This window comes from Phoca vitulina, unplaced genomic scaffold, assembly GCF_004348235.1.
Source record: "Phoca vitulina isolate PV1807 unplaced genomic scaffold, GSC_HSeal_1.0 scaffold5, whole genome shotgun sequence".
NCBI classification, from domain to species: Eukaryota; Metazoa; Chordata; class Mammalia; order Carnivora; family Phocidae; genus Phoca; species Phoca vitulina.
In genome coordinates, this window is record NW_022589708.1 from 51709476 (window position 1) to 52250785 (window position 541310).

At 40.3% G+C, this 541310-nt stretch overlaps 5 protein-coding genes and 1 long non-coding RNA gene across 18 annotated transcripts in view; 5 read left to right on the top strand and 1 right to left on the bottom strand.

Moving 5' to 3' along the window:
- Nucleotides 1-15877, top strand: part of NAA16 (N-alpha-acetyltransferase 16, NatA auxiliary subunit) — a 65431-nt gene extending 49554 nt beyond the window's left edge. Inside the window, exons 14-21 of one of the 3 annotated variants that reach the window (XM_032402920.1) lie at nt 1076-1204; nt 6765-6978; nt 8175-8368; nt 9589-9697; nt 10138-10236; nt 10963-11106; nt 13191-13288; nt 14491-15877. In XM_032402920.1, coding sequence (XP_032258811.1) covers nt 1076-1204; nt 6765-6978; nt 8175-8368; nt 9589-9697; nt 10138-10236; nt 10963-11106; nt 13191-13288; nt 14491-14688 — 1185 coding nt within the window. In that variant the 3' untranslated portion in view covers nt 14689-15877. Of the gene's footprint in view, nt 1-1075; nt 1205-1779; nt 1875-6764; nt 6979-8174; nt 8369-9588; nt 9698-10137; nt 10237-10962; nt 11107-13190; nt 13289-14490 lie in introns of those variants that run through there. The other 2 variants (XM_032402921.1, XR_004299218.1) reach the window with 2 other exon arrangements.
- Nucleotides 15878-44428: 28551 nt separating this feature from the next.
- RGCC (regulator of cell cycle) lies at nt 44429-59008 on the top strand. Of its 2 annotated transcripts, XM_032402930.1 has the most exons (5): nt 44429-44669; nt 45165-45350; nt 53951-54058; nt 56504-56566; nt 57841-59008. In XM_032402930.1, exons 1-5 carry the CDS (start codon nt 44621-44623, stop codon nt 57846-57848), a joined length of 414 nt encoding a protein of 137 aa, XP_032258821.1. In that variant the 5' UTR covers nt 44429-44620; the 3' UTR covers nt 57849-59008. The 2 variants fall into 2 exon arrangements, with proteins under 2 accessions (XP_032258821.1, XP_032258820.1); XM_032402929.1 differs by lacking the exon at nt 44429-44669 and having other exon boundaries at nt 44728-45350.
- Nucleotides 59009-106649: 47641 nt separating this feature from the next.
- VWA8 (von Willebrand factor A domain containing 8) lies at nt 106650-454812 on the bottom strand. 6 transcript variants are annotated; one of them, XM_032402933.1, is made up of 45 exons: nt 454574-454812; nt 441785-441862; nt 409273-409403; nt 406170-406280; nt 393176-393343; nt 388982-389146; nt 388831-388880; nt 387557-387680; nt 385421-385525; nt 373453-373584; nt 371215-371349; nt 371048-371125; nt 342277-342437; nt 339867-339980; nt 330588-330756; nt 328502-328579; nt 321194-321309; nt 313881-313987; nt 310356-310462; nt 295995-296066; nt 278877-278953; nt 252950-253025; nt 250791-250926; nt 248103-248222; nt 246480-246685; nt 244903-245054; nt 228232-228340; nt 226532-226670; nt 225069-225268; nt 218788-218898; nt 217827-217891; nt 217224-217349; nt 215998-216107; nt 215206-215357; nt 210554-210749; nt 203296-203377; nt 199298-199502; nt 154232-154340; nt 150748-150904; nt 144002-144110; nt 127947-128072; nt 126084-126242; nt 112838-112936; nt 111385-111623; nt 106650-109049 (listed from the first exon to the last, which is right to left on the bottom strand). In XM_032402933.1, exons 1-45 carry the CDS (start codon nt 454734-454736, stop codon nt 108941-108943), a joined length of 5733 nt encoding a protein of 1910 aa, XP_032258824.1. In that variant the 5' UTR covers nt 454737-454812; the 3' UTR covers nt 106650-108940. The 6 variants fall into 6 exon arrangements, with proteins under 6 accessions (XP_032258824.1, XP_032258823.1, XP_032258825.1 ...); XM_032402932.1 differs by having other exon boundaries at nt 215206-215360; XM_032402934.1 differs by having other exon boundaries at nt 106651-109049; nt 215206-215360; nt 387557-387665.
- Nucleotides 356666-357174, top strand: LOC116631615 (guanine nucleotide-binding protein G(I)/G(S)/G(O) subunit gamma-12-like). The gene has a single exon (XM_032402938.1). The coding sequence runs from the start codon at nt 356829-356831 to the stop codon at nt 357057-357059; it is 231 nt and encodes a 76-aa protein (XP_032258829.1). The 5' UTR covers nt 356666-356828; the 3' UTR covers nt 357060-357174.
- A 117-nt stretch (nt 454813-454929) lies between the features above and the next one.
- On the top strand, nt 454930-476855 carry LOC116631616. Of its 2 annotated transcripts, XR_004299220.1 has the most exons (5): nt 454930-455269; nt 456132-456256; nt 457410-457501; nt 458015-458157; nt 476684-476855. It is a non-coding gene; the product is annotated as an uncharacterized LOC116631616 (long non-coding RNA). The 2 variants fall into 2 exon arrangements; XR_004299219.1 differs by lacking the exon at nt 476684-476855 and having other exon boundaries at nt 458015-459361.
- A 55727-nt stretch (nt 476856-532582) lies between these two features.
- Nucleotides 532583-541310, top strand: part of DGKH (diacylglycerol kinase eta) — a 169146-nt gene continuing 160418 nt past the window's right edge. For 2 of the 4 annotated variants that reach the window (XM_032402940.1, XM_032402943.1), the window contains exon 1: nt 532584-539437. In XM_032402940.1, the coding sequence (XP_032258831.1) occupies nt 539246-539437 (192 nt within the window). In that variant the 5' untranslated portion in view covers nt 532584-539245. Of the gene's footprint in view, nt 539438-541310 lie in introns of all 4 variants that reach the window. The other 2 variants (XM_032402941.1, XM_032402942.1) reach the window with 2 other exon arrangements.

A 541310-nucleotide genomic window follows, 5' to 3' on the forward strand; every position in this document is an offset into this window, starting at 1 on the left:
CTGGACAGTTCTAGTTAGGAAAGATTTTCAAATGAAAAATAATGTAGATTTCTTACAAAAATATGTAGTTATCAAAAAATGGAAAATATATACAACCATAAGGAAGAAATAGCATACACCTATAATTCCATTTACTGAGAGATAACCAGTTTTTATACTTTTAATGAGAATGCTGAAAATTGAACTGGTCACCCAAAAATGAGTGTGAAAAAGAACTGAAGACTGAAATTATTTATGTACATGTACCTTTATCATCTTCCCTGGTGGGGCACATAAAATATATTTGAAATAACTCTCGTAAATTGTGACAAAGCTTCAGTGGCCCTCCATTGAAACTAGGTACTTTAGGTCTTACACTCTGCTCAGAATTCTCATTGAACCCGAGTTAACAAGTATTCTTCACAAATACCCTTATTTGGCTTCGTCGGTCACTGCAAATGAGAGGAGCTGGCATGGAACAGGAAGCAGACACATGGACATGAAGAAAGTATCAGCCGATAGCCTAGGATGAAGGGAGGAGACTGGGACCCTGGAAAGCAGGCTTGGAACTATTCCTAACAGATTCAGCAATAATGGGTGTACATCACAGTGACCTGAGCCATCAAGGAAAAGCTAAACAGCGTCTGCTTAAAAAGAAGATAGGCAATGCTTCATAGGATAATGGTTCATTCATTCATTAAGTAGGCTTCACGCCCGGCATGGAGCCCAACACAGGGCTTGAACTCAACCCTGAGATCAAGACGTGAGCTGAGATCAAGAGTCAGACACTTCACCAACTGAGCCACCAGGCGCCCCTGTCTTAAATAGTCTAAATAAAAGTTTTGGTGTTCAAAAACTTAGCTTCAGCCATCTGATGTCTTTTCTGGGTAGAGTGTTGAATACCCTGACAGAGCTGGGTAAATTAAGATGTTATGTAATTTCGAATCAGCAGGAGCCTTTGGAAGCACCCTGAGATATTTGTTTATTGCTATTTATTGTCATAATAATACTTGTAGCCATAGTCGTAAAAGAGAAAATGAGGTTTTTAGGATCGTTTATTGTTTGCTTCCCATATTTATGAATGCTTCCTTTTCAGGAAGGAACATCTGCCATGGAAAATCTAAATGAAATGCAGTGTATGTGGTTTCAAACCGAATGCATTTTGGCTTACCAGCGTTTGGGGAGATACGGGGATGCCTTGAAAAAATGCCACGAAGTAGAAAGGGTAAGTTGTAGAATTTTGACTTTATTTTTCTCCTGTAAGGTGACGAAAAAAGCAGGTTGATTTCTACATGGGATCATCTACCTGTTCTAACTACTTTGGAAACTTCATTGTGAAAAAAAAATCTGGATCTTTAGCCTTTCAGACATTCAGAAGTTGTGAACAAACAGATGACTGCTTTTTTGATCCTCAGATGGTTATGATTGTGACATGTCTACATAATTTGGTCTGCGGGAAGAAGGAAAAGATTGATTTATCAAGCCATTATTGCTGTTATTAACATATATTCAGAATTTGTATTTCGTAATCGGGCCATTGTTTGATTTCATCACTAGCCCAGCAGGACACACAAGCTGATGGCCACCTCTTTCCCCTTTACGTCAGGATCTGCTCTGTAGTCAGCCTCTCTCCAGTTTGTCTTCCCAGGATATTTGTTCTCTTCGAACAGCAGTCTGTGGCTGCTTTGCAGGCTTATTGTATTACTTGCTGTTAGGATTATGTGTGATGTGCCTTAGTTGAGGGGACTTTTCTTTTCCTTTGTGTGAATTTTGTTTTCCTGTTCTTTGTCATCTCTGAAGCACTCTCCTTCCAAATGGACAACAGGAGGAAAAGAGCCACAAAAGCGCGCCTGAGGCAGTCCTCAGCAGCCCTCAGTTGGGGGCTCAGTCGGCACCACTGCTCCCATGCTGACGCAGTCAGGTGAGCCTGATGTCTGCACTCGGCAGTCACTTTGGCCTTTTTCCCGTGTGAAACTTCTGACGTGACCCAGGAGAAAGGCTCAGTCTTAGGGGGTGGCTTTTGCTGGGAACTGGAACGAGGATTCTGCCTGAGCCCTTTCAGAAATAACCTAGTCTGTTTGTTTGTTTGGGGGTTTCTTTGTTTTCTTTTTAAGCCTGGGCTTGATGGCTCTATCTCTGGGGAAAATCCTCATCTTCTCCTTGAAAGATAGAAAGCCCTCAGATGATACGTGAAATATTGAGGCAATATCCGAGCCTTCTCGTTTAAATCTGGCTCTTATTTCTGTGATAAAACCCTAGATCACGAGCTTGTTTCAGCACTCCTAGATGACTAGCACTTCAAACACATTCTTCTTGTTATTGAGGAAAGATAACATTCGCATGAACCAGGACGTTCTCGGTGAACAATAGATTATTTCCTGAATGAAGAAGATACTTATGGATCAGTAATTCCACTATGACCATAGCTAGAAATTTATCACATTTTCTGTGAAATTGAAATTTGCACATCCTTAGGATCATTATATCTCCAGCTTCAGCCCCACTCCTCCTAACATTAATGACTACATATTCCTTTGTAATATTTACTGAGGATTGTTAGAATATGATGAATAGCTGTTCCGTTACTACGTTTCATTTAGATTATACTCTCCCTTAAATTTATAGTGATGTTGGCTGAGTAACATGAAATAAAATTCTGTAATGTCAGATCAACTATGTCTTAGTTCAAGAAATATGATTTGACTGGTAGAAAGCATTTTTGAAGAAAAAAAATAGAGAAAATCATGACTATCAGAGATTAAAATACGGCAGAAATTGTCACCTTCTGTTCATGTTACATAATTATTGCTAGAAACTTTACTGTTTTTATTTCGGATTTGTTAGTGCTTGAGGAGAGAAAGAACTAGACACAGATAAAAAAAAAAAAAAAAAAGGAGCTGGGGCGCCTGGGTGGCTCAGTCGTTAAGCGTCTGCTCTCGGCTCAGGTCGTGATCCCAGGGTCCTGTGATGGAGCCCTGTGTCGGGCTCCCTGCTCCGGGCTCCCTGCTCTGGGCTCCCTGCTCGGTGAGAAGCCTGCTTCTCCCTCTCCCACTCTTCCTGCTTGTGTTCCCTCTCTTGCTGTCTCTCTCTGTCAAATAAGTAAATAAAATCTTAAAAAAAAAAGGGGAGCCTATTCTTATGCCACTTGTAAGCTAGTCTTTTATAGTGAGTAATTCATAGTAAAAGTAAGGCTTAACTCTACTAGTGGTTTTATGTAGAAATGTGAATGCTTAGTACAAATAGGGTGATTAAATATTTTTTGGCTGATTAATGCTAAAATTCATTTCTAATAAAATTAACATCTAAAAGAATTCTTAATGTAATTTGTAAGGATTTAAGAGTAATTACAGAATTCACAGATTTTTTATAGTAAGTATTGTGCATGAATTGCTTTTGTGCCTGGATTTTAAGTATTTTAGTAAAGAAATGAGCACCTTTCAGAAATAAAACTTTGCAATTTACCTTCACCTTCAATGAATACAGATAAAAGTTCAAATAAGGGCTAGGCCTTTCTTCTGCCTTCAAAAATCCATTCAAGAATTCTCTCTTCAAGGGCGGTTTCAGCTATGGCACATATTGCTGTGAGCTTTTAGTAATTGGATTTAGAATGTTAGAATTCTGGAATGGTCCAGTGTAGTACTTGTTCTGCTTTCATCTTGCCCCCCCTCAGAGGATTGTAGGATTATATGTAAAGGTTATGAAGTCCAGCCCAGTCTGTTTAGAACTTGAGTTTTATTAAAAACAAAACAACCATCTTCAGAATATTGGATATAAACTTGTGTTCAGAATAATTTTAAACTATTTTATCTTTTAAGAATTTCTTTCTTTTCCTTTTTTTCCAGGTGATTAGCTTCTCATCATTTTAGTGTGCTGGTTTATATCTGAAACAGAGCAGCGATATATATTTCTAAAACTTTATGATAAGATCTAGGATTTCCGATAGATCAGAACCATAGGCAGTTCATAATGTGATCTTCTAGTGCATCTTAATCTTGATCCAATTGACATGTGCTTTATAATGACAGACTTTCTATAAAGGGCATGGAGTTGCGTACTACCCTAGTTGGTCTGGTTATTATTTTTGAGTCAGAGGTTTTTGTTGCCTTTCTGTATAAGAGCTCTTGTTGGTCTCCTCCAGCAACTCTGAGAAGTAATGGAGTGGGAGAATCTGGGTGAGAAGAGAGGGACTCATAGGGAATTCTTAAAGGAGTCCACACTTTTAAACTGTGAATAGCATTTCTTAATTCTCCGCTGACTTGTCTTACTTTGATTCAAGCCTAATTTTGACAAGTTAAGCAATTCCTGCTGGCATTGCCCTCCCCTCCCCCACCCCAGAAGAACTAGTAGTTTATGTTGAGGGGAAAATTGAGTTAAAAGCCTGAGCTATATGTTAAAATTTGGGTACCTAGTTTCTGCAGGAAGCTGATAGGTGACCATATTGTGTTACTGTTTGGCTAAAGTATGGAGAAACTAACTTCACCTGTTTGTGTCAGCTAGTAGATTTTTATGTTTTATAAATCTGGAGACTTAAAAAAAATCACCCCAAGGTTGTGTAAGGGAGATTTTGTGGTGATGGAATAGTTGTGTGTCTTGATTGTGGTGGTAGTTACATGAATCTACATATGTGATAAAATCACCTAGAACTATATACCCACATTGTACTAATGTCAGTTTTTTGGTTTTGTTCTCAAACTGTTGTTATATAGGATATAACTTTTACGGGGAAACTGAGAGAAGAGTATACAGGGTATCTCTATGCTACCTTTGTAACTTCCTCTGAATCTGTAATTATTCCAAAATAAAAAGTTTTTAAAAAAGAAAATCAAGCTAAGATTATTTAGTTGTTTCTAAGTAGGATTCTGCAATATAGCATTTCTTCCCAAAGCAAAATTATTTTGTTAGTATCCTCCTTTTTCTAATGTACTCCAGCCGTATCCTGTCCACCACTGTTAGCTTACTATAGAGTGACCAACATCCAGGTTTGCCTGGGGCAGAGCACGTCCCTAAGACACAGGGCTTTCATTGGAAAACCCGGGAAAGCCGCAGACAAACTGGGATAAGTTGGTTACCCTATGTATGGAAGACTAACTGGAGAGAGGCAGCCTGTGGGCTGTTGCTGATAAAGAGGCGGCTTAAATGTTTGTGGTTCCCTCCGGCTCCCTCTAAGACTGGACTTAGCATCTGTATCTGCTAAAGCTGCTAGAGTATCTCTTGAAACTTGTGTCTGCCTTTTTACACATAAATGTTTCTCAATTTTAAAAAAGTCCTGTAATCTCTTAGATGTTGTCATCGCATTATGTATTCCTTGACTTTTGGCACTGCCATTTTTCCTCAGTTGTATTGAATTTTAAGATCTTATGGTGCTAGACGTAACTTGATTTACATTAACCACGAACAGCTCTATGAAATATGTAATCCTTTGATTAAAAAAAAAGGTTCATGTTAATTCTTATGAGTTGATTTCTTATTGATGAGAGGAATGCAGTTTTCAAATATAACCTATTAAAGCATGATTCTTAAAGTTATCAGCTAATGTTAAAGGTTCATTCCCCCCCCCCCCACACTGTGTATTCTTATTCTTTTTATCTTAGAATTATTCCCTTAAAGTCTCAGGTACTTAATGTAATTCTGTGTAGAGAGTATTTCTAATTACCAACACAACTAAAATTATGAAATGATGTGGACAATTACTAATGTGTCTTCTGCACAGTGAGTTACTTTGGCCCCCAGGACAGAGGACAGATGAAGTAGGAGAAGAGCTTAATCTGGTCTTGTGTATTGAATCATTCATTTTTCTATGTATTTTTGGAGAAGCTAAAATAGAGGAAAAGTAAGAAGATGGAGGTAGAGATGCATATAGGAAAGAAAATAAAAGTATACATTGTTTTGAAGTAGGGATGTTAATTGTCTTCTTGCCATGTAAGGAATTAGTTCTTTAACTTCTGGGGCTATCGACCCTTTGAGAATTGAATGAAAGCCTTGAACTCTGTCCTTAGGAAAATGTTATTATGCTTGTTTATACATAGACTACAGATTAAGAACCATTGCTAAAATGGAGCGTTGGTAGATTAATGGGAGTTTATTGAATGAGAAAAAATCATAATGCTCTGTGTCCAGTGAAATTTAAAATATCTTCTTATTTGATTCCTTAACAACTTTATGAAATTGGCCATATAGATTTCTTTCTCACTTAGATTAAATATTTGAGGCTGTAGGAAATTAAGAGGTTACACATGCCTGATAAGTAGCTTCTCTCTTGAGTTGGCAAAAATTGTGCTTACTGAATGTTAGGCCCTATGCCAGGCAGTAGGGATAGAGATGACAGGGCTTACCTCAGAGAACTTACAGTTGAGTAGAACAGTCTGATTTGTGAACACTTACTGTGAACCTATATGTATTTGACCTTCATTCAGAGCTCTGTTTAACTCTGCCATGCTGATTTTTGGGGAATACTGAGGAGAAATATTTCATTAGAGCGAAAAATGAATATGTACTGATTACAGGGTTTTAAAAAATCTGATCGTCTAACTTACTACACAGAAATTGAGTATCATCACAAAACATGATTTATAGGAAATGGCTGAGGATTGTTGTAACAGAAGCTTACATTGAATACAAAGAACAGTTGATGTCTTTTGTAGTGTTAAGGACTGCCCACTTCGAGAGGGCAACTAAGTGAAATTGTGACTGTTTACATTGTATTAGGGGCTTTTATGATTTTCTTTTTAGAAATAGACATTATTGACATATATGTAAGGGATAATTTTATGGTTTTTTTTTTAAAGCATTTTTTTGAGATAACCGATGATCAATTTGACTTCCATACATACTGCATGAGAAAGATGACCCTTCGTGCCTATGTTGACCTTTTGAGATTAGAAGATATACTCAGAAGACATGCCTTCTATTTCAAGGCTGCTAGATCAGCGATTGAAATATACTTGAAATTGTATGATAACCCCTTAACCAATGAGAGCAAACAACAAGAAATAAATTCAGGTAACTGAAAAAGGAACTTACTTTAAAAGGATTGAAAAGAACACTACATTTCAGAATGTCATTAGCATAAACAACATATAGAAAAGCATATTGTCAAAACATCAGGTAGCTTGTATGCTAAAAAAAAAACGGGCGGGGGAGGGGGTTGCTTAGAAAAAGCCGGATTGTGTTCTGTAGCTGACACTTCTAAATAGCCCTAATGGATGACTTGCAATCTTATTTATTTAAAGATTTTTTTTTTAAAGTAATCTCTACACCCAGCATGGGGCTCGAACTCACAACCCCGAGATCAAGAGTCCCACGTTCCACCGACTGAGCCAGCCAGGCTCCCCGCAATCATTTTTATTTTTATCTTCAGTAAAGCCAATTAGGGAAAAATAGAAATGTCTGGATTCTTTTTCTTTCTTTCTTTGTTTTTTTTAAATAGCTGAGCCCCTTTGGGAAAAATACATATTTACAACTTCTAGTGCCTAGTTGATTGAAAAAAATAATGCCATTGAGAACATCTGTACAGATTTTTATTCACTAAAATGTTAGTATCTATAAATATTTGAGAGAGAGTAGCATGGAGGCAAATTTCTGAACAGATGACAAGTCTGTGTAAATGCATTGTCTCACTTACCCTTGATATATTCCAAGAGGATTGTTGGTGTCATCACCCCACTGCATGCAGACTGGGACTTGAGACCCAGCAAGATGAAGTGACTTGCCCCAAGTCATGTTGTGTAGGAGGTGGAACTGGGCCAAAATTGATTGATTTTATTTTATTATTAATTTTTATTATTTTTTAGAATTAATTGTAGTTGCTGCAGTGTCCGCTGGTTGCCTCTGTGTGCCAGGGTATGTGCTAGGCAGTGGGACGACACGTTCTACAAGCCTCTCTTTCTGGGGCGCCTGGTGGCTCGGTCGTTACGTGTCTGCCTTCAGCTCAGGTCATGGTCCCAGGGTCCTGGGATCGAGCCCCGCATTGGGGTCCCCCTGCTTGTGTTCTCTCTCTGTCTCTCTCTCGCTGTGTCTCTCTCTCTCAAATAAATAAAATCTTAAAAAAAAAAAGCAAACAAACCTTTGTATCCTTGCCCCTTCCCCCTTTCCCCTCTTTAAGCTGTATTGCTTTAATACAGTACTGTGTATTGCAGAAGAATGTGAGGAAGATGGAAACCTTGATTTAGAATTTGTATTCATTTGGATATTTATAGAAAACCTGTCAGCCAAAGAGTTGAAGAAAATGCTCAGTAAGCAAAGAAGAGCTCAGAAAAAGGCTAAACTGGAAGAAGAGAGAAAGCATGCAGAAAGGGAACGCCAACAAAAAAATCAAAAGAAAAAAAGAGATGAAGAAGAAGAAGAAGCCAGTGGTCTCAAAGAAGAACTTATACCTGAAAAATTAGAAAGGGTGAGGTGAATTTGCTGTCTTTATTTATAGGATTTATATTACTTGGTTCTGTTCTGGTCATGAACGTGTTTTAATTAAATCTAGAGATTGGAAGCCATTTTGTAATATTTCAAGGTCATTATGATAGTAGTTAATTGTTTTTGAGAAATAATATGCAAATTTTGGTTAATGCAAATTATACATAGAATTGTAGTTGTGGTGGGCAGCATAGTGGCCCTTTAAATCTGGCCTCATTCCAAATCCTGAAATTTGAGAATGTGTTACATTACATGGCAAAGGGGAATTAATGTGGCAGATGGCCTTTATTAAAATAAGGAAGTTCGCTTGGATTATGTGGGTGAACCCAGTGTAATCACAGTGGGTCTTCAAGTAGAGGGAGACAGGAGAGGGGGTTGGAGTGGCATGAGGAGGACTCAGCCCTCTGTTAAGTGGTTCTGAAGAGGGAATGAGGGAGCCACAAACGGAGATTGTGGGCAGCCTTGAGAAGCTGAAAAGGGCACTGAAACACACTCTTCCTTAGAGCCTCCTAAGGGGACGTGGTCCTGCTGGCGCCTTGATTTTTAAGCCCCGCCAGACCCATGTTGGACTTTAGACCTACAGAACTGCCAAGATAATAACTATGTGTTGCTTTTTATTGACACTCAAGTTTTGGTAATTTGTTACAGCAGCCAGACAATTATCTATTACATCTGGAAACATAGATCTTGATAGGTTTTAGCTACAAAGAGAAAGCACTTCATCTCTGGGATTTTCTCAAAGTGTCCATAGTTATTTAGGGATCAGATTTAGGGAAATATTTAACTTTCAGGTTTATTTACTGTGGAATCTAGTATAAGGATTTTAAATTGGTCATTTTTTCCAGTTACATGATGCAATTGTATTTGCCCCCTTACTTTAAATGTTTCAAGAATAAGGGCTCTCAGTATTTGGTGTCCCATCTCCTTAGTCTATGGAATAATTTCTTGGACTTTTTGGAGTTTTATGAGATTATATTAATTTTATGATCATAAAAACAATAGAGCTATTTCCATTTTGAAATTATTGACTATTTATTTTGAATTTGTTTACAGATGATAGTTTTAAAATGTTTTCTTGCTTATTTGGTCATATAAAGAGAACTGTAAATTACTTTAGATATGTGTTAATACGAGATTTGGGGGGAAATTTAACTTGTGTAGCTGTTTTTAAATGTAATAGTTTTCCTTTCTGTTTCTAAATAGATTGAAAATCCATTAGAAGAAGCTATCAAGTTCCTTATACCTCTTAAGAACCTTGTTGCTGATAACATTGACACTCATCTATTAGCATTTGAAATATATTTTAGAAAAGGTAATCGTTTGAATTCAGTTGTTAATCCTTATTATATTGGTGACCAGGTTCAGTGTAATCTTTATCAGTTAGATTGGTTTTCTTTTCATTTGTTAGATTCCATTTCAGCCTTCCACAAAGGCTCCCAATCCCTTTTTCCTTTGCTACTCAAAACTTTACAGGGCGATCAGTTAGAATATTATGATCAAATCCATTCTGAGAATAGTTCGAACAGTCATACAAATTGTTTACCTGAAGCATTCAATTCTACATGATTTCAAGCTTTCCTTTAGAAAATAGAAGTTGTCTTTGATAACAAAGTCAGCTTTGAATTTTGCTTATGAATGTTACAGGAAAGGTAACATTTTGTTACTGGAATTTAAGTGAGGCTAAAATAAAGTGACTAAAATAACATACATAAATATTGATGCTGTTAACCTTTATATTTTTTTCTGAAATAGGGAAGTTTCTGTTAATGCTGCAGTCTGTCAAACGAGCTTTTGCTATCAACAGTAATCACCCATGGTTACATGAATGTTTAATTAAATTTTCTAAATCTGGTAAGTATAAAAAAGGTAATATTAATGTAAAAGCAAATATGACAGTTCAGCAGTCTTCCATTAAGCTGGACATTAAAGAGATTGGCAATAATACAAAGCAGAAAAAGGATAATATTTATAGTGCATCGGGCGCCTGGGTGGCTCAGTTGTTGGGCGTTTGCCTTCTGCTCGGGTCCTGGTCTCAGGGTCCTGGGATCAAGTCTCACATTGGGCTCCCTGCTCGGCGGGGAGCCTGCTTCTCCCTCACCCACTCCCCCTGCTTGTGTTCCTGCTCTCACTATCTTTCTCTGTCAAAAAAAAAAAATCTGGGCGCCTGGGTGGCTCAGTCGTGAAGCGTCTGCCTTCGGCTCAGGTCATGGTCCCAGGGTCCTGGGATCAAGCCCCACATCGGGCTCCCTGCTCTGTGGGAAGCCTGTTTCTCCCTCTCCCACTCCCCCTGCTTGTGTTCCCTCTCTCACTGTGTCTCTCTCTGTCAAATAAATAAAATCTTTAAAAAAAAAAAAAAAAAAATCTATTTATAGTGCATCTATAAATTAAACATGCTAGCAAAGATATGCTAGAAATTAGTGCATTTTTAAGCTAGAATGTATTTATATTCCAAAGGAGCAATATTTTTACTATGTAAAATATATCAAGCTTAATAATAAATCTAAATGTATTTCAGTTGATTTTGTTTCAAAGGACAGATTAAAAAAATTTTTAATTTCAACTGTTTTGTTTTTATAGTGTCTAATCATAGTAACCTTCCAGACATTGTGAGCAAAGTTCTATCTCAAGAAATGCAGAAAATATTTGTCAACAAGGATTTGGAAAGTTTTAATGAGGATTTTCTCAAACACAACGCTACCTCTCTTCAGCATCTGCTTTCAGGTCAGCGTCTGACTCCCCGGGTTAAAACATTTATGGAAGAGGTTAGAATGTGATGAAAATAAAAGTTTGGAAAGATGTTCAGCCTTACAAGTTATCATAGAAAAAGAAATGAGCACAATACCATTTTTGATCTTTCAAATTAAGAAAGGTTTTTTTTGTTTGGGAAAAGGAGGTGAAAGTATGGTGAGGACATGGTGAATAAGCACTCTTGTTTTTGCTGCTGGAAGTGTAAAGTGGCCCAGCCATTTAGGAAAGCAGCCTGTCGTTCTTAATAAGAGTTCCACATCAGGGTGCCTGAGGGGCTCAGTCGGTTGAGTGTCTGACTCTTGTTGGTTTCGGCTCAGGTTATGATCTCAGGGTCCTGGATTGAGTCCGGTGCAGGCTCTGCACTGAGGGGAATCTCCTTGAGATTCTCTCCCCCATCCCCTCATGCATGTGCGCACGCGCTCTCTCTCTCTCTCAAGTAAATAAAATAAATCTTTTTTTTTTTTTAAGATTTTATTTATTTATTTGAGAGAGAGAGAATGAGAGAGAGAGAGAGCACATGAGAGGGGGGAGGGTCAGAGGACGAAGCAGACTCCCCGCCAAGCAGGGAGCCCCATGCGGGACTCGATCCAGCGACTCCAGGATCATGACCTGAGCCGAAGGCAGTTGCTCAACCAACTGAGCCACCCAGGCGCCCTAAATAAAATAAATCTTAAAAAAGATTTTTTAACTGCTCATTTTTTCTTTAATCTATGTGTACATTAATGCTTTTATTATGTAAAAATATAGCTGGATTTTGTTGTAGCTATTGTTTTATTCCTATTTAATTTTCTCAGTCTTTTTTTTTTTTTTTTAGATTTCATTTCTTTATTTGCTAGAGAGAGCATAGGCGAGAGAGAGTGAGCGAGAGCACAAGCAGAGGGAGCTACAGGCAGAGGGAGAAGCAGGCTCCCTGCTGAGCAAGGAGCCCGATGTGGGACTCGATCCCAGGACTCTGGGATCAGGACCTGAGCTGAAGGCAGCCACTTAACCAACTGAGCCACCCAGGCGTCCCAATTTTCTCAGTCTTAAAATAGCCAAAAAAAAAGAGCTTCACATTATCTGTGATTTTTGGCTGTAGTTATACTTTTGTAAATAATTTTGAAGAATTAATCCAAAGCAGAGATAGAGCTTTAAGTGTAAAGATGTTAACTGAAATGCTGTGTGTGAGTGTGGGAAATAGAATGGAAACAAATTTAATGTATGTCTAAGAAGAGAGGAAATAGTAGTAGGTTTGTAATGAAATGGAAAACCAGGCAGTCCTGTAAAATGATGTTTATTCAGAAAATTTGTAATAGCAGGGGTAAATAATTTTATAATACATACACAGAACTAACATACAACATAATCTCAACTATGTAAAAAAAAAATAAATTTGGGATAAAGGCTGAAAAGAAATACATATGGAAGCTTAAGAGGTTGCCTTCGTGGTTTGTCGTTATGAACAATTTATTTTTTCTTGTATTTTTTCTACTTTATGTATTTTGTATTTCAAGGATTTATTTATATCCTCTCTGTTACAGGAAGGATTTTAGGCAGTTTATACAAATTCATAAAATGACAAAATGGCATGGATGGACAAGATGATAAACTGGACAAAAGATTGTGGAAAAGGAATTGGGGACAAAATGAAGTATATAATATAATTAACTATGCTCCTACAATAAGCCATATACTTAAATATTTCAACCTAAGTTTTCTTGTTCTAAGGGGAAACTTCTTGATTCTGATGTCTGTGGAAAAAAACCCTATGAAAAATGACGATTTCTTGGTAGTAAGGGCAGATAAGAATGTCTCTTCAAGAATACAGGATAATGAAGGAAAGCATTTCTTTATTGTTATTATGGGAAATGCCTTCCCAAATATGTGAAATTCTCAGGAAAAGTAATTTTGCCACATAAAAATAAAAACCGTAAAGAAAGTCAGATTGGTTTCTATAGCCAGCTCCAACCCACTGCTGCTTAAACACTCAGAACCCTATTTTAAGTCACTGTTCGATGTCAATCAAATAATTTTAAGATCTAGGAGTTCACTCATTTTGTAGCGTCTTGTTATTTCAGGGGCTAAAATGATGTATTTTCTGGACAAGTCAAGGCAAGAGAAAGCAATTGCTATTGCCACTAGATTGGATGAAACGATAAAAGATAAAAATGTAAAGGTAAGATTTTTCAGATTGGTTTCTACAAATTTATGGATACTGAGTGCTCTGACAAAACATGTGTCTTTACAACAAAATGCTTGAGTGGACCTTCGGAGTTAGGTCTGGATTTGGATCTCAGCTCTACCAGTTACGATGTTTGTCACACGCATTAGGCAAATTTCCATTTCTTGGCTTGCTCTTCCTCATTTATAAGATAAGGATGAAAATACAGGCATACCTGGGAGATACTGTGGGTTCAACTCCAGACCACTGCTGATAAAGTGAATAGCACAACAAAGTGAGTCCAGTGAAGTTTTTGGTTTCCCAGTGCATATAAAAGTTGTGTTTATACTATACTGTAGTCCGTTAAGTGTGCAATAGTGTTATGTCTAAAAAAACAATCTATATGCCTTAATTAAAAAAAACAGTTTATTGCTAAAAAATGCTAACCATCATCTAAGGTTTCAGCGAGTTGTAATCACTGATAACAGATCATCATAACAAATATAATAATAGTGAATAAGTTTGAGATATTTGCAAGAATTGCCAAAATATGACACAGGGACACAAAGTGAGCAAATACTGTTTGGAAAATGGTGCCAACAGACTTGCTCGACACAGGGTCGCCATAAGCCTTCAATTTGTAAGACACACAGTATTTGCAAAGCACCACAGAGCGAGGCATAGTAAGCCCTCAGTAAATGGGAACTAGTGTGGTTAATAAAGGACTTTTTTTTTTTTTTAAAGAGACATTTTCATTTTAGTGATCAGTTTCGGAGAGTCACTTTTTCAAGTATTAGAATTTTACCATTTTTTTAAGGCTTTGCAGAATTGATTTCTAAAATGTTCCAGTTCTAAACTGAGGGTTGTTGGAGGGGAGGTGGGTGGGGGGATGGGGGATGGGGTTACTGGGTGATGGGCCTTGGGGAGGGCACATGATAGGATGAGCACTGGGTGGATTGTGTGCAGCTGATGAATCCCTGAGCTCTACCTATGAAACTAATGTTAATTAATGGAATTTAAATTTTAAAAAATAAAAAATAATAAAATGTTCCTGTTTTGAGGTGATTACTTACTGTGAGTAGCAAGAAGTTATTTTACACTGAGGCCTTGCCAGTGTTCTTTTGTTTAATTAACACATTGCATCTTTTGATTATTAAAGTGATTAGTAACCAACCTTTTTTCTTAAAAATTATTTTTATTCTCGCCTTTTTTGATAGACTTTATTAAAGGTTTCCGAGGCACTGCTTGATGGCAGCTTTGGGAACTGTAATTCCCAGTATGAAGAATACAGGGTGGCCTGTCATAACCTGCTTCCTTTTACTTCCGCTTTCCTGCCCGGTGTGAACGAAATGGACGGCCACAGTGTGGCACTCAGCCATACAGCTAACTATGATGTCTTGGCAAACGAAATTTGAAATCCCATAGAAAGTTGACTCCTGTAAGACTCAGAGCTGAATTCAGATCAGGGTTTCCTTTTCAGGGTGTATTTTAATATAGGTATGAAATGGAATAATGGGATAAAATTTGTAAATGGGAGTATTCTGTAAACTTACTTTATCCTTTATCTGACTCTGCCAATTTACATAAACATCTGTTGAAAATTACCTGTTTATACTTGTACAGTTTTCTTAAATTTTCCGATTATCAGCATTGTGATGGATGCTGTCACTTCTGTATCATAAATATAATTTCTTATTAAGCTAAGTTGTATACAGCCCCACTGTATTATTTTCTTGAAACCCTGGTTTCAGAATCTGTGTTTTGATGTTATGGGTTTGTTGTATTATTATTTGCTTGCTTTTTAATTAAAGCACATCAGTTTTAAAGTGTAAACTGTATGTTAAAAACAATATGAAACTTTTTTTTGGCAGACATAGAGGTTTATTTTAAAATTTATTTCAGTTTGCCCTTTTTCCCACCTTAATTTTTTCATGATTTACCATTTCCTTCTTAATATCCATGAAAATGATACTTTCTATTGAATAAGAGTACTCCAGTTTTATGTAGATGATTCAGAATGTGGGGATTGGTTTGCCTCCTAATCATGGAAATTCACTGGTAAATTTGTTGCATATCCCTAGATCATTCTTTTAAAGACCCATGGGTAAGAATTATGCTATCTTGATTAAATTGCTTCATGTGTTAACAAATAGTTTATATCTAAGTTTGTGCTTCAAGGGAGCAGAATAGGGAAGAATACAAATTACAAGGAAACATTCTTACTCTTATAGCCATGCATTGACTATTAAATACGTTTTTGTATCAGCAAAATGAGAATTTAAACTATTTTTAGTTTATTAAAGCATTGTTGAGCAATATTTTAGGGGGGGAGTATAGGTTTTCGTTTTATCTTGTACAGAAAACAATAATGGAATCATTCATTATATTTCTTTCAGAACTGTGTAAATATGTCTAATATTAATACGTCCCTTTAAGGCAAATATGAATTCAAAAAGGGAGATTTTATTTAGAGAAGCCATTCTAATTAAAATGGTTTTCCTTTGCCCTAAGCTATTTAGATTCATAATTGTTAAGAGAAAAAAAACTCACTGTAAAATAATGCCAACCTATATAATACTGTAATAAATTATTTTGTACACAGTTGCTTATTTGTATTTGTGTTATTATTTCACATAAAATATTTTTGCAGAATGTTTTTTCTTCAAAGGAATAAAAACTTAATCATCTTCATTTTTACAAGTTTATAAAAAAGAAAATTGGTTATTAAAAAATAAACACCTACCAATAAATTCTGGTGCCACAGCAGCTTGGCTTCTTTTGAGTGTTTTAATAATTTTCGAGCTTGGCAGTCTTTGTCACTAAGTGATCCTGGCAAACATGTAATTCATTATGTTACTTTCAGCAAGATGCCACTTGCGTAAATGATTCCCATTAATCGTAATGTGGAAATCATGCTGGCAGCGGCAGTCTTTTATTTATTTCTATTTTTTTCAGTGACAGTCTTGTTACAGGGTGATACACTTGAAATGGGAGGAATTGGGTTCACGATCTGGAAGGCAGGATGAAGGGTGAAATCCAGTAGTGTCTGAGTCAGTGTATGGAGGTTGTATCTGTTCTCCTCCCTACTCCCATCCCACTTTGAGTATAAACAACCTATAAATCTGGGATAAGGGCAGGGATCTTTTTAGTTAAGGGAGGCAGGGGTGTGTCATGTTCCCCCACCTCCTACCTCCACCCTGCCTCCAGCCTTGGCAGAGGCCCTTTACCTTTCAGAAAGCTAAAGGAGAGGCATCTGAGAACCAAGTACTTAGAGAAGTCTCTAGTCTCAAGAGAAAAGTGTGAAGTCCTTTGTCCTGGGTGATCCTGCCAAGATTATCATAACAGCTAGGAAAAGACACAAAGATTAAAAAAAAATTTTTTTTTTGCTCTTTTTCTAGTTTTCTCAGAAGCTTAGATTATTGCTTTAGATCTTTCTTCTCTAATATATGCATTTAGTGCTATAAATTTCACTCTAAGCACTGCTTTGCTCCATCCCACAAACTTCAATAAGTTGTATTTTCATTTATCTCAAAATACTTTTAAATTTCTCTTGAGACTTCCTTTTTGATGCATGTGTTATTTAGAAGTGTTTTGTTAATCTCCAAATATTTGGAGATTGCTCAACTATCTTTCTGTTATTGATTTCTAATTTAATTCCATTGTAGTCTGAGAGCATGTTTTGTGTGAATTCCATTCTTTTATATTTATTAAAGTGTGTTTTATGACCCAGAATGTTATCTGTCTCGGTGAATATTCCATGTCAACTTGAGAAGAACATGTATTCTGCTGTTGCTGGATGAAGTTATCTATAAATGTCACATCCAGTGGACTGATGATGCTGTTGGATTCAACTATATCCTGATTTTCTGGCTGCTGTATCTGGCCATTACTGATGGAGGGGTGTTGAAGTCTCCCACTGTTACTGTGGATTTGTCTATTTCTCCTTGTAGTTCTAGCAGTTCTTGCTTTATGTATATTGATGCTCTGTTGTTAGGTACACACACAATTAAAGATTGTTATGTCTTCTTGGAGAATCACCCCTTTAACATTATGTGATGTTTCCTTTATCCCTGATAATTTTTCTTGTTGTGAAGTCTGTTTTGTCTGAAATTAATGTAGTTACTCCAGCTTTTTTGAAAACTTGATGTTAGCGTGGTATGTCTTTCTCCATCCCTTAACTTTTAATCTGTGTCTTTACATAAAGTAGATTACTTATACACAGCATATAATAAGGTCTTGTTTTTTAAAATCCATTCTGATAGTTTGTTTTTAATTGGTATGTTTAGACCATTCACATTTCAAGTGATTATTGATATAGTTGCATTAATATCTACCATATCTGTAACTTTCCATTGCCCTTGTTCTTTGTTTTAAGATTTTTCCAAAATTAATTACAGACAACAAGCCAACATATCCAGGAAGCTCAGAGAATACCAATTCGGATAAATACCAAAAAACTATACCTAACGAAATTATATTCAAACTGCAGAAAATAAAAGACAAAGAGAAAATCTTACAAAAAGTCAGAGAAAAACAAACCCCACTTTATCTTTAAAACAGCATGGATAAAAATTACATCAGACATCCCTTTAGAAACCATGCAAGCAGAAGAGAATAGAGTGAAATATTAAAAGTGTCGAAAGAAAAAACCCACCAGGCAAGAATTGTGTATGCAATAAAATTATCCTTCAAAAGTGGCAGAGAAATAAAGACTTTCTCAGGCGAACAAAAATTGAGGGAATTTGTCACCAGTAGACCTGTCTCATATGCAATGTTAAAAATTCTTCAGAGAAGGAAAATGATATAAGAGAGTTAGATTACGTAAAGAGAAGAGTGTTAGAGATGGAATAAATGAAGGTAAAATACAGTGTCTTATTTTGAATAACTTATTATTTCTTAATCTTTAATTGATCTAACATAATGGTTTCTCAGAATAATAAGAGCAACAGCGTATTGGATGATTACATCTTACAGATAAGCGGTATGAATGACCACAGTGTCATATGAGACAGGAGGGAGGAACTGGGAATACTTTCTTACAAGGTACCTGCACTACCCATGAAGTGGTATAGTGTTACTTGAAAGTTAGATTAGTTGTCCCAAAGAATCCAAAAACACTAATTCAAAGGGATACATGCATCCCTGTGTTTATAGCAGCGTTATTTACAATAGCCAAGATATAGAAGCCGCCCAGGTGTCCAATGATTGATGAAGGGATGAAGAAGATGTGGTACACACACAAAATGGAATATGACTCAGCCATCAAAAAGAATGAAATCTTGCCATTTGCAACAACGTAGATGGAGCTAGAGAGTATAATGCTAAGCAAAATAAGTCAGAGAAAGATAAATACCATATGATTTCGCTTATATGTGGAATTAAAGAAACAAAAGGAAAAAAAGATCAAGAAACAGACTCTGAACTATAGAGAACAAACTGATGGTTACCAGAGGGGAGGTCGGTGGGGGGATGGGTGAAATAAGTGATGGGGATTAAGGAGGGCACTTGTGATGAGCACTGGGTGATGTATGGAAGTGTAGAATCACTATGTTGTATGCCTGAAACTAACGTAACTGTATGTTAACTAACTGGAATTAAAAACTAAAAAAGAGAACGCTAAATTAGTTGTAAATGTATATTGCAAACACTAGGGCAACCACTTAAAAAATTGTAAAAGAAGTATAATTAATATGCTAAGAAAGGAGAGAAAATGAAACCATATAAACTGCTCAGTTGAAACGAGAGAAGGCAGAAAAAGAGCAGATCAAAAACAAAACGACTCCCCCAAAAAAACCCAAACAAAAAACAAAACGGGCAATGAATTGAAAACAGTTTCTATCTATTCTCTGTCTCTCTGTCTGTCTGTCTCATCTAGTTTCTGTCTATCTGATCTGCAATGTCCAGTTTGGTAGGCCTAGCCACACGTGGCTACCAAGTGCTTGGCTGTGGCTAATGTGTCCGAGGAACTGGATTTTAAATTCTATTTAAATGTAAATAGCCACAGATGGCTAGTGGCTACCACACCAGGGACATCTGTCTAATAGTTCTTCCCACAGGGGCATCTTTTTGCAAGTCAGCCCCCCAGAGGAATGCCTTTTTCAAATCCCTTTGAAGGCAGCTCTTCGTGCTAGCAGCCGGGGGGGCTTCTTTGGGTTCTCCATTCACTGAGCTTGACTGTAAGCTCCTTAAGGTCCCCGAGCCGGTCGGTCTAGAGGGGGAAGCCCAGAGCTCAGCACAAAGTAAGTATCCATAATGCTGTCGATGGATGCTTCCAGACACAAAGTGCTGTCACTAATCTTATTTGACTGTGGCAGGTGCCCTGCGAGAGAAGCATCAGCACCCTCATTTTCCAGGACACTAAAGCCAGTAGAAAAACAAGCTTTTCCCAGGGTCACACAGCTTTTCAGCAACAGAGCAGGATTCAAACCTGCTCCTTCCAACTTGGCATCATGTTCCTTCCTCTCTGTCACGATGCTCAGTAATCGTGTGTCTTCCTGACCCATGTGGCTCTGTTTGTGTTTAAAGTCTCATTGTGTCAACAAGACAGCCAGTTCCCTGAGGGCCGGGCCCACACTGAGCCCACCGTGGGGGCTCCTGTTTGTCTCCTGACATACTTCTTTCCCAGTGAGCGCACTCACGTGTGGTTTCAGGGCTAACATTGTGTTGCTGGAACCCTTTGAAGTACGCTGTTAGTTCATTGTTTCCCCACTGGAGGGCAAACTTTTCCAGTTTTATTTACTTTTCTGATTTCTTCAGAATTACAAGAACCAGCGTAGAAGGGCCTGGGTTGTTTTCTATGTTTTCATTGTTTCAGGGAAATTAGATGGTTTCCATGCGTGAGAAGTTGTGTAATATATACATTTCTAGTTCCATATATCCTGATAGCTGCCCTCTGTAGAGACTACAAATTCCAGATGCAGTCTTTGTTACGTGGAAAGCGCCCCCTGCCCCGTGGTTTGCAGGTGTGGTGGAGTTTTGTGCGGCAAGAGCGTCCTGGTCTGAGTGGAGGAACCCGCTCTCAGGCAGGCCCCACCCGCCCTTCTTCTTTGCAGTGAGGAGAGTTATCAAGGCGATGGGAACCGCATGGTTCAGTGTTCTCAAGCTGGACTCCCTCAGAGTCATGGATTGTGCCAGACCCATGTTGGTGACCTCACAGTTACCTCCCCTGGCCCAGAGGGAGTCCCCTGGAGCCCAGGGGAAGTTATGCTCGGCAGCCTTGTAATTAGAGGGTAGAAGTAGCCACGGTTCTGTGCACCATTTAGTGAACTTGGCCCTCTTCCTGGGCTCAAAAGTCTAGACAATGAGAGTTTTGAATGTGGGACAAAAGTGAACCAAGCCCTTTTTTAAAAAAAATATTTATTTACTTATTTATTTTAGAAAGAGCTGTGAGGGGGGGTGGGGAGCAGAGGGAGAGGGAGAATCCGCAAGCAGACTCGTCCCGGGACCCTGAGATCATGACCTGAGCTGAAACCAAGAGTCAGCCGCTTAACCGATGGAGCCACCCAGGCGCCCAAAAGTGAACCAAGCCTTTTCGTGCACCCGTCCAACTTGTTCCACATACAAGATTAACATGTCAGCTTATATAGGCAAATGTAGCTGCCTGCTGTCATGCACAGGAAGATTCTAGGTTACCTCCGTGCACCCACAGGTCTGCCTTTAAGCTTCACTGCAAAGCCTCTGTCTGCAGACTCGGAGGAATGTGTCACAGCATAGCTCCACGTGTTCTCCCGTGGTCCCCAGGGCATCGGAGAGTCGTGCGCACCGAACGCAGCCTCTTGCAAGCGACATGCCCATCAGCCGCTTTCACCAGGGGCATGGAGTCACTTGTATTCCCTGGGTTCTGAGACGCCCTCCTCTCGTCTTTGTCTGTCTTTGTGGTGGGAAAGAAGGTAAGTCAGCAGCACGGGGCACTAATCAGTGGAGGTTCTCAGCTCAGTTCGGGAGGGGCACCCGGGGTCAGAATACTCGAGAGCCTTGTAATAATCTCATCTATTTAATCCCACACTAAACAGAAGGAATCTCCGTCTTAGCAGAAATGATAACGGTCTTACCCATATAACGTGAAATGGCAACCACTGATAACCAACAGAGAAAACAAGTGGGAGAACGGAGGATTGACTGTGACTTTCATGAATATTCATTTGTTACATATTCTTTATTTCTTCTCACTTATGAGGACTTACACGTTCTCGGGCATCAAAGCTTTAGGAAAATTTGTGACGGAGAAACTTGAAATGGAAAAAAACACCATTAGCTGCTTAATTTTCTCACCAATGGTCTGAGGCTGCCATTATTCCAACTTCGTGGCAAAACACTCGTATGGAGCCGAAGATGTGTCCAGACCACCGAGGAGCAGAGTTTGAGGACCACTAAGCTTTGAAGGCTCTGCTGCGGTGCCCCCACCTCGCTGAATGCTTCCCCGATTTACTCTGATGAGGTTCATCTACCCCAAATACACGTCGAGCCCCCTTACAGCACCTATCATGCCACATTTATCATGCTTTATATCTTGGTGGGGCCTTATTTGGACGCATGGCTCTTCACCACTACTGGACTGTAACTGAGCTGATCCCAGGGATGAGCGTCACTGTCTGGGTTCGAGTCCTGACTCTGCCACTTAGCAGCGGTATGATTTTTGGCAAGTTCGTTAACCTTTCTATGACTTCATTTTCTCATCTATAAAATGGGTCAATAGCACCTTCTTCATAGGGCTGCAGTGAGGATGAAGCCCTGTCAGTGTGTGCTATTTAGACCACTATCTCTGTATCTCCCGCGGCACCTTGCCAGGGCTTCCCACCAGGACCTGGGCTCCTGATGGATTTTGCAAAGTAAGATGGCTTTCCACTGTGCCTTGAGGAATTTATTTTTAGACAATAGGAACTTCTGACCAGTGCCTCACTCCTCCTGGGACCTCTGAGGCCTCCTGTGTTCTCTTACCCTGAAGGAAACGGAATGCTGCATTCAGGAGCTCCCCACCAGGCAGCCCATGGCCATCCTCTGGGGAACTTTAGAAATCCATCCAGGGCTCCTCACAGGGACTCTTTTTTCTTAATTATCAGTGTATAATAATGGTCTAATATATCCCACAAGTCAACTCATGCAAACAGATTTACAAAGTATGGCAATTCTAACAATACCCTACATTAAACTGTAGAGTGACCTTGTCTAAAAAACCACACTCAGAGATTCGGATTGACAGGCCTGGGCTGGAAGCTGGGAAATACTTCTTTTAAGAACCTGTGCATTCTGGGCAGAGAACTACCATGTTTGGCTCTGGGACAACCCTCGGCTGCTCATCACCAAGAGCTTATAAAACACACTTGGGACCCTCCCTCCAGATATTTCAATTCCATTGATTTGGGTAGGGCCTGAGCACTGGCACTTTTTAAAAGCTCCCTTTAGAAAAAAGCAACCTAATTTTGATGTTGAGTTCCTCTGCTCTGGACAGTGGTGGGATAGGAGATGATCAGCCTGCTGGAGGGAAGTAGCAAGAGGATGGAGACCATTCACTGCCTTATATGAGAGCAACATCTTCCTGGTTCTTCACAAACCCCTTCCTAGCACGTGATCTGAGACTGGTGCATTGAGGAAAGGACCCAGCTTTTGGAGTAAGACAGGCATGGTGATACACCCAAAGATGGGTGACTTGGGGTAAGTCATTTGTCCACTGTATCTCATCAGTGCTGCGGTGGGGGCCTGATGTGATTGGAACCTGCCAGGCAACACTCTACAAATGAGAGCTGTTATCTTTAGTCTAGTGAATGTTTGAGTCTCCTCTTTTTGTTTGTCTGCAAGGTGGCTTCTGAGTCCAAAGAGGCAATTGCTTCTTCAAAGCCCTTTGCATATGAGGGAGGGTCGCAATCCTCCCATACCCACAAGTGCCAGGGATCAAGACTGTCCCTGATACAGTGACCATGTGTCCTGAACCAAAGAGCCACACTAAACCTTATAAATTGTATTAGAAGTCGTGAAAGTTTATATGAAGAAGACTCTAAGAGGATAAAAATTCAACATCTTTAGGTAATATTTCATATTTTTTAAATGCAAGTATGTACAGATTTCTGGTTTTTATACACTATGTGATTCTTTAAAATTGGAGCCACTCTGGAAAATTCAAGTCATGGGTTCTAACTTTGCATCCTTATTTTTCTCACAGCATCTGGGTGCTCAGAAAATGAAAACAAGAAAGAAATCAAATTCAGAGATGTATGGAGACAGGTAAAGATCTCAAGGCTCTCAGTTTCTGGTTTGTTGCTCTCTTATCCATGGTTACTGTTGTTTGCAATATAAATGTCTATTGCTAACAATTATTTTTTCACTTCCAATTTCCTCCTGGTCTTTAGAGTTGCCACTGACATGGCCCAAAGCATATTATGAAATACTCAAGACTAGCTTGTGAGGATCCTAATTAACAACGGGACCCATGACAAGTGCTGTTCTGAAGGTTATAGGCTGGCCTGAGGGCACGGTGCTTTTCTTCTCATCAACATCGCATGTGTGTGTGTATGAGAGAGAGAGAGAGGAACAGATGTTGGGTTGTGTTTCTGGCTTGTCATTTCCAAGACGGACAGAACTTGGCTTACTCTCTTTCAGTAGAGGGATGCCCTCCCACCAGCTATTTTTACTCTTGTGTAAAATGATCTGGTGACATAAAGGCCCATGAATCCCACTCCCAGGAATGTATCATGAATAACTAATCAGAAACAAAGAGCTGTTTAAACTAATTTTTGTAAAACTGAAAAAAGAGAAGCAGTCTAAATATTGGTCAATAAGGAATTGGTAGGGTAACTGTGGTTAGAGCAGTGGAATATTACGCAGCCATTAAAAATGACAGGGACAATTATACCAATGAGAAAGGGGTTCCACCGCATATTGTTGAAGGAAATAAGCCACTTATGTAACAGCATAGATAACAATCCTCTTATATCATATTGTGTATATTTGGACACCTCTAAGTGTGTGCATGCACACATGTCTATGTATGTTAGCACGGGGTCAGGTTGACTTTCTTTGTATTTTTCCAGATTGTTTTATTTACAGTGAACATGGATTATTATCATTATAAAATAGTTATTTTATAAAAACTGCATTCATAAAGATATTTACTATAACATTCTCAATAATAAAAAATATTTATAGAGCACTGTATTAGTCAGGGTTCCCCAGAGAAATAGAAATAATAGGATAGATAGATAGATAGATAGATAGACAGACAGAGGATAGAAGAGGAGATTTATTCTAGGAACTGGCTCGCCCGGCTATGGAAGCTGAGCAATCCCCCAGCTTGCTGTCTGCACGCTGAATGAGGGAAGTCGGTGGTGTAATTCAGGGTGAGGCTGAAGGCCTGGGACCCCGAGGGCCGCTGGTATCAGTCCTGGAGTTCAAAAGCCCAGGTGCCAGGAGCTCAGATGTCTGGGAGCAGGAGAAGACATATACCCTAGTTCAAGAAGAAAAGGAGAGAATTCCTCCCTCCTTTGCCTTTTTGTTCTAGTTGGGCCTTCAGTGGATTGGGAGATGCCCATCCACATTGGTGAGGGCAGATCTCTTCGCTCAGACTACTGAATCAAATGTTAATCTCTTACCCAGAAATAACGCTTCGCCAGCCATCTGGGTATCCCTTAGCCCAGTCAAGCTGACACCTAAAATTAACTCTCACAAGGATTATATGCCAGGCACGATGCTAAATGTTTTTCATACATTATCTCTAGAATTAGCCAAAGCAACAACAAAACCAAACACCGAACCTGAAGACAATCTAAAATATTTGACAGTAGAAAAATTGTTTAAAAAGTAGAATTGTAGGCCCTCATTAAAATTCCAATTATGAAGGCTGTATTGAATCATTGGAACACACTTAGCATGATGTTCAAAAGGCAAAGATGCTGATTGCTGCCAGGTAAATTATGTCTACCTCAGGTCGAAGTCTGGAAGGTATCAGCAGAAAGTGGTGGGATTATGATGGGTGTCTTTTTTTTTCCTTTAAAAAACCTGCCATGTTGTTATATCATCTTACCATTTAGAACATCAATTTATTCTTGCAAACTTATAAAACCCAAACAATTCAGCCTGACTTCCACATTCTCCCTGAACCTTCCACATTCTACCCCACCCCTCCCTGCTCCACTTTCTGGTTCTCTGCTCTAAGATGTTACAGATAAAATGATCTCTTAACTCATTGCTTCGAACAGAGAATGTACCAGAGTAATCAGTTTATTAATTTTCTTTGGCTAAGAAGAGAGGATAAAGTTTTAAGGGTCTTCTGTTGAACAAAATAATTTAGACTTGAAATACTTTAGGAGTAACAAATGACTCTTAAATACATTTTTAATACAATTTGGTATATCCAGCTTCATCATAGTCAGGTAATTTAAAAATTATTATGGAAATTTTCAGGGGTGCTTGGTTCAGGGTGCCTGGTTAAACATCCGACTCTTGGTTTCGGCTCAGGTCATGATCTCAGGGTCGTGAGATTGAGCCCTGCATGGGGCTCCCAGCTCAGCAGGGGGTCTGCTTGAAGATTCTCTCTCCCTCTGCCCATCCCCCCCACTCAGGCGTGTGCACACTCTCTTTCTCTCTCTAAAATAAACAAATCTTAATAAGATTATTATGGAAATTTTCAAATACACCCACAAGTAGAGAGAACAGGATAACAACTCTCATGTACCGATTGCCCAGCTTCGACTGAGAGAAAAGAATTAAGAAATGGGGTCCACATACATCGGACGTGGCACCAGCAGCTGCTGATCTGATTTTACCTGTTCCCTTATCTCCCCCCCGACCCCCCTTTTTTCCTGGAACGTGTAAAGGAAAGTCCAGGCCTCCTGTCCTTTCACCTGGCTTTCTCCCCCTCTCTAAACACCATACCATGGCCACCCTACATGTAATGTTTTGGGATTAAACTTTACCCAGCACAAAAGAGAGCGGCAAACTTTAAAAGGCCACCCGCTGCCGAGGGGACTTGTCACAGGCAATCCTGTACGGATCCCTTCGTGGACAGGTGCGAGTATACATTTCTCAGGGAAGCCACTGCACAAGGACAAGCTGGGAGGAGTTTTTCTCCTGAATATTTTCGGCCCCCAGATTTGTGTAGTCAGTTTTAAACGGCTCTGATTAGCATTTGTCTATTCCCTGTAGCTCCATCAACTGCTTCTCTGGTCTGTCAGTAGCTTTCTTAATTCACAAAGGCCACCCCGGACACCCTGTAGGCTGAGGGCTAGTCAGGATTCCACCTGCCAACCGGAATCCGAAATGCAGGACCCGAAGGCGGACAAAGGAATTAACTGGTTTTGTTTTTAAAAGAAAACACCAAGTTTATAATGTTCTGCTTCCGTTCTGCCTTCTCCCTCCTCGTGCCCACCCTCCGTCCCTCCGTGAACCTTGGTGCTCCAGCCCCCCCCGCCACCCCCCATCCCTCATCTGCTCCCTTTCCTCCATTAGCGCACCAGCCACTCTGTCTCCCTCCTTCCCCTGAACTCAGACCCGATGTCCCATCTTGGGACGTCTCCTGTGCTGGTAGGACGGGCAGTTCGTCTCCCGACCTGGGCAGAGAGGTTCTCGCTTGGGGTTCCCGCATCCCCTCAGCATCTGGAGCCCGCAGTGCCTGGCTGTCTCAGAGGGGCTCAGCGGCTCTTCAGGGCATGAATCAGCTTGTGGCTTTTCAGAGGCTGACTATTCTTCCTTGGGACTTCCCAGCCCCGCCTCCCCTCGCCACCTTTCTGCAGCCCACGGATGGTCTTTGCCTCTCATTTCTGCTGCCAGAGGCTGGGAAGAGGCAGAGAATGCAGCACACCCCAGCGGCCGCTACTGTCACTGGGGAAGTTGAACTTGGGCAAGTGTGTTTGGATTCTCCGTGCTGTTAGCTTTTTTCCCCCTGTCATTCATTAAACCGAATTCCCCGAATCTTACGATGACCTTGGGAGGGGTCGTCAGAGGTTGTGTCTTCACGAATGGATTGGATTCAGACTCAGCTGGGAAAATTCACTCAGGCCAGTCTGCCAGAGCAGAAGTGACGCGACCCAAGGCAGGTCCGTGGGAGTGATCCCCACACTGTGGGCAATGGAGTCACCGAGTTTGGGGGTGGCTCCTCTTCCAGGGGATTCTAGCCACATTTTGGGACACACTGCTTGGGTACTGGATTCTCTGTGTTTCTGGAAGTGGCAAGAATGCCAAGAGGGCGCTCACTTTTCTGTGTGCCTAGCCTGTGTTGGACTGCCTTCCACATACCGTAGTATCGAATCCTCATACCAGCCCTTAGGAAGAGATTATCTACAGTTTAGCAACAAAGTATGACAGGCTGAGTAACTTGCTGAGATTCAGGAATAAGTGAGGAGCCTGGGCTCAAATCCCGGCTCTCTCCCCAACACATGTTCTTTCCATTCCTGTTGATGCTAGTGATACAAAGAGCTTCCCACCGGGTGGGGTCCAAGCTGGGGGGCCTCAGGAAGACCCATTCACCTATTCATTCACAGCAGGCCCTAATTCACCCCAAATCACTCAGTGAGACAAGTATTTCCTTTTTTTAAAAAAAAATACATATTTTTTTTATTATGTTAGTCACCATACAGTACATCATTAGTTTTTTTTCCAGTTTGTTTCTCTTTTTTATTTTTTAATTTATTTTTTTAATTTAATTTTATTATGTTATGTTAGTCACCATACATTATACCATTAGTTTTTGATGTAGTGATCCACGCTTCATTGTTTTTGTATAACACCCAGTGCTCTATGCAGAACGTGCCCTCCTTAATACCCATCACCAGGCTAACCCATCCCCCCACCCCCCTCCTCTCTAGAACCCTCAGTTTGTTTCTCAGAGTCCACAGTCTCTCATGGTTCATCTCCTCCTCCGATTTCTCCCCCTTCATTTTTCCCTTCCTTCTCCTAATGTCCTCCATGCTATTCCTTATGTTCCACAAATAAGTGAAGCCATATGATAATTGACTTTCTCTGCTTGACTTATTTCACTTAGCATAATTTGATGTTGATGCAAAAGTTGGGTATTCATCCTCTCTGATGACTGAGTAATATTCCGTTGTATATACGGACCATATCTTCTTTATCCATTCATCTGCTGAAGGGCATCTCGGCTCCTTCCACAGTTTGGCTATTGTGGACATTGCTGCCATCAACATTGGGGTGCATGTGGCCCTTCTTTTCACTACATCTGTGTCTTTGGGGTAAATACCCAGTAGTGCAATTGCTGGGTCATAGGGTAGCTCTATTTTTAATTTTTTGAGGCATCTCCACACTGTTTTCCAAAGTGGCTGTACCAACTTGCATTCCCACCCACAGTGTAAGAGGGTTCCCCTTTCTCCACAACCTCTCCAACATTTGTTGTTTCTTGCTTTGTCAATTTTTGCCATTCTAACTGGTGTTAAAAATTTTTTTTTTAAGATTTTATTTATCTATTTGAGAGAGAGAGCACGAGAGTGAGAGAGCACAAGCAGCGGGGAGGGGCCAGGGGAGAGAGAGAAGCAGACTCCCCACTAAACAGGGAATCCCACGAGGGGCTTGATCCCAGGACCCTGAGATCATGACCTGAGCTGAAAGCAGACACTTAATCGAATGAGCCACCAGATGCCCCAAGTGTTTCCTTTTTAATTCCTTTCATTAGTCTTTCTTACAGGGAATATCTCGGTTTGGCGTTAGTGTATCTCTACTACTTCCCTAACACTTGCTAACCACCCCCCCTTTTTCATGAGAAAGGAGAGCTTCAGTAGTCATCTGGATCTCTAAAATTTTATAGGGTTTTCAAAATTTTTTATTATTTTTTTCTTAGTATTTTTGTACGTTTGTTTTCTGAGTATTTATACTTATGTTCTCCTCTTTTTATGACAAATTATAATTGCTTTTCACTTACAGTAGTGCTATAGCATGTTCTTTTAAAAATATTTGTTTACAAAAAAAGATTAGTTGATTTAAGGCAAAATTAAGTAAATAAATGTGTAAGTTCAGCTTTGGGTTGACCAGACAGCCACATGCAAAAGAATGAAGTTGGATCCCTTCCTTACACCACATGCAAAAATCAAAATTAACTCAAAATTAGATACAGATATATGAGCTAAAACTATAAAACTCTTGGAAGAAAACATAAAAGTAGATTTTGAGACCTTGAGTTAGGCAGTCACTTCTTAGATATGAAGCCAAGAGAATAAGCAACAAAGGGAAAAATGAATAAATGGGATTTCATCAAAAATAAAAATTTCTGTGCTACAAATGATACCATCAAGAAAATGAAAAAATAACCCACAGAATGGGAAAACATATTTGCAAATTATCTATCAGATATAGGACCTGTATTCTTTTTTTTTTTTTTAAAGATTTTATTTATTTATTTGACAGAGAGAGATAGCGAGAGCAGGAACACAAGCAGGGGGAGTGGGAGAGGGAGAAGCAGGCTTTCTGCCGAGCAGGGAGCCCAATGTGGGACTCGATCCCAGGACCCTGGGATCATGACCTGAGCCGAAGGCAGACGCTTAACGACTGAGCCACCCAGGCACCCTAGGACCTGTATTCTGAATCTATAAAGAACTCTTACAACTTAATAATAAAAAGAGGAATAAGCCGATTAACAAATGGGCAAAGAATCTGAATAGTTGTTTCTCCTAAGAAGATATGCAAAAGGCCAATCAATAAATATATGAAAAGAGACTTGATATCATCAGTCATGAGGGAAATGGAAATGAGATACCACTTCACCCCTATTAGGATCGTTATAATAAAAAAGATAATAACAAGTATTAGCAAACTTATGGAGAAATTGGAACTCTCATACATTGCTGGTGGGGATGTAAAATGGTGCAACTATTTTGGGAAACAGTTTGTCAGTTCCTCAAAATGTTAAGCATGGAGTTGCCACTTAACCCGGCGATTTCATTGCTAGATAAATGAAAACATATGTCCACACAAACATTTGTACATGACAAAAAGTGGAAACAAAACAAACTTCCCATCACCTGGTATATAGATAAATAAAATGTGGTTACGATGGTTAATTTGATATATCAACATGGCTGGGACATGGTGCCCAGATATTTGGTCAAACATTATTATGGATGTTTCTGTGTAGGTTTTGGGATGCGATTAACATTTATTTATTTATTTTTTTAAATTTTAAAAGATTTTATTTATTTATTTATTTATTTATTTATTTATTTATTTTAGGGAGACAGAGAAAGCAAGGGGAGGATCAGAGGAAAGGGACAAGCAGACTCTGTGCTTAGCCTGGAGCCTGATGCAGGGCTTGATCCCAGGACCCCGAGATGACCTGAGCTGAAACCAAGAGTCAGGCACTCAACTGACTGAGCCACCCAGGTGCCCCTGGATGCAATTAACATTTAAATTGGTGGGGACACCTGGGTGGCTCAGTTGGTGGTTGCACGTCTGCCTTAGGCTTAGGTCATGATTCCAGGGTCCTAGGATCGAGTCCCGCGTTGGGCTCCTGCTTGCTCTCTCTCTCTCTGACAAATAAATAAATAAAATCTTAAAAAAAAATAAATTGGTGGATTCTGAGTAAAGCAGTTTACCCCCCAAAATGTAGGTGGGCCTCATCCAATCAGTTGAAAGCCTAAATAAGACAAATGATTGACTTGCCCTGAGTAAGAAGGAATGCTGCCAGCAGATTGCCTTTGGATTCAAACTCCAACTCTTCCCTGGATCTCTAGACTGTCAGCCTACTCCATCAGATTTTGGACTCACCAAGCCTCCACGAACATGAGCCAATCCCTTAGAAATAAATCTTGCTCTCTTTCTCTCTCTCTCTCTCTCTCTATATATATATACATATTCTGTCGGTTCTATTTCTCTGGGGAACTCTGACTAATACAGTGGTATATATATTTAATGAAATATTATTAGGCCATAAAAAGGACTGAAGTACTAACTCATGCTACAGCATGGATGAACCTTGAAAACAGCCAGTCACAAATTTTATGATTTCATTTATATGAAAAGTTAGAATAGGCAAATCCATAGAGGCATAAAGTAGATTAATGGTTCTTTAGGGCTGGGGAGTAGGTGGGTGGGGTGACTGGGGTGGGGTGACATTAGCTACTGCTAATGGATATGGGCTTTCTTCTGTGGGGGATGAAAATGTTCTAAAATTAGATTATGGTGATAGTTGCACAACTCTGTGCATATACTAAAAATACGGAATTGTACACTTTAAATAGGTGAATTATATCTCAATACAGTTTTTTTTTTTTTTTAAGTGCAGGTAGTAAGTGGATATAACAAAATTCATGAAGAGAGTACAAAAATGTCTGAAATTCTGGGAAACACTGAATTGGAGCCCGATGTGCCTCAGAGAATCTTGTGAACCTCTCCGGAGACACACTGTCTCTACATGTTTCCTTTTTATCCCCTGTTGTGTTATTCATAGTCACAGCAAATCAATCCAATTTTGTCCTAGCCTGGTAGCTGCATTACTCAACCTGATTAAAAATATAAGAGCAAAATATAGGTTGGCTTATGAAGTAAGAGGTAGAGACGCTGACAGATGCTCAAGAAGGAATCTAAAATACACATTGGACCACTGCCTGGAAGAAGGATGGAAATTTATTACATGAGGGAGGTTTATGTGATACTTCATGTTCTGAGTGTTTCCCTCTGTGAACAAAGAGCTGACCTGCTTCTCAACCTAAGTGGAGACGGAGGTGGTAGGTGCTCGCTGCACATCCAGCGTCCTTGATTGTCTCTGACAATCAGTGTGCCTCAGAGATTTTTTTCGGAGGGTTGGTGCCAATATATTTCTGAGTGGCCGCAGTCCATTCTTTCAAAAAAAAAAAAAAATTTTTTTTTTAAAGAATGGATTAAGCAGAAAAATCAGTTCACTAGGGTTCTATGTATAAAAAACCACTTTCATATTGAATAAAAACCTTCCTTAGGTAGTCAAACTTTTTTAACGTACCACCCGCTTCTCTGATTTCATTCATCAATAGATCACGTACTTCCCAACCCCTTGTGGCCCCTGCTGAGTGCACAGCAAGGGTTGTGACCCCACCTCACTGGCCACAGTGGATTCCACCAGGAGGAGATATCTGACCCACACGGGGCCATCAGACCCTCTTTCCTGGAAGTGTGGGATTTGGATATAGAGGTTAGTTCATATGCTTCCTAAAAGAATTTTAGAGTGACTTACAAAAGTTTTCATTGTACGTGTATGGAATTGCAAAAGATGTTTTTCCTGGGTTTTACAAATTCTTACATTTTAAAATAAAACAACCACATCACTCTTTTACCCTTATCCAGTGAAATCTAAATTCAACCATTAGGGACACCTGGGTGGCTCAGTCAGTTAAGCATCTGCCTTTGGTTTGGGTCATGATCCCAGGGTCCTGGGATCGAGCCTCGCATTGGGCTCCTTGCTCAGCGGGGAGCTTGCTTCTCCCTCTGCCTGCAGCTCCCCCTGCTTGTGCTTGCTTTCTCTCTCTCTGACAAATGAATAAATAAAATCTTAAAAAAAAAATAAAAATTGTCTCTTTAAAACTAAAGAAAAATAAATTCAACCATTAAGAAAAAAAAAGAACAAGTACTTTATTAACAGCAGGACATTATACATCATTCTTTTTTTTCTCTTTAAACCTATGTTTACATTGCAAATTCTCCATTTTGTGTTGATGACAATATCTTATTTTCCAGAACAAAAATACTTACATAAATTGAAGTTAGAAATTTAAAAATCTGCAGTGCCCATAAGGCTCTGTGTTAAAAACAAGTAAATATGCTACATATTTTCAAAAGTATTCAATGTAAAGTAAAATATTATTGGCCTTTTAAACTCTTGGTTCATGTATTCGGTGATAAATACTTCATACTGATGACTATCCCATATTCCTACTTATCCCCATTTAAAAAATCATATCTTTAATTATATGTATCTATAATTGATATATATAATGATTTTGTCCAAATAAATGTGCAAAGGAGACTGGAAGTAATTTGCATGCTAATGTGTCACTCAATTCTTTGACATTCTTCTCAGCTTTATGCTGCAAATCCCTTAGTGATCTTCCATCAAATATTATTTTAATGATCTATCAGTGGACAACTCTAGTAGCTCCTTCTTCAGTCGTGATACAAGCAATAAAGTGGAACCTTCCTGACTTGCCTAGTGGCAGATGCTATCAGTGCCCCACCCACTCCTGGGAGGCACTAGCATTTTGGGCAAGTTGGTGTCCTATTACAGATATATATGACTGTCTCCAAGAGCTTTCCCTTTGCCTGAGTGTGAGGGAGACAAGTGTCAGGGAGTTAATGTCCCTGGGGACAGCCTTCAGTCAATGACAGGAGATTCTGAGCATCTCTGCTTTGGAGGTGGGATAGTGCTGGGGTGTGTTCTATGCCATCACCCCAAGGTTCCCTATGGAAGTGAGTGCTACTAGTTTCTCAGGAGTAACTTGCAATTAGGGCATTCTCTATTGGCTTCCTTCTCTTCCCTGTCACTTCCCACTCTCCTGTTGGTGCTTCCTGGGGTCACTTCCCTCATATAGCATTTGCTTCTGGGGTAACCCAGCTGCAGTGGGTTGAATTGTGACCCCCAGAAAGGTATGGCCACGTCCCAACCCCCAGAACCTGTGAATATGACCTATTTGGAGAAAGAGTCTGTGCAAAAGTAATTAAGTTAAAAATCTCAAAATGAGATCATCCTGGATTACCCACAGGAGGGTCTCTAAATCCAAAGACCAATGTCCTTATCAGAGAAAGAAAAGAAGGCCCAGAGTCAGAGAAGGTCGTGGGAAGACAGAGGCAGAGATAGGAATGATAAAGCCAGGAGCCTGTGAATGCCTGGGGCCACCAAAAGCTGGATAGAGGCAAGGAAGGATGTTCCCCTACAGTCTTTGGAGGGAGCATGTCCTGCTGACACCTTGATTTTGGGCTTCTAGCCCCTAGAACTGTGAGCAAATAAATTTCTGTGGCTTGGAAGCCACCAGATTTGTGGTAATATTTGTTATGGGGGTCACGGGAAACCAAGTTCTGGGGATGGAGGGTTGCGCAGCAATATGAATATACTTAAAGCCACTGAACTGGACACTTGAAAATGGCTAAGCTGGTAAATTTCATGTTACGTGTATTTTACTGCCCCCACCACCACAACAAAAAAAGAAATAAAGACAAAATAATGGAAGCTAGAGATTAATAACAGTATTAGATTTAGTTAGTGCTCAAGGGATCCCATGGATTGGGAGGGAGCACAGGAGGCCTTCTGTCATGTGATATGGGGTGGGGGCTGGGGTGCAGAGGGGTTGGATTTTTTGTCTTATCTCACATTCCCCAGCTGTATCCCTCAGTGGGCTTGGAAGAACAAACCAGAAGGCATCCTCCCATACAAAAACCAACCAAACAAACAAACATGGCATGACTTTATCTGGAATATAGCAAGCTTTTGCATCCTCTAGATGTGGAAAGCTCTAGCAGAGCTCTTTCTCGCCTGACTCTATGTCTCCAGATGTGATGACTGCTATCAGTGAAACTAGGCTGAGATTGCTAGGCACAGCCTTTACACCAGCGAGGGTTCTTGAATATTCTTGGTTTGGGATTCCTTTGAGCATCTTTGATACTCAAAGCAATACTTTGATGACAGGTATGAACTTTTTCACCTGAAAAATCTGCATATACCCATCCTCTCATGGATCCTCCTAGGAGTTTGTGGATGTAGGGTTACATGCACCTGTTCTAGAGGCTGAGCACTTTCATCTAGGGATTGTGCATGCTACGTGAGCAGGGTCAACGTTGGTGTCAATTAGGCCTTACTCACAGTTGCTCCTAGAAGCTCCCAATCTCACAGAGGAGACACATACAGTGTTAGCTGGGACTTGCCCAGGCTTAAGTGATAAGTAAACTCATCTAACAAGCTTAAGTTAAAAGTCAATATATTTGGTTCTTTTAATTGGGAATTTCAGGGATGCAGGTTTCAGGCACTTCTGGATTCAGGCTTCAAGTGTATCATCAGGATTGAGTTTTTTCATCCCACAACTCTGCTCTCCAATGGGTTCTTGGATTCTCCTATGGAACCAAAGTTCTAGGTGTCTGTGGTATTAGTACTAGTAATTTGAGGGGGAGAGACAAATTCTTTCTCTTCCAGGGTCCAAATCAAGCCTCCAAAGAGAGCCCTGCTTGGGTCACAGACCTACCCTGGCTGCGTGGTCAGCCTCATCTGGTGCCTTGCCTGTGTGTGGGAGAGGTGGGGGTCGTGTAATTGACAGCCCTAAAAAGTGGAGAAAGGAGTTTTTGAGAAGAAAAGATCCAGGCCAGAACAAAGGTAACAGATGTCTGCTGCAAGTCAGCATGAGGGATACGCTAAAGGAAACACGACAAGGTCCGTTGGGGACATCGAAGGGGTTATCAACTCCACTGGATGTGTTCCAGGTAACGCCAAATAAAGCCTCATCGACGATACCAGGCATGATGCATTTTTAAAAAATTGAAATAGAAATATATTGATTATATTCAACACTGTTTCTCTACAGTTCCATGGCTACTGTCTTCCTTGTTCATTTTTTATTCCTGGATCCAAGCACAGTCCTTGCATATTTTAGCGACTCAACAAATATTTGTTGAATTGGATTTCTAGAACAGCAGTAAGATAACCTCCTGTTGAGAGGAAGATTTAAAGAAGTTGAAGCACAAAAAGATCATGCTGAAATTTACATCCCACTTTTTGGGACTCTTTTAGTTAACTTTTATCCAGAGACTCATCAGAAGTCAGTTTTATCTTTCATGTTATTTTTTGTCACAAACATCTGACAGCCTTGATTTTATAAGGTTTCAGGCTTCTTGCCCCATGATCAAATGAAGCATTATATGAGAACACTATGCAGACTGTAAAATCATGGGAAAACGTAAGCTGCTTTTATGATTTAAAGTTTGGAAACTCAATCTTTAACATATTCTTGTGATCTAGTGGCAGTCCATAAAGAATCTGGAGTGTTCTTAGTCAGCTTGCTTCTCTTTCTACCCAGCCCCTCCTTAGAGAAATGATTTATAGATTTTTTTTTTTTTTCACTCTGGTCCAAACAGGCCCGAAAACACATAGAATTAAGGCAGACTGCGTATTTATTAACTAGCAGCTAATCAGGATCCGGTGAAAAAGTTACTAGGGTGAGAATTTTGATTTATTCATACCTGTTACTTATCCTCAATAGCTTTTGATCTTTGTTTTTAAGCACTGTCACTTCACACCTTAGGCCAGCTGATTTCGCAAAGGGTCTGTACGAATTTTCTCCCCCAACTGTATTTTCAATGGATCTCAGGCATTGAACTCATGCCCTTGGTTTACCTCCCACTCATCTCTGGTCCATGTGTGGCTCTCTTTTATTTTATCTACTTGGATGTTTATTTGTTAATAATATAATGAACACCCATGAACTCACTATCTAATTAAAGAAGGAACACACTGACCATAATCTTCCATCTTCCAAGTGCTCCTGCCCTCACCCAATTACCACTCCCACCCCCAGGACTCCTCCCACTAGATGTAACCACAATTCAAAATTTTGTATTTTTATTCATTCTTGATTTAAATTTTTTTTATCACACATACATGCGTGCAAACCATATAATGATTAGTTTTAATTGCTTATGACTTTTTGGAGAAGATATTATGCCCTATATAATCTTCTGGGACGCCGTTCCCATTTAGTTTTCTATTACCAAGATCATTACTAATCATTCATATTGTTGTAGCTGCTCTGAGTCATTCATCTTCACTGCTCTGTAGTATTTCATTGGGTGAACACACCAGCATTTATTTATCTGGCCTCCTGGACACTGGAGTTTAGGCTTTCACATTTCTTGCTGTGATAAAGAGAGCTGCAGTGGAGATTTTCACACATGATTCTCTCTCCTGGTGAGTACCTGGAGCTGTCTTCGGTTTATACCCAGGAATGGAATGTGGGTTGGTGGTAGGGTGTGGGAATGTTCAACATTGCAAGACAATGCCAGACTGTTCTCCAAAGCAGTTGTAACAACTTATGCTCTCACCAGCGACATGTTAAGGCATGGTATTGATCTGTCCTCTTCAGAACTTGGTATCACCAGATGTCTTAATTTTTGCCCATCGAATGGACGTAAATTGGTATCTTTTGATGGTCTTCATTTGCATTTCCTAGATTATTTATGAGGGATTCAATAAATGGGACAGGAAAAAATGATTATCCATATGAAAAGTAAATCAGGTTCCTATCTCACATCAGACATGCAAATCAACTCCAGATGGATTAAGGATTCAAATGTCAAAAGCAAAACTTAAAAATTTTTAGAAGAAAACATGGGAAAATATATTTAGGTCTTGAGGGTAGGGGAGGATTTCTTAAACATCAGACACAAAAAAGCTCACTATAAAATGGAAATTGATGAATTTGACTATAATGAAATTAAAAACCTGTATTCATCAAAAGACATGTTAAAGAAGATGGAAAGATGAGCTGCAAACCAAGAGAAGATGTGTCACATACAATGAAGAATCTGTATCAAAAATATTTTAAGAATTCTTACAAATCAGGGGGGCCTGGGTGGCTCAGTCGTTAAGCGTCTGCCTTCGGCGCAGGTCATGATCCTGGGATCGAGCCCCATATCAGGCTCGCTGCTCCGAGGGAAGCCTGCTTCTCCCTCTCCCACTCCCCCTGCTTGTGTTCCCTCTCTCGCTGTCTCTCTCTCTCTCTGTCAAATAAATAAATAAAATCTTAAAAAAAAAAAAGAATTCCTACAAATTAGTAAGGAAAGGACAACTCAATAGAAAAACAGGCAAAAGAGGAAACATATGAAGCTGATATGCATAAGGCAAACTCAATTTCCTTAATTTTGAGAAGCATCTTTTGACTAAAAACAGGAGAGTTTAAAAGCTACTATGGTCTTCATCCAGGCTAAGAAAAAAATAAACACCTAGAAAAACACAATGCAAACTTAAACGTTCCTCAAATAGTCCAGGAAAAGCAATTAAAACTAAGGGAAAGTAGAATATTTACTAATGTATTCTAAGTTTACTCTGATTTTGTTATTCCTGTTGCCTTACACATTGTTGGCACTCAACAATGGTTAATTAATTGATTGATTCACTGTGCCTGATTCTGTGTAAGCCTAACTTTGATTTCTTTCAGACTTGGAACAGATGGGCACGTAGTTTTAAGACATTAATAAAATTATAAAACATGATCTTCTTTCTCTGAACTCTGTGCCTTGTTCACTATAAGAATAAAGTATCCACTTGAAGGAAGAAATCAGATTTAATCTAAAAGGCATGGTATAGCTGTGCAGAGCCCAGACCCTGTGGTTGAAAACAAAGTGCTTAGTCGGCATTGCTAGGGAGAATCAGAGCACAAAAGAAGATGAGAAGACCCCCAGGCCCCCTGCACAGCCGGACCTTGAAATCAAACAAATGTGCTTTTATAAAACAGGCACATTGTAAGGTGCCGTCAGAGAGCACTAGTTTGATAAAGGTGACATTTCTAGAAAGTAGGTACTTCTTTTGTATCAGATTGTTAACATGTGAGCTCATCATATTTTATTTACAATTTTTTATTTAGGAAAACAGCTCAGAATGTTAACACTTCTGAAGACTGGTCAGTAGGAGAGTATCTAAAGAAAATTGATTGATTTGCTAATACTGCCTGGTATTTTCTGCAGAAGCTATGCCCTAATTAGTATAATCTTTGTGTTGGTTGGTTGGTTAGAAATTACATACTAAAAGACTTAGAATTTTAAATTTTCTTTGACCCAGCAATTTACGAATTTATTCTAAGGAAACAATCATGAATAAGCCTAAATATATAGTTACTAAAATATTGATCAAAGTATCGTCTATAAACGTGAAAAAGTGAAAACAATCTAAATGTGGAAAGTGGGGAATTGATTAAATTGTAATCTATGCACATAGCCATTAAAGTGATGAAAAACAATATTCAAAGACATGGAAATTGACCTTATGGTCACAGGTTATTGAGCAGTATATAAGGTATGATCCTATTTAAAGCATATACACCAATGTGCGCCTAAAGAAAACAGACTAGAGAAATACACACCAAGCAGGAGAAGAGAAAAGGCAGTACAAATGAATGGAGGGCCACAGGACAGCCACAGAGCACAGACAGATTAGCAGAGATAGACAGATTGGGAGTGAAAACACAAACACAGAAACAAACAAAAAAAACTTAGGAAAATATTGGTTTGAAGGAATTAAAAAAAAACATATGCTTGAATCAACTCTCAAGATAAGAAAACCAGTGAAGCTTGTGCGTCGTTGATGCTATAACAGATTACGACAAACTTAACTGCTTAAGACCACAGAAATTTATTCTCTGACAGGTTTGTGTGTTAGAAGTCCAATAAGTGTTCTCAGCGGGTCAAAGTCAAGGTGTTGGCAGAGCTGTGTTCCTTCGTGGAGTCTCTAGGGAAGAGTCTCTTTCCTTGCCTTTTTCAGCCTCTGACGACCACCCATATTCCTTGGCTTGTTGTCCCTTCCTCCATCTTCAAAGTCAGCAATGCTCTATCGTCAACCATTCATTCTTTGTCACATCTCCCTCTGACCACAGCCAGGAAAGCTTCCCTGCTATTAAGGACTTGAGTGATTCCGAGTTATCTCCCCATCTCAAGGTCTTCAACCTTCATCACATAATGGTCATTTTGCCACGTGATTATGGGCATTTGGACCTGGACATATTTGAGGGGCTGTTATTCTGCCAACTGCAGGACCCTTGTAAGCATATTTCTAAGATTCCTCCATGTTGTTGTGTGTGTCAGTCGTTTGTTCTTTCTATTGCTGAGCAGTATTCTGTTGTATGAACACATCACAGTTGTACATCGATTCTGTTGATGGATGTTTGGGTTATTACCAATGTTTGGCTACTATGAATAAAAATGCATTTTTAGATTGTTTTCTATTTCTCTTGGGTAACGATGTAAGAGAACTGCTAGAATGCAGGGTAATCCCATGTTTGACTTTTCACATGTTTATCAGTCATTCATAGATCTTTTGTCAGGTGTGTGTTCAAGAATTTTGCCCATGTTTTGCTTTTACTAGGCTGCTTGCCTTTTTATTATTAGTTTGTGGATGGTTTTTCTATGTTCTAAAAACAAATCCTTTGTCAGATACATGTATTGCAATATTGTCTTTCAGTCTGTGGCTTGTCTTTTTCTTTTTGTAATGGTGTCTCTGATGAACAAAAATTTTAAATTTTGATGAAGTCTGATTTCTCAAAAGAAGGTCGAGGAGAGACCTGGAGGTCAGAGTTTAATTTCACAGAGGAGGATTCCACAGGACTCTGAGGAGAAATGGTGAGGTGGTTAGGTGGATATTCAGGACAAGTTGTAAGGAGAGAGTGGTCAATGGTGTGAATGCAGAAGAGATGCCAATTAAGACAAAGAACTAGTGTTAAAAATGTAAGAAGTTGCCCTGTTTCAAAATCATAAGCTGCCTCAAGTCTTTTTCTGGAAGGAGACCTGTGGGACCAAATGACCTTTTGGAACCAGAAATGTGTGTAAATCCCAGCGTGAAGCTGTATGGTTAATTTAGGTTCAGGGCTGGTGAAATACAAGGCTCCCCACCCCTCCTCAGTAAGGAACAAGGTCACACTTGAACTGTGAGCTCACTTATCATCTTTGTCAGTATGGCCATATGGCCGGGACCATAGGAGCCCCTGGAATAGGAAACGGAACAAGTCAAAAGGCTCAATGGACTACAGGTTTAACCTTTGCCTTTTGTCTGGTTCTATAGCAGGAGGAACACAGCAGTGGACTCATGTAAGCAATACAAGATAGGTAGGAGCATGTTAACTGAAGCATTGTCTGCGACAGAGAAAGACTGGAAACAAGCCAAATGTCCATCAACTGGAGAGTGGATAAATAAACCCTTCTGTAGTTACTTAGTGGAATTCGATTTGGCAGATTCAGTGAATAAACTCGATCTGTGTGTATCAACATATATAAAGACAATGTTGAGTGAAAACAAAGCATGTTGCAGCACTAAAGTAGTTATGTAAATTTTAAAACCACATAAAGCATTACTATACATTTTTTTACATAAACATATAAATATAATTTCAGTACAAAAACATAGACTAGGAGGGTACTTACCAAATTCCTGGTACTGGTTGTCTCTGGGGAGGGAGGGGGCGAGGGCTGGAAAGGACAACCAAGTGGATATTGACCTTGTCTGTATTGTTCTATTTCTCTTATTAAAAGAAGCACATGAAAAGGTGGTCAATTTAATTACTTATTAGGAAAATGTAAATTAAAGCCACAGGAAGAAGAAGGAGGAGAAGGAGAGGGAGGGGGAGGGAGTGGGGAAGGAGAGGGGTAAAGAGAAGAAGAATTGCAGTCAGGTACCAGACACAGTCACCAGAATGGCTAAAATTAACAAGTCTAACAATATCATATGTTGACACAAATATGGAGCAACTGGAATGCTCATACATTGCTGGGAGTGTAGATTCATTCGACCACTGTTGGTTTGAAAACCGTTTGTCAGTATCTTTGAAAGCTAAGCATATGCCTATCCCGTGATTCTGAAATGCCACTCCTAGGTATAAACCCAAGAGAAGTATGTGCCCCAAAAGAGATACACAAGGCTGTTCATGCAGCTTTGCTTATATTAGCCAATGACTAGAGATAATCAAACCAATTTGGTTATACTACTTCTAGATACATATCCTAGAGACTCTTTATCATGTCCACCAGGGGACAGGCCCAAGCATACTCATTGCAGAGCCACTTACAGTAGCCACAGCAACAACACCAAAATAACAAAGCAGGTGTCCACCAGCAGGAGGATGGCTTAATACTGCAACAGTATAGATGAATCTCGAAGACATTATGTTAAGCAAAGAAAGCCAGATATGAAAGAACACATACAGTGTGATTTTGTTTAAGGGTTTTCAAATTAGAAAACCAATACCTGGTAACAGAATTCAGAATAGGGGTTACCATAAGGGTTACTAATGGGGTGTTATTGACTAGAAAATGGCATAGGGATCCTTCTGGGGTGCTGACAAAACACTGCATCTTGATCTGGTTGGTAATCACGCAGGTGTATACATAGGTAAAAATTTATCAAACTGTACTCTCAAGATCTGTGTACTTTACTGTATGCCAGTTTTGTCTCAAAAAATAGCCAAGGCAAAAATGACAATGTTAACATGTGTTAATTCTCAGTGTGGATACAGAGTACCATTACCTAATCCTCTATATTTTCCTGTATATTAAAATTTGTAATTAGGAAAGAGAGAGAGCAGTAGTCCTCCACAGCCAAAGTGACACCCATCCTGGAGGGGCCTTTTGCCCAGCCATGTCCCCCATGCTTGGGTGAGTTCCCTTACAAAGGAGTACAGATGACAACAACCAACCAACCTCTCCTAGTAGAGACAAGGCTATCTTCGTTGTCACTCGCTCAGCAAATTGACACGGCTGCTAAAAAGTGGGGCTGTTTTGTAGGCTCTTCCGAAGATCAGCTTGGCTGATTCTTCAGCTGACAGGGACTCGGAGCCATCCTGCATGACCTGGGCTGGGGTGTCCACCACCCTGCATCCCAGCCCTGGATAAGAAGGCAGAACTGCATTTGGAAAGCAGCTCCCTGGTCTCAGTTTCCAGATTGGTTGCTGCTCCATTAGCCCAGGGCATCACCATTGGGTGCCATGCAAGTTAAAGAGCATGAGGAAGGAAAGGAGAGAAAAAAAAAGAATTTAAAAGGGAGGTGGGAAGGGTGCCTGGGTGGCTCAGTTGGTTGCCTTCATGATCCCAGGGTTCTGGGATCGAGCCCTGCTTAGGGTGCAGCCTGCTTCTCTCTCTCCCTCGGCCTGCCGCTCCCTCTGCTTGTGCTCTCTCTCTAATAAATAAATAAAATCTTAAAAAAAAAAAAAAAGGAGGTGGGGAAAATAAGAAAAAGAGATAAAATGAAAGATGCTTTGCCTTGTCCCTTCAAGAACCTGGGTGATCTGCTTTCCTACTTGGAGCCTTACAGTTCTTCACCTTACAGGTGGAGGAAGGGAGGGTGTGGTGAAGTCCAAAGTGGCTCTGAAACCAAACAGACCTGCCTTTCCATCACTGGAACTGGCCTGGCAACCTACTTAATCCCTGGTGCCTCAGTTTCCTCACCTGTGAAACTAGCAGTAATTCCACCTCTCAGGATTGCTGTATGGGCTGGAAATGGTGCATGCCAGAACCTGACCCAGGAGGCTCTTGATAACCAGGGTAAGGTGCCTCTCTTCCCTCCCAGGCCAGTTTTGTGGGTCAGAGACCCTGGCAGCCTTGTCCAATAGAACTTTCTGCGATGGTGGTCGTTGAGGGCTTAATATGTGTCTGGTGAGCCTGAGGGACTTGAGGTTTTCATTATATGCTATTTTAGTTGCCTTACATTTGCATAGCCACCTGTGGCTAGTGGCTGCCGCCTGGGGCAGTGCAAGGAGAGTCATTCTTGACCATGACTGGGTCCCTCGCGAGACGGCTGGGCAGGGTTGCCCATTGGTGCGGACACTGAAAGGCGCTGGGTATGCACCGCATCTACGCAGTAATTTCTTTCCCTGACAAAATCCCCTCCCGGATAAAGTCACGCAAGACCCCCTGGCGTGAAAGCCCAGGACTGAGTCAAATTCCGGGCTCTCGGATGGGAACAGTTAAGGCTTGTAACCGCGTGGACTCCACGAGTTCTGTCCCTCTCATCCTCTACCCTCTCCACTCCGTTGGCCCACAATCCGTAAGTCCCCTGGGGAAACGCGGTGGGGACGCGGGAGCCTCCCTCTGCGTGTGTGACACCCGTCTGGGCCTCCCAGGGCTACTTTATGCTTCGCAGCAAACCCTAGAGGCTCAGCACGTCCACGTCACAGATGAGGAAACTAAGGCTGGAGGAGGTAAAGGGCACGCGGCAGGAAGGGCGGGGGAGCTTCAGCCCAATCGTAAACTCTTTGGGGCTCTGGCGGCGGCAGAGACACTTCAGGGAGTCGGGTTGTCAGGGCGCGCGGGCGAAGTGGCGAGTAAATATTTGGGGCTGTAACCCGGGCTCCGGCAACTCACAGTCACTGCGGTTCCGCGGCGGGCGCGTGGCGGGGGCGGTGCCTGAGGGACAGGGGCGTCCCCGGCTCCTTGGCTGGCGCACAGCCGCCGGCCCCGCCCCGGCCCGCCTCCGCCCGCGGCTATAAGACGGCGGGGCTGGAGGGTGGCGGCGGCGGGAGAAAGAGCGGGCGTGCGCACCGTGCAGGAGGCGACGCGGCGCGAGCGCAGCCAGGCGAGCAAGACCGGCAGGGCGGGAGCGCGGGCAGCAGAGCGGGCCCCGCGCAGCTCCGGCCTCGGCGCGAGCGGCTGCACTGTCCCCGGGCTCAGCACCCCGCAGGACCCTCCGCCGTGCGCGCGGGGCCGAGCCCGCCCATGAAGCCGCCCGCCGCGCAGAGCAGCCCCGCGGCCGCCGCGGCGGCAGGTGAGTGCGGGAAGCCCTGGCCCTTCAGAAGAAAGGGGGTCCCGGGGCGTCCCCTTACCCGCCGGACCCTGCCCCTGGCGGGTTCGGGCGTCCTCCCCGCGCCGGGCTGGGGACACTTAACGGGCGCGTCCCGACCCAATCTTCCCACCGCCACCCGTTCGCACGCGCCCCCGGGGGGACGAGCGTGGGGACGAGTACCCGAGAGCGCGTGGGAAAGTGTTCCGCTGCATCGATTAGCTGGGTGACCTTTGGTCGGCACCCTCACACGGCGGAGGCTCAGTTTCCGTGTCTCTGAAATGGGCCGGATAATAGAACCGCTCCAGGGGCTGGTTGAGAGTATGCAAAGACAAGTAACGGGCAGCGACAGCGTGGCCGTCACTCGGCACGCGCGCCGTGAATGTTAGCTATCCTCGGGGATGGTGGCGGCCCCCTCCTGGCCCCGGGACGCGATGGCCGCCCCGCCCCGGCACCTGAGCCCGCCATCCCTGTCCCCAGCCCCGGCCCTGGACTCGGCGGCCGCCGGGGACCTGACGGATGCGCTGTGCGAGTTTGACGCGGTGCTGGCCGACTTCGCGTCGCCCTTCCACGAGCGCCACTTCCACTACGAGGAGCACCTGGAGCGCATGAAGCGGCGGAGCAGCGCTAGCGTGAGCGACAGCAGCGGCTTCAGCGACTCGGAGAGTAAGTGTGGCCCCAACGGGGAAAGTGCCGGAGCCCGGGGAACTCCCAGTAAGGAGCACTGGGGACTCGGGTCTCAGTGTGCTGATCTGTAAACCGAGGGGTGGGGCCCAGCGAAGTGAGCCCAAGGCACCGAGCCGTCCTAGGACGCCCGCGGCGGGGACAAGACCCCCGGGGCTGTCGCTCAGAGGCTCTTGGAGGGCCAGCTGGTCTACCTGCCGCCTGCAGGTCTCCAGAAGGCAGGGGGGTTTCAGCAGCTTGCCCTGACCCAGCCAGACGGGACTCCTGGGACCTAAGCCAGGCTTTCCCACAGTTAACCTCTCCTCCCGTCCCCTGCCCTTTTCTCTCTCTCTGCAGTCATTTTTTCAGAGTGTGTGGGGCAAGTGCCACAGGAATGGGGGTGGAGGGAGACATGGGAGGGCACAATGCTGAAAAATTTGTGACACCAGGAAAGGTTTCATAAGCTGCTGTTCTTGGGATTTTTGAAATAACTTCTTGCATTTTCTTCTGGCTCTGAGCTCCCAGACTTTCTGCTGCACTGCGTGCAGTTTTCAAAGACTCTCTGGCGCTGTGGAGTTCAAGTGTTTTAGAAAGGGCCCCTGTTTCTTCAGGCAGGTCCCACCACCGGGACTGCTGGCTTCCACACCGCCCCCCACCCCCGCTCAGGCTGGAGAGGGAGCCAGAGAGCAGATGGAAATAGAGGTGCCTCCTGGCCGCTTTTCTCATAACGGAGACTGACTACCCCTGGGTCTCTTTGTCTTAAACAACCTTGCAAGGAGTGAGGCAGTTTTTTTCGAGGATCAAATGGTCTGTAAGGATTATAGACATCTGTGTAGGTGTCAAACAGCAAATTTGGTGACTTTTCAATATTATGTGATTGTTGGTTTTCAAATTCTGGATGACTTACTATTTTTCAAAGTGAACTTTTCTGAGTTATTCTTGAGACTTCATTCCCTAGATGGGTTACCAGCATGAATGTCACTCCCTTTGCTGCCCTTGACTCTGGAAGTGAAAGCAATGACACAGTGACCTCTTCTTGTGATTCTCTTCTTTTGAAATCTGAAGCTCTTCTTTGTTTCTGGGAAAAGACGCAGTCCCAGACCTCAACATGAGCTGTCCTCCTGCAAATGAATAAAGGCACTCGTCACCCTGTCCAGGGTTTGAGTCAGAAACCTGAGGTCCCTCTTGACTTTCCTTGGCAGCCCTGCCCAAGGGTTAGATTTAATTGCAGCTTTTGAGGTGAACAGGAATGGAATAGTGTGCTGTTAATTTTCTGTTTTGTATTTTTGGACTTTATGGGTAATGACTGGACCGCTTATTTTCAATTTCAAAGGGAAATCTAAAAACTTTTTAGATTTGTCTCAATATCTGTGGGCAAGCTTAAATATGTCTCCTTCTGCTGGGGCATGGAGCAAGTTATTCATCAAGTACCAGTTCTCTCCCCCACCGGAAAGAAAGCCGGGACAGTCTGTCCAGTGCCGTGCTATTGCAAAGAACAACTCCTTTCTAAACCACAGCCACAGTTGGCTAGAATATGGTCTGAGCTGGCCCATCATATGGGTGATTGCAGTTCCCTCGGGGTAGGATTTCAGATTGAGATCTGTTTTCAGAGGCCTCAACAAGAAGGCACTCAGAAACACATTCTTAATGATTTGGGGGGAGATATTTGGAATATTCTATAGTTTCTCTTGGGGGGGGTGGCGTGTGTGTGTGTGTGTGTGTGTGTTTTGCTTTCTGCTTTTGTTGTTAACTGTTACACGGACCCTTAGTTTGGTGGCTAGAGGAGTAATGGGGATGGTATAAAGAAGACTCAGATGACAGTAGTCTTCTTTATAAGTGTGTAGTTTGTCCCCCATAAGACTGGTTAGAAATAGTGTTGGCAGAAGCAGCGTGTATCCAAATAGTAATTTCTTGAGGAAGCATAGTGTGCTTAACTTAACTGCCACCAAGAACTGAGCACAAACATTCATTAGACATATTTGTCTGTTCAGTGCTTTTCTGAGGAAGAGAATGTTTGAAAGAGGTGGATCCTGCTGAGATTTAGGCCACCAAAAGGGAGACCTACCAGGATAATGATAACAAGAGCAGCTCACTTTTACCAAGCCCTTACTAGGATTATTGTTATTATTTATTAGCTCTTACTAGTAGTGATCTCTTTGCTGTGCTTTAAATGTGTTATCTCATAGGACCTCTACCACAGTCCTATAAGATAGGCACTATTATCTCCATTTTTCTGATAAGAGAGCAGAACCACGGGGGCCCTCTCTTAAGACCTTGCTCTTGTCACCATGGATGGTTAGCTGGAATGGGAACCAGGTCCTCAGGAATAGACTTGAAGTCCCATTGGACCCGAATCACAATCAATAGTGGTTGTGTCTGCGGGTGTCTCTTCAAGGCAGTGGTCATGTGGCCAGGTCAGTGGGGTCCAGACTGAGTTCTGTCGGAGTCCTGGGCAATAGGTGGGCCTCAGTTTCTCTAGCTGTGAAATTGAAAGGATGCTATTTAGTAGTGCTAGTCGAAACATCCATAAGCTCATGATTAGGAAGAAAAAATTTGCTCTGTTTCATGCTTTCAAGAAAACATTAAAATGCATACGCCAGGCTCTATTACATAGATCAGATACATTTGAGCCAGTTACATATGAGCTATGAACCAGTAGTACCTTAATTCTCACTCTGCCTTCCACCTACTGCTCTATCACTCAGAAAACATACAGCCACCTTACAAGATTACTCAAGGCAGCAATTCTGTTTTTTGAAGAACCCTTCCTTGGGGGCGCCTGGGTGGCTCAGTCTGTTAAACGTCGGACTCGATTTTAGCTCAGGTCATGATCTCAGGGTCGTGAGATTGGGCTCCGTGTGTGGGGCTCTGTGCCGAGCACGGAGCCTGCTTAAGATCCTCTCTCTCCCTCTCCCTCTGCCCCTACCCCTTCCTTCTCCAGGAAAAAAAAGAAAAAGAAAGAAAGAAAAAGAAAAAGGAAAAAAAAGAACCCTTCCTCTTCTCACTAAAATAAAAAAATTAGGGTTGCTTGCATCCAAAGAAGAAACAAACATTCCTTCCATCCAAAGAAGCAAATTACTTAGATAGAAGAGTGTGCATTTAAAAAGAAATACTCCCTGTTCCCACTTACAGGGGGTCCTCCAGAGATGTGAAGAGAACCAAAATGAAAATTGCAAGGTAACGCCACATGATGGGTGGCATTCAAATGGGGGTTGATCAAAACAGGCTTGTTCCTTCCCCTAGACTTGGGTCCAACATGTCATCTCAGACACTTTGGTGGGAGCTGTTTTAACGTCGGCAGTAAAAGGGCAGTGTAATTAGGAGCTAGGGCAGTGTTGTTCAACCTTGATCCTTAGAGGTGCTCCAGAGGTTGTAAACTTCTTTGGTTTGAACTTAATTTAAAAAAAATATATACTGTTTTTCAGTATTTTCAAAACTGTAAATGCACACCATGATTCCTCAAATATGCTTAATGAAATTTTAACTCCTGATTACAAAGTTTTAACCAATGTGTTAATTTGTTTCCACCGAATGATTTTATGCAAAGTTTATAATATTAACTTGAACTTTAAAAGGTGGTAGGAACTTCTCTCTTTGCTGTGTTGGGGTTTCGCACACCTTTTTCCTTTGAAGTGGGGGGGGGGGGGGGGTGCGAGTGTTTTGCTACTTAACAGGAAGGATCCGAAGGCTCCTGTGTATGCGAGGGATGTTGTGATATTGTAGAGCCGTTTTAGGGAATGAGGAACTGGCTTCTTTAGCATGTGCAAGACCAGAAAATTTGTCTATCTTTGCTTAGAGTCTTCCAGCTTGCGCACCTGCTGGACCTGGGTGCCAGCATGACAGGTAGCGTATGGGCTGATCTGGCATAGGAGCTCCAGAGACTGGAATCCGAACTTGTTCAAGCCAGGAGAGAATGCCAAGTTAGGAGCCCCCAGGGTGCCCTGGCACGGTGGTAGGGGTTCCAGGTGGGGGGCGGGGCTCACTCTGACGGAGACCTGGAGAGGTGTCGAGAGGGGCCGAGCAGTGCCAGAAGGGAAGCTGGGGTGATAGTCTTGAAAGGAGATTCACGCCCCGCCCCCGCACGCCCCCCCCCCATTCCCTGTGGCAAAAGGGAAACAGGTCCAAGGCTTTCTTTTTCCCAGTTAATTACTATAGTTTGCTTGTCTTCAACGTGTGGGATTGTTCTATATTTACAGGAGCTCTGGGCAAGGTTTACCGTCTGTGGCTTTCTTTCCCTCTGGAGTAGCACATGTCGGCGCTAACCCTAAATTACCTTTCTCCCCACCCCCCAGCTCAAAAAGCACAACTACCTTTCAAACAAGCTTCTGTTTTTACAGCTGAGTTTCTCAAGCTGTGTTGGTGAGCACTAAAGTTGGATGTTTGTATATTGAATATGCTGACATTTCTTGAGCTGGTGTCTTAGAAAACTTGGTCCCTGAGCTCGAGGTTCCTGGCTTCGGCTCGCCAAGTTGACTTGCCAAGGACGTTTCTGATGGGGCTTTGAGATGCCCATGAGATGGGGCTTTAGAGCTGATTGAAGTAGACGCTGTGGAGCCCTGAAATATCTAGTCTTATCACCTGCCAAGGTTCCCCAAATCATCACCGTATGTGCCCCTGGAACCCCTGTTAATAACAGCACCTGATATTGGGGCGGGGCGGTCATACATTAAAACGCTATCAGCCAGCAACACGTTGCTGTCATTTTATCAGACTGACTGGCCGTTGTTTTGCAAGGGATAGAGTTCCAGAGGAGTGAGAAGAACAGGAAGTCAAGCTTTCCTTACCTTCTCATCTACCACAATGCCTTCCATGAGATCTTCACGGAGGGTGCTTAATAAAAGTCCGTGGAGTGAAACCTTATTGGATAAAAGGAAGCGAGGTCTAGAGCTTGGGCTCCCCCTGTGTTGGTGGCTTGTTTTAGGGAGGTTTCTTCTCAGGTGCCTCCGAAGATAAGCTTCTCTTAATTAAGAGTTTTGCTACTCTCTGAGGGAGTGGAGGAAGCCCGGCCCCAGAATCTTGATGGTTACTATTCTCTGTGGCGACCTCTTCTCTCCTGGACATGTCATCCTCCATTTCACCAGGAACTTTAGAATAAAATCATGAAAACCGTAGGAATCGTACATGGAGTGCCTCGTTACTATTCCCCTTCTGCTGCAGAGGAAACTGAGGCTCAGAGGTGAAGTGATTTTCACAGGGTCACACAGCTGTCACGGCCTCCCATCCTGAACGTCTCTACCGTGGCAGCTTCTGCTGGGCTTCCTAGTAGCTTTGGGCTTCTGGAAGTTGCTTTCTTCATGAATGACGTGTGTACAGTATTACCACGGGGTGGAACTAAACTGGGGGCAGGTTTGGCTCAAGGATGCTGGGGGTTCATTTCCTGTTGATGGTTGAATATTTTGGAGCCTGGAGTCAGGTCTGGCTCAGATTGTGCGCTGAAACTCATGGAGAGAGAGAGGAATCGAGGTGTGGCAATGTGCCGGTGTGACATGCGCGCGCGTGCACGCGCGCGTGTGTGTGTGTGGTTGGGGAGGTGTAAGAGGAGAGGGGAAATGGGGAAGGGAGCACTTGCTATGTTGACATGCCTGTGTGTGTGTGTTTATATATAGATACTGTAACCTAGTATTTTTTTCTCTCCCTCCCTCATTGGGGGAGTAGCATGAGTTCATTAGCTGTAAGAGAAACTTCTGATTATTTTAAGTTTGGTTTGCAACCGAATTTATTAGGCAAGTAACAGCCGGTTTGTCTATATATTTTCTAAGTTTGAGGAAAATACTTGGATCAAAAAGGCATTTTCACACCAGGCTTTAAAGGCCAAGAGGTCCACTGTGGCAATGTCCTGGTCCTATGACTCATTCTCTACAGAGTTTCAAAACCACCTGAGTGACCCAGAGTTTTTCCTGAGTCCTCATTTTGCAATAGCCTTTTCCATGTTGACATCATTTCTTCCCTGAAAACTCAATGACATTAGTTTACTTGTCTGTGAGGAAAAACAAATTGTGTGTGCGTGTCCCCCCCACCCCCGCCCCTGCCTCCTCCAAAGGATGAGTATATGTGGCTGGAAAATTGTTGAGTTGGAACAGAAGAGAGATGAAGTCCAAAGTCAAGGCAAGGGCTGGTAGTGCAGGGCAGGGTGGAGTGAGGTGTGATGGCAAAACTGGATCTCAAGGACCGACTGCTTTTGGGAGATAGAGACCAGAGGTGTGGCCACTGAAGTCTGGGCCAGCAAGTCTCTGGGCTGGGCACTCTGGGCCAGGGATGGGGGTGATGCTCTCTAGTGTCCTTCGGAACCAAGATTATGTGCCAAATGCCTCATATTCCTTCCTTCCGGCTCAGGGGTCTGGGCACGAGGTCGGCCTCCCCGGGGGCCCTCTGTGGTTTCCCTGCCTCTAAGTCTTACCTCATCTTTTCCCTACAAGTTTCTCAGGTTCTATTTGTGGAAGTTCTCCGCCCTGTTATGGGGTGACAAACGGTAATGCTCTGCTGTAGGTCTGCAGCAGATGTGACCACTTTCTGGTATGGAAGGGAAAGGCTTTCCCTTGAGAAAATCCAGACTGCTCTAGAGGTAGGCTCAGCTGACAAAGGCAGAAAGGCTTCCCCAGCTGAGTTCCACGGAGTGCAAGTGTCCTGAGAAATACTAACTTGCTGCCATGAAAATTGTGTCCCATAGTTAAATTTGAGAAATAAGGCCAAGCTGGTTTATCATAAGACTTCTCAGGGACCTTAAAGTGGGAAGACACAGGAGGAATCTTGAGGGGTGCTCAGTGTGTCTCAAACTTAGTTGATTACATGGTTCTTCTTTCCCAGGGACCAGTGTTCTGAGGAATATATTTTTGGGGAAATACAAGAATGAGGCTTGGTATTTTGGATCTTAGTAGGTGTTCATCATCAAAGCCCTGAAAAGTGACTGTGGTCCTTTTAGGTGACCTGGGCTGGACCTCTGAAGGGAGAAAAAATCGGGAAGGTTGGGCATGTTTGGAAGAGTGGACAAGATGAGTGTGTAGGTCAGAAAGACAAGATGGCGCTGGGGCCACCTGGTCAGAGGAGGGTGGGAGGAAAGGAAGCTGGCCTGAGACACGTGCCTGAGAACTTGAAGCAGCCTTTTTAGGGATGAAGCTGAATTCTTTTGGGATGAGAAACCTCTGGTGGTGAAAACCCTTTTTATTCTGAGTATATCTATATTCTGAGTATACCTGCAACTTAATTCAGGTTCACTTTAAGTGATGGAGACCAAAGAAAGATGTTTTTGTCTCCTCCTGAGTTGGATGTCCCTGGATTGAAGTGGTGAATCCCAAAGAAGAGTAGAGTCCTGGCCAGGCCCTCTTGATTCAGCTGCCCTCTCTCACCTGAAGAGCCTTTCCAGAGCTCATCTCTGCCACAACCATGGCTGGCTTTGTGTTTTGTTTTAACCAGGAAGGCTGTTACTTTGTGACCTCACAGGCCACATCCTGCTTCGGCGGGCTGCTCTGCCTTTGAGCCCTTTGAGTGGGTGCAGCTCAGCCACCAGCTCCCTTCTTGTGTCACGGCCACATGGCTGGGCTGGCCGTGGGTTGGTTTCCTCTTTCTTGGCAGGGTCTAGAGAAGTAGACTCTCAGAACTTAAGAGCTAGAAGGGACTTGAAGGATTATGAAGCCTTCCCATTTTATTGGTGGCTAAGCTGAGGCTCACAGATACTGTCTTGCTCAAGGGCGCCTGAGTCCCTAAGTAGCTGAGCTGGTTCCCTTGACTCCCAGTGCAGCCCTGCTCCTGGGACCTTGCCTTGCTCTTGCCCTGGTCTTTGGGGGTATGACAATAGAGGGAGCCACAAAATCACTCAAAGTGTCTGTAATTGACAACCTCTAGAAGAAGTATTTATCTCTGACCCTCTAGCTTATCCTTAGGGTGTAGGTTCTCAGGAGAACCATGACAAAGACTCTCTTGAGCAGTCAGGGAGGATTATTATTATTCTTTTTTAAACATTTCTTCAAAAGATGTATTTATTTATTTTAGAGAGAGAGAAAAAGAGGGGGGGAGGGGTGGAGGGAGAGAGAGAATCTCAAGTGGACTCCCCGCTGAGCATGGAGCCCGGCACAGGGGCTCGATCTCACAACCCTGAGATCACGACCTGAGCTGAAATCAAGAGTCAGTTGCTTAACCGACTGAGCCACCCAGGCCCTCCCAGGAGGGAGGATTATTAACTAATGGGATCCAACCTTGTATTTGTATTTTAGGGAATTCAGAGGGCAGAAGGGACATTTTTTAAGAAAGAGGATTCTTTAGGTCTAAAATCCCAAACAGCCCGAGTCAGCCAAGCATGGGCTTGGTTGTCATTAGACACCTGGACAGTGGGCTCCTCTGTGTTGCAAAGGAAGCTGACCTGGTCATGAGCATCCTATCTCACTCTCCATTTGTTAGAGAAGCAAGGCCCCTGGTGTGCGTGACACACACACACACACACACACACACGCACACTCCCCTGCCTCAAATCATTTCGGGGGCATAAATATAAAATCTGGAAATCAACCTGTTTTCTTTACAACTTTGCTCCTTTTGGAGAGGAGCTGTTGGTTATCAATAGATGTGGCCTGAAAACCACCTTGAATGAGTTACTTTTTCTTTCCTGAAAGGTGCAGATTCACTCTATAGGAACAGCTTCAGCTTCAGTGATGAGAAACTGAATTCTCCAACAGATTCCGCTCCGGCTCTGCTCTCCCCAGCTGGCACTCCTCGGAAAGGTAGGCTCATTAGCTGGGGTGGGAGCTTTTTGGCTTCCTTACTGCCTTCCCCCCTCTGCCTCTCCTCTCCTCCCCCTTATCCCTGACCAATCTTCCCCAAACGTGTGAAACAAATAGAACTAACATCCTCACACGGGACAGTGTGAAGTACAATTTGTTCTTTCTCAAGATTCTGATCAGTGTGAAAATGAATCAGATAAATGGGGGGTGGGGAAAAGAACCCAAATTCACAGGGAGAGAGAAAACCTATATTCTCCAGCCTCTGTTTTCTCTCACGTGGTGTAATCAAGACTGCCAAATGACAGTGCTCTCTCCCGGACTGGTTGGTTCTAGAATTGAAAACTCAGCAGCAGTTAGGCTTTGCAGAAAGCGGGATTCTTTTCTTTTCTTTTTTTTTTTTTTAAAGATTTTATTTATTTATTTGACAGAGAAAGAGACAGCGAGAGAGGGAACACAAGCAGGGGGAGTGGGAGAGGGAGAAGCAGGCCTCCCGCTGAGCAGGGAGCCCGATGCGGGGCTCGATCCCAGGACCCGGGGATCATGACCTGAGCCGAAGGCAGACGCTTAACGACTGAGCCACCCAGGCGCCCAAGTGGGATTTTTTTCTTAACTAGTTGACCAAGGCTTTCAGATTACCAATTTAACAATTAAATGGGGTCATCCTCATGAGACAAGCAATGATCTAACATGATTTAAAATAGCAGCCCCAGCCTGGCTCTACTGTGGTATTAATAGACCTAAAAAAAGTTTTTAAAGATGCATGAGCGGTTTCTTATTTTTTGGAACTTGTCAAGTGTCTCCAGCTAGAGAGCTGAATGTTCTGTTATATTGGACAAGTGCCCTTTTGAAAACAAAAGGAGTTTTTTTCCTCAAGAAACATTATACTGCTGAAAATAGTTGCAGAATGCAATAAAAATGGAACACAGTTAAGAAAGAAATATGAAGATTCTATTACTTTTCTCACTCCTGGCATTAGGAGGAATTTCCCTCTTTTTCAAAAGAGTGATTTTTAAATTCTCCTCTCAACTGAGCAGTGTTAGCACCAGCCAGTGGGATCTCTGCCATTGTCCAGCTCCTTGTGGGTAAAACGGAGCTATTGAATTCAGAGAGACAGAGCAGTCTAGGAAGTGGCTTCAAACGTGCCCAGATTTGCTACCTGATCCTCCAGAGATAGGAATTAAAGACAGAGAAAAAGCTCTAGTGGCAAATTAACTTTAAAAGCTAAGAACAGGGGTGCCTGGGTGGCTCAGTCATTAAGCGTCTGCCTTCGGCTCAGGTCATCGTCCCAGGGTCCTGGGATCGAGCCCCGCATCGGGCTCCCTGCTCAGCGGGAAGCCTGCTTCTCCCTCTCCCACTCCCTCTGTTTGTGTTCCCTCTCTCACTGTGTCTCCCTCTGTCAAATAAATAAATAAAATCTTTAAAAAAAATAAAAAATAAAAGCTAAGAACAAGGAGCTATTTCTAGCCAGCAAGGGTTAATTAATAAAACTATCCAGGAATGCATTTCAGAGAAGGCATGAATGATGAGCTCTACAGGGAAGCGTGTATATCTCAGGATACAGAGGGAACAAAAGCAAGATAAGGACCTGTTGCCTCATGCTGCCACCTGGATGGGATGGGGCTGTCCCGGACCCGGAAGCCTCACGTCGCCTTCCCCATACCATTTTGACAAAGCACGGTGGCTTTTCATTAACATTTCATCCTGGAGGGACTCAGAGCGGCAGTGTTGCCCTGGGGTGATAGCACAAACAAGAACGGGTCAGAGGTGAGGCAGAGCAGGCCATTGACTCTGGGTGTCCGCTCTGCACAGTGCCATGCTTACTGAATATTTTTTGATAGATAACTCATATCCTACATAATCAAAAAATCAAAACTTTATTTTTTAGAAAACTTTTTTTAAAGATTAAAAAAAATTTTTTTATTTATTTTAGGGAGAGTGAGCCAGAGAGAGAGAGAGAGACAGCACAAGTGGGTGGGAGAGGCAGAGGGAGAGGGAGAAGCAGACTCCCCACTGAGCAATGAGCCCGATGCGGGACTCGATCCCAGGACCCTGGGATCATGACCTGAGCTGAAGGCAGATGCTTAACCGACTGAGCCACCCTGGCGCCCCAAAATCAAAAGTTTTATCTTCTCCCCTAGCCCCTCACTCCCCCTGCCCTTTTAAGGTAGTGAAGAGAGATTCTCCTTCCAGGTTGTTGGGGTGGGGGTGGCCGGAGGACTGATGAACTGAAAAAACAAGAAGGAGACTCTTAGGTGAATCTTCAGAATCAGTGTCTGAATTGACTGTAAGAAACACCAGAGCAGACACTGAGGGTTGGTATAGGACACTTGAAAATAATGTCTCTGTAGATGCAGGGATGCGAAATGGGGTCACATAATCCTGGGAACCAAGGGCGGCATGAGCTGTCGTTGATATGGAAACTGAAGCTCGATTCTTGTTTTTCAGCCAAACTAGGAGACACGAAAGAGCTAGAAGACTTTATTGCTGATCTTGACAGAACATTAGCAAGTGAGTACATGCCTGGTATTTAAAAAAAAAAAAAAAAATCAAACAGAAAACCAACCAACACTGCTGATAAAGTACCATAATATTTACCAGCTTGCATGGGGGCAGGAAGTTACATCATCAGGCTTCTTTAGGTTCCAAAACAGAACCCTAGTGGCTCAGAAAGAAATTCTGAGGATAATCTTGCCTTCATGTAGATCGTGTGTCTTTCCAAAGGGTGAGAACGGGCCACCAGCAAACAATGACATTTTGTTTGAGAAATGCAGAGCAGTTGTTAGAGCAAGATGGGAATTTTACCACCACGATGGCCCAGCAGGCTTTTCAGAGGAGAAATGAGCCAACTGACCACAAAAGCAACATGCTAACAAGCCAGACGGTTCCATCCCATGGGCCAGGGAAGTCCTCCCAGGTTAGATCCAGGGGCTTGGGGAGGTCTGACTTCTAGAGGGTCCCAAAAGAAAGAATTGGCCTCGGGAGACCCTGTAACCAAAGGCCCACGCCAATTAGTGAAAGACCTGGGTTAAGTACACACTACCTTGTTTACCATTTGGCAGTTGCACTAATGGTACCCCTTTTGTGTGACCGAAAATGTGGGGAACTGAAGATATCAGACCGTAACTACAGTGTCGGGAGGGGAGGGGCCTCCAGAAGATGGGGCCCTGAGATTCAGTCTACCCACTGTGTTTCAAAAGGAAAGGATTGCAAGAGCCAGAAGGATCAGCTAGAGCTTCCGGGGTAAAAGTTTCAGCAACTCTACTCTTGGCAATCACAGCGCAGAAGAATTTTGTCCTAGCCCCTTAATTTTTCAACGAAAGAGTTGATTTTCCCTAAGAAATATTTTATGCTATACTCTGCTAAACAGCCAGGTCAAACCTGAAAAATGAGATCCAAAGCTGGTTATTTAAAAATGACTCTGTTCCCAACACTGAGACCTAACTATCAGGTGGAAAGTCCTTGTGTATTTTCTATTTATTGGAGAATTTTATGGCCCATTCTCTTCCATGCGGTACCATCCCACATCAGAAGACCAAGGCCTGTTTCGACAGAGATTATGGTAATTACAGCACAATTTGTATGAGACCCATCCATGTAACAAGGCTGCCTACTTCATGGAAATTGCAGCTGGCCGCCCAGTTGTACCAGTTAATCAGACATAGATGACGTGGGAAGCCTGCCGTTACGTTTGGTGCTTTCATGCCTGTGATGGTGTCATCTGGTTAAACAGAGGCGCTGGAAACTTCTGTGAGTGGATAACCTTATTGATCTCTTCTTCACAGGCATGTGAAACAAGGAGAAGCTCTGGGTCCTTTCATCATGAGGGAGAAGCTTCGGAAAGCTCCAAGGACCTGGTAAAATGAGAGCAGACAGAGATGAGCGCTCACCTGCCACCAGGCCATTCTCAGGCTTGTCCTAACACCAGCCTTTGAGATCATCTCTGGCAATTTAGACAGTGACACTGACTTGGTTTACCAGCTTGCAGCGTATTAGAACAGATGATCCACGCTAATATTCTATTTTCTCTCAAAACCTAGCTTTCCCGTAATTTAAAGTGCTTTTGTGAACATATTTGTAATTAATTATATATAGTTGGAAATAGTAATATGCTTTTCCCAGTATAATATATTTTTGTATGCAAATAAAATTTGAACTAGAGTCTGTATTTTTGTTAACTTCTTTTTTTTTCCCTTTATTTCTTTCAGTGTATTCCCAGTCAAATAATATTCTGGTGGGAATAACACACCTCTTGACATCTAACAAGGGCCTTGGGTGCTGCCACGTTGCTCTAGACAGTAGGCTGGTGAATTTAAGGGTCACTTTGAAGCTGCTTCAATACTCCAGAGGGGAAATGTTGGCATATGATTCGTGGGAAATTTTAATTTGAGGATTGTAGAGTTTTTTAGTGAGGTATAGTTGACATACAATATTACATTAGTTCCAGGTGTACAGCATAGTGATCTGTGCATTAGCAGGTGCTCACTGCGTTAAATGTACCTGTCACCACAGAAAGTATTACAGCGTTATTGACTATATTCCCTATGTTGTACTTCTCATCCCTGTGACTGAGGGTTGAGGTTTTGATGGAAGTTGGGTTTCTCTTCCATCTCTGTTCTCCTCATATCTTACCACCTTTTCAGGTGCCATGGGCTCTTCCCTTCAATTAAGGGAAACACTCTTTGCACTCAAAATCCAGGACTGAAATATGAAGGAACATTGGGGCAGCTGAAGGCCTTGAAAATGACGGTGCTCTTACCAGATCTGTGTGCTAAGGAAGATCTGATGGTGTTGGCCTTGATGCTTGTGTTCAGGTAGCTTCCGTGGAGCTGGAGGGTTCAGATGCAAAGTCTTCCACAGAGGTGGGCTTTGCATGTGGAAGCCAAAGACCACCTCCACTCCCTGCCACCTGCCTTTTGGGGAGGATGGAGAGAGCACAAAACCAAAAAAGTCCATAATTTTCTTATCTGTGCTTTTCTTTTCTTTTCTTTTTTTTTTAAAGATTTTATTTATTTATTTTAGAGAGAGAATGAGAGAGAGCGAGTACATGAGAGGGGGGAGGGTCAGAGGGAGAAGCAGACTCCCCGCTGAGCAGGGAGCCCGATGCGGGACTCGATCCAGGGACTCCAGGATCATGACCTGAGCCGAAGGCAGTCGCCCAACCAACTGAGCCACCCAGGTGCCCGTTATCTGTGCTTTTCTTATCTTTAAAACCTCTAAAGTAGGGGCGCCTGGTTGGCTCAGTTGGTTGGGTGACTCACTCTTGGTTTCGGCTCAGGTTATGATCTCAGGGTTGTGAGATCGAGCCCCGCGTCAGGCTCTATGCTCAGCGGGGAGTCTGCTTAAGATTCTCTCTCCCCCTCTCCCTGTGTATCCTCCCTCCTTCTTAAGTGTGCATGTGCACTCGCCTCTCTCTCTCTCAAAAATAATAATAATAAAAGCTCTAAAATAACCAGACATTACTTTGATAATTGGAATCAAGCTATTTATAAACTCCAATCCTTATGTTTCTATAGGATACAATTCCAAAACATAAGTACTCAATTTTTATTTATATCTTCAGAGGCTAATTACCATATTTGACCTGTGTTTTAGGTAATCAGGAAACAACATGACCTTTTCTTTAACCTTTGCCTTTTCCTCAGTTTCTGGGAAAGCTTTTGGGTTGAGCCCAGATATTTTCTTCGCTTCTTTATTGAGATAGAATTCACATGCCTTAACATGCATCCTTTTAAGTGTACAGTTCAGCGGTTCTTAGCATATTCACAGAGCTGTGCCGCCGTTGCCGTACTTGATTCTCTGTCTCTCTGGGTTTGTCTATTCTGGATGTTTTGAATACATAGAATCATATTGTATGTGACTCTTCACATCTGGCTTCTTGCCCTTAGCATACTCTTTTCAAAGTTCATCCATATTGTGCATGAATCAGTCCTTCATTCCTTTTTATGACTGAATAATCCACTGTATGGATATGCCACATTTTTTTATCCTTTTATTAGTTGAGGGACATTTGGGTTGTTTCTACTTTTTTGGCTAATGAATAATGCCATTATGAATATTCATGTACAAGTTTTTGTGTGGACGGATTTTAAAATTTCTCTTGGGTATATAACCTAGAGTGGAATTGTGAAGTCATCTGATAATCCTATGTTGAACTTTTTGAGGAATTGCCAAATTTTTCCATAGCAGCTGTGCCATTTTACATTCCCATCAGCAATACACGTGGACGCTCCTTTCTCCACATCCTCACCAACACTTGTTATTGTCTGAATTTTTGAATAAAGGCATCCTATTGGTTATGAAGTGGTAACTTACTGTTGTTTTGATTTTCACATCCCTGATGACTAAAGATGTCGAACAGCTACTCATGTACTTATTGGCTATTTGTATATCTTCTTTAGAGAAATGTCGATTCAGATCTTTTGCCCATTTTTAAATTATGTTGTCTCCATTATTATTGAGCTGTAGGAGTTTTCTATGTATTCTGTATATAAGTCCCTTATCAGACATATGATTTGCAAATATTTTTTCCTATTTTGTAAGTTGTCTTTTCACCTTTTTGTTAGTATCCTTTGAAGCTCCAAAGTTCTAAATTTTGATGATGTCCACTTTATCTATTTTTTCTTTTGTCACTTATGCTTTTGGTGTCATAACTAAGAAATTGTTGCCTAATCCAAGGTCACAAAAAGATACTCATGGTTTTTGTTTTTTGGTTTTTTTAGGAGTTGCATAATTTTTGACAACTCTTACATTATATGAATCTTACTTTTAGGTCTTTGATGTACTTTGAACTAATTTTTGCATATGATGTGAGCTGGGGTCCAACTCCATTCTTTTACATATAAATATCCAGTTGTCATTGCACTATTTGTTGAAGAGGCTATTTTTTCCTCGTTGAATTATGTTGGCACCCTTGTTGAAAATCAGTATGGGTTTATCGATGGACTCTCAGTTCTATTCCAGTGATCTATATGTCTATCCTTATTCCAGGGCCACACAGTTTAGGTTACTATAGCTTTGCAGTAAATTTTGAAATCAGAAAGTATGTTTCCTCCAAGTTTGTTCTTCTGCAAGATTATAATGGCTGTTCTGGGTTCCTGGCATTTTTCTGTAAATTTCAGAATCAGCTTGTCAATTTCTACAAAAAAGGTAGCTGGGATTTTCATAGAGATTGCATGGAATTTCTAGATCAGTTTGGGTTGCCATTTTCACAACATTGTCTTCCTTCTAATTCATGAACGTGAAATATCTTTCAATTTATTTAGGTCTTCTTAATTTCTTCCAGCCATGCTTTGTAGTTTTCAGTGCATGAATCTTGCACCTTTTTTGTCAAATTTATTCCTAAGTATTTTATTCTTTTTAATACTATTGTAAATGGAATTGTTTTATTCCATAATTTTATTTTCAGGTTTTTTTTTTTTTGCTAGTGTAGAGAATATATTTGACTTTGCATATTGATTTTGTATCCTGCAGTCTTGCTGTACCTGTTTATTCTAATAGTTTTTGTGTGTGAATTTTGTATGAATTTTGTTTGTACAAAATCATACCTTTTCCAAATACAAGTAGTTTTACTTTTTCCTTTTCGGTCTAAATGTATCTTCCATTCTTTCTGCTGCCTCACTGCCCTGGCTAGAACTCCCAGTACAACGTTGAAAACAAGTGGTGACAAGGCACACCTATTCTTCTTCTTGATCTTGGAGGAGAAGTTTTCGGTCTTTCGCCATTAAGTATGATGGTAGTTGTGGGAATATTTTCTTTTTTAATCCAACAAGCCCTTGACTTGTTTTCTAAATACAACTTTTTCATTATGTGGAACTATTTCTTGTTCATGCTTGGGAACTTTATTTGCTTTGGATAAATCTTTTTTTCATCAGGATACCAGTGGCTGTTCATTGTCACTGTCACTTTTATTACTAGCTTTTTCCAGAATTGAGGATCTACCTGCATTTGGCAGCCCTTTCTTTCTGGTCTCCTGGAGCTGGGACTCCCAAAGTTAGAAGTGCAGGGTATGTGGCTTTGTGGGCTGTTGTGAGGATAAGGTCAGTGGTTTGGGGAAAAGAAGTGCATTCCTTTAGGACATTGTTGGGCTGAGGGTAGTTTGTATTTTATAAACTTCTGTTAGATGAATAACTGGGGACAAGCAGGCTGTGGGCCATGTCACAGCTTGGGGTTGTGGGTGTGTTAAAAAGAGTGTTTTCCATATTTCCCAAGATACATTTTAAGGAGCACATCCCTAATCTGTTTTGAAAAATAGGTATTAAGATCATATGTACTTGAAAAATGCTGCATGATATGTATTCCACTTTGAGATTTATTATGCACATTAGTACATAAAATACTTAGGGTTCAGTCTAAGTTGATAGATCAGAGAACCCAAATAGAGTGGCTTAAACAGTATGGAAGTTTCTTGCTCACTAACAAGTGAGCGGTACAGGGCTGAGTGCCTCACTGGTGCAAAGTGGCCGCTGCTGCTCCTGTCATCACATTTATATTCCATCCAGCACAGAATAGAAAAAGCAAGGCAAGCACAGGCTTATTTCTTTCAATGACATGACTAGAGGGGGCACAGATTCCTAATGCTCATATCTCCTTGTCCAGATCTTAATCACATGATCATTCCCAGTTATAAGGGTGGGGCTGGGAAAAAAAAATCTCTTGCTGGGCTAAAATCTGAGAGCTCTATATTTATTTATTATTATTTTTTTAAAGATTTTATTTTTCATTTGAGACACAGAGATACAGAGAGAGAGCATGAGCAGGGGGAGAGGCAGAGGGAGAGGGAGAAGCAGGCTCCCCGCTGAGCAGGGAGCCCGATGTGGGGCTCGATCCCAGGACCCTGGGATCATGACCTGAGCCGAAGGCAGACGCTTAACCATCTGAGCCACCCAGGCGCCCTAAGAGCTCTATATTTAAATAAAGACGAAGAGGATGGGTACTAGAGGACAACTAGTCATCTCTGTCACAGAATGTCAAAGGCTTTGAGAAATCCTACAGCCAAAAGACTTTTTTTTTTTTTTTTAAAGCTACCAATAATCCATAGCATATAAGGGAAATGCCATTGTAGATAATCTCACTCCAGTGGGGTCTACTGCACTCCACCTCCTCCAAGACCAGAAAGTCAACAGCGCAGCCCTTGCAAGCTGCTGAATTGTTAGGTGGAGAGTGTCAGCCAATGGGCTTTTGTGGAACAGAACAAGACCAGATATTGAGCATGCAGAGCTGGTAGGATGTGAATAGTCTGTTTTTGAGCTTGGGGAATTTGTGTTCTAACTTCTGGGAGGAATAGCTAAAGCAAAACAAAACAAAAAATGTGACACACACCCAAAGTAAGAGCATCGAGTGCCAGCCCAAATACTCATACACCAGCCAGCCTCTGGGATGGGACAGAGGAACCAATAGACACCTCTTCTTGGGGAATTACGATGGAGGTTGGCCACCGAGTACATCTGCCCCAAGTGTGAGAAGGCACATCTGAGCCAGGAGCGGGGGAGCCGTAGATGGTGATGGGTGGCCTCCTGGCAATCAGTCAAGATGGGGACGCTGAGGAGATGTCTCCACAGAAATACCCTTCTGGGTATGGGATGGGGAAAAAACAGAAAATATGGGCTTTCAAACTAGACCAGGTTAAAATCTCATGGAGCCACCCTGCATCTGGGCAATCTTGGGCCAGTGTATCCTCCTTTCAGAGGCTCTGTTTCCTTATTTATAAAATGGCGGTGTGAGTCGTGTTTCCCAGGGTTGTTGTGAAGAACAGATATGGAAGGTGTAAAGCCTCTAGCACTCTTCCTCCCCCTCCTCCCTATCGGGAGGATATCACCAGGACGTTGGGCTCCTGTACCGAGGGCAAAATTAAGCTCCACCTCCAGTGGTCGCAGAGGGCAATTCCAACCCCACTGTTCCTCATCTGATAGAAGAAAGCCAGCAGCTCTGGTCTCATGGGGCCAGACGGAGCGAGGCAGGGAGAGAACACAGGACCGAGGGCAGGGAATGAGGCTTCAAGCCCCTGCCTTGCTATGGACTGGATTCGGGCCCCTCTCTGTGCCCCAGTTCCCTCCAGGTGCAGCCCCTACGGTCGAGTGGGCTCTGGCCCTACCTCAGACTTGCAGCTCTTCTCTGAGAGGCAGATGGGGTATTTTTCTTGGTTTTTCAGTATGTGTTTCTTCCACACCCTTCTCCAAAATGTTTTCCTTTGCTAATTTATTTGGCTAAGAAGGTTTGTGGTGACAGACCCCGAACAGGAAATGGCTGTCATAGCTGCTGTCTGCAACTCTGTTTTTTTTAAGGCTTTCTCCTGCATAGCTCACCTTCTCTGCATTGCTTGGTATTGATTTAAGTGCAGGGCTAAGTGGAAGGGGAAAGGGAAAGGGAAACGTATTTTTAGAAAGGAACATTTTCTTTCAAGTTCAAAGTTTATTAAAGGTTAAGGATTATGCACAATGGCAGTGTTAGGTGCCTCCTTTCCACCACCGGGCCTTTGCACATACAGTTCCCTCTGCCTAGGAGGCTCACTCTTCTCTGTTTTTCTAGTTAATTTTACTTCTTTAGGATTAGCTCGAGCATCACATCCTCAGAAAGCCTTCCTGCCTGCCCTCCCCTCCCGCAGTCTAGGTTGGTTCCTTGGTGCTATTCTGATAGAGCCCTTTTTAAGTGCACTCACCCTGGTTTCAATGAAATGGTCATTAGTGTGATTTGGGGGGTTACTTGCCTCCTGCAAGTGGACCCTAAGCTCCACGAAGGCAGGGGCCATCTCTCGTCTGGTTTGCTGTCGTATCTGCGTGCTTGACACGGCTCCTGGTACACAGTCAGTGCTCAGTCTGTACGTGTTGAAGGAATGAGTGAAACTTACCTATTCCACAGCCCAGGCAGGCTGGGCGTGAGACGGTGTCTGTGGGGAGCTTGTTTGTCTCGCCTGTGCTGTCCCCCGCTCCCCTTGCAGGTTTTTTCTGCTTTCCCTTCCCCAGGGTCTTGCTCCCACCCTACCAAAGCATCTGAAGAATTGATCCAGACCAAGATTGCTTCTGGAGGGCCCATAACAGGTCTTTCCCAGCTACTTCTCAAGTGTAGGGCAAGAAGGGGTCGATGAAGACAGAGGGACCTTTGAGGCCCAAAGGAACAAATCTGTACTGGTGGAATTTCAGACACCTTAACTGGTAGTAGGGGGAAAGAGGTGGACTTCCTAGTCACTCCAGGGAGATGTCTGATGTTAGGCGGATGCTGATCCTGACACAGTATTTTTTTTTTAAAGATTTTATTTATCTATCTGAGAGAAAGAGAGAGCATGAGCAGGGGGAAGGGTAGAGGCAGAGAGAGAAGCAGACTCCGCACTGAGCAGGGAGCCCGAGGGGGGGGCTTGATCCTAGGACCCTGGAATCATGACCTGAGCTGAAGGCAGATGCTTAACTGACTGAGCCACTCAGGGGCCCCTGACACAACACCTTTTCCTAGAACTCAAAAATTAACGTGTGGACCAAGTATGATGAACATGCTGAGTATATGGGAATGTCGGCACACATGCATATATGCGTACGTGTGTGCTTGTGCGTGCTTGCTTGGGTGTGCATGTGTATGCATGTGTGTACGTGTGTGCATGTGTGTGTTATGGATTGGTTAGAAGGAAGGACACGAAGACGCGGGCTCTGGTTTGGAAGACCCACGGGAGAAAGCAGGGCCGTGAGAGAGTCTGGTGTTCAGCTGCTCCCTAGACAGTTCTGCTCCCTAGAGCGGGCCTGGCCCTCCCTCTGATGGGCTTGTCCTTGCTTATCAACATTGCAAAATAGGATTACTTTTGTAATTGAGTTTTCATGCCTCACGTGGGAAGGGCCCATTCCCTTGTGCTCCTGGGAGACGTGTGACCTGTTGTCCTAGGCCTGGGGCCAAAGCTGTTCTGGAACCAGAAGAGTAAAGGCTTGGTTGTAGATTCTAAGCCAAAGGAAGCCCCTACCCAGCCAAGAACAGGTCTGGGAGGGGCAGGACAAGAGGGTGACCACTCACTGGTCAAGGGTATCTGGAGGGCAAGGCCTCGAGCTGCAGGAAGGAGGGGGTGGGGTGGGGAGCAGCAGAGTCATTAAGGAAGGGATTCTGAGTGAGAAGCCTGCCCCTGCTTAGGAAAGAAAGAGTGTGGAGTTAAGTTCCTGGGGTAACTCGGGTAGACATGGAGTTCAGGATCATTCTGGAAGATGGGTCGGCCGCACACCTTTCAAACCGAACAAGGGCTGCCATCCGATCCCTTGCCCAGCCCTGCCCACGACCGGCTGTATCGCCTTGGGCTGATACACAAACAGCTCATCTAGTCAAGCTGTCTCATTCTAAGCACCAGAAAACGGACGCCGGGCCAAATGGTTAAGTGACCCTTAGACAAAAGTCTCAGACAAAAAAGGTTCAGGAAGGGGAAATCAGAGACGTAAATGCACCAGGGGGAAAATGAGCTCCCCAAACCTGAATTATAATTAACCATCACTATCTCAAGATCTGGGCCTGATAGAGAGATTAGCAGGGCCCAGAAGGACATTCGTTTACCAATTGCTCGAGCACAGATAAGAGAAGTTGCGTAAGGCCGGCTGGCTAGGGAGCCAGGGAGCACGCAGACCAGGAAAACACTTGGGGAGGGAGGTCACCTTGATCTGAGGAAGCCCATTGTGCTAAGATTAGAGCCTGCCCTCCAGAGAAGCTCTGACACTGGCGAGGGCCGTGGCCCGTGGGGCCCAGGGCACATGGGAAAACTAGATCTTGATCCTTCTCTAATTTTTATTTTATTTTATTTTTTAAATAAAAAAATTTTATTATTATTATTAACATATAATGTATTATTTGTTTCAGGGGTATAGGTCTGTGATTCGTCAGTCTTACAAAATACACAGCGCTCACCACAACACATACCCTCCCCAATGTCCATCACCCAGCCTCCCCAGCCCCCTACCCCTGTCCGCTCCAGCAGCCCTCAGTTTATTTCCTGAGATTAAGACTCTCTTATGGGGGCGCTGGGGTGCCTCAGTCGTTAGGCGTCTGCCTTTGGCTCGGGTCCTGGGAGTGAGCCCCGTGTCCGGCTCCCTGCTCAGCGGGAGGCCTGCTTCTCCCTCTCCCACTCCCCCTGCTTGTGTTCCCTCTCTCACTGTCTCTCTCTCTCTCTGTCAAAATAAATAAATAAAATCTTTAAAAAAAAGAGTCTCTTATGGTTTCTCTCCTTCTCTGGTTTTATCTTGTTTCATTTTTTTCCTCTCTTCCCCTATGATCCTCTGCCTTGTTTCTTAAATTCCACATATGAGTGAGATCATATGATAATTGTCTTTCTCTGATTGACTTGTTTCGCTTAGCATAATACCCTCTAGTTCATCCACGTCGTTGCAAATGGCAAGATTTCATTTTTGACGGCTGCATAATAGTCCTGTGTGTGTGTGTGTGTGTGTGTGTGTGTGTGTGTGTGTATGTGTATACATACCACATCTCTGATTTTTAAATCTTGACTGAGACAGTGAAGACTGCTTCTTCTGGGCAGGCTGCTGAATGGTGTTTTTCAGACTGCGCACACTGTTTCTAATTTGTGATCTGAGATACCAAAGTAGAAAATTTTTCCTCGTGTGAATCCTGCCTTCTCAATCCTGCCACATCCTGGGGTTCAGAATCCTGTTTATGTTGTATTCAGTCCTGTTTTTGGAGGCAAAATGGTTTCCTCGTTGGAAATAAAAAAAAAGATTCAGATGCACTATCATTATCTGAAAGGTCGGGTTAGCATTTTCTCCTGATAATTAAGACTGCGCAGAGAATCACTACTTTATTTCTCTTAAGATGACAAACACCTGACTTGTGTTTCGTGGCCCGAGCTTAGATACTTGTTTTCTGAGCATCACATTGGCCACACGGTCCAAGAGAGACACAGGGAAACGAGATGATCTGAGGGGAGGTATGAGGTGTCAGGACATAAAACCTCTCATTTCAAAGGGCTGGGCTTACATTGTCCCACTTTCCTGAATGACTGGCAATTTAATGCCACTTAAGAGAGGTTACCTGCTTTCCATATCACCAAAGATGGACAAGGGATCTCGGGCCACGTTGGACACACTAATCTGGTGGTGAGTGTGTAGGAGGGAGGGGTTTGCTTTCTCCTGAGGCTTTATCGTTTTTAAAGGATAGATTTTCACTTGTCGGAAAGGATGTAGGGAAGAACCCTTCTGAAGGGAGAGGAGTGTCCCTGACCATCAGGGTTTTCCGGCCCCGTGGTTGTTCCTTCCATGTCTCCAGTCCTCACTGCGGGCCTCTTGAGCTGTTTCTACTTTAAAGCGCGGAATTCCACTTTGACGCTTGAACCGTGCATGAACGGGCGCCTCCGTGCACACAGCCTACGGTGTCGGCTAAAAATGAGAACCTGATGTGGGCCCCACCTACTGTCACAATTTCAGCTACGTCTCATTTGGCCATGGGATGAGGGGACTGTCACGCGAAGTGCGCCCTTTCCAGGGTAGCTCGATAGCCTCAGAGGTCACGCTGGGGTTTCCAAAGGCAAGGACATCCTGTTCTGGGTTTTAAATAGATAAGTGTGGCATTTAAGGAGTGTGAAGTAATCCTCAAAAATGGCCACTTAAGGAGGGATGTTTATGAGAAGGCAATGCTGAGTGAACCCCCTCCAGGGCTTTTAAAGAGAAGCTCTGTGAGCTCTCGTGGCCGGAATTCAGTGCCAATTACAACAGTACCACGTGTGGGGCCTTTGGCAGAGATGGTCTCCTCCCATTCCCAGGGCAGCCCGGCGAGGCAGGCCTTATCATCCCCAGTCCACAGATAAGGAAACTGAGGCTTGGGTCACAGCGGTGGAGAGCTTAAGAGCAGGCCACAGCTGGGCCCATCTGGGTTAAGCGCCTGCTTTTTTTTTTTTTTATCATACCAGCCAGCCCTCAAGGAAAGTTCTGGCTTAATCGGTCTCGTGCCACTCAGGGCTCAGAGGTTGGCATCCTTGGGACTTGGTCAGGCAGAACTTTCGGAGACTTTGCCCCTTGTCGATGAAACTTAGTGTTTCACTCATCTTCCAGCCAATGGCTGACACTTTCAGAACCAAGGTCAGCGTGGCCATGGTTAACAGCTGACTTCCAGAGAAGGAGCTGATGAGTGAAGCCTCTGGGGCCTGCTTCCCAGGCTAGGCCCGGGGCAAACGTGGACAAGCAGAAACACAGAAATTACCTGAAGAGTGCAGAGAACCAGCTTCTTCAGGAGCCAAGCAATGCAGATAGCTGATGTGGCAGCCAGCCAGCTTGGTACTCAGGGTGGCCAAAGTGACTGGGATGAGATTCGTGCCAACTGCAAACCACGGCTGCCTCCTTAGCCTCAAGACCCCCTTTGTGTCCCTAGCACGGCACCTGTTTCACACTCTGCTTCAGCCACGACCAGGCTTGTACAACCTGTCTCTTCCATGACCCCATGAGCTGTTTGCAGGTGTGAGTAGTCGCCCCCCACTGGGATTCCCCGGGAGCTGGTTTGTGCCTGGCACATGGTAGATCGAGGCTTGGCTGAACTGAGAAAAAAATTCACATCAGAAGCAGCCAAGAGATGCTTCTTGGCCCTTCTTGGCACAAACAGCAGTGAGAAGATGAAATTAATAGCTCCCCATTTTTAAACTAGCTTGGACTAATGAGAATATGGCTAAACCATGAGCTAGGAGAACTGATTCGAATCTGGGCTCTGCTACTCTTTCTAGTTGGATGACTCTGGGCAAGTTATTTGATCCATTTGAGTTTGAGTTTCTGGCATAAAACACATGTCCTGGGGCGCCTGGGTGGCTCAGTTGATTAAGAGTCTGCCTTCAGGTCATGATCCCAGGATCCTGGGATCGAGTCCCGTGTCAGGCTCCCTGCTCAGCAGGAAGTCTGCTTCTCCCTCTCCCTCTGCCTGCTGCTCCCCCTGCTTGTGCTCTCTCTCTCTGTCAAATAAATAAATAAAATGTTTAAAAAAATGAAAAAATAAAAAATAAATAAAACACGTTTCCTAATCAATCTGAGGCTTAAGAGAAATGCATGAGCTCACACAGATGAAAACACTCGTAAATGGGAAGTACAAGGTGGACAATTTTTGTGCTATTGAAAAAAAAGTAATGAATAAGTCCAGTTACTGTAGCAGGGTTTTGTTGTGTTTTGTTCTCTCTCTATTACTCTTCTGCAATCACCACCCACTTTCCCACTCTTACGGAGCTCAGGGCAGAGTGGGGGCAAAAGGCAAGAGGAAACATAACGACGTATTAACATGCGTACACACCGGGAGCTGGCGATTTACCAAACACTTATGCTTCTCTCTGTGCAGTGTAGAATTGTTGTGGCCCCAACAGCAACGAGGATTACACTTTCCTGCCTTCCCTCTATCCCGGAGGGGCCATGGGATTAATTCTTGCCAGTGGAGTGTGAGTAGAAGTGAGGCATGTTGCTTCTGGGAGGCGCTTTTAAGAAGTGGGTGGGTTTAGGGGCGCCTGGGTGGCTCAGTCGTTAAGTGTCTGCCTTTGGGTCAAGTCATGAACCCAGGGTCCTGGGATCGAGCCCTGCATCGGGCTCCCTGCTCAACGGGGAGCCTGCTTCTCCCTCTGCCTCTGCCAACTTGTACTCTCTCTCTGTCAAATAAAGAAATAAATAAAATCTTAAAAAAAAAAAAAAGAAGTGGGTGGGTTTTCTCCATACTCTCTCTCTCCCTCTGCGGTTTGAGCGTCAGGGACTTTGAGGCCATAAAGGGTGGCAGGTCCACGAGATGGAAGGAGCTTGGGTGCCAGAATCGCCATGTGGAAGGAAGCCATATGCTGACCAGGAACGTCCCTCTGGGCTGATACAGGAGTGAGAAATCAACTTCTGTTGTCTTAGGCCACTAAAATGGCCTCATTTTCCTTACACGAAGCATTAGTGTTTTCCCTTTGACCCCCTTCCTCCTAGTCACACAAATAATCTTGCTCTGGATCCACCCTCTTTAAACAAAGTAGAGCAGGGGTTATAGATACCCATAAAGTTGTTTATCATAGCAAGAACTAAAAAAATGCCTGTTTTCTTCTTTCTGCCTTTTAAACCCACAATATCTGCCACAGCGTAAGCACCCCCACACCTTTATTGCGTTGAATCAGGGTGCTAGGAAGTACACTGAATTGACTAAAAGAAGGCACAATTTATTTTGAAAGTGGAGTTGTGATGACTAGTATCTTAACCAGGCGCATGAAAAGGTTTGTTGACCCACCCAGTGATGCAGAAGTAAAGGGCTGCTTCGTGCCCGCGTGGTGGCAGCTGACAGATACCAACAGGTGTTCCTGGCTTCTCGCCACCTCATGGCTCTTTCACATCTAAGTTCACCGGTCACAGACACCTGCATTTTTGCATGTTGTTGCTCAGACCACAAAAGTACCCTGAGGGGTTAAGCTATTTGCCTAAGATCACATGGTAGGTGAGAGGAGGAGACGGGTTTCCTTTCGGGTCTGTCTGACCCCAAAGCCCACTGCTCTCCACTAGCATGTTTCACAGCAGAAGGTGCAACTCCTGACTTGTGTGAACGACCCAAGTATGACGCTGGGATACAGATCATTCCCGGGGCACACCCCAGAGCCCCAGGCTGTGTGGTTGGACTGGTTCAGGGCCTTTGCTGGAGGTTCAGGTCAGCTTGGAAGTGGGCTTGGAAAGAAGGAGAAGGAGAAGAAGATGGAAAGGGCTGGTTTGTGCCACTCCTTGTGCCAAGGAGAAAGAGTGGTGAGGGAGGTGGAGAAAGACAATTTCAGGCTGCACTAAGCATATTCTGATGCTATTAATGCACGTTCTTTTTGTGTGTTTCCGTTGAATGGCGGTCCCCATATGATGACAGAATTCCCAAACCAAATCTCCCATTGAGGGAACCTGGTAGCAGGTAGCTCAGGCTCTAGCCTCCAGCCTCTACGAAATATTAGAGTGGGGCTTTGCGACGCAGGGTGGACTGGATGGCGTTGAGGCTGGCTTGGACGGCTCAGAGAGGCTTCCGCCCCTGGTATACCCAGGATCGAGAAAAGCCATGATTTTTTAAATTCTATTTTATTATGTTATGTTAGTCACCATACATTACATCATTAGTTTTTGATGTAGTGTTCCATGATTCATTGTTTGCGTATAACACCCAGTGCTCCATGCAGTACGTGCCCTCCTTAATACCCATCACCAGGCTAACCCATCCCCCACCCCCTCCCCTCTAGAACCCTCAGTTTGTTTCTCAGAGTCCATAGTCTCTCATGGTTCGTCTCCCCCTCCGATTTCCCCCCTTCATTCTTCCCCTCCTGCTATCTTCTTCTTCTTCTTCTTCTTCTTTTTTTTTTTTTTTAACATATAATGTATTATTTGTTTCAGAGGTACAGGTCTGTGATTCACCAGTCTTACACAATTCACAGCGATCACCATAGCACATACCCTCCCCAGTGTCCATCTCCCAGCCACCCCATCCCTCCCAGCCACCCCATCCCTCCCACCCCCCACCACTTCCGCAACCCTCAGTTTGTTTCCTGAGATTGAGTCTCTTATGGTTTGTCTCCCTCTCTGGTTTCATCTTGTTTCATTTTTTCCTCCCTTCCCCTATGATCCTCTGTCTTGTTTCTCAAATTCCTCATATCAGTGAGATCATATGATACTTATCTTTCTCTGATTGACTTATTTTGCTTAGCATAATACCCTCTAGTTCCATCCACGTTGTTGCAAATGGCAAGATTTAGGGTTTTTTGATGGCTGCATAATATTCCATTGTATATATACACCACATCTTCTTTATCCATTCATCTGTTGATGGACATCTTGGTTCTTTGCATAGTTTGGAGAAAAGCCATGATTTCTTTTTCTTCCCTAGGCTGATGTCCATTAACCTGCTGACCCATCTAGGCTGGTTCTCTGGCTCAAGTCTCTCCTCTGGAGGAGAGGGGTATGAGAAATGCTGCTCAAGGACTGAATGAGGGGCTGGGGGGTGGGTGGGGTGGGGCTTTGGGGGTGGAGTTTCAACAGGGGTATTGAGAAAGTACCTAGGAATAGGAGCTGTCCACAATTAGATTTTGATTAAGATATTTACTCTTCGTAAATTAATTTCTACCTTCCACATTTGCATTTTTTAAATTTTTCCCTCTCTACTGGTAATGGTAGATAGATTTATTAGCTCAGATTCTTCACTTCTCCTAGGTATTCATTCACATCCTTTCCCATGCGATTCTGCAGGTCCTTCCACTAGGGAGTTTATTTGTTCTTGTCACATGACTTGTTTTGGCCAATGGACTGTTAACAGACACACAAGCAGGGAATTGACATATATTTGCGTGGTTGGGCTTATTTTTTCATGCATTTGCCTACATCATGAGAACATGCCAAGCTAGCGCACTGGTCTAAGGAGGATAAGAGACAGGTAGAGCAGATCTGGTCCCAGTTTGCAGCACGAGTCGGACGCTCAGTGGGCTGCGCCACTCAGACGCCCCAGCAGCTGAGTTTTCTAACCAGAAGCAAGAGGCACATCATCGGAGCATTGAAATTGAAGTAAATTTTAAGTTAACAGCTCAACAAATAGTACGCAAAGGCTCGTTCCGTGCCGGGCTCTGTGCTTGGTGCTGGAGACCGCAACTAGGATAAGATTACCGTGGTCCCTCTCAGAGGTTCAGACAGGGAGTCAGGTGATGCTGCGTGAGCAGGGATCTAAGCAGGAAGCACAGGAAGGGAATTCCGGCTTCTGTCAGGAGAGCTTCCTGGAGGAAGTGGACGTACACAGAGATTTGAAGACAGAGACCAAGAGTGGACACAGCCAGGAGAAGGACAGAAGAAAGAGTGTTCCGGCTGAAGGGGATCAGAGGATCCCCCCTCACTTGCAATAGCAGCTTTAGTATATGGTTTATTTTGAGCTAAAGGCACTTGAGAAACAGCAAATGCAGGGAGAGCTTCCTGACTTCTCCTTTTCTACCTAAAAGCAGGTGATAAAATTTCCCCTGAGAGAGATGCCCTCCCTGCACCAGGAAGAGAACATTCTTAGCAGAGGAGACTGGGAGTTGGTGCTGGAAAGGCTCTGTACAAACCCACCCACTAAAATCACTCTGATCTGTCACTGGTGTCCCTCATGGATTTCCTAGTCACTCCCACACAATTTATTGCCCCAGGTCCAAGGTACCTTGTCTTGCCACATCCCCACCATTGGTCATTCTTTGTTTAAAATGGTGACTAAGCTTTGGGGCCCAATGGCTTCTTCAGGTTTTTTTTTTTTTTTTAAAGATTTTATTTATTTATTTGACAGAGAGAGACACAGCAAGAGAGGGAACACAAGCAGGGGGAGGGGGAGAGGGAGAAGCAGGCTTCCCGCTGAGCAGGGAGCCCGATGCAGGACTCGATCCCGGGACCCTGGGATCATGACCTGAGCCGAAGGCAGACGCTTAACGACTGAGCCACCCAGGCGCCCCGGCTTCTTCAGGTCTTATTTTCCTTTTGAAGACTTGAGCAGACATGTATAAATATCAGATAAAATATGTATCCTTTCCTCCTGTTGATCTGTCTTATGTCAGTTTAAATCTTTGCTCCACCCTCAGAGGGCTGAAGGAAATTGTTCCTTCTCTACACCTCTGAGGTGCATCACGAGGGCGGTACCAGGACCTGACATGCTAATCATCCCTGAGCCTTAGGAGAGTTGATAGATGTTGCAACCTGCCCTCAGCTGTCTTGAGGGGAATGGGGCGCCCTGTGCCTGCACTTGGGCCCTCCCCTTTGAGCCCATGGGTGATGACTGTGGTCATTATGGAGAGGTCCCCAAAGGGCAGGAGTTCTGGAGGACATGAGGCTAGGCCTTCCAGTCGAGTCTACTCACAATGAGCTTTTACCCCTCTGCCAACTTGGGATGATCCAGGGGCTATTTTGTCAAGGCACATAGCAGCTTTGCTTAAATACTTAGACGCAGTTTGGATGATCAGTTGTTTCAGTCCCCAGGAACGGGAGGGAGACTATTCTGTGGAGAGGTAAGGAGAAGGTGTTGGAGCCGGAAGCTCGTTCTGGAGCATGGCGCCTGGTTCCAGAGGGCACTCCTGGTGGCGGGGGCCCTCAGAGGCTGGGAAAGCCGAAGGACATCAGGGACCTCCGGCAAAGGGGGCTGACAATGAGGAGAGAGCAGACCGGCAACGTGGGAGTGAGGCTGGGGTTTAGAGACAGTTTGGCCCGGGGCTAGCCCTGATGACATAATTATAACTAACGCTTATGAAGTGTTTATGTGCTAGAATCCTCCCAGAGTGCTTCACGGAAGGGGGCGGATCCATTATTACACGCCCATGGTTACCCGGGGAAACCGAGGCACGCGAGAGTCAAGTAACTCACTTAGCACGCAGCTCATTAGCAGCAGAGCCTGGATTTGAACTCGAGCTACCTGGCTATCCCAGCCTGTCCGTGATGCTGGGAGATAATGACGATGACGTGCATGTGCACACACACACGGTCCGTATCTTGCTCTGGTATTGGTCTAGGTTCTGGAGGGTCAGTGCTGAACTGCCAGGAAAACAAAGCCCCTGCTCTATGGGGCTTACATTCTAGTCAGACAGAAAAACAACAACAACAACAACCCCACAGCCGATAGATAACAATGCCCAATGCCACGGAAAGTGACCAGTGCTACGGGAAGTCCGGGGCAGGAGGCTGTGACGGAGGGGGACGCGACAGGAGTGCAGGAAAGGCTCACCGAACGGATGACTGTGTGATGAGCAGTGGGGGCGCGGAGGGCAGCAGGTACCTCATGAACTAAGACGACCCTAAGCTAAGCCCCCGCCCCTCACGGTCTGCTGCCTGAGGTCTCCCCCGGCCTCCCCGGATGCCAGGAGGGGAGCTCGCCCAAGTGTTTCCTCCTCACACCCCTGAGCAGCCGCCCCACGCTTGTGGCAGCCCTAGCCTTTAATGTCGCATACATACAGGGATGTTTCTTCAAAAATCTTTTCCTCCTTTGTCCAGGGATGTCAGACTTTTAGTGCGGGTATTCATTATGCATGCTATTCTAACATTAAACGTTACTACTTCTGCTTGACAAGAGAGCCCTTGGGAACTAAGAATCGTAACTTCTGAATTATAATATTCCCTCTGCCAAGCATCCCAAAGCAGCTGACCTTTCTCGAGAGATGGGTCATTCTGGGTCATTCTGGGATGGGTTGTGAATGGAAAGGGAAAATATCCCAATTTTCATGCAATTCAAAGTAAATGCCAGAGGAAGGTCAGTGTCTTTGCGCAGTACCTCCCTCTGCAAAGGAAACATATGGAGCAGAGAAGCTTTTCAAGAGTTCTATGGGAACAGGGCCCTGGCTCACAGACTGTGGAGTGTCACATCAGCCCCGCACCCACCAGTCCCCTGAGCTTTAAAATCTGCAAGACAGGGTCCTGTCACATCTCCTGGTCAGCAGCTGGGTCGCTTGAAGGAGAGCAGCAAATAAGGAAGGGTCTGTGCCCGGTGCAGTGACCAGAGCGGGCAGGTCAGTGCCCCGAAGGCTGGGTTCTCAGCAGCCCTTCACTGTCCACCCCCTGCCCCCAGGCCATTACAGGCGCCTGGCTGTGAGGCTCCCTGTGTTCTGCGCCTTCCCCCTCCCTTCTGTTCCCTGCCTCGCTCTGTCATTGCCTGGTTCGGGGAAAGGCAGGGTAACTGCAGCGCCCCCCACCCCCATGGGTGGAGCCGGGACTCTCGGGTCAGCATATCTAGCCCCAGGTGTGCGAGCAGGAAGGTCAAGGCAGGGAGTAACTGGCAGTGGGCAAGACCACAAAGTCACAGCAAGTCCCCGCCGGGGTGGGGAGAGCAGGATGGCAGTGGGGAGTCAGGTGACAGGTACACGCACTCTGCAGGGGCTTCCACTGGGAGCGGGTGTCAGAGGAGAGTGACAGGTAGGTAAGGCGTAGCCTTATCAGGGGACCGTGGTCAGCTTGGCAAATTAGGTCATTTCTCTGGGCTTCAGTTTTGTCCAAAAAGGATGGCTATGGCCTTCGCCTGACTGGGCTTCCCACTGAAATGAGGGCGTTCAGATGGCGGGCAGGGGCTCCAGGCGGGCTGCTCGTGCCGCAAGGTGCAGATCCAGCTCTCGGGCGGCGGCGCCAGCCAGCGTGGCTTGGGTCCAGGAGGCAGGGCTAAGGGCCGAGCGGGGCCGCAGGGTGGGGCCAGAAGAGCGGCGAGAGCAGCGTGCTGCGAGCCCCCGAGAACCAGGCTAGCACGGGCGCCCCACGGGTGGCGGGACTGGTTCCACAAGGTGGCCAAGGGAAGGAAGGGACGTCGTTAAGTAATTTTGAGGGGGGGAATGCCTCATGATACAGCCCCTCCTTGGTGAGTTCTAAAACCTCGAACCTACTAATGGCTTCGAGAGTCCTGCAGTTCAGAAGACGTTTTAGCTTTGCTGGTTCTCATACTACTTCCCCGCTTTTCCTGAGTAATTAACATCACTAGGAGCTATAGATGCCAGAGTCTTTTCGGTTTTATTTATTTATTTTTAAAGATTTTATTTATTTATTTGTCAGAGAGAGAGAGAGAGAGCACACAAGCAGGGGGAGGCGGCAGGCAGAGAGAGAAGCAGGCTCTCCACTGAGCAGGGAGCCCGATGTGGGGATCGATCCCAGGACCCTGGGATCATGACCTGAGCCGAAGGCAGCTGCTCACCCAACTGAGCCACCCAGGTGTCCCTGCCTTTTCAGTTTTAAAATTCTCTAAATTCCTGCTTCCTCCGGAGAGCATTGGTCTTAGGCTTGGGGCTGGGACAGAGGGCTTGGAAGCAGCCTAGCTGCGAGGAAACGCTGCAGGAGCATGGCGGAGGAACGTGGCAGGCCTGACACTATTTTGTTTCTCTTTTTAAGAAAGATTATTTTGGAATAACTGTAGATTTATAGGAAAGTTGCAGAGACGGTACGGAGAGTTCCCATTTTCCCTTCACCCAGCGTCCCCTAATGTTAACATCGTCCATATACACCGCAGTACCTTTGTCAGAGCTAGGAGATGAACGCTGGGCCAGGACACTTCACCATCTACACACTTAATTCGGTTTGCATCAGTGTTTCCACCCTGTCCTCTTTCTGCTCCAGGACCCAATCCGGAGCACCACATTACACTGAGCTCAGTGTCCTTCTTCCTTCCTTCTCTCTCTCACTCTCTCACCCCCAGTTCATGTGTGTGTGTGTGTGTGTGCCTCCTATTGTCCCCCCTCATGGTAGGTGAGGGGGACAGCGAAGAGAGTGCAGGAGTCCTCTCTACTGGGGACAGGTCACTGTGATGCCTTTTGTGAGGTGAGCAGCGGCTGTGGGGAAGAGAAGCCCACAGTGTGGCCAGATGGGGGCCGTGGGGACCTGATCACCCGTCATGAGCAGGCAGAGGAAGCTGGAGCCCAGTAGGCTGAGAGAGCAACTGTCCGCATCTGGGGTGTAACAAGACGGGACGGGGAAACCCATGAAGCTTAGGGAGCCACTTTCTGAGGACAGTAGCCCCCACGACTCCCATCTCAGCTGTGGCCGCAGGTGGAGTGTGCGGAACAGAGCAGCCCCGTTTCCCGAGACCCAGATGGTTTGATCAGGCTCCACACTGTCTGTCAGTTAAGGCAACTGGCCGGGTGAGGGAGAGATGGAGCACCAAGGTGTCTTGGCAGGACTGGCGCTCAGAGAGCGTGCTCCAAGGTGACTGAAACAAGCCGACCAACCTTTCCCTGCGTAGTTGAAGGATAAATGCTAGGTGAACACAGAACAGGCTGTGTGAGCTCCGGAGCCGTGTGGGGGAACGCAGAGAGACACCTCTGGCTTTCTGTGAAGCCCACCCCATACACCAGTGGAGCAGACACTTCTGGATGCCTGCCCAACATGGACTTATTCCCTTCCTCCTTGCTGGTTTAGTTGAGGTCTCTACTCCCTGTCTAAAAGTCTAAAAGGCAAATGCTTCAGGCAGGCTGGCTTCTGGGAGTAGGTCCCAACTGATCTAAACCCATCAAAGTGCTCCCATACTGCTGGCCAGGGATTGGTTTAAGCGGGGGCACGTGGTACAATTCTGGCCAACAAGGTAGATGTGCGAGAAAGTCCTCCAAAGTAGGGGTGTGGGTGTTCAGAAAGAGCTTTCCTCACTCCAAAAGAGCCTCAAAGGTGAGATGGCTTTCTTTCCTGAGTCTTGGCCGTGGTGTACCTCGGAGGCAACATCTGGAGCTTCGGCAGCCGTCTTGTGACTGAGAGCAGCGAGCCTACGAGAACCGACTGAGGGATGGGCTCAGTCGGCATCAGCACGCAACTCTTGATCTCAGGGTTCTGACTTTGAACCCCGTGTTGGGTGTAGAGCTTACTCTCAAACAAACAAGCAAGCAAGCAAACAACAACAGGCTGATAGGAAGAACCACGTTTCTCCATAATATCACTGAGTCACCAAACCAACCCAGCTTGGTTGGGGCCACCTGCCTTTGGACTTCCCCTTGTGTGTAAGCCGGGTGAGTTGGGTTTTTATATTACTTGCTGTCACTGAATCACCCATACTAGGTGATCTGTGACCTGGTGGGTCTCTCCCTCCTGCTCCTATGAATCCTTATCCTAGATCTCTGTATTTGTTTCCTATTGCTGCCCCAAAATATAATGGCTTAAACCAAAACAAATGTATTTTCTTACCTTTCCAGAGGTCAGAAGTTTAAAATCAAGGTTTTGCCCGGGCTGTGTTCCTTCTGGAATTTCTGGAGAATCCGGATCCTTGCCCTTTTCAGCTATGAGAGGCCCCCTGCATCCCTTCACTTGTGGCCCTGTCCTCCCATCACTCTGACCTCTGTCTCCCTCTTGTAAGGTCCTTTGTCATTGAGTTGGGCCCACAGATAATCCAGGATAGTGTCCCCAGCCCAAGATCCTTAACTTAATCACATGTGCAGGGTCTCTTTTGCCATGTAAGGTGGCATGTTCTCAGGTTCTGCGGATTAAGCCATAGATATCTTTGGGAGGGTTTTTTTCAGCCTAACACCCTCGCTCACCAAAGGTGATCCATGCGTCCTCTCCTGGTTCCACAGATGATAGTGGTTCCTGTGGTGTCCCCTTCAGGGTATGACTTGCACAGACCCCAATCTGACGTGGTTTACCTGGTATTTCCCACCACCAACTAGGGAGACTCTACTTAAGTCTAGTGTCTGCTCTTGGTGGGAAAGGAGTCTGGGTCAGAGAGAGACAGGGATTGTGGAAACAGAATGAACTTTAGCTACTTCAAAGTGGAGAGAAATAGGGGCCTTGTGTGTTCTCAAGCTAAAAAAGATGTTGTTAGAGGCCTACCAGATGGCTTAAATGAGGCTCAGATTTTCCTTACAAACTCACTGCTTTTGAGGACCCTCATAGATATCAGAGCCCCAGAAACTCTGAGATCAGGGTGTTTGGGCGTCTCTCAGGGAGAATGAACATCATAGTTGGACTCTTAACACCAACAGGCCACTGATCTGTTTCTCATCCATTTTGGACACTTGGGTAGGTTTGTGGTGGGGAGAATTCAGAAGAACTGCAGGGTCAGCTTTGGGGAGCTTTCCAGCCATTTTTCTCCTTTCTGCCACATGCTGGGCTATTGGCCGGGCCAAGAAGCACCATGTATGAGTCCCGAGTGTACTGTCCACGTTGCAGCCCAGAACAGGCCTTTGTCTTCTGCCTTTGCAACACGTCTGGAGCAAAGGTCACCTTGACTGTAAAACGACGGGTTGGGAACAATCTCAAAGATGAACAGCTTTCAAATGCCATGGCTTGTGGTTGGGAAAGGGACATGGAAGAGAAATTTCTGGAGCCAGGAACAATGAGGCCAGAGCCTTTTCAGGCCTCTTATCCCTAGCTCAACCCCACAAAAGGATGTGGAGGGAGGATGGGTGAAGTTAGCCTTGGGCAACATCTCTCACAGCTTGGGGTGGGTGGTATTTTCTAGGCTCATGGGTGACTCTAATTCCCCACCTCTACCCTCTGACTAGCCTCCTTTAGAGCAGCTCCGTGGGTGGGAAGATGCACCAGCTTTGGTGTAGACCAGTCCCACCAGGAGAAGCAGACCAATGACCCAGGAGCTGACGAACCAATTTCGTTTGGAGAAAAGCCACTTCTTAGAGGGCAAAGCTACAACATCCTTTTGTTGGTGTAGATCCTAGTGATCATACCTTTGCCTTGGTGAATCTCCAGAGAACTATGCACTTCCAAAAAATGCTTTATTTACTAGCTGAAAGAGGAAGAACAGAAGGGAGGAAATGGGAGCCTTTATCCACCAAAAGGTGAGCCCAGTGAATGATATCATCAACAGCTGATGTGGACGGATCCCCAGAATTGGCAGCAGCAGCCCTCAGTTGGCCCGGTTCTGCTACGCTGGAAGTCCTTCTTGCCTTCTCCAGGTCTCACTCTTCCCAGCTGGGTTACAAAATCTCTGCCCTTTATCACTCCAGAGCATGTTGTGGTACATCAGTGGATAAAGCATGTGATAAAAGAGTTCTTTGGAAAAGAGGATGTTGACCTGGCAATCTTGTGCTCATGGGAGCAGGATAAGCACAGCGTCTCTTGCTGTCTATGCTGAGCGCTTCCAAGCCCCACAGTCAGTGTGAAATTCCCTCAGAGACCACACATGTAATCAGTGTGGGGAGGCTTCTGGGAAGGCGTCAGACTTTCAAACACAGTCATATGTGAGGGAAAAGTCCCACAATGTGGACACTCAGTGGACTGAGGAGGTGGCTCTCATGAATGGTTTTGGGATTTGTCTGTGTCATGGTTGGAAATCATGGGTTCTGTGCCAAGTGTGGTTGGGGAGACCCCTGAGGGTTCCCTAGATCTGCAGGGTCTGATTCATCTGACTCCAGACCAGGGTGATGACAGACATAGTCTGATTTCAGGCAGAGAATGGCAAACGAGTGTTAATAAAAGACAAACCTACTAGATGCTTCTGGAAGCATTTCAGCTTTGTGCTCTTCCCTTATCTCCTTTCCCACACTCAGCAGCAGAATAGCTAGAAAACCACAGGCTCCGAAGAGTCTCTGGAGAAGGGGTGGTGGTGGTGGTTAGAGCTTGTTTTCTAGAAAGCCAAGATAAAGTGAGGGAGCAGGCACACACATCCACATGGAGACATTTTGCTTCAATAATGGTTAGAAAGGTGGCCAGTGTCTTGACATCAGGGGAGATGGAGATGGAGGTATCAGATATAGGGTTGAGGGATATCCTCAAGAGTGTGACCACTGGGAGGCCATTCTGTCCACACTGTCCATTGGCTAAGGACACTGGATACTTGACATACCCTTGAGAGGCAGAATTTGGGAAGATGGCATAAGGGAATTCCCTCTTTAGCCAAGAAAAGGCAAGGTCCTTTTTCAGTCAGGGCTCATAGCTGCAAGCAAAAGCAGCTGATCCTGGCTGATTAAGCAGGGAGAGAATTTATCAACAAGACATTGAGCAACTCACAGCATCTCTGGGAGCTCTGGGCACCTGGTTTGGAAGCTGCACCCCGGGTAGAGCACCGCAACTGCTGCCATAGGACCTGGAGGGTGAAGAAACACTTGCTCTGCTGTGGGGCCCACGGCCAACACCCCAACACTGGGCACTGGGTGCCGGCTGGAAACAGAGACCCTGCTGCCTCTAGAAACTGGAGGCCCTGCCCCCCGTGACCACCACTGCCCACTGCCAGAATACATTCTGAGCTCTTCCAGCTTCTTCTTGTAGGTGACAGAGCCCAGGCCACTTCCCTGCCTACCTGTCAGGGACCCGGAGAAGCCAGTGTCTGGCCCCTTAGGTTTTTATAGTGAGATGTGGGCTCTGCCTCACAAGGTGGGGGGGCACACAAGCACAGAAGAAGGTACAGATCCTTAGTGACCAAAGAGATGACAGTTGTCCCCCATAAGGCATGAAGTGATAGTTGCTGACTGCAGGCGTTTCTGGTGCTGCTGTACTTCTTCGCCTTGTATTGACTCTGGGAACCACTATATTCTGGCTTCTTTCACTGATACTGTTCTTGTGGAGGTCTCCCATGATCTCCATCTTGCTAAAGTCCCTGGTCATATCTCCATCCACATCTTGGGCAACCTCTTAGCAACATTTGCCGGTTAGTAACTCCTTCTTGAAACACTGTCTTCTCTTGGTTTCCATCACACCTCAGCCCACTGATTCCCCTCCACCCACCTCCTCCTCTGTCATCTTGGGTGGCTCTGCTTACTCTGCCTGATCTCTGAACATCAGTGTTCCCCGGATGCGGTCCTGGCCCCTTCTCTTCATCTTTCACGTCTCCTCCGTTAGCACCTAAAACACCTGTATTCTCTTTACCCACATTCACCTCATGTGGACATTTACACCATTTGTATGTATGTACCTGTGTGGGACACACATATACACACACACACACACACACTTTTTTTCCTCAACCATTTGGGGGAAAGTTCCATACATCATGACCTTTTACTCCAAAAACATTTCAGTGTTTAGGGGTGAAGTGTATTCTCTCATTCTCTCATATAACTCAGAATATTATCAACCTCAGCAAATTTAACATTGCTACGGTACTTTGATCTCATCTACCATCCCCATTTCAATTTTGTCAGTTAACCCCAACATATTTTCTATGGCATTTTTTTTCACCTTCTGTATAGGATTTGGTCTAGGGTCAGACTTTGCATTTGACTGTCATACCCCTTTGGCCTCCTTTTACTGGAATATTTCCACAGTCTTTTCTTTCCTCATTTTGGGTTTGTCTGATGTTTTCTCATGATTAGGGCCAGGTTACTTATACTCTGCTGGAGTATTACGTGGGCTAGGCTGTGTATTTGTCAGCATGTCACATCTGGAAGCACAGTGTTCCTCACTGGTGATGTTAATTTTGGTCACCTTGTCAAGGTGCTTCTGATTTCTCCACTGTGCAATTACTCTTTTTTTTTTCTTCTTTTCCTCATAACTATCACATGGTCTGTGGGGAGACACTTTAAAACCATGCAAACATCCTGTTGCTCATCAAAATTTACCTCTAGATTTAGCATCCATTGCTGATTCTTGTCTGATCCATCTGTTACTGGGATGGTTGGAAAATGATGCTTTTCTAATTCTAGGACTACCTACACGTTGACCTGTCAACCCTTGACATGCTGCTATAAATGAGAGCCCTCTCTCTCCCCCATCCGTCCCTTCCTTCCTCCTCTCCCTCCTTTCTTTTTAAAAATTTTTAAGTTTATTTATTTATTTAAGTAATCTCTACACCCAACGTGGGGCTCGAACTCACGACCCCAAGATAAAGGGTCACATGCTCTTACGACTGAGTGCACTCAGTGTCCCTGCTTCCCTCTCTCCTTCCTTATCAATTTATTATCAGAATGGACTCATGAATTTTTCAAAGGTTTGTCATTCATTAGTGCCCTTAATTATTTAGGTGCTCAGATCATATTTTTGACATCTTCACTTGGCTGTCTCACAGAAAGTTCAAACTCAACATGTCCAAAATGGAACTCTTAATTTCCCACCACAAATGGACGAACCCCCCATGTCATCTTAGTCTTCTCTTCCTAGGAAATGTCACCATCATCTCCCCAGTTGCTCAAGCCAGAAACCTAGATGTCATCCTCAATTCTTCTCTGTTCCTCAGCCTCTACACCTAATTCATATGCAAGTCCTGTTGGGTCTAGCCCCAAGAATACATCTTGAGCCCCCCTCCTGTCTCCATTTCCACCCCATGGCTCGCATCCCCGCCACCCTCATCGCTCACCCGAAGAGGGGCAGTATCTCTCCCTGCTCTACCACTGCTCTGAAGCCCCCTCCAAGGCCTTTCCCCTCACTAGCCAGTGTGACTGTTTAAAAAAACTTTGTAATCAGATCATGTGTTTCCCCTGCTTCAAACCCTCCAACGGCTTCTCATTGCATCTAGAATAAACTACAGCCTTTGGCACAGCCTCCGGAAGTCTGCAGCCTTTTTGAGTGCATCTCCACTACTCCCCCCTCCCCGTCCCCCTCCCTGGCCCCCCCCCCCCCCCCCAGGCCCTGCCGGTGCTGTAGGCGGACATGCACACACCTCCATCCCAGGTACATGACTGACTTCCCCGGCCAGCCTCGCCACATGACCTTCCCCAGAGCGCTTGCTCAAGAGGAACCCAGATCCTGGGATGGGTTTTCCACTGCATCTTCTCCCTATTGAGCAGTCGCTGCTGTTCGAGGGGTCATCCTCCCAGGCCTTGGATTCGAAAGTGGTCTGTGGACATGACTCACCTGTGGCTTCATGTTCAAGAAAGCCATGGTTTATGGTTTGGTTTTGTTTGTCGAGATTATGAGAAATAGGAAAAAGTTCTCACCGAAGTCCGTGAAGGACAGTGGGCCCAGGCCCCTCTCTGAACCTCTTGTTAACTCAGAGGAGGGGCTCCCCCAGTGGCCGCAAGTCCACCCAGGGCCTCTCGGCTCTCCCCGGGCGCCCGGGAAGGGACTGGGGGCTAGCGACGGTACCGCACCCCCATGCCTTTTCTGGTGCCCGCAGACTTCCGCTTTTATAGCTCTGGACCTTGGTTGGTATGTTGGACTTTGGTGTTTGGTTCTGTCCCTGGACTGTTGCTTTTTTGGAGATGCTGGGTCACTCTCTCCTAATCTCACTTGTCTAACAAACAAAACCAAATGGAGACCTTCTCCTCTGGGTTCAAATGGGACTTCTGTTCAACTCTCACTCCACCCTGTGCTACCCAGTCCTGCCTATCTCCCGGCCTCCAGACTCCCTGCCTGTGTAACGCCCCCAGGAACCTTGGCCTCCCCTCCACAACGTGACTCCCTGCCCAAGTGCCTGTGCTCTTAAGCCAAGACCTGGGGTGCTGGCCATGAACACGCTGGCAGCCCCACCTAGTCACTTCTCCAAGCACCTGGTTGGGACCCGTCCTTCCCGGCAAGCAGACCCTGACTCTCTGGATCCTTGGAGCCCTGCCTTGGCAAGATGGGGTCCCCATACTACTTGGGCAGTGGGAGGGCAGAAATCTAGTCCGCGGTGTTTGCCTCTCCCTAAGCCTCGCTTAAACTCATAGGAGGACTGGCCTTAGCTCCTGCAGAACAGGCCAAGGCTGTGCGAACAGCCTGACCCCCGGAGGGGGCTCCCGGGTCTCCACCATGGGCTTCTGCATCCGGTGCATTTCTGCTTTGCGGCTTTTGAGTATCACCCACAGCTGACTGGCTCCCCTGGGCTTCTGAAAGCGAAGGGCTGTCTTTGGGAGAGGAGTCTGGGCATTTCTGAGGCTGTCACCTGAGCTGTGCCACTTAGCAACTGTGTGGCCTTGGCCAAGTTACTTCACCCTTTCTGTAGTGTAGGTAGGGATGGTATGAGTCCTCTGACACTGGAATCGGGAGGGCAAGTGAGCCCAGCACACCATGAGTTCTTGATGGTGGTTATCACTGTTGGTGCGACCACTTACTCATCTGGTTTGTAATTATTTGTTAACTTTCTGTCTTCCCCAGTAGCTCCTTGCTCCAAATCTGCCGCATCCTCCTCTCTGACCCCAGAGCCTGTCAATACATATTGTTTGATGACTGAATGAGTGAATGGATGAATGAATGAATTTGTCCTGACAATTAAATCAGGTGCTGTGAAAGCTCCAGGCACAGAGAGGCTCTTCATCCGGGGGCAAGGAAGTGGACGGGCCATCAGCAGCTCGGCTGGGGCAGGCCGGGGTGGGCAGAGGCCCAGGTCTGAGCGTCGGGCACACAGAGGGGGAGCCCAGCTGCTGCTGTAGGAAGGTCTCCAGGTGCTTCTCAAACCAGGTGGCACCAGCACCGCCTCTGCACGCGGCTCCTCACTTCCGACCTGTGTGTGAAGTTTCGGCCCCCACTCTCCCCGTGGCCTCCCGGGTCTCCTCAGAGGAGGAGGGGAAGCGGCTGCGCCATCTTGCCGGCACCTCAGATCTCAGGGGCCTGGGTCTGAGCCGTGGGGGACGGCTGTAGCCAGTCCCCAGAGAAAATGCCATCTCTTTCCCGCCAGCTGACTCTCACATTTACATTGTTGCCGAGCTGGAAAAAAACAGTAACATAAACTCCCCTCCCCTGTGAGCCCCTGAAGAGAGAGGAGAAAAAAGCCCACCCCCGTCCAGGAAACAAAGTCCCCTCTGTTGGAAGACACGGGCTTCTGTTCAAGTCCCCAGAGTCCCTGTGGCGGCAATGGCTTGAGCTGGGCCCAGCAAGTGGGGTTTACTGTGTGGTCTGGGGCGGCCCCCCACGGCCTGGCCTTGTTTCTCACCACGGGAGAGGGGCAGCTCCCCCTGGCTGGGGCCCCCGTCAGGGGGCCGATTCCTCCAGTGCCGTGGGATCCCGGGGGCCTGAACGCCTCTCCTGTCCCCGGGGGTCAGTGCCTCCCACCCCCGGCCCTGGGAGCCCTGGTCAAGGGCACGGCGTGTCCCTCGCCACACTGAAGCCCAGTGTGCAGCCAGAGTCCCTCTCCTTCAGAACAGTCCTCCTTTTCACTGCCCTGCTCAGGAAGTAGAAAAGGTTAAAGTTTCCATCTTCCGCCTTAATTCCTGCTGTGACTCAGTCTCTGACAGGAGTCTTTTTTTCTTTTTCCACCTCCTGGGGCAGAGTCTGAGCTGGAGACTCAAAGCAGAGTGGTTGACAACATGGAGCATTTTGGATGTGCCACTGGAGAAGGCCATTTTGCCACCTCTACCCCAGTGTGGCCATGGGGACAGGCAGCCCTAGGCCCAGGGCCCGAGAGAGGCTTGATCTCATGCAGATTTGAGAGGCAGGTGAACCTGAAAGCATCCCCATCCTGGCCTCCCCGCCTCCCCGCCAAGAGCCACACTCACCTTCCCTTGCTCTATTTCTGCATCAGCCCCGCCTCTTCTCAGCTCATTACCTCATGGCTCTGCTCTCTGTTTTCTCAAGTGACAGCTCATTTATAAAGAAACCCTTGCCCTGTAGAGCTGGGGGCTTGTGGAGATGCCACACCTTAACTTCGAAGGCTCTACGGCCCCCAGGGCATTGACGAGGCTGACCCCCAGGAGCCCCAGCATCCCGGGTCCTGTGCTTTCTCACTCACTCTGACTTCTTGGGAAATAAGGACTTTTTCCCCAGCAGCATCCTCTGGTCAGTTTTCCCTTACTTTAATTTTTCACACTAAGATGCTTCTCACAGGGCCTCTGTGGCATCGGGGCCTTTGTTTTGGACAGGGGCCCGGGGTTCTGGAATAGCTGCCCGCAGTTGGGTACTGACCCTGAAATGGCTGAGCAGGGCCTCATGGCCACGAGGCCCTCAAGGTTTGGGGAAACGTGTGCGCTGAGCTGACTGCGAAGTATCTGGGGCGCCATGGTGAGCGTTTCTGTGGTGACTCAAAGCCAGCCTGCCTTTGGCCTGGAGATCTGTTAACCCGGGGACCTTCTCTGGTGCATTTTAACTTTCTGATGGTAGAGTAGGGAGTGAAATCATAATCAGCTGGAGTCACCGGTGGAAGTGAGACAAACGTCTGACCAGTGGCTCCAGGAAATGCTAAATTTTCAGCCGGATGTAGATTGTTCCACGGCTATTATAGTTTTCACTGCAATGGGGACATCCTGAAGGATGTTTTGCCACATTCAAGAATGCAAAAAAAGAAAAATAAAATAAGAAGGTGTTTGGAACCTCTAGTCGAGGCTTATAAAATCGAGACCTAGGTTCTCAGAGTACACAGGAAAAATGTCAGGATATGTCGACTTATTCCTATCCCCAACCCCAGAGACAGTTTCTTGTTGTTTATTTATTTATTATATTATTTATTTATTTATTTGGGAGAGACAGAAATAAGAGAGAGAGCACAAGCAGGGGGAGTGGGAGAGGGAGAAGCAGACTCCCCGCTGAGCAGGGAGCCCGATGTGGGGCTCGATCCCAGGACCTTGAGGTCATGACCTGAGCCGGAGGCAGACACTTAACCAACTGAGCCACCCAGGTGCCCCTCTTGTTGTTTTTTTAATTGTAAAACTAAATATTGGAAAAACAAACAAAAAATTTACACAGAATCCCGTCACTTAACATACCACAATTATTTGCTTTGATGGCTTGGTTTTAATTTATTTGAGCCGCTTCTGGTTTAAATACAATTCACATATTTGAAATCTAAATAACGATTCTGATTGCCAGACAACTGGCAAATTTGATCAAAACCCTTACGACAGACAAACCAGAGGCTTCTCAAGAGAAATTTCCCCAGTCATTCACTCATCTCTAATTTATCTAACACAGTAAATTAACGTCTCTTTCAGAAGGGATTTAAGACGAATTAGAGGAATAAAGATACAAATAAACAAGTTAACTACTCACTATTGTGTAGATCAGAGGCTCTCAACTTCAGGGCAGTTTTTGTTTTTTAAGATTTTATTTATTTATTTGACAGAGAGAGAGAGAGAGAGAAAACACAAGCAGGGGGAGTGGGAGAGGGAGAGAGAAGCAGACGCCCCACTGAGCAGGGAGCCTGACATGCGGCTCGATCCCAGGACCCCAGGATCATGACCTGAGCCGAAGGCAGACGTTTCGCCGGCTGAGCCACCCAGGCGCCGCTCGAGGGCAGTTTTGTTTCCCAGGGAACATCTGGCACGTGTGCAGACAGTTTTGGTTGTCCCACCGAGGAGAACGGCTGCTACCAGCACTCGGAGGGTAGAGGCTCAGCATGCTCCAGTGCTCAGGCTACTCTCCCCGGAGCCCCCACAATAAAGAATTACCTGCTTTAAAATTCAATAGTGCTGAGGTTGAGCAACTGTGGTACAGAAACTATGAGAGATATTAAGAAGCATAAGGCACAACTACTATTTTTTAGGAATTCACAAGCTAAATCATTTTTTGTGTAAATGCTGCCTGATGGAAACCGACTTTCGTCTTCCACATGTCTTTCCTTGCTCTGGCCCGTGTTTCGGATTTGTGGGAAAGACAGGAGTCCCGCCACGCTCCTGAGCCAGGCACCGCGGGACGGGCCGAAGCGGCAGAGCCGGGGCTGAGGTGACGGGTGTACCTTGCCATGGCTGGCTAGTCCCTGGACTCTGCACTCTCCTCAGGGTGCCAGGGAACGACTAGACCCATTTGTACCTTCAGAGGGTCCACGGCTCTGAGCCCACCCAAGAACTCCGGGGCCGTGAGCTGCATTCTGATGGAGGAAGATGAGGAGAGGGCATGTGGTTACAGAGGCTGCTTCCAAGTCCAGTCAGCTTTGGGGAGTCTCCTGCCTCTTTGTCTGTGGTTCTCTCGCTGTCCTCGGGCTCCCGGGTCCCCCGGGTTCCATCTAGCACCCAGAACTGGAGCTAACACCCTGGGGCCAGCCCGGCGCTCTCATCTCTCTGCCACGTTCCGCAGGTGGGCCTTACCGGCGGGGAGGCCTTCCTGGGTGGGGCCTGGCGCAGATTAGACTGCTCAAACCTGGGTACTGCGTGTGGCATTGTGGCTGGAAAGGTAGTCCTTGCTTCTAGAGATGCATGCTGAGGTATTTAGAGATGGATGAAACGATACGATGTCTGTGATTTGTATGAGAATAATCTGCAGGGTGGGCACTGGAGAGAGCTGGTGAGGTGACAGAAAACAAGATTTGCTGTGAGCCTTGGGTGATGGTCCATGGGGGTTTACTGTGCATATCTCTCAGCTTTTGTATATGTTTGGAATTTTCCATAAAATATCTCTAAGCCACGCTTGACCCTCAAAGCCGGGCAGGGCGTCAGGTAAGTGCCAAGTCTGTGAAGGGACTGAATGAAGGGACCTTCCAGTTCTCTTTCAGAGAATGTTACTTGATTTCATCTCTGACTGCAGGCCTGGGTTTGGAGTGAGAGTTTTTAATATCATCCTGTTTATATGGAAGATTAGGACTCCTGTCAGGTGGGTGGGTTTGGGGGGCAGTGCTGGTGGAGTGGGAGAGAAGGGAGGGTGGAGGAAGTGTCTGTCAGGACGTGATGATGGGGCTGGAGTCCAACCCTTGGAGCTGCCCTGGAGGCGGGAGGGTCTGGAGGAACGGAGGAGGCCGTGTTGGCCTTCGGGGTTATGAGGACTGGATCTAGAAGTGCCCCCTGGGCAGAGAGAGTGAGCAGATGGTGACTCAGAGGGTCAGGATCACAGATGACTCCTGTGTTTTAAACCTGCCTACAATAACTAAGAAACAGGCAGCCCAGGTCTCAGTACTTGATGTCCATCCCATCCCCTGGGGTCCTTTGCATTTATGTTTGGGTGGAAAGGTTGGGGGATTTGATTGTAGGGCCTTTCTCTCTCTCTCTTTTTTTTTTTAAGATTTTATTTATGTATTTGAGAGCGAAAGAGCATGAGAGCGCATGAACAGGGGGGAGGGGCAGAGGGAGAGAGAGAAGCAGACTCCCTGCTGAGCAGGGAGCCGGACGTTGGACTTGATCCCATTGATCCCAGGACCCTGAGATCATGACCTGAGCTGAAGGCAGATGTTTAACTGACTGAGCCACCCAGGGGCCCCATGGGCCTGTCTCTTAGATGGGGGAAGCAGGAAGTTACTTAAGAACAGCCCCAGGGTGGGGGTGGCCTGGGTGGCACAGTCCGTTAAGCATCTGACTCTTGGTTTCTGCTCAGGTCATGATCTCAGGGTCCTGCGATTAAGCCCCGCATCGGCCTCTGCGCTCCGCGTGGAGTCTGCTTGAGGTTCTCTTTATCTCTCCCTCTCCCTCTGCCCCTCCTGCTCTTGCCATCTCGCTCCCTAAAATAAATAAAATCTTAAAAAAAAAAAAAAAGAACAGCACTGGGGACTTTTCCAGTTATCTATGGCTCTGTAACAAATCTCCTCCAAACTTAATGACTTAAAATAGCGAGCATCTTACCACTTCCCAGGCTCAGCGGGGCAGTTCTTGGGCTGGTCTCCCATGTGGTTGCAGTCAGGTGACGCTGGGGCTGCAGCCACCTGGAGTCTCCTTGGGTCTGAGAACAGTTGGTCTCTTCATGTCACCTCAAGGCATCTGCTTCCCATATGGCCTCTGCAGGACGTCTCCATGTGGACTTTCTGGCAGAGGAGCTGGGCTTTCTACCCGGAGGTTCAGGTCTTCCCAAAGTGCCACCGCAGAAGCCTTTTCAGGGCTTAGCAGGGGATTGGCTCAGCATCACTTCTACCGCCTTCTGATGCTTAAGCATTCGTGGGCCGACTCAGGCTCGAGCGAAGGAAAATAAATTCCAGCTCTTGATGAGAAAGTGACAAAGAATTGGGGCCATCTTTAATCCACGGCAGGGATTCTGCTTGGAAGCCTGCGTGGAGTCTGCTTGGAAGAAGAAGAGAGCTACACTCATATTAAATAGTACCACCTTGTTGATGGGGGTGATCCCAGCATTGCTGTCCCTTGCTCCTTCCCCATTTTGTCTCTGACTTGGGCAGGCACAAGGATGGTGCTTCTCCAGACCTCATGTCATCATCTGTGAAATGGTGTCACAGTGATCTGTCTCTGGGGCCAGTCCTGGGCCAACCACCTCACTGTGCACGGTTCTTGAAAGTCATTCACCCAACATGATTCTGAAGTCAGACCTGTCCTTCCACGCTGGGGGCCTCCTCCATGAGGTCAGGCTTTGGCCACATCCTGGCTTCTCTTAGTCTGTTTGGGCTGCTATACCAAAAACACCAGCGACTGGGTGGCTAGGACGAAAATCATGTATGTCCCTCAGTTCTGGAGGCGGGCAAGTCCAAGCTCAAGGTGCCAGCACAGCCAGTGTCTGGCGCGAGGTCCTGCCTCCCGGTTCACTGATGGCTGTCTTCTTGCCGTGTCCTCACATGGCAGGAGTGGAAGAGCTCCTGGGATCTCTTTCTAAGGGCACTAATCACCCAATCACCTCCCAAAAGTCCTACCTCCAAATGCCATCACACTGGGGATACGATTTCAACAGAGGAATTTTGGGGGAACAAAAACATTCAGCCTATAGCCTGGTCCTTTCATTCTCCTCCTTCTGGACCCACAGAAAGGAGGTCTTTGGGGAGGGATGTGGGAATGCGACCCTGACTCAGCTTGAAGTGAGTCTGTCAAATAATGGGTCCGGTGGGCAGCCGAGGGGAGCCGGTATAACAGAGCACCTTCACATGTTAGCATCTGCTTAATCTTCCCGCGAGCCCGAAGCTCAGAGGTTAATATTGACCTTAAGGCTCTGCAAGCCGTTGTGGAGTCAAGGGTCAAGGCCAGGTCGGCCTGATCACCGCACCCAGCCTCTCCCCACAGTGCCGAGTCACGGAGGGAGGTGGGTGTAGAGGGAGTCAGCCCTGCTCTCGTGCCCAGACTCCTTGGGGATTCCTTTTCCTTAGTTCCAAAGAGCCTTCCCTTTGGTTTGCTACCCGGGACAGATGTTCTCAATTTTCAAGGAGCAAAACGTTTCTCGTTTCATCTTACCTTAATCAAATTACTTGGGTTCTGTCCACAAAGTGTCTGGGGAGCTGGATAAATGGCAGGGGATCCCAGCCACCCGCAGACCTGGAGGGGAGAGTCTGTGCAGTGAGTGGTTCCTCTGTCTGCTGGCTGCGGACCAGCTGACCCCGGCGCGTTGCCGCAGAGGGGAGCGGAGGGGAGCAGCTCGCTCTGGCTCCAGGTCTGTAATTGCGAGTTGACCTGTTTCCAAGTCCATATGCCTCGAAGGAGTCCTTCATTCTCTCCCTCTCCTCTGCTTCCTGGCCACCACCCCCGTCGGTCCCAGGGCCCAGGTGGGATCTGAACACTCCAACACCGTGGGCTCAGCCCCAGGCTCTCTCCCTTCTCTGCCACATCCCACACACGGGTGGGCGCTGCTGGGAGACATTCCAGGGCAGAGCGTGGCTGGATAGCATTTTAAAAAGTCTTTGAAATACACTCGTATTCAAAGCAGGACTGGAGGTGGAGGAGTGGAGTGAGATCATGTAGACTGGCAATGCGCTCTTGGAGAGACTGATTTGGTTTCAGTTCTGAGCAGAAGAATGCTCTGCAGCCCTTGTGGGGGTCCCCTTACTTTACAAGGACAGGGGTGTTTCCATGCCCCCCTCCCCCACTTAGCCCCTTGCTAAGCACAGCTGGATTCAGCAAACACCGGGAGGCACCAAAAAGAGCTCTTGTTGATTCAGGGTCGTGGCTCCCAACCTTGGCTTGAATGTTAGAATCTTCTGGGAAACGGAAGAACACGGATGCCAGGCTCCCACCCGTAGATGTTCTGATGAACTGATGAGAACTCCCCACGTGATGCCAACGTGCAGACATGGTGGCAAGCTCCCACTCTGAGTCCTTTCCTTCTCCTCTGCCAGCCCTGCTCGAGCCTGTCCATGCCTCGGCTTGGGAGGGGCTCATGTGGGGGTCCATGGTGCTGCCTCTTGTCAGCCCCTGGGACCTGGTCAAACTCCGCTGGTTCGCAGTGTATTCACACAGTGTGACCCGCAGGAACAGGGTCTCAGCTGGAGATGCCCAAAGTGCCTTCAGTCCACAGCTGTGGGGAGTCAAAGCATACAAGTTCCCGGCGTCTGTAGACGGCTCGGGAAGCACTGCAGAAGGCATGTCATGCCACAGCTGCTCTTTGTGCTATCAGTGGAGGAGGCTTTGGAGGTGGAAGGTGCGGGGCAAGCTTCACCCCTTCTCCTTTGTCTGCTTGGCTTCCCTGTCTCAGTAAATGGCAGCTTTATGCTTTCGGTTTCACAGGCCAAACGCCTTGGAGTCATCTTCGATTCCCGGCCTTCTCTCACATTCCACAGCTAATCCAGCAGCAAATCCACCGGCACCACCTTCAGAAGATCTTCAGATTCTGACCACTTCTCACCGCCTCTGCTGCTCACCCAGGTCCCTGCACCACCTTATGGTGCAGCGAACTCCTTACCTGATCTGTCTGGTTTCATCCTGGGCCCTCCATGGTCTATTCTCAATATGGCAGCCCAAGTGCCCCTTTCTTTTTTTTTTTAAGATTATTTATTTATTTATTTATTTGACAGAGAGAGACACAGCGAGAGAGGGAACACAAGCAGGGGGGAGAGGAAGAGGGAGAAGCAGGCTTCCCGTCGAGCAGGGAGCCCGATGCGGGGCTCGATCCCAGAACCCTGGGATCATGACCTGAGCCGAAGGCAGACGCTTAACGACTGAGCCGCCCAGGCGCCCCCCAAGTGCTCCTTTCAAAATGCAGTTCAGAGTACGTCACTATTGTGCTCAGAACCCTCCATTGGCTTCCAGACTTACACCCTGTAAAATCCAAAGCTCTTCCCGTGATCTGTAAGGCCCAACATAGTGTGGGGTCCCATCTCTCTTTGGCCTCATTGTCTGACACTCTCCCCTTGTTCACTCCAACCCGGACATACCCATCTCCTTGCTGTTCTTTGAGCTTGTGAAATCTGCTTCTACCTCAGGGCCTTTGTACATGCTATTCTCTCTGGCTAGAATGCTCTATATCTTTGATATTTGGGCAGCCCAGGACCTTACTTCCTTCAGGTTTTTGCTCAATTGTTGTCTTATCAGACTCAGGCTTCCCTGAGTACCTTATTTAAAATAGTGCCCCCTGAGGCGCCTGGGTGACTCAGTTGATTAAGCATCTGCTTTTGGCTCAGGTCATGATCCTGGAGTCCCAGGACTGAGTCCTGTATCGGGCTCCCTGCTCAGCCGGGAGTCTGCTTCTCTCTCTGACCTCCCCCCCGCTCATGCTCTCTCTCAAATAAATAAATAAATAATCTTAAAAAAAAAATAGTGCCCCCCAACCCAACCTTAACTCTCTTTTATTTGTATTCTCAGAGCTTATTACTACCTGCATATTTTCTGTTTATTTTTGGCCTTACCACTAGATTGTAAGTTCCACAGAGCAAGTTCATTGTTGTAGCCCAGCCCAGGGTAGCGCCTGAAACAGCAGATGCTCAGCAAATATTTGTTGAATGGGTGAATAAATTGATAGGCGAAGCAGTAGCAAAGAAGATTCTTGGGAAATCCTTCTCTCAGAAGGTCCTGTGGCTGGGCTTTGAAGGACGGAGGGGTGGGCAGATGAGTGATGGAGTGGGAGGGCGTTTCCAGCAAATGGGAGGACACACACGGTCAGTCCCAAGCTGTGGCCGACTTCGGTGCAGGGCATGGGTGGAGCGTCTGGAGAGGAGGCTGGAGGAACACTGGGTCCTCCCGGGGCTTGGTGCCTTGCTACTTAACTACCCTGCAGGGCTGCCGTGAGGCTGGGATGACGGCAGTGTGCCCCGCTGGCGTGTTCAGCCAGGAAAAGGCGCTGCACAGAGTCAAGGTTTACTGCCATTACTTAGTTGCTATTGCTGGTTGATACCACAGACCTCATAACCTCCGAGTTCGGTCTTCTTAGAATCATTCACGTACTAGGAAAGTCTCCCTCGCCAGGGCTGGCCTGAAGTGAAGGTGGATGGAGCTGGGGTGGTTGGAGAGGAGCAGGGTTTTTCTGCCTCCCCCAAGGTGCTGTGGCCTGAGCCGGCTGTGGCTGCGATCAGGCTTGGGACCCGTGAGCAGAACCGGGTTAGACCCTCAGCTCCCTGGAGAGGTGGAAGGATAATAATACAGTTGAGGAAATGGGGGTATGAGAAACTTCTCGAGAGGGGGTAATGTGAGTGAAAATGGTGGGGTAAGGACCTGAAAATCCTCCCTTACATAAAAGCAATGAGAACACTGGCAAAAAAAAAAAAAAAAAAAAAATGTCAGAATCAACTGTTTCAAAATTTGGCAAACCAACCAAAGACTTGTAACAATCGAGAGCATATATTTAGGAAAAGTGGCTGAATCTTAGTAAGAACGGTGAGCTTCGTGGTGTTTTGACTTGCCCTATCACAGCTAGTAAACAAGTTTGGCGAGATGGTAAGATGCAAGCTCGATATACAAAACTCAGTTGTATTTCTTTTCTTTCTTTTTTTAAAAGAGTTTTTATTTATTTATTTGACAGAGAGAGAGCACAAGCAGGGGAAGCAGCAGGCAGAGGGAGAGGGAGAAGCGGACTCCCCACTGAGCAGGGAGCCGGATGCCGGGCTCGATCGCAGGACCCTGGGATCACTATCTGAGCCGAAGGCAGATGCTTAACCCACTGAGCCACCCAGGCGCCCTCAGTTGTGTTTCTGTACTTGAGCAATGAACAATCTGAAAATGAAATTAAGAAAATAATCTCACGTACAAAAGCATCAAAAAAATATAAAATACTTAGGAATAAATACACACACATACATACTTAAGAATAAAAACGAAAGAAGTGCTAGCACTGTACAACTGAAAACCATAAAATATTGTTGAATGAAATTAAAGAGCTCCTCGAGAAATAGAAACTCATCTTGTGTTCATGGATTGGACAATTTAGTATCGTTAGATGACAATACTCCCCAAAGTGATCAGCAGATTCAATGAAATCCCTATTAAAATCCTGGCTTTTTTTTTTTTTTTTTTTAATGACAAGCTGATTCTAAAATTCATATGGAAATGTAAAGGACCCAGAACAGCAAAAATAATCTTGAAAAAGAATAAAGTTTTAGGATTCATATTTTTCAAATTCAAAACTTACTACAAAACTCTACTAGACAAGACTTTGTGGTAGTAACATAGGGATAGTCATATAGACCATCAGAATAGAATTAATAGTCTGGAAATAAACCCATACATCTATGGTCACTTACTTTTTTTTTTTAAATATATTTTTTAAAGATTTTCTTTATTTATTTGACAGAGAGAGACAGCGAGAGAGGGAACACAAGCAGGGGGAGTGGGAGAGGGAGAAGCAGGCTTCCCGCCGAGTAGGGAGCCCGATGCAGGGCTCGATCCCAGGACCCTGGGATTATGACCTGAGCCAAAGGTAGACACTTTAATGACTGAGCCATCCAGGTGCCCCTGGTCACTTACTTTTTGACAAGGATGCCAAGACGATTCAGTTGGGAAAGAACTGTCTTTTTAACAAGTAGTGCTGGGAAAACTGGATATCCACATGTAAAAGAGAAGTTATACCCATATCTCACGCAAAAATTAGCTCAAAAAGGATCAAAGGTGAGAGCTTAAACTATTAAACTCTTAGAAGAAGATGTAAGCATAAATCTTCATGACTTTGGATTAAGCAGTGTTCTCTCTCTCTTTTTTTAAGATTTTTAAATTTTTATTTTTAACTAATCTCTATACCCAACATGGGGCTTGAATTTACAGCCTCAAGATCAAGAGTCACACGCTGTACCGACTGAGCCAGCCAGGCGCCTCAGCAATGTTGTCTTAGATGTAACACCCAAGGCATAAGCAACCAAAGAAAAAGTGGACATATTGGACTTCATTAAAATTAAAGACTCTTCTGCATTGAAGGGCATTTATTGAGAAAGGGAAGGCAACCCATAGAATGGAGGAAATAATTGCAAATCGTGTATCTGATAATGGTCTAATATCCAGAATATATGAAGAATTCCTACAATCCACAATACATAGACAAATAGCCAATTTAAAAAAAAATGAGCAAAAGATTTGAATAGACATTTCTCCAAAGAAGATATGCAAATGGCTAATAAGCACATGAAAAGATGTTCAGTATCATTAGTCATTAGGAAAATGCAAATCCAAACCACAATGAGATACCATTTCACATCTGCTAACATGGCTATAATCAAAAAGATGGAAAATAGCAAGTGTTAGAAAGGATGTAGAGAAGTTGGAAGCCTCATATAACTGGTGAGAATTTAATGGTGCAGCCATTTTGGAAAATAGTTGGCCAGCTCCTCGAAAAGGTAAACAGAGTTACCATATGATCAGCAATTCCACTCCTAGAGAACTGAAAACATATGTCCACACAAAAGCTTGTATGTGAATGCTCCTAGCAGCATTATTCATATCAGCCAAAAAGTGGAAACAGCCAAAATATCCATTAGCTTGTAAATGGGAAAACAAAATGTAGTATATTGATACAACTGAATATTATTTGGCCATAAAAAAGAGTGAAGTAGTGACCCATGGTACAACAAAGATGAATCCTGGAAACTTGGTAAATGAAAGAAGCAAAAAAAGGTCCCATGTTAAATGAATCCATTTATATGAAATATCCAGTGAAGGCAAATCCATTGAGACAGAAAGTAGGTTAAAGTTGACGGGGGTCGGGGAGGAGCAATGGGAAATGACTACTAATGAGTATGACATTTCCTTCTGGGGTGATGAGAATATTCTGGAATTAGATGGTGATGATGTTTGCACAACTTTCTGAACATACTTCAAACCACTGAACTGTGTGCTTTAAAAGGGTGAATTTTATGGTATGTGAATTATATCTCAATAAAAAAATGTTTAGAAGACTTCTCTAGGACAGAAAACTAATTAGTATGGTAGTCATGATTTGAATCCAATGCCCAATGAGCTTAAGGATATTTGTTGCCAAGTCCTCTGTGCCTTGCTAAGCAGCACATGGTCCCTTGGAGCTGACTCACTTACCCATAGAAAAATGGTTTCTGTTGGGTGTCACTGTGTGTCCTGGGCACAGCTGCCTGGATGTCCTCTTGTCGCCAGGGGCTGACCTGGACACAAATTTACGTTCAATACCACGCAGCATCCTTGCCCCTCCCACTACTGAGATTTTGTTATAGGGTCAAGCTTGGGTGTCTGACTTGCTCTTCTCTTGGGATGACATTCTCTCCTTGTGGCTCCTCATCTCTCATGTAAATGGATTAGTGGGGAGTCTATGCTGTCACTCTAGCCGATGTGACAGAATTCCTGCTTAGGCTAAAGCTGAGTCTCTACCTCTGCTACACTATTATTACTAACAGTGGTACTAATCTCCTTTCCTTGAGGTATTTTAAATAGGATAACATTTCTCCTCTTCAACCCATACACCCACCCATCCACCACCCCATCCATCCATCCATCCAATTTGACCAATCCATGTTGTGCTAGGCTCTTTGCAAAGCTACTTGCTAAAGTGCAGTTTTGCCTGGGTTTGGGAACATGGGCCAACTGATTTTTTCTAAGTCTTCTAGAGATTTAGAAGTCTAGGGAGGCAGGGGTACTTTCTGGGTTGTGTGTAGGGTTGAAAGGCTTGGCAGCCATGATGATCAGCCAGGGGTCCCAGGCAGCCTCACAAAGGTGGAAATGATTCTGAGTCTCCCTGCTAATTTTTCTTTTCTTCTTTTCTTCTTTTTTTCTTTCCTTCCTTTCTTTCTTTCTTTCTTTCTTTCTTTCTTTCTTTCTTTCTTTCTTTCTTTCTTTCTTCTTTCCTTTCTTTCTTTCTTCTTTCTTTCTCCTTTCTTTCTCTTCCACAGAGCAAGCCATTTTCAACAAAAGTGCTTGCAAATGTACAAGCTCCTCCCCGAGGACTCCTTCTGCATGGCACAGACCTTTCATCACCAACCCAACTTGTAATCTTGGGTAAAAGAAGGTTCTCCACTCATTTTCAAAGAGAAAAAAAAATGCAAAGCAAAACAAAACAGCCACATCATGAAGTCGCTCCATGTAATGAGGCTTGCTCTGTGGAGCTGTCATTACTCTGGGCTCCAGGAGGGCCTGGACTGCCCACTGGCCTCCCACCTCCCAGTCAGGGCTGGAGTTAGCAGCTGGAGAGCCCAGAAGGCCACCCTGGAGGCTCTGAGGAGAGGCTGTTTTTCCGGCCTCACTTAGAAATTCCTGGCTGGTCAGTGGCAGCCAAGTGTGGGAGAACAGCCCTGTCAGGCCTGCCACTTCAGCTACCCCTTGGAACATTCCAAATTCAGGCTTTCGCTCAAACCACTCTTACCCTTACCTTCCCCCAGGACTCCCTGACCAGTGCTCTTGGCTCACAGAATCTTGCTCATCCTCAAGAGCCAGTGTAAGTCCTGCCTCCCAGGACCAGGGAGCCTCTGCGTCCCACAACTATTCATTCAACAACAGTTTATCGAGCACCTTCTCAGGGCCAGGCTAAAGACAAGCAAGCCTGGATCCCTGCCCTTCCATAAGGAGGGTAGATATGGAAACAATTACGGGACAGCGTGCTGAGCACCCATAGCTAGTCCCACTGATTTTCAGGGTGCCATAGGCACTTCTCTCTCCCTCAGTCAGCCAGTTGGCCTCTTCTTTTCTCTTTTAGGGTAGACTGTGGTCTTTGCCTTTGAAATAAAATGGGAATAAGAAGAGTACCCATTCATGAAGTTGTTGTGAGGATTCAATGAATTTGTTTATGCAAAGTGCTTAGGAAGTGCCTGGCATGTGGGAGGTGCTAGATAACAGCTATTATTATTTTGTGTAATAGTAATAACAATTTTTATTGTTCTCCCTGCATATGACAGAACATGGCACCTCAGGCTTAGCCTTCCAAGACTCCTCAGTCACCCTCCCAGAAGGGACCCATTAAAGGGACCGATTCTTTCAAGGGCTATCTGAATACTTCGCGGAGTCAGGAATTCTCCCCTGATTTGAGGAAGGGGTTCAGGCCAGGGAGACATCCAGATGGACTCTGCTATAGTCTTGACTTTGACAACAGTTCTGGTGCTAACAGCCTCCAGCAGGGAAAGCCGTGGGTGCAGGCCACATGGCTTGGGGCCACTCCTAACTAAGGCCATTGTCCCTCACCCGAGACAGGCCATGGTGAAGCCTGAGAAGAAAGGTTCTGACCAGGGGACAAAGTCTTGACTGCAGCCATGTCTGTAAATAGAGAGCCTGGGCTCTGTCTGTCCTGGAGGGATGGAAAGCCCTGGAGGCTGAGTGGCCTCCCATCGCCTGCCCCTACACCCCTACCACTCGGCCGGTATCTTCCTTTCTTTGGTCCCCACTTCATTCACCCTGGTGGAGAGGCTGCTCTGGATTCCGCAGCCATTCTGAGGTGTTTGACCAGGCCAAAGGATGTCCTGGCCGCCAATCAAAATTGGTCCAAGTCCCTCACCTCCCAAGGGACCCCTTCTCTCTTGGGGAAACGCCTGAACTGGCTGCCCCTTTCTGCTTATGAGGCGCCTTCCTTATTTTATTTCAATCTTCATAAACCCTGCGATATCCGATTATTATCCTCATCTTAAAGGTGAGAAGACAGAGCTCAGAGAGACCAGGAGATGCGTCTGAAGTCATGGGGCTTGCTTGCAGGGGCAGCCAGGATCCCGCCCCGATGCCCTTGACTCCGCATCCGGCACCACGCAGAGGGGAGTTTGGAGGTTCTTGGGTTCCAGGGCCGGGCAGGGATGCATCTGACTACAGACACGAGGGTGAGGCTTCTGTCTGTCTTCTGTGCTCATCCCTTGGCTCATCTGACTTACGTACTATTTGCAGGGTTCCAGCCATGTGGCTTTTCAATCAGACCTTGTTGGGATAGTCTGATTTAATGATGCTCAAATGACAGGACCAATGAGATGGTCACGTGGAGGAACTGATGTGGTTTTAAGAGAGAAGCTGATGTCATGGTTTTTATAAGCCTTTGGGGAATGACAAGTAATGAGGGGAGGGGGTCATCAGCAGGCTCAGGAAATGCAAAGCTGGTTCTCTTTATATGTGCGATGACAGATGGGAACTGGCCGTACTGTGGTGACCATTTCACAATATCTACATATATTGAATCATTCATTATGTCATACACCTGAAACTCATATAATGTTGTATGTCGATTATACCTTAATCAAAAAAAAAAACACTAGTTCTCTTTGGAAGGGGAAAAAAGAGAACCGTCTCAAAGAGAAACAAAGGAGCTTTTTTTCTTTAAGAAGCCACACTCATTTTTCAAAGGTCCTTGATTTTTTTTAATGCTAATAATATGTAAGTGTTTTTAGAAACTGTTACACAAACAGCTACTTCCTAAGGTCTGAATTACAGACGCTTCTACAGACTTCTACAGAAACTTCCTAGAAGTATACTCAATACTCCCATTGTATAGGAGGAACATTCTGGGTTTAAGAGGCTCCTGCTGATCTCATTCCAGTCCTCACCAGGATGGAACTCAGGAATTCCACGGCTCCTTCCTCAGGAACCTCCCCATGGCTTGCGGTGCCTGCGTCCCACGGGTGTGGCCCAGCCCTGCTTCTGCAGGGGAGGGAAGTGTCTTCCAAGAAGGGTTGTGGCCTCTCAGGGGTGTAAATTCTCTTTGGAAAAGCGCATAGTGCAGGGTAAAAGTTCTCTTGGCAAACTGAAAAAAAAAATCTGATTGGTTGGCTTCACCAGAGACACGGCCCAGGTGTTGTGGGGCAGGTGCCCAATGTTCGAGCGCCTTGCCCTTGCTAGGGAATCAACTCCCTGATGTGCGCCCTGCGCCTGACTTTGCAAGCCAGATGCCAGAAAGGTGGAGCTTCCCTAAGCAGGACGGCAAAATGCAAGTGGAAATCTGGGTGTCTCTAAAAAAGCAGGGCTGCAGAGAAGCAAGCCACCGCCCATCCACACCTGACGAAGCCTGCGCCGTGTGTTCTCGAGAGGATGGAGAGACCACTATGCAGCCCCAGGAAGACTGTCACCCCCAGTGAGCCCTCGTCTCGTGCCCGCACGCTCTGTCCCCGGCCCGGTCCCCAGTTTGGGTGACGCTCCAAGCTGCAAGCACCCCCACCCCCTTCTACTTCCTCACTGGAACCTTCATCTCAGCTGGGGCCTGGAGGAAAGCGTGTGAATGAAGGAATTCAAACCAAGATGAGCGTGATGGATAGCCTGTCAGGGCTATTTGTATTTTAAAAGAGAAGCCCCTCTCTCCGGGAAATGCCGCTCTAAAGACAGACCTCAGATGTTAGGGGCGAGGAGCCAGGCCAGCTGCGTGGAGCTGTATTCCAGCCAAGTGACTGTCTGCTCTCAGGCCGTCTTGTGGAACTGCCACAAACTCCCACCTCTGCAGAGAGCGTTCCCATTTCTTCCAGTCTCCACTGAGATGTCAGAGAGGGAAAGAGATTCTTTGGTTTGGGCACTGCATATTGAATAGCAGATCTCTGTACTTGAGCCGGCAATGTATGGACATGCATATTCTATCAGCGTTGGAAATAGTCATTCAAAAACATCCGAGGCCCCAGAGGACACTTTTCAGGTAAAAATCCCTTCTTTGTCAACTGCAAAATAAACAGGTATATTTCCCAGACCATGTGTTGGTTAACTAAGCCCGGAACCTTCCCGGGTATCCCTTGTCATCTGCCCTCTTTATTTTTTGTGTGTATCTGAGCATCCTGACATGTTGCAGAAACCCTCGGGTTCCTCACCAGCCCTGGGCTCTGTGGGACGCTCCCTCCGCTGCCCCCCGGCCCCAGGAGCCAAGGCCAAGGCTGGTCAACAGGCTGCTTCCCCAGGGCTGCCATTTGCTTTCCACGGGGCCCGCACATACTCTGTTCTGGGCCAGTGTTTTCAGGGCTGAATTTTATATGGGTCAGAAAATATCCGGTAGAAGGAAATGGACCCATTAGCTTTGTTAAGACTCACTCTATTCCTGGAGCCCCAGTGATAAAACAAACAAACAAACAAACAAAAACCACGTCTTAATTAGTGTTGAAATGAAGAAATGCTCAGTCTCGTTAAATTAGCATCAGTATTTATTAATATAAATATATTGCACTTAAAAACCCAACCTTAATGTCCTGAGTAAACATACTTATTTTTCTTCATTTCAACTAATGAGGCTTCATGTATGGCATCATGAGACCAATTACCCAGAGTACTCTTGACAGGCTCATTATTTGCTTGCCCCAGTCTGGCCAGCATAAAGAGACAAACCTGCTGCGGGATGTTCAGACTGACAGTTCCCCCTTCCCTTTCCAGGTCAAACTCTCGCTACTGTTTCTAAGGCTACAGAGTTGCACGGAATTTTAAGAAATCCTGATACTCTGAAACTCCTCTGGGCTCACACCCACCATCTCTGGAGTCAGAGTTGATTGGCCAACACGGATTGCTTTTTCAGAGAAAGAGAAAGCACTTTCACAAAGCCTCCGAGAAGAGAGGAGCCCCAAGGTGAGTCTGGCGCCTGCCTGGGGGAGAGGACCGTGCGTGGGGCCGATGTTCCTTAGAGCTCACGTGTCCCCTGATGAGATTTCTTCGAGCTGAACAGGACGTTCTTGCCACGCTCTGGGTCCAAACCACCTTAGAAGAGTGTTATCCTTTGCTCCGAGTGGCCAAATACCACAAGCGCCACTCGATTTTGAGATTATGTGACTTCGGCATTCCAAAGCCGCGAGCACAGACACCGCCTCTGTTGGAAGGGACAAGCCCCAGACGGTGCTCGGAGTCAAAAAAGAGTGTCAGATCATTTTCAACTGGGGAGGACTGCTTGGCAAGCATTTTTTCCCCTCTGGAGGAGATTTTTGTTTACAGGATTTAACAATGAACTCCCCCCCCGACACACACACAATTGCGCATTGTTCGGCTTGCGGCACTAAGGGCAGCTCCGGGCACCCAGTAGTTTTCCAATTCCTGATCTTTTTGATCCCACTGTGCAGATCAGCAGATAGGGAGTTTTATTTTAAGGCAGCAAAATGCAAAGTAAGAGACAATGGGCAGAAATCTTGTGAATGACTGTCCAACAGAAGTATCTGTCCAGCTGATGGGGGAAAGCCCTGCTTGTCCAAATCTAATGATGTTTTTGTAGCTTTTAGAATTGCATATTCTGTCAGTAACACTATATTGTTGGGGTAATGGGTTTAGGTGCCCAAATCCTCTGTATAGTAGGGGCTGTTTGTGGGGTTCTGGAGGCAAAAACACACTGAGATGATGTGGTTCTCCTAAGATGTGTGAGGCACAGAGTCAATTGGCTCTATGAGATCTAGAAACAGGGAGTGTAGTGTTAGAGATAATTTGGTTCAACTTTTTAAATTTAAATTAATTTTAAATAGATGAAGCAACTGAGACCCAGAAGTGACGAGCCCAAGTTCACACATCACAGCAGCATCTAGAACTTCCTTTCTACTGAGTAATTCTACTTAGAGTTTATAAAATTCTTCCACCACAAGATCAAACACTGGAATTCCTTTCCATTACCTGTAGTACTTTCGTTGCAGCAAATCTAAGAAAGGTAAAGGAAAGGCAATGGTCAGAACTTTATGATAATACCCTGGCCAGAAAGTGGGAGCAAATTAGACTCTTCATCAAAGTATTTTAAAAAGCCAGATATGTTACCATTGGAATAATTTTTTTGAAAGTGGACATTTTATTTCCTGAGCTGAAAAAGTAAGGTACAATTTGCTAAATACCAACGGACATGTGACTATTCTTTGATGCGATTCCAGAAAAAAAGTTGTCCAGGCAGGAGATGTTGGCTTAGAACTTATGGAATCTCTCTCATAACCGCAATTGTTGGGCCGTAATGGAAAGAGGACACACAGGCTGCCACCCTCCTGTTGCCCCAGCCCCACACCTCTCTGCTCCGTTCGCAGAGGAATTCAGTTCTGGCTGAGCGGACAGGCACGGGAAGGAGCCAGGTGGAGGGAGGGTTGAAGCCTCTGGAGCTGGCCGTTCAGGAACACTGATGATGCTGTCCACGGAGAGCTACTTCTAAATGGCTTTCAAAGCCCTCGAGTTTGTTCAGAGAAAATCCTGCTGGCCTTGATGGATTTCTCCTCCTCTGACAGTTCACAGGAAAGAATTAAATGATTCATTCCAAACATGTGACAGGCTCAAGTAGTCCCGCTCGGATCCACACCTCGCGGCTGGGCTCGCTGGAGGGGCCCCACGTGTGATGAGGTCATCTTGCTGGGGCACACAAAAGACTCCCGGGGGGATACACAACACATAGACGGCAGCCATTCATAGGCTTCATTCCTCCCGGTGCTCATGGGTCACAATGAACCTTCTCAGCACTACACGGGCTCACTACGGGAAGAGCTGGTTTAGAGGCCTTTCAGTGGAATCCCCCCCCCCCCCCCGAGGCAAACAATACATTTATTATAATGTCTTGGCCCTGGGGGGCCTGGGAACAGTTTGGAGTGGCCTATAATTAAGTACATTTAATAATAAAGGCACAAACTTCTTAGGTATTCCAAGAAGTGAAAATAACCTCATCTCCCCTCTCTCCGCTCCTCTCCCCCATCATCTTTCCCTTTTACAAATAAGTCAGGAGTTACAGGTTTTTGTGTGTGTGTGTGTGTTTTTTTTAAATAACAATTGCAAGGACGTCTGGCCAGTGGGGAAAGGGAAATTGAATTAATGAGAACATTCTTCCCATGTTAAAAAAAATGGCTTCTGCTCACTCAGGTAGTTAGGGCACAGGCAGGATTTGTTAAAAGGCCATTCTGTTACTGACTCTTGGATTCTGGGCGAAGCATTTGGGGGCTTTGACCCTCCCGCAGAGGGGGCACCCCCAGGGGTTAAGCTGTCGCTGAGCCCAGGAAGGCCCGTGAGAGGTGTCCCTCCCGCAGTGGCTCCTGTCCTGGGTCCCCACACGCTCCTCTGAGTGCCCGGGTGTGTGCAGGGAGAGGTCCCAGGGAGAGGAAGAAGGCTCCCCGAACCGTGGTCAGGCTGCAAGAAGACAAAGGAGCCAAGACGGCAAGAGCTCGCCTTCCGTAAGAATAATCCATGAAGGCGGCCAGCGTAGCCCCGCTCGGCCCCCACCTGACTGAGTGTGGCCTGTTTTCTTGAACTTTCCTACGCCTCAATTTCCTTATTTGTCAAGGAGGATGTTAAAAGGACAATGAATAGTCAATTTTTCAGTTTTCAGAAAGTGACTTATCTGTAAAATGAGGTAAGAGATACCTGTTTTACATGCATCGTTGTGAGGGTGGAACGGAACGATGCCTGAAGTCACGTCGCATACCTGGGACGTTGTAAGTACTCAGTAAATGCTAGTGGTTGTTGCTGTTATTATTATTACTGTGGCTAATTCGGTTACAGTTTTGAAGGTTCTTATTGGATTGAAACTGCATCACGGGCTGATTCAATACGCAGAGCGCAGAGCAAGCGTCTGGCTGGAAAAACGAGACGAGCCATGTGAACTCACTGGACAGGACAGCACTGGGAATCGGATTGCTTTATTTCTTTGACAGTTGATAGGGAGTTGGGGTGGAGGAACAAATGGGTGTTTTCTTTCCTATAATGGATTAAAATGAAATGAATCAGTACAATTTCAGGCTATATGGACAAGTAAGGTAATATTATTAAGAAGACTAATTCCTCCAACTCGTGACAAGAAAGTACACATCCACTAGTGCTCCCCGCAATTTTGACTTTGCATCACTGGTGGAGAGGAGCTTCTTACGTGGTTGAACAGAGCCTGACTCTGGCTGTGGCATTTGATTTTAAACAAAGTGACATCGGACCTGTTGATAAATAAAGGTCAGCCTAAGGGTAGGTGGGAATAAGGTGCACTTTGAAAGAAAAAAGAATGAATCTTGAAAAAAGAGTTTTTTTTTTTTTAACAGCTAAAGAAATCTCCAGTTCCCATTCAATTCAAACATACTGCCTTGTTTTTACTTTGCTTTAAGTAAAACCATAAGTGTTTGTTATTTCAAGCATTACACTTTGGACACCGAAATATGTGAAACTTGTGAGAAGTACTGGAGGAACAAGACGACACAGGAAGTTCAAGGCAAGACAGCCTTTATCCTTCCACATTGGCAGCATGGAAATAGGACATTTGCTCCTCATTATTTAAAGAGTCTTTTAAAAAGTCAAATGGGAAAGGAAGCGATGCAGGGATCTTCTGATTCCTTTTGGCTTTGGCCAAGAAAATGGAATTATTGAAAAAAAATCTAACCTTTCATAAAATACTGCTGTTAGGAGGCTTTGTAGTGGGTTAAATACTATAAAAATCATTGTTTGCCGGGCGATCAAGGGTGGAGGAGAAAATAAAAATAATTATTGGGCAGGAGCAGGTTGGGTGAGTTTACACGGGCTTGTATCTCAATGACAGAACATGGCATCAGAATCACTTCTGTTACCTCAGGTGACCAGATGTTGTGTTAAGGCAAAAGCAAGGAATTCTCTTTCCCTCAGGTTTCTGGATACAAACCAAGCCCCATAGTTCTCAAACCGCCTTCCTTGACCCCTGACCTTTCATAAAACGCAGGTCAGCTCGCTTCCCTGCGAACCCATCACTGGTGGTAGATTTCCACGTGCAAGCTCCCTCTGGCTGCTTTCCTGAATTCTGATCCCTGAGTGAGCTCAGGAAGCGCCAGGAATGCCAGAATCCTTCAGTCACTGCGCAGGTTCACTTTATAGATGTCGTCTTTTCTTCGGGGGACTCTTTATTCCTATCTTATTTCACGTCCCATGGTCAGCAGGGTGAAGAAGGGCCTGTCCTATACAGTGGACAGCATGGTGGAGGTGAAGATCTGTTGTAAAATCTGGGGGATGTCCTTGGTATCCATGGCAACGAAGGACCGGCCAGCTGGTAAAGTTCTCTGAAGCCTGCCCGGATGGAAAGGGAAAGAAAATTACCATTGCAAATGGGGGCTACCTCCTGCCCCCGAAAACCACAGCATCCAAAGGAAGTGTTTACTTTCTAATACCTTGCCCCTGCCTGCAAGGGAATGGGCTGTCAGCAGGCAATGAAAGGCTTGGAAGGGCCACAGAACAGAGAGAGGCACACTGAGAGCAGTGAACCAAAAGTAAGGTCTTTTCAGTGAGAAAATCAGTTAATTTGAAAAGAAGAAATTTCCTTCCTTTTATTACTGTCATTTCCCGGTATTCCCTTGGCAGAACAGAGCCCTAGGGACGAATGTGGGATTAGCTCACCTGGATCCAGCAAATGCGTTGGCCTCACCCTGTGCTTCTAAGTGCTTTCCCTGCCTTAGAACACAGGCCCCGAAAAATGTTGCCCGGCCAAACCGCAGGTGGTTCTTTCTTTCTTTCCCTCTCTCTCTCTCATTTTTTTCCCCTCACGTCATACAACGTGAAGGGCAATCTGACTTACCCAGTTGCAGCTTTGATGACACCAAGCTTATATAGGCTTAGGATAATTTTTTAAAAATGGCCATTTATCATCTGGAACAAAGGGCCATTTTGAAAGCAATGAAAGTACAAGACACAGTTCTATCCAAAAGAACGCCTCCTTTCACTGTGCCAACAAAGTTTGGTTTTGGAATGACATTTAATAAAAGTCAACCATCCTGTGTAGTATCATACATTTGGCATGCCTGGTAGACCAGCTAATTCTGCAACATATCTTTTGCCAGTGGATGTTGGACCATTTCCCTAGGAAACCACAAGGGTATTATTGTACTTTCTTAAGTATTCAAACAGGATCTGTTCACTAGAAAGACAAAATAGCTATTTCAGCTCAACCAGTATTTGTTGAACTTGCTGTCTGCTTAATACTGGGCTGGTCCTGAAGGAAATCTGGGTAGAAAAAAGCATGGTTTGCATTCGAGGACATGGAAGTTCTAGAAGAGGCAAAAATATAAAACTGAGAAAAATGCAGTCAGTTGTAATGAAGTGACTGTAACGACATGATACTAAAGGCAGTTTTTTTTTTTAAAGATTTTATTTATTTATTTGACAGAGAGAGAGACAGCTAGAGAGGAAACCCAAGCAGAGGGAGTGGGAGAGGGAGAAGCAGGCTTCCCGCTGAGCAGGGAGCCCGATGCGGGGCTCGATCCCAGGACCCTGGGATCATGACCTGAGCCAAAGGCAGACGCTTAACTGACTGAGCCACCCAGGCGCCCCCTAAGGCAGTTCTTAACCTTACTCTGCAATCCTGCAGTAAGGCTAAGGGAATAGAAAAAGATGCCAGCTCTCTGGAGGCTAAAACATTTCCTAGTCTATACAGGACTCTGTCTCAGAGTGTGACAGACAAGTAAAAGACAGGAATGGCAAAAAGGTATGTGTTCTGGGCAGGAATGTTATTTTTCGGGGGTAGGGGAGATATACTTTCATTTGTGTTTTCTGCTTCATACAAATATTTCAAGCAGAGAAAAATCCCAAGTTCTTTCTGTTTATAACTCAAAAAGATAAATGTTAGTGTGTTTGAGAAATCAAATCCAGATCTCTCCTTTTAGTTCATCCATAATGGTATTTGTTATCTTACCATAAACTTCTCTACTGATTATTCAACATGTTCAGTGTAGCATCTTACTGTATATTCTGTCTTACATTGTCTCCCAGTGCTTCACCTGCCTGTCTCCCCAGTGAGAAGGGATATATACACATATAAGGGGGGATAGCTAAGATAGATAGATAGATATCCATATATTATCCCTGTGTGCCATGTCTCTCTCTGTCTGTATATAGATATACACTATACATACATATACACATTTTATATATTATTTATATACACATTTTATAGACACACACATACATATACACAATCTCTTATACTAGGAAAAGTTTGCTACTTTGATGTCTGCTACTTTGAATACGATTTGAACATGAAATCGTATTCAAAGTAACTGAACTGATTAGAACTGAGCTTGAGACCTTGATGTTAAGTGCAAAATATATAAAATACTGCCTAATTTATTAGTGGACAAATCAATTTGTTAATTATTCTATTGTTGGATTAAATATAAGATGAAAAATAATTAATTTAAAACTATTATTGCTCATCCAAACATAAACTAGGGGATTATATCCTCTCAACCAGACTATCATACCAGCTCCTTGAGGGTGGCAGCTCTGCTGGCTACTCTTCTTTCTTCTCCCCACTGCCCCTCAGGAGCCAATCCCATGAAATGGCATGTGTTAGGCAGGCACTCAAGCATCTCTATACTTGTCCTTTGCTGTATCCTGAGGTGACACTTACCTGGTTGCTTGATCACCTAAAGATCCAATGAAAATGGCAAAAGCATTTACTTGAGGGTTACTTGTCAGGATTTGGGCAAACTTGGCAGGATGTATTCCATATCGTGACAGGTTTGCATCACTTAAGACGATGACAAAGTACTCGTCAGCTTCTTCTTTGACAATCTCCTTGATGGCGTGTTCCGTCCCCTCTAATGTGTGGTCCCCACTCATGCAGAACTGAGCATGGGCATGCATTGTCTGGGAAGCAGAGATGTTGCACAGAAGCCGCGGGTGAGAAACATTGTAAACAAAGATCATGATATTTCTACTGACCGTGAGAATGCACAAATACCAATTCTTACACTTGAATAGGAAATCTGTACGTGAGTTCTATTTAATTTGCACCTTAGAGTGACAACAGTACACAGTGATATTTGTATGTGGTTAAGACTTTTGTTAGAAACAGGAAATGTTCCCAAACTCTCCCAGCTGCACTGACTCTTGAAACTCGAGCTGCCATTTAAAGTGAGAAAATCTAAGAAAACATAAAACTTGGCATCTCTCTCTCTCTCTCTCTCTCTCTCTCACACACACACACACACACACACACACACAGAGTGGTAGGCAGAATTCCAAGGTGGTCTCTAAGATTCCTGCCCCCTGGTATACACAGACTGCATAATCCTTTCCCCTTAAATGTGGGCAAGACCTGTGAATATACACGACACAGGAGAAAAGTGAGGAATGGGTTGAATTTCTAATAAAGTTGTAACACTAAACACTGTACTTACAACAACAGCTATGGAGGAAATCTACTTTAAGCTCATGGTGTGTGTGTGTTTCTACTGTAGCTCTAAGTATGTGAAATTGAATTTATCATTAGAAAATACTAAGGACATAAAATTGGGGTTGGAGAGTACTCTAAAAGGGGTCATTCTTTTTCTTTTACTGAAATGTGTAGGGGCTAAGAAGAACTGTATAGGATACAGGAGGGGACCCAGGCTGTAGAATCCGGATATAATCCTGAGTACTCTGAAAATACGTAGGGAACAAAGTTTAAAATTTGTAGAGTAGAGGGCACCTGGGTGGCTCAGTCGTTAAGCGTCTGCCTTCGGCTCAGGTCGTGATCCCAGGGTCCTGGGATCGAGCCCCACATCAGGCTCCCTGCTCCATGGGAAGCCTGCTTCTCCCTCTCCCACTCCCCCTGCTTGCGTTCCCTCTGTCACTGTCTCTCTCTCTGTCAAAATATAAATAAATAAAAAAAAAATCTTTAAAATTTGTAGAGTGGAGAAAAGGATTTTAGGCATGCTAAGTAAAACGTTTTCCCAGTTTAATGCTTGAATGCCTGTAAAACAGAGTCCTTTTCTTCCCTGTAACTCCGGCTGCTTCAGTGAATCTTTTCAGTGATCAGAAGATACTTCACATCATCTGGTTGAAGTTTTCACAATAGAGAGGTGATTTATTGTATTTACCTTCAGAATTTCTAGTCTTTGCTTATTGTCCTTGGGGATTTTGTTAAGTGGAACTAGACCAATGCTGTAGCCATCTCCAGAGTGTCCAACGATGTCATACTACAGACGAGAGAATCAGAGAGTTAGAAGCCTCTGTCCACTAAAGAACTGTCATCAGACCTATAAGCCTCCAACTTTTGGGGCTGCTACTATGCAGACGTACTCAGCGGAATGCCATGGAGAAGTACAGAGAGACAGATGTGTGTTTATCAACAAAGGCAGACAAACTCCAGGCTCCATCACTTCTGGTCCATCCTCTTATGTGATTTCTGCCCCAGCAGGAGGTAGAAAGGACTTCGGGGGGCTACCAAGAATTTCATTCTTAACTCTCAGGGGAGAGTTCAAATAAATCACACACACACACACACACACACACACACACACACACACACACACACAGTGGTAGTCAGAATTCCAAAGTGGCCCCCAAGATTCCTGCCCCCCGGTATACACAGCCTGCATAAGCCTCTCCCCTTAAGTGTGGGCAGGACCTGTGAATATGATAGGATGTTGCTTGTGATTATTTAAGTTATGTGGCAAAGGGGATTTTGCAGATGTAATTTAGGCTGCTAATCAATCGACTTTGAGTTCATCAAAAAGGGAGATTATCTGGGTGGGCCTAATTTAATCATATAAGCCCTAAAAAGCAGAGTTTTTCCGGCTGGTAGCAGAAGGGAAAGACAGAGAGACTTGAAGTATGGGGGGATGTGACATGTGAGAATTATCTGTGGCTGAGATGGGGGGGATGATGGGGTGAGGCTCTGAGAGTGGCATCCAGGAATGACCCTGGCTGAGAGCCAGCAAGGAAACAGGGACCTCAATCCTACAATCCCAAGGAACTGAACTCTGCCAACATCCAAATGGGCTTGACAGCCAAGCCTCTAAGTAGGAAGCCCAGTCTGACTGACATTCTGATTCCAGCTTTATGAGATCCTGAGCAGAGAACCCAGCTGAGCCTTCCCAGACTCCCAAACTCCAGATCCAGGAGTTTGGATAATGGGTATTGCTTTCAGATGCTATGTTTGCAGTAATGTGCCACACAGCAATAGAAAACACATAGACTTTTTTTCCTGAACGCAAAAGTGAAATCTATTCACCACAGAAATTACAGAAAAGCACAAAAAAGAAAGTAAAAATTATTCATGATCCCATTATTCAAAGGTAACATCTGTTAATGTTTTGTTGTATAAGTTTTGAGGCTTTTATTTCCTTTCAGTGTATGTCTAAGAGGTTGTACATTCTCACACACACACACACACACACACACACACCTACATCAACAGAACTTTCAACTGAAATGGATAACGTTCACCATGTGGGTTTTATAATCTGCTTTTATACTTTAGTGTATGACATATATTTTTCGAATTTAGGAAATACCTTTTCAATTCTCTGTCTCACAATGCAAATGAGAAAAGGCTAGAGCTGAGAGTGGGGTGCAGCATTTTTATGGAATCTGGAAAGAAGTTTGGGACCTTGAAGCAAGTATAACTGGAGCAAGGTGGTTCTTAACTGTTGGGTTTGCTCCCAAATTCCCTTCTCCCCTCCCATCTCCCTCTAAGAATTTTCATGATGCTGATGTGAAAGTTAGAACAGACTTCAGGGTATCTGGGCCACTGGGGCATCTGCAAAGAAAACTGAGTGTGGGCAAAAGATTTTCGGGAGAATTGGGAATACCACTGAGGGACAAAATGCTTAAGATTCACTGCTTTCTATTCACCAACTGACCGCCCATCAACAGCTGTCTTTTGAACACCTACCATGTGCAAAACATGACTCTAGGTGCTGTAGGGGAATGCAGTAGTTTCTTTTCATTGTCTATTCCTTTTTAAGTTCCTTGTTGAGTTCTCTGAGGCCGTATCTTATTCATCTTTGAATTTTAGTATCTGTGAGTGTGCCTGGTGTGTTTATTGCACAGATGCAATCATGCTGGGGCAGTAAGAAGCTTGCCTTTCCCATGTGGGCTACATTCTTTTACAAATAAGCTGTTTGGAAGCTGGAATGCATTTTTCCCCACCATGTGATAAATGGTGGTTAGCCCAAGCTAGCTGACAAAAAACCCCATACTGTAACTGAAACCATTGTACTTAAAATGAAAAGAAGTAGAAAAATTCCCATTGAAATAATTTTTATGCAAAAAAGAGGGAGTCAGAAGGCAAGTTGGGTTCGTTGTGGAACATGCTGAAATTGTGCATTTGGGGAGGCATCAGAGTGGAAATCTATTTCATGGAGTCAGAGATGTGGCTGTCCTCCCCAGGAGGGAAACATGTCTGCCAAGGGCAAATGCATAGAGAAGAGCAGAGGACCCCTTCGGCTGAAACCTGGGGAGTATCCTCCTCAGAGGGTGGAAGAAGGACACACAGCTGAGTGGAGAAGACAGGAGAGACAGCACTTGGCAAAGCTGGGTAAGGGGCAGCTGTGGGGAATCTGTGTGTAGGGTCTCGGGGTGGTTTGCAACTGTGCTGAATTACATTAACCACAGCCATCCCAGAGAATGGTGTCTAGTGACCTCTGGGCCTCAGAATCAACAGCGACCTCTACGGGGACAAGATTAGTGAAAAGTTTGTGGGATAAGAAAGAAAAATGGAACAGCATCTAGAGGGGGCTTTGGGGGAGAGGTGTCTCTGCATTTTGCAGGCGGCAGAGAGTATGCAGCGGGGAAGGAGATCAGGGTCACAGTCAGAGGCTCTAGTTTGGAGAAGGAGGGAGGATACTCCTTTTTCTGAGACTAAAAAAGGCAGAAAAAATGGGAATGGACAGAGATAAGTGTATAATTAGAAGGGACAAGTGTACAAATGAAGGCCCATGTAAGGTGTCTAAATATTTAAAATCTATAAATCAGTCTACAAATTGTTAAATAAGATCGATTCTATTCTCCTTCTTTGATCAATATATATAGATTATAATGACCTGGAGAGAAAGGAGTCCTTAAGTTCTGTGTCAGAACAGGGTGGTGTGGGCTGCACTGGCCCCTGGCTTGCAGCCCAGGCCCTTCCCTTTCTGTAGTTGGCTCTGTCCCGTTCCGAGGTGCCTCCTCTGCACGTGTGTGCGAACCCAGCTCTCTCGCAGCCACACGCCCTCATAGCCCTCCATACGGTCGCCCCGCAGCCATACCTCAGACCTGGGTGTTCACACCATTGGCCAGTCTGCCCTAAGAAGATGGACCTACGAAAGGGGCCCACGTAGGCCCTGGAAGCAGCCTTGGCCTCATCTGAGGTTTCTTGGGGGATTCCAGAAACCAGGAGCATGATTGAAAAATTGGCTCTAACTGGGCATACCCCCTTGGCCCCACAGACTCTTCACTTCATGGGAGGGGTACGGTCAGAGGAGGGCCAGAGTGGGGTCTTGGGCAGAGGCTGGGACATTATTCCAGACTTGGTTTTAAGATTTTTTTTTGTTTGTTTTTTTTTTTTTTTTTTTTTTTTTTTTTTTAGATTTTATTTATTTATTTGAGAGAGAGAGAATGAGAGAGAGCACATGAGAGGGGGGAGGGTCAGAGGGAGAAGCAGACTCCCCGCCGAGCAGGGAGCCCGATGCGGGACTCGATCCCGGGACTCCAGGATCATGACCTGAGCCGAAGGCAGTCGCTTAACCAACTGAGCCACCCAGGCGCCCTAAGATTTTTTTTTTATTAATACCAAAATGATACAAAAGAATTGTGAGAGAAATTGACCAATACATTAGAAATGCTTGATAACAAATGCTTTCTAAGGATGCACTAAATTCCATATGTGAAAAAAAATATCTCCTTAGGATAGTTTGCTATCAATCTAGTGAAAAGGTAACAATCTGAACCCTAAAAGCTCTACAGCTCCTGACAATGGCTAACTGCGTGCTGGCTTCAGCAGATGCCAAGGTCGCCCTTCAGCGCCGGCACTGGCCCAGACGTGGAGAAAGCCTGCTGACTCCTCCATGGAAGCATACTCGAGGCTCTGTCACGTCTGACTGGACACTGGTCACGGCAGGAACTGTTTCAAGCCAAGCTGTCCTGAGAAGGTGCCAGGCAGGCTGCTTTTGTTAGGAGCCTGGCGAGGTAATCTGTTAAACAGGATCTTACACAGGAGGGGATAAGATCAGTTCCTTGAAACAGAAGTAGGTTTCTCTTATTTGGCTGAGGCAAGAGGGCTATAAATGTATTAGACTTTTTCCTCCCTATTAACTGAAGGTGAAAATTCTTCGTAATCAGATGACCGTGGATGAGACTATATGAATATGTATTTGACCGTGTGGTCTGCTCACAGGGTTGACGTAACTGGTTACTATAAGGAAAAGAGTTGATTATTAAACAAAGAGCAGCCAAATGAGCTGCTGGATGGTCTTTATCAAAAACAGATATTGGCTAATTAAATATTTCAGAAACATTTTAGTAACTATCCATCTATCATTTGCTTGACCGATCTACCAACCTACCTACCTACCATTTAACTTTTTGCCCAGGAGAAGAAAGCATACTATCCTTTTTCACACAATTGAGATAAAGATAGGTGAACTGCCGATCTCCCTTTCTTCCTCCCTCTCTTCTTCCCTTTCTTTCTTCTCCGTACCCCCCCCCCCGACCCCCACTTCTCCTCTTCCTTTCTTTATTTGTGGTAAGGAAAGTGCTATTTGCAGAAGGATCCGCCTTTGTCTGTGCTGGGTTAGTACTGCAAAGACTGAGAAGACACACCTAAAGGACAGGATGGGGTTTATAAAATGGTTTGCAGGCTCTGGTTCTCATTTTCCAGACAGGCTTGGGGATTGTTCTGCACACAAAGTAAATAAAATGGTTGAGAGGAATCCAAAGTACGTCCAAATGTGGAGCATTCCCTGGTGTTACTGTAGATCATTTTAAGCTTCCATTAAAACCAATACTTCTATGTCATAATTATTTAGTATCTGCTATCCAAGGACCCCAACACGTTTTACAGACAGAAATTTGCTAATCCTCAAAACTGTCTGGGCTAAAGGAAAAAAGTACATAAACTCATTCATTTCCATTCTCTAACACCTGATCCTGCCATTCACCCAGTCTGGTTCCTGCTGTGATCACTGTCAAATCAGACTTGAAAGGGTCTTAGGCATGCTTCTGCATGTGGAGGATCAGAGAGTCATTAAATAACAACCTCACTGTCATTATCAACCCCCCTAACATTTAGATCGTAACTTTTTTTTGAGCAGCTCAAAATTTATATCATCATGATTTCTCCACTTCTCACGGTCTCCCCTGAGTCCTTGTAGAGTCTTGCTTTTAGCACACACATAAATAATAAACCACAGTAGTAAGGAACAGCCTCAATGAGAGAAGGCCAATTTTAATACTTCTTTGCTTTAGAAGCTTGCTTTAAATGCCCTTTTACTATATTTTCTTTTGAAAATCTCATTCATCTAGAGAAAGGCATAACAAATGAAAACAAATGCTGAGTTTCAGTCCAAGACACATTTATCAGCAAATAAGAAGGCTGATTTGTGATACTGAGACTGCAAAGAAATCTCAGCTTAGAATAAAGAACTATTAATGGTTTTTTAAAAGATTTTATTTATTTATTTGAGAGAGAGTGCACAAGAGGGGGGAGGGTCAAAGGGAAAAGCAGACTCCCTGCTGAGCAGGGAGCCTGATGCCCTGCTCCGTCCTGGTACTCCGGGGAACGGGATCGGATCGGGATCTCGACCTGAGCTGAAGGCAGACGCTTAACTGACTGAGCCACCCAGGCATCCCTAGCATTTTTTTTTTTTAACCAATAAGATTGATTTATGTTTAGATTTCTATGGGGAAGGATAATCTTCTGCTAACTTTAGGACAGGCTTTGCTTTATTACACATCCACATTATAACTAGGTATGAGACAATCATCTGAGGCTATTTCTAAAGACCAACGATGTGTGAAATTCTAATCTCCTTCTAGAAATCCAAGTACACCATTCTAAAATGGCACCATTGACAGTGGGCAGCAAAGGCTTAGAAGATGAATATGTGATTTAAAAGGTCAAGAGAGGGGTGCCTGGGTGGCTCAGTTGTTAAGCATCTGCCTTCGGCTCAGGTCATGATCCCAGCGTCCTGGGATCGAGCCCCGCGTCGGGCTCCCTGCTCCGCGGGAAGCCTGCTTCTCCCTCTCCCACTACCCCTGCTTGTGTTCCTTCTCTCGCTGTGTCTCTCTCTGTCAAGTAAATAAATAAATAAAATCTTTAAAAAAAAAAAAAAAAAAAGGTCAAGAGAAGTGCCAACAGAATCCTAAAGTGCTAGTTAGCCCATAAGCTACAGTAGCTAGCTAGCTAACCTTTCTTCAGATCACAGATGTCAGTGCCGAAAGGATGATCTGAAGGCCAAGGAAGGATTCTAGACTTAGCTCTGATATTAACAAGCTTTTTGACCTAGGGCAAGTCACTTAACTTTTCTAAATCTTGTTTCTACCTTATAAATATCCCTGGTGTAGATGATCTCTAACATAATATGCTTATACGTCACTTAACCTCTCTGACAAACAGGAATAATCTCTGTTTTATCTAACCTCACAGGGTCACTGAAAGTATAGGACAATACATTTAATGAGTAGAATGTCAATGTTTGTATAGTTCTTCATAGTTTATAAACTGCTTCTATATATCTCATCTCATCTTGATTCTCTTCACAAACTTTGGGGTGGGTATTCTTAACCTCATTTCACAAATGAAGAAATGAATGCCTGGAGAGATGAACAGCCTTTCTTAAGGTCAGAAATCGAGTGTTGGCAGAGGTGGAAGCTGAACCCAGGTGCCCCGACTCTAAATCCAATGTCTTTACCATAGAGAAATAATCATTCCCTAACTGTTCCCCTCCCTATCCTCCCCCACCCAACCTCTTTGGTCAATACTTCTACAGCAACAATCGAGTCCATTCTGAATTCTTCTTTCATTTTGAATGGACCCAGAGAACTCTGTACACCCTTCTTTGGTTTTATCTCCATGTTGCAATAAGAATTTATTCAAAGCCTAAGCCTGATAAGATGATCGGTTTCCATTTCTAAATGTGTGAAACGTTCCTGAGGCATTGGGAAAAGGTTCATTATGGACACTGAACTAAGTTGTTGATAGAAGGAATTTTCCCAGCAGGTGCTAGTTTGTGAGTCATATCTTTCCACATCCTTCTGAGAATTAACCCAGCCTTTCTGACCAAGATATCTTTGAGAAAAGTCATGCCTATTATACCTCACTTGGATGATGAAGTGCTAAGGGGAGGAAAAGATAGTCTTTTATGTAAATGGTACATTTGCTCCTGAATCCCAGCTTTGTCAAAATACTGATTGGGCAGAAATAAAATGGCTGCAAAAAAACCAGGGCTAAAACATCAACTAAGAAAGGGCCCTGAAGTAGGAGTCAGAAGTCCTGACTTTTTACCATGTAGCTGTGTGACCTTGAGCAAAGGACTTAACCTCTCTGGATCTTGATTTTCTCACTTGTAAAACAAAGAGGTTAGTGAAAATGATTGCCAAGATCCTTCCTGTTCCCAAGGTTCTATGAAGAGTCAATGGTTCAGTCTAGAAACAGAATGAAAAAAGTCTGCTTCACTTTGTCGTAGGAAAATCAGTGTCCTGCTTTCTCTTGTCAAAGGAATGAGTCACCTAAATGTACCTGAGGATTGATGAAGTATTTTCTAAAAAGAAAGCCCTCAGACTCTACAAGAAATAATCCAATATTGTCTCTAGAAGAGCAGTTTTCTAACTTTTTAAAATATTTTTAAACAGTGGAAATGTAAGTCTTTCTCCAAATGAAATATTGCACAAAAGCCCAGATTATGAAACATCATGCAAAATCAATATAAGCGGAATTGTTTTGGTTTAATTGGGGATGGAAGGGGAAGGGGAAAAGTCCCATCCGTTCACCATCGCTCCCCAACAGCCTTCGAGGGTTCCTTGTCACACCGTTAGGAAACCATGGCCTTAGAGTATGATTTATTCTCCACAAAAACAATAAATTTGAGTACAAAGTGCAACTTCTCAATAACTAAATAAATCTGTTTTCCGGTGTCACTACTTGAGCGCTCAGAGGAGAAACAGTTACCTCACTTTTGATGAGATGGAGTACTTTGAAGGAAAAAAAACAAAGGCATTAAGAGCTTTTGAAAAGGAGGTCTACTTTAAGGTTCCGGTGAAAACATTCTCAGGGGCTTGCAGAAATCACAAGGAACAAACTGGAATGAAGATAAAGGTTTGAAAAAATGCTTCTGGACTTAAATAAAAATGGTTCACACAACCGTTACCATTCCTCTGTTCACTCCAGTGTTTCAGTGCTCTGTGAGCATTAACAATTTTGCTGGTTATAAGATTAGAGGAGTTTATGATGATTATTAGCAAATAACGCTATTCCTGTCTGAAGAGACTGACTGTAAATGCTGTCCCTGAGAATAACTGAATGCAGCTGGCAGACCGATTATGAGAAACTGTAAAAGCTCCAGATGGCTTTGAAATGTGTCCTGCGACTGCATTACCTTTTCTTCTCAGTAATTCTTACTCGAGGGTCCCTGTGGTTTGGCATGGATCATGCTAAGATGGAATAGAAAGTGGAGGCGGACTCTAAATGAGCCTCCTGGACCTGGACTGTAATGACCCAGGGCTGGGGAGCAAGCCCGAGCCAAACAAGACACACAGCAGATGCCAAGAGAGAGGTTTCGGGGAAGGGTCCAGATCACCGGGCCAGGCCGGTGGCTTCTGAAGGTTTCCAGCAAAGACAGACTGGACCCCTTGACGAAGGAGGGATAAGCGCAGGAGGACCACATTCAGAGTCATCTGGATCTGGGGAGTGGGGAGTCTCAGAGCACACTGCTAATTTTTAAAGATGCCACGTGCGATGCCCTCCGGGGCTATGGAATATAAACTTTTCACTAGGAACGCCTAAAGCTGTCATTTGTGCATCATTTTGTATTTGCTGGGAAAGTTACATACTTCCATTAGTTATTCCTAGGCCGCACCCTTCTCTGGCAAAGGAGAACGTGAGCACGCAGATGAAGGGAGCTGAATGTGATCATGCGGTGCACAGATACAGACCCGAGGGAATGGGACATGCCTGATGTACACGCAACAAACAGCCCTGAGAAGACACCACAAAAAAGTCCACTAACAGTGGTCGCCACCGGAGGGGGAAGTAGGGGCGGGGGCAGAGGCTTACACAGAGGCCTCTCTCCCCCTTCCTGTACCTTCTACGCATGTCTAATTACATGTTTAATTACAAAAAAACGCTCTCACAGAATGTCAGTGGGCTTCATCCCACCTCTTTCCCACACTCGACAAAGGATGCTGGGGAGCCCCAGCAGAGACTGGGTGGCTGGTGGCCACTCAAAACCGTAGACATGTTGGCGGGGGTGGTGAGAAGATTATGTGAAGTCTCCAGGGCACCCAGTGTTGGGGGGGTGGGGCAGGGAAGCCTGTCAGAAGTTCTGGAAATTTGGGACAAGGTAAATGGCACTGTGAGGAAACAGCCAGACGAATCCAGGATAAAGGACATGCCGCAAAACAACTGATCTGAACTCTCAAGAGAGCCCCCACCCCAAAAAGCAGAGAGGGTAGTGGCAGGGGAGGTGGCCGCTCCAGATTGAAAGAGGCTAACAAGACATTGCAACCAAAAAACAAGTGTGGGCTTTCACTGGATCCTGGATTGTGTGTGTGTGTGTGGGGGGGGGCGGGTACCAACTAGAAAAAACTCTTTTGGGAGAGATTTATCGTGGGGAGCATGGCGTGATGTATGGAACTGTTGAATCATTATGCTGTACAGCTGGGACTAATATAATCCTGCATGTTTATTATACTTCCATAAAAAAGAAGATACCTCTGCAATAGCTGGGAAAAGGGAATGTGGACTGGACATTAGAAGATATTACGAAATTACTGATAATTTTCTTAGGTGTGATAATGGTACTGAGGTTGTGTTAGAGAACGTCCTCACTGTGAGGAGAAGCATAATAAAATATTTGGAGGTAAAGCATTATGGCGTTTATAATTTCCTTTCAAATGAGTCAGAAGAAGTAAAAGTATATATTTAGAGAGAAAACATAAAGCAAATGAGGGAAAATATCAACAGCTGGTGAATCTAAGTGAAGGCTCATGGGTGTTCATATTACTGTTTTTCAACTTTTCTGTAGGTTCACATTTTTTCAAAATAAAAAAGTTGGGAATTAAGGGAAATTTTAAAAACAAAACAAAAAGTACCAGAAAGGGAAAACAAACAGAAGGGGAGTCCTGGCGCCATCCTACTCTGTCTCCAACTAGCCTTCTGACTTTGGGAAAAGTCCTTCATGTTCTGGGTCTCGGTTTCCTATGCGAAGAATGAGGAAACTGAGTATATGACCTAGGAAAGCGACCCTGTTCTGAAGTCCATGGACACGGTGAGGAATTTGCAGGAAGGGGACTCCTGTGCCTTCCCCGTCCCGCCTCTCCCCCAGCCCTTGACGTCCTTGCCCAAGGACCGCTTTTCCTCAAAGAGCTTATTTTGTGAAGTCTTAATGTCTTTTCTTTTTGTTGGAAAGATTTTAATGCACTGGAGATTTTCTGTGCTCTTAAAAAAGTTCTAAAGGAACTGTAGTGAATGTAAGGAATATATTTATAAGTATGAGAAAATACACAAACCCCAAACAATTAAAGTGCTGTCTATTAAGGATCTAATAGCATAAAAAAAAACAATAAACATACTTCAAACTTTGAAGGAAGTTTTGTCTTATCTTGGTGTCTTGCTATAATTTCTTGCTCTAAATAGTGACTGGATTTGGTAATAATTTATATTACCATAGTAACATATGGTTATCTTCTCAATATATCTGTGGTTTTACTGATAAAGACCGAGGAAATGGTTTGTGCTGTTGTGGGAATCAAAGACTATCAGCAAAATACTACTTTCGGGGTTATGGCCCAGAGTGGGGGGAGATGTCTGGAGAGGAGTGCGCTCTGTTCGTGCCTCTGTTACCACACGTCTCTCGTCAAATCTTCCATTAGAATTAGTAGTCTTTATGTGTCACCCTCACTAGGCTCTCAGCTCATGGATGGCAGGAAACTCTGCACCTGGCAGGGTACTCTGCTCTTAGCAAGTACACAATTTAGATTTGTCATTTTATGGAAATCCAGTACATCATATGGCAACAACTGGGTTGTAACTGTCAATTAGAAACAAAGCAAAACAATATCCCGGGACATGTTCATTTCCTTGATATTGGTTTTTTTTTTTTTTTTTTTGGTGCGATATGTCCAGTCTCATTAATAGTTGTTCCAAACAACAGACTTTTCACAGAGAGAACTGGACAAATCTCAATCTCTCTGCACACTCTGCTGTGTGAGATGGAATGAAATATTCAGCACACTCCATGATAATCATCCATCTCCCTGCAGGCTGTGGAAATGGCTCTCTGAACCCCTATTACCTTTGCCACCTTCCACCTTCTAATTCTTTACCCTTCCCGAGGAGCTGTGTCAACCGATTTCTTGGTGAACTCCTAAAAGATCTTTCTAAAAACTTAGAAGACGTAGTTTCACCTGTTAGAGCAGTTCCGTTCTCAAAGGCACAGAAATCTTCTAACTGGAAATTTTATTCTCACTAATATGAATATGTATGCCAATTTTAATAGTGGTATGTTTGCTACGATCTATAATGGATCAACATCTCCATATAACTCAAAGGAAGCTGAGGAACACTGACCTTCAGGATTCACACAAGAGGCAGATGGGCTGATCCAAATATTAGCAGAACCCAAGGGTTTTAAAGCATTAAGTGAGATTTATGCAGATGTGGTGGATGAATGTTTAATTACCCTCTGGTTGTCTGTGGTCCAAGAAATTTAGGAATTATACTCACTCCTACTAGAAAGGATCTAAAATATTTTAAAATATTTTCTAGAAAACCATAAAACATAAAAAAGTAAAAAATCAAAATCAAGAAAAACTTACATCTGAAGGGACGGAGGGTCAAGGGAAGGAAAAGGCTGAATACCAGGGCAGAAGCCACAGGCCATAAAGCTGTCACAGCTGGCCTTTGAGTTTGGCTCTGAGTTTCTGGCAACTAAAACCACGAGAGAATCTTGAACAGTTCCATGGTTTTCATGAATCACAGGGGGACATGCAATCCCGTTCTTCAAGGGAAACAAAGCTGCTCCCTACATGGAAAGGCCACATCCTACTTGTATTTGCATCCTGCACTTGTACAGAGCCCGGTAACCCCAGCACTCCCTGACCAAAGCCACCTTTTCCTACCACTTCATTCTAAGAGGAATCTCTCACGTACAGCTTCGTATAAGGGACCCTGGGAGGCCTGGAGCTCTAAAACAGGCTTAAAGTAAATGACGTGATGGGTTCCATCGATCTGTTTCCATCATAACACACAGGCATGTCTAAGGACAGTGATCCTATAAGTGGGACGTCGAGCTAAATAATGATCTAAGACTGCCTATTTCTGCAGGACATGTGTGATGCTGAATATGATCTAGAATACCGATGGGTAGATCATGCACCCACTACACACGTCCGCACAGACACCATTTCTCTCCACTGCACTTTTGATAAGAACCACACAGCACGCACGTGACGTGGTATCGGTTCTGGTAAGGGCAGAGTGCAGGTGCTCTTGTGGCTGATTAAGAGCGGACTGCTGGACTCACCCTGGGCGGTCACCTGGCTATGGGGGAACCCTTCTCCACACTCTGACCTCTGAAGGAGGATGCAGAGAAATTGAGCAACCGCAGAATGGACGTAGTTTAAATGGGAGACTGCGCTTCTCCCAGGGTTGCCGTCTTCATTGTCGGGGGGTCATCAATTACTGTGTGATCCTCCCTCACGTGGAAAGGCAAAGCAAGGCTGAGAATAGTGCTCTTTGAGGGTGTCCTCAAACCTCGGGAGGCTGTCTGCTTGGCGATGGGGCTGGAATGGGGTGTGGCGGGAATGGGGATGAGGAGGAAGACTCTCAGAAATTTGGGGAAGAGATGTGTGGTGCTTCCAAATGCCTGTTTTTTTCCCCCTAACATTATGACTAACATCACACACTTCTAAAGGGCAGTGCTTTCTTCGGTAGTAATTGGTCCTTTAAATCATTTTCTGATGATTAAGGCAGATAAAACAAAGGCTTCTCTTTCTCTATGCTGATAAGTGAGCTGACGAGGAGATGATTTTTGTCCACTCAGGTGAAGCCTGCACCCACCTATCCATCATCATGCCCTAACTCGGGGTGACTTTTGGGCAGATGTGGTCAGTGACGCCTCTCATCATTCTTAGTTCATGCCATACCTTGAACTTCTCCTCATAGTTCTCGAAGGCTTCCATGACCATACACACGGCCTCCATCGAGCGCTCCAGCCGGCCGTCGACCCCGTTAAAGCGGTACATGCTGCCAGATACATCAACCACCAGGCGCAGGCGCTTGGGTTTCTGTTGGGGGCTGCCCAGCTGAGGGCGGGGAGCAACAGAAAAGCCTTGTGAACCAGAAAGCCATCCCTAGTTGCTGTTGTGAGGGTCCCCAGAGGCCCCAGAGTGCCAGCCGCGGGGTGGGCCGATCAGTAGCCTCGGCATTGCGCAAGGCGGTCCTGGCAGGTGGCAAGGTTTGTATTTCAGTAAATGGAATTTCAGACTTGGGCTGGTAGTTGGGGCCATATGGGAAAGATTTTCCTTTCGAATATGGTCCTTACAAAGCCCAACCTCGACTAGTAAAACCTTACTGAGGCTATTATTCTTAAAAATAATAATCTGGAAAGATAAAAACCCCAACATGTCATTTTCATGTCATGCCTTGGAGTCAGTTACACTAGCAAGACTGAGTTACTTTGGAAGGCCACATCCGTTTTATTCCTACCTGTTATGTAGTGACCTGCCAATCATTTCCCACAAAGCCTGCCAGAAATGTCAGATTCCTAAAACAAGGTTATGTGAGACGGGGTCTGGTGAAGAACTGAGGGAATATGTTTCTTCAAAGAGTGTCTCCTGTTATTAGTAAGCTTTCGGGTTTCTCTTCCTTCCAGTCCCTGCATTACTACTCCTCGGTACTTTTCTCGGCAGTTACAGCATGAAAGTAGCATCTAACTGCACTTGAGCGACAAGTGTCGATCAAAATGTGAAACTCCTCTGAGTTTCAGTTTGATTTTGGACTCATGCCTGCCAGTTTGCAGAATTAAAAACAAAAGTATGTTTGTCAGTTTTACTTACAGGAAAAAAGGAAGAAGAAAAATTCCAGAGTATTCTGTCATTATTCACTCGCTGACATGCATGAAAGCTAATGAGTGAGGTTAGTAATTTCCAAAACATAGTGTGGGTATTGGAGGGCAATGATTCCAGACAAAATTCAGTATATTTCTTAAAAACTTGCTGAGTCTGCCTAAATGAAGAACAGCGCCACATATGCTTCCATGACCACTTGCAATTCAGATACATCTGAACACATTTGTTGACCGCGATGAGTCAGTAAGGAACGCAGTTGTTGACTCATGCCAATGACACAGAAGTGAGTACTGCCCAAATTTCCAAAAGATCCTCTCTGAATAAACATCAAAATGGAGTTAAGTGACTACCCTTCCCCACCAGTCACTGCACCCCCAGCTCTCAGCGGCTGCTCAGCAATTCTGGTTATTCTGGGACACAGGAGATCACAGAACCCTCCGAGAGGAGAGACGCAGTATTTCACCTACTGCCATTTTACGTTTGCCACTCTGTTGCAGATATTTTAATATTAGGGCTGTCTAAAGCTTTACATATTATGTTGGAATTAGTCAAGGGAGAGTTTCTTATTTTCTAAAATTTTCTTCAGGTATAGGATGGGAAGAGACCTTTGAAGTCACAGGACAGTAGAAGACCACCAAGATTGCTCTAGGGCTTTAACCAGCACAGCCCTCCAGGATTCATGGATACTGACTGTCTTCCATTTCCCCTCCAGGGGCACCCTGCTCTGTGTCCTAGGAGCTGATCTGCATGGACAGCATCAGCCTCTCCCTCAGCTGCTAGCTTCTGGTGGATTCTGCGGGTGGGAGGCCCTGGCAGGAGATCGGGTTGCCATATTCAGGGTTTTTGGTGTTTTGACAGAGATGGCAACTCAAGAAAGCGTTTGTCTGTAAAGAGGGCTGCACTCCACAGACTGGAGGCTACTTGTTCACCATTACTTACTTGTGGCTCCAGATCACCCCGGCGTTTGTAGATGGCTTTTTCTCCAGTCAGCCCATCAATGATCTTGGCATCATCTAGCTCCCCTGTGGCTTGGTGTCTTAGCCACTGTCTTTCTTTACCTTTAGCCTATAATGACACACACACACATCCTTATTTTAATGACTTCTGGAGGGTACTCGACATACTTTCTGCATGAAAAACAGGAAACACACCCAGGATGTTTTCAAATAAGTGATGTTTCTGCATGAACACAGTTTCATCAATGGACTGCTTTCTGCTCTGCTGACAAAGAATGCCCTTTGGGTAGATTTTGTCAGTTTTAATCGTTTTAACACATGGGATGATAAAGTGAACTCACTTAAAGCACATACAAATGGGAAAGAGGTATGCAAATGAGCCCTTGGAGAGATGTGCGCAGTCCAGAAATGCAGTGGTGATACATTTCTTATGTATCTTCTGTCACGGTACTTCTGGCGAATTTCTTAGGTAACCAAATAATCAGCTTGAACTTGTTAACACTGACCACAGGCGCAGAGAAAACGTGATCTTCAGAATTCTTCCTTTTGGAAAAAGAATTTTTTATTCGAATTCCCTGTGACTTATGGTGCAGGTGGAAACAGCTGAAAGTAATAGTTCATGAACATGTTGCATCCCCCATGTCAGAGAAATCTTCTGAATTACTTTCCCAAAGGTATGGCCACATAATACTTTCCCACAATGACTTATAACTATGCCAGGTGGACCAAGATGGTAGTTAAGTGATGAAGAATGACAATATCCCAAATCAAGGCATGGGTTTGTTACAGCCAATGACTATATTTACATTAAGAAGTGGGAAGAATAGCTAAAATATTTGTATGCGTGCAAATGAGAGTGGTAGTTAAGATCATGTGAGTGCAAATGAGAGTGGTGTAGTTAAGATCAGAGAGCCTGGTCTCCATCCTCCCTTCATGATCAGATATCTGACCTCAAGCAAGTTACTTAACCTGTCTGCATTTCAGTGTCCTCAACTCTAAAATAAAGATAACACTAGTTCCTACTTTGAGTTTTTATGAAGAGTAAATGAGATACTACATGGGATTGGCTGAGGAAGAGCCTGGAAGTCTATGTCAGCGGATATCATCATCATCATCACCAAGTGAGACACATTTCGGACAACTAAGCCCAGATTAATTTAAGCACACTTCCATCACTGTTTCATTGGAGGCGGCTGCAGGACAGTACTGTCATTGAAAATAGAAAGCCAAGCTTTAGGCAGCCGGTGTCTCCTTTAGGGGCAGACCAACCACTGCACAAAGAAGCTCCAGACACTATAACTCTAGGCAGGACTACCTATGTTAATTTCTTATTCCTGATACCCTTGCTGCAAACTGTGCAAAATTCCCTCATTTGAATACAAATATATTAATGTGAACATGAAATAGAGACACTCCTAAACCACCAGCATACAGAAATTACATTTGGTGGGCAGTTAATTCCAGGAATTATCTTACATGCGCCCCTTTGGAACTATGTTCTTCCCTAATGTGTGTTCTTCGTAAGAACACCATGACCTTATAGGAAAATGGGATTCATTGGAGCATAGCTCAATGAGCTCATGGAACTCTATGAGATAGATACACAGCTACAGCTGGTAGGAGGAAGGGGTGAGCAGAGTCTTCTAGAATCCTTTCTCACTGGGCTATGGATCAAGACAGACAAGCTTGACCACACAGTGCTGGCCTTCTCAGGCTCCCTCCCCTGCAACGGTGATTGGGACCTGGCTCCTATTTCCCTTCCCCATCATGCCTGATGTTTGGAGTGGATCATTCCTCAGGTTTCCAGGATGCTTTATGCAGGGAGATGCAATTGGGGGTGAACACTGAGGTACCTTTCGATCCTGAGGTTCTCTGATTCTTGGAGATACCAAACTGCAGAGCACTGGATGAGGACAGACCCTCACAGACCAGTCTAGACTGGGAAAATAAGTACTGCAGAAAAGTACAAGAGAATGTGGTAGCAGTAATTAGCTGTCATCAAAGCGGCACCCAGGGCTGGGTTTAAGAGGAAGATGGGATTACAACAGAAACAAGATTACGTGACATGTCACGTAACAGCTGTGCTACTGTTACCATTAAGCCTTGATTTTCCAAATTTCATCAATGCGTTGACAAGGCAATGATGTTGAAGAAGTTCAAGTGAAGCTGTTCAGTTTCTAGTGATATGTAATTCAACTAAATAAAATATGGAACTCTCAGTTTAACCAAATAGTAAATGGAGAGCACATCACAGTTTCTGATAAGGCTACAAAGTACATGTCAATCCTAAAGGAATGGAAGAGGTCCAAGATCATGAGCATGGGTTATTAAAAAAGAAAAAAAAAAGGGGCGCCTGGGTGGCTCAGTCGTTAAGCGTCTGCCTTCGACTCAGGTCATGATCCCGGGGTCCTGGGATCGAGCCCCACATCGGGCTCCCTGCTCAGCGGGAAGCCTGCTTCTCCCTCTCCCACTCCCCCTGCTTGTGTTCCCTCTCTCGCTGTATCTCTGTCAAATAAATAAAATCTTTAAAAAAAGAAAAAAAAAGCACTGTGCCACTTTGTAGCTCATCCCTGTTTTACTTTCTTTATACTTATCACTGTTTACAAATGTATTATTTACCTCTTTGTCTCTATTATCTGTCTGCTCCAGTAGAAAGTCAGGCTTATGGGATAAGAGCCCTTACATAACTGCAGCATCTAGAACAGTACTTGATATGTAGTTGGTGTTCAATAAAAATTTACTGAAAGTTGATTGCTACTGTAAAATGTTACATGATAATCATATAAAAGCATGTCCATACAGTATTATCTCAATGTATATGTATGTACATTATATACATGCAAGGAAAAATACGTGGGAGAAAACAAAAATATTAAGTCATAGTTATTTTGGGGTTGTGAAATTATGGGTGATATTGTTTTCTTCCCTTAATTTCTTTATTTTCCAATTTCCTTCCTTCCTTCCTTCCTTCCTTCCTTCCTTCCTTCCTTCCTTCCTTCCTTCCTTCCTTCCGAGTGAGAGAGCACATGCATGTGCACAAGCTGGGGATGGGGAGGGAGCGAGAGAGAGAGAACCTCAAGCAGACTCTCATGCTGAGTGTGGATCCCAACATGGGGCTCAATCCCACGACCCTGAGATGATCATGACTTGAGCTGAAATCAAGAGTTGGACGCTTAACCGACTGAGCCACCCAGGCGCCCTCCAGTTTTCATATAATGAACTTATGACTTTTATAATCTGAAACAAAAATAAGTTCTTTTTTCTCAAAAGGATTTAAAAATATCCTTTTATATTTTTATGAAATACATCTTTGAGACTAGCTTGCAAGTTATGGAGTGTAAGACTTCTCAAACTTTAATGTGCATACAAGTAACTTAGGGATCTTGATAAAATGCAGTTTTTGATTCAGTAGGTTTGGTAACAACTGGTCCAATAGCACTGTGGAATTCTGCTAATGATTAGTAAAAATGATAAAAGGGGGTCCTTTTTAGGGGACCTATTATTGCCCACGGTTGGAAGGCTGCAGAATTATAAAATGCTTACTTTTCCCTTAAAATAGTATATTTGTTGGGGTGCCTGGGTGGTTCAGTCATTAAGCATCTGCCTTTGGCTCCGGTCGTGGTCCCAGGGTCCTGGGATCGAGTCCCACATCGGGCTCCTTGCTCCGTGGGAAGCCTGCTTCTCCCTCTCCCACTGCCCCTGCTTGTGTTCCCTCTCTCGCTGTGTCTCTCTCTGTCAAATAAATAAGTAACATCTTAACAACAACAACAAAAGAATAGTGTATTTGTCTGCTGTCTCTGGATTCACCATCATGGAAGAAGCTCGGGATTTTAGGTCTTGATTTTCTTATGCCAATGTTGTTTCTTTTCCTAGATATGATTATCATCCCTCAAGGTGCTCTCTAGGTTGAAGACTGTTTCCATTATGTGTGATAGAAGAAAAGAACTTAGTAAAATTTGGGGTGAGAGTGAGGGAAGGAATCTGCTTTTTCCAATAAATCTGCTACCCCTTTTTTCCTTTTTGGGGGGCCAACTTTTACAATTGAAGTACAGCGTACTTGTAAGTAAAGTGCATAACATCTTAAGTGCAGAGCTCAATGAACTTTGCAAGTGAACACTCCATGTAACCACCTTTACCTCCACAGCCCCCCCAGGGCTCCTTCTGGAATTTCCCCTCCCTCTGCCAAAGGTAACTTCCTATCCTGACTTCCACCAGCATGGCTTAGGTTTGCGTGGCTTTGGACCTCGTAAAAATGGAGTCCCACAGTATGTGCTCTTTTGTGTCTGGCTTCTTTGGCTGCGCATGTCTACTGTCAGGTTACCTATGCTGCTGAGTGCGGCACCTCTTTATTCTCGCTCGCTGTTGTGATAGCCAATCCTATGATTCGGTCGCAATTTATCCACTCTGCAATGGCGCTGTTTCCGCTCTGGGGCTATGATGAATAATGCCGCCAGCAGTGGTCCTGAGCATGTCTCTTGGAGCAGATGTGTGGGTACTTCTGTTGGGCAGGAACCCTGGATACGTTCAGCTTTAGGAGATACTGCTAAACAGCTTTCCAAAGTGTTTTTTCCAACTTATATTCCCATGAGCAGTATAAAGGTTTCATCTGCTCATATCCTCACCAACACTTGATATTGATGGCTTAAGAAAAAAAACGGTTAGCCATTCTGGTGGGTGTACAGCATATGCCCTTCCCTTTTATTTTTATCTGTGGAAAAATGAATTTTGGTTCTGCTGGTCATTGATATTTTTGGGAACATGAGCCAGTAGGTTTTGTTTTTGAGAAGTGGAAGTATGTACTAGCCTTTTGATCCAGAGCTACTGGGCACAAAGACATTTTTATTATAGTAGCACTATTCATTAGTTTTCAAGTCTAGAACGTGCAGATAAATATGGCCAGATAATTTATTGTCTGCCATCTAGCCAGCCCACCAATTTTTGGAAACTCAAAACAGGAAGAGGCCTGTCAGAATGGATACTCTTGGAGGCAAGGGGCTGAAGCGGGGGAGCGCTTTAAAAATTTACTGTGGGCTGGAACAGAAATATTTATTATTATGGACTGTGTATTTTATGGGACTCACTGAGATACCTCCTTAACTAGTAAGTTCCTACTGCAGTTAAAGATATGCTTTTATGTATAACAAAGGTCCAAAAATGAGCTTTATAGTATATTCCTATTGCATGAAGTAAAGTATTCTTATAAATATGTCCATCTGTTTTGGATTATTCAATAAGTTCATACTAATGAGAATTTATTATATATAAAGCTAGGTTTCACTAGTAAAAATCTACATTACAGACTTTCTAGAAAAGAAATACGGTTTTATTATGCTCATGTAAAGAACACCTAGACTAATTGAAATGCTCAGAGGATGACGTATTCTGGTTAATTTATTTTCTGGGAAATAACTGGTTAGTCAGAAAGTACATCCACACTCATCTGCGGCAGTGAGGACATTAGGAGGAAGACATTTGACAAAAACCAATTATCTTGTGGTTTGTGACACTTGATCTTGTGTTTGCTGCACTGAAAGTATTCTGATTAATCTTAAGTCTTTGCTTATCCGGGTTGTGGTTAATTAGGACTTCCTTTACCTGTAAACTCTACAAGTAAGCTGATTTTCTGTTATTCCTTCAGAATTTATTTAATGAGGAGATTAGAAAGATTTAAGTAGCAATTTTTGTAGAAAGCACATACAGTCTACAGAATAAAGCATATAGATGATCATCACTAAATACTTCTTGTGTGAATGAGTAAATGTAAGCAGATGTCTGAGGATACCTGGGAGCAGTGATTCTTTCATTAAACATTAGCTCCTGTTATTTGTAACATTTCTCCATGTTCAACCAACGTATACTTCTTATGCTATTAATCTGCACCTTTAAAAAAATTAGATGCTGGATTAAGGTAAACTTTTGCACAGTATTTAGAAAATAACAAATTATAAATCAGTGGAAACAATATAACATTTTCTTAATGGTTCTCAGTATTTTGACATAGCAAAAAATATTTTTCTAGACACCTGTTAGGTTTGCTAGGTGCTCTAAATGCTGAAACAGGGCTGCCCAGGGAAGAGAAGATACAGACCTTCCTATTTTAAGGGATTCCCTGTTTCTTGAAGTGACATCTCGCCGCAAGGTTAAATACCGATTCACGTACTTAACAAAGACCACCCTCGTTAGAAGAGTTTGTTCTCGGGGCGCCTGGGTGGCTCAGTCGTTAAGCGTCTGCCTTCGGCTCAGGTCATGATCCCGGGGTCCTGAGATCGAGTCCCGCATCGGGCTCCCTGCTCAGCGGGAAGCCTGCTTCTCCCTCTCCCACTCCCCCTGCTTGTGTTCCTGCTCTCACTATCTCTCTGTAAAATAAATAAAAAAAAAAAAAAAAAAGAAGAGTTTGTTCTCCTGCTTGCTGATGTGAAACTAAACTACGACTTTGAGTCACAACGTACTGTCATTTTATAATTCATTTTTATGAATAAAAGCAATTTGATGCCTGTTCTTCAAGAATTCAGTATTTTTTACCTCCAAGGAGCCGGAACCACACGTGGCAGTGTGGATGTATAGCAGGTGCCACAAACTGACCAGTTCGAACGGAGCCCTAGATCCACCCGGTCCTGCATTCCCCCAAGTCATCCTCATCTCAGTAAAAGCAGCCGGGCAGCCCCATTCTTTGGGCTGGTCAGGCCACAGGCCTACAGGCGTCTTCACCTCCTCTTTCTCCCACAGCTCATGTCTAGTGCCCGGCAAATCCCCTCAGCTCCCTCGTACCCACCGTCTCTTCCCATTTCCATCCCATCCCCAGCACAAGCACCTTCTCTCTCGCCTGGGCCACTGCCATGGTCTCCTGCCTGGCCTCCCTGCTTCTCCCCTTGCCCCCGTGGGCCCCTCTCCACACAGGAAGCACAAGAGTCTTTACGAAAACACATAGTAATTTGCAGCAAATGCATTAAAAAATACCGGCATGATTAAATTTTTAAAAGTCCTGACTGAACATCTCTTTCTCTAGTTATTTTCGGGAATGAAATATAGTATTTGTCTCTCTCGCATGTAATATGAATTATCACACTTTCTGCTTCCTCCTATCCCTCCTATCGACTTCTTGATTTTTGCTTAATTTGTGAAATACTATGAGAATTCAGGCCCCGCTTGCTATTATTAAGTTCACTTTTTTCATAGCCTTATTCTTGATATTTGAGTTTTCTTTGAAACATATTGATCACAATTATTTAGAGCTGAGTCTGGGTTTAACTAATTCTGATGCTCATTGCGAGTCCTTTTATACCATGAATTTCCCGTTCTTAAAGAATTCCAATTCCCTTCTTCATTGGCTGGAATATTTAAACCTATGTGCTTATTTTATATATGTATACGTGTGTGCACATGTGTGTATACATATTTCCTTCAAAATTACTTTCAAAAAGAGTACTTAAGTGACATATATTTTAAGTCTCTGAATATCTGAAAGGGTCTTCTGTCTCCTCGTACTTTGGTGAGTAGAGAATTCTCGGCTCACCACTCCCCCCTCCCCCTCAAATTCTGCAGATGTTCTGTCACCATCTTCTGGCATTCAATGTTTCAGAGACAACTAACATAAGATTAATTTTTATCTAACAATAGCTTGTTTTTTGTCTGCTGGGATGCTTTTAGGATATTTTCTTTGTTTTGGAAATGTTAGTGTTCTGTGAGGTTGTGGTGAGGCGCTCATCTCTTTTGATGACTTTCGCCTGGTCCTCCGTGAAGTGTTTTTCATCCATAGACTTACGACTGTCTTCAGCTCAGTACAGTTTTTTTTTGTTGTTGTTGTTATTACTCTGATTATTGTTTATGTGTTCTTTTAGGTTCTCTTTGGGAATATCACTGGCTCATTCAGCATGTATTTTCTAAACACTCACCATGTGCCAAGGTCCTACTTAACAGGAGGGCTCATGGCTCAGTGTGTTAACTCTCTGCTCTGTTTTTATTGATCGACTTTCTTTTGGTTTTTATCTCCTTATTTCCGCTACAGTCTGGAATAACAATTCAAGTTTCCACTTACGTTAGTACTTAGACTTAAGACTGGATTGAGTCTGTTCCTTCTACCTTTAATGTAGATTTCAGTTTTGGCACTGCATTTTTAGTTTTTTTAAATAATCTTTCCTTATTGCATTCAACTCCCTTATTATTCCTGCTTGCTTCTTGGCCAGACTTCTTTTAAATCCATGTCTTATTTCACATACTTCAAGTTTCTTTGAATTGTGAGAACACAAAGCAGATGTTTTCTAGAACTCTGGTGCTTTAGGAAGAAAATACTCTAGCCCAGCAGCATCATCTTCCTCTACATCTTGAATGCATGTTACTCTACCTCACTGTAGAATCATCTCTTAGATCCCGTGTTATTTCGTTCTTGGGTGTCCCTACTCTTGAATGATGAGACGGCTATACAAAATTGTTTAGGAACAGATTGGGAACAGACTCTCCTTGCTTGCACTGACTTGCCACTTTGTTATTATCAGAGTTCTCCTTGAAGATTTTAAACAGATGCTCTTAGCTGAATTAAATCTACACTACTTAGCTTAGGAACTCAGTAGGGAAGGAGCTGGAACTGTGGACAGTCCCAGTGTGAGAACTTCATCTCCACATCATTTCTTACTTTGTTTGGAAAAGCCATTGCAAGGGGGCCACTTAGCATTTGTTTGATCTCATCTTCAGGCCAAGTATAAGTTAAGGCTGGTCTGGCCCCTGTCCCGGTGTTATTTCTTCTCCGGCTTTCTGGTTGTTGTATCCACGGCCTAAAATCTAGGCCTCCCCACCCCCACTGCTCTCGGTGTTGCTTCCAACTGCTGTTTGGCAGTGACAACGTGGAGGTCAAGTGATCTGCTACTCACCAGCTTGAGGTTTTTGGCTTCCATTCGCCGCCTCTCCATGCAAGGGAGGCCAATCTGACTCTACTGGGTTTCGTGTACTTCCTGGCTGGTAATGCTATTTCCTAGGGAGGTTTTTGAGTTGTCACTAGTACTGTCATTCATAGGGTCTCATCACACTCCACTTAGCACAAATTCTTCAAAGCTTCTTGCATGTCACTCGCACTCTTCCCTAATTTCTCCTGTCATATGGTTTTTCACTGTTAGCAGCATTTTGTTATTTTAACATGTTCATGGTCGTCCAGTGAAGACTGAGTTAGAGGCCCGTGCTCAAGCAGCCTGGAAGTCAGGACTGTATTTCTAGGCTGCACTTGGTTGAAGTTGTCCCTCATGGCCACTAAGGCCATGTGCTGAGTGATGAGCCATTCAGGTGCTAAAAAGAGTAACTAGTCAGAATGGCTAAAATCAACAAGTCAGGAAATGACAGATGTTGGCGAGGATGCAGAGAAAGGGGAACCCTCCTACACTGTTGGTGGGAATGCAAGCTGGTACAGCCAGTCTGGAAAACAATATGGAGGTTCCTCAAAAAGTTGTAAATAGAGCTACCCTACAACCCAGCAACTGCACTACTGGGTATTTACCCCGAAGATACAAATGTAGGGATCCGAAGGGGTACATGCACCCCGATGTTTATAGCAGCAATGTCCACAATAGCCAAACTGTGGAAAGAGCCAAGATGTCCATCGACAGATGAATGGATAAAGAAGATGTGGTATATATATACAATGGAATATTATGCAGCCATCAAAAGGAATGAAATCTTGCCATTTGCAACGACGTGGATAGAACTGGAGGGTATTAGGCTGAGCGAAATAAGTCAATCAGAGAAAGACATGTATCATATGACCTCACTGATATGAGGAATTCTTAATCTCAGGAAACAAACAGGGTTGCTGGAGTGGTGGGGGGTGGGAGGGATGGGGTGTCTGGGTGATAGACACTGGGAGGGTATGTGCTATGGTGAGTGCTGTGAATTGTGTAAGACTGGTGAATCACAGACCTGTAACTCTGAAACAAATAATACATTATATGTTTAAAAAAAAAAAAAGAAGAAGATAGCAGGAAGGCAAAAATGAAGGGGGGGAAATTGGAGGGGGAGACGAACCATGAGAGACTATGGACTCTGAGAAACAAACTGAGGGTTCTAGAGGGGAGGGGTGGGGGGATGGGTTAGCCTGGTGATGGGTATTAAGGAGGGCATGTATTGAATGGAGCACTGTGTGTTATACGCAAACAATGAATCATGGAACACTACATCTAAAACTAATGATGTAATGTATGGTGATTAACATAACATAATTAAAAAAAAAAAAGAGTAACTGGCATTTTACTGTTCTCCCCAAAATGCAGACGTTCCTTGATGTGGCTGTTTCCACCTTTCCTTTCCCTTTGCTCTGTACCCTCACCTTAGTCAACACACCTTTTCTCTTGGCTTGGGCAGTTGCTCTACACAGATGACCTTAAGAACGCAGACACAGGTATGTCTACAGATATGCAACCCATCCGGTCCTAACCTTGCCCCCGAACTCCAGAGCCACATCTTAAAATCTTCAAATATCATGCTTGACATTTTTATGTAGGTGTCCCAGGAGTGACAAAACATGGTAACATCCAAACCAAACATTTGCTTTCTCCACAAGCCCCTCCTCCTCCTGGCTTCCCTATTGCTGTTCTCTAGGGCTTGAAAACCTCACCATTCCCCTCACTTCACATTCAATCAGTCACTGTCTTCCCGTCCTACCTCCAAACTGTCTCATCCTTTCCATTTTCACTTCCATTACCCTGGCTCGGGTTCTTATCACTTCTTACTTGGATACCAAAAGTAATTTTAATGATTTGATTTCCGGGTTTCCCCACCTCTCTCTTATCTGATACTTTCTCTCTCCATGGTTATGAAGCCTCCTAAAGAAAATACAACTATACGACTCCCTTTCTCAGTCACGTTCACACTCCTCACTGATTATGGAATACAGTTAGCATGGTGTTCAAGGCCCTTGGGGGTTCACCTTCCCCTCTTTTTTTCTCCTACTACCCACTGCCCCCAGCTTCATCCCCAAACTCTGAACTCTTGTCCTTCTGGACTGTTTGTTGTTCTCCAAACATCCTTGTATTCAAGGCTTCTTCCTCTGCTCATAGGTTCCTTCTGTCTAGACCAGAGCTATGCAAACTGCCTTTGGTGAGTAAACAGCTACCACTGGTCCATGATGAAATAAGTTACAGAAGTGAACAGTAAGCATTTAAAAACTAGTATGGCAATATGACAAAGTGCTTTTTGTTTTCTGAATCGAATATTAAATAATATGGGTTTGTATCTTGTATGTTCATTTTTATATCTTTTTTTCAGTAATTCATTTCTATTTTATTTTATAAAAGCATTAGCTCACGGTCACTGAAAAAAACCTGGCTTCTCTCCACAGGCTGCAGAAGCTCTGGTCAAGACGGTCCTTCCATCCCCATCCTTAGCAAGAGTTACCAATTGAAACCATGCTCATCCTTCATGGTCCAGCTCAAACGGCACTTCCTCTGAGTTTTCCCTAACTGCACAGCCTAGAAACTGCTCACACATTTGTCTACATAACACGGTACTTGATTTAAAATACCACTGTGGCATTTACCATATTGTGTCTTCTACTACCACTACACATGTATCTTCTTTCCTAAGTTAGTCTTTGAAGGAAAGAAATCTTAGGCAAAAGAGATACTCAACAAATGTCTACTGGATGAAATACAGTTATTATAAATTAAATAAAAGGAATGGGGAAATGCTTTCCGTTCTTTACATATGAATAAAGTGGGTGCTCAGAATAAAGTCTAAATTCCTTGCGGGGCACCTACCTGCCTCTTAGCCCCAAGTCCTTGTGTGCATTTTATGCTGAGTGGAATCCTGCTCACACTGGAGATCAGCCCTCAGCTCACCCCTGAGACTGCACAGTGTCATGCCTTTGTCTATGCCATGTTCTCTGCTGGGGCATTGGTTTCACTTTCCTTTAACTGGTGAATACTCATGTATCCTTCAAGAGCCAGCTCATGTATATCCTTTCCTGAAAAATCTATCCTAGAATCCCTTTCCTCTGGCTTCCACCACATTCTATGCATCTGTCTTCCTAGACACCTACCATACTCAACTGAAATGATCTGTTTGGGTGCCCATCTTTCCCACTCCTCAAATCTATAGCCTTCTTGAGGACAGGGACAGTATCCCATGAATCTCTGTGCCCTCAGTGCCCAAGCACGTCACACATCAATGTTCAAAAACACTGTTTATCTCAGCCTAAGCTCATTTCGAATTACTCAAGGAAAAAAAAAAAGAACATAATTATTGGTTCATGGAGATATCATGCTAGCCAAAGCAATCAGAGAAAGGCTAATTTAGTTTAGCCTGAGAATGAAATTACTGATTGTAGATCAGCAAAATGCTGGAGAGAAGATATGATTACAATCAGTGGCTTTTTGTGGAACGGATATTTTCTTTTGTCAGGGAATGCAGGAATCATTCAGATTCTGAACCAAGTATAATTGAAGTTATGACACTCTATTCTAATAAGAAAATTTTTGCTATTGATTCATAAAAGGTCCAATAACCAGGACCCTAGGATATCCCATATAGAATCCAGTCAAGAAGCAAAGGGAGGTCACCAGTGATGGTTATCTTAACTGGGAAGGCCAGGAGTTGCAACGGACGCATGTGTTGAAGCAGATATTAACAGGAGTGACAACAGCATTCCCTTTCTTCACATCTCAGCCCTGCCGCCTGGAATCAGTGCGTGGGTTTGAAGCTGTACTTTGAGAAGTCATCTCAAATGATGATTTGCTAGTTCCTGGCCAGACGTTCTGCTGTTCACCAAGGAAACACCCATGGTTACTGGGATTACACAGCAACCTCAACACAGCTGGGAGCTATTAGTCAATCAGAGCCACGCAGGACGGGCAGACGGTGGCGAAAGGGGGACCAAACAAAGCCTTCTTGTTTTGGTTACAATCTAAAGACTCATATTCCACCGGAGGCCCTGTCTATCCTTGGCCAGTAGCTGTTTTTAACTAGCACTATCTGTCTATGTGGAGGACTAGAAGGCCCACCTGAGAATAACACTTCTGCGGATTTGAGGGAAACACTTGAAAATGCTATGTTGGCATCTGGATAATGATGCAAAATGCTTTACGAGTTTATGTGAGAATGATTCTTCTTATAGAATTGTACAGCTGGCAGCGGATAACAGACGCCTAATAGATAACAGGGACCCGAGCTTCAGGCTCAGATACCCGCTTCACTAGCCACATGACCCAGGCCAAGTCACATCATCTTTCTACTCTTCAGTTCCCTCAGTACAAAATGGGAACAAAATAGCTACATTTCAGAAGACTGTGAGGATGGGTTACATGCCTCGGCTTCCTTATCTATCAAATGTAGAAAATAGTTCTTACTGGTTATCATAAGGGATTCACCAGCACAATGAATGAATGTAAAGTATGTGACTGGGTGTCTGGCTTGTAGTCCAGGCTGACGAATATTAGCAAAAACTAGGGAAGTAATGATGAAACAAATTCTTCCGCAGGGGTGCCTGGGTGGCTCAGTCATTAAGAGTCTGCCTTCGGCTCAGGTCATGATCCCATGGTCCTGGAATCGAGCCCCACATCGGGCTCCCTGCTTGGCAGGGGGCCTGCTTCTCCTTCTCCCACTCCCCCTGCTTGTGTTCCCTCTCTCGCTGTGTCTCTCTCTGTCAAATAAATAAAATATTAAAAAAAAAAATTCTTCCGCAGAGAATGCTACGTGCTAGACATTGTTTAAACGGTTTGCATGTATCATCTGAGTCAATCTGCATAACTGCCCTATTATCTGTCATTGCATTTTACAGAACCCGGGCTGTCTGGCTCCAGAGCTGGTGCTATTAGTCACTAAACGATGCTGATGACAATGATGATGATGGAAGAGATCATGATAATGGTGCTGATAACGTAAGGCATCTAGTAGAATGTCTGGCACATGGCAATTGCTCAGTAAATGCTTGCTATTATTAAAATGCTTGCATATTTGGAGAGATGGTAGCTCTATATCCGTTTTAGGTTCTCCTCCAAGGATTACATCATTTTTATTCCCTTTCTTGTATCTTAAAACTCTTTCTTGCTATTATTTAAGCCTAGTTTCTCTTTTTCAGATTTCCAGGGAAGAAGAGAAAACATCCTTGAAATAATTACTCTATTTGAGGATATCTAGAAAGTTATTAACCCCGATCCCTTTATGGTTTTTATATAGGTGCCAATTTCTTGTTTTCCATCGTGTTTGTTTCTTTTCTTTGAGCCCTTCACAGTTTTCTTTCACATCTCTCTTTGAGGATGGAAAGCAAAACTGGACACTGTTTCTGATACTGGTCTCATCACTGTGGGCTTTAGCAGAAGTCATTCCTTAATGGTAACCTTAACTTTAACCCAGGCTTAATGGGTGTCCTACTTGAAGAAGTCACAGTAGTGGGTCTACCTTTTCTTCCTTTGGCTGATCTGGTGAACATAGTATCATTTATTTTAAAGGGCTGATGTGAGGATTAAATGTGGTGATGTTTATAAAAGTAACTAAAGCCTGGTGCCCAATGAACACCAATCAAGGCATGAACTAATACCAGATGAGGATTCTCATTCCTTCAATTAAAAATGTGTTCTCACATTCTTCTCTGGTACTGCCAATAATCTAATGGCCTATTTGTACACAGGGTAACACTCAATGTTGTCTGCATGTAATCATGGAAACCAGGGCCAGATTGTGATCTGGTCTCTGTGATTTTTTAAAAAAAGATTTATTTATTATTTATTTGAGAGAGAGAGAGAAGAGAGAGGGAGAATCTCAAGCAGACGCCCCGTTGAGTGTGGAGCCCGGTATGGGACTGGATCTCAAGATCCTGAGGTCATGACCTGAGCCGAAATCAAGAGCTGGATGCTCAACTGACTGAGCCACCCAGGCACCCCAAGGTCTCTGTGGTTTTGATGGCCTTCTCATTTGCCACCGTCCCCTACCACACACAGGCTCTTCGCAGTCCCACTGAACAACCTGCACTTGTACATCTTGTGTCCTATGTCTGGAATGCCCTGACTCCTCAACCATCTGGAAAGTCCTCAGCATCTTTCAAGTGTGAACTCAAGCATTACATTCTCCACGAAGCCCTTCTTCGTTCATTCCATAGCATTGTGCACATACTTCTCTATAGAATCTAAGAAGTCATCTGCCTATTTGTCTTTGAGTTCCTTCTTTGAGGGCAGGGGCTGCATTTTATTTTTCTATCCCTAATGTCTGGAGTGCATCAAGAACTTAAGAAATGAATGACTGACTAAAGCACTCATTCTTCAGTCTTAGCATGAGCACTGCCTCTCATCACCCTCATCTCCTGTGAACCACTTTGGCTCTTTTTCACCTTTTGCCTTGCCCTGGAGATCACCCAGAAGTTGCCCTCAATGCCCAGGGTGATAAGCACTGGTAAAGTGAGTGTCTTTACTGGAAAAAAGTAAAGTGAGTGTTTTTACTGGAAAAAAATCCAATCATTCCATGTTACTTTGTTCACACAATTTGCCTATGGATTTTTTTTTTTTTTAAGCAAATTCTCCAAATAGCAGATCTTTGTTTGGGAAATACCGAAGCATCTTAATCCACATTTTAAGGGGCAAGAGAAGTATTAACTGCTTCTGAGACAACCACGGTCTAAAACTGAAAAATGGCAGGCAAAGCAGGGGCAGGGGGAACATAGGAGGAGACGCCAGGAGACCCAGAGAATGCACAGTCTGGATGACCCAAAATGCTCTTCTGTCTCTATAGTCCATGACAGTAAAATGATTTGTAGGAAGAGAATTCTATCTGTGAATTTCTAGTTAAGGTGGGATGCTCATAGATCTTATATGAGGGAAATCAGGAAATCTAGTGTCTTCTAGGGTTACTGGTCAAATTATTGCTTCCTGGACAGGATAGGTGGGGTCAAATATTCTTCCTTGGAGAACTCACCTGAGAAGGCCATGGAGTGATCCACAGTCTTACTCAAACATTTTGGCATTAATATTTTCTGACTGGCTTAATAGGGTTTGGATAACTTTCTCTAATAGTTCTGGGATGGGTCCAACTTTGGGCCCAGATTATTTTCTTAGTCCACTGTTGGAGGATTACCTGTAAATTATCCAGGATGACTCGGAGTGAGTGCACCTGCCGTCGAACAGCACCTGAGAACCTTTCATATGTTGCGGCATCATACTCACTCATTTGGATCTCCTTTAACCTGAAACCAGAAGGGGTAGAAAAGATAATAGCTGAAATCATGTACATGTGGTCTTTTACTTCCATTCATCTGCTGCTAGAACTCTAGCAAGGTCCTTGGTAACTGAGGTTGCCTTGGAGGAGAAAAGGCAAGAAGTAATGTCTCCAGCTAGGAGTTTCAAAGGAAGAAAATGTCCAGCGGTGGGCTGGTACATGGTGAACAAGGAGCCTTCTAGAACAAACAAAACAAACTGAACCAATCAAACAAAAAGCCCTGATGTATAGTATTTGCTGATTTCTACAGTGTAAATAGTCCCCTCGTGATCAATTCCAAGCTACTAAAAGTAAGATCACTGAGCACTGACTTGGAAAGAAAGGTGCACAGTTGGCCCTCATGAACCCGTGAGTCAGCTCTAGAGCAAACCGTTGCCATATCCCAAAGACCTGTCACGATGTTGGCAGCTGGTCAGTTCATGGGGCAGGTTCCTAGAAGAGTTCCGTGGGCTGCTTTCAGAGACCAAGGATAGGTATTTGGTTGACCAAGATTAACAGCTCAGGCCCAAAGAATGTAATTCAATGTGTTGCTTTGTAGGATACAAGAGTTTTCTGAAGTTGCTGTGTGCTTTTAACAGGATGATTGTGTTTTCATATGATTGTGGCTTCGAAGTCCTTTCCTGCTAGTGCAGTGCTCCTTTCGATCGTTCTTCCTCATTAGCTTCCACTGCAGCCCCACCAGTGTACTTAGAGACCCCTGAACACGGCACACCCCCACCTCTCGGAGCTCCTGCCTGGGCTGCTCCCCCTCCAGGAACTTCCTTTCTCTGCCTCTTTGCCTGTAACTCCCACTTTCTCTTCAAGAGTCAAATCAATGAGGACCACCTCGAGGAAGCCTACACTGATCCCAGGTCTGTCTTCTTTGCTCTCAGAGCACGTTGTGCTTCTCACTATCAGAGCATTTTGTCCCCCTGCTATGCCCATCGGCTGCCTGTCTCCCCAACTAGGCTCCTTTATGAGAAGGACTGAGTCTCATTGTTATGTGTACAGTGCCCAGCATGGTACCCAGCACTTAATAGATGCTCAAAATGGAATGAAATGAATGACTGAAATAAAAATAAGACTCAGGATTATTTAAAATGCAGCATCTTAAACCAGTCATAAGGAGAAGGTTCATTCACTGAGTGAGGCTCTCTTGGGTTTTACAGGGTTGTATCCATAATATACTAACTTGGTCAAGTGTTTCTGTAAGTTTCGATAAATGTAAAGGCACTCATCCTCAGATAGGCACTAATGAATGTACATCAGCAGAGCCTAGCAATAATAGCACAGTCTTCTAAACTGCTGTGCGTGCACACGCATGCGTGTATGGGTGTGTGCGGTGTTGGGAGGTATGGATCCCAGATCCATAGCTGAAACTCTTATCTCAAATACAGATTTATCTTCTTGGGAACAGAAACCCCAAATGCTGAATGACAGTGAATGGTCTCTATTCCTCCATGTCAGGCCAAGTGCCGGGGAGAATCCAGCCAACACAGAGCAGAATGTTGGAGGCTTGTCAGAATTCACATAACGTTAGGCCCACACTGCCATGGGCGGATCTGCAATTCCTGCCCTGCCACCTGCAGGGGTTGGCTAATACCAACTCAGCTGTCAAGATTCCGCTTGAAGTCTTGCTTGATCCCTCCAGTAAAACTGATCATTCCCATTCATGAATCTTCTGTAGATATCTACTATGAAACCTCTGCACATTATGGCTTTCGCTAGAAATGTCTATTTCCCTCTATCACAGTGCTTTTCAAACTTTATTTTCCACACAAGGAAATATGCTTTACACTGAGATCCAATACACAAAACACATATGCACGTGTGTTTGTATAATTAAACCAAAAATTTAATGAAAAATACATTTACTACATATGATTTACTACATGGATATTTTCTCTTCTATTCCTCTGGGAGAAGAAATAGTCTTATTTTTTCTTTGAATCTCCAGTACCTACCACAATGCCTGGCACATGGTAGCACTCAATAAACACTGTTAGATAACACTTTGAAAACACTGACTATCAAAAGGTAAATAATAGCTGAATGGTGTTTCCCAAGGTGACATGCCAAGGGGCCCTTCTAAATCTAATTTACTCTCTGTTCTGAAGAACAGCTAGGAATACGTGCACAGGACTTGACCTCCCAACAATACCTCGTATGTTTGGTTTTGGCAATCTCCTAAACCTCTCTATAAATTTTCATTAGATTAAGTTATGTCTCAAGTATCAAGGCTGACAGAAGCTGGGCACCATGAATATTGCAGGATATGCTACTTCCTCCCTTCATACACAGGAAGCTAATATGCTCTTTTCCAAAGAAGGGGGATTAGTACTTTTCCAAAGGGAGGTTAGAAAAAAAAATGTGGATACAGCTTGTCCTTAGCAGGGGGAAAAATACATACACGCGCGTGCACACACACGCATCAAGAAAGGAATCAGGCAGCTGGTAGGTCACCTTGGGCAGACTGGTCTTTGTAGTGAGATCAGAATCAGCTCCATTTATAAGGCTACTTCTGGCACGAACGTGTTGCACCCAAAAACACACCACATGCTGTTTTAATTATGAAGAAATCTGGAAATCATATTCCAGGTTGTGTCAGCTTTCAGAAAGATCACCTACAAGGTGTTCAAAGCTGATAAATTCTGAAAGATGAAGACTGACGCAGGGAATGGGGAAAGAAAATAGGAAATTTTAGCCTTTGGATCAGATAAGCTTGCTGGTGCTAATACTCTCAAAGCCCACAAGACTAGCTGGAAATATGTCTTTTTGCTGCTTTAACCCTGATCAAAACTGCAGGGCACAGCTGCTTCACATCCTAGTAATCTATGTGGACTAACTGCATTTTGTTGGCACAGTATACTTTTAAAGGGTGTATTTATTGTTATGTAAGAGTCTGGGAATTTTGGTTCTCATTTTACTTTTCTTATAGGTCAGACTTAAATATTATAATTTTGGATCAGTTATGTGGAAAACAAACCTAAGCTGAGATCTACTGTGTAAGACTGATTCGTTTTACAAATGCTAGTAGGTACACCTTCCATTAGCTGACGCCTGCCTCGAATGCCCTTTTATTTATTTATTTATTTATTTATTTATTTTTAAAGATTTTATTTTTAAAGATTTTATTTATTTGACACAGAGAGAGCAAGAGCGAGCGAGCGAGAGAGCAAGCACAAGCAGGGGGAACGGCAGGTAGGGGAGAAGCAGGCTCCCCACTGAGCAAGGAGCCCAATGCGGGGCTTGATCCCAGAACCCTGGGATCATGACCTGAGCTGAAGGCATTCGATTAACCGACTGAGCCACCCAGGTGCCCCTCGAACGCCCTTTTAGGCCTGGAAAATACCTCACCATCAATCTCATTCATGTGTTATTGGTTTAATGTTTCTGTCCTGCTTTCTGCATGTCTTATGCTTGTCTACCTCTGTTAGTCTTCCCGAATCAATCCTTTTTTTCAAAGTTTTAATTTAAATTCCAGTTAATTAATATATAGTGTAATATTAGTTTCAGGTGTATAGTATCAACCAATTCTTGATGTATAGAAAGAGGTATAGAACTGGAATTCAGATACAAATGAATGCTAACTAGAGGCTATTTTGATGATGACAAGAGCCTATCAGTAGTATTAGGCTCTTTACGGCAATACGGGGGACCTCCAGGCTGATGGATGGGTCTGGCTGTCACTCTGGTTTCAGCCAGTTTCTTTTTTTTTTTAAGTTTTTATTTTAATTCCAGTTAGTTAACATACAGTGTTATATTAGTTCTGGGTATACAATATATATTGATTCAACACTTCCATACATCACCTGGTGCTCATCACAGCAAGTGCCCTCCTTAATCCACATCACTCATTTCACCCATCCCCCCACCCAGTCTCGTTTAGCCAGTTTCTGAACTAAGTATCAGCCAGACTCTGAATAAAGCATTGGTATTCATGTGTGCATTATTCATTCCACACGTGTGTATGAGTGTTTGCCATGCACTGGGTTCGAGGGATAGGTGCTGGGATGTATTAGAGAACAAAATCCCCTGCCCTCAAGGGACTAAAAGTCAGTGGAGAAGCAATCAACTCTTCATACAAATAATAATACAGTGGGAAAGAGTGATAAGAAGTGTGGAGAAAAGGTAGAGGACACTATAAAGCATAAATGGAGGGACTTGACCTCATTCTACATATGCTGAGAGTTGCAAAATAGCTTTAAAACAGACTATTTGATGATAGTGAAGAATTATTACTTTTTAAAGATACGATAGTCGAATTGTATGTTTTTTAATTTTTTAAAGGGTTCTTATCTTTCAGAGATATACTCTGAAATATTTACAGTGAAAAGATAGGACATCTTGGATTAGTTTCAAAACAACGTAGGGGTGGAGACTGGGAGTGGAGCCAAATTTTTCTTCTTGAAGCTGGGAGAACAGGTCCATAGGGTTCTCTCTCTGCTTCTCCCTCTTTTTATTTATGTTTGAAAAATTTCATAATAGGGCGCCTGGGTGGCTCAATTAAGCATCTGCCTCCAGCTCATGTCATGATCTCAGGGTCCTGGGATCAAGCCCCGCATTGGGCTCCCTGCTCAGCGGGGAGTCTGCTTCTCCCTCTCCCTCTACTGCTCCCCCTGCTTGCTCTCTCTCTCTCTCTTATAAATAAATAAACTCTTTAAAAAAAAAAGTTTCATAATAAAAAGTTAGAGACTCTTCAGCAGTACTAAATTGGATACTCACCAAATAGGAGTCATTTACTATCATTTACTACATGAAAGTAGAAAGCACCCTCTTTGCTGTGTTTTGCTATGCCCTGATTTTCTCAGGATTTCCATGTGTTTTTATTTCTTCCCCTCTTTTTTCATACTCTTGCTCACTTCCTGTCTTTCAACCACCTTATGGTCTTCTCTTTTACTTGGACTAAATTCTTCTCTGCAGTAATTAGCAGAGGTGTATGGTTTTCTTACTCCCTTCCCCATTTCTTCCCTTTCCTCTCCCACAGCCACTAAATTTAGTTGCCTTATTATCACAAATGCTCCTTGACTTCTTTCCCCTGCACGGTGGTGGTGAACAGAACCAGGTCTCTTACCCCTATTATGGAAATCAGAGAAGGGGTTGCATACTCGTACACAAGCACTTCTGAAAGGTCTTTCCGCCTCCCCACGAACTATGTGTGTCAAAGCACGCTATTTGTCCACTTGTGCAAAAACTGAGACCACTCTGAGCATGGCAACCTAGGAACTCAGTAGTCGGGGAGGGGAGAATGAGGCGTATCTCATGTTTGGGTTCTTTTCCTAAGTGGATGTTTCGTTGTTTATATGGAAGGTTGAGCAGTCTTTGAATCCTAACAAGATCTTTCATATAGCATTCCTCCCACCTTTTTTGGAGAAGGTGAAACTGCTTTTATTTCTAACAGTTATCTGTCCCCTAACTTCTTTGAGAGGAGGAAGAGAGGCAAGTCACCTATCTCCACGCAAGCCAATTCGGTCACAGTGAGGATAAATACATTGTTCCAGGGCTCCTGGGAAGTCAGCAGAATGGCTAGGAGGGACACTTTTGCCTTATTTACCTGCTGGGGACATGAGGCTCCTACTGCTCACAGGCTTTCCTGAGGGTGTGGCAGGAGGGGCCTGCATTCTTGTCCCTATTGTTCTGTGCTGTTTACTTGCAGGATGTGTAAGCACAGCGTGTAATGTAATACCAGATGTTCTACGTGGGAGGAACTTCATAACTCACACACACACACACACACACACACACACACACACACACACAAGCGTGCTTTTTTCTAACGGCACCCAGCCCCTTCCATTGAGCACAACAACGTAAAGCTGCCTCCCAAACCACTACCAATTCCCTCACTCCTAAAGGAGGTACTGCCGGTCCTTTGGTATTTTTGGCTTTTAGCTAAAGAACACATGTGGATGTCTAGTGAAAGCATCCTGTGGATTCTTATTTTTTAGATGGTTCCAATCAAAGTGGCCCAGATGGGTTCCGGATCATCTAAAAGCCACAGGCTCGCTGGCCTGGATTTCAAGGCCTCCACCCACTGACAGGGACTCCACATTCAACCTCCCTCCCCACCCACCCAGCTGGTACCCTTTCTCCTGGATGGGCAAGCTGGCTCTCTCCGCCACAGACACTGTGCTCATCCTGCTCATTTAGGTTTCCCCTCCTGGAAGATCCAAACCCTGGCTGAGCTCAGGCCCTACCTCACTGACTTATCCTTGTCTATACCAGCAGGAGGCATGGCCTCCGTACCATGACTGCAGCACTTAAGGAGTGTGTGTGAGTGTGTGAGTCTGAGTGTGCGTATGTGTGTTTACAGGTCCTGTCCCCACACCCATCTACAAGATTCCTGAGGGCAGGAAGGGAACACTGCCTAGAGTTTTCTAAATTCCCTTTGGGGCCTAGGAATGGATGTGGACGGAGTGATTTGAACTTTAATTTCTCTTAAGAGCAGTCTCTTTGGTTTTAGTTTCTAATGGGCTCAGTTCCTTTTTCTACTCAGGCACGTGTGATCAATGCATTGAACTGAGTGCATCAAGCAGAGAACGAGGCCTTATGTTCCCTGGGCTGTCTCTGCTGGGCAGGTGGGTGCTATGGGTCTCAGTTTGTGCTGCGCCAGGTGAGCCACTCACCGTTGCTGAAAGGCCTTCTGGCCCATCTCTCTGGCAGCTCTCTTCACCTCCTCGGGAACCGCGTCCTTCTCAGCCTCCGACACCTGGTACACGGGATGGCCCACGTCCAGCCGGTATGGACCTCCTTTGCCGCCCAGACCTGCGGTGTCTCTTCCTCCTGGAAGGAAACCGTGAAAATCCAGGTGGTAAGTCTGATCCAGGCCACAAGACAAAAGTCAGATCGTGGCTTGAAAGCCATCCCGTGAAGCATGTTAACTGTACCTAATTAGTAATTAAATATTCAAATGACCTTCTTCTGGAAACAAAGGGTACCCCCCTGTTTAGGTGCCTTTTCTCTTCTCCATCCGCCAAAGTTTACCCATATTCCAAGGGTCAGTCCAAATCCCAGGACACCTCATCTGATAACTCTAACCTCATAGGGATCACTCCTGGCCACTATTTACTACCCTTTAATATTTATTTTTTTCTTTTCTCACCAACCATATGATGGGTGGGATTATATCTTATATATTTTTATACCTTTGTACCTATAAGAGTGGCTTGAACTCCATGGATAACTTGGTACATATTTGTTAATTAAATGAGCAACACTCCTCGTCCCTCACATGTTACCTTATTTTTCCCTAAAATAAGAGAAAGACAGAGAGGATAGAGGATACAGTCAGCTTTGGGTACTGTCAGTTTCAGAACAGTTTTTCCAATATAAACCCAAGTCTGCATGCTTATAAGTGTACATTGTACAATACTGCGTAAACTGTTTATGTTGTAAATATAAATTAAATGCCTGGAAGACCAGGTGAGGACCTTGGCTAGCTAGAGAAAGCTTGCCTTATCTTCAAATTATTTTAAAATACTGTGTTGACCCCCAAAATACATATATTGGCTAGATTTGGCCCCTGGGCTACCAGTTTATTACCTCTGCTTTATAATGATTAAAATACTAGCAATCAGTTTCTTTCATTCATGCACACATAACTTGGGCACTTAGAAGAGAACTCAACATCGGAGAGAAAGTATCGTATCATATCATATCGTATACTAGTGTTATATAGCAGAGCATCGTACAGTTAAACTGGACTGAGGCTCATGACAATGCCAAGAAGTAAATCATATTAGTATCTCCATTTTACAGCTGAGGAGACTGAGACACAGAGACGTTCAGGAACTTCCTTCAAGGACACACACATAGTGTATGGGAACAGGATGCAAACTCACGCAGTCCAGTTTAACTGTACGATGCTCTGCTATATAACACTAGTATACGATATGAACAGTATCTGGTGCAAAATAAGAACTACCATGATTATTTAGACAACTTCCGGTCACAGAATGAGAATGAGGTCATTTCTAAGTTGCATAAAGTGGAAATTTTGAAAGCTTTTAGGCTTTGGTTAAATGATGTTACATTTATCTTTTCTCTCTTGGAGCCTTAATTGGTGTAATAAACTAAAAGTAAAACTCAGTATGCACTGCTTCCCTTACCAGGGTCCAGGCAGGTCACTTCCTTTTGGGAAATACCACGAGAACAACCTATTAATGATCATATGTTTACCCTTCGATTTGAGCACATCTGATTTTACTCTTATTTAGAAATTAGGGGTGGAAAATTCCTTCTTAGACGTGTGTGATTCCTGGCTCTCACTCAGGGACAGCCTGGAGGCAGACAGGACCAGGAACTGGACAATGACAATGAGCTCCAGAGGCAGAAAAGCTGTTTCTGTGACCCGATTCCCTTCCTATAGGAAGTTCTTCTTAGGCATGGGTGGGTCACAGATTCGAGTGGAACACTTCCTGGGTGCTGAGGTAACATCAGTCTTGGTGAAGAGGAAAGTACCCACAACTGTTCAGAGGCTGGTATGAGCGAGGCTCAGCATGAGTCACAGGAACCCTCGGGAAGGTTGCACCAGGGTGAAGAGGGCATGAGCGCGGAGCTCTTCATGGCCTCTGCTTCTGAGAGCCTTTAATTTGTACTACTTAGGGCGCCTGGGTGGCTCAGATGGTTAAGCATCTGCCTTTGGCTCAGGTCATGATCCCAGAGTCCTGGGATCGAGCCCCACATCCGGCTGCTGACTCAGCTGGGAGCCTGCTTCTCCCTCTCCCTCTCCCCCTGCTCGTGCTCTCTCTCTCTCTCCCTCTCTCTCTCTCTGTCTCAATGAATAAATAAAAAAAAAAATTTAATTTGTACTACTTAAATGAAAATGCTGGTCAGAGGTTCTAGACTTCAGGGCATAATCTTGAAGCTAATCCTGGACACCCTAAATCAGCTCCGAAGATATGGGAGAACACGCAAGGGAGGTGCTCTGATGATGAAAGAGGGATCAAGTGACTTGGGTCAGACTAAGTTCCACATAGAGAATTCTGAGGGAGAATGACAGACATAAAAAGAATTTGAAGTAAAAAAGATTCGATAGAAAAATAAAGGCCGAGGGAAACAAAAACATCGTCTTCAGTCTGGACAGAGGTGAGCTAGTAGATTCAAATGGAATAAAAAGTGAGAATCTCCGCTCCAGAGCAGTCCACCGCTGGGAAAAACCTGCATCTGGCCAACTCGTTCCACAATGCATTCCATATGGATTAAATCTTGCCGGCTTGACACTAATTTCAAGATCAAAGGACATTTCTAAAAATATGCTTTCTTTAAAGCTGATGCTTGGTGAATAAACAGAATAGGCAAGAAGTCTCCAGGCCTATTTGATAGCACATTGTCTCAGCACAGAAACCCATTTCCTCCCGCGGCTGTCAAGGCCAAGAGGCACACAGCGTCCTCGGGGAAGGTGAAGTACGGAGCTCCTGCCAGAGCAGCTCACGGCCGAGATACGATCAGACAGTGCCCACGCAGTCTGGCCCTATTCCTGCAGCCCAGCACATGTGTCTGCCCCAGCGGCCGCAGGAAAGAGGAACACAGCAGTCATGGGAACAATGCTCCTGTCAGGCAGCCAAGAGGAAGGAATGGACCAGAGCCATCAGTTCAAACTGCAGCCCACTCTCTTATCTCAAAACCCTGCATCCTCAACATACTCAGATGGGGAAGGCAAAGCCCATTTCTTTTCCAAGTCGGCTGGTCAAGAAAGAATTTACGATAGATTGCTGGCGTGATCCCAATTTAAAAGAAGGGCTTAACTTTTTTAACGAACACATTCTTCAGACCAGGTCGTGTGCTCAGCACTTTATAATCACAAGTTCATGTAATCCACACCACAACCTTGTCAGGCAGCTAATATTTTCCCCTTTTCCTGATGTGGCAATGCTGGGAGTGTCAGAACTGTCTTTGGTCCCAGGGTGGCAGAGTCTGTAGGACTCCAAATGCCAGTTTTTCCATGTCTTGACGTCATGCCGGGATGCAGGGCAAAAGTACAGAACAGCTGACTAACGGGGGAGGCAGAGAAGGCAAGTGGTCACTGAGCCTTCTCAGGGGGGTGTGTGGTTTCCGCAGGCTCGGGAAGTCTCGGGACGCTCGACCCAGGAGGATGCCCGTGCTACCAACCTGTTCCGCCAGCCCACGTATTGCCGCCCACATGGGGCATGTTGTCTGGGTCCTCCTTCCCGTGTTTGGGGGAGCTCACGTCTTCACCGCTGTCTCTGTTGATTGTAATCTACAAATGAAGAATTGAGACATTATCACTCTCTCATGACCAACACCAGAAACTGCAGGACAGAAAGAAGAATTCTTTTCTCCTAAATCCTTAAGGTATCTTATAACCTCAGGTCACAGGACACAACAGATGCTGTTAGTGTCTGGCAAAGAATTTTATCAGAGTTAACATCCATTTGGTTGGGAAGGAGACATTTAATTTTTAAAAAAATTCCTTAAAAAGAAAAGAAACTAGACTGAGTTACAGTTTCAGAATTTTCCTGGTGCAGAACCTGCCTCAAGCGTTTACACAAGGAACACCACCTACCAGAAGCAGGGAGAGTGGATCTCACCAGAGACCGACACTCTCTAAACGGTTTAAAAGGATCACTGCCCGGCTGTTCCAGCTGAGTAACAGCAGATATACATCTACCTATTTAATTTTTGAAGAAATCCCAGTCTTCTGAGAAATACTTTGTATAAAATATATGGAAAAGAAAAATAGAAAATGTATCTATGTATGCTTCAGTGACAAAATTATACACACAGACATGAAAGACTGCTTATTTATTTCCAGACCCTCTCTATTTTATTATGGTATTTTGTAGCTTTCCTAATTCAGCTTTATTTTAAAACTGGAGTTACTGTTCCTGCAATGGCAAACAGAATAAGCTGCATTTTAGCCCTCCTCTGTGAAAGCCTGTGGCTCACTGGTCCCCAATTTCATTCAGCACAGATTCACCAAAATGACTGGTAATCACCCAAGAATTCCAATCCTACTAAGTTAGTTCAGTAGATATCATTCCACAATAAAAAGAACTCAAAGCAGTCCCACTTTATGAATCCTATGAGCCGGCTGTCAAATGTGATGATTTTCAGGGCAGACCAGATCAAATATTCATTTATTTGTCCAGTAAGACTTATAGACGATGTACTGGGAGGACATCATACGAAGTACTACGGGGCCTACGAAAGCCATAGAGGATTGGTCACTGCTCTCTAACTGCTGAGGGTAGAGCAGGGCGCTTGCAGATGGACCAGAAGCCAGATGCCAGATCAGTTTTTAGAGCTGACCCACTCCTTGTTAGTGCCTGGACTTCATTCTGGATGTTGGATTAATGAAGGTAGGCAAGTAATTTGCAGTCTTTGCAAATAAAATGGCTATTAAGAATGAATTCAACATACAGACCAATATCCCTGATGAACATGGATGCAAAAATTCTCACCAAAATACTAGCCAATAGGATCCAACAGTACATTAAAAGGATTATTCACCATGACCAAGTGGGATTTATCCCTGGGCTGCAAGGTTGGTTCAACATCCGCAAATCAATCAACGTGATACAATACATTAACAAAAGAAAGAACAAGAATCATATGATCCTCTCAATAGATGCAGAAAAAGCATTTGACAAAGTACAGCATCCTTTCTTGATCAAAACTCTTCAGAGTATAGGCATAGAGGATACATACCTCAATATCATAAAAGCCATCTATGAAAAACCTACAGCGAATATCATTCTCAATGGGGAAAAACTGAGAGCTTTCCCCCTAAGGTCAGGAACGCGGCAGGGATGTCCACTATCACCACTGCTATTCAACATAGTATTAGAAGTCCTAGCCACAGCAATCAGACAACAAAAAGAAATAAAAGGCACCCAAATCGGCAAAGAAGAAGTCAAACTCTCACTCTTTGCAGATGATATGAAAACCCCAAAGACTCCACCCCAAAACTGCTAGAACTCATACAGGAATTCAGTCAAGTGGCAGGATATAAAATCAATGCACAGAAGTCAGTGGCATTCCTATACACCAACAACAAGACAGAAGAAAGAGAAATTAAGGCGTCGAACCCATTTACAATTGCACCCCAAACCATAAGATACCTAGGCATAAATCTAACCAAAGAGGCAAAGGATCTATACTCAGAAAACTATAAAACACTCATGAAAGAAATTGAGGAAGACACAAAGAAATGGAAAAACGTTCCATGCTCATGGATTGGAAGAACAAATATTGTGAAGATGTCAATGCTACCTAGAGCAATCTACACATTCAATGCAATCCCCATCAAAATACCATCCACTTTTTTCAAAGAAATGGAACAAATAATCCTAAAATTTGTATGGAACCAGGAAAGACCCCGAATAGCCAGAGGAATGTTGAAAAAGAAAAGCAAAGCTGGCGGCATCACAATTCCGGACTTCCAGCTCTATTACAAAGCTGTCATCATCAAGACAGTATGGTACTGGCACAAAAACAGACACATAGATCAATGGAACAGAATAGAGAGCCCAGAAATGGACCCTCAACTCTATGGTCAACTAATCTTTGACAAAGCAGGAAAGAATGTCTAATGGCGAAAAGACAGTCTCTTCAACAAATGGTGTTGGGAAAATTGGATAGCCACATGCAGAAGAATGAAACTGGACCATTTCCTTACACCACACACAAAAATAGACTCCAAATGGTTGAAAGACCTCAATGTGAGACAGGAGTCCATCAAAATCCTAAAGGAGAACACAGGCAGCAACCTCTTCGACCTCAGCCGTAGCAACTTCTTCCTAGAAACATCGCCAAAGGCAAGGGAAGCAAGGGCAAAAATGAACTATTGGGACTTCATCAAGATAAAAAGCTTTTGCAAAGCAAAGGAAACAGTCAACAAAACCAAAAGACAACCGACAGAATGGGAGAAGATATTTGCAAACGACATAGCAGATAAAGGGCTAGTATCCAAAATCTATAAAGAACTCATCAAACTCAACACCCAAAGAACAAAGAATCCAATCAAGAAATGGGCAGAAGACATGAACAGACATTTTCCCAAAGAAGACATCCAAATGGCCAACAGACACATGAAAAAGTGCTCAGTATCGCTCAGCATCAGGGAAATCCAAATCAAAACCTCAATGAGATACCACCTCACACCAGTCAGAATGGCTAAAATTAACAAGTCAGGAAATGACAGATGTTGGCGGGGATGCAGAGAGAGGGGAACCCTCCTACACTGTTGGTGGGAATGCAAGCTGGTGCAGCCACTCTGGAAAACAGTATGGAGGTTCCTCAAAAAGTTGAAAATAGAGCTACCATATGATCCAGCAATTGCACTCCTGGGTATTTACCCCAAAGATACAAAAGTAGGGACACGAAAGGCTACGTGCACCCCGATGTTTATAGCAGCAATGTCCACAATAGCCAAACTGTGGAAAGAGCCAAGATGTCCATCAACAGATGAATGGATAAAGAAGATGTGGTATATATATACAATGGAATATTATGCAGCCATCAAAAGGAATGAGATCTTGCCATTTGCAACGACGTGGATGGAACTGGAGGGTATTATGCTGAGTGAAATAAGTCAAACAGAGAAAGACATGTATCATATGACCTCACTGATATGAGGAATTCTTAATCTCAGGAAACAAACTGAGGGTTGCTGGAGTGGGGGGTGGGGTGGGAGGGATGGGGTGACTGGGTGATGGACACTGGGGAGGGTATGTGTTCTGGTAAGCGCTGTGAATTGTGCAAGACTGTTGAATCTCAGATCTGTACCTCTGAAACAAATAATGCAATATATGTTAAGAAAGAAAAAAAGAAGAAGAAGAATGTAGCAGGAGGGGAAGAATGAAGGGGGGGAAATCGGAGGGGGAGAAGAACCATGAGAGACGATGGACTCTGAAAAACAAACTGAGGGTTCTAGAGGGGAGGGGAGTGGGAGGATGGGTTAGCCTGGTGATGGGTATTGAGGAGGGCACGTTCTGCATGGAATACTGGGTGTTATGCACAAACAATGAATCATGGAACACTACATCTAAAACTAATGATGTAATGTATGGGGATTAACATAACAATAATAAAAAAAAAAAGAATGAATTCAACATAACTTCCCTTGTCTTTGTCCAGACTAGTTAATTTCAAATGTTGCAACATCATAAAGAGATTTCTGCCAATAGCTTTGGCAACATTAACATAGTTTTGGCCACAATTTTAGCATACTTTAAGAAAATTTAGCAACCAGGACATGACAATTGATATGAATTCCACACACATATTCATGCTCTAAAAATGGGTCAAAATAAATATTTTCTTTTTAAAATTAAGCTATGCAGAATAGCTAGAAACATTTAGAGAACAAATAAACATTTAAAAAAACTTTCCCAGAACTTGTCACCACTTTCTAACTTGTCCAGAGGTAATATAAGAGATAAGCAGTAAATTAAAATATGTATATTGGCTGTAAGAGTTCTAGACCAGCACTAACCAATAAAACTTTCTGTGCTGATGGAAATGTTTACATCTGTGGTGTCTAACATGGTAGCTATTTGTCCAATGTGGCTACTGAGTACTTGAGCACCTGAATTTTAAATTTTATTTAATTAAAATTAAAATTTAAATAACCACACGTGGGTAGTGGCTATTTCACTGGACAGCCCAGCACAAGGACAAGCTTGCCTCAGCCCAGCAGATACTGTTTGGAGCTCTCTGTAGCATCTTATAGATGTTCTCCATGAGAAATGAGAAAAACAAGGAACAATTAAGAACTGGGATAGGGTTTTATTCTGTTGCTAATTTAAGAAATTTATATAAAAGTTATAACTACAGTCTAACTGGTTTTTTTTTAAACAAATATAATGGAACTTACATATGGAGATACATTTACTATAATAAGAACATGAGCTTTTGAGGGGCGCCTGGGTGGCTCAGTCGTTAAGCGGCTGCCTTCGGCTCAGGTCATGATCCCAGCGTCCTGGGATCGAGCCCCACATCAGGCTCCCTGCTCAGCGGAAAGCCTGCTTCTCCCTCTCACAGTCCCCCTGCTTGTGTTCCCTCTCTTGCTGTGTCTCTGTCAAATAAATAAATAAAAGCTTTAAAATATATATATATAAGCTTTTTAAAAGATGCATTTATTATAATACTGTCACTGCTCAAAACACTTCTGGACTGCTTCTGGAAGGATCTACAGAGTCTGTGACAGATTCTTTAATATTTTTAATGGTGGCAACTATGTGTTAAAACAAAAGTTGATTTTTAATAAATAGCCAAAGGATAGAGTTGATTTCTGGTGTAAACTGTTTGCTAACTTGTTATGTACTCTTTAGCAAGTCAATTAACTTTTCTAGCCCTCAACTTTCTCATCAGGAACTAAAGGGGGTTGAACTAAATGATTTCTACTATTCCACCTAGTGTTGGGATGCTCTGATTCCAAATCTGGTAAATACGGTGATTAAGCTGGGGTTTTAGTCAAAACCAGGTACACTTATATAATAATGAGACTAGTTTGCTTAAAAGAGCTGTGACTCTTCTTTAGGCCAATTCTAAAAGATGAAGTTCCAAAAATGGTCTGAGCAATGACAGCATTATTGGAATAACTGTTCTGAGCATCATTCCTCACCTTGGGGTGTGCGTGGGCGTGTGTGCATGTGTGTGTGTGTATTCAGGTATGTTGTTTAAAAATAAATAAAAGAACTTCAGAAGAGAAATAGAAAGCGAATTCTTATGTGTCTAGTCACTTTATTTTAATCGAAAATTAGTTATCTTCTTTAGACATTTCCTACAATCCAGATATTCTGGTGTAAGAGAAGAGCCTTTTAAGAACAAATACTAAAAATGATGGCATAAGACAAAAGAAAAAGCCCCTCAAATTGGCCCTCTCAGTGACTTCTGAAATCATGCTCTTGGAGTTGCAAAGACAGCTATAATGGGCCAAGAGGGAGGCAGAAAATTGGCTATGAAACTTCTGGGCAGAAAGGAACTGGCATGTTCTCTGCCGCCTGTGTCTTCCCGGGCCATCTGCTGGGAAACGGCACTGCTCACATTGCCAACAGCAAGGCAGGCTTACACCAATCCCAAATGGGAGTCTAGAGGTGTTTCAAAATTGACAAATTCTTGACAAAAACAATCACCAGCCCAAACCTGATTTATTCCAGAGAAATATATACCACAAAATTCCAGGACACTTAAAAAAAAAAAAAAAAAAGGCATTTTGGGAAGTTTATCTAATTTTGTGTCATTTGATGAATGCCATTGTACTCACAGGAATATATTTCTCTAGTGCATCTGCCAAAGGGTTTTCGAAGGCATTTTTAGGGCATCTCCTACATGAACTGACAATGATTCATAAAAAGTACAAGGCAGGAAGTCTAAGACAGTGCAAGCTAGGACAAAAACTGAAACAGATACTAGGGCAGGCCTATCATTTGAGGAAGCTTGTTTCCTGGGGACAGACAGACATGAGCCACTGGTCATTCTGAAAGCTGATAAACCGCTGAATACTTTGAAGTATGTGTTGAGGATTTGGAATGCATTTCCTTTGAGGGCTGGTTTCACCTAGAAAGAACTTAAGTAAATCATTCCAATTCCTGAAATGGACACTACTGTATTCATTTAAATGGATCAAAATTTTCCCTAAGCCACAAATATCATGGACCCTTACAAAAATTGTTTAAGATTTATTTATTTATTTTAGGGAGGCAGGAGTAGAGGGAAAGAGAGTCTTAAGCCAATTGTGGGCTGTGTGAAGCCTGATAAGGGGTCGATCCCACGACCCTGAGATCACCACCTGGGCTGAAACCAAGAGCTGGACACATAACCGACTGTGCCACTCCAGATCCTTACAACTTTTGGTGCAAACTGATGCATGTGCTGAGACTTTTGATGTGTTTCTGATGGCTGACACAATCTACTTCCTTTTAGGTAAGTGTGCCGTAATCCTAAAAACCGTAGTCCCAGAAATCCTCTTACATATGAATTAAAATGGAAAAAACACGGAACTTGTAAAATATAACTCATAAAAATGTTCCGGAGTAAAGCAACCCAAAGTCAGAGCAGGGAAGGGACATGACTCACTAAAACCTTGTAATTCTGGGCAAGGCTCATATATTTTAGGCTCCTCCTCAAGTTCAGGATTTTTAAAAACCATCAGTAAAATGATATAAATAGCCAGAATATAATCCTGGAAGAAAAGTTAGCTCTTGGAGGTATGACTGGACAAGAGAGCTGATTCTCATTTTCCAGCTGGAGACTAGGTGTGGTGCAGCAGATATTTCTAGTTGCCTACCCAACATCCATGCCCTCCTCCTCCTCCTTCTTTTTGAAGATTTTATTTATTTGAGAGAGAGAGGGAGAGAGAGAGCACAAGCAGGGGGAGCAGCAGAGGGAGAGGGAGAAGCAGGCTTACCACTAAGCAGGGAGCCCAATGAGGGACTCAATCCCAGGACCCTGGGATCATGACCTGAGCTGAAGGCAGACATTTCACCGACTGAGCCACCCATGCACCCCTGCCTCTTTCTTCTTTCTAAACAGAAGTCAGATGAATCATTGTTGAGCGGAATTAAGCACAGCAATCCACTGCCCTCTGCCAGTGACTGGTATAGGGAAAGGGATGTGAGCTGAGATGGAACAGAAGGTCCATGAGGAGGTTTCTGGGAAACGTCTTCCTCCCAGGTAAGAGAAGAGCTTGCTTGCTGCTCTGGATGCACGGCCCTGCTCTCCCCTGCAACACATGAGCACTTGTTGCCTTGGGAAGCACGAGGCTGTGATGCAGAGAGAGGCAACCTACATCTAATAACCACGTGGCAATGAGACGAAGGTGGCAGAGGGAAGGATGGAGGAACTTATGTCCCCGATGGCACTGTGGAGCTGCTAAACCAGCCCTGGAGTCACTTAACTCTGATCTTCCACATAAGCAAATAATAAATGTCCGTATATTTTAAACTACTGTCAGTTGGGTTTTCTGCTACTTGGAGCCAATTGCATGCAAATTAACAAATTCATGTGTTGAAGGATGAATGACAGGCAGCAGGGCAGAAGCTATTGTCTTGACTTTTTGGAGGATGTCCTATTTCTAACAAGAAGACATTCTTTAAATTTTTTGACATCAAAATTGTCATAATAATAACAGCACAGAAATCCTATTTATTATGGTTGCCTACAATTTTCTTGATTGATTAGCAGCCAAATGAATGAATTTATTCGTTCTCTTATTCAAACATTTCTGTGTATGGTTATGGTACATCTGCTACTCACTGGGACACACAGACACATGGAACAGGATCTTTGCTTCTAGAAGGATACTATATAAAGGGGAACAAAGTCACAGTGTAGGGTGATAGAGGCCATAATAAGGTACTGAGCATACCTGCCTAAAACATATTACTCTCTGAGGTTACTCTTACTCATAGATTAGAAATTTCTTTCACAGATACAATGGAAGTCACATCAATATGTCCCTAGGGATGATGGTCTTTCATATGAAGACAGCTGGTTAAAAAAAAAAAAAAAAGCTGACTCTCACCCAGTTTTCATAAATAACATGTAGCTTCTATAATGAAATGCGTGACAAAAATACCTTTGTCCTTAGGTACCTCCTATGTGTTCCAATTTCAATTTCTGGCAAACCATCAAGTATGCAACTCATCTTCAGGTCTTCCCTGGCTGATGGCAACATCTGCTTTCAAATACTCAATGGCCTCCTGCCCTCTTTAATCCCTCTTCATTTTTACAAAGCAGGGAAGGATCTGATTTTTGATCACTAATATTAAAAAGTTACACTGTAGCTGATATTCATTCATGCTAAATCATCAACCCCAAAGGGCATTCACATTGTGTCTTTAACACTAACGGAGAAATCAGGTCTTTCCTTTGTTTGCAAGTCTAGGAATAAGCAAGCAGGCAGAGGTGGCAGCAGGAGCGGATGGGGTAGGGGATGGGGGGAGGGTGCCAGGTCTGTTCCCTGGTCCTGAAGACAAATGCCTGTTGGGGCGATTATCATATTACACGTAAGAAGCAGGTGGTCTATGGTGTGTCTTGTAGCAGCTCTTGCTGTGATGGAGTGGATGGACTCTTCTGGCATCAAAGAGGGTTCCTGTCCTTTCTCATGGGCTTCTTCACATCAACCAGGAGCCCCTCTCTCCTGATTTGGGCTGGACTCCTTTGCCCACCTCCCCAGACACAACCAAACTCTGTCTTACCCTCTTCTTTTCTGCTTCAATACTCCTAGTATGTGTATGTTGCTTCCTGGCACAAGCGATGTGCTTGGTAAGTATTTTTAAACATTTGAAATGGTAATCTAAAACACCTCCCTTCCTCTATCTGATACGCTGTTCTGGAACACATATCTATATACATCCTCTGTTATTTCTCTGAGTTTACAGTTTCTGACAAAGAACTTTCTCACTGAAATGACCCTCTTCATAAGTCTACTATTACGCAACAAAAACACCCCGCTTGATTAAAATGAAGGACACTTTGAAGATTTCACCGACTTGGGCTAAAAAGGGGGGCAAAGTATCAGTTTATTATTTTACTTTGCATTTTGTTATCTGATAGCAGTAGTTGGCACAGTGGTTTATACATATACCCTTAAACATCATCGATGCTTAATAAATATATTAAATAAATGTGTGGGAGACTGCTCGCAACAGAATCTGAGTTTAATCCTCTGTGTACAAACTTATCCACAACAGGGGCGCCTGGGCGGCTCAGTCGTTAAGCGTCTGCCTTCGGCTCAGGTCATGATCCCAGAGTCCTGGGATTGAGCCCCGCATCGGGCTCCCTGCTCCGCGGGAGGCCTGCTTCTCCCTCTCTCACTGTGTCTCTCTGTCAAATAAATAAATAAAATCTTTAAAAAAAAAAACAAAAAACTTATCCACAACAAGCGGTCAGCTGGGTGTCTGCTAGGACTCTTCCTTGGCTCTTTCCTATCAGCCCCTAATGGGGAACCAGCACAGCAGGGCCCAGTCGCTGGGCAGCAGATAAGCCGGCTCCTAACAGAGGCAGGGAACACATGGCCCTCGTGGCTCTGGGTGCTCTGGGTGTTCTTCCATCCTGACCCTGCTCCTCCCTCTGCTTGACTCTGATCCCTGCAAGGCCTCAGCTCCATTTCTGGCTGCATCTTTCAACTGGGCCTGGGAGGACTCCCTCCGGTGGCCTCCGAGTCTGTGGGCAGTGGCCTCCTTGCTCTCTGACCCAGCTAGAGCTCTTTGAATGGCTGTCCAAAATCAAATTACAAGGCTGCAGAATCCGTCCAGAACAACCTCTTACTTTCCTTAGAGTATTTATTCTTCTCTTTCTTCTACTTCGATTCAAACAGAAACAAAAGGCGAAGGAGACTTTTGGAAAACATGAGACTATGGAAGAGAGAGGACGGGCTCAAGAGGATGTTTCATGGGATAAGAGGCTAAAATTACAAACAAATCTTTAAGGGAAACCAAATGTTATCATCGTGTGTAGGTGAGTGTCAAAAACACATGTTAAGAAACCACAAATAATTGGCATGGTGACAGTTGACTGGCATGGAAACACTCCCCTCCTGCTGCCACTTGCGAGCACATTCTACGGCGTTCCCCCAGAAACAGCTGCTAATTAAATTCAGACTGCGGAGGTGGGGCAAACCAGCAGGTCTTGATATATTCTACCCTTTCTATTTTTGCCTCTTTAATTTTCAGGAGCCCTCAAAAGGTTCACATTCAACAACACTAGTGTCAATCGAAGCCTGGCCATCCGGCTTCCATAGTCAAGGAAAAGATCAGCAATGCATGATTACCTCAACTATAGCAAAGCGTGTGCAGATGCTTCGGTTTTGGTCTGTATGAGGTGGCCCTGGTGAGAGATAGCTACTGCCATGTACTTTGATCATTATTGCCGCTAAACGATCTCTTGTGACGTTTCCTGGCCAGGTGATTTCAGTCGTAGACTCAACTTTTGTGTTCTAAGACATAAAACCTATTTGGCAATTTTTAAAGCTGTCGTGCTTTCCGTGTCAACAGAATTCTCTGAGGTGTTGTGTAGCTAAGGAAAAGGAAGGATGGGTAGAAAAGCCATCCATACCATGAGAGTGGGCAGAAGCAACAGAGGCTTTTAATATGACCCAGGTTCTAAAAGTTCTTGGAAGCACTGATCGCAACCCCACGCAAATGCACTTAACATAGGAATTCTCTGAAAATAGGAACGCTAAGTGCATCGGTGCTGGACAGGTCCTTACGGCATACTTCCTAGGGAGTATCACACACTGGCAACTGGTTCCCCATTTTCTGTGTTTTCGCTGACGTCACATTCCGCCGCTGGCTATCCTTTCTTCCAGTTATCCTTCATACAATGATTGGTTCATCATCTCAGGCCATAATCATGTTTATAACGTATTGCCTACTGATGTTTAACCTGTGCTTCCTTAACCATTTCCCCAGGCACATGGAGTTCTTGTAGAACCTGTGTTGTAACATCCAGCAGCATGGTCTTCCTAAACAGGACCAGTGTTCTCACACACTTCTGACAGCCACTATGGGTCAAAAGTAGTAATCAGAGAATGCATAGTAATGGCATAAAGAGAAGCCAGAGAGAAATAAGCTAGATGCACTGCATACACACACACCTTAGGATAGAGCGGTGCGTTGCTCATTAGCTGAGCACTTCTGGTTTGGTGCTCCCAGGCTCACGGTATGAGGGAGTGCTCCCGGCTGCTGCACTGGCTCAGATGGGCTGAGAGTGTACGTGGGCACAATATGCATGTTTAGTGACTGTGATGTACACTTTTATTATAGTACTTTTACATATGTGTATACACATACACACACATGTTTAAAAGAAAACATTTCTTTAAGTGATAAATAGCATTGCAGTGAATCCGTGAACCCCTAATGAAACCGTGAAACCAAGGGGACATGCTGGAATATGTGGCCAGATAGGCACACTGGTATGGGTTCTATGCTGCGAACATCCAGAGGGCAGGGCTAGGTCATAGCATCTTTGTGTCACCTTCAGCACCTGGCACAGCCTCTACGGTCATTTCAAAGCTGCAGGATGGCTCCACAAGATATTCTTGTGGTATACATGCCACACGAGTATCTAAAAACCTGATAATCGCTCTCCTGGGACTTAAAGAGGCAGGTTGCAAAGCAGGAACTTTGGGGTAGGAGAAAAGAATACTACTGGATCTTGCTTTTTGTGAAACATTCTTCTAACTTTACTTGTGCCTACTATGTGAGCAACGGATTAAGACCACTAAACACCAATGGGTAAAACTTTCTAATGAAATTTGGGCATAGTTATATGATGCAAATTATGTTATGTATCATGGATACTGAGCTACATAGTAATTAGATACAAACAAATGATTCCTAATAATGACTATAATTAATTAGGGGCTTATATAATCAAACACAAGTGAGTTTGTCATCTTCTCCTTTGTGTTAGTTTTCCATTTTTTTTCAACGGTTTCCATTTACACCCCGAAACTCATACTCCCCCAAAGACAAAAGGATGCCATCCCAGCAAGTTCCCTCTGTGCTTGCCTCCCGAGGTTCCCTCTCTCCCTGCACCTTGCTCTGTGGCCTGGATCTGAGGATTCTCCCAGCAGCTCCAATTCTTGTGAAGCCTGGAGGTCAAGGGCAGGAGGCAGCATGGACTCGGGGCATGAAGTTGTGTATGTTTCTAGGAGTGCCGCGACAGGGTCATGGGCAATAAAGGGGATCGTCCAGGAGGGAGAGGAGAGAGCACACTCCAAAGAGACTCTAACCCAGGGCCTCGGGGCTGACCTGGGGTGAGTGGGGGGGCAGCCAATCCTTCCTCTGTGCCCTCCCGGGGCTGGTACTGTCTTCTATTCATGACAGTAATTCTTCATGATACTTAGGAATGTTTTCTTGTCGGTCTCCTTCATCATTGTATTCCCGGTCCCCATGCAGCGTGCCGTTCTATGTGCGGTTATGCGAGGTCGCTTAACAGAACCCTGGCTTTAAGAAGTGTATTTATACCCTGCTTTTGACTTACTTTAACAGGGTTTAATGTCATTTTTCGGGGATGAGTCAGTTTAATGTAGAGAGTAAGTTTAATGTTGAGGCATGTGTAAGAGAGATGTGATATGAAGGAAGGTGCCTGCAAGGAGGTGAGCGGTGTCTGAGGGGATGGGGGTACACCGCCGGGGGAGCGTGGGCTCAGAGCTGAACTGAGATTTCAGCCCCGTGGGGCTCCAAACTCACTCTGTGATACTCGGCAAGTCATTTTAACCTTTTGGGCCTTAGTCTTCTCGTCTTCAAAATGAAAAACCAGATGAAATTCTTTCTAGCTCTATGTTCTTTACTTGGGCCCTTATCTACATTTATCTCGGTTCTAGTTTATGAGAAATACAAGCTGTCACCAGGGATCAATTTGACTAAAACCAGAGTTAAGTGTAAAGAATATTTTGATAGAGTCACATAAACACTTGGCTTTTCTTCAGATGGGTTCACTAAGATTTTTAAATTAAAAAAAAAAATGTTTTTTGAGAGGCAGCTTGATGTCATGGAAAAACCATTTTACTGGGAATTAGAAGGCTGGCTTTTGACCCTGGTTCTGGCACTAAATGGCAAAATGGTTCTGGCTAAAGTTACTTATTTTCTCTTAGCTTTCTTCACCCAGAAAATGAGGAGGTGACTGGCAGAAATGTAATTCAAGTGCATTACGTGGTTATTCTGGTTGATAACATTTTACAGAGTATAATATGGAACCTGAATGCTGGTCTAACCAAAATTCCAGCACAAATTTGTGGCGGGGGTGGGGGGTGGGGGAAGGAGTGTGCATCACACACCAGGGATAGGGAGGTACGGACTGTGCCTCATGGAGTAGGGATGGGAAAGTGTAAGGGTGCCACACTTGAACTCCCATGGTTGAAGGGAAGAGATAATACTTAAAATGGAAAATCAAGAAGAAACAGAAACATGTAATTGAGAGATAATGGGGGCAAAAAAATAAATCAGCAAAAGGAGTTGAAAGTGTTTGTCTCTGAATTATTTTTCATAACAAGTCTTTTGAAATTTTTTTAAAAAGATTTATTTATTTGAGAGAGAGTGAGCGAGTGAGCAAGGGATGGGGGGGGCGGGCAGAGGGAGAGGGAGAGACAGTCCCAGGCAGACTCCATGTTGAGTGTGGAGCCGGACACAGGGCTTGATCTCACGACCCTAAGATCACCACCTAAGCCAAACCAAGAGTCGGACACTTAACTGACTGCACCACCGTGGTGCCCCACGAGTCTTTTGAATTTAATTTTAAAACCATATATAACTTAGATGTACCTTCAATTGCCTCCCTTTCATCCTTTCCTGTCAGACTGCCTCCCTGCCTGTAGTAGTTTTCAGCAAGCACAGACCATCAGTGGGCCCTCCTCTAGATGCTAAGGATACAAAGACTCCTGACTCAGTCCTGTGCCCTGGGGAGTTTTCACCGGCATGTAGGAGGAGGTGGGTCTGTTCTTATTAATCAGTGCAGAGAGTGGGTGGAGTGCCATGCCAGGGGTAAGCACAGTGTGTCAGTGGAATATACTGAAAGGGCTCCTGAGGCTGGGGGTCAGGACAACTATTGGGGAAAGTTTCCTGGAAGAGGTAATGCCCACGAAGAATCTTGAGGGAAGCGTAAGAGTTGTTCAGTACAGGAGGCTGGAGGCTGGAGATTTCAGGCAGAAAGAACAGCAGTTGGGGTGCTGAATTGAAAAGAAGGGGGTTAAGTGATAGTTGGCATGGGGAGCCCTTTGTCTGTGCTCACACAGCTCTTGCTACAGCACCCAGGAAAATCTACCCACATAATACATATTCACTGAGGCTTGTGATGATGAAACACCTCATCCTAGAGCCCAGCCATGCTGCCAAATCTAAGTAGAATAAACTAATCACTGGCCCATCTGGAAGAGCTACATTCTGGTAGCTTCCATTTTATTTTGGAAGCACAGGACTAGAATATTGTCTGAGAATACGGGAGAGAGTAGCTTGAAGTTTGAGGAAAGTAGAGGCTGTATGAAAGTCACTCTGGAGATAGGCTGAAAAGACTTTTTTTTTTTTAATCTCAAAAGAATTTTAAAATTTCCAAACATGTTCCTTTAAATGGAAGTTTTGTGGAGTATAACCATCTGTTTGGAGATTAAGTATTAGATATGTTGGTTGTGGAAAAAAAGATAAGGAGGCTGGATTAGTGAAATCTACAGCTTTAATTTGGACAAACTGCAAGCATCTGGCCAGGAAGACAGCCATCCTGCAAACGCTACCTTCTAGAAGTTGTTCCTGAATTTCCCCAACAAAGGATGCTTTTATTCCTCCGGGCTCCCGCAGTACTCCTTCTCCACACTGTCCTCTGTGCCCTAACAGTCTGACAACCCATGTATGCCTGTCCACCTGCTGACCTCTTTGGGCACCGTATGGGCAAAAGGCCACAGCCCATAGCTTAACTGTACAGTGTGTCTTTCAATACATGTTTGCAACCTCTGAAATGGTTATGTAATCAAGAGGAAATGTTATCTGAGTTCTACAAATTGGCCTGATGTTGAGGCAGACTCTCATGGCATAACGTGAGGTATCTCTGTAAGAACAAAGGATTTCCAGAAACAGCAACATAACAAATGGGCGGGCCACGGCTTGGAAGCGATGTGCTCTTTACGTGGGTCATGTCGCCGCTCTATTTTACAATTTCAAGAGTCCGAGGTAGTCTAGCAAAGAAAATTCAAGGAAATGAAACAACTCCCTCCCCCTACTCCTATTCTTCTAAGATACAAAAGACAGATAATTATCTAAATTGTTTCTCAATATGAACAAAATGGAGACGTGACCTTTGAGTCTGTGACAAAGTCTATTCACGTCAGTGTTTTTAGCAGAAGCAAAGCCATGTCCAGGCTTAGAGAATGCGCACAGGAGCCAACTTTTGCTCTCCCTCATGTTACACAGACCATAAATAAATAGGCACAGTTTAACAGGCGGCCAGACCCACATGGCTTATACTCACCTTTGGGGAGTGATACAATTCTCCTGCCGGTAGATTTACATAAACTAAGATGCAGTGAATTTTTTAAGGATACTCCCTTTGCTCAATAAACCTGAATGTTTTAAACTTGAAAGATGGCTTGACTACGAGGGAAAAATAAATCAATCTGGCAAGAAAAAGCAATCATTCAAAGTGTTGGTAGATTAACTGAAACACAGAAGAGATCAAATTCAGTGATTTAAAAATCATATGCTTGCTAGCTAAAATCTCCATTTCTAGTTTTCTGCCTATTTTAAAGCACACTAGAGGAACTTTAGCTAGTTATCTGGCTACTTCATGCTAAAACTGGACCTTCTGTCTTGTTTATATTCAAAACAGAAGGTAGACTGTATTTCAGGGTCTGACGCTTCTTACAGATTTATCTATTGGTTGGTGGCAGTTATTATCAGATCATAAGTTAGTTAATATAGTTGATCATTCTGATGATGATGACAATCTTGGATTTTTGGGGAAAGTGACATTTCTAATTTATTGAAGCAAAGTATCCAAAGAGTTAATTGCTTTATTCTGTTTAAAAAGAAAAAGACATAAGTTGACTATACTGGAATTAAAATAAAAAACTTGATTACAAAACAAGATAAAAACACGAGAAAACCACAAAAACAAAAAGGACAAGATAAACAAGAACAGGTTGGAGGAAGCAGTAGGGGAATGGGTCTGAGAAGTCCTCCTATCCAGTCCCGATCTCTGATAACCACTGGGTTTATCAGCAACTTGCGAATACTGAATAGCACGTACACGCTGTTCTCAAGAACCCTCATTCTTTCCTCCGAGTTACATGTGCATATTTTAAAAGACTTTCAAACACCAGCTTGAATGAAGACAAAGGATAAGAAGGAATAGCAGGGGAGTTATGTTGTTTGTGGACAAGATAAGGATAAAAGGTGAGGGGCACTTTCTGGGGGAAAGTACACACCAGAGTGTACAAGTAGAGTAAGAATTATAGTCCTTTCAGAAAAAACGTAATCTTAAATATTTGTAAAACAAAACCAATTCAAACTAAAATATTAATTCTATGATGAACAATTAGGTTTCAAAGCATTTAGAAATTACAGGTTTTTGAGAGAATTACAATGCCAAAGTCAGGTAGATTATTTCACTTTGAAATCTCTTTAGAAATTTAATGTTTGGGGGACCTGGTTAGGGTCATGCATAGAAGGTCAAGTTTGTCTGGAATTCCGAATCCCTTTATGTGCACTGGCTCAGCTTTTGTGAAAAGAGTTATTATAACATCTATTTACTGGCGAGGGGCCAGTAATGCTGTGGTGCTGATTCTTAGTTTTAAGATGGCTGTTATGCTCTCTTAGTACTAAAAGAAAGCAATTTCCATCAATCTTGGGAGATTCTGACCATGGGAATGATGTCTCCCCTGGCAACTCCAGGATCTTAGGTCGTATTCATACTGTGTGGTGTTCTAGAATGCATTATAGGTTTATAATGCCAAGAAGACTTTTATTTAAAAACTCCATAAGTGGGAGGAGTGGGCAAAATCTTTTCTTGGTATGCAAATATGTTTTATATGATCATATGTTCTGGGTTTATATTTCCAAAATACCAGAGGAATCCTACAAAACTGCATTCTAAATAAAATAAAACAAATGGAAATAGAATGCCTAATAACCAGTTTATCATATGTCCTGCTGTGCTAGGACAGTCCCCAATTAACGCCTGTTGTCCCAGGGTAATTATTAATGGCACCATTTCAGTCTCGTAAGTGGAATTATACAATCATCCTATAATAACTGAGCATTGTACCTGTAACCGAGCCCCTTGGAGGAGTTTATTACTCCACCTGGGTATTGAATTAAACTCTGTTTCTGGGCAGCAATTGCCAAGGGCAATACTGGGTTACACCCACCTTGCCATCTGATAGAAGAACGCGTACACGTTTGTCTATATTTGTCTATAAAAATCTGTTTATTCCATGTCCATATTAATAGCAATTTTGTTGAATGCAGAAGTTCTTGAATTTTGAAATAAAAAATTTGAAGTTTTGAAATTGTCTTCAAAATTCAGGTAAGTTTTCGTGTATGTTTCTTCCAGTGCCTCTTTACGAAAAGTTAACAGACGAATTTCAGCCTTTTGAGGTAATTCTATAGGCTCTGGACTAAGGTGGTCTGACAGCTCTGGCCACTTAGCCCCAGATGCCACTCAGCCTCAGGTCAGTCCTGCTGTGGGTCCCCTCTCTTTTTGCACTTTACATCTTAACTGACCTTCTGACTTTTCCCTTGGGAACAAGCCCCTACCCTGAATCCCTTTTCTTGTAACCAGGTCCCAATTCGGTTTCCTACTGCATGATTCTATGCTTTAGTTCCCCGCTGTGTCCTTTCTCTGGAGTTTTAGGGATCTCTCCGCTTGATCCTGAACTTTCCTCCCTGGGCTCCCTGCCGTTGCCAGGCATCACACTCCTGATTCTCTCCTTCGCTTGTGTTCCTGACAGTAAGGCTAGACATTCAGGACTTCTCATCTTTGAATAGCTGGCACCTGGTACAGGGCCTGGAGCATAGGAGATTCTCCACAAACAGCTGTTAAGTGAATGAGGGATGAGTGAACCCTGCAGCTTTCTTCTCATTGACTGGAGCTGGGTTTCCTTCCAAGTACCACTTCCACCCTGGCTCTTCTCACTGTTGACAGGGCTCAGGGAGCGAATGTTGTGTGCATGTATTACTGTTGGGTGAGACAAGACAGGCATGGAGTTTAAAGAATGCTGGGGCTTCCGTAGTTGGCGTGTCCCTCACTGGGCAGCCGCTGTCTCAGCTGAGGGAGTGTGAGTGGGGCTGGAGTTCACACGACGCTCGTGTCACTAGCACCAGGCACGGGAGGGCAGGCTAGAGAAAGAGGCTTTTTTTCCCCCCCTAACTGGTTTGTCCAGAGAGGGCCCCTTGGCAATCCACTGTCCCCGGGGGAGGGCCTTTTCTCCACTTGTGTCCGGTGGCCCGGTGTGCTCGAAGAGGCATGGTAGGACCATCACTCCCAGGGAGAAAGGTTTTACGTGAGTTTCAGCAAGTGCAGCTCTTAAGGAACAAGCACCTGTGAAGGAGTCACTCTATTATCTCCTTTTGCTTCTTATTGTAGGTAAAATCCAATCACTTTGCTAGAAAGTTCATATAGGTAGATTTCATCAGAATTTAAAGACAAGAATTTCAGTATGGTAGCTGACTAACTCAGATGTTTTTATTGTGCCATTATATTAAAGTGTATTTTCCCCAGGAAAGTGACCCTTAGCCTTGGGAGAACCCTTGGAGGGCTCTTCGGTAGGATCGCCTCATAGCAGCCTCTAATCCACACATGAAACCTAGGCACGTTGCACGTGAAGAAAAGCAGAGTGTAGAGAGAGGTGGCTTGCCTTGCCAATAGGTACTTTTCTAGGATGGTCAAATAGAAACGAATCTTAATAGAGATATGTATTACTGCTACTAAAAATGGCTTCTAATGTAGTGGTTAAGAGCGAAGACATGAACCAGATCGCTTGGATTCAAACCCTGGCTCCTGACACTTACTAGCTGGGTAAGGTAGCTCATCTGTACGAGGGTAACCGCAATATCTACCTCATAGGGTCACTGTGGGGGTTAAAAAAAACCTAATCACTTAGAACAGAGCCTGGCCACAGTGTTCTATAGGTTAGTTATAATAACCATTGCTTTGTTTTCTGAGAGTGAAAAAGGTATTGCTTAGTATAAAATATTCATTTTTCAGTAGAGATGTGCCAGATACATATCAAGTTAATATCAGCATTGGGAAAAAGTAACTCAGGATTTTAATCAAGGATATTTTCTAAATTTGAGTTGAATGAGAATTCAATACTCTGTCCAATTCTTATACTAACACCCATGATCTGCTGTTCATTCATGACCTCATACAGGAAGTTCATTGTTGCTGCAAGTATTACAAATACCAAACTGATGTTTCCTAGTGCAGTGCTTTGCCCAGAATGCAGCAGGCCTCTTTTACGGCTCTGGCAGCTGGAATGAAAACTTGATTACTTCTGAGCTCCTGAAAACATGTTTGCTCTCAGCTGCAAAAGATGTGACATGAAGGGGACTCAAAACATTTTCAGCCATGTAGCTGCTCCAAGCAAGACTTGAGAGAAATGGATACCTTAAAAAATGAGAATAAAATGGGCGCGGGGTGCCAAGGATAAGGCCATTCTTTGCCTACAAATTCCAAGTTAGGATTTGCACTTTATTATTATTATTATTTTTTTAAGTAGGCTCCATGCCCAGTGTAGAGCCCAATGTGGGACTTGAACTCACAACCCTGAACAAGATCTGAGCTGAGATCAAGAGTCAGATGCTCAACCAACTGAGCCATCCAGGCGCCCCAGGATTTGTACTTTAATGCACTTTACTTGTTTACTTGTTAGATTAAAAAAATTTTTTTTAAATCAGGTAATATTAAATGTGAGTTTCGCATTTACCTCATATTTTTCTGGTTGCATTTGTAAGAACAAAAGGCATTTCCAACAATGCAAAGATGAAAATGTGTACCATTTTTCTTCCTGCTAAAACTTCTTATAGAATTTTTCTGATTTATATGTGCGAAATTGAACAAGGGTACCTACCTAATCTGGTTGCTGAAGAGAATTCATGCATTCACTCACTCATTCACTCAGTGGATACCGGTGATGAGTGCCTCATGTGCCTGTCCATGCACTAGGAAGCTAATGTGGACGACATGTCCATGATCCTTGCCCTCATGCTGTTCACAGTCTAGGTACTTTACACATATTAGGTCTAATATTCACAATTCTCCATGTGAGGCACTGTTACTTCTACTTTGCAGGCCAGCAAGCTACGGCCAGGAGATGTTAAACAACTTATTGTCACACAGCTTGCAGGTGGTGGAGCGAGGATTCAAGTCCCAGTCCATCTCATTCCAAAAGCTTAGGTTTGTTAGATTCTTTTTACTATATCACACTGGCTTTAAATCATAAATGTGTTCTTGAAAGTCACAGAATTCAATGTTTTATAAAGCATATCATAGTTTAAGAAAGCAAGGAATATTTCTGAAAAGCAATTGCTTTTTCCTTTTTACTATACATCAGATTTATAGAAAACAATGAATATCAGTAAATGGAACACTGGATCAAAGGGCCAGTATAGTTTTCAGAAGGTGGGTAAAATATAGTACTTATATATGATATATGGTCTGGACCAGCTTTATCCCAGACAATCTTGAACATACCTGGCAAACTCAATGCCTGCTTTGGTGGCACAAATCTGACAGTGTCCCTTACTGGCCACAGGACACTGGGTGTATTACATAATGAGCTGCTGTTTCTTCATCTGTAAAAATCACCACCTATCTCATGGAGAGCTACAAAGAGTGAGTGGAGGAAAGTATAGAAAGTGCTTAACAGCGGGGAGCAAGCCCCAGCCTCTCCCCCTCCCCCCACATACAACGCCCCAGCTTCTCTAACAATGGTAGTAAAGCATACCTCTGTTTAGCATTGACAAAAACCCCTCCTGTGGAAATGTACCAGAGCATGAAAATCACTGACTCTGATGCTCTGCTTATGGTAAAACGTATAAGACAAAAATGAGGAGTAGAAGCTTTTGGGATAAATTTCTAGATGACTCAGGTTTAGGGTGACTGAAGAAGGGTTTGAATAGCTAATCCCTAACCCACAAGTAATCTCCCACTTATGCAAATGAGCTAAGGATAGAGAAACACACAGAGTATACCCACACACCAGTTAAGATTTAAAAACAAACAAACAAACACATGTTCATGTAAAAGACTTAATTTGAAATTGTTATCCTGGAAGGGTATGTACTTATTTCATTCATTCACCTAACAAATGTTGACGGGGTGTCCAGTAAGCTCAGGTCACTGTATTAGCACTGGGTATATGGGGATGAATAAAACAGCAATGTTTTGTCCCTTCAAAATCAGTTCACAGGGGCGCCTGGGTGGCTCAGTTGGTTAGGCGACTGCCTTTGGCTGGGGTCATGATCCTGGGGTCCTGGGATCGAGTCGCACATCGGGCTCCCTGCTCTGCGGGGAGCCTGCTTTTCCCTCTCCCTCTGCCTGCTGCTCCCCCTGCTTGTGCTCTCTCTCTCTCTCTCTCTGTCAAATAAATAAAATCTTGAAAAAAAATCAGTTCACATAGGGAGTCAGTCACAGTATTTATTGTTAAATAAATAACGCTAGAGAATTCAGATCAGAGTGGTCTAAGCCTGAATTTATCATAAAACTAGTTCTGGATCCCGCCAACTAGGAGAAAACATTAAACCACCAATATCTTAGAGCATGCATGCACTTAGCAGAGCAGCTCTTTCCCAACGCAATAGAAAAGTGCTTTTGGACTAAGTCTGTAGCCCCGAGAGAGTGGTCTCCTATTTCCTAAGCCTGATCACTGTTAATTATGATGATAAAAAAAGATTCCCTTTTTTTAGCCTTGGAAAAAATCCTATCCAAATAACTTTTTTGAAGCTTGAGATGACATTATTTATCTCTTTCAGGTTTTAAAAATGTTTCTGATTTTTTCTGCCAATAACCAAGCCCTCTTTCCTCACAGAGAACAACCTTGATTCCTGAAGCAGCTCTTCCCTTGACATTACTTGGGAGGTGGGCATTATTTCCCCTGAAAAGCAAACAAGGGAATAAAAACAAGGTGACTCAAAGGATGAGGAAGTATGTTTTTCTAGAGAACAAAAGATCCTTTCACAGTATGTCAAAGACTTAACTGTGAACTTTCCTGAATGTAAACACTGTTCAAATGGCAAAAGGAATTTCATCTATGTCTATAAAAGGTCCTGCACAATAGTTCTTGCTGGAAGCTACATTTGGCAGGCAAGGAAAATAATCTTTTCTTCAGATACTTTGCATACAGACCTACAAAAACTTTTTTTATCGTCTCAGGAACGATACAACTATAATTACCTCCACAGTAGCAGTAATAACACATAGATCAGAGTACTGCTAAAGGCAAGTAATGCTGTAAGTTACAAGTAGTACCATTTATGCTTAGACTTTTCAGGAATAAAGAAATGCTTTAGGAGAAAGTTTAAAATAATAGGCTGATGCTTTCCATTTAGCATAAGAGTTTAAAACTTACAGGGCACTAGATCTTTAAAACAGATGTTGTTATGATCATAGAAGAGGACTATTAATATTTTAAACTGACAGGAATTACAAGATATCAGTTAGCTAAAATAAATATTCAACTTTTCCCACATTAAAGTTTTATTCTTCACAAACCTCCTTGTTCTAATAAATTTAAAATTGATCCTGGTAATTATGTTTATAACATTTAACAGAGCTATATGCTATGCCCAAATTATGTAATTATACGGAAAGGTCAGAGATCTGTCCTTACCCATCTGTAGATTTTAACTTTTAAAATTATTTAAACTAAATGGTTATTATTATTATCAATCCAAACCCTACTGTAGCCTACTGCTGGGGTTCTATCTCCCACCATTAGAGAAGGATTGCTTAAGTTCTAGTCAATGATCTATAAGGGGTAAATGAGGATGTTGAGATTTTATTTCTGGTTCTCTATTTTCAAACAAGGAGTATAAAATTACAGTAAGATGTTCTCCAGGACCCTCTGGTGGGGGGTGAGAGAGTGAGGGCAGTGGCAGGGTTACTGTGCCTCAGAGATCAGCCTCTGGGTGACATTCCCCCTATACCTCCACTTCCATGGGTCTCTGCAGGGTCAGTTCTTAGCAGGATCGTGGAAGGAATGTGTCGTTTGGTCAAATCCTTGAGAAAGGAGCTTGGTGCTTCCTCAGAGTCCCTGGGAGAGAAGGGGGGCACTGAAGAGCTCCTGAATGATTTATTCCATGTGGAAGAAAGAGGATATAATGTCTAGAGAGGGTGATGACATCTCCTGGAAGTCACCCCTGGCCGGAGTGGGTCCGGCACTTCTCCTGGAGGGCGGGAGGAGCATGTGATTTCAGCTTCCTGGAATGGACTCAGGTGGGCAGAGGAATCATGAAGTTCATGTTCTAAAAACAGTAAGAAAGAACGATCCCTCCAATTCCCTCTTCCTCAATTCCCTTTTCTTAAGGAAAGGAAGAGTCCTAAAGATACAGAACTGTCTTTTCAACTTCTGCCATGAAATAAATGTATCATTTCAGGTAAGTCACTTAATCTTTCTGGGACTCAGTTTACTCATCAGGAGTGCCTGTGATCTCTGAGATTCCTAAAGTTAATAACAATAGCAAACATTTACTAAGCACTAATATTTGCCTTATGATGAAATATACTCTATGCACGGATTATCTCATGTCTTCATAGCTCCTCTTTCAAGTACCGTCATTCCCATTTAATATGGAGAAACCGAGGCTTAGAGAAGTATCGTTAAGTTGCTCATAGTCACACAGCTAGTATGGAGTGGAGCCCAAAGGCTAGTCTGTCTGATTCCAGAGCTGGTCCTTTTTGGAGTTATGCCAGATTGCCCCATTCCATGATTTTCACAATAATGAACGGCTGTGAGTCATTTGTTACAAAAAAGGAACCATTAGTTTTCTACAGGAAGAATAAACTAGACATCATCTACAGCTTTGCTCCTTTTAAGAGCAAAGCTTCCCTCAGCTTTTGTCTGCCATATCTCCCTTCTTATCATCTGGCAGGGAAGAACTGCCAATCTGACTTGTCAAAGACCAGGACATCTATTGGGTTAGAATTTTTTTTTTTTTGAGGGTGCAGAGCCATTGGGCATTCAACCTGTAATAGGCTCCCTGGTAGTTCCTACTTTGATGAAGTGAGCTGACCGGCATATGACTTCTCTCCATTATGGGGCTCCAGCCAATCTTTTTCTTTCTGTTCTGCCTCTTCCATGCTTGCACCTGAGAGGGGAGGTCAGGCTGGGGCTTCAGAAGATCTAGTTTAGAGTTTAGGGGAAGAAGCAATAAGACCCTCCTCAGCTTCCAGACTCAAGTTTTGCTTTCTTTGTTTTTAACTACTCCTGCATTGAGGATAGTTGGGTATTGGTCCATTTACTAATAAATGAGTACATATGCATTGGTGCTTTGTGTCCCATTTGGCTTATTTTCTTGAATTTCTAGCTCCCTTAGTTTAGAACCCTGAATCGAAAAAGTGTAAGCAATAGGTAAGGCATTCCTAAGTCCTAGCCCAATATCTAATACCTTCAAGATCTCAGGTTGCCTATAAGAAGTACAGAGATTGAATTAGTGACTTAAAAAGTTCCCACAAAGGAGAGTCCAGGCCCAGACTGTTCACTATTAAATTTTAACAAGCATTTAAAGAATTATAATAACAATTCTTCACAAATTCCTTGAAGAGGAAGGAACATTTTTCATCTGATTCTATGAGGCCAGTATTACTCTGATACCAAAACCAGAAAAAAGACATTATGAGAACACCATAGATCAATACCTTTTATGAATATAGATGTAAAAATCCTCCACAAAGTAATAGCAAACCTGAATCTAGCAATATATTATAAAAGGATTATACACTATGGCCAAGTAGGCTTTATCCCAGGAATGCAAGGTTAGTATCACATGAAAAATGATTCATTAGGGGCGCCTGGGTGGCTCAGTCATTAAGCGTCTGCCTTCCGCTCAGGTCATGATCCCAGGGTCCTGGGATCGAGTCCCACATCGGGCTCCCTGCTCAGCGGGAAGCCTGCTTCTCCCTCTCCCACTCCCCCTGCTTGTGTTCCTGCTCTCGCTGTCTCTCTCTGTCAAATAAATAAATAAAATCTTAAAAAAAAAAAAAAAAGAAATTAAAAAAAATGATTCATTAATAGAATGAAGGAAAAAAAAAAACACATGATCATCTCAGTAGATGCATAAAAAGCATTTGACAAAATTCAGCACTCCTTCATGATAAGAACACTCACAAACTAGGAACGGAAGGAACTTACTCAACCTGATAAAGGGCATCTACAAAAACGCCACAGCTAATATCATACTTAATGGTGAAAGACTGAGTGTTTTCCTTCTTGATGAGATACAAGACAAGGATGTCTGTGCCACACGTATTTAACGCTGTACTGGAGAATCTTGTCGGGGCAATTAGGTAAGAAACTGAAATAAACATCCAGATTGGAAAGGAAGAAATAAAACATCTCTATTTGCACAATGAGGTCTGTCCATTTCAGATCTACTAGGATGACTAAAACAAAGACAGACAACAAGGGTTGGCAAAGATATGGATAAACTGGCATCCTCATACGTTGCTGATGGGAATACAAAATGGTGTCACTCCTTTGGAAAATAATAGTCTGGCAGTTCCCCAAAAGGTTAAACATAAAGTTGCCATAGGACCTGGCCATTCCACTCCTAGATATGTACTCAAGACAACTGACATCTGTCTACACAAAAATTTGTATACAAATGTTTGTAACAGAAATATAATAGCTAAAAAGTGGAAACAACCTATATGTCCATGAATGGATAAATAAAAAAAATATGGTATATATACAAAATGTAAACTATTCAACAATAAAGGAAATTAAGTACAGATACATGTTACAACATTGATGAACCCTGAAAATCGGCTAAGTGAAAGAAGCCAGTCAAAAAGGACCACATATTGTATGATTCCATGTCTATGAAATGTCCAGAATAGGCAAACCCAAGAGACAGAAAGCAGATTAATGGTTGCCTAGGCCTGGGGAAGAAGAGGAAATGGGCAGCAACTACCTAATGGTTATGGAGTTTCATTCTGGAATCAGTTAAAACCACTAATATCAATCATCACTGGACATTAAGTGGTTTAATTTTGAAAATTATTGATGATTTGTGAAGTATAATACATACCAGGATCTAGAAAAACACAATCCCTGGCTTCAGATACTTTAAAACCGTACAAAGGAGAATAATGCAATTTCATAAGCAATTCAAGGCAGGTTGTGATAAGTACCATACGAAAGGTATAAACCTAGTAGGTGGGGTGGGTGAGGGGAGGTAGCATTTGGGATGGATCTGTGAGACTGGATGGCTGTGACCCACAGAACAGGAAAGAAAGAGTGGTAGAAGGGAACGTGCCACTGATGGAAAGTAGCACGAGACCGAGTGCAGAAGGGGCAAGGATGGGCTGTGTTGGAAAATAGCCACTAGTTTAGCTTATGGTGTAAACTGGGTGCTTCCAGGCTGGAGCATACTGTGAATGCCGGCAAGCGTGGCTTGTATTTTGGGTTGACAGTGGCTCAATTTCTGAAGGTTTCTGATCTAGAGTGACATGTTCAGAGCTATTATTTATGAAGATTTAATTCAGCAGTTTATGTAGAATGGATTCGAGTAGGAAGACTCTGGACCTCAAGCAAACTTCCATTTTTAGGTAAGGATTAGATATTGCAATGTCATTCTTCAGTTACTCAAGAATACTAAAATAGAATGCTAGGGAATACAGAGGCATACTTGTATTAGATGAACAATCTATGAGTTCTAGTCTGGCAGAAAATCATATTATCTGTATTTCTGGTGCGATACTTTTACTTTGTGCTTTTTGATGAATAATTTTAAGTAGAGCAGTTTTTTGTTGTTGTTAATATTTTGAGTATTGTTAAATTTTTTTAGTATTGTTAGTATTTAATTACAAGGTTATTGTTTTTTTCCATATTTTGTCAAAACGGACTTCCAACTTTATAATGTTTCTTAGTGTCAAAACAGAACTCACTTCCAGTAAAAAGACATATCAAAGCACAGAATTTTAGAGCTCAAGAAGCTATATCAGAATGTTCTATGTATATACTCAGCCTCATATCTCAGAAGGAAGACATTCTACCACCAGTGGTTCTTTTATTATCATACAATAATACAATTAATTATATATTCATTTACTGATTCACTGATTCATCAAGAATTTATTGAGCTCTGGCCCTGTGTTAGGCTCCCAAGCAGATGGCTCAATGGGACATGAATTCTGCTTTTGAAGAACTTGCCGTTCTGACACCAGCAGTTAGAGATCACATGTGGCCAGGGCACATGGACACCAAGGAAGGAGGGATGAATTCAGCCGGGGGTGCTCAGCCTTGAAGAGTGAGACACAGAAGTAGGTGATGGGCATTCCAGCAGAGAGGACGATGTGAGGGAAGGCACAGGACATGAAGATGCACGTGGAAGAGCTGTGTGGGGAGTGTTCTAGCCTCACCCTTCTCATTCTTGTTATTAGCAGAGAATTTTGCTTTGTCATTCATAAAATGCATTAAACAAAACCACTCTGGAACCAATTAGATTCCTCTCCTTACAATTAAGAGCTACATTGTTTCTCATTATAACTTAAACAGCATACAAACTAAAAAATATATATATATGTATTTGATATACTATGGCTTTTCTTAGAGGATATACATATAACTTTGGAAGAAGAAACTTATTTTTTATCTCTTTATGCCTGGATAATATTTTGAGATATTTATGTTTATTTTTCTCCCTTTATTTTCCCCCTTTCCTTTCCTCTGATTTAGGTAGATTCCATTTTTTAATCTCAGGGTAGGAATATAACAGGGCAGAAAGCAGAAGTAGATTGTCCATCTTTTTCGCTTTTGTATTCTAAACCAGGGGTTGGCAAATGTTTTCTGTAAAGAGCCAGGTAATAAATATTTTAGGCTTTGCAGGCTATGATCTATGTTGCAACTACTCAATTCTGCTCTTGTAGTACAAAGCAGCCATAGACAATGAATGAATGTAGTCATGTTCTAATAAAACTTTATTTAAGGACACTGAAATTTCAATTTCATATTATTTTTACATGTCATTAGATATTGTTCTTTGATTTTTTTCAGCCATTAAAAATCTAAAAACCATTCTTAGCTTGTGGCCATACAAAAACAGGTGGTGTAATTTGCCAATTTTGCTTAACTCCATTAGGAGAACGTAAAAATTTTGTAGAGCAAGTAAGGGAATTTACCAACATAGGTAAGTTACTTGAAAAAGCTTGTAAGGGAATGGGGCTTCATTTCTTGACACAGCTCCTCCCTGGTAAGAAGAAAGACAGATCTGTGGGTCCCAGAGTATTCTGTCATCCCTCCACCCACAAAAAATTCTGAATTTGTTGCCAAATTTTCAAATTAATGAGATTTCATTTAAAAATCTGGATTTTGGTCTTCTCTTGAAAATGTCCAAATTGAGCCTACATTCTCACAACAGCTAAGAAGAGGCTTCTTTCTTAGTTGGGGGCATGACTTCCTCTTTGCCTCAGATGTTCCTGGCCTGTGTCCTCCATCCAGCACCTGTTAAGCACTTGATCTCCAGAGCAGAGAAGGAATGATTTTCTCCTCTAAGAGTACACTCTCCATTGAAACTAGTCTTTTGGCCCTAGGGAAGCCACGTGATGAAGAGGAATAAAAACATGGCCTACTGAGTTGGAGAGATCTAGGCTGAAATCTCAGTTTCGTTCATTGTTTAGGAGAGTGACCTTGGGCAAATTACTTCACCCAACCTCAGAATAAAACAATAAAATGGCGGTTGTAATGATTATCTGAGAGAATGTACTGATAGTGACTAGCATATCCTAAGCAGTCAATAAAAAAGAATCACTAGTATGGAGAAGTTCTTTGATGTTTATCTTACTTTTAGGTCTTATCTTCATTATTGCCTTTTGTAGAAGGGCCCAAAGGATCAGCTTACAATCTATCTCATTTTATGGATCAAGAAATTAAGGCCCAGAGGGATGGTGTGACTGCCTAAAGCCACACATGAGGTGGAACGAGGAAGACGATCTAGATCTCTTAATTTTTGACCTGAGAAAATTCTTCTGTGCACACAACTTCACTGAAAGTTCTGAATTCTTCTCATAAAAGCCTTTCATTTAATAGTCAAAAGATCTTCAAATGGAGAGAACATTGACTCAAGTGTTCTGGTTACCCTGACTACGATTTTAAATTACAACTTCCAAATATAGAGAAATGACAACAGTTATTAGTTATTGAAGTTCTATTAGTTGTTGAAATTATCTGAAATATTCCTGTTCTAAGCTCACAGACACCCTCATGTGGTCAGTAGAAATACTAATTCCAGCCAAATGAACAAGAAAAATCTGAAGCTACTTAACGATCAAGTATAGCAAGATGGATAGATAAGGGTCAAATAACAATAATCAAGAGTCACTATAATAATATTATTTTAGGTCCTGGCCAACGGCCAGAGGAAAATTTATCTCTCTCTGACCAAATCTTTAACGAGACTGAAAGATTATAATGGATGATTTCTTAGGCCTTGTTCACAACACAACTCTGTTATAATGAAAAAAATATTCAATCTAAATGCTGGCTATACTAACACATCTTTATAGATTTTCCTCCATTATATATGACTATGAATGACAGAGCACTCTGGGACTCTCTGAGTGTAACTAGGTAGTTCAACCTGAAGGTTCTGCTAAACTGTCTCCCGTCAAACTTAAGTACAACTCAACTAGTAGGAGTAGAAGGGCTAGGGCATATTAGAGAGAAGCTGATGAGCTGCAAACGTTCAAGCTGTTCTGGACATCCATTCAAGAGGGTAGGTTAATTTGGTGAGTTGATTAAATGGAAGAAGTTTAGAATGCTTCTTTTCTATAAACAGGTTGATCTAAGTCAACAGGCAGGATCCAAAGAAACTGCCCAAAGAAATAGTATTTCTACCAGGACAGAAAATCAGAGACAAAAGTAATTGGATCTACTTTTTTGTGCCAAAAATTAAAGAAGTACTAAAAAAATGACTGAGGCATGTCAAAAGGACAAAGGAGCTGGCTTGAAGGGGTTCCCACTGGCTAAATCTGGAACAATTTGAACATCAAAATAAATCAGAATGGCAATAGACTATAACCTGTTAAATTAGATAGAAATCCATGAGGTAATACTAATAAAAAGCAAAGGGATAAGAAGGGGAGGGGGGTCCTTTCTTAGCTTAGAATGCCAACTGATAAATGTAAGAGGACTGATGAAACTGGAAAAAATCACTGTTTGGCAACCATTGTAGTAATGATTAATTCAAACAAGAATCACTGATGGATGGTAAAATTAATGAAAGAAAGCTTGAGGAGAAATAAGAGATTTACATAGTCTCGAAACATAGGCCCACAAAAGACATATATTAATTATAAAAGGAAAAAATATTAGCTTCACGGTGGAGAAACACAGTGGAGATAACACCGTAACCAGATATTCGAAGTTAACATCACCAGTAATGGGACAAACCAACACTGTGCTAACTAATAGGACACATTGAGAAAAACATGGCATCATTTCTGTGATATTCCTGCCACAGATGCATAAACTGAATCTAAAATGAGAAAACAGTAGCTACATCCAAATTGAGGAATGTTTTTACACAGGAATTAGACTATGCTCTTCAAAAATGTCAAGGTCAAGAAAGCTAAGGAAAGGTCAGAAACTGTTCTGGATTGAAAGAGAACACATGGGACGCCTGGGTGGCTCGGTCGTTAAGCGTCTGCCTTTGGCTCAGGTCATGATCCCAGGGTCCTGGGATCGAGCCCCACATCGGGCTCCCTGCTCAGCGGGAAGCCTGCTTCTCCCTCTGCCCCTCCCCCTGCTTGTGTTCCCTCCCTCGCTGTGTCTCTCTCTGTCAAATAAATAAATAAAATCTTAAAAAAAAAAGAAAGAAAGAGAACATGTGATCCTGGACTGCCTCTTTGTGCTAAAAAGGGCTATTGGGACATGTGAAATTTGAATAAATTCTAAGTAAAGTCGGTGACCAGACATTGATGATGTCTGGTTGCCGACTTCCTGATTTTGAGGTTTGTATTGTGGTTATGTAGGAGAGTGCTTTTGTTTTGAGGAAATACTGAAGTGTTTAGAGGTAACGGGGTATCATGTCTATGGCTTACTTTCAAGTGGTTCGTGAAAAAAATATATATGGAGAGAAAGATAAACAAAAAGTTTTAGAACATGTAATTAGATTTGGTGAGGAAAAATAAAAAATTAAATTATTTGTTTATACCTGAAGACAGAAATTACAAATAGGCTTGGATTTAAGGCTCTGAGGGGGAATGCTTTTCCTTTCTATTGTTTTTATCAGCAGTTGTCCTTAGTGAACAATATGCTCCTTTCAAACTCACCAAAGTTTAGAAGAGACAGTGAAAAACTCAGAGTGGAAGAGTCACATATATTTATAAACATAAAAATAAGTAAATATAAATATTCTTTCTTTCTATTTATCTATCTACCTACCAACCTATCTATCTAACTATTTCTTAAGCTGGGTTTGAGTGAGAAGGAGAATTATATTCAGAATTTTGAAGCCTGTTTAATCTTGAGAGCAGTCAGAAGCTTATCCTTATCGTCAAACCAGAGAGATGTGCAGCTAATTTTTTTAAAAGATTTTATTTATTTATTTGAGAGAGAGAGAGAAAAAATGCACAAGCGGGGGGGAGGGGCAAAGGGAGAGGGAGAAGCAGACTTCCCACTGAGCAGGGAGCCCAATGTGGGGCTCGATCCCAGGACCCTGGGATCATGACCTGAGCCGAAGGCAGACCCTTAACCGACGGAGCCACCTAGGCACTTCTAAGTAATTATGGGCTATAAGTTAGGAAAAAACATTGTACTTTAGTATTAAGAGAGCCATAGTAACAATAATAGCTTCTATTTATTGCTGTGAAACAGTCCTTACATATTTGTTGGGAGTTCTACGGGTTAACTCAAACCAGATTTAGAACACATGAATTTGTTTCTGATATATGTCAGGGTTTCCCCTTTCTGGGCAATGACTTATATATGTAAATATGATGGCAGAGTGGTTGAGGTAATGACTCACAGTCAAATGTGGCACTTTCCCCTTTGGCTAGCACAAAACCTAGTTAACATTTTAGACTTCCCTACCGGGGCTCTAGAGATGTCATTGGTCTTTATGGAAAGGATTATTCAACCGATACCAGCATTGTGAACTGTAGGGCCTTTAACAGCATTGTGTTCAGTTCTTAAAACAGAAATATCTAAAGAAAAAAATGATGAAAATGATCCAATATTACTAAGTTCTTTTCTCTGGGAGAAAAACCCATGGTAATACCATCAGAGCGCTGTCAAAAATGACTGAATGACTTGACAATTTCATTCAGAACCCTCAAAACTGGGAAGTCTCCAGACAATTGTAACTAGAGTATTTATTTCTGCCCTACATGTGCTTAGAAAACCAAGCATATACTCCTGAGGTACTCGCTCTAGGAATTAAATGGAAGATGAAATTAATGAATACTATAGATCAATCATTGGCCTAATTATCTTCATATTGCCTTTGCTAAGACTCATGTTTCATGAATGTCATGCTGAGTGCAAAACAAAATAAATCTGACAATAGTTCTAGCCTTCAGGAAGCCCTAGCCTAGAAAGGTCATTAGTTGTCACTTGCAAGGGGGTGGCTTTAGCTGTCAAAACTACAAAAAAAAAAAAAAAAAAAAATCACATGGTCATGTTTTTTGCTTATTCAGTATTTCTTTTGGGGTATTTCCCTTATTCTTAATTCCTAATTTTGTGTTTTGCAAGGGACCGATAGGGTCCTCACTCATCCCAAACTCTAGGAGTGAAGACATGACCTAGGTCTGACCAATTAAGAGTATCTCACCCTTTTGGTCACAGTGATTGGTTCGGGATGGGCAAGTGACCTCACAGGCCTACTGGAGTACCCCTTAAGACTTCTGCTGAGATTACTGGCAGAGACGTGCCCCTTTTGCTGGGATTGTCATCTATGAGAACCATTTATATCCTAGCGCTACCAGGGCTATCTTTGCCACCAGATGGAGAAAGGCTTTGTAAGAATGAAGCCACTCCAGAAAAAAGCAGAGCCAAGTGGAGAGAGACTAGGTCACATGAGCCAATAAATGCCCTTTTGTAGTTTATGTTAATGTAAGCTGAATTTTTGTCACTTTTAATGCTCTATGTAAGCATCATTTTCATAATTTTTTCCATACTAAATCTGAAATCACATGAAATATTAGGTCCTCTCTTCAAAGATACAGGGATAAATTATTATTTTAACTGTCAACCCTAGCATTCCAGATTTATTCTCTGAAGTCATAAATGCCATACAATGTGGCTGTATCCTGACCTATTCAGGTCCAGAATTAGCATAAAGGTCTTGTCCTAAGAGATCTACTACACAAAGTCCATGGTGAACTGGAGTGAAGAAAACCAGGAATATAAAGACTGTCAATCAGGGCGCCTGGGTGGCTCAGTCAGTTAAGCGTCCAACTCTTGATTTTGGCTCAGGTCATGATCTTGCGGTCATGGGATTGGGCCCTGCATTGGGCTTGGCTCAGTGCTCAGTGTGGAGTCTGCTTTGCTTGTCCCTCTCCCTCTGTTCCTCCACCCCCTCTGCACTCGCGTGTGTGCTCTCATATAAATAAATAAATAAATAAATAAATAAATAAAATCTTTAAAGACTGGCAACTTGCTGAAATAGTCAAAAGAATCTGAATAGATTTGTGGACTACTGGGTTAAACAAATTAAAGTGGTTTCTTTACTGGGACTTCTCAAAGCCAGATATTTCCTAATTGTAATTTCATCTCTAAGAGGCTGCTAAATTATACAGTGTCTTCCAACAGCTTGAACGTGGATTCCTTATTAAAGAGGGTTCTGAGAATATCCTTTTGGGAATATCGGTAGGTTTTTCTAAAAACAAAGCTCAGTTGTTCTGATCATTCCCTCTATTCTCCTTAGCATCTAACCATTTTCATGGTTTCAAATAAAACCTCAATGATAAAGATCGTTACAACTCTCGCTACCTTGAATCTCTAGTCCAGTGATGTATTTCTAATTACCAACTGTACACTGTCCGTGAAGTATCTCACCATTACCTCAGACTCAGCATACTCAAAATGCCTGAATTCTATCACCTCTCCAACTCTCCTGGTTCCTACAATGACCTGCCATTTTGCCAGATCTCCAAACTAGAAACATCCATAATGTCTGCCTCCATGTCACGTACTCAGCCTTTCTCCACCAACTCATACCCATGCTCACAGTCGCCCTAGTTCATTTGGGGTTCTTTCCCAGACTGCACATCACTACCAAGTCCATCTTCCTAATGCAGACTTCAGGGTGGCAGAGACATTTTAATAATGTTATTCTTCCGATCTATGAGCATGGAATGTTTTTCCATTTTTTTGTGTCTTCTTCAATTTCTTTCATGAGCGTTCTGTAGTTCCTAGAGTATAGATCCTATACCTCTTTGGTTAGGTTTATTCTGAGGAATCTTATGGTTTTTGGTGCAATTGTAAATGGAATCGATTCTCTAATTTCTCTTCCTACAGTTGCATTGTTAGTGCCTAAGAAAGCAACTGATTTCTGTGCGTTGATTTTGTATCCTACCACATTGCTGAATTGCTGTATGAGTTCTAGTAATTTGGGGGTGGAGTCTTTTGGGTTTTCCACGTAAAGTATCATGGCATCTACGAAGAGAGAGAGTTTGACTTCTTCTTTGCCAACCTGAATACCTTTCACCATTCTATTTTTCCTAGTCAATGACCTTCAGCAGCTCCTAGGCACAGGGAACCTAGAAGCCTCATCGGACCTTCATGCAGCCTAGTTTCTCCTATTCAGGTGACTCCTGATTGCACCACTCCCCAAAAGACGCCCCTTGCTTTTAGTTAAGTTTGTCTTACAATTTGCTACAGATATGCCGAAACAGACTAACACCCTTTCAACTGCTTTTAAAAATGTCCTGTGCCAGTAAGACTGTGCTGAAACTAAATCACACCCTGTCTTCTGAAATCCCCCAGCCTGTGCATGTCTGGTGGTCGCAGACCCAGCTCTTACTCCCACCCCTGCTCTGGTATAACCTCCACTGTCTCTTTGGGATAGTTGGTGTTCAACCTGGATTTGCCCTCTGGGCTTTGAGCTTGCATCACATTGGCTGTGATGTTTGCCTACCATTCCCCTGGTATCTGCACCAGGTCTCTCCTGGATTTGTTCTGATCCAAGCCTATGGCACAATTCATCCTCTTATTAAGGAAACACACGGTGCTCATTTGTATCTGTGCCTGTGGTCATGATTTTTGGAATGCCTGGAATGCTCTGACCTCTCCTTTTGAACTATATAAAGACAAATAAAATAAAATAATGTTCAACCCAAGCCCCATTTTCTTCACTTATAAATTTTGTCTGCATACATATTTCTCTTCAGAACTATTATGGCACAGGGCCCAAACTCCCCAATCTACACTGAACGACACATGGTTTTGTACTACTTGCCGCTGTTTCATGGCTATCAGCCTTATCTCCCCAGTCACATAGTATAAACTCCCTGAGGGTAAAAACCAGGCTTTGTGTTTCAGTATTTCCACATCTCCCCACAGGTCTTACATTGGTGGGGACAGAGCAAGTGTTACACAAGAACATTCTGGATGACTGGTCCCCAAGGGACTCAAATATCTATTGTTTGTCCATAATTTCCATAATTCAACAGATGACCACCAGCCCATCCCACAAAGAAACTCTACAGCTAGGATTGCCACCATCTTCCTAGGAGATTATGGTTTGTTGACTTTCCTGAAGCCAGGCCTAGAGTATATACACTGTTATATGAAAATCAACTAGAACTATGGGGTGGGATTGGGGGGAACCAACAGAGTTTTTAAGGAACTGAGATTCAACTAATAGAGCCATTAGATTATAGATATAATGGCACAATAGGAAAACTTCTTTCTCACCAAAAAAAGTATTTATGGTGGCAAATATGTAATTATATTTGGATCTATAGGTGTCAATTGTGGCTTGAAATTTGTTGCTGGAGGGCCATTCATTAATATATGTTGAAATTATATTTAAAAGTTTTCAGTATATTTATATGCAATTACTGATAAATCAATTAATTTAAAAAACGCAGGGACAGTTTTGTTTTTGTTTTTTTGTGGGTACACAAACGCGGCTGAAATAAGATTGATACTTGACTGGTTAATTAAATAAAATCATGAGAACACAGCAGTTTGGAAAAGAAGAACAACTTCTAAGTGAAGAAAATGCCAGCCTCCTCTGAGACAGACCAGCTCGTCTGGTTCCTCTGGCTTTTGGGTCCCAGCCAGTTTTCTGCTCTGCCCTGTAGCTTGTAAGCTTCACACTCCCGCTCCAGAAATAGTGCACGTTTCTCTAGGGGATCCAATGCTTTTAGCAGTTTTCTGATGGAAGCAGAGAATACTGATAGCCCTGTCATTCGGCTATAGGTCATGGGGTAAATACACAGGCTGTGCTCTGCCTGGAAAGTGAGCAGAAGTCCATGGGAGAAGACTCATTTTCCTACCTCTGTCTTCCTACAGAGGTTCACATGAAACTGGTTCTAGAAAATCATTTTAACCCCCTACCGGGCCTTGTGTTTTTTAATTTTTAAACTTTTAAATGTGTTATAGAATTAGGAGAAAACTAGCAAATGAATGTCCAACCTCTTCTATAGAATTTATTCTTGCTACCACTTTTTCTCCCTCCATATAGCATTTGTTTGTTTGTTTGGTTGGTTTGTTATTTAATTCCAGTATAGTTAATATGTAATGTTATATTAGTTTCAGGTATACAGTATAGTTCAACACTTCTATACATGACTCAGTGCTCAATTTCCAAGACATCTTTCCTGTGCGTTGAAAGTTCCTATGTTAAAATAGCATCACGTTTTTGTTTTATGATTATCATATTTTCTCTTCTCTGAGAGTATCGTCACTTTGTGAAATGTTCTTCTTTCTGCATCATCTCTATTTTCTCTGTTCATTTGTTTTGATTTCCATTTTTTTTGTATAAGAGGCTATCCATTAATATTTAAGAATAAGGGGGCTGAAAACTTTTTTGCATAAAGGTAGGTCTTGACAATAAGTGGGTCTTCTTGTAAGGTTACTAGGGAGAAACTTCCAAATATTAGCATCAGAAAGGCTTTTCTCTTGGACATGTCAGTTTCCAGAAAGGATTTTTCTACTCTTCTGCTCAAAGTGTATAAATGTGGATGCCAGCTTCATGGGATCTAAATAAGAAAAGCAGACTTTCACTTTATCTTCTTGATTTCTGTATGATCTTACTCTTGTCCTAGATTGTATAAATCTCCACTACAGCTCCTGTTTTTGATCGGCCTAGAGAACAGGCAATGGCCCAGGTGCATAAGATGGAGGAGAACATCTGGATATCTAAATGGTTGCTATATAGACTTTCAATTAATCTTCCAACTTTCGGTGCCACCCTGTGCTCTCCAACCTTCAGAGGTACATGGTGTCTTCAAGTCCTGATGTTCTAATGCTTCGCAGGCTTTTACGGAGTACAGCATCTTGCGTCTTATTTGCTCCCCCCCCCCCCCCCCCCACGCCCCCTCCCCCCCCCCCCCCCCCCTCCCGCCACTGGAGGAATGGGTTTAACTCTTTCCAGTTGATAACTCATTACCACCCACCCATTTATTTTCCATCCTCCAAAGTGTTGTTGCATCTCTAGTTCTCTTTGTCTGTGTGGGGTTTGTACTTTTCTTTGATCCTTTATTGTTCTTTTACTGGGATTTTGGCAAGAGACAAAACTAATCACATGCATTTGATTTATCAGGAGTCCCTTCCCCCTTCCTGAAAAACTGGGTTCAGGGATTATTTCATCTTGGAATTTCTTCCAAAGATAGAGTCAAGTTTTTCTGTGCTGTCTTCTGAGCCTTTGATCATGCTCCTATCAGTTTATTTACCACATTGCACTACAATTTATTTGGTTATAGCTCTACGTGACTGTAAGTTCCCTGGGTCAGTACCTGGATCCTATTTCTTTCTTTCTCCTAGCAATTCTGGGTGCTTAGCATATGTTAATTAAATAAATGGAAGAATGCTTAGAATTATTCAAAGAAGAGTGGTTAGAGATGGTGCCTGTGGCCTGACCTTGTGAGGAAATAGAAAATAAAAAGAGAGACATTTTTAGAATATTGTAAGAGACAAAAGAGTACTGCAAATGGAAAAACTAAGAAACACAAATCCAAATTTGACTTGCTCTTTTTACTGTTCTCAGGACTCAGGCTAAAGATGATGTATGTTTTGCTGTGTGTTTTTTGGTCCTGTTCTAATCCGTCTTTTGAATAAGGCTAAACACTATAATCTGCTGCTGACAATTGTCCTATCATTGATTTCCTGCTTTTCTTCAAGCTGACAGGTTTCGGCACAGACCGTTTTTTTAATTCCTTTTTTGGGCCTGACAAAACTTTTCCTAAACAGGATTATAAACAAACCTCACATCTTATAACACTAAGATAGATGATGAATTATCTAACTCATTGGATCATGATTTAATATTAGGTGTTTGGGGAACACAAAAACCTTGTTTTAATTTGGTTTTGTTTCCATATAAGCATTAATGAATTCTATGGCCCAATATTACCTAAATTCTAAGTTTCTAATTTTTATTTGTTTACTGAGTACCTCTGTGCCAGGTACGAATGCATTTCATTCTTAAAACAACTCTGTAAGGTACAATGGTTTTGTCTTTATATTATAACTGGAAAGTAGAGCCAATAGGCTATACTGCTTATGAATAAAATTACAATTTTATATATAAATGTAACAGCAAGGTTTTATTTCTATAGTCATTGTGTTGTGATTATACAGAACTACATACATAATGAGTTCAAAATCATGAAAATTCTAGAGCTATTGCTTGTCAACATTTCACTGCATTTGACATCTCAATTTATAACTAATATATTACAGAATTAATTTATTTTCCTTATATACTTTAAATATTGCTAAGATTACTTCTTTACTTGCTGATCATACTGTTAAATAATATGCACTGAGGATATAGTAACATATAGAATAATGATCTTAAGGCCCGTCATGAAAGAAAGGAGCTAAAATACTTCTGTTGCTGATGATTTGAAAAGCAATTTCCTAAGGTTAGGTCTTTTCTACAATGAGAAAGCGAGATGATATTTCTGTTTTTAATGTTAGTTTAAGACACTGTAATGCCCACAGTTACTGTAATTTATAGGATTATTATTTTTGTTGGATATGCACCAAAGCTTAATGAAAACTCATGGCCTCCCTGAAAGTCATAAGCTTGTTGATTTGCTTGTCTTAGGGAGGTGGTTGCTCATTTAATTTTTGTTATATTTAGCAATTACCCACAAAGCTGTGATCTAATGGAAGCACTGCTTCTGGAGGAATGTAAAAATCAGCTGATAATTTCCTTCTGAAATGGTGTTTATAAGAAAGGAGGCTTGTACTCATGAACCCATGAGTGTCATCCTACTTGAGTGCAGACTTCTTTCCAATTCTTTCCTCAGACTGAATTCCTGGTTCAGAAAGAGCATCGCCAGTCTATAACTGGGACAACTGCAGGCCTCAACATTTCCCAGGGATAACATGATACCATCTTACCTGTGTTCTTTGTACTTCTTTCCTTTTTCTGCTGCCTTTCCCTCTCACCCACATTTCTGTTGCCTGATTTCTGAAAGACCTTGCAGATAGGTAACTGTGATAATTCTCCTCGGGGAGTTAAAGGTTTAATCACGCCAGTGGCATGCTGGAGCCTGACTGTACCACTTTGTGAGAGATGGCTGCTAAATACTCAGAAATTTAGCAAGTAGACTGTTAACCTTCGGCAGCTTGAAATCCGCCACGGAGGGAGTATTTACACCATGGAAATTGGCAAACATTATACACGGCCCACCCTCCCTCCCCAAAGAGCTGGTCTATCAGCACCCCACGGTGTATTCCTCCCCTGCCATCTTGCATTTTCATTAGAAACCTTATTCAAATCTGAAAGTCTTATTCAAAATCTAGATTTAAAATGAATTTCTATGGCTGGGAATGTCTCTAACAGGAACAAACATGGGAAAATCATTAGAGGCATTGCTCAAATGTTACCGCATAGGCAAATGGCTAGACCACCTTGCTGAAAACCAGCTCTACTCACATATAGCTAGGAGATATGGTGGGAAATTATAAAAATTAAAAAAAAAAAAAGCATTAGCTTTTTGAGCCAAGGAAGATTTCCAAATATATATGTACATATAATAATCCTATAAAATATGGATTGTTCTATAATAATTGAATTATATGAATTAGAATTATATTGAATTAGACTGTTAAGTATTTTCAGAATTACTGGCCAAAGCGAAGAATGAAGTACAAGAGTAAACTATGAACTATCCTTCTTAAAAAGGACAAAGAATTGCAAACCCCCTCAGAGCATGTGGAGAGTAGTCTGCATACTGCAAAACTAAATGTACTATTAGAGGTCCAATGAAACGATCTAGTGGTTTCCAAAACCAGAAGCAGGACTTCCATCTTACTGAGATCTTAAAAAAAAAAAAACAAACCTGTTGAGCTAGTAGTTTAAGACCAGGATTATTTCCCAAAGTACAGCAATCCACCTTTACTCATATTCCTAGAATATCTTCTTTAAAAGTGGGAAAGGATTAATGGTGCTTAATATAAATTAGTTATCTTTTCTATGTATTTGTTTCATGCCTCTACTATGTATCTACTGTGTACCGGGCACTATCTTCACTGCAGAATGAGTAAGTTCCAGTCCCACAATGTGTTTCAAAGATTCTATCCATTTTAAAAGTATATTAGGTAAGGAAGTACTGTTCAAAGGCCTCAAAGAGATTCTACCAGTAATATATAGAGGATTTTCTTTCTAATTAGTTTACTGTAATTAGATAATAACATTTGACAGCTATAACCTTTTAGCTTTTGTGCTCCCACAAGAATAGGCACCAGGAGCTTTTTAGAGAAGATGATCTGATTTCTGAAGAAAAATGGGGTGTAGCTTTGCCTTCTTGGGATGAATCCAAATGTAACTAAATAAAAATGTGAAAAATATACTTTATAGAGAACACTATGAAGCATGGTCAGAAAAATTTTGACTTATAATTAACACATGCTTCTGAAAATATGGAGTCTAAAAGTAATAAATAGGAATTCTTTCTTTAAAAAATATTTATTTATTTATTTATTTGTTTATTTGAGAGAGAGCGAGCATGAGTGGGAGGAGGGGCAGAGGGGGAGGGATAAGCAGACTCCCCACTGAGCAGGGAGCCCGACACAGGCTCGATTCCAGGACCCTGAGATCATGACCTGAGCCAAAGGCAGATGCTTAACCAACTGAGCCACCCAGGCGCCCCATAAGTATGAATTCTTAATTATGGGCTTTTAGAACTATAGTTACGCTGACACTGAGTTTGTTGTTATAGTTGTTTGCTGTAAGAAAAACACATGTTCCTATCAAAGCATGTAAAATTAATGAGCACATTTTCTATGCAGAGCTCAATACTCTGTTGTAAACTGTACTCATGAAAGAAAACTATCAATGAATTCATTAGGTAAAAATAAAAATTCAAAGAACAATGGCTACAGAACTAATAACTCTAGAAGGCTGAAATGTAGCAAGATATAAAGGACAGTGATAAAGCGTGTAACTGATGTTTATGTAAATATCAACAGTTCTTTTGTTACCATGCAGAAGAATCAGGGAAAAAAGTGGGTAGGTAAGTGGGGCATGGCTTGGCAGGTTGTTTGCCTGCCTTCACTGCTGACCTGAAGGAGCATCTCGTGACCACCAGGAACCGCACAAGCCAGGCGTGTGTATACCTCCCATGCCAGCAGGCCTGGGCTGCCTTAAACGACTAAAGTGCAAAGCAGGCCTTTTAAATTTCCGTGATGTAAAGTAAGTCCATCTCGCCACTAGATGGAGATCAGGTTACTCTGCCAGGAGCAGGGAAAGCGGCTGGCATTTAGCCAGCGATAAGCATGGCACTGAGAACACACTCTCTTTTCTCAATATTTCTAAGAAAGGCATTTTTCAAGCTCCAAAACCAGGAGTAGACATCTGCTGAATAAAGGGCCCATAAATGAGGAACAGCTTGAGGGATCACATAGTACGGGAACTGCTTAAAAGACACATTTTTGCTTGTTATTACCATTGCTCCATAATGATTCCTATTTGGATTTTGTTGTGTAAACTACTCGTAAATAATAACATGAACTGGTCTAAATAAGAGCAATTAAATATACTGTCTTTTTTATTTTTTTCCAAGATTTTATTTATTTATTTGACAGAGAGAGACACAGCGAGAGAGGGAACACAAGCAGGGGGAGCGGGAGAGGGAGAAGCAGGCTTCCCGCTGAGCAGGGAGCCCGATGCGGGGCTCGAATCCCAGGACCCTGGGATCATGACCTGAGCCAAAGGCAGACGCTTAACGACTGAGCCACCCAGGTGCCCCTATACTGTCTTATTATTTACCAAACAAGGAGGGGAGGAGAGATACGACCAAAAACTAAAACAATGGTAGACCATTTGGACAATTAATCCTGTCTGTTTACACATAAAGATGTATGCTCACAGTTTGTTTCTGGGTTTGAATATGTATATATATATATATTTCAATATCAACCAAAATGGATTCAGGAACATCAGAAATGGAAGGAGAAGGTTGGATAACATCTAAGTTTCTAAATGAAACTAACATCCAATTCTCAAATGTGTAACTTTATTTCTGAGTAAGTTTTATTTCTGCTACAGCTGAACTTTGAACTGGAGACATAAAGTTATACATTTCCTGGAAAATGTTTGGTCTGGGAAGGATCAGATGTTGCCTTGCAAACAGTAGCCAAGTATTTTGATTATTTTGGGGATGTTAGAGAATATATTTCTGTTCATTTCTAACTTATTAACTATAGATATTCATTTAATACTTATTCGGTTACATTAAAAACAAATGAATAATTCCTGACAGTTTAAAAGAACAATTCCATTTCTTATCAAATAGCTTCAATGGCCAGTGCAATTTAGTATATGTGAGTGTGAGCATATACAAACGTATTAATTCCCTCTGTGTATCAATCATTATGCTAGGAGCTGGGAATAGGAAGATGAACAACAGAGTTGGGGAAGTCATGGGGATGAAGAACATACGGCTAAAACACAATAGGGGTTAACTTTTCTAGCCGTCAAGACCAGTTATGAAAATCATGAGTAAAATTCCTTTTTAAAGTTCTATTGTGGAAGAAACTTAATTTAGGCCACAGTCTTGACCACAGGAAAAATATGACCTTTCATCTCTATGACATATGAGAAATTAAAATAAAATATAAGAAATGCAAAAACAACAGTATTTACTCTTAGGCCTCAATCACTGTAATGAAAAGAGGAGCTTAATTCACAAGGAGACACTAATGCTTAGAATAATAGGAGAATCAGAACCACAGTTAATTAATTTTCCAATTATTGTTATGGGTAGTGACCAACAAGCAGTCTGTTGCTATAACAGATTCACTGCACTTAATGACATGTTTATTTTAGAGCAATACATTTGTTTTAGCTTAATTAAATTAATATATTCATACCCTTTCAAAAGAAGTTGAGGTTGTTTGCCTATGTTGGTTTGCGATCTTCACAATGTTCCTATAAACTTTTAAGAATCTAAGAGAAATATGTATTATTCATTTGCAAATCTAAACAGTTCGCCTTTAAGGGAAATCACAAAAATAACCACATAAAAGAGTAATTATTAATCAGGTATCAATGGGATAGTTTGTGGAAATTTTTTATCTTGCTAATTGGCTCTTTACAGAACCACACAGCTGACAGGAACCTACTTTTCTTTCTTACCTTGCTGGATAAAAATGAAATGTAGACACTGAAGTTTTCTTCTGAAGATTAAAATATATCAATTACAAATAAATCCTTTGATGATATGCTTCAGTACTTAAGGGTACACAGCTTTCCTCATTGTTCACGGGAGTTCCAGACAGCAACCAGATTAGCTGGTGACTGAGTCATTTCTGGAGTTTCCTCTCACCTTGGTGCCCTATTTCCATGTTTCTTTCCAGTGCAGGGTTGGGTCTACTCACCACTGCTAAGTCTGCATGATTGGGACATAAGGAAGTTGGGAAAGATGCGTCTCTACTGGATGCGTCATTTACTTATCTTCTCCAGGCTATAGGTTTTGGCCCTAGGGTAATGGGCTGCATTTTATATCAGTATCTCTGCTTCCTCGGTAGCTTGTAGAGATGCTGAAAATGATGGCAGTAAAAGTCAGAACAGATGTGAAGGCGGTGCTGGAAACTGATTAATGCTGGAGGTAGACAACAAACGTTGATTGTATTCTCATGTTGTGATGTGAGGGACCTGCATATTTAAGAACTGACCAAAAAATGGGCACATTTTAACTTTTTCACTCGCTAGAGGGATAGATTTGTCTTTTTCTATTACGAGAAATTATTATAGCTATTTAAGCAATGATATTCAAGTTTTGGGGCCAGAAGTTTCCACAACTGTGGCAACTGGAACTAAATTATATACCTGAATATGCACCTTTAAGAGAGAAGGTCAACTCAAGTGGTACCTGCATATGTCGGTGACCTTCTTGTCCAATCATGTTTCTCCATTCCGTGAGTGATCGCTGCAGATGTTCAAGTCCAGTTTCCCAGAGTCTGATGTGACCTCCCATATCAACAGTAACAACACCACCTTTGCCCCACTCAGCTAGCAGAGCATCTGTGTCTGAAATAGTAGATAGCCATGTGGTATATGGCGAGAGAGATTCTGATCTGATAAGGAAATTATAGTAGTTAGTCAATTGGTAGTAATGAAGCTAGTTTACCCAATTTTGGTTCATTAAACTGGCTATAAAGAATTCTAATAGTAAGCACATTAAGAGATACCAAGAGATTCATCTGTAAGAAAAAAAATAACACAGTTTTCTATTGGTTATTTACACTTTTCTGTATTTGTGGACTCCCGATGATACTAGCATTCACTGTCAGAAGGAAAAGAACTCTAAACCATCTCATATCTCATTCACCTGCAATGCTGGACTCACTATTTAGGGCTCTAAGTTTCAGTCTAAGTGCTGAAACTGATGTCTTGTTTATGGGCTTTAACTGCATTTGTATTTAATATTTTGCATTTTCTAACTTAGGAAGTTAAGGAATTTATAACAAGGAATTTATGTATTTCTCATATTACATATATCATACATATACATACTTCCTTTGTTATATATTCATTTCTAGGAATGCAGCTTTTGCCTATAAGTCAACTGCACACTTCCCTTTTCTGAATATAGCTCTCACTAAACAAAAGAAACAGATTAGAAATTCTAATTAATCTTTAAATACATCTGATATTTTCTATATGAAGTAAATGGTCTAAAGGGATAGTCTGATCAGATAATAAAAACACAATAAGCCATCAGTGCAGATCTGGGAAAAACCACAAAACCACTATATGTTGGGTAAAATCTTATAATATCCTAAAGAATAAACCAGGACTACTTTGACCTTTCTTTCCGGTCTGCCTTAGTAGATACTCAACACAGAGTGACAGAGCTAGCTACTCTGGGACACAAAAGTTTTAGAAAATGTTAATATGAAGAGGATGATAACAGTAGGATGGGTCCCCAGGTTTCAGAACTACTTTACAGTTCTAGAAGGACTCACAGAAGGTAACATTTGATATAATACAGGGTTTATCTCATGGTGTTCTCCCAAAAACATGTGCCTTAGTAAAAAATTAATAGGTACAGATGGTGAAGTAAAGGGCTATTCCAGAACAATGAAATTTATCTACGTGAAACAATAATGTTTGAGATTCTTCCAAGAGCACTCAAGATGTAAGACTGTGGAATACTCTATTTACTGGCTAAATGTTTAACTCTTCATACCATGAAACTTGAAATTTCTATGGGCAATTTCTTCAATATGTCAAAAAAAAGTGCTGAAAAAAATCACATATTTACTACAATTTGCTCCCCAGCTCTAGAATCTCTTCTTCACCTTGTTTTAAATGCATCTTCCCCTTACTACATAATAGCAACGTCATTAAAGAATACACAGAATTATAGTAGAGTGAGGCCCAGATTTCCATACACCCACAGATGAGAGCTAGGCAGTATCATTTCACAGATGTAAATAATACAAAAATTTGAGGAAAAATACTCAAGTTTTACTGGGGGCAAAAGTGATGTATTCATTTTGGCCCTGTAGTTATATACAGTGTTACTGTATTTTCTGTTATTTGAAGTTAGCCATCAGATGGAAAATTCCAGCTATCTAGCAGAATGCTAAATTTAAGCAACTAGCAGGAAAACTGAAATCCAGATGGGTTGTTCTCTTGGATTGCATATATGCCAAAAATGGCAATAGCTAATCTCAAGAGAAATTCAGGATATACTGATAATGAACAGACTCCAAATCACATGGCACTTGAAATATGGCAAGTCCAAACTGAGATGTTCCAAAAGTGTAAAATACATACTGATTTCAAAGACTTAGAAGAAAAAAGGAATATAAAATATCTCATTAAAATTTTTATATTGAATACGTGTCAAAATGGTAACATTTTATGCTTTTAAAATTTATTAAAAATATTTATTTTAAGGAGAGAGTGTGCATGAGAAGACAATAATGTTTTAAATACATCGCGTCAATAAAATGTGATTAAAGTTAATTTCACCTATTTATTTTTCCTTTTTAAAAATATGGCTAATAAGGGCTAGACAATGAGTGACATTATCTGGCTTGTGTTCTATCTCCGGCAGGCGGTGTGGCTCTGAAGGAACAGCTGCTCTGCCAGGTGTTCCTCCCCGGCAGGCATCACACACGGTTCACACAGAAAGTTAAAAGAGAAGAACAATGAAATAATTTCTAAGAGAAATACTGGAAAAAAGTTATTAATGCTTTTAGAAATGTAAAAAAAACAGAAGTTGTTCTTTGCTTTTGTTGCTTGAACTAATAGTATATTTTAATAAGCATATACTTCATACGGAATAAGGAATTTCCCCAAATGACTAAAAGCCATTTTCCATTAAACTGACACATAAAGATGCTCTAAGAAGGCATACTTATATATGTTGGAACAAGTAAATCTATTTTTTTTTTTTTGAGTAATGCTTTGATTATTCGTATTTATTGAACCTGATTAAGGGTCCTAAGAAATGAAACTGTTTCTCAGTTACTGTGACCTGTCAGGCTGGGCTAGTTTCTTCTAGGGGTTGGAGGAGCGGCTAGAAAGCGGCCTGGTGATGCTGGGGGTGAGTGACAGGTCTCGGAGTAGCCGGCCTTTCTCTCATGCTGGAAGGCTCTGAAGGCTTCTCTGCTAGAGAGTTCAGGGGAGGTTTTCATCCCTGTGTTGTGAGGACTTAGTTGCCCGTCAGGGAGTGTATGTTATGAGGGGATGTGGTGTCAAACTAGGCCAAAGCAGAGGAAAAGATTAGAAGAAGGAGGCGCTGGCTGGGGGTGGGGGTGGAGTGGGTGAGGGAGGGGAGCAAAGTAAGGAAGAATGAGGAAGTTCCAGAGCAGTTCTGCTGAGAGAGGGAGATCAGGCATGGGTGCATCCAGAAAGGGACAGGCTACTGGTGAGGACACTGTGATTCTCAAGGGTAGAAACCAAGCACGTAGTCTTCCTTCTGTATCCGCAGTCTAGCTGGTTTAGATACTTGGCTTCCATCACTGGACAATAATAGAAGCAGTGAATGGTCATGAGTTCCATTCAAAATCTCTGGAAGCCTTTAGCTACTCTATAGCCTTCACAACATTTTTTTAAAAACCATTTTTAAAAATGCTATTTAAATTCCTTTGACATTTTGAACACATTTACCTCTGAAAACTACTATATAAAGTTAATAAATAAGGTGGATGGAGTTCGAGAGTATTATGCTAAGCAAAATAAGTCAGTCAGAGAAGACAAATACCATATGATTTCACTCACATGTGGAGTTTAAGAAACAAAACAAACAAGCAAAGGGAAAAAAAAAGAGAGAGAGAGAGAGAAACCAAGAAACAGACTCTTAACTGTAGAGAACAAACTGATGGTTACCAGAGGGAGGTGGGCAGGGGGATGGGTGACATAGGTGATGGGGATTAAGGAGTGCACTTGTCGTGATGAGCACCAAGTGTTGTATGGAAGTGTTGAATCACTATATTGTGTACCTGAAACTAATATTACACTGTATGTTAACTAATGGAATTCAAATAAAAACTTAGAAAAAAAGAAAAATAAAGATGAAAATTTTTTGCAATACTGAAAATGCTGTTTCAGATAAATTAAATTAATCACTGGGATAAATCAATGAATAGATCAATGACAGAGAAATGAAGCCTTGAAGGCTGTTAGACTTATACCTATATAACATTTGAACATTTTTCCCAAATGAAAATAAAAATAGCAGTAAAGCATGCAGAATAGCAGCAAGATACAAGCCAACTGCAACTGGGGTGGGGCGGGGGGAGAAGAGCCTGCTATTTCAGGAGGCAAAAGCACACATTTATTCGGAGTGCTCGGTAAGACTTGACTTGCTTTTGATCTGACATATGAACTGGAACAAAGGTGAACGTGGATTACCTGGGAATAGGGATATATCGGAGTTTCTTTGATTGAAGATCAGTGATTTCTATATAACCAGCTGTTTGCGGAGGGGTCACATCTGCAGACAAGTCATGACATGAGCTGAGTATTAAATTACTGCATGATACCAAAATAAGACCAGAAGAAAGCATGAATGTTGCTAAAAGTGCAATGAAGTTACCAGTAGCCTAGGGCAGAGCTCTGAGACCCACCTGACAAGGTCCTGGGCCAAGTCTAGTCTCTAGGGTTATGTTTTTGTCAACAAAACACAAAGATTGTCAAATACATACATATTAGGCCATGATTCTTCACTGTCAGAAAATGACCTAAGTCCTTTTCATTGTCTTTGCTAGCTTTCCAAGACGAGACGTTTTAGCACTTAGAGTTTATTTGAAAAGATTTCATCACCTGAATTCTGTTTTTCCTTCCTAGGAAGTCACAATGACAGTACAAAGTAGGGGATGCAGCACCCACTTTGTAATCGGACTGGCCACTGGCTCTGACATTTCTGAACTGTGTTTTATGCTGGTCAAGTTATCTTGCTTCTTTTGTCATTTGTAAAATGGGGATAACAACAGCATCTGAGCATCATAGACATTATTTTGAGGATTAGATGCATTTAGTGGCTGGAAAGCATTTAATTAGTAGCTGCTCAGCACATGGTACCTGTAATTATTAGGGCCCCCCAAGACAGGAGAGGGTGTGGTGAGGATGGGCCTGTGGGATGAGGACTCTGGATCATGGATGAAAGGGTGGGGGAAGGAGAGGGTATGACATATAGGGGCCAGAGCCCCCACCTCTAATTCTGGAGTTGTTTCCCAGCCAATTCCAGGGGTCTGCTGGCTTCTCTTCCAAAGCCCTGAATACCACCACTCATCATCACTAGCTGCCACTACTGTGTGCCAGAAACTCTGCTTAGTCTTTATAGGCAGGGTTTTTAATCCTGACCACAAAGACTCATGATTCCTGCTGGAATGAGGAGGAAGCTGAAGCTAATAGAGGCGCGATGATAATGTGACCTGCTTGAGGCGACACTGCTAGAGAGTGATGGAGATGGCTTTCAAACCCAGGCCTTCCTGGCTTTGAAATCTCTGCTCTGTCCACCACTCCACACAGCTCCTGCCTAAGCTGACCCTAGGGCAACAATTTTTAAAATGGCCTCATTTTAGAAGATATTGGCCATTAATGTCTCTTAAAAAAAAATCTCCCCTACACAGAACCCATACTTTTTTTTTTTTTTTTTTAAGATTTTATTTATTTTTTGACACAGAGAGAGACAGCGAGAGAGGGAACACAAGCAGGAGGAATGGGAGAGGGAGAAGCAGGCTCCCCATGGAGCAGGGAGCCTGATGTGGGGCTCAATTCCAGGACCCTGAGATCGTGACCTGAGCCGAAGGCAGACACTTAATGACTGAGCCACCCAGGCGCCCCCAGAATCCATACTTTTTAAAGATTTTTGTCTGTTGTCTGTCCTTATTACAACTTCAGGTTAGAATGAGATATCCAGGATGTTCACACTGAATTTATCCAATGTAGTTTACAAAAAATAAGAAACTTGGCATTTTTATTTCATGTTTGCAGCCGGAAGTTTTTGAGTAGACCCTCCGAAAAATTCAAAACTCAAAATATGTCTTATTTATTCAACAAACATGGTTAGGTTTACTTTGCACCAGACACTATACAAAGCACTGAGGAGAGAGAAGGAGATGTGATTCCTGTTTCATCTGAGGAGCCCACAGCAGAAAGAGGAAAGTTCCTTAAAAAAAAACAAAAACAAAAAAACATAAAAAACCCCCACACAACAAAACAAAACCCATCGTGGGCCTTTGGGGACCCACAGGCCTGGGGGCTAGGTATGAGCTGCAGAGCAAGGCAAGGAGGAGTGCCAGAGGTCAGAGGGTTAGGAGGAAAGGAAGGTAATGTCCAGGGTAGCAGAGGGTAGGAAAAAAGAGTTACTATGGTAACCTGACCACCAGCTGAATCGGCTGTCCCTAGATGGCCATTTATATAAAACAAGCATGCTTATCATCAGTTACACACAGCCTGCACTGCAAATGCTGCCCGGGATGGAAGGCCAGCCTTGGATAAAGTTTTGCGCCATATATCACTTTTGACAGTTCCTGCTGCTGAGCCCTATCCGAAGTAGGTTGAATTATTTATAGACCCAGGTTCTTTGCCAAAAATGACCAGTTATTGAAGCGGTTGGGATGACTAGAGCTGTCTCGTTAACCGACTTACATTTTGGCTTGTCACTCATGGGCGCTTTTTTTTTTTTCATAAGTAGTAGTATTAAGCTGAGCTATGGCCACCAGTACTTTCAGACGGCCCGTGAAAGCAAAGCACAGTAAGCCAACTTATTTTAAAATATCTTTTCTTTCACTGTGCAAATTAATTCCATGGCATAAAGAGGGTGAGAAAATGCAGTAATGGCTGTGTCTATTTCAAGAAGAGGAAAGCAAGAATTTTACTCCTGGTGCTAAAAAATATTTTCACATATCAGAAAAGGCACTTTGTGGCTATAAAGCACTTTTCAAAGCAGTATTAAGGGAGTGGTGGTGGTGGTGGTGATGGTGAGCACTTGAAAAATAATCAGCATTGACGTTTACTGATTTGAAAATGAATCAGCTTGGAATACATGACTGAATTAAGGAAGTGAACACCACAGCCAGATTTCCCTCCAAACTTGGCCAAATCCCTGTCTATCCGTTTTAAACGTTTCAATGCTGTAGAGAGGACAGAGGCTCAGTAAATTTCCATTACATTTATAATCAGGTGGATTTCAAGGATAGGTGTAAGCTACGCGTGAAGATGAGTTCACTAACGACGAAAGGGAAGTCAACGGCTGCGTGTTTACTGCATAGTTCCCGGGAACAGTGGGGACAGCTTCTGCGCACAGCACCAAGGTTAGGAGGAGGTATAAGAGTTGTCAGACAAAACTACTGAGAACACATTTGGAGGGAAGATGAAATTATATTAAAAAATTCACTCCTTTTAGCAATGTAATTTGATGTACATCTGTTAACTACCAAGTTTAATGCACTTCTGTGTTCACAGATTAAGAGTGATGAGTGTCCTGCAATAGCGCCAATGCCAAATCTTTTAAAACAGAGAGTATCACTTTTAATCCAGAGTTGTTACTTTGTGCTTGAAGAGCTGAGGTCTGTGATTAAAAAAAAAAAAAAGAAAGAAAGAAAAAAAGAAAAGAAAAGAAAAAGCAACTAACAACTAGGGAAAAAAAAAAAAGACTGGAAGAAAGCAGTAAATCTCTCCCTGGCTGCATTAAACAAAAGTTATGCCATCTTTATGAAAGCCACCAGAGTAGCCTTTATAGTTTCTATTGATTTCTTTAGTAAAAGGCTGATATGCATTAGTTCCAGACTAATCAGATGGTTGGATTCTATTTACTTAAAAAAAAAGCCAAACTATTTTTTATACCAGTGTCAGCTCAAAGATTGCTTCTTAACCAGAGCAAAGAGTTCTTAAGCCATAATCTTTCCTCTACTACTTTGGAAGTTATATACTCTATTCCTAACTTACTGACATACAAACTTAATCAATATCGCATCCTTCCTCCTGAACAATGTAAGGCACTTAGAAAACTTTAACATTAGTCACTCCTCTCCTAACTTGTAGATTATAATTGTCTCATAGTTTTGATATATGCTTCTTAAAATTTCACAAACTTTTATTATTTTTGTTCCTTATAATTAATGCTTGTTAGCCATACATTTACTACTTTCTTGTGTATCCTCATCTGAACTGGTTGATCCCTAGGCCTGTGCACAGCTATCCTCCTGGGATCTCCCTTTGTCATTCTCCTAGGAATTTTTTTTTTTTTTAATAGCCCACATTTATAAAATTCTTCCTATGTGCCAGACACCATCCTAAGCACTTTATGTATATTTGAAATATTTAAGGAATACTACTTAAACAAATGAGGGGAAATAAAACTCCTAGCAACGAAGAGAAAAATGGTCAAAGATATAAACAGGCAATTCTCAGAAGAGTAAATCACAACATATGAAAAGATTCTCAAAGTTATTAAAAATTAGGGAAAGATAAACTGAAACCACAATAGAAGGTCTGATCCCTACAAGAGTAAATAAGGATGGGGAGCGTCAGGACCTCTTTTATGAGGCGGGAACAACATTGCGAAACAATTTGGTAATTCTACTCTTAGATATATCCCCTATGATTTCTTAGCATGTACACAAGGAGAGGGGTACAAGGATATTCATTGCCCATTATCTGTAATAGCAAAAATTGGAAAGAACCTAAGTGTACATCAACAGAGACCCGATGAATAAACTACAGTGTTCAGCAGTGAAAGTAAATGAAGCAGCTATCAATGTGGATGATGACAAAGATCATCTCCTTTGACCAAACTCTAGTCAGGCTCTTCTGGATCCTCTTCCCAAACAGGCCCCAACTTTTAGGCTTCTGTATTCATCTCTGTACTGTTCACTTTTATCAAGAGTCCTGCTAAGTCAGTTTAACTAGAATCCCCCACCCTCCACATGTGATCAGGTTCCTCATCCTCCACCATCCACGAGGTAAGGTCTAATCACCCTGGCCTGCCTTCAGCAAGAATCCTCCAGGGTCAATTTAGCCAGAAGTGTTCCTTTTCCTTGATTTCCTTTTAGTAGTTTTCTATCCACTGATCCCTACCAAAAGTTAGAAGATCTATACTACCTGATTTTGACACTCACTATAAAGCAGTGTCAAAGCTAGAAAGTAATCGAGTGTGCTATTAGTGAAGGGATAGACACAGAGATCAATGGAACACAAAAGAAAATACAAAAATAGACCCCAACATGTGTGGTCAGTTGATTTTGAGCAGAGGTCCAACTGCTGAAATTCAACGGAGAAAGGACAGATCTTCCAGCAAATGGTGCTGGAACAAGTGAATATCCGCATACAAAACAATGAGTCTCAATCCATACCTTGCACCATATAAAAAAAATTATCTCAAAATGGAACCTTAAATGTAAAATCTAAAACTACAAAATTTCTAGAAGGGAAATTTTCCCTTCATCAAAATGGGAGAAAACATTTGAAAAGAATATTTGATAGTGGACTTGTACCCAGAATATATAAGGAACACACAAAACTCTTTAAAAAAGTCACCCAAATAACCCAAGGGCAAAAAATCTGAGACATTTCACTAAGGAAGGTACACATGACAAGATGCTCAACATCATTAGGCACTGGGAAAATGCAAATTAAAATCATAATGAGATACTGCTGCACAACTAATAGAATGGTGAAAGACTGGTTATACCAAGTACTGGCAAGGAGGCAGCAGAACTAGAACTTTCCTTCATTGCTGATAGGAATGCAAAAGGTATTGTCACTTTGTAAAACAGTTTGGCAGTTCTATCATATAATGTAAAAATGCCATTCCAACGTATTTACTCAAGTGAAGCAGAGACTTATGTTCACTTAAAGATTTGTGCACAAAAGTTCACAATAGCCTTATTCATTATTGTCAAAAAGTGGAAATGATTCAACTATCCACCAACTTGTGAATGAATAGACAAAGTGTGTACAATCACACAAGAGACTACTACTTGGCAATAAAATGAACTACTGGCACAGACAACAATATTAATGATTCTCAAAGACATGATATTAGGTGAAAGAAACCAGACTTGAAAGAACATATACTGTATGATGCCATTTATATGAACATTCTGGAAAAGGCAAATCTGTAAGGCCAGAAATCAGTTCGGTCAGGGGACAGGGAGTAGGTGGAAAGGCTGACCACAAAGTAGCATGGGGAGATGGAACTGTTCTCTGTCAGTTATGGTGATGGTTACACAATTGTATGTGTTTGTCAAACTCACTGAACTATATACAAACTGAACTATATATAAACTGAACCTTAATAAGAACAAAGGCATACTTTAAAAATATCACTCTGTCTGATACATGGAGAATGGGTAGGATGGGGAAAGAGTGGAAGAGGAAACGTCAGGAGGCTGTTGCAATATTCTAGTGCAATATGGTGGTGATTTGGATGTTGGTAATAGAACTCTAGTCAAGTGGGTAGAATCAAAATATATTAGTGAGGTTGTATCAAAAGGACACGGTAATTTATGATGGGATTAGATAGAGAGGATGAGGGAGAAGAAGTATCAAGGTAGACTCCCGGGTGCACCGAATTCTAGTACAGAATTTCTTGTATTTCCTGGGATGGTGTCATGCCCCTGTACCTTTCACACAGGGTTCCCCCTCCCTGAAACAATTCCTTCATTTGATTCACTCCCATTCATCTTTTCAAGGGTCAGCTCATAATCACCAGTCTGGACTGTAAGCTTCTCCTTTTGTAGACACCTTGTGAATATTCCTGTCATAGCACTGTACTGAGACTGTCACTTTATTCACCTGCTTCTTCTACCTTAAGAAAGATTTTGAGGAAATGGTGATTTCTTTGGAAGAAACTAATTCTAAATATCATCATATAACCAGGACTTGTCAACCCAGTAATAGATTATAATACATTTAGCATTATATTTATTAAGTCCACAGTGATAATAACGAATGTAAACACAGGACAACATTTACTACCACTATGATGCAAATAACAAACAGTGGCTCAACGAGCAAACATTTTCATAATTATCCATTATGGTGAAAGCCCATGTGGTTCAGCGAGAATAGCCCTAGGCTTGGGATTGGAAGACCTGGTGCACATCTGGGCTCTGCTGGCCACTGGTGGGGTGGCCCTTGGCATGCCATCTTACCTCCCTTTGTCAGCCTCCCTGCATACAAGTTTAAGAGTACACTGATGACAGAATGGGGATTTGAATATTAAATAAATGTATATAAGGAAAAGTGATCGGCACAGGCCCTGGCCTATGTTTTGCAGTAATAAATATAAGATGACCCTGAGAGCACTGCTGAGGGGATCAGTCTGCATGAGTCTCTGGCCTTTCATCATAGCTGGCCCCATTTTCTGTGCCTGATGGTCTAATAATTTTTAAAAGTCTATTTGAAAACATCTTCTAAGTAAAGTTATTGTATAGATTGTAAGGCAAAGGAAGAAGAGTTTTAACAGCAGTGCCTTCCACCACACACTGCGAGAAACTGAGTGAAAACTTTCTGAGCACACACAGAGGTCTTTTTAGCTACTAGACCCTGGTAGAATTATTCACATTTATACATATAGAATGATAATGATAAATTAAATATCCTTACCCATAGCAAACTACTTTTACTACCTCAGCAAATTAGGAATTCGTAAATTTCTTACCTTTTGGGTAGACATCTTTTAGAGGGACTTCTCCCGGGGGCAGAATCCTGACTATCTGATTAGTATCTAAAAGAGTCACACAATTGCTCTGTTTTGGAGTTTCACTTTTCTTCTTTCCTCCATAGAATGTTCTGTCAGTGACACTTGGTTTATGCAAGGATGATGGCCTTCTCCAAGAATAGACTTCACTGGGTGACTGAAAGAAAGAAAAGATTAAAGTACTGAATATAGGGGTGCCTGGCTCAGTCAGTAAAGCATCTGACACTTGATCTCAGCTCAGGTCTTGATCTCAGGGTCGTGAGATCAAGCCCCACGCTGGGCTCCATGCTTGGCATGGAGCCTACTTAAAAAAAAAAAAAAAGTACCGAAATATAGTTGACCCTTGAACAACATGGGTTTGAACCGTGCAGGTCCACTTATATGTGGATTTTTTACAGTACGGTAAATGTGTTTTCTCTTCCTATGATTTTAATGACATTTTCTTTTCTCCAGCTTACTTTATTGTACATATATAATGTTTATAACATGCAAAATGTGTGGTAATAGACTGCTTATGTTATCAGTAAGGCTGCCAGTCAACTGTAGGCTATTAGTAGTTAAGTTTTGGGGAGTCAAAAGTTATTCATGGAGTTTTGACTGTGTGAAGGGGGTCAGTGTCCCTAACCCCCATGTTGTTCAAGAGCCAACTGTACTATAAACTACATTCACCACACCCGGTACAATGCAGCCCTTTAAGCAGATACCAGTGGTAAACTTGTATTTCACAAGTATAAGAAAATCAAATTACTTCTTAACCTTTTTGAATTTGGTATAGGAAATAGCTGCTTCACCAACAATCATATTTTTCAGGCAAATGTGAAATATACAACATATTTTTTATGTTGAAATGAATTGTAACTAAAGAGAGGGAATATAACAATATAGTCAGTTTAAAAATAAAATAAATCTCTACTACATCTACTCTGTGGCATTACCAGCATTCTGAAGTACCTGAGTGTGCCTTTCCATTCATATTTCCTTCTGCCTGCCCTAGATGTTTAGAACTCTTCTGGAATTTTATATATTTTTTTCCTCTTGCTTTACTTAAAATTTTTACCATATATGCATTTATCCTTCCCTACCCCAAGATCATAAATATTCTCCTATATATTCTCTAAACGTTTTAAAGTTTTGTCTTTCACATTTAAGTCCTTAACCCATTTGGGATTTATTTTTGTGAATGGCATGAGGCAGAGATTCATATTCATCCTTTTTCACATGGATAGCTAATTGTCCAAATACCGTCAAATACCAAACAGCACTACCAACATTGCTATTATAAAATACAGTTCTGAATATGCATGCATCTGTTGCTGGGCACTTCATTCCACTCTCTTATTTATTTTTCTACTCCTACGTCCATACCATTGTCTTGGTTACTGAAGCTTTATAATAAGCCTTGAAATTTAGTAGGGCAAGTATCTCTGCCTCTATTTGGTTCTTCTTCAGGAACATCTTGATTATTGTTTGTCTTTACTCTTTCATAAAATTGTATGAGAGTTGGATTTGCTCTGCACCCTTGTCAGTATTTGATATTGTCAGTATTTTTTTATGTTAGCCATGTAGTAGTGTCTTATCGTGATTTTAATTTGCATTTCCCAAATGACTAATGATGTTGAACATCTTTTCATGTACTTAATCTCTGTATCCTCTTAAATCATCTGTTCAAGTCTTTTGCCTTTTTTTTCACATTTACCTCATTATTTCTATATCTATCTAAATATATTGAAAACTGTGAGTTCACACAAATAGATTCAATTCCAATGCAATGACTATAGGATTCATTCTAGTGTTCCTTTCTCTATCTGTAACTCCCTTCTCCAACAGTGAGAAACTAGACTTCATTATCTTTAATATATTTACTTTCTTGCTCAGTTCCACTGAATGTGACTCATATCCCATCCCACTACTAACTTTCCCTCGCAAGCAAATGCCTTCCTTACTCTGCTTGGTCCTAATAGTCCATGCTGGGCTACGCTCATGAATGGATGCCCTCCTCACCTTACTTGGGCTCCTAAATCCTACACCAGGCTACCTCTACCTCCTCAGGGGCACCTCCAGGCATCCTGCCTGGAGTTCATTACTATCACTGGTGATTACACCCTTCCCCATCTGGGATGTCCTCACCTGCTCAGCCTCTGACCTCTGACACCTCACACTGAGCCACTGTTTGCCCATTTTCTATATTGGATGATTTGTTTTCTTGCTCTTGAGGTTTAAGAAATCTTTGTATGTTCTAGATACAAGTCCTTTGTTGGGAATATGATTTGCCAATATTTTTTCCCAGCCGTATCTTTTCATTCTCTTAACAGTGTCTTTTATAGAGCTGAAGTTTTAAATTTTGATGAAATTCAATTTATCAAAAATTTTGTTATGGATCATATCTGAGATGCTCAGTAGAGTGTTTAATAGAAGTGATGATGGTGAGTATCTTGTCTTATTCTTGATATTAAAAGGAATGCTTTTAATGTTTCACTATTGAGGATGATATTTGCTATAGGTTTTTATGGCTATTTGGCATTAGGTTAAGGAAGTGATAATAAGTTAATAATAATTTAGGTGCCTCGGATAATGCTATAAAAAGTTGATAGGTGACATATCCCTTTATTGATAGCTTTATGAAGAGTCAAAAGAAATTCACATAAAAGCAGAAAGGCACTGTGGTACACGAGAAAGGATACAGGTTTGAGGGTAAGTCATCCTTGACCTCAAATCCCAGCTCCTTTACTCATAATTTTTGTGGCCTAGGGGATACATCTTTCTCTGTTTCTGTTTCTTCATCTATAAAACCTTATAAAATTGTTTTAAAAATTGTCATGTATGAAGGGGTTTAGAGAGCCAAGGAAGAGTCCTAGCAGACACCCAGCTGACCGCTTGTTGTGGATAAGTTTTTTTTTTTTTTCAAGATTTTATTTATTTATTTGACAGAGAGATGGCGAGAGCAGGAACACAAGCAGGGGGAGTGGGAGAGGGAGAAGCAGGCTCCCCGCCAAGCAGGGAGCCCAATGCGGGGCTCGATCCCAGGACCCTGGGATCATGACCTGAGCCAAAGGCAGACGCTTAACGACTGAGCCACCCAGGCGCCCCAGGGGGATAGAACTTTTAATTTAACAAGGTCACTAGTCCTACCAGCTATAAAGGATTTCTATAGGGTTAATACAAAGTGTCTTATACTCAGTGCCAAATACTTTTACTTTCTAACCCTTTTTTACAGTAACATTATATTTCTATACTAATTTCTTCAATCAGAAGATCAGTATTTTAAATGATTCCACCTTCAGAAATATAGCTCTAGTATTTTCCCTACTGATGGCAGCAATCATTGAGAAAGCATATTAAACACAACTCTCATTTAGTCAAGGTTGCTGTAGATACTGTATTCCAACAACATGTTTCATTTTCAGTTATATAATACCATAGCAAATGCTTTTTACTTGATAATTAGGAAGACATATGGCAAAATCCTAAGCCACATATTATCCACTGGGTTTTGGATTTCAGATGTCTTATACCCTGAAATAGTCACCATTCATTAATTACATTAAAAATCTGAGATTATGTGAGATTGGCGTACCATCAAGCAGAGCCCATATTTTTATCTTTAAATGATTCTATTAAAAAATAAAAGCTACAAAGGAAATTATGAAAATTAAATGTTAAATCAAAACACATGGAGCTACATCTAAGGTTATTAGATGGCATCTTAGACTTAAATAACCTTTATATTTAATTTTCCCCCATTTCCATTAGGAGAAGATGATGCCTCATTTCACCCGAATTCAATTACAAATAGCCTCCTCTTTACAGATAACAGTACATAACAGCAGAAGGGACCACTTAAGAGCAAATTAAGTTGAAACTATCACCATAATTTGGATGCTGCAAAGATATGATAAATCAGAGCAAAACTCAATGGAAAGTGAATTGATGTTCATGAGTGTTGAAAACATTTAATCTACAGGAATGAGACCCCCCCCAAACTTTAAAAAATTCTAGAAGACATGTTATTTTGTTAGTCTCAAATGTTTCTCTTGACAGATTACATGAGCACACATTAAGACAACATGATGTAAAATTACAGTCAGTAGGTTAAACATTTCACTGTGTCACAGGGACTCATACGGAAAATACTGGTTTCCCCTTATTAAATTACATAATTACATTACCCTTTATTTTATTTTTTATTTTTTTTCACTACCCTTCAAATGTTAGTTTTAAAAAAGCAATGAAACTCTATAGGTAGAATGCATTCTTTTTTTTTTTTAATATTCTATTTATTTATTTGACAGAGAGAGACACAGTGAGAGAGGGAACACAAGCAGGGGGAGTGGGAGAGGGAGAAGCGGGCTTCCCGCAGAGCAGGGAGCCTGATGCGGGGCTCGATCCCAGGGCCCCGGGCTCATGACCTGAGCCGAAGGCAGACGCTTAACGACTGAGCCACCCAGGCGCCCCTAGAATGCATTTTCTAATGACTGATTTGGAATATAGACTTGATCTGAAATGTTTACCAGAATATCATTACATTTTTAACTAACCCTCAAATAGCCTTACATCTATAGGCTAAACTGGAAGAAGAAATATTTATTCAATAATTGAGAAAAACTGGTGCTTACCACGAGATCTGGGAAGCCAATAACAACTGTAGCATGACTATTCTCATCTGAGAGAATTCGGTTAGGAGAGGCAATCTTTTGTCCGACAGCTGAACTTAGATTTTCAGATGATAGTTGATCACTTGAAATTGTATGAGGTATGCTGAGATCTGCTTCTGAGGTGTCAGAGAAACATTAGATACCATATGCCCCTGAAATGCTCCAGGAATTAATTTTTGCAAGATTTCATTCTTGCCAACTCAAACAGAAAAGCACAAGTTAAAAAAGAGAAAACACTTTAAATTATATTCATGGCCTTTTGTTTGAGAAAAGTCAGTTTTTACAATCAAGGCATCTTCTCTAAGTGAATGCAAGTATTTACTGAATTCAAAATTTGATTAGCAATACCTATTATCATTAATAGCACCCTGCAGGAAAGACATAAACTGATCCAACCCAGTGGTGGTAATGGTATGTTTTAGTTTTTTTTCTAAGTACTATTCACTCCCCCCAAAATGGTGATGAATTAAGTAGAAATCCTGAGGGGCTGTGTAGAAAAAAAAAAAGATGCTACCCTAAAAGACTAATGGACTTGGAACCTAAATGTATAGAAAAATTCTGATTTCTCAGTTCAAAAAATTCAAAGACAGAACTGAAAAGATTGTACATTCTTATTTACTAATTCTAATGTAGTTACTAAGTTCTCTCTTTTGGTATAAATTTAACATATGTTGATGTTATTGTTCTTAAATGATTCTAGAGGACTGTAAGCACGTACCATACAGCCATAAGCACAAAGAACAGGGAATTTACCTTGTGTAACTCCAAATCCTGTGCTAGGGGGCTCCTCTTTCAACATGTACAACTGGCAAACCCCACTATCCTCAGATGCAATGTGTGCAGGCTTACTTAAAAGATATTTCCTGTAAACAAACAAAACATCTATGTGAAAAGCTTTTCTTCTTTAATAATTGTGAGTCCAGACTATGAAAAATCAGAATTCCACACCCCCCCACACTCCAAAGCCTTGTTTTTATATTCTGAGTATAATTTGCAATTTCAGAGTTACATCATGAATTAACAAATAACTTCTCAACACTGTCTATAGGGAGTAGTGCAAAATAACAATGCAGTAATAAATAGGAACTAAAATCCAACACTTCCTATATGAGGACGGGCTGGGGGAAAAAAAAAGCAACCCTAATGCGACACACCCCCATTATCATGGAACCTGCTACTGATATGACTGTTTGATCAGCCAGCAAGTTAAGTGGGAATCTGGCCTCTTATCTGTGACTAGCTGAGGGACAGAAGCCCTCACCACTGTAATCCCCTTGATCTACCTATTTTTAAGATTTCTAAAATAGGGATGTATAAATAGCCAGAAATCTTTTGCAGAAGGATACTTCTGCTTGTCACCCTAGGGGCAGAGAGAGTCTGTATTTAGCCAGTGGAGGTAATGCATGAGAGAGGGGACTCAAAATTTAGTGTGCACCCTATTTATGCCAAGTGCATATAATGTCCCTTTCATCAAGAAGTATACAATCCAATGGGGGGAGCTACACAAACATGAACATGACTAAGTAAGAGCAACCAAGATAAAACGAAGAAGAAACTTCTAAGGGGTGAATTCTGTGAAGCTCCAAAAAGGCAACAGCTCTAGGACAGAGACCCTCTGAAGAGAGGATAAATCAAAAATCTATTTTGAAGTGTCTCTAGTTTGGCAAGAATACTGTGAATTCTCAATGTACTAATAGGAAAAAAAAATCCAAAGAAATATGGATCATACGTAAAAGTCATTATGTTTTTACCGTTAATTTCAATGTCATTCTCTGAAACACTTTCATAATTACTCTGCGAAGCAATATTTAATTTATTTTAGTTTTCCCCCTCCCTTTCTTCTTTCACCTACAGAGACGCCAAATTCAGAAACTGTTAAAAGATGGACGTTGGAAGTCAGAACAGTAAGGATGCTGGATAACTGATAAACATGGCTGAGCTATGGTATACTCCATGAGATGCTATGTAGATCTACCCACTGGTTTGTTTTGTCCTCCACCAGAAGCCACTTGTCCTCTGCTACAAGAAAAGCTGTCTTGAGGTTGATGGGAAGTGAGATGGTGTGAGTTCGCCCTTCTAGAACATCCAGCACAGTCAGGCTGTTCCTGAAAGAGGAGAAGAAAACTATCTGAAAGGAAATGGTGAGGATAATGGTTGAGTAATGACGGCACAGTCATTTCATGATCTATCATGCAATGCTAAGAAGAAGGTGTTCAAGACTAAATAATAACAAAGAAAAATGGCAATTGAGACAACGGGGATGGGGAGGCAGAGGGAGAGCAAGTATCTTAAGCACCCAGCACAGAGCAGGACACGGGGCTCATCTCATGACCCAGAGTTCGTGACCTGAGCCGAAATCAAGAGTTGGAAGTTTAACCGACTGAGCCACCCAGGCACCCCAAGCTCTATCTGTTCTTAGGTCTGTTTTTAAATGTTTTACAATGTGGGAAGAGTTACTTTTACAATAAAACATTTGCAATTTGGTTACACTGGTTTTAAAATAAGAAAAATATAATTAAACGAGGAAAGAGAGTGGACAAAATAAGGATCCCAGTTTAAATCTTCTATAACAAAGAGCTCACCCATTTTCTTTGTAGAATACTAGCCAGTTTTTGTGCGAAAATTCTTTACACATTTTATAAGTTTCCTAAAGACAAAACAAAACAAAATATTCACATTAAATGTGTGAGATGCAGTCATGTCTCTTCGGCTCCTTTCCCTTAAATAAAGTTCTTTGACATATAAAACATGTAATTCTCTGAGAAGCGACCTCTTTACTTAAGACTCTTATGGTAATGTGGATCAAAATATATTTCAAAATTTATTTCATCTTTAGGATAAAAATTTTAAAAATAATGCCAAATACTGGTTAGAAATAAACCTGCTATCTGGTGATTAACTGTGGAATTTATATCATGACATAAACATACAGGAAACACTGTTTTTTGTAGATTTGGATACATTTATGGCATTTAAATTATCTGTTTTTTTTTTTTTTTCATGGTCTTTTAAGACTTAAGTATGCTCTTCTGCAGGGCAAAAAGTAAGTCTTGCTTTTTCTGAATGGCAGAATAAATTCTCTTGGATTGGCCTAGAACTTATTTACTAGTTTAATTTAGTTAATGTATTCAAATGTTTATTTATCTAGTAGGTGCAATCAGGTGTCAAACTCATCAGTTTATTACATAAATCCAAAACATAAACACATAACTCGAAAACAGTTCAGTGACTACATGGTCAGGAATTTGTCATGAATATCATGCTCAAAAAGCTCATGATGTTCTATTTTTATTATAGTTCAGTCCTGACAAGTCTTCACATCAGTATGATGTCTACAAACAAAAAGTTACTGGTTACTTAATTATAAGTGCACCTATGTCTATTTGTATGACATGAACATCTACAAGTGCACAATAAGAGAATTCTCTTGTGCAGTGTAGTAGTAAACCAAAGGCATGGAGAGGGATGGGCATGCATGCATCTTTAAGGTAGAAAGCTCCAGAAATCCTTGGCAGTTTGCTGGACACGTTGGGTGTTCCTTACTGTTTCCTCCTTGTTCCACCAGGAAGGTTTCTTAGGTGGACCCTCTTCTGAAGGGAGGATGAGACGTCGAAGGGCTTGGCCAGTGGTGTCTAACAATAGGATGACATTACTCTGGAAATAAAGAGAAGAGTAAAAAGCTCAAGATTTGTTTTTTTTCCTTTTTTCTTTCTTTCTTTCTTTTTTTTTTTTTTAAGCAGCAGCCTCTTGGCAACCTGGGAATAAACGATACAGTGGTAAACCAAAGGGAAGATGACAATATTGAAAGACTTAAGAGACACCATAAAGACACTAAATGGTTATCCTTAATATAGAATGTAAAGTACTAGACGGTTATAGGAAGATATTTCCAATTATGTAATGCAGAATGTATTCTCTTTGAAGACTTTATCTTAAAACCATCTCCTTCTAAATACAGGCTACCTTAATCATGATTCTGTTTTATTATGTACTTGAGGAAATTAAGAGGATCAATAATTTTTAAAGTCCAGTTACTTTTATTAAAACTACACTTAAAGAATATTTTGTTGAAAACTGTCTTACGTTGTGCATATTAAATCTCACCTATGTTTTTCACAAATCCAGGTTTACTTCAAAAGATATGTACATGATAAAAAGATGGGTTAGCAAGAAAAGATCAAGGATCCTAAGAACCTAGTTCTAGAATGAATGTTTCTTCATTTTAAAATTCACTAACCTTGAAGATCTCACAGTTGGTGCTGCAATAATGTTCAAATGAGAGGTTTCTCCAGCAGTATTAATCACAGTTTTGCAAATGGAGTAATAATCTCTCAGTAATTAGCATTTTTTTAAGAAAAAAATTTTTAAATAAACCTTAAGCATTAAAATCAATGAACAGAAACAAGTGAATAAGAACTTAAAATTGAGAAAGCCAGAAAAGGTGAAATATTTTATTATTTATTATCATTTTTTAAAGATTTTATTTTATTTATTTGAGACAGAGAGAACATGAAGGGGGGGCAGAGGGGGAACCAGACTCCCCACTGAGTAGGGAGCCCAACATGGGGCTGGATCCCAGGACCCTGGGATCATGACCTGAGCTGAAGGCAGATGCTTAACCAAAAGGTGCCCTATAAGATGAAATACTTTAAAGAGATGCAATGAACTTGGCTTTCTTTGGTTAAAATTTAAAGATGTTTGAAGATTAGACAAAAAGGTGTGCAAAAAGGGCACCTTTAAGTTGTCAGGCCTCATCGTTATGCAATTGTCTTCTTGTTTTTGTTTTAAATTTGAGGCTCCTCCAGTTATCCTAACCCCTATGAACTTTTCATTTCAAAAACTTTCTTTGGGGAAAATGAAGTCATAAGGCACCCAAAGAATTAATATATAGTTTGCAAAATATAGGAAACAAATAAGAAATGTCTGTTTGCTTGTCTTTAATATTTACTGAGCAGCTTATGTTTAAAGCACAAAGGAGAACACAATGATGAATTAACCATGACCCTTGCCCTGTCTTATGTAGTCCAGTTGGAAATAAAAAGAAATGCAAAAAAAGACTGATGATTCATCTGCAAATCTGGGACCTCATCGTGTGGTTTCACGTTTATTTGACTAGCTAATTGTATTGAAGTGCTCAAGCATCAAAGTCATATTTGTACCGCATAGATTCCTTCTCTCCGAATCTCGGCTGTATTAAAAAATCCTACTAAGTATGTCGACAGAGCCTAAACTTCTCTGCAAACACCACTCTTCGAGTGCATCATTGGTATAATATGCAATTCTCCATTCAGAATGTGTGTTAAGGATATTCTTTATAAAGTCATCATTTCCTATGAGAAGTATTATTTCTAGCCTCTGAAAGTTTGAAAATGATGGCAATATCTTAAAAGTTTTACTTAAGAAAATGTATTAAGTTAAAAATTTACAGTCTCCATCTAGAGTAAATCTTTTCTAGCAAGTATTTTTTAAAGGAGAAAATCTTTCTCGTATGGTAAGTATGAACATTAACACGAATTCTTAGCACTTTAGCAATTTGGGATAATATTAACTCTTCTAAGCAAAAGAAAGTCCTAAAAATAATGTTTGATTCCAAAACATGATTAAGCAGAAGAATAAGCAGATGATTAAACAGATACGATTAAGCAGAAAAAATAAGTAAGTACGGTTTTGCATTTTTCTTCCTTTTTAGGGTCTGATACTTATATGCTCATTATTTGGCATAAGTGGACTGAAAAACTGTATCTTTCTAAGTAAGTGACAGAAAACATATATATTTCCAGCCATTGTTGTATTTAGACTGTTTTAGAAGCAATTGGCAACATGAAGGAGTTCTGTTTCTCCATCCTTTTAGATGCTAATGGTTTCCTTCTGTAAATGACTAATAATATATTCTGTCTGAGTTTAAAAATAGAATTTTGCGTCACATCTGAGTACATGTAATGTGGCTTTGGGGCTCCTTTAAGGGGGCAGGGAGAAGAAGCAAGTGAGCAATTTTATTATGTTTGTATCTGACTGGGAGAAAAGTAACCTCTGGATGACCTCAATGTCCTAAAGTCTGAAATTCTAAACTTTGTACAGATGAAATAAGTAATCTCATGGCAGGGGAGGGGGAAGGGAGGAGGGTCTTTATTTTTAGGCATGGCAAAGTTTCCCTTTCCTCACTTAAGATTTTATTTTAGCAAGGAAGTTGAGCAACTTTTTTAGCCAGGGAAATGCATCCATAGCAAAGCTTTATAAAGACAAGGCACAGAGGAATTAATGGGAGTACTTCTCTACGATATTTTAGCTCTGCTTTCAGGGAGGGCAGAATGGGGAAAAAGGAATTGAGGACAGTGCACTCATTTGCTAGTTGATTAAAATTATTTACCATTTGTTAAATTTTATAGACGCATGCTGTTCATTTGGAATCAAAGAGGTCTTAGCCTCCTAACAGGGCCATAATATAAAATAGGCAGCTAAGATACTCTCTCTGGGAAAAGAAGAGGCAATTCAGAGTCCAGTGGAAGTACTCCTATAAGCTGTGCATGCTTGCTCAGGGGTGCTGAGGTAGTTTTCTAGAAAACAGTTCAGACTGTGGTCAAAGGGCCAAGTCAGGTGGTAGAATGCAAGAATGCCAGGAGGCCAAGGGCTGCTATGGAAGTTAGGTACCTCTTTGCACTCAACAGAGTATTAATCAGCGATGTTGCCAAATAGCTGGATCTTTTGAGAAAATATAATACTTGCTACGAACCTAAAAATCTAGTACTTTCAAAGAATTGGTATATGTAGATTTGACAGTTAATTTGACAGCTGAAAATTGGGCAGGACTGTTTGAATAAATACTCCAAATTTAGATTTTTATTGAAATGCGATTGGCTTACTGAATTAAAAATCACCAAGATATCATGTGCTTTTTATGACAGACTCTTCTCCTTGTGGAATTCAATTCAATGGCATTGATATTTTATTAGAAACCTATAAAGTAAAACCCTTATTCCATGTGAAAATTAAAAAAAAAGTGAAAATCAGAAAAAAATTTAACTCAGAATTTATGATAATTTATGCAAGGCCTAAAGTTAAAGTTGACTTACTGACTCAGTGAAACACTGACATGTTATTTATGCAATATTTCCTCTTGATTAGACATGGTCTAAAAATATTGTTTCTTGGTAAATCTTTGCTCTCCTGGTGACTTTAAATACTTATAAATAACAACACTGCATTTCTTTAATATCTTCCTATTGTGAATACTTTTTAATTATTCAGATTATTCTTTTCTCCAAGTAGCTGCTGTGAGTGAGATGGTGGATGAAGTTTAATTCTGGTGGGGTCAATCCAATTTGGTTTGAATCTCAGTTTTACCATGTATCTACTGGGCAGGTTATCTAAACTCTCTGAGCCTCCATTTCTCCCATTTAAATAAGGTTAAGGGCAGCCTCAATGTGCTACTAGAAGAATAACATGAAATAATGTATGTCATCTTTTATTTGGCACATTGCCAGCATTTAATAATTGATCCTTCTCCTTGAGAGGCTCATCACTTGCTTTCTGGGATACCACACTCCCTGGTCTGTCCACCTACTTCGCTGGCCACTCATCTTTAGTCCCCTTGGCTGATTTTCCCTGTATCTCCCTGATTTCTTAATATTTCATTGCCCCAGAGCTTGGACTTCTCTACCCACACTCACTCCCTTAGTGACCTCTTTCAGTCTCATGGTTTTCAACAACATTTTTCTGCCAAGGACCCCCAAATTTATATTTCCTGTTCTGATCTCTCCACTGAACTCTAGGCTCATCTACTTGGATGTCTAACAGGCATCTCAGATTTAATCAAATGTCTAATCCCTCACAAATCAATTCCTCATCTCAGCTGATGGCGACTCTACCCCTTCAGTTGCTCAGGCCCTAAACCTTGAAGTTGCCCTTAATTAACTATACCCTCTTTCACCCCATGCATTTGATCTGTCAGGAAATCCTGTTGGTTCTACCTTCAATATACATCCAGAATCCATCATTATTGACAATCTTCATTCTCTAAACTGCAATGATCTCTTGCTGGATCACTGCAAACATTTCTTAACTAGTCTCCTTCTTTCTGCCTCAGCACCTACAGACTATTCACTGCAGAGGAGCCAGAGAAATTCTTAAAAATATAAGTCAGGTCATGCTACTCTTCTGCTTAAAACACTCTAACACCTTCCTCTTCCACCCATAGGCAGGGCCCAGGACATTACAATGGTCAATGAGGCTCTGCACAATCTGCTTCTCCATCCCTTGCACCATGCCCCTTCCCCAACCAGCTGAGCAACCTCTGCAACCTCCACCTCCCTATACTTTCCCCCTCACTCAATCTTCCCCACCACACTTCTTTAAAGATGGAACAAAAGCATGCTCCAGCCTCTGGGCCTTTGAACTTACAATTCCCTTTGCCTAGAACTCTCTTATTTTAGATATCTGTTCTCCCCCTCACTTCCCTAAAGTCTTTGCTTAAGTATTCCCTCCTCATTTAGGCAATCCCTGCCCATCCGCCCTATTTTAAATGGCAATCTTCCGCCAGCCTTCTCTTTTACTCTCCCTTGCTTATCATCTTCTAACTTGAGATATAATTTAATGATTTCTTTTGCTTATTGTCTACCTCCCTGCACCAGAATGTAAGCTTTTCAGGACAAAGATTTTTGTGTTTTGTTTGCTGCAGCATCTCCAGAAATAGGCACATGATATGTATTTGCAGAATGAATAATATGCTCGGTATTGTGGATACTAGGTGGATAATAAGTATGCAAAAACATTACACTTCCTTCTATTGGTATAGTACAGAGTAACTTAGACCTTTAGAATTCTCACTAATTGCAACACAGCCTGCTTTTTGATCTCTACCTTCTGTTTGGAATTATTTTAAGCTTGACTCTAAGCATCTGTACGACCTTGAGCATCATTACATACCAAAGGATCTCAGTGTAGTCTTGCAGTGAACTGAAGGTTTATGTCCTCCCAAAATTCATATGTTGAAATCCTAAGCCCTGATGTAGTAGGAGGTAGGGCCTATGGGAGATGAGTAGGTCAGGAGGGTGGAGTCTTCATGAATGAGGTTAGTGCCCTCATCCATGAGACACCGAGGAGATGCCCTGCTCTTTCTGCCAAGTGAGGTTACAGTGAAGACACAGCGGTTTAGGAAGTGGATTCTCACCAGACACCAGATCCAGATCTGCTGGTCCTTGATCTTGTTCTTCCCAGCCTCTAGAATGGTGAGGAATACATTTCTGTGGTTTGTAAGCTACCTAGTCTATGCTCTTTTTCTGACAGTAGCCCGAACAGACCAAGACAAGTCCATTCACTATATTTATATGGCTATCTCTACATGAAGAAGGTCATTCAGGTTTCAGATAAAATGTCATCATCCAAGAGGAGCACTCTTTAATACTGTTCACTCTTCCACCTCCTCCTACCCCACCCCTATCACTCCCTAGGACATTACCTTGTTTCTACACAGCCCTTAATCACTACCCGAGATGGGTGCATTTATTTGTTGGCTTCCTTTGTCGTTTATCTCCCTAGAGAGAATGGAAGCTTCACAACAAAGAATTATCTGGCCTCAAATGTCATCAGTGCTGAGGTTGAGAAACCCTAACTTACAGGCTTCCAGAATCACAGGTCATGTTGAAGTCTCTGCAGAGAGGAAGATATTAGCCTACCTTTGTGGTACTGACAAAACACAACTCTGATCCCTCCTCGATCTTTACGAAAGCAGTATTTTTACTTACAGGTTGCAAGTCACTCTTGCCTTTTCCTTCACATAGCTCATTGTTGGCATAACTGTACCATGTGAGCAGCCTGGGATGCCTTACCTGCTGCTCATGGAGAATCACTTGACCCTTGAGGGGATTTCCCAGTGGTGCCACTGTCACAAACGGGTGCCAAACTCTACTGGCCGTTCTTGGGAAGACGTCAGAAAAGTCCGCCAAGTAGCCACTTTTCCCAGTCATGTTCATAAAGTATAAGGTGATGGGATTGCATGCAACTACATAGAGGGTATTTTCCTCATTTTCTGTAATGACAAAAAGGTGTTAATTTTGTGGTCTGCATGAGATTTTCTGACTGGTCAAGAGGTCCGGTGAAATCTGAATCATGAGACAGAGTGCACAGTTGGAACTCAGCGGATGACTTGTAGATGGACTGATTAGAAGATAGACATATATAGAAATTAACTCTGATTCTAAGCTTTTCTCTCACAAATACAGAAGAGGTAAAAAAGCAAAGAAAAAAACAACAAAAACTCTAGTCTGCATATGCGGACAATACTGAAAGAGAGTTAAATGATAGGAAGGGCAGCATCTAGGTTTTGTTTTTAAGGGCTAATTCTGACTGACAGCAGCTGCCTGGAAGGTTGTTTTGAAACGGCAAAGGCCAGGACAAGGTTTCACCAGAAAAGCGTCCTGATTAGCCAAGCCTCTCGTAGGCGTGGGCCGAGGATCACGCACACTTATTTCCTATCCCGAAAGATGCAACAAGGGCCAAAGTTCAAACTTTATCCACAAAATCCGTATTTATTCTCTACTAGTGAATGTAAAATACCTTCACAAGAGCACCAGTCTGTTACCAAAAAGCTCTGTATATTTTTAAAGCACATACTTCTATTCAACAAAGCTGATTTTAGTAATAAACAATATTCATAGAAGTTATATGAGCAAAAAACTTGCTTCTGTCTTTTCGCCTCAACAATCCCCATCTTAGGCAGGTGACTTTCTCCCTTTCCTCTGTCATCACCTCTGTTTAACAGGACCTTAGTAACTGCCATCAATTGAAAACTTCTGCCAAAACGTACCCAAGGGCACACTGCATGAATCAGTACATAATGGCAACAGTCCAGAAATGTAGATGCCAAAAATTCACATCCTTTATTTGCCATTCTTTACAATAAGTTTAATGATTGCAAATTACTCCAGCCCTGCTTTCGTAGTTCATGTAATCATCAAACTGGAATCCCAGCCCCCAAATCCAATGTTTCTCTTTTTCTTTTCCCCTTCTATTTTTAGCATACACCTGGGTGTGTTTAACTTTGTGCTACAACTGTAATGAGAAACAGACATATGCATACAAACTTAGCAGGGCCTATGTGGATTCCACAATAGTATTTTGTTAGGTTGTTATAGGAAATTAGTTCTAAATTACATACAATTACTATCCAATCCAAAAATGACACAGTTACTGAGTCTATCATAGACTTCTTGATGTTTAGAGGTTCTTTTAATCCCTCTTTTTAAAAAAAATCAGTGCAGGAATGAAAAATCAAAAGAATAAATTGACATACCGTGTGATGTAGCAATGTCACAGATTAAGTTAATTTCATCCAATGGTAACTTCCAGGAGGCACATTCTTCAGTAAAGGTTTGGGATCTTTCTTCATATCTTTCTATTGGATACTCCTGTATGTTTATAAGGGCTGGACCCTATAATAAAGTAGTTATCTGGGTTAAGGAATTTAGGTAGTTACCAAAATGTAGGAAGGCTAAAGTTCTTCAAAAATATAGAGTGTAAATTCAAATTCACAACATCATGAATTACCTCGTCTAATTTTATTGACTGACATGGTACCTATAACAATAATACCACACACTTGCATTTATAAATGCTTTCATTTGTGCTATCTTATTTAATTTCTCACTTTCTTTTCTGTTTAGTCACAAAATATACCAGATGTAAAATCCCATAGGTTTCTCATTACTTCATTCCTTCCTAAGCCAAGAGCAAGTTTTGAACTGCAAGTATTAGGACCCAGGGCTGTCCAAACCAGGAGAATAATCAGTAAATGTACGAATCAGGGCCTGATACAGTTCCACTGTAAAGAATGATTATTATATCATTATATAGAAAGTATGGGCTGAACCTGGGTCTTTGAAATAAAATATATATAAAAAAAGTGACATTTGAAATAAAAAAAAAATAACCACTGATAACCACTACCATTATTTACAAAAGGCGGACTATAACACAGGTAGTGAACATTACTCAATATAAACAGAAGGAGAGGAATTAATTTAATAATGTTATTGATATTAGGGCTGGGTCCTTCGAGATGCGAACTATATAGAACTATATAGATGTAACCACACTTTCAATATCCGTGTGCCGTACAGTCCCTAATTAATTAAAAATGTCTGGGTTAGATAGTGACTCTTGTAGCATCCCTGCCACCCTCGACCCCGCCCCTTTCTATCTGGTCCCTATCTCAGGAGCCGGAAGTCTAAAAACTACGTTCCTCATACTCCCCTGCAGTAAGGGTTCCAGACATGATTTAGGTTCTGCCAATGAAATGCACTTGAATGGTCCACAGGTCAAGTCTGACCCACTGCCTGCTTTTGTAAATAACATTTTACGAGAACACAGCCACGCTTCCCTGCTAACATACTGTCTATGGCTGCTTTTGTGCGACCCCAGCAAATGGAATAGCAGCAGCAGAATCTGCATGGCCGGAAACAGTTACTATCTGGCTCTTTACAGAAAAAGTTTGCTGATCCTGCTTGGCTATGTAGCTGCCAGCAACAGGGGTGGTGGTAGAAGCAGAAGCACTGATCTTGAGACTGAAAATCCAGTGGTGGCCCGTTGACTTCTGTTTCTTCTGTCCTTTCTGGTGATTTTATAAGCATCCAATTCCCCACAGTAAATCCCTTTCTGCTTGAAATACCTAAAGGAGTTTCTGTTGCAACTAATGATTGATACTCTTTCCCTTTGCCTTTTTACATGGAAACAAGTATTGTGGAGTCAGTGTCCTAGGATAACACACAACATACCTGACTCTAACTCAGGTTAGCTCTTCGGAATTCTATTGGCCACTAGCAATGATCTACATTGAGTTCCTCAGAGGCCAGACTGGCTTGAGAGCTGGAGCAGAAGCTAAATCTAAAATAACCTCAGAACAAGTCATTTCTGGGATTGTATGGGCTTTTCCCAGGGAAGATATAGAAAAATCTGTAACATTCAACATTTTAACGAAGAAATAATGATATCAACCTTTACGTCTATATGATGAGTTTCTGCTGGACACAACAGTTTTTGTATTCCATTTCTTGACTGACCAATCGTCCAGTAGCCCATGAACGTCGGCTCTGGCAGAGGCAACCTGGCAAGGATGATTTGAAAAGTAAACATTTCTTCGTGTTTCTAAGTCATAGAAAAAAAATAACGAGCTATTATCAACCACATGAATAAATTTGAAGAACGCTTCACTTAGAAGTGAGTTATATTTTATTTTATTAAAAGTCTATAATATGACATTTAGAATATACTTTAAGAAGAAGATTACACTCCTGCCATTTGCAATGACATGGATGGAGCCAGAGAGTATAATGCTAATCGAAGTAAGACATAGAAAGACAAATACCATATGATTTCACTCATATGTGGAATTTAAGAAACAAAACAAGAAAGGGGAAAACAAGAGAGAGGGAGAAATCAAGAAACAGACTCTTAACTATAGAGAACCAAAGTGATGGTTACCAGAACGGAGGGGGTGGGGGGGATGGGGGAAATAGGTGATGGGGATTAAGGAGTGTGCTTGTTCTGATGAGCACTGGGTGATGTATGGAAGTGTTGAATCACTATATTGTATAACTGAAATTAATATTACACTGTATGTTAACTAACTGGAATTAAAATAAAAACTTAAAAAAAAGAAGACTTCACATTTCTGAAACTCAGAAGGTAAGGTCCTATTCTGTTTTTACCTTGATGACAAATATAATTAAGGTTTACTCCTTAATTTCTCCTTGACTTGGTAAAATACTTAGTAATTTAACACCTCAATTCCTAGTGAAGTACAGGAAGGATTTAGAGAAAAAAATGAAACAATCCATCTATTTTTTTAGTCTATTCTTTTAAATTTGGAATCAAATAATAAATAGTACACAATACTACAAGTCACATATTTCTAAGTTGTACAGGGCAAGTTTCATAGAGTGTATTTTAGTACTTTAACCTTTCCTCCTCCTCCTTCTCCTCCTCCCCTCCACTCCCCCTCCTCCTCCTCCTCTTCTTTTTTTTTACTTTGAAGTGTAATATACATACAGAAATGTTCACACCAATGTATCACCTAGCCCTGAATGCACTGCTGTATCCAGGTCCTTATCTCCACTAAGGGAGCTACTATCCTGACTTCGAATGGAATTATTCTGTGTTTAGATTCCTTTTTATTTAAAGTGACTTTTACATAAAGTGATTTGCCAAAATATGGCAATGCTAAACTATAAAAGCACAGACAAATTTTTGAGAATAAAGCCTTCTCATTTTAATCATACTATCTCTTCTTTGAATCTTTAAAAAGAGAACCATTAATTTGTCATTTAATTTATTATAAATTTCTTATTCTATGGTAAGTTAAGGTAAAAAATGATTCAGAGTTAAAAAGTCATTTAAAAATAAAGCATGTGGGACTATAAATTGAAATACATGCTTGGAATGAGTTTGATGATTATTAAAAGAGTATATATTAAAAAAGAGTATATATTTACATTTAGTAATTATTTTATTTTCACTAAAAGGAGTACACATATTTCCAAATGCTTAATAAGACCATGTTAAGGCTCAGACAGTTTTTGCATAAAATAATGGAACCAAGCATTCTGGTAATACGCTTCTTGTCCCTTTGAAATGCTAATGTTTAACATACACACAGAAGAATTTTACAGCGAAATTCTTCTAATTCATATGACATAAATCTCTCAAAAGGAGGTATGTGCTTTTTTATCTATCATCTAAAATACATTTTAAGTGTCTGGACAATTACCCAGATTGGTCAGCCACTTCCCTGTTTTTACTAGAAATGGGGTGGGGGGGCACTGAATCAGGGGATTTACCGTTATTGTGTTTTCTCTTTTAAATGTAATAAAAACACATTTCAGTGTCAAAAGGGCAGATCTTGAAAACATGTTGCCAACTAGAATCTCTCCTTGTTTAGGGAATGACCAGCATTCTTCACTTGTTTGCAGCAGTTCACTAAAGGAGAATTAGATCTCCAAATAGAGAAGGAGAAAATAAAGGAAGGACACACCTCATTTCCCTCTAGCCTGGAAAACTTAGTGAAACAAAATGCAGGAGGCCTGTGTTCTAGTTCTTCTATTAACTAGCTCTGCAAATGTGGGAAGAGAAAAGTCAGCTAATTTCTCCGAGTGTTAATTTCTTCCTTTGTGAAATGAAAGGGATGATCTGCAAGGTTCCTTATAGACTGAGGAGTCTCTGATGATCTATCGCAGGAGCGAGTAGAGGGAAGTGTCAGTGCTAGATTCAAAAGCCTTGCAGTACCTTCGTGCTCTGAAGTGAAAATACTCAGAATGAAAATACCTATACCTACCAACAGAATCAGCGCCCTTGACAGATAAGTATGCTTCATTAAAGCTTATAAAACAGGCTCTAAATACATCTCAAATTAGCTCTTCGAAGACAACAGAAACAGTTACACATCTTGAAATCTAATTAGAAGTGGACAATTGCTTTAAAAAATGATCCTTGGTTGACAGGTTGATATCTACCCGAAAAAATGGATCTAAAATAGCCCTTAATAATCTCACAAAAATATACAGATGCTTAAAAAAAATTCATCCACTTGAGAAAAAGTAACTTTATTCAACTTCCAGTTTTTATGGACAATTTCTGGGATGCTCATGAAATCTGGTTTGAACTTGCAAACTCATTCTAAATAACACTCATGGAAGATCAGGCTGCCTGGTTCCATCTAAAAATAGCACTAGCTGTTTGGTTGGCAGCATGTGGGAAGAACCCTCAGGTACCCCATATAGAAACTATCTGGAACCACATAACAAGATTGCTATTGGCAATAACAGCTAAAACCAAAAGACACACGTCGGGTATTCTGGAGTCATACAACAAACTGACTCCACCTTGCTTCTTGGTAACACGAAGTGTTGTCCTAAGACTTTTCCTGTGGGCTCCAGACTGGCCAACTGAGGTAAACCAAAGCCCCTCACTTATTTTTCACTACTAAGTCCTCCCAATAAGCTGTGGAAAAATGTATTACTAACTCTTTCCCCTTCAATAAGTCAGTAGTCAGGGGAAAGGGGAAGCACTGTATTTGGGTGCATGAGTAAGCTTTGGAATTGGAAACATAATCAACACTAATTTGGGGCTAACTCTAAACGAATAACCAGTTAGCAAAAGACCCTATATTCCATTACTGAAATCTGTCATCCAACTTTAATCACACTTAAATTGTTACACCTGATTTCATGGAAATGACAATGGTATTTTCCATGATTTTTAGATCTTGACACTTGTATTGTTTAACTCTATTAAAGTCTTAGCTGGAATGATGTCTGGATTTGATTTTAAGGGGGAGGAAGATGAACTTAAGGCCTATAAATAGCACTACTTTTTATCTTCAATGTCATTCATGAATTTATGTTTTTTAAAACAATGTTTCAATTCATATGTTGTGATGTTTCTTAATCCCTGGTGGAAGTATTAATAAAGATCTGGAAGTAAAAGTTTTTTTTTTTTTTTTAAGATTTTATTTATTTGACAGAGAGAGATAGCGAGAGCAGAAACACAAGCAGGGGGAGTGGGAGAGGGAGAAGCAGGCTTCCCGCTGAGCAGGGAGCCCGATGCGAGGCTCAATGCTAGGACCCTGGGATCATGACCTGAGCCGAAGGAAGACACTTAACAACTGAGCCACCCAGGCGCCCCACTTTTCGTGAAAACTTTTACTTCCAGGGGCGCCTGGGTGGCTCAGTTGTTAAGTGTCTGCCTTCGGCTCAGGTCATGATCCCAGGGTCCTAGCATCGAGCCCTGCATCGGGCTCCCTGCTCAGCGGGAAGCCTGCTTCTCCCTCTCCCACTCCCCCTGCTTGTGTTCCCTCTCTCGCTGTGTCTCTCTGTCAAATAAATAAATAAAATCTTTAAAAAAAAGTTTTAACTAAAAGGTAAATACCAAAATTATAACTCAGATCAAATTATATAGAAAGCAAAAAAAGAGTTTTTTCCTAAGCATGCCCACAATTCATAACATGATGCATATGGACACCAAAGCTGAGTAATAGAGTCTGAATGACATGCAAGAGATTTGTCTAAGATTGTTTCCATAAAGAGGTGATCTGGGGTTTTAGAGTATGTTCTGGCAAATTTCTGCCTTCTCTGAACATTTGCCAATACTATTTCTGGAGTCTCAAAGAAACACAGAAAAAGATTTGGATCTTTCTAGGGGCATTATGCAATTGGAAGTTGTTGACGTACTTATTAGCAACAATTCCTAAAACATCTCCTTACCACGAGAACTACTAATTTTCACGGGAATAGTGGAACCCCTCAGGGTAGTTCCACCAACTCTCAAAACCTCATCAATTACTACCATCTTGGAGAAGAAAAAGAACAACTTTGATTTTAGCAGTCCTCACTCACTCCTAATGTTTTAGATCTAACCTCTCGTAAAAATTAGGTTGGACTGTCCAACTGAGTTTACTAGAGCCTTTCATAGAATAACCCTGACAAATATGTCCACTTTTGGCTCTTATGACTTCCTCTCACTCTCCAGCCAATTTAGGCCTTAGCCACCTTGAACTGCTACTTGCTCTTCCTGAACAAGCTATGCATTTTCATGCTTCCATGAGGCTATTTCCTCTTCCCAGAATTCCTCTCTGCTATTGCTTCTTCGGTGAAATCCTTCTCAGTCTTAAGGCCCAATTCAAATGTCACTTCCCCTTGCATCTCCTGCCCATATTTCTTTCTGAGCAGAATGAATCTCTTGCTCTTCTGGGTTTCCATGGAAATTTGCACATTTGGAACTCTTAGAAACTCTTAGGATACAGTTCTGTAGAATTCGTAATTTTCAAATTCAAAGCCTGAGAGAATAAAGTTTTTGAGATCAAGGTCAGAAGTGAATCCCTTGCAAATATTTATATTTATTAAAATAAAAAGTCAGCATACTTAAAAAGAGAAAATAGAAAAGCTCCTTAAAACACTTTAAATAAGTAATAATGGATATTACTATTTCTCAGTTACCCTCGTTTGCTAGAAACTTCTGAGTCTCCCTGCCCTGTAATCTCCTATGTCGCTGGCAAGTTAACTTTGCTTTGCTGCAGATGATGTGCACACAACGAGTATATGTAGGTGTGTTTCCTGTCTTTGCCTAGCTCTGCATTAGACATGATGGCTTTCGCTTTCTAACTTAGACTTGTGTTCCTCTGCCACTTAGGTCCTGCTGACGTCACAGAAATGAAGAGTAATTTGGATGCATGAGATGGAAAAAGATTTGGGGAAACTTGCTGTTCTTGGCTGACCGTTCTCAAATATGCGCTCCGACATCCAGAATGACTCTGTGTGGTCTTAGTGCCGGCGCCTCGCGTCACTCTGTGCCACAGCAGACATCGTCAGCTTGCTCCGCACAAGCTTGCTCTGCACAAGCTTGCTCTGGCTTTCTTCCTCCTCGAAGAAGGTGCCGAAGTACGGTTCTGGGGCCTGGGATTCCTTTCTCTCCTCTTTCTTCAAGTTTTACTGCAAAAACTTCTCTTTTCTGCCATCTGCTTTACCAACCACATCTTAGTATTTTCTAATCTTAAGTTCTTCCATTTTCTAATTATCCACATCAAGAATGACAGGGATTGGATCTTTCCCAGTTGGAAATTCCCCACACTTTCAACCCCCCACAGAAAACCTCTGTTATTTCCCACAAGAAGGACTCATGGGATGAGATAACCCTACTGTGAATATAGCACTTTGAATATAACATTGCATAGCAAGGTTGGTCGTTTACATATTTTCCCAGTAAGATGAATTCATCAAGGGTAAGGCTTACATCTTACTTGAATTCTTGACTCTCTGGTACTCAGAATCCATCCATTCTGCCACTGAAATCTCTCTTGCTCTTGGGCCTCCTTTCCTCTCCACTGCCACAGGCCGGCCCCCACTGATCATGACCCGGATGACGGCATGGACTGCTTCCAGACAGGTCTTCCTGCTGTCAGCTTCATTGCCTTTCGGTTTGTTTGTTTTTTTTTTTAAAGAAAAAAACCCAAAGGAATCTTTCTAAATTACGCATTTGACCATGCTACTTTTTGGTGTCAAATTCTTCCAGGATTCCCTCTGACTCTTCTCTCCCTTTTAGCCCCATCACAAGGCATGCCCTCCCTCCACCCTTTGAGTCACCAAACTACTAGCAGTTTCCAAAATGCACCGTGGCCTCTTAAAACTGTCTCTGCTTGAAGTGTTTTCTTCTTTATTTGCCTGGAGAAGGAGGCCTAGTAATCCCTTAAGCATTCAGCCTGGTTAATCCTCCCTCTCCCCCAGGGCAGAAGGCAGCAATCCTACCTCTCTGATTCTCTCTAGTGTGACTCCAACAGAACACAAGTCACTCTTTACTTGAGTGCTTCCCCAATTAACTATAACCTCCTTGAAGGCAGATATGAAGCCTTCATCACCTTTATATTTCTGACTCCCTACCTAGTGTGTATTGATATGAGAATCAAAGGCAAAAGAAAAAATTACATTTCCTTACTGCCTACAGCCCACTGACAAGTCTTTGAAACAGGCAGAGTGACCCTCCTCTGGGAGCTCAGCTGCCTGGATGTTGACACTTTGCTAAGGGCAAAAGGCAATCTTAGCCCGACCCCCCAGGATCCTCTAGGTCTTCTTTAACATAGAAAAGTTTCTTTGGAAATGTCCTTTATCTCTATCCCCCAAGATACATGTTAGCAATCATCCTCTAAACATATGGCCCACTGATAGACATCTGAAGGGTCTCCTGACTGAGGGTTTACTAAACAGTAATCAATGACCTTTTCCTAACAGCAGCCACCCCCCTCAGGATCCTGGAAACCTTCCAAAACAGGCTGGAGGCTTGTGCTGTCCCTAAGCCCCTCCCGACTCGAAAGTATGTAACGGGCCACTCCTCATGACCCCAGTGCAGCTCTTCCTGCCCACGGGTCCTGTCCCTGTGCTTTAATAAAACCACCTTCTGCACCAAAGACGTCTCAAGAATTCTTTCTTGGTCATGGGCTCTGAACCCCACCACTTTAAACCGCATCATTTATCACATAAATGCTCAATAGTGTTTCTTTTTCTTTTTTAAAGATTTTATTTATTTATTTGACAGAAAGAGAGAGAGCACAAGCAGGGGGAGGGGCAGAGGGAGAGGAAGCAGGCTTCCTGCTGAGCAGGGAGCCTGATGCGGGGCTCAATCCCAGGACCCTGAGATCATGGCCCAAGCCAAAGGCAGACGATTAACCGACTGAGCCACCCAGGTGCCCAATAGTGTTTCTTAAATAAATGAATGCTTGGCTACATCAGAACGGCCAAGATCTTTACCTACTTGTTTCTCATCTCAATGGCAAGTTGCAAACCACTATAGCATTCTTCCCCCATTGCGTCCTGACTACATGACTCTCAATAAATGATGCAGTCTCCTTTGCAGGTGTATTTGGAAGAGTTATAGGTGGAGATGGGGGATTTCTATGCAGGCAGGTGACAGCTATCACCTGCAAATGCTCAAGGAATCCAAGGATAACTCTGGGAGAATTTAAGATGAGTATGAAAGAAGATTCATAGACCTTAATGATTTCTATGTAGATTGGTTATATTTTAAATTTTTTCTGCACCTTCATAAAGGAGTTGAAAGCAAATGAAATGGCCGTGAAGCTACTTTATAATATACCAAGAGAATATGGGGCAAGGCTTTGAAACTATAAAACCCAATACCACCCTTCTGCTCATAACAGTTCTGGGATGTCATTATGTAAATCTCATTACTTTTGAAAACCAAGAGCTCTTTTATGAAATGAAAGTAAATCATCATGCAGAGTGGAACTGTACACCTTAGAACTCCATGATCAGCACCGTGAGCTCATTTGTCAAAACCAAGAGTATAAAAAGAAAATGATAGCATATAATAATTTGGAAAATGGAAGGAGAAGCACAAAACTTTAAGAAGAGATTCTTAATTTAATGAGATAAACAGTAAACTGATAATTATTCCTATTTTCAGAAACAAAACCTAATGAAATTACTCCAAGAGAGGCTCCGGTTGGAACGCTCTCTGATGCCTGGCTACCCTGAAGTTGGTTTTGGTCAGAGAAGCAGCTGCTGTTGATGTTCCAATTACACAGGGTAAGTCTTCAGCATAGAAAACCAATTCTAGACAGATACCCTTTCAAAGACATTCATTATAGATGAAGCTGTTCTGTCTGCAAATATATACAACTATTTTTATTTTTGCTGCTTTAAAAGTGTTTTCTTCCCTCACTTGATATGTTTAGGCTGATGTCTACCAATGCATAAATTTACCTATATTGTGTTGAAATGCAATAGAACTGCCTGGTTAATGTGATTTCTCCTGCGCCAACGTTCCACCCTTAGAGTAGGCATTGCAGTGTGGTGCACCAGAGACAAAGATGCCCAAATGTAGCAATCTCAGAATAGACCTTTATTTCATCATTTTTATTTTATTTAAATAAGAAAACAAAATGAATAATTCCAGTGCCTAGATAGTTGGTGGACGTTTAAAAAATACAATATAGAAAATAATATGCATGTTAGGATATTAAAATAGTACAGAAAGTGAGCCTTCCTTTCTCTACTCCAGGGCCTCTCTCTAAGGCAACTACTCTCAACAGCTACAACTGTATTTTTATTTATTTATTTTTTAAAGATTTTATTTAATTATTTGACAGAAAGAGAGAGACAGCGAGAGAGGGAACACAAGCAGGGGGAGTGGGAGAGGCAGAAGCAGGTTTCCCGTGGAGCAGTGAGCCTGATATGGGGCTCGATCCCAGGGCCCTGGGATCATGACCTGAGCCGAAGGCAGACGCTTAACGACTGAGCCACCCAGACACCCTACCACTGTACTTTTAAATTGCTTAAAATGTGAACTTATTTAAGAAGTTTAATAAAAATATTGGCTGGGGTGCCAGTCGGTTAAGCATCTGGCTCTTGATCTCAGCTCAGGTCTTGATCTCAGGGTTGTGAGTTCAAGCCCTGTGCTGGGTTCAATGCTGGGTGTGGAGCCTACTTAAAAAAAAAAAAAAGTTAAAAAAAAATTGGCTAATACGGACCAGAACTTATTAATTCAAAGTTACCTTATTTTGCCTGAAAAATGAAATTACAAAAAAATTTAAGAAAGCATTTGAAAGCAGAGAGAGAATACAGATGTCAACAGGACATCAGAAGAGTAATTACAAGACTCCAATTGGGCTTCTTCATTAGCTATGGGACACTTTTTATTTTTATTTATTTATTTTTTTAAAGATTTTATTTATTTATTTGACAGAGAAAGACACAGCGAGAGAGGGAACACAAGCAGGGGGAGTGGGAGAGGGAGAAGCAGGCTTCCCGCTGAGCAGGGAGCCCGATGCAGGGCTCGATGCTAGGACCCTGGGATCATGACCTGAGCTGAAGGCAGACGCTTAACGACTGAGCCACCCAGGCGCCCCATGGGACACTTTTTAAATGCAGTCACATGTAACAGTCATTTTTAGATGGGCAGTCTGTCTGGCAACAGCATTTTTATATGTCTGAAAGTGATAATCATATTTAAACAAATGTATAAAGACACGAAGTATTGATATCAGTGTCTGTATTCTCTATGAGAACACTTTATATGCATTATAAATCTGTTCATTAAGCTTAGAATAAATAAGCTAGCCTCAAATCTCAAGGAACAAAAAGAATGGAGAAAGAATGCAGAAAAAGGGGCGCCTGGGTGGCTCAGTCGTTAAGCGTCTGCCTTCGGCTCAGGTCATGATCCCAGGGTCCTGGGATCGAGCCCCGCATCGGGCTCCCTGCTCGGCCAGGAGCCTGCTTCTCCCTCTCCCACTCCGCCTGCTTGTGTTCCCTCTCTAGCTGTCTCTCTCTCTCTCTGTCAAATAAATAAAATAAAATCTTTAAAAAAAAAAAAAAAAAAAAGAATGCAGAAAAAGAGGGGTTGGGGAAGGAGTGTTATATATGCTCAAATCTAGTTCATTACAGATATGCAGTTGCCCCTTGAAGAACACGGGTTTGAAATGTCCAACTTACATGCAGATTTTTTTTTTAAATAAGTACAGTAAGTACAGTGCTGTAATAACATTTTCTTTCTCTGGCTTCCTTTATTGTAAGAATACAGCAATAATACATATAACATACAAAATACGTGTTAATCAACTGTTTATGTTACTGGTCAACAGTAGGCTATTAGTGCTTAAGTTCTGGGGGAGTCAAAAATTATATGAGGATTTCTGATTGCATGAGGGGTTGGTGCCACTAATCCCCATATTGTTCAAGGGTCAACTGTATTTCTTTTCAATAAACTTGGGAAGAAATTCTTTTAAAAAGAACCCCCTTTCAGAGAAATGTCTCCTTTTTTAAGTAAAAAACTCGGAAAAAAACTGGAAAGAAAAAATTCTCAGTGCATGAAATAACACATAGAATCACAGGAAAAGATCCATAGGAATTAACAATGGTTATCTCCAAATAGTGAGATCGTAAGTGTTTTAATTTTCTTTTTGCTAATTTACTTTAAAAATAAATGGGACATCATTCTTCATTTAGTAAATATGCATCATAAGGAAATACATATAAAACCTTTTTAATTTCCTCAAATTTTTATTCCCCTTGGCTAATACAAATAAATGGTTGGTAGATAATAGGTAGTTTCCCAGTGACAAATAGGCAATCAATGCTTTGGAAAAAAAGAAACTAGCTTAAGGAGCACCTGGGTGGCTCAGTTGGTTAAGCATCCAACTCTTGATTTTGGCTCAGGTCATGATCTCAGGATTGTGAGATCCAGCCCCGCATAGGGCTCTGCTCTAGGCGTGGAGCCTGCTTAAGCATCTTTCTCTCTACCTCTGCAACCCCTGTACTGGTGCTCTTTCTCTCAAAACAACAACAAACAAACAAACAAAAAACAAAATGCCACAAAACAAACAAACCAACACAAAAAAAGAAACTAGCTTAAGAATAAACTGTGGAATTTGAGAAACAAGGCAGAGGATCATAGGGGAAGAGAGGAAAAAATGAAACAAGATGAAACCAGAGAGGGAGACAAACCCTAAGAGACACTTAATCTCAGGAAACAAACTGAGGGTTGCTGTAAGGGAGTGGGGTGCGAGGGATGGGGTGGCTGGGTGATGGACACTGGGGAGGGTATGTGTTGTAATGAGCACTGGGTATTATATAAGACTGATGATTCACAGACCTGTACCCCTGAAACAAATAATATATGTTAATTAAACAAAAGAATAAAGTAAGCAGCATTAAAAAAGAAATCAACAGAGTTGAGGACAAAGAATTTAGAGTAAGAAAGATGTCATTTAAATATTTTATAGACATGTATGTCTCTTAGGGAAGACGGAGAGAAAAACATAATGATAACTTCAGAGGGTAGAGATAATTTCTCTGAATGTTTGATTTATTTAAAAATGATCATAACCTTTTTCCCCCTCATTTTATTTATTTATTTATTTATTATTTTTTAAATTAACATATAATGTATTATTTGTTTCAGAGGTACAGGTCTGTGATTCATCAGTCTTACACAATTCACAGCGTTCACTACAGCACACAACCTTCCCAGTGTCCACCACCCAGCCCCACCATCCCTCCCACCCCCCTCCACTCCAGTGACCCTCAGTTTGTTTCCTGAGATTAAGAGTCTCTTATGATTTGTCTCCCTCTCTGGTTTCGTAAAAATGACCATAACCTTTAAGCAGATTCCATAAATTAGTTTTGTGTTCCAAATCAGGAAGGAATAATGGCCAGTAAGTTTTGTATATATAGCAGCCAAATAAAGTTTTACCTTGTGTTTTACTTCATGATCATGCAAAAAAAAAAAAAAAGGGAAAACTTAACTGGGAATGAAGAGGTCTCTCAAATGATCTTTGTTCTGCCAAAAGTCTATGTTGATCCACTTTTTGACTTACTTTGCATTGTGAAATATCACTGGGGGCTACACCCCCCCCAAATCTGCATCTATCATAACTCTGTGAAGAGTTACACATATAGGACATCGTAGTCAGCGATGTTTCTAAGTTGCTTACCTAACATCTCAGGGCCCTTTTAAACCAATTTCAGTAATTTTCAGTACCCAAAGAGTAACTCTGAATTGTAATTTGCATATCAATCTGCCTTCATTTGTCTTTAGAATTGGAATTAAAATTATGTATATGTATAGTATTTGCCCCATTAGTCTTCTAACCTTAAGCAATTGACATAACTTCTCTGTGTCTCAAATTCCTCATCTACAAAATGCAATAATAATATTATATGTGTGTGTGTATATATATATATACAGATATATATATATATATATATAACATTATATATGATAGGTTTGTTATGAGGATTATCTAAATTCATGTAAGAGAGTGCCTGGAAATATGCTGGGCACATAGTTATCTGTAAGTTGTTTACATTACCATCATCACTATTGTTATTAATTAATATGTTTAGAGATAGAATATTCATATTCCACTGTAAATCTATGAAATGATAATTCTCTCATCTTAAGAAACGTGTTGAGAGTGGCATATAAATTTAAGATAAAATATTGTATAAGTCACTTAAAATTATGTTCCAAAAAACAAGATTTTTTTTCCTTTAAAACAAATGCTTCCCCCCAGCATGTTAGAGATCATAAATTACTCTGAAACACACTTTTAAATTTAGAAGAACCAATGTGCTAATAGTACCTTTATTCCTAAATAAAAGAAACTTCAAAAAATAAAAGCTCATTTTAAGGAAAAACAAGAAAACTTTGCTTTGAAATTTATTATCTATCTCTACCATAATAGATCATTGATACGCTTCTGGTTGGATCTTTAGACCTAATTGTATGTGTGCACTCATTTTCCCCTCCAACAATGACATCTGAAACTCTGTAGCTCAGATTATTATTATTATTTTTTTTAAATGTTCTATTTATTTATTTGTCAGAGAGAGAGCACAAGCAGAGAGAGCTGCAGGCAGAGGCAGAGGGAGAAGCAGGCTCCCCGCTGGGCAGGGAGCCCGATGCGGGGCTCGATCCCAGGACCCTGGGATCATGACCTGAGCCGAAGGCAGACGCTCAACCGACTGAGCCACCCAGGCGCCCCTCAGATTATTTTTTTAAGAGCTCAGATTTTAACCCAAATCCTTCTATCTCTGCCTAAATTTCTCCCAGTGTGCCTCCTTATTTGGCTATGTCTGCCATCTCTTTGGTCTATCCTATCTCATATATTAGAAACTGAAAAAGGAACAATAAAAAAACAAACGAACAAAAAACCTCAGGAAGTACTAGTGGGAAAAGGCCAATATAATGTGGGGGTCTAGGTGGCCAATTCTGATCTCAGTACTAAGAATTGGGAATATATTATAGATCAGGAATAAGAGCTGTGTTACACATGACAGGCATGGTAAAATAACCATCCAATAAGACTCAGCCTAAAAGTATCCGGTTTAGCAAAAGTTTAGTAAAGAAGATCAGTCATATTCACTTTATAATAGGACACTGGGCCTTTTAAAAACGCACACAGACCGGGCGCCTGGGTGGCTCAGTCGTTAAGCGTCTGCCTTCCGCTCAGGTCATGATCTCAGGGTCCTGGGATCGAGCCCCGCATCAGGCTCCCTGCTCGGCAAGAAGCCTGCTTCTCCCTCTCCCACTCCCCCTGCTTGTGTTCCTGCTCTCGCCATCTCTCTGTCAAATAAATAAATAAAATCTTGAAAAAAAAAAAAAAACGCACACAGACCTATGAAATAGGTACCATGCTGCACTCTTTAGGAGAACAAAAGGGGAAGTGCCAGCATCTCTTCTGGGAATTCACCAAAGAGCAGGAATGGGACATCACCAAACAGCCAAAATATATTCTGACTGCAGCTGAGGAAGAGAGTGCTACAGAAGATAGTACCAACAGTGCTCCAGCTTCATCTGCGTCCACGTGAAAACTGCCTTCTACAAGGTCTGCCTTACAGCCCTTCTTAGTTATATACACTGGGTGGCCAATTATTTTTCCATCCCCATCTTGAGCGTGAATGTGAACACCTTATTCTGGAGTCAGTGTAATTTTGCTCCCATCCAATAAATACTACGGTTGGATTAGAGAACAAGATTAAGAGGCTGTAGCAAGGATTTTTCATTTAGGGCAAAATGATATTATCAATAATTAAAACATTTTGTCTTTCTTTTTTAGGAACAGAAGCCCAATGAAGACCTTCTTCACTGACACAATATATGCAGAGGTGGGCAGGAGCCAGCCTGGAAGAACTGGTTTAGCAAAAGGTCTAGAAAAGTCAAAGCAAATTATAAGACCACATGGGGACAACTTTAAAACTTCAGAGGTCTATGTGATTACTATTAACAGTGTGCTACTCTAGGGAGAAAAAAGAAAACATTAGTATCACTCTTTTCTTATTTGTTTTTGTTTTTGCAAGGCAAGAAAATTAAGATTACATTAAAATGCAAAGGATATTAGAATAGGAAGCAATCTTACCAATAAAGTTAACCTTATTAACTTTATGAAAATGACCCTATATTCTGGCCTCACTAGGACAGTCTTATTTTACATCTCTTTTTACAGTTATTATTAAATGCACCCCCTTCCATTGTTAAACATGTACTAATTAGATGCTGTCTAATATAATTATGCTATCTAAAATGCCCTCATTTTACCAACAGGCTAAGATGTGTTTCTCCATCACTGACCAGACACACAGGTTGAATATGTGACTAACTGCTGAATTCCCAGGCCATTACTTTGTCACTTACCGTGCAATCCTATCCAAAGTACAGGACTGATTGTTCAACAGAAATAGACATATGGAACCTGTGGATTTCACTTAGAGGGCAAGAAAATGACATCACTACTCTTGAGCTGCCCTAGTCATTGCAATTTACCGGCGTGGAAAAAATGCTGTGAATGTGCGAACTGTAGTCTACTATTATCTCCAACCCAAGGGAAAATTCACTCCTCTATGAGTCTATTTTTAGCTGTATGCAGTGGGTGGACAACTAGTTGTTTCCATCCCCATCTTAGGCATGAGTGTGACCATCTTGTTTCTCAGCTCAATGTTTCCACTCACAAGTACTAGAATTGGAATTAACTTGCCATGGCAAGAATTTTTCAGTTTAGAACTGAAGACTGGAATGAATAAGTTAAACCATTTTATCTATCTTCCTTAGAAACTTAAAATGCCAACCATTTTCTTTTGATTGATCTTACCAACTGATATGTATTTTAATTTTTATTTCAAGTTGTTCAAGCATCCAAAAAAAGTTATTTTTAAATCGTTAAGTCTGGTTTCCATGAAGTCAAGACTCTATAGAAATTTGTTAATGATAATAAAATTAAATAAAAATAATAATAATAAAAATAAATAAAAACCATCTTATTTCCAATTGTAAATAAAGATATAGTTCATAAAAAAAGAAGTAAAAAACATGAGCACTTATAGAAGTTTGTATATTAAAGATAATTTCTTGAACTCTCTAATATAGAAGGTATGCTATTAAATTAGGAAACTAGTTTCAAAATGCCTACAAACACTGCTAACCAATCAGTAAAACAGTATTCTAGAGAAAATTGTAGGTATCAACAACTGACACCAAATGACTGTTTTCAAAAAAATTTACTCATTCATTAATAATATAAACCAATTCACTGATGATTTCAAACATAACTCTGTCTTGTGCTTTTACCACAAAAGGGAAATATTTGTTTCCTTGAAGAATCCTCCAAGAATCCTGGAAGAAACTGTTAAAGCTTTAACAATTTATTTTTATTTGTATATATTCTGATGAGTTTTTATAATAACTTCAAAGAATAAATAAATATGGATGATATATCCACTTAGGATATATATGTGTATATATGTATGTGTGTGTGTGCCTAGCTGGACTAATCATTAATTTATACTTAACAACTTTTTTTCCAAGGAAGGTAGAGTGCCTCCTATATGACACTAAATTTAAATAATTTAAAAGTAATTACTGTCCCTTGAGAATTATGGTAATGACTATTTTTTATAGAAAAGATAGCATTAGATGCATTATCAGTTGACTGACACACATCTAAAACTGTTTTCTAGTGAATTTGCACTGACTTAATTACAAACTATATCAGCTATCTTTCTGGTAAACAACATATTTGCAAGATTCTTTACTAAGGTTAAGTACGTAGCCTATAATTACAAAATAAAAAGCAGGCAATTGGCCTACGTGAAACAAACCCACTTGTTTTCACTACCTCTCTCATCTGTTGAGCTGAAAGAACTAACCAACATTCTAAGTTAATATGATTATAAATTTAGAAAATGATCATAACAGAAAAACATATGGAGACATAAATAAGATCACCTTAATGAAATACATATTATCCCTTTATGTAGTTTTCATGTTTGTATCATGATTTTGCACGAGATTAGGAAATAATGAGAGTCATAATAATTCAACAAAAGGACAGAGACTGTTAAAGAAACAAATATTTCCCTTTATTTGATTACATTACATCTACTCATGGGACATTCAAAATAATTAAAATTCTCAATTTATAGGCCTATAAAAAATGCATTTTGACTGAAATACAGCCAGCAAACAGCCACACACATGTGAAAAGCTTACTCATGGAATTTCCACCCCACGTCAGTTTAGCAGCATGTAATAGTAGTTCAGAATTATCACCATGTAAGAATCAGAACGGTAACCCCCAAGCGTATTTGATCAATAATGAGTTTGCCTTACTCCTTTGCCAGCTGTACACTGGTTGGTTTTGTTCCGATAGGTATCCCGTACTTGTGCAAAGTGTTAATCAAAATCTCCCTCATGTCGTTGTTGTAGGAATCGAAGTCAAACACATTCCTAACCACACTGGAGAGACCTTCAGTGGGGAATTTCTGTATTAAAAAAAAAAATTCCCTTATGACACATGTGATTATTTATAAAACTGATAGAACAATAATGATCGAATCAACTGTAGCAGATATTTACAAGCCTTGGCAGGTAACAAGATAGGAGGAATATATACATTTTCCTTTTAATGTTTGCTCTGATAACTTAATATTTTCCTTTTCAAATAAATATTAGAATTTGAGGGGGAATAGTTCCTTCTCTCAAATGCTAAATCAGTGATCAGATCCTGTTCAGTGACTTCCACTGCCTTTAAAATGAGTAGTAGATTGACTAAATTAAAAAAATACTATTTATATAGAGCAGTGTTGAATATCTATACAGAAGTAGAGAAGTCACAGGTCTATGAATAAATGAAAGGAAAGATAAAGGAGCAAGAAAAGAAGAGAAGAAGAACATAGAAAGTACAGTGAACAGACAAACGGAATAGAAGAGGGAAAGAAAAATACTACTAACAGTGAGATTTACACTGGCTGGGTACTCTGGGTCCTCTATTGGCTCTGTCTTGATTTTCTTTAGGCTCTGGGATCTGAGCTGAGCTTCTCATGGTTTAATATACAGAATGAAGTTTTTCCTTAGAAAAGCTTCCTTAGATTTTCCTTAGAGAGTTGGGGATAGGTCAGAGGTCAAGAGTCATTAGGTTGTGACTTTTTGCTCAGAGACCATTATTTATTATAAAAGTAGAACTGACCTGGGTTTTTTATTTTATCAAGGTGGACTATACATTGTATTTGGCTACAAAGAACTGCATTTTCCTGTCCATTTATTCTATCTTATAGAACTTTCTTGCAGCCTTTACAGGCATATCATAAATACTGTTAGTTCCTACTGAGTTTTCTATCTCCACATCTTTTGTTTTCAAAATGGAAATATTTTGGGGTGCCTGGGTGGCTCAGTCGTTAAGCGTCTGCCTTCAGCTCAGGTCATGACCCCAGCATCCTGGGATTGAGCCCCACATCATGCTCCCTGCTCAGCGGGAAGCCTTCTTCTCCCTCTCCCACTCCCCCTGCTTGTGTTCCTGCTCTCGCTGTGTCTCTGTCAAAAAAAAAAAAATAAGGAAATATTTTTCACTCAGATACCACATGCTTGTGGTGTAAAGTCAAATAGTGGTAAAGTTTCCCTGCTGTCTCACTCTCTAGTCTTCCCTCACCCCCCAAAAAACCCCCACTGAATTTCCTAGCTCCTTGGTAATGGCCATGGCATAGAACTTTGCCTAAGTCAATTCAAATACTAAATGTAAACTGCTCGTCAGTCTTCCAGATTTAAAATTTAGATTACAAACACTTCATATTATATCATCTGAATCAGTATTATATCTTAGAAATTGAAAGACTTGGTATACATTAAGCAGTCTAAAAAAAACCAAGATTGATGGTTTCTTTCAAACCTTTATGCACAGGCATATGCCATACCTGTAAATGTTTCACTATGTTGACAACTTCTCTGGTAGAATAAGGATAGTTAATAATCCCCTGGTCAGCTAAACTCCTCAGCTCTCCAAAGGCAGCCACAAGCTTCTGAAGGATGGGTTCAGGCACATTTGGTCCATATTGCCTGAGCATTAAGAGCTCTGAATGGGGTTTGGGATTATCAACTGCATGGCAGCTAAAAATATCACCTATAGGAGAAAAGAGATTCACATTCAGCATGCAAGTAATCCATTATAATGCCATAGGAAATACAGAATGACCATTTAAAGAGTCATTGGTTGTTCACCAAAGCACTTCTATTTTTAGATGTGTGAAACTGCACAAAAAGCCTGCCCAACAATAGGATCGTATACAGAAGAAAGCAAATGACTGAAGCAAAAGAAAAGGAAACTGAGTGATGTGTGGTTTATTCTTCGCAGATTTATTTCTGTTAAAAAATTATGAAATAGGGGCACCTGGGTGGCTCAGTCATTAAGCGTCTGCCTTCAGCTCAGGTCATGATCCCAGGGTCCTGGGATCGAGCCCTGCATCGGGCTCCCTGCTCCGCGGGAAGCCTGCTTCTCCCTCTCCCACTCCCCCTGCTTGTGTTCCCTCTCTCACTGTGTCTCTCTCTGTCAAATAAATAAATAAAATGTTTTTAAAAAAATTATGAAATATTTGAATACAATCCCACTGGGAGATACTCAAATAAAAAAGCCAAAAAAGAGAAGTCCGCCCGTGTCTCTGCCAATTCCACTCCCTCCCCCATTGGCACCCAGGATTAACAGTTCAGTGTATTTATTCAACTATTATGGCTATTTGTTTCACTAAATATATCTTGAGGATTGTTTTTGGTTTTTTTAATTCAGCATAGGTAAACTTACCCCATTTTTCTTAACTGCTAGATAGTATTCTATTGTCTGGATATAATAGAATTTCTTTATCTAGTCCCATTTGGATGGACATTTGGGTTGTTTCCATTGTTTGGCTACTGTAAACAATGCTATATTGCCTATCTTTGTACTTAAATCATTGCACGGGTAATTCTCTTGAATAAATTCGCTGATATGGAATTGCTAGATCAAGAATCCTACTAGGAGACTGAGCCTGCTCCATATTGAGTATGAGAATTAATGGTATCCAGAATTACCTCCTTGCTATAGAGAAGTCCTTCTAAAAGGCTCCTGATAATGAAGCTTGTCTCAGGGCCTCTCTGATCCATGAGAATCAGTCTCCTCAGAGCTGGTCTCAAACCCTCATAGTTACGGGGATGTGACAAAAACCAAACACTACAAACCATTCCTTATTTTGTTTTATTCTGAGAGGCCCTAAACAACAAAGTATAGTATAATTGTTTGAGAAAATAGGCTCTGGAATCAGAGAGACTTCGACATGAAGTCAAGCTCTAATACTCGTACCTAAGTGACTCCAGAAAAAAAGGATCCCTCTGAATATCTGATATTCTCCTTCTCGAAAGTGGGGATAACAAATACTCTCACGAGGTGGTTGTGATGATGACACAGTACACAGTAGCATGCAGTGATAGCCACTTCAGCATTGCTACTAAGACAATATTATTATTATTATTGCTATTATTTTTGTTATTCTCTTCATTATCGTTTTTACCTAAAGTACCGAAGAAATCATTGCCTAAGAAAGGAAATCCAGGTCTGTTGGCCAAGACAATCATTCTAAAATCAGGATGAATCACAATAACGTTTTCTCTTCCATTAACATTAGCAGAATCTGAAAAACAGAATTTCTATTTAGTCTTTATTGATATTTAATAATTCTTAAGAATATCAAGTTATAGCCTTTAAAATAATATAAGCAGTCATGCTGTTCAATCATGAAAAACTCTAAAAATCTGGTTGTCACAATTTGGTTACAGGAAAAAAAACTTTGAGAAAGTTTGCTTAAGAACAGAATACTCAGGCGCCTGGGTGGCTCAGTTGGTTAAGCGACTGCCTTCAGCTCAGGTCATGATCCTGGAGTCCCAGGATCGAGTCCCGCGTCGGGCTCCTTGCTCAGCGGGGAGTCTGCTTCTCTCTCTGACCCTCTCCCCTCTCATGCTCTCTCTCATTCTCTCTCTCTCAAATAAATAAATAAAATCTTAAAAAAAAAAAAAGAACAGAATACTAATAAAGCATATACTGAATTTTACAGGGACTTGTATTTTTATGTATTTTTATGTAAATTCAATGTACATCTAAAAAGCAAACTTGTCCAAATACTGTCTTGCAGTATTGAAACTTGGCTTGAGATGTTATTATTCCTTTAAAAAAAAAAGATAAAGAGTCCATAATGAAGGATAATCCAAAGGATACTCAAAGGATAATCCAAACATCCTTTAGATTTCATGAGATCAGTAGCTGCATCACTTTCCTGCTGTTATGCAGCTAAGGAGTGATTCCTGTTTTAGATTTCCTACTCTGAAGCTTAAGATAGAATAAAGGCCTTTGAGCACCTAGTCAGCTCATTAGTGTAATGCCGATTTATTTCCAATTAAAGAATTCTACCTTGGTTCTTAAAATAAGTAACTGCAAGTTGACGGAAGCTTCCTTTGTGCAAATGTTTAAGGTAGTAAAGAAACTGAATATTACATTCTACTGGCTGATGTACATTTCAGATAGAACTGCTAGTCTAGACAATAATACAGTTGGCAAAAACTTTGTGTGTTTTTTGTTGTTGTTGCTGTTTTTCTTTTTTCTTTCTTTTTTTTTTTTTTAAGAAGGAACACTTGTCATCTGGGTTTATTTAAATTCCAGCCTTAGGCTGTCCATCTTTTAAAAAAGATAGCTGTGAAGCACCTGAAATTTTATTTGAGATGAGTCTGTAAGAACCTACACTTATCCTTTTTAATATAATCTTTCAAATATGCCATATATTCATGTGCTAAATACAGTAAATAGTCTTAATGTATGATCCCTGTTAATTTTAGTCGTGGTAAATAAAAGGGTATGCCTCATAGGCAAAATTTAATTAGTTAATTAAAATAACAATAAAAAATGAAAACTTAAAAAGGAAAGAAAATGGAAAACACAGCCCTAGAAGTGATACTTTAAGAAACCATGTTTAGAAGAGCCTCAGGGGCTCTTCTGTTCAAAATGTTGTGTACAATTAAATTGGAGTTTAAAAATTAGAATGACTCCTTTTCTTTTAGATTACTCCTCAAAAATGTATTAGAAAATGTAGACAGTCACCAAGAGATAATCACTCTTTAACTACAATTTTGTTTCAGCAATTCTTTCTTGTTTTCCATTCACTGTCCTCAAAATGTATCTAAAAAGGGCAGGCAGAATTCTAATCCTGAGAGTCTGAATGATTTTTCTAGTATTTGGACTGTCTAACTCAAATTCTCATTTTTCCCATAAATTCACTGTGAAGTCGACATGTTGGAATATTTTATTATTTATATTATTTATATTTATATTATTTATATTTTATGCTAGTTTCCTAGGCTTGGAAATGGCCATCTTCCAATGATAATGTCTAAGAAGAACCTCTCTGGTGATGCACCTGTACATTTTTAATGGGGTTTTCTTTACATATTCTCTTTGAATATTGAAGATTTTAGTTATTAGTCTCAATTTGTTTGGTTACCCTGCTATTGGCTATATATATTTTCAATAGCTAGTTACAGATGTTCAAGTCTTTTCATCACACAAAAAAATTAAATTAGAAACTAGAAAATATTCTCATGTTACATCAGACAATTTGTCTTTAGGTAAAACAGACTGATGAGACTCATCAATCTACAGTTTTCCTAACAACAAGAAAAAAAATTTTAAATAAATAAATAAAAAGAAGAAGAGAGTCCAAAACAAGGATAGGGGTGTGTGTGTGTGTGTGTGTGTGTGTGTGTGTGTGTGTGTGTGTAAATATATATATAAAATCCCTGGCAATTTTTTCTAATTATTGAGTAATAATAAATTAATTTTAATATTATAAGTCATAGAAACACACTAGAGCTTTTAAAAAATCCAGTTAACAACAAAAGAAAATAAATTGCATAAAATAATGGAGAAATGAGTATAATGAGGATTATAGTTGGTATTCTCAGAGTAGAAAAATATAAAGCTGATTTGTCTTAAAACTACTATGGAAATTTTCAAAGGTGCTCTCTGGCGATAAAAATGTGAAACAGACAAAGACAGATTCAGATGTATTGACTTTTATAAATGACTGTCAATACAGACAACTTCAGTTATAGTGAACTTATGCTTGTTACTTGCAGATAAGTAGTCAGCTAAGTGTGGGATTTGATACCAAAGATGTGAAATTTGCATATAATGAAAGCTTTTTTATACTCACTTGCAACAATGCGTCTTCCATCTGCTAGAATCATTTCTCCATTTTCTACTAGAGTTTTTAAAATACAGGTGACATTTGTTGGGGCTTTGTCTGCCTCATCTACCACCAGAACATGACCCAACTTTACTGCTTTAACCTTTAAAGACAGAATATTTATCATAAACAAACAAAATGAATGCAAATGTTTTAAAATTTTTATCACTCATTGCTTTGGGTTTATAATAGTAGCTAGTTTTATTTAAGTTATGGATATACTATCACAAAAAAAGTGTGTAGCAGAGCTGGAAACAAAATTTACAAATCTCCACCAAAAGCTTCACATTGTTACTAAACTGTTAACTCTGCAGTAATCACTTTATTTCCCTTTAGCATCATAATTTTTTTTTTTTTTTTTTGCCGACTCCCCACTGAGCAGGGAGCCCAATGAGGGACTCAATCCCGGGACTCCAGGATCATGACCTGAGCTGAAGGCAGTCGCTTACCCAACTGAGCCACCCAGGCGCCCTAGCATCATAATTATTCCTATGTTGGTGATGTCCGCATTTCACACCCCAGAGTAGGGGAGATTTAAAACAAGTATAACAAATACAGAAATTAAAGTGCCATGGGAGTTAAGAAGATTGAGACATCACAATCAAAAGTGGGTATTAGACCACTGCATTTGTTATGGCTCTAAAAGAATGTAGGATTTTAATAGATCAGAATGGATGGTGAGGTGTATTCAAGATAAAGGGAATCAATGGTCAAACTCAAGAAATCCTGGGGCATACTGAGGAAGGAGTGAGTATGAGTAGTCTACCTTCGCTGAAGCAGAGATTAAATGTAAGAAAAGAGAGAACACGGTCTGAAAGGGTAGATCAGGTCTCTGCTACTAAAAACTTGATTGCCAGACTGAGAAATATGTACTTTATCTCATTAAATAATAAATTCATAAAGATTTATGAGTTCAGGCATGATCGGAATGAAGCTTGGAGCTACACTTTAGGACGTTCTATCTGGCAGCAATATGCAAATGGACTAAAAGGGAATTACTCTAATAATTTGGTAAAAAAGTGGGTTGGGGGACCTGATTTTAGAGGAGACATGGAAAAGTGGAAATAAAAGGCATTAAACTGATCTGAAGAGTTTTTTGGAGGTATAATCTATAGTCTTGGCAACTGGTTAGATGGGAAGTAGGGAAAGGAAAAATAGGAAAGAGCCCTAGGTCTTAGGTGTCTGAGTAAATGGTGACATTATGAAGAGAAAGGTAAAACCTAGACTCTTAAAAACATTTTAAGAGGGTAGATAGGGGGAATGTTCAATGAATTTAAATGTAAACCCAAAGCTTAATTTTTAAATAGTAAGAAATTTCTCGTAACATAAAATAAACCATATAATAAAATTTTCTCATTATATAGTTTTGGCAAATAATTTTAAAGAAATACAGATTGAGAAATAGATGATTCCTTCTACCACAAATATTTTATTCATATTCTAAAAAAAAGGCTAGTTAAGGGTTTTTCTTTTTAATTTTAGGGTAAAAATAAAAGGAGGGAGAAAATGTATAGCTTTCTAACAATAATCCAACTTCAGCCTTCACATCTATGTTCAGGGGAAGTGAGGTCCAACCTGGGAGAATTCAGGAAGGGGATTCTAAAGACTTCAATCACTTCGAAAATCTCCGGACCACAGAGGTTCTCATGTTGGCCTGTTTGTGCCATTGATACAAAGGAACTATCCACACAGAGGGACATGCCAGCATTTCTTTGGGTCTTATGTGAGAAGGTGAAGAAGGGGTCTTTCCAGCTACCCAAAACCCGGGACTAATATTTTATTCATTAAAATCATTTAAAAAAATTCCAGAAGCATTATCTAATTTTAAACTGTACATATTTTTAAAACAGCAAATTTTTTAAAAAAAATTCTGGAATGATAAAGAAATCATTAGAGGATTTCTATCATTCCCTAAATCACTCCAAAGAGAGAACAGAATAAGAAAACATTTTCTCAATTATTTGTATTTAAATGTGCACTCCCCAAATGACATATGAATGTTTTCCAGTTAAGACTGAAATCAATCAGAATCTATGGGAGATTTACAAATCCCCCCTCAAAGGCTGAAATACAACTATCATTCAGAAAAATACAGTCGAGAATATTCATATAGTTGGATTACTAACCAAAGGTGAGTCTTCATACACAATTAGTCCATCTTGAACAGAAGGCTGAAGAGTAAGGGTTTGTACTGTGGTGTCCCTAAAGTGAAACCAAAACATTTTATAGTAAGTAAGAAAATACAATGACATGAATAAAAATATAGCACGGGAGGACTTCTTTTTAAGTTTTTGTTCACCATCCCGCTTTTCTCCAAAATGAATAATAACAAATGAAATTCCATCCAGTGACAGTATTTTGTAGGTGCAAATATAAATTACAAGGGTTTGGGAATTCATCCAGGTTTACAGATTATTCATGTTCTTTACTTCTCTTTATCCTTCTAGGAATTTCCCTTGTGACCACTTCACTCCTCAAAATGACCTTCTGAGGATGAAGAGGAGAGATTAAAAATATATATTTGCATTGAAGAAATAATATTTATATTATTTGGAAAGAATTTTGATGGCGAGTTTGGTGATGACTGATGTGCTCATGTGGCCAATTAAGGCAATTCTGTGAATTACACATTGTGGCCCAAACTGCCATCAGTGTGTGCAAAAGCCACCTCCCTTCCAGAACCATAGATTTTTTGAACATTTCTGTTAGGATTAAGGCAATCCTTTTCGTTTTCTTAAATCTCTTTGTTAGTATGTGCCAGACCTTCCTTTAGATCAGGATATATGAATTATTAATAGTGAGCTATGACTTCCTTACATGATGAGATATGAAGTTCATATCACCTAAGAATATTTTTGCCAAAAATGTGTACAGAAGCTGCAGGTGATAAGTAGGTCTAGACATGTTCAAGGGGACCAATTTTATATTTTCATCTTCTACATACACTCCATCTTTAAAATAAAAAATCCTATGGCCATCCTGATGATGTCACACAGTGAATTAAATTACTTTAAAAATGTGAGTAGCATCTTTCTTTCTAAGAATTCGAAGTTGTCTTTTCAAACTACCCTATCACTTATTCAAGTAATAAGTAGAGTTATAGTTGTGTTCTTTTGAGTAGCTACAATGTGTGAAACTTGGAATGTGAACCTCAGACCTTAGTGCTATAATATGCTTCTGAAACTTCTCCCTAAATGCTAACATTTATCACAACCTATTAAAGTTGTAAAATGTATATCTCTTAAAAAAACCCAACAAATACCATATGACAATCACAAATAAAGCAAACTTGAGACATCATTCAAGTGAGTTTTTGCTTTAGCAAAACAAATTTAATCAAAATCAGTCAACTGCCTTGAGAGACAGTGGTGAGGTAGTGGAAAGAAGATTTTATAGTCCGACCAATCAGGACTGAAATTCTAGTTCTTGTCACTTATTAGCCATCTGATCTTGGGTAAGTAATAAAACCCCCCAGGAGGCTTGGAACACCAGGAAAGTAGCTGGCACAGTGTATGGTGGAGAGAAAGAGTGTAAGTACACGTCAGCTTTGGCTATTTGATGATCTCATTCTTGCTTTTGTTGTGACTAGAAGTTCTTGCCTGTCTAATTTCCACTTGATCTTCAGGTTTTTAGTGTAGCTGGTGCTTCCTAGCAATCCCCTCCTTGAAAGATCAGGTTAGGTGACCCTATTGTATATTCCCTTTGGGCCCTGGATCTCTGCTATTCCACCCCTAACACACTGTATTGTAATTACTTTTTATATCTTTTAATATCTTTCTACACAAGACTATAAGATTTAAGACTGTGGACCACATCTATCTGTCCCTCCTCCTGTTCCCAGCATCTAATGGATGTCTGGCTCAGAGGATGTATTTAGTAAATATTCATTGAATAAATGAATGCATGAACAAAATGACAAAAATCCTAAAAGTTAAAAATCAACACTGTAGCTTATAGCATAACATACAGTATGTGGATTTCCAAATTTATTAGATCATGGACCAACCCCCCCTCCTTTGGTAACAGAGAATCTGGAATATAGAACCTGCTTTAGTAAATGTTGCGTTAGATTAAGGCTGACTCTTCTAGATGTAAGGAATCTTTTTTTATTAATTTATAAGTGCATTATTAGAAAGTACAGTCATGTCGAGAAGTACACTTGGGGTTGACTAGTCAAGGGACTACCGAAGACATGGTTTATGTCCATCATGGACTCCAACTGAGTTGAATTTAGACTTACTGTTATGAGTAACTCCTCCATCAGAGTCCTCATTTACCAGGGCTTGAGCAGGTATATTGCAATACAATTATCGACATTTACAATTTCTAGACTACCCAACTTCTTTGCACCTAGCTTGAAAGGTGATTTGACTAAATGGCAATTTTTAGTCAAAATTTGACTAAATGGCAACTGACTTCTTCAGTGAATTCCCTGGAGGTCTGGCCTATTGCTCTTCTTGACCTCTATTCCAAGCTCCCACTCTCAGGATTCTGGCCCTTATGGGTCTGATGTCTGTCCTGTGATCTACTGCTTCCTATAGCCCAAGCACTATACTTTACAAAGAATTTCATATAATGCTTTCATATTGGCTAAAATTCAAATTAACGTGTGTTTGAAATAAAGCCTTGAAGATGTTAAGAAAAGTGAAAACATATTGTGACACTTCATTGGTACCTGTCACCTTTTAGTAGGAATAGAATGTTTCTTTTGCAATGTAATGATATCTAGTCATATACCCATTTTCCATATTCCTGGGTCTTATAAGTGTCCTGTAGGACATACTTTATGCTATCTTTTACCAAAAAGTTAATTTTTAGAGTTTTAAACAAATAAGAACAGTTTAACCAATTTCACTTCAATTCGCTATTAATATTCTAGCAATACAGAAGCGGGGGGTGGGTGAGGAAGAGAAAGAGATGTGTTCACACAGATTTTTATAGCAATATAGTGAATTTCTCACCTCATTTGTCACATATTTAATGGGCAACATGACACCTTCCAGCACCAAAATGGAAAAAGGAACTCATATATCATTGTCAGTGGGAAGGAAATTCAAGCTGAATTCGAATTTTAAAAAGGCAAATATAATTGTTCTATAACACTTGAATTCAGATAGGATACAACATGCCAAATTAGATTTATCAAAAGACTTTTGTGCTAGAAATAAACACCATAGTTTGATGGAATATGCACAAATCAGATGATTTCCAAAAAGGACTGCAAATGAGAATGAATACAAAGGGAAAGCATGCCTTTCCGTGGAATAGTCTGTGAGAAAGAGGAATTTATAGGAAAAAAGTGGTTTTGTTCTGTTCTTTTTATTGATCCTCCATCCTATACATCAAAGGAAAAGCAAAGGTTAGTAAAATACGTAAAATAACATGCAACTAGAAAAATTGTTTGGCTTATATGACAGTAAGTTTCACTGGTTATGTAAGAGGGGAAAATAACCTATTATCTTCTGCATAGTACTTAATACAACAAGAAAAAAGCTTGTTTTTCAAGGTAACTTACAATATTATAAACTTCAACTTAGTTAAGTGATGAGGTAATCATTATTGTCACAAGTAGCATATGAACTTACTCTTTTTTTTTTTTTCAAGATTTTATTTATTTATTTGACAGAGAGAGACACAGCGAGGGAGGGACACAAGCAGGGAGAGTGGGAGAGGGAGAAGCAGGTTTCCCGCCTAGGAGGGAGCCTGATGCGGGGCTCGATCCCAGGACCCTGGGACCATGACTTGAGCTGAAGGCAGATGCTTAACGAATGAGCCACCCAGGTGCCCCTGAACTTACTCTTAAAGCCAATATAATGATTCCTTTTCAGAAAAATTGATTAAAATCATTGCTCTGTATTGAGGAGCATCTTGGATCAAAAGATATTAGTTCTCCACACAAATAGGCAATAACCCTAAAAGAATTATTTGCTACAATTTTAATTCTATTATGATTTGTTCCTCTCAAGAACAGCTTTGAAATATAAGCTCATAAAAGTTTAAATAGAGTCAATAATTTCAACAATATTGGGGAGAAGGAAATTTAAAACACACCCAAATCACATTTCCTTAGCCTAAGTTTAATAAAAATATGGCTTTCCAGTATATAACTGTTATCCATAATGTTTGAATTAATTAGAATTTTCAGCTAATTGCTGACATAAATGTTCTCACCTCTCACTATCTTGCAGACTAAAGCTGTCTATCAATTAACACCTGTGTAGATAAAGGGGTTACTCAAAGAAATACGGTGCTAAACTCTATTCTTCTTTTAACTCTTTTTTTAAGTTTTTTCTTTTTAAATTAGAGTTATTAATGTTTTGATAGTAATTTAAAATCATTCCAGATGCAATAAAAGTAATTAGGCTGTATAAAGACCAGGTTTTTGACAAAATAAGGAAAAAGAAAATTGTCCTCTGGAAAGCAAGCCCAATCTGTTCTTGAAATGTTGCTTGTAAAGGTATATTAAACTAGTATCTGCTAATTTACTGAGGAGCAAATGATCTCAAAATAGTGATGTTTATTTTGAAAATGATATTTTAGTACGTTATGTTTAAATTGGTTATGGTTAGCTTTCTTTCAGGAAAACAATAGTAGTTAAACGTAAGAGTGAAGGAAGAAAGAAGACACCTAAGAGTTTCAAATAGCTAACAAAAATCATCTCTAACTTCACAGTTCATTAAATAAAATTGGCTATAGGAACAGACTACTTGTTAATATAAGCCAAACATGAGAAAGGAAAGAGAGAATATGGCACATAGGAGGCACTTAACAAATATTTGCCAAATATTTTTAAAAGAGGGATGATCATGAAAATAGAAATAAAGAGTAATTTTTGCCAATAAGAGATAAGCATAACATCACTGATTGAAAAGTAAATGATGCTGAAAGATATTTTCAAGTGAAAAAGAGGTCATGGCATCATCAAGAATATCATTTCCACAGGCTTATTTTATTTTATTTTTTAAAGATTTTATTTATTTATTTGATAGAGAGAGACAGCGAGAGAGGGAACACAAGCAGGGGGAGTGGGAGAGGGAGAAGCAGGCTTCCTGCAGAGCAGAGATGGGGCTCGATCCCAGGACCCTGGGATCATGACCTGAGCCGAAGGCAGACGCTTAATGACTGAGCCACCCAGGCGCCCCTCCACAGGCTTATGTTAAATAATCAGTGAAGGGGCGCCTGGGTGGCTCAGTTGGTTAAGCGGCTGCCTTCGGCTCAGGTCATGATCCCAGAGTCCTGAGATCGAGACCCATGTCAGGCTCTCTGCTCAGCGGGAAGCCTGCTTCTCCCTCTCCCACTATTCCTACTTGTGTTCCCTCTCTCGCTGTCTCTCTCTAATAAATAAATAAAATATTTTTTAAAAATCAAAAAAATAAAGTAAGGGACACTAATAATAATTTTCACCAATAAAACAGAGAGTGGTACTTAGACATAGCTAATGGCAACAAATTTAAGATTTAAACAATGTTTACAAATATTCTGGGCTCTCTTAATAGTACTGAACACCATTTTCCTAACCTTGTTTATAAAAGGCAAAAATATTTCGCCACGTTGAGAGAGAAACTTCCCAAGGCCCTCAAACAGAAACAGCCACTAATATAGCAGTCCTGCCATACAATACAAAAAAAGGAAGACACAGATAACTGTGATTACTGCAGTGTTTGTTAAAAGCCAGCCCTGGGGGGCCCCTGGGTGGCTTTGTCAGCTAAGCGTCTGCCTTCGGCTCAGGTCATGATCCCAGGGTCCTGGGATTGGAGCCCTGCTTTGGGCTCCTTGCTCCAAGGGGAGCCTGCTTCTCCCTCTCCCTCTGCCTGCCGCTCCCCCTGTTTCTGCTCCCTCTCTTTCTCCTCTCAAATACATAAATAAAAAAAATCTTAGAAAAACACACACCAAAAAACCTATCACTGGCCTAAATCTGAGTCCTCCAACATTGGTCAATCACTTAATCTCTCAAAGCCCAGGATTACTCATTTCTAAAGAGGGAATTAAAATAGACTATATGAGGAACACAGTAGAGTAAAAAGCAAGGAAGCTCAAAGTGGAGAGAGAAATAGTATTATTATATGTGCTTTGAAGGAAAAGTCCTTTTAATAAGATAAGCAAAATATTATTTCTGCCAAAGGGACTGAAAAGACTCCAGCTCTTAAAATAGCTGTTTGGGAGGACAAACAGTTTATTTAGCAGTCAATCACTCATCACTAATGTGTCCAGATGCAAAAAATCCTAACAAACCATAAAAGAAAGGAAGACATTAGGGGGATAATATTTATGGAAGGAAGTCTACTGTGATGCAACACTTCGCCCTTCAGGGGTAGGTTCTCACTGGGAACAGCAGGTAGAAAACAGCGACAGCAAAGCAGTCATCCAATGGAAGCTAAACATTTCAAAATATGCTTCATTTTCAAAATCTACTTCCCTCCTCCCATCTCCTAGCACTATATTAACACTTCTTTAAAAAGAAATTCCTCCGATACGCAAAGCCATGCTGATAATCAAATCTTTTAACAAAATCTGGAAGTTTTGAGCTGTCCAGCCTTTAAAAATAAATCTACTAAAATGATATACTTAAAGATTGGATCTTTTGTCTTTACTCTGAAAATTGGCTTTCTGGCTTGGTAAATTTTAGGAACTCAACATGATGTAATTTCTTTGTGGGAACTACGTTTCCCCTTTTCCAGCCAAAAAAGAAAAACAGCTATGCAGGTCTCTTATTTCCCTTTTCCCCTGACATTAAACAATGCCTTTTCTGATCAGTTTTTTAAAAGGAATAGAACAAAATGCAGATTCAGATGCAAAACTGAGTGAGTGGGCAAAGATACACACACAGATGAAAGTAGATTGTAAGGCTGGGGAACACAGTGTCCACTCGATAAATCTTTATCAGAAAATATAGTAACAAGTAATTTATATTTCTTAAAAGCCTCAGTAATTGGGTAATAACATAAAAGTGTAATAGAGTCCAAAATTAGTAAGTGAATACCTTTCCATATCAGGAAACCTAATCTTTCACTCAATAAGTATGTATTGAACATTTACTAATGGGCATCATTTCAGATGTTGGACAAGTATCTGTGAACAAAACAGGTAGAAATTCCTTCCCCTGATGAACTTAAACTCATAATATATTTAAGTGAACTTAACTCACCATACTAATAATGTACCATCTTTGGTATAGTATGAACTAGACCTTGCAAGAGATTAAATATCGAAAGATATTTTACCAGAGGCAATTCAGAATAAAATTGAAATACCTATTTTTGATCTCTAAGACAAATGAGAAATAGCCTGCTGCTATTGAAGTTCTTCAGAAGACTTAAGTCCACCAGCCCTCCGTGACACTGGCTTGGCACATGTCTTCTGGTTAATAACCCGAAATACATTTTCTGTGTAATACTTGTTGCCTAAAACTGACTATGTAAGTTGCATTTTGTATATATCATATTATCCAGTATACTATAATCTTGAATTATTTTATCCTCATTTCTGACTGTTCATCAAATTGAAAAAATCACAATGCTCAGTGTTAAATTTATCACACTTCAAATACTCAGGGTCAAGTAGAAAATAGTATGGAAATAAGCACTGTATTTGGAGAACTCTTAAAGGAAACCCATGTTTAAGTTTTCTGTAATATACCTACTTTATTAAGTTTTTATGATAGATTTTTCTTAAGGGAAGACACTACTGCATCATAAGAAAAACAAGATATATCGTATTTATTTATTTATAAGTTACTTGCTTTTATTTTTTTTATTATGTTCAATTAGCCAACATATAATACCTCATTAGTTTTTGATGTAGTGTGTGGAGATGAGCACTGGGTGTTATAAGCTATATTGCTTTTAGAAGCAAAAGTTAAAGAGTTCATTTCAGTCTCAGCCATTTTCCAGTGTCATTTTATTTTATTTACTTATTTTTTATTATTATGTTCAATTAGTCAACATATAGCACTTACTTTATTTTTTTAAAGATTTTATTTATTTGAGAGAGAGAGAGAGGGCACACATGTACAAATGGGAAGAGGGGCAGAGGGAGAAGCAGACTCCCCAATGAGCAGGGAGCCTGATGCAGGGCTTGATCCCAGGACCCTGGGATCAGGACCTGAGCCAAAGGCAGATGCTTAACCAACTAAGCCACCCAGGCATCTCCATTTTATTGTTATTTTTTAAAGATTTACTTATTTATTATTTTAGAGAGAGAGAGCACAAGCAGAAAGGGGAGAGGGAGAGTCTCAAGCAGACTCTACGCTGAGCGTGGAGCCCAATGTGGGCCTCTATCTCACAACCTGAGATCATGACCTGAGCCAAAACCAAGAGTCGGATGCTCAACAAACTGCACCACCCAGGATCCCCTCTAGTGTCATTTTAATGGCTGAGAAGAAACAAATACGTCCAACGACTTAGAGGTCAGAGGATAGGAGCAGAGCTCTAAGCACACTTCTTTGTCATCTTATGTTTTATCTTAAAATTTGATGGGGATTTTGAATGCTATTCCATAACATACCCAGTTGTTTCAATACAAAAATGGTCACCATCAGAGAAACAGCAACGAGGAGCTGAGCCAATACCTGCAGGAATCTAGGCTGAGCTAAAGACAGCTGACACTGCAGAGCCAGTTCAGCCTCTGGCCACTTCTGCTCTTCTGGTATCTATCTTATTTCTTGAGTCCAAATTTAAATAAATGAGCGGTTATAAATGGCCATCATGTTTCCACTGCTTTATGAACTCTGTCAGGCTAATCACTGTGGAGGGCCTCCAAAATGATGCCGCAAAGGCTGTCACAGCACTTTCTGACTCGTGCCGGTGGGCATTCCACCAGCTTATGTCACGTTGGGACTTGAAAAGCTCTTTCACCTGCTGGACAATCTCTTCTACTCTTACAGGATGAATAGGAGGCTGTCGTTCATTTGTCCTGTTCTCTCATTTGAGTTTAGGGGTTATTGCTGTTTATTTAAGGTTAGTCAGGAGATCTCTAAAACCACACCAAAAAAGGAAAAAAGCACTGATCATAGATGAAACTTACAAAACTAAAAGGCCTGTTTGTAAGAGGCAAAAGATAAGAAACAGGCTACTGTCCATCGGTAGTACTCAAATGTCAGCTTCTCAGTGAGGCCTTCCCTGGTCAGCCTATTAACAACTGTAAGCCCTAGTCCAGCTCCCTCCTCTGCTTTATTTTTCCCCATGGCACTTACCACCTGATGTATCACGCATTTTAATTATCTTGTTCTCACTCTGTCTATGTCTCTCTCGCACCAGCAACTAGAATATAAACATAAAGGCTGGGGTTTTTAACTCTTTTGTTCCTGATGTAATCACTCAAGCTAGAGGAGTGACCAGCATACAAGAGAGGTTCCATAACGTTTGTTGAAATGGATGCATTCCACTCAACGATTTCAGTCACACCCTCTAAGGCTGTAATGAATTATTGGTAGTTTCTTAAGCACTGTGCAAATTGTGTCTATTTTTTCTGAAAAGTTTTTCTTCCCTTCTCCTCACTTTGCCTGGCAAACTATTCAGGCCATCCCTTAAAGGCTCAGCTCAAATGTTGCCTCCGCTTTGAAGCATTACTTGTTTCTCACTTCTCTCCTCCCGGTTGAACTAATTGTTTGATAGAAAGTACTTTACACTTAAGAACTTTTTAGTCGCTCATACAACTGTCCTTGACTGTGAGGACAAGGCACACCATCTACACACAAGGGAGGATCATCTGTATATCTAGTGCCTATCACCGTGCCTTAGACCTTCTTTCTAGGCATGCAATAAATGTTTGCTCAAAGAATGAATGAATGCATGAGTGTATTAAGTATGACATACTTCCACCATGGAAGGCAGATTATTAGCTATGATACATTATAAAAGATCAGAGATTCTGTTCTCAAGAAGCACACATGATAGAGAGATATAAAACAAATATAATTCATGTCAGACGGTGAGAAGGGCAATAATAGAAATTAAGACAAAGTTCAGGGGGAACACAGAGGAGAAGGCAATTAATTCTGACTAAAGAGAACAGAGTCTTGATGATTAAATATTATTTTAACTGGCAGGTATGGGTAGAAAATGCTTCCAAGCAGAGGAACAGACAAACATGTAGAAGTTCAGAGATACAAGAGAAATTTGGGGGAACACTGAGCATGTCTAGAATATAGTTGCATGGAGGGGAGTAGAGCTGGCCAGGTGAGGTGAGCCAGAGTGTTCAGTTTTCTTAAATGTCATGCTCAAGAGTCTCATTTTCATTTCATGGAAATGAAGGAACAATCACCTGTTCATTTCAGAGAGAGGACTCTAACTGGATGTCTCAAAGATGGATGGGAAGGAGGAGACATTGCATTTATTTGTTTAACAAATATTTATCAAACATCCACCACGTTCCAGACATCATGTTGGAAGGAGGCAGTTCAAAGACACGTCCTTGCCCTTAGGGAGACCTCACCGATCAGCAGGGGAGACAGAGGTGGGAACATTTAATTGTGATAATGAATGACATGCACAATAGCAGAGACTGTTCTAGGTCAGTGGCTCTAAATATACTACCAATAAAAGTTTTTTTCTGAGAAGGTACACTCTAAAATATACAAAAATAGGAACAAAAACTGAGCTAAGATGAAAAACAGTATCTTAAAAATGCTTTTAGGTTTTTTTATTTGTTAAGAATACAAAAAGCCTTTGTTCTCATTAAAAATTAAAGAAGGATATTTTCGGGAGAACAATGTGATTGATACACTTTAGTATCTGTGTGATGTAAAGGTCTAGTCCTAAATTCAGTTTATTTTGAGAGCTGTTAATGGCTATTATAGCCGAAAAAGCACTCACAAAGACATGGAGATCCAGACAGAAGGGCAACCCTGACTGCACCCCTATAGCACAACATGCATCTTTCATTCTCATTTATCAGACATACAAAGGATTTTGTTACAATCAGGCTCAGGACTTTCCATCTCTCCTGACATCTATCAATGGCTCTGCAAACTAATCAATGCCACATTTTATATTTTGAACAAATGGGTTCAAAACTCACGGCAACTCTTCATTTATAAGATTTTTAAACATTTAGGAAATTGTATTTCAAACTGTTTTAGTGTGTAGGTGAGACACTTCAGGAATATATGATCTCTTTCTACATTTCAGCACTTCTGACACCACATGTGTGGGTTTTCCATACCCAACAATTCTCTAATTCTCTGCAGACACCAACTGGGTGTCTACAAAGTAATTCAATTCAGCTACTAACTATGGGATGGAGCTGGCACAGACCCCACTGGTCAAGGGCTCAGTTTTATGAGACTGCGCCCACACTTCAGACACCAATTGCAAGTCCCAGGCCTTCTATACTTCTGACAGAACAGCTATAAGTCAGGGGTTGCCAGGACCCCCTCCTTGGGTTCCATAATTTGCTAGAACAGCTCACAGAACCCAGGAAGGCACTGTACTTACTACTCCTGATTTATTAGAAAGGATACAATTTAGGAATAGCCAGATGGTAGAGATACATAAGGCAAGTTATGGGGGAAAAGGGGAATGTGCATAGAGGTTCCATGCCCTCTCTAGGCACACCACCCTCCCAGCACGGTCAATGTGTTCACTAACATTGCTAATGCTAGTGCCCCCAGGCCTTCCACACAAGCCAAAGTGGCTCCTGCCCTATGATGATTAAAAAGATGGCTCTCCTTTCCTTAGACAGACTGGCTAAGTGTCAGGAGTAGAGGTAGGGATGTATTGTTAACTCCAATGAGTTGAGTCTACAGTCGAGTCTACAATGGATGCATTAGGCTTTTTAGAAACTCAATGAGATTTTCAGCAATAGGCAATCACCTTCTTGCACCTGAAAGTTCCAACCCTCTAATCAACAGGGTTGGTTCCTCAGGCAACCAGCCCCCAGGAGCTATTCAGGAGCCCTAGAGTTACCTTATTTGCATACAAGAAGAGGCATCTCACTCCTGAGATTACAAGGGTCTTAAAATTGGAGAGGAAGATCAATGTTTTAACAGAAAGATACCCTTATTACTCAGGACAAGGGTTTTTTATTTTGTTTTTTTTTAAGATTTTATTTATTTATTTGACAGAGACAGACACAGCAAGAGAGGGAACACAAGCAGGGAGAGTGGGAGAGGGAGAAGCAGGCTTCCCTTGGAGCAGGGAGCCTCACGTGGGGCTTGATCCCAGGACCCTGGGATCACGACCCGAGCCAAAGGCAGACACTCAACAACTGAGCCACCCAGGCGCCCCTCAGGACAAGGGTTTTAGAAGCTCCTGTGCCAGGAATGGGAATGAAGACCAAACATATATTTCTTATTCTATCACAATATCACAGGGTGAAATATTACTTTCAGCAACAAAAAAGTCTAACCATTCAAACAGTTATAAACACCCAATTTAAAAATGCTCTCTGCAGAGAAGTTTTTTTTTTTTTTGGTTTTGTTTTGTTTTTAGAGAGAGAGAAAGCAGGGGAAGGAGAGGCAGAGAGAGAATCCCAAGCAGGCTCCACACTTAGCCCACAGCCCGAAGTGGGGCTCCATCTCATGACCCTGGGAACATGACCTGAGCTGAAATCAAGAGTCAGACATTTAACCGACTAAGCCACCCAGATGCCCCAAAGATTATTTTTTTAAGTAGTTATTTTCTACTTTACTGTTAAAGCATGACTTTTACCTTGAAGGATCAAATTAAATGCTTTTTTAATTTTTAAAATATTTGTTATGGGGCATATCTCTGACAATCACTGAACACACATCAACGAATTGTGACCTCCTGGATGCTGTTGGCAGTGGGAGTCATCAGAGGGTTCTGAGCAAGACAGTAAGTGATCAAATTTATTGACTGGAACAACAATGAAGCATGAGAAAGATAGACTGGAGGCTGAGTTCTTAGCCAGGGTACTACCGCAATAATCTAGGCAAGAAAAGATGAGGAATGGAATTATGGCCCAGAGGAGGAGGGAGGGAGATACTACATCTATTACAAGGGTGGAATTGAAAGGACTTGATTACAACTCTGGAAAAGAAACTAATGCAATAGTCCAGGCACTGCCAGTGACCATGGGAAAGGAAAAGAGGAAGATGTTTAGGAGACCTTAAAAAATGAAGACATGATTTCATAATGATCAGCTGTCAAGATGAAGGACAGGGAAAGATAAAAGGTACACAGTTTACAGGCCAGGTGACTGGATACAGGATTCCGTAAGTGCAGAGAGGAAGCATCTTCCCTTTACCAATCATGTATTTAACACTGCTTTACTGATACCTGCCACGAACCAGGTAGAAAGGGAGCTGGAGGACATTGACAAAAGAAAAGTTGGTAGGAAGAGATGGCTATTTTGGATTTGAAATGCCCCAGAGATACCTATGTGGATATTTTTAAAAGAAAAATGCAGATCTAAAGCCAAGAAAAGAAGGGGCAGAAGATGTGGCACTCACCTATATATGGATAGAAGATAATACAGACTTATATAGAGAGAGGGGATTTAATTTTAACTGGCTCCCTACCACATACCAGGCGCTGTCCTAGTTACATGTGACATATGTCATTTAATCCTTATAATAACTCTCTGATACAATTTGGGCTCAAAGATTACCCAAACTCATGCTTTCTTTTAAAAATTTGAGACTTCCAGGGCACTTGGGTGGTGCAATCAGTTGAGCATCTGACTCTTAGCTTTGGCTCAGGTCGTAATCTCATGGTCATGAAATCGAGCCCCGCGTTGGGCTCCATGGTCAGTGTGGAGTCTGCTTGAGATTTTCTCTCTCTCTCTCCATCTGCCCCTCCCACTCGTGTTCTCTCTCTCTCAAATAAATGTTTTTTAAAAATGTGAGACTTCCATTTCCTTTTAGCTCAGTTTTATAATAAATGGTTTATGATTTTTATTTTTGACACAGGGCGTTCCTGAAAGCCGTATCTTAAAACATATTAATAGGGTTGACTGTAGCATTACTGATCTAACCAGTGATGACCAGAAACCAGTAAAAAGTATTAGTAACACTGTTCAACTAATACACAAGCAGAATTGGAGTCCTTGGTGGAAAATGATATTCAATTATATACAACTGCCACTGAGAGCTGGTTAAAAAACCCTTACATTCAGAACATGTGTGTGTATATAATATAAAAGACACCTTTGTTGGTAGGGTGTGCAAAACTCGTAGTCCTATCCCTTTATTCAGTTTCACTTGGCTGCAGGCTCACCCTACTCTGTTCCTGATTTCCTATTAATCAGGGAATGACATACATGACTCACTGGTCTTGCTTAAAGAGGTTGTAAATCTCATATTTGGGGATTCATAACAAGTAACATATACTTCTGCCTCTGTGCCCTCCATTTTCTGATTATCACACCAATATTCCCCCACAGTACCCTAATTCCCTCTAATCCTATTCCCCTGGCTCTGACCCTAGCTAGGCCCGGTACCTTAGGCTGTTGGCTAGAGTCTTATTCCAACTTATCACTAGCCTAAGTTCTCACCGCCCTCTCTCTAGTCACTGTCACCTGTAATCTTTTATGGATGCATCTTGCATTGGGTCAATTCATCCACCGAGTCTCCAGAACGCACAAAGCTACTGAAATGCTAGGATGTCTTGCTGCAAATCCCACCACAATTACGAAGAGGGTCATTGCTGCCAAACTTACCCATTTTCTCCTTATCACATTAGCCTTTAAAACACTGTCACATAATTTCCATTATAGCATTGATACTTCCCTGTTTATTGTATTATTTATTTATTGAATATTTCCTCAACACCACCAGAAACAAAGCTTCATGACAGCAATGACCGTGTCTGTCTTGTTCACTGCTGTATTTTTCAAGGCCTAGAACAATGCTAGAGACCGCACTGCCCTTCAGTAGAGGTTTCCCGTAGTATATGCTGTTGGTGCCCTACACAGATCTCCTTTACCACCAAATGCACCTAGCCCCCAGCTACTGCAGCAATGATTTCTTTCTTTCTTTTTTTTTTTTTTTTAAAGATTTTATTTATTTATTTGACAGAGAGAGACACAGCGAGAGAAGGAACACAAGCAGGGGGAGTGGGAGAGGGAGAAGCAGGCTTCCCGCGGAGCAGGGAGCCCGATGCGGGGCTCGATCCCAGGACCCTGGGATCACGACCTGAGCCGAAGGCAGACGCTTAACGACTGAGCCACCCAGGCGCCCCAGCAATGATTTCTGAAAGCTCATAGCTGTACCCTTCTCCAAAGAACTGCCCTCCACCGCTGGGGAGCTACTCTGCCCAGAAATGCCTGGGAGGTCACAGGTTCCCCCTTATCCTCTCCTAGGGGGCAGCCCATAACCAATGACTTACTGGTATGGGGGCAAAAAAGGCTGGCCCTCTTGCTTCCAAATCGGATAACTGGGTAGTGTCATTCATACTCCAGAGCTCTCTGTGAGGAGGCTGAGTCGAGACTTCAACTAAAACCATCTCTTTCCACCGCTGCATCCTAACTCCTTGGCTTCCCTGCAAGTTTTACCTCAAAGCACTCCCTCTAATATTACTTATACAAACATTTCCGTCTCGGGCTTTGTTTCTAGAATCCCCATCCTAGACATTTGTTGACTGTTTGAATGAATGAATGATGTAAGAAGGTAGAAACAATTCTTAGATTTTCTAGCATTGTCCTGAATTCTTCCTGTTACAAAATACTACAGCTACATCGCAGTTAACAGAAAGTACTTAATGGAGTTGTGAACTGAGCAAATCCTATTAAGATGCAAATGTACTTACTTAATCTAAGCACCTCATGCCACCCTTGTCTGTTGTCACTGCTGCCATCGTCTGAAGAGTCTGGCTTAACAGCAATATCTGCCTCACTTATAAGGAGCAGCACTTTATGAAGCATTTTAGATTTTAATAAATACAAAGACTGCTGAGAAGTAGAGGGCACTGGCCCAAGATACTTCTTCACTCTCTCTGCTCACCTAAGGGCGCTATGAGCAACGGACCACCCATGCTCACTAGAGAGGCTGAGAGAGAGAGGAGAGCAGATATAAGTGGTTAGGATATGATGTTAAGCCTGTTCAGATATTCTGATATGGAAACCACTGTAAACTTGAGTTTATTTTTATTTTTGTGACAACTAAGGACTGAAACCTTTTTTAATCCTTCCCCCATCAGAGTAACCCTAATTTTATAATGGAAGTCAGTGAGAGAAAATAATTCTCTTAACAGAAATATGTCTTACAAGTTAAAAAAAAAACCCACAAAGGATTAGAAGGTTATAAATTAAATTGGCATTAGTGACTAACTTGAAGAAGGAGAGATGAGACTGGGGTGGTGATTGAAGGGGACTTGAGCTATAATTACAGCATTTTATTTCTGTAAAAGGAAGAGTAGAATCAAATTTGAGAAAAATATTAACAGTTGTTAAATCTCAGTGATAAATTTGGGTATGTGTTATATAGTTCTATTTACATTTTTTGGATTTTTAAAGTTTTTCACAATCTAAAAAAAGTACATAACACTTGAAAGGAATGTGGCTGTTCTCTAATGGCAAGGAATATAGCAAACTAAGACAAAATGCACAGGGCATCGGTGGTTCTCAAGCTTGTTTAGCTTGTGACATCTTCCTTGTTTCCAGTCTTCTCTTCCAAAACAGCCCATAGCATGCTGGTGGCTGGTACTTCTAGATTCAGGGGTCTGTGTGAGCTCTGACTCAGCGACCTCTATAACCCTCAACCTGTGGCTGGAGCACCGAGAGAGCTGAAGCGGCATCAGTCTGGAAGGGACATCACATAAAAAGGCCACAAGAACATAAACATTTGGTTTATGTTCTTATGAATTCTCTGGGTGACAGCTGATGATATACCTCAGGGGAGGCAAAGTAAGTTTAATAATCAGGAAAAATGGTCAAGAAAACAGAAAACGAAATTTTATAAGATTAACTTACTATTGAAAAATGGAAAAATATGAAAAGACCTTCAGGTCAAGCTGAGCAAGGATTAGAAATATGATGCTAGAATTTAAAAAATTAAGATATTATACAGGGACTGAAGTCTAGAAAGTAAGACTTGTTTGACTGACAGTCTTACCATAAGGCTGGTACTTTAGTGAGGAATTGACTAAAGTTCTTTTTTTTTTTTTTTTTAATATTTATTTGAGAGAGAGAGACAAAGTGCAGGGCAGAGGGAGAGGGAGAGAGAGGCTCAAGCAGACTCTGCACCAAGTGCAGAGCCTGACGCAGGGCTCGATTTCACAACCCTGAGATCATGACCTGAGCAGAAACCAAGAGTCGGACCCTTAACTGACTGAGCCACCCAGGTGCCCCACGAATTGACTAAAGTTCTATCATCATGAAAATACAATTCAGTCAACACAACAAAGTCAAGAAGCAACATGGTACAGTGGCTAGAGCACAGGGCTGACGCCAGGTTGTAAGAAGCCTGCTCTGTAACCTCAGCCAAGTTATTTAACTTTTCTGTGCCTCAGTGTCCTCACCTGCAAAACAGAGAGGGGAACAGTACTGATCTGAGAGAGTTGTAGTGAGCAGTAATGAGCTACAATTTGAAAACAGCTTAGAAAAGTTCATAGTAGCTGCTGTGTACATGTTTGTTAAAGAAACAAAAATAATATGGACATTTAAATGGATTTGAAGACCATCCGGAAAGGAGTAAAAAAAAATTATGACAAACCTGAAGATCTATGTGGAAAGGCTGGAGGGACTGGCATAATTCCTTTAGTGAAAGAGGCAGCAGAAGGCATTCTTAGCAGGAAAACTACTGTCCAATGGCTGATAAAATTGGTTTTAAAATAGCTTTTTCAAATTCATCGTGGGTAAGAGGAGACAGGAGTATCTCAGAGGTTTTGTGTAGCAGCTGCGTGTGGTGTGTCTCCAGTCCTCTAATGCTCTTATCAGTGCTAAGGATGTCCTGATGGCTCAATACTAACTTTTTCTATGAGACTTAGAGAAGCTTTTAGTTTTTCTATTTTCTGTCAATACATCTATTTTCCCTCTGGGACTTTGTGAATTTCTAAATTTAGACTGTCACATTCAGTGTTCTTCAGCCTGAGGAAAGTCTTGTATGTTGAATTATGCTGTGCCCGTATCCTCCTCTTGGCAACAACCCTTGCCTCTATGCACATACAGCCCACGTTATACCAAGCTGCCTCTCACTTCCTGGTTTTTAGATCATATGTTTCCAATAACCACAATGCCCTGTTCTCTGTTCCATACTTAGAAAACTCCTGCCGATCCCTGAACACTCCGTTTGAGTGCCACCTTCTCCAGACACCTTCACCATATTACCTGCATATACTCAGAGTTGGGCACCTCTCCCCAACGTTCCCACAGAACCTGCACATGCTTCTTTCATAGCTCAGTTACGGCATTGTATTGTAAATGTTGTAGTGTCACCCACTAATGAGCAAGCAAGCTCCTCTAGGTCAAGATCGGTATCATCATCTATAAGTCATCATGTCTTAAAAGCCACTGACAAACAACAGGAATCTAATAAATACAAATTAGATAAATGAACTAATACATAATGAATAAACCAGACTCTTGCCTTCAAAAAGTTCCCTATTTAGATGAGGAGGCATAACTGGGGCAAGTGGAGGGGATGCAAATGAAATGTAGAAATTAAATATAATGCAAATCAGAGTGAGATAAGAAAGTGGGGTATGTGGTAAGAAACTAATATTTATTAGTCTGCCTAAGTATTTAAGTGCCTAAAATATGTCAGACACTGATTGGTCCTTTCCACACATTCTCTCATTTAATTTTCATAACCATCCTGCCAGGTATTATTATTTCAATTTGATAAGTGAGGAAATTAGGACTCAAGGAGTTCAAAGCTGCCAAAAAGTTAATGGCAAAGACAGGACTTGATCTCTAAAACCCATATTCTTTCTTTCTTTCTTTCTTTTTTTTTTTTTAAAGATTATTTATTTATTTATTTGACAGAGAGAGACACAGCGGGAGAGGGAACACAAGCAGGGGGAGTGGGAGAGGGAGAAGCAGGCTTCCCTCGGAGCAGGGAGCCTGATGTGGGGCTCAATCCCAGGACCCTGGGATCATGACCTGAGCCAAAGGCAGACGCTTAACGACTGAGCCATCCAGGCGCCCCTAAAACCCGTATTCTTTCTTTTGCAATGGTACAATTTCAGTCCTATGCAGTTTCAGAGGAGGGAAAAGTTACACTCAGAATGACAAATCAGAAAAGGTTCCATGTAGAGGTAAAAATGCACCAAATCTTGAAGGATTAGAAGAGAAACAGAGTGCATTTTAGATGGAGGAATAAAGACAGGCATGGATATAAACTCAAAACTTGTGAGTAGGACATAGAATGGTCTAGTCTGGAATAAGCTGAACAGACATGAGGAAAATCCCACTAAAGAGAAAGTATGGACTATATAGGGAACCTGGGAACTCTATATTCACAATGGGCATCACTATTAGAAAAATAATCAACCAAGAGCATATGGGTCATGCTAATGATTGGATCTGTGCTGTCATCTTCATATATGAAGGGGAGCAAATGAAAAAAAAAAAAACCTGGTAAATTTAAGTATTTCAAAGCCCTACGATAATTCTTAATATAGAAATGTACTTTTATCCACAGAGGAAATACAGCTACAGAAGGCGACATATCAAGTGTCCTCTTTAACATCAAAGTAACATAACATTGTAGAAAAACAAATAAATAGATGTACTTCACAAATATGAGGCATGTAGTCTCTTCTGTTTGTAATACATACCATAAAAGTAATTATATCCATTAATCTTTTAAATTACCTAAATCATACAAAGGACAACATCTTGATTTTAACTAAAAAACAAATTAAATTGCCCAGCTTGCTCATTTTTATGAGATCTGATCATTAAAATATAAGACAGTAACACTTAAAAAATATACTGGTTGTTATGTTTTATTCATGTATGTTTGGTGATGGTTTTACTTATCAAGAGAATGTGTTGAGTGGCCCATAACTAATTTTGTTGGAATGACATCCATAAACTAAACTGAATGTGACTGATTATTTAGATGGTGACATCATAAATCCACAAAAGGGAATCTAAAATAAACAAAGTAAAGACGTTAAGTAGGTCACCCATAGATCAGAGAAGTCTGGAACATTTTTTTGGACTGCTGCTTTTAGGTCTTTTAAAACATATGTTTTTCTTAAAACAATTTTATGACCTTAAATTTTATGGCAAATATAGCCCTAAAGTTGTATATAATGAAAAAACTCCCCACATTGAAATAAAGTTTAATTAATGAAGATCCTTTAATATTATATATTTTAAATAGAAACAGAGTTTTTACTTCCAACTTCATATAATCAAATATTGCCAAATAGAGATACCTGGGTCTGTGTTAAAATGAGTAGATATTTTATTTGTAATATACCATCAATCAATAATGTAGCAATGGGGTGCTTTAAACAAAAATAATACAAATATTAGGCTTTGAAACTTATTACATTTTGAATTTAGAAAGTTTTTTCATAGATAACACAGCTATATATTTATGTGGTCAATGTCAAAATTACCACAGAACATAAATAAGCAGCACATAATTCTTTACTATTTATGGATCTTTTGTTACCTTAAGACAAAAGGTTGGTATAAAAGACACTGTAGGCGGAAAGTAAGGCGTGGTATCTCTCTCTAATCTTCTAAACTTTCTAAAGCACCTTGAATACCATCTTCTTCTTGCCTATTTAAAGATACTAGAATACAGAGCTAAAAGATACTAGAAATGACCTTGTCTACTTTTCTTAATCAGAGATGAAAGAACTGAGACCCAAAGGAAAACCCAAAGACAAAGTCTTAAACACATATATAAATTAAAGATTGAGGGCGCCTGGGTGGCTCAGTTGGTTAAGCGACTGCCTTCGGCTCAGGTCATGATCCCAGGGTCCTGGGATCGAGTCCCACATCGGGCTCCCGGCTCAGTGGGGAGCCTGCTTCTCCCTCTGACCCTCTCCTCTCTCATGCTGTTTCTCTCTCGCTCGCTCTCTAATAAATAAATAAATAAAATCTTTAAAAAAAAAAAAAAAAAAGATTGAAAATCAATTATTTAAGCATTCATATAAAAAAGTTTAAAAAAGAAAAGCACATTAAACCTAAAGAAAATAAAAGGAAGGGTATAATAAAGACAAAATCAGAAATTAGTGAATAGAAAAGAAATACACAAAAGCCAAAAGTTGGTTGCTTGAACAGACCAATAATGTTGATAACCTCCTGGCAAAAATTATCATGAATAAAAGAGAGAGAAGGCAAATAACCAATACCAGGAATAAAAATGAAGATATCATGACTGAGCCTAAGGTCAGTAAAATATCATATGATATTATAAACTCTATACCAATAATTATAAGGAATAATTCCTAGAAAAATAAGACTTACCAAAACTTCCTATATCAATGAATTATAAGCAAAAGGCCTGTTTACAATCAGTGTGACAGAGACATACACCCAGAAATAATTACTAAGTACCTGTTTTATTTCTTTGCCTTTTTTTCTGATTGTGCTAAGTAACTTCCATAATTTACAAACAGAATTGATTGATGCAATTCAGCCTAATACATCCTTCTTTAAAAATATTTTGGTGTTGCATATATACAAATGGAAAAACTGCCCCATCATACAAAGGGACTCTCACATAAAGTACTTCATTTTTTCTGGGGCATAAATTTGTAAGCTAATTTCAATCTCTGATGTCATCTTTAAGAGAAATTGGTTTTTTGCTTGACGATTTTAAAATCTAAAATTTAAATTCATTTGTTTTTGCTCTAAATTGACATTACATGCTTAAGTGACATCAGAATATACACTAATTAAAAGTTTCAAGTAATTACATATTTTTAAGGGCACCACTATATGGTAGAAACTAAACACAATGCAGCCAAAATAAAATAGCTCAAATTCTCCTAAGAATGAACAACTGCAATGCTCACTGTATCATACTTAAAATGTCAACAATGAGTCTTTCCATGTGCCTTGTGGTTCAAAAACTAGAACTGTGATGTTATAAACAAAAGTTATTCAGGTGAGAACTAGCAAACTAGTCAATGAGTTTGATTCTTTCATTATTTTCCTCAAACTTTGTCCATTAGGTAGAAAAACTGGTTTTAAAGCTTAAAGGTGAAGGGAAAAAGTCAGTTTTTCAGAGTCAGGGGAACATAAAATATTGAAATAATTATAAACAAGAACAGTATTATAGCTCCTTAAAGACAGAAATTATGTTTCTTGTTTCTTTCTGTATCTTCTAAAACACCTAGTCCTATAATCTTGACATAGTAAATTCCTAAAAAAAAAAGGGGGGGGGGGGAGTTGAAATATTTAGGTTTACATAAGGCATCATTCATACAAAGAAGAATCATGAGAAGTTGAGGAAATAGACTAGAAATTTTCTGAAACTATGTAAGTGACCTATACAAGTTATGGAGTTGGGTTGGCCTTGCTATGCTCTATTAAAATTAGCAAATTAAAATTCGCACATATTTTGTTAAATTTATTCCTAAGTATTTCATATTTTTATGCTATTGTAAATAATATTTAAAAATTATTTTTTATTTAAATTCAATTAGCCAAGGTATAGTAAGTACATCATTAGTTTTTGATATAATGTTCAATGATTCATTAGTTGAATATAACACCCAGTGCTTGTCATGTGCCCTTTTTAACTAAATACAAAACTAAAAAAAAAATAATTATTTTCCCACTGCCCATTGCTATTATATAAATATACAACTGATGCTGTACATTGACCTTGTATCCTGTGACCTTTCTCAATTCACTTATTCTGATGGCTTTTTTTTTTCTGTAGATTTCCTAGAATTTTCTATATATAAAATCATGTCATCTTTAAATAAAGACACTTTTACTTCTTCCATTTAAACATGCATTTTAGTTTTAGTTTTTTCTTGTCTTATTGCACTGGCTAGGGCCTCCAGCATAATGCTGAATAGTGAATATCCTTGCCTTTTCCTCATCATAGAAAGAAAGCATTTAGCTTTTCACCATTAAATATAAGTTAGCTACAGGTTTTTCATAAATACTTCTTATCAAGGGGTACCTGGGTGGCACAGTTGCTTAAGTGCCTGTCTTTGGCTCAGGTCATGATCTCAGGGTCCTGGGATCAAGCCCCTCATTGGGTTCCCTGCTCAGTGGGGAGCCTGCTTCTCCCTCTCCCCTCCCCCTGCTTCTGCTCTGTGTGTCTGCCTTTCTCTGTCAAATAAATAAATAAAATCTTTAAAAAAATGCCTCTTTTCAAGTTGAGGAAGTTTCCTTCTATTTTTAATTTGCTGCAATGTTTATTATGAATGGGTATTAAATCTTTCCAAATGCTTTTTTTGCAATGATTGAGATGATAACATGGTTTTTCCTTTATGCTGTAAATTAAATGGATTACGTTATTTGATTAATTAAGTCAACCTTATATTCCTGGGATAAAACCCACTTGGTTATGATGTATTATCCTTTTTATAGATTTTTTTTTTTTTTAAATAATCTTTTTTTTTTTTAACAATTTTTTTTTTTTTTTTTTTTTTTAAAAATTTTTTTTTTTTTTTTTTTTTTTTTATTTGAGAGAGAGAGAATGAGAGAGCAAGCACATGAGAGGGGGGAGGGTCAGAGGGAGAAGCAGACTCCCTGCCGAGCAGGGAGCCCGATGTGGGACTCGATCCAGGGACTCCAGGATCATGACCTGAGCCGAAGGCAGTCGCTTAACCAACTGAGCCACCCAGGCGCCCTTTTTTATAGATTTTTGAATTTGATTTGTTAATACTTGTTAAGGATTTTTTGTATCCATGTTCATGGAAAATGCTGAACTGTAATTTATTTCTACAATGCAGGTCTGCTGGTGAAAAAATATTCTCAGCTTTTGTTTTTCTGAAAATGTCTTTATTTTTAAAGAATTTTTTGCCAAATACATTATTCTACACTCACTTTTTTTCTTCTTTTGGCACTTTCAAAACAATCATTTCACTGAATTGTGGTATTTATTTCACATGAAAAATCAGCAGCCATTTTTATCATTTTCCCCTGTATGTAATATGTCTTTTTTTCCTCTGGCAGTTTTAAAGCTTTTGTCTTTCAATTTACAATAATTTGAGTATAATGTACTTTGTTGTGGTTTCCTGTTTATCCTGCTTGAGATTCACTGAGTTTCCTGGATTGGTGATCTTATGCTTTCAATCAAATTTGGGAATTTTTCCACCATTATATCTTCAAATATTGTTCTGCCCCATTCTTTCTCCTTTCTTTTGAGACTCCAATTGCTCATATGTGAAACTGTTTTTTTAGGGTTGCCATTCCTATATTGAGAAGTCCTAATTATTGCCTCATTATGCTTATTTTCTCCCTTTAAATACCTGAATATATTTATGGTAACTGTTTTATAGTCCCTGTCTGCTAATTCCACCATCTGTCATTTTTGGGTTTATTTCTATTGACCAATTTTCCTGCTTCTTTGTATGTCTAGTAATTTTCTATTGAATGCTTGACATTTTGAATGCTATGTGTTGTTGAATGGATTTTGCAGTCTTCTTTCATTTCATGTTAAGTTTGTTTGGTTAAGAAGTTAATGTACTTTTGAATAAGATTGATCTTTTAAAGACATTTCCCCCCTAACATCCATCCCCTTAGTTTTTAAAGTCATTCTGTATGAGAAAAACTTCTAAAATACTACCAAATAGCAAGCATCCTTGTTTTCTCAAGATTTATGTTTTAACTTATTAAGGATGGGCATAGAGTAGCTTTTATTCTAGGGGTAGATTGGTTCTACCTCTAATGCACAGACTTTATAGAATATCTTCTGAAGATCAGGAGTGTTTAAGGAAGGCTCCTAACCACCTGGGAGCTCTGACTACCTTGGTAGTTGTAAGTTTCCTAGTATTTGTTAGTCTTGTACAGTTTTATAATTCTTTACTATGGTAGGACTAATCAGGTACCACTTACTCCATAACAGTCAGAGGTGTAAATCCCAAGAGGGAGCTTTTGACCATCTCCCAGCTTTATATTGCTTCTCTTCTCTTTCTCCTATGACTCATTAGTTCTGCCTTCTTTTCTCCTACATTTTTCTCTTAAGAACATATCATTATTTAATGAAATGACCCAAATGAGAAATTAATTCTTGCAAATCAACCCAACATTTTTTTGCACTACACAATATTTTTTACCTCCTGGGATTAAAATAATAATTCAATCTAGTTTTAAGTTGCTTATTACTTGGTATATTCTTTGATTTCTCTATTTCTTTCTCTTTCTCCCTCTCCCCATCTCTCTCTGTCTATCTGTCTCTCTATTTTGGCAGATCTGCTACTTACTTTTATTTTAGAAAGATTTAGAACAGGCTGACTGAGAAAACTAAAACAATTCATGCCAAGAATATCTATCTGATTAAAAGCTCTCCCTGGGGGCACTGGGGTGGCTCAGTCGTTAAGCATCTGCCTTCGGCTCAGGTCATGATCCCAGGACGCTGGGATCGAGCCCCACATCGGACTCCCTGCTCCGTGGGAAGCCTGCTTCTCCCTCTCCCATTCCCCCTGCTTGTGTTCCCTATCTCGCTGTGTCTCTCTCTGTCAAATAAATAAATAATAATAAAATCTTAAAACTAATTAACTAAATAAATAAAAGCTGTCCTTGAACCAGCATTCTGACCACACAAAACTAAATAATCCACAAAGTGTTTATAAGGAAGGCAAGGAGACTAATAACTTACTTCTTCTACATTTTTGGTTCCTCACCTCATACCTGAGATCATATAGTTTATTGGTTCTCCTTGTGAGCTATTTTAGCTTCCTGTTAGTGAATGGGCTTAGTCTCTACATATTTTTATTCTAATTTAAGAGCCTTTATGTTGGTGAAATCTGCTCCTAGAATGTAATGTTCAACACTCTCTGTCCACAAAATATCTATTAATTCATGTTTATAAAGCATTAGTCACTAAAAAAATAAATTTTCCAACGTTTTATTGCCTTTTAAGGAAAAGAGAGATAAGGACAGGAGGAACAAAAATGAAACTGGTTTATAAAATGGGTTTTAAGAAAGTATTTTTAAATTGTGCTGGGAGAAAAATAAATGATTAAACTAGATCTCAAGAGGTTATGGGTCTTATACTCTTACCTGTGCAGCTGGATGTATTCTCGGGGTCTGTTGAGCAGGTGAAGGAATCTGTCAACAACCTTGTTTTTTCCTACACCCTGTAATTACACAGCGAACATTAAGTACAAAGAGACTTTTGTGGAAGTAAAACAAACCAGAATAATCTGTTGCCAAAACCTACTTTCTCAAAGTTTGTACTGTTTCAGCTCATAATGAAAATATACACATATACATACATACACACATATATGTTTACATATAGCAAACAAATATAGCTTCTCTGACATAAAGGTTTTTTAAAAAATTTACTTCTAAATACACTAGCTTCATTTACATCAAATACACTAAACATGCTCTTCTTATTTAAAAGGAACTTCATAATTATTTTTAGCCTTCTACAGCTAGTTTTTTTTTTTTTTTTTTTTAAAGATTTTATTTATTTATTTGACAGAGAGAGAAACAGCGAGAGAGGGAACACAAGCAGGGGGATTGGGAGAGGGAGAAGCAGGCCTCCCGCTGAGCAGGGAGCCCGATGCGGGGCTCAATCCCAGGACCCTGGGATCATGACCTGAGCCGAAGGCAGACGCTTAACGACTGAGCCACCCAGGCGCCCCTACAGCTAGTTTTTTCTGCTTCATAATTTTACACTGAAGTTTAGACATTACAATACAATATTAACCATTTCAGATTTGAAAAATGGCATCAAAGGCAATAAAGTAAGTATAAAAACAATGATTTTTTCTTATCAATTCTTTGGAAGTATGGTTTCCAGTTACAGGCAGATAAATATAATACTATACTTCTGTTTTAATAAAACGCTCATTCTTCTCTCCTTCTATCCTACTTTCTAATCCTTCAAAACCATGGAAACCTAAATTATAACCAGGGTTTATTAGTAAGTCTCAACTATATCTGCTCTTGTCAGCAATGTCCTCATTTCCTTACCACTTACTGATGCTGAGAGTTGCTGTCCTTTTGTGGAAGACAGACTGTTAAAAATGGAAACCACTCCCATGCCAGCTCCCCATTTTGAAGTTTTCACTTAGAGGTGGAATACTCTATTAATGGGATGTGACTCTTTTAACAAGTGGGTTGTGTGGGAACAGTAGAAGTGGTTAAAAAGCTAAATTCCATATATCATATGTTCTAGCAATAAATAACTTATTAATTTCTTATATCCTGCCAGACTCTATCCTAAGTATATGCATGTGTTATTTCATTTAATCCTAACAGTTCTACGAGGTAGGTAGTATGATTACTCCAACCTCACAAATCAAGACACCAAGACTCAGAAAAGCTAAGCAACATGTTCATGGTCACACAGCTAATCACAGGGGAACCAGGATTCAAATCCAGGTCTGTCTGATTCTGATGCTAATGTTTTTAGTCCCAACATTATGGATTATACTTCTTTCAGTCTGAAACTGATTTAGGTAAACTGGGCCTTGAATTTTCTCTTTCCCCACTTCTAGGAATCCATTTCTAAAGAAATAATTAGGCAGATCAGGGAAATGCATGGCGCTGAGCAGTAAGAGCAGAAGAAGCCCAATAGAAGGAAGCAGGCATTATTACTGATTTTTCTGCTACATCCTCAAATGTCTTGTAAAGAAATCATTCTATAAGCACGAAGGATAGAAATTCAAATCAATCAAATGAGTATTTATTGAGCATCATCATAGTCCTAGAACTGTGACAGTTCCTCTAAGATAAACAAATTCTCAAAGAAATTATGAGAATTTGTCCTTCACAATTCTCAAAAGAAGGCAAGACACATACATACATGTGGAGCACAGAAGACAAGCCACCAGTAGATAAACAGTTGTTAATTTATATGATATAGGTTCTTTTTTTTTTTTTTTCAAGTAGGTTCTGTACCCAATTGAACTCACAACCTTGAGATCAAGAGTCACATGCTCTATCAAATGAGCCAGCTAGGAGCCCCTTTGATATAGGTTCTAATAGCCTTAGAATCTTTCTCTTCTCTTTGGTCCACTAAATATGTCATAAGATCATAGATGCAAGAGAGACTACGGGGACTGGACTGATTACCAACTACTTAATAAGACAGAGGTATGAAGCACACATAGACAGTAGCAAGCAATTAAGATGCATTGTACATCCTCGACTCAGAGAGAAACACAATGAAATCAATGTTTAAAGAAGGTCAATATAACAATACTATGCAAAATATACTGATTGACAAAAGGAGAAACTGGTATCTAGGAGATTTATTGTTTACTCATTCAACATAGAAACAAACATTTATTGAGTGCTGGCATGTGTCAGGAGAGATAGCAGTGAACAAGACAGATAAGGTTTCTGCTCTTATGGAGCTTCCATTTCAGGAGTGTGGAGACAGATAGATTGGAACGTAGATTAGAAAAGTAGGTAGAAAGGCAGCAAGATGTAATTAGACAACCAAATAAATAAATAAGAAAGTTATCAAATAGTGATATTCTCTACACACAATTAAGACAGGGTGAGGCAATACTGATTGGGTGGTTATTAATATTGATTCAGAAGTGAAGACTTTTCCTTAGGTAACTTTAAGCTCAGATCTAAATGACAAGGAGCCAAGTGCTATGACGATCACAAAAGGGGCATTCCAGGAGAAGAGTTGCTACAGCTGATCCTCTAAAGTGGAAATAAGCTCAGGATATTTGAGGAACAGCCAGTGTGTTCAAGTGTTGTGGGCCAGAAAAGAATATATAAGATAAAGAAATGAAAGTAAGTAGGGCTGTGGGGAGCCTGGGTGGCTCAGTCCTACTCTTGATTTCGGCTCAGGTCATAATCTCAGGGTGGTGAGATTGAGCCCTGGGTCAGGCTCTGTACTCAGCAGGAAGTCTGTTGGGGATTCTCTCTCCCTCTGCCCCTCCCCACTGCTCTGTTTTTCTCTCTCTAAAATAAATAAATAAATCTTAAAAAAAAAAAAAAAGGTAAGTAGGGTCTAATCAAATAAGTTTTACAAGCCAAGTTGAAGAAGTGGGATTTTATTCTATGAGATGGGGAGCCACTGGAAGATTTTTTTAGCAGAGAAGTGGCATGAACTAATACAGATCATAAAAAAAATCACTTTGGTTAGGTATGGAGAGTGAATTATAAGGGAGGGAGTAAGGATGGAAACCAGGAAGCCAGTTGGAATGCTACTCCAAGATTCCAGGTGAGAGACGGTGATGGCTTAGATTAGGGAGGTATAAATGGAGAAGAATGGATTCCAGCTGTTTTGCAAGAAAGTTGACAAAACTGGCTGACGGACTGGATACGGGAGGATAAAGGAAAAGAAAGATCAAAGATTACTTCTAGATAGTTCCTTGAGCAAAAAGATGGGAAAGGCTAGGGGAGGAAGTCTTTTTTTCCCAGAGGAAAATCAAGAGCTAACTCTTTCTCCAAAGCACTTACTATCATTTAACATTCTAACAATTTATTTACTTGTGTTATCCTTCTCCCAGACTGGAAATAGCTCACTGAGAAGCTGGTTTTGTTCACTACTGTATTGCTAGTGTCTAGAACAGTGCTGGCACAAAGTAGGCACTCAAGTATGGGTCAAATGAATTAATGATGTCTCCATCTCTGGCAGAAACCCCAGTCATCCTCAGTACTTCTCACTCCACCTCCCAATTCATAACTAATTCCTCTCATTTCTACCTCCAAAATATATCTTAAGTTTGCCAAATTTCTCTGGTCTTCTCTCACTCACTATCCTAGCCATTCTCATTCATTATCTTAATTCCCTCCTCAAAAAGGCCTTTACTACCTTCCGATATAAGTCAGGTCCTTCCTCATCTCCCACACTCACCTGTATTTTTTCCTTCCTAAGCATAGATTTATATGAGTGACAACTTGTTTAAAGTCTCTCTTATTCACTGTTCTATGAACTGAAAGTGCCATGGGGGCAGGTCCAGGCCTATTTACTGCTATATCCCCAGAGCCCTGCACAGAGTCTGACAGAAAAAGGTACTCAATAAATATGTGTCCAGTGAATGAATGAATGCAGAGAATTTGGAAAGTACCGGAAAAGGGTATAAATCCCAGTAAGATGTATACTGTGACCATGTTAAAAAAGATCATGAATACTTGAAACTGTGATGAGTTACAGACTTCTAAAAACCGGAGAAGATTTGCAAATGATCCAATTTATACATTTCGCCTGCGGAAGATTCAGTTATCAGAGCTGATTGTCAAAATGACAAACACATGAAAGTAAGAACAATGGATCATTTCATCCTCTAGGAAACTGATATCTAACTGGATTTCTCCCCAAAATAGTTATAAGCCTAACACGGAAACAAAGGGAAGGAAAATATTTTCACATTTGCATGTACACTAAAAAGCTCCGTAAGCTTTAAACGGCATGCTACAACAAACATAAAATTTAAAATCTATACATTTAGATGAGTAAAATGTATTTGTTAATATATCACGTCTGTTAACTTCAATGAATCTAGAGAAAAGCAAGTATCATAAATGCATTGTAATGTCAGAAATATAGAGGATTTCCTGAAAGAAACAATCATGAAAAGCTACGATTGGGAGTTCCTGTTCCCTCCCCACTTCCCAAGTTACTGAATCAGCCATGGTTTCTCAGACTGCTCCTGAGCAACACACTATTTTAGGGGCTTACAAGTCCCATAAATGTAGGATGGGACGTGACTTCCCCAGCTGCCACTAGGGAGTTCTTTTGCTGTTTTCTTTATATTAGGGTCTTCAGAACGTCAACCTCAGCTGTCTTCTTGCTCCATATACTCTCTCTGGGCAATCTCACTCACTCCCATAACTGGAGTTACCACACATGGCTCACACTTCTTTCCTAAGCTCCAGCTGAGATCCCCTATCCCTAACTGTCGATTGAACTTCTGCACCAGATGTTCATACTGGACTCATTATGCTGCCACCGAAACCTACTCCTTTTTCTTTTTAATCCCAGTATATAAGAGTATTGCCATGTACCCAGCTGCTCAATGAATGAATCTTGGAATGTTTCTGACTACTCTGTTTTTTTCCCATGACCTCCTTCAAAATGTCACTAGAACCTGTGTGGTCTCTACCTGCAAAATGTTTTTATTCTTTCTTCTCACTCCTTTCTCTCCTTTCTTTCCTTCCTATCTTCCCTCCCTCCCTTTTCTAATTCATCAACTATTTTAACACACAATGTTATAGGTACTGTACTAGCTGAGCAAGATATGAAGGTAAATAGAACAGCCACAACCCATGGCCGCACTCACAGCTTACAATCTAGTGGGAAACACAGACAAGTGAGCAAATATAATAGATACACCCGTAATAAGTGTTGTGATATGGGACATCCAAGATGCCTGAAGATTTTAGCAAAGGGCTCAGGAAGGCCCACCACACACTGTGATGTTTACTGGGGGATATCAAGGACTTAAGGAGGTAAAGGGGAAGAGGAGGAAGAGGAGTGTTCCAGGTGGAGAGAATAGTATGTGTAAAGACTTGAGGGTAATCGTGAGCTGGAGTGCTGGGCAGGTCTGAGAGAAGTCAAAGGCTAGAGCAGGAACGAGGGAAGGGAATGGTAAGAAACAAAACAAAAATGGCAGGCAGGGTCTAGCCCCGGCAAAGCCTTGGAAACCACTTAGAAGAGTCTGGACTGTTTCCTAAAAGCACGGAGAAGCCACTGCAGTAGAGGAGTCATAGGATCAGATGTTGATTTTTGGAAAATCACTCTCCTATTATAATGATCTGGCAGAGAGAAAGAATGAAAGCACAGGAAAGCAGTTTGGAAACTCCTTCAACCAAGAGGAGATGATGGTGGCTTCAACTAAGGAGCAGAAGAAATGGAGGGATTTAAGAGATATTTAGGGAAAAGAACTAACAGGATTTGGTGATGGACTGGACGTGGGGATGAAGAGACAGAGAAGGCAAAGTTTCTATCTTGGGCAACAGGGGGGAAGGGGGTGCCATCTACTGACAAATGAAACAGGGGAGAAGTGCATTTGCTGGGTGGGGGAGGGAAATCTAGTTTTAAAAACAGGCAGTTTAATTTTGGATTGTTTACTTTGAAGTGCCTGCTTCCCATATCTGCTCCTTCCTCTCCAGTGCACTGTCACTACTCAAGGGAGGCCCATCGTCTTGCTCCAAATCTTAGAAAAGATCCTACTTGGTGTCCCTCCTCCAGACTCACAACAGGCCAGCCCACAAGTTGTTTAGTTATTTTTCTAAAACAGAGATCTCATCAGGTCATTTTTGACTTCATTTTAAAAGCTCTGACAGTTCCTTTGAGGAAATGCTAAAAGCATAACCTCAGAAGGAATTTCTGTAAATATCCTGAGCAAAAAGGAACAATTACAATGATCTGCTCTTTCCAATCGTAGTTTTCGCCTAGAACAGAAAATCCTGAGGATTACTTTAATTGAATAAATACATAAATAGTATCTTATTTTTCCATCATAAAAGTTATACATACTCATTTTCCTTACTGGGAAATATAAAAAACAAAACATTACCCAATGTGCAACTGCTAAAACAAATCTGCTACCATTTTCATTTTGTTCCTGTGAATATTTATCTTTACTTGTCATTATTCTGTATGTAAAATGTGTATTCTTTAATAGAAACTAGGATGAAATAAATAGCTTTTACATCATTATTAACTCTTAATGATAATATTTAGTGAGTGAAAATTTAAAAAGGGAAAAGGAAGCTGTGGAATGAGAGAGCCGAAAAAATACAAACTGCCTTGGGACGCCTAGGTGGCTCAGTCGGTTAAGCGTCTGCCTTCAGTTCAGGTCATGATCCCAGGGTCCTGGGATCGAGTCCCGCATCAGGCTCGTAGCTCCACGGGAAGCCTGCTTCTCCCTTTGCCTGCAGCTCCCCCTGCTTGTGCTCTCTCTCTCTCTCTCTGTCAAATAAATAAATAAAATCTTTAAAAAAAAATACAAATTGTCTCATGAGAATGGTGCTTTCTTTTACATTACTGTTCTGTCTCATTGTGTTCTTTCTGACAATCTACTGGAGAGAAGGACCTTTGAAGAGGTAGAAGTCAGATGGCCCTTTAACTACAGGATTAAGAGAAGTAGGGAATATATTATGTCCCACAGACAGGAATCAAACAGAGGATAGGAAGTAAACATGCTTTCAGTTTCTGTAAGAGAAAAGATCAGGGACCATGACTTTAAGGACTTTGAAAGATTCTGGGATTCTTTCAAATTCCTCAGGTTTATTATTTTAGTTATCCTGTTTCCTCAGAGAGATTAGCAGTAAAATCCTTTAAAGAAAAAGGCTGTAGACTTGTCTTCCTGGACAAGAAGAACATCCATAACTTGGAAACGCCATCTGTATCTCATCAAGGGGAAGGAGGAGAAGGGAGTAGAGCAGGAGAGAGGACCTAAAGAGGAATGGAGAGCAGGCAAGAAAAGATGAGTCTAGGGATGGGGTTTGGGCTAAGAGTAAATGTCCTGGAACTTAAATGTTGAAGGATCCCTGCTGCAGCAGGTAAACTTGCAAACTGCTGTGTCAGCCCTCTGTAAGTCTCACTCAAACAGGTACTTTTTTTCTTTTTTTAAAGATTTTATTTATTTATTTGAGAGAGAGAGCATGAGCAGGGGGAGGGGCAGAGGGAGAAGGAGAAGCAGACTCCCCGCTGAGCAGGGAGCCCGATTCGGGGCTCAATTCCAGGAACCTCAGCTGAAGGCAGACGCTTAACAGACTGAGCCACCCAGGCACCCCCTCACTCAAACATGTTCTTCATCAACCAACAGCCTCCAGAACCTTTGTGCTTCCACATCTTTGCTTATGTTTTTCGTTCTGACTAGAACAGCCCATCCTTCCCCCATCCAGCCATCTTCTTCCACTCACTCCTTAGTGTTCTGATGAAATGTCTCACTTCCCAGAAGCTTTGCCTGACTTTCCCATTCTTTTCTCTCCTTCTGCTCTGAGCACCAGAATGGCTTCCCCCTTTGGGTTCCTAAACCACTGTCTGACAGCACTCACCACACTGTACTCTAGTAACGTGTCAGGTGCATCGGCAAGAGGACTGGCTCCATGGGGCCAGGGTCAGCCCCCAGTTCATGTGCCTCTCACTGGCGCCTCACATATAACCCGCAGGGAATAACTACTAAAATTTGAGAAAAGAAAGTAAGAAAGGAAAGGGAAGTCATGCGACGTGCTCCTGCTAAAGGAGGGAGAAAGCTGTTCCAGGAAGCTTCTGCTCCCTTTGAGCAAACAAAGAGGAGGAAGCTAACATTTATGGAGCCCTCTGCTGTATGCATACACACCCCTTCAGTGCTTAATCACTTGAATCCTCACGCCAGCCCATGTGAGTTGGAGGTAATGTACCTGTTTTGGAGAGAAGCAAAGTTAAATTCTAAGTAGTTAAGAACCTTGCACACAGTGGGATTTGAAGGCACATCCATTCTGATTGAACAGATTGGGCTGTTTTCTGTTTCACCATACTGCAAAGAAAATGTCAAGAGGTTGCCTCCCTGAACTGATGTACATGGGAGTTTAAATCCTGATGTCACAGAGTCAAGATCAGTGACTCCAAGGTTATAATAGCCTAAAACATGTGTCCAGGAACTCCCTGTATAGAATCCAAGGTTCAAGAGGGAGAACACTGAGAAAGTCAAATGGGATCTTTCCTTCTGCAGTAATTTTTAAAATGGACTCCAAGGAGTGTTTACCACTGCTAGTATTCGCTTTCCCTCACGTGTTTCTCTGAACTTAGGGCATTCCTTCCAGTTCCCCCTAATTCTTTAATAATGTTCGTGGAGTTAGATCAGTCTGTTTAGTATTTATAGATGATTTCTGCCTAGTGTCCTCATTTCGTTTTTTAAAAAAACCACTATATGATGGTCATTAACAACTGCCAACGGCAGTAAAAAATACCAAACTAAAGAGACTAATATTACAGTAAAATCAGGAGAAATAAATGACAGCTGCTTTTTTTAACCTTAAAATGTCCATCAAATGTTGAACTTTCTAATTCTTTGCTTCCACTTGAAAACCTTAATATACTAGCAGTTAAGAGACCTGGATTATGCTCTCTGCTTCATCTGTCCCCAGATGGAGGTCTCTACCACCATCTGAGCCTAGATTTGCTCATTTGAATATAGAGGGCCTAGACAAGCTGGTCTCTAAACACTATTTTTATTCTAATATTCTGTAATCCCATAATAAAATGTGAAATTACTGCTCTATGAATCTTTGGAAATTTCTTATTTTCTGAATTCTCTCAGCAAACATACATTACTTAGGTAATCAAAAAAAATTTTATTAAAACTGAATAGTAAACAATCCTAAACATTTGCACAATGTCTTCCCTGTCACAGAGCCAAGGAACAGCACCCAAAAGTCAGATGAGAAGACATACATTTCAACTGCACTACAGGTTTGCTTGGCTCACAAATACACTGACTTATAAAGCTTTCTGTCTAAGTCATAACCTCTTTTTCAAACAGGAATAATAAAAGCCACATCCCTGCAATATCTCTTTGAAATACTGTGTTGCTATAAACGGTAAAGGTATACTCTTAGGTAGTTTGGTCATTAGGTATGACCAAAGAAGCTATGACCAATACTGTGGGCGGAAAAAGAATCAATGTATGTGCAAGAACAAAATACAGATTTAGAATAAGTGCAGGAAAAAAATTCACTAAGAAACACTGGATCAACAGACTAAATATGAGAGACAAGGTGGTAGAATGGTAAAGAATTTCGAGATTGCAATTCAAGCAACTTCACTAAGCAAGGGGTTGGAGAAGGGACACAACACAATGTAACATAAAACAAGATGAATGTCACTGTATTTGATAAACCCATGTATTTCATAGGCTTGGGGCTCCCAGGCTGCGGGGGCTACTGGAAGCACAGCATACTTAGTTATCAAATTCCCTGCTGCCATTACCAGCTGGATACCACAGGCAGGAAGATTTCGGGACAAAGTGTTCAGTCCCTTCACAGGTACTAGACAATTATGCTGGCATGGCAACACGGTATTTTTCTGATGCTGCATGGTAGTAACCTGCCAGGGCTCAGTTCAAATGATTAATTAGCAGAATTCTCACATTCTTTAATTTTGGCAATAAAATATTCACAGTCTCTCAATACTAAATAATTCAACAAACATGACTTTATCGGGAGAAAAACTAAGTCCATGATCACAGTAAGCCTATGATTAATAGGTGGAATGAGATACAAAGAATTATATAGAATTATATAGTAATAATGCGCATAGAGTTCTGCTTAGTTGGCACTAAATATATGTTTACTGATTTTCATCATGTATAAATATCTCAAAGTCAAAGGCTACGAAGATCAGAAAAGAAAGCAGTTATTTCTAGCCTGGAAAAAAAATGGATATGGTTTGATGTCATTGTACAAATTAATCAGGGACTTAAACTGGCTTAACAAAATATACTCTATATAGTATTTCCTCAGAAGTTTATCAATATTGGTATAATTCTGAATAAAATGTTTATATTCATGAACATTTGTTAGCACCTCTCAGGATAAAGAGAACAGGAAGGTCTATCTTTCCTTTTTCAAAGAGACTATATCTTTCCTTTTTCAGCTAAATACAATTACCAGCCTTTGTTTAAATGCTGATTGAAATAAACCAACTGTAAAATGACACTTTTGGAAATAACTGAGGAAAACTGAAAATAGAGTATCATAGTATATTCAGGGATTATTATCAATTTGCTAAGTGTAATAATGAATTGTGGGTATATTAGAAATAAATACTGAGATAGCTATGAGAAAAATGCATTATGTAAAAGAATAATGTATGAAAAGACAACATAAAAAAGTGTAGGGGAAATAGATAAAACAAGTTGGATAAAATGTTAATTTTTGAGGCTAAGTAACTAGCACAAAGGGGTTCATTATATACTCTAGTTTTTGTAGAAAGTTAGAAAATGCCCTGTACTCCATATATGAAGCATTGTCCTGGCCTACTATAAGCACTCAACCAAAGTTAGCAATTACACAGTATTACTGTTGTTGCTGTTGTTACTATTGTTACTAGTGTAAGCATTAGCGTGCTGTGGCGGAAAAATAAGTTTGAGCTTGGGAGGTCTGAGCCTTAATTCTGCCATAACTAGCTAATATGATCTTGAGTAAATATTTTAACCTTTTTGAGTTTTAGAAGGCTGATTTGTAAAATTTATTTACCTCAAAAGGCTGTTGTAGAACTAAATGACATGATTTTAAAAAAAGGAAATTGGAAATTATAAAATGTACAAATATTACCATTTTTAACCCTTACTCATAAGAAACTTATAATTCAATTGTAGATGAAATCAAATACATATCACAACAACTTTTAAAAGAGTGAAAAAATACTATAAAATTTCAGGAAAAACCAAGATTATTTCAGTTTGGGAAAGACTAAGAAAGGCTTCACTGAAGAAGAAACATCAAACATGCTTTTGAAAACTGGCAGGACTTTCCTTGGCAAAGACAAGGGGAAGCACCATATGAAGCAAACAATATGAAAAAAGGTGTGGCGGGGGGGGGGGGCCCGCAAAAGGGCCTGGTTTACTCTGGGAGGGTAAGAAACTCGAATTTGGAAGAATTAAAATTATAAAAGGAGTTTGGAGCCAGGTCACAATTTGTTTTGAGTGTGCCTATGAAAGAGATTTTATCTGATAGGCAAACAGGAGCCACTTATAACTTTTAGCAGGAAAATAAAATTAAGAGTTATTTTCTAATGATGGAACTGAAAAGAATACCTGAAGAATCAGTACTGTAAAAACATGAAGCACATGAAAGTCAGGGACAGAGGAGACATCCTATATGAAAATCAGCCAGAGCTGACTTTTTATTTGGTAAAGACATACACAATAGAAATGTGATAAGGGCAAACAATATGAACTGTGGAATCCAAGGAGAGCTTAAGTATGAAAATTTCACCACACCACTATTATTGGTAAAATGATACAAAGGGCTGGCTCAAAAATGAAGAAAGAAAGAAACCAAAAAAAAAAAAGAAAGGTAGGAAGGAAGGAAGGAGACAAATCTGGCAAATTACTAGATTATATTCATTTAGAAGTCATTTTGAATCATTAACTATGTCTCGTTAATATAAATTAAAATTTGATGATTTGCTTTGCAATTTTATCTAAATTTTTATCCCCTAAAATAAAATACTACATATTAGAAAAATAACTCTTATGTAAGGGGATACCTGAGCATTTTAAAAATACTGTACGGCTGGAATAATTCTTCCTTCAAATATGTGATAAAATGCAACTGTCTCTCAAAATTCAAGCGTCCTTACATAAAATCATAAGTTTATTCTTATGGAGTTTTTAAACAACAAAAATTATGCACCTACAGGTTGATTCTATAACCCCAAACATTCACAATCAATATTTTGTGTATCAAACAGAATACAGCTCTATAAATCAAAGGAAAAGAAAATATGGGAAGAAAAGAGGCTTATTCTCCAGTAGAGTTGGGACAGAAGAAGCATCACTGACTCAAAAATAAATAGGCATTTCTTTTTCTTCCCTCTCAGTAAAGCTAAAATAAATAGAAACTCATGCTATGATTTAAAAAAAAAAAAAGGCAGCATGAGGACTCCTAATTGCACCAAAGGCACATGTGATGTTATAATTAAAGTAGTGGAAAATAATGCATGTAGAGGCATATGAAAGTCGTTCTACAATATGTAGCTTATTATGTACAAGGGACCATCAGACGTGTGTAATTTCAGGCACCTATCCCTTTTGGCTGACAGGCAGCAATTCTGCTTCTCTTACTGGAAAGTTGCCACACTGTGCCATGAAATCCGACACAGAAAATTGAAAGGATAAAAAAAAAATCAATTTTACTTCACCAAAATAAGATGTGGCCTACTTAATTTTGCTATGGTAAGTGATGTTTATGGAACTCTTCTCAGCTTCCCAACAGTTATAAAATCTTGTCTAATATCAGGTTTCTTTGAAAAGAGAGTATTATATGGAAAGAAAAGGTGGGATTGGGCTTATAAAGATGATAAACCTTGAGATACGTCAAGATTACCACTTACTCTTGAATTTGCTCATTGTAAAAGGTGCTCCTGATAACAGAGCAATCTTTCGAGACATCTCTAAATGTGTAACTTTAACTATGAGAAAGTTTCTTTCATGGACTTCGGCCAGTTTCTAGTTTGCAAACAGAAGGCCAGGTAGACTGTATGTATCTATAGACAGTTTGTATCAAGAGCATTCATCCCACTTTATTGTGTAATTACACCAACCCACTGCTGGCTTCTTTGCCAATGCTGAATCCCCAAAGCTTCTGATTTCTTTCTTTTCTTTTTTGAGTAGTCATCACGTAACGTTTTAGAAAGAGAAAGAAAGGAGCCTGATCAACTGCTAAAAATAGTTTACTTAGGTTCAAAATAAATCACGTGGGCGTACCTGGATGGCTCAGTCAGTTAAGCGGCTGCTCAGGCCATATCCCACGGTCCTGGGATGGAGCCCCGCGTGAGCTCCCTGCGCAGTGCAGAGTCGGCTTCTCCCTCTCCTTCTGCCCCTCCCCCGGCTTGTGCGCTCTCTCTCTCGCTCACTCTCGCTCTCAAATAAATAAAATCTTTAAGAAAATTTAAAAAAAAATAAATCATGTGATTAAAATAGGCATTTTCTCACTTGTCACTGTGCATTCGAGTGAAGACACCAGTGACATCGTCCCATGAGAGTCAGCAGTCCTCAACCTACCAGCTCTACCTCTACTTGCCTTTTTTCCCTTTATTTGTTATTCTGTTTCACAAGATAGAAATAAGGGTGCAGTTGAGAAGGTGCATAGAATATTGAGAGGTGCTGAAATGCCACTGATCAATGAAGCAAGGCATTTTCAAAGCTACTGATGAGTTACTATGGCTGCAAAAGCACACATTCCTGAATGAGAAATCTAGATGATCAGAACTCTGAGGCAAGCGCAGGGAAGGAGAACACAAAACTCCATTCCATCCTTAGCAAAACACACCTCTGTGGGGTTCTTGCTCTGCCTTTGCCAACAAATACTGCAGGCGGCTTCACACTGCCTTGTATGTACCAAATGGAAGCAGTCAAGAGTCTAACTCTAATGAACCTGGAGGGCACTGTGAGAAGTGAACTAAGCCAGAGAGGGAAAGACAAATACTGTGTGGTGTCACTTATATGTGGAATTAAAAAAAAAAAAAAGAAGTTGAACCCAGAAACAGAGTAGAGAAGTGGCTGGGGGCTGGGGGTAGGGTAACAAGGAGAGGTGGGTAAACGGGTACCAAATTTCATCTATAAGATGAACGGGCTCCGATTTATTTAGCAAACATTTGTTGAATGTCTACTGCATGCTAGTCAAAAATAACTAAAGCTTTTCTCAAGGGGTTCTCTCTCTGTTTAGTAGAGAGATGGCAGGTAGATACATAAGTCTAAGGCAAGCCAAAAGAAATCAGTAACTGAGCTGCTATAACAGCTCAGGGAATGGGGCCAAAGCTTCAGGCCTGTGTTCAGGAAAACTTTATTAAAGAAGCATATTATAGAATATTAGAGCCAGAGGGACCTTACAAAATACCAATTCCAATCCCATCATTTTACAGATAAGGGAAAAAAGAGAGAGAGAAGAAAAAAGAAAAAGCCCATTACTCTCTTATTCTCTTAAGTAGGCACTCCTTGGATTCTACCTAATTTATTTGTTTCCTTCACTGACAGTTGCAAATTTACAAAATAAGGAATTCAGTCAGTGAGAGTATATTGCCACTCTGGGGTTGGAAGAATTTCAAAAGGCAAAGATGAGGGAAAGAAGAGAGCTTGCTGGTAAGGTCAAAGACTGGGATAAGACATTGATAAGAAGATAGGTTTGGAAAATAGTGTTAAATGTATCTGACAACAAGAGTTTGAGGGAAGGAATGAGACAGGCTGTATGCAGTGGGATTAGACAATGGAGGACATCAAATGGCAGGAGGACATCAAACAGCCTAAAAGAGTTAGTCTTGTTCACGAGATAATTCAATGGACACAGGAGCAGAATTTACTTAGTAAATCTGTAAGTTCCTCCAACATTGGTACTATTATATGATACTGATGGTCTTAGAGGTTTCTAATGAATGAACAAAAGACCCTTCTGATATGAAAAAGGCCAGTTAAATGTAGCAAATTTACACTGAATACAATCTCCCTCTGTAAATTATTCTTTCTCCAAAGCAGAAGGGGACAGAACAAGGACAAAAAAAGGGAAGACACTGTGATCTGCTGATGAAAGGTGCAGTTTGTGACCCGGTGATTGAGAGACCCTGTGATAACCATGCCCCCAGACTGGCTCCTTCTGAGAAAACTCAACTTGCCAGCTCTCCCCAGTGGTTGCCGAGCCAACCTGAGGCAAGCCTGAAAATCAGTGGATCTCCTATCCATACCAAGTGCTGGGGTCCAGGCATGGACCCACAGAGCCGTAGCGGCTTTTCGCTCCGCCCTACTGCCCAGCCCTTTGTCCTACTATCTTGTTCTCTTCTTTGGGACTGGATTTCCCACCAACATCTGTATAGTGCTCTAGAGTAATTTCAAAGCACACTGCCCCTTTTTCATTTATCATAAAGTAGAAGCAAACCTCTGTTCTACCTCATCCTCAACCTGCATAGCTTTCCTCAGTCCCCAGTCACATGGCTCTTACCTGAGTGCATGCTATTTTTATGTCCAGGTTTGCTTTCAGGGAACCGAGCCTTGTAAGTTAAGCAATTTGCCCACAGTCACAGCCATCCGGGAAAGGGTTCCTACTACACCTCTAGCCAGCTAACTTCCAAACCTGTGCACTCAATCAGTAAGACATTCAACTGGCCCATTTTTATTTAAAAAAAAAAAAAATCAACACTTTAAATTATAAGTTTGAGGACTAAATATATAAAGAATATGTATTGTTTTTAAAAGTTAAAAAAAAGAAAAAATAAAGACCAAACTCTTCTGAAAGTTTATTGTTAATTTAAGACCAATTTAAAAAACCAAAGTTGCTGTTCACTATGAATCTGATAATTCAATTGGGGAACATTATCAGAACATTCTAAGTAGAAAATGTCCATCCATTGCCTCCATAAACACATGCTGAATATCTACTATGTAGCAGACACTGTTCTAGGAACTGAGGATACAGAGATAAGCAAGAGAACTATGGTCCCTGCCCTTGAGGATCACATAGATAAGTTGGAAAGACAATCATTCTACTTTTTTTTTTTTAAAGATTTTATTTATTTATTTGAGAGAGAGAGAATGAGAGAGAGCACATGAGAGGGGGGAGGGTCAGAGGGAGAAGCAGACTCCCTGCAGAGCAGGGAGCCCGATGCGGGACTCGATCCCGGGACTCCAGGATCATGACCTGAGCCAAAGGCAGTCGCTTAACCAACTGAGCCACCCAGGCGCCCGGAAAGACAATCATTCTATATGTAAACAGAGTAACATGACTAGTGTGATGACAGGGAAATAGAAAGGTGTAAAAGTAGGGGAAACCTAATTCAGCTAGGGACAAGGGAAGACCCCTCAGGAGTTAGGGGAAGGGGGTGGAGAAGGGGACTGGGAGTGCTCCATGCAGAGAAGAGCATGCACCGAGGACCAGGGCAGAGAGATGATAAAACTGAAGGAAGTTCAGAGTGGCTCAACCTACTACCGAGTGAGACAAAGGAAGGAGACAAGGCTTAGGACTAGAAAGGCGGGCAGAGGCCAGATCCTGCAGGACACCATTAGCCATATTGAAGACTATACCTAAGAGCAATGGGAAGCCAATTTAAGCAAAAAAGAGACTGAGTCAGATTTTAGTTAGACAAGTATCAATCTGGCTGCAGAGTGAAGAGTAGATCAGAGTGGAAGGAAGGTTGAGGTAGAGCTATATTAGCAAAGGACTGCTGCAGTCCAGGTGATAGGCGATGATGAGCTGGGCTAGGGTGACAGATGTGGGAAGGAAGAATCGATGTTTATGAGTCAGAACGGACAGAACTTGATGGGAGATTGAATGGTGATTTCAGCTCTGAGGTAATTCTAAATTTTAGAAGGTGGAAGACCCTTTGTGCTTAATTAAAGTTGGAAAAAAGAATCTCACAAAAAAAAAATGCGCTCATTTAGTTGGAAAAAAAGAATCACCTCTAAAAACATATTCCAACAAGGAGAAAAAACTTACCACTTTTAAGCTGTTATTATCATGTATTCATTAGTAATTGAGTTCCAGCCATACATAACTCACCTGGTTACCAACCAATAATAGGTGTTCTCCGAGAAGAAAGTCCTTCAGCATGTCTTCCATCACTATCATGTGCTAGAGAAAAAAGAACTAGAAGTTAATTGTGTTTTGTATAATCAAGATGAAATAATAAAGTTAACAATAAAGATATCGTCATGCTAAGGAAAGCATCTAGAGTTCCAGTTCAAGATGGCAGTGTAGGAAGATCCTGAAGTCACCTCCTTCCATGGACATGCAGATTGTATAGCAACATATGAAATAATTTCCTCTTAGAAAAATCTAAAAGCTAGCTGACTGACGACTATGCAAATGAGAAGAAAACCATCAGATCAAGTAGGAGAGGTTGGGATACAGTCTCCCCATAAACCTCACCCCTAGTGCAGCATCCTATAACTGGGAACTCAAAACCTGGAGCTTCCCCCTGAGGAATGTTTGAACCCCACACTGAGCATCCCAACTTCTAAGACATACACTTTGAGATATGAGCCCTCAAAACATCTAATTTTTTTTTAAAGATTTTATTTATTTATTTGACAGAGACACAGCGAGAGAGGGAACACAAGCAGGGGGAGTGGGAGAGGGAGAAGCAGGCTTCCCCCGGCGCAGGGAGCCCAATGCAGGGCTCGATCCCAGGACTCTGGGATCATGACCTGAGCCGAAGGCAGCAGCTTAACGACTGAGCCACCCAGGCGCCCCCAAAACATCTAATTTTGAAAACCAACAGGGCTCACATTCTGAGACCCACAAGACTCTAGTGATCTGAGAAACTGACCTGCCCCAGGGCCCAGCTCAGAGGCAGCTGACTGTGCCCAGACTTAAAGTGAAGGAGGCTCACCTGCTTCCATTAAAGCACTGGCCTGACGGACAGACATCTAATTTAACACACACGTAGAAGCCTGCTGGAACACTCTCTGGGGATGGAGACTGGCAGGTGCTATCTTTGTGCTCTCCCTTTGCTGGGATTCAGTGCACCAGAATCTCCAGTTAAAGACCTTTTATGTGTGTCTGGTGCCTCAATTTCTCTGGCTGCCACCTAGGAGTCACCTCTTGATCACCTGGCTCTGGAGGCCAGGGGAGCTTGCACTCCTGGTCTCATATGACTATGATAACCGGTGTCACCCAGAAAGGAGCTCATACTTCTGTCTGGCACCCTGAGTTCTGGGACTGCTGCCAGAAGATACCTCTACATCGCCTGGCTCTGGTGGCCAGTGGGGCTTACACTTGTGGGTCCCACAGGACTGTAACTAAAGGACAAAGAGTTCTTAAACAGCTACTACCTCCACGGCACAGCAAAAGGCAACAAACCGAGGGGCTCAGTCTTTCAATGAAGGAGGGCTATAAGCTAATCATCATGACTGAGGCCTGAGGGGCAGTATTTAATTAAACAGGCATCTTGGGGCTGGCTGTAATCCTTTCTGGAGACTTGTGCTCACCCTCTAACATACTCCAAAGCACTAGTGTATCCTGGAGGGGAGATTTACACACATCTGGTGCCCTGGTTTCTGCAGCTGTCACCCCGTAGATACTCCTTAATCACATGGTGGCTCAGGGTGCTTGGATTTCTGGGTCCCACGGGACTGTGGCAATCGTAAAGATGGTTCTTGGCAGGCTACCAACCCAGGACACTGCATAAACAGTGGACTGAGGCACAGTCCTCAGTCTTCTGTGAAGGAGGCCCCTTTGCTCGTCCTGGAGATTCAGCCTGAGGAGCAAGCTTCAGGTCTGGCATACATGTAGAGGCCTATGGCGCACTCTCAAGGAACATAGGCTGTGGGTGCCATCTTGGCTCTCTCTCTTGGCCTTGCTCCAGTTCATCAGTATCACCCAGGAAAGGGCTTATACACTTGTCTGGAGCCCCAATCTCTGTGGGTGTCACCCAATAGACACCTCCAGATCACCTAGTTTTTGCGGTCAGTGGGGCTTCCACTTGTGATACACAGCACTGTATATATTTGCATACTTTTAAAAGCTGACACCTGAGGATGTGGTTTCCAGTCAGCCTGAACCTAAGCATTGAGATCCTCCCATATGGGACACAGAGATCTTGGCACATCCTCACTTACTGGGAACTATTAAGAATATAATGGGCAGCTTGCACAAGCACAAAGATTTAAGAGACAATCAAGAGCTAACGCAGGGTTGAATGACAAGGTTCATCTGCATGAGGTCACTCCTTTGAAAGACTGGGAGAAGTAGTCATCTCACATACTGTATAGAAATCAAGAGAGTCAAGCAAAATGAAGTAACAGAGGATATGTTCCAAATGGAAGAACAAGATAAAACCTCAGAATTAAAAACTTTAATAAAATGAGATAAGTAATTTACCTGATAAAGAGTTCAAAATAATGGTCATAAAGATGCTCACCAAACTGAGAAGAATGGATGGATGCAGTAAGAATTTCAAATAAGAGATGGAAAATATTTTAAAAAAAGTGTCAAACAGAAGTCACAATGTTGAAGAATAGAATAACTGAACTGAAAAGGTTCAAGAGCAGACCAGATGACAACTCAAAGACAAGGCAGTGGAGCTAACCCAATCAAAGTATCAAAAACAAAAAAAGAATTACAAAAAGTAAAGATACTTTAAGGGACTTAAGGGGCAACATCAAATGGACTAGCATTTGTACCACAGGGCCCCAGGAAGGAGAAGAGAGAGATAGAGGCAGAAATTTTATTTGAAAATATAATGGCTGAAAACTTCTCTAACCCAGGGAAGGAAACAGACATCTAGATGCAGGAATCCCAGCAAGTTCCAAATAAGAGGAACCTAAAGAGACCTACACCATGACACGTTATAATTAAAATGTCAAAAGTAAAAGACGAGAAGAGAATATTAAAAGCAGTAGGAGAAAAACAACTTGCTACATACAAGGGAACACCCATAAGGCAATCAGCAGATTTTTCAGCAGTAACATTGCACGCCAGAAGGGAGTGGCGTGATATATTCCAAGGACTGAAAAAAACCTTGCTAACAAAGAATACTCTACCTGGCAAAGTTATCACTCAGAAGTGAAAAACAGATAATGAGTTTTCCAGATAAGCTAAAGCTAAATGAGTCATCACCACTAACCCAGCCTTACAAGAAATGTTAAAAGGACTTTAAGCTGAAAAGAAAGGGTGCTAATTAGTACTAAGAACACATATGAAAATAAATCTCACTGGAAAGGTAAATACATAGTAAAGATAGTGGATTAATCACTTATAAAGACAGTATGAAGGTGAAAAGCCAAAAGAAGTAAAAAAAGCTATAATTATGATAATTAAAGGATATGTAAGATAAAAAATATAAAATGTGACAGCAAAAACATAAAACATGAGGGGGAAGAGCAAGAATGTTGAGATTTACAATGGGATTAAACTTAAGTTGTTATCAACTTAAAATAGGCTGCTGCAGATATATTATATGTAAGCCTCATGGTAACTACAAAGAAATAACCTATAGTAAATTCACAAAAAATAAAAAGAGAATATAAACATAACACTAAAGAAAGCCAACAAACTACAAAAGAAAAGAGTAAGAGAAGAAACAGAGAAGAACCACAAAAATAGCCAGAAAACAATTAACAAAATGACAATAAACACACACCTATTAATAATTACTCTGAATGTAAATGGACTAAAATCTCCAATCAAAAGACATAGAGTGGCTAAATGGATAAAATACCAAGACTCATCTATAAGCTGTCTCCAAGAGATTCATTTTAGATGTAAAAATACACACAGACTCAAAGTGAAGAGATGAGAAAAGATATTCCATGCAAGTGGAAACCAAAAGAAAGTGCAAGTAGCTGTACTCATATAAAGCATTTTGCTAGTAAGGAAACTGAATCTTTAATCAAAAAGCTCTCAACAAATGGAAGTCCAGACCAGATGGCTCTACTAGTGAATTCCACCAAACATTCAAAGAAGAATTAATACCAATCCTTCTCAAAGTATTCCAAAAAAATAAAAGGGAATGCTTCAAAACCAGCGTTACCCTGATACCAAAACCAGACAAGGAAGAAAAATTACAAGTCAATATCCTTAATGAACATAGATGGAAAAATCCTCAATGAAATATTAGCAAGCCATAATTTAACAATACATTTAAAAAATCACACAATATGATCAAGTGGGAATTACTGCAGGGATGCAAGGATGGTTAAACATCTGCAAATCAGTCAATGTGGTACACCACATTAACAAAGTGAAGGATAAAAATCATGATCTTTGCAACAGATGCAGAAAAAGCATCTGACAAAATTCAACACCCTTTTATGATTAAAAAAAAAACCCTCTCAACAAAGCAGTATAGAGGGAATATATCTCAACATAATAAAGGTCATGTACGATAAGCCCACAGATAACAACATACTCAATGGTAAAAAGCTCAAAGCTGTTCCTCTAAGATCGGGAACAAGACAAGAATGCCCACTCTTGCCACTTTTATTCAACACAATACCAGAGAAATTAGGCAATTAAAAAAAAAAAAAAAGGAAATAGGAAAGGAAGAAGTAAACCTGTCACTATTTGCAGATGGTGGTATTAATATATAGAAAACCCTGAAGACACTATCAGAAAGCTGTTAGAACTAACAAACAAATTCAGCAAAGTTGAAAGATACAAAATCAATACAAAAAGAATTTGTTGTTTTCCTATACACTAATAATGAACCATCAGAAAAAGAAATTAAGAAAACAATCCCACTTACAACTGCATCAACAAGATTAAAATACCTACGAATAAATTTAACCAAGGAGGTGAAAGACCTATATACTGAAAACTACAAGACATTAAAGAAATAGAAGACACAAATAAATGAAAAGATATTGCATGTTCATGGATTAGAATTAATGTTGTTAAAATGTCATACTATATCTATATATTCGATGTAATCCCTATCAAAATTTCAATGGCATTGTTCACAGAAACAGAACAATCCTAAAATTTATATGGAATCATAAAAGATCCTAAATAGTCGAAAAGTCATGAGAAAGAAGAACAATGTTGAAAGTATCACACTTTCTGATTTCAAACTATATTACAAAGCTATAGTAATAAAAAAGCTACAGTAGTCAATTAAAAAAGCTACACTAATAAAAAAAAGCTATAGTAATCAATCAAATTATAATATTGGCAGAAAAACAGACATATAAATCAATGGAACATAATAGACAGCCTAGAAATAAACCCATATGCATCAATGGTCAATTAATTTATGACAAAGGAGTCAAGAATGAAGAAAACAATGGAGAAAGGACAGTCTCTTCAATAAATGGTGTTGGGAAAATGGATAGTCACATGCAAAAGAATGAAACTGGATCACTACCTTCCACAAGATTCACATTCACAAATATTAAAAACTTGAACGTTAGGCTCTGAAACCATAAAACTTCTAGAAGAAAACATAGATGGTAAGCTCTGTGACATAGATCTTAGTGATAATTTTGGAATCTGTCACCAAAAGCACAAGCAGTGAAAGCAAAATTAAACAAGTGGGACTCCATCCAACTAAGCAGCTTCTGCCTAGTGAAGGAAACTATCAGCAGAATGAAAAGGCAACCTAGTGAATGAGAGAAAATATTTGCAAATCATATATCTGATAAGGGGCTAATATCAAAATATGTAAAGAACTCATATACCACAACAGGAAAAAAAACAAACAGTCCAAGTAAAAAATGGGCATATGGAAAAATGCCCTACATCACAGTCATCAGAGAAATGTAAATCAAAACCATAACGAGATTGTCACCTCCTATCTGTTAGAATGGCTATTATCAAAAAGACTAGAAATAACAAGTGTTGGTGAGGATGTGAAGATAAGGGAAACTTTGTGGTATTGCTGGTAGAATGTAAATTGATGTGGCCACTATGAAAATCAGTATAGAAGTTCCTCAAAAAATTAAAAACAGAACTACCATATGACCCAGCAATTCCACTTCTGGATATTTTTTTGAAGAAAATGAAAACACTAATTTGAAAAGATATTTGCACCCCCATATTCACTGCACCATTATTTATAATAGCCAAGGTATGGAAACAACCTATGTGTCTACTGATGGGTGAATGGATAAAGAAGATGTGGCATATATATACACAATGGAATATTATTCAGCCATAAAAAGAATGAAATCTTGCCATTTGTAACAACATGGATGGTCCTTGAGGGCATTATGCTAAGTGAAAAAAGTCAGACAGAGAAAGACAAATACTGTATGATCTCTTATATATGGAATCTAAAAATATATATGTGTATATTTGTAATATGTCAACAACATATATATAACATATATATACTAAAAAAAATAAAATATCCAAGCTCATAGATATAGAAAACATATTGGTGGTTACTAGAGGCTGGAGGTAGGGCTGGGAGAAATGGGTAAATTGTTTTTGTTTTCTTTAGTTTAAATACATTGAATAAAAAAGAAAGGAAAGCATCTATTGTAATAGACAATACTCCATTTGATTTTTTAAAAAAACAAAAATTAATGCTGTGGTTATAATTTATATAACTAGTTAGAGCACTGGTACTTAAAACGTGAAGTAGTCCACTTAAGCAAGACTAAGCCACTCACCATTATTTCAAAGAGTTTTTATAATTTAACTCAAATATATTTTAACTATTGCTCTATGTAGGGTTGGCTTATAATTTAATATAATATTTAAATTACTACTTGCTAATAATGTAAATATACATAGGCTTTCCAAAATAACTGGAGATTTCCATGGAACATTTTACACTAACTTGGTCTTAACCATTACTTTCAAAGGATGTATAATTTTAGAATTAGAAATATAGTATTTAGCTTCCGCATTTTTATTTGAATTAGGATACAATATAATAAAAGAACAAGATTAAGGTTGTTCACAACAGCCACAAAGGAAATTACATTGCTCTTTTATATCTGGAAAATTAGGACAACCACAAGTAGGTCATGAAGGCTCATTGGGGGAGGGGGGAGGTTGGGAGAAGAAATATATCCCAGAACAATTAATATCCCTATTTCTTTCTCTTGGTTTTCTATATCAAAACAGTAACAGCAACCTAAGGAATGAAGTTATTGAAGCTCCCTATTTGTGGAAAAGGCAAATTAACTGTTTGCAGATATTTTTCTAGCTTGTTACCTGCTTTTCTTTTTTTAACTTGTTTTATGGATTTTTTTTTTTTTTTTTACATCTCAAGCATTTCCCGTTTAACTTGTCCAATTAAGCTGTACTTCCTTTCAGAGTTTCTTTCCTAGAAAAACAGAAAGTTTTTTCTTTCCTTCAAAAACAGATGGGTATTTCCTAATGTTTATCTTTGTAGTTTTTATTTTTTTGAAATGTTTTCAGATACACCACTGAGCTAGAGTTTTAACAAAGCTCAAAGTAGGATGGGCTTGTCAATTCATTGTCCACTCCGGAACATTTTTAAGACTCAAAGAGACCTCGTTAATAATAATGGAAAACAAATGTAAACAGGAACTATTTTAGGGACTATCTTAAGCAAGCCAACGTGTGTGGTTACCCTACTTAAAAGGGAGTCTTAGAACACCCCTTTATTCTGGGTTCTAGTGATGATGTGGTCTGGAGATCTCTTCCTTCCAGCTAAGATGAAAAGTCAGTGCCAATTTAAGTCTTCTAGTAACAAAGGGGCTAATCTCCATGAGGAAAAGACAGAAGCTGGAACGAGCACCTGCATAGCCAGATAAAAAAGCAATGTAAATACTGAAAAACAATTCAAAGTATAGTTGTATTCTTCTATACTGTACTCATGTTCTCCTACTTCACACCCTCCTTCCATCTAACTAGATCATTCAAGTCAACAAACATTAGCTAAGGCTAAGGTCACTGCCTACGTAATTCTTCTCTTAATCTCTTAGCCCACTTAAGTACCACAGACAATTTCAAGATATTATTTATTTATTTGAGAGAATGAAAGAGAGAGAGAGAGGGAGAGAAAGCAAAGGAGAGGGAGAAGGAGCAGGGGAGGGGCAGAGGGAGAAGCAGACTCCCCAATGAGCAGGGAGGGTGGGGGAGGGGGGCGCTCCATCCCAGGATTCTGGGATCATGACCTGAGCTGAAGGCAGATGCTTGACCAACTGAGCCACCCGGCGTCCCAACCACAGACAATTTTTTTTTTTAATTTTCTTTTTTTTTTTCTTTTTTTTATTAACATATAATGTATTATTTGTTTCAGGGGTACAGGTCTGTGATTCATCAGTCTTACACAATTCACAGCACTCACCATAGTACATACTCTCCCCAATGTCCATCACCCAGCCACCCCATCCCTCCCACCCCCCACCACTCCAGCAACCCTCAGTTTGTTTACTGAGATTAAGAGTCTCTTATGGTTTGTCTCCCTCTCTGGTTTCGTCTTGTTTCATTTTTCCCTCTCTTCCCCTATGATCCTCTGTCTTGTTTCTCAAATTCCTCATATCAGTGAGGTCATATGATACTTGTCTTTCTCTGATTGACTTACTTCGCTTAGCATAATACCCTCTAGTTCCATCCACGTCGTTGCAAATGGCAAGATGTCATTTTTTTTAATGGCTGTGTAATATTCCATTGTATATATATACCCCCATCTTCTTTACCCATTCATCTGTTGATGGACATCTAGGCTCTTTCCATAGTTTGGCTATTGTGGACATTGCTGCTATAAACATTGGGGTGCATGTGTCCCTTTGGATCCCTACATTTGTATCTTCGGGGTAAATACCCGGTAGTGCAATTGCTGGGTTGTAGGGTAGCTCTATTTTCAACTTTTTGAGGAAACTCCATACTGTTTTCCAGAATGGCTGCACCAGCTTGCATTCCCACCAACAGTGGAGGAGGGTTCCCCTTTCTCCACATCCTCACCAACATCTGTCATTTCCTGACTTGCTAATTTTAGCCATTCTGACTGGTGTGAGGTGGTATCTCACTGAGGTTTTGATTTGTATTTCCCTGATGCCGAGTAATGTTGAGCACTTTCTCATGTGTCTGTTGGTCATCTGGATGTCTTCTTTGGAAAAATGTCTGTTCATGTCTTCTGCCCATTTCTTGATTGGATTATTTGTTCTCTGGGTGTTGAGTTTCATAAATTCTTTATAGATTTTGGATACTAGCCCTTTATCTGATATGTCATTTGCAAATATCTTCTCCCATTCTGTCGGTTGTCTTTTGGTTTTGTTGACTGTTTCCTTTGCTATGCAAAAGTTTTTTATCTTGATGAAGTCCCAATAGTTCATTTTTGCCCTTGCTTCCCTTGCCTTTGGCGATGTTTCTAGGAAGAAGTTGCTGCAGCTGAGCTCGAAGAGGTTGCTGCCTGTGTTCTCCTCAAGGATTTTGATGGATTCCTGTCTCACATTTAGGTCTTTCATCCATTTTGAGTCCATTTTTGTGTGTGGTGTAAGGAAATGGTCCAGTTTCATTCTTCTGCATGTGGCTGTCCAGTTTTCCCAACACCATTTGTTGAAGAGACTGTCTTTTTTCCATTGGACATTCTTTCCTGCTTTGTCAAAGATTAGTTGACCATAGAGTTGAGGGTCCATTTCTGGGTTCTCTATTCTGTTCCATTGATCTATGTGTCTGTTTCTGTGCCAGTACCATACTGTCTTGATGATGACAGCTTTGTAATAGAGCTGGAAGTCTGGAATCGTGATGCCACCAGCTTTGCTTTTCTTTTTCAACATTCCTCTGGCTATTCGGGGGCTTTTCTGGTTCCATACAAATTTTAGGATTATTTGTTCCATTTCTTTGAAAAAAGTTGATGGTATTTTGATAGGGATTGCATTGAATGTGTAGATTGCTCTAGGTAGCACAGACATTTTCACAATATTTGTTCTTCAAATCTATGTGCATGGAATGTTTTTCCATTTCTTTGTGTCTTCCTCAATTTCTTTCATGAGTATTTTATAGTTTTCTGAGTACAGATTCTTTGCCTCTTTGGTTAGATTTATTCCTAGGTATCTTTTGGTTTTGGGTGCAATTGTAAATGGGATCGACTCCTTAATTTCTCTTTCTTCTGTCTTGTTGTTGGTGTATAGAAATGCAACTGATTTCTGTGCACTGATTTTATATCCTGCCACTTTACTGAATTCCTGTATGAGTTCTAGCAGTTTTGGGGTGGAGTCTTTTGGGTTTTCCACATAAAGTATCATAACATCTGCAAAGAGTGGGAGTTTGACTTCTTCACCGATTCAGATGCCTTTTATTTCTTTTTGTTGTCTGATTGCTGAGGCACAGACAATTTCTTAAAAGTTTCCTCTTCCAGTTAATTGTCCATCTCTCCTGAATCCCTCCTACTTCTCTAACAATTTCTCTCCGTAATCTTTTAGGTTAGATCTTCTTGTTGTAACAATTCCTTAGATAACTGATTTCCCCCATGTTCCTTCATTTGCTCTCTCTCAGTACCTTTTTGCATGCTCTCCTCAGGGGTCAAGGTTCAGGGCAGAGTAGCTTGTGCCTACTTGTACATGGGCACTCACCCAAGGGTGAGGGAGGGCTGTATGAGACTTGGGTATCCATAAGTCTGTGCTTGAAGAGCTACTTCAGACTACTCTCCCTAAATCCTCGCATCCATTCCATTGCTTCAGCTACCAATTCTATGCTGATCTTCAACAGTAAAACTTTCCTCTTCAACTCCAGCCTCATATTCTGAGCACCTATCAAACTATGTACTTGTTTATTTCCCAGTTTCTTCAACCTCAACGTATCCAAAACTTGTCTCATTGTTTTCTTCTCAACTTCATTCTTTATCCAGTATCTTTTATCCCCATTAATAGCACCATTTCCCACCACCTGACCAAACCTCTACCATCATCTTCCTGCACACTTCACTCTTCCCTTACCAGGAGCCAGTTAGACACCAAGTCTAAGCCATTCAGCCACCCAAAAGTCAACGGTATCTATCCCTTCCTTTCTATCCCCAGTTTTCATTTAGGATTTTACATCTCTGGCCTAGATTTTTATCAGCCAATTTGGCTTCTCTAACTTCAGTCTCTGCTTGAGGCAATGTGCTCTTTAAATAACTGACAGTTACTTCTTCGCTCAAAATCATGTCACTTCTTTTTTCAAAATTCCTTAAATGACTCTTAATACCTTTGAAACAAAGGTTCATCCTTCCTTCTTTTTTGTTTTTTTTTTTGCTAAAGGATACTTATTTATTTATTGAGGTATAATTGACATTATAATGTTAAATTAGTTTCAGGTTGTGCAATATGATTCAACATTTATATACAGTGTGAAATGATCACCACCATCTGCCACCTTGCAAAAGTGATATGATACTATTGATTATATTCCCCATGCTGTACACTACATCCCCATGACTACTTTAATTTATAACTGGAAGTCTATACTTCTCAACTCCCTTCACCAATTTAGCCTCCCCCCAGGACTCCCCTCCCCTTCTTATCTTCCTAATTTAGTCTTGGCCTCATTTCCTGTCACTCTCCTCCAACATTATATTCAGTCAAAAATTTAGAATAATTTTCTCTTTTCTCTTCTGTTTACTTTTCCATCAGACTATGTGCTCCCTGAGGACGAATCTTGGCTTTCATCTTACACATAGTTCCACTGACTCTACCCACCGCCTAAACAGCCCTGCTATGTGTCCTCTCCACTCTATCCCCACTGTCACCCCCTTTGTTCAGATCCTTCATAACTTGTACTTAGACTACTGCAACAACCCCCTAACAAGTCTCTCTTTGCCTTGGTTCCAACTCATAGACAACATTAAAGAGTGAATGCAAAGTTAGCAAGTGGAAATGTGCTTAACATCTTTCAATGGCTTCCTCACTTCTTCTGAATAGCGTCCAGATTCCTTAATTAGCAAAGTCAAGATGTTCTGACCCTTTCCTAACCCACTGGCCTCATCGCTTGTCACTCTTGCATTTGCAACCTCAGCTCTGTGTCAGTGATAATTAATTATATGTAGCTTCCTAAATGAACTAGTCTGTCACATAGCCAAGTCTCTGCAAATGCTAGTCTCTCTGCCTGAGAGAGTCAACTTTGCCTGGTTAGCTCATTTTCCATGATCATTCTAATCTGGGACAATCATCTCATCAGTGCTACCATAGTAACCTGTGTGTACTTCCACCACACTGTACAGTAATCATGTGTACTTTCTTGTCTTTCTCCCTTGACAGAGCCCTGGAGCTACACAACCATATGTGTGCATGTGTGCATATTTTAATCCCTTTATCCAAATACCTTAGAACAAGGCTTGATACATGGTAGATATTTTAAACATTTTTTCAGAACTAAAATTCCTTGGGGTTAAAGAGGCTATTGCTTTCTCTTTCTTCCAATTTCTCCTTACTACTATAACATTCTTTAATGACAGATTTAATAAAACAATAGCCTCATTATGAACATTCAAAATCTTACTCCTTCTTTATTAATCCACTCACCACATACTTGCTCAGCATTCACTGTCTGCCAAGCACATGCTATTTGCTGAAGACTCAAAATAAAGAAAAACAGACTTTACTTTAGTGGTGTGGAAAACACATTTAAAAAATCGATTTCAATACCATGTGGCAAGGGGACCACAGGACATAGAAGAGATGGTAGAGAAGCCCCTAAATATTCAAGAGACACCAAAGACTACTGCTTCAAAAGGAAGTACAGACTAAAAGGAAATCATAACATACGCAACAAAAGCAAATGTAATCCAAAGCCACGGTTCCTTGAATTGGTACAGCTAAAATTTTTCATTAGTGGTTAATTCATAATGCTTTATGAAGCAAAGGTACATCTGGAGACAGGCTACAGCAAGTCCCTCAGGGCCACTATGTAAAGTTCACAGCAGCCCTGCGGTCCTCACTGTCCATGTCACAAACACCATGGCAACAGACACTGTGTTCAAGGGCACAATGGCCCTCCCTGCTACTGAATTTCCTACGTTCTCAAATGCTGGGAGGTCTTTTCAACTTTTGCTACCATGGGGTTTTTCAAATTGTCTCTTATAACAAAGTTTCCTGGTTCTTTTTTCTTTATTCCTTTCCACTACATGGGCAGAACACGATACCATCAGTGCTTGGAAATAGTCTATTTTCCTTACAATCGTGTTTTTGTCTTTCTTTGATAGGCAAGATTGTTTTCCTTCTTTGTGTCTTAAAAGTAACTTTATTGTCTGCTCATTTGTCCACTGCTTGTGTAAGAGCATTAATGCTCTGGAAGAGAAGTAAAACTTACATTAGTTAATGGGCTATAGAATGGATACAAAACAAATCCAGGTTATGTCTTCGCCTATTTCATAGGTAATAATTACAGTTTTGACAGATTTCAAAATATTGGATCAAGATTTTTATTGAGAAAGAAGAATTTGCCCAGATACCTTCTATACTGTTAATATAATGTAGGGATATAAATTACGGTACTCACTGAACAACAAATATGATTGGGAAATGGCAGATAAAAAGCTTAATTTTTCTAACTCCTTAATATAGTAAAAATAGTAAGAAGTGGGGCACCTGGGTGGTACAGTCAGTTAAGTGTCCGACTCTTGGTTTCAGCTCAGGTTATGCTCTCAGGGTCGTGAGACTGAGCCCCAGGTGGGGCTGCGCACTCAGCGAGGAGTCTGCTTGGGATTCTCTTTCCCTCTCCCTCTGCCCCCTCCGCTCATGTGTTCTCTCTCTCTCTCAAAGTAAATAAATAAATCTTTAAAAAAAATAGTAAGTAGAAGTTCTTCTAACATAATATAAGGTTATTATTTACATTCAGATTAGGGACCAAATATTAGAGAAAAATTTAAGTATGTTTCTTTTTATAAAATAAATATATAACCACTTAACATAAAATCTGGAAAAGAAAAAACTCCTACATTATGGGTAATTTTCTCTGGAAAACATTCTTATTAAAGTGAATATCTATAGAAAAGCTTTCTGGATATACACTTATTTCTGTGTCTTAGTGGAAGGTCCATAATTATTGGTTAGTTTACAAGTGAGAAATTATCTACTTTCCTCCCTTAAAAAGGAAAAGTGAACAAGAGAAAAATATTAGGAATTTTCAGGAAAAGGAAAGGAATATGTAGAAAAGAATGCACAGGATACATCCTCTTTGAGCTACTGAAATAATTTAACAGGAAAGCAAAAGAGAGGATGAGTATTAGTTCATTTTGTTTTTCGTTTAGTGATATATTCATTTTATTTACCTGGAGCCTAGAGCATGTGCATATATAAAATATATTACCCTAATCACAGTAGTAACTCTTCCAATTTTCAAGTGTCTTGGGAAAGAATTTAAAAGTTTACAATGCCTTAATAAAAGATGTGTCAACACTTCATTTGGCATCATCTGAATTGAACTTAGCAAATTACAAAAATAATTAAACATCAGTTTCATTGTGGAGTTAATTACCACAATGTAAGAGGAGATTTATCCATAAATGCAAAGCAATGATCTTACCTGAATGTTGTCATAGAACAGAACATCAGGCACTTTCATTTTCTCATGGGCATTATAGATCGGTGCACTAACAGCCCCAATCCTCAGGGATCCAGATGCTGTTTCACCTAAACATTTCACACAGGATGAAGAATTACTCATAGCACTGTGCTCAGAGAAGCCAAGTCCAATGTGAACATAACGCAACATAGCATCTTTAATATCTTATGGGCTCATTAAGGAATTTCAATTTAACATCTAAAAGAAGTAAGTTTGAAGGTGGTAATAAAACATAATAGCTCTACATAAAATGCCTAAAATGTTCTAAAAGATAACTAATTTTATATAAAATAACGCATGTTAGCGAACAACAGAGATACAATTAGAGAAGAACCCCAGAACTCAGTTAAGCCACCTCCATGAGCTTGTTCTGTCAGAGACTATAACACATAAAACAAACCAAATATACATTCAAAAGCTCTGAAGTACTCTGAATATCATTTTTGGGGACCCACCCATTGAAAAACTCCAAGTGAGAACCCCCTGGAATTCTAGTAAAAAATACTGATTAATCAACTACCCCAGACCTCTGAAATTATGATTTCCAGGGATGGTCTAGGAGATCTGTATTTTCAAATAAGCACCCCAGGTGTTACACAGCTACTCTGTGATGATTACTATTGTGTCATCTCCTATTTGCTTTAAACAGTTGGTCTAGAATAGAATATGAGCTCCTGACAGCCAGCAAACCCAATAATAAATCTGAAGTCAAGGAACACATCTCATATACATTCTCTCCATGGTTAATAATCATAACATTAATGGTAGTAATTGTTATAATAGTACTGATGATCACAATAGAAACTATCATTTATTGAGGACCTTCTATGGGCCAGATCTCAAACCAGAAGCTTCATTGTTTTCTCATATAATTTCATGTAATTCTCAACAATGAGACAAGAACTATGAGGAAGCTAAGGACATAAATTAAGTAATTTGCTTACAACCACCCAGCTAACATGGACAGAGCTAAAAATAGAACTTAGTATAGTCTAATATTCTTTCTGCCAAGTAGGGTATGTTTAATCCTTTGACTCCAAATAATACTCCATCCTGTGGAAATACCTGAGCAAGCAGACAGATTATCATGATGCCTTAAACAACTGACCCATCTACCACCTTCCCACCCTGCCACCCTTCAAATAAGAAAACTGCCCTTTTGTGCTAAAGCATTTTGAAAGACAGGTGGAGAAGAGCAACATTTGCGTTCTGCAGTACCACGAACGATTTTGAGCTAAAAATAATTAAACTGTCATCCTGTTTAATCAGTGTTCAGTGCTACACATTTGCCAAAGCACAGGAGACCTCTCCCTCCAATAGATCCTTGCCATTTCCCTTTTATTTACAAGTTCCACAGGGAAGAAAACCTATAAGCTGTCACGCTGAGAATCTACTGTTTATTTATTACCAGCAGGGTCTCTGAAACAGACCCAATACAAAACTGTACAAAGACCAGGATTGTGGCAGGAATTTTACTATATGCTTGTATGTTAAGATGACAAACAAAATTTCAGATTCAAGTAGCATCTGATATCATCTATGGTTTAGTTTATGGAACACATCTGTTCAGTAGATTTAGGGCTTCAGGACAATTTAATTCACTCATCTAATGTTTATTGTTAAAATTTCAAGCTTGAAAAGGGAAATGCACTCAGAGGATGGTGATGCTTGTACTTCCCTGGGGGAAACCCGCTAGCTGTCTGCTAAGAAATCTCATAGGATGGCAGTATTTTAGTCCATTCGTCAAGGTTCTTAGTCTGGTATACTCAAAACCTAATTTTGTCATGTCAACTGACCACAAACCTGACTCTCGGGAGAATATTAAAGACATATATTCTGATCTATATATAAATTCTGATATATAAAACAAGAATTGAAAATATTACAGTGTAATGAAAGCTGCGCCTTTCATATGGACCCTATGATACACTGGTTGCCATGCCAGCATATTATCTGGAGGGAGAACTACACAGAAAGCTAAATCCTCATCAGGTTATTTGGTGAACCTTGTCCTCTGAACAAGGAGAGTACATTAAATGAATTCTCCTCAAGAGATAAAGGGAACCAGATGAGTCAACAGTCTCTTGGGTTCCTTATCCCCTACGCCAGGCTTAGATGGGAACTGCTGACACTGGCCCATTACCAAGACTGAACAATCTATTGTCAGAACAACTCAGTTCGTCTTTGGATATGTTAAGACATTCAGTCAAGTAACATTACAAGTTTGACTTGTAATGTTCTGTGTCTTTGAACTGGCTCCAGAGTTGTTCTGTCTCTTTGACCTGGTTCTGCATATCTGGACCCAGATCCATCAGTAGGTGGGATTTTTAATTTTACTCTTAAAAAAGTCATCTCAGGGACACCTGGGTGGCTCAGTTGGTTAAGCGGCTGCCTTCGGCTTGGGTCATGATCCCAGGGCCCTGGGATCGAGCCCCACGTCTGGCTCCCTGCTCGGTGGGGAGCCTGCTTCTCCCTCTGCCTGCTGCTATGCCTACTTGTGCTCTCTGTCTCTCTGTCAAATAAATAAATAAAATCTTAAAAAAAAGTCATCTCATTTAACACCAAATTCTTGTCTCAGTAGCCCCAACTATTAAAAACACCTACCACAAAGAGAGCCACAATAAGTGCTCATTAGAGAGAGGGTCCCCACATTGGATTTTTGATAGAATAGGTACTTATCTCAAAAAGTAGAGAAACTTTCGTTGTGCTCTAATTGAAGAATAAGGAACTTCTATAGGAAGAGCTAAACCATCCCAAAGTTCAAAATACATATGGTTATCCAGAAGAAAAGTACCACAAAAGACAATATGAATAGAAATGGAAGGAATAGGAAGGCATGAAATGGTACTCTGAATATTATTTTATTTTACATCAACCTAGAACAGTTTCCTGAACATATCCCACAGAACTAGTGGTCCTCAAAATGTAAATGTTGTGCAAAGAAAGCAGAATTCTAGATTCTATGGTGACATATATTTGGAAAAAAAAAAAAAGGTAAAACCAAATCATTCAAGTTTCTTTAGAGCAGGAATTCTCAGAGCCTTGAATATGTTTGTGTCAATTGTGACTCTTTGGAGGAGGACCTGTATCTGGTATGCACTGAAATAAAGGAAATATTCTTTTTTTTTTTAAGATTTGAGAGAGAGTGCGCGCGCACATGCACGAGCATGGGGGAGGGGTAGTGGGAGAGGGGAAGCAGACTCCCCGCTAAGTAGGGATGATCCCAGGACCCAGAGATCATGACCTGAGCTGAAGGCAGATGCTTAGCCAACTGAGCCACCCAGGCAAATAAAGGAAATATTCTAAGATTTAATTTGTAAGTGGGTTTCAATTTAAAAATAAATAAATAAAAGATTGATTTCTTCAACCCAATACATAAAACAAAGTAGATGGAAAACAAAACCACTTTTTATTGAAATTAAAATAATCATACAAATGTTTGATAATAATTATTTCACTAAAAAAAGAAACAAGTCAAATACTTACATTTGTAATCCTCCAGTTCTGGTTCCTGATGATTATCAGTACTTACTTCTATTGCAGCATCTGCCAGGTTTTTTTCTAATGCTGACCTTGCAAGGCTTGGTAAGAACCTGATGGGGCCAGGAGGACAGAATGATAAAGTCAAAGCTTTCTGTGATTTCTAAATATCTTTTGGCACGTACACACACAAACTCTCTCTCTCTTTCTCTCCTTCTTACTCTCTTTCTATCTCAAGACAACCAATTAAGGATGCTCAGTCTTGAGCTGTGAAATCCAAATAATAAAAAATTTTGAAATAAATATAAACTTCAAGTACCTGTGAAGATGAATATCTGTTTATCTCCTTTAATAAAACTTACATGTAATTGGCAGTATTCATGTATATACAACATTTTACAGGACAAGACTTAAAATGATTTGCTTTTTAAAATGGATTTAGTATACTTAACAAATCTTGTTTAATTGTTTAACTGGATTATCAAATTTTCTTAAATAGATAAAATAACACCTTAACTGGCTCCAACTTGGCAATCAGAAATTCAAATTAGTGGAAGTGGATTAATGATGTTTGCTTTCTAACACAAATTATTCAATTTAGGATTATACAGCTTGGTCTTCCCTTCCATTTAAAAAATATACCTGCCTGTATTCTATACATATGCTGCCAAAGCAACAATCTGGTGAGTGACAGAGGCATTCTTCATTTACAAATAGATGGTATGAACATCATGGGCTTAATGAAAATGGAGTTTCCTACCCACACAAATAAAACTGTATCTGGAATTTACGATCCCAAGTGAGCCCGCAGAAATGATTTTTAACCTATTACCTGTGCTATACTAGTATAAACTAACCACTATGTGCCATGATAAACATACTAAGAACATCACACTTCTAACTTAGGTTTTCCATAGCTCTAAATCCTTCATGGTGGATTAGAATCAGCCTTGAGTATAAGCTCTAATAAAAGAGATGCTGGTGTAAGCAAAAAGGCAAATGAATGAGCGTGTGAGGAACTGATGGATTTCCTCTCTGTAATAGAATTTACGTAGCTGACCCTATCTCCCAACTACCTCCTCATTTTGGTTCCAGGCTATGATGGGGGGATTTATATCACTCTGGGTCAGTAGCTCAACAGTTCAGCATCAAGTAAGACTTACTGTTGTTCATCTCTGACCTTTCATCATAGTTCTTAGATTGTTGCCTTGTTTAAAACCAAGGCCTCACTTTATCTCTCAGACCCAATAGCTGGGCTTTTATCTTGTTTCCTGAGCCCTTGTCTTGGCACCATGCCCGCCCGACCTGCCTCTCTCCACTATACCATAAACTAGAGTCTGGCTCTGCAGCTGCATCTCCATTACTTCCTGTCAGACTACCTTGATTGACAATAACCACGTTCAAGCTTAGGCTGTGTGCTATTCCCAGAAACCCCTTACATCTATATAGTCTGCTCTCAACACATCCTCATTTGCCCCCATATTGGAACATTTCTAGATTGTCCTCCAAAGCCTGTAGAGAACTGCAAAAAAGGCATGTATGCCTCCCTTCCAATGTCAGTGACAGACACTGCTTGCCAATGTGATACTCTTTTCTACTGAGATTGAACATGTTTCAGAATTATTTTCAACCTCACACCCAGACAGCACTACCAAATAATCAGAAGTAGTGTGGAAGTTGAAATATATTTACCTCTAGATTTTATATTTTAAAAGATACTGACTCACCCCACAAATGACAAGAAAGTATGTCAGGTAGTATGAGGTCAACCTTAATTTTTTCTAGGTTTTAATTTTTTCTAGTTAATGGCTTCTTTTTCCATTGCTCACTGATATTTTCTACTTGCTTTTTCCTCTCCTTCTGTGGCCTTTTGTAAAATAAGTGAGTAAAGGAATGAAATATCGCTCTATCCTACTTTCCTAGAACACAAACAAATACATATCCTACTGTAAAGTTTTCAAGGGTATTTATCATCATGAGCATCATAGTGCCTTTTAAAAATCATTATCATCATTATATTCATTTACTACCAGCAAAAATAGAATTGGAAAGTCTCCAGTCTCTATGGTCTTGGTTGTAACAAAAAACTAAAGAAAGATTTAACCATATTATGGGAAACACAGAAACAGAGAAGTAGTTACCCTAAGCCAACTCAAATAACTGTGTCATTGTCACAGAAGTGAGATACGATCTTTGGATTAAAGAATAAGATAGGATTTCTCAAGATGGTAGCATGAGAAGCTAGAGTAAGGATAGGAGATGCTCCCAAATTACCAGTGCTGGGAAGATGGGTGTTGCTATTAGTAGTAAGAGTGGGAGAAAAGACTGTGGGTCTCAGGGATTATCAGACAGCCTTTGACTTCTATTTAGAGTGTATAATTACTTAATTAATTGATTGATACCTGTGATTTTAAATCTTAAGTTTATAAACAGCACTGGAATATTTAAGACAACTTATGGCTCATCCTATTTATAAAGTTAGTTTATTATATTTGTGAGTAATTTACTTTTCTGGGAAGGTTTTATTTGTTAATTCAGACATGTGAAGTACTTAAAAGGAAATAGGGCATATAAAATTTTTTAACAAATTTCAGATGTTTGAAGATGCTTAATGTAACCAAGATATCTGGAAGATAAATGGAACCAAACATTTTTCAAAGCCCCATTAAAATAATTCAGATCTGCCAGACTTATAAAGTAAGCTGAATAACAGAAAAACCTAAAGAAGATCTAGGTTTCTTAAATTATAGCCTTAAAACACTGAACAGTAATGTTTTTTTTAAAGTAGATGTCATTAATTTTATGTCACAAGGGAATTCTTGAAAAATATTGTATTTTGGTGAATGGGAAAATTTCTCCATTACCTCAATGTCAGAGACAGTTAATCTTCATTTCTAATTCTTAATACCTCTGCCTCAAATTTCTATGCTAAAGGATCGTCACTCCAAGATTTTCTGTAAGTAAATACTGTAATGGAATGCAAAATACTTGAGTGGAATAGAACTCATTCCAGGAACTTCTAGTTAATGCTTCTATAATAAAAGAACTTTTGGAACATAAAATATCTGATAACTTCCTCATCTTGTAAAATCTTTCTTCCCTTTGGTTTCTTAGGTTTTCAACTATCCAGAAAATGAATTATACATCTAGCTCCAAGACTTGGTGTACATATTTTGGATATGAGGATGAGGTACTAGGGAACCATTCCCTCAGATGAAGAAATGTTCCAGTCTGAACTTAACTGGCATAAACAAATAAATGAAAAGTATTTTAAAATTAAATTAATAAGACTTTTAAAAGCCAAGCTAATATTCAATAAATTTAATGTTTAACAAACTAACACTAGAGAATTTCTTTTGATTTTGTTTGCTAAAGAACAGACGTCATTCAATTTTCTTTTCACTGCTTCAATATGGAATGAGGTCATTAAAAAAAGAAAAAAAAACTTTATGCAGCAATAGATTTTTTTTCCTTTCTGTGATTGTGCTATCATGAATAGAAGGTTAGTAAAAAAGGTTTTTGAGTTTGTAGGCTTGCTAAAGTCAACAGATAATGCATAAACAAGATAGCTGTTTCACTTTTTGCAAAGTGTAATAGGGTGGTAACAAAACAGGGTTTAATGTGGTCAGCTGATAACACTGGAAAAGTTAGCTATTTAATACAGTGAAATATTTATGAGTATGAAAAGGAAGTAATTTTAAGTTTTTAAATTTTTTTAAACTATGAAATATTTCAAGCACATAGAAAATTATAGAGACTATTAAGCATTCTATTAATCTCTCTCCATTCCTGGGTAATTCTCACCCTAAACTGGTGTGTATTTCTCCTGTCCATATTTTTATTCTGCTATACATGTATGAATTAAAAATATATTGCATTGGGGCACCTGGGTGACTCAGTCGTTTAAGCATCTGCCTTTGGCTCAGGTCATGATCCCAGGGTCCTGGGATCGAGTCCCGCATTGGGCTACCCGCTCAATGGGGAGTCTGTTTCTCCCTCTCCTTTGCCCCTCCCCCTCCACTTGTGCTCTGTTTCTCACTTTCTCTCTCTCAAATAAATAAAATCTTTAAAAAAAAAAATATATATATATATTGCATTTTTGTTGTATTTAACATTTTCATAAATGGCAATAATACCAAATCTCCTCTTGCAAATTGCTTTTTTCTACTTGATATTAAACTGTCATGATTGATACACACGGATCTACTTCATTTTAATGACTGTTTAGTATCACATTATATAAATATGTGAATTTATAGTCATTCCCTACTGTTTCCAATTTTTCATTGTTACAAACAATGATGCCATGAACATTCTTACACATGCCTCCTTATCCATTCATTTAAGTCTTTCTCTGAGGTGATATCAAGAAACAGAATTGTCAAATCAAAGAGTATTAATATACTTAGGCATAAAGATACTGTGAGATAACCACAAAGTGATGAGATTTCCATTCCAACAGCAGTAATATAATTCCATTTTCTTTTATTCACAAAAAATGTTAATTTTTACAGGTAAAAATTATAAAAGTATGAAATGATAGCTGATTATTGTTTTAAATCTCATTTTCCTGATTAATAATGAAATTGAGCATCTTTTCAAATGTTTGTTGGTCATCTGAATTAACTTGTATGCATGCCTATTCATCCTTTGCCCATTTAGTGTTGATTCTTTCATCTCAATAATTTGTATACTTTACAGTCCCTGAATACTAATCCTTTTGTGATTACAAGTCTTATCAAACATTTCTTAGTTTGTGGCTTATAACTTGTAGAGTGGCTTATAGTGTTTCTGTCATCTATCTGGATTTTACTTTTTTGTATGGGATAAAATGGATATTTTTTATTTTTAATCATTTATTGACAAGTCCTTCCATTCCCATACTGATTTATAATGCTACTTTTGATATATACTAACTTCCTACAGATGTGTGGGGTCTGTTTCTGGTCTTTGTAGTCTATTCTAATAGACTATTTGTCTTTTCTTGCACCAATATCGTACTGTAACAATGAGTACAGCTTTATGATAGATCCTGATTATCTGATAGAAAAAGTACAACTCCTTAATCTTCTTCAAAATTTCCTTTGCTATTTTTTCCATGCCAATTTTGAGATCAGCTTGTCAAATTCTGTATAACCTTAGTAGTATTTGATTAGATCATATCTATAGAAAATTTGGAGTAGAACAGCTTTACAATACTGAAGCTTCCCTTCCATGAACATGGTATAGCTTTCCTTTTATTTAAGTCCTTTACAACTTTCAATAAAGATTTATGCTTTTCTCCATAAAAGTATTATATGTCATTAGATTTACTCTTAGGTGCTCAAAGCTTCCTACTATTATTTTGAATGGGATTATTTTTAAAAATAATTAGACTTCCTCAATTGACTTTTAGTAGTATGCAGGAATGTCACTGATTTGGATTTATAAGTAATCTCACCAAACTCTATTTTTCTAAATGACTTATATATAATTTCTATTGAATTTTTTACATAGTCAATCAGATAACTTTGGGCAAATGCACTGGCTGAAAGTACAAAAAGGTGACATTCTTGTTCTGTTCCTAACTCTAAAGGAAATATAAGTATTTAACATAAAGATGTTTGCTCTAAATTTTTGGTATATACCCCTTATCAGATTGAAGAATATTCCTTCTCTCCATGGTTTACTATGAATATTCCTGGTTTTCTAAGAATTTGGTTTGTTTTTAGGTTTGGTTGCTGGGTTTTATCAAATCCTTTTTATTCATTTAAAAAAAAATTTTTTTCTAATATGTTAATAGAGCGAACTAAAAAATAGAATATTAAACTTTCTTCACATTCTTGAAATAATTTAAAATTGCTCATGATTTTAAAAAGATATATATATATAGTTAGATTATTTCATGATTTGTAATTTTCCTTTCATACATTATTCTTGTTGGGTTCAGGTATCAAAATTATACTAGACTCAAAGTGGATTGCAGTTTTCACTGTCTGTCTACTCTTTGGAACAGTTTATAGAATGCTTTGAGTATGATTATTTCATTCTAATATCCAAAATATTATTTCCCCTTAGGCTCCAAAACTGTTTACATTGCTTAGTATTAACTACTTATTTCTATTAACACATATCTATACCCCAGTTCTGACTAAGAAAATCCTGGGTAGGTAATGAATCTCTCTCTCTGTCTATATTTTTTTCAGTTCATGACCCTGAAAAATAAGCAACTGAAGCATTTTCTTTTCTAATTTTCATTTGGAAGCCCAATATTTTTCTACTTAAAAGAAAAGAAAAACCAATTTCATTATTTCTCATAATTATCAGTTTTTTAAAAAAATTATTCTAAAGACACTGGAAAGGAGCCTCATTTTAGCTGGATACACCATAAGGAGAACAAATTTAAGTTGCAACACAGGAAGCTTACTTTCACTGTAAGAAAAATTGTCATCTAAACTGGAGATTGATAGAGAGCAATTACAGATTCTCCTAAGCTGAAAACAGGTTCTTTTAATTCCTTTTTTATATCAAGGAATGAATGGGAGAATAGTCATAACCACCACAAAAATAATTGCCAGATCATATGAAAAGAGTCTAAAAGAAATCTCTGGGCTTCTTGGGTATTGTTACTAATCCCTATTATTCTTTATTTTTAAAAAGATTTTTTATTTATTCATTTGAGAGAGAGAGAGTGAGATCACAAGCATGAGCAGTGGGGAGGGTCAGAGGTAGAGGCAGAAGTAGACACCCCACTAAGCAGGGAGCCCGATGCGGGGCTCCATCCCAGGACCTTGGGATCATGACCTGAGCTGAAGGCAGATGCTTAACTGACTGAGCCACCCAGGCACTCCCCCTTTTTATTACTCTTAAAATAGTTTCATGCAAGTGTGATTTTGTAAGAAAATTCTATTAGCCAGTATTTTATAATAATGTCCAAACAAGTATAAAAAATATTAGTTTTGTTAAATTTAGGCAACAGGACAGTACTATCAAGCATGGAAATTCCAAGGCCAATTTGGGGAGTGCTTAGTGTAATGGTGAAGAGCACTAGCTGAGAAGACACATATACCAGCGTTCAAATCCCAAACCCACTTTTACTTATTTACTACTCTCTGACTTAAGCAAGTGACTTAAACAGTTTTCTTACCCACAAAATAGCTCTTAAAATTGTTGTTATGCCTAAGTAGGATAAAATGGGTTCTAATTGAACATGAGCTTGAAATAGCTACATATTCAGGCAATACTTTCTCCAGACCTTGGGTACTATTAATTAAACATCTGTTACTGTTTTAGCAAAGACCCAGAAACTTGAATTCAGTGAGAAAGGCGAACGTGGTTACCTGGAAAGGCAGGCTTTCATAACTGCACTGTGAAGATTTTCATTAGGGTACTGTGACAGCCGACGAGAAATCCGCAACAGCTGTCTGGTAGAAAGTGATGCGGCCAGTGACTGTGCCTATCAAAAGGCAAAGACAGCCTGTTAAGAGCCTTGTTTCCACTTGCTGAGAGTCCCTTTAGATGGGATCAGAGCAGAATTCATTATTCCTGAAGGACAAGGCCAAACTTCAAATACATAAGTACTGTTAATGAATTACAAATAAAAATAAAGGAAAACCAATTTACACTTAAGGCATCCTTAAAGATAGTTTTTTAAAAGAATCTATAAAAAGTGTTTATCAGTTAAATTCAATAAAAGCGTTTTTACTGTGCTAAGTGCTGTGCATACATGTTTTTTGGGTGGAGGGGAGAAGAGGTTGGATGGAGGAAAGATGTTACATAATACAGGCCATAGCTGACTTACAAATAGCTTTTATGTACAAGTAACTATTTGTTCTTTTCTTTTTCCTGCCTACACAAAGCTGAACTGTTCAGGTAGCCCAAAAATGCTTAGAGCTTTAGGTAAATCTATGGCTTCTGAAATGGAGAAAAGGAATTGTGGATAATTTAGGTTGCTGACCACAGAGGTGTCAACCAGTTTGTCCCTTGGGTGGCAGCTTGCAGTTTGAAATCCTTCCCTTATAATGCCAGAAGAATTTCACTTTGTTTTCTTATTCTTCAAAAAAAATAAGAAATCGCATTAATAGAGCTGCTAGTACAGAACTGGGATATGTGAGTACCAGTAAATATTTGTTAACATGATTTTGAAATTATCTTAGTGGGCAGCGTAATGCAATGACTGATAAAGTTTATCAGCTTTGGAATCAGACAAATCAGGCTCTCATGTATTAGCCTGGTGGATTATTCAACATCTTCAAGCCTTGGTTTTCTCATCTTTAAGTTGGTGACAATAATGCCTTCACATTTAAGGTTGTTATGAGGGTTAGTATCCACAATCTATAAAGAACTTACCAAACTCAACACCTAAAATAAAAATAATCCAGTTAAAAAATGGGCAGACGACATGAATAGACATTTTTCCAAAGAAGACATCCAGATGGCTAACAGACACATGAAAAAATGTTCAACATCACTCATCATCAGGGAAATACAAATCAAAAGCATGATGAGATAGCACCTCACACCTGTCAGAACAGCTAAAATTAACAATACAGAAAACAATAATTGTTGGCGGGTATGCAGGGAAAGGGGAACCCTCTTATACTATTGGTGGGAATGCAAACTGGTGCAGACACTGGAAAACAGTATGAAGGTTCCTCAAAAAGTTAAAAATAGAACTACTCTCCAATCCAGCAATTGCACTACTAGGTATTTACCCAAAGGACACAAAAATCCTGATTCAAAGGGATACATGCACCCTGATGTTTATAGTATAGTGTCATTATCAACAACAGCCAAATTATGAAAAGAACCTCAATGTTCATTGACTGATGAATGGATAAAGAAGATATGGTATATACATACAACAGAATATTACTCAGCCATAACAAAGATTTAAATCTTGCCATTTGCAGTAACATGGATGGAGCTGCAGAATATTATGCAAAATAAGTCAGTCAGAGAAAGACAAATACCATATGATTTCACTCGTATGTGGAATGTAAGAAACAAAACAGGTGAACATAGTGGGGAAAAAAGAGAGGCAAACCAGAAAAGAGACTTTATAACTATAGAGAACAAACTGAGAGGTGCTGGAGGGGAAGTGGATAGAGGGTGGATAAATAGGTGATGAGGATTAAGGAGGGCACTTGTGAGGAGCACTGGGCATTGTATGTACGTGATGGATCACTTAAATTCTACATCTGAAACTAATATTACACTGTATGTTAACTGACTGGAATTAAAATAAAAACTTGAAACTAGAAAAAAAGAGAGAGAAAAGAAAATTGTTCTAAAGCACTTAGCAGAGGTCAGACACATGGGTGCTCAACAAATGTCAGCAATTATTGTTAAAAGTCAGCCTCTTCAAAATGAAAAAAAAGCTAACACAGGAAGGGCATGCGACCTGCACTTCAGTATGAATTTAATGCATCAGATTATTATTGGATTAATTTCTAATTTAGATCAGCAGCATTAGGAGACAGCAGTTTTCATTGAAAACCAGGTGAGAGAAGAACTTTTGGAGCAACTAGCCCTTTGGGGGGGGGGGTGTGCAGAAGAGGCCAGGAGGAAATGTCACAGGGGTAATGGGGGCAATACAGTGGTCCTGAGCCCCTAAGGGAACACAGAGGAGGACTCCATGAAGTTAGCAGAGGGTTCAGGATGGATGGTGGGAGGGTGCCAGGATCCCAGAGACACACTGCCTATTGGCTTGTTTCAGTATTTCACTTAAGCTGATCTTGGTAGGTCCCAAGGAAGAACAAAGGGCAGGGATTTCTCCTCCTGTGTGTATTTCGCATCTCCATGAGATGCTGGTATGCTGTGCTATTATATCTCAGCTACAACATAGGTTAAATGGTCCTTTAGGGACTAGATTGGGAGCATGATCACCATTTATGATGTATCCCTTTTTCTATTAAAAAACACATTCTATGTCTCAAAGAACTCATAAGCAAACATTTGGTTCATCCTTGTTTTCAACAAATTTGCATTCTAGACATGGAGACAATATTTAAATATAAGAAAGTATAAACTGCAATTCAAAATAGCATATAATTTAATGCCAAAATAAGTGAAGCACTTGACAACTGCTAGAGGGGCTTAAAATGAAAATATTCAAGTGGGCACAAGAAATGCTATGAACAAAGGCATGAGAGCAAAAGGAACAGAAATAGATGCAGAAATGTGAGGAAATCAGCCCAGCTTTACTAGAGGGTCTTGCTGGAAAACTTGCTCCTAAGTAACAAAGACCTGGGACTAACACTTGGAGGAGTTTGGCCTTACTCCTAAAGGCAATGGGACTTTGTTATGTGCAAAGTGGTAATACGATTTTAGAACGATTAATCTGGTGGTAGCATGCAAAGTAGCTGAAGGAAAGAGAGAACTGAGACAGGAAACAGAAAGCTACTGCAATGATCTGTCTATAAAACGATAAGGTACAGTAAGGTTACTGGCAAAAAAGACAAAAAAGTGTGGAGAGAAGGAATCAACAAATATTTCAGAGAACTTGGCCCCTGATGGATATGAGAAAGAAGGCAGAATTGAGGATAAGATTAAGGTTATTTGAGCCAGTATAATTTAAAGTATCAGAAGCTAAATATGACTCAGCAATTCCCATTCTGAATATGTGGGCCCACGAAAAATTCCTATTTTAATCATGGAAAATGTTTGACAAATGATTCCAACCTGAAGATTCTCAAGACAGGAGTCGTAATAAGCCATACCGTAACTTCCTCATGTACAATATTCTAATCTCATCCAAGAATGACACTGAATTCAGGCTTTACATTTCATTCCAGTTATCAGTAAGGACGTCTTGCGAATTTGACAATATCAGCTTTCTCAGTTGCTAACATCAAAATGCTTTAAAATAACATCCAGTGTTAAAAAAAATCAGAACAAAGCTTTACGTTGAGCCATTTAAATGTTGAATAAAGGGTTTGCTTATTTCTGCTCTTACGTTATCAATTAAAAATTCAGAATGCACTTTACTTAAAAAATTCCTAATGTGTTTAACGTTTATAACATTAAATTTCTAACTGCACTTTTATCTCGCAAACAAGAGTATGAGGATATGAGCACATTCCCTTAGTTACCATGGTTATGGAGTTTAAGCGCACCTCAAGGGGTTTCTTGTATTGGCATTATTAGTAATAGTAATACAGCTTAAAAATATGAAGGATCTGATCAGGAATTTTTTTCAATAAACCTGTTTTTCCTCTTAACGAATTATTTCTTTTATGAAAACATACCGTTTTCAGGGAGAGAAAACGCTAGGGACAATGTGTTAATAAATTAGTACTTAATTAATCAATCACTTTATTCATTCATCCAGCAAACATTTGTTAAGTGTCTCTTATGGGCTCGGCACCAGGCTGGAAAAACGAGAAAGAAGAAAAAACCACACTATTCAAGGAGTTCAAATACTAATTGAGGAGATGAAAATAAACCTGTGATACAGCTACCACAGGTCCATAACAGAATCGTAAGTCAAGTGTCATGAGAGCAGGTTGGAGATGGAGGTTACTTCTGTCTGAGGGGCTGAGAGAGATCTGACAGGGGACAGGGAGAAAGCACATCCTGGCGGTGTCACAGGAAGCTGGGGCATCTGGGTATGTGCGGGGCTTAGCAAGCAGGAAGAAGAGAAGCGCGGGAGAGCTGAGGGTGCTTCAGGAGAAGCCGTAAGAAAGTGAGGCTAGGAAGGCAACGTACAGTCAGACAGAAGTGGGCAGGCATGCTTATTTAGCAGGCTGTCCTTCAGTCCATAAGCAGAGAATTCATCCCTTAACAGTTTAATGATGGGGAGAACTTATGAGCTGGATTTGGGAAGGCCACTCCAGAGATACTATGGATGAGTCATTCATTCATTTACTTAACAGACATTTGTTGACCATCTACTACATAGCAGGCAAAATTCCAGATGCCGCAGATACAGCGGGGACCCAAGCAAAAACCCCTGCTATCCTGGAACTTAAACTTGAGTGAGGGAAAATAAGCAATTAAAAAAAGTGAATAAAACATATATTATGTCAAAAGGTAATAAGTCTTATGAAGAACTTTAAAGCAGAAAGAGAGAGAGGAATGAAATGGGGGCTAAATGTGATTCTAAATGGAGTGCTTCAGGTAGGCCTTGATGAAAAGGTGACATCCGAGCAAATCCAAACGGGGGAGTTTGAATTGCAGTTATCTGGGGAAGAAAATCTAAGCGGAGGAAACACTGAGTGCCAAGGGCCCTGAGGCAGACATGAGTGGGTTTAAGGAAAAAGAAAGAGAATGGTGTAGCTGAGAAGAACAAGTAAGGGACAAATTGGAGATGAAGTTATTAATCCCTGGGGTTTAGGGGGTCTGTGACAACTGGAAAATGGTCCCCTCCCCAAAGATATCCACATCCTAATCCCTGGAACCTATGAGTTTTACCTCATGTGGCAAAGTTAACTTTGCAGACCACATTAAAGATTTTGAAAAGAAGAGAGCATCCTGGATTATTTGTGTGGCCCCTAAATGCAAGTGCACATATCCTTGTAAAAGGGAGGCAGAGAGAGGTCTGAACAGACACATGGAAGAGAAGGTGATGTGAAGATGGAGGCAGAGATTAAGATAATAAGGCCACAAGTCAAGGAACGCTGGAAGCCACTGGAACCTGGAAAAGGCGAGGGACAGATTCTTCCCTTTAGCCCCTGAGGGAGTGCTGCGGATACCTCGACTTGGATGCAGTAATACGCACTCCAAACTTCTGGCATCCAGGAAGGTGAGAAAATAAATTTCTGTTGTTATAAACCAGCAGTTTATGGTAATTTGTTACAACAGGCCCAGGAAAGTAATCCAGGGCCACATGAGGAATGAACTGTTGCTGGTGAGGGCAGTCAAAAGGAAAGGGCAATATTCCAGGAGAAAGATTATGAAACCAAATACCAGGACAATTACTGGCAATAGGTAAGAGAATGGATGAGACATCATGATGCTAAATTGATGAGATTTGCTTTCGGGTTAAGTGGAGATCATGGGAAGGCAAGGAGACAGATTATTAACACAGCCAGGAAATTAAATAAGAAATACGAATAGATTTAAAGGGGAAAGACAGTTTACTGGTACAAGATACGTTGGATTTATAGTGATCCCAGAGTATCCAGTTGGGAAGTGAAGGAAACTACCATTTATTAAGCAGCTACTAAGGAAGAGATTCTTCACACACATTTTCATGTTTAATCATCACAACCTCCTTATGAAATAGATAGCACTTGCATTTTAGAGATGAGAACACTGAGATTCACAGTTGGTGACAGCCCTTGATCCTTCCAACAGATGCAGTGGTTTCCAACTTTTTAAACATCAAGTCCCTCTTTTTTATTCCCCATGTGCCCTGTGTTTTAAAAGACTTCTCTTACCAAACTGCATGTATTAAAGAAGAGTTAGTTCTTTACGTTTTGCTATCCAAATGCATGTATGTATAATCACCAATTATGTTTCAGATTGGCATGATACAACCAGGCTTCGGTATTAAAATTCCAGCCCAAAGCAAGTAACATTTTTGTTAGTCCTTTCATCCCTTTGTGCGCAAATATATAATTTGCCTTGGTCTATTTGAAATATTAATTATTGCTTGAAAACCTCAGATTAAAAACTAACCTTTTCATTTCACCCCTAATAGAGCATCAATTATATTGAGTATATTGGACTTTTGACAGCAGGGGGAACTTTTTGTTATAGTGCAAAAGTGTTTTCAACTGTGAATGCTAAAATAAAAGTTATGCAAGAAATTTTAAAAAGGGCAGGGGGGCAGGATATGCCACCCCAAAATATGCCATTTTGACATATTTATTACTTTGAATTAAAGTTACATAAGAAACAGCCAGTACAAAAAGGACATTCTGACCCTCCTTTGTCTCCCAAAAGCAGGAAATAAATCTCCCCTATGAAAGGCATCCTTTCTGTCCCAGGAGGGTAGAAGGCATCCTTATCGCCAGCAATAGGGAACATAGGGCCAAGATGGCAATATAAACAAACTTTGTTATCTCATCACTAATTTGCTACCTCAAGCCCAAACTTCTTTGTCTTGTCAATTCTTTACAAATTTATTGTTTGTCTAAAAGGTATAAAAGCTGTCTGCTTTGATCACTGCTTTAAGTATAATATTTTTATGGGGCCCGTGTATATATGGAATTAAATTGGGTTTTCTCCTGTTAAGTCTGTCTTGTGTGAATTTAATCGTTAGGCCAGCCAAAGAACCTAGAAGGAGGGAAGGGAAAAGTTTTCTGCCCCTACACCATCCCAGGATGGAAATACAATTAGAAACAGAGAATCAATGAGAAAAGAGAAGCTAGAAGCTGAAGAGAAAGAGGTCAGCGTTAATAGAAGAGGTCACACTTGGACTAGATGAGATTGCTCAGCACAGGAGATTGGGGGCCAGAACTGAACCCCCAGGATCACCAAGCTCGAAAGCTAGTTTTCTTTCTTCTATGAGACCAGCCATGAATAGCTGGAGTCAATGTTCAAATCACTGAAAGAGTAAAATATATATGCACGGGGCAAAGCACAGCATAAGAGATAAAAATACCAGCTTGAAAAATAGATTTTAAAGCATTAAACTCTGAAAACTTAAAGCAGCAGCATGTCAACAACAAAAAATCCTATGGGAAAAAGCCCAGACTTACCGTGGGATCCTGTGTCTCTCTGAGTTGGTGTGTAAATGATAACAATCTGTCCAAAGCTTCCTGAGGTATATTTGGGACCTATGTTATGAGAGAATTGAGAAAAGACAGAAAGAATAAATGGGGATATCTGATCAATCAACCAGAAATTCTGGCTACTCGGCAAACAATATTAGAATTATATTTTTAGAAAGTACCTGGTGATAGGCAACATGTTTAACTCCTTGATAAATTTGCTTATTCATTTTCTCAGGAAACACTTCTGCCTCGGCTTTCTCTTTAACAATCAGGTAGTTAAAACCAAGCCACTCTTCATTTATAATTCCACCACCAGGATAAAACTGAAAGGAGCCTCTAACTCAATTAAAAACTGGCATAAAGTGTACCCATAAAAAATTTTTCATAATTATTTCCCTGTTTGTTAGCTTTGACATGATTTTTTAAACTCTAATTTAAGCATTTTTCTTACTAAAACCAAACTCCTTCACTTAGTAATCTTATTATCTACCAAATGAAATGGGTATCCTGCAACAAAGAATGGATGCCCACGCTGTTCATTTTTTCAAGGACTTTTAAACCACATACCTAAGGGGAGTAATCAGTTTATCAATGAATTCTGAAGAACAGTTGCCTAAATAACACATGCTGGTTGCTTGAACGGTAATAATCTTAATCTAATTAAATATTTAACTGAATTAAATTATGAGAAATTAAACTAAAACAATGACATATTTTATAATTTTGATTTAAAAAGATCAGAGAGATATTAGAACAATGACTGGTATAATGTAACCACTTCAGAAGTAAACTGCTCCGGGTTTCTTTGTCATTTAAGTGACTGGGACTTGAAAATTCTACATTCTTTTCAGTACATATTTTATCTCATTCATTCTTTAAATTAAATCCTGTGATATAAGAAGCAGTATTATCCCCAACTTCAGATGAAGAAACTATGGTTGAGTAATTTACCCAAGATCTGGAGGCTGATGAGGAGTGGATTTGGCATTTATTTTTTTTTTTAAGGATTTTATTTATTTATTTGACAGAGAGAGAGGGAGGGAACACAAGCAGGGGGAGTGGGAGAGGGAGACGCAGGCTTCCCGCTGAGCAGGGAGCCCGATGCGGGGCTCGATCCCAGGACCCTGAGATCATGACCTGAGCTGAAGGCAGACACTTAATGACTGAGTCACCCAGGCCCCCGGATTTGGCATTTAAAAGTAAGCTGTTTGACTTGAAAGCCTATGCCCTTATCCACCTCCATGCTCACAAGACCTAAAATTAATCAGCTAGTTCTGGTATTTCAAAGGGGATGAGTGCATTTATGTAAAAAGTTACTTATTTGTGATTGAGAACAACACCACCCAGTAGAACTTTCTGTGACGACGGAAGCATTCTTTACCTCTGCTGTCTAACACGGTAGCCAAAACCCCCCAGGTGTTTACTGACCCCTTGAAATATGACTGAGAAACTGCACTTTTAAAATTTATTGAATGTGGCTGGTGCTCCATTGAACAATGCAGTTCTAAAACTCCAAAAGTGTGAAGCACTTTAGTTAAGGCAGACATTGAAATAACGCATTACGTATACTGCAAGCCACTGGATAACTAATCAGGTAAGCACAGATACATTACAGTACTGCGGGGAACAGGACGACTTTGTATTTTCTAAAATCTAAGGAACTAAAATATATTTGGCCTCCCTTTATAGTAGGAACTTAAAATAGTCATCTCTGGCTGATTATAGAAGGAAAACGAATCCTAAAACTGCCTCCACATGCAGAAAGTGGAAAGACAACTTACATCCATGGTTCTCAAAGTGTGATCCCCAGATCAGCAGCATGGGCATTACCTAAGAACTTTAGAAATGCAAATTCTCATGTACCGCCCTAGACCTAGGGACTCAGCAATCTGCATTTTATCAGGCCCTCCAGATAATTCTGAAAAATGCTAAAGTGTGAGAACCATTATATCAGGAAATTTGGGAGTAAATGGGAAGAAGCCAGAAATGTCCAATTCTGGTCCGACAGGTGTCAGAGTACTTTGAAAGAGAACAGCTGAAGGCAACAGGCTAGAGCTCGCCTTACTCTTACCATTTCCTTAATCACTTGAATTTCTTCACTTTTGACAAGTGGTTTCATATAATGGAAAAAGAACATGGTTAAGAATTCTGGTCCCAGCCACTGCTGTGTTGTGCTTCCGATAACGGGGGGCTCTGCCAAGGCGATGATTCTGAAGGAGGGGTGGACAGGAAAAATGGATCTAAAAGGGGAAAAAAAATAAAACAAACAAACATAAACTTTCATATTAGAAATTAGGTCATGGTAGCTAAAGCCTAGGCAATGATAAGCCTACTGCTGTTAATATAGTCAAAGCTATTATCCAAAGAACAAGCCTTGAAAAAAATCAGGACGTCTTAAGAACTTATTATTTAAAACAGAAAAAGAGGAGTGCCTGGGTGGCTCAGTCAGTTAAGGGTTCGACTTTTGATTTCAGCTCAGGTCATGATCTCAGTGTCATGAGATCGAGTCCACATTGGGCTCTGTGCTGAGTGTGGAACCTGCTTGAGAGCCTCTTCTCTCCTCCCTCTGCACCTCCTCTGCCCGTAGGAGGCACCGTAGCCCACTGCTAGTAGCTCTTAATTATGAGACCCTATGGTATCAGACTCACTGCATTCTCTCTCTCTCTCTCAAATGAATAAATAAATCTTTAAAAAAAAGAAAAAAGAATCATCTACTGCTAAAACATCATGTACTGTTTCCACTGATGATCTCCATCCCTGCACAAACCACTGTTCTGGATATGCTGTTATGCCTCCAATAAATTTTCTCCATAGTCCCTTGAAACAAAATTCCATCCAGTTCATATTCATTACATAGGTTCCTTTTCTTTATTCAAAATCCCCTCAAAATCTCCTGTCTTGCAAGGAACCCACTCTATGTCAATCATAGAAAGACCAAGGAGTATGATCCAGGATGTTCACTTCACAACACAGAAAATTTAAGCAGCATAAGGGGCTGGGTTAAATTTAAAATCTGGATTAACAAAAAGAATACTTAGGTCTTCAAAAGATAGAGAAAATTAAATGTTTATATAATTTACTCTTTCGTCATTTTATAGGAAATATTGTGATTTTTAAAGTGATCTCTTTTATAGATCTCTGCGAGGGAATCTAGGGATGTAAATATTCTAGGACACATAGAAGAATAAGGTAAGACTGCCCACCATTTGTGAAATGACTTGAGTATGTTTTGGAGAACAGACTAGACACCCCTTATAATCTATTCATGTGTGTGATAGTGTCAGTTCTTATTAATTGCACTCTAAACCGCAGTGGAAATGTAACTTTAAAGGGTAATATCATCCTTGCTATAAGAAAGAAAAGATAAAATGCAAACACTTGCCAAGATCTTCACAAAAATAAAAATTTAGGTACATAACTGGCATTTCTCCAGAAATAGACTATTCATTGCCATTAACTATTATAATAGAACCCAACAGTTAAGTGATTAGGCAGCTAGAATATTAGGAGGTAGGATATGTGTGGAGAGGATTAGGTAAGTACTTGGAAGATTTAAGATAAGAAAATGCCCTCCCAATACAACAGGTAAGTCCACTGAGTCCCTGACTACATGATCTGTAATTTTAGAGGCCACACCATAATTTGCAAACCAGGGAAAAGCAGTTTTTAGAAATGGTCATATGAAAGGTCTAGAAGTATTCATAAAAGCTACCAGATACCGTTTCATTTTGCTAGGTAGGAAAAAAAAATCCTTATTTACAGATATTCAAGCAGGGCATGGGAATGATCTATCCAAAGGAGTTGTTCTGGGAAAACAGGAAAGAATAACATGAGCAGAGTCAGAAAGTTCTGAGGATAGCATGATCACTGAGGACTGCCAGCAATTAGATAGTCACACAAGAGAATCTAGACACAGAAAATTCTGTGATCTAAAAGCTAAAAGAGAAGGTTTTTCCATTTTCCACTTCTGCCAAGTGGTTTGCCATATTCCAGAAAACTCAGCTCCATGGCCCAACAACAGATGTTGGATTCATCCTTGATCCTCCTCTTTCCTAGCTGGGACAAAAGAAGGTGGGAGAGACAGAGCTGCTTTTTTGTGATTTGACTGCACAAAATTAAATCTGCAGATGTAGTTTCTTATTCAAGATAATAAGGGATACTAAATCAGGGAAAAAACAAAGCCAAAATCCAACACGTAAGCCAAAAGAGGAAGTCCAATTTATATCCTTAAACAAAAAGATCAGGAAGCAGGTACCACAGCTGAGCTGTGAATTTAGGACTAGAAGAGCAATTAACATGAGAGCAAGCCATAGGAGAGCAAGCGAGGTGGCTTGAATTTAAATATGTGATGATCATTGCTTAGAACATACACTGTCTGTGGCTTGCTTTTTGGTATTGACTCTAGCAGGGTACCCGAGTAAGCGGGCCCAATTTAAAGAGGGCAGTTTCTGAGACAGCTGATGTGTCAGGCAGAGAAGTGTACACTGACTATAAAAACAGCCAGCAAACTACTGAATAACAGGATAAGGACCGTTGTGTTGCTAGGTCTCCCCCAAAGGCTTCCTTACATATAAATAGGTCATATGGAAAGTCATTTCCTGATGATGATAGGATCTCCACGTCTGAAAGTTGGAGAGCAGAGTACTCCTGAGGATCTGCCACGTACTTTCAGGTGATTTAACATACTGGCGTGTAATACAAAGGTTGGATAAGTGGTAAACAGTTGAGAATTAGGAAACAAGAACAGTTAAAAGTTAAAACCAAGGTTAACTTTAATTTTACTAGAATTCAACAACAACGAATAACAAATGAAACTAAAGATATAGCTTAACTTCAGATAAGTAAATATTTCATAAAGATTAAAGATTAAAAACGCAAAATGCTCTTTTTAAAAAGATTTCAAAAATAAAAGTATTGAGGTCAGTATGTTTGTTTGGGGGCATTAAATATAAGTTTTAGAGAGTAAAGCACCTTCCACTGCTTCTCAGCAATAAAAAGGAATGAATTATTGATATACATAACATGAAAGATCTCAAAATAATTATGCTGAGTGAAAGAAGCCAGATCAAAAAAAGTATATACTGTGTAATCCCATATACATAAAGTTCTAGAAAATACAAAATGTATCAAGTAACTGGAAGCAGATTCCTAGGGGTGGGAGAGGAGGGTGACAAGGGTCAAGAGAGAGGGACTCCCCAGGGGTCTGAGTGCACTTTGGGGGGATGTCATAGATGTATTCATTATCTTGACTGTGGTGATAGTTTCATAAGTATAAATGAGTATCAAAAATTATGAAACTGTGCACTTTAAATATTCACAGTTTATTATACATCATTATACCTCAAAAAAGCTATTAGTAAAAGAAGAAAGACTTCAATAAAGTCGAATCTTTTGAAGGAAATTAGAGGGTAATTTTTGTCAAATGTGTCTTAAGGAATTTGAAAGAATCACACAGAAGGTTTTATGAAGACATTAATCATAAGCCGAAGAGGATTCTGTAACTGGCCTTCTCTACTATTACTAGTGTTCCCATTCTGAGCCTACAGCCTGCGCAGCCTGTATTTCACCTTTATTTCCTGTGCAATGTAGCAAACCGCATGGACACATTCCTGACTCACCCTTATACCACACAAGGTCTAGGGTGATACCTGGAAGAGAACAGATGCTAACTAAATAAATAAATGTATTGCTATTGTTAAGAGCCATCACTGCAAGAAACTTTTTGAAGACCTTTGATGGCAAGGACAAAAGAAAGGTAACTGATAAGAACTGGGAATCATGGTTTTTCACCCAAAAGCAGAGCAGCTAATCTAAATCTGGTCTTGCACGAGTACGTTAGAGAAGGTTCATCCTCTCTATCAAAAAGATAAAACCAAAACACACAATAATAATTAGACTCTTCACGGAGTTTGGAAAAAATGGTTCTTTTTCAAAATCAAAATTTCCTTAAGGCTCTTTGTTTTGGGAATCAAACACAAAGACTGAGGCATAAAATCTTGGATCTATCTTGAATTTTGTTAAAAACTTACATGGCCTAATTTCCTAGCATAAAGATGCTGAGGTTTCTGGGGAATGCAAGAGAGAATGCTCAGAGCCTACTGTCTTCAAGCATAGGAGTGAGAATAAAAGGGTCCAGAGAAGCTAATCAATCAAGGATTATACCCGATGTCCAGTTATGGTTCACCACTGATCAAGAAAAACTGGGAGATTATAAACTGTTTTCAATATTCAATCACAATCAATACAAATAAAATATACAGTAAAAATGTAAAAACATTAGAACATATATAATTATAACTGAGACTAGGCCACTAATCTTTATTGCTTCCCTGAGATAACCATAAGCTCTTTCTTGGCAAAATAAACAATTAGTAACGCACAAACTCTTGGCCCCCTCATCTATGCTCTGACCAACGGCCGGAAGGAACACATTCAGCAGCCTATAGTATTTGAACGCCCCCTTTCCCCAAAGAAGTTTTTCTCATCAAAGGAAGCAGTTCTATTTTGGTCGTTATTTCCTGTGAGAAAGAAATGCAGGCATGGTGTCTGGTGTGCGTGGCCATCATACTATTTCTAACCACCATGTCCACTGGATTCTTGGAGCTTGCAACAAGAGAAACAGAGTCGCTAACATTTCTGACACCATATCTAAGGGCACATGAGCCATGTAATTACCTGCAAAGAATGCCTGCAGAGGGTTCTGATCAAGATAAATGATCTTGGTGAAGAATTAGAATACAATGAAGGTCAGCAAAGGAGTCAAAAACAATTGTTTAGAAATTGGGTTTCACACTATGAAGCTGAAAGGCACCGTAGCCCACTGCTGGTAGCTGTTAATTATGAGACCCTATGGTATCAGACTGGTCATAAAAGGCGAACTATTCTTGTTACTAGGTTTATAAAAGGAAGCACTACTAGTTCAGAAGGTCATCTAAAACCAGATTAATAGATTACCTTTACCTTGAGTTTCCTAGAATTTATACAAGTTAAGATTTATTCACTGTTCAAACACACTAAGTGGTCTACTACATGTCAGGTATTGTGACATTTGAGACAAAGAGATGAAGCATAGAACAACAATGTCCTGCAAATAGAGCAACAATGTCCTGCAACATTAAAGTCTTAAGTTACGGGGGTGCCTGGGTGGCTCAGTTGTTAAGCATCTGCCTTCGGCTCAGGTCATGGTCCCAGGGTCCTGGGATCGAGCCCCGCATCGAGCTCTCTGCTCAGCGGGAAGCCTGCTTCTCCCCTCCTCCCCGATTCTCCCCGCCCCCCGCTTCTCCCTCCCCCACTCCCCCTCTTTGTGCTCCCTCTCTCGCTGTCTCTCTCTCCTCTGTGTCAATTAAATACATTTTTTAAAAAATTAAAAAAAAAATAAAGTCTTAAGTTCCAGTCATTTCCTGACGCCCAACTGCATCCTTGCCTCTCCTCTGACCATGTGAAATACCCTTAAGTTCCTTTTGCAACAATTTAACGTTTTTTTGGTTACTTGTAACTAAAGGAGTCCTGCTAGACATAAATATGGTAACTGGTCCTATCTGAAAACAAGCAGGTATCAGAATTTACCAAACTGGGTCTAGAGACAAAGACGCTCTTAAATCTGCTTTCCCTTCTTTCTAACTTTGACTTTTTCCTCTATCTCAAAATTCCCCAAGGAAAGAAAGCATTAATAGCTGAGTTTGTTTAAAGACTATCAGAAATAATAATCATTTTGCTGAACTTCAATTCTGTGCTTAGAAATGAAAGGATAGGTGATTCAGATGATGAGTTTCTATTTTATAGTTCAAATGCTAATGCCAAGAGTGGCATATTAGACATGCACAGCATATAGGATCAACCCATGTTAGATAATGGGTCATATTACTTATAAGAACAAGTCATGAAAAATTAACTTCCTCAATGAGTACAAATTTCCCACTTTATGCTATGCTATGCCCTTCTGGTCAGCCTGTCAGCTCTCTACCTAATAAACACAGCCCTGAAAGAAATACTGTCAACTGGCATAAACTTACTATATTCCACCCGATTATAACCTATTATAACCCTAAAAGAGAACATATTTATTCTCGGAAAGTCAAAAATGGGCCACAAAATTAAATCAAGTTTAGCCAGGAAAAGATAAATTTACTAACAATCCATCTCATCAGAGTGAAGTAGAGTCTGTAACATGACTGTTTAGCAACGAAATAGAGAAAAACTGTTTACAATCCTAAGAAAATAGTGTGTTTCTCAGGCAAAAGGAGGAGGAATACTGATAAAGGAATTTGACTTTCAACTGGCAGAAATATTTCAGACGGAGGAGAATCAACTGTTGGACATCTTGCCTCTGAGAAGCCAGCAAAGACCTGACAAATGGACAGATCGTAAGAAAGAACAGAAAATTAGAAGGCCAGCCCAGGAGGTTCAACATCTAACTGACGAAAGTTGCAGAGAGACCAGAGGAAATGGGAAAGTGGGAGTGGGCAGAGATCTATCATGACATGTGAGCTACAAGTATGAAGGGCAGCAGGTCCAGATCAGGGCTGTCGGAATGCACTATGGGACAAAGATGAAACTGATAAAAGCCTCATGTGCCTCAACATGCTGAGAGGAGGTTTATACAAGAGGGGAAGCGTCTGGGATGGAAAAGTGATAAATACATAGAAAACAGGGTCACTTTCTCTTCTGTGTTCCCACAGCATTATTGCAGAGATCTCTGTTCTAACATTTAAAAGCTGCATTGTAATTATTTATCTCTGTATCTGGCTCTCTTCATATGTATGCATTCATTAACTTTAGGAAAAACAAAACGTATGCAAGAAAGGAAAAACAACTGTAGTTTACCAAATGACTCAGCTGTTGTATAGTCCTTATGCTGTGATAATCATGCAGATGTTGAGTGAGGTTCCAAAGAAAATTATTCCATAACTACTTAGGAAGAATGAGAGATGGGAAGGATGTATATGTAGTGGGAAGAGAAGTGGTAAAAAGAGCTAAACCTTAACTTTCCATAGGAAGAAATCAATCAATAATGCCTAACACTGAAAAATAAATCAAGAAATACCAATGAAAGCATATTATGATATTGCAGTAGTGATGTACGGGGACAGGGTGGCTACACTGTGGTGAGCACAGCATAATGTATAAACTTGCTGAATCACTATGTTGAACACCTGAAACTAATGTAGCATTGTATGTCAACTATTCTTAAAAAAAAAAAAGTATATTATTTAGTGATACGGAGGTAAGTACCTGGGGGGGGAAAAAAAAACAGCTCGAAGTTGAAAGGAGTAGTCTCTGGGCTTTGGGAAATGGGAAAGTGTCTGAGGACAGATGACAGTGGACTGGTATTTTTCATAAAAAGTCTTGAAAAAGCTATCTTGCTCAAGTTTCATGAATGTTTAACAATGACATAAAATTAAAAAAAAAACAAAAAATAAGTGAAGGAAACCAAGCAATGCTCTTATGACTTGTTTCTATCTCCTCAGAGTGACCTCTAGAAATAGAACTGAGCCTGGTTTGTATTCATGCGAGTGATGAAAATCAATAGTGATGAAGATGGGACACTTTGAGAAGGAAGTACTACTAACCAGTGTGAGCCAAAACCTCAACACGATGTTCAGGGCCACTATGTTCCTGAAATTGTTTTCATTTGTAAAACCTCTTGTGACCATTAGGGAGAACTTGGGTACTTCTCAGGGAAGAGGGCTGTCATTTCCTGGACAGTGGACTACAAATACAATGCTCCTGAGGTCAAGCAGACTTGCTCAGAGCTACTGCCCAACTGCTTTGATTAATCTCCCTGAAAATATAAACTGTTCTCTGATGTGTGGTTCACACTCAAATAATGTACAAAAGCTGATTGTTATAAACTAAAGGTATGAAATGAGAGGGATCTTGATAACTTCCCTCCCTAGATACTCAACCAAACTATTTACTGGGCTAGATGAATTTGATGATGTGGATCCCAGCTGTGTATAATCAAGTGAATTTTTTAAATAACTTATACAGAGGTAGTAAGGAATTTAATATTCCCTCTCTATAAAAAAATTCCAAGGAAATTTTTAAACTCTCCTTAAAACAGAAACACAGTAAGAAATACACTTAAATATCATTTGTAAAATTTTAATGTGTTAAATATGTCAGCAAGCCAGTGCGGGGAGGGGAAGCTTCAATTAAATAAGATTCAATTAAGTGACTAGGTATTTGCCAAGGTAACAATCTCTAGTTATGTCAAAATATCCATGGAAATGTAAGGAGACAGAAAACTTACATTTGCCAAACGTCCTCTAAAGGAAAGTAGTATTTAGCTAGAAGAAATCTTTTGCAATTTTTCAAACACATCGAAAATTTGAAGGAATAGAATATGAACACCTGTTATCTCCTTCACCTAGATTTCGCCAACTATTAAGATTTTACCACCTTGGGGGCGCCTGGGTGGCTCAGTCGTTAAGCGTCTGCCTTCGGCTCAGGTCATGATCCCAGGGTCCTGGGATCGAGCCCCGCATCAGGCTCCCTGCTCCGCGGGAAGCCTGCTTCTCCCTCTCCCACTCCCCCTGCTGTGTTCCCTCTCTTGCTGTCTCTCTGTCAAATAAATAAATAAAATCTTAAAAAAAAAAAAAAGATTTTACCACCTTGTGTTCTCATTCCCACTTGCTCTTCCTCTGTATGCGTACATATACACACGTACGTGTCCTTTTTTTCCCCTGAAACATCTGGAAGGGAGTCGTTGACCTCTTTTTACATTATCCCTTAAATATCTCAGTGTGCATTTCCTAAGAACAGGAATATTCTCCTTCAAAACCAGAATACCATTATGATACCTAAGAATATTAACTCAATATCATGTAGTATATATATTCCACATTTAAACTTTCCCAATTGTCCCAAAGTATCTTTTCTAGCTGTTTCCATTTGATTTCCCGATCCAGGATCCAAGCATTTGGTTCGGACATTTCTGGGAGGAATATGTAAGTAAGCCACGAAGGGTAATCCTGCATCAGGTGGCTTACCTCCATAATAACTGACTGCTTCCTAGGATGGAGGGTCCAGTAAATTATGAGGCTTCCCCCCGCTCCAAAGGGATACAAAGTATGGGGCCAAAACTGGGTTGCTATGACAACCGGGGGGATTACCTTATCAGAGCTAATGTTCTTATGAAGTGTTGAAACATGTATGTGAAAGTAAGGCTGAGAGTGCAGAGCACATCTTGGATAGCAAGCTCAAGTTGTAGGAAATGCCAGATTATGAGCATGCTCAGGACACCAAATTATTAAGGGATTCAAAGTTAGCTTGGCTTGACCCTAGGTTCAGAAGAATAACAAGAGGGCACAAGTGACCACAAGAATGAGAGCAGGGCGCCCAACATTACCTCTGCTGTAGCTGCTCATCAGACAGTTGCAACTCTTCCTTTAAGCGCATATACCTGTCTTCTTTCAGCAGCCTAGAGCCGTCGTAGAGGCTTAGCTCCCGGTCGTGGATCAACCTAAGGGACAGGGGAAAGTCAGGGAACAACTTTATCGGTTTTGAACGTTTAAGTCACTGGAGGTGGAATCGGTTAACATTTTAATCCTGTCTATTATTCTGGGCGATTGAGTCTACCAATTTTGTTAGATGGACCTTTTGCAATTTCAAGTTGGCTAGTGCTATTATACTTGGCAACACTATTGGTTTCTGTACTGGAGAGCAGTAGTCATGGTTACTAGATGCGGACAGCAGGGAGGACAAGGATGAGGAGGAGGGGCTGGAAAGGGAACGGAGGAAGGAGATGACAAGCAGCAGCTGAATGGGTGACTGAGGATAACCATGAGGTGCACATTAATGAACAAGGCAGGTGGTACATACTCAGAGTCTAAGGTAACTCTTTAAGGGATAGTATTATCCATGTATTTCTGTCTTTGGAATTACAGGATTTAAAACATCAAAAATCTGTATAATGAAATAACTGGTGCTATTTCATATACTAACTCTGATGGTGACCTAACAGTCCACAGCACAAACAGCATCATCTTCCAGATGTTGCAGGGGTTGAAAAGCACTACTGCTAGATTTTACACCAAGCGCTCAAGTCTCCGGATGCCCACATCACAGTTGCCCCACATGACCTCCACTCAGCAAGCACTGAGGTGAGGGGAAACTGCATAATGCAGGGGTTAGGAGCATGGGCAGTGGAGAAGTCAGATCTGTGTTCAAATCCAGCTCTGTACCTTATCAGCTGAATGACTGGGGCGGGGGGGAGCACTACTCCTCCATCTCTCTAAACTTTTCTCTGTTATAAAATCAGGGCACTCAAACCAACCTCATAGTACTGCTGTGAAAATTAAACATCTAATGCAAGGCAGATGCTTACTGTAGTTGTTCTCAATCTTGGCAGCACATTAGAACCTTCTGGGAAGGGTTTAAAAAGGCCGGTGTTCAGGCCTCACCCTGGGTCACTTATATCTGAATTTGGGGACGCAGAACTCAGGCATCAGTAATTGTTAAGCTCTACCCACACAAGGTGATGCCAGGGCTGAGAGCCTGAGAAGCACCGGCCAGGCACAATGCCCCATGGAGAGTAAGGACTCAGTTAATGACAGCTGCCCCTTTTCCCAAGTGCCTGGCCGAGCAGGCAAGAGGTAACCAAGAAAAGGGGAGCAGTAAGAATGATTTCTGGTTGTGTCTGTATTTATCTATTTAGAAGAAAAAACTACCCTAAATCTATGGAATATTTATGGCAAATCGCTAAAAATTTGTGGTTATTATTTTCAAATGCTCCGAAGCCTAATCAGGATTAACACAATGTTTTTGAAATTTTTAATTATACTCAGTATCTGCATCTTGTCAAGGACAAGAAACTCTGAATGGCTGGTTGGGAAAATGGATTATTCCATAGTTAGAAATCAAACGTCTAGAAGTGACAGAATCAAGACAGAACAAATAAAAAATTGGTATCATTAATCTTCCGAAATGACACAGGATGGAAATACTTTCCATGAAAGTTACACATGAAATTTTCTCTTAACATTACATTCTAGAGAAGTTAATTAGGAATGTTTTCCCCACCCAAACTGAAATAAGGAAACAACAGTTATACAATGTTCGAGTTTGTAAACACAAAGTGAGTTTAGTCTATATAAAATATCATCAAACATCCATTACACATTCCATTTTTTTAAAGATTTTATTTATTTATTAGATAGAGAGAGGGAGCATGAGTGGAGGGGAAGGGACTGAGAGAGAGGGAGAAGCAGGTTCTCCACTGCACAGGGAGCCTGACGTGGGGCTCGATCCGAGGACCCTGGGATCATGACCTGACCCGAAGGCAGACGCTTAAACGACTGACCCACCCAGGCGCCCCTCCATTACACATTTTATATAAGGAACCATAATTTCTCTCTCAAAAAAATCCAACAGAATTAACCAATAATTTAGATCTATGATTCATAAGGTGTTTGTAAACAGTGATGCTGTGACTAACATCATAAGAAACGTGAGCTGCATGACTTACTGTATGTATCAATAAGCATATATGAAGTCTTTCAAAATTTTTACCTAAAAGTTTTCTTTTTTCAACTCTTACCCAGAGAATTTTGCCATGGCATTGTTTTTTTCCCAAAATGTTCAGTATTGGAAGTTTTACTGTCCTGTGTTTACAAAGATAAAAATCTCTGCTGTTCTGGCTGGATACAGAAGTAAGTTTCTCACGATCTACAGGACCCAGTTTAAAAAAGATGACGATAGAGTTCCACGTCTACTGTTTACATGGAGTGTTTCTGTGTGTGTGTGTGACTCATACAAACCTTTGCAATACAGCAAGTGTGCCCACATTGACGCGGTGGATGCCATCCAAGAGGACGAGCTTTCCTTCCAGAGCAGCGTTTACAAGGGGTGAGGACCGCCACGCAGTGTCTCCGTTGGGAAGAGTGTATCTCTGTTGTAGCAGGTCACGTGCAGTCATATCCTGAAACCAAGCCCCACCACCCACCACAGAAAATGCAGGATTAATTTTTAAGAGATGGATGGAAGCTTATTTAGCTTTATAGTTACCACTCTGAACATAACATTCCATATAATAACTGGGAAGTCATCTTCTCCAATCCACTAAAAAGAAAAACATTCAAAAGCTTTTCTTGGTCATTTGCAGTTTTTCATGTTACTCATCCACATACTACAGTAAGAGTGAGGGCTCTTCTCCCCCCTTCTTTATTTAGCATTCTCCCCCCCCTTAAAATGTTCATTTGATATCTATGCAGATGATGGCAGTCATTGTCACTTGACTGTAATGAAATTTAATTCAATCAGCTTTATTTTTGCGGGGACCAAAATGTGTGGATTCCTTTTTAAGAATTAGAGGCCATACAAACTCAATGGGAAGAGATGCTTTTCAATCCTGAGCCATTTTCTTGCAGCTGAGTTCTCCTGAAAGGTCATGCTAGGGACCCATCACAGTGACTCAGTCTATTTAAAGAGGTTTGAAAATGGAGGAAACTGAGGAGGATAGTCATCAGATGAGGTACAGGAATTGACAAACAATAGCATGGCAGTTATAAGCAATTTTTTAAAAAGATTTATTTATTTGACAGGAGAGAGAGAGAGAGAGAACACAAGCAGGGGAAGTGGGAGAGGGAGCCCGCCGTGGGACTCGATCCCAGGTCCCTAGGATTGTGACCTGAGCAAAGGCAGACACTTAATCGACTGAGGCATCCAGAAGCCCTATAAGCAATTTTTTAAAGCACAAACACAATGCGCTAGTGCTAAGACAGTGTGACAGATTTAAGCAAACTATTAATAGCAGTGGCATAAAATGTCCATTTTTTAAAATTTGGGGTGCCATATAATATCAACAACTTTTTCTTACATGTATTAATGATGAAGACAATAGTTTGTATTCTGTTATCAGCTTCAGATAACTTTTGTGCAACTTATATCAAACAAAATTTCAACTTCTACAATCAATTTTATTCAAAACTTTAGTCTTTTGTAAATTCTTTGATATCCAACTGCAGTTTTAAGAAGACAGAAAACTAAAAAATTTGCTTATATTCACAATGGCAACAGATCTACACTGAAACCAAGATTAAAATATAAGTCTTAATTATTTCAATTTTCTCACTACCAAAAAAGTACTGACTTAGGAAGTATGAATAGGCTTATACTGAATCATAAAGACACTTGAGAATAGTAACATTCAAACTCACCAGATCCCCATAGCCCTAAAAGTCTGGCTTTGACACATTATCAAAATTTGGCTTAACTCATTAATTCTAATTTTTAAACTATGAACTTTAAATTCTATGCAAACTATATGAGCATGGCATTCTAAGCTGCCAATGATCGTTGCAATACTAAATTGAGCACCATCATCAGTGTTTACTGAGATGGTTTATGGTGAGAATGAGCTCATTCCTATTCATGGGTATGCAATATAAGAACAGGAAAAGAGGGGCACCTGGGTGGCTCAGTTGGTTAAGCCTCTGCCTTCGGCTTAGGTCATGATCCTGGGGTCCTGGGATCAAGCCCCACCTTGGGCTCCCTGGTCAGTGGGGAGTCTACTTCTCCCTCGCCTTGTGCTGCTCCCCCTGTTCCTGCTCTCTCTCTCTCTCAAATAAATAAATAAAATCTTAAAAAAAAAAAACAGGAAAGGAATCCCTGTGCAAGAAAAATAGGACAAATCAAAATAAATGTTTGTGGGTCATTTTCATAATTAAATTATGAAAAACAACCAAATACACACACACAAATCTTTTTTAAATTAATATAAAAACAGGTAAATTTAAAGAAAACTCTTGGTAGTAATTATTTCAGAAAAATATTCACTATAGAGTTACATCATATATTGTTCCAGAGAATAAAGCAAACAGAAAACATGCTTTAACACAGTAGTTCTAAATCAAAGATATATACCGGAAATAGCTGGGGGAACTTTTGGAAAATACATTAGCATAGGCCCCATCACCCCAAGATCTGGATTCAATAGACCCAAGATGGGGCTTACCACCTGGATTTTATTAGACATTAATTACATAGATGATAAATTAAATGTCCCCTAGATGGGAAACACTACTTTAAAAAAGAAACGTTAACTCAATGTGAAATTTGGTCTCATCCTATTTGTTTATACCCCTCTCTTATTCTAGTAGGAATTATGAGATTACATGAGGATATATGAGATGTATAACAAAATAGTATAAATTAAAAGGTGAAAAAAATGGAAGAAAGAAGACGGAAGAGTAAGCCTTGTTTCCTTCAAGTATTCCTATTGGTATTCAGAGAGGAGGTAACATGAAGAAAGCATCCCATTGATACTGTATTTTTAAAGAAATGAATGGGTGTTGATTTTGAAAATGCCAGCTTCACACTGAAAATATATGGTATCCTGACCCACTTTAGCTCTGGAGTCTTTTGCGTGGGCCCAGGAAAAGAAGATGAGGAATGTGACTCTGGCATGAGAGGTTCAGACTCACAAGGAGCTGAGGCTAGCAACTGGTAACATTTCAAAAAAAATTTCAACAGAGAAAATTCCTTACTCTCATACCAAGACATCCTGAATCACCGTTCTAACGCACGCTATGAGAAAGCACTACTTCATTGGATGATGATTCCAAAATTCTTTCATATCTTGTTAATGCACACACTGTCCACAATAGTTGCCTCATCCAAATGAGTAAATATTTACCAGGAAAGATGATGAGAAAGACAACCAGGACACAGGACGACTCTTCTACAACCTGGCAGTTAGAGATTCCCTTATTCTGACTGAAGTAAAGCATGATTATTTGTTGCCACACAACAATGACTAACAGATCAACAGAGCTCAGAGCTGCTAACGACAACTACAACTACAGAGCAGGAATGTTCTCCCTTTCTTCAATCCTCACAGGAATAAAAAATGGAAAACACCTGGCATTTCTTATAAGACTAGTTCAGTCCAGTTTTACCACCTAAACTCTTTCATACTCTCATGGTAAAAAAGAGTCATTCTTCACTTCTAGTATGAATTCACATTAAAATAAAAACCCTCCTTAGAGAAAGAAAAAAGCATTCCTTTTAATACAAGCTGCTAGTTTTCATAATTAAATGAAAAGATGAAGATTCCAGCTTTTCCTTAAGGAGATAATTGCCCCCACTTCCCATATTAATTAAAATCAGAAATTATTTTTGATTGTGTGAGAGTGAAGAACACCAAAATAAAACTGAACTTCTGTGCAACTGAACCTAATCAAACCTAATTATTGACAGAATTTTTTCAGCATAGTCTGAATGAGTCAGTGATATGAATTAATTTCAATAATAAGTTAATCTTTAAAATAGAGTAACAGCATCTCCGTCTATAGAATACTTGGATTTTAGTACTGTGAAATTGTTGTAATATCGGTATTTATTTTAACATATACTGTATCATGAAATTGTTAAAAACATATCATTTCTTTATTCTTTCTGCCTACACATGCATCCCTAAAGCAAGTGGAGGGGCAAAATTAAAAAAAAGAGTGTGCTTACTCCATATGATTATTTTGAAAGTACACTAATAAAAATAAAAAACGATGAATGTCCCAATTTTTGCATATATTTTTCTTATCCCTGAAACTTCTGAACTTAAGAGAATAAAAATAGTACTAATGATATCATAGAGCCTGAACCATTTCCTCTTTCTGTATTTCCTTAAAGATTTTAAAACAACAGGACATGAAACCAAGTTCCTTTAGCGCTACCACTGTCTAACCTTGAACACCTCACCTTCTCATTCAGATCCCTGGAAAACACTTAAGATTCACTTAAGATCTCTTAAGATTCAGTGACATTTGGAATTTTGCTCTTTTATTTTCTTTATTTTTATTTTTTGTAATTTTGCTCTTTTGATTTGCAATGGAGAAACCCTACTGAAAAAAAAAGTCCTATTAAAGTGAGAAGCATGGCTACATGAAATGTATGAGAAAACATAGATCTGAGCCTAAAGTAATTATATATCTTACAGGTTTTTAGTACCTTTGAATGACATGCTAATTTTTCTGACATTTCCTTGAGAAACCTGGATGTTAAGTCATTAGTTTGATGAGATCAGTTCAATAAGCATCTTGTGTGTCAAGGGGCTAGAATAAGGCTAGAATTAGTTTTCCAAAGCATAATATCATTCAGAAGGATAAATGAAAATATTATAGTGAGTTTTTAGCATATAAAGAAATTTGAGCTACGTCTCTTTAAATATGAATATTGATAAGACAGTAAAATTTTTCAGCATAAAGCATATATAATTTTTCTTGTGGACAATTTATATTACTATAGTAAATGGAGGATATCAAAATCTATTAAGAATATGACCTTAATTAGATTAAACATACACTTTTCCACTACATATATGAACCCAGAAGAATTTCAGGAAGTATTTGAGTTGGCTTGCAAAAATATGTATAGTATAACATTATAAAATTTGAAATAAGTGGATAAAGACAACTAAACAAGGGAAGATGAAATGAAGAAACGTAAAGATAATACATACAATATGTATTATAAGAAGAATTTAAAATGTGAATCTAATCTTTTTACTATCTAACACACAAAAAAGAGTGACATAAAACAAGTTATGTAAGTCATAATAAGCACAGCATTGACACCAAAAAAAGAAGCAGCACCATAATTTTTAATGACGAGATAGAGAAAAATTTGTTCCATGGGTCAGGTCATCATATAAAGTACAGTGTGTTAAGGAGTTGAAAACAGAAGTAACAATAATTACAGCCACTAATACTTATGGAGAGTTTACTAGGTGCCAAGTACTCTAGATAAATTAATTCATGTAATCCTTATAACCTTAAGAGACGAGTACAATTACTGCCTTCATCCTACAGATGAGATAACCGAGGTATGAAGGGGTTAACTTACCCAAAGAAGGACACACAGCTAATAAGCAGAGGATCTGGGTTGTCCTCAAAAATATTATTACAATAAATACAGCAACAAATTTCAGTAAAAAAAAATTCCACAGTGAAGGAACTAGCTTGGATGAATCAGGACATGGATACACTGGAGAGTTCATATAGGAATGTACCAATGGCACACCTCTCAGGCTGCCCTCCACAAATGCTGTTTCTCAATCAAGTTCTTTGAGAAGAGTGAGAAAGTAGTGACTACGGTGTTACCACTCTCCAAACTGCCCCCAAACACAGCTAGTCTCCATTGTTGTTTAAAAATATCTTTGTATACATGTGTAAAAGATTAAAATAAAGATGCTTTAGCTAACAGTAATTATATCTCTAGGTGGATACGATTCTTCACTTTCTTATTTCTGAATCAAAAATATACACTGTGATGGGGTGCCTGGGTGGCTCAGTCGTTAAGCGTCTGCCTTCGGCTCAGGTCATGATCCCGGGGTTCTGGGATCAAGCCCCGCATCAGGCTCCCTGCTCTGCGGGAAGCCCGCTTCTCCCTCTCCCACTCCCCCTGCTTGTGTTCCCTCTCTCGCTATGTCTCTCTCTGCCAAATAAATAAATAAAATCTTTAAAAAAAAAAAAAATATACACTGTGGGCACTCAAATTTTTTTTGATTGGGCTAAGTATTATTAATGATTTTTTTTCTCCCAATAGAAACTAGCTGTAATTCTATGGGCTTTCCAGGTCGATCTCAAGTAAGTTTCGCTCAAATAAGCAAAAATATCCTGCCAAAAAATATCCTGCCAGTAGAGTATAAATATTAAGAAAATCTCAGACTTAAGTGAAACAAAGAATACACCAAGGCTAGCTGATGTAAGCCATCGATTTTGCAATAAGGGATTAATTATGTCCATACCTATTAGTGGCAGAATACTGCATAAATATTGTAGAAACACAGAATGTTAGTAATTTTTAGGTCCCCGAATAGAAATGAAGCCATTATTTACAGTCTAAGCATGCTCAGTGAACAGAATGGAAGGCATGCTGCCAACGTTCCTCAGCGTCATTTATGTTTGATCTTAAAGAAGCCTCTCATTTTACATATTGTAAAATTATCTATAAACTTTTCCATGCTTCTCCCGCAAGTTCTTCTCTTAAAGACCTATTTTTAACTTGTCACACATATAATAAACGCTTCCTTTATGTATACAATGATGTATACATAAGCCTACCATGATTGTTTTAAATGACTCTTCTATGGATGGGAAGAAGCTGATTTTGAATCATCTATAGCTCTCTTCATTATAACCAGTGGGATCTCTTCAAGATGATCTGCTCTGCTTAAACACTTATTCTATGAACACAGAACAAAATTCTTCTGACCAAAGCTAACCAGAAGTCAAACCCCCTGTCTTACTAACAACTGATCCAACAAAAGAACACCTTAATATTAAGTTGCAAAATAAAACATAAGTCAAGGTCAGTATATGTACAAAAAATGTCATATGTATTCAATGAAGATACCTAATCAAATACCCTTCTAATCTTCCTGTACTACAGAGGCTAAAAAATGAGAAACATTGTTTCTTAGATGCTTTGCAACTAAAGTTCTGTAGGCGACCCAGGTTCTACTAGCATTCTCACATATACACAACTGGGAACTGAAAAAAGTGGCGGCAAGCAATGAGAGGGAGGTGGCAACCAGCCCCAGGGGACCTGTTCTCCTAGAAAGCCATGGCTGAAGCTCTCCTGCTCTGTCATTCCTTACTGGGTAAAATCTAAACACTGTTCCTTGTCTCTCCCAGAAATTCTGTAAGCTACCTAATACCCAGTGGTAAGTCCCTCTCAGTATTAGATAGCCAGGATGGATTCTATTGCCCACAACAAAAAAACCACAACCTAAGGATAATAATATTTTAAAAATAAGCCAACTTATTAAAGCTTGTGCAGAAATGTTCATGGACAATGAAGTCTACGAAAGAGGGTGAAAAAACTTTCCAAAAGTAAGGTAAAAGGCAGAGACATTACTGAGCAGAACCCCAACAACACACAAACTGAAGAACCACATTTTACTCAAATGGTACGGCAAACTCTGCTGCATTTTATCACAAGTGTGTGACTCTGTTAGAACACGTGGGAAAGCTGCAATCAATTCTAGCTTAAATATTTGGAATGATATTTGCCTTACATTAAATTAGTTTTTTAAAAGCAAGAAACAAGGTATAAAATCAAGGTTGTTGTAAGTACTATGGTATTCAGTAAAGACACCTGAAACAGATATGGCATTTGGCCTCATTGAGCCACGCTCAAACCCTTCTGGTCAGCCAGCGTGGAAGCAGCAGGTACAGTATGAGGAAAGCAGAGTTTCAATTCCAAATCTGCCACTTCCTTATAACGCGATAAATGGATGATGTGAGGAAAACAACTTTAGAATTAAATGAGATGTCTGGCACCTAGTGGGTATTTGATAAATAACAGCTGAATCAGAACCAAATGAAGAAAAAAATACAAATACATTAAAATTTAAATTTAACAATAAGTTAACAGTTCAAGACATTAATAGAAGTCATGTGACAATGCTATATGACAGAAGAAATTCTTGTTTTAGGATTTATTTTTTTTTAAAGATATTATATATTTATTTGACAGAGAGAGACACAGCAAGAGAGGGAACACAAGCAGGGGGAGTGGGAGAGGGAGAAGCAGGCTCCCCACCGAGCAGGGAGCCTGACGAGGGGCTCGATCCCAGGACCCTGGGATCATGACCTGAGTGGAAGGCAGACGCTTAACGACTGAGCCACCCAGGGTGCCCCTTGTTTTAGGATTTAAAGATAATACGGAAACAAGTAGGGATTAGTAAAGAAAAGCTGACAAAGATCAGATATGAGCCAGTCCTTTAAAAATAATGTATATTTTTCAAAATTATTTATCCACTCCTTCATATATTGACTGCTTACTACATGCAAGTCACTGTTCCAGGAGCTGAGGGTACAGCAGTGGAACAGATAAACATGGTCCTTACATTCCAGGGGGGAAGAGAACAAAAATAGACATAGTAAGGGGACAGAGGACGAGAAGGAAGGAAGGGAGGGAGGAGACAAGACTAAGAAAAAAGATCACGTAGGGGGTCAGTGCTCTACAGAAAATATCGGGTAATGTGATAGCAAATGACTTGGTGGGTCAAGGATGCTTTCTCTAAGTATATTTAAGTTGCAATTTGACAGACGAGAGGCCATGTGAAGATCAGGGGTGAGAGTATTTGAGGCTGAGGCAACAGCCTGTGCAAAAGCCCTGAAGGAGAAGCAGCTAGACGGGTTTAAGGGACTGAAAGTAGCCAGTGAGGCTGAAGCATAATTAGCAGAGGGTCCAGCAGGGAAAGAGAAGCCTGGAGAGGCAGGCATGGACAGTGGTTCTCAACCTTGGCTGCCTGTTAGAACTACCAAGTAGCTTTTGGAAAAATACCGAAGTCTGGGTTTCACTCCGACCAACTACTTCAGACCGCCTGGTGATAGGGCCTCGACACTGGAAGTTTTTCAGAGTTCCTTGGGTGATTCTAGTAGGCAACCAAGGTTGAAAAGCATTGATGGAGGGCTCATAAGCCAGGCTAAGGAGTTCTTAACCATATTCTATGTATGATAGGAAACTACTGACAGATTCTAAACAGGGAAATGACATGATCTGATTTACTTCCACCATTCTTTTTTTTTTTTTTTTTTTTAGATTTGTATTTATTTGACAGAGAGACACAGCAAGAGAGGGAACACAAGCAGGGGGAGTGGGAGAGGGAGAAGCAGACTCCCCGCAGAGCAGGGAGCCCGATGCGGGGCTCGATCCCAGGACCCTGGGATCATGACCTGAGCTCAAGGCAGACGCTTAACGACTGAGCCACCCAGGCGCCCCTACTTCCACCATTCTTTAGAGAATAGATTATGGGATACAACATCTTCTAATTAAGTATCTACACTTGTTTCATATCTACCAGTTAAATATCTACAAAAGAGTAGATATTTAATATTTTCACCAAGAGATAAATTTTAAAATAAATAAACTGAAAACTGTATGATATTAATGAAAGGAAGTGAAGAAGACACAATTAAATGGAAAGATAGTCCGTGCTCATGAGCTGAAAGAATTAGTATTATTAAAAAGTTCCAAAGCCTAAAGCAATCTACAGATTCAATGTAATCCCTATCAAAATTCCAATGGCATTTTTCACAGAAATGGAGCAAACAATCCTAAAACTTATATGGAACCACAAAAGGCACTGAAAAGCCAAAAGGTCTTGAGAAAGAACAAAGTTGGAGGCATCACATTACCTGATTTCAAACTGTATCACAAAACTGTAGTAATAAAAACTGTATGATATTGGCATAAAAACACATACATAGATCAATGGAATAGAACAGGGAGCCCAGAAATAAACCCACACATATATGGTTAACAAATTTATGACAAAGGAGTCAAGAACATACATTGGGGAAGGGATATTCTCTTCAATAAATGGTATGAGGAAAACTGTAGAGCCATATGCAAAAACTGGACCTCTATCTTACACCAGACACAAAAAATCAACTCAAAATGGATTGAAGACTTGAATGTTAAGACCTGAAACCACAAAACTCCTAGAAGAAAATATAGACAGTAAGCTCCTTGACATTGTCCTTGGATTTTTTGAGTGTGACCAAAAGCAAAGGCAACACACCCAAAAATAAACAGGACTACATCAAAAGAAAAAGAAAAAGCTTCTGCACAGCAAAGAAAACCAACAAAATAAAAAGGCAACTTACTGAATGAGAAAAAATATTTGTAAATCATATCTGATAAGGGGTTAATATCCAAAATATATAAAAAACTCATACAACTCCATAGGAAAAAAACAATCTGATTTAAAAATGGGGACCTGAATAGACATTTTTCTAAATGGCCAACAGGTTACAAGAAAAGGTGCTCAGCATCACTAATCTGGAAATGCAAATCAAACCTCAATGAGATCACCTCACACCTGCTATTATCAGAAAGACAAGAGATAACAAATGTTGGTAAGTATGCAGAGAAAAGAGAACACTTGTGCACTGTTGGTGGGAATATAAATTGGTATTGCCACAATGGAAACATTATGAAGGTTCCCCAAAATATTCAAAATATAACTACCATATGGTCCAGCAATCCCACTTCTAGGTATATATCCAAATAAAATGAAAACAGGATATTAAAGAGAAATCTGTACTCCTGTGTTCATTGCAACACTATTAACAAAAGCCAAGATAAAGGAAACAACCTATGAGGTTGTCCTATAGGAAACAACCTATGAGGTGTCCATCCATGGATTAATGGATAAAGAAAATGTTTTTATACATATAATGGAATATTATTCAGCCATGAGAAAGCAGGAAGTCCTGCCATTTGTGACAACATGGATGGGCCCCGAGGGCACTATGCTAAGTGAAATAAGCCAAACAAAGAAAAATAAATACTCTATGGTATCACATGTGGAATCTAAAAAAAAAAAAAAGAAGTCAAACTTAGAAACAGAGTAGAAAAGTGGTTTGGTTGTCAGGGGCTGGGAGGTGAGGGAAATATGGTAAAATGGTACAAACTTTCAGGTATAAGATGAGTAAGACCGGGCACCTGAGTGGCTCAGTCGGTTAAGCGTCTGCCTTCAGCTCAAGTCATGATCTCAGGGTCCTAAGATCGAGCCCCATGCTGGGCTCCCTGAAAAAGTCTGCTTCTTCCTCTCCCTCTGCCCCTCCCCCCACCCTGCTGGTGCTCTCTCTTTCTCTCAAATAAATAAAATCTTGGGGAAAAAAAGATCTGAAGATACAATGTAAAATGTGATGACTATAGTATTATATAACTGATATTTGCTAAGAGAGTAGAATTTCAATGTTCTTACCAAAACAAAAGAGAGAGAGACTGAGAGAGAAAGAAGTATCTACAAATATTCAACCAACATAACTGATGTGTTCTTAAAAATCCTAAGTAAAGTTCCATATGCCAAATACATTTTCCACCAAATTGTCAACAATAGGTCTAGAGATAGTGGGTTAGAGCTACTGGAGATGTTCATAGCTATAGTAGATCCTACAAAAAGCAAATGATGCTAGACTACTAACTGGCTGTGGGGGTTAGGGTAGATGGGGAGAAGGCTAAGAAGTGTGTCATGGCTGCATTGCTTAACAACTCTTTTGATCAACTTAATGTGTCCCCTTTGGCACTTTTCTAACAAAACTAAAGCTGCTCTCTCTGAATTGATCCCCATTGGCAGACACTGTGCAGCAGGGAGCTGAACACTTCTCATTAGGTGGGAGATAGGGAAGAGCTGATGGATTCAAGGAGGGTCATTAAGGATAAATGTGGAGTCTCCTGCCTGAAGCAGCACAGAAAGAGGCTTGCTAAGGTTCAAGAAATAGGCTGGTGAAGGTAGCAACCTCATCTTGCTCACCTTCCCACCTATGTGAGGGCATAATGGACATCACTCTGCTCCTGGGCAGAGGCTGTCTGCCCACAGCTACCTAATCCTGGAAGAGTTTAAAGGAACCAAAGGAAGCATCACAGGAGCTGGGAATGGCCAAAGACCCTCTTCAGATTGTTAATCTCTTAACAGTAGTCCACAGAGTATAAAATCAGGAATGTGGCAGCTTCTACATTCTTTTTTTTTTTTTTTAAGATTTTATTTATTTGACAGAGAGAGACACAGCAAGAGAGGGAACACAAGCAGGGAGAGTGGGAGAGGGAGAAGCAGGCTTCCCACTGGGCAGGGAGCCCGATGCGGGGCTCGATCCCAGGACCCTGGGATCATGACCTGAGCCGAAGGCAGACGCTTAACCGACTGAGCCACCCAGGCGCCCCAGCTTCTACATTCTTAAGGTCCAAGCTACTTCAGCTCTGAGTCCCCAGAAGCACTAAATGAACTCTGTTAAAGAATACCTTTCCCTTTGCTGTCTTTTTTTTTTTTTTTAATTTTATTTATTTATTTTTGAGAGAGAGAGCAGTGTGCACAAGTGGGGAAAAGGGGCAGAGGGAGAAGCAGGCTTCCCGCTGAGCAGGGAGCCCAATGCGGGACTTCATCCCAGAACCCTGGGATCATGACCTCTGTCAAAGGCAAATGTTTAACCAACTGAGCCACCCAGATGCCCTGCTGTCCTTTTTGACTGTCTCTATGGTTTTGTCAAATGGCTTTCATTTCAAATACTTCAGAAAGCCCTGTTTCTACTATGAGACCGACTTATAAATCACCAATAAAAGTTCTACACATTCAGAAAGGGTTTGGATCCTGAGTAGTTTCATTTTTTTAACAGAGGAAAAATAGAAAAAGCATTTCAGAATCACCAAATGCAACTAGACAATAAAGTTGAGAGGATGTATTTACTTTTTATTTCCAAGAATAAAATATGTTTGCAAAATACACTGTACATACAAAAATTGTGAATTCCAAATCAAATCAAAATTATATCCTTCTTTCTTTTCTTTTTTGACTTTGACATATTCCTCATAAAAGAATATAAATATATAACATCATCACTAATCTCATTAACCTCTAGCAAACTCCTCATTCTTGCCATGATCTTTGATGACTATAAAATCCTGAGGACTCTTAAAAGATTGCCCTAAGGACTTAAAGGTGGAAAATAAGTGGCCATAATTAATTTTCATAAGAAAATTATGAATAAAAAGATATAAAGTGTAACAGCACATACATGAAACATGGAGGAAGGAATAAAAAAAGGGGTTTTTTTAGAATGTATTTGAGCTTAAATGACCATCAACTTAACATAGACTGCTATATATTTAGGATGTTATAAATGAACCTATGGTAACCACAAACCCAAAACTATAATATATACAAAAAAAAAAAAAAAAAAAAACACAAAGAGAAACAAATCCAAACACCACACTATAGAAATTCATCAATCACAAAGAAAGAGTGCAAAGAACAGAGAACTATAAAAATGACCAGAAAACAATGAACAAAATGGCAATAGGTATATACCTATCAATAATTAAACATAAATGGCCTAAATGTTCCAATCAAAAGACACAGGGTAGCACAACAGATTAAAAAAAAAAAAAAAGACCTATATACTGCCTATAGGAAACTCACCTCAGACATGAAGAGACATGAAGACACATACAAAATGAAAGTGAAGGGATAGAAAAACATTTACCATGCAAATGGACACTAAAAAAAAAAAAAAAAAAAAAGGCCAGGGTAGCAATACTTGTATCAGACTAAACAGATTTTAAAACAAAGACTGTAACAAGAGATAAAGAAGGGCATTACAAAATGATAAAGGGATCACTCCAACAAAAAGATATAACAATTGTAAATATCTCTGCACCCAACACTGAAGCACCTGAATACATCAAACAAATATTACTGAATACAAAGGGAGAAATTAATGGCAATACAATAATAGTAGGGGACTTTAACACCCAATTTACATCATTGGATGTAAGGAAAATCAATAAGGAAACAGTGTCTTTGAATGACACATTAGAGCAAATGAACTTAACAGATATATACAGAACATTCCATCCAAAACCAACAGATGACACATTCCTTTCAAGTAAACATGTGACATTCTCCAGAAGAGATCACATGTTAGGCCATAAAACAAGTCTCAATAAATGTAAGAAGACGAAATCACACCATGCATCTTTGCTGACCACAGCGGTATGAAACAACAAATCAATCACAAGAAAAAAACTGGACAAAACACAAACATGTGGAGGCTAAACAATACTAAACAACCAATGGTCAGCGAAGAAATCAAAGAAGAAATAAAAAAATACAGGGAGACAAATGACCTACATACAAATGGTCCAAAACTGAAAACAGTTCTAAGAGGGAAATATATAGCAATATGGACTTACGTCAAGAAGCAAGAAAAAGCTCAAATAAACAATCTAACTTTACACACCTAAATGAACTAGAAAAAGAACAAACCAACCTGTAGTGAGTAGAAGGAAAGAGAAAATAAAGATCAGATCAGAAATAAATGACACAGAGGGTGCCTGGGTGGCTCAGTTGGTTGGGCGACTGCCTTCGGCTCAGGTCGTGGTCCTGGAGTCCCGGGATTGAGTCCCGCGTTGAGCTCCCTGCTCAGCGGGTAGTCTGCTTCTCCCTCTGACCTCCTCCCTCTCATGCTCTCTGTCTCTCATGCTCTCTGTCTCTCATGCTCTCCATCTCTCTCAAATAAATAAATAAAATCTTAAAACAAAAATTAAAAAAAAAAAAAAGAAAGAAGTGACACAGAGACCAAAAATAAATAACCAAAAATAGGAAAAAAATAAATGAGAGCCGGCGCCCGGAGAAGCAGGAGGAGAGGTCGGAGCGGTCTCCAGGAGCCCTTAGAGACCGAGTCCCCGGCGGCAGCGGTGGTGGCGGGGGAAGCGCACGGGCAGATTCATTCCACCACTTACAAGCTGAAAACGGTAGGCCACGGGAAGTCTTACTGGTTTCAGGTAGAAACAACAGTTGAAGATGTCCAGCAAAACGGCAAGCACCAACAACATCGCCCAGGCCAGAAGGACGGTGCAACAGCTGAGGATGGAAGCCTCCATCGAGAGAATAAAGGTTTCAGAGGCGTCAGCGGACCTCATGTCCTACTGTGAGGAGCACGCCAGAAGCGACCCTTTGCTGATAGGAGTACTGACCTCAGAAAACCCTTTCAAGGATAAAAAAAACTTGCATCATCTTATAGAGGAGCAGTGAAATGGCTCCTCGCCTCTTCTCAACAAAGCAAATTATGAGCAGCTCCTTGGAAGAAATTTACCTTCAGCTTATTTGGTAACCACTGCTAATAACTAAAATACTCTAACTTGGAAAAAAAAAAAAAAAAAGAAAAAAAAGAAATGAAACCAAGAGCTGGTTCTTTGAAAAGATAAACAAAATTGATAAACCCTTAGCCAGACTCATCAAAAAAAAAAAAAAAAAAAGAGAGAGAGAGAGAGAGAGAAAGGACCCAAATAAATAGAGAAGGAACAACTGACACCACAGAAATACAAAGGTTTATAGGAGAATACTATGAAAAATTATATGCCAACAAATTGGACAACCTAGAAGAAATGAATAAATTCCTAGAAACATACAATCTTCCAAAACTAAATCAGGAAGAAATAGAAAATCTGAACAAACCAATTACTAGTAACAAAATTGAATTGGTAATCAAAGAACTACCAAAAAATAATAATCCAGGACCAGATGTATTCATAGGTGAATTCTACCAAACATTTAAAGAAAGAGTTAGTACCCATTCTTCTCAAACTATTCCAAAAAATGGAAGAGGAAGGAAAGCTTCTAAATACATTCTATGACACTAAAATTACCCTGATACCAAAACCAGACAAAGACACCATAAAAGGGAAAACTACAGGGCAATATCCAACAATACATTCAATGGATCACTCACCGTGATCAAGTGGAATTTATTCCAGGGATGCAAGGATAATTTAATATTTGCAAATCAATCCACACGATACACCCCATTAACAAAATGAAGGATAAAAATCATGATCATCTCAATAGATGCAGAAAAAGCATTTGACAAAATTCAACATTTGTTCATGATAAAGACTCTCAAAATAGTAGGTTTAGAGGGAATATACCTCAACATAATAAAGACCACATATGAAAAACACAGCAAACATCATACTCAATGGTGAAAAACTGAGAGCTTTCCCTCTAAGATCAGGAACAAGACAAGGATGCCCACCTCTCACCACTTTTATTCAACACAGTACTGGAAGTTGAAGCCATAGCACTCAGACAAGAAAAAGAAGAGGCATCCATATTGATAAAGAAGAAGTTAAACTGCCATTATCTGCAGATGAAATGATACTACACGTAGAAAACGCTAAAGATTCCACCAAAAAAACTATTAGAAGTGATAAATGAATTCAGTAAAGTTGCAGGATACAAAATGAATACCCAGAAATTAGTAGTAGCATAGGGAATATAGTCAATGATATTATAGCATTGTTGGGTGACAGATGGTAGCTACATTTAGGGTGAACATAGCATAACACAAAGAGAAGTTGAATCACTATGTTGTACACCTGAAACTATATAACATTGTGTCAACTATACTCAAGTAAAAAAATTAAAAAGAAAAAAAAATTGCCCCAAGACCCCTAATCAGAATTACTGCAAAGTACATTTAAAACAAAGGTACTGACTAACAGAGATGATCATGTATAACAATGTGTTCTTACTGATAGTACCAGACTTCGTTACATAGTGTCCTTATATTTGGAGCTATTCCACAGAGAATCCCCAAATTTGCAAATCCTTCCCTCTTCAAGCTTACAGATCCCATGTTTTTAGATCACCAAGGATGGTAAATGAAATACCTCTCAGGCTAGAGTTCCTTATTTGGTAGGATTCCTTGGTCACTTGTTTTCTTCCCTGGGCTAATGGATTTGGTTTTATCGTAATGTTTATTTTTATACACATGCCCAAAGGCCTCCTACTTTTTAGAAACCTAATAAATACTTCATGATAACTAAATTTGTTAAGATAACACAAAAGATTTTGTCTATTACTTAAGAAGTACATGGTTTCAATTAAATAAGCAGTCCAGTGCATAGTTCAAAAAAATTATAAAAGATTTGAATATCAAATTTGGATACTTTTTTGTAAAAAGCAAATATAAAACCTATGGCCTTTTAAATGGCAAGTTTATGCAACATAAGCCTGTTCTTCTAAATGAACCTCTGTAATTGCACAGTTAAACTTTAAGGTGCACTTTGCGTTTTTTACAATATGTAAGTTGAAAAGATTATCGAGTTAAACCAGCCCATATCTTGCCTTTTCAATACATAACTTTGTGCTATGTTCTGTCCTATACACACTCCAAGTAGTTCTAGTCGTGAGCTTAATGTAAATACTGCAAGTGTCATTACACTGAACTTTTGACTACATCTCTGTCAAAATGAGAACCTAAGATGTATTTTACAAAGTTTCAGTTATAAAAATAACACACTCTTGAGATGGATTTCTAACAGTTGAAGGCAACCATTAATTTTTTGAAATTCCTCCATTCCATTATATTGTTTTTGAAAAGCCAGCAAGTAGAAAAACAGACCAATACTGAAGAACAAACCGATGTGACAACACTAGCATGCTAAAGCAAATCAAACTAATGTGAAGGAAAGCATTCCAAATAAAAACAGATGGTAGTGTAGGGCCTCAACCCAGTTCCCTCTTATCTCAGAGTGAGCCTCAGTGTCTGCTCCTTAGTGTTTTTAAAGATGTACAATCTAGCAGGCAAAAAAAAAAAAAAAAAAATGGCTTGAAAATTAATAAGCTAGAAACTACTGTACAAGCTTTGGCTAATTTGAGGTATAAACTCTGGCACTTAACCTTTCTCATCCTTAATTTCGAAAGCCAGGAAATTCCACTTTACTGGCATATTTTAGAGAAACTAGTCAGTTAACTTTTGGTAAATCACTTTGATCACTTCAAAGAGGCTATAGAAAGAGATTACTAAATCATCATGAAACTTTATTTTGGAAAAACATAGAAATACATAGAAAATTGTAATTCTAGAACTGAAATGAGTTTGTCTCAAAATAGAGTCTCCTGCTTTATCCTATAAGAACTTGTTCTCAGAAATCAGGAGTTGATCTAAATAATTCTCTTGCTTTTTCTACATTACAGAACGCTATAAATAGAAAAGCTCTTAAATGTTTTTATGAGGAGAATGAGAACAATGTCTGAATAATCACACCTATCCCTGACATACATTAAAAATAAAAGTCATTCCACTTAAAATATTTTTAGATTTCCCAAGCCTCTAAGATGGTGCATATTTCCTTGAATATCATCTTCATGCCAAGCACTGTGCTGTGGTCTAGCCCACTGGTTCTCAATTCTGTTGGGCCTAATACCCCTATTTTATAAACAATACCTTCAAACATTTGCTTTATAAGCTTGAAAAAATCCACAGGTAATAAATTGCACCTACACACGTAATTTCAAATAAAAATAGAGGATAATGCCTAAACTTTAGTACAAGGAAAATAACTTGTTATAAAATACTACATAACTTCAACAAATATATGGTCACAACTACACCAAAAAATATAATGATGAAGTCAAGTGCTTGCAGTTATAGAGAGAACCACTATGGATATGAAAACGGTATCAGCTGATGCAGGTGTGCTATATTTGTAACTCAAATACCATGAATGGCAATACTTTTAGTGATGTGATCTTCTAAAATGGTCAGGGGAGTAGGCAGAATAATACCCCTACACAAAGATGTCAGAGAGTCTGTGAATATGTTACTCTGCATGACAAAAGAAACTTTGCAGATGTGACTAAATGAAGGACCTTAAGAAGTGGAGATTATTCTGGATTACCTATGTGGGCCCAATCTTATGACATGAGTCCGTAAAGCTGCAGGACATTTCCCAGCTGTGGTCAGAGAGAGAGAGGGCAGCACGAGAAGGACTCAGTGCTCTGTTGCTGGCTCTGAAACAGAAGGCATGGCGCCTTCATGTGCGAGGACTGGAGAGAGTCCAATCTAGAAGCTGAAAAAGGCATGGGTGAATTCCTTCATAACCTGGGTGTAAGGACTCAAAACCTAGATGTAATAGAACAAAATATTAATAAATCTAACTATAAAAAAACTTTCTTTAATTCTATGAGGCAAAAAAAAACTGGACTCAAAAACAGAAGGGAAAAAGGCCAAACATTCAATAGAAAAATGGGCCAAAAAAAAAAAAACAAAACAAAAAAAAAACAGGTAACTTAGTAAGAAAAGACATGATATAATGTCCCTTAAAATTAGAAATGATTTTCACAAACGTCTGGGTGGCTCAGTTGGTTAAGCATCTGCCTTTGGCTCAGGTCATGATCCCAGGGTCCTGGGATTGAGTTCCACATCAGGCTCCCTGCTCAGGGGGGAGCCTGCTTCTCCCTCTGCCTGCTGCTCCCCCTGCTTGTGTGCTCTTACATGCTCTCTCTCTGATAAATAAATAAAATCTTTAAAAAAAAATGGAAAGAAAGAAATGATTTTCAATTCCCTCCTAATATAAGAAATACAAATTAAAATTATCCCTTAGATACCATTTCGAAGTATCAAACTGGCAACCATAAAAAGCTTGGTAGCCCTGTCTGTCAGCATTGTTGATGGGAAAGCAAAATGGTATCATGATTACAGAGGAAAATTGGGCAATTCCTGACAAAACTACCCATGCATTTATCTATCAACCTCACAATCCCACTTCTAGGAATTAATCCTGAAGATACACTTCTAACAATATAAAAACACATATGTACAAGGTTATTCACTCCAACTTCATGTGTAATTATAAAATATTGAGAATAAAACCAATTATCCATATATAGGAGACTGGTTAGATAAACTCTGGTCTATCCATATGAGAGAATAACATGCAAAGACAATGAGGAAGAATGAGAAAGATCGTTATGAAAAGGTAACTGCCCTTAGTTTACACTTTCTATTAAAAAATTCACAGAGGATATAGAATTTGCAAGTTTTACTTTTTCATCTTGACATCTACTATGTGCCCATGAAGGGAATAGATTGTTGAACAGCACATCGTCCTTGCCCCCAAGGAGTTTGCAAACGATGAGAGAGACAAATAGCTAAATTCCATCAATTCCAAGATACACACTTTTTACATTTTAATATCCCTGGAATCAGGACGCACCTTCAATGGACAGAATCTTACAACAGCTGCTGGCCAGCTAATTATTCTCTGCCCATGTCTGAACTTAGTTTTGTACATCTGTCTGTGGCAAAAAGGGGCAACTATAATCCATTCATGTTTTGGTCAACAAATTAAAGACCACTTGGGAAAAGAATATGAGTCATAGCTATTGCCTTAAAACATTTCAGTCAACCCCTTCTGTTAAAATTAAGTATCAAAACCCAAATGGCTATCAGTAGCTTAGAAGAATATCCTGGAAATAATGGAAGAGCACTCTGTTCTTGACAAAGCACAGAGGATGCGGAGAATATTATGTGAAACAACATAAACATCTACATCTGAACCAAAAAGTGCTTTAGAAGAGTCAGACTGAAGGTGAAGAAGTTTTAAAAATGTTTCCACCATTTATCGCACTTATATTTTCTTTTTTCTGCATACACAAGAGATATATGATCTAAATTAAGTCTAAAAGAGTTCTTTCATTAAGAATAAAATAAAAATGCTAAGTGATAAGGTCATGTCCTAATTTTATTTGCTGCACGACTTTCTTAGTGGAACACAAAATAATGGTGTGTCTTACAATTGATGGCAGATTGGCCTGAATGAAATATAGTATTATTCCAGTACAGAATCACAATTTTTTTAAAAAGAATTTATTTATTTTTTTGACAGAGGGAGACACAGTGAGAGAGGAAACACAAGCAGGGGGAGTGGGAGAGGAAGAAGCAGGCTTCCCGCGGAGCAGGGAGCCAGCCCGATGCGGGGCTCGATCCCAGGATCCTGGGATCATGACCTGAGCCGGAGGCAGACGCTTAACGACTGAGCCACCCAGGCGCCCCTGGAACCATAGATTTAAGAGCCGGTGAAACATACAGGGAGTACATATAAATCGAACTGGGGACCAATCAGAAAATGCAGAGAGAGCAGTTGTGGGGCTAAATTGTGAAGAGTAAGCAAAATGGTCCACAGGAGAAGGAGGTTCATACAGCATGAGCAAGGCAAGAAAGTATGGCTGCCTCACACAACAAGTCATGCTGAGGAGACCACAAACCATTCTTTATGGCTGGAGTAAAAGGTGAATGTTAGCTGCATGGGTTGAAGCCTCAAACCTGGCTATGGGAGGTTTGGAGGGGCCAAAAAAAAAAAAAAAAAAAAAAAAAGCAGTGTGCTAAGCAACAGAATTTGAAATTATCTTCCAAACTATTAGAAGTGATTCAAAGGCTTAAAGCAGGGGGAAAATTAGAAAGAACAAAATTCAGTGTTGGAAGTATGGATTAGGAAAACTCCAGGCTGGAAACAGGTGGAAAGCCTAGAAAGTTAGTGTTGATAACCGAGGTGAGAAGGGCTGAGCCCCAAAAGTAAAGCTACTGTAGCAGGAACACACACAAGTACTGACACAAACACCAATAAAAATGTGAGAAGGTTCTCAGCAATTAAAAAGAACAAACTACTGAAACATGCAACAGTGTGGATGAATCTCAAATGCATTATGTTAGTGAAAGAAACCAGACTCAAAAGGCTGTTCAAATCCATTTTTATGCCATTCTAGAAAAGGCAAAATAGGGAGAGAAAACAGATCAGTGGTTACCCGTGTCAGGGAGGGGGTGACTACAAAGAGGCACAAGGGAATTTTTTAAGCTGATGGAAATGTCCCATTATCTCAATTGTGATAGTGGTTATATAACCAAATTTGTTTGTCAAAATGGACTGATTTTACTATATGTGAATTGCATCTCAATTTAAAAAAAAAAAAAAAAAAACCTTAATTAAGAAAAAACAAAAAACAAAAAAACCAAAGGGGCGCCTGGGTGGCTCAGTAGTAAGCATCCACCTTCGGCTCAGGTCATGATCTCAGGGTCCCAGATCGTGCCCTGTGTCTGGCTCCCTGCTCGGCGGGAAGTCTGCTTGTCTCTCTCCCCCTCCCCCTACTCATGCTTGCTCTCTCTCTCAAATAAATAAATAAAAATTTAATTTAATTTAAAAAAAACAAAAAACACCAAAACTGTGATAAGGTGGAGCACAGACACATTCATTCACAGATAGCCCATGGCTGTTTTTCTACTGCAAGAGCAGAGTTGAGTTGTTTCAATGGGGTCCACCTGGTCCATAAAGACCAAGATATTTATGATCCAGCCCTTTTAAGAAAGAGTTTATCAACCCCATTACAGAGTAATATCACCCATTTGTTTGGTTCTCCTTTAAAAGAGCCCTTAATTGCCCATAAAAGGAATAAGAAGACAGTAACAGAATGTGCATAAACACTCTGTTCAGCCTAACTAGAGGATAGAAATGAGTTGTTTTCTAAATACATCCTGAATTAAATCTCTAAAAGAAGAGAGTATATATTCAGTTCTAAATAACAGCCACAGATTGTTTTTAGAACATTTCTAAAAACCCTCCCATTATATTACCACATCTTCTGATTCAACCTATTGTTTAAATTATATGTTTGATGGTTATTTTTTCTTGTTAAAGTGGCAAGAGACCAGCTTTTTATTGAAGTAATTACTAGCACTCTAAAACTGCTTCTTTACATAACTTCTACATGAAACAACCAGCTTTCCCGTGTATTTGAGGTATGAAGTGTGCATTCACATAATTAGAGACGTGATCACTCCACTTCTTTGAAGCTGCAAAATATAGATAATAAAGCTTGTGGCATTTTTACATAAAAATAAAGCATAAGCACTATGTGAAAATCTTAAAAAATGTGGTAAGGAAAGAAATTATACCAGTTGCCTAAAAACAATTTTGATATATATGAGTTGTTTTCATTATTCATTTTTAAAATGAAGAAGTGTGATAAAATGTTAATATGCATAGGCAATAATCACAATGGTGACTTTAAAATTAGTTGAGCATAAACTTGAGTCACCTTTTCCAATAATGGTGATATATTACAGAGAGTCATCTATACTCTGTTGTTTCCAATAAAGTATATTTCTGAAGCAACTTGTTAGAGTAAAGTTGTAGTTTGTGGCTTTACAATTTGATTTGTGAAATTCCCTGTGTGTGTGATTGCCACCTGCTTATTAGTATCCTGATGAAATTTACTGAGGTAACTATTCCATACAATGTATAATATTTATAATTTTGTAATTATAAATAACAATGCACTATAACTTATCTATGAAATTATGACAACATTATAGTTATTGGTCCTCATAGCATGACTCTGACATTATAAGCAAGAAATATGGAATCATATTGAATAAAAACGTCCCTTCAAACTGAAGGGAAATTTTTTTCTGCTAATCTTTAAATGTTTATATGCATTAAATTTTATACTTTGATGGACTGCAATAATTTTTAAAGCACATTCTGTACAAAGGAGGCAGGACACAAAGCAACGTCATTAACAAGGAGAATCTGAAAAAGACATGAGATAGGAGTCTTAGTAATCCTGGGAGTTGAAAAGGATTGCTCAAGTCAACCATTTTAAAGTTCTTATGTGATGTTGACATATACTGTTCTTTAAAAATAAGTTTTATAATAGAAGAAATTTGAAGGAGCTGAGGTAAGTAAATTCTTCGATACCCTTATGAAGGTTAGTCTCTGTGGGAAAAGAAAAAATACAAAGAAGACAGGAAGGATGACAGATGGTAGCAAAATAAGAAATCAAGAAAACAAGATGAGCTACACAGAATCATGCAGAAAGTCAGCCTCCAAGGTTGAATATTAACCATTTAAGTGAATATAGCTATCTTAAAATCTTGAGAGAAAAGTACAAAGTCAAGGCAAAGACAAGAAGTGAGTAAATAAATCCAAGACATAGAGCAGTAAAAACAAAGGAGAGAATGAAAGAAGGATACTTTCCACTGTATTTGGATAAACAGGAAGAAGTAGATTGTAGATTAGATGGAAGACAGAAAAAAGGATTTGGTTTGAGTTCAGCTATAGGAAGAAAAACTTAGCTAAAAATTAAAAATGACTCTAAGATTTCAAAATGTTTTAGATAGTGATTATTTTCATTAAAAGTCCCATGAACTTATCTGTTCTTAAAATTCTTATTGGAGTTGACTTGGCTTTTATCCAACTAGTACTTTAACAAAAGAAAGATATCTCAGATCTGGTGCTGTTTATGATCGTGCGGAAAGAAATCTGGAAACATGCCCTTATCTGGTTGTGAAGGAAAAGAATAATAACTTGGATTTCTTCAATACTATGAAATCACTGGCTTCAACACTAAAAAAAGAATAACCAGTTAAAAGAATCTGACCTAACACTTGAGCCAAGTGATTTAAGATTTTTACAACCTATTAAACTTACTTTATGTACTACCACAAATTTGTGTTAAGGCTCTGTTTTTCTTTTTCTTCATATGAAATCCAGTTCTAAAAATAGTCAAGTCTAAAAATAAAGCAAAACCCACAGATTAAGTGTAGCTTTATACATGTACAAATAACAGGGAAATCTCCACATCTTCTAGGAAAACAGATGTTGGGTTACTTATTCCCACTAAATTCTCTACGTCAGCTCAAACTTCCAGAAATTTTTCATTAATATGGACTATATTATTATAAAATCCAAACTCATCTTTAATTCTATTAAATTCGTTCCTCTGTCCCATTGAGATCAAAGAGCTCTACTAATAAATAAGAAAATGTGAACAAAAAGAGTCTTATACTATCATGAAAACCAACTGATTAATAGTTTACAAAACTGCAAATGACAATACAGTCCCTAATTAATGCTTTGATCCAGTTCATGGAAAGAAGCTATATGGAGAGAGATGGAAACAAACCTCACCTACATTTTTATATTTCTTTAAACTTTTCTGAAGTCTATGCTTTCAGAAACCACTTTTCTTCTAGATATTTCTGTGAAGACTAATGAGCAGAAAGGCAAAATTGGAAAAGGGGTTTCCAGAATATACGATTAATTTGCGTAATTGTCTCTGTCCCAGTTTTCCCAATCCTTAATGGTAGAATTCTCCTACCTTTGTTTATCCATCAATCAACAAACTGAACAAGAAAGTAAAAAAAAAAACATTAAAATAGTATTTTTTATTAGCTTGCTGTCATTCTCCAAAAATATATAAAAAATCTGTTCTTAAACTAATTCTTCCATATATAAAGAAAACATTCTCAATGGCAGGATACTTTGGGTAAGTTTTCAGCAGAGTTGAGATCTGAACTGATGAATACATACATACTCTCTTGCTTGGTTTTTCTTTTAATGAAAAACAGAATGAGGTGACCATAATTTTCACAGCTCATGTATATAATCTTAGGATAATTAACCACTACCAAATCACCATAAACTGGCTACAGAAACCTAATACAGAAACAGTATTATCTGGAAAAATTTATAAGGCTAAATTATTTTCAGCTTTCATTAGAATGGGAGCTTTTATTTTAATGTGAAGAAAATAATCATGTGTCTAATTTTAGAAATAATATTACTAATAAATTAGGTTAGAGTCAGGGGTGCCTGGGTGGCTCAGTTGTTGAGCGTCTGCCTTCGGCTCAGGTCATGATCCCAGGGTCCTGGGATTGAGGGTCCTGGGATAGGGCCCTGCATCAGGCTCCCTGCTCAGCAGGAGGCCTGCTTCTCCCTCTCCCACTCCCCCTGCTTGTGTTCCCTCTCTCGCTGTCTCTCTCTGTCAAATAAATAAATAAAATCTTAAAAAAAAAATTAAATTAGGTTGGAGTCAGAGAGAAAAGAAATGTTATCCTCAAAAGGTCTTCTCCATATGATTTCAAAGCAATGGCACCTGGGAAATAAATTATGCTTGTATTTATCCTTGACCTGTAAGTGGGATATAAAATATTAGAGTAAAATTTAACTAATTTGACAAATATATTAATGATTTGGGCCCAACCCCCCAATTATTTGGTAGAAAAGTATTTGCATTGGAAATTAGAAAGGTGATAGTTAACGGGTTGGTGAGATGATAAAATGCCATCCTCAGATCACTTCTAACATGAGGTATGTAAGGGTAGAGACACATGGACTAGCATACTGAGCTAACCATCTGCTTTCTGATCTCTGCAAAGACATCAAGAGGAGTGATTTCATAAGATGGCAGGGTATTCCTCATGGCATCTTCCATATATTAAAGTTTAAGATAACCCCTTCTGCCAATTTCCTTAATTCTCTTTAAAAAGCCAGTAGGTCTACAATCAATTTATAAAAACTCATTTCAAAATATATTTTCAGGGGGTTCCAACACTTGCCACCTCCTGTACAGTGCAGAAATTTATTCTCTTTTCTCTACATGTTTATACCTAAAAACCAAGGATGTCACTACTATTTTAATCTTGTCACCTTTATTTTCTTCGTGATTTCATAAACTTGGATCATATGCTTCTTCCTAGATTTTATTTAAACTCTGGCCAATTCAACCAATTGGCACAAAGTAACCTAGAGCAGCACTGAAAGGAATCTTCTCAATACTCTGAAGTATGAGCTGCCAACATTTTCTATAACCCAAAGTCACAATAAGTAACTGGTTTAAATGTCATTTTTCAAAAATAAAAGCATTCTTAATGTTAAATTTATTTAGTGCCAGTAACAATAAGAAAGTTTAACTAAAGAATAAACTAAAAATGCAAAATTCAACCTAAAATATAAGTAAGTAGTATCATATCCACTTCAAAAATTGTTCAAAGGATCTGCTATGAGTAAAAAGATATCATAACCACCCAAAGACTAACATACAGAATCAATAAATTAGCAGGATAAAAATGTCTTAGGAGGTATCATTACAAACAAATACATGAGAGAAAATTTTACTCTGTAAAATTACCAGCTGTAAGTTTGCTTTTTTTCATACTATATACAACATGTACATTCATAAAAATTATCTATTCAAAAATATTTAGGAATAAACTTAACCAAGAAGATAAAAGACTCGTAGACTGAAAACTATAAAACATTGCTGAAAGAAATTAAAGAAGACAAATATCTGAGAAGACATTCATGTTCACAGATAGAAAGACTCAATATTACGTTGACAATATTATCCAAAGCGACCTATAGATTCACTGCAATCTCTATCAAAATCTCAACAGCAATTTTTTTCATAAATAGAAAAACTTATCCTAAGATTCAAATGAAAACTCAAGGGACCCTGAATATCCAAAACAATCCTGGAAAAGAAAACAAAGTTGGAGGTCTCACACTGCCTGACTTTAAAACTTACCACAAAGCTATAATGATCAAAACAAGGTGGTATTGACATAAGGACAGACAGAAAGACCAAGGGAATAGAAGAGAGAGCCCAGAAACAAACTCTCGCCTATATGGTCAACTGATCTTTGACAGGGATGCCAAGACTACCCCCATGAGGAAAAGACTGTCTTTTCAACAAATTGTGCTGGGAAAACTGGACATTCACATGCAAATGACCTGAAGTTTGACCCTTACTTTTCACTGTATACAAAAATCAATTCAAAATGGATCAAGGAGTCAAAGACCTAAATGTGAGACCTAAAACTATAACATTCTTAGAAGAAAACATAGGGAAGATTCATGATGTTGGACTTGGCAATGATTTATTGTATGTAACACCAAAAACACAGGCAACAATAACAAAAAGATAAATTAGTCTTTGTCAAAATTAAAAACTTCTGTGCATCAATGGATAGTATGAAGAGAGTGAAAAGACACCTACAGAATGGGAGAAAATATTTGCAAATCATTACTGAAAATGGGTTATTATCCAGAATATATAAAGAACCCCTACAACTCAGCAACAAAAAGACAACCCAATTGAAACCCAGGCAAGGAACTCGAACAGGCATTTCTCCAAATAAGACATACAAATGGCCAATAAGCACATAAAAAGATGCCTAATCTCATTAGTCATTAGGGAAACGCAAATCAAAACTACAAGGAGTTATCACTTCACACACTGCTGGTGGGAATGTAAAATTAGGTGCCGCTGCTATGGAAAACAGTTTAATAGCGCCTCAAAAAGTTAAACATAGAATTACAATATCGTTCAAGCAATGTCACTTCTAGGTATATACCTAAAAGAACTAAAAGTAGGGACTCAAATAGGTACTTACACACCAACGTTTATAGTAGCATTATTCACAATAATCAAAAGGGGGAAACAACCAGAGCATTCATCAACATTTGAATAAACAAAAAGTAGTATATCCATACAACAGAATATTAAGCCATAAAAAGAAATGAAATTCTGATTTATGCTATAACATGAATGAACCTTGAAAACATCATACTAAGTAAAATAGAGACAAAATGACAAAAAAGTGTATGATTCTATTTAAAAGAGGTACCTAGAATAGGCAAATTCATAGGGACTGAAAGTAATATAGAGGTTACCAGAGTCTGGGGTTGGGGGGATGGGAAGTTATTGTTTAATGAATATAGAGTTTCTACTTGGAATAAAAAATTTCTGGAAATAAGTCAGACAGAGAAAGACAAATACCATATGATTTCACTTACATGTGGAATCTAAAAAACAAAATGAATAAACAAACAAAAAGCAGAAACAGACCTGTAAATACAGAGAACAAACTGGTGGTTGCCAGAGGAGAGGGGATGGGGGGGATGGACAAAATGGGTGAAAGGGAGAGGGAGATACAGGAAAGAAAAAAAAAAGTTCTGAAAATAGACAGTGGTGATGGTTACACAACACCTAATTCCAGGGAACTGTATATTTAAAAATGATTAAAATGGTAAATTTTACGTATATTTTTCCACAATAAAAAATAGTCTATTCAATGAATACCTAATTATCTCCCACTGCTGCTGAAACCCATTTGGTTTAGAATTCCAAATTACTACTAAATGTGTTCTGTGTATGTGTGCACATGCAGGTAAATTGGATCTCTCTTGAAAAGCAGACCCCAATATGTTGTGCACATGAGGTATACTAGAATGCACTTTCAAAAGTTCCAAATAATTATCACTGTACTCCAATTTGATTGTTGTTATTTACGTACATCAAAATTAACAGGTCATAACTCAAGGAAGAATATTCATAAATTCTACTGATGGTACAAATACATATGTTTATAGTCCAAGTACTAAAACCGAATGTCATACCTGATAGAGCATGATGGGTTCTATGTTGTATCCTAAGTTATCTGCAAAGTTCTTAACAATGACTGTTTTTCCACAACCCTACAAATGGAAACACAATCATTCAAGGGATAAGCCGAAATAACCAAAAGCCAGGAAACAGAAATCTGCAGTGAAACTGCAATTCTTACTTTTCCTCCAATTAAACATATGTCCTTAACCATGTGAGACTGCATCATCTCAGCCAGTAGTTGTTTATGGCTTAAAGTTTGTATAAAATGGTCTGATGCACAAGGTTGATTTATTGGCCTGGTCCCAGATGGCACCTATAATTAAAGAGAAGGAAATATAATATGCATATGTTTTTCTCAAAACATCAGTAAAAGGAAGCACATAACTGCCATTTAGAAGCCCCTAATAATTCCTTGCTCAATTCAATTCTATACTGTTTTTGATATTTCAATAGAGCAACAACTATTTTCTCATTCACAGATCTGATCATTACCATCAGCCCTCCAAATCAATCATCCCTCTAAAATGAAAGCTCAGTGCTGTCAGACATTTTCATAAGAATCATGTCATTTTCAGGCTATTTTTAACTTATAATAACAATGTCACTACTTGAGAATGAAGGTTTTTATCCAAATTCCAGTGCTAAGTACAGAATTTAGTCAGTCTACTAGGACTCTCCAAAGTCAGCAATGACCTCTTGATTTCTAAAATCCACATGTCTACAAATCCTTTTCTGCTCTTAGTTTACCACTCAGAAGCATCTGTTCTTAAAATCTTTCTTCCCATCCCTCACACCTACTTCTTTTATTTCCTATCTCCTCCTTATTAGTCTCCTGGGGACCCTACTAGGAGAAGATTTCTACGTTCTGCTGAGGACTCAGTACTTAATCTTATTGTACACAACATGAACCCTGCAGAATTATAAGTTTGGAAATGACAAGATCAGATTTGAGTTTAGGAAAGATCATCCTCGTGGTAACATAGAAGGCTGACTGGAAGGGACTGGAGGCAATGAGGTCAGAAAGCCATTACCAAAGGGAAGCAAATAATGAAAGCTTGCTCACACCTCATGCCTCTGGACATACTGTTTAAACTGCCTAAAGTGTCCTATCACCTTTCCATTCCTGAGCCACTAGAAAACTCCTGTGTCATCCTATAAGACTTAGGTCACTCTATATCCCCACAGCCTTCCAACGCAGTCCTTACTCATCTGTCGCTTTTAGACCATCAGCCTAGTGAGGTCATTCATCTGAAGGAGACAGAAGAGTGTAATGAAAAGTGACCCTGTCTAGAAGTCTCATCTGTGACATTTCTTAGCTGGTGACCATGGGTGAATCGATTACCCTCTTTACATCTCAACTTTCGAATCTATAAAATGGACCTAATAAAACTTGCCTCCAGGGTTATTGGGGGAATTTAGTGGCATAATATATGCAAAGAGACAAATACAGTGACTAATACAGAGTGGGCACTAATAATTCTTAATACAGAGCCTGGCTTATAGTAGACATAATCAATGTTCAGTCTGATGAATGAATAATACAGCAACATTAGTAAGTATTAATAATACCAAATTAAAGCACATAAAAAGCTTCTAATTAAAGTGTGCTCTGGCACATAAGAAGGCAACCGTTTTTCTTTCCTACATTCACTTACAATTCATTTAAGTCTCTGCTTTTCAAGCTGTGTTTCCTAGGGACAGTTTCTCATCACCTTTGGGGCTCTCAGGGCCCTCAAAGGGTTACAAGAAAGGGAGGCAGAGCGAGCAGATGGAGCTCTGTGACCACATATCTTTCCCTTCTTCTTCTTTTTTTTTTTTTTCAAGATTTTATTTATTTGACAGAGAGAGACACAGCGAGGGAGGGAACTCAAGCAGAGGGAGTGGGAGAGGGAGAAGCAGGCTTCCCGCCAAGCAGGGAGCCCGATGCGGGGCTTGATCCCAGGACCCTGGGATCATGACCTGAGCCAAAGGCAGACGCTTAACGACTGAGCCACCCAGGCGCCCCCTTCCCTTCTTCTAAACACTGTGCAACTACAACAGCTCCTCTTTTAAATAGTGCATGTAGCTAAGAATGATTTTATTTGAAAAGAGTGTTCCTCAGCTGTTAAAATATGTTTGAAAACACTATTTCTTACCAAGGACTCGGAATACACAATGCTTTATTCAGTACTTGATTTGATTTTCCCAGAGGTCAATTTTGGTTTTTGATGAAAGGCTATCCCCATGTTTCTCCTGAACTTTTCTAGTTTACAAACATACATGACTGTGGAGGCAAAGATAAATACAGATACAGATACAGATATATAGATGGGACCCTACAGAACCAGAGATTTAAAGGAGATCATAAACCCAATTTAGGTCATAAAAATGGGCAGGACAAAGCACATCTTAGAAAGCATAAAGCTTGATCCGTTACCTGAACGGTCACCTCTTTTTCTGCTATCCGGATAGTCACGTTAGCTTGTGGGGCAGGGCTCTCCGCAAGCCTCTCCACTCTCACCACCTCTTTAGGAAGCACAGAGCTTTCTGAATCTTGGAGTTCAAAGCGCTACAAAATTACAAGAAAATCAGGTAATCTACTTTTTATGTTAGTATTAGTGTTGGGTATCCGGAAGGTTCCATCTTAATTAGAACTGAAACTCACTCTATATTATAAAAGTAGAGATAAAAAATTAATGAGAATTTTTTCCCGTTTTTACAAATATCATTCTCCTTAAGCCAATTACTAAAGGTGATATGCAAATAGTTCCTAAAATTTACTAAATGACAGGAAAGGGAGTCACTGAATTCCAGTTCAGTTAACAGTTTGCAGCCTATACTTCCTGTTAATCAAAGGTTCCAGTTTCCTGGAAAGGACGATGACACTCTTGACAACATGTTAAAGTAAAATAAGACTTATTTTGGTTGATTTCTTACATCAACTGACGTTAATGTTGCCTGAAATTCATGAAACCAGAACTTCCTGGACACCATTCTGCTGTTTGCTTCTGTGGTTAGCCTAACTGGTTACAATAAATTATAACAGTCTTCCACAGTATCTGGCACAGTGCCTTCTACGGTGTATGTTCTCAGTATTTGTCAAATTGGATGTAAAAGACCAAGACCACTGATTCTTTCTCCATGTAGACCAATTATCAATGCTCTAACTCTTAGTTACAGCCCTCATACCAGCTAGTTATATAAAGAATGCACACAAAGAACACAAACAAGTATATGGAAAATGAGAATACTAATTGAAAATTAATTAAATCCTATGCCCTAGAATAACAGCATGTTCATTATGAAAAGCTTAACTCATTTTTAGTATTAAGCAGGCAGAAATTATCCGCCCCCACCCCACCAAAATCCTACCTTAGTTTTAGAACATTATCACTATAGTGAAAGAACTGAACCTCAATGCAAGAACAGATCACTGCTTACTAAGCAGAATGACCCAACTCCAGAAAATAGATTTTGGGGAAGAAAATTATTTTCAACCTCAATGTTCTAAGCCAAACAACCCAATTAAAGTCTTTTTGATGTCAAAGGACTTAAGACAATCACTTACTCCTTTACCCAAACCTAAGAAAAATTGTCTATTTGTGTTACCATTAAAAAATGTAAGTCTTATATAGTATGCATTTTATACATATAAATTCCCAGAGTATCACGTAATTTGGTAGGAGTTGCTTTCATGTTGTAGACAAATAACAATTACTGACACTTTAATTTCATGCAAAAAAAACCCCAAAAACGTTACACTGTATTTTAGGGAGGTTCAACAGGAAAGGAGTAAGGCCTTAGTCAAGTAATTAAAGTCATTAGAATTTAGAACCTAGAACTGTAAAATTCTAAGAAAACAAATATATTAGCTAAAGCTATATTTTTAACCCCACCTATAATAACGTCAGCCTAACTTGATATAGGACTGATTGCAGAGCACTTGTATTCCAGAAATGAACACTAATGCCTTGAACCACTTGCTATAACTGGTTATGTCCTTATAAATAATTCAAGCTAAAATATTTCAGTAGAATCAAAATAGTAGGCTAGAATACCCTAAGATAGTAAAAGAACTCAAGTTGCAAGATGAATTACCATCTGCTGGCATAGGAAATTTAAAGGACTGTTAATCAAAAAGGTAACTAAGGAGTAAAATATATAATTCTCACAGACTACATGTTAGCAAGAAGTAGAAAATCAAATAAACCAAAGTGCATTTACTTTACCATTTTACATTAATGAGTAGCTCCTATTAATTCTGGAATGTCAATTAAACAAACAATACTAATGTATTTTTTGATACACTTTCTTTGGAATTACATTATTTGAACTGTGAAATATAATTTAATAAAAAGAAATGTTAATTACATGTTGATCTGCAAGGCCTCCAAACTCACCCTCACAGTTCTCAATCCTGTCCCTCCAAAGTATTAATTTTCTTTATACCTTTTTCTAGGCTGTGGAGCACTAAAAAAGAAATTCTCCATATCCTATTTCCTGGCTACCAAAAAAGTATGTAGCCCTTAGTCTCTGCTAGGCTCCTTTCCAAAGCCAATCAGCAACTAATACAAACCAACACTACTCTCCCTTAGGAGTCATCTGAACCGATTCATTCCTGTGTCAGGTCATCTAGCTGCCTCTTCCAACCACAACAGAGCCTTCAGGTACATACCCCTCCGTTCTTCGCTAGAATATAAACTCCACTGACAAAATTAAAAATGTATCTATTTGGTTCAGTCCAAATCTCCAGAACCTAGAATCATACATGGGGCATAGTCAGTAGTCAATAAAGTCTTCTTATATGAACAAATGAAATTCTTTCCCTTTAATTCTCAAAATCATCTTTATTTTCATCAATCCTCACTTCTTTTCCCACCATCTCTGTAGAAAGGACTTCCGCTTTAATTATGAGTGAATGGAAAGCCAGTGAAAGTCTGCTTTCTCCATCTCAGTTAATGATAACTCCATCATTCTAGATGCTGGGTACAAAAATGTTCTTCCATCATTCCAAACCAAGGCACAATGGTGCTCTGGAAATGTCCTTTCCTGCCTCTCCCAGATCATATTTCCACAAATATTTTCCACAGATTACATCCCTTCCTCCTATAAAGATGTTTGTCTTCCCTTTTCAAGAAACAAACAAAAAGTCATTTCTTGATTCTACATAATCCTTGAGTGACCCACCATCTTGTTGCTTTTCACCATCAAACTTATTTTACAAGTATATAATCACTGTTTCCGCTTCCTCATCTCTGATTTACTATTCGGCCCACTGATTTTTTTGGCTGGCGTTCCCACCACTTCACTAGCATTGTTCCTGTTAAGTTCACCAGTTAATACCCTATTTGCCAAACTAAATGACTAAATAAATAAGTTTTCCTCCTATTTTACTGCTCCTTCCTTCTCAGTCCTTCCAGCAGGTTCTTCTTCATTTACCTGACCAGTGCACATCAGCGTACTTCAGGAGTGGACCTTTTACATTTTCTATGTTCACTTTTTAAAATAATCTCATCCAGTTTCAGACTACAAACCATCTGTATACTCTGACTATTCTTCCTCTGCCTTATTTGAAGGTTCTTGGCACACTGTCCAATCCTTAAAAGTTGGCTCTTCCAGCGTTCAGTCTTCAGGCAGTATTTCTTCTCACCATATATGCTCCTCTTTGGTTCTTTCACCCGTGTGATCAATTCAACTAACACCCATATATTACTGACTCCCAAGTGCTTATCTTTAATATCAAAATATCTCCAGATCCATACCCATGTTTTCAAGTCTACTAGACAGACCCACTTGGTCCTACCTAAGAAGGACCGAGAGCCAAGACACGGTACTAGAAGAGCAAATGTACTTGTTACTACACTGTAACAAAAGTATACCACTCTCAAAGTATAGCAGATTCAGAGACAGAGTATTTTAAGATATCCTTAACTAAAAGCTAGGAGTGATTTTATGTCTACAGAAACATGTTTTTAGAGTATCAACATCATACAACGAGCACCATCTGAGGAATGAAAGACCATTTTTATAGCTTGTTTGGGGGGAAAAAAAAGGTGTTCCAAATTTTAGCTGACTGTACTTTCAGTGAGTAATAATTTTTCCTTAAAAATTGTCTAAGTGATTACACTAAAATCCAAATGGATATCTAATTCATATTCAACTATCCATTAATTTCTATGACAATGTAGGTCAGAAAATGATTATCAAGGAAAAGTTATTATATCTACATATAATACATTCTTGGTTTGCTACTATAATAGATATTTCTAATTCTTAATTCAATTATATTTTCCAATTCAAAAATATTGCCTTAATTTTCACCTCTCTTAATTCAAAATTATTTGAGGATATATAAAATTTTGTTCATCTGTGAACATTAGCTTGAGAAAATAGAGAAACTTAGAATAACAAATGGGCCACATGGACGGTCCCAGGACAGATCACAAAAATTATACCAATCACTAGACTGCTACCATTTTTTTTTTTTTTAAGATTTTATTTATTTACTTGACAGAGAGAGAGTTAGCGAGAGCAGGAACACAAACAGGGGGAGTGGGAGAGGAAGAAGCAGGCTTCCCGCCAAGCAGGGAACCCGATGTGGGGCTTGATCCCAGAACCCTAGGATCATGACCTGAGCCGAAGGCAGATGCTTAAGGAGAGTAATTTAACACTCTGATCTGGTTGTATGTATCAGTGTGTAATGATCTCACAAAAAGAAACTTCTTCTTTAGGTTCAGACAAATGGATTTAAGCTCTCCACTCATCCTTATTTATCTACTAAGGAGTTGGAAAAAGAAGTACTGTTCCTTAACTAGCTATATACACTATTAAGGCAAGAGAAGATAACCACTTTTTCTAATCTTATCTAAATAATATCATGCCCTTTTCACTTTTTTAGACTCTAAAATGAAATTTAAATTATTTTCTGTTTGTAATATAGACCTTCAGTCATTTTTCTCTGTTCCCCTTAATTATAAAGGTCAAAGGCCAAACAAAATGAAGCAATACTAGCTACGTTCTTTAGAAAACTCAACTCCTTATAGGTATTCTATAACTTTAACTCATTTGTATGACTAGCTGGTTGTTGTTTTTTTTTAATTCCAGTAGAGTTAACATAATGTGTTATATTAGTTTCAGGTGTATAATATAGTGATTCAACACTTTTATACATTACTCAGTGCTCATCATGATAAGTGTACCCTTAATCCCCTTCACCTATTTCACCCATCCCCCTCTGGTAATCATCAGTTTGTGCTCTATACTTAAGAGTCGGTTTTTTGGTTATTACTCTTTTTTTTCCTTTGTCCATTTGTTTTGTTTCTTATCTTGCACATGTAAATGAAATCATATGGTATCTGTCTTTCTCTGACTGACTTATTTCTCTTATCATTACATTATACCCTCTAGCTTCAGCCATAGCAAGATTTCATTCTCTTCTATGGCCGAGTAATAAATATTCCATTGTATATATAACCGCCCCAGTTTGCATTCCCACCAACACTGTACAAGTGTTCCTTTTTCTCCACATCCTCGCCAACACTTGTTGTTCTTTGTGTATTTGACTTTAGCCATGTTCACAGGTCTGAGGTGGTATCTCACTGTGGTTTTGATTTGCATTTCTCCGAGGATGAATGATGCTGCACATCTTTTCATGTGTCTGTTGGCCATCTGTATATCTTCTTTGCAGAAATGTCTGTTCATGTCTTCTGCTCATTTTTTAATTGGATTGTTTGGGGTTTTTTGGTGTTGAGTTGTATAAACTGTTTATATATCTTGGATACTAACCCTTTATTGAGTATGTCATTTGCAAATATCTTATCCCATTAAGTAGTTTGTTTTCTGGTTTTCTTGACTGTTTCCTTTGCTTTGCAGAAGCTTTTTATTTTGATGCAGTCCCAATAGTTTATTTTCGCTTTTGTTCCCCTTGCCTCAAGAGACATATCTAGAAAAATGTTGTTATGGCTGATGTCAAAGAAATCACTGCCTGTGATCTATTCCAAGATTTTTATGGTTTCAGATCTCACATTTAGGTCCTTAATCCACTTTGAGTTTATTTTTATATATGATGTAAGAAAGTGATCCAGTTTCATTCTTTTGCATGTAGCTGTCCAGTTTTCCCAACACCATTTGTTGAAGAGACTGTCTTTCTCCCATTGCCTATTGCCTTCTTTGTTGAAGATTAATTGATCATATAATTGTGGGTTTATTTCTGGGCTCTCTATTTTATCCTATTGATCTATGTGTCTATTTCTGTGCCAGTACCATACTGCTTTGAATACTATGGCTTTGCAGTATATCTTGAAATCTGGGATTGTGATCCCAGTTTTGTTCTTCTTTTTCAAGATTGCTTTGGCTATTTGGGGTCCTAGGATTGTTTTTTCTAAATCTGTGAAAAATGCTGTTGGTATTTTGATAGGAATTGCATTAAATCTGTAGATTACTTTGAGTAGTATGAACATTTTAACAATATTTGTTCTCCTAATCCATAAATATGGAATATGTTTTCCATTTGTGTCATCTTCAATTTCTTTCATTAATGTTTTATAGTTTTCAGAGTATAGGGGTTTTTTTTGCCTCCTTGGTTAAGTTTATTCCTAGGTATTTTATGATTTTGGGGCAATTGTAAATGGGATTTTCTTAATTTCTATTTCTGCTTCTTTATTCTTAGTGTATAGATATGCAAAGGATATCTGTATATTGATTTTGTATCCTGTGAGTTTAATGAATTTATTAATCAGTTCTAGTAGTTTTTTGGTGCAGTCTTTAGGGTTTTCTCTATACAATATCATGTCCTCTGCAAATAGTGAAAGTTTTACTTCTTCCTTACTAATATGAATGCCTTTTACTTCTTTTTGTTGTCTGATTGCTATAGCTAGGACTTCCAGTACTATGCTGGATAAAAGTTGCAAGAGTGGACATCCTTGTCGTGTTCCTCATCTTAGGGGAAAATCCTGCCATTTTTCACCACTGAATATGATGTTAGCTGTGGGTTTTTCATACATGGCCTTTATTATGTTCAGGTATGTTCCCTCTACACCTACTTTGTTAAGGGTTTTTATCATGAACAGATTTGTACTTTGTCAAATGCTTTTTCCATATCTATTGAAATGATCATATGTTTTTTATACTTTCTCTTATTGATGGGATATATCACGTTGATTGGCTGGTGAATACTGAATCACCCTTGTCTCCCAGGAATAAATCCCACTTGATTGCGGTGGGGGAATGATTTTTTTTTAATGTATTGTTGGGGGCTCTCTGTGCCTCCTGGATCTGGATTTCTGTTTTCTTCCCAGGTTCAAAAAGTTTTCAGCTATTATTTCTGAAAATAAATTTTCTGCCCCCTTTTCTCTCTTCTCTTTCTTGGATTCCTGTGATGCAAATGTTATTATGTTTGATGGTGCTGCTGAGTTCCCTAAGTCTATTTTCATTTTCTATTATTTTTTTCTCTCTCCTGTTCAACTTGATTGCCTTCCATTACTCTGTCCTCCAGGCCGTTGATCCGTTCTTCTGCTTCCCCTAATCTACTATTTATTCCACCTAATGTATTTTTAATTTCAGTTACTGAATTCTTCATCTCTGATTGGTTCTTTTTTTTTTTTCCTATCTCTTTGTTAGAGGTCTCGCTGAGGTCCTCCGCTCTTTTCTCAAGTCCAGTGAGTAGCTTTATGACCATTATTATAAATTCTCTATCAAGCATATTACTTATTTTCATTTCCTTTACCTCTTTTGCTGTGAATTTGTCCTATTCTTACATTTGGGAAATATTCCTCTGTCTCATTTTGTCTAACTCTTTGTTTCCATGTGTCAGGAAAGTCAACTACATCTCCAGCTCTTAAAAGTAGTGGCCTTATATGAAGAAGAGGTCCTGTAGTGCTCTGCTGTGTAAAGTCCCCTGTTTATTGGAACCTGGCACTCCAGGGGTATCTCCTACCCGTGTTGTGTGCACCACCCTACTATTGTGGCTGAGCCACTTTTGCCTTCAACCCAGTCATCTGCAATGGCTCTCCTTCCCTGTTGTGTGCAGGGTTTGATCCCTGTGTTGTTAGTGGACCAGTCTGGGGCCACCTTGGGCCAACCTGGGGCAAGAGTCACTTTGTTGTGCTGCTCACACCTGTTGGATATGTTTGCACACTGCTAGGCCTGTGGCACTACTTTGGGTGTGCTCTGGCCAAGATGTACTGGAGGGGGTGCGTCCACAGAATGTAGGGCAGGGCGCACTATTAGCAAGTTAAGTAGGGTGTGCTGGTGCTCGAAGGTGTCCATGTATCTAGGCTGGGGGGTGGGGGAAAGAAATGGTACCTGCCAGCATTTTTGTTCTTGGAGAGGTCTGCCAAGCATCCCTATTTCTCTAGCACATGCTCTGAAATTAGTAAACAAATCTCCCTCCCATATACTCCAGTATTTTTCAAACTGCTGTTTCTATGCTGTATCTCTGTGGGGCTATTTGGTATGCTGTCTCTTTAAGGGTGGGGACTCAGATTCCTGTCACCCTCTCAGAGCTGAGCCCACAGATTTTCCAAGTTCCAGGTGTTAAGCCCTGCTAATTGTAAGAACTCACAAAATCAGCCCCTCTGGTTTTCAAAGCCAAATGTTATGGAGATTTGTCTTCCCTGTGCAGGTCTCCAGTGCCTGGCGTACCTGGTGTGAGGGCCTGTTCTTTTCCTCTCTCTGAGCCCAAGGTGTCCCTCCCTGCCACAAAGAGTCCCCCAGGTCCATTTAGCTCCTGACCACATCTCCCCCCTTCCTACCCACTTCAATGTGGCCAGAGAGTGGATTCTGCCAGTCTTCAGGTTGTTTTCTGGGTGATTTACACTGATGTGGGTGTTCTCCAGCTGTATCCAGGGGACAAAGTAAACTTAGGATCTTCCTACTCCGCCATCTTCACTGGAAGTCTAATTTGTATGACTAGTTTTGAAATTAGAGATCAGAAACACATCAAAGAGGCTTCTTTATAAAAATAAATACCTTCGTTCATAACTGACTCTTGCAGGCACTGAATATCTTCTTTCAGTTTTGTCACAAAAAAGTTTACATTGCTTCATTTTATCAGACCTTCCCATGACATGTTCTTCATCCCTGACTATTTACCCTTGTTCTGCAGGAGTTGGGCACTGTGCTGATAGGCATCGAGGGAGCACATCTGGAATCACAGCCTTTTTCTTAAACACTGTGTGCTCTATTTCAATGACCGATGATGCCAACTTAGTTCAGATGTTGATTAAATCAAAGATGAATTCTAATTCTTTTTTTCAGTGCCAAGAATAAAACTTAAAGTGAACTATGTAGTTATATTTTCCCTTTGCTTCTTTATGCTTTTCATTTAGAATCTGTCCCCAACTATACTTCTCAGCATCTGTGAGGAACAGCTTTTTATGAGTTTTATTTTTTTACTACTATTATTATTATTATCATTATTGACACCACCAATCAATGAAAATAATGTTTCTTTGGCTAGCTGATATGTGGAAAAAAAAACCTGCTAGCGTACCTCGAATCTACTTCTGAGTTCTCACTATTACTACCTACATAAAGAATACGGTGTTACACGCAAACAATGAATCATGGAACACTACATCAAAAACTAATGATGTAATGTATGGTGATTAACATAACATAATAAAACAAAACAAAACAAAAAAAGAATACTTCTTTCTGTACTCCCTTTGTAGATTTTGGGATAGGAAAGAAACAAATACCGCTCCATTTGCCTAAGGTGGTAAAATCCTGGCCTCCAGAAAATGAAGGGCCTATACATATAGAAACAACTTAAGTGTTCACATTCTACCTACTCCTTAGAAATCTGCTCCTTAAGCCAACTGTAAAAGAAAAAGAAAAATTGTCTTTCAGAAAAAGGAATTAATTTGGTAAGTCAATAAATCTCTACCAAGAGTCAACATGTTCAAATATATAGTTATAAGATAATATATATTGTGACTGGCCCTTTAGAAAACACTACCGTTAAACTATACAATGAGGAAATTATGCCATGCATGCTTTGAAAGAAAATCAGGTTCCATGTATTATGAACCACTTAAGATAAAAATAAGAACTTAATTAGTTTAAATGACAGGTCTACAGCAATTTCCGTAGTTTTATATAAAGTGCTTACTTTTCAAGTTAATAATTTAAGTTATAGGCAGATAAATTTTACCTTAGTGCTATATTAGTTATATTTATTTTTAAAATTTTTTTATTTTGAAACACTTTTTAGTGGATATTCACTTTTTAAAATGTTTTATCTTAAAATAATTTCAAACTTACAGGAAAGTTGCAGGACTCAGCTGTACGAAGAGCTTCTGTTTTGCCTTCACTCAGATTTCCCAATGATTACCACTGTAGCACATTTACTCCCTCCCTCCTACCCCCAGCAGCAACCCCACACCAGACCATTATCACTGGTCTTTTACTGAACCACTGAGGAGCAAGCTGCAGATATGATGCCTCATCATTCCTAAACATTCTAGTTCCTATTTCCTAAAATAAGAACTCTGGCCAGTGTAATCACCACATAAGCTTCCAAATCAGGAAATCATTTAATAGAACACTGCTATCTAATCCAAGGTTAACTGTGTCAACAATGTCACTTTCTCCTATCTGGCCCAGGATCCAACATAGGAGCACATGTTGGGTTTAGCCATCATATCTCTTTAGTCCCTTTTAATCTGAAGTAGTTTCCTCAGTTTCTTCTCTCTTATGGACTGGACAATTCTCAAGAATACAGGCCTTTCGTTATGTAAGATGGCCCTCAACCTAGGTCTATACCATACTTTCTCACGGCCAAACACACACCGTGAGTCCTTATCCAGAATATCCCTGAAATGAGGCTGAGCTCTTCTCAGCTTAACACTCGGGAGGGACACTGTCAATTTGTCCCAACTGGTCAAGTTGGCCTTTACCATAAAAGTATCATTTTCTTGTTTTGTAGTCAACTGCGTATTTTGGTAGGAGATATTCTTAGGTTACATCAATATCCTATCTTTTTTTTTTTTTTTTTGAAGATTTTATTTATTTATTTATTTATTTGAGAGAGAGAGAGAGAGAGAGAGCGAGCATACACACACATGGTGGGGGGTGGGAATCTCAAGCAGACTCCTGCTGAGCATGGAGCCCAACGTGGGGCTCAGTCTCACAACCCTGAGATCATGGCCTGAGCCAAAATCAAGAGTCGGATGTTTAACTGACTAAGCCATCCAGGCACCCCAATATTCTATTCTTCATAGAACCTCCACCCACTAGCTTTAAAACCTTTGATGACTCCTGCCTAAATCAACTGCCACATTGATGGTTGCCAAATGGTGATTTTTCTGTTTATATAATTCCTTCTGCATTTATTCAAGAGATTTTTCTTCTCCCCCTTGTATTTATTTATTCATTTGTATCAATATGAACTTAGAGATTCCTATTTTGTTCAATGGTTTATAATCAATTGTTATCCTTGTTTATTTTGATGCTAAAATTGTCCCAAATTTTAGCCAGTGGGAGGCACTTCAAGCTGGCTCCTCTATCACTTTTGGCACGTCAACATCATTTGTTAGACATTTCCTTGCTTTCTGGCACAATAAGATGATCCCGGTTCATTTCATCACGTAGTTCCCCTGTGTTGATCCTTGAACCAGCCCTACTTCCTAGGAGTCCTGATTCCTTTTAGGAAGTGTGGTATTTAGAAACCAATGTCTCGGCACTTGGCATGATCATTGCCACTGGAGTGTCAGTTTTTAGGCCTTCTTAGAGGACAGAGCTAGAAAATATGTGTCTGCATTCACATATACACAATCTATACCTATTACTCTGTTTACATATATTGAAAAAAACATGAGTTCATTCTGATTCCTCCAATTCCAATCTAACACCTCAGGAGTCTTTCTTTCCTTCTCCCTTTCTATGTTTATAAATTCTTTTTCCAACAGTAAGTAACACAGCTCTCATAATCCTCAATATATTCACTCATTTGCTCAACTGATTTACTTATTTGTTCAACGTGGTCCATGTCCCAGCCACACCAGCCACCTCGGTCCTTGCTCCCCTATCACTGGCATGACAGTGCCTCTCTGCCTGGGAAAAAGAGAAAAGCAAGGGAAGGCAAGGGAAAGGAAGAAAGATGGCACGTGAAGAGACAATGGAAAAAGAAAGGAAAGTGAAGCAGACACTTATTTTTTTAATTTAAATTCAAGTTAGTTAACATATAAGATACTTACTTTTTTTTTTTTTTTTAAGATTTTATTTGTCAGAGAGAAAGAGCACAAGCAGGGGGAGCTGCAGGCAGAGGCAGAGGAAGAAGCAGGCTCCCTGCTGAGCAGGGAGCCCGATGCGGAACTCGATCCCAGGACCCTGGGATCATGACCTGAGGTGAAGGCAGACGCTTAACCAACCGAGCCACCACCTAGGTGTCCCAAGATACTTACTTTTAAAACACCTTCCACAGCCATCTTCCCTTCGTGTCCTAGTAAAATAGTGTATGGGTAAAGCCACTGGATTGCATGTTTGATTGACATCATAGGAAAGGAATCCTATTTAGGGCAAAAATACATAGGAATGAGGAACATCTAAAATAATCACAGAAAATTTATCTGAAATGCATATGACATTGAAATTGCCTTATAAACAATAACTAATAGGTTTCTCATATTTGCCAGAAGTCTACAAAAGTAAATATTCATTGCTTCCTCTTCTCTTCTTGTTTCACACCCTTTCCCTGGGTAAGCTCACCCACTCCCATCTTGCAGTTGATATCTATCTGTTAATGGCTCCCCTGTCTCTGTCTCTGATCCTGACCGCTTTCCTCAGCTCTAGACTTGAACTCCCAATTGCCCAGATGTGACTCTAGATATCCCATTGACCCCTGTTCAGCATGTCTGAAACTAGATGTCTGAACACATTTCCCTACCCTACTGATCCCAAAGTATCTTCTCCTTCACTCTTATTCCTAATCTGAGTTAATCTCAAACACACATGTACTTAGCCTCACAGTTATAAACTACAAGTTAGAAAGTATTTATTATTCTCAAAACCTTCCCCCAAATCAAACTGCATTCCCAATTCTGTTCACTCTACTTTCAGAAGTCTACTAACAGGGACAACTAGAGAAATTTCGGTATAGGTTGACTATTAGACGATATTATAGAATTTTTGTTAACATGCTGAGGGGTATGATTAATGGTTCTGGTTATGCGGAACGTCCTACTTCTTACAAGTTGCACACTGAAGTATATAAGAATACTGACCATGGTTTACTTTCAAATGGTTCAGAAAAAAAGAGAGAGAGCAATCAAATGTGGCAATATGCTAAAAATTGGTGATTCTAGTTGAGGGATTGTGGGTGTTCATTTTACTACTTGCGAACTTTTTTTTTTTTAGATTTGAGAACTGTCAAAGTAAAAAGTTCCAAGCAAAAACAAAAAGAACGAAAAGTAGGAGCTATGATAAATAGGAGGAGAAAAGCTGTTCTAAATATATAGAACAGTGTAAACAATACCTGTGAAACCTAACTCAGTCTCAGGAGACATAAACGAATCACAACTATAGTTTAAAAATAAATCTCTTGTCTAGGCAGGATCCCTACTACCTGGGATTATGCTCTCCTTAGCAGAATCTCTCACTGATGGTTACAACTGTTTCCTATTTGCTCCTTATGCCACCATGCTCTCCCCATCCCTCCTCCCTGCCAGCAGAGGTATCTTCCTCCAACACATAACTGATTATACTATACACCTCACCTACTTCATAATATCTAATAGGCCCCTTCTTCCCCACCATAAAATCCAGACAACTTCACTCACCATGCAAAGCACTTCACACAAGAGTTCTCACCTTTCTCTTCACCATACATGCTTGCTCTAGCAATACAACTCAGCATTCTTCAAACGTACCAAGCCCTTTTGTGATTCAACACCTTTGTCCGAGCTCTTCCCCCTGCCTGGAGGGCATTTCGACCACTTCTGACACAACTGTCATGACCTCTGCGAAACTGTGGTGGACAATGTCTACGTTCCACCAAACCCCTCAGATCTGTTCTTACCCTTTCTGAGCCTCTCACCTTTCCCTTTCAACAGCCAGCGGTAGCAGGGCTTTTACAGAAGACTGCTCTTGAACTCCTGAAGCCAGTTTGCTACAGGCCGAGAGAGCAGCTAGCGCCTGGGAATCGGTGTCCCTCACGATGAGCACTGGGCAATGACTGCTGGTGCCCAAGTGTGAAAGCCCCAGCTCCCGGCCTCAGGCTGGGGCAGGTGCGAGGCACAGCCTACCTGCAATACGCCTCTCCCAGCTCTTCATGCCTCTGCAGGCTGAGTCCTCCCTCCCTCTGTGGGACTTTTACCTGAGCTGCATGTCTGCTTCCCCCCCCACAACACAAAGCTGGAAGCTCTTTAAGAGCTCAGAACACGTGGCTGGTCTCTGTACAGTTTACAGCGCTGGAGCCAATTAATCTCAGGTCTTGTAATATTTAAAGACGAATAGGACAAGGCAAACTGAAGTGATTAATCCCCAAGGATTAACTTTTAAATGTTCTTTCCCACATAGTCATTAATTTATTTTATACATACCAGGATTTGAACTGCAGCTGGTAAACTATCTAAAGGAAAATCTGGAAGTCCAAGAGTAGAAGATTCTTGGGAACAGAGAGTGGTGGCAAAGGACAGGAGCTGAGAAATTCTAGGGGAAAAAAAACTAAGTGATGTTAAATGTTATTCTAATAGTTTTAATATATAAAATGTATTCATTTTTTTAAATATAAAACAGCTGAGCCAATTTAATTAATCTAAAAGATGACATTTGCTATTAAATTCTCAAGAAACAACAGCTTCATATTATAATATTCCATTTGAAACTCAGAAGCTGGGGCACCCGGTGGCTCAGCCAGTTGAGTGTCTGCTTTCAGCTTGGGTCATGGTCCCAGGGTCCTGGGATCGAGCCCCGTGTGTGGCTCCCTGCTCAGCGGGGAGTCTGCTTCTCCCTCTCCCTCTGCTGCTCTCTCTCTCTCTCTCTCAAATAAATAAATAAAATCTTTTAAAAATAAATAAATAAAACTCAGAAGCTGATTAAATACACAGATATATTTCTTTTTTTAAAGATTTTTTAAAAATTGATTTATTTGAGAGAGCGAGCGAGCACAAGTTGGGGGGGGGCAGAGGCAGAGGGAGAAGCAGGCTCCCCACTGAGCAGAGAGCCCAACACGGGACTCGATCGCAAGACCCAGGGATCATGACCTGAGCTGAAGGCAGACGCTTAACTGGCTGAGCCACCTAGGCGTCCCCAGATATATTTCTAAAATATGACAATATGTGAGGTTTTTCACAACCTGGTCCACATTTATCCTGCCAGTTCCCCCTCTGACCTTTCTCAATCCAAACCTGAATTCCAGCCACGAGGAACTTTTTATAGCCTCAAGAACAAGGTGTACACTCTCATATCCCATGTTTTAAAAATAACTTCTTCGAATTCCTTACTTCCATTCTTTATCTGGCAAAAGCGTACTCATTCTTCAGGACCCACCTCAAATGCTGACGCCTTTTTAAAATTATGACCCTTACTATACAATATTAAACTAATGTACTCCCATATCTTTAAACTCTACCAGATCTTGAGTTTCTTGCCTCCAAGGATCATTTCTTATTAACTTTATCATCAGCATTTACCAAAGCTACTGAAAAATTCTTCAAAGAATAGTTGTTGAATGGACGAATTAATCAATCAATGGGCAAAACAAATAAACAAATTCAATGTTAAGTGTCCAAATATTTATATAAATGTCTCCGTGTGTGTGTGTATGTGTGTGTGTGTGTCTGTGTATGTGTGTATATGTAGCTGAAATACTTACTTCTCGGCAGGAACATTGGCTCCAACTGAATATAAGAGTTTAAGTTGGTCCTAAAATAACAGAAACATATCAAATCATAGTAACGTTTTTATAGTAACCAAATATAAGTAGAAAAACTGTTTAAAAATAAATTATCCTTGTTCATACTTACCTTAAAGGGTAGATAATAAATATCTCTGGCCTGAAATCGAGAACGGAGAGGGGGGTCTAATGGATTCCCAGAGTACTTAGGCACGGGCAAGCCCAACGCAATGACTCGGAAGTTTTCACTAACCCTAACAATCTTCCAAGCATCCAACTCTGTTCTGGTATGAGCCTGAAAGAAAGAGATCAAAACTTAGAGCATAAATGATGCAGATTACAACAGCAAGAGCTGCCAGGCTAAGGAATTTAGGTCCTGATTGCTGAGTAAATTGTATTTGAGAACCACCTCAAAACCAAACTGTCAAGGAAGGAAGCAAAGTGAAATCAGGATCAGGGCGCCAGGGAAGGCTCCCAACATGAAGACTGGTGTTGAACGGAGAGCAGCTAACACATCAAGGAACAAAGGCAATGTGGGTCAGATCTCTAAGCTGTAGTCATTCACTCAGAGAAACTGAGTGAGGAGGGTAAGGAAAATATACTGATTCAGACCAGGGAACGTAAAAAGGTAGTCCTAGAGGTAGAGCAGAGACTGCCCATGGACCTCAAATTGACATATATGTTTATGAGTCTATTTCTGCCAAGGTGTATTAATAGTAACAACTAACATGTATTGAAAACTCACTACATGGTAAGTACTTTCGATGAATTTTGCTCATTTAACTTTTACCAGAATGCAAATAAACATTTATTTCCTTTTTAGGGATGAACAAACTTATGTTCAAGCTGTCATTCCTTCTCTCTCTGCCTGACCCTATCAATGGCTCTTCACTGTCCTCAGATGTATAGCTTACAAAGCTTCTGTGAACGTGCACGTCCTCAGCTTTCAGCACATCTTCAGGGGATGCGACCCACAGAACAGTGTAGAAGCTCTTCACGTGACATTCAAGGACCTTCCTGGCTTGATTCATGTCCCATTCTCCCAGGCTCAGCAAGCACTGCACTCCCACCCCTCAGCCCGCCTTCCCTGACCCTGTGCTCCAGCCCCATCTCACAACTGTGGCCCTCCAGACACGTCCTGCTGCTTCACCAACGCTGCTCCACTTGCCTGAAACACCCTTTCCACTTTGCACAGCATACACACAGGCATCATTTCAAGCTTAGCACTAACAACATCATCACTTTCTAATCCCTCCCTCCATTGGAACCAGTTTTGTACCCCTCCACTGTATCCTATGCAAGCTGTTATCATTAAACATGTGTGCACTGACTTCTGTTCATTACCACCTCATGCTGAATCCAAGCTCCCGAGAGGACTTATTATCTCTTAAATATAATAGGACAAATGTCTGCTGATTGTCTGAAATCATTTAAAAACATAATGAACAATTATTTTAAGCATAACCAAAATTATGACCCTACTGTCTTTTTTTTTTTTTTTTTTTTTTAAAGATACAGAGAGAGAGCATGAGCAGGGGGACAGGCAGAGGGAGAGGGAAAAGCAGACAGCCCGCTGAGCCAGGAGTCCGACGTGGGGCTCGATCCCAGGACCCTGGGATCATGACCTGAGCCGAAGGCAGACGCTTAACCGTCTGAGCCAGCCAGGCGCCCCGACCCCACTTTCATTAACAGGACTAACAGTGATGCTATGTCACCATGGAAAACAAGAGTCAGGATCTAGCCCTGCCTGAGACACCAACAGCAAAATCTTCAGAGAGCTGAATATTTTTCTTTTCCACTTACCAAAAAATGCTCATCAGGATATAAATAAAATGTATACAAACTGATTGTATCTGTTTCCATAATAACAAAATTCTACTAAAATCACCTCTATGAAACCATTAAAACTTTGAGGTATTCAAATTTAGCATATTGAATCTCGCTAGAAAAAGTGGGACTTAAATTATGGTGTTGAAATCCTTTTATCATAGAAATTGTCTTAAGGTAGTGGTGCTTTGTTAAGGGATCTTGCCTATATTCTCTGAGGGTCTTATGAGACAGATGCTATGAATATAGAAATGACATTTATCAAAGAAAATTAAGCATGTATACTGATACTTACATTGGGAAAAAACAATGTAGTACGTCCTTCTCAATAACAAACACTCCTTGTATACTAAAACCCTCTTGACCCCATATCTCAAATTCTTAGACAAAGTAATATGGTTCAATAACTTTGCATAAAATTCTAACACAAATAAAGAATATATCAAACTTCTTGTTGTGAAGTAACTACTATACTTAAAAAAATATATATATCCCATATCTGAGTATTCTCTTCCAAATCATTTACTAAAAATAGCAAATAACTAAATAACTATATAGGAGCCAATAATAGTTCTTTTGTAATCAGAAAGTATCTAAGGAGAAAATGTTCTGCATAACATCAACCTACTTTAAAAATAATAACTATAAATTACTATTCTTATATTTAAATTCATATTATTTATAAAATATTAATTAAAATTTAAAATAAGTTTAAATAAATGAATAATAGACATGTCTTTCATCTCAGTAAATTAACTCTAACAATACAAATGAATGAATTTAACTTTTCTTACTGATTAAATCCTCAATTATCCTCTTCTAATTACATTAGTATGATGTCATCTTCAGATAGAGCCAAAACAAGACTCTACCTCACAGTGAAAACACCATCTAGAGACTCCTATAAACAGTAAAGAAACAGACTGCTAAAAGGGTAGCAAGACAGGTTTCTGAGAAAACAGACTCACACAGCAGGAATCAGAAAGAGCTATTTCTGGTCCTGCCAGCCATGCAGCATCAGTTCAATCAGACCCTCTGGTGTCAACATCTATTATTTAGTGCCTAGTGTGTCCTGGGCTTGCATCAGCTGTATCACTAAGAAAGGTAAGACACAACTCTGCTCTTGAGCAATTTGTAACCAACTTGGGGCAGTAAAATTAGCATACATGTATCTCTGCCACACAAGCGTCAGAGAGACTGAATCCTAGAATGCCGAGGCAGAGCCATCAATCCCGGACAGCTCCAGTGTAGCACAGACGGCGCTGAATGAGCAAGGGCTGTCTTCTCATCCTTTTGTGACCTTACATGAACCCCTTCCCCAAAGCCTCTGAAGGGCCCCACACTCCTTATTGTGGTCCTCTTTCTATCAACTTGCATCACAGCATTTAAAGATTTTATTGCACTGATTCATTCATTCAACAAATAGTTACCAAGCAGCCACCAAGTGCCAGGCACTGCTCTAAGACCTTGAGATACCACTGGCGACAAAAATCCCTGCCCTAGTCAAAGTTGGAATCTAGCAGAGGGAAGCAGCCAATAAACTAAAAACAGAGCAAGGAAATAATTCCTGTAGGATGTTAGAAGACTAAGGAGAAAACAGAGCAGAGTCAGGGAGCATGAGGGCAGAGGGGACACTGCAATGTCAAATAGGAGGGTGAAAACATAACATTGGAGCAAAGACTTGAAGGAATATGGAAGCCTGGCAGGTATCTGGGAGAAAACCATTCTGGAAGAGCAAAGGGACTTGCAAAGCACTAAGAGAACGCCCACCCAGCGGGTTTAAGGTATAGTAAAGAGAATACTATCAGCTGGAGTGGAATAAAAAAGGACAGCAGGCGATAAGGCCAAAGAGACAGGAAGAGGCCAGATCAGACAAGACCTATTTTCCACTGGAAGGCCTTTGGGTTTAGAACAGAGGTCTGATCTACTCCGCCCCATGTTTTAAAGTGATCACAGACAGCTGCTGGGTAGCCAGAATGGATTCAGGGATTGTTAGGAGGCTCTTTAAACAACTCAGGCATCAGATCCAGGCAGCTTGGGCCATCTGGGTATCTTTTAAATATCTTATTCATTTCTGTCAATATCTACTGGATTTTGAGCTTCTGGAGACCAAGAACTACACTCTGTTCAGCTTTGTTTTCCCTGCACCGTCTAGAAGCCATTAGACTTTCAGTACATGGTTGCTGGGAGATAGAGAAGGAAGATAGGAAAGGAGGGAGAAACAGAAGAGAGAATTAAAAGGAGGGAAAAAAAGAGAAACAAATAGTTCTTACATTGGCAAAAAAAAAAAAAAGGAAAAATCGGAGAGGTCTTCTAACAGGATCTGCAAACTGAAGAATTTGTAAAACTGCAAGCTCATGACTGAAGTGCAGCAATCTGCCACAGATATGAGCCACCTGAACACTGTCCTTATTCCCATACAATCATGTCTCACCAAAAATAGCACCACCCACAGCTCAGGAGCCAAGACAAAGGAGCTGGATTTTTCTTTTCTTACTTGGAGAAGTTTGTCATAACGCTCTGAAGACATTAGGAAGCGTCCATCCTCAAGCTGCATTTCCCTGTTTTCCAGCAAGTTGTTCAAAACGGGCAGAACATTCCTCTCCACCTTTTCCAAGCCTTCCAAAATGAGGGTTCTGCCTTCTGTGGCTGCACGGACCGCACACTATTTCCAAGAAACAAAAGCAATATGAGACTATGGAAGATGCCAGAGCATGGCCTAATTTTGCTTGTAACGCAAGCAGGTGAAGAAGAGGTCAATGCATAATGCAACCGCTGATGATCAGTAACTTCACAGTCTAGTTTTATTAGGCATTAGAATTTGTTGTGTGCCTATTTAGAAAGAGAATGCTTGCAACATATATAACAAAGACCAAATAAATATGCTTAATATAAAAAGAATTTTTCAGATTAAGAAAATAAATAATATCACTATGAAATGCAAATGAGCATAATAAAATATTTTCCATTTCACTGGTTAACAAAGAGTTGCACGATAAAACAAGATATTTTTAGAACTTTAAATTGGCAAAGATTAAAAAAGAATGATAATACCTAGTGTTGGTAAGGTTAAGAGGAAACGCATTTTCATTCATGGTTGGTCTATGTGCAAAATGACAACCTTATGGAGAATAATTTGGCAAGGTATATTTTTTTAAAGATTTATTTATTTGACAGAGAGAGTGAGAGAGCAAAAGCAGGGGAAACAGCAGAGGGAAAGGGAGAAGCAGGCTCCCCGCCAAGCCAGGAGCCTGATGCGGGGCTCGATCCCAGGACCCCGGGATCATGACCTGAGCCAAAGGCAGACGCATAACCATCTGAGCCACCCAGGTGTCCCTGGCAAGTTACTTTTAAAAATTTAAATGGCTATGTTCATTAATCCAGCAATTCTATTTCAAGGAATTTACCTTAAGGGAATAGTCAGGAAAATGTACAGTGATACATGAAAGGATTTATAATTACCAAAAAACCCCCAAAACCCCCAAATGCCAGTCTAGATGATTGGCAAAATATACCATAATAAATCAGTATGACGGACTACTATATAGCTATCAAAAATAATGATATAGCTCTATCTTTACTAGGACTATGCCATTTCTTACCTGATTACTAAACCCCAAGTAAATATGCTGCTTCTTTTAAGAACCTTGTTTAAGAACCTTGTTATAAAAAGTACTTAATTCATGAGTCCATGGGATAGGCTGGGGAAGACAATGCTCTAGAGATGGGACATTTGCTCCTCCCATTAGCTCTATTACAAATCTGTGATAAAACGTGAGGAGAAGCCACTACAAATTCACACTGGTCAACCTCAGCTGAATCGTCACTACTATTTTTTTTTTTTTAAGATTTTATTTATTCATTTGAGACACTGAGATACAGAGAGAGAGAGAGAGAGCATGAGCAGGGGGAGAGGCAGAGGGAGAGGGAGAAGCAGGCTCCCCACTGAGCCAGGAGTCCGATGTAGGGCTCAATCCCAGGACCCTGGGATCATGACCTGAGCCGAAGGCAGACGCTTAACCATCTGAGCCACCCAGGCGCCCCTTGTAACTACTATTTAGAAAATACTTTCTTCATTTCTTATAAAAGTTATTGCCAAGACAAGCTTCCAGTCTTTTTCATCTCTTTCTATGACCTTGTCCAGTACTTTACCATGATAATTAAAGTGATGGAATTGTGATTCCATGATTTTTCTTCACTCCATCACACAACCCCTCTGTGTCTTCCCTACTCTGATTTCTGTATTTGACAATCACTCCTCCTGTCCCTCCAAGGCCAGCCCTTTCTGTCTTGAGCTTAGTGGCAACCCCTCCAACCTCTTCCAAAATCTTCCATCAACTATACCACCTCTTTTTTTTTTTTTTTTAAGGTTTTATTTATTTATTTGACAGAGAGAGACACAGTGAAAGCAGGAACACAAGCAGGGGGAGTGGGAGAGGGATAAGCAGGCTTCCCGCTGAGCAAGGAGCCCGATGTGGGGCTTGATCCCAGGACCCCGAGATCATGACCTGAGCCGAAGGCAGACGCTTAACGACTGAGCCACCCAGGTGCCCAACTATACGACCTCTTAATTGCACTTTCAACTTCCTTCTCTTCTACAAACATGTCTGTACTTTAGGAAAACCTGTAGTCTCCTGATACCTCTTAACATCCTCTCTCTATCTTCAAGCCCCATGAGGAATAGTCCCATACACACTGCCTCTAATAAGCCTCCATCACCCTTATTTTACTGAAACTGCTCACTTGCAAGCACCAAAAATCAAAGAGCCAAATACCAGGTATTTTCTTGATCTTCATGTTCTCCTTTCCCCCCACCCTCTTCCCTTGATCCTCTCTTGTGCTTCATCTTCTATCTTAGATATTTACCAAGTAGGTTTTCCCTCTGACTTTCCCTAGCCCTTCCTCTGACTCTTGTCCTCTTAAAAAAAAAAAAAAGAAAGAAAAAGAAAAAGCAAGAGCAAGCAATTCCTAAGGTTCTTCCCTTAACCTTTTTCCTCCTCTTCTCTCACTTGTTATTTCATTGGCAAAGCTCTAACCTACTCCCATAAATCCTCACTTGTTCACTGAGTAGCCATTATATGGCAGGTGCTATGTTATGTGCTACATTAAGTAAACAGCAACAGTAACAATAGATAACATTTTTTTCACTTTCTCTATCTCATCTTTCTTGAGAAACATACTATGTGACCCTGACCCTCCTCCTGATCTCCATACTCCCATTTCCAAATACCTTTTTAACATCTTCATAGAGGTGTTCAAACTCAACATGCTGAATTAAATGACTTCTTTCCAAACCAGGCCCTCTTCCTGATGGCGATTTCAATTAAAGTCTCATTGATTCTCCTGCCACCCAGAATTCAGTCCTTTTAATTCCTCAAACAATGCAAGTGTAACCTCTAAATAGTCCATGTGTCCATCACCCTTCCAACCTCACCGCCACCATCTCAACAGGAGCCTTCCTTCACTCCCTGTTCATTTTACTGAAAGAGTCAATTGGAACAGGCACCGTATCTCCATATCTCTCCTTCTCAGTTGTGCTCCAGATGATCATATTTTACCTCCTGGAACTTAGAGACTGAATCATGCCATCTGAAAAGTCTATTTCAGTAATGAGATCTATGATTATGCAATTTACCTCAACATGATTAAGAATATTATTTTTTTAAATCCCCCTAAGCTTTTTTCTTATTAATTATTTATTTATACACCATTTGAGTGGCAATGACAGGGGATGCTTTATAGTGCAAATGGATCCAAAGATAAGAATATAATAAGAGGAATATAAGTGTATAAGAGTGGTATATTTTTTAGAAAAAAAGAATGAAAAATAAAATCATGCAAAGGATCACCCAAGATTTTTAACTTTCTTCCTGACTTGCCCTTTGGATACAGAGTTACAGACCCAGTACATACATGTAAATTAAAAATTTTAAAGGCAGGCAAGAATACTGGCTAAAAGGAGAAAACCTTAAGAAGACACTTTTTAGTAACAAAATCTGAATCGCTGAATTTACAGAAATACTACTAGTTATTAATCCAGCATCATCTTGCTTCCTGATTGTTCCTAAAAATAGTCTATAAAAGTATGAAAGTACAAAGTATGAAAATACTTTAATCAGTACTGTCAAACTTTATTAATGCAATCTCATCACCTTGTAAAGAAGAATGTTAAAAACAACTACATAGGGGCGCCTGGGTGGCTAAGATGGTTAAGCATCTGCCTTTGGCTCAGGTCATGATCCCAGGGTCCTGGGATTGAGCCCCATGTCTGGCTCCTGGCTCAGCGGGGAGCCTGCTTCTCCCTCTGCCTCTCCGCCTGCTTGTGCTCTCTCTCTATCTCTGTGTCTCGAATGAATAAATAAAATCTTTAAAAAAAAAACAAACTACATAGCAAATCCATTAAGTACTCGAATATATCAACAACATATTGTACCATGCAATAAGTCTCAGACCCAAACATCCTACCCTGCCTGCATCGATGCCCCCTTTGCCCTCTGTTTGCTCAGCCCGTAAGTGTGGAGCTACAATGCTCAAGTTCTCCTAGTTCTCCCATATGCCTGTTTCATCTCCCCAGCAAGATTCTCAGGTCCTCAAGGGGTGAGAACCCTGCCTTTTATGTCGTCCCAGTGCAAAACTGGCTCACAGAAGGCTTTTAGTGTTTATGGAATAAAAATGTAACCGCTCAGTTAAAAGATGCTGTTATATAAGTTTAGGAGAATTTTTATATGAAGGATGATAGTTATCTATGCCCACACCTGTTATAAGAAGAGAACAGAACAAGTTTAACTGTCAGCATGAATGATTTAGGCTACATAGTTAAAAATTTTTTTATACAGACTTTTAAATAAAGTAATGGTGGTATACTTTTTCTCTTGAAATCTTAAATAAAGAAGGGAACAATGTATACATATTTTTTGTGGAGTGAATACTTGTGATCATTACTCAAAGTAGAAATTACATCAACCATAAGGATCCTTTCCTGCCCTTCAAGCTATAGAACTTCCAGAGACCTCATTTTCTCAAACAGAAATCAGAAAAAAATGCAGCAAGATCCTTCTGGACAAACCATATCAGTTTGTTTGTTTTGTTTTTTTTTTAAAGATTTTATTTATTTGACAGAGAGAGAGAGAGCACAAGTAGGCAGAGTGGCAGGCAGAAGGAGAGGGAAAAGCAGGCTCTCCGCTGAGCAGGGAGCCAGACATGGGGCTCGATCCCAGGACCCCAGGATCATGACCTGAGCCGAAGGCAGCCGCTTAACCAACTGAGCTACCCAGGCGCCCCAACTATATCAGTTTTAACAACCCAACACGAAGGCATGAAGGGTTTCAAGATAAAGGAGGCTGCATGACCTAAAAATCAAAAACTGTCTAAGCCCCTGTTCTAGATTTGCTTCTGATTTGATAAAAGACCTTAGGCAAACAATTAATCTAGAGGTCTGTGTCCTCATTTATTAAATGAGAATATCCCCAAGGGGTATTGTACAGTGTCACTATTCATGAAAAGAAAGCAGTACTGGAAATGAAATTTAAAGCTATCATACCTATTAAAATAGAAATTATTGTTGCTATAACCATGATTTAATGAAAATAGATTCCAAATAGCTTCAAAAGACTCAGAATGGCTATAGTATAACAGTACTGAGGAAGCCAAAGAAAACGAAAACAATTAAATTTTAAGTTCTTTATTTTAAAATATCAGAATAGGATCAGACTAACTTTTCACTGCTCTACCACTTACCTGCTATGGGTAATTGGGGCTAGTCACTTCACCTCTCTGAGCTTCCACTTCTTTCCAAAGCCACACTATTTACAGTGCTTATCTCCCAGATTATGGTAAAGATTACCCAAGATAACCTCTGGCTCATAGTAAACCTTTACAAAATGATTAGCTATTACATTATCAATACTATCATCCTGTAGTCACGGTGGCCACCACCACCATCATCATCATCATCATCATCGCTCTTTCAGGGAAACAGCATTATGATACAAAGAACCTAAACTTTGGAATTGGACAGATCCTGGTTCAAATTCCACCTCTCCTATTTATCAGTTGTATGACCATGGCCTTCTAAGACTCAGTTACTTTACCTATAAGATGGAGAAGTCATCTCCCTCCTAAGGATGTTTTGAGGATTAGATACAATCACATAAAGCACCTAGCACAACAGAGGTCTCAATAAAAGTTGTTCTTATGCCTTGATTTTTAAATTTATTTTAAATTCCAGTATAGTTAACCTATAGTGTTATATTTTCAAATGAATTATGTAAATCTGTCAAACAGTTAACATTATATGAGTACACAAGAGTTGGCCTGAGCAAGATGGCAACATGGTAAGGAGCCAAGGCCTGAGTTCTGACTAACACAGAGGCCAGAATAAACAGAGAGACCTTCTCCAACTGTCCAAGTGACAATTAGAACGTATTATAACAATATAAACTGTAAAGGGTGTGGTGCAAGTAACAGAATTCAGCCACTCTCAACAGCCTTTTTTCTACAGGTGATGCTTTCCAAATTCCAAATACTTAATTTATCAATGAACTTCTGAAATACAGCTCTGTAATTTTAACAGTGGTTACATGTGGAAAGTAGCTTCAGCATCCACAAATAGGATTAAGTTTACAAGTAAATGTTTTTCCCTATTTGGTAAAATAAGTAAAATTCATTTTGACAAAATAGAAATCTTATTTTCTGATCAATAGCACTGTTATTCAATTTATTAGGAGTTGCTTTTGATGCCCTATAATATTTAAGCAGTGCATTAAAAACAGGTTAATCCTTATTTTTTTCTATTAATAAGAGAGAATCAAGAATAATCCCAAACAGGGGCTCCTGGGTGGCTCAGTGGATAAAGCGTCAGCTTTTGGCTCAGGTCATCATCTCAGAGTCCTGGGAACCAGCCAGGCCTCAGGTTCCCTGCTCAGCAGGGAGTCTGCTTCTCCCTCTTCCTCTGCCTCCCTCCCTCTGCCCTTTCCTCCCTGCTTGTGTACACTCTTTCTCTCTCTCTCAAATAAATAAATAAAATCTAAAAAAAAAAAAAAAGGGAATAATCCCAAACAGAAGACATTAAAATACTATGTAATTGTTTAAAGTGCATTTTTATGCTTAACATTAAATATGTATATCACAATTATGAAATTGCACAGTATTGTGTGAAACAAATGAACAATATTCTAATGTGAAAAGCTAAAGAAAATAATTTGAACTTCCCCATCCTGGTTTTCTACTCCCCAAATCATCTTCAGTGTCTCCTCTCAGTAAGACATTAAAGCCGAAATGTAATTTATTTGTGGCTTAGTTAATTTATATTGGCTCATACTTGAGTACTGCAAGCAATTTTCTATTGATTTAAAGTCTTCCACTCCAGCTCTTTGGAGTCACATGGCAATAAAACAGAATTAATAAAAAGAATGTCAACAAGTAAGGTAAGGGGGGGAAAGTACATTAATAGAATTTTAAAAGGTTAGAATAACAATGATTTAGATTTTTTTTCAGGTTATTTTATCTTCTGAGGCAAATGAAAGGTAATATGGTAGCAAAATATCTTTTAGTCTCATGTCTCCATGGGTGTCAAAATACCAATCATATAAATTTTCTTATTTCTCTTCTTTAACCAATTCTTTTTTAAAAGCTTAATCTGTAATCCGCTTAGCAAGGTAACTGTATAAAAAATACTTAAATTACCTTTACATGAACAAGTGGGTAAGTTTTGGCAAATATTTACATATATAAGCATAGTATAAATTTCAGCATTTCTTAACAGGCTATAACTTACTTCATCAGTACCCTTCTCCTTTTCCATATCCACTCAATTCATTGACATCTTATAGGAGCAATAGCCAATGAACATATTAAAAAGATTCAGCCTGCTTAGTAATTTTTTAATGCAAATTAAAACCTATTACTTCGGCAAAGTACATACAAAGAAATACCCAGTGCTGTCAAGAATCAATGAGGCAATCACGCATAGGGCACTGATGAAAGTGTGAGTTAGAACACCCTTTCCGAAAAGCAATTTGACAATATATATTATTCTTGAATTATTTTTGAAAATGTCTAGACCTTTTGATGAATAATTATACTTCTAGCATTCAAGTGTACAAAATACTCAGAGATTATAAGATATAAGTACAGTGATATTCATCAAAGCCTTAGCTATAATAGTGAAAACTTAGAAAGAACCTAAATTAGCAACAACATGGGCATGTGGATAAAATGGGAATGTTAAATAAATAATAGCACATCTATTTGATGCAATATTGCATGGACACTAAAAATTATATTTTTGAGGAATATCTAGTGTCATAGGAAGATGCCCCTGATAAAATATCAGGTTTTTAAAAAAGCAGACTATGAAACTTTATATACATGGTACACAGTTTTTGCAAAAATTATTGTACATGATTAGATATGTATATAGGCAGAATAGAAAATAATATAGGAAATATTTACACTGTCGATCTTGAAGGGGAAGATAAAAGTAATTTTTATATTCTTCCCGATGCCCTTTAGCATTTACTTTTTATACTATACTTTTTTACTATGGTTTTGTTTCCCCCATTAAAACATAAGCTCTATGGGGTGCCTGGATGGCTCAGTCAGTTAAGCAAAAGACTCCTGGTTTCGGCTCAAGTCATGATCTCAGGGTTGTGAGATTGAACCCCACGTCAGGCTCAGGCAAGGCTCCGTGCTGAGCAGGGAGCCTCCTGAAGATTCTCTCTCTCTCCCTCTTCCTCTGCTCCTCCCCCCACCGCCCTGCACCCACTCGTGTGTGCTCTAAAAATTAATAAAAAAAATTTTAAAAAAACAGCTCTACGATGACAGGCATCTGTTTATTTTGTTCACCGCACCTAGACAGTGCCTGACACATAGCAGTCATTTTGATAAATATTTAAGAAATTCTCTCTATATAGTATATATGTATACATATATATATACACACACATATCTATAAAAAGCATTTATGATATTAAACATATATCTATAAAAAGCACTTATAATATTAATCAGAAAAAATAAACATTATTTTAAAAGAAAATACAAACATTATTTTAAAAGAAAATACAAATACTGCTTCAGGAGTAGCAGTTCAGTTTAACCTCTCACTTTATCATCAATCATCCTTAATCTTGCGTGAAAATAAGTGAAGAGGTTGATAGTCATGACCCTCAACTCGGAATTGGGGGTTTTGCCAAGGTTTCCAGCTGAAAAGTCAATTAGTAATTACTTGAGCGTCGGTCACATGTGCCTGCGTCGGGCACACCGAACAATCTGAACTTTCTCTCCCAGCACCCACCAGATGGCCACAGGCATTTCTTCACCTGTGCTGGCCCACCTAGGTTAGAGCCATCACCTGCTGGTAAATGAAGATACTGCCTCTCCCTTGATCCCAGACATCAAATTAAGAATATTATTCTTATTGTTCTGTTATTATGGTTAAGAATATTAAACAAATAAAAGAAATTTCCAAATAAAATAAAGACCTTTCAGTCTAACAAACATATGACCAGCTGGTAATCAATTGGCAACTTCATCTATCTAGAATTCAGATGGGAATTACTCATTCTGATGACTCAAAATAGATGTCAAAAAGATAAATACCTTTTCCACTGGAGGGTCCCCTGAACCTATTTATTCTTAATTTACTTAAAATTTTAACAAGATTGATTATCCAAAGGAGAAATCTATCATCAAATATAAGTGCCAATCATCTTCCAGACAGTTTTTAGGTGCCAGAGATAAACAAGAAAGTTACATTCTGATAGGGAATGCAGATAATTAAACATGGAAACACAGAAATAATAAGGTAAATTCAGATAGTGATAGGTACTCTGAAGATCACATTGTATAATATAATAGCACTGTATATGTGGAAGGGGGGTGGGCATCGTCAGTGATTACTAAAACGTTCTGAGAATTTATAATCTGAATGATGAGGAGGCAGGACTATACAGATCTGGGAGAAGCTTGTACCAGGCAGAGGAAATGTTAAATACAAAGGCTCTGAGGCTGGAAAGCATTAGATCTATTTTTAAGAGAACAAGGCCATGTAGCAAGAGCCTAAAAAGCAAGGGAAAGAGAAAAAGGAGCTGAGGTAGACAAGATCAGGTCCTATAGAGTATTGTAGGCAATATTAAAGGGTTTGGATTTTATTCCAGGCATGATAGGATTGCATGGGTGTAAGCAAGGAACTGTTAGGATCTGATTATGAACAAATAATAAAGAATATTAAGAGACAGAAGAAAAAAATATGAAAATCAGATATAATCTTAACAAATAGTCTGAAGTAACTTAGGAAAAGGACCAATGTTCCTATGCCACAATCACAGGCTCAGAAGGTGTCTGTGCATTACATTCCAAATAACGGATGTTCATCGTAACAAGCAGGATTTGCCAAGAAAACATGAAATATAAGGTATTACCATACATTTATAATAGCACCTTAAATATTTTATAAACCGTAAAATAGGTATCATCCAGAAACATGCTTTTTAGAATGGCAGGCAGAGTATATTACACAGTGTTATCTAAATAATTTACTTTATGTTTCAAGAAACACAAAGTTTTAAGGTGCCTTTAAAATAATAAACATATAAAAGTCCACTTTCTCTTCTTCACTATTTGCATTGCAACTATCAATCCAGATATGAGATTCATTCAAAAAATTTGTTTTTAAATCCACACTCTACCAAACGGCCAGTTCTTTTGGCGTCATTAAATCTGTTCCCATCTGGGCGCCTGGGTGGCTCAGTCGTTAAGCGTCTGTCCCGAGCTCAGGTCATGATCCCAGGGTCCTGGGATCAAGTCCTGCATCAGGCTCTTTGCTCGGCGGGGAGCCTGCTTCTTCCTCTCCCCCTCCCCCTGCTTGTGCACTCTCGCTCTCTCATATAATTAATTAAAATCTTTTAAATAAATGAATGAATGAATCAGTCAATCAATCAATCAATCGGTTCCCATCTCCTCTCCACTCCTTGGGCCGTAGTCTCGGTTTTCTACACTCTCTCCCCAACTCCTTACTCTTGGCCTCACTAGATAAAGAAAAGAAGCAGGTGTTGTAAAGGTACTTTTTTTTCCCATGTGTAATTAGAAATAATGTATAAAGTGAACCTTTGCATTATGTGAATAAGACAGATTTCTTTAAAATGTACTTCAGGGTTTCATCCACAAAGGATTACTTTGTAATTGGAAATGTGAACTCAGATTTTCTCACTACAAGGTGCTAAGTGTGATCACCATCCTTTAAGGTGGTGACTGCCAACTCTCCCCATTTTAAGTACATTTTTGCTTTTGTAACTAATAAGTAATCTATAAGATAATGTGAATATCCTGGTCTCCAAATATTCTTTCACTCAGTGATTTTTTACACTTAGAATAACTTGACCCTTGAATAACACGTTTGAACTGGATGGGTCCACTTATATGCAGATATTTTTTCAATATAGTACAGTACTATAGATGTGTTTTATTTGTGATGCTCCTAAGAACATGTTCTTTTTTCTAGCTTAGTTTAAGAATATAGTATATAATACATATAATATGCAAAATACAGTAATCGACTATTTGTTATTAGTAAGGCTTCCAGTCAACAGTAGGCTATTAGTAGTTTTAAGTATTAAGTTTTGGGGGAACCAAAATTTATATGCAGATTTTTGACTGCTCAGGGGTCAGCAACCCTAACCCACTTATTGTTCAAGGGTTAAATGTATACTCTTTTAATTATAGAGTAATAGTGTGCTCATGAGGAAGCTTCAAATTTAGAGGACTATCAAAATTCTTTCCTCGCCCCACCCCAGATGCTGGGTCACACTTCCACAGAGGTAAGCTCTGTTAACTGATCCTTGTGTATCCTTCTGGAAATTTCCAACATATACACAAACATTTACGTATTTCTTTTTTTCTTTTTACCACAAATAGGATCATATTACATATGCAGTCTTGCAACGTCATTTTTATGCTTTATCCTGGACTTCTTTCCTATTACTACATTCTTTTTAATGGCAATAGAGAATTCTACTTACTGTTATTTATTTAACTAGTTTAACTAGTTTCCTAAGTTGTTATTTTTTTTTAGAGAGGGAAAGAGAAACAGAAAGACAGAGCCAGAGACAGGGGGAGGGCCAAAGGCAGAGGGAGAGAGAGAGAATCTCAAGCAGACTGCAGCACGGACACCAACATGGGGCTTGATCTCACAATCCTGAGATCATGACCTGAGCCGAAATCAAGAGTCAGATGCTTAACCAACTGAACCACGCAGGCACCCTTCCTAAAGAGGATTACAGTTTTCACTTATAGTTTTATATGATATCAAACAATGCTACAATAAATACTGTTGCATACATAACTTTGCTTGCTTTATATGAATAACATTTGGAAGAAAAATTGCCAGAAATATAACTGCTGAGTCCAAATATATTTAATTTCCTTTCTTTTCATAGATATTGCCAAATTTTCTTTCAAAATTGCATCAACAGCAATGCTGTTTCCTCATCCCTTCTTCCCCATCAACAATGGACATTAACAGGGGCGCCTGTGTGGCTCAGTCGTTGGGCATCTGCCTTCGGCTCAGGTCATGATCCCAGGGTCCTGGGATGGAGCCCCGCATCTGGCTCCCTGCTCCGTGGGAAGCCTGCTTCCCCCTCTCCCGCTCCCCCTGCTTGTGTTCCCTCTCTCGCTGTGTCTCTCTCTGTCAAATAAATAAATAAAATCTTTAAAAAACAAAAAAACGAACAAACAAAAAAAAAAGATTGGACATTAGCAGATTCTTTAGTTTTTGCTAATATGAGAGGTGAAAGAAAAACAACAGCTCATTAATGTTTTAATTTTTATTTTTGTAAACGAGAAAGCAAAGCATCTTGTCATGAATTTCTTGGACATTTGAAATCTTCGATCTATGAGTTGCTGATTTAAGATCTCTGTCCTTTCTCTATTAAGTATTCCTAATGAAGAACAATATTTAATATTTTAAGCTATATGTTTGTAAGAAATGTTCAACGAGCTTCATTATAATATTGATAAAATATAATGATAAAATATTATCTTAGTTGGTAATCTGCACCTCCCACCACAAAAGCTGTAGTTCCTGGAAGTATATATTTAATTTCACTATGTTTAATACACCTTTATCTGACTTTTAGATCAAGAATAATTTCTAAATATGCTAGAGAAGTTCCTGTATTAAAATCTCCTTAATTCCTTTTTAAAAATTCTTATTTCTATGTATAAGTACTAGGAAGCAATTAAAAATTAAGAAATCAGCATATTGATCTTTAGGTAACATTTCAGAACCACTAATTTCATCTACAGTTTTTTATTTAGTGCTAAACGAAGAAGGCATTTCCAAGAACAGGAAAACCAAAAATCTAAATTAAATCTGTCTAGAGAAAGCACAGTGCATTATCTCTATCACATGAGCTATCTCTTTTTACTTTAAAAAACAATTTTGCATAGACCTGGACTAAACAGTCATGTGTTGGAGTGTGATCAGAACTTGCCTGATCAACGTAAAAAGCTGTGCCTCCTCGGATCTCTCGACGCTGTTTGAGATCGGTTTCAGTGGTGTCCCTTGACAGGGCAATGTATTCAACTTCCCTTTTGGTCAGCTCCTGTAGAGCAGAGAGTGAAATTGTTCCAATATTAAATCAAATTCCCAACATATGCTTTGGAGCCAGTTATCCAACAATGTCACTACCCTAGAAGAACATTTTAAATCTAATTCTGAATGAAAATCCTCTTGAGTCTCAGCTTTGAGAAAAATGCAAAACATTGAGCATTAATGAAAACATGCATGTACTTCTCTCTCCTCAGAGCTCTACGTTTGCTGCATCCAATAGTTTACTACTTAATAATCATTTACCTCTTAAGCAATAATAATCAGATCTTACAAATCTTAGTATCTTTTATAGAATTCTTTTCAAATATCACGAGTGATAACTTGCCAACTTAGTTTTTCCACAAATGATAGTCATTTCAGTAAGTAATGTTCACCTTTTTTTTAAAAGGCATCTAAATTAATTTAGTCCATTAACCGATGTTTACCAACCGTATGTGATATGTTGGGTTCACAGGGTAAATACCAATAGGAAGGTCAACAGAAGAGGGAAGGAAAACAAACATAGCTATTCAGGAAGGACAAGAAGAAGGATGAAAGAAGGAGGGGAAGGAGAAGAGGGAAAAAAGGATTCTTTCACACAAAACAAACACTTTTGGTTTGAAGGGGAAACCATCCAGAATTCATTTCTTTTAGAGTAATTTATCCATCCCTAATGTCATTTTGCCCTGCATGTGACAATTATGTACAAAAAGTTTTTAACATTATCCTTGGTTTTACAATATTGAATTAAAAACAGTGATGCTCTCCAGTTGAATAAGGCATACAATATGTTGTTATTAAACAGGAAGAACAAATTAATTTACTGACGTATAAAGAAGAAAATTGAATGAGCATGCCATTCATGGTAAAAGAGGATAAGTCCATACAACAGGATTTTTTTTTCCTCTGCCTTATCTCCATGTGATGTTGATAAAAATATAGTATCATTTTCATTTTGTTTTTATAATATATGCCTGTTCCCATGCACCCATAAATTTAAGTACGTATGGAAAGAAGAAAACATTTTAAGTAGAGAAAACACACATATAGTGGTGAAGATGTGGTGATACCAAACAATATTTTTCTAAATAAGAATGAACTGCCCGTGAAAGCACACTTTCAGACTAAAGCAGCAACTTCTCTTGTTAGTGAATACTTCCTTCTTGCTTTGGGAACACATTGCTGGTACCATCATGTCTGTTTCACTGATTGGTTGAATGTGATCACTGGAAAAACCCTGTCAAAACTGGTTGACAAAGTCATACATACTCTTATTGTTAAATTGTACCAGAGTAAGACCCTGAACTGCCACACCGAGAATATTATCCTCAGTCTTGACAGCTTCCTGAGATTCTTCCTCAGCCCAGACAAGCACCAAAGTCTCCCCTGCTGCTCCTTCCAAGGGATGGTCTGAGCAAGTTCACCAACAGTACTGGGAGCAACAGATGGAGGAGGCAGCGGGGGTCTGTTGAGTTTTTTGGGGCTATCTATAAAATTCCTTCTATATGAATTAAATATAAAAGAGACACAGCTATCAAATTATTTCTACTTCATTTCTCATTGGTTCAGCAGGCTTGCCCCAAAATCTCTGCCTGTAAAGACTTCATCTACTCTGGATATTACTAAGCATAGGATCTTTTATCTAATGGCAACAGTACCCATTTGCAGGGTTTGCAAGGAAGCTTAGGCTAGTAAGCCTTCTTATGTGTATTTCCACATCCTAAAGCTGCCTCGGCTCTGTTTCATAATTTAAAGTTTGTGGGGTTTTTTTTAAAGATACAGGTTTCACACTTACAGACTTATATTGCATTTTTGAACCAACAAGTCTCCTGTAATCTCCCAGCCTTTCTCATTCCACATTCCTAACAAGCTTCACAGTCTTGCCAGAAACAAAATCAAAGTGAGATACTGTGGTCGTTGTAATGAACCAGGTAGAGTGGATTCTCAGTAGCTGACTTGGCATTCATAGACAAGCCACTTTTGCCTTGTTTATTAGGAAAAAAAGGCTAATACTACAATGACCCATTATACCTCAGAAGTCGGTTCTAGGAACAAATAAAAGATATGAAAGGTATGGGCTCAAAGGAGTTAAGTTCTGATTTGCCCATTGTATTTTTATCATTCTCACCCTACATGATTTTAGAAGTACCAAAATAAATCTACCACTGAAATAAAAGAGTACACAAAGTATATTTCAATAGCACAGAAATCAATTCTTTAATATCAAGTAACACAAGGAAGCTGAAAACAAAGTTCTTCTCTTCATCCTAAAAAATATCTTCAGACAGAACAACTTCATCTGATAGCATTCTTCCTCCCTCAGTAGAACAATGCTTATTAATGCTGGCAAAGTAGAAAAAAAAGTCCTGTACAATTTTTTAAAATCTGTGTTGAGATTTTAATATTTCAATTCACTTCACAACTGTACTCAGAGAACTACAAACATTTAAGAGGATAACAGGTCAGAGAGAGGATTTGAAGTCTAGCTCCATCATTTACTAGCTGGATAAAGCTCAGTGAGCTATTTAATAAACTTGTTTTCTCATCTATTTAAAGGGAAAAAAGCGTGTAACATATAAGAGATATTTTACAAACCATGGGCTCCCTTTAAAGACCATATAACATCAAAAAGTCAAGAGAACTATCTGACTTTATAGAATGTGGATCTCAGATAAAAGAATATTCCCTGAATAATATAAAACTGAGTTTTGTTTTGTAATCTCAGAGTTTATGATCCTATCTGCCACTCATTGCCTGAATTTGTATTTCTTTTTTATCAGAAGTTGAGAACTTTCTAGTTGCAGCAAAAATTTCCTAAAGCTATGAAAGATAAATGTACATTTGCTTCCCAGAATACTTATTCAAAACTCTTTATTAAACAGATCATCAAAATGAAAATTTTTTTCAAGGAATGAATAATCCTGATATTTTTGTAAATTCTTAATTTATTTTAGAACATAACTAATCCAAGTTCCCTTAGGAATCCCTAAGAATTGATTGCTCACCAGGTACTGCATAGCAATAGAGCGTCGAAGAGGCCCAGGAGGTCCTATTAGAAAGACATCTTGCCCCAAAAGATCCTTCTGCATTATCCATCTTAGATGCTGAATTACAGATTGAGCCACAGAGTCTGAAACTTCAAGGGGAAAAAAAGATAAAACGAAATGCAAATCAGTCTACTACTTATAATATAAATCTCCAAGCAATCAGTGCATTTAGTATATTATATTTTAAAAAGCATATCTATCTATGTGTACACACACACACACACACACACACACACACACACATTCATTGATACATTCACCTGGTCAATTCTCACACTGCTTTACAATAAACCATTGTTATCAATGTTAAAACAGGACAAAGTTTATGATCTCATAAAGAGTCACATAATCCCACATTTAAAAGCCTTTAAGAACATTTGAATGATCACCTATAAGTGTCGCTAAAGAAATAAAAGTGATTTTCTAGGGTGATATAAGGCACTAGAATCATTACTTTATCACAATTTTATAGTCCAATGCGTTTGTTCTAATAAGGGGACATGATCAAATCATCCCAGACAATTAATGATTCTCACAGTCTTAAAAATTGAAGAAAACTATAACTTAGGTTGGCAATAGGTTGTGAGATCTCCCAAAATTCACAGTGAGAAGATTAAATGACTTAACATCTTCAAGTCTATTCTTCTACACCAACTTGGGAATAGAAGACTACCTCATTCCAATGCCCTTCTGTCTACTATTAAATCACCCATCAATCTGCTTATCTTCTGCCTAAGCATTTTATAAATGTTTGAATTAATATAATTAATTTGTGTTTGCTCATTTGTAAATCACCCAGTGACCCAGGAAGTGCATTCCTAGGTATCTAAGAAACACTCTTGCCCTTATACATCAGGAGACAGACGGAATACTCACAGAATGTTATTCAAAATAAAACTAAATATAACAAAGAAAAAGAAAACTTACTCATTCTTAAAAAAATAAAAATACAACTGGAGACTGGAAATGGATAAAATGCACATAAATGAATACTACATAACAACAAAAACAGAATGAACTACGACTACTTCCAATAATATGTTTAACTCTTAAAAGGTATTCAGTGAAAAAAATTAAGTCACAGAATAAATCTCATATGATACTATTTTGATAATGCTCAATAAACTAACAAATTGAATTCATTAGAAATCCATACATATGTAATAAAACAGTGCTTGAGAAGCAAAAAAGCAAGAGAATGATAAATTCAGGATAATGGATACCTGGGCAGGGAATCAGAGAGATTCTCATGGAGAGCTTCAATGGTTTTTGGTACTATTCTAGTTCCTAAATTGGATGTGGGTTATAGTGTTTCCTTTATTATTGTGTTTCATTTTACACATAAACACATACATATATCCTAAAAGTCCTTTATATGTACTAAATATATTCCATATTTTTTACACTTTGTTTAATCACCCAGCAAGGTCATAAAAGAATTCAAAGATCAAACTAAGAACACTTGCCAAGGCTAAAGCTGTGCTTCCCCCACCAAGCCCAACAGCACAACTTTACAAGTGTAGTCTACCTCCTACTCCGCCCACAAAGCTAACATTTAACCATTGGAAAAATAAAGATAAATTTCTGATTTCCTTTATCATGGAGAAATGATCAAGAACAAGGTTTGGGGGGCAGCCTGGCTGGTTTGTCATGTCACTGGGATCACACTAAAGCATCTTATAATTTCCCCAAACCAAGTGCCTCTATGTCTGAAAATCAGGAGACTCATCACCTAAGTGGAGGTGCTTGACTTCGCTCCTGTCCTCTATGAATCCTCTACAACATGCACAGGGAGCATATTACCCCCAAGGGGGCAAAAACTGGTCCTTGGAAGAGGGGTTGGAAAAAATTCTTAATTCTTATTACAATGGTCTGTTGCCCACTAAAGGGATACTGCATGTAAAAGATAGATAGTATATCTGCAGTATTAACATTTCATGAGATTGGAGAAAGACAACTGGGGGGTAAATGTCCTTAGACGAGCAATAATGAAAAATAGATTGAGAAACATTGCTCTAAGACCTAGACCTTTGAGAAACCAAGAAGTTTCAGGATGCTACGGAAGCAGTTCACCTGAGACTGGAGATTCAACTTCATTTACAACTATTAAATGTCCACTTAAACTATTTTCTTTCCTACTTCAGGCCTAAATCCATCTTTGTGATGTATAGTTTACTCTTTTTTATTTCAAGATGAGTCAGTCTGCTTGCTGTGTAAGGGTGACACAAGACAAGAATTAAGAAGCTCTAACTTCTCTATCATAAACTTACACAATGTTCCCTATCCCACAGATCTACTACCTCTTCTTACACCAGTATCAAATACATAATTAAAAACATAAACACTTTTGGGATTTTTTTTCCCTTATGTTTTTACAAATCTCAGCTTACTCTGGCCACAGGCTCTCTCTGCACTGTTCTTAACAGTTTGGTGTCACTCCTTTGTATTTAGCTTTGGCAATGTGCCTGACCTTCCATTACCTGGACTTGACTATTTAAAATATGACCATTTCCAAAGTTCTAGAAGGTAGAGCCAAGTAGGTCTCTTCAGCTTCCTGCCACTGTTTATTATTTATAACTATTTGTAACTGTTCATAATTACAGTCTCCATTTAGTTCTATTTAGTTCTATTCCATTTTGAATGCCTTGACCTTGGAACTATATACATTTTTAAGATTTTTTTTTAAAGCTGAAGGCAGCAGTTCCTAATCAAATGTGAGGTCTGCCCCTCACAAGTTGTCAGTTAAAGTGCTGAGGCTTAAGAATATTTTTTTTTAGCAACTCATGAAGAATCAATTATACCTATAATTACAGAGCAGTTTATATACCATGTACTTAAGTAGGAGAGAAAGGCATAGAGTTATTTAAAGTGGGAACTGAGTATAATCCTGAGTATGCTCATAGGAGTCCTTCCACTCAGCATGATCCTCATGTGTTGAGAACCACTGGCCTAAGGCACATCTGACAATTCTCAGCAATCCCTTCCTTTACTCTTGCACTCAACAGTGGTTCTCATCTAGGGGCAATACTGCCACCACTCTATGCCCGCCAGAAGGCATCTGGAAATGTCTGGGGGTACTTTTAGTTGTTGCAAAGCTTTGGGGGATGAGGGATAATTTGGTACACTATTGACATTTAGTGATGTTAAATACAATGTCCAAGATAGTCCCATCTGCCCAATATGTCAATGGCACCCTTGTTGAGAAATACAGCGTCTGAGGTTTTTTTTTTCCCCAAGGTTTCTGTTGCTTGCATACCACTAATGGATTATTTCTAACTAGTCACAATTAAGCCCAGAGGAAGAGTTCCTCTTAATTTCCCCTAGCTTCTGAAAGATGAAATTGTCAGGGAGGCAAGTCAGTAGTGAAGAAGTTCTACCTTTAGATTGATCTGCTAGATGTTAGGATATCTAAGGCTCTCATCACCACATTTCAATTCTACCTAAGTTTCTTAATACGTATAAGCAGCTTCTGAATCCTGTGGCTGGCTTTGTAGTCTATGCTATACTTTCAATAAGGCTTCTTTTCCTTTATTTTTTCCTTTTCCAATAAACAGTCATAATAATAGCAATAATTTATTGCATCTTTTTCATGTGCCAGGTAAAAATACAAATGATTTTTCATACAGGATCTCTTTTAGAACTCACAACAACCCTAGGAGGTAGGAGACTCTACTGTGTCAGGATACAGAATCAGGCCAAACTGTTCAAATCCCAACTCTGCTGCCTACTAGGTATGAAAACTTCATCAGTTATTTCAATTCTCTGTGCTCAGTTTCTCCATCTGTATAACAGATATAACAAATGTACTTATTTATAAGGTTATTACGAGGATTAAATTAGGCACTTAGAACAGTGTCTGGTAATAGTAAGTGCCATATAAGCATTCTTTAAATATTCATTACCTACATTTCAAAAAATCAAAGTTCTTGAGGTGCTAGCATTTGTCCACAGTTGCTATGTGCATGAACCAGACTTAGACCTAAGCTTTTGAGTTCAAAGTTTGCACTCTAGCCATTATGTCCTACTGCCCCTCCAAAATCTTTTTAACAGGCTCTTTCTTCAGATCCAAGATTTTCCCTACAAGTGTTCACCTCATGGGGCTCCACTGAATTTAATGGACTTGCTTTTCTGGCCATTAATTCTATTTCTTAGTTTTTGAGGATGCCAGTGATACCATGTTTTACTCCTTTTATTGAAATTCCCAACTCATTTTGTTGTTTACACTATGATATGAGAGGACCTGTTTCTCTAAAAAAAAAAACAACTCCCATTTTTACTTATTCATATTTTAGTTTAGTCTCTTTTGTCAAAGAAAATATTTAATTCGTCAGAAAACTGTATTAAACTACTGCGAGAAAGCATCATGTACTGCTGTGTGGTGTCTGTGTTGTATTTTACATTAATGCTCAAAACTAGCTGTATTTTTAGGATGGCCTCAAGAAAACATGAGTCATACTTAAAAGCATTCCAGAAATAGAAACAAGATGTAAGACTGTACATTACGAACATCTGCAAAACAAACTGCCAAACTGCCATGCATAACCTAATATAAACACAGCCCTGCGTGCACGAGAAAGCCCTGACTTCAATGTTTTCAGGCACAAGATGCTACCTTCCAGGAGTCCACATAATGATAAACTGATGTCAAAATAATACCAGAGAGCTTGATCCTATATTCTAACATTTCCTTCTCTATGTAAAAATAAAACATCTGGTTCATGTTGGGCTACATTCCTTGTTCAATCCCTAGCCAATACTTGTTTCAAAAAAAAAAATGTGTACTATTTTTGCCCAGGCATATTCAAGGGCTTTAAAATAAGTCTATTAAAGGAATCCAAATTATAATTTTCTCCCTCCAGACTTAAATTTGTCATACATGTAAAGATTAAAATTAAAATTTCAGAAAATTACACATAGTTCTAGTTTCAGTATAGTAAGTCCTTTAAAACTAGTGATGTTTTGTAATCATCCCAAGGGGCAACATAATATAATGGAGGGAAAAAAAAAGCTTTTGAAGCCAAACAGACCTAGTTGTGATTTCTCATCCTGTCCTTTATCAGTGTCCTTGGACAAAAATTCTGAATCTTCCGGGCTTAAGTTTTGTTATTTTCAAAAGAGCAGTAATAATACTTATCAAGTATGACTATTATGAGGATTACAGGTAAAGCTCCATGTCAAACCCCTCAGCCAGTGAGAACCACGAATGGAAGAATATTAAAGCCTTATCCTCACCTGCAAAATCCTCTACCTGGTGTGCGTCCTAGACAGCAGGCTGCACAGTGTGGACTCGGTGGTAATGAATGGGCTTCTGGGTTTATATTCAAATAACCTTCTGGACCTAGAGCCCACCCTGAAGAAATAAAGGAGAAAGGAACCCAACATTTACCACATCCCTGACTAGCAGAGCTTATGTTAGGTACTTCCTCGTGGCATTTCATTGTTTTCACCACAGTCATCCTACAAAATAGTTCAGAAAGAATCTGAACCCAAGCCTGCCACACTGCCCTGCATTCACTCCTACCACATCACAATGAGAGATTTCAAAAGAATCACAACAAATCTCACTGCAAGTACATGTTCATTTACTGAAGTGTCACCTATCACATATCATTCGGTACTTAATATAATGGACGTCAAGGGAAAAAACATACAGTATGTTTAGAACTGAAGTCCACATCATTTACCACATGGGCTAACTGAACTAAGAAATCATTCACAGAGCTACGTTTGTTAAGGATCTACTATATAGGCTTAGCACCAGGAACACAAAAATGAATACAAAAAGGTCCTCTGAAGGTGTCAAAAGAAAACACTGCATATATATAAAGCCTCAGCTTATATAAAGCCACTCATCTATAATGTAGACTGATGCATCTGATCCAATAAAGCTGTAATCCAAATTAAATGAGAAGTACAATATTGGCTAGCACAGTACTCAGAATAGAGAAGCCATTCAATTTTTTTAAAACTGGAAAAACACATCAATATGTTAAATAAATGGAAACATATCCATATACAATGATTAAGGGTCAAGCTGTTTATTTTTTGTGTAGAGATGTTAGAATAAGAGTATATATATGCATGCTTTTCTTGTATTTGCATAGAGAAATGCAGAAAAGATACCCCTGAAACTAATAATATGGCAAATAATGTAAATGGAAACAGGGATGAAACTGAGATTTCTCAATGTGTACTTTTTTATATTGTTTTGGTTTCTGAACCACATAAATGTATTATTTCTAAAAAAAAAAAAAACTAAGTTACTTTTTAAGTCAAGTTTTAGAACATCCTTGAGACAGGAAAATTTCTATAATATAATGCTTTGTGAAAATGGTCACAAAATAGTACATATAGAATGTTTTCTTAAACGATGCATGTAAATACAGTCATTTTTAAAAACACTGGGTACATTTATAAGATTCGACTCACACAAAGTATGTTCTCTGACCAAAATTAAATTAAATTGGAAATTAATAATAAAAAGATCTTTGGAAAATCTCCAAATATTTAGAAACTAAATAGCACACTTGTAAATACCACATGGGTCAAAGAAGAAATCAAAAGGGAAACTGCCAAGCACACTTAAACTAAATGAAAGTGAAAACACAACGTATCAGGATTTATGGCATGCCACTAAAGCAGTACTTAGGGGAAATTATATAGCACTAAATGCCTATATGGAGAAAAAGGAAGGATTTCAAATTAATGGCCTCAGCTGCTGCCTTAAGATACTAGAAAAGGAAGAGCAAGTGAAACCCAAAGAAATGAAATTTATACTGATCAGAGCTTAAATCAATGAAATAGAAAACAAAATAATTTTTAAAAATTAATGAAACCAAAAGCTCATTCTTTGAAGAAATCAATAAAATTGACAAATCAGGAAAGACTGATCAGGAAAGAGAGAAGACACAAATTACCAAAGTCAGGAATATGAGCTAGGGGTTGACATGAAGTGCAGATACTTCAGATATTAAAAGGAGAATTAGTGAATATTATAAAAATTTTTATGCCAATACATTCCACAACTTGGATAAAATGGACAAATTCCCTGAAAGACAAATTCCTTTAGAAAGGCAGCTGTTCTTGGGGCACCTGGGTGGCTCAGTTGGTTAAGCGTCCAACTCCTGGTTTCAGCTCAGGTCATGATCTTGCAGTCAAGGGATCCAGCCCCACCAAGCTCCGCACTGAGTGTGAAGACTGCTTAAGATTCTCTCTCCCTCTGCCCCTCCCCTCCCCCTCCCCACTCACATTCGCTCTCTCTCAAAAAAAAAAGTCAGCTGTTTCTTATCTAATACAAGAAAAGGTAACTTCAATAACTATATCTAACAAAGAAATTGAATTAATTAAAAACCTTCCCACGAAGAAAACTCCAGGCCAAGATAGCTTCAAGGTGAAACCTACCAAACATTTAAGGAAAAATGCCAATTTTATAAAAATTCATTCAGAAACCTGGAAAGGTTGAAATACTGCCCAATTCATTCTATGAAACCAGCACTGCCTGAATACTAAAATCTGACAAAGACATCACAAGGAAGCTGTTATGGACTGAATGCGTTCCTCCAAAATTCACATGTTGAAATCCTAACTCCCAATATGATAGTATCAGGAGGTAGGGCCTTTGGGAGGTGATTAAGAGCCCTCATGAATGGGGCTTAGAACCCTTACAAGAGAAGACACAGGAGCTTGCCCTATCTCTCCATTCTTTTTGCCATGTGTGGATACAAGAAGTCAGCGGTTCACAACCCAGGAAAGGGCCTTGCCAGAACCCGACCATACTGGTGCCCTCATCCCAGACTTCCAGCCCTCAGAACTGTGGGGAATATATTTCAGGTTTTTTATAAGCTACCCAAACTATGATGCTTTGTTATAGCACCTGGATCTAGGACGAAAAGAAAGTTGCAGATCAATACCCTTCATAAATACAGACACAAAAATTCCAAACAAAATTCTCTCAAACTGAAACCAATAATAGGTAAAAACCAAACAACACATTATAACCAAGTAGGATTTATTCTAGAAATGCAAAGTTAGCTTAACATTTAAAAGCCAATCAATATAATTCACCATGTTAACAAGCTAAGAAAGAAAAACCACATTATCACGTCAAAGAACACAGAAAAAACACCTGACAAAATAGAATACCACTTCCTGATTAAAATCTCTTAGCAATCCACAAATGGGAGAAAACTTCCTCAACTTGATAAACAATGTATATGAAAAACCTATGCCTACCATACTTCAGGGTGAAAGGCAGAATGCTTTCCCCCAAGATCAGGAATAAGAATATTCTCTCCTCTCACCACTTCTATTCAACATTTACTGGAGGTACTAGCAAAAACAGTAAGGCAAAAACAAACAAAAAGCACCACCCAATTAAAAAGCAGCAGCATTACCTTTATTTATATATAACCTGACTGTTTATACAGAAGCTGTGATGAAATCTACAAAACAAGCTCTATAATTAATAAGTGAGTTTAGCAAGGTGCCAAGATACAAGATCAATATATAAAAATCAATTTTACTTCCATGTTGAAATTAAAAAACAATACCATTTATAATAACATCAAAAAATATGAAATACTTGAATGATGACAGACAAAATGTATGCAAGACCTGTACACTGAAAACAACAAAAGAGGTGCCTGCGCGGCTCAGTCATTTAAGCATCCAACTCTTGATTTCGGCTCAGGTCATGACCTCAGGGTCCTGGGACGGAGCCCTGAGTTGGGCTCTGTGCGGGGCGTGGAGCCTGCTTAAGATTCTCTCTTGCCCTCTTACTGCGCCCCTTGCCCCCTCCCCGCTCTCTCAAAGAGAAAAAAAACAACAACAAAACACTGCTGAGAGAAATTAAAGATCTAAATGAATGGAGAGATTCACCTGTTTACAGGTTGGAAAATTCAATATTATTAAGATATTGCATCTATAGATTCAATGCAATCCCAATCAAAATCTCAGCAGGCTTTTTTTTGTGGAAACTGACAAGCTGATTCTAAAATCATATAGATACAAAGGACCCAGAATAGTCAAAACATCTTTGTAAAAGAACAAAGATGGAAGACTAATTAACATTACCTGATTTCAAAATTTATTGTAATACAATAGTAATCACGATAGTGAGACTTTGGTGTCACGATAGAGATCAAAGGACCAGTCTAGAAATAGACTCATAATATATATGGACAACTGACTTCTGACAAAGGTACAAAGGCAATTCAGTGGTGAAAAGATAGTCTTTTCAGCAAACGGTGCTGAAACAATTAGATATCCATACGCAAAACATGAACTTTGACCCATACCCTATATAAAATGACCTTTGACTCACACCATATACAAAAATTAACTTAACATAGACCTAAATATAAACTATGTATACAACTGTGAAGACATCTAGGAAAAAACAAGAAAAAAATCTTTGTGACCTTTGGTTAGACAAAGATTTCTTAGGTAGGACACCAAAACCACAATCCCTAAAAGTAAAAACTGATAAATCAGATTTCACTATGTCTGCTCTTCAAAAGACACAATTAAAAAAATTAAAAGACAAGTCACTGACTAAAAGAAAATATTTACAAATCTTATATCTGGTAAATTTCTTATAACCAGAATGTATGAAGAAATCTCAAAACTGGGGCGCCTGGGTGGCTCAGTCAGTTAAGCATCTGCCTTCAGCTTAGGTCATGATCCCGGGGGTCCTGGGATCGAGCCCCACATCGGGCTCCCTGCTCAGTGGGGAGCCTGCTTCTCCCTCTCCTTCTGCAGCTTGTGCTTGCTTACACTCTCTCTCTGTCAAATAAATAGATAAAATCATAAAAAAAAAATCTCAAAACTCAAAAGAACACAAACACCCCAATAAAAACGTGGGCAAAGGTTGTGAACAGATACTTCGTCAAAGATATACAGACGGCAAATAAGCACATAAACAAATGTTCAACATCACTAGTCACTAGGAAACGCAAATTAAAATCACTATGAGATACTATACATACCCGTTAGAATGGCTGAAATTAAAAAGACTGACCATAACAAGAGCTGGCAAAAATGCAGAAGAACTGAAACTCTTATACACTGCTGGTAGAAATGGAAAATGACACAACTACTTTGGAAAACAGAATGGCAGTTTCCTGAAAAGTTAAATATCTACTATGTGATACAGCCATTCCACTCCTAGGTATTTACACAAGAAAAAAGAAAGTTATTATGTCCATATAAAGACTTATACATGAATGTTCAGAGCAGCTTTATTTCAAGAGCCTCAAAATTGTAACAGTGATGTCCATTAACAGATGAATGAATGAACAAACAAACCGTAATTACTCAGCAATAAAAAGTAATGAACTATTGAGACATGCAACATGAAAGAATCTCAAAATAATTATGCTAAGTGATAGAAATCAGACAAAAATAGAGTATATATTATATGATTCCATTTATGTAAAATTCTAGAAAATCCAAATATATCTACAAAGCAGATCAGTGATTCCCAGAAAAATGGAGGAACCAGGGCACATTATAAAGGGGTACAAGTACACTTTTGGGGGTGATGAATTTATTTGATCAATACTTTGACTGGTGATATTTCATGGTTACATACAGATGTCAAAACTTACAAAACTGAAAAAAAAAATTTACGAAACTGTACATTGAAATATGTGAAATTTACTGTATGTAAATTATACTTAGTAACATTATGTTTAAAAGAGTAGAATAACACATTAAAATGTTAAGTGTTTATAATTAGACTTATAAATGATTTCAGTTTTATCCTTTTGTTTTTCAGTATTTTAGGATCCCAAGTTTTTTGTATTCATCACGTTTTACTTTTGCAATAGGAACAAAAAGTTATAGTTCTTTTGAAAAACCACATTGCAAAGTAATAATAGCCATATTGGAAGTAGAGATAACTGTGATACACAGGGAAAGTAGTAATATGATGGGTAACATCTATTAGAGTATTTTGACAAATTGATCACAATTTAACATCCAAAATTCAATTTGCAACTCAGCTTCTTATAAAGTTCTTAACATCCATAACATATTGTTACATTATGATAATTTACTGAAGATATCTTTGTTGTCTTAGGGTAGCTAGTCATATTCATGACAAGACTACACCAACCAAAAACATAAAATGAAATCAAAGGAATGACCTTTAGTTATGAACACACCTCAGAAGAACCAGGAATTTTTAGGTCCTGTAAAATGAGTCCAAGTTCTTTAAACATAAAGCATGAACTTTTTATTTTTACGGCTCAGGTCACAGAAAAAGCAGTTATAATAGATGTATTCTTTAGTAAGTTTCACTTTAAACATGAGGGTTTTATTAGCTATTTTTAAAGTTTAATCTAATACATGCTTACTGTAACAAAGAAAAAAATCCAAAAAAGTAAAAAGAAAAATGATCTCTCTTGACCCCTTCCATTTGCAGCCTCATTCCTAACCCAATGCCCTCAAAAAAACTAAAAGTTAAAAACCTGGAGTGTAGCCTTCCATACTTTTCTCTGTATACAGAAAGACATATAACATACCTTGCGAAAGGTGTTCATATTGTTAAAAAAAAAAAAACAACACAACAGTATCAGACTTTATATACTACCCTGAAGTCTGCAACTTTTTTTTTCAGTCGCAATTTTTGCTTACCAATATGGCATGTACACCCTCAAGGTCCACAGATATAAATCTAACATTCTTTTTTAGCAGTTGCAGAAGTCCATAACATGGGTAAACAATAATTTATTCAACCATCCCTCTACTGATACACTCATTGCTTCCAGTTTTTGTCACAATCAGTAACACCAAAATGCTGGAATACATATTGTTTACAAATATCCTTTATATACTGATTTTTTCCTTAATGAACATAACCTGACAAAGAAACTGCTACATCAAAAGGTATTACTTTATTTTATTTTTTTAAGATTTTATTTATTTATTTGAGAGGGAGAGCAAGCGCGCGCATGAGTAGGGGGAAGGGGCAAAGGGAGAAAGAGAAGCAGACTCCCCACTGAGCAGGGAGCCTGACACGGGGCTCAATCCCAGGACCCTGAGATCATGACCTAAGCTGAAGGCAGACACTTAACAGACTAAGCCACCCAGGCGCCCCTATTTTTTAAATTTTAATAGCTACTACCATATTACTTTCCAAAGAAGCCATATCAACTCACACTTCTACCAGCAATGTATGACAACACCTTTTCCCTGCAATCATGTAGGTACTGGACATTATAATACTTTTTGGTTTTTTTAGATTTATTTATTTGAGAGAGAGTGAGAGAAAGAGTGCGCACATGCATGCAGGTGGAAGGGCAGAGGGAAGGGCAGAGGGAGAGAATCTTCAAGCAGACTTCCCTCTGAGTGTGGAGCTCCACACAGGGTTTGATCCCACAACCCATGAGATCATGACCCGAGCCAAAACCAAGAGTCCCACGCTCAACCAAGCCATCCAGGTGCCCCTATAATACTTCTTAATTTTGGCCCAGCTGATGCATGAAAATTGATATCTTATAGTATAATTTGTATCTCTCTAACTCTTAAGCAGGTTTAGAACATACCCATTTGGATTCCCTCTCCTGTGGCACGCCTATTTAAATCCTTTGCCTATTTTCTACCAGATGATATGGTGTTTCTCATCAATTTGTGAAATATATTTGTATATTAAGGGTATTAATCCTCTATCATATGTGTTAGATATCCATTAAAATGTGACTTTTAAGTTAAGGGTTTACTACTTGAATTCATTTTCTCTTTCAAACAATGTCATCAGTAGTTGTTAAATTACCACATAGATCCAAAGAAGCCTATTTATACATTTCACAGTTCAAAAAGTGTACATCTGCAATGAAAGTTGCAGAAAGCAGCAACGGAAAATACAAAGCAACAAAATGCATCATGAAATGTTAAGTTGTCTTTAGTATGGTGCCTGGGAGAAAGGGGACTAAAGAAAATTTAGGCACTGAATAAAGATTGCTGTGGAAACTCTGGTGGAGACTTCAGGCCATGTCACAGGGCTTTAAAAGTTGATGCGACTCTTCCCTTTGAGGGCTCTTTTCTAGCTAAAGAAATCTCAAATGAAATCCTTTTCTCCAAGTAAATTCTCATGTAATGAGTAGCAATTAGTGCACTATTGAAAATGAGGCTAATCTTAAGATTGGAGGCTTTGCCCCTCAGATTGTTGTTCAAGCTCTGACTCGTGAATCTTACTTAGTTAACACCTTCCTGGAGGCCTTTTGTGTAAGCTTTGCCACTCATTCATTAAAACTGACAAGTAGCTGCAATGATTGTTCAACATTATCCAGACACAAAAATGACAGTTTTTCCATGCTATTCTGTTATTTACATGTTGATGAATTTCTCAAACCTCTTGAAATTTTTACAAGCATCCCCCCTCCCCCCAAAAATCTTTCACATGGTTGCCTTTATGCCAAAAATCACTTTTAAAGCACATGTTGTAATTCTTACAGAAAACCTTTGTGCCCTAACTGCTTGGATATGAGTTCAGTGTGTCCAGTAAACCTTAAATGACCTCACATATAATTGGTCCATGGACTGCAACAAGATTATGTAAGGAAGCAGAAATATAACTCTGAAGTCAACCTTAAAGTCATCTATTGAAAACCTGCTACCCTGGAGCATCACCTCATAAGGCAAATACTGGAAGAAATACCAGCTTGATACAATACAGTTTAACTTCAAGGACAAAAACATGAAGGAACCCCTTTTCAACAGCTGACAATTTCATCTAAGCCTTGAGATGCGGTTTTCATACAAAAAGGCAAAAATCTTCAATTACCCATTTCAACACTTGCAGGGGAGAGACTAGGGACTAAGATGATAAGTGGGAGTTGTAACGGTTAAGGCAGGAGGTGACAAGACCTAGATAATAAAAAAACTGAAGAACAGTTCAACTCCCCTGTCCCGGCACTGGGCTAAATGCTGTGTCCAACACTGTTCAAATGAAAAGCTGACAACCAACTATAACTCACAAGCATTCATTATCTCAGTCAAATGGTCAATGAATTAAGAAATTTTACTTTCATGAGATAATACTGCTTTCACGTGGTTTTAAATGGAATTTTAGACTTCCATTTGAGAATATTCCCAGCCTATAGCATCTCTGTCAGCTAACAGGATTTATACCACTTCCATTAAATAGATGTTAAATATGAATGTGAGGGTTCATCTTTCAACACTGTGATTTTTATTTCTTCATTACTAAAAGACAGTAGTTGATTTTCAGTGCTCTGAATAACTTTGGAAAAGACAGAAATAAAATAGCACCACCATGCCTCAACTATTTCAATATTTTTCAGTATTTTCAATATTTTCCACACTCTTAAGTTCCAAAAGAGTTATCTAACATACCAGTCTTCTTTTCATTCCCAGACTTATTCTAAAGTAGCCAGAAATACTGTGACAGACTATAAAAGAAAAATCAAACTGCAAGTCAGGAAATCTGGGCTTTGCTACTAATTAATTAGTCTTCCAACCTCTTTCTTATGGTCCTACTTTCCTGGTTATGAAATGAGTTTCAGAGAGGATAGTAATTGCTGAAGTTCCTTCCCTTAACAAAAGTCTGTCAATTTATGTTTCATTTAAAAATGTTAAATATGCAAAAAGCAAAGAGCTAAATTGAAGCATAAATATGGGTAGGAAAGTAACAGGGTATCAAACTTCATTCAACAAAACAGCATTTTCAAAATATTTTAAAAAGTAACTCCAAGGGACGCCTGGGTGGCTCAGTCGTTAAGCATCTGCCTTTAGCTCAGGTCATGATCCCAGGGTCCTGGGGTCAAGCCCCACATTGGACTCCCTGCTCTGCGGGAAGCCTGCTTCTCCCTCTCCCACTCCCCCTGCTTGTGTTCCCTCTCTCGCTGTGTCTCTCTTTGTCAAATAAATAAATAAATAAATCTTAAAAACAAAAACAAAAAAAGTAACTCCAAAAGAGGGGGGAAAAAAAATTATCAAAGTTCTCATAACCAAAACCCATAATCCCCAATCAGTCATGTAATAGCAAGAGTGAAGCCAAACAACTATGACTTTCCCTGCTTGGAAATCGTCCCTGAGAGAGGGAGAAGTAGTTCAAAGAATACAATATTTGGACCTAATATAGTAAGTAGATGCCCAAAAACATGTTTTATTAATAAATATAACTACCCCAATCAATATGTAGCAACCATATAATGTTTATGTGGATATGTGAGATGTTGACTTACTAGTTCAGCCACTTTTCCTATTTCAAGTTAACCAAACTCCCAATAGTCTTTCCCTTACAAATGGGTGCTGTTGCTCATACAAAAGACTAGTAGAGACAATGTTAATAATTTGCTACTGGGTAAAACATGCTACCATCATTTTGATATACAAACAATAATGTGTCTAGGGATACTTATATTATGAATATGGTGGGAACAATGATGAATGCATAGCAAGCCAGAAAATGCAAATTGAAGTCTATACACCATCCAACTGCTTTCAGTATAAACTCTTTTCTGATAAATTTCAAAGGGTAAGCTACTAACAACTAAACACAAAAGAAGTGAAAAATTTTGATTGCATAAGAGATGTATGAAAACAGCAATAGAAATTCAAAGTATGTTAAACCAGAAAATGTTGAGGGTTTTTCCTGGTTTGCTTTTCTGGGGTTTTTTGGTGACAATATATTTGAGTCTTGCTGTATTTAAAAACAGATACCTTTTACACATGGAACTTGATCTAAGCCAACTACTGCTATATTGCTCTCCAGTCATTTGCAAAATATGGAAATATATTCATTCAAAGCATATGTTTGTAAGTCTTAAAACTGGTATTATTACTAGGCTCCCTTGAATCCTTAAAGCTGGTATACATTCTCTCACTTAATAAGATCCCCATCCCCCAAATGATTAAGCATCTGTGGCTACGGTAAAATATTTTAGCAGATCCTCAATAGGAGAGAGATGGTACCATCTTAGTTGTTAAAAGAAGGGAAGGATAGTGCTATCCCCTGCTGACAGCAGTCAGGCAATGACTATGCCTCCTATCTAGGTGAGGCTTGAAAGGCCAACATTCTTTCCACACTATAAACACGTGATGTTTTATCTTTGAAAAAAAAACTGAAGCTTTTTTGAAGAGGCTACCACCACCATGTGTGATCCTGGAAACAACCTAACTAAGAGCAAATTCAAAATCAAATCTAGAGAAGATGTATTCCAGATTCATTTTTTATTTATTTTATTTTTTAGAGAGAGAGAAAGTGGGGGAGAGGGAGGGGTAGAATCCCAAGCAGGCTCTACGCCCAACATGGAGCCCAATGCAGGGCTCAATCTCATGATCCTGAGATCATGACCTGAGCCGAAATCAAAAGTTGGATGCTTAACTGACTGAGCCACCCAGGCGCCCCTCCAGATTCATTTTTTAAAAGTAAGACTGAATGAAGACGAAAATGTTTTTAGCATATCTCTTAAGTAGAATCATAGCAGCCATTAGTATTAACCATATTCAACAGTGTTACAAGCATGTGATAATGGGAAGTAAGAAGGAACAGAATCAGGAGACTGAGGAAATGGTTGTGTCAGGGACTCAAATTTATTGAGCACTATGTGCCAGGCATTATCCTATTCATTTCACATAGGCTATCTGATTCAATCCTTACAATATATCATCCATAAGGTTGAAATGATTGTTCCCACACTGGCAAGGAAATCAGAGCAGTTAAATGACTACAGAAATTCACACATCTAAAAAGAAGAAGAAGGAGGAGGAGGAGACGAAGAAGACGAAGATGAAGATGAAGAAGAAGAAGAGGAAGAAAGAAAAAGAAATTCATATCTAGGAAATAGTACAGACAAAATCTTAAGCATAAGCCTCCCCCTCCAAATAAATGTTTCCATATAGAAACCAAACTATATAACAGTTTTCCCACTGTTATTCCTCACTTCTGAAGTTCATTATAAAAGTTAGCTACATTCATAATAAAAAAGATCCAGAAATCAGGAAAAAAAAATCAGTGTTTTCAATTATCATGTAAGGTGTTATAAATCTATTTTGTTAAGTTTTCTCTAGGTAAATATAAAAACTTGTTAAAGATTTAAGTTTCCAGTCTCACCCCCAGAAAAGATTACCTATCAATACAATAATATGATTAGGCATAACCATTAAATAATGAATACTACAAATAAATGTTCCTGACTCCCACTTCTAGTTAGGATGAAGAGAACTGAAGAGAATTTTACTTTCAACCTAACAACCAGAACTAGGCAGTTGATCTGTAAAAATCAGTTTCTTAAAACCTACCACACAGCTAAGAATACAAAGAAACCTGAATGAACTAAATTCTAGAGAGTAATGAGCATTTTCAAAGAGAGAAGAGACCCACAGCTAACAAACATCCCTGGCAGAATGGTAGGAGGAGGAAGAATCCGCCATAGGTGTATCAGGAGAAGCAAGTTGAACTTTTAGCAAACTTACAATGGCCACACACAAGCTGACATGATGAACTAATCTACTGAAAAGTCTCAGTCACAGAGAGAATCTGCACCTACCCACTAATTCTTCCTCACTGGCCTTCACTGAGTGCACAGGGATACACACTAAAAACCAGACACAGGGCAAGAACTGAGAGGTATTCTTCCTGAAGCATACTGGACCTTTTGTTAATACAAGGCAACAACCCACTGAAGGCTGGGGGTGGGACAGAAGAAGCAACAGAAATCCCTTCAAGGCACTTCACGACTTTATGCCTATAAGGCAGCAGTTCTCATGGACAGTGTTAGGGCAGAAGAGCTGAGATAAAAACCTCTTTGGCACTCTTGGCCTTCACTAATATGGCCTCTGGAGGCTGGAGGCAGGGCAACAGCATGAAAAGAGATCTGGGTTGGAGAAAGCAGAATACAGGACTAAATGGCAAAACTCCCCAGCAATCCAAAGATGGAGCCATAAAGCAGAGACTAGCCATGGTTTGTAGAGCTGGAAATTCAGCTATAAAGCATAAAGAAAGCTCTGGAATCTCACCAGAATTCACATGCTGAACATTACTAAAGAAAAAGTCCTGATCTCTTCCTCAATGCCTTTGAAGGTAGAGATAAGTGGAATCTAACTAATCTACAGAAAGCCCAGTCCCAGCTCAAGCACATACTAGTTTGACTCAGCATTCCTCCTTCGGTGCCCCCCCCTCCACAAACACGGGACTTAGCAGATGAAGAGGCATGCCCTTTTCTGGGGTAAATATCATTTACTTCAGTCTCTACTGTTCTTTTATACACAATGTCTGGCACACAATAAAATATTATGACACAGAGAAGCAAGAAAATATGATCCATGCTCAAAAATCAATAAAAGAAGTTCTAAAAATGGCCTAGATGCTGGAATTATTAGACCATGAAAAATATGTTAAAATATCTAGTGCAAAAGGAGGACAACATGAATGTATTCAAGCATGAGAGACTGAAAATATAAAGAAAAACTGAATGGATGTAGAAATGAAAAATGTATTAACAGAAATTAATGAATCATCAGATGAGATGAAACCAAGACTGTACAAAGCTGAAAAGAAAATCAATTAGCTTAATTATGGCCAAGAATTTTCCAAAATTGATTAAAGTTATTAACCCAGAGGGGCACCTGGGTGGCTCAGTCGTTAAGCATCTGCCTTTGGCTCAGGTCACGATCTCCGCGGGAAGCCTGCTTCTCCCTTTCCCACTCCCCCTGCTTGTGTTCCCTCTCTCGCTGTGTCTCTCTCTGTCAAATAAATAAATAAAATCTTTAAAAAATAAATAAATAAATAAAATAAAGTTATTAACCCAGAGACTCAAGGAACTGAGAGAAACACAAGGAAGATAAATTCAAAGAACACAACTATGTACATCAAAGCCAAACTTTTAGCTTAAAAAAGAGATAAAAAGAAAAATTTTAATGTAGACAAGAGAAAAAGGACAAGTAACAACTATGAGTACAACAAAAATGACAGCTGACTTTTTATTAGAAACAACAGAAAACAGAAGACAATAAAATGATGTCTTTACAGTACTAAACACAACAAAACAAAACAGAATAAAAAACTGGCAGTCCATATCCAGTGAGGGGGGAAAGCAAAATAAAAACACATGTTAAGATAGACAACAGATGAGGGTCACCTGGCTGGCTCAGTCAGAAGAGCATGCAACTCTTGATCTCGGGGTTGTGAGTTTGAGCCCCACAGTGGGTGTGGAGCTTACTTTAAAAAAAAAGAGGGGTGCCTGGGTGGCTCAGTTGGTTAAGCAACCAACTCTTGATTTCAGCTTGGGTTGTGATCTCAGGGTGGTGAGATCTAGTCCAGTCCAGCTCTGTGCTAAGCGGGGAGTCTGCTGAGATTCTCTTTCTCTTTTCCTCTGCCCCGCCCCCTGCTCATGCTTACTCTCTCTTCTCAAAATAAATGAGTAAAATCTTTTAAAAAAACAAAAAACCAGATGAGAGAATTCCTATCACAAGGCTATTTAAAAAAGGTGCTAAGACAGTAGGAAGGGAAAAATGAAGGGGGGAAATTGGAGGGGGAGACGAACCATGAGAGACTATGGACTCTGAGAAACAAACTGAGGGTTCTAGAGGGGAGGGGGGTGAGGGGATGGGTTAGCCTGGTGATGGGTATTAAAGAGGGCACATACAGCTGGGGGCGGAGCAAGATGGCGGAGGAGTAGGAGACCTGGATTTCGTCTCCTCTCAGGAATTCAGCTGGATAGGGATCAAACCATTCTGAACACCTACAAACTCAACAGGAGATCGAAGAAAAGAAGAGCAACAACTCTCTGAACAGAAAAGTGACCACTTTCTGGAAGGTAGGACGTGCGGAGAAGTGAATCCGAGGCGATATTCGGGAGGATAGACGGCGGGGGAGGGGCCTCCGTTGGCCACTTCTGGCAAGTGATAGAGCCGCGGAGCACAAAATCGGAACTTTTAGAAGTCAGCTCCGCTGAGGGACGTCACTCTGGTGGCTAAGTGGGGGGTGGAACCCTCGTGGGACAGTCTCAGGACCCTCGGGGTCACAGAAAGACCGGGGGTGCCTGAGTGCGGCAGAGCTCCCAGGTATTGGAGCAGGGAAGCCGGCTGCAGAGACGGAGCCGAGGCACGGGCTCTCAGCTCAGGGTTGCCATAAACCGTGATCCGCGGCACAGTCGGGCCACTGCTCCTCCAGCAGGGACCCAACAAGCGGCAGATCCGGGGACACTCACCTTCTTCCCCCGGGAGGAGCGGTGCGGGAGCGCACCGCGGGGATCTGCTGGGTTTGGAGACTCCACCCGGGGTCAGGTGCCAGAGATAGAAACGCGAGGTCACAGGCTGGGTGAGCACGGAGTGCGGCCGGAGACCGGGGAGACGGGAGTGACTGACTGCTTTTCTCTGGGGGCTCACTGAGGAGCGGGACCCCGAGTTCTCGGCTCCTCCGGGGCGGAGACTGGGAGGCCGCCATTTTCACTCTCGGCCTCCAAAGCTGTAGGGAAAGCTTGCAGGGAACAAAAGCTCCGGAGAGCAAACCCGAGCAGATTACTTAGCCCGGACCGGGCAAGGGCGGGGCAATTCCGCCTCCGGCAAAGACATTTGGGAACCACGGCAACAGGCCCCTCCCCCAGAAGATCAGCGAGAACAGCCAGCCAAGACCAAGTTTACCGATCAGTGAGAACGGCAGAACTCCAGCGCTAGAGGAATACTGCACATAGAATTCATGGCTTTTTTACCATGATTCTTTAGTCTTTCAAAGTAAATTATTTTTTTTTAACTGTCTTTTTTTCTTTTTTCTTTTTTTTTTTGAATTTTTCTTTTTCCCTTTTTCAACCAACATCTTATCAATCCCTTTTTTAAAAAAAAACATTTTTATTTTTCATTTTTAGAGTCATATTCTATCCCTTCATAGTAGTTACCCGTATTTTTGGCATATATATATAAGTTGTTCTCTCTTTAAAATTTTGAGATAGTTTCTTCTAACAGATCAAAATATACTCTAAATCTCTAGTGTATGGTTTTTTTCTACTCCCCTGCCTGATCACATTCTCTCCCTTTTTTCTTTTTTTTTTTTAAATCCTCTTCTTTCTTTTTTCAAACAACTTATCAATTCCTTTTATAAAATTTTTTATAATTTCCATCTTTACAGTCATATTCCATCCCTTCATCATATCAACCCTTATTTTTGTAAATATATAAGTTTTTCTTTCTTTAAAATTTTGGGAGGCACTTTCTTTTAACAGACCAAAATACACCCAAAATCTAGTGTGTGGCACTGATCTATAAACCAGCCTGATCATATTTGATCACATTCTGTTTTTGTTTTGTTTTGTTCTGTTTTTGTTTGTTTTTATCTTTATCTTTATCTTTTTCTTTTTTCTTTTTTTCTTTCTTTTTCTTTTTTCTCTCTTTCCCTTTCTTTTCCCACTGCTTCAGGTCTTTTCTGATTTGTTTAGAGTCTATTTTCTGGGGACTTGTTACCCTGCTAGCATTTTGTTCTCTCATTAATCTATTCTCCTCTGCACAAAATGACAAGACGGAAAAAATCACCTCAACAAAAAGAACAAGAGGTAGTACCGACTGCCAGGGACCTACTCAATACGGACATTAGTACGATGTCAGATCTAGAGTTCAGAATCATCACTTTAAAGATACTAGCTGGGCTTGAAAAAAGCATGGAAGTTATTAGAGAAACCCTTTCTGGAGAAGTAAAAGAACTAAAATCTAACCAAGTAGAAATCAAAAAGGCTATTAATGAGGTGTAATCAAATATGGGGGCGCTAACTGCTAGGATAAATGAGGCAGAAGAAAGAATCAGTGAGATAGAAGACCAAATGATGGAAAATAAAGAAGCTGAGAAAAAGAGAGATAAACAACTACTGGATCACGAGGGCAGAATTCGAGAGATAAACGATACCATAAGATGAAACAACATTAGAATAATTGGGATCCCAGAAGAAGAAGAAAGAGAGAGAGGGGCAGAAGGTATAATGGAGCAAATTATAGCAGAGAATTTCCCTAATTTGGGGAAGGAAACAGGCATCAAAATCCAGGAAGCACAGAGAACCCCTCTCAAAATCAATAAAAATAGGTCAACACCCTGACATCTAATAGTAAAACTTACGAGTCTCAGAGACAAGGAGAAAATCCTGAAAGCAGCTCGGGAGAAGAGATGTGTAACCTACAATGGTAGAAACATTAGATTGGCAACAGACTTATCCACAGAGACCTGGCAGGCCAGAAAGGACTGGCAGGACATATTCAGAGCACTAAATGAGAAAAATATGCAGCCAAGAATACTATATCCAGCTAGGCTGTCATTGAAAATTGAAGGAGAGATAAAAAGCTTCCAGGACAAACAAAAACTAAAGGAATTTCAAACACGAAACCAGCCCTACAAGAAATATTGAAAGGGGTCCTCTAAGCAAAGAGAGAGCCTAAAAGCAACATAGACCAGAAAGGAACACAAACAATATACAGTAACAGTCACTTTACAGGCAATACAATGGCACTAAATTCCTATCTTTCAATAGTTACCCTGAATGTAAATGGGCTAAATGCCCCAATCAAAAGACACAGGCTATCAGATTGGATTAAAAAACAAGACCCATCGATATGCTGCCTGCAAGAGACTCATTTTAGAACCAAAGACACCCCCAGATTGAAAGGGAGGGGGTGGAAAACCATTTACCATGCTAATGGACACCAAAAGAAAGCTGGGGTGGCAATCCTTATATCACACAAATTAGATTTTAAACCAAAGACTGTAATAAGAGATGAGGACAGACACTATATCTTACTTAAAGGGTCTATCCAACAAGAAGATCTAACAATTGTAAATATCTATGCCCCTAACATGGGAGCAGCCAATTATATAAGGCAATTAATAACAAAAGCAAAGAAACACATCGACAACAATACAATAATAGTGGGGGACTTTAACACCCCCCTCACTGAAATGGACAGATCGTCTAAGCAAAAGATCAACAAGGAAATAAAGACTTTAAATGACACACTGGACCAAATGGACTTCACAGACATATTCAGAACATTCCATCCCAAAGCAACGGAATACACATTCTTCTCTAGTGCCCATGGAACATTCTCCAGAATAGATCACATCCTAGGTCATAAATCAGGTCTCAACCGGTACCAAAAGATTGGGATCATTCCCTGCATATTTTCAGACCACAATGCTTTGAAACTAGAACTCAATCACAAGAGGAAAGTCGGAATGAACTCAAATACATGGAGGCTAAAGAGCATCCTACTGAAGAATGAATGGGTCAACCAGGAAATTAAAGAAGAATTAAAAAAATTCATGGAAACCAATGAAAATGAAAACACAACTATTCAAAATCTTTGGGATACAGCAAAGGCAGTCCTAAGAGGAAAGTATATAGCAATACAAGCCTTTCTCAAGAAACAAGAAAGGTCTCAAGTACACAACCTAACCCTACACCTAAAGGAGCTGAAGAACAGCAAATAAAGCCTAAACCCAGCAGGAGAAGAGAAATAATAAAGATCAGAGCAGAAATCAATGAAATAGAAACCAAAAGAACAGTAGAACAGATCAACGAAACTAGGAGCTGGTTCTTTGAAAGAATTAACAAGATTAATAAACCCCTGGCCAGACTTATCAAAAAGAAAAGAGAAATGACCCAAATCAACAAAATCATGAATGAAAGAGGAGAGATCACAACCAACACCAAAGAAATACAAACAATTATAAGAACATATTATGAGCAACTCTATGCCAGCAAATTAGATAACCTGGAAGAAATGGATGCATTCCTAGAGATGTATCAACTACCAAAACTGAACCAGGAAGAAATAGAAAACCTGAACAGACCTATAACCACTAAGGAAATTGAAGCAGTCATCAAAAATCTCCCAAAACACAAAAGCCCAGGGCCAGATGGCTTCCCAGGGGAATTCTACCAAACATTTCAAGAAGAATTAATACCTATCCTTCTGAAACTGTTCCAAAAAATAGAAATGGAAGGAAAACTTCCAAACTCATTTTATGAGGCCAGCATTACCTTGATCCCAAAACCAGACAAAGACCCCATCAAAAAGGAGAATTACAGACCAATATCCCTGATGAACATGGATGCAAAAATTCTCACCAAAATACTAGCCAATAGGATCCAACAGTACATTAAAAGGATTATTCACCACGGCCAAGTGGGATTTATCCCTGGGCTGCAAGGTTGGTTCAACATCCGCAAATCAATCAACGTGATACAATACATTAACAAAAGAAAGAACAAGAATCATATGATCCTCTCAATAGATGCAGAAAAAGCATTTGACAAAGTACAGCATCCTTTCTTGATCAAAACTCTTCAGAGTATAGGGATAGAGGGTACATACCTCAATATCATAAAAGCCATCTATGAAAAACCTACAGCGAATATCATTCTCAATGGGGAAAAACTGAGAGCTTTCCCCCTAAGGTCAGGAACGCGGCAGGGATGTCCACTATCACCACTGCTATTCAACATAGTATTGAAAGTCCTAGCCACAGCAATCAGACAACAAAAAGAAATCAAAGGCATCCAAATCGGCAAAGAAGAAGTCAAACTCTCACTCTTTGCAGATGATATGATACTTTATATGGAAAATCCCAAAGACTCCACCCCAAAACTGCTAGAACTCATACAGGAATTCAGTAAAGTGGCAGGATATAAAATCAATGCACAGAAGTCAGTGGCATTCCTATACACCAACAACAAGTCAGAAGAAAGAGAAATTAAGGGGTTGATCCCATTTACAATTGCACCCCAAACCATAAGATACCTAGGAATAAATCTAACCAAAGAGGCAAAGGATCTGTACTCAGAAAACTATAAAATACTCATGAAAGAAATTGAGGAAGACACAAAGAAATGGAAAAACGTTCCATGCTCATGGATTGGAAGAACAAATATTATGAAGATGTCAATCCTACCTAGAGCAATCTACACATTCAATGCAATCCCCATCAAAATACCATCCACTTTCTTCAAAGAAATGGAACAAATAATCCTAAAATTTGTATGGAACCAGAAAAGACCCCGCATAGCCAGAGGAATGTTGAAAAAGAAAAGCAAAGCTGGCGGCATCACAATTCCGGACTTCCAGCTCTACTACAAAGCTGTCATCATCAAGACAGTATGGTACTGGCACAAAAACAGACACATAGATCAATGGAACAGAATAGAGAGCCCAGAAATGGACCCTCAACTGTATGGTCAACTAATCTTTGACAAAGCAGGAAAGAATGTCCAATGGAAAAAAGACAGTCTCTTCAACAAATGGCGTTGGGAAAATTGGACAGCCACGTGCAGAAGAATGAAACTGGACCATTTCCTTACACCACACACAAAAATAGACTCAAAATGGTTGAAAGACTCAATGTGAGACAGGAGTCCATCAAAATCCTAAAGGAGAACACAGGCAGCAACCTCTTCGACCTCAGCCGCAGCAACTTCTTCCTAGCAACATCGCCAAAGGCAAGGGAAGCAAGGGCAAAAATGAACTATTGGGACTTCATCAAGATAAAAAGCTTTTGCACAGCAAAGGAAACAGTCAACAAAACCAAAAGACAACCGACAGAATGGGAGAAGATATTTGCAAATGACATATCAGATAAAGGGCTAGTATCCAAAATCTATAAAGAACTCATCAAACTCAACACCAAAAGAACAAAGAATCCAATCAAGAAATGGGCAGAAGACATGAACAGACATTTTTCCAAAGAAGACATCCAAATGGCCGACAGACACATGAAAAAGTGTTCAATATCGCTCAGCATCAGGGAAATCCAAATCAAAACCTCAATGAGATACCACCTCACACCAGTCAGAATGGCTAAAATTAACAAGTCAGGAAATGACAGATGTTGGCGGGGATGCGGAGAAAGGGGAACCCTCCTACACTGTTGGTGGGAATGCAAGCTGGTGCAGCCACTCTGGACTACAGTATGGAGGTTCCTCAAAAAGTTGAAAATAGAGCTACCATATGATCCAGCAATTGCACTACTGGGTATTTACCCCAAAGATACAAAAGTAGGGACCCGAAAGGGTACGTGCACCCCGATGTTTATAGCAGCAATGTCCACAGTGGCCAAACTATGGAAAGAGCCAAGATGTCCATCAACAGATGAATGGATAAAGAAGATGTGGTATATATATATACAATGGAATATTATGCAGCCATCGAAAGGAATGAGATCTTGCCATTTGCAACGACGTGGATGGAACTGGAGGGTATTATGCTGAGCGAAATAAGTCAAACAGAGAAAGACATGTATCATATGACCTCATTGATATGAGGAATTCTTAATCTCAGGAAACAAACTGAGGGTTGCTGGAGTGGGGGGTGGGGTGGGAAGGATGGGGTGACTGGGTGATGGACACTGGGGAGGGTATGTGCTCTGGTAAGCGCTGTGAATTGTGCAAGACTGTTGAATCTCAGATCTGTACCTCTGAAACAAATAATGCAATATATGTTAAGAAAGAAAAAAAGAAGAAGAAGAATGTAGCAGGACGGGAAGAATGAAGGGGGGGAAATCGGAGGGGGAGAAGAACCATGAGAGAGGATGGACTCTGAAAAACAAACTGAGGGTTCTAGAGGGGAGGGGGGTGGGAGGATGGGTTAGCCTGGTGATGGGTATTGAGGAGGGCACGTTCTGCATGGAGCACTGGGTGTTACGCACAAACAATGAATCATGGAACACTATATCTAAAACTAATGATGTAATGTATGGGGATTAACATAACAATAAAAAAATTTAAAAAAAGGAAATGCTAAAAAAAAAAAAAGAGGGCACATACTGAATGGAGCACTGGGTGTTATACGCAAACAATGAATCATGGAACACTACATCAAAAACTAATGATGTAATGAATGGTGATTAACATAACATAATAAAATAAAATAAATAAAAAAAATACAGGAGGAAAAAAGTGCTAAAAGAAACTCTTCTGGCTGAAGAGAAATGCTTTCAGATGGATGTCTAAATCTGCAGGAAGAAATGAAAAGCAGCACAAAACATTAAAATATGGGTAAATATTAAAAACTTTAAAAATCGGGGTGCCTGGGTGGCTCAGATGGTTAAGCGTCTGCCTTCGGCTCAGGTCGTGATCCCAGGGTCCTGGGATCGAGTCCCACGTCAGGCTCCCTGCTTGGCGGGAGCCTGCTTCTCCCTCTCCTCCTGGCTTATGCTCTCTCTCGCTAGCTCTGTCACTATCTCTCTCTCTCAAATAAACAAATAAAATCTAAAAAAAAAAAAAAAAAACCTTTAAAAATCATGTCCATTTTATACATATGTATTTAATTTAAAATTCCATGAATTGCCTAAAGCAAAAAAATAACAAAATTGTGGCGTTTTAGTATATACACAATTAAAATATATGATAGCAAGACTAGCAAGGTTCTGAGAGGTAAATGAAAGAATAGTGTTGAAAAGTTATCACATTGTTCCTAAAATAGATCTATTATTTGAAAGTAGACTATGATGAGTTGAAGATGTATATTATAATCCCTAGAGCATCACTGTTCAATAGAGTACCCACCAGTCACATGTTGCTATTTAAATTCGAGTTTAAATTAACTTAAAATTAAATAAAATCTAAAATTACTTTCCTTGTTGACTGCACTGGTCACACTTTGAATGGTTAATCACCACATGTGGCTAGTGCCTGCTATACTGGACAGCACAAATATAGGACATATCCGTCACTTCAGAAAGTTCTATTGAACCAAACTACACTAGAAAAAGAGGCATCACTAGAAAGCCAATGGAAGAGACAAAATGGAATATATCATCTCTGAAAAGAAGATGATAAAAGATGTATATAAAAATATAAAGAGGACAAAGAGCAAAAAAAAATCAAGATGGTCGACATAAACATATCTACATCAATAATTATATTAAATATAAAAGGGTTGAACATTCCAAATCAAAGAAAGAGCTTGTCAGAATGGATAAATAAGCTGTTCATAAGACACAATTAAAATATAAAGGCACAGACTAGATGAAAGTAAAAGAATGAAAAAGAGCATACCATACAAACACTTAGCACAAGAAAGATGGTATGGTTTACATTACTATCAGACAAAATAAACTTGAAGGAAAAAAACTGTTACCAGACAACGACAGCATTGCGTAATAATAAAAGGGACTGTTCATAAAGAGGACATAACATTATAAATGTGTATATACCTATTAGAGAGGTTTGAGATACACAAAATAAAAATTAATAGCATAAAGGGCAAAAAAATCTACAATCTACAGTCATAATAGAGGTTTTAATACCACTTTATCAGCAGCTGATTGAAGAGGTAGATAAAATCAACAAAAACATAAAGGACTTGAACAATATTGTCAACACTGACCTAACTAATATTTATAGACTACAACACCCAATAGCAGCAGAACACTAATTCTTTTCAAAGTTTACATGAAACACTCACCAAGAGAGCCCTTATGCTGATTGTTAAGTCTCAATAATTTTAATTTCAAAGAACTGAAACTCTACAGAATATGTTCTCTGACCATAACAGTATTAAATTAGAAATCAATAACTGTAAGATAAAGAAAAACCAAATACTGGAAATGAAGCAAACATACCTCTAAATAACCCCTGAACAAAAACAAATCTGTGATTTTTAAAAATATCTTGAATGGACTAATAATGAAAACTTAACATATTAATATCTGTGAGGCAGGGCTAAAGCACAATTTAGATGGAAATTTACAGCTTTGGACAACTAAATCAGGAAAAAAGGGGCAAAAACAATAATCTGAACCTCTACCTTAAACAGTTAGACAAAGAATAGGAACCAAAGTAAATAAAAGTAAGGAAGTAGTAAAGAGTGGAAATCAGTGAAATAACAAATGGACAATAGAGAAAAATCAACAATTAAAAACTATTTTTTTTTATTTTTTATTTTTTTTTAAAGATTTTATTTATTTATTTGAGAGAGAGAGAATGAGAGAGAAAGAACACATGAGAAGGGATAGGGTCAGAGGGCGAAGCAGACTCCCTGCCGAGCAGGGAGCCCGATGCGGGACTCGATCCAGGGACTCCAGGATCATGACCTGAGCCGAAGGCAGTCGCTTAACCAACTGAGCCACCCAGGCGCCCTAAAAACCATTTTTTTAAAGTTAATATCGTTGATAAACCCCTAGAGAAAGAAAAAAACCCACATTTCCAATATTAGGAATAAAAGAGGGAATAGCAATATAGACTCTACAGATATTTAAAGCATAATAAAGGCTACATTATAAAAAAAAGTCAATAAATTTTAAAACTGAGATGAAATGGACCTATCCCTTTAAAATAAAACAGAACTATAAAGTTCTTAGAAAAAAATAGACTATCTTAACAACCTTGAGGTAGGCAAAGATTTCTAAGACATAATAAAGCACTAACCATAATAAAAGATAAACTGTATATAATCAAAACTTCTGCCAACTAAAAGATACCACTGAGAAAATGGTTAGGGGAGAGACTGAAAAAAATATTCATAATACATATATATGACAAAGGCCTTGTGTCTAGAGTATATGAAGAACTTTTACAAATCAACAATAAAAAGGCAAAATCCACTTTTTTAAATAAGGAAAAATATTTTAATAGATACAACACAAAAGATATACAAATATCCAATAAGCATAGGAAAATATCTTGAACATCATTACTCATCAGAGACATAAAAATTAAAACCACAATGAGAGGACTTGCACTACTGGAATAGCAGGGCAAGGACCTCTGAAAATCCACTCAAACATAAAAGCAATGGCAACCCTGGCAAAAATTATCAAAATTAAGTTTTTCAGAACTCTAGAAATTAATAAGAGACTTTCAACAATCTGACAAGCATTTATCCAAGAAAAATGGGTGAACCTTAGTATGAACTATAAGTTTTGTGGTCTTTTAACTTGCCCTGTTCCCATCTCTTTCCCCAGCTCTGTGGTAATCTTGAATACCAACCTCCTACAACCACTGAAGGGGACGGAACAGGGTTACAGCTTCCTAACCGTCCCAGCCCTAGAAAACTACCCCTACTTGACTTCTCTAACAGCTCCCTGAAAAACTCCTTTTTTAGAATTTTACTTCATTTGACCCACTCAGAGCTCCCAGTGTGCAAACAACACTATCCCAGGGTGTTTGTCAAAAATTAAAAAATAAAAAAAAATCAACAACTGTTTAACATCACAGCTGCGTGAGGCACCAAAACCAGTTGGAGCTAACAAAAGGATGACCAAAACACAAACAAACAAACAACTTAAAAGGAAAAACTGGGAATAAGATGTCCAAAGGAAGGCTTGAAAAACTACAGTGTATGTCTAGGAATCTAGAAGGCCATGCACATGTCTGGGAAAGTTCTGAGAAGGGCCTAATGGCTCATCTCTGGCTGACACTGAAGCTTTGCACAAGCAGTAAGACATACTTAAAAGCTGCCTCTGGAGCTTCACTGGAAATCATGTCCAACATGCACACACAGGCCCTGGTCAAAAACTAGAACAGATTTGTTTGAGGCATTTAAGAAATCTCTGTCCCATTACTGGCAGGCCAGTAAGCTAACTGAGCAGAAACTTCAGTGGCTGCACATGACAAAGAGCACAGATTTCAGAAAAACAGTCTACATACGTCATTAAACAAACAACTGGAGGAAAACTAAACTCTAGGCAAGGAGGGGAAGCTGATGTCCAGAGTAGTCACATTATACTATTTAATAAGTCTACTTTTCAAAAAAAAAAAAAAAGGTAAGTAACACAAAGAAACAGGAAAGTACAGCATACACAGAAGAAAAAAACAGTCAATAAAACTATCTTTGAGGAAGCCAGACACTGAACTTAGTAGAAAATACCTTAAATTAGCTTTTATAAATATGTTCAAGAACCCAAACAAACCATGTCTAAAAACTTAAAGTATGACAACAATATCTCACTAGAAAATATCAATAAAGAAAGAAATTATAAAAAAGATTCAAATAGAAATTCTAAAGTCGAAAACTACAATGAGTGAAATGAAAAAAATCACTAAAGGGCCTCAACAACAGACGTGAGTGGGCAGAATAATCAGCAAACTTGAATTTATTAGATTAGATTATCCAGTCTAAGAAACAGAAAGAAAAAAGAATGAAGAAAAATTAACAGGCCCTCAGAAACCTATGGTACACCATCTAGTATATTAACACACACATAGTGGGAGTCCCAGAAAGACAGAGAGGAGGGAAGAAATGATGTTTACAAAAGAACTCCCACAAATTAATAGAAAACATTGATATTGATACTGAGAGTAGGCAAATCTACAGAAACAGAAAACATACTAGTGACTGCCAAAGGCTGGGGGTGGGGTGGGGTGTATACAGTTGTCGGAGGACAAAACAAGGAGTGACTGTTAATGGGTATGAGGTTTCTTTTTGGTATGATGAAAATGTTCTAAAGTCAGATGGGGCATGGTTGCACAACTCTGTAAATATATTAAAAACCACTGAGTTGTACACTTTAAAAAGGTAAATTTTTTTAAGAAGATAAATTTTATGGTATACTAATTATAAAGCTGCTATAAAACAAAAACCATGACCAGTTACTATTTCACACCTAGGAGAATGAGTAAAATCGAAAAGACTAGAAATTCCAATGTTGGCAAGAATACAGAACATCACTGTTGGTCAAAGGGTAAAATAGCACAACTACCTTGGAGAATGGTTTGACAGTGTTTTATAAAGTTAAACAGCCATCCATCCTATGACACATCGGTTCAACTCCTAGTTATTTATTCAAGAGAAGTGAAAAGTTATGACTACAAGACTTGTACAGGAATATTCATAGCACCTTATTCATAACAGTCTAAAAATGGAAACCCTCCAAATGTCTATCAACAGAACAGGTAAACAAATTGTGGTATATTTATACAATGTAATACTACTCAGCAATTAAAAACAAACTGATAAGTATGGGAACATGGATGAATTTCAAAATCATTATCTTGATAGAAAGAAGCCAAATACACACCAAGAAAAACTATACTATATGATTCTATTTACAGAAAGCTAAAGAACAGGCAAACCTAATCCATCATGATAGAAAAAAAAAGAACACTGGTTTCCAGGGTAGAGCAGAGGGGAAGGGGCACAAAAGAATATTCAGAGGTGATGAAAGTAATCTTGGTGGTTATACAAGTTTATAAAATTGTCAAAACTAATCAAAATGAATACTTAAGATCTGTGCATTTTATTATATGTATATTTTATCCCAATTTAAAAAAGAAAGAATAGTACATGAAAAAATAAATGTTTTACTGAAATATTCAAGGGTGAAGTGATAGGATGTCTGGGATGTTTTAAATACTCCAGAAGAAAAAATGGGTATCAGTTAAAAGAAGATTGACATACATTGATAAATTTTCAAGTTGACTGGTAAGTACATCATGTTTATACTATTTTTTTCTAGTCTTGCATATGTTTGAAAATCCCCATAATGAAAAGTTAGAAGTTATTCATTCATAAATAAATGACTATTTCTTACTGTAGTTCTGTGGCACAAGTTCTGGGCTCTTAGGAATTTTCAACTTGTAGGATACATCTCCAATATTAACTGTATCACCTAAAAAGAGAATAAGGAAATACACCATTACAAGAGACAAAACCATGCACTATGCCTTTCCCAACGATGACTGTCCTGCCCTACAGAGAAGGACTTTATAGAAATGCACCCATATCTGCCTGTGTTTGGCCGCATAGACACACCTGTCTGTGCCAACCACTATGCTCTAAAACTTGTAACCAAAGTGTAAGTTATATAATGGAAAAGGGAAGCATTGGTGAAATTCATATTTTAAATGCTATATTAGCAAAAAAAAAAAAAGTGAAGTACAATAGAATTTTATCAAATTATTTTCTCATTAATGACAATTTTCTCATTAATAGCAATACTAATAAAGTCAACAACAATACAGAAGGATGCATTTTGTTTAAGATCATCCAAAGCATCCATAAGGTGGCATCTTTACCACAAGTTACAACCTTTTTACATCCTTATAGGTTCTTATTTTTACTACATACAACTTCAAGTTCTCTAGCAACATAATCCAAAAATGCAGTATTTCTAGGAAAGCCCTAGCTTTCCTACATGAAACAAGCAAAACAGGCAAAAGTTCCCACTTCTACATGATTCTAATTTTAAGTAACATTAATTTCTGGCTGATCTTCTAAAGTGCAGGACTAACCCAAACACTCTCTGCTTTGCTCTCTCCCACAGCAAAATAGACATACTGATCCCATCTGCACCTGGGACTTCATTTATAAAGGGCTCAACGACACTTAGAAAAAGTAGCTGTGTAAAACACAACCTTTAACATTGCCAGTTGTGAGCTACTTAGGCATCCCGGAGACTAAGGCTTTATATCATCGTAATAATAACAAAAGCAGCCAACATTTGTTGAATGATTACTATCTTCTAAGTACTTTATACATTCCCAGAATAACCATGTGAGACAGAGGCTTTACAAGTGAGGAAATCTGTAACTCTGTTAAAAAACATTAAAAAAAAAAGATTTTACAGATAAAGAAATGTATTACAGCTATGTGGCAAGTTGAGAGAAAACATCATGTAAAACACAGGTACACTTTCTAATACAGAAAACAAGTATTTTTAGAGTGTAAGTCAAAGGACTTTTCCTCTGAAGTCGTCTAGACATCAGCTAATACTTACTGAATCCTGTATTTGGCAAATATTGTTATAGACACGTTATTTATGTTACTTCATTTAATCTCGACTCTAAGTAACCTGTGGTTCCCACGAGTTATTTCATATAACTGCTCCAGTGGAAACCCCATCTCAAACTAGCTTAGTAAAAAGTCACCAGAGCTTCCGTGACAGCACTACGTGAGGCAGCTCCCGGGGAGCGTGGGCTACTGAAGAGACCTCGGCTTGGTAACTAGTGCACAGCATGGCACGAAGGCAATGGAGAAACACAGCAGTCACACAAACAAAGTCACACCCCGGGACAGGCTCACTGAGGTACCACCCCTGGTAGCACGAGATCCACACCGGGGACACCACGACCAGAGGACAACTTTTTCCCCATTTCATTTTGATATTTCTCAAACCTGTAGAAAAGTTGGGAAAACATTATTTGAAGTTACAGAAATCATGATTCTTTATCTTTAATCTAGTCTTCAGATGCATCTTCTAGTAAGGACCCTGCCACAGGTAAACTGTGGTAAAGTCTGCATGATTCCATCGTGACTCAAAGTCCTGGGCAGGGCACCTCACTGGCCAAGCCTAGGTTACTACCCACAGCCCAGCTGCCTGGACTTTCCAGGGTAGAGTCGGGGCCCTGCCTCCTTTCAAGACTTACACCATAGGCGACTCCACCTCTTTCTCCCTCTCCCTCCCTCTCCCAGCTCCCTCTCCTCCTCTGTTTCCCTCCTCCCTCACCATGACTCCAAGACTTCCTTGCTTGCTCTTCCTCTTCTCCTCAACTTCTCTTTTTCTAGCCTCTTTTCTATTCCACCTACCACCTCTTCTTGATGAGCTCATCCAGTCTTACACCTTCCGGTGCAACTAACATATTCCTGGCTCTCAAATTTGTACCACTAGCCCAGACCACAGAACTCCAAAGATGGATACCAACAGATACTGAGATGCCTAACATATGTTAAGCCTAACATATTCAAAACTGAACCTCTGATCTTTCCACCAAAATGTGCTCTACCCATAGTATTCCCCAGTTCTGCTAATGGCAACTTAATCCCTCCGGGGGCTCAGACCAGAAATCTTGGAGCCATTCTTAACTTTTCTCTCTCACCTCCTCAGAAAATCCCACAGACTCTGTCTTTTAAGATACATCTAGTATTGTCCACTTCTCACCACATTCTCTACCACCACAATGTTGACCCAAGCCATTGAGAGGTTTATTACTACTTAAACTCATTTTCTCATTTAAACAGTATTAACTCTCACCTACTGACAGATCTCCGGTCTCAACTCTTGCACCCTGAAGCTTATTCTCAACAGAGTGGCCACAGTGATAGTAATAAAATAGGAGTCAAGTAATGCAAGTTCTCACTCAATCCTCATTGTTGCGATGGCCCAAAAGGCTATTCTGATCTGGCTCCCCCATTTCCTCTCTTACCTCATCAACTGCTAGTGTCCTCCCAACTTATTCTACTCCAGCCACCTGGTCTCCTCACTCTTCCTTGAACACGTCAGACACATATTCATTTCAGGTTTTTGCACTGGATTTTCCGACTGACTGAAATGTTTTTCCTAAACATATCCATTTATCAATCAGGGCCCCAGCAAAAACAGACAGTACATTCAAACTGAGTAACTGAGGAGAGTATAATAAAAGAACCATTTGTGAAGGTGGGGCAGAGTTTAAGAAAACCAGCAAGGATAGCGCAGTGTCCCGGGACTAGCAATAACAGAAAGCCATTGCCACCACTAGGCCTGAAGGAGCCTAGTACAAGCAGAGAGAGTAAGTAGAAAGCTTCCTAAAAGGAACTGTGACCCTTTGTGGAGGAACACAGCAAATCAATGGTAGTCAGACCTGGCAAGGAGTAAGCTGGGGGATAAACATGAAACAAAAATTGACAGAACTAAAAGTAGAACAAGGGGCGCCTGGGTGGCTCAGTTGGTTAAGCGACCGCCTTTGGCTCAGGTCATGATCCTGGAGTCCCAGAATCAAGTCCCGCATCCGGCTCCCTGCTCAGCGGGGAGTCTGCTTCTCCCTCTGACCCTCCTCTCTCTCATATGCGCTCTCTCTCTCTCTCTCTCATTCTTGCTCCCTCAAATAAATAAATAAAATCTTTAAAAAAAGTTTAAAAAAAAGTAGAACGAGATAAATCCATCATCATATTTCGATATTTTAATATATATCTCAGTAACTGATGGAAGAGCAAGAAAAAGAAATAGGATAGGAAAGTAAGAATCATTTCTCAGCCTTTGGCTAAGATCAACTGGATAATAGGATAGGGAAGATCTGAAAACAACCACTCAACATAAATGACCTTTACTGAACACTATACCCAACAAGGACAGAATATTCTTTTTAAATGCACATGAAACATTCACTAACTAGATCTTAGGCTGGACCACAAAGCAAATCTTAATAAATTTCAAAGGACTGAAATCATACAAAGTATGTTTTCTGATTAAAACGGAATTAAAAATCAGTAACAAAAAGATAACTGGAAAGTCTTTTGAACATTTGGGAATCAAGCAAAAGGCTTCTGAAGATCCAAAGAAGCAATCACAATGGAAATTAGACTTGTTAAGAAATAGGGTAGTGATCAATTAGTCATGTCTGCTGCAGGCAAAGAGAAAAAAATGACATTTGTCCTTCCTGCCTCAATGTTGATATTCTTGGCCACCTTCTGTTACCATGCTATGCTTTTCCTGAATCATCTAATCCATGCCAATGTCCCAACTCTGACCTCTGTACAACTAAAGTCTTAAGTGTCTCCTTTGGCTAAGATCTCTCTCCTGAGTTCCATACCTATCAGTAAGCTACTGGACACGATACTTAACATATTCCAGAGATAACTTTAACATAAGAAAGATGGAACTCTAGATTTTCTGTTGTGTATTGTCCAACCATCTCCAACCAGCTCTACCTCTTATATTCCTATCTCAGTGACTGATGCTTTATTCCCAGGCCTGAAAGGCCTTCCACATCTTTCTCACACCCCTTTCACTTCAGACAACTACTCCTCAAATATCCTCATCTTCCCATCGAACTTTCCCTAACTTTTCCTTTTGCGTGCTCTCCACCTCCACCAAGAATCCCATTCCTGTCTTTCTGCCAGCATAGTATCTGGTTCATGTTTCTCACACTGTATTACAATTATTGACTATTATACCTCTACAATAAATGTCTTTAAATTAGGGTACACACTTTCTAAGGGTACAGAGCACGGCAATCTTAAGGAGATCAGTTTTTCAGATCCTTACTTCCGTGTGTTCTTCCCTAACACTGATCTGACTGAGAACTGGCCCTGCAGGTTCTCCATTCCCACAGGCTCTTTCAGGAGCCCTCCCACTTATTTCTCTATGATGGATGCTGCATTGCTCCAGGGGACTAAACAAATGAGACATATTACATTATGGTTTAGGAGAAGCCTCTTTTAAAGATTATTCAAATCAACATACACCTGCCTAGGAATAGCTTCTTCAAGTCTTATAAATTCCTACTAAAAGCGAAGAGTAGCTTTAGAAAAGGCTGGTCTATTTTGGCCTGTGTCGGATACAGTACAGAGCAGAGTAGGGAAGTGAGAGTTAACACTGTCAAATAATCCAAGGTGGCAGAGCTCAGAGTGCAAAGCAAAGAAAGCTTCAAAAACTGGCTTTTCACATACTTAAAGGTAAGCTGTTTTTTCAGCTTTTCTCAATACTTATCTTGAGAACATACTCTTCATATGAACACACACACACAAAGGCACCTCTGAACATCTAAAGCAGTACATATAATTGATGCTGATCCATTTTAATGTAATTGAAATAGTTTTCAATACTACTAAAATTTTCACAATACATTGGATAAAAACCACAGAGAAAACTTTTAATGTTTCTTTCAGACCAGATGTTTATCTTTCAAAAATGTAAAAATTTCTCAAATGTCGTCATGAAATATTCATTCCAATTATAGTCATTCCTCATCTTATAAATGGCTGCTTTCTAACTCATTATGAAAATGTTCTATACTAGTTTCTCAATCAGTTAGTTTTCATTTCACTAAATAAAATGTCAAAAATTTGATCATGAGGTCTAAAACTGATGAATTTATTTCTGATTTTTATACATGACTTTAATTGTTCTCTAAAGCCCATAAACAAAGTTCACTACACATTTAATAGAACAATACCATGCCTTCTACCATAGTCTTCATTATATAAATAACTTATTTTAACTGCTATTACATTACTTACTATAAATTAAAGAACAAAATTGCATGACCATGTATTATGAAATAGGTAATTTAAATATGTAACCACTAGATTCCTTTATTCTTGTCTTTATTGTATTTAGTAATCGAGCCTATAAAATGTGGCCAGTAATTCATCTTTCAGTGGCTTTTAAAACATTCCTTAAAATATATATTAAGTCATTTGAATTGAAAGGAAAAATACTTTTTTCTGCCAGAAAGTCTAATTTAGCTGATTGAATTGATAGTTACAGATTATCTTTTTTAATTATGAAAACTAAAATTTGATGAAAAATGTACTTAAACATATGATAGAAGCATTTTCTCAAAAAAATACTGTATTGGCAAAGGTCTGACGAATGAAAGGTTAATTTTATCAACTCTTTCTGAGTACATTAAACTAAACAAGCAGCCTCTTTGTGAGGAAATAACCATAGCCATCTGATAAATTTTGGTAAAGCCTTCTTAGTGAACCTTCCAGAAACGGAGGCAGGAGTGATTCTACTGGCTAGGTTAGCAACTCTACATGCAAAGTCAAGTGCTTTCCAATTCTTTGCTATGAACAAAACTGAAAAGGCTATAATCAAGTTGTCAGTTGATAGATCACTAAAAATAACATTTTTGATAATTAATCAACATATTATTTTTGGCTCGTAGGTAAAAAGTCTACGAAGAATTGAGTGATACTGGTATATCAAAATTGTTTACATTGCAGCAATAATTAATATTCAATTAGGGACTATTAATTACACTAATCAATATTTAACTGGGGGAAAGCACCACTCATGTTATTAACAGGTATGTTTCCATAAAATTTTAGGTTTTTTAGAAATCTGAAACATATTGATATTCTTGTGAACAATTGTGCTTTAATAACTGTAATGATAGACATGTTTTAACATTAGACATTTTTTGTTGCAGAAAAATATGATAAAGACAAAACATTTCAAGAAAAAAATATTTAGATAAAATTATGAGGAATAAAGGTAATTGAAATTGGAATACAAATTCAAGGAGATAAAAAAATAATGTAAACTTTCTGACAGTTAAATAAGAGCTTTTTATCTATTTTTCAAAACAGAGACAGTGGCTAACAAATTACTAGGTTATTCTGATTCCATTTAAAAGATACACTTTTTTTTTTTTTTTTTAAAGATTTTATGTATTTATTTGACAGAGAGAGAGAGACAGCGAGAGGGAACACAAGCAGAGGGAGTGGGAGAGGGAGAAGCAGGCTCTGCACGGAGCAGGGAGCCCGATGTGGGGCTCGATCCCAGGACCTTGGGATCATGACCTGAGCAGAAGGCAGACGCTTAAAGACTGAACCACCCAGGTGCCGCAAAAGATACACTTTGACTGTTAGCAATTTTTGTTTTAAATGTCAATATTTACAACACACTGGAAACACCATACTCTGCAACTATTTATTCTTACCAGGAAAATTTCTAGGTATACGAAGGGATACATATTTGCAAAATCCTTTTAGGAGATAAGTGAGAAAAATGTTTGAAGATCACTGTTCAGTCTATAAGGCCATAGCATTTTGTGAGCAGGACCTAAGTTTTAATCACGTTTGTACTTATAGTGCCAAAAATAATATCTTAAACCAAGCAGGTGTTCCATAAATGTTTGATAAATGAATAGATGAATGATTATAACTTTTAATTAAATACTGTTTTCTTAATTGAGTATTGTTTTAAGCCCCAGTTCTCCGATTTTCTGTATTCTTTGAGAACAGCCTACCTTTCAAAATGCTCAGAAATCAAGTCATTTGTAAAAAATTCATTTGAATGAAGTAGTATAAGTATTAATCTAAAGGGAAATGAAGATACTTATCATAACACAATAGGTAACATAACTTAGGCAGAAGAAACTAATGTATACCATTCCTCAAATACACTATTTTGGTTAAGTGCAATCATTTTTTAAAAAAGATTTTAGTTAATAAGATAATGGAAATTATTAGAATAACTAAAAGGAATTAACAAGTACAGACTATTATAGAATATGCTCTTAACATTTAATTACATTTATTATTACAATTAATGCAAAAAAAAAAAAAAACCCACACATAACTCAGATTAACCTAAATCCTGTATAGCACAAACTGTCACATAAATACTACTACCAATAAAATGATATATATTTTATTCAGGCATGGAAAGTATGGACTTGAAAATTAAAAGCCCTGAAAAGAATCCAAAAGATAAAAGCTCCCAAAGGAAATTAAATTTAAGGCTCATTTAGAGTAATAAGGCTTGCTTTTATCACTTGCAATGATCCTAATTTAAAGGAATTTCCCAAAGGTTTGTAGGAAAGTAATTTCTATATTCAAACAATAATTAATAATATCTTTTAAATAACACTTATTCTTCTACTAACTCCTTTGGATATTATGTACTTGATTTTTAGCAGACAGCTGTTTTGTTTTACCTGCTCAATATTCTTTCCCCTTTTGACAATAGAATCCCTCTCTCCAGTGGGGAAACCCATCCCATTTGGTTTGGGTAGGGTACCACTCATCCCACCCTTTACCCCTGCACCAAAACCTCCAGAAGTAAGTATCCTGCACAACCCCTGCCAGAACATTCCACCATCTGGCCACAATGATTGGTTTAGGCACACGATCCAAGGTTGGCCAATAATTGTTCTCACAAGGATTTTTGTCGGAGCTCACAGGAAAAGATGTTCTCTCTTCTAACAGTGTGAATTATAAGGACGATCAAAATCTGGGGCTGTCAGCAAGGCTATCACTGCTACTACTTGAAGAAATCCTGGCAGATGCTGAAACCAATATGGCAAAAAGCAAATCCAACAAATGGAGAGTGGAAAGTGGGGGAACCATGGGTAAAGGCAGAGAGAACCCTAAAAATATTTGAACATCCTGTATCTAGCCTACAACCATTGGACCTCCCACCTATGCAAACCATGTTTTTCTATGCACATTTTCCTCCGAGGAAAGGAAATCACTCTTGGTTAAGAACCATTGATTTAGTGTCACCATTTTTTTTTTTAAGATTTTATTTATTTTTCAACAGAGAGAGAGACAGAGAGAAAGGGAACACAAGCAGAGGGAGTGGGAGAGGGAGAAGCAGGCTTCCCACGGAGCAGGGAGCCCGATGTGGGACTTGATCCCAAGAGCCTGGGATCATGACCTGAGCTGAAGGCAGACGCTTAACGACTGAGCCACCCAGGCGCCCACCATTTTTTTTCAATACAAAAATTAGACCCAAGAGAAAACCAAATATATCAGCAAATTCCAGGTTAGTCTGCATGTTCCTAACACAGGTCTTCCTAACGATTTATTAGGTAACAACTGTTTGGGGATTTTACTGCTAAATTCTTTAATATACAAGGGTCACAATGTCCTCAGAGTCACAATAGCCTGCTGCAGGTTCAGGGTAGTTAATAATTTCCCCAAAGTTCAATACCCAGTAAATACAGATCTAAAACTATAGTGCAGTTTTTCCCTTTACACTATATTTCTCAGTTGAAGCAAGAGTTCTCTATTTCCCCTCCCCAAAGTCATTAATTCTATTGTAGCCCAAGAATAAAATCTTAAAATCACAAAAAAAATGCATCATGGATGGATGTCTATTGCACTTTTTATATATTTAAAAACAGACAACCTGCAGCACCTGGCTGGCTCAGTCGGTAGAGCATCCGACTCTTGATCTCGGGGTTGTGAGTTCAAGCCCCACATTGGGTGTAGAGACTACTTAAATAAATAAATAAATACATACATACATACAACCTGAATGTCTAAGAATGGGAAACTGGTAGAATAAATTATATGGATAAATACATGAACTTAATATATACTTAAAAGAATCATGTATAGCAATATTTATCATTTTGTTAATATGTTCACAATAATGGTTAAAGTGAGAATAAATTATAAAACATACATGATCCCATTTTTTAAAAAAGAAATGTGTATTTATACAAATAGATATTATATGTATTTTTACAAAATCTGCTAATGTTAATACCAAAAAGTTGACAATTACGACTTTGCATGGGAGAATTAGGTCTTAGGGGATTTGTATTTCACTTTCCTACAATGAACATAAATTTCCTGCACAAAAAGTATTTTTAAATATTTCTTTAAACAAATGTATTTCATACACAAAGTCATAAAGACAGAACAGTGAATCCTTTTAATAACAATGGTGTTAAATGACAGCACTAAACATGTCATGGTAGATTTATACAGTTATGTTTCCAAGTTTATCATCTGATCTTGCTCTATGGTATATCTAAACCTGTTTAATGTCAGAGTCCTACTGAACCAATTCGTTTGGCTCCATCTGTGAAAACACCAATAATCTTTATTGAAAACTCTAGGACGCCCATCGGGCTTCCTTGCTCAGCGGGGAGCCTGCTTCTCCCTCTCCCTCTGCCTGCGGCTCCCCCTGCTTGTGCTCTCTCTCTCTCTGACAAATAAATAAATAAAATCTTTTAAAAAAAGAAAACTCTTTGCAGTTGCTAACCTCCTTGTAAATCTCTTTGTTCCTAAAACTAAGAGACAATACTATTTATTGAAGTATAAAGATATATAAAGAACTTACAAATTGTGGATACTTAAACTATCCAATAGCAAAAGATAAAAAGCAGTGGGTTTGGGGATTTTTTTTTTTTTTTCCACATAAATGACCCTCTCCTCCTTCTGCTTACAAGGCTTTATGAAGCTCCTATCTTGAAAGCCAACAAGGCAATCCCAGCCTCTCCTGCTCCTTCTCTGTATGAATTTTAGCATTATAAGCCACCGAGTGCTTATTATTAGGTACAAAATGTTGACAGGCACCAAAAGGAATATAAAGACAAATAAGACATACATACAATCCAGGAGAGATAAGAACAGTATATGATGCGAATCTACTGCTTTATGTACCTTGTTGCTCTGTTTCCAAACTACTAGCAAGCAAGGTCAGTTACATGCAGAGAGATGAGTTACTGGTCACGTGTGTATGCAGCTGGGAGAATCTTTCCAACCTAAACTGGAACTCACTGCAGCATAGTGCTATTTGTGGTTGTATTTTATCTGTGTATGACCTCTGGTTCAAACTGAGACGTTCCAAACTTGATGGCCAACATTATGTCCCAGGGTAGCCAAGAGCTTGCCTCCTGTTTACTTAGCTCTCAATTGTTCTTTTTTTTTTTTAAAGATTTTATTTATTTATTTATTTGAAAGAGAGAGAGACAGCGAGAGAGGGAACATGAGCAGGGGGAGTGGGAGAGGGAGAAGCAGGCTTCCCACTGAGCAGGGAGTCCAATGTGGGGCTCGATCCCAGGGCCCTGCGACCATGACCCGAGCCGAAGGCAGACGCCTAACGACTGAGCCACCCAGGTGCCCCTAGCTCTCAATTGTTCTTAATAGAATTCATATCTCTGGTGAGGTTCCAACTACATTCATCCACCGTCCTCCTACCTTCAACCTTGCAGCAGCAAGGCAAGTAGGTTTAGCACAATTTATTCCTTGTGGTATGATCCTGCTAGGGTCAGTGACTGAGTCTAAGAAGTTAATATGTTGTCTGTAATGTGTTCATGAGTCTCACATTTGAAGCAAACCCTGTACTTTGATTTGCTGGACATAGTTTTGAGGACATTTTTAATGTTTTTATAATCAACATGTATTATTCTTGTACAAAGAACAATTTTTTTAAGTTCATATCAATGAACTTTTTTCCATATGCCTACCCAGCTAGTTCTGACAGTTCTAGACCTAAAATAACTGGTTTCATTTCACCTAAAGCCAAGGAAACAGAAAAACTCTCGTATAGCTGAAAATACATATTCTAAGAATTATAAAGAAGTTAACTTTTATTGAACATTAATATGTGGCAGGAATTATATGAAATAAGTAAATCCTCAGAACAATCCTGTCAAGTGTACTCTCCTTATCCTCATTTTACAGTTAAGAAAACTGGGATACAACACCTGCCGTGTGATGAACACTGGGTGTTATATGCAACTAATGAATCATTGAACACTACATCAAAAACTAATGATGTACTATATGTTGGCTAACTGAACATAAAAAAAAAAAAAAAGACACCTGGGACACAAAATTAAGTAACCCACCCTCAAAGTCTCCATATCCAGACAATGCAAAAACGGACTCCAACCCATTTTTTTCACGCCAACCTGTTTGTTTCACTCCAAAGCCCAAGTTAAAGATTATGCTGCACTTCTATCCTTGTCCTCTCTGCTTTCTAGGACAAAGAAGCAACAAACAAACAAAAACCTCTAACAAATAAACAAACACCATAGAAGTCACAATAACCGATAAAGGGGCAAAATTTGAAATCACAACTCTACACAGGAGAAAGAAAAAAACATTTGTTGAATGAATGAATGAATGGATGGATGGATGGATGGATGGATGGAAGGAAGGTATGGGACCTAAACTTCCTGGCAAGGAAAATTATTGGGGCGGAGTTGCAAGAGGAACAATGAAACCTGCAACTTCATAGTAAAAACCTCCATTATTCTAAGCAACAATGACACCGAAAACATCTTGCTTAGAATCACTTTGCCATTCAAGAGCAGCAACAACATACATCCCTCCCCTTAACCAGCACAAATGCTCTAATTCCAACATACAACAACAACAACAATAAAAGATTCCTAAAACCAGCTCTGGTAGATCCAAACAAACAAGCAAAACAGAAACAAAGCAAAGCAAAACAAACAAACAAAAAAACAAAAACTGAGCTTAGAAATCAGAGCACGTGATTCTAAAGCAGTCACTAGTTAGCTATGTGATCTCCTTAAGTCACTTTTCCCTTCTGGGTCTCAATTATTCAATTGTACAGTCGTGAGTTTTAAACTTAAGTTGTGATTTTCAGCTCTAATAAGATGTGAGCACTGTGAGAAAGGAAAACCCCTGGAAAAGTTAGAAAGGCTTGTGTATACGTTTAAAACACTGTACCAACGGGATCCTTGGCGAGAATGCACACTTCTAAGCCGCCACTAGCCCTGGCTGGAACAAGACACAACCCGGCTTCCAGGCCCTTGAGACTCGGAAGGCAAGGTCAAGTCCAGGTTTCAACAATTCCTGAGGGCTGCTGCGTTAACCCCAGCGAGTACTGTAATCCAAATCAGCATCCTGGGGGTAAAAGCAACAGTGAGGGAAGGGGAATGCACTATTCCGGGTCATCAGAAACCTTAGCGCCGCTCCCTCGGGCTACAGAATGAGGCCCAGAGAGTGCAAGCGCCTGGCCCCGCGTGACACAGCAGTGAGCCGCGAGACCGGGACGTGAACCTCTCTGTCTGGGCTTCCCGCGCAGCGCTCCTTCCCAAGCGGCGCAGCAGGGTGCAGTGGAGTGCAGAGGGGCGCAGTCCCCCCTCCCCCCGCACAGACAGCAAGGGCGTCCCGGGGTTACCTGTGTCGGCCCCCGCCCCGGCATGCAGCAGTCTGACCTCCGACCACCTCCCGTCTCCGCCGGGCCTGCCCCGCACCACCTGTCGCAGGAGCAGCCGCACACGCCGCGCCGCCGGGCCGCCGTGGCCGCCTGGCGCCCCGAGGAGCAGAAGCCGGGATTGCATGGCACCGGGGAGGGGGGCTGCCGCCGGGGAGCGGGTCCCGCGCGAGCCGCGTCCGGGACAGGGAGCGTGAGGCGGCGCGGCGAGAGGGACAGGAAGCGGCACCGCGCCGAGTCCGCCGGAAACTCCTTCCCCCGGCGCGGCCGGCTCAGCGGTGTCGGGCCGGCTGGGTCCACGCGGGCGGAGGGATCCTGCGGAGCGCGAGCCGCGGAATCCCGCACCGGCCGCCGGGGGTCGACCGCCGAGCGGGTGCGGCGGAGCGCTGAGCCCGGCCCGCTGCCCGGGTGCTCGTGCGGCGCAGCTGCGGGGCCTGGGCTCCATGGCTGGCCTCGCCCGCACCTGCGTCGGTTCGCCTGGATTCACCAGGCCGGCCTCCAGTCGGTACCGGGTAGTCCCGTAAACTCTGAGTTCAGGAAATGCCTCAGGGTTTTAGGATGCAACTCTTCAGATGCAAGTCTTCGTTTCTTGGTTAATGGCCCAGTCTTACTATACTGCGCTTTCCCTGTACGTTGCTTCAAATCCTTTTCAGAAATTGCGTACGTATTCTCGAGATTGTGGGAACTTTCACCTATTTCGATTCATTGTAACCATACCTGTGTTTCCATACAGTATTTGAAAGCCTTATCCTTTATCTTTTTTTTTTTTCTGTATGTGTATTACCATGTCTTATATTCTAAATGCAAAAGTCACATCTTAGTGATATACACAAATGGCCAAAATATCAGAAAGGACCCAAATCAAGCACTTGTTCATTCTGCAGTGGAAGAGTTATATAAATATAACTTATGTCTTTAGTAAGAGGAAAAAAGTAGGACACTGGCCAAAGGTGGAAGAGCACACATAAAGCAAACTAAGCATCTCCAAAATGTCAGGAGCGAGTTGACCAAGGCAAAGTGTTTAAATCAAGTAATACAAAGCAAACAGCAAACAAAAAGAATGCAGAAGGCTTCACTTGCAGCTAGAGGCCTTGGTAATTCTGGAGCTGTCACTCTCTTTAATGGTGCACCTACTATGTCATAACCCTGTGACAGGTGCTGAGAGGTGATAGGAGGCTGTGAAAGAAAAGCTGAGCTGGATAAGGCTTTGTGCATCTTGCTGAGGACCTAAGGGGTGAAGGCTGAAACAGGCTTCTAACCTAGTTAGGACACAGTGAAAATAAAGGTAAATGTTTGCATAGTGTATTACAACATCGTTTCACGTGTATGTTCTCATACCATCTTCACTAGAGCCCTATGTGACTGCTAGGGGGAAATGACAGAAATGCAAGATGTAACAGTGTATGAAATGTTTGTCCCACTTTGTGTTCATACTATGTGCCAGGCCTTGTGCTAAACACTTCAGTGCAATACTTCATTTCACACTTTGACTGAGGTACTATTATTATCCTCTATTTTACAGGTGAAGACACTGAGGCTGGAAAAATGAAGTCTTGATCAGGACATCTCTATGTAATCTTGCTGGAATCCGGCATACACTTGAGACAGTAGAAGAACAATGTGAGGAAACTGAGCAAAATGACTGATGTAAGCACTAAGAGCTCTTGGAGTTGAGACAATGGGGAAATCAATACAGGTTACAGCATTCAAGCATTCAGCAACATTTTTCAAGCAACTGTTGGATAAACAGTACCCTACTAGGTACTGTTTAGCAATGGGCCCACATCCAGTACAGAAAACAAACCTACAAATGAAGAATTGCAATACAATGAGATCCATGTTTAGGATATTTAGACTCAAGATACTCTGGGGTGATGTGCTTCACCAGGGAGTGGTCAGAGGTTTCACAGAGAGTTTAAAATGGGTCTTGAAGGATATTTGAGAGTTTTTCAAGGGGAGAAAAGGGTAAGTCATATCTGGCAGAGGGAAGAGCATGTACAAAGGTACGGAAAGCTGGACATAACATGGCAAGACTGAGAATCAGAGAGTGATTCACTGTGTCTGGAGGTCAAGTACATAAAGTTTGTAGAGATAAGACTGGAAAGAGAAATTGGGGCCGTGTTGTATGTGAGGTGAAAGAGTTTACATATTATCCTCCAGGAAATGGGAAAATGAAGATATTTTAGAGTGACAAATCTGCAGTGTGAAGGAAAAATTTGAGCCAGAGAAAAAGTAAAACCTGAGCTTTACTTTGAATGCCACTTTAGATTTGGATAAACAAAGAAGTGGGTATTAGAGCATGAGCAGAGGCTTAGAGTCCTGACAAGCAAGTCCTGACAGGGACGATGAGACCAGCCAGGTGAGAAAGGCGTAATCTTAGAGAACAGGGGCGGGAAGAAAAGATTATACAATGAAGAATCTTGAATGGCTGGATGAAGTTGGAAATTTGGACTTTATCATATAGGCAGACTGCGTAGCCACTGGATGTTTTGATCATGTTTTCGATGTGACATGAATTGTGAATTGAGTAAGGAACAAAGGAAGCATCAAATTCTAGCTGTGTGGCAGTAAAAATAGTCTCTGCTTACAGTAATGAACCCCTGTTGGTGGCAATGAGTCTGAATCGGAAAAAGTAGACCTCAGCAATGTTTGAAAGATAAACCAGAGGTCTTCAGTTTTAAAAGATGCCTATCACAACCTCTGTGTAATTTCTCTCAAATTCTCACTGAAATAACTAGTCATATACTTTTAAAAAACCATACTACCAAAAACTGGTATTGATTGTTAATCTTTTTTCCAGAGTCCAGAAGGAATATTTTTCCTACCATATTAATGTAACTGGATGGGAAATTCAACTAATAATCCATCCCTGTTATGCCCTGTTTTAAAAAGGTAGGTGCTTCATCCCTTTTTACTGTTCGCCCTCGTAAGAAATCATAGGTCCACACCAGTGGTTCCCAGAATTCAGTGTGCATCCCGATCATCTAGAGAATTGTTAAAATGTAGATTCTCAGGCTTCACTCCCCACCCCCACCCTGAGATTCTGACTCAGTAGGTCTGAAAAGCCCAAGAATATGCATTTTTAACAATATCTATAGGAGATCACCTGCATGCCACACATTTTAGTCACAAAACTAGTAACAGTTCTCTCCATTGTTCTGTTTTGCTGCTAAAGCTGTCTTCTAAAACAATTTGTAAGTACTCTCCCCTTATCTACAAACGATTAAAATAAAATAAAATAATAAAATAAAATAAAAACTGAATAAGGCACTGGAGAAAAGAGGAAAGAAGAGAACAGATGATGGCCCCTTTATATCATGACATGTTTTTAGACAAGGACATGGCAGGAATAGCAGCCCTGAGAATACTTTGAACTTAGGCTTTCTTGAAATCCCATCTATTCAGGGTATGGGAAGGAACCCAAAGGAACCACAAGAGCCAAAGCCTGCTAGATCTTAAGATCTGTGAAGGGAATTTGACCAGCACACAAGTGGACAGACAAGAGGGCCAAAGACAATTTGACCAGTCTGTCTGCTGGCAAAGACCAGGTAAGGATCAATGGAATATTCTATATCCAAAAGTAAGTAAAAAGGAGAAAAATGGAATCCATTTAAAAAATACTGTGAGACAAAGAAAATAAAAATAGCATGTCAATTCAAAAGATAGGTAAATCACTGAAAATTTATTACAGTGATGAGGGGGTAAAATGCTGCTTGTCATGGTTAAGGATATAAGAATACATAGCCTTTATGAAATAAGAGTGAGCAAGAACATGAGAAGTTGAGAGAAATGAGTAAGGTAAGAAATATACACTGGAGGAACACCACCACACACACAAAATACTCAATAACACTGGATAAAATATTTTAAAACAGCACTTAAAATGAATTAGTAAGCTTATAAGAAAGTAGGAAAAATTCTCTAAATTCAGGAATAAAGCTGGAGGAAGAGTCTGGGAGGTTGAGGAATCATGAAAGGTTTTGGATGCCCTGAAAACATCTACTCTCCCAGGTGCCTATAGCTGTAGGTGACACACAGGACAAAGAGTAGATTGAAGACCCCAGCATAAAGCCAGGGTGGGAAAAGGGCTACACAATTAGCTAAATGGTAGACTAGGAGAAAAAATTGCTGAGGTAGACAATAAGGCATCACACCTATCTGCTTGATTCTAGGTAGAACTTTTTTTTCTTTAATAACTTGTGGCTTCTATCTGAAACTCAGGTGGGTTTGATGCCTGAATATAGAGTATTTGCTTGTTATAAAGAAAATATAGCCAATAATTTTAATTTAGGTTGACTCAGTAAATATATAGGATATTTGCACAGCACCGTTAACAAATTTTATTTGATTAACATACAGAAAAAATAGTAAGCATAAATTGGAGAGTGCACATTATCTGCAAGAACAAATAGAACATTAGAAATGAGTTATGTTAAAGGCCATAAAATAAGTTTCAACAAAAATCAAAGAACAGAGAACACAATTTTGGATCTTAATGCAATTAAGCAAGAAATCAATTTTATGACATTTTTAAAAAATAGATATGCTTCTGTATACTAATGGGTCAAAGAAGAAAATAAAATTAGAAAACACTTGGAACTGAACATTAATGAAAATGCCTCCAATTAAATCCTGTGATGTGGATCTAAAGCTTTACTGTGCTTAGAGGCTAAAAATTAATGGACTAATCTTTCAACTTAAGTATAAAAAAGAAAAACACATTAAATCCAAAGGAAGTTGAAAGAAAGAATACTAAAGACAAAAATTAATGACTTGAAAAACAAAGATAAGAGAATCAACAAAAAAAAAATTAGCTATGTGTAAAGACTAATTTTTGTAGCAGAAATAAAATGAACTCAAGAGAAAGGTTGAAAAATAAAGTTGCATTAGTCTCCCAGAAAAAGCAACAGAAATATTGAGAAAAGGAAAAGAAAACATTTAAAAATTAAAGGATCCGTCCAGGAGTTCTAATGAATGAGTTCCAGAGTTCAAGAGTTCCTGAAGTAGAGAACACAATGAACAGGGAAGGAAATCATCAATATTGAAGAAAATTCCCCAGAAATGAAGGAAGCAAGTTTTCAGATTAAAAAGGCTTAGCCAAAGGAAGCTGTTTGTGAAATTTCAGTAAACTGACAACAAAGAAAGACATTTGCTAGCTTTCAGGGAGAAAATCAAGCTTTACATCAAGAATTAAGAATCAGAATAGCATCGGACTTCCAAAGTCATAGCCAAAGGGAAAAGAGAGAGACAGTATACCCCCAGGTGCCTGTTTACAAAACATAATAAAGATGCAAATAAGAAAACTTTTTATTTTGCTTTTGCACTGAGTTACAATATTTAAGTTTGTTGAATGTATAAATGGCGTATTTTTTATTTATGGGTACATTAGGGCAAGAAATATATTCTCTATACATTATACTTGCCCCTGGGAGAAGTTTGTCTGCTATAACAATAGTGGACGCCAGAAGACAATGAAGCAATGCCTTCAAAATTCTGAAAGAAAATTATTTTCAAGAATTACATACCCAGCCAAACTATCAATTAAGAGTGAAGGTAAAAGAGACATTTTCAGACATGTAAAAATCTCAAAAACAATGTATTTTGATGCACCTTTCCTCAGGAAGAGAGAGAGGAAGCCAAGAAAGAGGAAGACATTTGACGTAGGGAGATAAAGATGTGGCACAGGAGAAAGGAAAAGGAAATCCCTAATTGATGAACACAGAGCCAAAGGAGACAGCTGTGCAGCAGGCCAAAAGGCTACCAGTCTCCATAGGATCTGATCAGAGGGTTCAAAGAGACTTCAAGAAAATCAAAGTCACTAGATATTGCCAAGAAAATGGAAAACAACACTAGTTAATGAGTTAATAATGAGCCCATGAAAAACTAAACAAACAAAAGATAACTATTAATTTCAAGGAAAACAGAAGGTACAGGAAAGGTAAAGTACAGTGTAGTATGCGGCTCGATTGTAACTGGCATTTATGTAGTCATAATCATATAAACATTGAATATTAAGCTAGCCAAATTATGATATAACTGAATTAGTAAGATAGGAGGATAGTAACTAGTGAGGACAGAGCTAAATTCCCCTCTTCCAAAGTCGAAAATCAATAGATAATGCCTACAACTGAAAACTCAGGAAAACACCTAAAATTGAAAACTCACAAAGTAGCGATATAAGCATGTTGTTAGAGATATTAAGAATTCAGATATTAAGAATCAGCTAAAGAGTTGAAAACAGTTGTGGGAAATGGATTGATGGGGTGGGGGTTCAGGGGATTGCTGTTTGCTCACAATAATCTTAAAAAGCTAGATTTGGGGAAATAAAGGGATTGTACTAGTATTTACTCTCACCGGTTTGTATGAGGGTCTCTGCTTCCCTGATCCCTTCCCTACACAATTAAAAGAAGGAAAAAAGGAAGGAAAGAGGGAGGGAGGGAGGGAGGAAAGGAAAAGAAAGAAAATCATTGTCTATTTGGTACCCCCAAACTGACATTGTTATTTTAATTTTTATGCCTTTGATCACCAGTGAGGATCAACACTTACTCACACGTTTAAAAGTTATTTGCACTTTTGTTACTAATCAGTCTAATACTTCATGTATTTTTTGAAATATTGTTCTGATTTTTTTAAATATTGTTCTGATTTTAAGAGCTCTCTCCATATCAAGAATATTAATACTCTTGGGGTGCCTGGGTGGCTCAGTCGTTGAGCGTCTGCCTTCGGTTCAGGTCATGATCCCAGGGTCCTGGGATTGAGCCCCGCATTGGGCTCCCTGCTCAGTGGGAAGCCTGCTTCTCCCTCTCCCACCCCCCCACCACTTGTGTTCCCTCTTTCTCTCCTCTCTCTCTGTGTCAAATGAATAAATAAAATCTTTAAAAAAAAAAAAAAAAGACTATTAACACTTTTTCAGTAGGTTGTCAATACACTTACATAGTTATTTCCCCCCAGTGCACTTATCTAGCTCAATCCTCAAGTCCTTGTGAACGAATAAGTTGAACTAAGGAATAAACATGAAGTAGTAAAACTATAGGCTTTGGAACCAGGCAAATCTGGGCTCTAATCACACTTCATTTCTAGTTGTGTGACGTGGGGCAAATTACTTAGCCTGTCTGAGCCTCAATATCCTCATCTGTAAAATATAAATAATACTTAATAGAGTATTGTGAGGATTCAACAATAAATGGAAAGTGTCAACAAGTCACACAGTAGGTATTCAGGAAATGTTAACAATTTGAGTAAACAAGCTTTGGACATTAGGCAACTTGATAATTTAAAGGATTTTAAGTGGATGTTAAATGTAAATTCAGTGTGGGGGGTGTCTAGAAGTCTTGATTACTATGATAAGTAGCTTTTGTTATATTTAAAAAATATATCTATATAAAAGAGTACAACAGTCTTCTGTCCCTTCTCCTCCAAAAGAGCAATTTCTTGGTTTCTTTCTCTGCTAGGTAGTCTCTTATATATATGCCTGCCAGAACTGCCCTTCCACTTTTTCTAATGGGAGTAACCATTTTTCCTTTGGGCACCTGCATCTCCCAGACCTGGTCCCACTTCACCAGGCAGAGGGTTGGGTTTATGACTCAGACTCAAAGAGCTTGACCCAGCACCAGTCAGAGAATTTCATCAGGGATGGCTATGGGTGCAGGGACTCTTCCTTACTCAGATTACACGTGTTTACAGCCCCCATGTAATTCAAGAACTGCTGAGGCCATATTTGCTGTAATTCAGGGAGAGCCTGCCTGTGACAAGAGGAAAGCAAAACAAATGATTAAGACAAAGAGAAACAAGGTGTCCTGGCAATATACTTTGAACTCTGAATCAGCCAAATCTGAGCCACCCCCTTGGACATCGGCTAGCAAATACATATTTATTTAATGTAAGTTTGACTTAGCTTTTGTTACTTGTAATTTCAAGAGTTCTGACTGATGCCAGTTTTTCCCCAGAAGCCTTACAGGAGTGGCTTGGCTGAGAGATGTGGCTGTCCTTTGTATCCATCACTTTGCAGGACTTCTCGATATACGTGAAAACATGATGAGCTGTAGATTATAAATGCAAGTCACATCAAGCTCCTAACTTATTAACAAAGGAAAAAGATCTTGGTGGAAGCAAGATGGCCACACATGTGTATTTCCCTTGGCCCCCAAAAATCCCTAGTGGAGGTACATCCTTCCAGCACAACTGCTCGCTCCAGGTAGGGTATGGCCAAGTGTGGAAAGCTCAGTTCTAGTAACAACATTACATTCAAGGCCCATTCAGGAAAAATGTAATCAATCTATGTACTTCTAGCTAAGGAAATACTTATGTCAAGCTCTTTTGATCCCTGCATCTCAAAGGCCAGCAAGGGAGAGCAGAGTGAGCCCCAGTGTCTCAGTTCCACACTTCCCAGCATTCTGGAAACCCATTTTCCTAGCACCACCCTTTGACTCTGAGTTAATACCTGTTATGTCAATTGTTCTAATACTGGATTTGGTCTGAGAACCACAAACACAAATCCATTTCACCATATATGAGCTTATCAAGAAGCTAAATTAGAGACCAATTTTCACTACTTAAAAAGATTGTCTATAAATTTCCTTTAAAATTGTCAATGTCAATGACATGTCAATGTCATGTCAAAAATGTCAAGTGTTGGGCGCCTGGGTGGCTCAGTTGGTTGAGCGACTGCCTTCGGCTCAGGTCATGATCCTGGAGTCCTGGGATCGAGTCCCGCATCGGGCTCCCTGCTCGGCAGGGAGCCTGCTTCTCCCTCTGACCCTCCTCCCTGTCATGCTCTCTCTCTATCATTCTCTCTCTCTCTCAATAAATAAATAAAAATCCTTAAAAAAAATTAAAAATAAAAAAATGTCAAGTGTATACAATTAACTGATAAAAAGCAACATGTGCCCATTTTTTCAAGAACTATTTATTTTAGAGATTTTTTCCTTAAAATATTTCTTCAAAAGCATCTAGTTATCACAGAATATTAGCCTCTTATTTTATAGCTGAAAACATCCTATCTCCTATGTCATTACTCTGTAACCTTGTGGAAATCCCATTCATTCAGCACCATTCAAGGTAAGCAACCATGTATAAGTACCACTTTCTTCAGTAGTTCAGGAATTATTGAGCTTTTACTCCCACTGTTCCCTCGACCCAGAATTCTCTTCCACAGCTGGTTCTTTCTCAGAGAAGCTTAAAATGCTTAAAATGCTACTTCTCAGAGAAGCTTCCCGACTCCCTATCAAAGTAGGCCTCCTTCCCTATTTTCAATCTCATTGCCCTTATGACAACCTGTAAGGCTATTATAAGCCTTTCATTGTCTCTCTCCTTCACTGGGCCCTAAGCTGCAGGGGGCTGTCGGTTGAGCATCTACTCCCAAGTGCCTAGCACACGACCTGGCAGAGTAAGTGCTCATTAAGTATTTTTGAATAAATGAAAATGTTATTTTTTCTACATTCTTAACAAGTCTCAAAAAATTAGCAAAGGCTGGTAATAGCTGCCATTACTCCCACCAATACCAGATTCCATAACACAAACCATGGATAATGAGATTGGGAAATAACAGTCACACTGCTACATTGGGTTGTCATCACAGCTAACTTTGGTATGTTTAATAGTTAAGACTATTAGTTGTGGGTTTTTTTTTTTAACATTTTTAAATTTTTTAAAACTGTGGCAAAATGCACATAACATAAAACTTACCATCTTAACCATGTTTAAATATGCAGTTCAGGGGCATTAAGTACATTCACACTGTTGTGCAACCATCACCACCATCCATCCCCAGAAGTCTTTTCACCTTGCACAGTCAGAAGTCTGTACCCATTAAACAATGACTCGCCATTCTTCCTGCTCCCAGCCTCTGCCCATCATGGGTCTACCTTCTGTCTCTAGGAATGTGACTACTAGAAGTCCCTCATATGTGTTTAGTCAGGGTTATCCAGAGAAACAGAACTAACAGGACATATAGATATATGTATAGACATAGATATAGATTCAAAGAGATTTATTATAACGAATGGGCTGACACCATTATGCAAGCCAAGAAGTCCCAAGATCTGCAGTCAGCAAGCTGAAGATCCAGGAGAGCTGACAGTGTGGTTTCACTCTAAAAGCTGGGAGGCTTGCAACCCAAGAAGACCTGATGTTTCTATTGGAGTCCAAAGGCAGGAGAAGACCCACGTCCCAGCTCAAAGAATCAGCCAGTGGGAGTTCCCTCTTCCTTTTTATTCTATTTAGACCTTCAATGGAGTGGATGAAGGCTGCTCGTATCAGGGAGGACAATTTGCTCTACTCAATCTGCCAATTCAAGCATTAATCTCATTTGAAAACACCATCACAGACACACCCACGTGCCCAGAATGTTTAAGCAAATAACTGGGCATCTCAGGACACAGTTACCAGTCTTATTTCTTATTACTTAGCGTAATGTCCTCAAGGTTCATCCATCTTGTAGCATATGTCAGAATTTCCTTCTCTAATTTTTTCTTTTTTTTTTTTGCAAAACAACAACAACAGTACAGTTTCTTTTTTATATATATATATTTTTAAATTGAAGTATAGTTGACACACAATGTTCCATTAGTTTTAGGTGTACAATATAGGGATTGGACATCTCTATGTGTTACTTTCTGGTACTCTGTCTGATTTATTTCAGTTAGTGTAATACGCTCCAGTCCATCCATATTGTTGCAAATGGCAAGATCTCATTCATTTTTTTGGCTGAGTAATATTCCATTGTGTATATATACATATATATATATCACTTCTTCCTTATCCTTTCATCTATTGATGGACCCTTGTGTTGCAGAACTTCCTTCCTTTTTAAGTTTGAAAAAAAATCCCTTTGTATGTATCCACCACATTTTGTTTATCCACATGTGTCGTGATGGACTCCTGTATTCCTTCCACCTTTTGGCTATTATGAGCAATGCTGCTATGAACATGTGTAATACAACTATCTCTTCCAGTCCCTGCTTTCAATTCTTTTGAGATATACCCAGGAGTGGAATTTCTGAATCGCATGGTAATTGTATTTTTAATTTTTTGAGGAGCCACCATACTGTTTTCCACAGTGGCTGCACCATGTTACATTCTCAACAACAGTGCACAACAGTGCACAAAGGTTCCAGTTTCTCCACATCCTCCCAACACTTGTTATTGCTTTGTCTTGTTTTGTTTTAATATTTTATTTATTTATTCATTTGAGGGAGAGAGAGAGAGACAGGGGGAGGAGCAGAGGGAGAGTGGGGAGCAGACTCCACCCTGAGCACAGAGCCCAACACAGGGCTGGATCCCACAACTCTGAGATCACAACCTGAGCAGAAATCAAGAGTCAGATGCTTGACCAACTGAGCCACCCAGGTTCCCCTCTTTGCTTTGTTTTTAATAGCAGTCTTCTTAATGGGTATGAAGTGTTTATTAGTTTTTTTATACTTAACTTTAGCCACTTTGTGTCTGTTTTTATCACTTTTACTAGATTCTTTGGCATTACCTTTTTAAGACTGAAGGCCCAGATGTCAGAGATGATGTCTGATACAGTAGATGACTAATGAGTACTATTTAGTGGTGATTTTCAAAAGACAATATGGTAAACAGAGGCTAGAGAAGAAATAGAAGTGGTTAGGCTTGGACAAAACAGTCCATATAGATAGCGAAGAGGAAATAAGCATGCATGGGGGCAGTATGTTATGGAAAAATCATTTTCCTTAGAACCAAATCCATATAATAAACAGTCATTTATATTTATAGTTGGAGTGCGAGGCAAGAATGGAAGAGAGAGCATAGTTCCTCATCGTTTAGAATGACTCCATACCAAATACACTGACCATCCCTGGAATGATAGAAATATTAGCAGGTGTATCTACTAATAAAATGTAAATTTTATAACAGCTTCAAAAACTATCTCTTAGAAATAAAAAGTGGTTTTGGAATATAGGTGAGGTTTGGTGGGGTGAGAGCCGATGACCAAGCAAGAATTCTTGAGACATCTTTGGTGCAAAATGGTGGTTTATTAAAGCACGGGGACAGAACCCCTGGGCAGAAAGAACTGCTGCACCGGGGTCTTGAGGAGTGGTGATTATATACTCAGGAATTGGGGGAAGTAAGGAAAAGGGAGGTTTCAAAAGAACTTTCATATGCTAAAGAGGACCGACCTACAAGATATCTACAAGATACGGGAGGCCTTGCCATTGTCAAGTTAAGGCTGTTTTCCCCTCTAGCAAGGTATTAACATTAAGATAGTTGGGAGATCCCTGGAAAAATGTCACACATATCCCACCCAGGAGTGAGGGGTGGGGGGAGGTTGCAGGGTGTCCGCTTATGCTTTGTCTTCAGCTAGCCTTCTGCTCCCTCATCACCAGGGGCTAGGGGATGGGGGAAATAGGGAGAAATTGGTAAAAGGGTAAAACTTTCAGTTATAAGATGAATCAAGTCTGAGGATCTAACATATAACATGGTGACTATAGTTGATAATGCGGAATTGTGTAATTGAAATTTGCCAAGAGAATAGAACTTAAATGTTCTCACCAAAAAGAAATTATCTCTCTCTCTATATATATATATGCATATATATACATACATATATATGTATGTATTAATGAATTAGATGAGAGGAATCCTTAAAAATGTATACACATATCAAATCATCATGCTGTACACTTTGAATATTGTACAATCTTATTTGTCAGTTATGCCTCACTAAAGCTGAAAAAGAAAAAGGAAAAACTATCTCTTAGAACACAGATGAACCTTGACCCTTTTTCTAAACTGTTGATCTCCACACAACCTAACCCTTTATTTTCTCAGTTAAAGATCCCCAAATTTAATTGTAGATGATTATCTAAAATTACCATTGTGCCTTATTTGTGTTATGACCAAATCATGTGTGGTATCAGTTTTCTTTTAAATTACAGCACCATTTGAAGTCAATCATTCTTTTAGGGTTGTGTATTATGATTATTCATAAGGAAGGATTAATTTGTTTAACAAGCATTTATCATACCCTTAGAATATACAAATGCATCTAGCCTCCAGGAGCTTACATATTAGATACAGAGAAGGGAAAATACATTTTAGAGCTTGAAGTAGCTAGGAAAAAAAGTCACAGACAACATATGATTCAGTTTAAGGAAAGTGCTGTGCAACCTTACGAAGTGTTCACCATATGCTACTCACTGTGTAATTCACTAGAGGAATAGTAAATCAGTCAGCTCCCTGCCCTTATGGAATTTACATCTGTTTAGGCTATATTATATTTAAAAGCTTCAAGTTTGCTCTGTTGGTCAGTGGTTTTCAAATTTTGCTTTGGAGCCTGTCATACAATAAAGAATTTTGTCTTTGTTTCAGGTTCCTGGTAGGCATAGAAGTGTCTTTGTTACTCATGAGCCCCTTGGATCACATTTGAGTTATGCTAATGGGGAGACTCATGGTGGGCCCCTAGATAGGTTGATGGGGGACAGTCATGCTGGAAAGATCAATGACATGATTAGAGGGTTGGGGCTTTGAACCACATATCAGGCCACCTTCCTGACCTCTGGGGAGGGGAGCCGTGGGGAGGGGAAGCTAGAGATGGAGTTTAATTATGGAATCAAAACTCCTATAAAAACTCTGGTCACCAAATCACATGGCCAAAACTCTGGACAGAGAGCTTCCTGGTTGGCGACTACATTGAATGCTGGGAGGTTGATACATCCTGGTACCATAGGGAGAGGGCATGAAATCTGTTTGCTTGGGATCTTCCCAGACCTTGTCCTATGTGTCTCTTCATTTGGCTGTTCCTGATTTGTACCCTTTATAATAAAACTGTAGTCTGAAATATAGTGCTTTCCTGAGATCTGTGAGTCATTCCAGCAAATTATCAGACCTCAGAGGGGTCATGCAAACCCTCTAGATTTGTAGGCAGTTGGTCGGAAGTGAGGACAGTCATGCTGTGGACTGTGTCCTTCAACTCATGGGGTCTGGGCTAACTCCCAGTAATTGGTGCCAGAATTGGATTGCAGTACGCTTCAGGGGCTGCAAAGGAAGGGGAGGAGAAGGAGGTTCCATCCTAGTTGTAAATCCTGTTTTCCTTATTGGCTTCCTGAGTAAGCTTTATTGAGCTCTGATTTCGTTTCAGCCATTGTTGTTTCTGTTTTAGGAATGGGAAATCGAAGGCTTAGAGGGGATAAATAACTTACCCACATACAAATGTAAAGTGTCTAGGGACTTGACTGTTAGGAAGAACATGTTAAATCCAAGAACCACTGTGGAAGAAAAATTGCCAGGTGCCTAATTGTCTGTGAAAATCAAAAGAGAAGAGCCAAAGCTAACTTAAGATTGTTACCCAAAGGAAACCAGTGTTTGGGAATATCGGCAACCACAAAAGAAGAAGGATGTCACTTTGAGTAGAGGTGATTACTTTGCATAAAAGAGAAACAAAAACATTTAAAGTTCAAATGTGAGTGGAAAGGGGGAGTAAGGAGAGAAGGATCACACAGGCTGGCTACTTTACTCTTCATTAAAGCCTTTGCTTCCTCACAGATAAAATGGAGAGCTAGGGACCTGAGGATTCCAGGTTAGTTACCCAGCATCACCTTGGCATGTTGCAGGTTCTCAACAGACAAGAATCCCCTGTCCTTCTCCTTAGTGTGCACAGTTAGAGCAGGAGGGAAAAATGATCAGGGACCCAGAACAAAAACTCAACCCCATCAGTCTGTTCAATGTTTACCCTATTTAGTAAGACCCTTTTACAAACCCAGTGAGATGCTGTGATTTTAGAGCAGAAATACCACAGTGTGTTTCATATCCCCTAGCTAGTAGTTTAGGATTGTTGGAGAGGGGTCATGTTAAATCACAACCCATAATCACTGCATAATAAAATTCAGTGTATATTAAAACATTGCAAATAATCTTTGTTTTTGCACTGAATATTTCTCTAGGTATATAAACAGTAAAATGAAATTATAAAAATATTTATATTTAAAACATAGTTAGGTCCTAGGCTCAGATAGGTCTGTATAGCTTTCTGACATGAATGAGCAGAAGAACACTGGGTAATTGTGGGGGACAGTTTTATAGTAAGATAGACCACCTAGCATCCCTAGTCCCTGACAACAGTGCCAGGAAGGGTTTCTTATCATTGCAACAACTTCAAAAACCACCTCCGCAAATTTCCAAACTGCACCCTGTAAGGTGCTACCAGGCCAGGTGAGAGCTATTGCCCAAAGCTTCTCAGACCAGAAAGACATCTAGGGCAAAGAACAAAGGTCTCTTTATTTACCCGGTACAATTATAATCCTCTCCTTGCTGCTTATCAGCGGTTCTAGCTAAACTGTGGTCATCACTGCCGTGTGGCCATTGTCCAAACATGGGCACTTCAAGGGCTGTAGGCCCATCTTCTTCAGAGGCCCCTCTCTGCCACACAGTGTCCCAAGGAGACCATGCAGCTCTTGCCAGCTCAGCTCCTGCCCCTGTGGCACATTCCACAGCCTTTGTAGCTGGGGTTCCCCTCAGGGCTGGGGAAGCCATATGGCTCTCATTCAGCTGTGGGCAACAGTGTCCCTGACTCATAGGAAGCTCCAGCACCCTTGCCGAGTAGAGTCGTGAGGAAATGGCCATGCCATTGCCAGCTTCAGTCACTGTCCTTCCTTCCCTTGGGCCCTTCCCTCTTCACTTGGCTCTGGGGGTGGGAGGAGTAGTATGTACAAGAACACTGCCTTTCTCTCCACTTAAGGCCCCGGATGATGGCGAGGCTCTCATATCCTCTCGCCTCCTCTGCCCTCCTACATGCTAGGGAGTTAGGCCAGTGCCTGCCGGGAGTGCTAAGGCACCTTCTGCCTGCTCTGGGGAAGGTGTCTGGCTCCAAATGTTGCTAGGAGTCTATAGAATGTGGAGTCCTGTTGCCTCTGTCCTTAGCTCTGGGCCATGCTTGCCAATTCCAGGGAGAAAGGAAAAACCCTTCTTAATGTCCTGTTGTTATACACAGTTGTTGCCTCTGGGGAAGAGGACTGAGTGTCGGGGTGGGAGGCAGACAAACATTTCACTGTATACATTTGCACTGTTTGAACTTTGTACCATGTGCCTCTATTACTTTATTCAGTTAAAAGCTATTTATTTTGGGGCCCCTGGGTGGCTCAGTCGTTGGGCGTCTGCCTTCGGCTCAGGTCATGACCCCAAGGTCCTGGGATCGAGCCCTGCATTGGGCTCCCTGCTCTGCGGGAAGCCTGCTTCTCCCTCTCCCACTCCCCCTGCTTGTGTTCCCTCTCTCACTGTGTCTCTCTCTGTCAAATAAATAAATTAATTAAATTAAATTAAATAATAGCTATTTATTTTTAGAACCCACAAATGGACCCACAACTCTATGGTCAACTAATCTTCGACAAAGCAGGAGAGAATGTTCAATGGAAAAAAGACAGTCTGTTCAACAAATAGTGTTGGGAAAACGGGACAGCCACATGCAGAAGAATGAAACTGGATCACTTTCTTACACCATACAGAAAAATAAATTCAGAATGGATGAAAGACCTAAATGTGAGACAGGAAACCATCAAAAAGCCTAGAGGATTTTGCCCAGTTAAGAAATGGGCAGAAGACATGAATAGACACTTTTCCAAAGAAGACATCCAGAGGGCTAACAGACACACACAAAAATGCTCAACATCACTCAACATCAGGGAAATACAGATCAAAACCACAATGAGATACCACCTCACACCTTCAGAATGGCTAAAATTAACAAGTCAGGAAACAACAAATGTTGGTGAGGATGCTGAGAAAGGGGAACCCTCTTGTACTGTTGGTGGGAATGCAAACTGGTGCAGCCACTCTGGAGAACAGTTTGGAGGTTCCTCAAAAAGTTAAAAACAGAACTACCCTACAACCCAGCAACTGCACTACTAGGTATTTAACCAAAGGATACAAAAACACAGATTCGAGGGGCACATTCACCCCGATGTTTATAGCAGCACTATCAACAATAGCCAAACTATGGAGAGAGCCCAAATGTTCACCAACTGATGAATTGATAAAGAAAATGTGGTGTATATATATACAAGGGAATATTACTGAGCCATCAACAAAATGATATCTTGCCATTTGCAACAACGTGGATGGAGCTGGAGTGTATTATGCCAAGTGAAAGAAGTCAGTCAGAGAAAGACAAATACCATATGATTTCACTCATGTGGAATTTAAGAAAGAAAACAGATGAGCATATGGGAAGGGGGAAAAGAAAAAAAGGAGGGGGGAAACAGGACATAAGAGACTCTTAACAATATAGAACAAACTGAGGGTTGCTGGAGGGGACGTGGGTGGAGGATGGGTTAAATGAGTGATGAGGATTAAGGAATGCACTTGTGATGAGCCCTGGGTGTTGTATGTAAGTGATAAATCACTGAATTTTACCCCAGAAACCAATATTGCACTGTATGTTCACTAAAATTTAAATTAAAAAAGTAAAAGCTATCTATTTTTAAAAGGGAGGAGGAATGAATTAGTCTATATGCATTGACTTGAAATGATATACGTGATGTATTGTTCAGTTAACAAAGCAAGCTGCAAAGAAATGGGCATAATAGTAATAATAGCAATAGGCATAATAGTAAAAGGAAGGAAAAGAAATGAACAGTCCCCCCATGCTCATGTTCGTGCATGTTTTGTAAGTGCAGGGAGAGGTGTGGAGGGTCACATACCAGTCTGTTAACGTAATTACCTCAGAGGCATGGATGAAGGGATAAGAGAAAAACTTTTGCTATTTCCTTTGGTATTATTTTAAATTACAAAAACAACACATGCTGTTGTAACAAATGCAGCTTCAAACAAGCATGTGTTTTGTTTTGTTTTGTTTTTTGTAATTTGACAAAGGAAGGAAGGAAGGGAAGGGAGAGAAGGTGAAAGAGAAGAAGGAATATCTCACACCACCATGCCTAAAATCCCAAATCCAAAGAGCAAGTCAACAAAACAAACGAGAGCTCTCATCTACAGGTTTACCTGCCTCCGGGGAGGCAGACTTATTTACTCCCTCCGTTTGCTCTGACACTTGGTCAGACAGGTTTCAGGAATAGCTACTTAACATACAGGCATTGATCTCACTCTCTCAGGACCAGCTCAGTCTTTCAGGAACAGGGATCTTCTCTTAAACCCTCCCGGACTTATAGATGCTATCTACCATCCTTCTCTATGGTAGAAGAAACAGATCACTGTACTTGTAAGTAAAAGAAATAAAACCAAAATTTAAATACCCATCAATGGGAAGGCCTGGGTGGCTCAGTCGGTTAAGCGTCTGCCTTCGGCTCCGCTCATGATCCCGGGGTCCTGGGATTGAGTCCCTCAGCGGGAGCCTGCTTCTCCCTCTGCCTCCCGCTCCCCCAGTTTGTGTTCTCTCTCTCTCTCTCTCTTTTTCTCTCTCTCTGACAAATAAATCTTTTTAAAAATAAAAAATAAATACCCATCAATGGTTAAGAAATTTAGCCTTCCCCAACATCAATTAATTGCTTTTGAGGGCAAAAGTTGAAAGAGGAAAGAAGCATAAAGATGCTGGATGCCCCTAAGACAGGGGAGGTTGTAGGAGGAAACTGTGCATAAAGGAGTTTGGGGGGATGCAAATTCACTGCGTATCCCTCCTCACGGTGACCTGACCTGGGCTCGGAGCAGCAGATGAGCCTGAATGCTTTTCCTTTCTCACTTTAACAATGGGTGTTGTACACCTTAGGAAACAATTAGTAACACAAATTTTATTGCCTAATTTAAGGTGGAAAAAAATGATTATGCACATCAGATAGGCAAAGATTTTTGTTAAAGCCTTGATAATAAAGGTGAGAGTGGGGTAAGAGACACACCTTACACATCACTGGTGGATGTGTAAAGTGGTACAGTTATTCTGGGATGCAAACTGACAACATGGCTCAGGGACCTAGAAACATTTTATACCCCCTAGGACTCTAGCTTGAGGAGATACGCAAGGATGTTATCAGAGATGTGGTCTAAGAATGTTTTGTGTGGCATTATTTATAATTCTGAAATAGGGAAAGCTAATTGTTCAATAGGAATGACTAACTATAGTATAGTTATAAAATCTCTGTAGTATAATGTTTAAAAAGCTAGGAAGTGGAACCATCTATTCGACATGATTCCAATTTTTAAAAAAATGTGTAATAAGGATAGGGGTGCCTGGGTGGTTCAGTCGTTAAGCGTCTGCCTTCAGCTCAGGTCATGATCCCAGGGTTCTGGGATTGAGCCCCCCATTGGGCTCCCTGCACCGCGGGAAGCCTGCTTCTCCCTCTCCCACTCCCCCTGCTTGTGTTCCCTCTCTCACTGTGTCTCTCTCTGGCAAATAAATAAATAAAATCTTTTTAAAAAAATGTATAATAAGGATATAAAATCTAGAATATGTCTGAGTGGTCAGATCATGAATAATTGTAAATTTTTAAAATCTTTTTTATGTTTTAAAACGTTTCTATAATAAATATACATTCATTGTATTACTGGAGAAGATAATAAAATGAAGGGAAAGAATCAGCTCTATTCCCACATAGAATGCATTCTCCTTGACACATTTAAACCCATGAATTTAGGCCAACCCTATTATCTGACCAGTATCAAGTGATTAAACAGTCTGTTTCTGAATTCATAGATTTCCCTAAGGTCCTAAAAAATCACCTATTTAACTACTAAGGAGCCATTACTCCCAGGAAGAAAGAGGGCTCCAAAATAAAAAAAAAAAATTTTTTTCCTTTCTCATTTTTCTCTTTTTCTTGAGAGACACTTCTCTATACAGACAAAAATGTGACAACAGGTTGTGCCCCCTTATGCATTTTAAAGAACTGGCACCCTGAATGGGATTCTGAATAGAATTTGTGCAGATGGAATGTAAATATCATCCTGAACTGAACTGGGCCCTCATCTTGTCCAGCCAATCTGGAAATGTCTAGTAAGCTGTTTATTGTGTGAGTCTAGAACTCAAGAGAAGGTGTGGGCTGAGATGCAAATGTGAGGACATTAGTTTGTGCAAGGCCGTGGAAACCCTGGGAACAACCTCCATCTAACCCAAGGATTCTCAACGGGGAGAGATTTTGTCCCCCAGGGAACACTTAGCAATGTCTGGAGACGTTTTTGATTTTCAGGACTGGGGATCGGGGGTCCTGGCATCTAGTGGGTCTCAGGCTAGGGATGCTGCTAAATATCCTACAGCAAACAGGACAATGGCTAAAATGCCAGTGGTGCCTAAATTGAATAATCTTAATCTAAGGACTCACAGGTATGTTAGACTCAAAGCTGAACTCATCCTGTCTCCCTCAAAACTTGCTTCTCCTCCTGTGTCCCTATGCTAGTCAATAATAACCCATTTTAATCTTTTAACCAAATTAGAAGCCTTAGACCTTTTCATACCTTTACTTCTTACATCCAAATGATAAGCAAATCCTGCCGAATTTCTCTATCTCATAGCCATCTATCCTTCCCTCTTTTCAATCCTCTGCCATTGCCCGGGTTCAGACCTTCATGCTAACTTTTCTGTTTGCTGCAGGAACCTCCTAAAGTTTTCCTCTTTCCAGTCTTGTCACACTCTCATCTCTTCTCCACATTCTTTCCAGTATGATCTTTCTAAAATGCAAATCGCATTGTGTCACTTTGTTGTATGATATCTTTGACTGATTTCCTTACCCTCAGTGTGTGTGTGTCAAAATCCCCTCCCCATCGGAGCAAGGTGGGTGGGTGGTTGATGGGGAGCTGCAGGGACAGCTAAGAGTTGCTGCTCCATAATGGGGGGGGTGGTCAGGGTAGGATATGTTTGGTGCTCAAGTAATCCATGCGAGCATCTCTTGGTTCTCAGTGCCCCATTTTAATAGTAAATCAACGAATACAGAAGCTACAGGGTCATGGTGAGAGGCTGGGTCACTGTACTAGGCATGCCACTGAGGCCAGCATAGCTCCTGGCTGAGGTTAAGGGGAAGCTAGAATGGGCAAAGGAAGAGGTTGGTCTCAAGTATCCGTACATTCTCCAGATCAACTGCAGAAGTAGGGGCTTTTGTTCTTCCCACTGACTTTTTTTTTTTTTTTTAATTCTTCGGGAAATGAGACCAACCAGAATCCTGGGTAAGCTATTTCCAGACAAAGGAATTTACTATGAAAACGCACGTGGCATAAAAAAAGGACTGTAGTGGATACTGTAGTGTTCTGCTGAGAAACCTCTTTTGGGCCTAAACACCCCTACCTCAGACGCTGGGACTATCATCTGCTGATGTCTCACAGCTTCTACAACTCATAAGCAATGGTATGACTGATGCAGAAAACTTCCAGAAGAGATTTAAGTTGTCTAGAAAATAACTTTGTCAAGTAGGTTCAGCTCACCGTCAAAATGTGGATCATTTATGAAGCAGATTTGCATTTGTAAGTGTGTTAACAAGATCTTCATCTAGAAGGATCTGAACTATAAGGATAGGCATCATTTCCTCAACTCAATGTTTTTGAAAAAAAAAATGTAAGGTCTCAATAAGAACTCTTAGTTATAGTTCAAAAGAACTATTTAAACTCTTGAAAATTCATGTAAATAAAAATCATGTGGTGAAAATTTGCTTTGTTAAAATATGTTAATTTTTTTTTTTTTAATTTTATTTATATATTTGACAGAGAGAGACACAGCAAGAGAGGGAACACAAGCATGGGGAGTGGGAGAGGGAGAAGCAGGCTTCCCGCAGAGCGGGGAGCCCGATGCGGGGCTCGATCCCAGGACCCTGGGATCATGACCTGAGCCGAAGGCAGACGCTTAACGACTGAGCCACCCAGGCGCCCCAAAATATGTTAATTTAAAACTACCTGATTTCCTGGAAGATTTTATTATTGGAAATTATAGTTGTATAAAAGAAATAGTGATGTAAATAAATATGTCCTCTTCAAAAAAAAAAAAAAAATGCTCTCCACCACAAGAAACTGTTCACTGTCCTGGAGAACAGCCCATGGCCAGTGACTAGCAACTGCAGATATACAAAGGCCCAGCTGGGCTTGCCTCAGTATGGAACAACACTGAAAGGCCCCCCCTCCCTTTCAGATTTGGCCATAGGATTAGCTAAATTCGTGGCCTTTCCATCTGTTCTATCTGCCTTACTTACTTCTTTACAGGTATGTCATCTGAGAGCACTCCCCGAAACACCTGCTGCACATAATTCTGCATCTCAAGTCTGCATCCTGGAAACCCACCCTAAGTTAGGGAGGCTTGGAAGACAACACCCCTTGCCGTGGACTTTGACATTCTTGGTATGGCCAGCATAAATGGTGATACTAGGAATCTCCAAGTGGCTTTGAGACTAGAGGATGCAAAAAGATGTGAAACATCCCTCTAGATGCTCAGAAATACCTGAAGAATCTCTATTGAGGAGATAGAGGTCCCAAATGAATGGTGGGGTTAAGGAAAGAAAAATTTTAATTGTTAAAGTTAATGAGACGTCATTTGCTGAAAGACAATGGTGAAGTACCAGGGAGATTTAGGTTATACTTCTAAGGAAACAGTCCAATTACTTCATGTGTGTCTCTTTTAGGTTATATCGTGCTGTACTGTAATAACTTTATCTTTAGAAGAGAGATGCTCAAAGTGTGTTTTGTGAACCAACTGCATCAGACCACCTCGGGGCTTGTTACAGATGCAGATCCTAGAGTCTCACCCCATACTTACCAGGTCAGAGTCTTGGGAACCTGTGAATCTGCATGTTGAACAAGTTTCTAAAATAAATATTTCCAGACTGCTTAATGGGTATGGGGTTTCTTTTGTGGGTGATGAAAATTTCCTGGAATTAGGCAGTGGTGCACAACATTGTGAATATACTAAAACCCACTGAATCATGCACTTTAAAATGGTTTCAGGGGCCAATTTTAAGTTATATGAATTTCATCTCAATTAAAAAAAAAACCAAAAACGTAGCATCAGAAATCCACGTCACGTTGCCAGTGGCCACAGGTGGGGGAAGAGGATGGACTACAAAGGATCATGAGATTTTGGGAGGAATGATAGAAATTTTCCATATCTTGACTGTAGTGGTGTTTCCATACCACCTAGAACTATATGCCTAAATAGGTAAATTTTACTATATTCAAACTATTTCTCAATAAACTCACTAATTAACAAATAAATAACCTCCAAAAGATTCTTAGACAGTCTAAAGTGTGAGCACTCCTACTCTGAAGTAGTCAACTCAAAAGTGGGGACACACGTCTCCCTGGGTTTTGGAAGACAAACTAACGGGGTATAGGAGGAAAATAATAGAAACTCTTTATCTATATGTTTTTAAATCTACAGACAAGAAGAAAATTATACTTCCCTAACACTTTGAAGTTCACTTTAAAGGCTTTACTAATATTTATATACAGAATAACATTGTTGTCCCCACTGGACCTGTGTCATGTCAGGTACACAGAATGTTCCAGGGAAGAGTGGAACATCTTGCATAATGTGGAAGTTGACCTTTGTGATCTCATTCATTCACTTGCTTTCAGCAGACTGCCACAAACTGCTATTTACTTGGCTTTATGGATTATAATATCTATCTTTATTCTCTTTTAATAATATCTACCTTCAAACAAATCCTCAAAAAATGGAAAAGTGGTTTTAAAAAATCACTGCAAAGAAGCTGCTGATTGAAGATGGTACTGATATTCTGAGCCCAGGGAACATGAAATGGCAGAGCTGACCTTTTTGGTAAGTGCCCTTTCATCAGCCACATTGGGAAGGGAAGCAGTCATGGTCTAATCAGATAAGAAAGAGTGAGCTAAAGAGTGAGAAATTAATTACTTTTCAAAAGAAACTTGTGTTACGGAGAGAGCATGTTGAAAACAGAAGTTTGGCAAAGTCTCCACCAGTAAGTGAATCTGTTGCCTCATCAATGTAAACATGACATCTACTAAAACTGTCATGTCTGCACATCTAAAGTATTTGGGCAAAAACTTGGAAATATAATTTTCTAACCAATTTAAACATTGATCCAATGAAGAGTTTCAGCAAGCTTTCAACCCACTGGTTAAAAATTTTTAAATACACTTTCCAATTACTTTGTAAGAACAACCAGTTGATATCAGGGAAAACGGAGATCGACCATCTGGATTTCAACAGAGACTTCTGCATAATTAATGTATAGGAGAGAAAAATGAGTATCATTATTTAGCAAGTGCTGCCAATGATGCACTTCTTCCCTTTGATTCTGTGTGTCTCTGTGAGATACTTTGCCATTAAAACAAAGTATAGCTATCAATCAAATTAGAAATAGGCATTGAGATCAATGTATCACAAACTGTCAAACCCCAATGTTGCAAGCTAATGCAGCATATTCAACCACATGGGTTTCACTGGAAAAACCTAACATAAGCGTTTAATGAAATCATTCTGTAGCGTTCACCGTGGGTCTCTTCTTCCTTCACTTTCCACCTAGCACTTTCTTCCTTTTGCTTTCACACCATTAGTCTCTAAGGGGATGAACTCCCAATTTAAGTCCCTCGCTCTGAGTCTTGTCATTTCAACTCTTGAAATACAACCTCCACCTGGTTCAGCAGCAGGTCCTTCAAACACAGTGTGTCTGAGAGAGAGCTCAGTATTCCTCCTCACCCCTACGCCCTTCCCCTCTTGGTCTTCGTCATCTCGGTTAGTGGTACCACCTTCTTACTGACATTTGAAACCTCTGCGTCTTTCTCTTTTTACACCTCACATTCAGTCGACCACCAAAACTTAATTCTCCTACCTATGTGGCTCTGCTTTTGTCTTTTAGCTTTCCGTTTGTATCTTGAGTTCCCTGTGCCTATCTGTCTCTCATCTTTTCCTCTCATTTTATTTCTGATTCTATTCCCTTCCCCATCTTTCCTATCCTCTGCCTGCCCTGTCACCCAAAGAAAGTACCAAAACATTTTTTTGTTTGCTGTATTTATTAAATATTTGTTGTACTAAAGCATGAAATGGAACACTTTCTATTTCTCTTTTTAAACCCTATATTTATGTATGCCTTGACTGATTTTTATTGTTGTTGCTGTGGGTCAGCAGGTTTGGATAGAGAAAAAAAAAAAAAGAATTTCCACTCCAGAATTAGTAAATTAGTGTTTTCCTTGTAGCCTGACATAGTTAATACATGGCCACTTCAACTCCTAAGGAAGAAAAATTCTTAGGCAAATGTTCGTGTTACCAGGAATCTGGGGCTACTTATGTAGCTCCGGTCAAAAGTGCTATTTTTAAAGACAAGATTTGCCTGGGAGGAAGAAGCTTTGTAGATTGAAGGAGGGCCTTCTAATGCAAAAAGGGATCTTAATTAATACTCCTTAATAATAATGTTTATTAAGCACTATTCAGCACAGTTTGTTTCAGAAGGTACATTATTTATGTATACATTATTGTGTACATTATTCAGAATATACATGATTTAGGAAAGTATCCTAGGAATTTTTTTTTCACAAAAATTACTGCATTTCAAAGAATTTTTAAAACAAGATAGATATTTAGCATTCATTTTCAATGGGGCATTTGAGCTGTGATGCTGATTTTTAACATTTGCTTTTGTTGATGCTGTGATAGATTAAAACAAGAGCACAGGAATTTCCTGATTTACTGGTGCCCAATTTAGCACAAGTTCCTTGCCTGTGCTCTAGCTGCCGACTCTCTCTTACATCAGCAGCTGAGAGTCTCCCTCCTTCACTCGGATCCCTTTCCCTCCTGCTAAAGCAGACCCTCTGCAGCCCAGAATGACACGGGACTCCCATGTGTGCTGCTCTTCCTTAAACCTCATCACTCCTGGTCACTCTCGTCTGTCCAGGGCCTCACTCCACTTGTCCCTGTGCCCAAAACCGGTAGTAGAATGGATTCAATTCTGTAACACTGCACTACCGACAAAAAGATTAGTGTCCACCCTCAAAGTGCTAACCATCTCCTAGCAGAAACAGAAGGATGCAACTACAAATGCTAAGTTAGAGGTATACCCCAAGGAAGGCTCAAGGGGGTCTGCCCAGCCCAGGCTTGGGGGGGGGGGATGGGAAGAACTTGGTCAGACTTAATGGGTGGAGGTGTGGTAAGGAGATGAGGCGGAAGGAAGGCAGGGGCCAACTATGAGTTTAGATTTGATCCCCAAAGTATTAGGGTCCTTAAGGAAGAGAGCAACATGATGAAATTTGTCTTATATCCAGGATGGAGAATGGATGGGATACATGAGGAGAGACAGGAGAACCATGCGTGTTGCCAGGGAGAAATGGTGAGAGCCCGATCCAGGCAATGGCCATGGATGCAAAAAGGAGATAAACTAGAGAGGAGTTTAAAGGTGGAAATAAGACAACATAAGGCATGATGGGGCATGTGGCTCAGGGAGGAAGAAGAAAGGAGAAGGCTTTTGAGAAAAGGGTCGAGAGAAGAGGGGAAAATGGAAGTGAGAGGTGGAATCCAGAGAAAGAGGGGAAGGGGGAGGAGTGAAAGGGAGGCACTTCCCATCACAGTCCTCACACCACTCCCAGAAGCACAGGTTTGTGTTTGCAAGGTGAGGGAGGGGCTGGTGGACATAGGAAGTGGTGAAAGCCAAGACAAATTGAGATTGGCATGGAGGAGGGGGAATATCCATCTAGCCTTCCTCCTCACGTCCACCCTCCAAAGCCTTGTCCCTTCCTCCTTTTTGAGATTCTGTTCCCATTTTTTGAGTCTTCTTTACACTGTAAGTCGCCATGTTGAATTGTATTGTGAAGGAGGTGAATGATCTTTTAAAAAATGTTTTGATATGCATAATATCCCTAAGAATATATTATAACCAGGGTGCCTGGGTGGCTCAATCGGTTAAGTGTCAGGCTCTTCATTTCGGCTCAGGTCATGATCTCAGGGTCGTGAGTTCAAGCCCAGGGTTGGCTCTGCACTGGGCATGGAGCCTGCTTAAGATTCTTTCTCTCCCTGTCCCTCTGCCCTTCCCCACCTCCTTCTAAAAAAAAAAAAAAAAAGAATATTTTATAACCGCAGAAGAGGTAAATTCTTACAGTTCCAGGTACTCTGCCTTTTGTGGGTTCACCCAGGAAAGTAAATGCCATTTATGGCATTGTTTCAATGGAAAATATGTTCCGAGTTCCAAACAAAGGTCTTACAATTAACTTTTGAAAAAAATCTGTATTTGAGCTTGAGACTAACCATATTAAGTATATGCTATGAAGAGGAAAATCAGAAAATGCTTTAAACGCTCTCTTCTTAAACTTTGGCATGTTCCTGCTGATTACTCACTATTTGAAAGTACATGATAGCTATATTTAGAAGGAAAGTGAGAAATTCAGTCAAGAATGTTTTCATACATCCATAAATATTTGGCACTGTATAGATAATTTCTTGCATTTACACAGAAAATGAGTCTCGAAGCACTTTTTCCATCTATTATTTTTTTTAAATAAAGTGCCCCCGGATGCAACTAGATTCCAAGATTGTGGTACCCTTGAAGAGAAAAGACTGGTAAGGATCTTTACTGAGGCTGGCAGAGTGCCATTTGGATTAGCTGTTGAAATGCCAAATGCGGTACTTTTCAAGAGGGAATAGGCCATATTTGGGGAATATACTACCATTAGATATTTGTGTGATTGTCTTTTTTTTTTTTTTTAAAGACTTTATTTATTTATTTGACAGAGAGAGAGAGAGACAGCAAGAGAGGGAACACAGCAGGGGGAGTGGGAGAGGGAGAAGCAGGCTTCCCACGGAGCAGGGAGCCCGATGCGGGGCTGGATCCCAGGACCCCGGGATCATGACCTGAGCCGAAGGCGGATGCTTAACGACTGAGCCACCCAGGCGCCCTTGTGTCTTATTAAACCAGCCACACTATTGTGGATGGCAATAGTGTTTCTGAGTGGAATGGACTTTCCCATTGTCAGTCATGTGGGAGAGAAGTCTATGGGACATGGCGCAGGACATGAGGATACAGGAATCGACCTCAGACTTTCTCTCATTTCTGGGGTCAGTGATCAGTTTGGCTAGCCTGGGAGGCCAAGTGATGCAGCGGCATTTCTGATGATTTGGAGTGGATACCTAGAGGTGTTGAGCTGTGTGCAGACACAGGAATGTACAGTGCTCAGAGACCCCTTCAAGAAAGACTCCTTGCCCAGCTGGAAGTAGTATGGTTAGCTGACAGCCTCCAGCTCTTAACTCCTTCAAGCCCACCTCAGCAAAGACAGTTTTCGCGCTGGAGCTCCCATCGGACGAGAGAGGCTTTGTCAGATCTGCAGCTTGGTCTGATGGCTCTCCTACCCAATCCCAGTCCTTCCCTTTTCTTCCAGCAGGTCTTATTCCCCAGTAAACCTTTTGCACTGCCAACTCCAAGCCCACATCTGCTTTCCAAAGGATCTAACTGACACACGCCACAACAAGGAAGCAGTCAGCAGATAGTTGAGCGTGGTTGCTCTAGGCAGCCCTGGAATGGCTCTGGACCTGTGCAGAAGGTATTCTCTGTGTCATACTTTCTTTCTAATGTCCTTTAAATGTCAGAAAAATCTCATTGAAAGTCACATGCTGATATCCACCATGTTGTGGGGAAAGGGGGATGTGTCTACCCCTTGGGAAAGCAGAGAGAGAACAGCTCAGGAGAGCCTTGATCTCTGCAGCAGCAATATGGCAGCTTGACACAGAAGTTGGAACGGAGGACCCCAGGGCTCAGATCCAGAGCTCACCTAGGCAAGCCCCTTGGGGCCCCTCAGAGACAGCTAGGATCACCCTGAGCGTCCTTGTTCCTCGTAATAAGTCCAGGACGGACTTACACCATTAATCCTGGGTGGCAGTCCACTAGGTTTGCACCATGAGAACCCAAAAGATAGATAGATTTTATTATCCCCGTTTTACAGATGAAAAAATCAAGACACCATTCTAGAAGTTAATTAGGTATTCTTTTCACTATGTCATGACTGCCCACCCCTCACCTTTTCTTTTTTTTTTTTTAAAGATTTTATTTATTTATTTGACAGAGACAGAGATAGCGAGCGCAGGAACACAAGCAGGGGGAGTGGGAGAGGGAGAAGCAGGCTTCCTGCTGAACAGGGAGCCCGATGTGGGACTCGATTCCAGGACCCTGGGATCATGACCTGAGCCGAAGGCAGACGCTTCACTGACTGAGCCACCCGGGTGCCCCACCCCCCACCTTTTCAACACAGTGTAGCTCTTGGGTCACCATTTCCTATTAAATAATTGAGTCTAATGTCAAAGGGCATCTTAGTGGTCTGAAACAATTCAGTGCTTTAGGTGTGGGAGTCAGTCTTCTAAAGAGCAGTGCCATAGTCCTTTCACCACTAGATGCCTTTAGTGTTACCAGGAAGCTCATTTGTTTGTTTAACCAAGACCAAAGTAAGTTTGATGGGGGGAAACGAGAGTCTGTGATAGTAAAGTTAAAAAAAAAAAGTACATTTGCCCCTGATTTTATTTCTGACTCTCACCCATCTTAGTACAGGACTTTTTGTTGAAAGACTTAAATAAGCAGGTATTTTCTGATCTTTTAATTATTTAAAAGAAATTTAAGGTTAAAATCCTTTTTCCTCCTAATTCTAAACTTTTCGAGCCCAGTTGTGTGACCCCCTTTGATCCCTGTAACTCCTCCTGCTCTCTGGGCTTCCCCTCAGAATCAGTTACTTCCTACAACACATATTTCCTTACAGGTAAGGAATGCTGCTTGATCCTTTTCCCTTTCTGGTGAACTTGTTAGGAGTAATGCTGCCCTGGTCCCTCGGCTAGCTTTTCTTTACTGTCTCTGTTTTTGTTACTGTTGCTGCATTTTAACATTGGCGGCAGCTAAGCTCCTTTGTTTAAACCCTGGAAATGGTCTGCGCGCCTACCAGTTCCCACTCTGTTCTCTGGTTTTTTAAAGTTGTATCTTCTTTTCTTTCTTTGGGTCCTCTGGGGATTTTATTTTTTCTGCCCTCACATCTTTCTTACACAAAAATGAAAATAAGTGTAAAATATTTACCAATTTCTGATTTTGTTTCGGCTACTCAAGCCTTCCCATAAGAGTAAAGTAGTCGGAATTCTTTATTATGTCTTCATCTGGTATAAATTCTCAGCCGCCCTGGGCAAACAACTGAGTGGTTATTGCTAAGCCTGCTTTATAGGAGTAAAAATAATTACCCTTGGATTTCTTTTTCACGCTCAATTTTCTCCTGGACTTTATTTCTGGGCTTTGTATGTTTTCCAAGGAAAATGAACAATGATTTTACTGACCTTTATTGTGCTTCAAGCTCTTTACCCTACTCTGCATCTAAAGGAATTTTACTTTTATTCTCCAGAGCATGGGCCAGGAAGTATTTTAACCAATGTTTCTTGGAACTTTTATTTCCTGGTTGTTATGCTCTGTGGACAGTTTAGCAATTTCCTTCTACCTGTCATGACCACAGAAGCCGAATGGAGTAGCATTGCTCTATAAAGGCGCTTTGACCTGACCTCTACAACCGAGAGGTGAAAAAAAAGAAGTTAAATGGGAAAGATTCATGTTTAATGTTGTCTGAGTGATTTAACACATGACAGGAACTATTGTACTAGGGAATAATTCTTTATTAATTATATAACACTATTTTCACTGGAATGCTGAACCCTGCAAACTTTTTAAGGTTTGAGTAGTATTTCTAGTATGGTTTCTACTGGATGACTTTTGGCGGGGGTGGGGTGGGGGGGGAATGGATACTTCTTAAAATAACTTCAACATGACTATTCAAGATTCTCATACATCTTGACTGGGAAAAACTTTTATGTTGACCAATATTATCTTTTATAATTTGAAAATGTGTACTTTAAAAGAATCATAGAATTTAGACAAGAGGTCTAAACCAAGAGATTATCTAGTTTAACTTCCCACAGAATGTTCCAATTCTTTTTCCAATAGATCATTGAGATGTGCCCATTAAGTTCTTGCTTGGATGCCACCATTGCAGAGAATTCCTCTGAAAGCCCATTTTTGTTGAACAAGTCTAAGATTTAAAATCTTTGAACCTGCATCTGCTCTAGTTCTTCCATCTTTGGCACCAGTTTTTCCTTGGGGAGTAACTTATGTCTGCTTGCTGTTTTTTATGGCAGCTCTTTATATATTTAAAAATTGAGGTACATATCTCCTTACTTTCCTTCTTTCCAGTTCAGCACCGACACTTCCTTCAGCCATTCTTTATGGTTTGCAAGTCCTTCTCTACCTTATTTAATTCATGAATGATACTCTTAAATGTGATGTGCAAAGTTATACTCAATTCTTTTTTTGTTTCTGTTTTTTATTATTATTTAATTTTTTATTGCCGTATAATTGACATAAAACATTATATTAGTTTCGGGTGTACAACATAATGATTCCATAAATGTATATATTGCAAAATGATCGCAGCAATATGTCTAGTTAACTCCCATTGCCACAAATAATTATAATTTTTTTCTTGTGATGAGAACTTTTAAGATCTATTCTCTTAGCAACGTTCAAATACACAATACAGTATTATTAACTGCAGTCACCACACTGTACATTACTTCCTCATAACTTATTTATTTTACAAATGCAAGTTTGTACCTTTTGACCACCTTTACCGATTTGCCCCCCACACCCCACCTACCTTCCCACCCACCCCCTACCCCAGCTGCTACCTATCTGTTCTCTGTGTCTTTGAGTTTTGTTTTGTTTTTAGTTACCACATATAAGTGGGGTAATATAGTATTTGTCTTTCTCTGTCTGGCTTATTTCACTTAGCATAATGCCTTCAAAGTTCACCCATATTGTCACAAATGGCAAGATTTCCTTCTTTATTATGGCTGAATAATATTCCATTATATATGTATATACTGTGTCTTCTTTATCCATTCACCTAGGTGGACACTTAGGTTGTTTCCATGACTTGGCTATTTTAAATAATGCTGCAATGGCCATTGGGATGCATATATCTTTTCAGCTTAGTGTTTTCATTTCCTTTGAATACATACTTAGAAATGGAATTGCTGGATTATATGGTAGTTCTATTTTTATCTTTTAAAAGAAACCTACATATTGTTTTTCCATAGTGGCTACACCAATCTACATGCCCACCAACAGATCATAAGAGTTCCCCTTTTTCATGTGGCGCTTGGGTAGTTCAGTTAGTTAAGTGTCTGACTCTTGATCTCAGCTCAGGTCTTGATTTCAGGGTTATGAGTTCAAGCCCCATGTTGGGCTCCATGCTGGGTGTGGAGCCTACTTAAAAAAAAAAAGGAGTTCCCTTTTCTCTATATCCTTGCCAACATTTGTTATCTCTTGTCTTTTTGATAATAGCCATTCTAGCAGGTACAAGTGATATCTCATTGTGGTTTTGATTTGCATTTTCCAAATAATTAGTGATGTTGAGCACCTTTTTATGTACTGATTGGCCATCTCTATGTCTCCTTCGGAAAAATATCTATTTAATTTTTCTGCCCATTTTTAAATCAGATTGTTTTTTCTTATTAAGTTGTATGAGTTCTTTATATATTTTGGTGATCAATCCCTTATCAGATATATGATTTGCAAATATTTTCTTCCAACGAGTAAGTTGCCTTTTAATTTTGTTTATGGTTATACTCAATTTTAACTTTTAACTTTGTTGTTATACTCAATTCTTGCTTCAAAAGACACTTTCCAGAAAGTGAAAACACAGCCCACAAAGAAGGGAGAATATATTTGCAAACATATAACTGATAAGAGACTTGTATCCAGAATATTTGAAGAACTCTTACAATTTATCGATAAAAACCACACAAATAATCCAATTTAAAAATAGGCAAAGGATTTGAATATACATTTCTCCAAAAAAGATATTAAAAGTCCAATAAAGCCATGAAACCATAGTCAACACGACATGCACAGACACTGTGCAACAGCAAAAAGACGACCAAACTTCCCATCCCCAGCTAACGTGAGTGACTACTGCTTCTGTGGCGACAACAGCCTCCTCCATTCCTCCTGCTCTCTGGATCAAAAGTATTAAGCTAATCACTGAATTGCCCCTGCTCCCTGACAGCACCAGAACAGACCCCTGTTTCCTTGAATCCTTCCCCAAATCACCTAACAGAAGCTCATATACCATAATAAGCCCTCTTTAACATCCACATCCTGAGTCTTCCCATGGTTCCCCATGGTGTGAGGTCTCCCTCAGCACAGCAGCTAATAACCCTTCATTGTTTGGCCATAACTGTCTGGGTAGTCTGACGGGCATCACCAGTATGAATAAATTCATATTTCAGAAAAAAAAAAAAGGATTGGGAGGATTTGAATATACATTTCATATACATTTCTCCAAAAAAGATATTAAAAGTCCAATGAAGCAATGAAAACATACTCAACATCATTAGTCATTTAGGGAAATGCAAATCAAACCACCAAGAGATACCACTTCACACTACTAAGATGGCTGTAATAAAAAAGACAACCACAATAACTCTTGGCAAGGATGTGGAGAAATTAAGACTTTCTTACATTGCATAAAGGAATGTAAAAAACTTTGGAAAACAGGTTGGCCGTTCTTTAGAAGTTCAACAGAGCCACTCCCATGGACTGAGCCCCTCCCAGGACAATATTGGGAGAAATATGGCTCTTCTCAGTCTTTCCATTTGGCAAGTCAAGTGTGTCTTCCAAAAGATGGGGATCATATGTGAGTTTTAGAGATGTAAAACAGTTAAAGAAAAAAAGGAAAGCTATCGTTTAGTGGACCAGAGAGAAATCCAAAGCCCAGATTTCATTTTATTTCTGTGAGGAAAAATAAAAAAACACAGAAACTACTGAATTCATTTCCATTTCCTGGTTTGAGTTCTCATCAGCTCCAATTGCCTTCCTGCAGCAGAAAAAGGCTCTCGTGACCTGCAGGTGTTTTCCAAGAAACTGAAATCCAGCAGAGTGGAGCTACCCACCTGGCAGGGCTGCTGTCTTAGCACAGTTGGGGAACTGTCAAATGTGTGAGCATCTATGTGTGTCGACAAATAGAATCCAAGGGAAGGAATGCACACACTCGGGAGGAGGGAGAAATGAAACAATTTCAATGTTGCCTCCCCATTCAGTTTCTGGGTATATAGTAATGAGTTTCTGCACTGAGATGAACCTCAGAGCTGTCTATTGCCTATTGCCTATTTACAAGAAATGAAATACAGGGAATTATTGCAGCCTGAGCATACTCTCCTGGAGTTTCTTCCTTGCATCTTTGTCTGCCTATCCTGTTGAACTAGCTGGAGAAACACACCTGACACGCAGTGTATCCTCTTCCTGAGCCTGTGGCTAGCTCTAAGCAGCCAACTTGTACATTCTACTCTGTTTGGCCTTGCCTTGTTTCCTCTTAAAATTCCAGAATCAAAGAGACTGCCTAAGATGGCACAGATAGCCCATGCCTTATTCTGCAAGAGAGAAAGCATAGAGAAAGGGGAGAGAAATCCTGTCACTCCTCCTGTCGCTAAGTGCTGTAGCCTTCCGCCCTGAGGAGACCCACCCTGAGGAGGCTGTAATGAAGGGGTGAAGCTGTGTGTGCCTAATACTTCCACACATTCTGTAACATAAATTGCTTTGGGCTTCACCAGGCAATAGGTATAGATAAGGTTATGTTAATAGCATTTATCAAATTTCTTTGGGTAAATGGACTTTGGCCCCATCAAGCTTACCTATAAGTCCTTCTGCAAAGACTCCTCCAAATACTTCCGGGAGTCCCCAGACAATATTTTATATGCCTTTGCAAACAAATTTCCTCTCCCACCTGGCATCTGCCAGCTTACTGGGGCATTAGCTCCTCCCCCAACAGTGGAAGACACACCAGAGCTTTTGAGATGTTAAGGCTTTGCAGTGTTGTGTTCCAAAGCAGGAGAGTGCCTCTCCCGGGTTACACTCTCAAAGCCGATGGAGAGCTAAGCTTGTGCTGTGAGGTTATCTCCTTGAGTTTTTCTTTTACAGATGCCCCCCTCCTAAGAACCCACTTTAACTCCAATGAGTTTGGGTCAGTAAACAAACGTCATTATCAGTATTGAATATTTGAGATTGATACTTGAGTATCAGTGCTATTTCCATAACGTTCCCTCCTCCTCCAACAACAAAACTTTCTTACTGGAGTCAAGCTCTTACAATGTCTAGCATCTGCTTTCTGCAAGATGAGATTCCCCCAAGAAGCTTTTCAGGGCTCAGGAAACTGTGCTTCTGGAAGACTCATCCCACTGTTTTGTCAGCTATGCTCAGACACATCTGATTTTCAGCTTCCCTACGATGCAGATCTATTATTTCCACGGTAGCCCTCTCTCAGCCAAGACGGAGCATTGGTTTGGTTAAGAAGGTGTTCCCAGTGCAGATAACATGAAGCCCGACTAATAGTAGCTTCCACAAATAGGATTTCATTTGTGTCTCATTACAAAACATTCAAATACAGCAGCCCAGGGCCAGTGTAGTGGCTCAAGGAGACTGTCAGGGACCCATGCTCGTTCTCTCTTCTCCCTGCCTTTGCCATCCTTAGCTCATCAGCTGTTCTTCTTCTGTCTCTCACGATCACTGTACGTCTGCTGCATCTCCCAGCCACTGGTCAGCACTGTGTGCAGAGGAAGAAGGAGAAAAGGCACACCTTACACACTTACCCTTCTGTTCCTTCCATCCGAGCTCCCTGCAGTCAGTCACTGGTGTGGGGTGGAGAGGGGGCTCTCCATTTGGTCCGAGCTGTACATGCTGAACACAGATTCTCCATTAGGCATCACAAGGACATCTACTGTGTGGAATCCTTAGGCATTCTCCTGGCCACACTGGACTGTTGTCCACTCACTTTGTGTCCCACCCTCAAAGTGGGCCACACACCTCCATGTCTCACCTGTCTTTGTGTAAATAATATGAAGCTAACTAATTAAGTGGACAATTTAGGACCTTAAGACTTTTTCTGAAGTTTTTCATTGGCTCCTAGAAAGCCACTAAAATGTTTTAGGACATTACTTCAACTAACTATGTACCATGCCAGACTATTCTCTAGGTCAAGAATTCATCTGATATTCCAGAATTTCTCAAAGTGTGTTTTATAGAACACCAGTCCTATCAGATGAAACAGGTACAAAGGCACGTTAGAAATGCTCCATGTTATAGCTGACTCTCAGAGCTGTAACTGCACGTTGGCATTTTAAATGTTCCTTAAAGGCACACTGTAAATAAGCTTGTTTAACTTTGTTTAACCCACTGTTTCCCAAATTTTCTGGATAAAAGAACCTTTTGAGGGGCGCCTGGGTGGCTCAGTCGGTTAAGCGTCTGCCTTCGGCTCGGGTCATGATCTCAGGGTCCCGGGATCGAGCCCCACAACGGGCTCCTTGCTCAGTGAGGAGCCTGCTTCTCCCTTTCCTTCTCCCTCTGTGCTCGCTTTCTTTCTCTCTCCCTCTCTCTCACTCTGTCTCAAGTAAATAAATAAAGTCTTTTAAAAAAAGAAAAAATGTTTTAGTTTTACTATATACCAAAGTCTTAAAAATAAAAAACAGCTTGATTTCTTTAAAAAGGGAAAAATAACTGCACATACTTAAGGAAAGAAAATGATATAACAAAAAAAGTTAAACTTAGAAACATATAGAGATACTAAAGAGAAGAAGAATTTTTTTTTTAGGTATGCCACAATTAGGTAGGAAATAACCAGCTTATGATATTGTCAGTTACCAATGTGAACTCAAAAGAAATCAGTAGCTCAGGCATAGAGCCAAAAATAAGGGGGGGGGGGAAGAAGTAAGAGAATAAGAAAAAAGAAACTATTGGATTGTAACCGCTGACAAATTTCCACAAAGGTAAATAATTGTGAGGAATCAAATGATTGAACAGAACCCAAGTTCAGATTATATGCTTCGTTAAAACGTTTGGTCAGTGAGCAGAACGTTCTCAAGCACCTTAAGCCCGTACTAATTTTATATCACGTACACATAGTCACATGCAGAGTCATGGTGATGAAGCACCAAGGGCAAGAGCCAAATACGGCCGGCTTCTTGATGGTGCTGGACAAGCAGTGAAGCCTGTGGTCCCAAAAGCCACGGTGTGGATTTGTGGCTGCCAACAGATTGGGCCCTAGAAGAGAGTGCCTTCTGTCAGTGCCGCGATGCATGTTGCAATTAACCACAAGGCATATTTAACTCCTACACGGCAGTCTCTGACTTAAGGGTGGAGAATCAGTACCCTCTACAACAGAGCTCGGCAGAAGCCAAAATGATTAATCAGACAATATGTAACTCTAAATCCCTGCCACAGAAACAAACACATATGGATGTCATCATTTCCAGAAATGATTTCATGTAAATTTTATATTGACTTTGAGTAGCTCTTTTACATCTCATTTCCCTAGGGAAGACTCAAATTTTACTTATTCTTCTGATCAGATCTGTTCATCAGCTGCAACAAAATACTGGTGCTGTTTTGTCACTCTTATAAAATAACAGAGGCTATTGTGGAAAACATGTAACCCAATAAGATGAGATTCTTTTTTTTTTTTTTTTAAAGATTTTATTTATTTGACAGAGAGAGACACAGCGAGAGAGGAAACACAAGCAGGGGGGAGTGGGAGAGGGAGAAGCAGGCTTCCCGCAGAGCAGGGAGCCCGATGTGGGGCTTGATCCCAGGACCCTGGGATCATGACCTGAGCCGAAGGCAGACGCTTAATGACTGAGCCACCCAGGTGCCCCATAAGATGAGATTCTTTGCTGAAAAATCTTCCCGAGTGTTGGGAAGATGAGCATGGGAAGCAGGGGAAAGGGAATTTCGGTATGTCTAATTATGTATTTGATGGCTTCTGAAAGAATGAAGCCTCAAATACTATGCCAGTGTCAACTTTAGTAATTGCTTCGGGGTAGAAATTTTAAAATCAAATATTATGTATGAAAATTTAAGAAAGAAGGGATTTTTTTTAGAGGGGGGAGGGGCACAGGGAGAGGGAGAGAGAGAATCTTAAGCAGGCTCCACGCCCAGCGCAGAGCCCAACACAGGGCTCGACCTTACGGCCCTGAGATCATGACCTGAGCCGAAACTGAGGGTCCCTGCTTAACTGACCGTGCCACCCAGGCACCCCGGGATTTTTTTTAAAAAGGGATTAACATATAGTTTGTAAATAGACTGTAAAATAAGAGTTCTCTTGACAAAATAGTGATTGGCATTGCAGGTACAACAGCATTTGTTTCAAGGCAGGACTTGATCATGTTGGACATCTAGCGCTCTGGTTGTAATCAGAACAAGACATATTCAGCACCTAGACAAAAATATGGAGGTAGGTGGAATTTGGAACTCTAATATTTATTTATCTGGACGTTTATTTCGGAGGAGGAAGAGGTCCTATTATACCTGACCCACCCTCACTCTGAAGACTTGCCTGTTGAAAGCAGGAAAAGTGTGTTGTGTTTCCTTTCTACACCACAGTCGAATTGCATGTTTGTTCAGCAATCTATATACCACACAAACAAAATGGAATAAACAAATTTGTTAAAATTTGCTATGTTCAAAGAGCTATGCTCCAACACATGGCCAACCTAGGACTGAAGCTCTGGGTTCTTAAAATCATTAAATTGAGTGGGAAATTTTTTTCTGTCAAAGTGTTTTTGTTCTATGAGAATACAGTAGAATCCCCAGGGAAAGAAGCTTGCTAAGGAACTCTTGTCACTTTTCCTTAATACGGTTTCCCTTAAAACATTTTTTAAATTGTAGTAAAATATACATAACCTAAAATTCACCATCTTAAACATGTAGAAGGGCACAGTTCAGTGGCAGTAAGCACATTCAGATGGTTGAGCAACCATCACCACCGTCCATCCCCAGAAGTCTTATCATCTTGCACAACTGAAACCCTACACCCATTATAGCTGAACTCTATTTCCCCTCCCCCCAGCCCCTGTCAGTCACCATTCTGCTTTCCGTCTCTATGAATTTGACTGCTCTAGGTACTTCATGTAAGTGGAATCATACAGTATCTGTCCTTTTGTGTCAGGCTTATTTCACTTAGCCTCATGTCCTCAAGGTTCATCCATGCAGTAGGATGTGTCTACAATCTCCCATGTTGATGGCTGAGCAAAAAGAAGCAGCCCCAGACACTGAGTCTTTTTATATCCATATAATATTTCATATCAGTTTTCTTCAAAGGGATTTTTCGTAAGTTTGCCTGGAGTGTGATTTCTTTTTTTTACCATTTTATTTATTTATTTTTTTTTTTAAATTTTATTTTATTGTGTTATGTTAGTTACCATACATTACATCATTAGTTTTTGATATAGTGTTCCATGATTCATTGTTTGCATATACGTGCCCTCCTTAATACCCATCACCAGGCTAACTCATCTCCCCACCCCCTTCCCCTCTAAAACCCTCAGTTTGTTTCTCAGAGTCCATAGTCTCTCATGGTTCGTCCCCTGGGGTGTGATTTGAGTCCCTTTTAAGAGAAACCCAATAGAATAGAGGAGCGTTAGTGGTGGGGGGGTGCGCTAGCATAGGGAAAGGCATGAAAAGAAGAGGCCATTTTTACCCTAGGTTACAGTCATCTGCTCTGCTCTCAGAGATTCTGGAATCCACAGATTTGGGTAAGGTCTCATAATCAATATGTTTTGAGAGCCTTTTTGAAAAATACACAGAAGGCAGAGAATACAGATTCTTCTTTGTATTGCCCTGTGCTCGTGCACCCTGTGTCTTCCACCCACCACCACTTGCTGCAGAGATAAAGCCCATCCATCCTCCATGACAGCCTTTTAAATTTGACTTTGTCTTCTTCTTGAGGCAAAACACCTCAGTTTTGCGGAAGTAACAGACTTTATTTTATGTGGTTTTCTGGTCTTTTAACTTCCAGTGTATTTTCTTTTAGATGTCTATCAGGTGGTCAATATCCACTCAAAATGAGGCATCCCAAACTGCTGCTTGTTCGGCAGCATTCCCGAAGATTCTACCCGTGGTAGGCAGAACGCTAAGACAGCAGATGGGATTAAGATTATTAATCACTTATTAGTAAGATAGGAAGATTGTCCAGGCTAGTCTAAATGAATCACAGGAGCCCTTTAAAAAGCAGAGACATTTCTCCTCGTGGCAGAAGGAGAAGTCAGAGAGATTCAGAGTGAGAGGGATCCCCCGTGAAGCAGGATCTCCACCGCTGAAATGGAGGGGGCACAGAGCGAGGACCTGAGAATGAGTGGCCTCTAGGAGCTGACAGTGGTCCTCAGCCGAGAGACAGCAAGATAACCAGGACCTCTGTCCTGCGACTACCAACAACTTGAAGGAGCTTGGAGACGGATCTTTCCCTAGTCAAGCCTCCAGGTTCAGCAGCCAGAACCTTGATTTCAGTCCCCTAAAAAGAGGACCCAGCTGAAATGTGCCAGACTCCTGAATAACAGAAACTGAGCTAATAGGCAGGTATTGTTTTAAGCCACTGAGTTTGAAGTAGTCTGTAAGGCAGCGATAGATAACAAACACACCGCCCTTTATGTTCCAACAATCCTTCTCTACTTGCACTTCCTGAACAGAGCTTGCTGTCAGGCTTGCAGACTTTTGTTCATGAAATTTTCTGGCCCAGGATATCCTCTCTTACCTGTTCAGAGGGACAAACTTTACTCTTAGTGTGCAAGATACATCTCAGGCATTACTACCACCGGAAAATGCCACTGTCTTCCCCAGGTAGACTTACTGTGTATTAGTCCCTTTGGACTGTAGGCATTGAAAAACCCCTGGAAAATCCCACTGGAAGAATTTCCAATTAGAAATTTTAAGATTTTATGGAAAAAAAATAAGACTATGAAGGCTGAAATTGTGAGAATAAGTTTACAAAAGTACTCACAGATGTTTTATATTCCTTAAAATAACACAAGTAGTTTACCAGATAAAGATAGTTAACAATGGGGGCGCCTGGATGGCTCAGTCGTTAGGCGTCTGCCTTCGGCTCAGGTCATGATCCCAGGGTCCTGGGATCGAGCCCCACGTTGGGCTCCCTGCTCCTTGGGAGGCCTGCTTCTTCCTCTCCCACTCCCCCTGCTGTGTTCTCTCTCTCGCTGTGTCTCTCACTGTCAATTAAATAAAATCTTTAAAAAAAAAAAAAGATAGTTAACAATGATATATTCTACACATAATACTGGCAATGGTTAATGATAGGCTGTCTGCTTTCTGTATTTACCACCCTTTGCTAAACAGAAACTTTTAGAGACTTCCTTCCTCTGAAGTTTTAGTGAGATGCTTGTAAATTTCTCCCATTTTTGTTCCAGGGGGTTGTGCGTGTGTGTGTGTGTGTGTGTGTGTGTGTGTGTGTGTGTGTGTGGTCTCACCTAAATAGTCCATGATTTTTTATAACTTTTAACTCTGAGGTTTTGACTTTTCCTCCTGCCTCCTATTCTGCGGAGTGTGGCACTTGGGTTCCCGTCACGGGGAACAGTGGGAGCAGAGTAGGTGTTTCTCAAACCACTCCCCAGTCCCAAGAGGTTACATAACCTTCCTGATCACTTCATACCAAACCGCAGATCCTCTTACGCTCCCTCCCCACCAGCAGCTGAGTGAGCTCTGCCTTTCCCTTGACTGTAGTACTAAAACCCAAGAGATGAACACCATCAGTTTCATTTCTCTGGCCCCCAGGATTGCAAAAATAGACTCTACTTCCTTTTTGTATCCTAATCCTAAACTCATTTTTCTAATTACAGTATATCCTTTGCACTCACAAGCACTGTACCCTCTAGTCTTTGATAATCCTCAGATTCGCAAGTACATCATGGCCTGTAACAAGCCCCTAGCGTGAGACAGGCCCCCTGAGGCTACAAAAGGATAATATGTAATTTTATGTTTTCAAGAAGTTCATTTGCCGATACAAACAATCCAGTTCAGCAGATAAAGCAGTAGAAATTAAAGCAAAAAATGGTAGTCAGTGTAAATGCCATCAGTGGGATACAACAGGTATCCCAATAGGCAGACAAAACATGGGGAAAAATGTAGGTATGGAAAATATTTCAAGATTCAAGTAGACATCAGAGAAGTCTGTTAGGAAGTGGCAAGATAGCAAGATGCCTAGAGGTTCAGATGCAGGATTTGAGTCTCTAGTAGGGAACTAACAAAAGCAGAGCGGGGTCTTGGTTCTTCAGGGATTAGAGTGCTGGTAAAAGAAAGGCAAGATTCCCAAGTGGAAAATCAAGTCTGTGACCCAATTACCAGAAGTAGCCCACAAGGCAAGGGTTGGCTCTTGAATACAGTTTTAAAAACTGGAGCAAACCCCAAATTCCATGTCATTCTACAAATCTACTTGCAGAAGCATGCAAATATATACATGCAAGGCAGTTAGTTGCAGCCATTGGTAATAGTGAAAAACTTAGAAACAACTAAATGGGGGTGCCTGGGTGGCTTAGTCAGTTAGACATCCGACTCTTGATTTTGGCTCAGGTCGTGATTTCAGGGTCCTGAGATCGAGCCCTGCATCAGGCTCTGTGCTCAGCAGGGTGTCTGCTTGGGATTCTCTCTCTCTCTCCAAAATAAATAAATAAATTTTAAAAGAAAGAAAGAAAGGGGGCACCTGGGTGGTTCAGATGGTTAAGCGTCTGCCTTTGGCTCAGGTCATGATCCCAGGGTCGTGGGATCGAGCCCCACATCAGGCTCCTGGCTTGGTGGGGAGCCTGCTTCTCCCTCTCCGTCTACCTCTCCCCCTGCTCATGCTCTCTCTTTCTGTCTGTATCTCTGTGTCTCAAATGAATAAATAAAATCTTAAAAAAAAAAAAGAAAAAAAGAAAAAGAAAGAAAGAACTGAATCCTCACCAGTAGGGTCCTGGTCATTTAAATGATGGTATATCCAACCAAGGGAATATTTTGCAGCTCTTAAAATCAATGAGGTAGCTAGCTCATATGAGCTGATGTGGAAAGATTTCCAAATGCATTATTAATTGAAAACATTGAAATACAAGACAATATGAACAGTTTGATATTACCAATACAAATAAAAGGATATGTCTTAACCATACACACACACAGGCACACATACTCACACCGTGTATGTATATTAGTCAGTGTCCTTTCATGAGGTTAAAAAAAAAAAAGAACATTTGAGGTATTCAAACTGAGGAGATTTAATACAGGGTGTGTTAAAAATTGCACAGCCTAACTGGGAAGGTGAGTTTACCCAAAACCAACTTTAGGAAACCGCTAACACCTGATGGAACAAAAGAAAAATATATTTAAACAAGAGTCCATAGTTGCTGTGGTATTAAGGCTGCTAGAGGATCTGTCTAGGATAAATTCTAAATACTGTGCGTTCCAACCACAGTATCTCTTTCATGTGCTTTCTTTGGGTTCCCATTAGGCTGAGGGATGGCCTTAAAATGGCAGTCTACTGGTATTCTTATTATACATTTAATGGGATTAGTAAATTGTGTTGAGGGGAGGGATCTTAATGTCAGTCCTTTGGTTTGTTTGTTTGTTTTTAGATACACTCTTTTTGTTTGGTAAATGTTGAATGTCAGCAAGAAAGACCTAACTTTTGCTTAACTTGGGGTCACCAAGGTTAGGGCAGTGGGGGTGAGGAGAATGGGGGAAGAGCCTGATATATTATTAAAGATAAGATAATTTATAATGATAATCTACCAATGGTTTTATTTTAACCTATCAGAAAAATCTATTTACAACTGCATGAGGAATGTGTTGGGTTTTTTAGATTTCCAAATAGAGATGTGTAGTATATCTTTAAGAGACAAGTGTGTTACCTCTTTATAATAGTTGAATCTATTTCATCATGAGGCGAGAAGTTCTTTGTATCTGATGCTCCTTGGGCACTACTTCAGTTCTCTCAGCCTCACCTATCTCTTATTCCAGCCCCTAGTGTGTTGCACGACCAATTCTAGGCATGCTCATTTTCCTGCAAACACAACCAGACAGGCACAGGCTCCCTACCCTAGGCTTCACTGTTGATATGAAGCAGGGACATAGTGGGAACCCACAACATGCAACAGCCTGTAAAGGCAGGGGCAAACCTTTGATGGATTGGAGCCTATCGATAAATGATTTTCCTGCCTTTTCCCCTGGCTAGGCAGCCCTGGGTTTCACAAGGCAAATCACCAGCCAGGACTGCATCTTTCTATTGGCTCTCCCCACTTGCCTGCTTTGCTCCCCTGTCCTTCACTCCTGCTTTCTAAATCACACTCCTAGGTGACTTTCTTGAACTTAAGTATTTGCTTGAGGCTTTGCTTTACGGGGAGCCCAGGCTAAGAGAGCCTCCAATATGCAATAACGTGGCTCTGATGATGGTCCAATTCAGTGACTGCTGGGAGAAAAATGCATGGAGGATCCTATTATAGCCAAATGAACAAGGCCACGACCTGAGTTGGAGGACAGTGTTACGATTTTCGTGGAATACAGCAAAGTGGAAAAATCCACAAGTAGGAGGAACAACTGAAACCAGAGACTCGGATGCTCTCAGGGCTCTCTCCGCATATCTCATCTGCTTTCTTTCTGTCTCTGTCTCTCTCAGACAGCGTCATCGGCTTCTCCGGTTCACCTGGAAAGGACATGCCCAGTGCTGAGGTTGGTGGCGGGAGGAGGGGGGCACCCCCCCTCCTTTTCCTGCTTCCGTGGGAGGCTCTGCTAATAAGTAACACTCCCTGCCTTTCCCTGCAGCCTGAATCCCCAGTGTCTCCCCAGAAAATGTGGAATTTATTTGATTTGTAAGTTTGGGGAAAGGGATTGAATCTATGTGACTCAGCTGCATCCTTCCTCCTTTCTTTTTGCAATCAGCCAGCCTGTAGGGAGCTCCTCCAAGCAATACGTTTTAAAGGATTAGACACCCATGGAGGGAGCCAGCTCGCACGCAGCTGGGCCTGTGACTGGGAGGGTAATTCTCTTTAATTTAGGGGTCGAACATAAGCAGGCCTGTGTATCACATACTCTGCTAAGATCTCCAGGCTGGCTTTGATCAGTAATAAATATGATATCTTGATCCCTAAGTGTCTGCGTCCGCATCTATTTCCCAAATGGTTCTGAGCTTGGGGTGGATATGTTTTATATATTGATTCTCTTGAAACCCCACAGCCACCAACATCCCTCCGGCTTTTATATTTTACAATATTTACACTCCGAGAGAGATGGTTTCGGACGGTTAAGTCAAATCTCCATCCCACCACAGCCGCACCGCCACAGTGGACATAGCCATGTAGACGCCGTCAAGTGTCACCGAGGTCCTGGGCAGGACTGGCGAGCAGGGACGGTAGACAGGTGTGCGAGGAATCCATAGATGACGTTACCGCTCCATCATCTGCAAGATGCGCACAAGTGTGTGAGGGCAACGGCTTACCCTATCGGAGTCAGCACTGAACCTGACGCTGGATCCTGAATAGCTTCAGCCATCGGCCTAAGAGGATGACCTGTGACTATTAAGGCAGTTAGCTTGTGTAGGGTAAAAACTGTAACATGGCTGATCCAATTGCAGCCGGGAAGATGGCATGGGAGATGAGATAGTGCTCAAAAGCAGAAGGGCTTTGAGGTCCCAGATTTAGAGATGTCTGCTCTTCCTCAACGAGTTATCCCAAAGTTTTGTCTCTGTCCTGTCTCCCCACCGTATCTTCAGGTTGCCCTTCTTTGCTCACGACATCTTAATAGAAAGAACAGAGGCTGATGTGAATTACGAAAGTTTACTCTGCTTCCACACAACAAACATCTGCTTCTACCCATCCCTTACCTTCCTCCCTCCTGTCTCCGCGGGAAAGGTGTCCTTCCTCCAGGCCATGCCATCTAGGCGGTGTGACAGTACACTGTTGGGCTTGGGAATCAAAAGCCCTAGATGTCAATCTGGGCTCCACCATTTCCTAGCCTTATGACATTATCTTTCTGTGCCCCCCACACCTCATCTGTCAAACTCAGCCAAAAATAGTAGTAACAACTCAGAGGGTGGAGTTGAAGATTAAATGAAAGAATGGACACAGAGCACCTTCCCCGGAGCCTAGTGTGAAATAGGAATAGCAGTTTCTCACCACGTTACGACCACCAACAACATCCCTGTCACTAATTCAAAGGCTACGTTTCACCTTTATCTTCCTTGACCTGCCTGAGGTGTCTGACGTTGTTGGCCTCTCTCTCTTTAACTGTCTCTCTTCTGTTGACGTCCACTTTACCACTTTCTCGTGGCTTTCACTCCATACCTCTAACCATAGGCTCTCAATCCGTCATAGAGTTCCCTCTCTATGCCTGCCATTTAAACATCAAGGCTCTGCCCGTGACCCTCTTCTCTCGCTACTTCACATACTATCCCTTCATGATCTTACTTATACCCACATTCTTGGGTAACCCCTGAGGGTGAGTGTATGTAAATCTGTATTTCTAACCCTCACCTCTCCCCTGAGCTCAGAGATCTTTAACGTATGGCCAGATGTACCCAGCGCTTAGACTCAAGAGTGCTTTTATAAATGCAATAAGGCAAGTAGCTAATGGACTCATATTTTTAAACATCCAGCTACCTGCCTGTATGTTCTACAGACACCTTAGACATTCCATGTACAAAGCAAATTTATCGTATTCCTCACCATACAGGTGGGTTCTCTATCCCTCCCCCTGTACCACCTACTTTGTCACCCTAACCAGAAACTTCTTTCTCCCTTTTACTTCAATTAAAACACTATTTGTCCGTAACAGGTCTTGTCAGTCTACTGCCTAAAACTCATTGGATTTATCTCTTTCTTTCTTTTTTTTTTTTTTTAAGATTTATTTATTTATTTATTTATTTATTTATTTATTTATTTGACAGACAGAGAGAGAGAGCACAAGCAGGGGCAGTGGCAAGGGCAGGGAGAGAGAGAGAGGCAGATTCCCCGCTGAGCAGGGAGCCCGACAGAGGATTTGATCCCAGCACCCTGGGATCATGACCTGACCTGAAGGCAGACGCTTAACCGACTGAGCCACCCAGGCGCCCCTTGGATTTATCTCTTTCTATTCCTTCACGTTATCCCAGCCAACCAAAACACTTGCACTTCTCCATCTGCGCTATCTCCCTCTTTAGTTCAAGCTCCTCTGTGTATTAGAACACCCTTTTCTCTTTTGCTTGCTCCTACTCTTTCTTTGAGATTTAGCTGAGACCTCGTTTCCACTAGGAAGCCTCCTATTCCTCCCCCAAGATCAAATTAGGAGCCCCTTGACGCTCTCTGCGGCAGATAACCTGTGGCACACTGTGCCACATCCACTTGGCCTCCCTGGGGACGGCTCCATGCTCCTCTCTGAAGTGTCTCTGCACTTCGCTGCCTTGGAGCTTTCTCTGAATCCACAGGAAACTGTTCAGCCTAGTTGCAGGAGCAACGTGGAAGTGTGGCAGAAGCTAATGCCCGCCGAGTCAGCTTCTCATTAATAGGGGACGGGAACCGGTAGATCGTCCAAGGGGTGATCCGAGGTCCTTTCTACATAGTTTTTCAGAGGGCCTCCAGTGGGCCTGTAGCCCGAGTTATCATAGCTCACTGCTGTTCTTTATTAGCTTTTCTCCTTCTTGCTCACTCTCCACACTTTCTCATCCCTGCTTCCTGGCGAGATCACCAAATAAATGACCTGTCCCAAATATTTCTCTTAGGCTCTGGTTTAGGAGGGTGGGGGTACCCAAATTCAGACGTGCTCTAAGAGTATCCAGTGTCTACCTCTGCCATCACATTTATTATATTGAATTATCATTGCTGCTTTACCTTAATCATCTTTGCTTCTTTAATGCCAGTGCCCTGACATAGGGCCTGGATTAAAACAGACATCAAGTAAAATATGTAAAAGCAGATGGGGTGGGGGATGCCTGGGTGGCACAGTCTGTTAAGTGTCTGCCTTCAGCTTAGGTCCCGATCCTAGGGGTCCTGGGATGGAGTCCTGCTTCGCATCCAGCTTCCTGCTCAGCGGGGAGCCTGCTTCTCCCTCTGTCTGCCGCTCCCCCTGCTTGTGCGCACGCTCTCTCTCTCTCTGACAAATAAGTAAATAAAAATCTTAAAAAAAAAAAAGCAGATGGGGTGGAGGGTGGAGGAGAGAGGGGAGAGAGAGAGACAGAGGAGAAAGAACTATGGAAGAAAGGGAGGAAGACAGACCTCTGGCCACCATTGCTTTTCTTGGTGCTGGCTTTTCCTACTGTTGCACATTTCAGCTTGTGAAAGTACAACATTTGAAGAGCACATTGCAAATGTAGAATATTATTGAAAAATCATCTGCAAAGGAAGACCCAGACCCAGGGTGGGTTTTTAGCTTGTTTTTTCCATTCATGTTGAGGTGATGAGACTAATCCCTCCTTGGCACTGTGATACACTGTCTCAGACTTGCTGTGAACAAAACAGAACAGTGGTTCTTCGGGGGCTACGATTAGAATAAAGTACCTGTGACACACTGATGAAGATGGAATCCACAGAGGCGCCACCACCGCACGGTTTTCAACTTCCTCGGGACGTTTGTGAGCAAGATGGAGTATGGGTGACGGAAGCCGAAGTCGGCTGGGTTCGGGGGTATTAACCGCACCCCCCCCCCACCGTGAGTCCTTTACTGGAATTTCACAGATGATTTCTTCAAAACAACTTTAAAGAGAGCAAGCTTCGCTAGTGAATAATGTGATAACCTAGCATATAATTATTTATGAAGTTCTCACAGTGGCACCTAGACACTTCAGAGATATTGATGCATGGCCTGGATGCATCCAGAGCTTTATCAGACTCAGGGTGCATTTACAAATGTAATAAAGGCAGATGTTTAATGGAGTCACATTTTTAAAAAAATAACTCACTGCCAAGGCACTTGCAAATGTCGTTTTATACTACCCCAATACCAATCTCAGGAGAAATGATAGTAATAGAGCATAAATAAGTGGGCTTTAAGTTCTTGGTCTCCGCAGGGGATTAGTGCCAGGAAACAAAATGGTAATTTAGGAGAAGTAAGAATTAGTCATAGCACATGCTTATATTTCTCTTTTGATTTATTTCCTTTTGCCTTTTAATTTTTAATAATTTGTAACTTAATTTTCCTTTCTTCCATTTTAATGTTTTTCATTCCGCTATTCTTTCTCCAGAAGTTCTTTTGTTTCTATTCAGAAAATCTAGATAGCCGGGGCTCTTTGGCACAAATCATTTCCTTTTAAACTGATCTTTGAGGTTAACAGATACCCCTTTCCTAGCTGATTTCACTGAGGCAGACTATCTGTAGAGAAGGATTTTCGCACAAAATGAATGTTTTAAAAACTTAAAATACATCTGTATTCGGATCTGTGATCTATAAACAGCAGAAAACCTGCCATTTCCCCCCTGTTATCTCTGTTTTACAAAGCTTTGTGTGGCCCATCTTGGGAAGCTATCTCAATTCTTCCCCTTCAAGCAAATTTACCTTCACATAGTATGCAGCCTTTGGATTTTTCTGACTTTACCCACAGATGTCACCCCAGAAATGATGCATACCACTCAGCTCAATTTGCATCATTACACAAAAGGGACTCTCCTTGGAAACCTTTTATGTGCTTCTAAAACATAATAGCATTTCAAAAGAATGTGTTCTTTTTAAGATAATAACTGCTGTTAACTCCCCCACTAGATCTTGCTGAAGTATTTGACAATTAACCCAGCTTACCACTGGCTTGAAATGATTTGACAGTGATTTAACTCTTTGTGGAAATGGTTCTCTTTCACTTACTACTAAGCATTTTTTTTTTTTTTTGCTTCGCTTTGCTTTTCAATGTATTTTAGCGCATTTAAATTTCATCTCTGTTCTTCTTCTACGCTTATCCTTTGTAGTACAAATCCATTTTTAGTTGTGTGTGTTTGTGGTTCTTAAAATCATACAGAATCGTATTATGGGCTGAATTGTGTGACAGTTCCCCTGCCCCCCCCCCACCGGCCCAGACAATTCATATGTCGAAGCTGTAACCTCCAGTACCTCAGAATGTGACTGTATTCAGAGGTAGGGTGTTTCAAGGGGTGATGAAGGTAATCTGAGGTCATACAGGTGGGCCCTAATCCAATCTGACTGGTGCCCTTACAAGAAGAGGAAATGCGGACACACACCGAGACATGAGGAATGCTCACACCCAGAGAAAATACCACGTGAGGACACAGCAGGGAGGCAGCCTTCTCTCTGCAAGCCCAGTGGAGAGGCCTCAGAGGAAACCAAACCTGCCAATACTTGGATCATGGACTTCCAACCTCCATAACCTTGAGAAAATACATTTCTATTGTTTAAGCTGCGCAGGCCATGGTATTCTGTTATGGCGGCCCGAGCTGATGAGCACACATGGATTCCAAGTGGTCACTGTAGCTTTGGCTTGAAGCTCTTCAGTGTCAGGGAAGGTATCACTCTTCACTACTTATTCTATTTAGGGCAACCCTTGAGGAAAGTATTTCCTCCTTTTCTGAGTAATTATGATTTCCTGCAATAATTCTACTGCCTGAAACAACATCACGATGCACAAAGGGCTACCCGAATCTCCACAGAAACCCGGTGCTTTCAAAATACAATTATAATAAATTGATTAAAAATGGCCTTAAGCGTTTGAATTGTCAGGGAATGCCTCTGAACTCCTCTAACTATCTACACAGACTTAGTTGGTGAACCCAGACTCCTCTGTCTCCACAGCATGAAGGCTGCTGGTCCCTTCCTAGTTCTCTCATTCTATGCTGCCTTGACCACCATCTTGCTGTCTTCCTGCCTGTAGCTTTCAGTCATAACTGCAAGAGGTTATTTTGTGAACATTGAGGAGTAAAAAACTCTGTGGGCTGATCACCCACTTACTACCCCCTTGACCATTTTTATTTGGTGAGATTAAATGATGATGAATAATGAAGCCTGCCTTAAAGAGAAAAATAAGACACCTAGAGACAGTTTAGGAGCACCAGATGGGGAAGACAAACGCTTTGCCTCACCCAGGATTTGTGTGTTCCCCTAACCCCTAAAAGACTGTTTCTGCCCCTGCCACTGATGGTCCACTCGGATCATAGCAGCCTGGTGATGATTTTAAATTCTAATCATATTTGCACAGCCATCTCTCCCCACCTCACTCAGGGTGAAACCTGAGTCCGTGAAATGGCGCCCTCCTGCCTGGCTCCCCGTGAACTCTATGACCAGTGTAGCCTCCTGCTCTCTTCAGATGCCTCAGGCTCCCGCTTTGTGGCTTTTGTTCTTGTTATTCCCTCAGCTTGGAATTCACTTCTCCCAGGTGTCTGTCTGAATTTTGCTCAGATGATACATTTCGTTTTTTTACCGTCCCCAGTCCCACCAGTAAGAAGAATATTGATGATAATAACAATAGTAATAGTAATAACAGCACAGTCTTTCCTGCCATTGTTGAAAGTTTTACAAATGGTATCTCCACTCAGCACTCTGGGAAGAGGCACAATTTAAACTATGTAAGAGCAGGACACCTGGGTGGCTCAGTCAGTTGAGCGTCTGACTCATGATTTCGGCTCAGGTCATGATCTCAGGGTCGTGAGATTGAGCAACGGCTCAGCCTCCATGCTTAGTGGGGAGTCTGGTTGAGATTCTTCGTATGCTCTGAGCGCTTTAAGGATGGCGTCTTTAAGATTTATTATAAAGTTCATACATGCTCAGAAACTCAAATAGTGCAGAATTGAAAAGTCCCTGATGTCCCCATCCCTTCACGTCTACTCCCCGGAGGTGTCCCCTGTTAAATTTCTGAAATACCTTCCTGAATTTATGAACAAGCAGATATTTATACTTGCAGGCATGATTGTTTTCAGGACACCACATTTAGGAGTGCAAAAATATAACTTTAAAAAAAATCTTAGAACAGGAACAATGACAACAACAAAAAATAACAACTTAATCTTTATTTTGAGTCCCAGTTCTGTCAAGTGGCAGAAAATATTTGTCAATGCAAGAGAAATGCAGGCATTTCAAGGTTTTCTCAGTCAAGTGAGGAGCTTCCTCTTTGCCTGTCTGCCCTGGATTGTTGTGCTAGATGCCAAGGGGATGGGACAGAGGCTTTGCCGAGGAGATGGCCAGCCATCCATCAGCTGTGAACATGCAGGCATCTGTCGTGGTGCCCACCACCACACCTGGCCCTGAGCTGCTACTGCCTGGCAGTCCTCCATATTGGCATCTGGCACAAGCCAGGTAGCTGAAGCTGCATCTGCTGATGGGGTTGGCTCTTGCTGGCCCAGAGGTCTCAACTGGCTGTTGATTCTTTACGGGAAACCAGAGGCTGCTCGCTGGGCACAGCCAGTGAGTGAAGCTGTCCCAGGCCCATCTGCTTGGCACACCTTATTCCTGTCTCTCCTCTATCCTGTGCCATCATGACAGCAAAGAAAATTCTGTTGGAGCCCTAGACAGGAAACTGGACCCCCACGCTCTGGGGCTCAGCCCCCAGGTGGGCAGCTTGCTGACGGACCCTCATCACTGTATGGTTCCCACCAGCTCTCCTCTCTGTTTCTCCTTTCTCTCTTGGAATTTTTTATCCAGTTTCAAGCAGGAAAACTGGCTCTTATATCAACATTCATTTTTTCAAAGCTATTGTTTAACGTATTGTCTCTGCCAAGAGTTTCAGAAGGTCTATTTTGAAACTAAAAGCCGAGAATTGATTCTTTTGTTCTCTGTTCCATGTGACCTTGCTCCCCTGTGGCCTGGACTGCCCGGGTGCTGCCTGTCATGGGTGGAGGGGAATGGCCCTGGTGGGGATGGGGGGACAGGAGACGAATCAGAAATACTTTAAAGAATTATCCCACCACATCTATAGATATTCCTTTTTTGCCCACAAGTGCAATCCCTCCATTCTCACTGCTCTATAACTTGCTTTTTCCAGTCAGTGAAATTTCAGGGATATTTTTCCAAATCAGGATATGTATGTTTACCTCATACCTTTTCACAGTTGCATAATATGTCATTGTCTCAATATTTGCTGTTGTTTATTTAATTAGTCCGCTGTTGATGGATATTTAAGTAGTTCCAAGTTTCAGCTTTTCAAACAAAGCAACAATGAGAATACTTATAAGTACATATTTGATTATTTATATGAGATACCCATAGTGTACTTTGCTAGAAATAGAATTGCTATATCACAGAGCATATCCATTTTACAGTTTGGTTCTTATTGCCACACTGTCTCTAAAAATGTGTGCCAATTTACACTCCCACCAAAAGCATTTAAGAACATCAATTTCCTACAACATTCATCAGCACTAGGCATTTGTCAAGCTAGAACTTGGTTTCTTTTTGGATTCTTTTTTGTGTAAATTGCTCATTAATTTCCTGAGACTAATTTCTATTAAACATTCTTTTTTCGGGGCACCTGGGTGGCTCAGTCGTTAAGCGTCTGCTTTCAGCTCAGGTCATGATCCCAGGGTCCTGGGATCCAGCCCCACATCGGGCTCCCTACTCAGTGGGAGGCCTGCTTCTCCCTCTCCCACTCCCCCTGCTTGTGTTCCCTCTCTCGCTGTGTCTCTCTCTGTCAAATAAAAAAAAAAAATCTTTAATTAAAAAAACCTCTTTTTTCTTATTTATTTGTACAAGATCTTTATATGTGAAAGAAATTAAGCCTTTGAATAGTTTTCTTGATTTGCTTTGTTTTTAACTCTGCTTATGTCTTTTTTTTTTCTGTAAATAAGCTTATGTTTGTTAGAGTAAAATCTATGAAATCTCTCAAATCTGTATTTTTCTACCTTTCATGATATCAAGGAACAGTTTACTCCACTCTAATAATAAATGAATATTAATTTATATGTCACTATATTCCTTTCTTGTTTCTCTACTTTAGACTTTATTGGAATTTATTCAGGTGTAAGGTATAAGGTGGGGATATAATGTGATCTTTTTTCAAATGTTTCAGTACCATTTATTGAATATCATATATCTTCTATTGTGTACTTTTCAGGAAGATGCACTAAATTTGGCTATATAATCTAGTCTTAATAATTTTTGGACTATCTAAAATAATCTGGATCAGGGTCTTCTCTTCTTCCTCTTTCCCAATATTTCTGATTATAATTTCTTCCAGAGAATAGGTAGAAGTAGTATTTGCTTTTATGTGTGTCTGGCAAGGAGAGGAGCCCAAAACAAATGACACCACTTGGCCTCACCTTCCTCCCAAAGGACCGGAGCTCCTGTGAATGGACACAGACAGATGCTCGCCAGAGAGGGAGGTCCTGCTTGCTAAGGGCTCACAATTTCTGTTAGCAGTGTCAGGCTTGTTGCTAAAGGTGTTCCTAGTAACTTAGCAGGCTGTTCTGTTGGAAGGTTGCAAGACTTCCACAGTGTTGCAACGCTGAGCAAGTTATAGCCAAAATGCTTGCTCTGAAAATGCAGAAAATCCACCCCTTTGGAAGATTGGAGTCCTGAGTCTAATGCACATACCTTCCTCCTTGGCTGACACTTTCTGAGCACAATAAGCAGGTGGTGATGCCCTCTCACCTTTCCCAAGAGTGGGACTGAGCCTCGAGCTCAGCTCCAAATTCCTGTACAGTGACGGTGAAACGCAAGAAATCAGCATGAATGTAAATGTTACATGGAATGTATGAAGATGACAAGTGCTATGGAAAAAAGCAAAGCAGAATCGGGTATGTGGGAGATCCCACGTGCCCGGGGAGGGAAGAGCAGGTTGCAATTCTAAATAGGGCAGTCAGAGTAGGCTTCCTTGAAAAGTGACATTTGAGCAAAAGTTTATAAGAGGCAAAGTTATGAGTCATGAGGGCTTTTGAGTAAAGAACATTCCAGATAGAGGGAGCAGCCCTCGTGAAGGTCCTCAGGTGGGAAATGCCCGGGCATTGAAGGTATAGCAACGAAGAGTAGCATGAATGAGGGGAAGGCACAAGGAGAAAAGGCCAGAGAGGTAAGGAGTGGGGGTGGATGAAGATCATGTGGGCCTTGAAGGCCTACTTTCAAATTAGGGAGCCATCACAACTCATTTTTATTATTATTTTTTTTCATAGTCCAAAAGACTATTAAAAACCCATCTATCTAGCACTAAAATAATTCAAATAATGTATGGAGAGTCAATTAAATTGGGAATTCATGTCGCCCAGTACAAAATAGGATGGGTATTTACAGTGAAAGAATCCAACGTTAAACTATACAATAAATAAGTATACTATTGAGTAAGCTAAACATGTTCAGATGAATAAGCGTGTTATAACCTCATTAAATTAAACCTATTTAAATGAAAACTACTGTTCAAAACTAAAAATATTATTAGGGGTGGAGGAGAAAAAGAAATGGGCAAGATAGAACTCTGCCTGTGGTATATGGCTTTTCTTAACTTCTTTCTCACCGAACAAACAAATAAGTAAATTAAAACAGAAAGAAGGAAATGACAAGAAAAAAATATCTGACGGCATTTTGTCACTTCCTTGGGAACTTTTATTTGCTTATTATTTGAAGAGGCACCATTGTCTGTGACCAGAGCTCAGAACTAGGGATCAGGCTTGTGTAAGTGCTGCTGGATCACTTGGTAGATAGAAGTGCATGACTTCCCTTCCAGGCCTGGGTTTCCTCTCCAGCAAAGTAAAATAACTAACTAACTAAATAAATAAATAAATAAATAACTCTCTAGGACACAGTGCTTAAACATTGATAGCCTAAAATTTTTTTGGTGAAAGATTTGAAAAAATTAAGAAAAAAGTTTATTTCTATCAAATTATAAATCTTTCTGATGATTAATGCTGATTTAATTTATTCAGCAAATAGTTATCAAGCGATAAGGTAGGTGGAAGTAGAAGATGTTGTGAAGAGCCTGAGAGAGTGGGGAGACAGGTAAGGGAACAGAGAAGTATCAGAGAAACAAAGCAAGAGGAGAGTTTCAGGAGGAAGCAGATGTCCAGCAGCTATTACAAAGAGATCAAGTATGTTAATGCTAGAAACTTCTGATGGATTGGCATTTAGGAGGTCATTGGTGAAAGAGTTCATTTATTAAGAATGGTTCTGTTGAGCGTGGTGTTTATAAACACTCTGCCATGGATTTTATCGTTCTACTGATCTTTGTCTGTTGAAATACCTAGAGTGATTTCTGTGTTCCTACCTGGCCTCTCGTGAATATGCAGGGCACGTCAGCTAGGTCCTGGCTGAAGTCTGAATTCACTGGGTAGGTGGAGATGGGTGGTACTTCCTATCCCTGCTCACCTCTGTGTGCATCACTGACTTGATTGGAAGCCAGGAGCCTCCTGGGGAGAAATGAAATCTTGCTGAGTTGTAGACACAGATGTTGACACGTGGAGAACTGACGTGTGAGTGAATCACGAGGGTAGGGGCTGTGACAAGAGGTGATAAATGACTAGAAGAACATGGACCCTGGGGCAGAGAGCCCATCATAAAAGGAGTCAGGTGCCATGAGGAAGAGAGTTCGAGAGTCAAAAGAGAGTAGTGGCCACAACATGAATGAGTCTCAACCGAGCCAGAGAGTTTGTGCCCTGAAGGAAAAAAGCTGTATGTAAACCAAAAGAGGGACCTTAACAAACTCTGGAATGCCTCTACCCCCAGATAATTTACCGTATGATCCCTTTTCAGACCTCACTCAGGTGGAAGGGAGCTGCCATTCACTCACATATGCCAATTTCTCCTAACACCATGAGCTTTGAGAAGATCTGCACCTTGGAAGGGCAAGGGCAATGTCATCCGCAGAGCCTGACAATAAGCAAAGGTGACAACAACTTGGACTGATCGCACCTGCCTGGAAGTACCTTCTGGGGACCCCCAAAACTTTGGGAGAGCCAAGCAGTATCTTGTAAGAAGCCAGAATCAATGTAATTTAGGTTACAAAGGGAAGACAATGTATCTCACTTCTAGGGAGGGAAAGATTTTTGAGACCTGAAAAAAGGGAAGAATTCTCTATTTTATATCATGGAAGTTTTATATTTGGAATTTTCACTTAGATTTAAAAATTAGTGTGCAAACTGCATATGATAGTCTCTAATCACTTTCACATTAGTTATTGTAGATCTTTCCTTATTTTAGATTTTTAAATTTGGTTTCTCTCTCATTTCGTCAAGTTATGCCCGTGGTTAAATAATTTGGTAACACCAAAAACCAGCTCTTGCTTCAGTTTATCAATAAAATTGCTTTCCGAAGTTCCCAAGATGTTTTGTCTTTATTTTTTCATAAAAATCAAGCTTTTCTCCCCCCACCTCTCCTTTGTTTCTCTGTGTTTTCCCAAATTCTTTTGATATAAGAAAAGAAGGAATTTAACATTTATTGAGTGCCCTATGTATGAAGTTTGAGTATATAGATCAAGATTATGTTTATCTTTTAGTATTATTTTCAAACTTTAAATTTGGTTCAGAAACAATTTTCACACTGTTCTCTTTTTGTGTCTTAGATTTTGTAGCAATAATACTTAAGATAATTACTGTTCTTGTGATAGTCATCTAAATCACTCAAGTTTATTGTCCCTTCCTATAACCCCAATCTTTTGTAGTTTATTTTGTAGATGCAGATTGTGTTAAAATAGTCCTTCAGGCTCTATGTTTGCAAAAAATTTCTCCTGCCTTAAACAAAAACAAACGGCAGCCAAAAGCCCAAACAAATCAACTAATATAAAAAAAAAAAATAGCATGATGGCATCATGACGGGTTTGTAGTTGAGAATCAAGTGTTTTTAAGAGATCTATGGTAATTTTATTCTTAGGACTTGCTTATGTTTTGGTTATATAAATTTAAACATCTTTTACTCAGAATCTTTGAATGATAGCTGTCTCCTCTTTATCTATTTCCATTAAATATCACATGTCTCTATAGTTCAAGAATTTGACAAGTAGATATTCAGGAATAATTCTCCAGATACTCAAGAGAGATTTCTTGTTCTTTCATAACTGAGGACAAGTTAGTTTCAGTGATTTCTTTCAGTATGATCCCTGTGATAATTATCTTCTCTTTTTCTTTGGCAACACTATTCACAGATTGAATAGGAGACATGTTTCTTTGGGTCAATAGGTTTCTTTGAATTGCTTTAAATGTTAAATCAACTGTCTTAGGATTTGATTTTCTATTACTGCCGAACTTTTAAAGATACCTACTGCTCTCGGGGCGCCTGGGTGGCTCAGTCGTTAAGCGTCTGCCTTCGGCTCAGGTCATGATACAGAGTCCTGGGATCGGGCCCCGCATCGGGCTCCCTGCTCAGCGGGAAGCCTGCTTCTCCCTCTCCCACTCCCACTGCTTGTGTTCCCTCTCTCACTATGTCTATCTCTGTGTCAAATAAATAAATAAAATCTTTAAAAAAAAAAGATACCTACGCTCTCTTAGCGGGCTTAGGCTGGAGGAGGCCTGTGTTGTTCATTTCTTCCTTGCAGGCTAATTCAGTGAAACTCCCAATGGCCAGGTGACAGTCTCAACTTCTGGTCCAATCAAAAAAAAACATTGTAGGTTTTGAAGGAAATATTCCTTCTTTGAGAACGATGACCTTAAGCCAACAGAACCTTAAGTTGCAGGGATGGGAAGCAAACATTTGTGGGTTCCTACATGTACTGGTGAGAGGTTAGATCCCCAGCCCCACACCTTGGTTCCTGGACTGGGCATTCTGGCTACGGGAGAAACACCACTATATATTGGTCACTTCGATCATGGGTTCAAAGCACGTACTTCATCCTATAAGGCAGCTCTCCAACCTCGTACCATGTCAGCATTCCCTAGAGGCCTCTAGATGATGGGGACTTGGGAAGATCAGTGAATTCCGTAGACATGAAGCCACTGCACCACTCTTTTTGCTATAAAATTAGTTCTTCAGTCAGAAGCAATTGCTAAATTGATTATTTTCATTCAACTCCCTAATCAATCTAAGTTCATTTTGGTATATGTCATAAAGTACCATTCTAATTGCTCATTTATAGTTTATCAGAGAAAATGACCTCATTAATACTGTCTTTGTTTCCTCTTGGTCATCATGTCAAAAAACAAAACAAAAAAGACAACAAAGAAATGTGAAATGCTCTGATTGACTTCATTATTATGAGAGTATTGGTCCTTGTTCCAATTAGTAATTCAAAATCTACTTGTTTGCCTAAAATTTATTAAATTGGCTAAGTAATCCTCAAAGTATTTAAAAGAAAAAAGTTTAAAACAAAATATTCTTAAAAGGAGCCTTAACTTTTTAGTATATTATGAAATGGATATTTGATAAACATAAAATTTTAGTTGGGTAAATTGAAATTGGTTATGTTGATTGATTACATGTGATATAACATATATGACTTTATATATAAATAGATTGGTTATATTAATTGGTTGTATTGATATTGATATTTAGAATTTTTTTCTTCAATTAATAAAATCCTACTAATTGTTTACTGTGCAACCTTCCAAGCCCTTTTGTATGCATGTATATATGGACAAACATGTTTTTTTGATTGTTTGTTTTAAATGTGGCGTCGTACTGTGTATATTGTCCCATAAGTTGCTTCTAAATGTATTAGAGACACCTTTGCATGTTAATGTCTATGGCTGGATGTAACCAAATGGTTTTAGGAATTGATTTTATAAATCAAATTAAGGAGATTAACATTATATATGTACCATTTATATAAATAATTTATGATAACATAAACATTTAAATATACAATATTTAAGCCTTGCCATGCACGAACAAGATATAGTCATATCTTCTTAAATGCCCTTTAGCTAAATTTTGTAGTTTTCTTCACATAAATCTTATACATTTCTATTTACCCTAGGTATTTTATATCTTTTGTTACCATTATGAACAGGATTTTTAAAGAGAACAACTGATTATTGCTATTGATTTTTGTAAAAATAAAAGTCTGTAACAGTAATAGTGAACATTTTTGTCTTGCTCTCTTGGTTTTAATGGATAAACGTTAAGTGTGATGTTTGCCATTATTTCTGATTGATGCCCTTTTACAAGTTGAGAGAGTTTCCCTCTTTTCTTAGTTTATAGAGTGTTGCTGGGAATGGGTGTTGAATTTCATCAAATGGTTTTTAAGGGCATCTATTTTGGGATGATTTTTTGAATATTTCTCTCAGGAAATTTGATTGTGAAAAATCTAACACCCAATTCAATCATTATCTTTTAGATCTTTATATTGGTGTGCAATTGCCAGTTGTAAAATTGTTATATTTATTGAAGAAGACCTTTCAAATCATTTTGCCAAATCTTAAGATTAGAGCTAGTTACGTACTACTGACGCCTGATTCATAAACTGTGTGTACTATTTGAATTAATTCTATTGAATTGATGTGTGGAAGTCAATTGAGTCTTGTAGAAGTCAAGCTTAGAATAGAAAGCATAGTAATATGGAATTAAGAGAGATTGTTTTTATGTTTCTTCCAACAAATGGTAAAGCCATTTATAAATTCATGCACAAACTAAGAACAGCCTTATGATCTTTACAGAGCATCTGCCAAAGTAGATTATAAATACCTCAGTTAAACTTTGAAATTATATCGGAAAATATCATAGTTATGCACTATGGCTGACGAAGATGAAAAAATCACTAAACATGTTTAAAACTTCTACACTAGATATGAATAAAGTACAAGCTCCTAACTCAACACCCAGGGAGAATGGAGTGAAAAGAGCATGTGTAGAGAATAGTTAGGGGGACTGAACAAGGTGGTCTTCAAACGCTTGTCCCATACTAATGCCAACCCATCCCCTTGTCTTCTGGCCCACAGCATCCCTCTGAGATGGATTTTTGACTCTCTGGGGCCTTGGGAAGCTTGAGCTGGGCAGCCCCAGGTGGAGAGTCTTCGGCAACGTTTTTCTTGCAGCCCTGGCCAGTGTCTGGTTTGATGTTCTGAGGACAAGACAGGTGCAGCAGTGAAATCATAAGGGCAGTTGTTCCATAGCCTTTCTCAGTTCACCCAGAATATTTTTGGATCATGTGCGACGATGGCATCCATTTGGTTGAAATCCTTTGGTAGACCTGTTAAAAACCACACTACTAAAACAAGGTGAACATTGAGCTCTTCTTCCTTACTGCAGTGTCCAATAAAATGCCAAAGCCAACAAACTTGTATCAAAAAACAATTACATAAAATGTATATTTTAAATTAAGGTATGATTTTCCTACATTTGAAAACATTTTTCTGTTCTCAAAGGTTGTCTCTTTCTAAATATTTTTACATAAAAAGACCTTTCTGTTATGAAGTGATGATGATAGTAGGTAGTATCTTTCTGCACAATTATTTATTAAAGTAATGATCAGTACTAAAATGAAGACAGATAAGGTGCCATGTGAGCTTGTGAAGAGGATCAACCTGAGTTCAGGGGCCAGGGAAGGCAGTCTCAAGGAAATGGCATATCCACTAGCCTCATTCAGGTGGGATCTGTGAAATCAGTCTATTTACACCTAAATGATGGCTATTAGAATTAAGTATTTCAACCTAGTACCCTGTGAGCAGTATTTTTGCTAGTTTCCCTTCCCAGGTAGTGAACGGAGGGTCCAAGGCCCCCAGAAGCTGGAGGCAAACATGAAAATATAAGTTAGCTCTGCAAAGAGAAAGGAGAATTTGGTCTGGGATGTTCCCTGGACTTGAAATATGTTCTTTCCTTTTCTTTCTTGGTGTTTTTCTCTCCTTACCTCCTTAGTTCTATCTTCTCCTTATGATCTCTCTGCTTCTTTCTTCATTTTTCTTGTTCTACCTAAGACAAGGATCTTAGAGGAAAACACATTAATGGGAAAGAAATGAATGAATTCAGAATCTTGTAACGATAAACTCCTGTAGCAGTTGAACAGATTGTGTAGATACTTGGTGGTGACAACTTGTCTTCATCGTGGAAATCTTTTCTTTGGGAGCTCAACTACAGAAGTCAGGCTGGGTATTGTTCAGAGGACAGCAGTAAGGGAAAGATAGAGGAAGTGAGATGGCTGTGCTGTTTGCCTTTATTGAACCTGTCTAGAGGAACCTAATCTAGTTCTCCAGTGCCACATTCATTAACTCTCCCTGGACTGATACGGAACCACATCTCACTTCAGTGCATCCTCTAACTTACATATTTCTGAATAATAATTGCCATTTGGCCTTTTTATCCCTGGAGAAGAAAAGTCGTAAGCAGGCATGGATCTATGATGTCATCTGAACGGAAGGGAAATCAGTTTGTTCTTAAAATACTTTCATTTGCCAAACTAAAATAATAAGCAACCTCTTGGACAGGTCCTTGGTTGCAAACAAAAATACCCACTCTAGCTAGTCTGGGTGTGAAGGGATTTAGTAAGTTATACAGATAGCTTGTCCTAAAGTCTAAAGTGATGAACTCTAGGTAGAACTCCCAGAACCGCATTGCAGAACTGGCCTCCCAAATGAGCTGCTGCTTCTCTCAGGATCAGGGATCCAGTTAGAAGCCACCAGACAAGCTGCTAACATGGACCACACTGCCTATGGCTGGACCCACCCCTCGGCATGAGCCGGGATCAAAGTCTCCTGTGGGTCTGTCTTACTGGCACATCCTCAGTCCCAGGTCTGAAGCCTAGAGACCAGAGAGGGCTGGGAAAGGGAACTGTATGGGCTTTGGGAAGGGAGGTATGCAATATGGAGAATTATCACACTGTGGAAAGGTTATTCAAAAGACTTGGGGGCAGCTATGAATGACTGCTCTTCACTTTAGCATCCTCCTCTTGGTCTCTCAACTAAAAATTTCTCTCCTTTAGGAAATTCTTTAGAGTCTGGGAACTCTAGTGAGCAAATAATAATCTAAAAAGGGGCCATGAGTGAAGCTCAGTTACTGAACATCTTGGACACCACATGAAAGAGCTTGAACTTGATTTGGTAGGCGTTATTGTGTCACTGAAGGAGCAGAGGAACGTCACTGGAAAATATATGTATGCCTAGAACTCTTCCCTTTTGAGGATGTTATGTATTTCCCTGGACAAAATTAAATTAAAGTTCTGTCTTCTAGTCAGTTTTTTCCTTCATCTAATTTTGTCTGTCTTGCTTGCACGTTACCGACTGCTGGTCATCTGCAGTAGTAGTAAAATTCCATATGGTCACTGTTGGTCACCCTCAGATAAACAGAGTTTTTGGTGTGTGAGAATTTTGACCTTTTAATTGTTATTCCAAATGCTTCTGGATTGGTTGCTCTGGGTCATGCTCCTTGTTATAAATACTTCTTACTGTTTTCCTATCTTTGCCAATATCTTAGGACCAATCCAGGATTGAGGAAGGAGCCAGGGTAGTATTCAACTATGGGAATACCTGGGCCTTATCACTGGTCTCTCTGAACCTATAAGCTCTCTGGGTGGTGCTAGTTTCAGACCTCTGCTCTCTGTAATTATGTGGGGAGGCAGGCAGAGAAGTAAGCAACAAGGCCAGTCTTGGTTGTCCATGTGATTTGACATCAGGACTCATGAGGTCCCCCATAGATGTTAGATAAGCCTAGATTGCGGGTATGGATTTCAGGGTCCCAGGGTGATAAAAAGTGATCAGATACAAAAGAATAGGCAGATACAAAAGAATAGATACAAAAGAATAGGCAGATACAAAAAAATTTAAAAAATTGGCAGATACAAAAGAATAGGCAGACTTGCCACATAGCAAAAGTAATTTCTTCTTGGGCAGAGGCAAGACTAAATTAGACCATGAAAAAACGAACCATCAACAGTATTACTAAAAAAACTCCTTGTATTTGAAAGTCTTGGCTATGGGAAGCCAGGTTGGTAAAGAAACAGTGAGCTGTCTTTGGCAGAGTGGCACTGGGTGTTACAAACACACAGAGAGCTGTTGCCCAGGAAACAGTCTTAGCTTTAGACACAACCACAGAACCTGATGAAGACAAAGATCTAGAGAGGTGATGACTCGAGATCTTAGTGGTCAGGCTGTCCCCGTGTGAAAGGGGGAAGGGTGCATATCTGGTTCTAACTGCTTTTCAAGATGAGACCTGGAAGAAGCAGGGGCATTTAACTGTTCTGCCATCAGGGCTGGTGACCGGACTCAACAAGATTTATAGAGGCAGAGGGAAGATCTCAGAGAGTAAACTGGAATCCCTGCTGAAGAGGCATTTCAGGTCCTTCCAAGGATAAGAGGCACCCTCTGAGCACTGTGGCTAGAGAGTTATAGTAAGATCATGTGGGGACCTCGAGAATCTGAGTCCCCCCATTTCATGGATCCTGGGTGGATAACTCATGGGCGGCAGCTTCTTGAGGTTATAAAAAAGTTTCTTCCACTGTTGTACTGATCTCCTCCCCTCTGACTTAATGAAAATCAGAGGAATGTTGGCCCTTGTTCTCCTTTTCCCCCATGTGTAGTGGGGGTGAATACCCATACCCATATACCCTCTGCACATCGTATCAAAGCACAGAGTGATTAGAGCATTCCACTCTGACAAGAAAAGGCATAAAGTCCAAGCCCGGGGTGGCATGTTCTTTCTTTAACACAGCATTCAGCTCTTACTGCTTTCCCTTAGGATTCTCTCTCCGTCAGGGATGTTAGGGTTGACAAGCCAGAGGGTCGTTTCCTGACCTGGAAATGCCACAGGTGGGCAACCTAAGCCAAGCAATGTCATATAGTATCGCCGAGCATGGACTGTGGAGCGAGGCTGCTTGGGTGAAATCCCAGCTCTGCTCCTTACTAGGTGTGTGACCTCTTGGTTCTGCATGTCCCTTACCTGGAAAGTACAGAAATCGTAGTACCTAGCCCTAGGGTTCCTCTGGGGTGGAAATGAGGGCATATGTATAAAACTTTTATAACAGTCTCTGGCTCACAGCAGCTGTTACACAAGTGTTGGCTTGTAGACATTGGGATAAAGTATTCATCCAGTAATAATTCACTGAGCATCGACTATGTATCAGGCACTTTTATGCTGGGAATAAAGCAGTGAACAAGACCAGGTATGTGCTTATACAATGCTTACATTAGGGAGGCAGTTAGTAAACAAATGAACAAATAACATATTTGGCAGTGAAAAGTGCTATGAAAACTATAAAACAGGGGGAATGATTGAGAGAGACTGAGAAACTACTTTAGTTTGAGTGGTAGGGATTGCCTCTTAGCGGAGATGACACTAAATGAAAAGAAACCAACCATGGGAAAATTGGGGAAAGAGCAACCCAAAAGGAATAGCTTGTGCAAAGTCTCCAATACATCCAATAGGGGGTTAATATCCAAAATATAAAAATAATTTATGCAACTTAATATTTAAAAGAGCAACCCTAGTAAAAATGGGCAGAGGACTTGAATAGACATTTTTCCAAAGAAGACATACAAATGGTCATCAGGAACATGAAAAGATGCTCAACATCACTAATTATCAGGAAAATACAAATCAAAACCACAATGAGATATCCACCTCATATCTGTCAGATTGGCTATTACTAAAAAGACAAAAAAAAAAAAAAAACAACACAGATGTGAGGAAAAGGAAACCCTTATGCACTGTTGGTGGGAATGTAAATTGATATGGCCATTGTGGGTATGGAGTTTCCTCAAAAAAAAAAAAGAACTACCATATGATCCAGCAATTCCACTTTTGGGTATTTATCCAAAGAAAACAAAAACATCAATTCAAAGAGGTATATATACCCTTATGTTCATTGCAGCATTATTTACAATAGCCAAGATATGGAAACATCCTAACTGTCCATTGATAGATGAATAGATAAAGAAGATGTGAGATATATATAATGGAATATTACTCAGCCATAAAAAGAATGAAATCTTGCCATTTGCAGCAATATGGGTGGACCTAGAGTATATTACGCTAAGTGAAATAAGTCAGACAGAGAAAGACAAATAGCATATGATTTCACTAAGTGAAATTTAAAAGATAAAACAAATGAACAAACAAAACACAAGCAGACTCATAGATACAGGAGACAAACTATCAGTTACCAGATATGAGAGACGTTGGGGGATGGGTGAAATAGGTGAAGGGAATTGAGAGGTATAAACTTCCAGTCATAAAATAAATGAGTCATGGGGATGTAATGTACAGCAGAGGGAATATAGTCAATAATATTGTAATAACTTTGTGTGGTGACAGATGGTAACTAGACTTCTTGTGGGGACTTTCATAATGTATAAAAATATCAAATCCCTATGATATAAACCTGAAACTAAAAGGATATTTTATGTCAATTATACTTCAATAAAAAAATGACAAAAAGGTACACGTTTGGGGAACAAAAAGGACAGAGAATTAACAGAGTGGTATGGCATGAGATCAGAGATGTAGGCAGCAGACAGTAAAAGGACCTTGAGAATTTTAGAATTTCAAATATTTTCAGAGTAGTGTTCATAACCATTAGTAAATACTAAGCAGATAACTGACATGATTTGATCTATGCTTTTTAAAAAACTTTTACTTATTTACTTTAAGACAGGGGAACGGGGAGCAGGGGCAGAGGGAGAGAGAGAATCTCAAGCAGACTCCACATGAAGCATGAAACCGGGCATGGGGCTCAACTTCGTGACCCTGAGATCACAACCTGAGCCAAAACCAAGAGTCAGAGGCTTAACTGACTTTGCCACCTAGGCGCCTCTGATTTATACTTTTACAAAACCATTCTGTTTGTCTGCCACGTAGAACATGGATTGTAAGGAGGGGCGATAGTGGAAGCAGGGAGACCAGTTAGGAGACCAGTGTGATAATCCGTAAGACATCATGGCAGCTCACACAAGGAGAAAGTAGGGAGAGCTAGAAATGGATAGGTTCATTTTGGAAGAAAAGTTGACAGAACTTGCTGATAGATTGGATACAGGAGTTGGGGGAGGGGGAAGGACTCATTTTAGATCTTTCCCTTGAGCTTCTGTGTGAATATTGTTATTTTTTTTTACCGGTATGGGGAAACTGAAAGAGAAGCAGATTATAGGTGAAAGCTATTTTGGATATGTTATGTTTAATACACATATTAGATATCTAATTGGAGATGTTAAGTGTGCAGGTGGGTGTGTGAGAATGGAGCTTGGGGGAGAGTCAGGGTTGGAAATATAAATATAGATGTTCTCTGCATATAATTGAAATGGAAAGGCATGAGGCCCAACAAGAGCACCTGGGAAGAAGGTGTAGATAGTGAAGAGAAAGGGCCCTAAAACTGAGCCTTGGGACTCATCAACATTCAGAGTTTGAGCCAAAAAGGAGGAGACAGCAAAGGAGATTGAGAAGGAGTGCCCAGTCAGTGGAAAGAAAATGAAATGAGTGTAATATCGTGGTTCTTTGTAAACATAGAAGTCAAGAGAAGGAAGTATTTCAAAAAATAGGGAGTAATCAAGTGCGTTGAAAGGTCAAGTATTGTTGAAAACCCAAGTTAGGGGAGGACTGAAAAGTACCGATTGGATTTGGCAACAAGGAGGATGCTGGTGAGCTTGACAAGAGTAGCTTCTGTGGTGGGGGAGGGACAGAGCTGGATTACAAATGAGTTAAGGAGAGGTTGGGAAATGGGGACTATTTTCTATGGACTGCTCTTTCCTCACCATGAGAGTAGCAAGGAAAGAAGGCTTTTGACTCTTGACCTACCTTAGCCCACCTTAGCTCAGCAAGGGACTGCATCATGGTTTGGGATAAAGTTTCATAGTAATTTGGAGGCACACTGTCCCTTTCCACACTTTATCTCTGAAGAACCTTTGGGGGGACTGGCCATGGTGGGGAGGGCAGGATAATTGGTCTGTTTTTCTCTCTATTCACTGAGAAACCCAACCTACGGTTATCTTTAATATTGACAAGAAAACATTAGAATATTAATTTCATTAATATGAAATTATTTTAGAGTCTATGTGTTTAATGCTAATGACCCTTTACCTTCAATCCCAGCTTTTGGAAAGCTTTTAATCTTGTTAATGATATGCTTAAACAAATTAAACAACATGACTAATTCTGTGGCCTAGTCACTGACTGATTCCAACAGGAAATTTCTCTTTAGGAAAGTTCATTCTGAAGGTACATTCATCTGATGTCTAGTCATAGATAAGGTGTATTTCAGACTGTGAGGCAAGAATATCATATTCTAATAATAGGCCAGTTGAACCTGAGCTTGTTTATTTACTTTGATTTCTTTATTCAAAGCTGTGCTTTAAAAAACCAAATTATAAGAATCTTGTGTTTGAAATAGGTTTCCAACCTCATCCTCCACCCACTCTCCGAAGGGTAAAACCTGTCCCAGCTTGTATTTCTTACTCCACCCTGGAGGTAACTGTTAATTTTTAGATCTTTCAAGATGCCAGACTGGTTAGTCAGATGATTTCTAAGCCTGTTCAACATGGCTCCTTCCCCCTTCAATCATCATTCCTGTGATTCTCGACTCCTTCAGCCTCTATTTAAAAAAAAATTTAGAAAAGAGAAGTTGATATTTTAAAATGGTACCTGTGCTCTCTAGTTTTGAAGACATAATACCAGGGTATTCAAGATGGAAGATAGCAAGTTGTTAAAATCGAAACTCAGTTGCCTTCTAGGAGTTGTAAGGACTAATTAATCAATCAAATGATGTGCTCACTGCTTGCTATTATTATTATGTTAAAGATGTGAACACAGAAAGTCTCTGCTGCTGTCCTAAGCCCTTCATAATCCATTATCTGTTCGCTTCTTCAGTCTCATCTCATATTCACTCCCTCATGCTGTGGTTAATAATATCACCATTCTTTTCAGAACTTGAAAGAACCAGTAGAGCCCTCTTGTGCTTCTTGGCTTTTATAAAGAATCCATTTTTTCCCCTAGGACTGCTTTCCTTCCTCCCAGCCCCTCCCTACCCAACATGGTCTAGCTAATTCCTGAGAGTTAAGTCTCACTGTAGATGTCACTTCCTCCAGGAAGCCTCCCTGAATAACCCAAGATCCTTTGGGGCATCACTTCTACATGCTCGGGTGATCCCTACATCTTGGCACTTACCAGACTCTTTTAAAAAGGTACAGATGTCTCCCTGGTTCCAAACCTTAGGGATAGTAAGTGCTCAACACATATGGGTTGAGCGAATGAATGAACTGAATAACTATGACTTTGTAAGTAATACATTTTAAAAATATTTCCCTTTAACACATTCAAAAACATTAAAATGATAAATACGACATTAAACGAACTACTTTAACTTCAGCCTAACAGTTTGTAAAGTTCTAAAAGTTCCACATCTTGTGACCAGAGACACTTAGCTAATGAGAACTGTTTAACATGATTCCTGAACGAGCCAATGTTAATGATTTGCACAGGATAGGTGTCCAATAAACTCTTCCTGGTGGAGAAATTAAAATGTAAGGTATTGACGCACTCTCTTGGTGACACAAAAAGCAGAGGTATCATTCAATGATTTTCACATGGAAGTTAGTGGCCCTATGATATCCTCTCTGACTTGCTACCGGGCACCCTCCCACCCCCATGAAGACTAAATGCAAACAGCCCCACTCCCCAAGCGCTTCCCCCACCACCACCATGCTCCTCGGCCACCATCCTTGTGATCCCCAGACTGCCACCAGCCTGACTAGGTGCACTCCCGTGAGTGTCCATAGGAGCGGGGACATGTAAGGGGGAGAAGCAGGACTGGACAGACAGAACGGCATGCACTTTGCTCTGGGCTTGGGTACAACTGGGACCCACTTGCAACAGGCGTGAGGTATGTCAGCTGGGTCAGGAAAGGCTCTTGAGGTGCCGTCCCACCCATTCTCTGCTTGTGATCCTCCAGGTCCCTATCTGGGCTAATAAAGCTAGAGTAGGAAAGGTAAAGGAGAGGAAGGGGTTCCTAGGTAGACTGGCCCAGGCCCCTGACTGGGTGGGAAGGTGGTGGAGCTGGAAGCAGAGTCCAAGGAAAGCAAACAAAGGAAAGTGTCCAGGAAAGTGGGCATCATGTGCAAGAGTCTGGGAAAAGGGAGGACCAAGAATGGCCCCGGCCAGTCTGCGACATTTTTCCTAAGGGCGGTTGCTGTATCCTGGGGTAACAGGAAAGAAAACACACTTTAGACCTAGATGCCAGTCAGTTCATAACAACAGTTAACCTATAAGGTGTGTTTCTCTTCCTTGGCTCCTTTATTCTTGGCTCTGAAGAAACGGAGTTCTATAAGCCTTATTCCTCAACCTGTGCATCAGGACTCTCCCCAGGAATTAGTCCCTCTCTCTTTGGCATTCCGTCATGACCCCTCCACTAGTGCCTTCCCACTTGCCTAAACACACGTTTGCCTCCCTATGCTATGAAACAACACTAACTAATCCCCCCAACAAAAGTCTTGAAGTGTATGTGGTCCGTTTTCCTTACTGGTCTCTCGATTTCCTGATTCTTCTTCCACCTCTCTGATGGGACTCTTATGTGGTGAGAACTCCCCATGCTGGCTCTCTTTCTATCTCTGACAAATTCTGTGACCGCAGGCAATCTGCTTAATCCCTGAACCTTAGTCTCCTCATCTGTAAAATGGGGATAATAATAATTATCTCATAGGGTTGTTGTGATGATTAAAACCAAAGTGTCACTTACCTAAAAAGGAGTTTTAAAAACCTGTGGTGTTGAAGCTTTTAAAAAATGGATGATTTTCTAATTCTAGTAGCTGCTAGTTTCAAAGACTATATGACATCCCCCATGAGGGGATGAGGGGTGGTATTCCTCGTCTTATATGTGGGACATAAAAGTCATATTCCCCTTATTTCTTTTCCTTTTCAGTGATATTTGTAAAAAACACCTATATTATGCCAGACATTTTTAGTACAGTATTTCACTTATCCCTCACACAGTACTGAGAAATTAGTATCGTTACACTCATTTTACAATGAAGGAGGCGACTCACCCAAGGTCTCAAGGTGAATAAATAGAAGTGTGGAAGTTGGAGCACAGTTCTCTTTCCCAGCAAATCCCATGTGCTTTTCACCCAGTGTTAGTGTTCCTCAACGACAAGGTGCCAAACCTCACTCTTTTTGCCTTCATCTCTTCCTTGCATAGCTTTCCAAAAGAAAATACTCTTAACCCTCTCTGAGAAAAGCACTGTAGAAACATTAGTCCCTTAATCTGGGGTAGTTTTATTCAAATTCACTGCCCTATCACCCAGTGTTGAAGGCCACCACTGACCATTGGCCCCCGTTGCCCTCTAGCCTCTTGGCCCCTGCTCCCATCTCCCTGAGGACCACTGAACCGGGTGCTGGGCCACCCGGTCAGAGCTCCCTTCATGTCCCTTGTCCCAGTTTCCAGCATTTTGCTTTGGCTCGATTCCTGCCACTTGGCTCTTGACAGCCCTCTTCCTGGGATCTAGAACTCTGCCCTTGAATCTGAAGCTGGGCACCTGCCACCACCTAGATGAAGTCCACTGACTGTATTCTCAGGGATCACAAAAGCCCCATCCTTGGCTCTGCTCACTTGGTGGGAACCTCACAATTTGCCAGTTTGAATCACAATGAAATTTGTCACATTTTATTTTAACTCCAGACCCAATTCTTCACCCTCATCTGGCCTAGAAGACATAGCCCTAGCCCTGGTTATTTTCACTTTTCCTCTGCCTTATTCCCCAGTCCCTGTATATATCTCATTTTTATGCATTTAAGGATTCAAATTTCCCTAAATATGTTGATTTTTATTAATTTAGTTATGATCAATTACTCATAATTTTCTCTCAAAGCAATAAATACTTATTGTGGGAAGATGAGAAAATCAAAGAATATGCATAATCCTACCAGACATCAAACAAAACAAGAAAGGACAAATACATGAGATTATGGAACCCACCTGCCCACCAATAATCACTAACCACTTTGAGGTATATCCTGCCAAACTTCTTAATACATCGTTACATAATATTTACATGTTTTATATGTTGTGTTTTAAAACCTGCCTTTTCACTTAATTGTATTTTTCGTATCCTTATATTTTTAATATCCTTATATCCTTTAGTATTTTTAGTATCCTTTAGTATGCCTTTTCACTTAATTATATTTTTAGTGTCCTTATATTTTATATCCTTATATTTGGTCAACAAATGTTTGATTTTTTTAAGTGTTTTTCTCTTGCAGTTGTGTGGGATGGGGACCGAAGAGTGAGATAAAATCATTTGTAGAATTTGTACGCCTAAGTTGTGATCTGTAATAAGTAGAGAACACCCCCAGCACCCTGCTACGTGAGAGACCATGAAGGGTCTCTTTATTAAGGCAGCAGGGATAACTGCCAATGTGAGCCACAGAGAGTTGGGTTTGCTATTGCTCTTCTTTTTGTGTGCCCCACATTACTTTGATAAAGTGGAACAAGGGCTGTGATTTCTATTTCCTGCTTCAGGTAGGTACATTATTACTAAGATGTAATCTGTTTGTAAACTTGCTTCAAGTACAGACCTTAAGTAGAGGGTCTTTGTCAGATGATTTCTATGGGAGGTTTTGTCAGACTCCAATGTGCTCCATCAAAGATTTGCCTGGGGCAGTGGAATGGCGCAGCTCTGTGCTTCCTCAGTGTGAAGAAGACTCTATGCCCGCATTTTAGTTGGCTGGCTTCTTCATGGATGATAACTCATGTTCTCCAGGTGCTGGGTCAGAGAGAAGGAATATCCCTCTACGAATATAATCTAATCTGAGAATGAACCTCTGGTTGCCCAGAAACATGACACTGAAATTTACTGAGATATACCACTGTGGTAGATTGGATGTTCCAAAGAGGACTGCACAAGTATATACATTTCATCCCAAATGTTCCTCATCAAATGTTTTGGATACTCCTCCCACTGACAAGTTTGAGGTCCGTATGTTCCATACCCTTGCAACTGAGCAGGGTTTTCTGACAACTCCATTCAATTCACTTGGTGAAAATGATACTATATGATTTCTGAGGTGAGTTCATAATAGAATACAGCACCCATCTGTCATGCTGTTTCTTGACATACACATTAGGAGCCCTGATCCTATATATAAGAAGTCAATCCAGATATCCGGAAGCCACCATGCTGAGGAGTTGTGGAGAAGCCCCCTAGAAACAGAGAGAGACCTAAGGAGCCCTGGGCTGTGCAGCCTTCCTCTGTTTGAGCTTTCCAGCATCCACTGCCAGACATGTAAGTGAGCCAGGAAAACCTGGAGGTCCCTGAGTCAAATGTAATACCTCACAGAGGATGCATAACCATCATGGAAAACAAGTCCCTCTGAAGAGAAGCTCAGAGTAAAACATAATAAAGCACACAAGGAAACATGCCACCACAGTTGTGACTCAGCTAGTGCAACAAATGGAAGAATTTGCACTCTGTTAACTATAGATATTAGAACAACTTTTAAATTAAGTTTTTAATTTTAATTCTAGTATAGTTAACATACAGTGTTATATTAGTTTCAGGTGTACAATATAGTGATTCAACAGTTCTATACATTACTCAGTGTGCATCGTGGTAAGTGTGCTCTATTAGAGTAATTTGAAAGACTTTTACATAAATGTGTTTAAGATGTTCAAAGTGATAAAGGAAAGAATAGACTCTAGGACAAAAGTAAGATATTATGAAAAAAAAGAGCAAGTAGATTTGAAAACAAAAGAAATGAAAATTTTAGAAATGTAAATAAATTAAAATTCAATGTCCACATTAAAGAGTATATAATACAGCTGCAAAGAGAATCTGAGAGAGAGAATCAAGGGGATCTGAGAAAATTACCCAAGAGCAGCACAGAGAAAAAGAGCGGAAATATGGAAGAAAAAGAGAAACTCAAACTCTTACCTAATAGGAGTTCCAGAAAGATAAAATAGAGGGAAAAAAATGCATGGGGTGGGGGGGGGGAGGAATATTTGAAGTACCCAAGGGCTGAAAATTGTCCAAAACTGAAGAAGGACCTGAGTCTTCAGGCTGAAGATGAACATTGAGTCCTGAACAAGCTATCTAAAAAACAAAATCTACCTAGACACAAATCACTAATGTAAGCATTAACTGGGGAAAAAAAAAGAAAATATTAAGTTACTATGGTGAAAAAAAAAATCTATAAAGGAATAACAGTGAGACTGACCAGACTTCTATCACCAAACAGTAGATACCAGAAGGTAATGAAACAGTAACATCGAAGTGTTGGAGTCCATGGTTGTCAACTTAGAATTCCTTAGCAGACAAAATTCTGATTCAAGAATGTGAGAGAAAATAAAATGAGAGTGAGAGACGAAACAGAGAATTTTACTCGCAAATATGATGAAGAAAAATACTGAAGAACATATTTCACCAAGACATAAATTGAGCCCAGAAGGAAAGGATGAGATACAAAAAGCGAATAGTAAGGAAAAACACTGATAAACTATGTTGGGAAAATTAATCAAATAATTATAAAAGTAGTAATGGTGATGACTAATTTAGTGAAGAACTAAAAAATACATGGGGAATTAAAAAATACTAGATAGCAATACATAGTTTATAGGAAAGGAATTGTGAGCTAAGGTGTTCTATTTATTTTTGTTTGTTTAAGATCATCTTTAAAGGAAGGGGTTGAAGATATTGATGGAATCTTGGATGTTAAGTATAAACGTTAATATTTTAAGGGTAACCACTGAGAATTGAAATAAAAGGTAAAAATTCCAAAACAGTAGGAGTGTTTAGAAAAAGAGCAAATGAAAGAAAATTCAATTAATGGAATAGAAAGCAAGGAAGGGGCAAAAAAGAAGCAAAGAAAAAGAAAGTTAAATAAATATGACATGAGAAGGTGGTAGTAATAAATCCAAAGACGGTATTCCTGGTGTAACAGAGAATGCTAGTTTTCACCAAAACCTGTTTTCTGTCTTCCATAGTAATAGAGTTGTGGTTGGAACATGGCTGCCCAGCTAATGGCTTCATTTTCCTGCCTCCTTGCTGCTAGGTATGACCATGTAACTAAGTTCTGGCCAATGCCATATGAGCAGATGAGAAGCGTGTCACTTCTGGATCTAAGCCTTAAGAAGTTAGGCTTGTGCTCCTTTATACTCTTTTCTTCCTTCCTTGAGCTAGAACTCCCCTAACCAGCTTCTCCCACATAGATAAAGGCAGCGCCCTAGGGGATGGAATAGCAATATGGAGCAAAGGAGCCGCCCTAACAACCTGGACCACTTATCCTAAGACTGTTTCAGGAGAGGGAAATAAACACTGTGCTTGGGAGGAGCCAGAGAGGAAGGATCTCTTTCTTACAATCACCTTTTACCCTAATTAATATCCATGATAAATGAAAACTGATTAAAATAGATGACTAAAAGGCAGACTCTCAGAATGAGTTAATACTACCAAAATTCAACTGTTGTTTACAAGACACACTTAAAACATAAAATGACTCAGAATGGTTGGAAATAAAAAGATGAAAAGACATATACCAGGCGACCACTAACAAAAAGAAAGCCATGGTAGCGTGCAAAATAGAATTTATGGTGAAAAAACAATGGACAGATAAACATGTAGTGAATTTACCTAGGTGACTGGATTATATTCCTGGCTTTGCGATTTATACGGTGGCACCTTGGGCAGGTTGCTTCGTTCTTTTCTAGTTTCAATTTCTATCACTATAAAAGATGATAATATTTTATTTGCAGAATTGTGAGAATTAAATGAGATTAATACACGGGAAACTGGTTTTCTAAGCCATAAAAATATGGTAATTCAAATTCTATCACATAATTCATTCATTCAACCTTTACTGAGCACCTATGATACATCAGGAACTACTGAGAACTAGGAAAATGGAGATTAAGTCTGTCATAATACTTGTCGTCAGGGATACTATGTTAAAAAATGAGTTTAATAAAGTCTTCCAAGGCATTGTGATGGGGTAGGGGGGTGTGCATTTCATCTCGAGTGAGTGGCCAGTTCTAACCTGCAGCAGGGTCAAAAGATTTCATAACGAAGCAACTCTTAGATTGAATCCTGAAAGATGAGCAGGTGTTTGGACAGGCTGAGTAAGAAGAAGGACATCCCGTGAGACAGCACAGCATAAAATTAAGTGGCCTTACAGGAAACTGCATGTGAGGAGCTCAGAGTTGTTTGATGAGATTGGAGAAATAGATACTGGCTAAGATACTGGGACTTCATCCTACAGGTAATGGGGGGCCATTCGAAGGGCTTACTCAGGGGATCACTCACTCCATTTTGTATTTTAGAAGGCTTACTTTGGCCACAATGTGAGAGATGGCAGTGGTGGAGGTCCCACCAGCTTTGAGACAGTGAGACTAATAAGGAAAGAAATGAAATATTTCTGGGGCTTGAAACAGAGGACCTGAAACCAGGCAAGAACAGTGAAATGGAAGGAAGGTGATAGAATGTTCTGGTGTGTAGAGGGGGCAAATGGGAGAGAGAAGAAAGAACCTGGGACAATTTTCAGATTTCTCCTTTGGGTGACTAGGTGGATTATGAAGACGTTTACCGAGAGCATGAGACAAAAGAGAAAAGCCAGCTGGCGGGAAAATTACCTTCTGTTTTAATCAAGCTGAGTTTAAGGCCCATGGGACGTCAGGGTAGAAATTTCTGGTAAGAAATGGGCTTTACAGAACTGGAGATCTGGGGAGGGGATGGCCGTTTATGAGTTATCAGCACATGGTTGGTAGTTGAAGTCATTCATGAGTGGGTGTGCATAGACCAGGCAGCATTAGAAACAGAGCAAGGGCAGATTATTTAGGCACTTCAACATGTAAGAGGTGGCAAGAGGGCTGAACAAGAAACGCTTGGAGAACTTGGAGACCGAAGTCTCAAAGGGGCCAATGGAAGGGATAGTTTCAAGGACAAAAGTCAGGTCCCCAATGACAAATGCTGCAGATGGGTTAAGTAGGAAGAGAATTGAAAATAACAACAACAACAATCTCATTGTTTAGGGAATTTTTAAAGCCACAAATGGCCTTTGTCAGGGTCACCTCGGTGGAAGTCCCTCTGCAGGGAAGAATGAGTAGTAGATTGAGAAATGTATGTGAGAATAATGAGAACAGGCGTTGATCTCCCAAAAAGTTTGGCTGTGAGGAGGTGGGGACTGGAGGCAGACTGGATCAAGTAAGTGTTTTTAATTTTTCAGTTTGTTTTTAAAATGTGTGAATGTGTTTGACATGATTAAGAGCCGTGGGAAGATGCTGATAGAGGGAGCCTGCAAGTCCAGGGGAGGGAATGACCCGTGAAAAGCCATTCTTGGCTTGGAACTAGATGGAAACCGATTTCCACGCCAGAATGATGATCGGAAGCGCCATTTGTAACGTTGTTTTCAAAGGGCTGGAGGAGGTGACTTGCCATCTATTGAGCACTCACTGGGAGCCAGTCCCTTTCTCCAATTTGAATGTACTGCTGGAACTGGAAGGCAGATCGACTCCGTGGCCGGATTTCTTTCCACGAAACCGTTAATCATTAAAAATGAATCAAAGAAGCACTCTCGCTCAAGCTTAAACCCTCCTGCAGATGCTAACCCATCTGCAATCTTTTTAACATCACAAAGAATAAACCATCCCTGGCACAGCTGGTCGGCGAGCGGCTCTGGAGTGCAGTTATCTCCCTTGCTCTGTTGAAGTCGGTAACTGTCCAGTGTGATTTCCTTCGAGCCTCAGCGCCCGAAGCAGGGGAGGAGCCCGCAGCGCCGGGCAGCCGGCGTTTTGAGGGAGGCGGGCGCGAGCTGCAGGCACCGGGAGCGGGAGAGAGGGAGAGGGGCGCCGGGAGGCGTCTCCCGGGACTCTCAGCCACCGCCGCTCGGGTGGCCAGCGCGTCGACCGGCCCAGCTCCGGCTTTCCCCGCCGCTCCCGGCGCGCCCGGCGGCGGCTCGGCGCCCGACCCCGGGGACGGCTGCTCGTGTCCGCCGGGCCGCCCGGTGCCCGTGACCACCCGGCGGCCGCTTTCGGTTCCGCGCCTTATAAGGCCTGACAGGGGGGTCACGTGCGTCCCGGGCCGCCCGCTGGGAGGAGGGGGCGGCGGGGGGGAGGGGCGGGAAGCGGGGAGGAAAAGGGGAGGGAGCCGGGGGCGGAGGAAGGAGCGAGGGGCGGATTCCGTGGCCGTGGGAGGCGGTGGCAGCGGCGGCGGGGAGCGGACCGCTCGGAGCTGGACCGAGGAGGAGGAGGAGGAGGAGGTGGAGGAGGAGGAAGGGACCGGCGCGGGGGCGGGAGAGCGCAGCGCGGCGGAAGCCGGAGACGGCGGGAGGGCCGGTGGCTGGCCCCGGGCAGGAGCCGGGGCGGCGGCGGCGGCGGCGGCCGAGAGGACCGCGGCGAGGGAAGCGCATCCAGCGGCCCCGGCGGCGGCGGCGGCGGGGGCCCGGGTCCCCGCGCCCGGGCGGCCGGCGGGCGCGGGCGGCGCGATGGAGCCGCAGCACGTGCACCCCGCGCCCGGCGCCCGCAGCCCGGCCTGGGAGGAACCGGTGGGTACAGCGCCCGCGCCCACCCCCTCCCACTTCTCCTCTGCTCCCCCCCGCCCGGGCCGGGTTCCGTTCAGGAAATGGCCCGGGATGAGGTCCCCAGCTGCTTCCCAGCCGGGGCAGCGCTTCCTCCGCCGCCCGGGCTCCTCCTCGCGCGCCGCCCCGAGCGCCTTTGTCCGGCCAGCCGAGGCTCTCCCCGAGGGGCCGCTGGCGAACCGCTGACGACGGCCCTCGGAGGACCGTTTCCGTTGCTTCATCGACTCCTCAACTTTTGACTCGATTTTAGAGCACGGGGGGCAGGAGGAGGGAGAGGAGAACGCCAGACTGTGGGGGCAGCGTGCGGGCTCGGAGGAGACCGCTCTTCCTTCCTGAGACCGCGCCCTGGCTGTCACCTGGGCGCGCAGGTTCCGAAGGACCGCGGCGGGCGCCGGCTGCTCGCGGCTGCAAGCCTGGAGCCACGCCTCCTGCTAGCCGCTCCGGCCCTGGGGGTTCCAGGGTTCCAGGGTTGTGCCCGGGATGAAGCGGGAAGCTAACCTCGATCTCACTGCACATGCCGCCCAGAGGTTGGGTAATTTTAGGGACCGAGAGGGGCGTGTGCGGGTGTTTTGTGTGTGTGAGGATAAGGAGGAGGAGACCGGGGGGCTTTGGATTTGTTCCCTCAAACTCCTCCAGCTTCCTTCTTTCTTTCAACTCAGACAGTCAGAACCATCTCACATCCCCCCAGGGATTCTACCCGGAATCCCCGTCTCACTCAGAGCCCTGTAACCCTCTGTGGGCTGCCTTTTCCCTGGCATCGAATTTTGGCTCTCCACGCCCTGCCTCGATGTTTGCTCCTCCGTCTTGGTTGAAATTCTTGAACCTATCTGGAAACCCTCGTCTGAAATTTCTGGCCTCACCCGTGTTCTGTTCAACGTGTTCGGATGCTCTTTTCCCAGGGACTCTGCGTGTCTGCTCAGGCTGGCCCCCTGCCTGTTAAGAGCGTCTAGGTCAGGTGCCAGGCTTGGTTCTCCTTATTCTTTGCTAGTATGTACATTCTCAGCTCCTTTGCCCAAATACATTTCTCTGCCTCTTGTTTCCCGACCTTTCAGAGGTGTCCTTGGACTCTGATCCATCTGTATCTGCAGCTGTCTCTGCTTTTGTAAATTTGAACATGTTGTTAGGTTGCCCATCTGCTCATACTTCTTCTATTGTGGTTATCACTGGGGATTAAATTGTTCTTGAAACTAAAAATAACAATCCGGTTTTGAAGTTTAAATCAAAGATCATGGAGAACTAAATTCATTGACCTGTTTTTGTTACTTTTTTCTTTTAAACTTTCCTATATGAAGTCCCTTTTGAACTCAGATGCTTTAAGCCAACACCAATCGCAGTGAAAAATACCTTGTTATATGTATTTACTTTAGGGGACCGATGGCAGAACTACTTCATACCTAGGGAAATAGAGAAAAAGTTTAATGTTGCTTTACTTTAAGTGACAAAAATGAAAATGCTCCTTTATTTGCCTTTAAAACTAGAGCCCTAACAGAAATGTGTGAATGAACCGTGACACTTTACCCAGACTGCAGAACTCTCCTTTAAAAATTGAGTTTATTTTCTTTAAACACTGAAGGCCTTTTTATTCACTCAACAGATATTTTATCTGGCATCTGCTGTATTCCAGGATTGTTGTATATAGCAGTTAATACAGACACAAATCCTTACATCCTCACAGAGGATACATTCTTAACAGAATGTCTTGTTTCATATATGTTAGGAGTTGACATTCAGATAGTTAAAAAAAAAATCTTCAGAGAGCTCACATATGTGGCACAAAGTGATACTTTGACAAAGTGATTTTATTTGAAAACCTGTGGTCATACGTGTATGACCACAAAGTCTAAGAATTCTCATTTAAATTCCTTAAAAAATAGTTACCCAAATTACTGAAAAGTGGCATATACAAGAAATGGGGAGATAAATTAGGGGGGAAAGAATGCTTAAATGTTAATTATTTCAGGGAGGAAATATCGGCTTAGTCTAAATATGTTTTGAAAGAACACAAAATTCATCAAAATCAGGGATTCTTGAACTTATCTTGGGTCAATGATCCCTTTAAGAATCTAACCAAAGCTATGGAGTCTCTCCCCACAATGTATCTATGCAATATGTATATAAAAATAATAATAAAATTTCAGGTGAATCAGAATTCCTGAAGCCCAATCTGTGGACCCTCAAAGACCTTGGGCTAAGGAGCATCTGCTTTGACTAGGAGTCCATTTTGCAGTTATTGAAAATCTGCTGTCTGATTAATACTTTACTATAAAAGTATACTCATTAAAAATGTTTATAATAAGAATATTTAATATTGAGTAGGAAATAGTCACATTACACTGACCCTGAATTACTCCTTATTGCGTATAATAGCATACCTATAAGGATTTACTCTCCTTGTTCTTTTTTGATGAAACCTAAATCATGGTGATATGATTCTACATGGAACCATTCAGACAGAAGAGTAAACGTAATCTCAGGAATTGATGCTGAATAACAGTAAAGAGAACAGAACTTCTGGCTTGCAATATACCCATGTCGAGCTGAGAGTCAGCTACTGGACTTCAAGACATTCTTTGTATTTGGAGATAAAATGAAGTTATTTAGTTAAGTGAGGGCATTTAAATAAACAGTTAGCCTTATCATTACTCCAGCTATGGCATCAGGCCTAAAAAGAAGATAAATGTTAGCATTCACGTTTCTGTGTATTTTCTTTAATGCTAGCTTTGGAATGTAATCAAATCAGTGGAAATAGAGGCATTACCTAAATTTCTAATCAATATGAAAATATTTTGGTGGTGGGAGGGAAGATATTTAGCCAAACAACCCTTACTCATAGATGATATCCTGGGGTGGGGGTGGGGAGATGGATAGCTTGAATTCCAGCCCAAACTCAGAAATTGTGGGCATATTTACAAAGCAGACCTCAGACAGTGATACTAGGATACTAGGGTACATTTTACTTACTAAAATTTGTTTTTATTTCCATGTGATTTTTTGTCTACTTGGCTCTGATGAAATGATTCAATAAACTAATGGAAAATTAGAAAGGGAAGAGTTTCAAAGGAAAAAGGGCCAGAATATAAATGAGAAGTTATAAGCATATTTGTGCATTAGGTCTAGATGACAAAAGGTTTTTGCCTTAGGTGCAGGGATAACCATAGGTACATGGAGTTGCTAGCATGATGAATCTAAAATCTTTTTTCACTCAGGTAACAACCAAGGAAATTTTAATGGAGTAAAGTTTTGAATGTTAAATTTCAAATATATAACAGATAGTATATTATGGAAGTAGTTATAAAGTTTGAATGAAAGCAGGCCTGTACTTATTCGCCTGCAGTGTTCTTTGCATGGTTGCCATTGATTAGGAGTATGAGTCCTAGAATGTCACTGTTTGAAAGTCCAACTTGGGTTCTTCAGAATATAAGTGTAGAGTTCTACATATTTGTGATATAGTGTTTAACATAAAAGCATAGACCATAAGGAATTTAAAAGTTGCAAATGGATATTAAACCTCTTTTTTTAAAGGTAATGGTCAATAATAAGAATATAATTTAAAATATCTATCAGTAAGAATATGCTAATATTCACAAAATTGGTATCACAATGAGAATTGGCTGTGATTTATACATCTTCAGTGTAATAATTTTTCTTTCTTTAAACGGGGCAGGAAGCCCTATAAAGTAGAAACCTGATTTAGTGGTAGCTTCTATTTCCATTTCATCCCGAAAGCAGTGTCTACGTGGCTTATGTCCAAGTTTTTAATAGTGTGTTTGTGATATGTTATGTGCCAAAGATTTCAAAGTAACAATAATAAAAGAAATATGTAAGACACATCTAAGAAATTATTTGAAAATCTAAAAACACCACGTAAGGAAAAAGTCAAGGGAATCTTGTAAATTGAAGAAATAATGTAATATACCACATATTTGAAATTTGTTTCAGTTGCCGTTCTGAGCTACATTAAAATGGTTGAAAGTATGGAACTCTTGACATTGCTATTATATTTTTAAGGGAAGTGAAGTACCTTGCAGGTATACCGTTATCCAGATTGGGTATTCATTCTGGAAACTTCTAGTTTACGGATAAGAACTGAGAAGAATCTAATGGATCGGGTACCTTCCATTAGGGATTACTTGAAACAATCTCCTCAGAAGAGGTGATTGAAGAAAACAGGGTTTTCATGAACTGCCTTTTGTGGGAAATGAAGTGACATTCCTTCATTTGCCTACACACTATTTTCACTCTGAGTGTTCTATGTGCTAGGTAAACTGTAGAGCAGGGATAATTTATTTAGCATGAGTAGGCTAAGACTGGCTATGCTTTCAAAGTCATAACCAAGTTTTAGAACTTGTTACAGGAGTCTTTGAAGAGCAGGTACAACTGAGGTTAAATTTTTATGGAGTAATAAATACCTTCACTTTGAGGCATTAATTGCCCAGCTCTTGCACATGAAACTCTTTTAGGGTATCTTTAAGCAATCAGTGTCTGCATCAGAATGAGAACTCTATTCAGCCCTCTTCAGATCACAGGATGGGCATGGGTGTTCAACAGTGCATTTCAGTTTAACCACTCCACCTGGACTTAGGAACATGGTACTATATAAAACTTGAAAGCCTAAAGTGTGAATACAAACATAATAATTGACAAACTAAATTTTGTTATGTGGTGTGCTAAAGTGAATAGAATATTAGCATCGTAATCATACAATTTTGACTTTGGTCCTAGCTCATGATTTTGGGTCTCACTTTCATTATAGGAGGAGTCTGAACTAGGTTTATTCTTTCAAAGTGCCCTTTGCTAGGTGTTCATGTCTATGCTGACAAACCATTGGACTCATCAGTGACCAAACAGGTTGGGCTAAAGGCCATTATTTTGATTATTTTTCTCTTAAAGAATTCCCTTCACAACAATATGTTCTGTGTAGATCTAGAATTACATATTTACAAAGCCATAACGGCTCTTAAAGTTTATTTTGCCCGGCTCCTTCCCTTCCTAAAGAAGACAGCAGAAGCTGGAGAAGTAGCTTCCATCAGTTTGTATTTCAAGGCAGCAATCTCCTGTCTCTGAAGATTCAAACCAGCACATTTTACATTTTAATCAGCAATGTGGATGTATAGAATTGGGATTGAATATTGTTTCTTATAACCCCTTAGAACTGTTAGTTTTGACAGAGCAATCAAATTATTGTTGAGAGTAAGATTGCAACTAAAAAGAAACAAAACAAAACTTCAATAGAATGCTAGTTTGGAGGACCCTTAAAGGTCATGTCAACTGAAAAAGTAGAAGGTCATAACTGAAAAAATACGAATGGGTACTGAAGGACATGAACACGCTGAAGAGATTCAGTGCTTTACTGAAGTGTGAAGAGTCCCTACAGCCTGGCGGGGACTTTCTGCCCTATTTAAAAATACAGCTAAGTTTAGAGTTCTCTGTGGATGACAAGAGGAATCTGTCATTTTAGTGTCTTCTCCCCCAAGCCCTCCCACACCAACAAAGGTTCTTTGACGCTGAGCGTGCACACCCGCCGCGAGGCTGCTATTCCCAAGTGCCCGCTTAGCCAGCTCGCTTGGGACGAGCTGTGAGCGGGTGGCGGCAGCCTGTTGATCCCATTTCCTCCGGCTCTGGTCCGGGTTAGGGAGTGGCTCTCCCAGGACCTCCAATGTTTTCGTGCTCGGGCACTGGTGTTCACATGGTTTCAGTGCATTGTTTGCTTCCAGGCAGTCTCGGTTAGCGCTTCAGTTTAGACATTTATTTTGCATTCTGTGGTCTTGGGCTGCGTGTACTCTCTTGTTTCTGCGCTCTCTCCACGCCCTTCCCAGTTTCCTGTTAGCCAAAGGGATCGCTCTTTCTGAACGAAAAGTTCTCAGAGCGGAGTGGAACCTCCCGGAAAATGCTCTTCTCTTCCGTGTGCGCCGGATGGAGGTGGGGGTGGGCCAGGAACTAAACACCGCGGTCGGGAGAGCTGAAAGGACCCGAACCCCGAGGCAGAGGCGGGAGAGGTATGGTTCATCGGAGATGCGCTGAGGGGTCGTGAGACGGGGGACAAGGGGCAGCGCCCATCCATCTGGGGGGCGGAAGGGACTTTTATTCAGCGGGAACTGTGCGGCGAGGCCCAAGGCTCTGGAGAGATTCTAGGTCTAGGGGGTGGCAGGGTGTACCCAAGGGAGTCGGGAGGAAGCTCTAGGTTCCCTTTCTACTCCAGGGGCCGTTCTTGCCCCGGTTGCCCGTGAGCCGAGGGAGGGAGCATAGCCACTGCCCGGCTTGCGGGGCTGGGCTGCGGAGGTTTCCTGTCCCTCCCCCGCCCCCCACTCCCGTCCATCCTGGGGACCCCAGGCCCCAGGGGGAAGTGGTAGTTTGCCCCTGTCCCTCTGTCACTCCCATTCTCTCTACCCGTGCAGGTCGTATTCTGGGTCAGGAACCCTGTAACATCCCGAGGCTGGGTGCGCAGGGATCCCAAGCGGGCCGGGGTCCGCGTCCCCTGTGCCCCACTGCGCTCGCCGCTCTGGCCGGAGCCGGGCGGAGGGGCCTGGAGGGCCGCTGCTGGGAAGGGGTCGGATCCCGCGCGCCCCTTCCCCTGCGGGGGCGGCTGGGGGAGCTGAAGATGGCGGCTGCAGCCCGGCGCGGGGCTCTGGGCCCGGCTCGGACCGAGCGCACCCACTGACCGCCGCCGCCGCCCCCGCCGGGCGGTGCTGTGTCCCCGCAGGAGTCGGAGAGGATGGCCGGGGCCGGCGGCCAGCACCACCCTCCGGGCGCCGCGGGAGGAGCGGCCGCCGCGGCCAGCGCCGCGGTCACTCCCGGCGCTGCCTCGGCGGGGCCCGGAGACGATTCCTCTGACAGCGAAGCGGAGCAAGAGGGACCCCAGAAACTGATCCGCAAAGTGTCCACCTCGGGGCAGATCCGGACCAAGGTGAGGCGGGCCTAAGGGCAGCGTGGAAGGCGGGCGGCTTCGGGGCGGGAAAGAGGAGCGAGGGCGCCTGGGGCGCTCGGAGCGCGCTGGCGATCCCGGGAACGTGGAGCACAAGGTGAGGGCGGGGCCTGGCCCGGGGGCGGGGCCGGCGGTGCTGGACCGCTGCGCGGCAGGAAGGGATTCCCGGCCCGGCGCGGGAGGCGGTCAGGGTGGGCTCCCGGGGAGCTCGGCGGCCGACTTGGAGGAGAAGGAAACCAGCGGCTCGGCGGGAGCGTGGGAAAATGCTGAAGCGCTCTTGAGAGTTCCCACTCAGGGAACTTAGAAGGACTGTTTTATTTTTTTGTCCTCCCTGCGTGCAGTGGTTGGGTGGAGTATGTGCCTTGCGCAGAGAGCCGAGTGCAGGCCGACCAGCCAAAGATGCAAGAAGCCCCCCACCTTCCCTTCCCGCGGGCAGCAGCTGTCTCCTCCCCAGGACCACTCCGAAAGGGTGGGTGGGGAGGTGACAGCAAACAGCCCCCTTACCTCCCGCAGAAGCCAAGGCGCGACGCCTGTGTAAATGATGCTGGCGGTTAAACATACCCTGCGAGACACATCAGCAAGCCGGGCTATTGAGTCGTGGGTTCCTGCTGAGTGCAGGGTTCAGATCTTACCAGCCATGGTTATCTTAATGAAGATTAACCTCTTTGTGTTATATGGACATTAGCAAGCTGTGTTACTCTTATTTATGTAGCAGGTGCTTTTGACCCCTGAGGGCTCAAAGTTGAGAGTTTTAAATAGATCTTGAGCATATACATAGGAAATGCTTACCACACTGAAGGATTATTCATATTTTTCAGTTTTCATCATACTTTAAAAATCATCATACTTTAAAAGTCTGTTATCACTGGGGTACTTTAATGAGTTATTTGAAGAGAACCAATGAAATTATTTGGTTTGTGTGCTCTCTTTAAAAATAAATTTGCAAAAGTTAATTCTGTAGTTAGTTTTATGAGAATTTGTGTTTTAAGGTCAGTGGACTCCTATATGAGAGTAGAACTTTTATTATATGTTTATGAAATCATGCTTTTATTAGCCTGCCTCCTTATTTTCTAAAATAAATACATGTAAGCACACGCAAGTGTTAACAAGATGCACTTAGCAAAGAGTCAAAGATTGCTTCGGTCATTTTTTTTTTTTTAACTGCCCATCCTGTAACTCATTTTAATAGTGACATTTCTTCATTTAATAGAATCTATGATAACTTAAGGATATGGGTTTAATATATTTTTAGAGGATAACGGCTAAACAAGATAGGGACTTTCTTTTTTTTTTTTTAATTTTTTTATTGTTATGTTAATCCCCATACATTACATCATTAGTTTTAGATATAGTGTTCCATGATTCATTGTTTGTGCATAACACCCAGTGCTCCATGCAGAACGTGCCCTCCTCAATACCCATCACCAGGCTAACCCATCCTCCCACCCCCCTCCCCTCTAGAACCCTCAGTTTGTTTTTCAGAGTCCATCCTCTCTCATGGTTCGTCTCCCCCTCCGATTTCCCCCCCTTCATTCTTCCCCTCCTGCTACATTCTTCTTCTTCTTTTTTTCTTTCTTAACATATATTGCATTATTTGTTTCAGAGGTACAGATCTGAGATTCAACAGTCTTGCACAATTCACAGCGCTTACCAGAGCACATACCCTCCCCAGTGTCCATCACCCAGTCACCCCATCCCTCCCACCCCACCCCCCACTCCAACAACCCTCAGTTTGTTTCCTGAGATTAAGAATTCCTCATATCAGTGAGGTCATATGATACATGTCTTTCTCTGTTTGACTTATTTCGCTCAGCATAATACCCTCCAGTTCCATCCACGTCGTTGCAAATGGCAA

Coding starts and splice junctions, on each gene's coding strand:
- RGCC (XM_032402929.1), top strand. CDS start 45,086: ATGGTGGCGGCCCCCTCCTGGCCCCGGGACGCGATGGCCGCCCCGCCC. Junction 45,351..53,950: donor CGGCTTCAGCGACTCGGAGA/GTAAGTGTGGCC, acceptor CTTTCCTGAAAG/GTGCAGATTCACTCTATAGG. Junction 54,059..56,503: donor AGCTGGCACTCCTCGGAAAG/GTAGGCTCATTA, acceptor CTTGTTTTTCAG/CCAAACTAGGAGACACGAAA.
- LOC116631615 (XM_032402938.1), top strand. CDS start 356,829: ATGTCCAGCAAAACGGCAAGCACCAACAACATCGCCCAGGCCAGAAGG.
- VWA8 (XM_032402932.1), bottom strand. CDS start 454,736: ATGCAATCCCGGCTTCTGCTCCTCGGGGCGCCAGGCGGCCACGGCGGC. Junction 339,981..342,276: donor ACACTTGCTGTATTGCAAAG/GTTTGTATGAGT, acceptor CCTGTCCCTTAG/GTTGATCCACGACCGGGAGC. Junction 278,954..295,994: donor TATTATTGGTTGGTAACCAG/GTGAGTTATGTA, acceptor GTGTAATTACAG/GGTGTAGGAAAAAACAAGGT.